This window comes from Peromyscus leucopus, chromosome 16_21, assembly GCF_004664715.2.
Source record: "Peromyscus leucopus breed LL Stock chromosome 16_21, UCI_PerLeu_2.1, whole genome shotgun sequence".
Classification (NCBI taxonomy): Eukaryota; Metazoa; Chordata; class Mammalia; order Rodentia; family Cricetidae; genus Peromyscus; species Peromyscus leucopus.
In genome coordinates, this window is record NC_051084.1 from 61858941 (window position 1) to 62435656 (window position 576716).

General features: G+C 39.6%; 1 protein-coding gene across 4 annotated transcripts; it reads left to right on the top strand.

Annotated features, from left to right (window-relative positions):
* Window positions 1-13929: 13929 nt before the first annotated feature.
* On the top strand, window positions 13930-480404 carry Pkhd1 (PKHD1 ciliary IPT domain containing fibrocystin/polyductin). Of its 4 annotated transcripts, none has more exons than XM_037199703.1 (69): window positions 13930-14155; window positions 14757-14819; window positions 16399-16536; window positions 18017-18094; window positions 18670-18814; window positions 21624-21732; window positions 25429-25486; window positions 30103-30181; window positions 37019-37093; window positions 38308-38372; window positions 38832-38871; window positions 40142-40212; window positions 46277-46378; window positions 47381-47476; window positions 49724-49865; window positions 50415-50529; window positions 51341-51619; window positions 53154-53243; window positions 53330-53420; window positions 56403-56545; window positions 58869-58999; window positions 59663-59838; window positions 63039-63177; window positions 64674-64801; window positions 66923-67107; window positions 68079-68201; window positions 69574-69679; window positions 70104-70379; window positions 77039-77169; window positions 87279-87414; window positions 93250-93445; window positions 94067-94134; window positions 95379-96980; window positions 98814-98957; window positions 109064-109286; window positions 116529-116679; window positions 167131-167287; window positions 195006-195218; window positions 218739-218949; window positions 219340-219497; window positions 221979-222170; window positions 225509-225634; window positions 228832-228888; window positions 230309-230439; window positions 239342-239454; window positions 242083-242188; window positions 244870-245004; window positions 253093-253225; window positions 255462-255708; window positions 275394-275571; window positions 277072-277267; window positions 291048-291113; window positions 296658-296786; window positions 329548-329685; window positions 340140-340253; window positions 341937-342024; window positions 352010-352164; window positions 354698-354850; window positions 360697-361572; window positions 362591-362759; window positions 363822-363979; window positions 436344-437200; window positions 437282-437361; window positions 446235-446370; window positions 447778-447865; window positions 457900-458007; window positions 465046-465204; window positions 471157-471282; window positions 479293-480404. In XM_037199703.1, exons 3-69 carry the CDS (start codon window positions 16485-16487, stop codon window positions 479718-479720), a joined length of 12126 nt encoding a protein of 4041 aa, XP_037055598.1. In that variant the 5' UTR covers window positions 13930-14155; window positions 14757-14819; window positions 16399-16484; the 3' UTR covers window positions 479721-480404. The 4 variants fall into 4 exon arrangements, with proteins under 4 accessions (XP_037055598.1, XP_037055599.1, XP_028723941.2 ...); XM_037199704.1 differs by having other exon boundaries at window positions 436344-437167; XM_028868108.2 differs by having other exon boundaries at window positions 436344-437361.
* Window positions 480405-576716: the final 96312 nt, after the last annotated feature.

Consider the following 576716-nt stretch of genomic DNA (forward strand, 5'->3'; position numbering starts at 1 on the left):
TAAGGAACTAATTAAAGAACACACAAAGACCAAACATTCTATGCTTACATCTCTCCTTCCTTCATGTCCCCCAGTACAGCCCATCACCACCAAGGCTAACCATTCCTGTGAAATGGCCCTTCCCATTCCATTTCCATCCATTCTCTTTTGAGTACTGTTTTAATATGTCTTCGTATTATTTTAGTCTGTACTCACAACTCATTTGGACAATGTCTCATCTGTCTGTTTGTTGATGGGGGAGACTTTGGGTTCTGACTTGTAAATGTTGTACTCAGTTAATGAGGCCCAAGCTTTCCCTCTCTTCCATTCTACTTTCCAGTGTTTGGCTGGGAACAAGAGGAGGAGGTGTACTTCATCACGCTTATCAACCTATCTTTCTTTTTACATCTGCGCTCTCATCCTCCCCGTGTGTGTGTGTGTGTGTGTGTGTGTGTGTGTGTGTGTGTGTGTCTCAGGACAATCTTGGTTATTGGTCCTTGCCTTTCACTCTGTATGACGGTTTTGATTGCATTTGTGTCTGTGAACCACACATGTGTTTGATATCCTTGGAGGTTAGGAGAAGATGGCAGATGCCATGGAGTTAGAGTTACAGACAACTGTGATCCACGGTGTGAGTGCTGGGAACTGAACTCCCAATTCTCCAGAAGAGCAGCCAGTGTTCTTAACTGCCGAGACATCTCTACTGTCTAGAGAAACAGGATTTCTTTCTTTCTTACATGTTTTCTTTTTCTCCCTTTTATTTATTCTTTGTGTCTTTCACATCATGCATCTCTATCCCATTCAGTTCCCCATCCCTTTATATCTACCCTATGGTGTCCACAGCTGCAGGCACCAGGTTAGTTGGTCTGGGAGCTTCCGGATAGTTTCCTGTCTCTGTCTCCTGTGTCTCCATGGGATCTCTGGGGTTTCCCCTTAGGCTTTACCTGGATTCTGGGGATGTGAACTCTAGTCCGCTCTGTGCCTTAACTACTGAGCCATCTCCCCAGTCCTGCTTTCCAACTTTGTTTCTACATTATCAGTTAACTACTTGTTCTTGAAATAATGAGTTAGAGAAAGCAGCTTAAGACATGGAGTAAAGTGAGGCTCTGGTCTATAAATGCAAGAAAAATCACATTTGCCTTATTTATTCATTATCAAGTAGCTCTGATGGAAGAGGACATTCAAGACCACTAAAGTGCAATGCGAAGGCTGTGTAGCTGGTGCTGGATCTTGCTCTGTCCTTAGCCAGTGTGGTTTTTGAGCAAGTTTTTTTTTCTTTCCTGTCTCTAGGTCTCATTTCTTTATCACTGAAATGAAGAGATTACAAATAGGTGACTGATAGTTGATAGAAGGATAATTTTAATATTCTTTGATGCAAAATTTCATGCCCTTGGCCCAAGATGACTGCAAGGATCAGACCAAAACATCAGTTTTCTGCTTTTAATGATCTTTGGTTCTGCTTTTCTTTCCAGTCCTTTCCAAGCACCATTTCCTGTCTGCCACTTCAACTATGTAGATGATATACCTTCTCTCTCCAGGTCTTGCCCACTTTGTTCTGACGACTCTTGTCTTCTGGGAAAGGATGTCCATCAAGGATGTTTACCTGATGATGATGACTTCTCAGTGGATTCAGTTTCTCTCACATGATGATGAGGTTCCTAAGATGGAACCTTTCCACCTCTGCTTTATACCTTTCCATAGAAGGGGGTTCAGCAGAGTTCTCTGACAAGCCAGATTCCTGTTTGTAGGAAACAGTTGAGATACCATTGCTTCCGAGGATGCTGCAGAGCTCTTCGGTCCCTCAATGCACACTTCTAAGATACAATCCCTGTGCTTACAGACCATTTTGGTTTTTGTTGTTGTTGTTGTTTTGTTTTGTTTTTGTTTTTGTCTTTTTTTTGAGAACGGAGAACACATTTGAAGAATAGGGAACATGACTCTGTTAAGCTACTGGCTTTAGGGATGTTAGAGCCTGACATGTGAATCATAATTTCCTAAATGATGTAGGAGAAAGTAGTTCCAAACAAATTGATGGATGTATGATGAAATTAGTATTTGGGAAATACTTATTTGAGTAATTTATGAATAATACATTTTTTGAATAATAAGTTTTTTGTGGGTTATCTTTCTGAATTATTAAGTTCCACTGTATTCTTTTGAAGACTACTGTGAATGAAAGAGGTTAGTGTAATGCTACCACATAAAGTTGATTGATGGAAAGATATTTGGGCCAAGGTTGGGCACTGAAATATTATGCTTTGTGTGCCTATCATTTTTTCATTAGTATGTTATTATAGGAGTCTGGATCTATGCTCGAGATTCAGTATTGAAACTGAATGAATTTTCTTTTTTTTTCTTTTCTTAGCTAAAATCTTTTTAAAAATAATTTATTTATTTTTATTTTACATGCATTGATTGGTGTTTCGCCTGCATATCTGTTTGTGTGTGTGAATTTTCTATGTGATGGAGGTACACACGGGAAGTGACTTTGGGAATTTCTTCAAACATTTCCTTCTTAAATTAATCATGAAAGATGATGCTGTTGTTGTACATAATATCACTTGAAACCCCTTGACATAGTAATGCTTATTTTAGAATGAAAAACCAAAGGCAAACACAATGCAGAAGATGAAATAACCCATAATTTTACTGCTCAGTGACTATTGTCACCGTGATAGATGCACTCTTGACCTGAGCATGCAAAGAAAATTCATATTTATCTACTTTCCATGCCGAAATTAAGGTTATTTTGACATTTGGGGGGATATATTTAATTTTATCCTCAATTAACCTATTTCCTTAACATTTGTGGGTTTTTTTTTTTTGAAGAGAGGAGGGGGGGGGGAAGAGGGCAGATGTAACTCGAGTCTTGTAGCTGTTGTTGTATGGCACCAGTGCTTCCTAAGGGGTACACAAACCGCCCTGTCTCTTGAGAGAGGCTCTGGCTGTATAGTCTAAGATGGCTTTCAGCTTGGGATCCTCCTGCCTCAGCCTCCTGCATGCTGGAATGACAGGTGAGCACAAACACACATGGCATCAACCTGTATGTGTAATAGCCCTAAATGACAGTCTTTCTGGTCTCTATTCATTTTCCTCGACTGCCGCCACCAAGAACAGTAAACTCAAGGGGTTACAATAACGCTGATTTACTCTCACACAATTCTGAGGCTGGAAGTCTGAAGTCTTGCCCTCCAGCCTGTAATGAAAGTGTTGCCAAGGCTGATTCCTCCTGAAAGAGTGGAGGGGGGTCTGCTTATATTTGTTCTTTCCACCTGCATTCCTTACATGTGCCCCCCCCCCCTTTTATGATATATCAGATTCTGATTCTATCATATTTCTTACGCTGGGCCTGATCTTTCCACATCTCTCTTATGATGTAGGATATACTGGGTCTGGATTGATGTTTCAAGATCACATCCTCATCCTAAGATGTTTAAGAGTCCCTTTTACTATATAAGCTAACACAGTCAGAGAGGATGTCAGAAATTTGGTGAGAGGATACTTATTCTGCTTCCTCCATTGCCCTTCATTTCACATAATTTTATTTTTTCCTTGAATTGAAAAACAGATTTTCTTTTCACATAATACATCCTGATTACAGTTTCTTCCTTTTCTTCCTCTTGGTTCTTCCTATCCTCCCCTCCCGTTCAGATCCACCCGCTCTCCGTCTCTCATCAGAAAACAAACAGGCAAGAAAGAAGAAAGAAAAAGAAAACAAATAGACATCTAGGGGATGATGATAATAAAATAAAATAATTAAATAAGACAAAAAACAAATACTAACACATTGGAATAGGGCAAAAGGAACAAGCAGAAGGACTGGAGCCCGAGAGAAGACACAGGAAACAGATACCCACTCATTTGCACACTGAGGAATCCCCTAAAAACTAACCTGGAAGCCAAAATACGCAAAGGACCTGTATGATAAAGAAAAAAAATAACTAAAATAAAAAAATAAGATTTTTTTTTAAAAGAAAAAGCCCTGAGACAAGGAACTTTCAAAGATGCCATTGAGTCCATTTTCTGTTGGCCATCTACTGCTGGGCATGCCGCCTACCCTTAAGAGTAGTTTCTTTCCCCAGTGAGATTCCCTTGGAAGGAACTAAACTTTCATTTGCAAGTGGTTATCAATTGGAGATTGCTTCTGGGTTAGGGATGGGGCATGTGTCTACTTCTCCTTTCAGTTCCAGGAGCCTATGTGGTGCAGACCAATGCAGGCCCTGTGCATGCTGTCTCAGTCTCTGTGAGTTCATATGTGTGTTGATTATGTTTATCTAGAAGGCCTTCTTTTCTTGGTGTCCTCCATCCCCTCTGGCCCTTATGCTCTTTCTGCCTCCTCTTCTGTGGGTTCCCTGAGCCCTGAGGGACAGGATTTGGTGGAGTCATCCTGTTTAAGGCTGAGTGTTCCACGGTCTTTCATTTGCTGCATGTCTGGTTATGAGTCTCTGTATTTGTTCCCATCTGTTGCAGGGGGAAGGTTCTTTGCTGATGGCCGAGTAAGGCACTGATCTGTGAGTATATCAGTATGTCATTAGAAGTCATTTTATTGCTACTTTCTCCCACCCCCTTTAGAATAGTAGTATTTGGTTTCACCCTAGGTTCCTAGGCTATCTAGTCCCAGGTTCTTGGTCTCTCAAGCAATGTCAGGTATGGATTCCATCTCGTGGAGTGTGCCTTATGTCAAATCAGATATTGGTTGATTACTCTCCTAAGTTTGTGCCATCTATGCACTAGCTTATCTTCCAAGCAGGACACCATTGTTGATCAAACAGTTTGTGGCTGGGTTATGTTTACATTTCTTTTTGGGTAGCATGCAGAGTACCTTCCTTTACAAAATATATTAGCATGTAAGGGTGAAGGCTCTTTGTAGACATCAGCTTGACTTTTTCACATTCAATGAGTTGTGTTCGTGTTGTCTTCAGCAATGAGGACTGGCTGTCAATTTTTTAGAGAGCAACCTATAGTATTGGCAACAGTCCGGGTTGTTTGGGGGTTTGGCCAACAACTCCATTCAGCGTTACCCAGTCCCCATACTGGAAGATTCATTTGGTGGCAAGAGATGTTCAGTTGGGTCTCTGTTTCCCCCATTATTTGGTTATTTCATGTAGATTGTCTTCATACATGTATATATTTTAGGAAACTTCTACTCTATTAGGTTTCCATACAACTTCTCAAATGACCCTTAATTTTAACTGTCTCTCCCCATATATCTTAGTCCCCCTCTTCCCATCTTCCTTTTGCTTCATTCTCCAGTTCCAGTCCCTCCTACTACCCACCGTTAACTATTGATTTTCTTTCCCTTTCCTAATGAGACCTATCTGCAGTTCATTATTCTGTACCTAACCTCTGTGCTTCTATGGATTGTAGCTTGGTTATCATTGACTTAACAGCTAATATTCACATATAGTTGAATACAAGCCATATTTGTCTTTCTGGGTCTGGGTAACCTCACTCAAGATGATTTTTTTTCTAGTTCCACTTAACTGCAGTTTTCATAATGTCATTTTTTTAAACAGCTGAGTAATACTCCATTGTTTAAGTGTACCACATTCTCTGTCTATTCATCTATTGCGGGACATTTAGGTTGTTACCAATTTCTGGCTACTTTAAATAGAGCAAATTAATATGAATGAGCAAGTGTCTCTATAGTTGGAGGTAGAGTCTTTTGGTATAGCCTTTGGTAGAGTCTTATGCCCAAAAGTGGCATAATTGGAACTTGATGCCCATCTTCCTGAGGAACTGCCACGCTGATTTCCATAGTGGCTGTACAAGTTTGTCCTTCAACCAGAAATGGATGAGTGTTCCCCTTACTCTACATCCTTGTCAGCATGAGCTGTCAATTGTTTTATTGAACTTAGTCATTCTGATGGGTGTAAGATGAAATCTCAAAGTAGTTTTGATTTGAATTTTTCTGATGACTAAGGATGTTGAAGATTTCTCAGCCACTTGAGTTTCCTCTTTTGAGAATTCTCTGTTTAGATCCATACCATAATTTTTTAATTGGGTTATTTTCTTGATATCTAGTTTTTTGAATTCTTTATATATTTTAGATATTAGTCCTCTATCAGATATGGTTAAAAAAAAATCTTCCTATTCTGTAGGCTGCTGCTTTGTCTGAATGACAGTGTCCTTTGCTATGCAGAAGCTTCTGAGTTTCATGAGGTCTCATTTATTAATTGTTAATCTTAGTGTCTGCACTAATGGTGCTCTGTTCAGAAAGTCCGATCCTGTTACAATGACTTCAAGGCTAATCCCCACTTTCTCTTCTGTCAGGCTCAGTGTATCTGGCTTTATGTGGAGGCCTTTGATGCATTTATATTTGGGTTTTGTGCAGGGTGATAAACATGGATCTATTTGCATTCTTGTACATACAGCCACCCAGTCTGACAAGCACCATTTGTTGAAAATTCTATCTTTTTTTCCCAGTGTGTATTTCTGGCTTTATCAAAAATCAAGGGTCTATAGTTGTGTGGGTTTATGTCTGGGTCTTCAATTTAATTCCACTGATTAACATGTCTGTTTTTGTGTGAATACCATGCTGTTTTTATTACTATAGCTCTGTAGTACAATATGAAATCAGGGATACCTAGTGATACCTCCAGTAGTTCCTTTACTATTAAGGATTGTTTTAGCTGTTCTGCTTTGTGTGTGTGTGTTTCCATATGAAGAACATTAAGTGTTCCTTTTCTGGAAGCCTATATCTGATGGCCATGGATTTGTTTGGTAAATCTGACAATGTGTCTCACTGTGACAGAAAGTCAAGTAAAGCCCTAGTGTCACCTGCCTTGGCTGACAGCTGCCCTTCTAGGATGGACATAAAGGGTTCTGAGCATTGGGAGGACAAGTGGACATTCTTGGCACGGTTTGCAGTTGGGTCTCCAGAGCTGCTGTGTACCATCCTGAGTTGAAAATTTAGCACTTCAAAGTGTTCCCTTCGCATCTCAGCCTTGGCTACGTGCCCCCTTTGAAGTTCTGTACCAGTTGTTGTCTATAAATAAGGCATGGCCAGTGCCATCAAAGTGCTGGGATGAAGGGCATGGCTCATTTATGGGATACTGCAAGCGCAGGACCATGTTAGGGAAAGGGCTTGGTTTCATCTTTCCTCCTCAACCTGTCCTCTGCTCATCCCTACCTTGGTTTCATCTTTCTTCCTCAACCTGTCCTCTACTCATCCCTACCTTCACTTTGGTGTGAAACACATGTGAGGCTCCAGAGAGAAGAATCAAAGCTGCCACTTGGCAGACTCTTTCTTGCTTCCCTTTAACAAGAAGAAAGAAAAAAAAAGGAGAGCGTTTGGATCAGAGCCCAATAGCCTACATCAGTTTAGATTTTGCCTGAGCAGAGGTAATGCCAGGAATCTTCCCAGGGGACAGCATTAATGATACCAACTGCCACTGATTGGGCTTACTCTTGGCTTTTTATCCTAGACTTTACCATATGCTTTTATCTCATAGCTAGAGCTCAAGATTAAGGATTTCTACTTTGCATATGGAAAGTAAAGCTTCAGAGAGTTTAACCCGCGTGCTTCTGGATATTTCAGTTCTAGGCACACATAAAATTGATTATATACGAACTTGGTGACAGAGTTGCTCCAGGTGAAGGTTACTGGCCTTGATCTCCAGCTGCTTCAGGTGTCATCCAGAAACAGTATTGAGGATGGTAAGACCTAGGCACACCTGTGAACCACCCATATTTTAACTGTCTTGCCTAAGACTACAAGATGAGGAAGTTGTAGACATAAACCCATGTTTATCTGATACTTGATTTCACATTAAAAAACAAATACTAGTGTTTCTGGAAACAGTTCATGGTGAAACCATCATTGCCTCAAAGCTGTCTTCTTTTCCTAGCTATCTTGCTCCCTGTCGTAGGCTGGTTTTCTGAGTTCTGAGACAGAGCTCTGGGACAGACATTCTTGAGCAAGGTATTTATTGAGGAAGTGAACTTGGGAAATAACTTGTAAAGAATCTGAGCAGGAAAGGGAGGTGAGTGGACATCCACCCTCAGCCTGATCCTCAGGGAGTTCCTGAGTGAGAGGTGCTGGAGGTAGTCCTCTCTGAGAAAATGGGCCTAGCCTTTCATACTCTGCATCAGTTGGTCAATGAACCTGAGCAGTTGAGGAAAGTATATAATCCTGTAGACATTCTGGGGGTAAGGTGGCCCCTCCAGCTTGAGGATCATTCTCCAGAGACAGGCTCAGCAATAAAGGAAGTACAAGTGATGGATGGGGGCACTAGCCTATCGATGGGGTATAAACTGGTATAAAATTGTTACCCAAACTTCATTTTTATTTATATGTACATCCTTCCACCCCACTCTATATCCTCCAGTTATCTCTCAGTGTCTTTTAATGTCATTGGGTGATGTAAAACCATGGACAGCCTTCTGAAAACTACACGGTAGAAGACTATTTCTGTGACATGGCTGAACTGCTCCTCATGAGATGACCTGTGCCACCTCGCTTCTAGTGCTTCTCACAGCCACACAGGGGTGTTCACCTTTCTTGGACACCTACTGTGATGATTAAAACAGATTGCCAACTTCACTGGATCTAGATTCACTGAGGGAACAAAGCTCTGGACATGCATGTGAAGGAGTTTCTAAGTTCAGTTAATGGAAGTGGGAAGACTTTCCCTAAAATGTGGGTGATAGCATTTCATGAACCGAGGCCCTGGACTGTATAAAGAGAAGAAAATGAGTTGAGGGCCAGCATTCATCTCTGTGGTGGTTTGACTAGGTATGGCCTCCATAGACTCATGTGTTTGAATGTTTGGCACACAGGGAGTGGCACTATTGGGAGGTGTGGCCTTGTTGGAGTAGGTGTGTTGGAGGAAGTGTGTCACTGTGCAGGTGGGCTTTCAGGTCTCCTATGCTCAAGCTACACCAGTTCACTTCCCGTTGCTTGGGAATCAAGATGCAGAACTCTCAGCTCCTTCTCCAGCACCATGCTGGCTTGCACACTGTCACGCTTCCTGCCATGATAATGGACTAGCCCTCGGAAACTGTAAGCCAGCCCCAACTTAATGCTTTCCTTTATAAGAGTGGCTTTGGTCCAGCCAGGTGCCAGGCTGAGCTCCAGGAGTCCAATTGATGAGAGAGAGGAGGGAGCTATGAGCAAGAGAAATCGAGATCATGATGGGAAAATGTACAGAGACGATCAGTCAAACTAGTGGAAATTCATGAACTGTGGCCCAATAGCTGAGGAGCCCCCATGGAACTAGACCAGGCCCTCTGAATAGGTGAGACAGTTGTTTAGCTTGAACTGTTTTGGGGCTCCCAGGCAGTGGGATTGAGACCCGTTCCCTGGTACATGAGCCAGCTTTTTGAAGCCTAATGCCTATGGTGGGACACTTTGCACAGCCTTGGTGAAGGAAGAAGGGGCTTGGATCTGCCTCAACTGAATGTACCAGGCTCTGCTGACTCCCCATGGGAGACCTTGCCTTGGAGGAGGTGGGAATGGAGGGTGGGTTAGGAGGGAAGGCTGGGGGTGGGGCGGGAGGAGGGAGGAGAGGGAAATCTGTGGTTGGTATGTAAAATGAATAGAAAAATCTCTTAATAATAAAAAAAGAATTAAAGCTATTTATGTCATATGAAAAAAAAAAAAAAAAAAAAAAAAAAAAAAAAAAAAAAAAAAAAGAGCCGGGCGGTGGTGGCGCACGCCTTTAATCCCAGTACTCGGGAGGCAGAGGCAGGCGGATCTCTGTGAGTTCGAGGCCAGCCTGGTCTCCAAAGCGAGTTCCAGGAAAGGCACAAAGCTACACAGAGAAACCCTGTCTCAAAAAAAAAAAAAAAAAAAAAAAAAAAAAAAAAAAAAAAAAAATTGTCATTCCTTTTTTTGCCGGGCGGTGGTGGCGCACACCTTTAATCCCAGCACTCGGGAGGCAGAGGCAGGCGGATCTCTGTGAGTTCGAGGCCAGCCTGGGCTACCAAGTGAGTTCCAGGAAAGGCGCAAAGCTACACAGAGAAACCCTGTCTCGAAAAACCAAAAAAAAAAAAAAAAAAAAAAAAAAAAAAAAAAAAAAAAAAAAAAAAGAGTGGCTGTGGTCATGGTGTCTCTTCACAGCCATAGAAACCCTAACTAAGACAACCCCTGCTTTCTGATTGTGAATGTAGTGTGAACAGCTGCCCCATGCTCTTGCCACCATGCTTTCCCCACAATAATGGATGGGACCCTTAAGCCATGAGTCCAAACAAACACGGTAGAGCCTTTCTGATGAGTTAGTGAAATAATGAGAAAGTGAACCGAGAGCTCAGGAAAGCCAGTAATTATCAAGTATTTGCAGCAGTCGCCTGATAAAAGTTTACCTGGTAACATTTATTCACTCATGTGTTCAATGGATGTCTCCCGAGTAGCGACTGTGTTGGGCTTCTATGAATCACATGGAAACTGCTTTGAACTGCCCGAGTCTATTCAGTTGTACTCAACTAACTCTCAGAGATGTGCAACCAGATTTGACAGCAGTGGGAGTGGAGAGGCTGAGATGCTTTGAAATGCTGAGTATCTAAAGCCATGCCCAGTGGTACACGCCTGTAACCCATCAACCCAGCCAAGGCAGGGAAATTTCAAGACCTGCCTGGACAGCAGGAGGCAGTTCAGGGTCAGCTTCAGCCACTTAGGAAGATCTTGTCCCTAAATAAAAAGAGGGCTGGGAATGAACTCAGTGGCAAAGAACTTGCCTAATACATTTGAGGTCCCAAGTTCAATCCCCAGGACTGGAAAAAAATGTCGAGTATCTGAAACATGCTTGTCTTGTTTTTTAGTTATGGTAGTCAAATGTGGGATTGCTGTTGCCTTCTGGTGTCAAGTAATTGAGTCACAGATCTACTCAGATCCACCAGGTAAGAAATAATTGACTCTCCATTTAAAGATAGAATTGACAAAGAATTTATGACTAGCTTCTAAAAACCTGCCATGCTACTTACCTTCTCAAATAAGATATAATAACGTTATGCTACTGATAATTGCCTCCTGAATGATCTGACTGGTTACTGGATGTCTCCATTATCCCAGTGGATTATCTTCACTTGTATGGCTTATACGATATTGGATACCAGGCTGTTTTCACTGTGAAACCTTTTACAGAAAGGGTACAACCATTTCTTCCACTTTGAAAATTCATCTAAGATATAAAAACTTGACAATATAGAATTCTGCCACTGTAGCAAGCATCCTATTGGGCTACAGAAATGTGTGACTTCAACATCACTCACCATTTTAAAACCAAATGTGAGAGGCATTTCCGAAATCTCAGCTGGGCTTCTGGACCTCAGTAACAAGGTATACACAAGGAAAAAAATAATTGCTTTGGTGGTGTTGCTCCCTGTTGGTGTGAATTATTTGAAATTCTGCTGAACTTGGGGAGAAAGAATTGCACTGGAATTTAGAAACTGACATGTGTTGATACGATGCTCTGCCGAATCTCTTACAGATGTTCTGAATTCAAAGAAAAGACTGTCTCTCTGATTTAGGGAACACTGTCTATTGTAATATGTGTCTAGTCTGACAGAGCAGGAATCCAACTGGGAGAGCAACTAAAATCTACCTATTGTGAGTGCCAAGTTATAGAAAGCGTTATTTTTCTCCTGGAATAAGATCAGTCTAAAAATACTGCACATCTCATATTCATTTCTTCAAGTCCCTTAACATTTATTTTTAAATTTTTGAATTTCAGGGGATCAGCCATGGCTGGTTAATGTGGGACTTTTTTGTTTCAAAACTGGGACTCCTATGCACCGAGAAAGTCCCCAAATCCATGCAATTTGCTTGGTGTTATCACAGCTTTTTGATGAGTCTGTGTGAGCAGTGTGAACTTGCTCCGTGGAGTACTGCAGGCTGGTGATGTCCTCAGGATGACTAGGGTAGAGAGTATCACATGTCCCCAGACAACAGGGTGTAGAACAGCTGGACAGCTTACTGCATCTTTTAGGTCCACAAGCTTTACAAGCCAGCTCCACCTTTGACATCCCATGGCCTTGTTGGGATGCTGTGACTCTCATTAGAAAGGTACAGATCACCACAATACATCTGGGTCAGTAGCATTACTGTTAGTACACTATGCCAAAGAGCCAAAAGGACTTGGTTTAGGACAGAAGCAGTAAGAATGAGCTATCTTTGAGTAATTTTGTTTGATGGGAAAGAAAGGTTGTTAAAGGCAGTCTGACACTGAGATTTTACCCATAGGTTGAGCCCTTGCTGAAGCAGGGTCCTGTTGCCTCAAATCTGAGTCCATGATGATAATGTGATAGCGAACACAGAGGAATTTGATTGTCTTTATTTTGTTTCTTCATAAAGAAAAGCAGTTTGAAGAAAAGAAAGGAAGACAAGCTGTGTCAATCCCACAGGAGAGAAAGGGGCTTTTGTTTGGGGGATTCTGAGAGGACAGTGTGAGGTGAAGCGGGGTATCTCACAAGAGATGACCTTGGAGGACAAGAAGAGTTTGCTCTGGGGCTCCTGTTGCCTAATGAAGTTCTTCAGTGGAGTGCCATGCTAGTGCCCTGCTTGCTTGATGATATGCCACATTTCTATCAGAAATATGCATATAAATTGAAGACAATATAATAAACTTCCAAAAAAAAGTAAAGAAAGAGGGAGAAAAAGCCCAAACCAAAACAGCATCAAGCGTCCCTAGTTTTTTCTTTTGTTGCCCATATCGTCTCTGGAGTATTTTCTTCATTAGATTCCTAATATATTCCACTTTATGGGGTGAGTCCACTCTATATAAAGCACAGTGCAATCTATTTGGGTTTGCAGAGAGATAAAAAGTAATTTTCCCACCTGGACTGAATCTACCAGGTTGAACTCAATCCTCGGGGGAGTCTTTGCCCTGGAGGAGATGGGAATGGGGGGTGGGGTGGGGTGGGGGGGTGGGGGGCGGGAGGGGGGAGAACAAGGGAATCCGTGGCTGATATGTAAAATTAAATTTAATAAATAAATTTAAAAAATGGGAAAAAAAGTAATTTCCCCCACATGATGTATGCATAGTTTGGGAATGGCTTGCATAAGTCAAACACTATTGGGCAGCACTAGCCTATTCACTACTCATGTACCAAGCTGCACTCAAGTTTTGATGACTGTGAACTGTATATTTCCAATGTGGAAACTTACTTATTTCTTAGAGTACATATAACATTAGAGTCCTGGTAGGAAATAGATCACTTTTGAACTTCTGGCTGTGCCCTATTCGAGAAACCAATAAGACATCAAGTATGGTGGTATGAGCTGTGCAGACCACCCTCCCAGGTATGCAATGGTAGTGAGTAGATTTGTTGGTCCAGAGGGAGGACATCAAGCAGAAGGATGTCAAAGTTCATGATATCAGATACCAGGCAGTGTCTCCTCTTTCCTGCTAACTTTCCTATTTCACATCTACAGCCTCCTTCCCATGGCCTTATCTCTACCTTACTAGCTGCAGCTCCACCAGATCCGTCGGCTTTCCAGCGGTTGCCAAGCTGTGGTACAGCAAGTGACAACAAGCTGGTGATCCAGACTCATTGCTGAGTGCGATTAGGTAATGATGGTGCAAATCAAGGACCTCTTTGTGAAGAAAGCAAGGTAGGAGAGACAACAGAAAGTGCAAAGTTGAACCGGGCTCACTAAGCGCCAAGTTCCTCTGCATCTTTGGGCCCATGCCCCTGTGGTGGAAACATCACTGAGAGCCTACAGCACAGTATACAGGAATAGCTCGAGAACACTCACAGAGCATGCCATCCTGCTCAGATGTTTCCTCTGGGCTCTCTGCTGTCTTCCTGGCACATTCTTTCGATCACTGAGTGCCTGTTCCACACTGGGTGGACTTTTATTTGAAATTCTTGTCTGTGACACATACAGTAATCAGAGAAAAATGTAAGAAGGCCCTTCTTTGGGTCCCTAAGTAGCTCATGTTAATGATTAAACTTGTCCTATGGTCATTTGTGAACTTTTACTCTGGTGCACATTTGGCCAGAACAGAAACGAGTTAGGCGAGTTATAGTCTAACCGAAGGGAGCTACCTGCCTGCTAGCTGCAGGCTGGGTTCTAACCAGATAACACAGCATCATTTGGAAAGGAAAGCTTTCTCCTTTGAATCACAAGGCAGGCACAGAACCAGGTACTGTTTGATTCAGAGAACGACCTGTTTTCTAAACTCTGCATCTCCTGCCCTCATTGCAGTCCACAAAAGGAAGTGGGAAGTGTACGGTAAGAACTTGGAAACTTTGTCTTTCAGGCTCCCAGATGAGGGGGACTTGCGAGATGAGGGATGAGGGGAAGAGGGGGCAGAGAGGAAGAACACAGGAACAGGAAGAGGATGGAATCGAATGCACAGTGCTCTGCTCTGTGGTTGAAACATTCTACTTACAGGAAATAGACACTGAGTTTATCCTTAGGAAGGAGAAGTGACATTTATTGTTGATATGACTGTTTTATTTTTGGAGGAAAATAAGTAGTTGTGAACTTACAGTTTAATGAACCCCAGTGTGGGGGTTCTTATTTCCATTGTCCTAAGCTTGGCAGTAGGCATTAAGATGAAATGGTAAAAAATAATGGGCCTGGATTGGACTGCAAGCCAGATCTGGTGCTTTTGGGCTCGGCAGGAAATCCTCCTTAGTGTCGTTCTGACGTAGTATATATTACTGGAAACTAGATGTTTGTAAATTGAATACAATTACACGTTACAAATACCCTGAAGAATGTAGGAAGCTTTGCAGTGTGAAAGAACACCTGGTAATGTGGACACCCCTTCCATACCCGAGGAGACTCCATGACTAAGGACGGGTACATAGACTCTTTATTTTCCCAGCTTCCAGTGCAGTGGTCAGCATCCATCGGGGATGTAGCAAACCTTCCCAGTGCTGGACTAAATGTAAGTTATTGTTTATTTTGAGTTAGCTTCGTCAGGACGTACCTGTATGATAAATTCAACACATTTGGGGGGAGGGGAGGCAGTCTTGTTCTGAGACTATTTGGGGGTTCTGTGCTTCCTGAAATGGTGTAACTACTGGCACATCGAGTGTTATCTTAGAAATTTGCATTAATGTATATGTAATATCCTGGGTTTACTCCTTTTAGTTTTCAAACTTTCATAGAGCCTCCAAGCCAGTGTTTTAGGGTTAATTGTCTCTTCCCTTCTGGCTGGTGCTGGAGAGCAGTTCCTCAGTCTTCCGAGAGCAGCGTAAGAGGGCTCAGCCAAGGTTGTGTGGATTCTGTTTTCTTTGCCGTGGAGACAAAAACACATCTTTCATATCTGTAAAATCAGAGGTGGGGTGTTTAAAAATGTATGAATGAATTAAAAACCTTTGAGTGCTATATGGGGCCCTCACACTGAAACCCGTATGGAAATGGGTGGCGGGTGGATAGATTTCTTCATAGTGCCCTCTAGAGGCAAGACATGCATGGCCGTACACAGACAGTGTCTGGCTCAGGCTCCCAGGATGTGAGCTGGAGGTTTGAGGGTTTGAGGGGACCTCCTGAAGAAAGATTTGCTGGAGAATGAGGCCAGGAGCTCATAAAGTCATGGAGGGTTAGCTGTCAGAGCAGAGGCCGACAGATGGAAGCCTTGCCGGACTGCTAACAAGAAATACAGCCTGGCTATCATGCAGGTTTCAAATCTGACAGTCATGGGAGAGGAAGCAGGAGTTTTGGGGTATGAGAAAACAACATGGACCCTTGCCTGGTCACTAGTCATCTGATGACTAGATACTTTCTAGGATTCATTTATTTGAATGGTGTTGCTCTTTTTCACCCAATTTAAACGTGGATTAAATAAGCTATTGCAACATGATAAGGGTGACTTTCTGTAATGTTTTTTACATACTCACTCTCTCCCGAGCTTAGGAAGATTGTGGGTGCCTCTAACGATGCTAGTACTACATTCTTTACTTATTTAATTATTTTAAATATAATTACATCGCCAGACTCTCTCTAACCTCTCCTACCCTCTTTTAAATTCACAGCCCCTTATTATTGTTGTGTGTGTGTGTGTGTGTGTGTGTGTGTGTGTGTGTAACCCCATGTGATTTTCCTTATCCACGTTGGCATGTCAACTGGTGTTGTCATTCCTCAGGACTTGCTTAAGCAGCCATATTGTTGAGATTTCCTGAGTGTGGCTTCCCTGTCATATCTACAAGATGCTATCTTGGAGCAGACTTTCTGGTCCTCTGGCTCTTACAATCTTTCTTCCTTTCCCCCATTCTTAGAGGGTTAGGTGTAGGGGTTGTGTTGTAGTATATCAATTTGAGCTGGTCATCCGCAGTCAGTTGTACCCTACATTTTAACTGCTCATGGCTTTCTGTAATGGTCTCCACCTACTGTGAAAAAAAATATTGGATGGTTGAGAACTACACTTGTTGGGCTAGTGCTACATTTATCCCGTCTCTTTATTTTCTATTTTAATATAGCTCATTGATAGTATGTAGACTTTTTTTAACTTTATGTTTTATAAGGCTCAAAAGGCACATTGCACCAATCAACACCAAAAAATGCTTTTAATATCGGAACCATCTTAAGACGGCTGAGCTAGCTGGACGTCATGCCTGCCTGGCTGATTGCTCTGCTGAGTACAGAAGTATTACTTTTAGCAGGTAAGTAGAAAGCACGTGAACAGATCACACTTCAGGTTACTAGGTCACCTTGAGAGTCACTATTAATAGTGAAAATATCGCCTTGCTTATATACTGTAGACATACAATTTTTACTTGCCCACTTAAAATATGAGTTAAAATATGATTTTAGAAGGAAGTATTGAAGTATCTGCTTCGGGATCTGAAATAATAGTTGTTGTTGCTGTTGTTGTTGTTGTTTTTTCCTGATGAGTATCTGGGGTTATTTGTTAAATTGTTATGAATAGATATTTTAACTTTTAATGGCCAGTGGGGGTTGCTGTAACAATTCAAATACTTTAATAATAACATAACTTCTTCTATAATCTCTTCTTTGGCTAGTAGATGTAATTCTTATTAGATTTTATTGTTATATCTTCCCTAAGGCATTGTGTCTTAGTGATTAATGGCTGCTTCCATTAAAATCACCTTCTTATTTTTTCTAATCATGCTTCCACCTTCTCAGTGAATTTGGTAATCCTCTGTATTTTATTTTTGTCTTCTTTGGATAAAATTATCTTGTCATTTCTGGGGATCTAAGGATGGTGGGATCTGGTTGGGGTTGCCATGTTGTGATCTTGATATGAATTAGTTTCCACCATTCTTAGGTGTAGTGAGACACCAAAGCATTGTGGTACGTAATGCCCTGGGCTAGTCTACAGGAAAGGCCCGGTTTACACTGGAATGTTTCTGATGTGGAAATGAAGGCGTTTTCTTTAGATAACACACAACTCTTTGTTTGCTTATTGTCATCTGGAGGTGCCGAGTGATTTTTGCTAGCCTCCTTGAAGCGGCTTTGCCTGGACCATGGCATGTCTGTGAATATCCTCAAAGATTAAGCCTCATTTAGTGTAGCATTTCAAGTTCACACGCCTTTCCTTTTTTATTTTAAAGGAATTCTCTCTTTAGTCCCTCAGTGATTATTCAAGGCAAAAATCAGGGAAGTCTTGGATGCATTTGGAGAGTCATGCTGATCATGTGTTCAACAGGGCTCAGAAAGGAAAAGTAGAAGACAAAGGAGAAGGAAGCAGGCGCATCTCCAAGAAGTTTTCCCCTTCCAGGAAGTAGGAATCTAAGTAGTGAACTTTCTATTGAAATGTGGCCATCTGAATAGAGAGCAGAAGAGAGCAGGGAGGGAAAGTGAGCCCAGCTAAGAACCAAGCATGTCTCTGAGACTATTTCTAAGGGAAGCAGAAATTCGGGATTGTCCTGATGAACACTGGGGTTCTGGATTGATAAAATGAGAGTGATACATTTTCCTTAAAGTAGAACTCGAAAGTCATGTTTTCTGGGCCAGCAATGCATGCATACAAGTGCACATCTGGAACCAGAAACTCTAGTAATAGAGCCTGGTGATCCAAGCTTCATCCAGCCCCTGGATGACACATACATGCTAAAGTCTGTTTTAAGATATTGGAGGTACTACATAAGCTTCAAAACCAGTGTTTTCCTTTATTGACAGATCCCTACCTGAGTTTCCAGGTTGAACCTGCAGAAGGTAGCCTCTCAGGGGGAACGTGGATCACAATTGTTTTTGAAGGTAGGTGTGGCCTTCCCTAATTGTGTTGGATTTACTGATGCAAAGTCTAAAGGAGTGTGAATCCTTGCCTCCTTGTCTAAGAACAGCTCTAAAGAACGGCCCGAATGGGATGAACTGATTGACCCAATTCCATCTTTGCAGATGCTGACTGGCCAGTGTCACAGCAGAGGTCACTCTTGTGTCAGTATCCTCGTGGTGGGATGCTTGGGAAGATGATGGGCTGACATGGAAGTGTCAGCATAGTATTAAGTGTTATCCTGGCTGTTGCCCTTACATATGATTCCGTGTTAGGAGGCCCCTAAGCCATGTCTTACTCTATCCATTTCCTCCACGGCACAAAGCAACTTGAAAGGTTGGAAAACTCTTTCCTAGGGGGTAGGCAGATGTGAAAGGAGAAAATTCTTTGTAGGCTCATAAATATGAGAACGTTTGTAAAGCAGCGTTAACTAACTGCCTTTGGAAATGAGTATTAATGGTATCCTCTGGCAAACACAATGTCTTACATTGCCCTCCTGTGGCCAATGTTTTTATTGCCCTGTATGTCTCCTACATCTGGGATTTCTCCTTGAGTTTAGGTTTGGAGACAAGTGTTCTTTACCCCAACAACGGCTCTCAGCTGGAGATAGACCTGGTGAACGTGGCAGTTCCTGCCTTGCCCAGGATCCCCTGTGATGTCTCTCCTGTCTTCGTGGATTTGCCTGTGGTGACTTGCCAGACCAGGTACACAAGTCTGGAAAACAAAACCTGGCGGGATGAAGGAGCTTTCCTTTCTCAGTAGCTTTGGGTGATACGTTAGACAACTCTTGCAGTGCCTACAGTGATCAGGCGTGGCTTTAAAACACTCTACGTGAATATGCTTGCATGCTTTCAAAATTCTTTTCCTTTAATCTCTCTCGGAGTAGAAAACAGAAACAAAGTTCTGTCTATGGCAGAAAGGACAAATGAAAGAAAACAAAAATTAACACTATCACAAGCAAAAGCAATCACCTGTCAATGTTCTTTCTTTTGTAAAACTTTAATTTTTTCTTTGCTATTTTATTTTTGAGATTATAATGTAATCACATCATTCCCCCTTCCCTTTCCTCCCTCCAACCCCCCCACATATTCCACCTTGCTCTCTTTCTAATTTGTGACCTCCCTCCCCATTAATTATTGTTATACACATATATTATATGCATATATCCCTAAATATTACCTGCTCGGTGTGTATAATGCATGCGTATGTACATTTTCAGTGCTGACCATTTGGCACTAGACAACCAATTGGTATGCTCTTCCCTGGGGAAGACCACCTTTCCTGTTCTTGGTTTTCTTCAGGTGCCTGTAGTTCTTCATGTAGGGCTGAAGCTTTGTGGGCTTTCCCCCCATTCACTTTGGCATGCTTATTGTCCTTGCTCAGCGCCCATCTGGGTAGTCATGTTGGTGAGACTTTATGGGTGTAACCTCTGACACTCCTAGGAGACATAATCCCACAGTAGACTGTCTGACCCTCTGGCTCTTACAATCTTTCTAAACACCTCAGAATGAGCTAAATATGCAAGTATGTGGTCAATACTGGAGAAAGTTCCATGAATTGCTGAAAAGAAAGTGTATTTATTCTTTTGCTTGACATGTTCTGTAAATATCTGTCAGGTACATTTGATTTACGACGTTGTTTAACTCTAGCATTTCTCTGTTTAGTTTTTGTCTGGTTGATGTGTCTATTGATGAGAGTGAGGAATTGAAGTCACCCCCTATCACTGTATAAGGATCAATATGTGATTTTAGCTGTAGCAGTGTTTCTTATGTAAACTTGGATGCCATCAACGTTTGGTGCATAAATATTTAGAGTTGCAATATCCTCTTGATGAATTTTTCCTTTGGCGAGTATGTAGTATCCTTCCCTATCTATTCTACCTAGTTTTGGTTTGACGTCTACTTTGTCAAATATTAAAATGGCTATACCTGCTTTCTTCTTGGGTTCATTTACTTAGACTATTTTTCCCATTTTTTTTTACCCTGAGGTGATATCTATCTTTATGATTAAAGTATATTTCTTTAATGCAGCAGAAAGATGGATTCTGTTTTCTAATCCAGTCTATTAGTCTGTGTCTTTTCATTTGGGAATCGAGACCATTAATATTGAGAGTTAATAATGAGCAGTGTTTATTTGATTTCTTTGTTGATATAGTATGTGTTTCCTCCTATTTTTTGATTTATTGTTATGGGATTACTTATTTTGTGTATTTTCTTTGGTGTGGTTAACCTCTTCAGACTGGTATTTTCCTTCTAGTAACTTCTGTAGGGCTGGACTGAATATTTTGTTTTAGTGTTGAGTGTTTGTCTTCCTCCATCTTTTGTGATTGATAGTCTTACTGGGTACAGTAGTCTGGGCTGGTAGCTGTCATCTCTAAGAGTTTGCTGAATATTCATCCAGGCTCTTCTGGCTTTCAGAGTCTCCATTGAGAAGTCAGGTATTATTATTTTATTGTTATTATTTATTAAATTATTCATTTATTTTATATCCTGACCACCGTTTCCCCTCCCTCCACTCCTCCCATCCTCTCCCTCCATCTTATCCCCTACCCACTCCTCCTAGTTTCTGTTCAGAAAGGAGCAGGCCTCCCATGGCTGTCACAAACCACAGTTTTTCTGGTGGTTCTGTCTTAATATGTGACTTGGTCTTTTCCTTTGCAGCTTATGTCCTTACTCTGTTCTGTATGTTTAATGTTTTTATTATTCTGTGTTGTGAGGAATTTCTTTTCTGGTTCAGTCTACTTGGTGTTCTGTTTGTTTCTTGTACCTTGATAGGCACTTCTTGCTTTAGTTTGGGGAACTTTTCTTCTATGATTTTGTTTAAACTATTTTCTGTGCCTTTGACCTGTGTTTCTTCTACAGCCTCTATTTCTATTATTTATAAATTTAGTCTTTTGATGGTGTCCCAGATTTCCTGGATATTTTTAGATTTAACATTCTGTTTGTCTGAGATATCCATTTTTTTCTGTCTTGTCTTCAATGCCTAAGGTTCTTTTTTCCATGTCCTGGACTCTGTTGATGGGGTTTACCTCTGAATTTTTTGTTTGACTTCCTAACTTTTATTTCCAGTTTTTCAGTTTGGGTTGTCTTTAGTGATACTATTTCTACTTTCATGTCTTGAACTGTTTTCGTTACCTCATTCCACTGTTTCTTTGTGTTTTCATAGACTTCATTGAGAGTTACTCATATCCCCTTTAAGATCTTAGAACATATTCATAATTGCTAATTTGAAGTGCTTGTCTTGTACTCTTAAAGTCCTATGAGCCCATAATTCTGAGTTATTAAGTTCTTAAATGAAGTACAAAGGACTTTCAACAACAAGAAGAAATACAGTTTCTCTTGGTGAGGACTGAGCCCAAGTGGAGGTATAGTGAGTAGTAGATCTAGGTGGTGAAAAGTGAAATATAGAGACATTCCCTCAACTCCACCTTACAAACACAGATAGGAAACATACAGCAGTCAGGTGGGGACTCCAGATTTTATATTTATAAAGATTTCCATTTTCTGTCCCCAGATCTCTGCTGTCTGAAGCTCATGCAGGTCTGTACTCTCTGGAGATACGTTCTGGAGAGCAAGTTCTCGGCGGCCCATGTCCAGGGTCACTAGATGGCTGTACTTTCAAGGTGGGTCCTGAGGATGGAGGAATGTGTATTTGACTGGTCATATAGTATGTGTGTTACCAAGAACAAGTCATAAATCAACCCACATGTGTGCTTTACTAGGGAAGAAGCGGTATGGAGAGAATGCTAGGGTTTCCCTCACGCTATGAAAATAAACACTGACTCAGGTTCTAGCTGAGTGCCTTATGCATATTGTGTACTACAGTGCTCCCAAATTTATGATGGGGCTGTCTCTTACGCTTGCTACATTACCCAGGCAGTAAGTGGCAGAACCAGGATTTGACCCGTCGTGTGACTGTGAATTCACATTGAACCTGAAGGTCACAGAGGAGCCACGCACATCAGTGTTTTGGACGAGTGTTATGTTTTCAGCTGATTCTGAGTGTTAGGATATTGAAGGGACTCAGGGGTCCCAGGTCCTTTGGGGGGGGGCAGTCTCCCTGCCCCCTGCTACGTGGTACCGTTTGCTGCTCTTCCTGACACTAGTCTGAGAGCTCCTTTGCTGCTGAAATTCTCCTTCCAAGTCAGACAGATGGCAGAAGTGAGAGCCGTTTCCTTCAGGCCGGTGTCCGGTCTTCTTTAATTTAGACCCTTGATTCTCACACTAGACTTCCTTCTCTGTTTGGTCCAGCTGAAGAGCCATTTAGCTTTGTGGGAAAATGACCCGTAAACGGGGAAACTCTTTTAGCAGGCTCTTGTGAAAGGTGCTCCAGCAGTGCTCCTGGTGGGAAAGCCCTTTGTTTAAGAGCCTTAGAGAACAGAACTGAGTCCTTAACTCATGCTGCTTTAGAGCTAAGACACTGCTGCCCTAAACTCAACTCCAATATTATTATATAGGCACTAACCTTTAGAAATTTGGAATTTGTTGTCCAATCCCAATTAACAATGTGATCCTCAGCCCAAGAGAATGTTATTGTCTGAAACGTTGTCTCTGTAAGCATGTTGCAAAGAGAAGAAACAAAGCCACAGCATTTTTTTCTTGTTAGGAACCATATCACCATCCCTACCCTGGCTCAGGGACCATCAGAGAGAAGTGTCTGAGCACTCCTGAATCACCAAGCTCCCTTCACCTCAGGAAGTCCTTTTCCTACTTATTATAAAGATCAGTAAGGACAGGGGTGGGAGAGACACTCTTCCTGAAATTGCACATTAAAAAACCCCACAAGTCCAGCAGTGGTCTACTAACATGGTGAGTTGATGAACTAGCACCAGGGGATGCAGTTAATGAGAGGCACTTGAGTGAAGTAAAATGCAATGTGCCTTTCTGCTTTGGGACTGGGACTTAGGGAACCATGGGTATTAAAAATTAATTCCATCTTGCCAGCCCACTCCAAAGAGCCTGCTGCGGGCACTGACAAGTCTGAAGGACTCACAGAAGGTTTATCAGGCAGCTGGCGGCTGTGACTTCTCATTCTAATCTGCTGTTTTTACCATCCCTCTCTGGCCCACCTACCTTCCCATCTTGCTGTTGCTGACCTCACTGGGCTCAAGGATCAGCGTGTAGGAAGCCTGCTTTGGAAGCTCATTAATTTTTCACTGTTCTGTCTCCAGCATGGTGGGTGACCAGAAGTCGGTTTCTCTTAGAAACAGTACTATTTTATGTTTTATGAATACAGAAGGAATCATGAGTGAAAACTTTTATTGTGGTTTAACCCTAAGTATACCCCAGTGCTCTCTGAGGAGTTGGGAGGAAGCAATAAATGAGTCTATATATCCCCACTAACTTCTCAAAGGATGACAGATGGCACAGTAGATCTTATATTTCAAGCTGGAAACCTAGAGGTATGCTTCGGTATTTGCTTTGAAGTTGACTGCTCCATCTGCCTTCGTTTTTAATGAGCATGAGAGAGGGCAATAACAACTTCTTTAAAATTCCAATGGAAGTCACTTTGGAAGAAAAGACCTCCCCGTGAGAGATGAAACACAGAGTGCAGTCACTGGGTTGGAGGCCAGAGCTGGGACTGAATGTTTGGCGTCATGTGTGGAACTGCATTAATCTTTATCTTCTGCTGAGATCACAGCCAGTTCTTAATCTGAAAAGTCACAGTAGTCTTATCTGGACCCCCTGACTGTGCATATTTTCTGTGAACTAGTTTCTAACCCTTTCCTGTAGAGAATGAGGAAAACAGCCTTGATGGCCGACTGTACTGCTGTGTGGATCAATACTTAAACTCCACACTCAACAGGCCACCGTGGGCTTGGTTGAAAAGTCTTTTCATTCCCGATGCCTGATTAGGGCAGTTGATTAACCATGGCTGTTCTCTGGTAATAGTCTCCCTGGGAATTTGGACTCCGGGGGAGCTGGATGCAGCCCAAACAAAACAGTGTGCTGTAGTTTGTTTTGTAAATGTGAAGCGCTGTAGTTGCTTAGAAAGGAAGCAGTCTAGGCATCTAGTCGGAGAAGTGGTTGCTAAGTCTCTTGCTGGGTGAAACATTAGCTCATGGGTCAAACCTTGGCCTGGCCAGTCCGGCCCATTCTGTGTATATCTCCATTTCCTCACGTAGCCTGGTATGATGTCCCAGTGACGCATGCTCTACTCTTAGCCTACCCTAGATGTCTGTAGGTGGGATGAACTTCCTGAGTGATCTCATCCTGCCTTTCCTTCTCGGTAGTATATCCGTCAACCATGGATGGGCTGTTGATGCCCTGACAGGAGTACAAATGTCTCCCACATTCCAGGCTAGGCAGGAGAAGCAAGTGCAGTGGCATCAGGCAATGTCCCTTTTGGCGAAGCCTGGAACTAACGGGTGTTGTGCTTTAAGAAAGGGACATTGTAAGTTGATTTGGGATCCCATGACTAGGCTTCAGCATTTTCCCACTTCTTCCATAAATGGTGTTTACCTCGTGTGTGTGTGTGTGTGTGTGTGTGTGTGTGTGTGTGTGATCACAGGTGGCCTTAGCGAACACGTGGAAGTCAAGGAGAATCTTGGGTTTCTCTCAGTCTATCTTTGCCCTTCTACCTTGGTTAAGTCAGGGTCTCTGTTGTTTTCCCATTGACTTCCAGAGAGTCTTTTGTCTCCACCTCCCACATCACCCTAGGAGTGCCAGGATAATAGATGTATCTGACTTTATGTCGGTTGTGGGGATTCAAACTTGGGCTCTTATGCTTGTATAACAAGTGCCTTATTCACTGAGACATGGTTACAGCCATGGCCTCCTTCTTGAAGGACAGTGTTCCTTCCCATTTCTTGAATATTCCCCCCCCCAAAAAAAACAGGCACCCTCTGTTTTTCTATCTTTACTCATGTATATCCAACTTGTTATTTTATAGGATGGCAAGCTGACAATAATGTAAACAACATTCCTTCCAGCTTAAAAATTAACTCAAAGACATTTAATTATAATTATGAAATTAAAAGACTGACATTCTGGATGGCACCTTGTCCACCTTTCTTTCTGGCAAAATATGTCCCTGGGTGTGGCGGGTAGATATGTAGAAACAGGCTTGTAAGATCTGCACAGTATGGCACAGGGTAGGGAGATGTATGACCTCGATCCAATCCCTTGAACTCATCTGCCGAATATAATAATGTCTACCATCCCTGCTTTGTGGGATTAGCATGAGGCTAACAAAAAGTAAGTGTGAAATGACTGGGGAGATGCATCCTGTTTTCCGCTCCCGCTTTCTGAAAAATAGTTTGTGGCTCTTGTGGTCATGTCTAGTTGAATGAAATGCTCACTTGTGATAATACTTTCAGTTTTCCAAGGCACAGACACCTGTCGTGTATCAAGTTAACCCGCCAAGTGGAGTACCAGGTAAGAATTCTTCTGTTAAATATGAATCTCTCTGCCAACCTTGCTGCAGACTCTTCTACCAGTGTGTGGTTTCTATAGTCCAGTTTAGCTTCTTATCTGATGTTGTTTTGAAAATAAGTTTCAGCTTCAGTTTTTTCTTAAAATTTTTTTCCCTTTAGTCGCTTTTGTTCTATGGCTTTACTGATAACAAACAAACAAAAATCCAAAACATGATTTAAAAAAAAAAAAAGTTCAACAAAACCCAAAGTTGTCCACACAGGAGACTGTAGGAGATAGAAATTATAACCACTCTACTTTATTCCCACCTGAAATAGTCCATTCATACCAGGAAGTCCTTATTGACCTTCTACTGTGTGCCAACTTACACACATAACTCTTCACATGTATTATTATCTGAGGATCACAAAAACATGATGCTACAGGAACAACTATTATTTTCATTTTTGAGGAGAAACAAATGAGGTATTAGGGGGTTAAATGGTTTGTTCAAAGAAGTGGTTCTCAACCTTCCTAATGCTGCGACCCTTTAATACAGTTCCTCGTGTTGTGGGGACCCCACTTATTGCTACTTCATAACTGTAATTTTGCTACTGTTATGAATCATAATGTAAACATCTTATAGGCAGGATATCTGATATGCAGGATATCTGATGTACAGGATATCTGATATGCATGATATCTGATACATGACCCCTCCAAGGGGGTTGAAACCCAGGTTGAGAACTGCTAATCTAAAGTTATATCAATAATAAGTGGTGCAGCTGAGGTCTGAGTTGAGATAAAGTCTGTGTCTATTATTATTTTGGTGTATGTCAACTGACACTGGATACAACTCAGAAAGCTATTAGCCCTGAGGTTTATCTGGAGGATTTGTTCGTGAGTTAGAGAAACACAGACATATATACTTGATCCTAGTCAAAAGGCTTGGAAAGGATTCATATTAGAGCATATTAGAGCCAGGAGGGCAGAAGAGGAGGTGGTTGTGTAAAGGTAGGGGATTTACACAGAAGAAGCAGATGCTCTGAGACATAGGCCCAGGAACGTTGTCAGTTTTCTTTAAAACCAAATAATAAACACAACTTTTAAAAATGTACTCTGCTATCTTTTTATGGACAAATTCCTCTGTGTATGTATGTATACATGTACACACACACATATACCAGATTTTTCATATGTTCTATATTTACAGTACAGTATACATCTATGAACATAGTTGCTAATTTAAAAAAATGATTACATTTGCGTATTCACATATTATGAGTGTGTATATGTGTGTATGTATGTTAGTGTGTGTACTGTGTACATGTGTACATATGTCACAGCTTGTGTATGGAGGTCAGAGGACAACTTTCAGGAGTTGGGTCTCTCCTCCTACCATGTGGGTTCAGGGATGAAACTCAGGCCATCATGTTCAATGGGAAGTGCCTTTTTAAACCCACTCGACCATCTTGGTAGGCCAAGTTGCTGGGTTTTTAGGTATGATTATGTCTGAATGCATAATCTGATCTAATTGTTTTGATGTGATTGACTGGTTAAGATAATAAGAATGAATATCTATGTTACAGACAGTGTTTGTATTTTACAGTGTGTGTGTGTGTGTGTGTGTGTGTGTATGTGTGTGTAGGCAAAATTTATGTATGTGCCTATTTAAATTACAGTCTAAAGAACAAGAATTTAGCATTGTCCTACGGATATGAGGCTTTCACAGATATAGTCCGTTGTATTAGTTTGATTACCCACGACATGATCACGTTTTATGAAAAAGGATGCAAACTATGACAATTACACAGGTATTTGGGTTCCTGGCTCTTGTGTGTAGAAGGTTTCAGTTTAGGTGGCAGAAATATTATTCTCATGAGGGATGAATAAGGAGCCACGAGAGACATGAGGTGGGATGTCAGTTGCTCTCCAGATCTGTCAAACCTGCCTGTCTCACCGAGGTGGAGTTCTGCACACTGTCTCTTCCACATTTTGGGGGGACGATGGGTGGCTGGCTTTGTCAGAGTGGTCCCTCAAGGCATGATCCACACGGCTGCATTTTTGCAATCACTTTCTAGACAATTACGCTCATTTCATTTGGGAAGCTTGCCCAGAGTAGCAGCCAGGGACATGCGGGAGGAGGTAGCTACAGAAGAGACAGCATTTTATTTTATGGGTGGTTGGGTTTCTGTATGTGCTTAACAGTCCTTCACTGTGACGCAGAATCCCCTGGAACTGTGCTCTGCTTTGCTCATTTGTCAGCCTCTGCTGGGCGGCTTTGTTTAGGCATAAACAACCAAAGACCCCACAGGATTTTCTAATTTCTGCAACCTGCTATTTGTTTTCAAGTGGAACGTAACAAAGCTTGGCTTCTTCCCGGGGAACTAGGAAGCCAATCGTGCAGTTTGGTCAACATAAAATAGAACCATTATGCCAGTTTAGCAGCAGCAGAGAATTTAGCGTTCTAGTCTTCTGAAAACTCTGAGACCTTAGTCTCAGTCGTTAAGAACCCATGCTTTCTCTTCATCTACCTGAAAGGTCCAGTCCTAGCCATGCAATGACTATGGGTGAAAGTCCCCCTTTCACACAGAACAGCGTGAAGAGAATCCACAGAGGGTGATGTTAAGTAGTTTTAAATGCTCATGGAAAAAAAGGTTCCTTGACACAGTGACCGCAAGTGTATCCTTTTCTGGGTTTTGAGGCTTTACTGGACTAGCAAATACCTCTCTAATCTGTGAAGGTAGTTTCTAATAATATTACTGCCTATATATCTTGAGTAGCTGGGGTTATAGGGACATGACATGGTACATGGCTCACCCTGTCATTGAACAGCACATTTGCTGAGTGAACAACATATGTTCATTAGCCATACATCCATGTAAACTTTAGTTCTAACTCTCTTGCTGTTTTGTGCTCATCTTTTGTTCCTGTCCATTTGGCTCATGAGGGACTTTTTTTTTTATTATCTTTTGTACTTTGAGATACAGTAAATAATTAGGATCCCAGAAGACTGATCAGAGATTGTGTGATACAGCCTCTCCATATAGCTTTTTATTTGTTTTCTCATTATTATTAGTTCTTTGAGAATTTCACACAATATATTTTGATCACATTTACCTGCTTGTTCCAGATCCACTTCTCCCTTCCTTACAGATGCACCTTTGTGTTCTCTTTTATTTTCCTTGAAACAAACAAACAAACAAACAAACAAACAAACACCAAGTGCAATTTGTGTTGCCCGTATACTCTTGGGCATGTGGCCTTCTACTGGATGTGGTTGACTTACCAGGGGCCATACTCTTAGAGAAAATTGACCCACCCTCTCTCAGCACCTCCCTGTTGCTAATAACTCTGTATCTAAGGCTAGAGTATTCCATGCTGGGATTTTGTCTGCTTTGAGCTTGCACAGGTTTTGTGCACACAGTCTCCACAAAGCACTGTGAGTTTATTTGAGCAATGCCCCATTCTTTCTGGAAAATGCTGTTTCTTATTCATCATCTCTGTCTCTAGCTCATACAATCTTTTTACTCCCTCTTCCACAATGGCCCTTGAGTACTTGGTGTAGTCAGAATTTTTCCTGTGTCCCACTCAGTCCCGCAGCCACTCTGACCCAAGTAAACACACAAAGGCTTATATTGCTTACAAACTATATGGCCTATGGCCTAGGTTTCTTGCTAGCTAGCTCTTATAACTTAAATGAACCCATTTGTATTAATCTATGTATTACTACGTGTTCCATGGCTTTACCTGTGTCCCATTACATGTTGCTTCTTGGGAGGCAGGCTGGCATCTCTCCTGCCTCTGCCTTTCTTATTTCTGTCTCTCTCTTGGATTTCCTACCTGGCTATAACCTGACCTACCATAGGCCAGAGAAGCTTCTTTATTAACCAATCATAGGAACATATGTGCACAGCATACAGAAAGATATTCCACAGCAACTTGAGGTGTGTGTGGTATGGACATCCCCAAATACATATAGCTATTTCACAACTCTTACACTTTGTGAGTTGACCTATTGTGAGACTCTGTGTTAATTGCCATCCACTGCCAAAAGAAGAGGCTTTGATGAGGATTGAGAGATATGACACATAACACACACACACACACACACACACACACACACACACACACACACAAGATATCATAATGTGTTTAATGTGTGCATATGTTGTATCACATTCATATCAAAGTATGCACATCTGTCTCCTCAAATATAGCCTTTATTTTTGAAGATATTGAAAATCTTTTCTTCTGGATTTTTAAAACATAGAACATTGACAATACCAGGACTTATTTTTCCCCTCTCACTGGAACTTAGATACCAATGGTCAACCTTTTCTCATCCCTTCCTCTCACTGATTCTTCCCAGTAGAACAGGTAAGTACTATTCTCCTCTCAACTTCTGTGCAATCAATGCTTTTAGGAAATAATGAACCATTATTTTAGCCTTCCTAGTGTGTAACCTGGATCACTGGATTCCACCACTCATTTTACATTTATATAGTTTATTAAACATGTTAATTGTACACACCTGTGCCTTGTTGGGTATATGTAACCAAACAAAAGCAAACAGAATTTAGGCTCCGAGTTTGGAGTTTGAGCTAAGGCCGTTGCACTTTGAACTCTTTTTAAAACAGGAGAAGTAGTACATGTGTATGGCTGGATCATCACCAATCGGTTGGAGACCTTTGATACTGATATGTACTACATTGACAGGTAAGCAGGTTTCTTCCTGTGCTCACCTCATCACACATGGGCTGGATGGACAGCTTCTTCTGCAGCAGTAAGTTGCAAGGACTTGGCACAGAACTGCTTTTTTTTTTTTTCTGTGCAGTTTATGGTCCCTGGTGCACCAGATTTCAGCTTTCCCTTTGTGAATGTGGTTGCAACTGGCAGATTAAATTGGTCCATTTTTTTTTTTTTTGTTTTAAAACTGACAAGTAGTGACTGGGCTCTGAACTGCACTGTAACTGCATCTGGGGGTTTTCCCTTTGATTCTTACCTTTCCTCCTCTCTTCTCTTAGGCTAAAGTAAATTCTTTCTAAAATGATACATAAACACAAAAGTCCACTAACTTCTTTTTAGTTATTGTCCATCTGTGCATTCAGAAGTCCTATTGGTGGGATGAGAGGGAACTGTGGTCTCAGGTACCACACAAGAAAGGAACCAAAGGGCTCAGGTACTAAAAGCTGTGTAGCTTGCAATGTTTATTGGAAGTGATTAAGTGTGAACATGGCTTTATTTAATAGCTATTTTAGAATTATCAAGTGTTGCAGATTGCACCCATTCCCTTGGGTTCCACACTAGGGCCCACAGCTCTGCCAGCTTTATCTGAGGCTACGGTGGTTCTAAGGACCCCAGGGAAGACATTGCCTACCTCCTGTTAAACTCCTTTAAGCCTGTCCAACAATATCAAACTACACCCCTACCCCTGGGCTCCATACCCAGGCCTACTACTGTGGAAGACGTCTTTGTCTTTACTGGAGGCCAGGCTGGATCTAGGAACCCTAGACACTCTCCCTCCTTGGGCTCCATATCCAGGCCTACTATGTCAGAAGCAGACTTTAGCTTTGCAGGAGCACAGTCTGGATCTACTGTACAGGAGCAGCTGTACTGGAGGCTAGGCGGGTCCTAGTGATCCCAGAGGCCAGACCAGATCTAGAGACCATAGACTGCACCCCCTACCCTAGGTTCCATATACTGGTTTCCAACTTCAGAAGAAGACTTTGGCTTTATCAGAGGCCAGAAGACCAGAGAGGAAAGAGAAATCAAGGAACAAAACACCCATCCAACAAAGACAAATGCAGGAATCAACACCTAGACCTGTAACCATCCCAAATCCAGATGCCTAAATGCCAGTGTAAGAACACAATCAATAACAGAAAAGGCAATATGGTATCACCAGAGCCCAGTTGTCTTACAATAGCAAGACCTGAACAATCCAATATAGCTGAAGCACAAGAAAACAACCTTAAAAATGAATTTATGTAGACAATAGACATCTTTAAAGATATGAAAATAAATCCCTTAAAGACATTGAGGAAAAGACAAACAAAGAAAAATTGGAAGAAAGCAATAAATCCCTGAAAGAAAGCCAAGAAAAAACAAGCAAACAAATGAAGAAAACTGTTCAAGACCTGAAAATGAAAATAGAAGCAATAAGGAAATGGAAAATCTGGGCAGATGAACAGAAACTACAGATGCAATCACCACCAATGGGATACAAGAGATGGAAAAGAGAATCTCAGGCATTGAAGACTGTTGTTACTCTTTTACTCTTTTGACTCTTTGGGGGCCCCACCACACAGCTCCCAAATAAATCACACATGCACATGGAGGCTTATTCTTAATCATAAATGCCCAGCCTCAGCTTGGCCTAATTCTAGCCAACTTTCTTTAATTTAAATTATCCCATCTACCTTTTGCCTCTGGGCTTTTTCATTTTCTTACTTCTGTAATCTTTGATCCTTACTCTGTGGCTAGCCTTTTTTTTCCCTTGCTCCTCTTCCTTCTCTGGCTACTACTTCCTCCTCCCAGATTTCTCTTTCTATTTATCCTCTCTGCCTGCCAGCCCCACCTACTTCTTTTTCCTGCCTCACCATTGGCTGTTCAGCTCTTTATTGGACCATCAAGTGTTTTAGACAGACATAGTAATACAGCTTCACAGAGTTAAACAAATACAACACAAAGAAAAGTAACACACCTTAAAACAATATTCTACAACAGAAGAAATAACAGAGGAAATAGATTCATCAGTCAAAGAAAATGTTAACTCTAAGAAATTCCTAACACAAACATCCAGGAAATCTGGGACACCATGAAAAGACCAAACATAAGAATAATAGGAATAGAAGAAGGAGAAGAAATGCAGCTAAAAAACCCAGAGAACATATTTAACAAAATCATAGAAGAAATTCCCATCATAATAAGGACATCCTTATGAAGGTACAAGAAGCTTATAGAACACCAAGTAGATTGGGTCAGAAAAGAAAATCCCCTCACCATATAATAATCAAAACACTCAACATACATGACAAAGAAAGAATATTAAAAGTGGCAGGGGAAAAAGGCCACGTAACAAATAAAAGCAGACCTATTATAATCATACCTGACTTCCCAACAGAGACTCTGAAATCCAGAAGAGCCTGGACTGATGTCTTGCAGACTCTAAGAGACCATGGATGCTAGCCCAGACTATTATACCCAGCAAAACTGTCAATCATCATAGATGGAGAAAACAAGATATTTCATGACAAAGTCAAATTTAAACAACACCTATCCATAAATCCAGCCCTATATAAAGTACTGGAAGGAAAACTCCAACCCCAGGAAGTTACCTACACCCACAAAAAAGTAAAAGCAATAGTTAATCTCATACCAGCAAAACCCAAAGAGAGGAAACACACAAACACACACACACACACACACACACACACACACATACACACAACCACCACAAACAACAAAGTGACAGGAGTCAGCAATCAATGGTCATTAATATCCCTCAATATCAATGGACTCAATTCAATAATAAAAAGACACAGGCTAATGAAATAGATATGAAAACAGGATCCATTCTTCTGCTGCATACAAAAAACACTCCTAAACATCAAAGATAGACATTACCTCAGAGTAAAGGATTGGAAAAAGATTTTCTAATCAAATGGACCTATATCCATTAGATCAAATGGATCTAATCAAGTGTATATATGTATAAATATACAATATATAGTATATTTATGTACATATATATACATATAAACACACACACACACACACACATATATATATATATATATATTTATATATATAAAACAAAATAGACTTCCAACCAAAATTAATCAAAAGGGATGGAGAAGGGCATTTCATATTCATCAAAGGAAACATCCACCACGATGATGTCTCAGTTCTGAACATTTATGCTCCAAACGTAAGGAAACCCAATTTGTAAAAGAAATATTACTACAGCTTAAATCACACATAGATCCTTGTACAATAATAGTGGGAGACTTCAACACCCTACTCTCACTGATGGGCAGGTCATCCAGACAGAAACTAAACAAAGAAATAACAGAACAGATGTTATGACTCAAGCGGAACTTGACAACCATCCACAGAACATTTCACCCAAACACAAAAGGTTATACTTTCTTCTCAATACCACATGGAAACTTCTCCAACATTGACCATATACTCAGCCACAAAGCAAGTCTCAACAGATACAAAAAAATATTGAAATAACCTTCTGTATCTTATCAGACCTCCATGGATTAAAGCTGGGTTTCAACAACAACAGAAACAACAGAAAGCCAACAAACTCATGGAAACTGAACAACTCTCTACTGAGTGACCACTGGTTCAAGGAAGAAATATAGAAGTTAAAGATTTTCTAGAATTCAATAAAAATGAACATACAGCATACCCAAATTTATGAAACACAATAAAAATGGTGCCAAGAGGAACATTCATAGCACTAAGTGCTTTCATGAAGAATTAGGAGAGATCTCATACTAGTGACTTAACAGCACACCTGAAAGCTCTAGAACAAAAAGTAACAGACACACTTAAGAGGAGTAGATGGTAGGAAATTATCAAACTGAGGGCTGAAATCAATAAAATAGAAACAAAGAGAACAATACTAAGAATCAAGGAAACAGAGTTGGTTCTTTAAGAAAATCAACAAAATGGATAAACCCTTATCCAAACTAGCTAAAAGGCAGAGAGAGAATATCCAAATCAACAAAATCAGAAATGAAAAGGGGAACATAACAACCAAGGAAATACCAAGAATCATTAGGTCATACTTTAAACATCTATACTCCACAGAATTGAAAAATCTAAAAGAAATGGAGAGTTTTTTTCTACAGATATTACTTACCAAAATTAAATCAAGATGAGATAGACAATTTAAATAGACCAATCACCCCTAAAGAAATAGAAACAGTCCCTTAAATGTCTCCCAACCAAAAAAAGCCCAGGGCCAGATGGTTTTAATGCAGAATTCCATCAGACTTTCAAATAAGAGCTAATACCAATACTCTTCAAATTATTCCACAAATAGAAATAGTAGGAACATTGCCAAATTTTTTTTTTATGAAGCCACAGTCACACTGATTCCCAAACCACACAAAGACTCAACAAAGAAAGAGAATTTCACTCATGAACATCGATGCAAAAATACTCAATAAGTACTGGCAAACCAAATCCAAGAACATATCAAAAAGATCATTCACCATGACTAAGCAGGCTTCTCATCCCAGAGATGCAGCGATGGTTCAACTTATGAAAATCTGTCAATGTAATCCACCATATAAAAGAAAAAAAACACATGATCATCTTATTTGATGCTGAAAAAGCCTTTTACAAAATTTAGCACCCCTTCATGATAAAAGTCTTGGAGAAAACAGAGATATAAAGGATACATCTAAACAAAAGAAAAGTAGTATATAACAAGCCTATTGCCAACATCAAAATAAATATAGAAAACTCAAAGCAATTCCACTAAAATCAAGAAAAAGACAAGGCTGTGCACTCTCTTCATACCTATTTAATATAGTACTTGAATTTTTAGCTAGAGCAATAAGACAACTAAAGGAGATCAAGGGGATATGAATTGAAAAGGAAGAAGTTCAAGCATCATTATTCCCAGATGATATGATAGTATACATAAGTGACCCCAAAAATGCTACCAGGGATCTCCTACAGCTGATAAACACCTTTAGACAAATGGTTGGAGACAAGATTAACTTGAAAAAAAAATAGCCTCAAATAATATAAAAAATATTTTGGTGTAACTTTAACCAAGAAGTGAAAGACCTGTATGACAAGAACTTCAAGTCTTTGAAGAAAGAAATTGAGGAAAATATCAGAAGATGGAAAGATCTTCCATGCTCATGGATTGGTAGGATTAAATGTAAATTAAATAGTAAAATTGGCCATCTTACCAAAAGCAATCTACAGATTCATTGCAATTCTCATTAAAATTTCAACACAATTTTTTACAGACCTTGAAAGAACAATACTCAACTTCATATGGAAGTTGGGTAGGGATGGGAACATAAACTATCAGGTTGGGAGGACGGAGGAGGAGAGTACTGAAAGAGACTACTGGAAAGGAGGGGCATTTTGAGGTCAGGTAAAAACCTGGCACAAGGGAATCTCCCAGAAATCTACAAGGATGACCCCAGTTAAGACTCCTAGAAATAGGAGATAGGTAGCCTGAACAGGCCATCTCCTGTGACCAGATTGATGCATAGCCCAGTTGTCATCAGAGAAACTTCATCCAGCAACTGATCAAACAGATACAGTCAGTCCCACAGCCAAACACTAGGCGGAGTTTGGGAAATCCTGCATAAGTGATGGTGAAAGGATTGTAGGAGCCGGAGGGGCCAAGGACCACAAGAAAACTCATAGAATCAACTGACCTGGGCTCATAGGTGTTCACAGAGACTGAACCAGGGAGCCTGTATGGACTGACCTAGGCACTCTGCATATATGTTACAGTTGTGTAGCTTGGTCTTCTAATGGGAGTCCTAACAGTGGGAACTGGGGCTGTCTTTGACTCCCCATACGAGGTTGCCTTGCCCAGACTTAATACATGGGGATGTGCTTAGTCTTACTGCAACTTGATGTGCCATGTTTTGTTGATACTCATAAGAGACCTGCCCTGTACTAAACAGAACTGGAGGAGGAGTGGATTGGGGGGTGGGTGGGAATGGAGAGGGAGGGGATAGGAGGAGAGGAGGGAGGGGAAACTGCAGTCAGGATGTAAAATAAATAAATAGATGAATAAATGAATGAATAAATAATGTTACTATGAAAGCATCTGTGTTGGGAAGCTCTAGGCAACTGCTGTCACCCAAAAAATCCAACAACTATAGTGAGGATTTATAAAGCAGAAGAAACATCATCTCACTAGTTACCAAACTGCAAGGTATCTATGTGCTGTGTCACCCTGAATGTCTTAGAGGAGTTTTCTATTTCATCTTCATCTTTTTGGATTCTGCCCTCTATTTATAATTTATAGCATTAAATTCTTCTTTTCCTTCCTTCCTTCCTTCCTTCCTTCCTTCCTTCCTTCCTTCCTTCCTTCCTTCCTTCCTTCCTTTCTTCTTTCTTTCTTTCTTTCTTTCTTTTTCTTTCAATAAAAAATGCTTTCTCCTGGGGATAGAAAGTCCAAGTCCATCCTTAGCTAATGCACCATCTTCACTACTTGGACCTATCTCAGCCTCAGTTTGGGATCCAGCTTTTAAAAGGGTGCAGTGAAGGCTCATCCTCAGTAACTGTGCAGAGAAAGCATTGCCAATGTGGAGATGAGGGGGGATTTTGGGGGAGAGGGGGTAAAAGCTCCATTAGCAGCAGGGAAGCGTAGGCCTTGAAGATACCTCTACTCTGTGGAAGAAAAGTCACAGTCTTCACTGAGGCCCCTGCAATGGTACCTGGTAGGTTCAGAGGAGAAAGTTTGTAACATGCAGCCTTTTGGCAACTATGTTCACTGGGAACACTGGACTACTCTTTCTTGTCTTTGTTTCTCTTTTTTGTCCACCATTCTAGCCCATTAATCCTGGAAGCTGGTAGAGACAAATGGCTTACTCCTTGTTCCCTTGTAAATAGGCAGACAGGAAGCTGGTGAGTATTTTGTTGTTGTTATTATTTTCTTGTGAATGAGTGTGCTTTCAATTTCTGCCACAGCACAACCACATGCACATACATGGATCTTTTTTAAAATATAAGACATGTGTAAGAGTTAGCTGTCTAGTCTTTAGACTCACTGGAAAAGATGAAGGAATCAGGTATCAGCTGAAAATAAAAATTAAAGTAGAATCTAAAACCTTTGGTGAAAACAAGTAGGCACTGCTTATTAAAGGCATAACCCCCCACCTCCCACCAAGGCTTGTCCAGTGCTCTAGAAGTTAGTCAGTCATCTTGTGATTTATACCTATGGTTATTAGTCTCTCTTTGCAGAAGGCACAGGGTTTCAGGGAGCAAGCAGCAGAGGTGAGCCTGTGTGACTAACCCTGTATGACTAACCAGCCTCCAGAATCCATTTCCTAACCACTGTAACTATAATGACCAGAAAAGCATACAACATCTGAAACATCCTTTCCCCCTTTTAATGTGCTTGTGGTGTGCATATTTGTGTATGTGTGTTTACATGGGCATGTATGTGTGAATCTTTACATCTGCATGCATGTAGGTTCAAGTTTGGTGTGTGGAATTATAATAGATCTCCTTCTCACCCTCCCTGTTCAAAGAGACAGGCCCTCTTAATCAAACCCAGAGCTAGAGATGACTGGTCGTACCCATATAAAGTCCCATCCTGAAACATTTCAAAAGGAGTGTCTACATGCTCTGGGTTATATAGCCACAATTTGGCTGGATTTTTACTTCACTTTCAACTAGGTGGATTAATGTTCCTTTGGGGATATTACAAGAATTGTGTGCTATGGCCTGGCTTCTTGGGATGAGTAGTGGAGCCAAATTCTCTACCATAGTTTCTTTTTACTGTCTTCAATTTGTTTGCTCGAATTTGCCTGTTTTCAATTCTCATCTTTGAGAGGTTTTATTTTACTCAACATAAAATAGATTTTTGGAAAGAAAAGACTAAATAGAAATTAGGAATAAGTTAAATTTTGTTTCCCAGACTGTGCATTTGGCATGTGGCTTATTTATTGACAATTCCAGTTATCATTGTCCCTAAGGATCTGACCATGACCTTATTATACCTTCAGTATGTATCAGTTTTCTCTGGCTAATTTGACTTTTATATATTGATTTCTTTAAAGAGTTGGGAATTCTAAGCAATTGTCTGGTTATTCTTATTTCAGTATGTTTTCCCTCAGTTTTCCTATCCAGGAGGAACATGGCTTTGGGACTGTGCAGTGCCGTGTGGAAGGCGATTACATTGGTTTGTTTTAGAACTATCTTTTAAAAGACTCACCCATTTCTTTTGTGGTATCCAGAAAGGAAAACAAAAACATATTCATCAGACGTTATCATGTGAATAATAATTGCTACCAAAATAGCTTCAAAAAACACTCACTATGCAAAACAGTTTCCATATCAACTAGTTTATTCATCATAATCAGTAATTTTACTTTACAAGTGATTATGTAGACAATGTCAACCAGTGGGTTAGGATTTAAATCATGCTTCATCCAAATCTAAACCCCAGGGTTTATTTGCCCTACATGTGTCCATTTTGTGGTGAAAGTTCATGGGATATTTTCCTGGGCAACATGAAAGAAATTCCAGACTTGGACAGTAATGATGATAGATATTGGAGCTTTGGGCCTAGGGTAGCAATGTCCTGGCCCAGGAGATTCATGCACAGTTCTGCATCCATGTCTGTTTCTTTGTGTTTCAGGTTCCCAGAATGTTAGTTTCTCAGTATTTAACAAAGGGAGGTAAGTAACTGGGGCAGCTAAATCTGTCTGTGTCTTGTATTGTCCGTAACATCCTGGGTACTACTCTTTAACTTTTATCATTTCAACTGTACACCAGTAGGATGTAGAAAACTTGCTACACCTTCTTGGTTTCTTTCGCTTGAGTGAGCATTGTGTCTCACTGTCTTACCTATGGGCATCATAAATATTTCAATGCAGGGATGATACAGAATTTTAAGAACTGGCTCTTAAGTCAAAGTGCAGTGAATCTACAGCTGTCAGGTGTGTGTTGTGGGACACAGTTTTCCTGAGACAGACACACTGTGTCATTATAGGAATTGCCTTATTCAAGATATAAAGAGTTCATATTTCATCATTCTTTGGAGACACAAATAAACTAGGATTCTGGATTTCTGTGTGCATCTTCCTTCTTGTTTTTGTCCTTAAAAATGCATTATTTGATATTAATTTCATTGTGATTGTATTAACACATTACATATGGGTATATAGCTCAAAATTTGGATTTGTTTTATCTTTTTTTCTCCTTAAGTACAAAACTGATCTACTTTATTATGGGAATCTACTGTATCTATCTATCTATTGTAGGAATCTGCTCTATCTATCTGTCTATCTATCTATCATCTATCTCTCTATCTCTCTATCTGTCTATCTATCTATCTATCTCTCTATCTGTCTATCTATCTATCTATCTATCTATCTATCTATCTATCTATCTATCTATCTATCTATCATCTACTGTAGGAATCTACTATATCTATCAATTGTAGGAATCTACTGTATTTATTTGTCAATTGTAGGAATCTGCTGTATCTATCTATCTATTGTAGGAATCTACCGTATCTATTTATCTATCAATCTATTGTATAAATCTACTATACCTATCTATTGTAGGAATCTACTGTATCTAATTATCTATTGTAGGAATCCACTATATCTATCTATCTATTGTAGGAACCTACTATATATATTATCTATTGTAGGAATCTACTGTATCTATCTGTACATTAGTTTAGTATTAGGACCATTCATATTTGCTGTTGCATTTAATGCTTCTAACGATCTATAAAATAGAGATTATTCCCATACAATCATTTTACCTATGAGGAAAGCTTTGATCCATTGATACTGCTTTCTGGTTATCAAAAGGAGCTGGTGTCCAAATGGTTAAATTTACTAGAAGTTATTCTGTGAACTTCCTTTCAAGCAGCCAATTTTTAAAAAATACAATTGTAGGTGACATTTTACCAAAAGCCTTTGTTTTGCTCTGAAGGTCAATGGTGCACAAGGAAGCCTGGCTGATCAGTGCTAAACAGGACCTGTTCCTATACCAGACACACTCAGGTACTCTTTCCCTTCAGCCCATCTTCTTCATCCCTCTCCTCGAAGTGCACTCAACGTTAGACTCTCCTTTTCTTTCTTCGGGCTGCTTCTCTTTGGCCATTAACATGACCTCTTGATTCTGGGTGAAATTAAGTTGCTTGTATCCGTGTCAACTCTGGTGCTTCTAGCCCTGCATCGCTTATGTTCTGAGAAATGCATCACTGGGTGCTTTAGTTATTGCGCTTTCCTCATAGCTCTCATGCACACAAATGTAGATGCTGCGGCTCAGTTATGCATTGTGGCCTCTTGATGCAAGCAGGAGATGAGGAAAACATGACACACATGAAGTTGGTATCAGTGTACTGCAGCATACTATTTTACAATGAACTATAAGCAAGAATAAGCACTATAAAATAACAGGGAAAGCATAGGAATAGTATACTATAATAAGCAGATTAAAGTAATTAAAATTAATTATTATTAAATCTAGATTGTACATATTTGTGTTATGCTTTTTATTACATTTTAACACTTGTAGTGGGTAGCCATTCCAGCTTGGATCTGGAAGTTCCAACCCCCATTGAGACTCTGGTAACTGTCATGCCTACGAGGTGGGGCGAGGGGAGGCGCCTGGGGACCTGAGAGCTGTATGGGCCAGCGTTCTCTCTGTGCGCTCTCTCTGTGCCGGGACGCTGAACGGTCTTTGATGTGGTTGAAAACTAGATAGTTGTAATTTCCTCAGTTATGATAAAAGATAAGTTAGATATAAAACTTTAAACTCACAAATGTAAGATAGATAGGACATCTTCTTTAATATTGTAACTATAATTCTTGCTCGGTAATTGTTTTGTTATATGTGGTTTAACCATGTTAAAGTTAAAACCTTCCTTTTTAAAAAAAGAAAAAAAGGGGAAGTGCTGTGGATATTGCTCTATATAAATAAAACACTGAGGGCCAGTGACCAGGCAGGAAGTAGGTTGCCAGGCAGGAAGTAGGTGGGACAAGGAGAGAGAAGAATTCTGGGAAGCCGAAGGCTGATGGGGAAGACACTGCAGCCACCGCCAGGACAAGCAGCATGTAAAGACTCTGGTAAGTCATCAGCCACGTGGCAAGGTATAGATTTATAAAAATGGGTTAATTTAAGATAAAAGAACAGTTAGCAAGAAGCCTACCACAGCCATACAGTTTATAAGTGATATAAGCATCTGAGTGATTATTTTATACATGGATTGTGGGACTATGGGGCTTGGGGAACCTGGAGAGAAGCCCTCCAGCAACAAACACTGTATTATTGTGTGACAGTTTCATAATTCTTAGAATGAACTGTAGCTATTTTACTTCCCATCCCCTTCTCTCATCCTTCTCCAATGGCAGAATAGTAGGTTTGTATGCACCAGCATTACCACGAATATGTGTGGTGTGCCCTGTGATATGTCCTTACAGTAGGCTTGCTGATGTCACTACATGACAAGAAGCTTTCAGCGCCAGTACAGTCCTATGGGTCTACTGATATAGTTGTGATTTGTTGTTGGTAGATGCATTGCCAAGCAGCATTTGACTGTATTCAAAGAGGCTTGATTGTAGACTTCTATATAAAGTCTATGGATATAGACTGAATGAAATAAAGAAGAGTTGTGCCTTCCTCTGTGTTCTAAAAAGTAACAGAAGAAAGGTGACAAAATACAATAGGACTTCTTTCTGGTCATTCTAACACCCACCTCTGAATTCATGCATTCATTCAATGCTTTATGACTTACCTATTTTGATGCTAAGCTATGGTGATGCCCTCTGATGACCAAACTCTGATACTGAAAGATGAACGCTGAAAAGTAGGAACTTGCCTGAAACTGTGAAGTCAGTTCAGTGGTGGGCAGCTGGTTATTTCCAGAGAGCATACAGTGTCTGGGTTTTAATACAACCACAAAACCACTGAAAACATGTCTGTGAGGGAGGTTCAAATTTTAGAATTTAGATTTTAGAAAATAGACCTTTTCAAACGAGAAAGCTATCATCTCACAGACCATGAGACAAATGCCATTCATTTTCTGGACAGCCCATCTTACTGGAGCTGGGTTCTGACCACTGCCTTTCTTGTCTTTAAATAGTTATCTAGTGTGTTTGAGAGATGGTGAGAAGAATCACCCATGCTGATGAATACAATGATAGGAGCAGAAAGATGGTCAATCTCTTATTGAGTGTTTGGCATATAATCTCAGTATTAATTTCTTTGAACTAAAAACTAGGGTTCATTGCCCTTATTTTTCTATGGAGAAAACAAGATTAAGAGGGGATGCAACTTACCCAAAGGTCCTTGAAAACTAGTTAAAAACTCCATGCATGTAACTAACACCCTTTAGGAAGCATGTTGTCTCTGGTACCCAACCTCAGGCTTCCACGATTCTGCTGTGACTATAGATGCTGGAGGGGTAGGCTGACAGTACCTGTGATCATTTACTTCATGGCCTGAAAACATAGAGGCATGAGCATTTCCATAGAGGAGGAATCCCTGGTGATATGGACAATCCACAGAGTCTGGGGCCGAGCCTTTTCAAACTGGCACTCAGTAACTAGTCCAGTGTGGTTAAGCCCCTAAATTTCAGAGTCTGGATTCAGCATATTTGAAATGAATAATGTGGTGCTTGTCCTTTTAACTCTAAAGATTGTCTAAAGTAGTTGGTAAGGAAGAATATTTGAACTCACGCAGAATTTCTCTGTTCTTTTTATGAGCATGCTTATGGAATAACAAGTTTCTTCATTTTGTTTCCCATATACTTCTTAAATATGATGTCTATTTTTATTTTATTTTATTGTTGGTTTTTTTTTTTTTTTTTTTTTGAGACAGGTTCTCTGTATCGCTCTGGCTGTCTTTTGAACTTGGTTTGTAGATTAGGCTGCCCTCGAACTGCCTGCCTCTGTCTCCCAAGTTCTGGGATTAAAATAGTGTACCATTACACCCGGCTGGCACATCTGTTTTATCTGTATTACCACTGTGCAATTCTGGGCCCCGTAGTCTCCTGCATAGTTTGCTCTAGTGATTTCTAAGGGGTTCTGACTTGACACTTATGCTCCGTAGATCCATGTTCAACACATCCATATATAGGATTCTCTATATCAAGCACACACCTGAGGCTTCTTCACCATGCACATCCTCTAAAGCAGTGGTTCTCAACCTTCCTAATACTGTGACCTTTTAATACAGTTCCTCATGGTGTGGTTACCTCCAACCAAAAATCATTTTCATTGATACTTTATAACTGTAATTTTGCTACTGTTATGAATAGTAATTCAAATATCTGGTGTGTAGGGTGGTCTTAGAAAATCCCTGTGAAACAGTCATTTGACCTCCCCAAAGGGGCCATGACCCACAGGTTGAGAACTGCTGCTCTAAAGGCATTTCATCTTCTGTGAGAAATAGCTCAAGCGTCTGTCTTCACCTAATGTGCTTCTCCAGCTCACTCTTCTCCCCTCCTTCTCCCTCCCCCTTCTCCCTGTCTCTCTTCTACCTCTCTGCATATTCTAGCTACATGATATGCATTGTGCAACCTTTTTCCTATTCTGGCTATTGCTTGCTTTAAATGTCCCCTCTCCCTTTTATGTGGTCAGTTATTATTATTATTATTATTATTGTTATTATTATTATTATTTTAATTTTCATCCTGAAATAGAGTCTTACTATATAACCAAAGGTAGCCTTGAATTTGTTAGACCCTTGCCTCAGCCTTCCCAGTTCCAGGACTATAGCTAGACGCATACCTTCATGCTCAGCTTTCCTTGGTCAGTTTAAAGTCATCCTTTAAGAGTCAGTTCAAGCCGGGCGGTGGTGGCGCACGCCTTTAATCCCAGCACTCGGGAGGCAGAGGCAGGCAGATCTCTGTGAGTTCGAGGCCAGCCTGGGCTACCAAGTGAGTTCCAGGAAAAGGCGCAAAGCTACACAGAGAAACCCTGTCTCAAAAAACCAAAAAAAAAAAAAAAAAAAAAAAAAAAGAGTCAGTTCACATTCCCGGAAAGTTAATTCTCTACTCTGTACTCCCACTCACCTCTAAGCCTCTCTAGTTCAGAGACACTCTAATTTAGCTGACCTGAAATTGTGATTATACTCCATATACATACACTTTCTTACCATACTCACTGCCTGAAGAAAGGAACTACTCCGAATTCCTCTTTATCTCCCTAGTGCAATAGAGTAGACACTGTGAATGTTGAAAGAGATTGTACTACAATAGATGTTCTAAAAGGCCAGGAAGCCTCTTTTCCTAGTGAACATTAGTGAATGCAGAGACCTGCAGCTGCTCCAGATGTGGAGGATAAGTGATGGCCGAGTGCTCACATCTAAATGAGACACTCCTGGGCTGACTCCCCAGGGGAGACCTTGCCTTGGAGGAGGTGGGAACAGGAGGGTGGTGATGGATTGGGGGTGAAGGCTGGGAGGTGGGAGGAGGGAGGACAGGGGAATTCGTGGCTGATATGTAAAATTAAATTAATTATAAAATAAAAATATTAAAAAAAAGAAATCAAACACTTCTTCTAAGTCTCAGGAAACACCATGAAAGAGAAGGCAGAAAGAATGTAAGAGCCAGAAGCAGGGAGGGAGGTATAACATGCCCCCTTCCAGGCATGGTCTAGTCACTGCCATCTTGAACTCAGAGCAGCCACAGTTACCTGCACTGGACCTGCACAGCCAGGCTGGCCTGTTAGCCATCGGTTATAGAGGAAGAGGGTTTCATGAGGTCTTACCCCTCTCTGTTTAACTACTGGATACTGAAAGATTCTGGAAGGGCGATGTCATTGTCTTCGGTTTGGGGCCCACTGATGAGTGTGCCATGTTCCAGTGGATAGTACTAAATTTATGGCCAAACACCTTGGTCAAACTCAGTGAGTGATTGGACAAAACAAAGACTCGAGTGTGGGAAAAGGGTTTGTAGGGACGGAAGGGTGTTGAGAGAGTGGGAGGTGAAGGTAATGAGAATTCATTTTATTCTTGTATGAAGATGTCAAGGAACAAAGCAATTTAAAAAAAACTTTCTATTTTGAACTTATAAGCATTCATGACCAGTCCTTGCACAAATAAACTTATTTTGTGTCATATTCTCAATATGTGTCTACTGTACATTACAGTATAAATACATGTAAGTTTACACTTAGCTTATCAAAGAGTACAACTCTTCTTTACCCTGAAAGGAATCAAACTTCATACTGTGAGTATTTAAAGAAAGGTCAAGGGGCTGGAGAGATGGCTCAGTGGTTAAAAGTACATAGTGATCAAGCAGAAGACCTGATTTCAGTTCCCAGCACCAACATCAGGCAGCTCAGAATAACCCGAAACCTCAGCTCCAGGATAGTCTCATGCCCTTTTCTGGCATCTGCAAGTGTCCCCGCCATATACACATAGTTAAAAAAAATCTTTAAAGAAATTATAACGTGAAATCCTGTGGTTATGTATCACATTGCAATAGAGTGGTGGTTCTCAACTTTCCTAATGTTGCAACCCTTTAATACAGTTCCTCATGTTGTGGTGACCCCACACCATAAAATTATTTTGTTGCTACTTCATAACTGTATTTTTGCTACTGTTATGAATTATAATGTAAATATCTGATATGTGAGCCAGCAGGGGTCGAGACCCACTGGTTGAGAACCACTGCTACAGAGGCTTCAGCTTGAACGAAGTGTGGGTGAGACATTGCATGTACCCTATGAAGAAGCTTGCAGCATGGGCAAGAACTAAGGATGGGGTAGTGGGAGTTCCACTGAGTGCACCCGTTGTTGATTCTTCCATGTGGTGTAAACTACTATTCCCCATTGTTAAGTTAAATCCCTGGTGTGAAGAGACATATTTCATAAGAAAGTATAAGGGATACAAAGGCTTTTGCTGACACCATGAGTGACCTTCCCTATAAATGCTGATCCTGTTCAATATATATTTAGAGTCCTTTTGTTATTATGTGCATTTAAGATGACGATTAGAAAAAGTTCAACTGTTGCTGGACTTGCAGTATAAGAATTGTGTTATAAGGGTTTCTCTTATTGTGTGGGGGGCACATCACATTATATATCTAGAAGCTTAGGTTTTTATACACTCTTGCAGAAATCCTATCTGTGTTTCCAAAAGTTGGGAGCCTTGGTGGAAGAACAGACATCACCATTATAGGAGATTTCTTTGACCCTTCTGCCCAGGTTACCATTGCAGGTAATTATGTTGAAATGGTTGAAAATGGTTCGTTTTTTTCAGTGTTGTAGGCATTTATATCTCTAATGACTCAGGGCTGCGAGGGGAAGCTTTCTTACATTTTAAACGTTCACCTACCTCTTTCTTTCTCTCTTTCTTTCTTTCTTTTCTTTCTTTCTTGCTTGCGTGTGCTCATGTGTGTGCATGGCATCACGTTGTGTGTGCTCATTCATGCATGTGTGTGGCATCACGTGCCACAGCACTTGTGTGGAGGTCAGAGGGCAGCTTGTAGAGGTGGATGCTCTCTTTCTGGAGATCAAACTCAGGCTGTCAGGCTTGACCAAAGGCACCCTCCCTCACTGAGCCTTCTCTCTGGTCCTGTATTTTTTGGTACCGGATGACTCTAAAGTCTTTCACCTTTATGTGTGGGCGAACAGATACAGGACTTTTGTCCTGTCACCTTGCAAATGTGCCACAGGGACAGGGTGGCATTCAGAAAGACTCGTCATATGTGCAGATTTCCTATCCTAGGGATGAAGAGAAGGGAAGCCGTAGCTGCCTTGTCCCAAAGCTCTACTTTTACTAGAACCTGCCCTTCATATCTTCCATCTTTGAATGAGTAGGTGGGCATTTCCTATGCAGACTCCTCTGGAGTGTTCCTTGGGAGACCTTTTGGTGGCACATTTCTAGAACCTTTTGTCCTGAAACAAGGGGGCTCCTGACACATTCATGTGGCTCTTACCCTCCCCACTCAGCAAGCAGGCCAGCGGCTCCTCAGTGAATGCAATTGTTTTGTGTGACTTGCTTTCTTACGTCCACGAGCTGCCCCACACCCATACTCTACTGCACTGCCCAGTCCCTTTCCTGACCTCCTTCTGTCGGGGTGACAATTTGTGACTGTCCAGATCTCACGGCTTCTCTCTCTCTCTCTCTCTCTCTCTCTCTCTCTCTCTCTCTCTCTCTCTCTCTCTGTGTGTGTGTGTATCTACACGTGTATTTATGAATTTAAAAATTTCTCCTTAGGCATCCCATGTGACATTAGACGTGTGTCTCCCAAGAAGATTGAGTGCACCACCAGGGCTCCAGGAAAAGGAACAAGGCTCACTGCTCCTCAGGCAGGTAAGGAAGTCATTAGGGCTGCCCAGTGAACTCTCTACATCATGCTTTAAGATCCAGAGAGTAGAAGAAAACGTACTTGAATTGTGTCTCAGCAGTGTGACTGGATCCCTAATGCCATGGGCCAAGCCTTTCATATCAGGGAACATCTTAGATTCAGTCACTTGCAGAATGGCACTACATCCCTAGCCCAAGCCATATGTCTAAACAATAGACTCCAGGCAGAACATAACTGCCCCCCCAGACACTGTGGCTATTGAATGGAATCCCCAAACTGCCGCTCTGCATTTGGTTGGAGGGTTGTATATGTATTGGCCGAGGAGACGGACCAGTGAAGCGTGCTCTGGTGCGCTCATAGCAGCCACAGTAGGTAGGTCAGTGAGTAAGGCACGATGGGGTATATTTAAATGCTGTTTATCTCCCCTGTGGGCTTCCCCCCCCTGCTGATATTACAAATGGGGACATGCTGTGACGCGGCCACCAGCATCTGCCTCCGGTGGACAGAAACGGAGGAGGCGAGGCAGCAGGTTCCACCTGTCCTTCTTAGTTTGAAGCTCCCCCATGTTCTGCTAAGCGTTAGGATGAGAGGCTCCAGTGCAGTTAAGCATAAGGAAGGTTGGCATGTTGCTCTGTCGAGAGCCACAGCCCGATGCTCTGTGCATAAGGCACTGACCTAATGCTTAACGATGTAGTGAGACAATTCGAAAGGCTCAGCACCTATAAGCAGAGTTGCCCTGCCGGAGTGAAACCTTTCTAAAGACAGGGCCTTTGCTTTGTGGAGACAAATGCAAAGCTCTGGCTTGAGAATTCTGGAGCTCCCAGATCCCCGGTGTTTACTTAAGGAGAGCTCCCAGCCAAGGAGACAAAAGTATTGAAACAAGTAATGCAGAGAAAGTGTGTTTCCTGCATCAGGAAACAGAAGCCGGTTCCCTTGTTGAGCATTTCCTGCTTAAGCTGCTGCAGTTGTGGGAGGGTCGTTTCCGGAAAGGAGCTTTTTGAGTTAGTGATGCCCTTTATGAAAAGCTTTTGAGGTTTGTCCTGTGGAAGTAGGGCAAAACACCACACAAAGCAGTACTTCTCTAACATGGCTGATTCTTGTCCTCTCAAGACAAGATGATAGTAGCATCTAAGGAGTAGAAACCAGGGATGCCTCCCATTCAGCAGTGTACAACACAGCCCAACAACAGAGTTGCCCACACTAATATAGCAACAGTGTAGAGGTTGGTTGAGAATCCCAGAGTTAGAGTAATATTCTTAACATGCTCCTAAGTCTCTACTTATCCCTTATTTACACTGTCTATCTTTGGGGTCAATGAGGAGCAACATCGGTAGTTTATAATAATAGTTATCATAGATATGCTTTATTGAGACTTACTCTATTTCTAGATTCTTTTAGTCTTTGTATATTGTTTCTGGTTACTGCTGGCTCTGTTTTGATATATGAGTGAAGGGAGACACAGGGCACTGAGGAATGCCCCTAAACTTCACTTTTAGTAAAGGGTGGAACTAGACCCTGAATGACCAATCAAGATGACTATCTAATATTGATCAAGATTAGTATCCAATATCGGTGCACATATGCCTTTTGACTCAGGGTTTGCTTTATATACAGTGTAAGTTAATAAGTAAACCATCATTTAAAATGCCACGTAATAAAGTTATGCCACTGAATGGTTTTGTGTGCAGGTCAACAAATTGAGGTCATGATCATTGAAAACTTAAAGGATTGACAGTTTTTCTAGGAAAAGGGAATTTTATGGAATAGAACATGTAGGCTGAATTAGGCCTCCAAGGATACTGAAGTTCATGTCCAACTTCAGAAGGTGCAAAGTCAGGCCACACCACAGCTTACCATCACACAGACCACCTTTTCTGAATAGTAGCACTTATTTTGTGACCTCTCCAGGATTTGGCTTTCTTCTGTGGCTGCTGAAAACACTTTCTAGTCTTCTCTGTCCTTTGAGAGCACTTCTCATTTTAACATTTCTCATCAAGCTGTTCTTTCCAGGAGGCTACCCAGGGAAATTTTTTTATTTATTTATTTATTTATTTATTTATTTATTTATTTATTTATTTATTTATTTATTTAATTGCTTTCTGGAAAGTTCCTAGTATCTACAGAGGCTCTCTTGGTCTCTGGTGATTCATCTTCACTAATAACATCTGCAGCGCCTTTCACCTTGTAACTTAAGTGGGATCTTTGTGAGGAGGAACACTGCTCGGTGGTTATGGGATATACATGTCTTACAGGCAATCGAGGACTTCTTTTTGAAGTTGGAGATGCTGCTGTGGATGTGGAACTGAATGAGGCCACCCCAGGGTACAGGTGGCAGATAGTCCCCAATGCCAGTTCTCCATCTGGATTTTGGTCAAAGGAAGGGCAACCTTTCAGGTATGTCGTAGATAAAGTGGGAATCCATATCAAAAGTATAGCAACTAATGCAGGCAAGCTAGGACCCAGGGAACAATGCGGTAGTATTTCTAGAGAATCACTTGTCCCATGAGCCCATGGTGTTTGGCAGTGTTCTCAGCCAGTGTTGTTGGCCATTCTGGTGACCATATGACCTTTTGTAGCTGCACAACCAAATATTGACCATTGTGTAAAACCCATATTTCCTGTAACTCTAAATCTGCTTTGGAGATGAGTGGTTGTCTCAGCCAAGCCGCCACATTGTCCCATGGTATGGCCATGATCTCCTGGTAATGATACAAATGCAACGGGACTTGTAGATGTGTAGAGACTGACATACTGAGATTGTGCAAGTGTGATTGCTTTTTCTAGAATCATCAGAATAACACTGTAGTATAAGGCAGTTTTTTTTTTTTTTTTTTTTTTTTTTTTTTTTTTTTTGTCACTTTCAGAATAAGGGGTGTTGTATGTTGGCTCAGTGATCCTGGCCTCGTTGAGCCTCACCTGACTCTGTGTTCCTCTGTGTTTCAGGGCACGGCTCAGTGGATTCTTTGTGGCTCCAGAGACAAACAATTACACATTCTGGATCCAGGCTGACAGCCAAGCTTCCTTGCATTTCAGTTGCTCAGAGGAGCCAAGGACTAAGGTACTCACCCTCCTCTGGGCTGCCTTTCCTTTGTTCACAGTCCTTTGCCCTTGAAAGAAGAAAGGATCAGAGAGAAAGATTTCCTGTTCCATAGTTGTAAAACACCACTGAAAAGCAATTTGGATGACTATAATGGTATTGTAAGCCCAGCATTATGCTACAGTTTACAACCCTGCTTATTATTTTTATCCCTGTGAAATATGCATATGTCCACTTTCTAGAGAAGATAAGAAAATTGAGGCATTGAGGGATTGATTGTATGGCCTGTTCAGGACCACTTGAATAATAAGAGAAGTAGTCACAATTCAAAATCAGATTGGTTTGACCCTCAAACTTGTGCCCTTTCCACTATGTATGGGTTAGTATCATGCAGGAAGCATCTGTCAGCCTTGGACTTTTTAGAAAGCAGTTGAGGTCCACTTGTGCCTTTGGCAGAGACCCATGATGTTCTTAGTATGCTCTCTGAAATTTATTTGCTTGCTGGAGAAAGCCATGGATTTTAATGAGCTAGTGCCATTCTAGGTCTTTCAAGGGTTTAATGCGATCTTTTCACAGCATCACACAGACATAGAATGTGAAGGCAGAGGCTGTTCCTAAACATAGCCTGTAAATTCTCTCAACTACTATGCAGTTGAGAGAGAGAATGGAGGAGGAGCGGGGAAGCAAACGTAGCCACAGGGTCAAAGTCAGTGGACTAAGTGGTTGGAAAAGTGCTTAGAAATGTCATGTCGGTAGCTTTTGAAATGCTCATTGAGCACAAAATGCATGGAAGATTCACAGAGTTGACCGTGATTGGCTTATTTGGGCACAGGTAGAAGTGGCCTCTGTTGGAGTTGGCACTGCTGACTGGTTTGATTCCTGGGAGCAGAAAGGGGACGAAGGGAGTTGGCAACAGAAGACCACTAAGTTAGAACTGCGGGCAGGAGCCAAGTACTACTTGGAAGCAGAGCAGCGTGGGATAGCCCCCAGCAGGGGGATGAGAATTGCTGTCCAGATCCACAACACCTGGCTGAATCCTGATGTGGTCAACACTTACCTTCTGGAGAAACACCAGATCCGAGCCCGAGCCCAGAGACTTCCAGAATTACAGGTCTGTGTGTCTTCTCAACCCCATGAAAGTGAGCCATGGGGAGAGGGGAGTCTTCCTCAGAAGGAGTACAGCTGACTGAGAGTAAGAAAACCTGAGATGCATTGACAGTTCTTCTGCCACAGATATAGGATATAGGGCTATAAAGATTAAAATTATTTTCTTTTCTTTGTCTTTAAACATTGCTTATTATTGTTTATTTGTATGTGCACGTGGGTTCCAAGGCTTGTATGTGAAGGTCAGAGGACAGCTTTCAGGAGTCGGTTCTCTTCTACCACGTGGGTCCCTGATATCCAATACAGCTGGTCAGGCTCAGTGCCAGCCCCTTACCTCACTGAGCCATCTTGCTGGCCCTATGAGTATATTTTTTAATGCATTCTTAGTATTGAGATTATCTTTCTTGCTGACTTATTTCTGAAATATTTGAATTCTAGTTAAGTCCTTAATTGTTTTTAGATTTATTTTACGTGTGATTATCTTGCCTGAATATATGTCTTTGCATCATATGTGTGCCTGGTGCCTGTGGAGGCCAGAAGAGGGTGTGGGATTCCCTGGAACTGGAGACTGGAGTTACAGACAGTTGTGTACCATGACATGGGTGCTGGGGATTGAACCCAGGTCCTCTGGATGAGTAGCCGGTGCTCAACTTTCCAGCCTCATGTCTTTTCTTTGTTGAGAGCTTATTTCTCCAAGTACAATCAAGGTCATTTAAACACACACACACACACACACACACACACACACACACACACACACACACACACACACCACGAAACACCATAGCTTTTTGACCTATTATGGGCTTATTTCCCTAAGTGTTGTGTTTATGTATAATCTGTCAAGGTGTGCTTTGAGTCTTTTAGTTGTGCTCCGTGTCTTTGTTGAACAAATTCTGTATATTTTCTGTTGTTCACTTTTCTATACAGAGGTGATCAATGTGGACACCACCTTCTACGACTTCTAGTTTAATAGTAACACGAGCATAAAGAACCATTGAGAAAAGTAGAACAGTGCAAGTTATTCTTGAGTCCTCCCTCAGGACAAAGGCATAATGTACCCAAGAGAGGACATCTGCTGGGGGCAGAGTAGAGATGGAATAAGCCCCCATGAGAGAGTGGGATGCCATGTGCTGGCTGCGGCCTCTTAGGCCACTCCTTTAAGGCAGCATTTGGTGAGAAGGTCCAAAAATGAGGTGAGCAGTGGCCACCTTTACATGATGTACTCTCAAAATGTGGTGTTCAGTGGCCACCTTTATATCATGTACTCTCAAAAGTGTGGTGTATAGTAGTGACCTTTATACCATGTACTCTTGGAAAAGCAACACAGATAAACAGGGAATCAATCACTCATGTTATTCCAAGAAAAGTTTCATTTGATGGTGACACTGTTTTCCAGAGATTTCTAGATCTTGTGTATTTAGAAAACTGAAACTGTAATAAAATGGAAACATCATTCCGAGGAGCTGTGCTCTCTCCCTAGACTGACTCTGACTGCAGTCCCTGCGTATCAGTGAATTTTGTCTCTCTCCACTTTTTAGATGTTGAATGTGTCAGCTCGAAGAGACTTTTTCCTTACTTGGGACAATGTCTCTAGCCATCCAGTTCCTGCCAACGCTACAGCTCAACAGGTGAGTGTCTCCTGCCAATAATGAAGGGGGGCGTGGGAGCTTTAGACCTGACATTTGAATGACTGCATTTCTATTCATTTTAATAGATCCAAACCGCCATTGAGGAGCTGCTTGTGGTCAAATGCAATCTGGAACCAGTTTCAGCTCGCATTCTACTCCGGCTTGGATTTGAGCAAGGTGTCTCCTGGGTGCTTATGGTCCTCTCTTCTATTGCTGTTTTCTTTTTCTTTCTTATAACATAGGAACAAGCCCCGTTTCTTTACCAAAGTGCTAATAGATTTAAATAAAAGCAGGACGTTGGATCCTGATGGAGTGACCACGGGAGTAGCTGTGCATTTGGGAGGGAGATGGTTGGGATGCATGTCAACCGAAGAAGTATTCTTCTTGATAGTTCAGCAGAGAGAAACGCTGTTCAGAGAGTTTCTTCTAAATAGGGAGAAGAAACAGGGTATGCATGGCAATGGTAATGTCTAAAAAAAATCTCGTTTAGTTCAAAATCAAAATTTGTGTCAATGATTTTTGTGTGTGTGCTGATGGAGATCAAGCCCTAAGGCTTTGTAGATGTTCCGCATGAGTTCTTCAATTGAGCCATACTAGTATCCGTTTAATTAAAAAAAAGTTTTGAGACAAGTTCTCACTAAGTTGTGGAGATCAGTCTTGAACTTGTGATCCTCCTGTGCCAGCTTTCCAAGTAGCTGGGACTGCAAGCGTGCACCACCACTTCTAGCTCATACAAGGGAATTAGTATATAAGAGTGCAGGCAAGAAATTCTTTTCTTTTTTTTTTTAAATTTATTATTTTTTTTTGTTTTTACATCCCAACCACACTCCTTTCTCACTATTTCTCTTCAGATACAGGTGGGCCTTCCAGGGATATCAGCCAGCCAAGATATATCAAGTTGAAGAAATTCTTAAAATGTGCTAATGTGCAATTTTGCCCTCCCCAATCAATGGACAATGCATTCTGAAAACTATCCCTAAAGTGAACTGAAGTTGAACTGAGGGGCTAGAGCAATGGTTAAGAGTATTTATCAGTCATGCACAGAACTCAGGCTCAGTTCCCAGCATCCATTCCAGTTTCAAGTAATCTGATAGTCCCCTTTGATGGTCATCCATAGGCTCCTACATGCATATGGCATACTCCCTACACTCAGGCACACATAAACATAAAACAAGCAAATAAATATTTTTTAATTGACATTCCCTCTCTCTTGCTTTTATATAGTTTTTCCTATTTTGGTACACTGTAGCTAGAGTTTTCCTGCCTTGCCCATAGTCAGGACAAATCTTTGTCACCCGCCAGTCCCACAGCCGCTCAGACCCAACCAAGTAAACACAGAGACTTATATTGCATACAAACTGTATGGCCGTGGCAGGCTTCTTGCTAACTGTTCTTATAGCTTATAATTAATCCATTTCCATAAATCTATACCTTGCCACGTGGCTGGTGGCTTACCCGTGTCTTCACATGCTGCTGGTCATGGCGGCAGCTGGCAGTGTCTCTGCCTCAGCCTTCTGCTTCCCAGAATTCTCCTCTCTCCTTGTCCCACCTACTTCCTGCCTGGCCACTGGCCAATCAGTGTTTTATTTATTGACCAATCAGAGCAATTTGACATACAGACCGTCCCACAGCACTTCCCCTTTCTTTTTTTTAAAAGGAAGGTTTTAACTTTTACACATCTCCAAAGTCAGCTTGGTATATTTGGGAATTTGGGCGTAGCTTCTCTTACTACTTCCTGCTGGAGGGGGGCGCTGTATCTTATGGGGACACAAAGAAAATTTTAGGATCATGGAGTAGTCCGTGAGACCGTATCGTCTGAGCCAGTTGCCTTGAAAGGATTCTGGATGTTGGATCATCTGGGCCATGGTGTCATCAGAGACCTTTCAGGTGGTCTTGGCTGGTCAAACCTGATATATCTTAATCTAGAACAAATCCATAGCCTCTGGCTTTCTGTAGAAACAAAAACAGAGCCTCCTTTCCAAAGCAACATATCCTTACATCCAAATTTTGAAGTCAAGGTACCTTTAAAATATACATTTTGGCATAACTCAACAACTTTTGCAATCAAATGTTTTTCTTCAGTTACAAATATCAAAGAGAACATAATCCAGATTCTCTGTGTGGTAGCCATCTTTATGTGGTTTATTTTTTATATTACCTTGAGCCTATTGCTTTAAACTGCAGCCTTTTAAGCCTGAAACGGTGCTGTGGCTGCTGGCTCTGCCCACTTCAGCTTCCCAACATGGCGGTGGTACGTTTTCCGCCAGCTCTGGGAGCCATCGTGGGTCTGTGCTTTTATGCAAGCAGCGTGTAGCCCAGAAACCTCTTTTTGTTTTGCACTAGCAAAGGCTAAATCCACCACGCAGCTTAATGTGCCACTTGCAGAGGCCTCATTCCCGCCATACTGCAGACTGAGCTCGCACGCTAGGAACCTGCCAGTAGCTCAAACCGGCAGATTGCCTCTCATTTGAGAGAGACAATTAGGAAGCTGTTTTTAGCTCCATTTTAGAATCTTTTCTCAGGTTTTAGGTAGAAACTTTTGCCAACACGTTGGGCACCATTTGTAGCTAGAGTTTTCCTGCCTTGCCCACAGTCAGGACAAATCTTTGTCACCCGCCAGTCCCACAGCCGCTCAGACCCAAGTAAACACAGAGACTTATATTGCATACAAACTGTATGGCCGTGGCAGGCTTCTTGTTAACTGTTCTTATAGCTTAAATTAATCCATTTCCATAAATCTATACCTTGCCACGTGGCTGGTGGCTTACCCGTGTCTTCACATGCTGCTGGTCATGGCGGCAGCTGGTAGTGTCTCTGCCTCAGTCTTCTGCTTCCCAGAATTCTCCTCTCTCCTTGTCCCACCTACTTCCTGCCTGGCCACTGGCCAATCAGTGTTTTATTTATTGACCAATCAGAGCAATTTGACATACAGACCGTCCCACAGCAGTACACAGAGAAAATTGTATTACTATTCCATGTTCTATGGTATCCAGAAAAGATTTCTCAAAGCTAGAACCTTCCAATTGGAGGGTGCAAGGCCTCTGGACTCTTCCCATCTCTCTCTAGGCTGAGGGGCCAATGCTACTGTTTATTTCCTACCCACCTATTGTCTTGTCTCATGGCTGTGCCTATATCCCTATTTATTTGAATTATATACAGGCCTAGAAGGTTCCAGCTCTGATGGGGTTCTCACCAGTTCAACGGAACCCTTCTGTGGCAGATTCAGCCTTGGTCAACTTCAGCACCTTATCCTAAAACCCTCAGCTGCCAAACATGGCTACCAGCTGGCGCAGTACCCATATGTGAGTACCCCCTCTCACGCTTCTAGGCTTGGCAGGTCGGGAGGAGTTGACATTATTCTCTGGGTTTGAAGCTAACATGGCAGAGGCAAAGGGAATGACTGAGATAATTTGCCCAGTGCATTTTGAGCTCAAGTTTGACATTTCTTAGCTGCTTCTCCAGGGCCCCCTGCTTGTGTATTGCTACCTGAGAATGCTACTGTTAGCTAGAAGGCCTGTGGACATTTTTAATTGTTTAGATATTTTCTTTGCTCTCTACACTTGAGAAATAGTGCAAATCTTGCAGACAGATTCTGGTTTTGAACACTGATCCTATATCCTGCGTATTCTTAATATTTATTACTTACGTATGGCATGTCTTAATTTACTCATCTCTAAAATGGTTAATGTGGTGCAGCTCTCAGGAATGTGGTGAAGATTAATATAGTAAGATGTTTTGCATCAGTGAGGACCCAGTTGAGGGTAGTTGTTTATTATTATTATTATTATTATTATTATTATTATTATTGTTGTTGTTGTTGTTGTAATTAAAGCAAGTAAATAATGGATCAGCTGACACACCTACCCCCGTGCTATTTATTTAATTTTTAAAGAATTTCATACATGAGTACTGCATGTACATAAATTTACATAACTTTCACCCTCTCTCTTCCCCTTCCAACTCTTGTGTTCCCCTATTCCCTCTTAAATTCATATTCTGCTCTTTTAATTATCACACACACACATACACACACACACACACACACACATATCCTTCAGAGTCTGTTTAGTATTACCCATGCATGTATGTGTTTTGGGGGGCTAGTCCCTGAAGAAGGTTGATTTTCCATTTCTCAGCAGCCCTTAATTACTTGTAGTTCCTCATCTAGAGGTGGGACTTCAAGGTTTCCCTCATCCACATTAGAATGGATCTTGGCTGGTCATTGTGCAGGTCTTTTTCAGGTGACCATATTGCTGGGCTTCCATGGGTACAACTTTACTGTCATATACAAAAGATACCATCTTGTAGCAGATGTTCTGGTTCTCTGGTTCTTACCATCTTTCTGCCCCTTCTTCCAAAACATTTCTTGAATCTTATGTGTAGGGGTTGTGTTGTAGACCTATCAGCCCAGGCTGGGCACTCCATGGTCAGTTGTTTTCTGCATTTTGACTAGTTGCGGATTTCTGTGGTGGTCTCTGTCTGCAATAGGAAGACACTTCTTTGATGATGAGTGAGAACTGCATTTAACTGTGGTATAAAAATAATTATTCAGAATGTAGTTGGGAATTATACTACTTTTAGGAAAGTTGACCCAATTCTTAAAAACTTAAATATTTTTAAAGTGACTATTTTACTAGACTTTTCCTGTATGTGTTTCTATATGTGTACACATAATCATGGAAACCAGTAGAGAGCTTCAGATTGGATTTGGATTCACAGATGGTTGTGAGCCACCATGTGGGTGATGGGAATGAGACACAGGCACTCCGGAAGAGCTGCTGGTGCTCTTAACTGCTAAGCCATCTCTCTGTAGTCTCGATTTGGTAGCTTTTCTATCTTCCTAAAGAGGTGTCATTCACTGGTTCTGGAAACCAAAGTGAGTGCTTATGGGATGGCAGAGTTCGTGATAATTTGCATTCTTCCCAGGTGAGCTGTAATGGGAGTTGGGCTAACTGTCTCGAGTCAGGGCCCCATTCCATCTTCAACCTCTTCTCTATTGCAGGCTCATCCTGAGGGGTACATTTGCCCTTTAGGGAAGAGTTGTAAACGCAGGGAATTATTTTTACTTGTCATAATGGGAGAATCATTATTGGCATTTAGTAAGCAGATTCCAGGGATGCTGTTAAATGTTCCATACTGTACAGGACAGCTCTCTCAGTGGTTACCCTGCTCCCTCAAAGGCAAGAACATGGAAGTTGACAGTCCCTTCTCTGAAGCATCTTTGTGCCAAACGACATTGCGTTGTATTGAGTTTAGAACTCAAGCATACTGGGAGTTAGAGTAGAGGATACGTGACTCTGTGAGGGCCCACAGCTGCCTGGGTTAAAGCAGGTGTGTTACAACTGACATACTTTAAAATCCTCATTGCTGAGCATAACACTGAACTTTGAAAAGGGTCACCATCAAATACTGTGTTTCTTTTGGCCTCAGAGAAAGTAATTACACTGTGTTATGTTCTGGCTTGGTTGAAGAGGTAAAGAATAATGCTTTGGGGCTTCCTGCTTGACTGGACCTAGACTCTTGAATAGCATGCAGCAAGACCTGGAGAGGCAACCTCCTGTCACATCGTCTCTGAGTTGCAGCTTCTGGCAGTGTTGAACTGAAGGGCCTATTTGATATCCACAGCTGTGCATTGCATACAGAGGCCACATAAATGGGACTGCCCTGAAGATGACTGTTTCGTTCATATTTGGCATCCAAAATATAACGAAGAATACCACTTGCAACTGGAGTCTCATGGAACCTCACCCTGAGAGGTAGGTATGATGGGGAGGTGTGGGTGGATTCTTCCTGCTGGTGTGTGTGTGTGGGAGGATTGGATGTCTTAGAGACTGTGGCCCCCTTGAGATACTGAGTATTCCATTTGGGCCTCAGATACTAACTTGGGGCTTTGAATTTATTTATTTGACCGGACAAAGCAGTTTGACTTAAGAGAAACAATTACGAGTATGGAAGGAATCTGACAGGACCCTAGCATCACATTAGGGACAGAACTTATAAGACGTTCTTTGACATGAGGAGAATTGAGGCCCTGAGGATCTGCACTTCACTGAAATGCATTCAGCAAGTGGTTCTGTAATAAAATTAAGGCACCCTGGTCCATTGATTCCGTTCTCTGTCTAGACATTTCTCATTGCTCTTGAAGTTGTTTTAAACTTTGAAACGAGTCAATAATACAGGAATCCCCAGGATGATCCATACATGGTTAGAGCCTGGCATGTAATCTGTCTATTTAAGACGCACAACTACATTGTTTTTTGAAAGTGCTGCTGATGGATGCCTAGTGTTGTGAATGAGTGACTGACTTGAAATGACTCACCAGTGTCGTAGATGGAAGTGGGCTGAGCCCAGGGTATCGGGGGCTGTCTGGAGGAGGCTGGAGACCTTACCCAGAGTCCCCTCCCTCTCTGCTTTGGCAGCTGGCAGTTCACTTGCATTAACCTCTGGGATACTTGTGTGCGTCACTCTGAGGATCTCCAGTCTTCTCTGGCAAACACTGCGTTGCTGGTTCATCAGATTGACATCCTTCCTGTGGCCCTGGAGGCAGGCCTGCTCTATCTGGATGAAATCATCCTTGCAGACACAAACATAACAGGTGATCGCCACATCTGCTGTTCCCTTAGGCCTGCCTGTTAAATGCCTATCTCAAATACCCACCCTAGACATTGCTCTTCTCTTCCAAAGGAGAGAATGGGGGATTCTTCAACTTGCCTGCCATGGTTTGAAGGCAGATGGGATTGGACATGTGTGCCTTTACTTCTATGTCTGTCCAGCTAGCTGCTCTCTCTCTCTCTCTCTCTCTCTCTCTCTCTCTCTCTCTCTCTCTCTCTCTCTCTCTCTCTCTCCTGTTTATCTCACTATTTTATCTTACTTTTTGTGCTTGTACTACTAGGCCCCCACTTTACAACTTTCTGGCTCTGAAGATTTGTTCTTCTCATCTGTAAAATGGGCGTATGAAGAGCCAACATCAAGATTAACCAAAGATTAATACAAAATTACCCTTCGTGTCTCCTGACCCAGGAAGGACTTAAAACCATAGAAATTGTGATTATCACTGCTATGCCAGCAGGGCCCCTTCCTCTTCTCCAGCTTCAGTGTCGCTGTACACTGTCACACACAGTGCTAGAAGCAACACGCAGTATTTGCTCTTGTACACAGACTCCAGATTGGATTTATGAGTCTCCAGATGGACAGCAGGTACTTCGGGGACCCACCTATCCGTTTGGTCCTCCCAGACTCCTACCACGCAGTCAGAGTTCACTTCTGATTCACTTTCCCACAAAGTTTCCTTTGGCCGACCTCTCTTGGGGACAGTGCCCTCGCCTGGCTGTGCTGGCCTCTGTCCTCAGGACACAGGGCCTGTCCTGATGAGTCCCACTGAGGTTGGTCGTGTATGAGCAACTGATGGCCAAGGCTGATGGTGCAGGTTCTCTCAGGGCTCCAGCTTCCCAACTTTAGCTCCCTTTTCTATTCTGTCAAGGTTGTCTCTAGTGACGTTGGGCTCAGCGCTTCCCTCTCTCATAGCTTTTCACTCTATGAGGGGGGGGGCGGGGGAGATTTCACAGTCACTTATTGTTTTATTTACAAAATGCACCGCTTTTGAGCCCTTCTAAAAATCGCAGACCTATGGCTAAGAGAGCTCGCACATGGCTCTGAGAGGACTATTAGCTTTGGAATCACATCATCTCGTTGAATTTAAGTTTTATTTTGTTTATTATTTAGGTGTGTGTGTGTGTGTGTGTGTGTGTGTGTGTGTGTGTATGTGTGTGCTTGTATGTACATGCCATAGTGTACATGTAGGGGCCAGAGGACACCTTTGTGGAGTTGGTTCTCTCTTTCCACCTTTAAATGGGTTCTGGGGTCTAAACTAAGGTCTCTATGTTTGCATGGCAAATGCCTTTACCTGCCGAATCATCTTGGGAGCCCCTCCCTTAAAAAATTTTAAACATAACATCTTTGATGCTTATCAAAATCCCATCTTTTATTTGTTCTGCTAGTTTAAGTGTTCTTTGAATGCTTGGGTCACACCAAGACAATGCTAATCATTCAGCCTTTGCTCTGGCACACCTGAAAAACAATGCTATTCGGACGCATGTTGAGATGATCAACTGCATTTGCTGGTGTCTAAGACAACTGGCTGGGGAACTTCTGTAGTCTCAAGTACTGCCCAGATTTTCAGAGGGCCAAGGCAGCCAGTATTTCATACACGTAAACACGTTGTTTGGGAAACTCTCGACTTGCTAACAGGTGCCATTTCATTTCTTCCTAACCCTGAAGCCAAGGACCTCTTTCTCGCCACCCTCACCTTTTTACCACCAAAGTTCTGTAGATCTAGAAGCATCTGGGGGAGAAATAAGGAGGACAGCAAGGAGGGAGGGGCGGGGACTAGAAGGAAGACTGGGATTGGTGGAGCCGTTTGCTTCCTTCTTTGCCAGTTTGATCAGCTGGCATGAACTCCCCCACCCAGAGTTTTAATTAATGGCAATATGCATTGTGTCACTGAGCTCAAATATCATGATTAACAATGTTTGTCTGATCAATATAATATGTACTTATATTATTCTGCTTAATAGTCTGTGGAAGTTCTTTGTGTCTACTGTAGTAGCTTCCATTATTTATCATCATCATCATCATCATCATCATCATCATCATCACCATTTCATGTATTTCTCAGAGCACCTGTGATGTCCTGCCACCTCTATTCTGTGGATTAGGGAATCAGGCTAAGAGGGATTATTCTCAAAGCCCTTTTCTTGGCCAGTGCACACAGCTGGGATGTGGGGATAGAATGGCTCCCAAAGTTTCCCAACACTGCTTCCTCTGCAGAGCTCATAATCATATTGAACACCTGCTCTGTGCCAGTGTTGCCATAAGAACTGGGCATGCAGGACCAGGCATGGTGGCATATGCCTTTAAACTCAGCCCTGGAGAGGGTGAGACAGGCAGACCTGGACGAGTTCAAGGCTAATGTGGTCTGCGTATTGAGTTCCAGTATATCCAGGGCTACACAGTGAGACCCTGTCTAAAACAAACAATAAAAGAAGTGGTCATGAAACAATAAGACAAGGGCATCATTGCCCTTGAATTCTCTGTAATCTGAACTGGAAGTACTGTTGAGGAAAAGCTGTCTTACCCAGTGCCCAGCAGGAAGACAAAGGATACTGAAATGTTTTGTGGTCATTGAAGTCAGCTGTCTTACTGAACTACCTGCCATAAAGATTTCCACCAGTCCCACATGCTGTGACTCTCACTTTGAAAATAAGAAAGCTGAGTATCACGGAGCTTATGTTGATTAGCAGAGTCCAAGGGAAGTGGGAAAACCGGGATTTGGATTTGCATGTTTCTGCATACACATCACTTCACGCCATGAATAAACACTTAGGTAGCTCTAGTTATGAGAGCCCAGTACATCCCTCAGATACATGGCCTTTCCAGGAACGATCATCTGTGTGTCATGAAGGTTTCCCGAGGTTATGGGAGGGAAGGGGTAACTGTCAAACACACAATAGGATGTAGGGGTGTTCCAAGAGGTGGTTGGCTGGTGGGGGCTTATTGACTTTTGCTGTGGAGCTGATCTTCCTGTCTGTACACCACTGCATTTTCCTCTTGGTAATAAGTTGAATGTAGTCCTCCCATACCGTTCTCCCCCAGGTTCCCTGATGCAGTACATGGATAGGGATCTAGGCTTTACGTGTGCATGAAGAACTATGTGACTTTCCATCTTCAGCCAGAACTTTCCACTTTACAAGCCTCTGTCTTGAGTTATTTGGTACTAATTGGATTACTGGTCTCTAGTTTCTCAAGCTGATTCTGGAACAGCCCGCCCAGGTGGGAATCTGGTGGAGTCAGTCTCTGTGGTCGGATCCCCTCCAGTCTACCGCATAGCCTTCTGGTTGGCGGGGTGTGGCTCGGATCTCCCACTTATCACTGCATGGTAAGGAGTGGTGGTCCTGCATGGGTCTCCTCTATCCACAGCTGGCTGTGGTGCACAGGGGTGCAGCTTTTTATTGCAGTGGGAAAACTCCCTGTCATACTGTTTAGAGCCACAGTCTTATCTCAAGGATGATGCACCAGACTCGATGGACGTCTGGTGTAAAGACAAACTGCTGGGACCTGGTAGGTTTGGGGGGTCTGAAAAATTTGCATTTTCAATGACCTAGTGGTGCTGATTCAGCCAGCCTGGAGCTACATTTAGGAGCTTATTTCCACTGAATTTGTTTTTAGATAGTTTGTTAGGTTCCTCAGAGTAAACACTGTTTTCCATTTACTCCCCTAATTACAGTCCCAGCACAAGAAATCTTGTTGGAATTCTTTCAGTCTAAGGAACAAAATAGGCATTTCTGAGAACTCACCAGCAGGTGGCACTAGAGCACCATAAGCGTGGCTTCTAGTCGTGACTTATTTCTAGCCTTCCTTTACAAAGCAGAAAAGCAGATCAGTCCCCTTGAAGTCTTGGGACCACATGTATGTTATTCTTTTAAATTTCACTTAAACTAGGCAGGATCAACAATGCTCTGCCTTGTATGTGTACTGTACTGATGTGTGTGTGTGTGTGTGTGTGTGTGTGTGTGTGTGTGTGTGTGTGTGTGTGTATGATATACACATACATGCAAAATAGTGCCCTATTGGCTGGCTCTTAACCATTAACTATGAAATGATAAAAGCTAGTTTGAGTTACTGTGTACAGGTTACACTCAGAGTGTTCCTGATGACCTTCCTCTCTGAGTTTACCTCAAGTCCCTGCGCTCCTCTGGAAGCCTGTGGCCATCATGGGAACGAGGACGGTCTGTCTAGAGCATGCCGCTCAAAGGACACCAATCCCATTCATGATCTAAAGACCTCCTCAAAGGTTTAACATCCCAAAGCTATGGCCCCGGGGGTTTAGGATTTCAACGTGTGACTTTTGTGTTTGTGAGGGGATACAACTAGTCAGCTCAGGGCAGTGACTGGACAGTTTTTGCACCCCAATTCATGCTGCAGTTATTTGGGTCATTTGTTTATCAAAAGCAGGGCTGCACTGGCACTGTGTTGGTAAACAGATGTTAGTGAGGTGGAGTAGATGCTTCAGCAGGGGGTACTGGGGGGACACTGATGGACCAGGGCACATTGACTCTGAGTATGTAAATGAAGCTCTAGCAAGCCATGTCCTTTATGAACCAGAAAAGGGGGTGGCAGGTGTGTGGAAGAATTGCCTGTGGCTCTGGATCCCTGTGTTCATAGGATCAATGCTGGTAGCACGTTCTTTAAGAGCCTGCTATATGTAGCACACTGCTCCTGCTGTGGTGGGAGAGGAACATTCAATATTTGGGAGTTCGAAACCAAAGCATAGGATCATGGGAGTGAAGCAGTCTTTGTAAAGGGCTGGGTTTGGTCTGCACCGCACATCTTAATGGCTGTGGTGGCCAATACTTCGTTTTTGATATGCCGCAGCTCCGTGCCCGCTGAGGGCACAGGTGAAGGATCAGAACTGATTGAGGTGACGGCACAGCGACTCCAGAGGACAAGCCCACCTTTGGGAGGATACTTCTTCCTCCAGCTCTCTGACACAGTGACACTCGGTAAAGGGGCAATCAGGGGACAAAGCTTCTCGTGTCCATGGGGGGGGGGTTACATAAGGTAAAAACCAGCTTGTGAGCTCCACGGTTAGGGTGATGGGTTCAAAACAGCTATTTCGACATGAAAGACCTGGGAAGGGATGGACTGTACAATCCCAACCTTTTAATTTTGTAGATGAGGAAAGTGAGTGAATTGGCTGTTGTAATGAATTATCACAAACTTAGGGCTACAGAAGTTTACTCTTAGTTTTGGAGTCCAAAGCCCCCCATGAAGGTGTGAGTAGGGTCCCAACTGTCCCTGCTCTAGGGGATGATGTCTCGGCTGCCTCTTTCAGCCCCGGTGGGTGTTGCCGTTCTTCAGATGACCCTGCATTGCTTTAACCTGTGGTCATGGCCTGCTTCCTGTGTCTCAACACTTCCTCTGCCTTGGTCTTGACGGATAGATAAGATTTTATTGCACACTTCATGATAAACTCCTCCTCTCAAATCCTTAACTTGACCATCTCTTCTGCCACATGAGATAATGTTTATTCTTTGGCCTTGCAAAGGATTAGGACACTGTCATATCTCCTTTTTGCTGTGAAGATTGGAATTCAGCCAGCCACACTGAAGCTTCCCTGAAGTTCTTACAAATAATTTATGATGGGCTCTAGATGTGAACCTGGGTATTTTAGGTTCGAATTCATCTTCTCTCTGGGTTTTCCTAGGCCGACACCTGTTGTACTCACGTCTCTCAGAGTTAAATGTAGTGGCTGTCGTGCTATTGAGAATTTTAACAGTCACCCAAGTTTGAGATTATGGACACAAGTTGGCACAGTGTTTCAAGAGCTTCAATAATAAGCACTTTGACAAAGAACAGAATATGAGAAGAGATAATGATATTTGTTGCTCAAGAATATTATTGATAAATACTAGCAGAAATGTGGGACTTCATAAGGGAGCTCAGAGGCATTCTGGAAAGCTGTGTGGGTAGGTGGTACATGTTCCCCAAATCTTTTTCTCCTGAGAAAGGATCTTCCTTGGTGGGAGGCACACAGGGGTGCTTTGACTATAATGGGACAATGTAGGAAAAGCTTAAGGCACATGGGCCAGTGTCCACAATGCCTCTGTCTCTATGCTATGAACCACGGGGCTATACTTCCTACAAATGAGAGATTCTCTGTGGAGGTGCTTTTCTGCTCTCAGACTACAACACGGATGCCTGTCACGTGGCTCCTGCAGAGCCAAGGAGGAAAGCCAGTCTTAGCCTAACTCTGTGGAATGAGTACAGACCCCAAATTACATGCAAATGCTTTCTAATGATGGAACTGTTGTTGGTCTCGTGGAAACACAGTGGTACTTTATTAACCCTTCAGGGCAGCATGGCACTCAAGAGAAAGGCTCTTGAGCAGGTGAAAAGCAACCTGAATTTTAATCTAAACCTGCCTCACTGGTTTGGCAAGCTTTGGGATATCGTTAGGGTTCATTTTCTTCATCCCTCAGGTGGGCATGGAGGTGCCCCAGTGGCCCACCTCACAGTGCTGTTGGGACTAGCTAATGAAATGGAAACTTTTGGTAAAGTATGAAGCACAGGGATTTGTTATTTCTCTGTGGGGATGCGGAACGGGAAAGCAGGTGGTCGGGCTTAAGAGGAGATTCTAATAGAGAAAGCAAAGCGAAGTGCCAACATTCCTCAGCTGTATTGGCCACGGTTTATGGCTGTCAGCTGCTGTGTGCCTCCCTACTCCCTGTGAAAAGTAGCCAAGTTTTCTCTGTTCACAGGACCAGCTAAAATTTTCCAAGGAAAATCCAACATTTAATTAGACGTTCAGCCCTTTCAAAGATGTCTGGAGCCTGTGTGTTGAGTGGATAGTTGAGGCCGCTTTGTCTGACATAGCATGTTCCCTGTGTGCCAGGCGATATAACACTGAAGGAAGTGTCTCAGGGTAACAAGTGGTCATCTACTTTTGGGGACAAGCATGGTGTTATGTAGGGTAAAGTCTCTCTTGTGCTTTATTTTGATTCTGAAAGTCTCCTGCACGTTTAGTGTGACCCTGGTATTTATTTTCTTTTATCCTTGATGCTGACACCCACAATGTGTGTTCATTAGTATCCTGTTTTCTGCATCAAACTCTTGCCTCACAGATGTTCCGGTGCACATGTCTTCCAGTCAGCTTCATAAGCTATTGCAGGACAATGCTGATGAGTCCACATCTGCATACCTCAATGTCAGTGACTTGACTGTGACAAAGGAGCCGAACTCCTGCTATGAACATGTGTGGACTCTTTCTTGGACTACTCAGACTGGGGATTTGCCCAATTTTATCAGAGTAGGTATAACCAACCTGTGTGTGTGTGTGTGTGTGTATGTGTGTGTGTGTGTGTGTGTGTGTGTGATAGATTTGGTTTCCTGGAGAAATTTTGTAAGAAAAAGACATACAGAATTATATGAATGAAAATGGATATAGATTATTGATTATTACTGTTATTTGTTGGTGTATTCTAGCAAAGAGGTTCCATATCCTTTTCCAGAAGGTTTCAACGCGAATTTTACATCTCAGGTCTCATCTCATGATACCCAGTGCCTCCTTTCCTAACTCAATGCGGGGAGAGGAGCTGTTGGTCAGTGTCCGCCACATAGCTTTCCACATCTGTTATCGGATAATTTAAACAGATGTGATCGACTTGGATCATCATGAGGCAGATGGCGTGGCAGAGGGGAACTTAGAAAAGGGTTTGCTGTCTTTGGATAATGACAAAAGCAGATGCTCTTGCATATTTAACGTCTTAAAAAATAATCGAATGATCATCTAGCATTTGCTTATTATAAAATAAAGCCCAAGATGAAATTTTATCCAAGCTTTATGGCGTTATGAGATAAGTGGTTTCTCAAGTAAAATCCTGGAGTGAGATGGAAGAAGAATGATAATGTTTGCTCTGAATTCAAAGCAAGTTTTCTTATGTTTTACTTTTAATATTTTAGATTACAAACTAATGAAACAGAGAGGCAAATAGGAGCAAAGTATCTCAAGACTTATCATGATTATTATTTGTGTGTGTGTGTGTGTGTGCCTCTTTTGACAACTCCTCACACAAACATCCCTCTGTTTTACTGCACCTTTTACTAGCCACTTTTTATTTATTTATTTTTAACCATTAAGTTTCTAGACTAAAATTCTTTATTTATCAATTCAAGCTATGAGATTATTTCAAACAGAATGTGGAATAAAAACTCATTTGTTTCCCTCAAGATGAGATTTCTTTTTCATGACAAAACTGATCAGAAATGTAACTATCTCAGGTCTCTGATCAAAATCTTACTGGGGTGAATCCTGCAGTAATTGCTCGTGTGGTATATGACGGTGGAGTTTTCCTTGGACCCATCTTTGGAGACATGTTGGCTACTGCCAACCAGCAAACTCAGGTGAGAGTGCTGGGCCACCAGCACCAAGTGTATTCAAGTTCTTCACTTGTTTACACTGAGGGCCAATTGGTTCAAGTTCTGTGGCTCATTTCTTCATTTGATTTGCTTCCACAGCATTTCCAAAGTACTGTGAAAATGTAATTGCTTTCTGAGCACCAAGTTCTTTATAAATATTGATGCTATTATTATGGTACAAAAGTTAGAGGACCCATATAGCAAAATACATATAACCAATTACTAAGTATCCAAACTGAGAATGGTTAAATATGATTATTATTTTTTTCTAAGTTTACTTACTATTGTTGTTATTATTATTATTATTATTATTATTATTATTATTACTATTGGTGTGTGTATACATATGTATGATGTGTGTGTTGGGTGGGGTGTGAGAGTATGTGACATGTGGAGGAGGCCAGAGGACAACTAGCTATATGGAGTTGGTTCTTTCATTTTATGTGGGTTCCAGGGATTGAACTCAGGTCATCAGGACTGGGTGGCAAGTGCCGTTACCCGCAGAACCATCTTGCTGGTCTTGATGAGCATTATTTTTGTCTTTTGAAAATAAATCGTTACAAACACAGCTGAAAGGCTCCTTGTCACCCGTGCCATCCGAACACGCCTTTCCTCTTACAGAACTATTATATAATGTGAGTGTGCATTTAACCCATTTAAAGAATCCTACAGAATCAATCGAGTCATCCCTTTTACCTTCCCTATTTCTAAAGAGTGTTTGACTTGTCATTCAAATTGAGTTAGCATTCATTTGGTTTCACTGAAAAGGAGAGACACAGAGTCTGAACTTATCCTCTAGGACAAAAACACCTTCAACCCAAATATGTAACTACACTTTGCTCTGCTGTGAAGGAAAGAGGACCATGCCTAATAGTTTGTACTAGTGGGGAAAAAAGATAGTTTTCATGAAGTGTGGGCCCAGTTATAAAAAGTCCCTGTATATTCCAAGTTTATGAAATTTACTTCCAGATGACAGAGAGGACATGTTTAAAAAAGACAATTTATCATATTCAGTCATGTACAATATAGGTGTCCGGAAGACTCACAGAGCCCAGGAGTTCAAGGTTAGATGGGAATCACAGGAAGGACTCCGTTTCAGAAAGCCATATATTAACTGTATTTATTTGCACAAATGGATCTCAGCATTTCCACGACTTTGAGAAAATTTAATATGCTTTGAACCATTCATTTTTTTTTTGTATAAGAACTTCCACTGAGAAAATAGAAAAAAGGAAATGAGAATATACGAATCCTAAAGACATTTTAATTTAGGAAATGCGCACAAATGCTTTATAACTGCCCTTGTGTTCGTGAAGTCCATGCATTTGCTTTTAATTCTCTCACCTCCCTCCCCCAGGTGGCCGTACAAGTGAATGACGTACCAGCCTCCTGTCCGGGCTCCTGTTCTTTCCAATACTTGCAAGCGTCAACTCCCAGTGTGGATTACGTATGGTCCTCCCCTGGTATGCATGCTTTAGATGGGACTCTTAGACTCAGTGATTTCCTTAGAGGCTGTCCTAGGAGCATCAGCATTCTCCGTGGATATGGATGCATTGGAAGGCACATTTTTGGTCCATTACGGGGTATATTCTTATTTAAATATGTGCGTGGCGTTATTATCAGTCCTTTGATTCAAGCTTCCTTTACATTATTATTGACTGATTTATTTTTATTAAGTTATGGGCATTTCATTGCTAGTGTGAGGAAGCTGAAGGTGGGGACTTTGTACCAGGATGATAAACACAGTTGTCTGAGTCATCAGTAGACTCTTTCAGTTTTGGGAGAGGAAGCTGAAAGAGAACAAGCCTTTGATGTTGGAGTGAGAGCTCTGAAACGGAGTGTCAGCACTGATTTGAGCTTTGAATTTCCTCCCACCTACCCTTTTAGGTTGTGACGTCAACCTACTGGTTTATTTTACTGGAACTGGTTTCCCTGGAGATTCCCAGTCCTTACAGGTTACAGTGAACAAAACAAGTTGTGAAGTTATTTTCTCAAATGAAACAAACGTGGTCTGTGAGATGGACCTGCTACCAGCTGGAGTGCATCCGATTTTGATGCTGGTGAGACCTTCAGGCCTTGCTGTTAATGCCAGTGGAGAAGGCCTCTTCCTGTATGTGGAAGCCAGGCTTGATGCTGTGGAGCCCACTATGGCTGCAGAGATAGGTAATGTGGGTGGGGCTCCACTGTGCACCTGCTTTCTGAAGCTAGAGTTCTTGGTAATGCAGAAATCTAGGCCCGTAGCCTCATATGTCTTATGATTTACATCTTTTGGTTTCCTAGGCATTTCTTCAAATTAAGAACACTTTTAAGCTCTGAGATGGACTTGCTTGGCACATTAAGACTAGAATTAGCTGGTGATGAGACATATAATCAGACCCTGGAGTCAACTTGGATGGTCATTCACCTGAAAAACTCCAAGATGCTAAATGAAACAGTGCTAGTTCTAGGGGAAAGGTGACTTGCCTAAGACCTCACCGGGGAGGGGGTGGAGCTAAAATACAAAACAGAGTGCTCTGTGTCAGTGCTCAGAGGATCTCTGCGCTCGGCTGCCTTGCCTTTAGAATGGCCTGATTACGCCTCATTCATAGCTTACCTAGCTTTCTTCCAGAGCAAATGAGTCAACACATGGCAACACTCCTTTAAAAGTAACAGTATTCGGCAAGTATGCCCACCCACTAGAAACTTTTCACAGAGTTTTTATTTCCCTAGTGTTCCTGGAAACTTGGCCAGTATGCAAAGCCAACTACTTTTTGCATAGTTTGAGTCCTGAGAATAGTTAAGTCTTGTCAATATCAGAAGGATGGACAGGATCTTAGGTCCATGGGAAAGTAGAGAGATCTTTCCAAATCTTGTTACTTTCTGAAGAACTCTACTAGTTGAGAAAAACACTGAGCACTGACACAGAGCACTCTGTTTTGTATTTTAGCTCCACCCCCTCCCCGGTGAGGTCTCAGGCAAGTCACCTTTCCCCTAGAACTAGCACTGTTTCATTTAGCATCTTGGAGTTTTTCAGGTGAATGACCATCCAAGTTGACTCCAGGGTCTGATTATATGTCTCAAGTTTTTTTTAAAAAACCTGCACTATAACAGTTGCAGAAATACTCAGGTTCATGTTGGCTAATGTATCAGCTTTGTAGAATACAATACCCAGTTCCTTTCCTTAATGATTTGCACTTTTGTCATTGTTGATTCTGGTGGCCAGAAGCCTGTAGCCCAGAAAACAGTTTAAAGTGGTATGCTCTAGACAGGGTCATCATTCAAAGGACATGTTTGATTCTGATTCTGTTTTGCCTTGGGTGAATGAATTAGCAGGCCCACTCTTTTTCATATCCACACAGAATAGCAAACTCTTTAGTGTTGTCAGGAGGGAGCAAGGAAACATGTTTTGCTCAGAGTGAAAGACCATATTCTTCATTATCCCATGAATTATTGGCTTGAGTTTGGGCTTATTGCAGCCTTCTGACTAGATTTATTAGAGGTTTGATCTTACAGAGTTACTTTCCCAGCTCAGGCCACACTGCTAGACGGTGGACATCTTTCAGGCTAACAGGTGACTCAGTCAGCTGTGTGCCCTACATAGAGTGATTTGCACAGGTAGGTGACTCACTGCTCAGTTTGTCTGGAATTGACAGTGCTCTCAGAATGCAAGAATTATAGTGTTAAAACTGGAATTAAGAACTCTCAGTGTAAAAAATCAGTCCCAGGAGAATTGGAACGTTATGAACACCCCTGTCAGGAAATGTATCATCAACAAACAGTGAAGAGACTCGAAGGGCTTGGAGAATCATCCATCCTCCTCCCACATTTTAGCAAAAGGTGTGAAACACTGAGAAGGGATAATTTCAGATGCACATGAAGTAACTTTTATTAAGACTGGGGGGTGGGATCTGGGAGATGCTCTTTTCTTTGTTATTGCATTTAGACTTTCCCAGTGAACCCATCTCCTTCCCCGTCACCAGTACAGTGTTCATCAATTGTACCCTGTATACAGCACCATGTTGGATGCTGATGTCCTTAATACTTCACATGTGGCCCTGGGCAAGTAGTAGCTATATCACTTGGGAGCCTGTTAGAAGTACAGTCTTCTGGACCTTCTGAGTCAATCTGTATTTTAACAGACTCCTCAGACTCCCTATTTATAGTATAATGTGTGAGACCCTGCTCTGGGAATTTAAAGAGAACCAAGCAAGGCCTGCCAAAAAGAAATTGAAATAAGAGCAGAGTACAGAGTGAAAAAATATGAAAATGAGATCTGTAGTACTCAAAGTCGCCACTTATCCCTTTCCTCAAGCATCTTCAAAAGAAATTTCTGAGGACAATCTTGGCTTTTCGTACAGACTGTTAATTCACTTTTGGACTAAGACAGAGTTGCCTTCTTAGGCAGTGTGCTTGTGAAGCACACATTTTCAAATGGGAATGGTAAAATCTTACCACCGCTATAATTTCTCACAACTACCACTGACAAAATCATGATAAAGAGAATTTATTTAGCTCTCATTAAGCATCAGAAGCTCAATGCTGTGGTATGGTAAATAAAAATAAAGTTATGCCGGGCGGTGGTGGCACACGCCTTTAATCCCAGCACTCGGGAGGCAGAGCCAGGCGGATCTCTGTGAGTTCGAGGCCAGCCTGGGCTACCAAGTGAGCTCCAGGAAAGGCGCAAGGCTACACAGAGAAACCCTGTCTCGAAAATCCAAAAAATAAATAAATAAATAAATAAATAAATAAATAAATAAATAAAATAAAAAAAAAATAAAAAAAATAAAGTTATACTTTTGAATAGGTAGCGGTAAGGATGTAGAGCAAAAATAATTTGGGGAGGGCATGAAGAGGAGAGGAGGACATTGTTGGGCTAGGGTGCTCATTAGCATTCATTGGAGGAATGACGTAAAGGCACTGGAGAATAGAGGCCAGGATGGAATGAAGGAGCAAGCCTGAGGGAGGTCTTATGGAAGAGAACATGAGGCAGAAGAATATCATGGCATTTTGACTTAGAATCAGCTTGGCTTGTTCTGCAACTCCCAGGACATTGCTGTAGCTGGAGGGAATCTCTGTACTTTTGATTTGCATCTAACTCACAGTCAAAGGCATTGAATATATTTTTCACATGCTTATCGACTATTTCTATTTCTTTATTTGAAAATTGTCTATTAGTTCATATACCAATTTAATGTTTGCATTATTTGTTCTTTCTGTGCTCATTTTTTGCGTTCTTTATATATTCTGGGTATTATTCCCTTGTCCATTTTGTAGCCTGTCTTTTTATTGTTTTCCCTTTTGCTGTGGAGTTTTTAAAATTTGATGCAGTCCTTTCTCGATTTTTGCTATGGTTCCCTGAGCTTTTGGAATTCTATTTAGAAAGCCATGGCTGTGCTTATAGCTGTTTTTGTCATTTTCTTTCATTTTTGAGATTATAATGTAATCACACCTTCCCTTCCTCTAAACCCTCCTACATACCCTTCCTTGCCTCTTCCAAATTCATGGGCTCTTTTTTCATTAATTGCTTTTTAATGCTTATATTTTGAAGTGTTTTCTTCAGTAGTCTTATAGTGTTAGGTTTTACATTACTGTCTCTATTTATTTTAAGTTGGTTTTGTGCCAGGTGAGACATAGGGATAGACATCATTGATGGTGGGGGTAGAGTAAGTTAAAAAGAGGCTATGTTCTTGGGTGGGTGATGGTAAGTGTATAGGACAAATATAAAGACAGGAGGGGCATGAAGAGGAATGGAGGAGTTTCAGTCTTATATATATTTGAATAAGTGTTTTTCCTAACACCACTTGTTATGATTTCCCTCAATGTATGTTATTAGCATTTTTGTCGAGAATCAGATGACTGTAGCTGCGTGGGTTCACTTTTGCGTTCTCTATTCTCTACTGGTCTACTTGTCTAGTTTTCTGTCAGTACCATGATGTTGTTATTATGGCAACTTCAATCTTGTATTTGGTTACACAGTTACCATTTTATATATGTGGGAAAACATTAGTAGCATAATTAATTAGAAGTGGAATTTCTGGGTCATGGATTAAATACACTTAAAATTTTAATAAATAGAACTGGAGAGATTTCTCAGTGGTTAAAGTGCTTGCTACGTAGACTTTGGATTCCAGCAAGCCCATGTAAATATCAGATGAGCATGTGTCCTGTCTATAATTACAACTAGAAGTCAGAGACTAGATTCCTAGAGCAAGCTGGCTAATAAAGCTTTCTATATCAATGAGCTCTGAGTTTGACTAGAAGACCTTGCTTCTGTGAATAAGGTGAAAGAGCTATGGAGTATGACTCCTGACATCAACATCTGGACTCCACATGCCTGTGAACATATAAGTATATGTATCCACATACATGAACATTTGTATCTACACATGTAAAAACCTCATATAGACACATGCACACCACACACACATGAGAAATTGGAATAAAAATATAATGCTGATAAGTAAGTATAAGATATATTCTCTTTAAAGTTTGTATAACTTTTTACATGTAGGTATGAATATCTATTGTTTTACATATTTTTTTTAAATAAACATTTTTTATATTTATTTATTCATTCATTTATTCATTTATTTATTTATTATGTATACAGCATATATGACTGCAGGCCAGAAGAGGGCACCAGATCTCATTACAGATGGTTGTGAGCCACCATGTGGTTGCTGGGAATTGAACTCAGGACCTCTGGAAGAGCAGTCAGTGCTCTTAACCTCTGAGCCATCTCTCCAGCCTGTTTACATATTACTAATACATTTTTGCAACTTTTTTGATGTTTAACATCTTATAGATGAAAAATATTTTAGTGTAGTTATAAATCATATTTATTTTAAGAGATATTGAACTTCCATAGCTTAGGAGGTATTATGGTTTCCTTTCTGGGAAGTTTGTTCATCTTGGTCTTTCTTTCCAAATTTGGTTATTGCTCTTTCTTGATTTTAAAGACTTAAAAAAATGTAATGTATTTATCTATTTTTTATAATTCATAAATGTTTTTATGTAATAAAGTGTGTTTGGCTTTTATAGCTTTAGAGATTGTAAAACACTCAGAGTAGGCGTCTCTGAAATTATATGAAAATAAAGTTCTATGTTTCCTTCTATTCTTTTTCCATTTAATCTCTTTATGTCCAAATATTTTATTTGAAATTGGCTCTGGGTGAAGGATGGGAGCCAAAAATTCAGGTTTTATCTTATCTCACGCTATTCACTTATTCACTTAATGATCTGTCTGTGTGTTAGCATGAAGCCACGTACTTATCTGTCCTTCCAGACTGCCTCCTCTGCCTGCCCTGTCTGAGCATGCGACGTTGTCACGTTTTTATTCCATTTGATTCTAAAAAGTTTTTGTAGTGTCTCAGAACACCTCTTTACTCTTACTTCTGAATTATTATTTTATGGTTACTTTTGTTCACTTTTCACTGAACTTTACAATCATCTTGTCTAATTTATGAAAAACAATCCACCATGTTTTATTGGAATCCTATCTATGTGTTTATGTTTAATTCAGAGAAATTATGATACTTATTCTTTTTACCCATTTATGCTATTTTTTTTTCAGTTTTAATCTAATTCATTTGTTAGGTCTTTGGCAGTATTTTAAAATTTCTCTCCATGTTTTCTTGTCAACTTTATTTATAGACGTTGTATCCTTACTGTGTTGCTATCACGTATCCATCTTTCCTCCCGTTTTTTTCTCTCTACCTTAGAAGTCTTGGGTAGTCTTGCTCCGACTCTTCCAGGCAAGCTACACACTGAACTGCAGGCATTATTTCTCTAACTTGCATCAGTTTCATAGGTTTTGGTAACGTGGTATAAGTTTCCTTTCTTTGTCTAGCCTGTCTCCTGCTTTTGCAGCCCCACTTAATCTCAAGAGACACGAGTCTCTATGTGGTGTCCTTTGCTGCTCTCTTACTAAAGAGCAGATTTATTTTTCTGATCAATAATGACTGCATTTCTGGCTATATATGGTAGTGTCTGTCTATAGTCCCAGCTATATAAGAGACTGAGGCAAGGGTTCTATTGGGCCCACAAATTCAAGACCAGCAGAAGCAACATAGGAAGGCTTTATGTGGAAGCAAAGGACATGAAACAAGCCTCCCCCACCAAATGAGGAAAAAGCAAATAAGTGAGCTTTTGTTTACCACCAGCTAGACTAAGAAAGTGTGCTGTGATGTCAGAAGGACTGGCATCACCTCTCCTCCTGCCTATAGTGAGGACATGGTGGCTCCTTGGGGTCACTGTTAGCAGCCTGCAGAGAATTCCTGATGGTAGAGGCAGACAACATTAGTCATTGTGTACTGTTATGGTGACTAGAATTTGGCTTGTGTAGTGTCAGATCTCCAAGTTGGAAAAATTGTCCTGGAAGGAAATAGAGAATGAGGACAGGTGAGCTTGGGGCTGATGCTAAAAATGAGCTGCCTCAGGTAACAGCAAGGCCAGAGGCCTTGGCTCTGCCCTGTTTCTCTTAATACCACCACGTTCTCACTCATTGCTTCTTGGGAAAGAAAACCTTTTATGGAATGGGGAAGAATGATCTTTAGAATCTAGGTCAGACAATGTTTTCGGATACCACTTGCTTCTTTGACTCCTGGCTGTATCCTTATATTTTATTCATAAAGGTCTCCAGATGCTGCTCTGCTCTTTCTGTCTTCTACTTACCATTTCTTCCTCTATGTGTAGTGGTTTCTACATTTCAATTCAGTCTTTTCTGCAGTTTGAGCATTGCCTTGCTCTTTGGCTAAAGAGTTTCCTATTTCAATCTCATTTTAGTTTTCCTGTAATTAACTTTGAAATAGCTATGTACATGTGAAGTGTTCCTTTTATTACAGGAGGATTGTGGGTTACTCTCCGAGGCTCCAGTTTGGAAGGTGTCAGCCTGGTGTTGTTTGGAAGGCAGTCCTGTGCCATTGATGTCGTTAACAGCAATTCACAACAAATTCAGTGCAAGGTCCCACCCAGGGTAAGGAACACTTTGCTGTCCCCTACGAATTTTAACACATTCCTCTGAGAACTAACATAACTAATCTGAACTTCTCATCATAACAATGTGCTTATTTTTTCTATTGTTTGTTTTGCTATGAAAAAACAAAACAAAACAAAACAAAACCCCGAGCCCGTATTGTAATTAATTTTGGTTAATTCCTTAAAAAAAATAAGGCAACTCTGTGCTTTTAATGGATATTCATACTACAGAATAAGCAAAAGTAGCAAGACACACATTATGTTGTCTTTCCTCTTTTTTGAGCAAACAGGTTGCATACATTAGCGATTTTGTTTTCTGGTGGACTTGTGGAACATAGAAAATCCTTGAATGCTTGGTTCTGACAGAACGCCTTCACAGTTACTGCCTACTGTTTTCTTCTGAAAAGCAGATCCCCCAGGCTGCAGAGATAGCCCAGTTGTTAAAGTGCTTGGTTTGCTAGAAGGACTTAATTTTGACCCCTGCCACATATTAGAAGATCAGAGTGCTGACATGTGCCTGGAATTCCAGAGCTGGGGAGGCAGAGACAGGCAGATCCTTGTGGCTGTCTGGCCAGCCAGAATCCTAACAGGAAGTCCTGGGTCCCAGTGAGAGACCTTGTCTCAAAAAACAAGGTGGATAGCTCATAAAGAATGATACTCACAGCTGATCTTTGGCTTCCATGCGGACATATAAATGTTTGCATATGTACCTCTACACACATGTGCACCTACACATATATGAATATACACACTCCCTCTATATACAAGCCCCCGCTTACACACACATACACAAAACAAACAAACAACAAAAATAAGGTCCCCAAGCTTCCCTGCCCTTCTTATTAGTACTGTCTAGTGTCCACTGAGGGATTAGAGTCTGGCTCTTCCCTTCTCTGGTGTGATTGGCAAGGGTCACATCCACTGCCACAGTCAGAGCCATTATAACTGAGTTAGTGTCCTCATTATTCTTAGCCTCTCTATGCCCCAGAGAATGACTACTCACTGAACAAATGTGTCCTGCAAGAGGGTTGCAAAATACCATTTCATCACAGGACCTACCACTCTGTCATTCAGTTCCTCAAATACTATGAAAAGCTAGCTTTTACGTAAAAATACATGCAATTCTAGTATAAAGCTGTACTGTAACTATCTGATTGGTCCTTCTTATTAGACATTTAGATAATTTTTATATCTGCCTTGTTATAAGCAAAGGTTTTAGACTATCCTAGTAATCATATATTTGAACATATTTGTATTTTTCTGGACCCTTTAATCTAAATTTCAAAGCTTTAGATATAAATTCTTACTATCTACAGTTCATTTCCAGTTTCACTCAGCATCACTGTGCATTTGATTTCTGGCCCTTTGGTCTACCATGGGTATTATCAGTTTGGTGTAGTCCCTGTTTAATGAGTAAAGTTTGAATGCTTTGGCTTTCTTTTACTACAGGGCATAAGCATTAGAAAGCAAACTTTAAATCTTTAACAAAGTTCATATATGGAAAGGGACTATGGAAAATAGAAGAACAATTATGTTCTCTTTTCTGCTTTTCCTCCTTCTATCTCCTTGTTGGAAACACTTTTAATTCTTTGGATTCAAATTATGATAATATTTTTTAGTTCAAGCAATAAAACGTGTTTACATTATTATAGTTTTTAAATGATGCTGTAGAAACAAGGGATATAATTTTTTTTTTTTTAGAGTTCTTTGACACCCACTCCCACTCCCAGCCAATTCCTCCCCCCCCCCTTTCGGGCCTTTCTTATAATAGAAGCTTACCATGTTTTTTGTTTGCTTGTTTTGTTTTGTTTTTTTTACTGTGTGCATTCAGTATATTTATTAAATAAATGAAAGCATCAGTGGACATTGGGAGGCCACTGGTAGTCTCTGATTTGAGAAGACATGTGATTTGGAAGCACTGAGTGTTAGGAAGTGTAGAACACCTTATTAACAGGATCCAGACAAACATCTCTTTTCCCTTAACTTTACCAGGTGCTGGGCAGGGTGGTGCCTTATGCAGATCAGATCCAAGTCATTTGTATTTGTGTTTACCTTTTAAGTGACTGTGAAATTTAAAAGGGCAAGAGAAAGCCATCAGGCATACCCCTCCCATCCCCCTCTTGTATGAGGAGCTTGATTGTCTTAAAATCACCAGTCAGGAAATGGAGTACCAGAGGAGTGTTGTGTTTTCTTGAAGCTACATAGTTTGAATTAAAAACAACAACAACAACAAAAAACAAGAATACATCCAGGCTCCCCAAATGTCCATCTGAGGGCTGCACTTGTTATGCATTTGTATGATTCTTTAGGAAGATTCTTTTCACAGGATTATTATTTTTTTATTCTTCTCTCATACATTATATCACAACAGCAGTTTCCCCTCCCTCCTCCTTCCTCCCCAACCTCTCCTTTCCCCAAGATCCACTCCACCTCCATCTCCTTTCAACAAAGGAACATGCCTCCCAGGGATATCAACTGAACATGGCATAACAAGTTACAGTAAGATTAGGCATATACCCTCATGTCAAGGCTGGATGAGGCAACTCAGTAGGAAGGAAAGGGTCCTAAGAGCTGTCAAAGGAGTCAGAGACAACCCCTACTCCAACTGTTAGGAGTCCCACAAGAACACCAAGCTACAAATGCATAACACACATGCAGAGGCCCATACCAGGTCCATGATTGTCGCTTCAGTCTCTGTGAGCCCCTATGAGCCCTGCTTACTTGATTCTGTGGGCCATGTTCTCCTGGTGTCCTTGACCCCTCTGGCTCCTACAATCCTTCCTTTTCCTCTTCTGTGGGGTTCCCCTGGCTCTACCTAGTGTTTGACTGAGAGTTGCTACAATTTTTCCCATCAGTTGCTGGATGGTGCCTCTCTGATGACAATTAGACTAGGCACCAATCTATGAGTAAAGCAGAATATCATTAGTAATCATTGAATTTTTCCCCAGTCATGTTTGGTTCTATCCTGGGTCATTGGCCTGTGCATCCTCTGGTTTCTGGTCATCTATGTATTGTTAGGCATGGATTCCTTCTGGTATGGGCCTCAGGTTTGACCAGTCATTGGTTGGCCATTCCCGTAAGTTCTGTGCCACCATTGCCCCCGAATATCTTGGAGGCAGGACAGATGGTAGGTTGAAGGTTTTGTGGCTGGGTTGCTGCTTCAGTCTCCCTGCTGGAAGCCTTGCCTGGTTATAGAAGATGTCTGCTTCAGGTTCCACATTCCTCATGACTAGGAGTCTTCACTAGGGTCACCCTCAAATATTCCAGGGAGTTTCCACTGCACTAGGTTTCCACATTGCCCCCCAAATTGCCCTTAAGGTCCAGTCATCTCTCCCAATACTCTCTTCCTCCATCTATTCCCCACCTGATCCCTCCTCCCTCCTGTACACAAAATCTATTCTGTTTTCCCTTCCCAGGGCAATCCATGTGTCCCCTGTTGAGACCTCTTTGTTACTTAGCTTTTTTGGGTTTGTGAATTGTAGCATCATTATCCTTTACTTAACAGCTAATGTCCACTTATAAGTGAGTACATACGACGTTTGTCTTTCTGGGTCTGGGTTAGTTCACTCGGGATGATTTTTTTTTTTTTAGTTTTATCCATTTGCCTGTAAATTTCATGATGTCATTGTTTTTGACAGCTTAGTAATACTCCATTATATAAATCTATCACATTTTCTTTATCTTCAGTTGAGGGACTTCTAGGTTGTTTTTAGTTTCTTGTTTCTGGTTGTGAGCCTAGCCTTTAATGGCAGAGCCATCTTTCCAGCCAAATTTCCGATTTCTTGCTACTATAAATAAAACTCCTATGAATATAGTTGAGTAAGTATCTTTTTGGTAGGATGGAGTGTTCTTTGGGCATATGCTCAAGAGTGGTGTACCTAGGTCTTGAGGTAGATTGATTCCTAATGTTCTGAGGAATTGTCATATTGATTTCCAAAGTGTCTATACAAGTTTGTACTTCCACCAGCAATTGGAAGAGTGTTCTCCCTGCTCCATATTCTTGCTATCATGAGCTGTCACTTGTGTTTTTGATCTTAGCCATTCTGACAGGTGTGAGATGGAATCTCAAAGTCATTTTGATGGCTAAGGATGTTGAGCATTTCCTTAACTGTTTCTCAGCCATTTGAGATTCTTCTGTTGAGAATTCTGTTTAGATCTCTTCCCCATTTTTAATTGGACTATTCATTTTTATTTATTTATTTATTTATTTTGGTTTTTCGAGACAGGGTTTCTCTGTGTAGCTTTGCGCCTTTCCTGGAACTCACTTGGTAGCCCAGGCTGTCCTCGAACTCACAGAGATCCACCTGCCTCTGCCTCCCGAGTGCTGGGATTAAAGGCGTGCGCCACCACCGCCCGGCGGACTATTCATTTTTTGATGTGTACTTTCTTGAGTTCTTTATATATTTTGGATATTAGCCCACTGTCAGATGTGGAGCTGGTAAAAAATCTTTTCCCATTCTGCTGTTTTATCCTATTGATGGTGTCCTTAGCCTTACAGAAGCTTTTCAGTTTCATGAAGTCTCATTTATTGATTGTTGATCTTACTGTCTGTGCTACTGGTGTTCTGTTCAGGAAGTTGTTTCCTGTGCCAGTGCATTCAAGATTATTTCCCACTTTCTCTTCTATTAGGTTCAGTGTATCTGGATTTATGTTGAGGTCTTCGATCCATTTGGACTTGAGTTTTGTGCACGATGATAGATATGGATCCATTTGCATTCTTCTACATGTTGACATCTAGTTAGACCAGCACCATTTGTTGAATATGCTTTCTTTTTTTCCATTACATATTCATGGTTTCTTCATTAAAAATCAGTTGTCTTGGCCGGGCGGTGGTGGCGCACGCCTTTAATCCCAGCACTTGGGAGGCAGAGCCAGGCGGATCTCTGTGAGTTCGAGGCCAGCCTGGGCTACCAAGTGAGCTCCAGGAAAGGCACAAAGCTACGCAGAGAAACCCTGTCTTGAAAAAAAAAATGAAAAAAAAAAAATCAGTTGTCCATAGGTGAATTGACTCCATTGATCAATGTCTCTGTTTTTATGTTCACAAGGCAAGTTGGTCTGTAATCTCTTTCTTTGTTTAGTCTTTATGTGGTTTGGGTATCACGGTGACTGTGCCCCATAAAAGGAAATTGGCAATGTTTCTTCTGTTTCTGTTTTGTGGAATAATTTGAGAAGTATTGGCTCTTCTTTGACAGTCTGGTAGAAATCTGCATTAACACCTCTGGCCCTTCGATTTTTTTTTCTTTTTTTGGTTGGGAGACTTTTAACAGCAGCTTCTATTTCCTTAGGGGTTAAAGGTCAATTTAAATTGTTTGATCTTAATTTAACTTGATAAGTGGAATCTATTGAAAAATTTGACTGTTTCTTTTAGATTTTCCAATTTTGTGGAATACAGATTTTTAAAGTATGACCTAATGATTCTTTGGATTTCCTCAATATCTCTTGTTATGTCCCCTTTTCCATTTCTGATTTTGTTAATTTGAATATTCTCTTTCTGTCTTTAAGTTAATTTATATAAGGGTTTGTCTATCTTGTTGATTTTTCTCAAAGAACCCACTCTATTTCCTTGATTCTTTGTATTGTTTTATGGTTTCTATTTTTATTGATTTCAGCTCTCAGTTTGATTATTTCCTTTAGTCTACTCCTCTTGGGTGTGCTTGCTTCTTTTTGTTTAGAGTGTGCTGTTAAGTGACTAGTATGAGTTCTTTCCAGTTTCTTTATGTAGGCACTTAGTGCTATGAACTTTCTTTCCTCTTGGCATCAATTTCATTGTGTCTCTTAAGTTTGGGTATGTTGTGCATTTATTTTAATTGAATTCTAGGAAGTCTTTAATTACTTTCTCTTCCTTGACCTAGTAGTCATCCAGTAAAGAGCTGTTCAGTTTCCATGAGTTTGTAGGCTTTCTGATGTTTCTGTTATTGTTGAAATCCAGGTTTAATCTGTGGCAGTCTGATAGAATACAGGAGATATTTCAATTTTCTTGTATCTGTTGAGACTTGCTTTGTGGTCAAGCATGTGGTCAATTTTGGAGAATTCCATGAAGTATAGAGAAGAAGGTATATTCTTTTGTTTTTGGGTAAAATGTTCTGTAGATATCTGTTAGGTCCATTCCCCACCCCCCCAATAATGTCTTCTATCTCCAGTATTCTGTGTTTAGTTTTTTTCTGGATGACCTGTACATTGGTGAGAGTTGGGTATTGAAGTCTCTCACTATCAATGTGTGAGGGTTGATGTGCAATTTAAGCTTTAGTAGCATTTCCTTTACAAACATGGGTTCCCTTGAATTTGAGGCATAGATGTTAAGAATTGAAGAATTATCTTGGTGGATCTTTCCTTTGATGAGTATGTAGTGTCCTTCGCCATCTCTTTTGATTCATTTTGGTGTGGAGTCTATTTTTTTAGATATTAGAATGGATATACCAGATTGCTTCTTAAATCCATTTGCTTAAAAAATATTTTTCCATCCCTTAACTCTGAGGTAATGTCTGTCTCTGAAGTTGAGGTGTGTTTCTTCTGTGCAGTGGAAGGATTGCTCCAGATTTTGCATCCATTCTACTAGTATGTGTCTTTTCATTGGGGAAGTTAGTCCATTGATATTGAGAGATATCAATGACCAATTATTGCTAATTCCTGTTATTTTTTGTTATTGTAGTTACTGGTACATGTGTGTGCATCTGTGCTTCTCTCTCTCTCCTTCTCCTTCCCTTCTTTTGGTTTTGCTGGTATGAGATTATTTTTTGTGTTTTCATGGGTGCAGTTTATCTTCTTGGGTTGGAGTTTTTCTTCTAGTACCCTTTGTAGGGTTGGATTTGTGGATAGATATTCTTTAAACTTGACTTTATCGTGGAATATCTTATTTTGTCCATCTGTGGTCATAGTAAGTTTTGCTGGGTACAGTGATCTTGGTCTGTTGTCTCTTACAGTCTGAAGGACATCTGTCCAGGTCCTTCTGGCTTTTAGAGACTCCATTGTGAAGCCAGGTGTAGCTAGAGTTTTCCTGCCTTGACCACAGTCAGGACAAATCTTTGTCACCCGCCAGTCCCACAGCTGCTCAGACCCAACCAAGTAAACACAGAGACTTATATTGCTTACAAACTGTATGGCCGTGGCAGGCGGCTTCTTGCTAACTGTTCTTATAGCTTAAATTAATCCATTTCCATAGATCTATACCTTGCCACGTGACTGGTGGCTTACCGGCGTCTTCACATGCTGCTGGTCATGGCGGCAGCTGGCAGTGTCTCTCTGCCTCAGCTTTCCGCTTCCCAGAATTCTCCTCTCTCCTTGTCCCACCTACTTCCTGCCTGGCCACTGGCCAATCAGTGTTTTATTTATTGACCAATCAGAGCAATTTGACATACAGACCATCCCACAGCAGCCAGGTGTCATTCTAATAGGTCTACCTCCATATGTTATTTGGTTTTCCCCCTCACAGCTTTTAATATTCTTTCTTTGTTCTGTATATTTAGTGTTTTTGATTATCATGTGACAAGGGGACTTTCTTTTCTGGTCCAATCTATTTGGTGTTCTGTAAGCTTCCTGTACCTTAGTAGGCATGTCCTTCTTTAGGTTAGAAAATTTTTCTTCTATGCTTTTGTTGAAAATATTTTTCTGGCCTTTGAGCTGGGCTTCTCTTTCCTCTATTCCTACTATTCTTAGGTTTGGTCTTTTCATAGTGCCTCAGATTTCCTGGATGTTTTGTGCCAGGAATTTTTTAGATTAAGGTTTTCTTTGAACCATGTTTATACATTTCTTCTATTGTGTCTTCAAAGCCTGAGATTCTCTCTTTTCATCTCTTGCATTCTGTTGGTGATGCGTGGCTCTGTAGTTCCTGTTCACTTACCTAAATTTTTTGTTTCCAGAATTCTCTGTTTGTGTTTTCTTATTGCTTATAATTTCATTTTCAGGTCTTGAACAGTTTCATTCACTTCCTTCAACTGCTATTATTTTCTTAGCTTTCTTTAAAGGATTTATTCATTTCCTCCCATTTTTTGTTTGTATTTTCCTGGATTTCTTTGAAGGATTTATCCATTTCCTCTTTAAAGATCTTTAGCATCTTCATAAAGTTGTTTTTAAGGTTATTTTATTATGCTTCAGTTGTGTTAGAATATTGACAGCTTGCTGTAGTAGGAGAGCTGGGCTCTCATGGTGACATATTGTCTTGGCTATTGTTGGTTGTGTTCTTAATGCTGGCACCTCAGCATCTGGGTTTGGGATGATTACAGGTCTAGGTGCCAATTTCTGAGTTTATCTTTGTTGGATTGGTGTTTTGTTCCCTGGTTTCTGTTTTCTCTCTCATCTTCTGGCTGGAATGGCGTGTGGTTGAACAGAGGGTCTTTACTTGAGTTGTGGGCTAGACTTCTGTTGGCTGGATGGCCTCTGGTTGAGCAGGACATTTCCACTGGAGTTGGGGGCTGGAGTTCTGGCAGCCTCTGGGGGTTCTCTGACAGATTTGGGGGCTGGGATATGGTGACAGGGAGGGATGGGGTGATTAAGGGTAGGCTGGGCAGGCTCTGAATGGGTGGGCAGCCTACCTGGAGATCTGGTGGCTGGTGTGGCCTGTGGTCAGTCAGAGGGCCCCTCTGCTTGGACGGGGTGGGGGGGGCAGGATACCATGGCAAATAGGGGAGGGGTAGTTGCAGGTAGAGAACACACTGTGTTTTAAGTAAACAACTTCTTCTTCTTCTTCTTCTTCTTCTTCTTCTTCTTCTTCTTCTTCTTCTTCTTCTTCTTCTTCTTCTTTTTGCAAGACAGGGTTTCTCTGTGTAGTTTTGCACTTTTCCTGGATCTTGCTCTGTAGACCAGGCTGGCCTCGAACTCTCAGAGATCCACCTGCCTCTGCCTCCCGAGTGCTGGGATTAAAGGCATGCACCACCACCGCCCAGCAAAGATTTATTTATTTATTATGTATACAGTGTTCTGTCTACATGCCAGAAGAGGGCACCAGATTTCATTACAGATGGTTGTGAGCTACCATGTGGTTGCTGGGAATTGAACTTAGGACCTCTGGAAGAGCAGCCAGTGACTCTTAACCACTGAGCCATCTCTCCAGCCCTTAAGTGAACTTCTTCATGACCTCATTCTTTTTACTGAAGCTCCATTTCCTGCTTTTATCTAGGCTGGATGTATCTAGGCTTTTAGTCTGTAGATTCTATTTTGCTAGTTCCTTATTTTCTCTTTCTAGTACATTCACTATTTCCTAGAGTTCATATTTGCTTCCTTTAGACTTTTAAAAATCTTGTGACAATTTTATACATGGATATAATGTATCTTGATCTTCTTCCACTACCACCCTCCCTTGACTCAGTTCCACTTCCTCTGGATTCATTCTTTCTAAGTTCCTTCCCTTCCTTTTAAGACACACTGAGTTTAATTAGGGTTTCTTGTATGAGCACAGGGTGAGGGGTATTTAGTAGAGCGTGAGAAACTTACCAGTGACCATACCACAGAAGACAATGACTGCTGCATTTCCTAGCAGCCATTAACTGCCAGTAGCTCTTCAGCTGGGGTAGAGTTCTTCTGAACTACCTCCCCCGCCCCATACTGGAGTGTTGATGGACTCTGTCTTATAGGCGTCTTATGTAGGTAAATGCAGCTGCTGTGAGTTCATGAATGCAATGATTATCATGTCTAGAAGTCAGTATTTTATAGCACACTTCTCCATCTTTTGGCTCCTACATTCTTTCTACCACACTTTCCTCCATGTATCTGGAGCCTTGAGGGCTGAGAGTGGTGTCTCCTGAATTTGATTATTATTTATCTGTGAGACAAAAAGCCTTAAGATGCATCTCACAGAAGATAACATAGGAGGAAATTAACTGAGTATTTACATATCTGAAGCTACTCTCTCACATGACACCCTAAGTATAACACTAAGTATAGACACCCTTGAATGCACCTTATTGCCCGGAAACAACTAGTGTGTTAAGTGTAGATCACTCTTACTTACCTTTCAGGGGACAGCCAATACTGTTCAATACTGCATTTTTCTAAGTTCTTACTCTCTGCAGAAAACATATTCCACGATCAGCAACGTTCTTTGACTGATTCTGCTAAGAGTTCTGTTTTACCCTCAAGTCCAACTGAGATTTGAATTCTCAAATTGATTTTCAGGGGAAAGATGGACACACCGTGAATGTGACTGCGATCAGTGGAGGCCACCCCATAGTTCTTCCCAGAGCCTTTACTTACGTCTCCTCTTTAAATCCAGTGATCGTGTCTTTGAGCAGAAACACAAGCAGCATAGTGGGTAAGATACGAGTTACTTCAAGCCCTTCTTCTCTTTAGAGCTTTGCTCCTATTAAAAGTCAATTAATAGGCTGTGGATTTTGATTTACTGTTTAATTTATTTATTTGAGACAGGGTCTCCCTATTTAGTCCATGATGGTTTTTTAGTGATGCTCTTACCCTGTGAAGAAAAGTCACGAAACACGACAGAATCCACTAACAAGAATTTTATTCAGACAAGGAGAAAGGGATAGATGAGATCAGGCCCGCTGAAAGGACGTGTGTGGGAGAAGGGGACGGGGGGACATGGGGCCTGCCTTTTTAAGGGCCAACTCCCACCCATGCACACAGGCTCACATGGCTACTCCATGCATGTGAGATTATGTGACCATGCAGCACATGGGTTACATAGGACATATGACCTGGAAATGACTAGGGGGAAATGACAAAGTGTCCTGCCAGGCATGCTTGACCATGGGGGTGTGGTTGGAATTCCTATCAGTCCAGCTAGCCTGAAGCTCTATTTGATAATGACCTTGCACTCATAATACTTATTTCACCCTTTTGAGTGTTAGGATTCCAGGAATGCATACTGGATTCAGCTTATTGTGTTATAGATGAAATATCTTTTTCAGGTTACCTGTCGAAAATTAATCTTATATCTGATTTCTCCTTTGTGAAAATTGGACTATTTCCTCATGAAAATGATGTGAATATTGAATTAGTATTCAATGAGTATTTATTGAGCAGCTAATTTGTACTGATACTGCTAATTTTATAGATATACAATAGACTTCAATCCTTAGCACTGATTTATGGCTTCAGTTTACAGACAAGAACACTAAAGGATAGAGTGTAAATAACCTAACATAGCACCTTTAGCAAGTAACGAAGCTGAGATTTAAACACCAACAGTCTGCAGATCCCAAGCATTCAGCCACTTACAGTTGGACATAGGTTTTGGCAATAGATTCTATTGTGGTAGTTTAATAGTTATAGAATAGGTACTCGGAGTAACCAAGGATTCTTGTTTGTTGAGACTTACTATGTACAAAAAGAATTTTAAAAGCATTATGTACCAAAATAGTTTAATCTTTATTTGAGACTCAGATGATATGATGGAATGAATAATGATTTTTTATTATGTTATTCCAATATAGACTAGGTATAGTAGCTGGCCATCGTTCTTACTGGTTAATTGAATGCCAGATGGCAGAGTTTATGTTTTATTATAAAATGACCACCATGTTTCCTAATGAAAAATCTTGAACTTAGTTTTTCTGGCACTGTTTTCCTTTTCCAAAGCTCAAGAGCACACAAATAGAGTAACGTTACCTTTATCTTCTAATAGTATTCAGCTCAGATCACACTGAAGAATTTTCTGCCTCAAGAGATCAAAGTATCTAAAATTCCCAAATGGTACAGATTCTTCCCAATTAGGTAAAAAAGTGAGTAGGGAGCTCATGTGACAGCTACATATCAGTGATTTTAAAAAAGGTCCTACCCGTAAGGATAATAACAAATATATTGATCTTGAAAGTATCTAGAATTAGCCTGACAGTTTGTGATAGCAAGTCCTGAAGTCTGTGATATGATACATACTAGGCAAGGTGCTATTTCAGAGTTTATACTTGCTTTTAGACCTGCTGTGGGCAGATTAAAGAACACCCTTTAGCATCCACACAGTGTGGCAGCACAGTGAGAAAGCCTCTTTTAAGTTGGGTTGCTTCATCCAGGAGATGATGTTGATGATTGTGAAACCAAGATAAAATAAAAAAAGAGGGACAAGGAGAGGGCAAGGGGGAATCCGAGCTTAGCAGCACAAATATGGCTTTTGTAGTCAGAAAATAATTGAATATATATGAATATCAACTCAACCACTTTTTAAAGAAACATTTGATAAATTCATAGCATGTTTTAAAACAGAGGAATTTGTGTATTTGGCCGTCTTCAGAGGGTATTCTCATGGGCTGACAACATTGGTAGACAGAAAATGGAATGAGGTCTCGAAACGGCTTGACTGATCACAGCACAATGTATCTCAAATTTGATCATGATTTCATCACTTGGTAGCCTATGACTGGTTAAAGTTAATCTGGTGATTGGTGTGGCTCAGCTAATTGCTACACAAATACAGTCATAACTTAGGATGTCAGTTTGTTACTTAGGTTGCACTTTGTTACAGGGCTCAAGGTATGGAGGCATCTTCTGGCCAACTTTAATTTAACTTGATACACAGTGAGCCTTCTGTTCCCACATATTCTGCATATGTGGATTCAACTATGAACTGAAAAGATTTACAAAAAAATGTGTCTTTACTGAACATGTACAGATTTTTTTTCTAAATAATCTTACAACTATTATATGACACTTACATTGTATTATGTTCTAAGTAATGCAGAGACTATTTACAGTATATGTGAAGTCGTGTTTAGGTTCTATGCAGATACTTCATATTACACAAAGGACTTGAAAATCCTTGGAGTTTGGTATCATGGGATTGAAATGCCCCAAGATCAGTCCCCCCTGGATGCCAAGGAATAGCTATATTTCTTTTTTTTAACTAATTTATCTTGTATTTATTTGTTTAAATTAACTTATAAAGTTAATTTACATACTTTGTAATTTTGTTGCTATTTTATCCTGAAAAACTTGCCACAGTACTAGTCAAATAAGCTTGTTTGGTGCTAGTGTTACACTGTTACCTTTTTTTCTTGGTGGGCCTTGAAATCTATTGAAGTCGCTGAATGTCAAATAGAGGTTGGGAACATAGGAAGAAGTAAGGAGGATAGGGAAGTGAGGGAGAATGTGAAGATAAGGTGTGTGTGTGTGTGTGTGTGTGTGTGTGTGTGTGTGTGTGTGTGTGAGTGAAAGAGAGAGAGGAGGGAGGGGGGAGGGGGAGGTATGAGTCTATATATGCTATCTCAGGATTTCAAGTTAATTCTTCCTACAAACTGTAATGGAAAAGAATTTGGCATCATTTTATTAATGAAAATTTAAACACTTAAGCTACAAATGAGGTAGTAACATTCAAGGATTTGAATAAAGAATCACCATGTCACTTTTCTCTTTTTAGCTGAGTTCTGGTTAGTATATGTCAACTTGACATGAACCTAGACATATCTAGGAAGAGGGAATCTGAATTGAGAAAATGCCTTCATAAGACTGTTCTATAGGCTACTTGGAGTATTGTCTGATTAATGATTGATGGAGGACAACTCGGTTCACTGTGGGAAATGCCATCCCTGGGCAGGTGGTCCTTGACGGTATAAGAAAGCAGGCTGAGTAAGCAATGAGGAGCCAGCCAGCAAGTAGGAACTCTCCATGGTCTGCTTAGTTCCCGCTTTCAGGTTCCTGCTAGATTTCCCTCTGTGGTAGAGTGTGACCTGGGAGTTGTAAGAAGGAAAAAAACCCTTTCTTCCCAAGTCGCTCTGTAGCTAGAGTTTTCTCCAGTCCTGCCTGGCCCATGACAGGACAAATCTCTCCCACCCAACAGTCCCACAGCTGTTCAGACCTAACCAAGTAAACACACAGAGACTTATATTACTTATAAATTGTATGGCCATGGCAGGCTTCTTGCTAACTGTTCTTATATCTTAAATTAACCCATTTCTATTAGTCTATAAGTTGCCACGTGGTTCGTGGCTTACCGGTACCTTACATCTCGCTTGCCATGGTGGTGGCTGGCAGTGTCTTTCTGCCTCAGCCTTCCACTTCCCAGAATTCTCCTCTCTCCTTGTCCCGCCTATACTTCCTGCCTGGCTACTGGCCAATCAGCATTTTATTTATACAGAGTGATATCCACAGCACTGCTTTTGGACACGATGTTTTTTTTGTTTTTTTTTTTTTTTTTTTTTTTTTTTTTTTTTTATCACAGCAATAGAAACCCTAACTGAGACAGGCAGTGTCTTTCAGTCTCTTCTAATTAGCTGTGGTGTCCTGTACTTGGGAGCACTAGAGTGACTCTGGGACACATGTGGCTAATGGATCTCTAGAGGGCTCTATTCCAAAATGTGGGTGCACTGAGGAGTGTGAGGCAAGGGCTAGCATTTCCACTTCTGGTATTGGGTGGATAACTTTTGGCCTTCATTAAGGTTCTGGTTGTCTGCAGACTGAATTGATCCTTCCTGCAGATTTGTCCTATCCTGTAGGTATGAGCATGAGCTACAATATTGTACAGCAGTTCAACCTTTCCTGATGTTCAGAACATTATCATTTGAACAAACCTGCTGGTTAATTGGCTCTTACAGTGTGTCTTTTACTTAAAAATTTGAAAATATGGTTTTATAGATGTGTGTGTGTGTGTGTGTGTGTGTGTGTGTGTGTGTGTGTGTGTGTGTGTGTTAGTATGTAGTTCAGAGGACAACTTATGGAAATCAGTTCTCTTCTTGTACCATGTGAATCCCAGGGATCACACTCAGGCCTTCAGAGGCAATGCCTTTACCCTCTGAGCCATCTTGCCCATCTCTACTGATATGATTTTGTCAGCTCATTCACTACTTTTGACAGTTCTTTGAGGATGAGGTCTGTGTGAGCATTTTTGTGTCCCATGGCATCTCTGCCAGGGACTTAACACACATTTCAGTGAGAAAGAGCTGAGGTAAAGTGTTTATGATATGTGTAATTTTTTTTTTGGAGCGGAGTTGCTGATTGTACCGAAAAGCCATTGAAATACAAAGTACAGATAGGAGTGCAGGGCTTGACTTTTCCACTACTTAGCTACGACACCTTGATGGTTGAGGTTTCCTCAACCTTAAAATGCCAGTTGTATTCCACTGGGACAGTGGATCTTAATTAGCTTTAGCTGCATAATTGATTCAAACCTAAAATCACCTGGAATATGGAGCTTCAGATGAAGAATTTCCCAGATCAGGTTGCTCTGTGGGTATGTGTGTGAGACATTTTAGTTTCTTTAAATTTTTTATTTAGGTTTATTTATTTATTTTATTTTTATGCATGTGAGTATTTTGTCTGCATGTATGTATAGGTACCACATGTGTCACTGCTACCCACGGAGGTCAGGAAAGGGTATCAGATTTTCTGGAACAGGAGTTATGGATAGTTGTAAACCACCCTATATGTGCTGAGAACCAAACTTGGGTCCCTTGTAAGAGCAGCAAGTGCTTTTAACTGCTGAGTCATCTCTCTAGTCTCCTATGAGATGTTTTCTTGATAGATAATTGATATAGGAGGGCTCAGCCAGTTGTAGATGGCGGCATTCCTAGGGTGGACCTGGAGTTCATAGGAGAGGAATAAGCCAGAGAGAGCAAATCAACCAGCAGTGCTCCATGGTCTCTGCTTCTGTTCCTGTTCCAGGTTCCTGCCTTGAGCTCCTGCCTTAGTGTGTCTTGATGATGAACTGTAACCTATAAGCCCAAGAAACTCTGTCCCCTCAACATTGGTTTTGGTCAGTGTTTTATCACAGGAATATAAAGTACGCTAGGACCCAGTGGGAGGATCATATGGGGTGATGATGCAAAAATGCACAGTAGATGGTGAACTCTTGGAATCGTGCAGCACATCTCGGAGATGTAGATTGTTCACTTTTCTTAGCACAAAAGTAGAGGTTAAAGAAAAGGGCACAGGACACTGTTTGCAGGATAGGAAGGCAAATAATCCTCCAAACTACTTAATCTACCTTTCCAGGAATAAAAGTTTGCGCAGTTGTCTCAACAGTTTTGCATTGTTGATGTCCCTGTGGATTTAGGCCATACAAAGAATTGTTAGAAATTTTGTGAGAAAAATGGATAGCTGTTAAAATTCTTAGAGACTTGTGTATAGGGCTGACTTTACTTAGTCATAAAAAGATGCAGTGGTTGAGGCCACAGGTCCAGAAGTAAATGTATTCTTGACACAGGAGGAGAGATCCTGTTCCTTGGGATGGCGCGGCTGGCGAACTACACCGATCTGGATGTACAAATCCGTGTGCAGGACACTTCTGCTCAGGTCCTCACACAGATGTCTTGGGGACTGGAGGTGGTGCTGCCCCCACTGCTGGCTGGCACCCACATGATTTCAGCCTTCATGAATGGAGTGAGCATTCGTTCACAGGGGTAAGGTTGCCGCTGCTGTGGACTTTGGGTCTGTTCGATGGACTAGCAGTTCATTTGGGAACCTCTGCTTGGAGCTGGGTGTCTTCTTTGTTCCATGTAGTGTGAGGTGATAAGGGTCTGAGAATTATAAACATGAATGAATCTCAAAGCCTTGAGAACAGTTCATTCCTTAGACTATTGGTAGGGAAAATGGCTTGCTTGTTTGGGGAAAGGGAAATTGGAAGTTGGTTGAGGTGGGGATAGGGTGGGCCTCTGCCTAAAGAAGGTAAGCCTGCGGTGGAGCACTTTAATAAGACTGTCAGAGGCTTTGGGTAAGTGATTTGTGGTAACCATACTCACCATGCCTCCTGTCTCACCTCCATCTCCTCTGTACCCTGAAATCACCGGATTTTTCTCTAAAAATTTCCTCCCTCATCTAGAAGGTATCTCACCTCTGTGGGACTGATGTTGCCACTTGAGACTGGCCTAGGACCGTGCCCGACCCATCTCTCCATTGTTTCTTCTCTATGAGCAGGATCCCGTTATACTCACTCTCCATCATTGTTCCCCCCTTTAGAAACATGTCTCCATTCTGTTTCGCTCATTTCCATGATATTTTCTCACATGGACTGTTTCCTCTAGGGTTGATCTCCATATCCAATACCTCACTGAAGTTTTCAGCATGGAGCCTTGCTCTGGGTCTCTTTTGGGTGAGTGATTCTGACATCACACCTTATTTGTCCAGCAAGTTGTTTTACTGAATGTTCGGATTTCATTCCTGGACTAATGAGCTGATGAGGTCAGGGCTGCAGGTATCAGGGAGAGAGAGAGAGTTCCCTAGGTTCTCAGATGAACAGTGCTCTTATGTGAAGTGTGAAGAGTTGTGGTACTTCAGCTCTGTGAGTTCCAGAAATAACAGAGTATACAAAGGAGAGATGTCTGGCCTTTTTTTCCTGCAGGAAATGTTGAAACATCCAATGGACACCACACTCCAGCATGTACTAGGAAGGGATGGGCAAGGCTCCTGCAATAGTCTTTTAGACATTGCATGTGCAAGAAGAAGAGGGAGGAGGCTTCAATCTTTTTACTTTCCTCTAAGGACAAAAGAAAAAGGAAGAAAAATAGAAACACAAACACAGTGTGGGAAATGTAGAGCCATGTAGAATGTTATGTCAGATAATAAAACAGATGACAAGACAATGAAAGACTTTTTCATTCACATATTAGTTGAGAGTATAGCCTTCTAAGACATACAAGGGTATTCTAAAATTTTGTCTTAAACATTAAAAAGTATCGTTCTTGGGGTTTGATGGTCAGTGATTAAGGTCACTTGTTGCTCGTGCAGAGGACTTGGTTTAGTTCCCAGCATCCACATGGTGGCTCTCATGGGTCTGTAAATCCAGTTTTAGAGGCTCTGTCATGCCCTCTTCTGGTCTCCATGGGCTCAGTATACAGTGGTACACAGCCACACATGCAAGCAAAATACCCATACACATAAAATAAAAATAAATTAATCTTAAAAAGTATTCTTACAAAACAATTTGAATTGCTTTACTGCTCTGTGAATTTTGTCACATCTGAATACTGGCCAAATGGACATAAATTTAGCCATAATGAGGATGAAATGTGTGCACACCCCTTTCCACTTAATTCCATCAGATCTGTACAAGTGCTACAGTTCCTATATGGATGGAATATTAGCTTTGTGTATGTGTGTGTGTGTGTGTGTGTGTGTGTGTGTGTGTGTGTGTGTGTCTGTCTGTCTGTCTGTGTCTGAGCACATCCGTAGTAGGTATGTAGAGTCAGAGGTCAGTTCTCTCCCTTTATCATGTGGGTCCTCCTCAGGAATTGAGCTCTGGTCGTCAGACTTGCCAGTGGAGGCATTTAGCTGCTAAGCCTTTCTGCTGGCTAGAATATTAGCTTTTAATTGGTGCCTTCCATGTTTACCCTTTAGGTGGAACTATCCTCAGCCTTTCAGGAACAGGACTGGGCAGAGATCCGACTCTGATTTGGGTACTTGTGGACAATCAGCCTTGTGATATTGTGAATTTAACAGAAGTGACTGTCTGGTGTGAGACTCCTCCAGCTGCACTGACCCCCAAGGCAGATGGTCTCACTGTGCCAGCTTCTGTGGAGATCTGGGTTGGCAACACTTCCTTCCTCCATGGACCAAGCTTGGTGGGGAAGGGCCTTACCTTCATGTATGAAGCAGCATCAACACCAGTGGTCACTGCTATATGGGGAGAACTCACGAACAACAGCCTGGGGTTCTATGTGGAAGGAAATAACCTCTCTGACTCAGTCATTCTTTTGGGAACCTTGAAATGTGACCTTGAAGTGCAGTCTTTTGTCAGTAACATGAACTTGTCTGGGTGCTCCTTTCCTCTCTACGATTTGGAAGCAGGGGTCTATCCTCTCCAACTTCGTCACAAGTGGATGGGGTTTGCCAATATGTCTGTAGTGCCCCAGGAATTTGAGTTGTCACCTCGGATAGTGACCATCTTTCCAACACGTGGTTCTATGTGTGGTGGGACAATACTCACTGTGAAGGGTGTTGCCTTCAGTTCTAGAAGGAAGTCAGTTCATGTCAACCTTTCACGCCCTTTTTCTTGTATGATTTTGAGTTTGGGAGACCATACAGTTCTATGCCAGACCAAATTGGTGGGTGACCGCTTTTCTGAAGTGTCATTTGCTGTAAATGTCACAGTTCTGGTCAATGGACTGGCCAGCAAATGCGAGGGGAACTGTACACTCTTCATGCAGGAAGAAACAACTCCTGTTGTGGATGCCTTGACTCTAAGCATCAATGGTTCTCTCACCACAGTGCTGATGAGAGGCCGGAGGTTGGGTACCACTGCTGCTGAGCCAACAGTGTTTGTGGATGAACAACTTCCTTGCCACACAACTTTCTTCAATTCCAGCCATGTGGCATGCCAGATGAGTGATTTGACCCCAGGGTCTCACTACCTGTCAGTTGTTCATATAAGCACTGGGTATGCTTGCTTGGACAGTGTTTATAGAAGCTTCTTCATTGTGCCTCAGGTGTTTGAATATTTTCCTAAGAATTTCAGCATCCATGGTGGAAGTCTCTTGACCATAAAAGGCACAGCTCTTAGAGGATGGAATGCTACATTTGTCTATGTTGGCCAACAGGCTTGTCTAACAGTGAACATCAGTTCTGAGCTCATCCAGTGCATTATGCCTGCAGGAAATGGCTCTGTTGCTCTGGAAGTAGAGGTGGATGGAGTTTTGTACCATATGGGACTTGTTGGTTATAGCAATGTCTTTACCCCAGAATTGCTTTCTGTTTCACGGAATCATGACATCTTAACCTTCGCAGTGGCCCAGATCTCAGGGGCTGCAAATGTTGACTTATTTATCGGGATGTCACCATGTGTAGGTGTCTCTGGTAACCGTACAGTTCTCCAGTGCACGGTCCCTTTCCTTCCTGCTGGGGAGTATCCTGTCACAGGTTATGATCACTGCAGAGGATGGGCCTCATCGGCTCTCATCCTCGAGCTGAGAGCTACTGTGACCTCAGTGACTGAGAACTTTGGTAAGTATAGAAGCTCAGACAGAACACTTTCTCTATGAATTAATTGTGACTCTCAGTTTTAGGAAAAAGGGTACCAAAGTCACTGTAAGATAGCAGGATAAAAGATCCTGGGTGACCTCTTATAGTCACAGTTTCTTTCTCAGGCCTGTCTTTGTGATATTTTATTTATCTTCATTTTTCATCAGTGAAATTCTGTGTATTCCTTGAGTACTGGGTTGTATCTTACTTTTATGCATCAACTTCATTAGACATGCGTTTTAAATTTAATATCATTTGCTAAAGCTCATTATGTGATTGTATAAGAATATAAATGTATTTACCTATTTTAGACATGTGCTGATTTGTATTATTTAAAACATATTCAATATGATTAATTTTTGTCATTTTGTAATGGTTCACAGATGAATTCCTACTCCACCAATAATATGCCAGTGCTATAGTGTAAGAGTGCTGGTTAAAGTTAAAAAGTATTTATTTTCTATTTTATATGTCTGTATTTGTGCCTGAGTGTATATATGTATACTAAGTATATATATGTAGTATCATATGTACTCAAGGTATCCATGGAGGCCAGAACAGGGCATCAGAACCCCAGGAATTGGCATTATAGGCAGTTGTGAGCTGCTCATTATGGGTGCTGCAACCAAACTCAGGTCTTCTGGAAGAGGCCTGAGTGCTCTGAACCACTGAGCCATCCCTATGGCCTTCAATTTTATTTTTCCTTTCAGGTACACTGACATTTGACTAGCTTTTTAAAGGTCTCTGTTCACTTACTTTGCTGAAATAACTTAAGCCTGATTGTAATAAAAAATGGAGGAAATCATTCAATCTAAATTGGCAGGGTAGTACTTGGCTTCAGCTGAGTGGGGTGCTGTTGGGATAAGGGTTTGCTAATGTGGCTCTGTGTTTTCCACTAAGATTTGGCTTTCTTATTTGTAAAGGCATTTGGCCTGGATAGTCTATAAATTCCTCTCCCTACTTCCCAGGATACCGCAATTTCTATGGGGCAGAAGCACCATAAAATGCACCCACAGCATGAGACATTGCCCTTGAGTGGCCAGGTGATTGCCCAAGGACCTCCATCTCTCCAGGAGGACGAGGGCAGTGGAGATGGAAGTGCCTCTTCCCAAAGTGATCCAGCCTCTGGACTAGTTTCACTGACCCAAGAACCTTAAAATATGTCTTTCCTGTAGTACTTATTGATAGTGACAAAAGTTGGGAATTCATTGGAGGTTTTAGATATTAATTTTTTACATTGAGGAAAATTATATAATAAGATTCTAGTTCCCTATCAAAATGCAACAGAATCTATGAAAGCTTGGGGAAATATCTGTGCTGTAATTTTAAGTAAAGTTTCGAGATAATATGTACATAATGATCCCTTTTTATATAATGTATCTATACATTATATATACATGTATTACACACACACACACACACACACAGAAAAAAAGTATTTGATAAATAGTCACAGAAACTTCACACATGGATTTCTCTGGGAATTCCCCTAGGTGTTTGGGGGGAACTTAAACTTGTTTTCATTTTATGGTCTTTTTATATAGAGATAAATTTTTGTATAGAAAACTTAAAAGTTGTAAGTCATCATTAGTTATTTATACAAAGTGACTACACTTTTTAAAAGCTCCCAACACATCAACAGAAAGCTACAGGTCAGAGCCAAGCAGAGAAGAACCTGGAGATGGAGCTGGGGTCAGCTGTGCACCTTCTGTGGGGTTGAGAAAGCTGCACAGTGAGAAAGTGAGCGTTGAGCTTTGTGTGCAATAAGCCAAGATTCACCTCCTAAATAATGAGCTTGGGATTTTGTCTCTGAAGGCTGCCTGGGTGGAAGGCTTTTGCATGTGTTTGGAGCAGGATTTTCTCCAGGGAACATCTCAGCTGCCGTGTGTGGTGCTCCGTGCCAAGTCTTGGCTAATGCAACAGTGTCTGCCTTCAGCTGCTTGGTTCTGGCCCTGGATGGTGAGCAAAAAAGCCACACTTACACATTTATGTGAAGATCATATCCTCTGGCCTTTTCTGTTTCTGTTTTAGTACTGTATTGACAACTGGAAATAGAATTTCCTCCTTTTTATTAAAAATGGTAGATACTGGGACCTGAGGAGATGGCTCTGTGGGTAAGTTGTAAGAAGAGGACTTGTGTTCAGAACCTCTGCACCATGTTAAAGCTGGGCATTTTAGTCTATAATTCAGGAGAAGGCAGAGGTGCAGAGACAGGTGAATCCCCAGAACTTGCTGGAGAGGAACTCTAACTGAAAGGTGAGCCCTAGGTTCAGTAAACCTGTCTCAAAAAATAAGGTAGAGAAGGAGAAGACACCTGAAGCCCACTTCTGGCCTCCCATGTACAGATAGAAGGGTATACCATCTTACACATGCGCACACACACTCACACTTACACACGTGTACCACATACATGTATAGAACACACACATAGACAGAAAGAATGCTACCAGCTGCCTTCTCAGTGGGCATCTCTTGAATATTGGTTTTGTGCTCAGTCCCTTGATTCTTTCAGGCAAGACTTGCCATTCACATCGTTCTCTTTTTCTTCAGTGTTGAGGAAAAGTCATGACAGCTCAATGCTTTAAGACATGGCCATCATGTCAGTTGTGGAATGTGAAGCCCTGTCTTTATGGACAGAGCAGTGTGCAAAGCTTGAGGCTTCACAACACATGATAACTGCCTATTGAGCTTCAAGGGGAAAAATCCCCACAGGAGGAAATGACTTTATTATCACAGGGCCTTGTTGCTTTTGAGAGAGCCTCAGTTAAGCTGGAAGGCTATTATGTTTGCGTATTTCCAGATGCTGAACTTTCTCACTTTAGAAATCACACTGTGTATTTCAGCATTTACAGATGTGCTCTCTGTGTATTGGTTAGGTTCATGTTCCCTCTCTCCCACTCCCCCCCACCCCGAGATTTGAATATGGGCTAAGGATTTACAAAGCGATGGGTGTAGAAATCCACCTGAATTTGGGCAATAATTCTATGATATAATTCTATCATGGTGGAGAAGTATGCTGGATTGTGTTAGGCAGGAGAAAAGGGGAAGGGGGAGGAGGAGGAGGGGGAGAGGGAGGAAGAGGAGAGAGAAGAGCAAAGAAGAGAATATGAAGAAAATCCTAGTTTAACATACCAGAAACAGTTTTCTGTTACCATCAGGTGTATCACCTGAACGTGATGAAGGGGAGACAAACTCCATAGTAAGAAGCCTAAGGGGCGATAGGGATTTTAATGTCTCTGATCATTGTGTGACTCTTCCTATGCACAAAACAGTGTGTGCAAAATGAGAATAATGTAAAATTAAATGAAAGAGTTAGGAAACAAACATCATGTTGTAGGTTCTAATTTTGTTGTAGAGACTTATTTATTTTTATTTTCTGGCAATAAGTGTATTTGCCTGTATGTATGCATACATGTATATATATATGCATATATATATATATATATATATATATATATATATATATATATGCATGTATATCCTGTGCATGTTTGGTGATCATGAAGGTGAGAAGAGGGCATCAGATCTCTAAAACTGGAGTTACAGGCAGTTGTGAGCCACTGTATAGATAGAGGAAATCAAACCCATGTCCTTTGCAAGAGCAGTAAATATTCTTAACTATTGAGTCATTTCTACAGCTTCTGTGTTCTAATGTTCAATTAATAACCTTGTCAGGTTTATTTTTAATTGAAACTAGATTCTTCTCTTATACAATAGATTCTGACCACACTTTCTCCTCCTTCCACTTCTCCCACCTATCCTTACCCTCCCTCTCCCCCAGATCCATTTCCTCTCCATTTCCCTTCAGAAAAGAGCATGTCTTCCAGGGCTATCAATCAAACATGGCATAACAAGTTACAATAAGACTAGATACAAACCCTTATATTGAGGCTGGACAAGAAAACCCAGTAGGAGGAAAAGAGTCCCAAGAACAGACAAAAGAGTCAGAGACACCCCCACGTCTACTGTTAGGAATCCCACGAGAACACCAAGCTACACAACCATAAGGTATACGCAGAGAACCTAGCTCAGACCCATGCAGGGTCTGTGATTGTTGTTCAGTCTCTGTGAGCCCCTAGGAGCCCCGCTTGGTTGATTCTGTGGGCCATGTTTTCCTGGTGTCCTTGACCCCTCTGACTCCTACAATCCTCCCTCCCTCCCTCTCTTGCATGGGGTCCCCCAAGCTCTGTCTGTGGGTCTCTGCATCTGTTCTCATTAGTTGCTAGGTGAAGCCTCTCTGTTGATGATTGGGCTAGTCACAAATCTATGAATATAGCAGAATATCATTAGGAATCATTTCACTGACTTTTTTTTTGCCAGTCATATTTGGTTCTATTATCGGTCTATGGGCTATCCAGTTTTTGGTTCCTGGCCATCCAGGCAGTGTCAAGTGAGGGCTCCCTCTCTGTTGTTGTTTTTATCTAGCCTTAGTCCATGGTAGTCTGATAGGATGCAGTATGTTATTTCAATTTTCCTATACCTGTTGAAACTCACTTTGTGTTCAAGTATGTGGTTAATTTTGGAGACAGTTTTGTGAGATGCTGAGAAAAAATTATATTCTTTTGTGTTTGAGTGAAATGTTTGTAGATACCTGTTAGGTCCATTTGGTTTATAACGTTTATTAGCTTCAGTATTTCTCTATTTAGATTTCGTCCAGATGACCTGTCTACTGGTGAGAATGGAGTATTGAAATCTCTCACTATCAGTGTGTGAGGGTCAATATATAATTCAAGCTGTAGTGGTGTTTCTTTTACAAACTTGGATTTGGGGCATAGATGTTAAGAATTGAAATGTCATTTTGGTGGATTTTTACCTTTGATGAGTATGTAGTGTCTTCCATCTCTTTTGATTAGTTTTGGTTTGAAGTTTATTTTGTTAGATATTAAAATAGCTACCCCGGCTTGTTTCTGAGGTCTATTTGCTTGGAACATCTTTTTTGAACACTTTACCCTGAGGTTATGTCTATCCATGGTATTGAGGTGTGTTTCTTGTATGCAGCAGAAGGATGGATCCTATTTTTATATTTAGTGTGCTGGTCTGTGTCTTTTTATTTGGAAATTGAGTCCACTGATATTGAGAGAGATCAATGGCCAATAACTGTTAATTCCTGTTATTTTGTTGTTGTTGCTGGTGTATGAGTGTGTGTGTGTGTGTGTGTGTGTGTGTGTGTGTGTGTGTGCTTCCCTTCTTTTGGTTTTGCTGGTTGACATTTTTTTTTGTGTTTTCATGGGTGTAATTAACCTCCTTGAGTTGGAGTTTTCCTTCTAGAACCTTCTGTAGGATTGGTTTTGTAGAGAGATATTGTTTAAATATGACTTTATCATGGAATATCTTATTTTGTCCATCTATGGTGATTAAAAAATTTTCTGAGTATAGTAGTCTGGGCTGGAATCTGTGGACTCTTAGATCTGCAGGACATCTGTCTAGGCTCTTCTGATTTTTAGAGTCTCCATTGTGAAGTAAGGATGTAATTCTAATAGGTCTGCCTTTATATGCTACTTGGCCTTTTTCCCTTGCATCTTTTAATATTCTTTCTTTGTTCTGTTATGTTTAGTGTTTTGATTATTATGTGGTGAGGGGACTTTCTTTTCTGGTCCAATCTATTTGGTGTTCTGTATGCTTCTTGTACATTTATATGAATGTCCTACTTTAGGTTAGGAATTTTTCTTCTATGCTTTTGTTGAAAATATTTTCTGGGCTTTTGAGCTGGGCTTCTACTCCATTGACTATTCCTATTATTCTTAGGTTTGGTATTTTTTTAGTGTCCCAGATTTCCTGGACGTGTTGTGTCAGAAATTTTTATATTTAACATTTTCTTTTGTATCCATTTCTTCTACCATATCTTCAATGCCTGAGATTCTCTCTTCTATCTCTTGTATTCTATTAATGAAGCTTGTCTTTGTAGTTCCTGTGCACATTCCTAAATGTTTCATTTCCAGAATTTCTTCAGTTTGTATTTTCTTTATTTCTTCTATTCCTTTTTCAAATCTTGAACAGTTTCATTATTGTTTCTTTCCACTGTTTGTTTCTTCTTACCTCTCTTTAAGGGATTTATTCACTTCCTGCTGTTGTTCATTTGTGTTTTCCTGGCTTTCTTCGAAGGATTTATTCATTTCCTCTGATTGTTTGCATTTTCTAGATGTCTTTAAGGGATTTATTCCTTTCTTCTTAAGAACATCTATCATCTTCGTATAGTTGGTTTTAAGGGCTTTTTCCTGTGCTTCAGCTATGATGGAATATTCAGGGCCTGTAGCATTTAGGATAGCTAGACTCTGGTCTTCTGGCAGTCAGGGCCTGTGGTTGAGCATCATGGGGTCTGCCAGAGTTGGATGGGACACAGATGAGGGCAGAAGGGAGGCCAGGTGGAGATGGTCTGTGATATCCACAGGAGGTGTGGACATGGGGGAGGGAAGGATGCAGCTGTTGTCACAGAACCAGAGATGACCCTGAACATTGGGTCTGGGGGAACAGAGAGAGTGGAGAAGGTCCACAGCAGCCAACATGGTCTTCTGGCAGGTGTGGTCTGTGGTTGAGCAGAGGCTGACTGCCTGGGTTGGGGGCTGGTCCACAGTAACAAGGACAGGAGGGGTGGGGGGTGGGGATGATGGTCTGTGGGATCCACAGGAGGCTTGGACAGCTGGGAGGGTAGGCTGCAGCAAAGGTTCTGCTGCTGAGATGGGGAAGACCCTGAGGATTGGGTCTGGGGGAACAGAGAGAGTCTCTTCAGGTCTTTTCTTTTTAAACTTTCTCATGTACTTATCACGAATTCATGAACTATAGAACTTTTTGGTACTATTTTAAAATATTAAATCTTAACCAGAAGTACAGAGGAAAAAAATCAGGTAAGGGTTCAAGGGTCAGGTAAATTTTGGTATTGTAAGTTTGATAACTCAGATGGGAAAAATTAAGTTAGTATATTATAAGGGGTTTGATTTAGTTTTAGAAATTGACAATCAAGTCTCTGGATTTTTGAAAGGAGCAGTATTGTAATTAAAGGCTGTAACTCTTACCATGGCCACTGGGTGGCACCAAACACTCATCAATTGTGCAAGCACACATTTCTCTTTCTTAAAAAAAAAAAAAAAAAAAAAAAAAAAAAAACCTTTGAAAAAACCCTTATTCTTATGGTCTGTGCGCACCTACTCCAGAATTCCTTACATGGGATCCAGGTGGAGGTGTGGGGAGTCTTTGAACCCTCTGAAGCCGACTAAAGCAAATGCTGTGCGTATAATTGCGTTTTCATTTCTTCCCGTGAAAGTACACCCGTAATAGACATCAAATGGTAAAGGGGTTGTGCGTGAGACACTGTTAAGATTCAGCGATTCTCTTGCTTTATAGGATTGCGTATAACCAGCATCATTGGGAATCTCAATTTCTGTCAGAGGAGCAATCCTCACGCCTGTATCCCAGCCGCCATTCTCAGAGAATCCATCTTTCTGCATTGCTAACACTGGCCTTCTGAACCACCCCAGTGTTAACCAGCCCATGGCCTTTTTTGGAAAGCTGCAGCATGCATGTGTGCTAAGACTGCGGAGTGCGCTTGTGCCCTGCAGCTACTTCTGCAGCATCGCCTGCGGATTTGTTAGAAATGTAAATTCTCGGGATTCATGCCGTCTGAAACTTTCTACATCAACATTTTGATGTTTCTTCTCTGGTCTCCTACATCGTTGTCTAACCGGAAGCTCCAAAACCAGGCAGCTTGTCTTATTTAGCAAGTTCTAGACATGTTGGGGAGCATCATCAATGTCTGCCTATAATTTGGTCCCAGACTTGTTATTGGCATCATAGTGCTTTCTGTTAAATACTCCTCGCCCCCCCCCCCCCCCCCCCCCCCCCCCCCCCCCCCCCCCCCGCCCCTCAGCTGGAAGTTTTCCTGTGTCTTGCCCAGTCCACAGGCTCTCAGACCCAGGTAAACACACAGAGGTTTATATTAATTAAAACTGCTCTGCCATTAACTTCCTACTGACTAGCTCTTACATGTAAACTCAGCTCATTTCTGTTAATCTATATGTTGTCACATGTTCTTGGGCTTTACCTGTGTGCCATTACATGCTGCTTCCTGGACGGTGGACTGGCATCTTCTGACTCAACCTTCCTCTTCCCAGAATTCTTGTCTGCTTATCCTGCCTATACTTCCTGCCAGGCTACTGGCCAATCAGCGTTTTATTAAACTAGTGTACAAAAAGCATGATTCCACATCTCTCTCTCTCTCTCTCTCTCTCTCTCTCTCTCTCTCTCTCTCTCTCTCTCTCCATGTGTTGTGCATGCATGTCTATGGTATATATGCATGTGTTGTGTGACACTATTTCTAGGGAGACATGAACAAATGTCTCCTCACTCAGATGTGGAGCCTATAAAACACCAAGTCAGGATACCATCAAAGTCTAGTTTGGTGAACCAAATGGTTTTATTGGGGTCACTCACAGTGGTGTGGGGGAGGGGTTACTTGCAGCAGGAGACCCTTCAGGGAGCTCAGCTGGTCTCTGCTTCTCCCATGCACCTTCACTGATATGATTTTTCCAGACAGCTCAGCTTATTGGAAGATGTCTCTCAGTAGTTCTACTACTTATATATATATATATGCTCAGGGAAAGAGGAAGCTACTAATCTGGTCAGTTTCAGGGGCTTCCGACATTTTTGAGTAGTTTATTTCCTGAGTTCATGAGCTTGCCTGGAGGATGAGATATTTTATCTCGGAGAAAATTTTTATACAACATTCACATACGTGTTCGTGTATGTGAATCTTGTATCCGTGTGCGTTGAGTGCACGTGTGTACTATGTATGCATGCATTAGCTTATGTGCACTGGCATGTTTATGTACATGCATATGGCAAGCATACTTCTGTGTTTCTAAAATGACTGCAGAGCGAGTCCCTCTTCCTGTTACATGGCCTCTTTCTGCCTCTGCAGTTCTCTGCCTCCCTCTTTTCAGCTGGTCTTTTGTTTGTTTATTTTTTGTTAACTTCTCAAATTTAACAAGGTCACTTTGAATTCTGTCCCTTGGTTTGAAATATTTTCAGTTCGATTTTGCATGATAGAGGGATGTTTCCTATCCCAGATTACAGATAAATGTCTTAGGATGCAAACTTTCCTAATTACAGTTTTGCTTGTTCCAATGCCATGGTACTAATGTGTTTCCTTTTTAGAGAATGATGGGGAATTAAAGATAGAGATGAGAAAAGTTCCCTTGCTGCTTTTGGGATCATCTATCTTTACTCTCACAAATTACACTTCTAGCCAAAGAATATTTTTCCATACGATGGGTGCTAAAACATCCAGTTAGGTGAAATTCATATTTCACTTTTGTTTAAAAATGCTCAAGATCTTTGATCTTCAGGTTTTTTGCAATTCCTTGGATCATGCCAAATGACTTTTTCATGGAAACTTTAACTTTTCCATGAGGCATGAAGAGCTAAAGCGATTAAGGTCACAGAGCTATTTAGCGGCAGAACTTTGAGTAAAACCCATGGATTTTGATCCCCAGCCTTGGGTGCTTTTCATAATCCACCTTGTCAATTTGCATCCACTTAATCACCTATAATGAATTCATTATTTTATAGGTGTTGAGCCTGTTTTTATTTGCCTTGGGGCTTAGGAACTAGAACATTCTCATGTTGTGTCTACCCACATGAGAATCCTACTGTCAGTCATTTTTATTGTAATTGTTCATTCAGAACACGTTCCCAGAGAATGTCCTAGGCGTCAGGTGCTTTAGAATGTAATGGCAGCAATAACAGCATTTGGGTGCGATTGTGTAACTCCAAATCCTGTTGTGTGTACTTACCTCGTGTGGTCCTCACTGCCAGCACTGTGATGAGGGAGGCAATAATAGATTGAATCTAGAAAATCTCGGTAATATTTGTTGGGTACCTGTGAAGACAGGCTAGCTGCAGATGTAGCAGGCCAGAGAGACTTTTCTTTTTTCTCCACTTCAGGATTTTCAGACAGTTCCTGTGAAAACGCTTTGCCAGATATTTGTTCTTCTTGCAGTTAAAGGTTACTGTCACTTTGTGTTATTTTTGTTCTTTGATTGGAGCTAGAGTTTGACTCTGGGGTTTTGGTTGGCCTGCAACTAACTCACTATATAGACCAGGCTGGTCTCAGAGTTACAGATCTATTTGATGTCTTTCTTTCCTGAAATGCTGGGATCATGCCTGCCTTATTGTTGTTTTACATCTCTCCCTTGTCCCAGAGAGAAATGAGACAAAATGCTCACTTTTCTAACTCATGAAATATTACTGGCCATTATAATGCACAGAGAATTCTGTTAAGCAAGAAGTTCTATAAAGAGGGAGAAGTCTAGCCACAAACTTGGAGGTCATAGTAACTTCTAGAGGGCCCCAGAATTCCAGACCAATAGGATGAAGATAAATTTTTGACTATTGAAAAACAGTCACATGACAAGAACAGGAACACCACATGAGTTAAAATTAAACATAAAAATTTCTCAACCTAAAAAGCAATAAAATCTCTCAATTTAAAAGATGATAAAAATGTAAATTCAACCTAAAATGTAATGATAAAAATGTAAATCAAAGCTACAACATGACACGGTGTTCTTCACCAGAAGGAAAAGTCGGAGTCTGATAACTTCAAGTGCCGACAACTGTGTGGAATAGTGAGGACACAAATACACACAGGAGGAATGCAAAAATCGTTTCAGAAAGCAAGATGGCAGCTTCTTTTAAAGTTGACCTTGTACCTATGTTTCTTTTTTTTTTTCTTCATATACATTCATCCTAGCAAAAACTTGGCTCATATCTTTAGCAGAACATATTTGGAACTCTCCAAGAGTTCACTGTTGAAGCAATAGGCTCCTTATAGCCATGTCAGCAGCATATGTGTAGCATCAGTGGAAGCCTATACACAGCAGTTACAGGCGGTGATATGGCACCCAAACATTGGGAATTAGGTGGAAAGAGTAGGTCCAAGAACATTTTGTCGTGTGTTATATCTATAAATGTTCAAAAATGAAAGTCAATAGCCTCTTATTTAGAAATATAAATTTGTTTAATAATATGACTTTTTATTTAAAGTATTTTTATTTCATATGTATGTGTGTCTTACCTGCATGTATGGCTGTGCACTATGCATGTGCCTGGTGCTCATGGAGGCCAGAAGAGGGTGACTGTAGTTATAGATGGTTGTGAGCCATAATGTTCGTGCTGGGAATCAAACATAGATCCTATGGGAGAACAGATAATGCCATGTCTCCAGCCCCAGCATGATTTTTTAAAGTGCCAAGTGGTTATTTATGAGAATGAGTATAGCTGGAGAATGTCTCTCCAGCTCCTGCCAAGTCCTGCCAGTCCCGGAGCCCACTTATAGAATAAACACACAGACTCTTACATTATTTAAACTGCTTGGCCATTAGCTCAGGCCTATCATTGTCTAGCTCTTACTCTTATGTTTAGCCCATTTCTATTAATCTATACTTTGCCATGTGGCTCATGGCTTACTGGTACCTTACATCTTCCCTGTCCTGGCAGCGGCTCCAGGCAGTCTCTCCCTTCCCTTCCTGTTTCCTCAATTCTCCTCTCTGTTATTCCTGCCTATACTTCCTGTCTGGCAATTGGCCAATCAGTGTTTTATTTATATAGAGCGATATCCACAGCAGATGAGGAAGAAAATGAATCCAGAGCAGCAAATTAGTTCAGAAGTATTAGAACTCTTTTAGTCTCTTGCTGTCTGAACAGTCACATCCATTTGATTCATGAGGATTATTTATATTTTACAATATTATTTCTTATAGTCTTCTGCTTTAAAATTATATGTATATATATGTATATATATATATATATATATATATATATTTGTGTGTGTGTGTGTGTGTGTGCACGCACATGTGTGTGCAAGAAGAGGTGTGAAGGCCAGGAGACAATTTCAGTGTCATTCATGAATAATATCATCTACTTTATTTTGAGACAAGGCTGATAAAGCATCCTTTTTTTTAGATGAACTGATAATTTCATTTTCCATGGTCAAATAAAGCATCATTACAGAAATGACATGAGATTTTGAGTTCTTTCCACAGGTTTACCTAAACTTCTGGTGACTTTTCCAGTGTCCTTGGCTTTCCTATGTGATCTGAGGCATGCAGAAGACAGCTGTGAAGCTAGCAGCCACACCTACTTGCAATGTGAGTTGACTGTCACCATAGGGACAAAGAGACTGCCTGGATCCTGGCCTTTCCTCTACCTTTGTGAAGAGAGTTCCCAGTGTCTCTTTGCACCAGATCACCGGGCAGAGCCAGCCTTCCCATCATCGTTCTCAGGCCTCTTCCTCAGGTAGCTCCATCTTTCCTGTCCTCTTTGACTTTCCAACCAGCACATGGCCACTGGGATCCACAGAGCTGGCAAAAAGCACCGGCAGGGTGGATATGTCCTACGGGCCTCCAACTCTTTCAGAGGGGCCGTTCCATCATGGATTCTAGCCAGCCTAAATATCAAAGCATCTCTGTCTTTTTCAAGTGTTCAAGAGAACATCTGAAAAATATGCCCAGTAAACAGCTCACTTTGTTCTTGCTTAGATTTTAATATTTATCTTCCGATCCAAAGCAACATCTGGTGAATGCCAATGGGGAGAAAGATTAGACATTATGAAAAACAGAAGGCTTCCCCCTTTCCTTTTTTCTTTTCTTTCCAAACAGATTCACAAGTATGAAAAAAAATAGTAGAGAAATCTGGCAGATTGCACAATGTTTATTCAAAAGAAGGGGGGTTATGCCCTAGAATTACTGTAGAGCTGGGTATTAGAGGCCATACACTTCCAAGGACCCTGAGTTTTAAAAAGGAAAAAAATATAACAAGCAATACCATGACTGCCTAGATTCAACTCTTTTCTAACAGAATTTTTTAAAATCGAGCATGCTGGTAGCTGTGCATGGCCTTAATTCCTGTCCGCAGTTCAGTTCCTATACAGGCTGATATCTTATCACCAAACATTGCCTTATGTCTTTATTGCTCATCTGGATAGAATGGTTACAACCAACTTTTTAACGAAGACCGATTTCCTCATTAAGATATAAAACCAAACAAGACCAGTTGCCTACAGTGGAGGAAATAGCTAGTTCTTTTCATGGCTGTTTGTCTTTGTGATGTCCTGAGAAGTCTGTCTTTCCACCAGAACTTTCCACCAGAGATTTGTGGCCAGCCAGAGGAAAAGAATGTTTCCGTGGCTGCTGATGCCTTGACGGGTGTGATGTGCTTTGGAAAGCGATAGTGGGAAGTGAGGGTGTAGAAGTTGTAGTCAGGTGCAGCAGGGTCTCAGGATTCACTATCATGTCCACAGATCCTGTTCCACTGATTTGGGGAACTTTATCTGGATATCTTAAATAGTGCTCTTGGATTATTTCATGTTCTTTCTCTTTACTGCCAGAGGTGACTGAAACAATTGTGTCTCAGACCCTGTTACAAATTGTACCCTTACCTATAAGTTTATTTTCAGTGTAAGTGAGAATTTTGCTCAGTATTCTGGCTATTGCAGCATGCCAAAGTGGATGTGATGTATTGAGCTAGAATTCAGAGCTCTTTAACTTAAACACAGTTTATCTTTCATGCTAAAGAGGAGTGGGAAACATACATGGCCTTTGGTGCCTAGTAGGAAAGCAGGTGTGATCTTTGGAAGATAGTTTGCTAAATCACTGATCAAAACTGTAGAATTTTACATACTGAACATCCCAGAAATTCCACTTCTAGGACTTTATTTTAAGAAAGCAGACAGCAGTGTGTGGTATTTACAAAGTTAATAGCTGAAACGAGTTTACTAATACATCCAAATGCCATGGCACTAAGAGACTTAAAAATCATGCTGTAGAGTGTTCAGTAGGAAATGCTTACAAAGTCCTGAAAAATAAAAACCACAGACCCCAAAGAGGTGCTTTTGGTGACTCCTCCTTCTACGTGCATTGTGTTTTTTTTGTACACAATTAGATGCTTGGAAAAACCAAGCTGGAAGGATGTATTCAGAAAGGTCCAAAATCTCTGCCTCTAGGTGGCTATACTGTTGATAGTGTTTATCTTCTTTGTTTAGTTTTTATGTATTTCTCTGTGGAACATATGCTGATTTAACAACTAGATGATACACAGTAAACTCTGCAAGGGACATTAAGGAAATCATGCAGCATATAGCCTGTCCACTTCTTAAAAGGTTCTGTTTGAGAACATAGAGTACTATTTTTCCAGGGTCTTTTCACAGAACCCCCTTCTATTAGATGCTGTATCTCCTTGATAGAACTAATATTGAGCTTTATGTCATTTGGCAAAGGCAGATGTACCTGTGGCAAAACTGTGCCCCGTGTATCAATCTATCCAGCTATCTACAACCACCACCTGCCATTCATCTTTTAGTGAGTACAACTATGGTCTAGGTGCAAGTGTTGTGTCAGGTCTAGTGACTCGATGATAGGACACAAATGTCAACAACCTTAAGAGGTAAAAAGACGGCAGATGTAGTGATCATGTGTGATGACTATTATATACTTATAAAGCATTCAGACTCTTTAGACACCCTGCTTAGAGGAGCATTTCTAGGAAGAGAAGGTGCCACTGTGGAAATTCAGGTAGTGGAGGCAGCAAGGACAAAGTTACCACAGAGTTTTATGACCTGGTCAAAGGCCAGCTCAGCAGAAGCAGAGGGAGAAGAAAGTAAAGTGACTCTAGAGAGAAGAGGAAAGTTCTCTGGGAGATATGGGAAAGCCTTGAAGGGCTCTAGATTTTCTATTAAGTGAGGATGAAGTCCCTGTCCAGTGTCTACAGTGAACGCATGGCAGTATTGGGAGTGCTGGAGCCTGAGGCTCTTGGCTCGCAGTGCACTTCGCATACTGTTGCCTCTCAGCATCTGTGATGAAAGCTTTGGTGGAGATGTGTGTGGGAAGAGAAACCAGAGCTATGCAAAGCAAGTCCTGCTTAAGTGGGGAAAGGAGTTTTTATTACTTAAAGAGCAGGACCTCATTACCAGTTTTCTCTCAGATCCAATGGCATCAACTGAAAGAGCAATAGACAGAGAGTCTAGAATCGTAGGTTCTAGAACTATTATTACAACTGTTTGAACAAACATTTTCACCACATTCCCTTAACTATTTATGTTTATCCTTCTATATCTATAGTCATATCATTATCTATATATTTGTTGATATCTCAGTTTATTTATATACTTTAATTTCTTTTCAAATCTGATCAACTCTACCTCCTCATTCATAAAATTTCTGTGAAAGGAAACATGGACTAATAGTGTTTGCCAAACTTTGAAATTTTGTAAGTGTAAATCTAGTTTTGTTTTTGTTTCTTTGATATTGCCTGCATGGAAGGTCTAGTTCAGGCATCATGGCTTCTCTGCCAATTTTAGCAATGGCCTTTAAATGACCAACAACTCTAGTGAGGTAATCAGAGACAAGTTCAAAGAAAAAAAAAAAAAAGAAAACAAAACTATAAGTCACCAAAAAGGGCGTTAACCTTCCAGAACAGAAGAATCTAAAGAGAGAAGATAATGTGTTGGGAACAGGCAAACTGAAGGAGAGCAGAGTGGCTTGCATCATTTACTCAGAACTTTGCCAGAGAGGCCAATGACAGAAAAGGATGATGGGCAAACATTTTCCCAACTAACTATGGGAAAAACGGAGAGTTATGGGAATTTAGAAAAGTCAGTTTGACATTATCCCTGAGAAAATTGTAGGAAGGATTATTAATTAGATGGTTTATGAGCTTCCAGAAATAAAAGTAGCCGTCTGGGAACCAACTCATATGGAATGTGGTTGTGTCGTCAACCAACTTCATTTCTTTCAGATAGGCTCATAAGTGATTTATGATGTAAACACAGAGCGAGTCCTTCACAAACTAGTCTAAGACTCTGCTCCAGCCCAGCAGCAGAAAAATAAGTAGAAGTAAAGAAGGAGAAAGCAACTTTTGGTTGTTAAGCCCCACAGCGGCTTGACAAGCCTCAGATTGCTTTGAAGTCAGGTTTTTGCAAAATCCGTTTTGATTTTGCATTTGTTTCTATTTCCATATTTTCAAATATTACATAATATTTTAGTTTTCTCTCTTTTTTTTTTGTGCCTGTCCTGGGTCTTGCTCTGTAGACCATGCTGGCCTCAAACTCACAGAGATCTTCCTGCCTCTGCCTCCTGAGTGCTGGGATTAAAGGCGTGCGCCGCCGCCGCCGCCGCCGCCGCCGCCGCCGCCGCCGCCGCCGCCGCCGTCACCACCACCTGGCTGTGCTATTTTTTTTTTTAATAAGAATAAGTGCCGGGCTGTGGTGGCGCACGCCTTTAATCCCAGCACTCGGGAGGCAGAGGCAGGCGGATTTCTGTGAGTTCAAGGCCAGCCTGGGCTACCAAGTGAGTTCCAGGAAAAGGCACAAAGCTACACAGAGAAACCCTGTCTCGAAAAACCAAAAAAAAAAAAAAAAAAAAAAAAAAAAAAAAAGAATAAGTTTATTCTTCAGGAATTTTATAAACATGTACAATGTAATTTGGTTATATCCACCCCAACCCTCTCCAGCTCCCCCTGGAACTCTAATACAAGTCCATCCTGAGTTCACATACTCTTTTTCTCTCCTTTTAAAAATACATGATATCAAATGAAAGTTTATCTCAGTAACTATAATTGTTGAACAAACAATCTTACTATCTGCCAAATATAGTCCTAAAATGCCATACTCAATGGATCTAAAGATAGCTGCAAGACAAAAACCCACAATTATAAAAGGGTCACCTCTCAAAAACTGAAAAAAAATGCATTTGTTCTTTGGAATATGGAAGCAGGCAAACAAGTGGGATGTCCCATTACATTTGATGGACTAAAAAGGAACATGAGATTTTCGTCTCGGAACAGCCAAACACTTCCTACGCAGAAGTCTCAGTCATCCAGCTTAGAGTAGAGCCAAATTATACTTCTTTTCTTTTCGAAATAGATAAACCACTAAGCCCAATTGGTGCTAACCATCCATGTATAGGTGTGGGGTCATCCAAGGAAACCCAGGCAATGCTCCAACAGCCACACCTTCCTCAGTGAGCAATGTCCAATAGCTGCTCAGCTGGGGGTGGGTCTTTAGGGGCCCTTTCCCTATCCCTGCTGGATTTTGACTGGCTTTATCTTGTGCAGACAGCCACATTTCCCACGAGTTCTTATGTGTCATGGCCATGTCAAGTCCACCAGAAAGCATTTCACAGCTCTCTTCTTCATCCTCTACTTCTTACAGTCATTCTATCCCCTCTTCTGGGATGTTCCCTGAACCATGGGTGGAGGGAGGTTGGTATAAATGACTCACTTATAGATGAGTACTGAGACACATTTATTCTCAGCACTTTGGCAAGTTATGAGTCTCTGAACTAACCACTCACTACCCTCTATGAGCAATGTTGAGAGCAATACAAATCACTGCAAATAAAAAAGGGTTAGAAGGCAGTTTGACAACTTAACCATTTTCAAAACAACAGTATGTTCCCTACTAAGACCCATGACCTCCCCAGACATGGGCTTTTGACCAGGTCTATTTTTTGTTGTTTTGGAACTGATGCTACATTACTTTTCTGTGAATCTTGCAGAGTGACTGGCGTTCTAGGAACAAATGGCGTTTATTTACCCCCACAGCTCCATTCGCCTTCTGTATGGAGGTTTAACTAGTGAGACAATGGTGTGTGATTTACAATGTATTTGAAACATGGGTTCAAATCAGTGAAGTGAAAAACTTAGAGTTGAATGTGGATTCCAACATTTCGACAATAACATGACTAACATCACTGCTACCCAAATGAGAGCAAGCATTATATTTATTGGCCACTTACTGTATACTAGGTTTTGTTCTAGTCATTCAGCACGATTCATAGTACTCTGTTCTCTACCACCTCTATAAAGACAGGGGCGAGATTGTTAGTATTTTACAAAAGGGAAAACAAAGTTTGGTGAGTGTTGTCTCCAGTATCTTATCTATGGTAAGGATCTGTACCAGCTATTCCAATATAACTGACCTGCTTCCACACTTTTGTACGATAAGGCTGCCCCAAGCCTTTGTTGAATATATACAACACAGTGAAACCTCAAGTCACCATAGTGCTGATGCTTTGAGATCCGTACCATCTTCAAGTAAACATCAGGCATGCGAAAGTACACAGTGTTAGGAGCCATGGGTAGTACATTTCTGATGCAAAGAAAACAGAACTTCAGTGGTTAGTCTAAAGTCTGTGTTAACTCTGGATGGTGTGATGTTAAAATACTGTTGATACTCCATAGGTCTAGAACATGGTGGTTATGGAAGTCATGTCTTTGCTAGGCAAATACAGTCATCATTTCTAGCAAATTGTCTGAGAAACCATTTTGATGTTGATTTCAAGAAAGAAGCTAGAGTTTGACATGATTTATAGTCTCTCTGTCGGTGACCTTTGTCCTTCCTGCTGCTCCTTTTGACCCTCCTGTGGGATCTGCCATCTTCCTGGCCGATGTTAAGTCAGCGCCTGCAAATCTGAGGGACCCAGCGTAGGAAGCACAACACCCCATTTCTGATTTTGACACTGAATAAATTTGTGTTTGGCTTTATGTAAATCCCCCCAATCTCTTTGGGTTACTTACTTCGTACTTCTGCCTAATTCACAGGCTGAAACGAGACCTTGCATATAAAATTGTAGGAAAGTATGAAACATCATGCATTATTATTGCTAATAATCTTTGAGTTAGTTGCAACAATGCCTAAAGCCAGGATTATTCTTGAATAAATATCACACCTGTTGGGGAAACTACTATCCATACTTCCACCTTCTCTACTGCATATTTTTAGACTCTCTCTAAATCCGTGTAGCTGTTCTTCATTGGAAATCCAGTCTGCCTTCTCTTTTTTAAAGCGAAAGGACTTTGTAAAGTGAATGTCTGGGATGTAACTGGTACATATATCGAATCTCCTTAGTCTGGGCTGTTAAGTAAGTTTAATTAATTTACTAAGTTAATGTTCTACTGCTAGCAACAGAGCCTCATTGCCATCAGCTGGGGAGAGGGAATTGAAAGTCTAAATGAGCTCATTTTTTCACAGTTGGAATTAGGGACCAGTTAGCCAGTTGTGAGGGTTTTCCAATTTCTCCATCTGCCCTGGAGGGATTCAGGCAATTCTCTCCCCCAACACTAAGTGTGAGTAAGATCAGGAAGAGGTACAGGGATAAGAGAAAAAAAAAAAAAAAAGGCCCAAACAAAATAAAGAAACTCAGCTCAGGTTTTGCTTCCATTTTTAGCACTGAAAGTGCTGTCTGGGAGCTGCTTGTTAGGTGGGGTTTGGAGAGCATCTGCTCATGTGCCTAATTTGGAAAAGAAGAAAGGCCTCAGTGAAGGATATTTAACTGTGTGCGTTTTCATTGCTGGGTGAGCAGATAAAGGAAAAACAAATAAACAATAAAAGAATGGAAACAAAATTACAGAAATTTGCAAAATTTGACAAATGGTGGCCTCTAGTTGCCACAAGCTAATGGCTTGCAATGATTAATAAGAGTAAAAATAATTGCATTTCATTAAGATTGATGACACCCCATTTAACCTCCCCTCTTGTTTCAGCCCTAAAGTGGAAAGAGATGAAGTTCTCATCTATAATAGCTCCTGTAACATTACCATGGAAACTGAGGCAGAGATGGAGTGCGAGACGCCTAATCAGCCAATTATCGCCAAGATTACTGAAATACAGAAAAGCCGGGGCCAGAACACTCAGGTATAATCAAATCTCTTTTACAGACTGATTCAAATGGCTTAAATTAAATTTGTAATATTGTGTACATTAAAAAAAAAAAACAATTTAGTCCAAATGGCAGCGATATATAATATTAAATGCTCTCAAACTTTGAGGGGCTGATCCAGTGCTTAGCATCTGAATTCATAGTTAACTATGGTTAATCATATATTTTCTCCAAAACAAATGAATCCTGCCTGGCCTCTGTGAGGGTGAATTCTGAATAGATAACCTCTGCAGCATTCTGTCCTGTTTTCTGCATGCATGTTAGAAAGGGGGTCCCTGTGTTTTATTTCTTAATAAACCAAATAGCCAACAATTTAACCAGCCACTTCTGGAAGACTTCCAAATCACTCAGCCATCTTCAGCTTGCAGGACAACAGTGTTGCCTGTCTCTCTGGTTCAGTTCTGTTCTATGGGGAAGGAGTGTGAACATCAGCCTCGGTGGAGATTCCTGGGAAGTTAGGAACAAGAAGGGCCAGAGGCCGTTTGGTTTGGCCTCTCCATTTCAGTGTATCCCATACAAACCATCTGAACCACTCCCTCCAAGTGGCTCTTCTGATGCTGTGTTATTTAAGTCCCCAGTGAGAGATTCCACAGCCTCCCAAGGGAATTTTCGAGAACTGAAATCAGAGGCTAAGAGTTCTTTGGAAATGTATCAGATAATCTCTTACAACTCCCCAGGCTTCTCACTGTACACAGACCCAAAATAATATTTATTGAGCACCTACTCCCTTAGGTGCCTTTCTTTTTATGAAAGCAATCCTGAGGTCATCTTGTCTTTGTCTCTTTTATTTGGTACAAACATTTATTAAGTGCCTATTACATGTCACACAGTATTCTAGCTCCTTTTGTGTATGCTGTTTGATCCACCCCATCCCAATCCAAATCTCTACCTCTTTGGCTTGTGGTAAATATTTCTGTGTGAGTTTTGTATTTCTGCCGAAAATGTGTTGTTTTGCACAGTCTGTTTTCTGCCCTTCCTAAACTGAGCCCTGTCTGTCCCCAGTCCCAGGGGCCTCTGTGTTCTTTTTCTCCCATGTCCAGTCTTCCCACTCCCCCAAACCCTCCTAGCAGGTGGTTCCCCAGTGTCCTCACTTCCTGCCTTTCAATCCACAGCTCACACTGGCTTCTCATTTCCACATCCTCTGTCCTATAATTTCAGGTTCCACTTCACTCTTCTGCCAGGTGGGACTGTAGGGGACACCCAGCATCGTTAAGCCTCCCTCAATCTTACTTTTTAAGATATTTTTTCCTGACAGTTTCATATGTGTATATGTGCATTTAAGTTGTTTTCATGCCCTTTGACCTCTCTCCTATCCCTTCCCTTGCTGATAAAACGTTCCTCTTTCCAACATGTCCCCCTCTTCTTTCATGCCCCCTCTTTTTGCATGTGACCATTGAGATTGATTTACATTTTGTGCATGGCCCTGGGTAGGATGTTATTTACTGGAGCATGAACAACTAGTCAGTGGCTACACCACTGAAGAAAACGACACCTTCAATGACTGTCCCGAACCATTAACTATCAGTTGTCCTTGATGGAGGGAAAGAGTCTCATGAGACGTTCCTTATCCATCGTGAAATATTGAGGGGCTCAAGCTTGCGCAAGTAACCATACCTTCAAGGACTTAATGAGTACAATAGCTGTGCCACGTCCAGAGATATCATTTTTTGACACATCCCTATCCCCTGCCTCTTACATGCTCCCGCCACTCTACCTTCTGCAAAGGTCTCTGAGCCTCGATAGCGAAGTCTTGTTTTGTGACAAACCCTACCTCTATGCTTATTCTCAGCACCAGCTTCATGTCTCCATTTCCACTGCCCTGGCCTCACTTTCAGTCTGAATGGGCAACCGTCTAGCATTCTTGGAACATCAGCATAAGCAAATTCTGGGCAAAAGATCCAAGAGGAAGGTTATCACATTGGTTAAGTGTCTGAGCTTTAGAGCTCTACTACGAGATTTGAATACACTACTCATCTCAAGGGAATTATTTACCCTACCTGTGCCTCAGTTTTCTTATCTGTACAGTGGGGATAATAATAGTAGCCATCTGATCAGGCTACAGTGAACCTAACTACATGTAAGACACTGGAAACTGCATCACACACACAGAGCAGAGGTCCAGTGTTAGCAGTGACAGGGCAAGAAAATGGTATTGGATTACTTATCACAGTGTTTAATGCTTTAACCAGATAATTTTACTTTTTAGATTTCATTAAGGTTTTTTTTTTAACATTTCAGAGTCTAATTTTGAGATTTGAGGCATCTTTAGATGCTTCATTTATTTTAAGCAATGAATATGTATTGAGTTCTAAACATCTTCAAATTCCTCTGCTGTGCTTTTAAAAAGATAGGAAAACATTATGAAAGGATGTCCTCACCATTAAGGGATAGCTGGGAAGTGAGGTAAGGGAGAAGGTAAGACTCACAAGAGGGTACCTAGAGTTGATTCATCCTAGTTCAGTGGTGCTTTGGGTATCACCCAAACTAGTGTTTCAGAGAAGAATCAGCTATGATTCATAAGGATGAAAGACGTGGTAAAGATCACATAGTCTGGTATTTGACATCACAGTTGTGGAGCCATAAGTCACTGTGGAGAAAGTAAGCCCTTTGCTCTTTAGGAACTGGGCTAGGGGAGAATGAGGGCATGTCTCAAAAACCTACCAGGCTAACGCTATGTGTGGGAAACTCCATTCCTATATGTCACAGCTGTGGCTGCCACATGTGGTAGTGGTGATGATCGAGTCATAGTTTTAAATAGTCTACTTTGAGCAGAGCCCTTGCAAGTAGCTAGGAAGACATGTGGAAGAAAGTTATGGCAGAATCCTCAGAATCTGAGGTCCATGTTAGCCTCAGCAGCAACTGATCAAAAAGAGTCAGGGATACAATTTTTATCTATTGACTGTATTTATGTATAGGGAGTCTGGTGATATCTACGCAGCTTGAGTGGGCATACAGTTGTCCAGGACCCAGGAAAATGTAGTTCTAGGTAATGGAAAAGTTGTTAACCCTAGATTCTATTCTCTGGTGGAGTGGCTTGGTTTGCTTTGGGAAGTGGGTATCATGAAGTCCACAATTAACTTAGTAGACATAGAGTTGATTTATAACCCAGGCCATTATGATCTGAGAGGAGAAGGTCCCCAGTAATTTTCCTACCCATGTAAGAATATGTGGTTTCTCTACTTTGACCTTGGGGTCTTTGTCTGAGCTTAGATTTGGAGACCCACAGTACAGGCAGACACTTAACTGGGACAATTAGAATAGATAGTTAGCAGCAGAAGGTCCCCAAAGTCAGATGAACTTGTTAATGTTGGCTCTCTCTCTCTTGCTGTGTGCATATAGGTATGAGGATATTTATATGTTTATGAATATATTCCTTTATCAAGATATTTAGGAGCATTCTATGCATGATTTATAATGTGAATTTTATGAAGACCTATGGTATTAGCATAACTTGTCTTTGGAACATTTTAATTCCATAGTTTTCCGAAGGGCTGACACCTCCCTTCATACCTTCATCCTGGAAAGAGTAGTCTGTGCCACTGTCGCAGTGTGTGTGTGTGTGTGTGTGTGTGTGTGTGTGTGTGTGTGTACCAAGTGTTGAGCTTTGTGGTTGTCAAGATGAAGTCTTAACAGGGGAACACGAACCAAAGAGGGATTGTTTGTCGGGGGACAGCAGATGGATTTGGTCCATTGTATATGCAGGGCTGGTGTTCAACTCGAGCAAGCCTGAGGCAACTGTAGAACTCCATGACAAGCGCAGAGAAAGGAAGGATGCGGAAAGCAGCTTCTCTTCATTTCTGCCTCCAGGAAATTCTGCCAAGTTCATCCCACTCATTCAGTTGTTTATCCCGGCAGTTTTAGGGTGGTTCCTTGAAAAGGCTTCTCTAAGAGGAAGTTGTTTCTAATATTTCTATTTTTCTACTTCTAAGTAGAAAAATAATCAGAAGCAATGCTTTTAAACTTCTCTGGGAAATGCCCTTTGAATCCAGAAACTTGTATCTACTAAAATATTATTTGGTATGAGGATAAAGTAAATATATATAATTTGGTATGAGACTATAATGAAAGTATGCAAAATTCAGAAAATTTACCCTCTTCATGCTTTCTCTGAAAGGTGATTTGAGAAACTGAAAAATGAATCCAAGAAAATATGACATGACATGACTTACAAATAACAATAATGAACAGAAAAATGAGAAACACAGAAGGAGCAACGTAAAAGTTGTTGACAGTATGTCTCTGGACTTAATATAGTTGTTTCATTGTACATATGCGTGTGTTTGTATGTATGTACATGTGCATGTAAAAGTCAGAGGTCAAACTCATGTGGTTTCCTTCAGGTGCTGTCTATCCTTTTCAAACATGGCCTCTCTCACTGGCCTGAGCTAAGAAAGTTCTGTTGGGTGGCCAGAAAGCCCTGCGGATGGGCCTGCCTCCCCCTCACTGGAGCTTGGATATCAAGCCCTTGCTACCATGGCCACCTTTGGTTTTTGCTTTTTGTTTTTATTTTTTATTTTTTTTATTTTTTGAGGCAGGGTTTCTCTGTGTAGCCCTGGCTGACCTGGAACTCACTCTGTAGACCCATTTGGACTTCAACTCAGAGATCCGCTTCTGCCTTCTAAGTGCTAGGATCAAAGGTGTGCACGGCAACCATCCAGTATCCCACTTGTGTTTACATGGATTTTAGTGATCAAACCTGGATCCTCCTGCTTGCATGGCAAGAATTTTATTCAAAGAGCTATTTCTCTAGTTCTTTACCATGGTTTTGAAGAATGGTTCTTACTGAAAGAAACAGTGACATCCTTCAAGTAGCTATAATGAGAAAGAAAGAAAGAAAAAAAAAAGAAGCGTATGTCCCTTCTTTGAAGAAATGAGACAAAGCTCAGTATATGACAATGGAAAGTTGGTTGGAGATTGGCATATGATGTAACAAAGTGGAGGGAATATTCACAAAGGAGAATTCTGATTTAAAAAAAAGAAGACAGATCACCCTTTAGAATCTCAAAACTTTGAATTTGGAGACAGTTAGATACCAGGAATTGAGCACAAGTGTCTTAGGGTTTCTATTGCTGTGAAGAGACACCATGACCTTGGCAACTCTTATAAAGGAAAACATTTAATTGGGTGGCTTCCGGTTTCAGTGTTCAGTCCATTATCATCATGGCGGGACATGGAGGCATGCAGGCAGACAGGGTGCTGGGGAAGGAGCTGAGAGTGGAGAAGGAGCTATGTCTGGATCCTGCAGGCAACAGGAAGTGAACTGAGACACTGGGTGTGGCTTGAGCATATATGAGACCTCAAAGCCCACCGCCAAGGTTACATACTTCATCCAACAAGGCCACACCTACTCCTAATAGTGCCACCCACCATGAGCTTATGGGGGCCAATTACATTCCAACTAGCACAACAAGATAAGACATTATTAGTGACTTTACTCAGTGCTGTGACCAAGGACACGAAGCAAGGTAAAGAAGAAAGTGTTTACAGTCTGAGGGGTTATACAGTCCATCATAGTGAGAAGTGGTGGGGATAGGATTGTGAAGTAGCAGCACATTGGGTAAGAGAGCAGAGCGCACAGAAGCACAGCCAGGCTACAAAACCTCACGGTAGAGGCTTTACAAGTTTCCGAAACCATCTGTGGATCAAGCGTGAGAACAAACGTGAGCCTCTGGAGACATTTCACATTCTAACCACAACAGACGGGATATAGGGGTTGCCTGATATCTACTAAGGGAAGTGGTATCCCTGAGAAACACTATCCCTATTTTCTCTTAACTGTTGTAACAGCTATTGAAACCTCACCCTCCAAGAAGCAGGCCCATGATTTCAGCAGAAAATATACTAGTAAGGGATTGTGTTCTCAAACATAACTGAAAGGGGGGTAGATAGGTTGTTTTTCTTTAAGGAGAAGTCAGTTCTATAATCCCCCACTAAATCCAGTCCTCCAGCCAACCCTGGCATCTTGGCACATCAAATTGTACTCTCAGAAGTAGGGATGCTTCTACGGAGAGATTAAAACAGAGTGAAGACCCACAGATACCACATTTGGAAGCCTCATGACATCCACTTAACACTCAGGTTTTTCTTTTTCTGGATTTTTTATTATTTTATGTGTATGAGTGTTTTGCCTGCATGTACATCTGTGCACCACATGCATGCCTAGTGCCCAAGGAGGTGGTGAACCTCCATGTGGTTGCTGGTACTCAAACCTGCCTGGGTCTTTTGCAACAAGTGCTCTTAACCACTGAGCCAATTAAAAGTTCATCATTAAGTAACGATTTAGCAGACTTATGGTTTGGGCCAAAAGAGTACTAAGTTTCAGATTTCCTCCCGTGCTATGTGCAAGTATAAAGCTAGTCAAAATACATCTCAGGAATAGGCGAAGAGATGACAGATGCATGTTCCCAATGAGGAAGGCAACAGACAAGGACCATGACTTTTTTGTTGGGAAGCACTGCTCAAAATATAGTGCAAGGTATGAGTATCCTCCAGGATACAGTGTCACTGGCTGGAACATCAAGAGATCGGAGTCCAAGGCTGATAATGGTGGTGGAGATTATAGGGGAGGGTGTCAGAGAGGAAGGGCCTTGCCCAAAACGGAGCACCAGAAATCTGTGTGGGACTTTATAGCTTTAGCACTCAGGTAGTGAGATCTTTCAAACAACAGTTGCTGAGATGTTTGTAGTGAGTTGAGGCGCCAATGTGCTGGATCAGTAAAATGCTGGGTGATTTCAAATGGTGACCAGGAAGACTGAAGAGATGTCAGTCAGCTTTCTTTTACAGACTACAAAATACCTCAGTGTTTGGCTGGTTAAATCACTACCCCTACCCCCCATTTTTTTTGTGTGTGTAGTTGTGTGGGTGCTTGTTTGTGTGTATATGGCTGTGTGGGTTGGATGCATGTAGAGATGAGTATATGTGTATGTGGAGACCTGAAGTTAACATTAGGTGTCTACCTCAGTCACTCTCTATTTGCTGAGCATCTGTTTCTAACTGACCCTGAAGCTCACCAATTCCAGCTAGTTCAGCTAGCCAGCTTGTCCATAGGATTCCCTCTCCTTGTCTCCTGAGTGCTGGGACTTACAGGTGGCCACCACACCTGCCCAGCTTTTCCGGGGGTTCTGGGGATTGAGTTCTGATCCTCACATAAAGGCATTGCCTGCTGAGCTGCCCCCGAACCTTAAACTCTTCATTTGTAAGTTTATTTGGGCTTCTCAGTACATTTCTACCTTACGATACTTATTTCCTTAAAACCGAAGGATTTTTTTTTTTATCTTCTGATATCCCATAGTACTTAATCATACTTGTGGGATTTATCTCTTCTGGATATTTAAGTTGTGTGCATTAATTTTAATATTCTATCTCCCAGCTAGACAATAAAAGGCACTGACAGTGAGCTCTATTTGAGATTCCTTTTTGAGGACTGAATAGGTGAAGGCAAATGCTTGGTCTGGACTACTAATCAGAAAGCAAACCACATTGCTTAATTGAATCCCCACTTATTTAAGGAGAATATCCTAGAAAATTCCCACAATTCAGTGGTGACAGCATTCAGCTTTTCCTTTACACTGTGTATAGTTATCCTGAAACAGATTTGAAAAATCTCTAATCAATTTCGTTTGTCCCATAACAGGAATCCAAAAAACAGCTTTCCCCTTTATTTCATTTTGTTTTGTGGCTCCTTTTCACTTTATTTCCCCTTTACTCTTTCTCTTCTGTCTTTCCCCCCTCCTTCCTTTTTCTCCCTTCTCCCACTCTCCTACACCGTCCCTCGCCTCATTTTCCCATCTCCTCTCCCCTCCTCCCCTCCTCTTCCTTCTCTCCTCCTTTTGGATCTACCTCTTTTCCTCGCTGTCTTGTGTTTGCAGACAGAAAGTGTGGGATGCAGGGTTGAACTAGTTCTTAGAGCAGGTACACAGGAGATGCAGGCACTTGGAGGCTCCCTAGCTGACCTGTATGAAACCTGACTCCCTTGTGTCTGCCTTTCCTCTGTGCAGTGCGGGTCCTAATACATGGCAGCTATCTACTGCCAGGAGACAGACATTTCACCTCAGAAAGGGTTGATCTCCTTAGGATAATTAGGCAGGCAGCAGAGTCAAGTAAGCTGAAAAGTGAACAGGGTTCCTGGGGCCTGACTTCTAATTCTAGCACTGTCTGTGACTGTGACTGAGGCAGCTCACTTAACCTTTCAATCAATTAGCGGAACTTGACACCCGGGTTTGGAGGAAGACAATACATATAAAAGTGGAACAGTCAGGGAATCCTAAATGTCCAACGTGGCATTGTGATATGGCGCCTATGACCTTGGGCCCTGGGAGAAAGCTAGATTTGTTTATTATATAGCTTTGGGCACATTTCCTTAGCCTGTTCACTCTTGTTTCCCAAGGTTGTCAGGATTAAGTAACAGCTACAGAGCCTCTAACAGTGTCTTATTCATAGGTAGCCTCCAAATGTGCTGTTTTTATTGTCTTTTGAACACACGAGACACACATCTGGAAGCAAATAGATTTGTGCATGTTTGGAAAATTGTTGTTGGGGTTAGGATGTTATTTTTTTTCTTACTCTGGGGACATCGCACCTATAACCAGCTGTGTTAAAGTGACTATGCTTTGTCATTGATTCAAACGTAAGGTCTTGTGTGCTCCTTTATCATGCCCCTCTTTTCAGAAGAATAAATCTGGGGAATATTTAGCCTGATTTCCGTCTTTAACTCACCTCCATAAGCCTCTTGTACCTTTCTTCTCTGCCAGAGAAATTTAGCGTTGACTGAGTTTGTGACATCAGTCCACTTCAGCTGTTAGGGGTACATTAAATATTAGGGTTACATGTAACATACATGAACAGCGATTGAGGCAGCAGTTTCAATGGCCATTTGTTATGTTGTAGCCACAAAGGACATCGTTATTTCTAGTTACTGTGTATCCTTGAGTAAATTATGACATCACTATATGGGAGTTTGGTCCCAGGTAAAGTGCTCTTAATCACTACCTTAAAATTAAGTTTCTGCCCTCAGTGGAAAACAAAGCTCGAGGCTTATGAAAATGACAGTACTAGTGACAGGCAGGGGCCGTGTCCCGGAAGAGGAGGGTTATTTGTGTGTAGAATTAGGTTGGGCTAGTTTCTGTGAAACCTGTAAACAGAGGTGACCAGTAAGATGTCAGTTAGCCATGTGGTGGTGGTGCATGCTTTTAATGCCAGCACTTAGGAGGCAGAGCCTGGCAGATCTCTATGAAGTTGAGGCTAGCCTGGTCTACAGAGCAAACCCCAGGCCAGGCACCAAAGCAACACAGAGAAACCCTGTATGGAAAAACAAAACAAAACAAAACAAAACAAAACAAAACAAAACAAAACAAAACAAAAATGTTATCCATTGTGTGAATGGCTGCTAACTTGTTCTTGATTGTGAATTTGGTTCCATCTGATTTTTGGACTAATTCTTCTGGTGTAATCCAGTCTCAAGGGAATTGAACTAATCGAGGTGAAGGTCCTATTTCCACTGTAGGCTCATTAGGTTACTGTCTCCCTGCTGTCTTCCCAGACTCCGACTTTGGCTGCTGTGTACACAGGGTAGCTTGTCCCCGAGCACTGGAGATCTGTCCCCAGGCTCTTTCTCCCATCTTCTGTAGGTGTGCTGGGCTTCCAGATGCTTGTTGCTGTGCCCGGCTTCACGTGGGTTCTGAGGACCAGAACGCAGGTCCTCAGGCTTGCCTGGCAAACTCCCTACCCACTGAGCCATCTCCCTGGCCCCATGCTGGCTGACTGAATGAGAGAATGGGCTTAACCTGTATCAGCATATGGAAGGTGGTGGATTGTTCTGACCCAGAGAGTTGTGAACATAGCAAAAAATTTTTATCTTGTCAGCTTTGTATGAGCAAGAAGTAAACAATTGGGGCTGGAGCGAGGGTTCAGGAGTGAAGTGTGCTCACTGCTCTTGTGAATTTCACATCACACATCCTGGTGTCACTCATCTACGTGCCCCCTTGCTTCCACCCTCTGCCCTCACAACCTCCTCCCCAAACAAAATTTAAAAGTAAAACCAACCCCCCCCAAAAAAAACAAAACAAAACCAACCAACCAAACAAAAACCCTCCAAAAAAGAAAACAAAACAAAATGAACAAACAAACAAACAAAAACTCTTGGCATGTGACATGGAAGCTGTGCTGTGGCTCAGTGAGTCACACAGTGTATAGTTCATACATCTCTACTTGAAGTGTTCACTGCAGTGAGTCATTGGTCTGGTGTGAGGCCCCTGGCTTCTGCTACACCATGGACTCTGGTAAGTGTGCTCACTGCTCTTCTGGAGGACTGGAGTTTGTTCTTAGCACCCACACAGCAATTCCCAGCTGCCTGTAACTCTACTTCCAGGGGATCCAGTGCCCTCTTCTGTCCTCCTCAGGCTCCTGAACTGTCATGATATATGTAAAGCCCACTCATACACACACACACACACACACACACACACACACACACACACACACACACACCAAAACAAAACACAACAACAGCAAGTCTTTAAGAAACAAAGCGATTACTCACTGAAGATGTGGGGTTATTTCTTACTAGACATGATCTACTGAATATGTGCCTTGTTCCACAAGCAGTTTTTGTAGCCTAATGGGCAGTTCACTAGGTTCTATGTGATATCTCTGATTTCTTTTTTTCTGAGTCTACATGGACTCAGAATCCAGTGATTCTGGATGGCAAATGTGACAAGTAACCCTGTAAGAAGGAAGCATTTGGTAGACATGATGGAATGATGTGCTTTCATGGAGGAAGCTGGGCATTCTCCTCTGTTTATGGGTCCCGTGTTTCTGTTCTCATTTGCAATCCCTACCTGCTTAAGATGTTCTGTGGAATTTTCTAGTGCTGAGAAGTAATCGCTCTTTGATGTATTGTCACAAACAGTAGGGTTAGGTGGGGATTTGTGACTATTCTGGCATTTCTCTCTTGGGTCTCTTTTTATTTCCTCTTAGGAAATATCACAGAATATTAAGCATTATATATGGACAATATATTCCAATGTAGCATATGTTTATATCTACAATTTATACTATATTCACATGAATACCCACAGCTCATTATAATCTACAGATATTTTCTATATACTCTTGCTTTCTATTTTTCCTCATTGAACTTTACTTTAAAAATATTAATGGTGTCTTTAGTGAAGGGCTGGGGTGATGGCTTAGTCAGGAAGTGCTTGTCCTGCAGGCACAAGTATTAAGTACAGTGTGAGAGCCTGTGTAAAAAAGCAGGTGTGGTAGTGAGTGCTTGTAATCCCAGTATTGGGGAAGAACAGACTGATACATCCCTGAGGAAATCACTAGTCTACTTGTTGAGCTCCAAACCAGTGAAAGCCTCTATCTAAAAAAAAAAAAAAAAAAAAATTAGGCAGAAGGTGTTTCCGGAGAATGACACTGGAGCTGTTCTCTGGCCTCTTTGTGTATGCGCACGCATATGAATGTGCCCCACCACACAGTGTATGCCTGCACACATGAACGTGCACACACACACACACACACACACACACACACACACACACACACGTCATTATTAAGACTGCAAAAACAGAAGGAAAACAATTCAAGTGGACTTAAACACAGGGAGAGTATCTTGGCTCGCAGAATGGGAGAATTTAGAGTCATTGGAATGGCATGATTCAGCAGCTTGTGTTTCTTTCTGAGTCTGCTTCTTAGGGTCATAGACGGTTTTTATGGTTCCCAGGATGACTTGCTTTCCAATTCAGGTTACACGGCAATTAAAGGGTCTTTCTTGGCACAGTTAGAGAGGAGGGGAGATTCTTTCCCATATATATCACTATGTCTACTTAAGTCTGCTCAACACTAAGTTGTTTGATCATAGTGCTCTGTGATCAGACTATTGACTTTGTTGTTCAGTTTTAGCCAGTGTGTGTCCACTGTGACCCTTGACGTAAACCTACTCCCATCTCAAATGTCTAAGAAAATGGGGTCACTGGTGCCTGGAAGGGAAATCTTGAGGGTGTTGTTGAATGAGGAGCTTGAAAGAAGAAGTTGAGTAGTCCAAACATGCTTGTCTGTAGTGGCCATGCATCTCTCTTAGAAGGCCTTGTACTCTGGTCCTTCTTACTGAGAGCTTTTGATAAGTAAGACATTGCGGGTGTGTGGGCTTTTAACAGGGGTGGGGACCAGGATATGTTCTATATAAATGGAAGAGTTAGATACACCCTTAGAATTCAGGAGGGGTGTTTGCTTTCAACCAATGAGCAAGCAAATAACTGAGAAAGCATAATGAATATGTAAAACATGCCTATGTGCAGGACCTCAAAATCAGCTGTGTGTTTCTTTGTTGATATATACCTTCCTGATTCCAAATGACAGGAGGTTTTTTTATATATTTTTTTTATGATGTGCTGGCTCCCAATGGGATGACTCATTATTCAGTTCTATGCAAGGCAACTTTCCTTGGATAACAGAGACAAGATCAATCTGCGGGAAAGAAATGCCCTGTACTAGTGTTTGCTTCCAAATGATGTCTTTTCAAACATGTCACAAATACTAATTAAATCTCCCTTCCTTCCCACGTAATGAGCAGAGTGGAGTAGACCCGGGCCACTCCATAGTTTAATGTCAAAAGAAATGGTCTCCACAATCGGGGCCCACAGCTACAGTTCCAGCTACCTGAAAACACTGCCATTTAACTTCCTTCCCTTCCCAGAGGGGACAGTATGCACAGCGAAGCAGAAGCAAATATATTTTGTTTGGTTTATTCCTGGCGTTGGCTCTTAGAAGTCTGAAGGACAGTACCTGATGACTTTGTTAGCATGTGGGACATGTAGACAACATGACCAGAAGGTGGGGCCTGGCATCACTGAGATGGGAAAATGAAATTTGTTTAATTTTAGCTTTCACACAACAAAGAACTCAGAGCGTTCCAGTCACTGGTTAGCTATTCTGCAGGGCTCTTAGGATTAATTTGAAAAGAGAAGCAAAGACTACGCAATGGTGCAAGTGTTGGGTAGAAGGGTCCGTTTGGGATGAGATGGCTACCAATCTTCTGGACTTTGAAAGGATTTTGGTCACTCAACAGAAGAAAATAGGAAAGCTTGCTCAATTGCTAAGTCATAAGCACAGTGTAATGATGTAGTGAAGCTATGTCTCTTTCAATTTTCAAAAATAAATGAAAGCAGAGAAACCTCTGGCTGAAAAAGAGTCACCTGGAGATTCCCTGGAGGGCACGATATTTAAACTTAGGCTCAGAAGGATGACCTGGATTTGGATGAAGGGACAGAAGTAAGGGAATATGTTAATGACTAGTCTTACAGAGTCAGCTGCATGGGAAACATGGCATCTATAAATAATCAAACTGGAAGGTAAGGTTTCAGAGAAAGTCATCAGGGGCGAGAGTTCTAGGAAGAAAGTCGAGAGTACCACGAGCTGTCTTGAGCACCAACTCGAGGAGAGTTGTTTTTTAATCCAGGACAAAATGGAATACTCTCAGGGGATTTATTTTGTGGCCATGGCTCTTTCTCTCATAAAATATCCCTTCGAGTTCATATCAGAGGCAGAGAACTATCCTTGCTGAACCGGGCTGGGTGACAGGTTAGTTCTGACTGGCACAGTCACTGTCCTCCTGAAGCTCAGATACACATGAGGAGGAATACTGTCCATCAGCACGATGCAAGGCACCCAGGCATCTGAAAGCTACAGCTGAGAAAACCCTGCTTGGAAATTCTGCGAGTAATGTGGAGGAGCCTGGAATGACTTTGTGAATGACGGCAGAAGTGGCTGTTGTCACCTGGCTTTAGACTTTGGTGAGTTAGAGAGATAGTATGCATCACTAGAGTGCTATGACAGAGACCCGGGTCCTGATTCTTAGGTTCCAGCGTTATCTACCTGTGTGATGGCAGGTAAGTGTGGGAAAGCCTAGGCCCCCATCTGTAATGAGGAATTGGACTAAATCAGCCATTTCCAGTGTGAATCCTGCATGCAGTTAGTAACACAGGATTTTCCACTGAAAATAAGCACTCTGTGGCCAAATAAGTTTAGGGAATAGAGTACTATGCTGAGAGGCATGTCCAGAAACACAGTAAATACTTGAAAAAGTCTGTAAGGAGGAAGTGTGCCTTCCTACGTTGAAATTGCTGGGTTATTAGATTCTCAGCCCATTACTTCCAAAGACATTTAACCTCAGATATTTTTATTTTTATTTTATTTTATTTTATTTATTTTAAGTAGAAACAAAGAGAACAATACAAAGAATCAATGAAACAAAGGGTTGGTTCTTTGAGAAAATCAAGAAGATAGACAAGCCCTTATCCAAACTAACCAAAAGGCAGAGAGAGAGAGAGAGAGAGAGAGAGAGAGAGAGAGAGAGAGAGAGAGAGCATCCAAATTAGCAAAATCAGAAATGAAAAGGGAGACATAACAACAGACAACAAGGAAATCCAGAGCATCATCAGGTCATACTTCAAAAACCTGTACTCCACAAAAAAAAATCTAAAAGAAATGGAAAATTTTCTGGATAGGTACCACACACCAAAGTTGAATCAAGACCAGATAAACAATTTAAATAGACCTATAACCCCTATGGAAACAGACATAGTTATTAAAAGTCTCCTAACCACCAAAAAGCCCCAGGGCCAGATAGTTTCAGAGCAGAATTCTACCATAATTTCAAAGAAGAGTTAATACCAATACTTCTCAAATTGTTCCACACAATACATACAGAAGGAACATTACCAAACTCCTTTTATGAGGCTACAGTTACTCTGAAACCCAAACCACACAAAGATGCAACAAAGAAAGAGAACTACAGACCAGTCTCCCTCATGAACATTGATATCTTTAAATATAAAACCCTTTTATTATCTCCTACTGTCCATATATTATCATTTTCACACTTTCCCCTCTTCCAACTCCTCCTAGTTTCTACCCACTTACATACCTACCCAGCTTCATGCTTTTTTCTTCTCTCTCAAAATCAGAATAACAACAACACCAACAAAATGAAAACCAAACAAACTCCAGTAAGGCAAAACTTCACTAAATCAAACCAAATCAAACCAAAAACTGCACAAAAACCGTGAGCTCGAAACAGGTGAACTGGGAAGGACAGAGCTGCAGGAATAATGGATTCAGGAGTCATCAGCACCATGGTTTCACCTGGGAGCAGCACATGCAAGCACTGGAGTATACACACACACACACACACACACACACACACACACACACACACAGACACATACACAGAGACACACACACACACACAGACAGACAGACACACACACAGACACACACACAAACACACACAGAGAGACACACACACACAAACACACACAGACACACACACACACAGACACACACACACAGACACACACACACACACAAACACACACAGAGAGACACACACACAAACACACACAGACACACACACACAGACACACACACACAGACACACACACAAACACACAGAGAGACGCACACACAAACACACACAGACACACACACACAGACACACACACACATACACACACACACACACACACCATCAACAAAAGCTGAAACCCTGGAGTTCTTTTGTTGCCCAACTACCCTTGGCATGGGGGTCTGCCCTGAAGTGTGGGTAATAGATCCAGTGAGACTCCATTGAGAAAATGGATTTTTCCCTTTCCCACCAAGTATCAATAGAAAATAGCTTCTTGGTTAGGTTCTTTGTGTCCTTCTTTGTGACCACTTCCCCCGTTTCCTCTGGAATTTCATCTGGTTTGAACCTGTGTGAGTACAAAGAAAGTTTGCTTCTCCAGCATGGCTGAGGGAACTTTGCCATCTATAACACAGGACTGATCATGGCCCCAGCCCAGTCAATGCTGTCTCAGAGTTGAGGCACAGAGTTCTTTAAAAGAGCTTGGAGATCCTCTGAGGTCGGCTCTCCCTGGTGGCTTTGTCATATGACTTCATTAGACAACGTGTGTGCTCTGGAGCTATCGACTTCACCTTCCAGTTTGGAATCATCATTTCTCTAACTTACTCTATTAACCAGGAAAGAGCTGGGGGAATTTTTTTTTCTTTGCATCTGTATATAATGTAATTTAACCTAGCCAAAAACGACACTGATTGTCCCACAGGACTTAATTAACTCCCATCTTCATGGTGCTCCATGGAAATAATCAGAAAAGTAAAAGTTCGGGCGTACCTGTCCACTTCCACCTCTGCTGCATAATGAGCTGCCAGGAACTGTGACACTGATGAGGGGTGTAAAAGACACTGATTACAGGAGGCGGAGAGCTGCCTGCTCAACTCGCGGGAAATCTGGCTGGGCTGCAGGAACTGCAGACCCAGTGAACAGCCTTCGCGTTCACATTCTGACTCTCCACGTCTTCCCCCCGCACGCACCTTGCTGCCACCCGAGCGGTGTGCCTTTGTTAACCTTTAGCTCTGCCTTCTGCACCGGGGTGGATGTGATGTCAATTGTCACAGGGCAGGTGCCATGTTTATTGCTCTGCCTGTAGCAAATCCGGCCCGGAGGAGCAGGATTCTCCTAGCTAGCCCTCAGGGGAGCCCATTAAGAAATTGCAAGGCTAATAAAAATCATGGTGGATGAAATTGCAATCCTCTGGTGCCACTCTGTGATGGGTCGACTCTGCTTTTACATTTTAATGGGGGGCAGGGATTGAAGGTTTGAATGAGGACCCTTGTTCCAGCGATACTGAGAGTCACACCTTCGTGACTCACAGATGGAAAGGGCAGCTAGAAGGCAGGCTTCCTTCCTTCTTTGTGGGAGGCTTCTGCATAGTTGAGATAGGGATTCATTAATGTGTCTGATATGCTAACGGTGGCCTGCTCCTGGAGGAAAGCCTCACCCTACCATAGGGCATGAAATTTGGGGCACAGTTAGAGATTTCGTGCCTTTCAGTGAAATCCAGTGCCCATTCCTAGGGGAGTCTAGATAATGCATGAGGTCTGCTTCTGTGCCTTGGTAAAATTTTTGAATACATTTTTCTACTACTGGCCTCTCCAAAAGGAGACTGTGTGGGAATAGTCATTCCAGCAGTTAGTCTCATTTTACACCGCGTCCTGTCTTACCCTGGGACCGGTGGGTTAGAAGGTGGCTGCGTTTTGTTGTTCTTTCCTTTTCTTCAAGGAATTTATAACTTTGCTTGAACAGATAGTTTCAAATGTTAAAATGACGCCACCAGCAGCTGATGAGCTAGCTCAGTGGGGCAAGGCACTTACCCCTGGGCCCAAGCCTGACAGCAGTCCTCAGGACCCACATGGCGGCAGGAGAAATCTTAACTCCCCCAAGTCATTGTCTGACCTCCACATGAGCATTATGGAATGTGTACTTGTGTGTGCATGTGCGTACACACACACACACACACACACACACACACACACATACACACACACAATCAATGAATGAATGAATGTAATTTAAAAATTAAAGTAAAAAAATAAATAGATCAGACAATTAAATATATATTTTCTACTTTGGAAAGAATGAGGAAAATAGGAGAATAGGAGAATTTGGTAGTAGGTAATGATGCCTTCTAGAGAAGCATATACTATATTTTATTGTAAAGAAATGCTATTACTCTGAACGAAATGAAAGGACAGTGTCATTGATTGAACGCTTACTCTTTTGGGGGCCTGCATGAAGCTCTTTGCTTGAGCTACTCACTTGATCCTGAAAAGGAAACATAAAAGTGATTGCTGTGGCCATCTTCATTTTACAGATTGATAACTGCCCAGAGATATTTAGAAACCCGTTACTGGCAGAGCGACAACTCAGACTGACGTAAAATAATTGCCAAGTCTATACCATTACCATAGACTTTTTCTTGGCAAAATGTTCAAGTCTGAAGAAAGTTTGCTCTCTTTCATAAACATTTCCTGGGATGAACTGGGAAATCAATAATCTGTGGAAGTTGATTAGAGAGTGGATGGAAAAGTATGAGCATGTTCAAAGGGACGCTCTCAAATGCAGCTACAGTGGACCACACAGGCGAAGCTCTGCACTTTCATCTACCACAGTGCCCGACTGTTCCTGCTTCCTTGTGGGTATCTCCCTGATGTCTGTCCTTTCTCTCTCTCTCTCTCTCTCTCTCTCTCTCTCTCTCTCTCTCTCTCTCTCTCTCTGGTGTGTGTGTGTGTGTGTGTGTGTGTGTGTGTGTGTGTGTGTGTGAGAGAGAGAGAGAGAGAGACAGAGAGAGAGAGACGGAGAGAGACAGAGACAGACAGACAGACAGACACAGACATAGACACACACAGACAGACAAACACACAGAGAAAGAGAGAGACTTGGTGGGGTCTGTTTCTATTTTGTATATCATCTGCAACTTCTGTAACAGTAGAAATAATTTTGTTGAATGAGTGCCTGGATGAACATGATTAAAATGAATGTCCCTTCTGTGTACATGTAGTGCAATCACTCAGGAGGCTAAGGCAGGATGATCATTTGGAAGCAAGCCTGAGCAACACGAGGAGATGCAATCTCAATGTAACAAAACAAACCCCTGTGCCCCAGACTGAAATAATTTCTTAAAACCTTTACTATAAAAATTTAGAAATCTTTGCTGAGACTGTAGATGGCAAGAAATAAAGAGGAATCGGACCCTGACCGGAGTCACACTCAGGGTGGCTTTCCTCTGAAATGCCTCCCTACCTCATGGCTTCTGCAGCCCTGATGCTTCTGCAGCCTTGATGCTCTGCCATCTGCTGCTGTGTGGAGTTTTCAGTCGGCTGTGGACACACAGATGTAATTGACACAGATCGTTATTGTATGTTTTGGGCCGTTTTATTCTTGGTAATGTAAATAATGTGTAGCAGAACATTTCTTATATTGTATGCAGACTCTCATCTTTATTTAGATTTCTTTTTTTGCTCTATGCCTTTTGTGAAGGAATGGGTGATCAGACCTGTAACTCTGAGACATTTGCTTTATTTTGCTTTTTTTCAGTTTTCTAGTTAGTGAGGCAATACATCTCAAAAGATAGGGATGAGGGATACTTGTGTGGGAGATAGAGAAGTTTTGTCATTTTTAAGATGTGTGCCAGTGATCATAATTCTGGCTCATTTAAAAATATTTTAATCATGTTGGCTTTTCCAGAATACCACTGTAATGCTTTAATATATGATGAAATAAAACATGGTTTCATCTTATTTTAAAAGATACATGCTTAGTAAGAACTTGAAAGGTAATCATTGGATTAAAAATAACAAACTGTAGTTTTTAGCGTTCAGTTGCTTTGACTGTGGCTGAGAAAACATCAGATACAGTGTTCTTAGTCCCCAAAGGCTTGTCCTCTTTGTCCCGCAGCTTACAAGCTTCAGTGTGAAGGATGAAAGTCTCAACATCATTTTCTATAGGCATCATCATTAAGAGGTGTTCTCTGTGAACTCAGTGAATTTGGACCAGTCTTCAGTTCCATACTGGCACATTTATGGACGTGCCTATGATTGTGTGCCTATCCATGAAATGCCCTGGAAGGAGAAGATTTAAGATGTCTCTGTTTCATCTTTAGAAGCCATTCTTTTGTGTGTCATGGGAAATTGACCCTATTCTTTACCAGACTACCACATACATCTTCAAGTAGAAGTTCATCACAATTGATCCACTCAAGGCAATATGTATTTTTAACTTTCTAAATTAACAGCTTTGAATATGAAAATTAAAGAGACTAGCACAATCAATTTAAATGCTCATCACTGCAGCCATTCACTTGTTTGCTTTTTAAAAAACTAACTTTTAATTGTGTACTTTTGATAGATTGCTCTTTAAAGTCCTGGGAGACAGCTCAGTTAGTAAACTGTCTTGTAAACATGAAGCCCTATGTGTATCCCTAGAACTCATGTGAAGGAAGTTGAGCATGGGGAAAGTTTTCAATTCCAGGACTGGGGGAGGGACGACAGTAGGTCCCCGCGGCTCACTCTGAGCCAATCTAGCCTAATCATTGAGTTCCAGGCCAGTGAAAGATGCTGTCTCAGAAATCAACAGTGGACAGCGCCTAAGAATCAACACTGGAGGTTGATCTCTGGCCTCCATGCACCCACCCCACATGCACCTGTATACACATGCACACGCACACGCACATGAGGTTATCATTTTAAAAGGGTAATGTACTAATAAGAATTTAAGGATGAACGCAGGCATGTGTTTATCTGAATATCTATTATTTAGTATGGGAAAATGGAATACATTTTATATATATATATTTAAATTTTTCAAAGCACAAACTGCCTGGCATTTTGATTTAAAAACATTGGAGCAAAAATCATGTAGAAACGAAGTTTCCTGTGAGCCTTTTGGATTTTTCTTTTCTTAAAGTTTCCTTTTCTTATGCTTCTTTTTTCCATTCTACTCCTAGTTAAGGTTTAAATTCAGAAAGTCTAAAATTTCCCTGGTGCATTTGCATTTTAAACAGATTTCTTGAGGACTCAAAAAAAGTGAAGTTAAAGTAAAAGAAAAATTAGCAACGAAGATGCTTTTTTTGCATGTGGGATAACGTGTGCTTGGAACTCACTCCATCAAGTTCCATTGTCCAAGTAACAAGCCCTTCATTAACTTTATAAGACCGAAACCATGCGGCTCTGCATTTGACATTTATCTGTAACAAGTCCACGGCATGTAAACATTTTTCTCTGTTATTTCTACAGCACCACAGAGAATACATTGTTAGTTCCATTTAACAGATAAAGAGATGAATGCTTCAAAATGTTGAGACTTGCTCAAGGCCTCAGGGCTTACTGTGCTATAGTTGAGACTTTGAAATGTAGTCTGCTTAACATTAAACTCCCTTTTAACCATAGCATTGTATGCTGACGAAATGATAGGGTAAGGATGGAGGGATTTTATGGCAGGATGGTCTAGGATGGGAAAATGAATTTGTGACAATCAAAAGAAAACTTTTGATAAAAATCTCATATCTAGTGGAAAGAAAAAGAGCTAGCAACGCTTAGGTTCAGATGGACCTGAGGTATGTGACCATATTTACTAAGTGGTAGTAGAAATTCAGTGTTATTTTGTCATGTTTGGCCCACAGGATGAGATTGTTTTTTTTAGAGCCTGTGATGGGTATTCCTGGCCTTGGAATATAGAGGGCTCTGAAAGATGGGAGGGGCTTCACTTCTTTCTGTCTTTAGTTTGTGAGAAAATGGTGTCCACTGAAACGAAACAAAGAAAAACGCCAGACAAGGCAACAGAAAGGAGTCAGGGAGCAGATTTTATCAGCGTGGGGACTAGCCACCTCTGCACAAGGTTGTTGCGATGTTGCAAGGCAAGAAGGTCTCGGCAGTAACCACAGGCTATGCAAAGAGATAAATGGTTGACCCTGGCCCGTGTCAGGCTACGATTGATGCCACTATCAGCCCTGGTGCCTTCCCAATGATTTTTTTTTTTTTAAATCTTTGATAGAGTGTGTTATCTCCTTACTGGCGTGAGGGCAATAGCCTGGAGGGGTGGAGGAAAAGGAAAGAATAAAAGGTCACTCCAGGAGGACTTTCTATGTCCCACTAAATGATAAAAAAAGGATCTAGTTCAAAAGGGAGGAAATAAATAAATAACAATAAAAACGACTGCCGGCTGCACCGATGGGTAAAGCCACCCCCCCTCTCCCGTTTCTCCGTGTGTCTCACTCCCTGCCTACCTGGCTCTGGCCTCCCTTCTCTCCCTCCTTCCCTCCTTCCCTTCCTGCCTTCTTTTCTCCTCCCCTTCATACTTCCACTGGCTAAAATGACAAATGAAGGCAGACCAGACAGTTCCTGTCCTTAAGAAATATTGAGCTATTGTGTGCGGCGGGGGTGGGAGTTGGGGGGGGGATATTAGCTGCCATGGCTGTAGATTCTCTGGGTTTCTCTTGAACTTTTATAATGGCATTTTGAAGAACTGAAAGACTGGGAAAGAATACCCTTTTATTTAGTTGAATTTCCCTTTTCCATATTGTCCTGAAAAATACAGTGTCTACCCCATGAATCTTTTGGCAGAAGGTAAAATGTTGGTGCAGTTTAAGTGGCCCCAAGACTGGACAGATCCACAGCACAGGCATTCCCTTTGGAGAAGAACCACATTGCCTATGACGCCTGTGTCTCCAAAAGCAGCTCTGTAATGACTAGAATTTTTAGTGGGTGGAGTTTATCATTACAAAAGCCACAGGGTCTTAGCCGTTCAATTTTTTTGGCCTTACACCCTTGGTTCTTGCCAGGAGGTGCTGCACAACACTGCGTTGGCACAAGTTGAGCTATTTGCCTCGAAATCGTCCTCTGTCAAAGGCATCGGGGTAGCAGATAAAGAAAAGCCTTGCTGCTCCAAGACTTGGATTCAAGTTCCACATGCCATCTAAGATCCTTGGGTCCTTGACGGAGAGCCATACATCCCCCTGATGAAGGAGTAGTGTGTTTAACAATATCTTCCTGTGCATTTTCTCAAGCTTAAATAGGTTGTCAGGTATAAAAAACCCTCAGAAAGCCCTAAAACCCTATTCAACTCACAGTTCTTGCATGAGTGGCATGTGGCCATGGTGACGGACAGCACTGTGTCCAAAATGTCTAGCACAGAAAGATGCAAATTGCCCACATGGAGCACAGCAATAAAGCAGTGACTCTTGGAAATTTCCTTAGGATTTTATTTAAATGTAGAGTAAAGTAGGTGTTTTGTGTGTCAACTTGACACAAACTAGAGTCATCTGCAAGAAAGGAGCCTCAGTTGAGGAAATGGCTCCATGAGATTCTGCTGTAAGGCATTTTCTTAATTAGTGATCAATGGATGAGGGCCCAGCCCATTGTGGGCGGTGCCATCCCTGAACTGTGGTCCCGGGTTCTATAAGGAAGCAGACTGAGCAAGCCATGGGAAGCAAGCCAGTAAGCAGCTCCCCTCCATGGTCTCAGCAACAGCTTCTGACTCCAGGATCCTGTTCTGTTTGAGTTCCTGTCCTGACTTCCTTCAGTGATGAAGAGCAATGCTGAAGTGTAAGCTGAATAAATTCTTTCCTCTCCAACTTGCTTTTTAGCCATGTTTTGATGTAGCAATAGAAACCCTAACTAAGATGGTAGGGGAATGATGTCAAGGCCAAAGAATACATTGCATGTACTCTATTGTTTCTTTAAGAGTTTCTAGTTTACAACAAAGAGTATGCTGCATAATTTAGTTTACTGATATAATTAAAATATGTGATATAATAAACTTGAAGTTGAAGTGTATTTTGTAAAGAACTGATCTCAGGGTCAGGGATACAGCTTAGCCAGAAAAGTGTTACCACATGAGTGCTATCCCTATCACCCAAGTAATAACCTGCTAGGGTGTCCTGAGTCTGTAATCCCAGCACTCGGGAAGTAGAGAATTGGGGAGGCAGGGAGCGAGAGAGATGATGGGGAGAGATGGTTGGGGGAGATGGGGGAAGAAGAAATGGAGGGGTGAGAAATGTGTGTGTGTGTGTGTGTGTGTGTGAGAGAGAGAGAGAGAGAGAGAGAGAGAGAGAGAGAGAGAGAGAGAGAGAGAGAGAGAGAGAGAGAGATATGAATCCCCAGGTCTCACTGACCAGCCATCTTATTTTCAAAACAGCAAGCTCAAAGTCTCAGCAAGAGCCTATGTATCAGAATTTAAGTGAATGGCTCCTGAGAAATGATATTCGAGGTTAATTGGTGGCTTCCACACAAGGTGCACCTGCCCCCATGGGAACACACACACACACACACACACACACTAGTAAAAAGAAATCTCTTTATTTTTTATTTTATTTTATTTTATAATACAATTCAGTTCTACATAACAGCCACAGATTCCCTTGTTCTCCCCCTTCCTGCCCCCTCCCCTTCCCCCCAGCCCAGACCCCATTCCCACCTCCTCCAGGGCAAAGCCTCCCCCAAGGACTGAGATCGACCTGGTAGACTCAGTCCAGGCAGGTCCAGTCCCCTCCTCCCAGATTGAGCCAAGCGTCCCTGCATAAATCCCAGGTTTCAAACAGCTAACTCATGCAATGAGCCCAGGACCTGGTACCTCTGCCTAGATGCCTCCCAAACAGATCAAGCCAATCAACTGTCTCACCTATAAAAGAAATCTCTTTTATTGAGTGTAAATTAGATATAGCAAACTGTCCTGATCTTAAGTGCACTGTTCATTAACATGTATGTGGTATGAAGGCAAGTGCAAAGTCAAGATGTAAGGCATTTCATTTAACCAAAGAATCTAATTTTGCTTTGTTTCATTTTTCCATAAATAGTGATGCCAACAATCAAATCTCCAGAGATAATTTTATCCTTGTTTTTGTTTTGTATAACATAGGGAAGATGGAGAGTGAACACTAATATTAAGCACCTGGTGTACATTAGGCTCAATATGAGAGCCCTTTGGAAACCCCTCTGCATTTCTTATATGAAGAGTAGAACTTCAGATAGCTTAGGCAATGACCAATGGCCACCCAGCCAGTACAGGAAGAGACCTGAACTTACATTGTTGCCTGTAGGGCCCGATTTCTACAATTCAAATAAAACTGTTATTATGATTTGGGGGCTTCTGTGAAAGCAGTGAGATTCTCAGAGTCCACATTTTCAGCTCCAACCACCTCAGGGAAAAGAATCTCTCTCTTAAAATGAAGGAAGCTGGCTGTCCTTTGATCAGGATTCAGGCTGATTTGATCATCTCTCCACTTGTGAGGCTGAATTCATTGTATCAGTTCAGATTTATGGAAGCTTTACCATTATTGACTTGTTTCTTTGGTGCTCAGAGGCATAGCCTCATGAGCCGGAAAGCAGGTTCCCTGGCTGCATGGCTGGCCAACGGTTTGCTGGGGAGCATGCTACTTGGCTTCTGTAGGTCTCATTTTTATCATTTATGAATAAGGCTGATAATGGAGAGCCTCACTAGGGTCTAAGTGGGTCATGGAAGTCAATATGCTAGTGTTGTAGCTGAAGTCTACTCAATTCTCAATGAATGCTCATTGCCATAATTTTTATTATTATTATCTCTCTGTCAGCTTCTATCCTCAACCTTGGGTAGTACTATTATTGTTGCTCTGATATTCATTTTTAATGGTTTCTCAGCCCAGACACATTTGCTTGATGTGTTAACAAAAATGGGGTTGTCTGACTAGATTCAACCTGTGTCGTATCTTGCCTCTAACTAGAATGCTTACTGGCAATTGACAATCTTGGTAACGTATCTTCTGTGTTGACTGGTACTCTTGTCTGTGTCTGTGTTGACTGGTGCTCTTGTCTGTGTCTGTGTTGACTGGTGCTCTTGTAGCTGCCATCACACTTGTGCTCTGCTGGATCATGTGTGTGTTCCATGGGTAGCCCAAGCACCTAGTTCAGAGATGGGTGTTTAGGAGACACTGTATCACTATTTGATGAATACATTTCCAAATTTCATTCCTGGACCAAACCTCTGATGGTTGTCATATGTTTTGACAGTTTTAAACTTTTCAATGCCCCAGTCTTACATTTTTCTTAAGGAATGAGGGATATGAGAAGAATGGATTTTCTTCAGAGAAATTAATTTTTTAAGTGGAAATTTCCCTTAAAATGCCAAATGCTGTTGATTTTGAATAGTATTTTCTAAAACATATTAAAGGTCTTTACGTCCTTTTTGCCTAATTAGAGGCAAATATTCCCTTGATGTCTCTGCATCATCATCAGCAAAACAATATTATTAAATTTCAAAATAATACCCTAGGATGGAGATTTAATCCAATGGTGGAACATTTGCCTGGTGTGTTCAAGGCCCTTGGGTCACACCTAATACTGGAAAATAGGATACAGATAATACCTCTATACTATTCTATTAGTTATTTTTTTCATATAGTGACAAAATGTTTGACTGAGCAGGTGAAGGAAGGAATTTATTTTGGCAGTCCATCATGGTGAGGCTGGCGTGGTAGCAGGGGCAGGAAGCAGCCACTTACATGACATCTGCTGTCAAGAAGCAAAGAGTGTTGGAGGCCAGTGCTCAGCTCGCTTTCCATTTCTCACCCAGTGCAGGACCCCAGCTACAGGATGGTGGAACCCACAGGTAGGGTTGGGATTCCTACCTCAATTAATCTAATCTAGGAGATTTTGCAGACATGCCCAAAGGCTTGTCTCTTGGGCAATCCCAGATCCTGTCAAGTTGACTATTGTTAACCACCACATCCAAGGGTAGTATGGAAGTTTCGAGAGGGTGACTGCTTCTTCACTGAGTGGCCTATGATGGTCCCAACAGATGTTGTCCCTTCCTTTGCTCCAAGACTGTAAATTTCATTTTGGATGCTGTTATTATCTCTGCTTCCTCCAGCTGCTGCCCTATTTTCACAAACAATTGACAAAAGAGCCCTATAGATACATAAGCAAACTCACAATTGAAATGACTGAGCATTTTTTGAAGTTCTCAGATATCTCAGCTCATTTTTTTTATTAAGAATTTTTTTCTTTTTACATACCAATCACAGATCTCACTCTTCTCTCCTCCTGCCCCTCTAACCTCCCCCCTCTAACCTACTCCCCAGTCCCTCCTATAAGAAGGTAAGGCCTCCCATGGGGAGTTAGCAGAGCCTGGCACATTCAGTAGAGTCAGGTCTGTAGCATGAATCTTAAAAAGTTCTTATTAATAAAATCAAACCTGAGCCAGGAATTGGGGTGAACTGGAAGATCAGAGAACCAGAACAAGCCACAGCTAACCTCACCTGGCCAACTTCTCAGCTGGTCTTGTTTCCTCAGACTGGAAGCTTCTGTGTCCTCATCCCAATGGCTCTCAGCTGAACTGCTGCTCGAAAGCCTGAAGCTTAACCAGCCAAATGCTTAACCAGGCCAAATGCTTCTTGTTCCTGGTCCTCATGCCTTATATATCTTTCTGCCTTCTACCACCACTCCCTGGGATTAAAGGCTTGCTTTCTGGGATTAAAGGCATGAGTCACCATGCTTGGCTGTATTCTTGAACACATGGATTTCTGCCTCTGGAATGCTAGGATTAAAGGTGTGTGCTACCACTGCCTATCCTCTATGTTTAATATTGTCTCTGACCCCAGATAAGTTTATTAGGGTGCACAATATTTTGGGGAACACAATACCGCCTCACAAGTCCAAGCCCCTCCCCCTGCCTCAAGGTTGTGTGAGTTGTCCCACCACAGGTAGTGGGCTCCCAAAAGCCTGCTCATACACCAGGGATGGATCCTGATCCTACTTCCAGGGGGCCCCTCAAGCAGGGATGAAGTGGGAGAGCAATGAAAGAAGTACCATGATAGAGGGAGAGAGACATCATGGGGACAGGGAGAAACCTGGTGCTAGGGAAATTCCAAGGAATCCACAAGGATGACTCCAACTTAGATTACTAGCAATAGTGGAGAGGGTGCTTGAACTGGCTTACCTCAGTAATCATATCGGTGAATACCCTAACTGTCATCATAGAGCCTTTCTCCAGTAACTGCTGGAAGCAGATGCAGAGATCCACAGCCAAGCACCAGGCTGAGCTCCAGGAGTCCAGTCAAAGAGAGAGAAGGAGATTCTATGAGCAAGGGGCATCAAGATCATGATGGGGAAAACTACATCGACAACCAAACCAAACTAGTGGGAACTCATGGAATTTAGACCAACACCTATGGAGCCTCCATAGGACTGGACTAGGCCCTCTGCATAATTGAAACAGTTGTGTAGCTTGATTGAGCATTTTTAAAGAAGTCCACAAAGTTTGGTGTGCAGATATTGAGACAAATTTCACTGTCCCCATTTCCCACTAGTCATCATGACTAGGATTCTAAGATATCAGCTTTGTGTTTCTCTACCATCAAGACTTCATAAAGTGCATCCATGTTATTTACAATTTACATTTCTGCAGCCCTTTCTAACTTAGGTACTTAGAGCCATACAGATTCCCATTCCTATTTATTTGGTTCTTTTTTGTTTTTATAACTCAAATATGCTGACTAAAAAATGAATTGTTAACATGACCCATGACCTTAGTTGATTAAAAACTATCAAACAAGAAGTTTCAGGAGTTCATCATGGAGCAGTATTTGACTATTATATTGGCTAAAAAAATATCAAAAATGTACTCTGATTCATTAATGGATGCTGTCAATTATTCAAAAAATACTATTTTTATCTTTTAGAAATAATACAGAGCCGGGTGGTGGTGGTGGTGGTGGTGGTGGTGGTGGTGGCGGCGGCGGCGGTGGCACACACGCCTTTAATCCCAGCACTTGGGAGGCAGAGGCAGGCGGATCTCTGTGAGTTCAAGGCCAGCCTGGGCTACCAAGTGAGTTCCAGGAAAGGTGCAAAGTTACACAGAGAAACCCTGTCTCGAAAAACCAAAAAAAAAAAAAAAAAGAAAGAAAGAAAGAAATAATACAGGAGCTGCGTGGCATGTGGGAATAGAGAAATATATGAAGATTTTATTTGAAATATTAAAAGAGATTCTTGATTTTTCTATAGGATGAATAGCTATTAATAACAATATCTTTGGCTGGAGTCCAACTTGCTGGCTCTCTCTTCCTCTCTCCTCTAGTATCCTAAGTCATTTTCTCTGAGTTGAGCCAGCTCTGGGCATTTTGTCCTTTTCAATGAAAGTGTAGCCCATCCTTGGTCCGGTGAACGCAAACTTGAAATATGTTATTTGGAGTTCACAGATTGTGAATTTCCTTTTCTTTGTAACTGAGATTTCCTCTCCATTCCTCAGAGGCATTCCTGATTAGGTTATAATTTCTGTTTTTACTTTACTTGGTCCAAAATTGCCTCTGGCAAAGGAAACTTCAACATTCCCCAGTGCGACTTTGGCTTCGGGGAAAGGGTAGCGGTTCTGAATTTCATACTGATAGTGGTATGCAGATAAGTTCAAGGTCAAGAGTCTGTGCAGGATCACAACACACTGGACACTGCTTGTTAGGGCGTTTGCGAGGTCGAGAATGATGCTCGCAGTGTCGAGGAGCAAACTGACTCTGTGTCATTCTGTGCAAGCTGAGTACATACGGGCATCCTTCTTTTTCAAACTCATTTCCTCCATTTTATTCCTTTCTCAAGTCAGAATGCCTTAAGCCTTTCTTCTTAAGGAGTGGAGCGAAGAGCTTCCTTCCAAGTCTTTCTCTTGAGGAATCGACTTAATAATAGATTCACTTTCATTGAGAGGACTCGAATTCTAGCCTAGAAAAATCCACACCATCTTCACGACTTCATTGATCTAGTCCCTACACCCTCTCTAGGAAAGGATCGTTTTAATGGCATTACTAATAAAGTGTAAGTATTTTTATGTCTTCCTAATGAGCAATGGCTGGACCTAGGTCCCCATAGACTTGCTCCTTTTTGCCTTGTGGTTTCCTTTCTTGTCATATGTCAAGGTTGGCAAATTTGCCCTTTTAATCTAGGTTTCTACAGGGCAATAAACTTCATTAACCGTTTCCAGCTAGACTTGAAAAGAATTAGAACGGTGACTAGCAAGAGTTAAAGAGGCCCCCCTCAGACCCTGAGCAGGCAGACTTCACAGTGCAGGGACAGCAGCTAAAGTGGTCGCTGTAAACACTTTCTCTTAAAAGCTGGGTCTTTTCAATAAACACACTGTGAGGCGCTAGCAAAATATTTCCAGTTGCCTTCCTGGGTGGTGCAGTGCTGGAAGCCGTTAGCTCGTGTTCAGTTAAATTTCAAATGTCAAAGCTCATTAATAGTGAGCTTAGCCAAAGACAGCTTGTAAGGAACTGTGCAAACCGAACTTCCTCAAATAAAAAGAGAAGAAAGATGACCATTTAACATTGCCGTTCCTCCCCCTGCTTTCCGCACCTCCGCTTCAAGTTGGCTTGGGGTTTTATTGACAGTAGATTTCAAGTTTACATTCAACATTTCCCTTAATTTGCCTTGTCTTTTTATTCTCTCCTCCCCCCTCCCCCGAGACCCGGGCCTATTACAAAGGTGTTGGGATGTTTCTTTGAGTTTGAGAGGAGTGTTTTGCGTGTTTGAAGCAGGCCTGGAGGAGTCTGCGGAAGTGTGAAAGCAGAAGGTTCAGCTCTTGAGAGAGAAACACTGTGATATGATGCTCCTCTCAGGTGCTGCTTCTAGTCTGGGCTGAATACAAATGTACAGGAGATTCTGTCTACACAGTAATGAAGATCCAAGGTAAAACATCAGTACACAGGCACCCCCACTATTTGTAATGTTTCTGATTCCCACCACTGTAGTCTGTGGTGGTATTGTGTTCCCCAAAATATTGTACACCCTAATAAACTTATCTGGGGTCAGAGAACAGGACAGCCACAATATTAAACATAGAGGATAGGCAGTGGTAGCACACACCTTTAATCCCAGCATTCCAGAGGCAGAAACCCCTCTGGATCTCAGTGAGTTCAAGACCACATTAGAAACAGCCAGACATGGTGACACACGCCTTTAATCCCAAGAAGTGAGCCTTTAATCCCAGGGAGTGAAGGCAGAAAGCAAAACGATATATAAGGCGTGAAGACCAGAAACTAGAAGCATTTGGCTGGTTAAGCTTTTAGGCTTTGAGCAGCACAGTTCAGCTGAGATTCATTCTGGATGAGGACACAGAAGCTTCCAGTCTGAGGAAACAGGATCAGCTGAGGAACTGGCGAGGTGAGGTAGCTGTGGCTTGTTCTGCTTCTCTGATCTTCCAGCATTCACCCCAATAACTGGCTTCAGGTTTGATTTTATTAATAAGACCTTCTAACAATTCGTGCGACAGTAGTCACTGAAGTCAATGAAAACAACAACAACAACAACAACAACAAAATATATTTTTTTCCTCCCTAGTCTAAACTTACTTGAGCAGTTACCACATGGATGCTATGGGTTGATCCCCCGCTGTGCTAAATTCTATGACAAGCTAAGAAAAAAAAAACTGAATTACTAATTATAAACTCTGTGTCAACTTGGCCTCCCTTAGAATTCTGAGTTTCATTGGTCGCACCCTTTTCTGTGCTCTCTGATTTGCAAAGGTTTCCTATGTACAAAGGAAGCAATGCCCATCTTCTTTTTTTGAAATGGGCTGCTCAAGGACTTTCCGAGGGGATGTGCTGGAGTCTCTCTAAAAGTGCCCTTTGAAGAATGTGAGCTTGAGTTACACTGAGGGATGTTTTGAGTCCAATAGGAGGAGAGGCCTAGTGCAGAGAGAAGAGGTTGAGGGTGAATTCGTGGTCCTGGTCTCTTCGGAGAGTTTACCACAATTCTCTCTTGGGAGCACAAAGAGGTCCCATTGAGATATGAACTCTGTGGTTTTCCCTGCCTTCTTGATAACCATAAGATAACCATGTTCTATCCTTAGTGATTTGCATAGATTTAAGAAGTTGGCTGATTTGGTTACATACTGTTATACTAATGAAAGTCATTTGTTGGTAAACACGTCTGTACCCGGAAATCTAAAGGAATCCTGTTCTTTTCTTTACTTGGGCCACATTTAGTTATCTTTGAATTTCACTAGTGTTTGACTCACAGAAAAAGGTTTTAATGTTATATATAAGACCATGTTGAGTGGGCAGGTAATGTTCAGGGAATTAAATGTTTGTGTGGTCTCTTTTAAAAGCCTTATATATCATGGTCATATTTCTGCATGTGGGACTATAGTCTGGGAGGTTCTTAAAAAATATTCTAGCTTTCAGTTGTTTTCCTTCTCTCTTTCTCTTGTCAACACCCAGCTTTTGTTCTTTCAGAAGAAGAAACAACCCTCCCTTACTGTCATGATGTGTTCCTCTGAGTTTCTTCTTGACGATGAGCTTCTCGGGAGCTGGGTGTTATATTTATCTCCTTGTCCTCAGGGTCTCCATAGGACCTGGCTCAGTAAATGTTTATGAGTTAGATTTAGTAAAACTTCATTAATTGATACCCTAACAACATTGAACTTGAAATATTTAACTTAGGAGAAAAATCAATTTTATGGACTCTCACACATTAATTATCTGCATGCAAATAGGGGCTGAAAATTGCAAATAATTGCTATCAAGTTACTGGAGTGGGTCTAGGGGTGTTCTGGTAAAAGACACAGGCCAAAAATGAACATATATATGTGTGTATATATAATCTTAAAAATATTAATTTTAAGAGAGGACAAAGCAATTGTAAAATTTCACGTCACTCTAACTGACTGTGTCATTTTTGGTGGCCTGTTTTATCAGTCCCCAGGCTTATTGATTTTGTTGAGTTATTGATTTTGTTGAAGTGTCTGGGAAGGATACTCAGTGTGCCAGGTATGTGTTACTGAAATGTAAAGCACAGGGCCATAACCTTGCAGAACTCAGAGTCTAGTAAGATAAAGCACTGGCATGATATGGAGCACAAACCCAGTCCGAGCAGAGTGCAGGGCAGCATGAGAAAAGGAAGACTCTCATGGGCTTGGGAAATCCTAACAGGCAAGTTGGAAGTGGAGCCCTGCCTCACAAAATATTCTCAGGGGAGATGAGGCCCAGCCGCCATGAGTGCAGTCTTGATACCTCAGGAGGCTGTGCATCTCTCGGCACAGTCTGAGGACTTGCAGGATACAGTGGAAGCCGAGGGAGGAGGAATGGGAAAGAGTGGGAGATGAGGCTGGAGTGTGGATTTTGGGGTTCAGGATTATATTATTTGAATTTGGAGTTTTTTCTTCTAGGCATTGGAAATTGATTCTTGTACCAGGCTTTTTCTTTTGTGCCACCAACCAGCTTCCAAATCATAACACGGAGACTTATTAGTTTTGAATGCTCGGCCTAGCTTAGTCTCGTTTCTGGCTAGCTCTTTTAACTTAACCTGTTTCTCTTTATATCTACCTTTTGCCTTGGGCTTTTTACCTTTCTTACTTTCTTTCTGGATATTTTACTTTCACTGTTTCTCATATCTGGCTGTCTGTGGCTGCCTGGTTTCTCTTCTCTCTTGATCCTAAATTTCTCCTCCTATTTGTTCTGTCTGCCAGCCCCACTTTTCATGCCTAGCTCTTTATTAGACCGATCAGGTGCCTTAAGCAGGCAAGGTGAGACAGATGCACCACATCTTTACATAATTAAACACACATCCTTACATCATTACATAAATGCAGCATTGGCAAATGTAACACACCTTTATACAGTTAAAATAATATTCAACAGCATAAATGAATGTAACACATTGTTGCATAGTTAAAATAATATTCCACAACAGGTTCTCATCTAGATTCTACATCAATAGATTCTCAATTTTGGGGGTGGGAAGTGCAAGCCATCTCTCTCTCTCTCTCTCTCTCTCTCTCTCTCTCTCTCTCTCTCTCTCTCTCTGTGCATGTGCATGTATGAATGCATGCATATGTGTACCTGTCTGTTGCAGGGGGTGGGAACCAGGGGGTGGCAGGTTGATAGTGTTGCCATTAAGCACCAGGGAAAAGTAAATTTGTGGGAAGACAAAGTAATTGATAGCTTATATGGAAAGACCAGCTACATTCCGGCAAATGTCATCTGCATGGGAGTTGGACCTTGTTGGCTCTCTTAAGGGTGGGAAGTCCCTTTGACAGTCTGGGATTTGCAGCCCTGACTGGCTGACTTACTAGTTTTGGGATAAGAACTTCCCTTCTCTCCCAACAACCCAATCTGTTCTTTAGAAAAGATCCCTTTAGACCATACCAGATGACTACCCTTTGGTGAGACCCCACTCACCTTTTTATCTCCAGCAGTAATATGTAAATTGTTCTTAAACCTCTGTGTGTGTGTGTGTGTGTGTGTGTGTGTGTGTGTGTGTGTGTGTTTCTTCTGTTATTAGGCAGCGACAACTTCAGCTATTTGTAGGTAGACTTGGCCAGTATGAGTCATGCCTGTGCATTCCCAAGTAAGCAGGTCAATTGGTTCTCTTGCAGTTCCTCTCCTGCCTTGGCTGTAGCAGCAGCAGTGATGGACAGGACCACCATTATCAAATATGATACAGAAGTGTGGGCTAAGTACCCCACCTTTCATGAAAGCCCAGGGAAGCACAAGGCAGATGGGAGAAGCCCTTCTTTGTGATGATAAGTTGCTAGCAAAAGATTCATAGAGGGCTGACCTGGTATTTGAAGAATACATTTCCATAGCAGAAAGAGATGAGAGCCTTCAATAGCTGATGGAATAGAAATGACAGACATGAATGAAGATGTAGGGAATGAGACTGAACAATGCACTCCTGCACAGGGAGTCAGGGAGTAGAAAGAAAGGTGGACCAAGAGCACGGAGGGCTGGTGGACACACCTGTGCATGCACAGGCACAGAAACGCCATGTGCCAGGGAGGTGATGAATGAGAATGGCTCCCATAGGCTCATAGGTTTGAATATTTAGTCTCTAGGTGATGGCTGTTTGAAGGATTAGGAAGTATGACATTACTGGAAGAAGTATGCCACTGGGAAAGTGCTGTGAGGTTTCCAAAGACTCATGCCATTTTGAGTTAGTCCTATCTGCCCCTACTTGTGGATCAAGATGTGAGCTCTCAGCTGTCCCTGCCACCATGTCATGTCTCTGCCATCATGGACTCTAACCCTCTGAAACCATTGGGCCAGTTAAACACTTTCTTGAATAAGTTGCCTTGGTCATGGAGTTTTGTCACAGCAATAGAGAAGTAACTAAGACAGCCAGCAAACATAATTACAGGGCACCAGACAGACATGCATACTGAAGGGTTCCTTTTCTGTTTTCTCATTCTTTTATCTGGATATTTATTTGGATATTAAAAATGTCACTTGACTTCCCAGAGCTCCATTGTCTTGAACTGAAAATGAGGAGATTGAATGTGTTGCAATTCTCCAGCATCAGGCTGGGTTCCATAGAAACATGTCCAAACTGGATAGGTTTAATTTTTAATCTGCCTTGTAATAGAAGACTACTGAACTCAAGAATGTCGATGACTTTTATTAAACACAAGGAAACATATTTTCCCCTAGTTCTGCACATAACATAACACCCAGCATCTTTACCCTTGTTAGTTTGCAGTTCAGTAGCTCTGAGTATGTTTCATTGCTGGGCATGTCTTTCTAAATGTCAAGTCCACATCCACGAAAAGCAGAGTCCCCTTTTTGTTTTTTTCAGCCCTTGGTATGCATACACCATTATGCTTTTGAATTTGACTGTTTTGTAGACCCCATCGAGATGGAATAATTCAATATTTATTTTTGGATTTCTGGTTTATTTCTCTTAAACCATCTCAAAATTCATCAATGCCATATGTAGCATTCATCATAATTTCTTTCTCTAAGCCCAAATGGTGTTGTTACGCCTATCATATTTTGTGCATTATCTACTGAGGGTTACTTAGGTTGTTGCCTATTTTGGTATATTGTGATCAATGCTGCTTATAAGCATGGGTCTTATGAACAGGTCTCCTTAAGATGTTGCTTTCACTTGTTTTCGATATATATCCCAAATCGCTAGATCATGGACTAATTCTATTTCACTTTTTTGACAACCTACAGTACTACTTTTTATACTGGTTACCCCACTGGACATGCACATATGTATGTATGTGTGTATAATGCATGTATGTATGATGTATATATATATTGTGTATATGCATGTACAATGTATTATGATACATATGTATGTAAATATTATATATATGTTTATATATTGAAGTTCTAGTTTTTCTGCATTCTTGAGAACCTTCTTGTTTTTTCTGATTGTTTTAATAGTAACTTTTATAATGGTTTTAAGTAATATTTCATTATAGTTTTGATTAGGATTTTACTGAAGATATTAAACTGTCCTCATGCTCTTATTTCCATTTGCATATCTTCTTTGTCATTAAAGTATTGTTTGCTTTGAAAACTGAACTGTTGAGATATAGAAAGTCTTTATATATTTTGAATATTGATCCTACATCAGATACACCATTCACAAATATTTTCCCCCTTTCCATGGCTGTCTTTTTACTCTATTGATAGTTTATTTGAGTGAACAAAGGTTTTTAATTTTGATAAAGTCTAATTATCTGTGTCTTCTTTGTTGCTGGTTTTGGTGTCATATCTAACAAACCATCATCAAATACAATGTCTTAAAGTTTCTCTTATATAAACAAGACCAAAAACAATTCTGTATAAGTTGTAGTAACCTAAATTCTATCTTTGAAACTCAAATGAGCTTATGTAACCAAGCTTCATTTATTTTTCCGTTTTCACCTTCTATCTTATAACCTTTTTTGTGTGTGTTGGTGCCTCTTTATCATCATTTTGTAGGGCATCAGGCAAACTTTCCATGGTGATTTCATTGCCTTGTCTTCAAATGTTCTCAAGTTGGCTCAAGAATTTAAAAATACTATTTGAAGCTAAGTAAGGTTTAGTTTTGACTTGATCTGTCCATGCAGCTTGATAGTCAGTTGAATATCACAGGAAGGAGGAGACTAGGAAGGGAAATTTTGTTATTTATGGTTCATGTGATTAATGATATAACAAAGTAGTCCTTTCTTCCCACATGCTGTCAGTTTTTTAAAGCAAAACCAAGTAGTGCTCTGTGTAGAAGCCAGTCAAGGGAAACTTTATCTGGTGGTGGAACATCAGAGATTTGTCATTTGGAACTGGGGAATGAGGGAAGTGGTGGTGTAGGCCTGTCAGATTTGCCATGGTCTCTATCAAAGCAGTGTTTATCTGAGGGACATAAGGATGTGCTACCAAGAAAAAATTTTCAAAAAATTAAAAATTAACTTTAAATTAAAATATTAAGAAAAGTAACATTTATTTTGATTTGGCCTTTTCCCTGGCTCTACTCCTACTCAATACATTGAGTGACCTTGTAGTGGTGACCTTGTTTTGCATTTATAAAACAAGATATTGATACAGATAGCTGAACTTTCATTAAGCCCTGCAGTAATACAGGAAGGTACTGAAAGCATTATTTCTTCTCATTGGGGAAACGGAGAAAGAAGTTTCTGTTTTCTAACAGCCAAGATGGAACCATATGAATAATTAATTCCCAACAAGTTGAGCAATTGATTTTCAGCAAAGGGGCAATTCCCTAAAGTTGGGAGGATTCTGGGCAAAGGCAATTTGTACTTATTTCTGAGAGGTGGTGTGGCTTCTGCTAGCACTCTGGTATGGTTTATTGAACAAGTTCCGGGATCTCCTTCAGTCCCTAGGTAGCTGCTTTAAGGCTTGTTTTGTGGGGGTCTCTGGCTTTTGAACTTGTTGGCAGAGGGTTCTGTGTTTTTGACTTCCAGAGATGCATACTATGGAAAGGTTTCCAAGTGTTTGTACAAACTTACTATGTGTATGTTATAAGTCCATGTTTATACGTTATGTGAATTGCATACAATGAATTCCAGGTGACTGTAAAGCAAATGATTAAAGTGCATGTCTATCTGAAAATTATACTGTGCTTTGTGAACTTTTGGAAGGGGTCTAGAAATGATTTTTTCCATGTGCTTTTTCTCTGAAGATGAGTTTATTAAGAGAAGAATATATGTATTACATTCATTTTGTTTATCTGTAGTCTAAGCAATAAATTAGATGTATACATATAAAACAACTTTAAATATATTATTTTGATGCACAACATATATGGACATTAAATTTTGGGATATTTTAATCCCCAGAACATCTAAATCATGTCACCACCTGATGCTTTCCACGTTGATCACTTGCATATGAAAACTTAAAAAAAAAATAAAAAGCAGATTATTTCCCCATCATGTCAAATGGCATGTGGTTTTGATCCTGAGAGTGGAGTGTTTCCATCAGACTCCTCTATCTGAAATCTCTGGGTCTATTTCCTCCCTTGCCTGGACTGCTGTTAGTGGTAGTTGGTGTTATTTAATTATCTCTACATTTTAACTGTGGTGTTTACCTTTAATATCACTCCAGTCAGTAAGTGATTCATTGCATCTGGAACTAAACAACAAGGTTTGGCAGAAAAGGGACAATGTGTGGCAGATGCATTTGGACCCAGGAGGACAATGGCTTTGAAAGTGGGCTCTAAGAGCTTAGAAATTCAATTATGCGTTTATGACTGTAGGAATACATACTGCAATGGATGGTTCATGGTGAATTTCACAAAAGATGCTGGGGATTTTGAACAACGTGACTGGTGTTTACTAGAAGGGCCTCCGCCCTTCAGGGGACAGGCAAGCTCTTCAAATTCGAGGTACTTGAGATTTCATCCCAGTTAGAGAACTAAGCTGTGTGGTTTTCCCCATTCCTAAAATAAGGCTGGTAATTTTGGGAGTTAGCATTGACAAGAAACACTGTGTGCCTCTGCCTTATCAGAAACCCAGCAATGTCCATATGAATACTTAATAAAGCACAATACTGCTTTCAAGTGGTCTATTAGCCTTAACTGATATTTCCTTTGTCCTCCCTATAAAGTGTGTAAGTAAATGCATTTAATCAAGGTCTGTGAAGAAGCAGGTATAAGATGGGTTTCTTGGTTTGGTTCCCGCCTGCAATGAATCGCCTTTCTTTTTTTATTGAAGTCTTAGATTTTATTTCTTTTGAGACATGCATGAACACTGTGTTCTTACTCTTCTCTTCCCTCCAGGCCAACTCCTGTGTCTCCCTTCCCTTTTGAATGAATGACCTCTACTTTAACTATTACTGTTACATGTATGTGAATATTCATATGTGTGTGAGTATGTCAACCTATTGATTCCACTTACTGTGGCTCATATGTACATGTGTCCCGGGCTGATCTCTTGGGATCAGACAACCTATGTTGTAGCTCATCCCTGGAGGAAATTTTCTCCCTCTCTCTGTAGTCATCACCTGTAGCACTTCATCTATGGATGGGACCATGTGGAATTCCCCCTGTTTGTACTGGCATGTCAACTGATATCATTATGCGGATCTTGTTCAGGAAGACATATTTTTGAGATTTCATAAATGCATTTTCCATGTCATGTCTAAGGCTATTTAGCAGCGGTGCCTTGGGCTTCTGGATCTTGCCACCTTTCAGCCTTTGCCTCCATGATTCCTGAGCCTTAGTTTAAGGGTTGTGTTCCAGATTGATCAGTTGGGGTAAACAACCCACAGTCATTTATCCTCTGCACTTTTTCCAGTTTATTTTCTAAGTGAGGGAATACAAGTTCATTCCTTTGCTCCCTTTAGGAAGCAATGCCCATTAAAGAGTAGCGCTATTAACATCACCTATATTCAAATAGTTTCACAAATAATATAATATGTGAGCTTTGAGAAATTCTGGTTCTCTTGAAGGGCACATACTATGGCCATGCTTGGCATCAGGAGGATTTTTGGCTTTGGTAACATCAGTTAGAGAGAGGTTGTGATAGCTTTGGAATCCTTGTGGTATTTATGGTGTAGCTTTAGTACTCAAAACTCTTCTTGAGTAAATGAAAGGTCTGTGTCAGGTCTTCATTTATACTTCTTGGCATCATAAATCTAGAAGTTTTATGCTGTATGTTTTGTGTGTGTGGAGTCATCTATGTTATAAGAACAGGCTAGCCTCCTGCCTGAAACTGGCCTCCAACATGATCTTGCTACTGAACGCGCTTTGAGCAATAACTTCAGTAAAGAGGGAGACAAGTCTTCTTCTTCTTCTTCTTCTTCTTCTTCTTCTTCTTCTTCTTCTTCTTCTTCTTCTTCTTCTTCTTCTCCTCCTCCTCCTCCTCCTCCTCCTCCTCCTCCTCCTCCTCCTCCTCCTCCTCCTCCTCCTCCTCCTCCTCCTCCTCCTCCTCTTTCTCCTTCTTCGTGAAAGTTATTCTCCAAAGGAGGTCATCATGGCAGCATAGTAGGTTTCCATTGATTCTTACTGAATGACTACACTCTTAGAAACTTCAAACTGTAATTTTGACAGGTTACAGTTCTCCACAGAGCAGCTGAGTTCAATTCTTGAGGTCTCCTAAGGCTGAAGTCAGAGTGAGAGCCAAGATATATCCCCATCTGGAGCTCAGCCCATCTTCTAGGTCCATGTAGTATGTCTGCTGAGGCTAGTTATTCAAGTCTCTAGAACTTGGAGCCTCATTTTCTTGCTGAGTTTTGTCCAGGAGCTCTGCATACCTCATAAAGGCTGATTTTGGGTCCAAGCTACATGGTCGATGTACCCTTTCAAGAGCCTGTGGGAAAAATCACTCTTAATGACTTACCTTAGGTCAAATCCACTACACTTTTTAAAAATAAGTTTTTTTTTAGTCAGTGTACATGATACTGGTTTACATTATGACATTTCAGTTCATGTAAATAATTGCACATAGATATCACATGACTTTCCTTTCACCTCTCCAGTACTTCCCCCATACATGCTGGCTTCCTTCCATGCCCTTAGAATCTCTTGTCTGCTTTTGAGAGAAAGTATGTGATGTTTGTCTGTTTCCTCCTCATTATCCTCTCATTTCTTTCCTTCCATCATCTTGATTCCCCTTCAGAATACACACACACACACACACACACACACACACACACACTAAGGTTAAGGTGTGTGTGTGTGTGTGTGTGTGTGTGTGTGTGTGTGTGTGCTCATGAATATGTACAAAACCCACACACATGCATAATATAGCTTCCACATATGAGAAAATAATACAGTATTTATCATTCTGAGTTTGGCTTATTTTACTTAACATGCTGATCTTCAGTTCCATCCATTTCCCCCCAAATGACAGACATAATCTCCTTTCTTCCTTCCTTCCTTCCTTCCTTCCTTCCTTCCTTCCTTCCTTCCTTCCTTCCTTCCTTCCTTCCTTCCTCCCTCCCTCCCTCCCTCTCTCCCTCTCTCTTTGTACACATATCTTCTCTATTTACTGTTAATTGGCACCTAGGCTCAGTCTATGACTAGGCTGTTGTAGATAGTGTTGCAATAAACAGAGTGTGCAGGTGTCTCTGATGAATGCTGACTTGGATTTCTTTTCTGTAAACATTCAGGAATATTATCATTGGGTCATCCAGTAATTCTGTTTCTAGTTTCTAGGGGAACCATCCATGCTGATTTTCATAATTATTGCATGAGTTTGCATTCCTGCCAGTAGTAAACAAGTGTTCTTCTTTCCCAATATCTTTGCCACCGTCTGTTGCTGTTGTATTCTGGATGACAGCCATTCTGATTTGGGATGAAATGGAATGCCAAGGTGGTTAGAACTATGTGTGTGTGATGTCTATGTGCCTTCCTTTATTGCTCTCCACCTTATTTTTTGAGTCAGAGTCTCTCTCTGAACCTGGGGCTTGCCCATTAAACTGGCTGGCCAATAAGGCCCCCCGGGATGATCCTTTCTCTGCCTTCGCAGCAACGATACCACGCCTAGATTTTTGTGTCGGTCTTGAGGATCAAACTCAGTTCCTCCTCATGCTTGTGGAACAAGCACTTAACCAATAAAGCCACCTCCCAGCCCCTCAGTGCTGTTTTAATTTACATCTTCCCTGATGGCTAAGGTCTGTATAGTGGTGCGTGCGTTCGTGTGTGTGTGTGTGTGTGTGTGTGTGTGTGTGTGTGTGTGTGTGTGTGCGCGCGCGCTTGTGTGTAGTGGCTGGTCCTGGGGCATTGCTGAATTTCTGATAATAATATAGGTGGTATGTTTGAGGAGATCCCTAGACTCAGCCTTTGTGGAATCATCTTTCTCCTGCTGCTGTTGTTGGCATCTGTCACTGTTTTCTTGTTTCCACACATTTCACTGTGTCCAAGGAATGGACCTAGGCTGGGTTATTTTTGTTCCTGGAGAGTTTTCTGAGACTCAGTTGGCTCTGTTTTCCTTTAAGAGACTGGGGACTGGGATGTTCCTTGAAGAATTCAACCCATGAAGTCACCTGAAATTTTGAATGAATACCCAGCCTTGTAATCAATATTTGTTAAAAGCTGAGGCATTTTAGGAGACTTAGCCATTCCTGATTCTGATCAAAATGTAAGGAATTGCTCTACAGTGTCTTTAGACCCAGAAATGTGCTGTACTAGTTCTTTGACCCTTGTGAGCTATGGACAAAATTCCTCCAAAGACATGAGAAGAGGAAAAGAGGAGTAGCCACTAAGGGGACTCAATTTGTGTTAACCAGAGCCTTGCCCACTCTCTTAAATGATTGTTCTCTGCAGCCTTTCCTTTAGCCTGGGAGGCATAGGTAATCAACTTTTGTTTATTTCTGATTTTCTTCTTTTGCCCTTGAGGAGATCATTATTTCTATTGTACAAAAATGGCAGCCCAAACATTGGAAGCAATTAGAACAGATGGCAGTGAATACTTTTGTGGTAAGAGACACTGATGCTTATAAACTGGATTTTCATTCTTTGGGTTTCTTCCTTCTTCTCTTTGCTATGACACATTCATTTGCTTCCCTTCAGGTACAAAGGGGACACAAAAATGAAAAGGAGGAAAAAAAATGCTTCCCCTGGTGTACGGAACTGAGAAGCTGTCAAAGGCTCATAGCAGGGAAAGTGCGCTCCTGTGTATTCAATCACTGAAATTAAGTGTTTTCGAAGGCAGTGCAGTCACGGGTCTATTGCATGGGGAAATAACATGTTGTAGTCCATCACTTAAAATGTTAACCTTGTCTCTTACTAGTGACTGCAAGCAGAAACATGTGCAGCACGCTTGCTGGTTAAATGGCAGTGTGTCAGCTCTGTGAAAAAGGCTAGCATGTATCTGTCAATCTTCAGATTTGACTCTGTGTGTGAGAATGCAAACACACACATGCACACATTTAGGCATACACATACCCCTGCATGTTTCCACTTACCTTTAGTAACTTCCCCAGACTTAGCTTATCACTTACTAGAAAATAGGGGGCTAAATTAATTTCTGGCACTTAAGTATATATTCTTTACTATGCTGTTTTCATTCCTAATCTTAACATTCTTTATTAGTGTAGTTAGAATTACTTATATTTATTTATAGAAAGTTTTGTTTTGATTGTTCTTCAATATTGTTGGAGTATACATATGCTAGAGTAAGCACATTGTAAGTATCATCCCAATAATATGAATTATAGTATATGAGTAATCCACCATTCCTCAAAGATTTATATGACAAATATTTTATATTTTGCTGGTCATATTGTCCCTGTTGTGACCTGGAAAGAGCCATAAATAACAGAAGTGAATCGCTAATGTTGTGCACCAGTATCAAACTGAATAGTCTACATTTGGGCTGTAGTTTGAAGGCCATTATGTACTACTGAATATTTCATGTAATTCTTCCATGGCATATGAAAATTTGATATCGACTAGGTCTTTCCTCAGCGTTTTTCACTGCATCAGCAGGAATGGTCTGTAGCAGGAAGTGCCACATTCCCCCTTTGAGGCCCTGACACCCTACCTGTCCTTGCTACACTCTAGGCAAGCCCATTCGTTTTTCAGGGTCACTCCCTGCTCCATTAGCCTTGGGCTCACACTCAGCGTTTCTACTTCAATCTCTTATCAGAGTTATGTAGCCAGTCACTCAATGTCAATAGTTCCTGCCACCACCCTGACATTTCTGATCTACTTTACCCTGACTTTTTTTTTGTTTCTTTCAGGGCAAACTATTCATTTTATATATTTATCTGTGATCTTGCTAGAAAGTAAGCTCCATGCCATCAGGGGTTTTCTGTGCTTTGTGCTTAGACCAGTGCCTGAGGTGTGGTGTGTGCTCAATAAATATTTGTTGGATGTAGGGATCTATCACTCCGGAGTGGTAGACAAGGAATCTATAGGGAGCCTATGATTATTAAGCAAGATAACACCTGCTGAGTGGACTCAGTAAATCAGCCCTATTATTCTTATTATTGTTTTTAAGATTAAACACTAAGTGGGGAAAGTAATACCTCCCTGTAATTTTTTTTTTTTTTTGAAGATTAACGACCCTGAGAGTAAAATGCATAGTGGCATGCCTGGACTTTTGAGGCATTCAATTACAAGCAAGTGAAATGATCCTCAGACTTAGAATTCAGAAGAGGCATTGCTAGAATAGATATGATAATTCAAGTAGAGGAGAAGGTGAGGCTCTGGGAATTTATTTTCCTTGTAGACTATGATAGTCCTCTGAAACTCATAATGTTAGTAACTCATATGTGTGAAGTATTGAGCTGGTAGCAGTAATCTTTGAGAAATCATGAAGGCAGAAGTTTATTCAACCAGTAGAGGAAGTTAAAATCTCCCAGTTTTCTACAGAAGAGGAAGAATAGATTGGATGTAGGTAGAATTCTCTGGCAAGAGATTATTTGGCATTTCTCTGAGCGGTTGGGAAGTGCTGGATGTACAGACGGACTTTCCCACGCCATTTTCTCATTGAGGAGGATTCATAAATACTGCATAAAGAAAGAGATCAAGAGTCAGAGGGACTCCAGGAAGAATAAATTCAATTTGCTTTGCATTTTCTAAAGGGTTAATAGATTACAGGTCGAGGCTTCATTAGTAATCCTGGAATGTGCAAATGGTTGGCTTTTCTACTACGAATATTTTTTTGGTCTCACAGCTACCTGAAATTATTTTAGATTGTGCAAATTTATTTTTAGTGTCAAGCTCTAAAAAAAGAAGAGGCAATCATTTTATTAATGTCACCTCTGAGAGCTCTCCTGAGCCCCTGGTACCCTTGTCTATGTTTTTAAGTTTTGAATCTGTAACACTTTAGTTATCTTGGTATTTGTCCTTTTTTTCCATGAAAATACAAGCACTTCTAAAACAGGGAGGAGGTCATAAATTTTAGAGACTTGTCTTCCCATGAACTCACACAAATGTTTGGAATTTTAATTGGCCAACAGTTTTTAATATCACTTAGCAATATAATGTGACTGTTGGTATAGTCAAATGGTTAGAGGACTGTAACTATTATTTACTAAGTGGCATGAAGACAATCATTTATTTAGGTAGCAAAAGCAAGAAAAACAAAACAATGAAAAGTGGGAAATACTGTACAATGCAAATTCTCAGTTAATTAGGAAACATGTAGATATACAAGCCACTAATTAAGAATCTATGAATGGTACCTATGTCAGCTTCAAAGAGTGACTTCTATGTAGAATGATGAATGATTTATCAGATGAAAAGGCAAATAAACTTAGTTTCATAACAATTAAAAATATTTCTTTGTAAAGAAACTCTTGCTGGAACCTAAACTTTTCATCTTATCAAATTATAGTGATTATTAAAATATTTTGAATTACAGTGTAGTTATTACAAACCCAAAGGAGGTCTGGCCACTCATTTCTTTAAGAGCTATTTTTTGGGCTACTCATGGTGTGCCAGGCATTGTGGGTCCTAGGGCTATAACAAAAGCTCAGAAGCTCCTATGAAGCTTCATGGTCTGCTAGGGCCAGGCTTGCGTATGAATACATGCACGCTGCACGATATGGTGATAAGGGCTTTGACGAGACTAAGGGAGGGAGGGTAAAGGGTAGAGAAAAACATCGGCTGCAGGGACTGTCTTTTCCACTTCCAAGACTTGTACGCCATGCAAGAAGGCCTTCTGGTGAGGCACCTGGAAGTGTCTTCCTTGCCTTTGTCAGGCAGCTATGACCACAGAGATCCCCTCGCCTCAGCTCTCCTGCCACCCTAGCTCAGCGCATGCACTCACATAGGCCCTTCCTTTGCCTGATGTTCTATCTTGCTGATCAATGACTTCTTTCAAGAGAGCTCTCAGGGAGGTGCAAGCCCATTTAAGGTGACAAGGAAGATTTGCAGACACTGCACATTCCCCGAAGTTTCGAGAAGTGCTGACACTCACCAAGAAGAAAACAAATTGCATAAGCTTCCTAGCTGAGGCAGGGAGCTTTTGGCCTTTTACTTTTATTTACTTATTTAGTTTTTTTTTGTTGTTGTTGTTCATTTGGGGCTGGATATATGGGGCTGGATAAACATGCAAAGGTATGTTCTGTCCTGTACAGTTCTTTCTCTGTGCTTGTGAGGAAGTGATTTACTCCATCTACCTAACAGAAGTGACTTATTTGTCTTCCCAAGAAGAAAACTAAAGTTGAATTCTGAGCATCTTGGAAGTCATAGAGGAAAGAGATTATTGTGAGGTGGAAGTGAAGCCTTCGTTGACCTATGACTTATGTATGCGACAGAGGGCATCATGGGAACCAGAAACCTCCTGCTGTTATCAACGGAAGGATTTCATGTGTATTGACAAAGATCCTTGTGTTAATTCTGTCAGAATTGTTTCCTTAATTGGCTCAAAGGGTGGTGGGTTAGAGGATGAATATATCGAAAGGGGAGCCTTCCCCACTTGTCCATAGGGCATTACCCTGAGAGTCTTCTATTGGGAGTGAGCCTACCAACACTGTCAAGTGTAAAAGTGGAGAATGACGATCCTTCTGGCAGAGGACTTGCCAGCCCAGATCACACTGACATTTTGTAATCTTGAGCTCATCTTGTTCCTCTTCTTCCCCAGGTACCTGCTAAATAGATTAGGCTACACTCACATTTTTTTTTTTTGACATTCGAGTATTTAGTCCTTGTTTTATACAAAATCATGAATTATCAATGAGTGTATATATTCTCTATGACTTTACTATGCTAAAGAGAAATTTGGGCTCCTAGCCACTCGAGACTTTGAGTAATTAACACTGATATTCATTTGATATCTACCACATTTAATAGAAAAACTTAAAGGGAAGGAAATAAAATTGGATCAGGACATCATAGGGAAAATGGAGGATCTGAATCTCCTTTTCTGGCATCGAGGCTGTCTCCAAATGGAGTAGACAGCAGCAAAAGGCATGTGAAAGTATATAGACCAAACCCAGTCAGTTGAAAAAAAATGCAGCAGCTTTGATAATTTAGGTTTAAGCACCCATTAGTTCACACACACTGTATTAGAAAGGTGTGTGTGTGTGTGTGTGTGTGTGTGTGTGTGTATGTGTGTGTGTGTTTGTGTATGTTAATAGTGTGTGTAGTATGTGTGCGTTTATGTACTCTGTGTATAGTGTGTAGGGTATAATGTGTGTAGTATGTGTTCATGTATATCCATGTCTCCGTGAGTATGTGTAATGTCTATAAGACCTATGTTGGATTAGTAGATGGAATAGTACTTTAGTGAGTTATGAAATAATTTGTAGTGGGGCAGTTTTCTTTTTTAGCAGAATGAGGCATAACAATGACCAAAAATAACCTCCCTGCATTATTTGAATAAGGTTAAGAAATGATAAATAAATGTAGAAGGAGTTCTATGATATCCTGCCAGAATGATAGGGAGAAGGGTTGACTAAGGTTGAATTTTGAAGGAAACAGTTATAGGGAAGTGGGCCATACTTGAGCAAAGGCATGGATGTAATAATGGGGTAAGCCAAGCAATATTTTAGGAAGGGCATCCATCCCAGGAGGAAACAGGAGTAAAAGGTCTCAAGTGGGCATTTGCTTCACATGACTCCAGTCTTCAGTTGAACACATTTGAGCCTCCATTTCCTCAGCCTCAAAATGGACATAACAACACTTCATCTTCCCATCCACTGGGCTGGGATGGACTGGAATAGTTTCAGAAAGGCTGCCAGGCCAGGCCAAGCTCACTCCAAGCTGGATAGTAGTTAGTAGAGCTAATTGTAGCAATTTAAAAATGCTCTCAAATCGATGGCAGACACCATGGAATTGTTTTCCTTTGATGCCCTTAAGTACCTAATTAATGTCTGCTTGATCCAGATATTTTTACTGAGTGTCAGGAGCTTTCAGCTCCTTTGTAGTTCTGTGGCTGGGCTATGGATCTGCTCACCAGATTAACACATAAGGCTTGTGCTGCTGAAGTCTTCACATGCCCTTGAGTCCAACTCACACCACCTTGCCTAACTTGGTTCTGTCGGGGGACCTTGATCACTGATCTTGAGCTTGAGTGTCATGTAGGTGCAAATTCCATGGTTCCCCCTTTTTGAGATCTATGTCTCTCCCTGCTGGCCCTTGCCTTGATTAGCCCAATGGACCCTGAAGCCAGATTCTCATCTGAGTGACAAGTGCCTCTACTCTACCTCCTGAACTTCTGATTCCCTGGCTCTGGGGTGGCAGTGAGCAGGGTCTGTATTTTATTAAGTGCTGAGCTGAGAAACACTGTTTGAAACATCATCTGCAAAGTGAAAGGAAGGGCTTTTGCTACAACTGTTCTATCTCTGGCCTAGATAGCCAAGCTTTCCCAGTTCTTTTAATGAAGACTTGGATGACAGTGCAGATAACCTGGTTCACCCAGTGTTGTAGCTGATAGAGCCATCTCCGTCTTTACAGCTTTTCTCCAACTTATTCCCTCTTCAGTCTCCCCCTGCTTGCCTTCCTTTCTGCGTTCTGTGTTGGCATGAGTGACATGAAGGAATACAGGCATGGTGGTATAGGTTGGAATCCTAGCAGTTGTTGTTGTTTTAATAGGAGATATGGTCAAGAGAATCATAAGTTCCAGACCAGCTTAGGTAACTTGGTAAGACCCTGTTTCAAAATAAAATGTAAAGACAGGGCTATAGGCTAAATGCAGCTCAATGATAGAGCACTTGCCCAGCATGTAGAAGGCTCTAGGTTCAAACTCAAGTAACATTAAATTATATAACATTACCTTTGTGTTGGTTTTATTTCACTAGAGCTAGCTCTATGGTGGGATCAGCTGAAAAGGCTGGCCTAGCTCTTGTTCTTGGAGACCATGATGCAGCTCTTGTGGTTTCCAACAATGCTCAAGCACATTCCATTTGTACTCCTTTTTAATTGCTATACCATACACACACACACACACACACACACACACACACACACACACAGTTTCTTAAATTGTGGAAAACTTTAGGCTTTTAGGTTTTTTTTTTTTATGTAGATGTAAAAAGTGAAGAGTCATGCTTTATCCAATTCCTAAGCCCCATGGTGATTAGGTTAAGTCTACATCTTGGGACTATTGACCTGGAGGGGGGGGTCTGCATTCTCTTTTAGAAAATATACTACTTCTTCAAGAAACATCATATTCTAGTTTATCTCTCAGAAATACTCCAGGGCACAATTCTCTATGTCAGTATAATTATTAGCATTACAAATATGGTCTCTCTTTTATTCTGTACTCCCTTTTCTTAAACATAATTTTTTTTATTGATTCGTTGGCAATTTCACATCATGCGTCCCAGTCCCGCTCATTTCCCAGTTCCTCCATAGCCACCCCTCACCCCCATAGTGTCCTCTGGAAGAAAATTTAAAAATATTAATTAAAAAGGAAAAGAAGGCAAACAAAGAAACCAAAAACTCCGCCTCACTCCTCTGTTTTTCCTGCTTTTCCAGCACCTCTTCATGTCTCTTAGTGGCACTGGGAGCTGTGGTGTGTCACACAGTGGACCCTTTTGTCCACTCTGCTTTACTTGCAGATATTCATTGTGATGGTTTGGCTCAGGGTTTCCTTCTTCCTTTTCTTTTCTTTCTTTTTTAACAGCAATTAATCTCTCTCTCTCTCTCTCTCTCTCTCTCTCTATATATATATATATATATATATATATATATATATTTAAATTTCCCCTTCACTTCTAAGCTTGTTTCTAGAAATTAAGAAACATACATAAACAGACAAGATGCTAACAGTAATTTAAAATATATATATTTATTTAATTGTTTACATCTGGGCTGCTATTTCTCCTCCCTCCTCTCCTCCCAGTCCCTCCCCACCCCGCTGTTCCCACCCCTCAATCCACTCCTCCTCCCATTTCTGTTTAGGAAAGGGCAGGTCTTCTGTGAGTATCAACAGTACATGGCATATCAAGTTGCAGTAAGACTAAGCACTTCCCCGTGTATTAAAGCTGGGCAAGGTGACCCAATATGAGGGGTAAGGTCCCCAAAGCAAGATTCCCTTCTTAATGACTGCCTCCAATCTGCCTCTAACCTGTTGTGGGAGGACTTCTTAGGTACATATGTGTGCAGAGCTCAGGATTTCCATCTTGGTATGACAGTAACTGTACAGAGGCATGCACCTGCTGATACTTTACCTTGAGGAAATCACAGTTTCTGTTCTGAGTTTTAAGTATTTATCTTCCTACCCAGCTCAAGAACTACATAAGACATGCGCTAAGTCTCTCATGTGCCGTGACTTTCATGTCTTTGCTTTTGAAAGCCTGTGGCTTTAAAGTGACCATGATTGAACAAGAAAACCGAAAGCTTTGAGAGTAAAACTGAAGCCTGATGATTCTCCTCAGTGCTGCCCTCTGACCTTCAATTAAACCACTGGGCTATTCAGCCTGTCACCTAAAGTCAGTCTGCCTCTTACTTGTGCAGGTATCGGCTTGGTTTAACACAACTCACTAAGAGAAGAGGAAAGGGCCACATTGGTGTGTGTGTGTGGGGGGTAGATCTGAGTACTCCAGAAGCCGAATGTCCCTATACCACAGGGATACTTGGTGGCAGAGTCAGTGAAAAATGATCCCAATTACATAAAACAAAATGCCAGCCATCAAGGAGAACATTTTAATTCTCTCTAGCCCAGGTTATCCATGATTTTTTTGTACAAGATTTAATACCTATCTGTAAGAGTAAGAGTTGGAATCAACTCTGCCTGTTAGGTTCAAGGGAGCCTGCACTGAGAAAAAAAAAAGAAAAATTTTGGAGCTGAGCACAGAGGCATCACTTATCCTTGTTCATATTCTTCCTCTATTTGGATTAGTTGTCCAAGGAAAAGAGGGTGACGAATTTTTACTGAGGCATTTAACATTTTCCATTGCGAGTCTTGCTACCCAGTATAAGAAACAAGCCAAATTATCTCTTTCCAGGGCAACTTTTCCTTCCAGTTCTGCCGGAGGTGGTCCAGGCCTCACAGTTGGTTTCCCCAAAGAGTACCACACGATGGCGACAACGTCACAGTGGAGACCAGTCAGCTGCTGCTGCTTGATGTGAACACAAGCCTCCTGAACTCGCTGCACATTAAAGGTCTGTGGAGTTTGAACAGCAAGTAGCGTCGTCCCCTGCGAGTCTTTCACTCATGGGGAAGGGGAAGGAAGGGGGAAGGTTCTGGAGATGTTTCAACATTTGATTGACAATTTATTTTGAAACCAAATTGAGTCCTGCTTTTAAAATGAAACATAAGAAATGGTCAGAGAAGTTCAAAGTAAGAGGCCATTCTTTTCAGTTCTTTTAAAACTCAGAGCTTAATTATTTCATTTTTTTTTCAAAAACAAGAAAGTTAATAGTGTTCTCCAGGAGCAGCTGCCTTGCCCAAGTGCTTTGTAGTCCTGCTTATCCAGGGCAACCCCCACAATATAGCAAAATGCCTTGAAATTGGTTAATGCTGCTGCCTTTGAAATCCTCTGCCAAGAAAGCAATGTCTTCCTGCGTTTACCCTGTTGTGGTTTTGACTTCTTGGTCCCGTGGAAAGTCATATAAATAGGCTTCCTTAGTGCAAAACCATCCACATAGCTCTAGGGTGTAGGAAGTTGGAGGGGCCTGGGAATTCAGATTTCAACTCATCTACCACGTGGCTGTTGGTCACTTCATCTCTTCGTGTATTTATTCTTGTAACTGTTAAGTGATAACAAAACACACTGCCCGCTTTAGGGGCTGATAATAAGAAATAAGTATGAAAGTGCCTTTGCTCATTGTATGGGAGAAATGCTTAGTTATGGATGTCTCTAAAACTTGAGGCCAAAACACCAGTAGTTAAGTATAAATGCTTGAACACCAATGCACATATGTACCCTTGTTACTAAGAACATATCTGTACAACCAAACGTTTGGAAGAGGGTTAGATAAAGTACTCTCGGGATCTGTTTCTTACAGACTGAGTCAAGTTTTTCTGGCCAGTTATTGTGGCATTCTTTATTCTAGAAGCTGCTTTTATTTTCCTTTTGATCCCAGGCGAGAAGAAGTTTTCTGTCAAGTCAGTTAATTAGTGTCCTTTAAGAGGCAGAATGTCTGTCATATTGGGTTTTTGCCCTGCCTTTGTGTTTTCTCTATGTATGTATGTGTATATATGAATGAATGTAGTATGTATGTATGCATACATGCAGCTCAGTGGCTATGGGGGGTATTTATGTATGTATGCAGCTTAGTGGTTATGGGGAGTAGTATGTATACATGTATGTGGCCTAGTGGCTATGGGGAGTATGTGTATATATATATGTATATAAAATATGTGTATATATATAAATGTAGGTATGCAGCTTAGTGGCTATCAGAGTATTATGTATGTGTGTATGTAATGTGGCTTAGTGGCTATGGATAGTAATGTATGTATATATGTGGCTTAGTAGCTGTGGGGAGTATGTATGTATGTATATATGTATGTGTGTGGCTTAGTGGCTATGGAGAATATGTATGTATGTACACACACACACATATATATATATATATATATATATATGTACATAAGTAGCTTATGTCAGTCTATCAGTCACTGTGAATATCCTGAAGACTAGCAATGACAAAGTCAAATTAGAGACTTAGAACAGCATCTCCAGTGTTTTCGTTGGGACCATTCTCATAGAACCTGAGTTATGCTGGAGGATGGGATACTCTGCTGCTGCTCAAGGGACTTGGCCTTTTGTTGACACAACCACCTGGGAATACCTTTCCAGCTCCAAGTCTGGGATTTCTAAGTCTGGTCTCTGGGTATATGCTTATTTCTTAGTAATGTTTATTCAAGAAATCTTGAAAGGACAAGATATGAAAGAAGAGGCATCAGATTGGCTTCAAAGGGCAGGGGAAAGGAAGGGCCATGTGCAGAAAGTATACAGTTTCTCTCTATTGACTCGTAGCTGCAAGTAACCCACATGTATGGTTTCCCATGGTCTTCTTAGATTAGACAATACTTCACTCTTGTGCTGTGTAGAATCAATGAGCTGTATTTGGAAGGACAAACTCTCATTCTGGGGAATGGAAGGATAAGGAGGGGATATCAGCTTTTGCACACTCAGTGTGCAGGAGTTCTTTGCAGGGAGGAGTGTTGCCTCCAGAGAAACTGAGATTTTTATCATAGAGACATGAGTTGTGGATCTAGAAATAATGAGAACAAGAAAAAGACAAAGATCAAATTTTGTTCAACAGATAATTTGTGAATGCTTATTAAGTGGCCTGAGAATTCCCTGAGATACAAGGAAAAGTGAAGAAAACTATTAATGCCAGTAACAAGCAATATTGCCAAAAGGAAAATAACTAGGGGGGTAAATATGACAGATTGAAGTTTCTAGTTCTATCGAAGGCAGTTGATAGATATGGGCAGTGATGTAAAATGAGGAGTGAGAAGTTATTAGAGTTGAAATGTGGGGAGGATTCAGAACACGCCGGTTTTGAGGTATGGTAAGTAACACAAGTCAGTAAAATGTTTGCTGTTCAAGCATAAGAACACAAGTTCCATTCCCGAACTCATATGAAAATGTCAGGTGTACTGACATGCACTGTAACCCCAGTGCCAGGGAGACACACACAGGCAGATCCCTGGGGCTCACCGGTCAGGCAGTCTAGCCTAATTGGTGAGCTCCAGGGCATGAGCCATCCTATCTTAATGAAGGCACATAACATTTCTGAGAATAACAGCCAAGGTTGACCTCTACATGAACGTGCCCACATATTCTCAGACATGTATATCCACCCACCTTAAAGAGAGCATGCCATCTTTTCCAGACTTGAGTTTTGATCACATGGATAATCAAAGTTGGAGGAACTTCCCTACCTTACTTGCTGAGAGTCCATGTTTCTAGTAGCCAGCCTAATGACAGACTTCATTCTTTGTTTTACTATAACCCACCACAGTGATTCCTGTTGTCTTAAGCCTCACTAGGTGTTACATACATCCACACTTACATCATTTTTTCCTGATCACTGTAATTTTGGACCTGAATTACTATAGACTGCCTCTAAGTTTTTCCCAGTGCTTTTAAGCTTTTTTTTTCTCTTCAGAATCCAGTTTCAGTATTACAGTTTCATTTATTACAGCACGATTTTTAAACTGCTGTGTGTTCTAGCTTCCTTTGTAGCTGGGCATAGTCTTGTGCTAAAAACTGGCCAGTGAAATCCAAGAGGAAAGTTGCATGGGCTGTATGAGAAGTTTCTTATAGTAGAGATGATGCAGTAGGGGGCATGTTTGTACTTTATTCCTTTCTCCCTTCCTGTTACATAAATGTGACAGCTGAATCAGCCACTATATTAGATCATTAGGTCATTTGGTAAGGATGGAGAAGAAGGAACATGAAATGAACTCGGGACCTTGATGACTCTGGAGTTGCTATGGTAGTATTGAAATGGCCACTTTAAAAAACTGTAATATTTTATTCATTCTTTGAGAATTTCATACATGCATGCAATGCATTTTATAATTTATTTAAATTTTTTTCATTTTACATACCAACCCCCCTTTCTCCTTCCCTCCCTCCCCTTCTCCCGCCTACCCCCTACCTACCCCCCATCCCACCCCCAAACCACTCCTCAGAGGGGGTAAGGCTTTCCTTGGGAAGTCAACGAAGTCTGGCATACCAAGTTGAGGCAGGACCAAGCCCCTCCCTCCTGCTTCAAGGCTGAGTCTACCATAGGGAAGAGGCTCCAAAAAGCCAGTTCATGCACCACTACTCGGTGCCCCATGAATGGATCAAGCCACACAACTGTTACCATCATTCCCAGGGCCTTGTTTGGTCCCATGCTGGTTCCCCAGCCATCAGTCCAGGAACTGTGAGTTCTCACTAGCTCAGATCAGCTGTTTCTGTGGTTTTCTTCATTATGATCTTGACCCCTCCTTACTCATATGATCACTTCTCCCTCTCTTCAACTGGACTCCAGGAGCTCAGTCCAGTGCTTGGCTGTGGATCACTGCATCTGCTTTCATCAGTTACTGGATGTAGGTTCTATGATGACAGTTAGTGTAGTCACTTATCTGATTACAGGGGAAGACCAGTTCAGGCACTCTTACCACTATTGCTTGGAGTCTTAGGTGGGGTCATCCTTGTGGATTCCTGACATTTAAGGGATTGCTCAACATCTTAAGCCATCAGGGAAAAGCAAATCAAAATGACACCGAGATAACACTTTATACTTGTCAGAATGGCTAAGATCAAAGATGCTGATATCAGCTTATGTTAGAGAGGATGCGGAGTAAGGGGACACTCCTCCACTGCTGGTGGGAGTGCAAACTTGTACAGTTACTTTGGAAATCAGTATGGTGGTTTCTAAAAAAACTGGGAATCAATCTACCTCAAGACTCAGCAATACCACTCTTGGGCATATACCTAAAGGATGCTCAATTATACCACAGGGACACTAGCATTTTTGATCATACTCACCCCCAACTCCTTGTCCTCACTCTTTCCAGATCTACTTCCTAAACCATAACCCCTCCCGACTTCCTGTTTTAATGCGCCTCTGAGTCTAAGTGGGTAACCCATATGTACATGGCTGTGAGATCATCCACAGGAGCATGGTCAACCTACCTGTGGCTATAACCCTGATGAAGAAACCTGACAGTCCCTCCCCCAGCAACCAACAGCTCTCTATAGCTCCTAGCTGGGGGTGAGAGCTCAGGAGCCCTTCCCCATTCTATACAGGAGTAAACTCACTTTTGAAATCACCTATTTGGATGGAAAATAAGATTCCTTGTATTGAAGTCCTTGCAATTTGCCTTTTGTGCTATGTGCTAAGGTTAACCTTATCGCTATTAGCTCGTGCCTTCTTCTCTTTTTTTTTTTTTTTTTTTTTCAGTTTCTATTTTCTTTTCTTTTAAATTTATTTTACAATACTATTCAGTTCTACATAACAGCCACAGATTCCCTTGTTCTCTCCCTTCCTGCCCCCTCCCCTTCCCCCAGCCCACCCCCATTCCCACCTCCTCCATCCAGATCAAGGTCTCCCCCAAGGACTGAGATCGACCTGATAGACTCAGTCCAGGCAGGTCCAGTCCCCTCCTCCCAGATTGAGCCAACCATCCCTGCATAAGTCCCAGGTTTCAAACAGCTAACTCATGCAATGAGCCCAGGATCTGGTACTACTGCCTAGATGCCTCCCAAACAGATCAAGCCAATTGACTGTCTCACCTATTCAGAGGGCCTGATCCAGTTGGGGTCCCCTCAGTCTTTGGTTCATAGTTCATGTGTTTCCATTCGTTTGGCTATTTGTCCCTGTGCTTTATCCAACCTTGGTTTCAACAATTCTCACTCATATAAACCCTCCTCTTTCTCACTAATTAGACTCCCAGTGCTCCACCCGGGGCCTAGCTGTGGATGTCTGCATCCAGATTCCTCAGTCCTTGGATGGGATTTCTGGCACAACTATTAGGGTGTTTGGCCATCCCATCACCAGAGTAGGTCATTCCCAACTGTTTCAGGACCATTGCCAGCAGACTTTTGTGGGGGTATCTTTGTGGATTTCTGTGGGCCTCTTTAGCACTTTGTTTCTTCCCTTTCTCATGTGATCTTCATTTACCATCATCTCCTATTCCTTGTTCTCCCTCTCTTTTCTTGATCCAGGTGGGATCTCCCGCTCTCTTTCCCTCGACCCTCGCCCTTCATTGCTCCCACTCATGTCCATGCTGTTCATGTAGATCTCATCCATTTCTCCATCATTGGGTGATCTTGGGGTCCTGTTTTCCAGGTAGCCTCACTGGTGATGTGAGTAGCAGTCCAGCCATCCCTGTTCCACATCTAGTATCCTCCTATGAGTGAGTGCATACCATATTTGTCTTTCTGAGTCTGGGTTACCTCACTCAGGATGATTTTTTTTCTAGGTCCATTCATTTGCCTGGAAACCTCATGATGTCATTGTTTTTCTCTGCTGAGTAGTATTCCATTGTGTATATGTGCCACAATGTATTTGTCCATTCTTCAGTGGAAGGGCATCTAGGTTGTTTCCAGGTTCTGGCGATTACAAACAATGCTGATGTGAACATAGCTGAGTGAGTGCCCTTGTGGTGTGATTGAGCATCCCTTGGGGATATGCCCAGGAGTGGTGTAGCTCGTGCCTTCTAAACGTATGTCATGTCCTATTGTTACTTCTCTCTTTAAAACTCTACAATGACTTCACTTCTCACCAAGAGTAAAATCCAAAGCCCTTACTGTTTATTAACCTCAGATTTCTTCTTTGTTCTTGTCATCCTTATACACTTCAAATAAGCCCTTCTCTGAATCCACCGGCCCTTAGACCGCCACCCTTAATGTCCTTTGCCTAGAATATTTGTCCTCTGGGTTCATGTAGCTTGCCCATTGTGTATATATGCTCTCTGAGGAAATATCAGTGTGTCAGAAAGGACTTACAGGGCAACTTTTCCAAAATTGCAGCAACCCCTCTTAGGATTCTGGAGGTTGGTTTGGCTTTCTTTCGTCATGATTTTATTATCTCATGCCATATTTTAAATGTACTCATTGGTGCAAAGTATGTTTCTCCTCATGCAATAATCCTCAAACCAAAAATATTCACTAATTTGTTGACTGTTTTCTAGTCAGGATTTAGAACAGTGTGGAACAGATAATGGTTTCCCAAAAGCTGTGAGGTGATTGTTGCATGAGCAGGCAGGTAAATGATATACAGTTCAAGGTCTGGGTGAAATCTACTGCAGCTATTAAAATAATTCCTGCTTTCTTGGATATTATCTTTCCCAATTAATTTATTTTTAGTCTCCTTAGTTGTTTCAGTGATGCATATGCATGTCCATGCATACATACATATGAAACATATATATATATATGTGTGTGTGTGTATATACAGGTATACAAAATGTACACATATATAACTATGGATTCTCAGCAGCATAAATACATTACCAAGTTATTTTTATTTTTCTGAACTATGTAGAGGAATATCTTTACTGGTAAAGGAAGAACTGCAGTTCTTAATATGTGGTTTATGTTCTATAGCTCTATTTTGATCCATAGTATGTACAGAAGCACTTGGAAAATAATAAGGAGCTACTCAACATGAGATCAAATCATTTTCTCCATCACCAGGAGCAACTCAGTCTCTGAATGTCTCTTATGGCCTTCATTTTTCATAACCATGCATAGAATCATAAAAGGAGCCAAGTAAAATTTTCTTTAATTTTCTCATTCCATCTACAGGCTGAGATAAACTAGGAAAAATTTCAAGGCTGGAATAGTTCCTTCAAAAGACTGTAGGGAACAAAAATCCGAAATATTATGGCATTTACATGTGTAAGTGTGCAGGTGGGAGCAGAGTATCCGTTGTCAGCATTGCCCCTTAACCACTCTCTCTACATTATTTTTGGGAGAGTCTTTAACCGGATCTGAAGCTCACTGACTTGGCTAGACTGGCTGGCCGGTGACTGCGTGGATTCTTCTGTCTTGGCCTTCTCAGTGCTGGGATGATCTACTCTGCTGCTCTTAGCTTTCTTTGTGAGTACTAGGGATCTGAATTCTAAACAGCAAGCTCTTTACCAACTACGCTATCACCCCATTCCTCTTCTTTTAATTATTCTTAAATTGTATTGAAATAAGCCAGATTTTTGTGATCATGATAAAGAAATTCAGAGATATCTACTGTGGTTTTATTTTATTTTGGAGTGCAAACACATTTACCTGTTCAGCTATTTTGCCGCCTCTCCTCAGTATTATTTTATTCTAATTAGAAAAAGACACACAACTTTAATTTGTGGGCCATCTTTATCTCTCTCCTCCTTGCCCTCTCCTGTTTATTGTTTTCTTGAGGGGGAGTCTCTAGCCTAAGCTGGGTTCTAAATTCCTATAGCTGAAGAGGGCTTTGAACTTCTGATCCTTCTGCCTCTAGTTCCTATTGCTGGGATTACAGGCAGACATCACAGTGAAGTGCTGGGTATGGAACCCCATCATGCCAAGCAAGTCCTGTCAGTTGTACATATTTCTAACTGCCAACATTTTTTTGTTGTTATTAGGGCTACTGTTAAACACAGAAGAGAATTAATCACTTATTACTAATGAGATGGGGTGGAAATAGGCATTTTGCCTTCATTTCAGTAATTATGCTTTTTGTTCTTTTATGTTAGGATGCCCAATAGCTATAGGCATTTCTGAATTAAAACTTATCATTTTTTATTCCAAGTAATTACGAAGAGCAATAAAAATAAGGAAGGAAAGTTCCCCTCTTTCAGAGCATTATGCATCCCAGGCAAGGATCTTCTGCAGTTGGGGAAACATTTATATTTCCTGAACGAGGCAATGAATCTCTTTCTCATCTGGTGGTCAAGCAGCTTAATGTTAAGTGGCTGAGAGATAATAATTAACTAAGTGTTAATTAGGGGAGGATAGACCATCCTCATGGTGTAGAGCCTTTATATTTTAGGTATCTCTCTCTGTATGTTTCTCTCTCTTACATACACATACAAAAACTGTGATAAATACAAGTTGGTGGATACATTAATTTGAGAATCCAGTGTGTAGATAGATATGTGTATGTATGAGTGTGCACATGTAATATGTAATTAAAACATCATATTTTACCCTATAAGTATATATAGTATAAAGGATGACATTTTGTAGTTTCTGATTTCTCACAATGGCATTTCTTTAAAATGCTTCACCAGAAGCTTGCTTCCAATTTCCCTTGCTGCTTAGTAATACACTGCTTGCCCTTAATGCGATTTTCTATTTCTTGGTCTACTGGTGTATACCACGACAGTTAAATGCTTGGCAGGCTTTCAAGCCAGAAGGAACCAAGTTAGATCTAGGCCTCAGCATCCACCATCTCTGTGACCTTGGTTAAACTGAGAGTCCCTATAAGCTTCAGGATTCTCCTTCCTGGGGCAGTACCAGATTGTAATGACTTCAGAAGTCACAGCGATATAAGAGCAAGCATTTGTGACTGTTGCTAGGCAGTATTACTATGCACTCCGAGGTCATAGGGATGTTTTGAGTTAAATGAGGAAATATTTTTAAAGCCATTAGTTTTTGACAGAGCCTGGTCCAGAATAAGAACTCAATTAACATTAGTTGTTTCTTTTGGACTAGCAGAGATAACAGAGGAGATGGCTGAGAATCAGACCTAAGTTAAAATTTTATTTACAGAAAGCAGCTGCTTCTATATATAAAGCAAACTGGATTACTGAAAGAATTAGCTGGATAATAAAGACTTTGGATTGCTTTTGCCTCTGTTATCTTCAGGATGTCACTGAAGTGTTTTTCTTTCCTTTGCAAGAGAAGAAAGGATAGGAGATGGAAACAGCAGAATCCTCGTCTGCCTGCCTCTTCTCTCCTTGTTGCTTGGACTTCATGGGTCATGTGGCTTTTCTAGTGCAACTGGGAATGTGGTTTTATTTCCTTTAAAGCTGTTTTGAGTTCACAGTTTTAAGGACACTCAGATCTTTTGGATCTATTATATTCAGGACTTGTATAGTATAAACATGATTATTGCTGGTTTGTTGAGATGAAGTATCCTTTATTTTTAGTTTATTAATTATTTGAGAATTTCACACATATACATAACACATTCGGATTATATTCAGTATCCATTACTCCCTGAAATTCCTTCTAGATTCAACTTCTACTCCATCTCCTCTCACCACTTCATGCCCCTTTTTAAATAAAAGCTTACTGAGTTCAGTTAGTGTTACCTATATGAGGTAGAGACAGTGGAGCCTGTGGTGGATTCCTAAAAAGATGAGTTTCCTTCCCCTAGCAGCCATCAACTCACAAGAGCTCCTCAGCTGGGGTGGAGGCTCGGGAGCCCCTCCCCTTCTTGTGCTGGCATTCTGACTGGCTTATTTTATACAGATCTTGTGCCGGTCACCACAGTCGCGGTGAGTTTATGGGTGCCGTGCCATTTCTTAACCCACTGTCGAACCCCTTGTCAAATGTCTTCATCTTTGGAAAGGTTTTGTGGATTTTAGGGTGCACCATCAAGTACTGACCCCAGCTTGCCTTCCTATCCCTGTTGTGTGTATTAGTTTTTGCTAGGACCTCAAAGAACAACATAAATGAAGGAATAGTTTTGCCCCACAGTGTGACGTGTTTGTCTGTTGTTGTGCTAAGGAGGGCATGACAGAGCAGGGCAGCTCATATGGGGGATGTGAGGCAGAGAATGGAGCAGAGGCCAGGGCATGGTAGAGCCTCCAATATATTCCTCTAGTGACCTGAGGCCTCCTACAAGGTTCTACTTTCTGTGTTTTACCACCTCTCAGTGATGTGAACTCATCCAGGGATGAATCCAGTGCTTACGTCAGGGTCCTCAGGATCTAGTTGTCTTGGTAATGTCCTCACAAGCACATCCTGAAGTCTGCTTTACTAATCTCAGTTCAATTAAGTGTAGCATCAAGACTAAGCATCTCTCCAGGGACTTGTATACTTTTCTGCTCCTTATTGACACCGACCTAGCCTCAGATTCTGTTGGTACTTCAGATCCACTTTACAACAGAAAAACCAGGAAATGCTGCAAGGAGGGCTCCCCTGATATGACACTTGTTGTTATGACACTCGGCGGATTGTCTATGTGTGCAGTATTCGTAGACACCAGCCTGAGTTGAAAGGAAATAGATCTGATGACAGCCTGGAGTTTTGATCATATTGAAATATTCTGTTTTGAGGGTTCTTTCTGCAATAGGATGTCTTGGTCAATAAGAGATGTGAAGGTGGCAAAATTTGTTCTGAACTGGTAGGCTTAAAATAATTTACCTATAAATTGCATGTGAAAGAAGACTGAATTACTTACTTTCTTGGTCAAAATATGGCCACCTGTCTTAGTTAGAGTTTCTGTTGTTGTGAGGAGATACTATGACCATGACAATTCTTCTCTTTTTTTGGGGGGGGGTCGAAAAAATACATATATTATTTTATAATTTAATTTAATTTTACGTATCAGCCATGGATTCCCCTGTCCTCCCCGCCTCCACCCAGCCCACTCCCCCTTTCCATCTCCTTCAGGGCAAGGACACCCCTGGGGATTCAGCTCAGCCTGGTAGATTCAGTCGAGGCAGGTCCAATCCCCTCCTCCCTTCACCCAGGCTGAGCAAAGTGTCCCAGCATAGGCCCCAGGCTCCAAACAGCCAGCTCATGCACTAAGGACAGGTCCCAGTGCCACTGCCTGGGGGCCTCCCAAACAGTTCAAGCTAATTGACTGTCTCACTTATCCAGAGGGCCTGATCCAGTTGGGGGCTCCTCAGCTATTGGTTCATAGTTCATGTGTTTCTACTAGTTTGGCTATTTGTTCCTGTGTTTTTTCCAACCACAGTCTCAACAATTCTAGCTCATACAATCCCTCCTCTTTCTCGCCGATTGGACTCCTGGAGCTCCACCTGGGGCCTAGCCGTGGATATCTGTATCTGCTTCCATCAGTCATTGGATGAGAGTTCTACCATGACAGTTAGGATGTTTGGCTATCCTATCACCAGAGTTGATCAGATCGGGCTTTCTCTCGACCATTGCCAGTAGTCTATTGTGGAGGTATCTTTGTGGATTTCTGGGGACCTCTCTAGCACTTTGCTTCTTCCTATTCCCATGGGGTCTTCATTTATCATGGTCTCTTTTTCCTTGTTCTTTCTTTCTGTTCTTGATCCATCTGGGATCTCCCATTCCCCTAAGCTCTCTTTCCCTCGCCCTTTGCCCTTCATTACCCCCACTCACGTCCAGATTGCTCATGTAGATCTCATCCATTTCTCTGTCACTGGGCAAGAACCTGGAAACAACCTACATACCATTCAACTGAAAAATGGATAAATAAAATATGGTACATATACACAATGGAGTACTACTCAGTAGAGAAAAACAATGACATCATGAGGTTTGCAGGCAAATGGATGGATTCAGAAAAAATCATCCTGAGTGAGGTAACCCAGACTCAGAAAGACAAACATGGTATGTACTCACTCATAGGGGGATACTAGATGTAAAACAAAGGATGACTAGACTTCTTCTCACAACTCTAGGGAGGCTACCTAGTAAAGAGGACCCTAAGAAAGACACAGGGATTGCCCAATGACCATGACAACTTTTATAAAGGAAAACATTTAATTGAGGTGGTGGCTTACAGTTTCAGAGTTTCAGTCCATTATCATCATGGTGGGACTTGTAGGCAGACATGGTGTGGAGAGGTGGCTGAGTGTTCTACATCTTATAGGAAACAGGAAGTGGACTGTCACAGTGGACAGTATCTTGAGCATATATGAGACCTCAAAGCCTGCCTCCATAATGACACACTTCCTCCAACAAGACCACACCTATTCCAAAAAGGCCTTACCTCCTAAAAGGGTCACTCTCTTCGGTTGCCATTTTCTTTCAAAGCACCTCACCACCCTTCTGGCAGAGGATTTGGGGTGGCAAATTGACTCACTGAAGTTTGGTTAACAAAATGGACCCTGGGTCACATCTGAGGCAGTCTCAGATTCTTCAGTGGATTTGACAAGTCTGCTAGCCCCTGAATAATAACATCTCTCTCCCATTGGTAGAAAGAAAGTAGATTGTAGTATGTGTAGCCCTGTGGATGAAGAGCAGTGAAGGACGGGGCAATTGTACTGCCTACATTTGCCAGCAGGTATTCCATGTGATCCCAAGCAGAAGCTTGATTAAGTGTGTATCAGAAAGTATTAACCTGAGTAGTTTTGAAAACTACTCAGGACTTCCTTTACCTTGGATGCTTTTATGTATCAGTCTTTTCTTGGTGACTGGTTGATGTAACTTTCATTATGGAAAGTTAGTTTCTGTAAGGCTAAGTGGATCATTGACAGAATTTATAATCTACTGAGAATTTGTTTTAATTTGTGTTGGTATATGTGCATACATGTTGGAGTATGTGTTTATGCATGTGGAGGGGTGTGTGTGTGTGTGTGTGTGTGTGTGTGTGTGTGTGTGTGTAGGCTATGAGCGTCATTCCTCAGGTTTTGTACACTTTTTATTGTTATTGTTTGCTTTGTAATATTCCTTTACATAATGTGAATGTATGCCACTGTGATTGATTTAATAAAGAAGTTCACTAGCCAATAGCTGAACAGAAAAAGATTAGGCAGGTGAGTCAGACTAGGAGAATGCTGGGAGGAAGAAGGGCAGAGTCTGGAGTTGCAAGTCAGACTCAGAGGAAGCAGGAGGTGAATGTGCCATGCTAATAAAGGTACCACCATGTGGCAGAGCATAAATAAGGAATATGGGTTAATTTAAAATGTAATAGCTAGTTAGTAATAAGCCTGAGCTATAGACTGAGCATTTGTAATTAATAAAAACCTTAGTGTGTTTATTTGAGAGTTGCTGGTGGGACAGAAATGTCTGTCTACAAATGTTTTGCTTTGGGTTTCTTACTAGTTTAGAGCTCCCAAGTTTCTAGACTGACTGACCAGTAACTCTTAGAGATTTGCCCGTCTCTGGTTTCCCAGTGTTTACAAGCTTATGACTGTGTTCAGTTTTATTTTATTTTTATGTGAATTTTAGAGATTGAGTTCAGATATACATGCTTGTTAGGCAAGCATTTTACAAATTGAAGTATCTCCAGCCCTTGACTTTCTCCATCACATTCGTGTGTGTGTGTGTGTGTGTGTGTGTGTGTGTGTGTGTGTGTGTGTGTGTAGCGTGCATGTGGATGTCACAAGACCTCAGGTGTTGACTCTTATCTTCTATCTTGTTTGAAACAGGGTCTCTCATGGTTTGATGATGCATATGCCAAGCTACCTGGTCCACAAGGTTCTAGGAATTCTATTGTCTCTAGCTCTCATCTCATAGGAATGCTGGGTTGTAGATGGACACTACATGTCTTGCCTTATGTGTATTTTGGGAATCTGACTTTGAGTTCTTACTTGTAAAATGATTATTTTACCCATGGAAGTATCTCCCCAACTCCATTTATTTATAAATATGACATCAATTTTTTTCTTCCTTTGACTATTGTGGAAGATTATAAAGTTCTAGGCTATAAGCTAAGGATAGCAGCAGCCAGAATTAGTGATGTTCATCCTGACCGAAAGCACCCATCAACCTCTGGGAAAGTATTAGATGCCCAAATAATTGCAGAATGAATGAACTAATAACTGAGTTTCTTACTTGAAAAAGCAGGTTCATGTTGGTTGTGAGTTTTCTATAGCCAGCATCCTTCCTGGTACCCTCACATGTTACTGGATTTATCCAGACAGTGACCAATTTCATTTGCTATTTGTGTATCAGGAGATCAGAGACAAAGGCTTTTTTATGTGAGGGACACTTGCCTCTGAAGCCCGTTATTTTTTCCAATCTGACAATGGCTTATATTATTTACTTCCAGAGAACAGTCCCAGACACACTTGATTAGCCATAAATGAAAGATAATCCATTGCTGTGAGAGAGGACATGCTTTCAATAGATAGGCAGACAGACAGATAGATAGATGCTTAACAATTTACAGTTTATGTCTTGACAACTTGGATATTGTAATATGAAAAATGTTACGGAAAAGGTCCAGTCCATTCCTAGAACAGTATTTTCAGTAATGAAAGATAAATGTCTCAAACTTTCTTACTTAAAACCCTTCATTGGCTTTCCATTAGCCCTTAAGTTCAAATCCAAACTTAATATGGCTTACAGGGTCCTTCAGGACTCGGCCTCTCCTTACCTTTCTATCTCATTTGTTGATTAATGATCCCTAGATCCTATTCATCCTGACTAGGAAGGGAATTGTTAGTTTGGGTTTCTTATGTAACTAAGATTCTTGGACTATTTGAACTATGAAACTATGAGACCAAACATTTTATTACTGTTGTTTCTTATGCAATGTGTAATATTCACAGGGCCAGGTGATGTTCCCATAGTTTCAAAATTACTATACAAAATAACTTAGCCTTGATTTCTAATAGAGCAATGTTATAGACAAATTAGGGAATTATGTCTGGAAGTCGTTTAAAGAACAGCTTGCTCAGAGAACTGTACTCACTTGTCAGCTGGACAGAAATATGATGGGGTGAATGTTTAAGGAAAGTTAATAAGCAAGAAGAAGTGTGAATACATTTGGCAGGTAGGGAGGCTTCTATCAGCTCAGGGTAGAATTTTGGGGGAAAGATGCGGAATTTATGTTTGTCTTTGTTTCCTTTTGCAATAGCTTTCTTTGTGAGGACTTCAGTGACTTCAGGAATCCATGGAGTAACTGAGACCTTGAACACTTAGATGTAAGCACTGTGAGTGAGGGATGTGGTGGGTTTCTGTAGCTCTAAAGGGAATCAAGGTTTAGTTGAGAAGTAATTGGTAACAGTTGCCGGAATATCAAGCATTTATTTCTGTTGGTGTTTCAGCACCTTTAAAGATTTACATATAGTTCCAAAAATACGTTTAAACTTGTAATTAGTATAGAATTGATTCAGAAAGAACAAGTAAGAGTCTAAGTGAATTGTAGCCTTCACCTCCCTGCTCAGTTGTCTGTAAAACAGGTCTGTTCACTACATTAGGATATTCTCATTTACCTGGAACAGTTCACCTCCACTGTAGCCCCTGGATACAGAGACCATATGTTTTTACATATTTATTTTAACACCTTGGAGAAGGACTGGGAAATAACAGTAAATATTTATTGGATGAGAAAGGGAATTAATTGATCATTCCAAGTTTGTATTTGTTCCATCTGTTTTAGATGACAGCAAGTATGGTAAGATTATGGACACCCAAAGTCATCACATCACTTACCTGTAATAGTAAGGGGCACCTACAGTCCTCAACCCACAGCATCTAGGTATAGGTCACCACCACCCCGTCTATGTTTTAAGATATTCGTTCAGGTCACACTGGTTTGAGGAGGAGCCTGAAACAATAAATAGAACCCCATTGCACTGTCAGCATTGAAAGGCAACTAACACAGTACCACAGCTCTTTTCACAATGGCCATTTGACTTGTACAAAGAGCGGGGGAAATTATACCTGGGCACACCGAATGGGCTTCTCCTGAGCCTAGCATTTTAGGTTGGCTGCAGTTCTTTATCCTGCTGGGGATATCTTGCTTTATCCTGCTGGGGATACCTAAACTGATGAAGACTGTTTCTTCCAGCTGCTATTGTTTGTGGCTCTGAGTCAATGATTTTATTTCAGCTCCGTCTCCCCCCTCTGTACTGCCCATGCCGCTGCAATGCAAGGCTAATTAAAGAATTGGGATGTGGTATCCATTCCTGGGAGGTGTATAATTCTCTTCTTGCATCCCAAGAACATTTTTTTTTTTTTTGCAAACCCTTTCAGTTCATATTTTCTTTTTTTAATCAGGCAGAGACATTACAATTAAAATACCGTTAAAGTGATTCTGGCAAGTATTGCAATAAGCATGTTTTTTAATTAAAGAAAGAACAGGGGGATGCATAAGCAGCATCAGCTAAAGGGGAAATTTTCAGCTGATATCTGTTTTAATTGAAAGTAAAAAGAAATGGGGAAGAGCAGCAGTAGCCTTTGCTTGCTTGCCGGTGTGTAAGTGGCTTCATCCCAGGATGCTAAGCCTAGGTGTTCTGTGCTTGATTAATTAGTAGCCAGCCAGAGAGTCCATTCCCTTTGCCCCTTATCCTTAAAGCCTGATTTATGCCTCACATCCTCCATGAATATGTGAGGGCTCAGGCTTCTATTTCCTGAGCTGCTTGTGGATAGGATTATGGAGCGTGGACTGAGCTCTTGGGGGCTCTCGTTTGCCAGCCAAATTGATTTTCCGCCTCTCTGGCCGGGGACAAGCCCACCTCGAAGGCTTCCCAGGCTCTGCTCCAGTGGATCAGGCGCAAGTCTAATGTGGAGCTTGCCAACAAAGGAAACCGTGTGGTGTGCACCCCATCACGATGCAAGCTTCAGGCTGTGGCTGCCTTGCCTAAATGCTACTCTCCCCTGCTCTTCCTCACCTCCTCATGGCTCCCACCCTCAAAGCAGTACAGTACAGTGAGTACCGTATCACACCTCACCACTTCCCATATCACAGCTAGCACCCCCTTATCAAGGCAGAGAAGTATCTGTACATCCTAAATATGCAGTCACCTGTCATTCTCCTGGAGGGCTAATCTGCAGACTCCCTTGACTATTCATTTGACAAGTTAACAGTTGAAAAATTGTGATACATAGCCTGCTGAATTATTTAAGAAAAAAATTTTCAAATGAAGGTTAGTCATTGCAAGTAAATAAATTGGATAGTTTGCCTCCCCTGATTCAGGTAGTTCAAGGTTTGAGAACACAGATGATCTAGTTCGGTGATAGAAATCGTCTAATTAATTGGGGACCTTGGATCCTTTTTGGAGTCTTGCATTAGGCTCAATGTCACTCTGCCTCTCTCTTCTGATTGACCCCTTGAGTTCATTGTTTGTTTCCTTTTTCACCTAATACTCACCTCCTCACCAAAAATGCTATCACTCTGAACCTTTACTCCCCCAATCCTCCTAAAAAATGGCATATAGCATTTGACATCCCCATCACCACCTCCACAGCTCTTAAAACTTTCCCCAGAGTCCATGCATTTGCAACTTTCTGATTATTCTAATCTATTTAATTCTTATTATTCTAGGCTTTATGTGGATATTTGATGGACCTTTCTTCCCTGCTCCTTTCCCCCTCTTTTGTTTTCAGTCTACTTATCCTCTGTGGGAGACTCACTCACTTCTCTAGCTTAAAGTTGTATTTATTCAACAAGACTTTACTATTTCCCATGGCCCAGGTGCTGTTATTGGCACAGAGACTTTGGCTGTGGAAGAAACCAGTCAAAATCGTCCTCTTAGAGAGTTTACTTTTATAAGGAAACAACAAATAAGCAAATATGTTATGTTTTTATTGGATTTCTTAATTCCACAGAGCAAAATTCAGCATGGGTTGAGGTGGACAGGGAACCCATCCTGAGGAAGGGTAGCTAGGGGACTTTGCACAAATCAAGGGTAAAGGCTGCAAGATGGGAGGAGATGGCAAAATGGTCAGTGCAACAGGAGCACTGGATCAAGAAAGGACTAGAGGGTGCCAGAGCCAGAGAAGACTAACCCTGAAGGGCCTGGGGGGGGGGGTGCTTTGAGAGTAATGGGAACAGCTCCGGGATTCTAACAGAGAGATGGATTATGGCTTCCATTAAAAAGATAAGCTCTTCCAATATTTCAGGACTGAGATGAAAATGACCTAGACTGTAGGAGCATATATCCAGGTGGTAAGAAGTAGTTGAGTTATGAGGGTAATTTGAAGATAAGATGCATACAATTTCTTCAGGGGTTGAAAGAGTGAAAGTCGACTCCAGAGTTGTGAGACTCAGCAAACCAAATCTCTGAGGTAAGAGGAGTTTAGGGTTTGAACTGTTGGGTTTAAAAGATAATTGGACATCCAATTACTGAATATGAAGATGGGTGTATAAATTGAGTTGAAGGCTGAGACTAGGCTTGGAGATAAATGTTTGGGAGTTATCAACAACTAGGTACGTTGATATTTTTAACCCTTGAGATAAAAATGGGACAATAAAGGTGTTGTCCATGCACTAATAAGAAAAGTGGCCAAAGGGTTGGGTCTTTGGGACACATGGAGTGTCATAGGTTGGCATGATCAGAGAAATCAACTACCGGGGAATAGATGCCTGGGAAGTAGGAAGAAGCCCAGTGTAGTGACTAAACCCAGCACCTGGGAGGCAGAGGCAGGTGGGTCACTGTGAGTTCAAGGCCCGCTAGTCTACAGAGTGAGTTCCCAGACAGCCAAGACTACATAATGAGACCCAGTTTCAAAAAGAAAGAAAGAAAGAGAGAGAGAGAGAGAGAGAGAGAGAGAGAGAGAGAGAGAGAGAGAGAGAGAGATAAAGAAAGAAGTAGGAGGAAAACCAGGACCACATAGTTCTGGGCAATTGGGGTGGAGTTCCCAGAAATAGCAAATTACGAGGTACATCAAAGTTTGAGACTAATATGAATAAAATCTGTGACCTTGACAGAAACAGTTATAGTAGAGAAGTGAGGCAAAGGTCCAGCTGGGGATGGGGATTATGAAAGAAAAAGAAACGGAAGAACTGAAGACCAGGAAAGCCAGCTCTGTGCAAGATTATTGGTTCATAGTAAAAAATAAGTTAAAATTTTTTTTTGTAAGGAAGTCATCTTTAAAGCTATGTATCTGTTTTCTTTATAAAACACAGCAAATTATTCTGTGGTCACTACAGATGATGATTAATTGTACAGTTAGCCAAAAGTTTGTTTTCATGTTCCTTTTTTTTCCCTTCAAACATTAGCTGGCTGCTAAAAGTCTCTTTTACTTCCCCTTCAAAGAAATAAGAGAGGTTTGATGGAAATGAGTGGTTACATGTAAAAGATGTGTTCATTTATGTATTTTTGAGAGGAAGCAACTGTAATGTTGCTTGATTGATTCTTATACAATTACCCAAGACCACTTGTGAAGATATAGCCGGCTTTCATTCAAGTCATAACAAGCAATTTTAGAGTCATCCCGAAAGGCTTATTTTAGCTCCACTCTTTACTTTAGCTTTAAGAAATGGGGTCAGAGTCTGTAAAGTGGAGACATAGTATCCTCCTACTGCCCTCCCATGTTCAAGTCACCATCCTGTGAAGCGGCCTGTTCTAGACTGATTTGAAGTTGCCTTTGTGAGGATGGAAATTCTGAGGCCTTTACACAGGCCAGGAGGAAGCATCAGCTTTAGTTTTTTTTTCTCCCCACAGAAAGGCTTTCACTTTATATACAAAGAACTGAATTCCTTAGCAAACTTCCTCCATTGTGTACCTTTCTATTCTTTCCTGCTGATGAAGCAAGGGAAATGCTTTTTAGCAGGGTTTGTGATGTTCATGTTCATTAATTCATCCTGTTTCAGCACTTTTGACACGAAGTATTTGTTCTCTTTGTACCAAGGTCCTGTCAGTAAATGATGTTTACTGGTGTTTCAAAATCTCTACCAATTTGTTTCAATGTGTTTAAAATTTTGCTTAATGGTATAAGGGACAGAGCCCAGGCTTATGTATTTATCTACTAATCCTTGTAATCTGTTATATATCCTTTTTGGAAAAAGGGGAGGATATCTCCATTAGCAAAATAAAAATAAACTCTTGTAGAAACAAGCTAAAGGCAAACTTAATTAGGTTAATATGTTTTCACTTGAATACAGCTATGAAAACAACCTCAATCAATGAAAAGATTGCCAGGAACTATTTGTGGAAATAGGTAAAATACTGGAGTTTTTGTCAAGTGGTCCTGGGTTCTAATGCTGAGCTTTCATTTTTCTTAGTTAAAAGAAATGCAAGCTTCTCTAAGCCTATTTTCTGCTATGGGAAACACAGAAAGGGGTGTTTATTTCACAAGCTAAGTTTTGAAGAATATTTCAAATAAACTGTCCAATGAGTTTGATCTATGGTAAGTAATAAATATCTGCTACTTTTTTTTGAAAAATCCTTTGTTTTTGGAATAAGTATGTTGGGCTACAATACATTTTGTTATAAAATAAATGGGAGAACATAATGAAACCTGACTCAAAATGTAATCAAAGTCTAAAATGATCTCTTCAGTCTTATTTGAAGGGTGATTCTAAATGTACTATATATACCCCAGTCAATCTCAGAAAAACCTGGCTTCATGTCATCTTTAATATCAAATGAACATCTAAATACATTATTAAAAATAATTTAAAAAATTGTCATCTACAGGATTTCCCTGGATTCACCTAGTGTTTGGCTGTGGGTTTTTCCATCTGCTCCCATCAGTTGCTGGATGAGGCTTCTTTGATCACATTTGGGCTATGCACCAATCTATAAGTATGGCAGAATATCATTAGGAATCATTTCATTGACTTTTTTCTTTTTTGCCAGTCATATTTGGTTCAAAATTGGGTCTGGGGTGCCCAGCCTTTGTTTCTTGGCCATCCATGCAATGTCAGGCATTCGAGCTCTTTCTTGTGGTGTGGGCCTCAAGTTGAACCAGTCATTGGCTGACCACTCCCACAAATTCTGCTTCACCATTACCCCAGCACATCTTTCAGGCAGGACATACTGTAAGTCGAGGGTTTTGTGGTTGGGTTGATGACCCAGTCTTACTTCTTGGAGCCTTATCTGGTTATATAGGGTGGCCAGTTCTGGTTCTGTATACCCCATAACTAGGAGACATTGCTAGGGTCACTCATGTAGATTCCAGGGAGTTTCCACTGCACTAGGTTTCTACATCTCTCCTCAAACCTCCCCCCCACTCCAGTTGTTTCGCCCAGCAGTCTTTTCTTCCATTCACCCCTCCACCTGGACTCTCCTGTTCCCATCCCAGTCCACCTGAAAAATCTATTCTATTTCCCTTTCCCAGGGAGAACCATATTACCTTCTTAAGCCTCCTTGTTACTTTGCCTCTCTGGGCATGTGGATTGTAGTGTGATTATTCTTTGCTTAATACCTAATATCAACTTATTAGTGAGTACACACTATGTTTGTCTTTCTGGGTTTGGGTTACCTCACTCAGGATGACTTTTTCTAGTTCCATTCATTTGCCTTCAGATTTCATGATGTCATTGTTTTTAACAGTTGAGTAATATAGTAAGTAATAACAGCTCCATTATGTAAATCTACAACATTTTCTTTATCCATTCTTCAGTTAAGGGACGTTTAGGTTGTTCTCAATTTTTGGCTATTATGAATAAAGTGTCTATGAACATAGTTGAGTAAGTGTCTTTGTGGTAGGATGGGACATCCTTTGGGTATATGTCTGTGGTAGTTTGAAAGAAAATAGCCCTCAAAGGGTGTGGCACTATGGGGAGGTGTGGCCATGTTGGAGTAGGTGTGGTCTTGTTGGAAGAAGTATTACTGTGGAGGTAGGCTTTGAGTCTCATATATGCTCAAGTCATGCCCAGTGAGACAGACTTCTTCCTGTTGCCAGCAAGTCAAGATGTAGGGCACTCAGCTACTTCTCCAGCACCATGACTGCCTGCATGCCACCATGTCACACTATGATGATAATAGACTAAACCTCTGAAAATGTAAGCCACCCCAATGAAATGTTTTTCCTTTATAGGAGTCATTGTGGTCATGGTGTCTCTTAATAGAAACCCTAACTAAGACTATGACCAATAGTGGTATAGCTAGGTCTTGAGGTAGATCGAGTCCAAATTTTCTGAGGAACTGCTATATTGATTTTCATAGTAGCTGTAAAAGTTTGTACTCACCCCAGCAATCGAGGAGTTCCTTTTGCTCCACATCCTTGCCAGCATGAGCAATTACTTGTGTATATATATATATATATATATATATATATATATATATATATATATATATATATATTATTTTAGCCATCCTGATAGGTGTAAGATGGAATCTCAAAGTAGTTTTGATTTGCATTTCCTTGATGGCTAAGGATGTTGAACATGTTTCTCAGTCATTTGAGATTCCTCTGTTGAGAATCCTCTGTTTAGCTCTGTACCCCATTTTTAATAGGATTATTTGGTTTGTTGATGTCTAGTTTCTTGAGTTCATTATATATTTTAGACATTAGCCCTTTGTCAGATATGAAGTTCGTGGAAATTTTTTCCCATTCTGTAGTCTGCCATTTTGTCCTATTGACCGTGTCCTTTGCCTTACAGAAGTTTTTCAGCTTCATGAGGTCCAGTTTATTGATTGGAACCAGAGGGGTCAAGGACACCATGAAAACATAGCCCATAGACTCAACTAAGCATGGCTCATAGGGGCTCACAGAGACCAAAGAGATAATCACAGACCCTGTATGGGTATAAGCTAGGTCTTCTGAATATACATTATATAGCTTGGTGTTCTTGTGGGACTCTGTAACAGTGGGAGAGGGATGTGCCTCTAATGCTTTTGCTTATTCTTGGGATCCTTTTTCTCCTACTGGGTTGCCCCCACCCTTGGTCTGAGGGTTTGTGCTTAGCCTTCTTGTAATTTGTTACCATGTTCAATTGATATCCCTGGGAGGCTCTCTCTCTCTCTTTGAAGGGAAACAGAGGAGGAGGGGATCTAGGGAGAGAAGAGGTGGGTACCTGGGAGGAGTGGAGGGAGGGAAAACTGTGATTGGGATGTAACATATGTAAAGAATTAAATTAATTAAAAAAGAATTAAATTTAAAAATTAAAAAAATTGTCATTTATTCATCACTACACAAAATAACAGGCTTCTTTGAGACAATTTCATGGATACTCTGATGTGCTTATATCATATCCAGGCCCCACTATCCCCTCTCTTGATATTCCTTCCACTTTCTCACCAGACACCTTCCTCTTTCCAAATCTGACTATATTCTTTTTTTTTTTTTTATTTTACAACACCATTCAGTTCAATCTGACTATATTCTTATTAGGTAGAATTTAGATATAAGTGGCGGAGCAAGGAGGCTTGGAGAAAACGTTCTATTGTTTAATCTTAGTGCGTGACAAAAGGATATTTAGATCAACACATAGTCACAAGATCAGGTTATGTGATCTTATATTGGATTATAAATTTAGAAGCAATCCTAGTTTAACTTATATATAGGTGAGAATATACACTGAGAGGAGGTGTACTTTTAAAATAGCCCATTTTAAAGCCACTGACCATAATGGGAAAAGATGAATGACATGACTAGATGACAAGGAAAAAGACTCACACCAAGAAGCAGCAGCAAAAACCATCCGCAAAATCAGCTTGATATTCTGACAGGTCCCATCTCTTGATGGTCCACTAATGTCAGGTGAGTGTATTCTTGCTTTAATAAACTTTGATATACTCTAATAAACTTCACTTGCTGACACTCCCTATGCATCTTGCTGAACTCCTTTTAGTGAGAATACAAGAACCAAGGGATGCTATATGGTCCTTATAGGTGGAACTATCAAATGTTCTAGAGTTGGAAGGATCTTAGCAGGTGCATGGTTCTCCCCTCTACTTTGCAACGGAGAAAACTGAACTATTCCTAAATAATGAAACTGCAGGTTCTACTGAAGGTCAATCAGATGCATATAATAGGACTGCAGCATGACCTTCACTATTTGCTCATCAAGGTCAGTTCTGATTCACTGACTATTTACTGTGGGAAGTCTTGCCATGCAATCTGTGGTTCATCAGTCAAATAAAGTTAGTGAGGACATGAGTGATGTGAGTGAAAAAGTTTTAGTTGATACCATTATGTGAACTGTAGCACAAAGTCCATTTCTTCTTTTTTGTTCACAGTGGAGTTCAGTTTCATTATTGCATTTTTAGTGTGATGACAATGGATGGAAAAATTAATGTCAAGATTGCTAATGGGTCTTTTAGAAGCCTGGTAAGCAGAGTGCTACTGTTCTCTGGCACCCGGCCCAGAGATTGCCAAAAGGGAGTCTTGCTTCTTAGATAGTTTTTCTGCCTTATAGTATAGTTTACACAGAACATAGTTCAAAAGGGAAGTCAAGACTAACAGCTATGAGCTGTAGAAAGTCAATGGTCAGAGAGTGTTGAGACTATTGTCTAAAGTGAGTGGACATTAGCAGTAGTTGGGAATGAAGGTGAAAAGTATCAAAGCAGCTGGCACTTGCAATGAGTGGTCATCAGTCACTAAAGCTGGGACCTCTGAGCATTATTTTAATGAATCTTAATTCCCCAGAGAAACTTCCTTGAATCCTTCACAAAAAGACAAATTAGGTGCCTAGACAGAGCGTGTCTAAATTATGTCTGAACAGAAAGAGTATGAGTTCTAGTCCAAGTAAGCATCCTATAACTGTTACTGATGGTGTGTGGCCCGAGATTTGGGATCGAAGACTAGAAAGTATGATAATGAGAACCAAAAAAGATGTAAAGAAATTTTAGAACATAAGTTCAGAGAAATGGTCTCTACATTTGACAGTCAGTCAAACATTTCTTGATCATTATCTCTGCATTAAGATGGAGGTGAAGAAAAATAACCACAGGCACCTTAGCTCTTTCCTTCTCTCCCTTCATGTAGTGTTAACTACTTCCAGTTGTTGTTTCTGGAAAGCAACAACTCAAATCCATGAATTAGCATACTGAATTCCAGACAAAGTTTAGCTAGTGAATAAAGAGTCTTTGCTGTGTACAGCCCCTCACCAATATCTTCCTTGTAAAAGTAGGATCTGCCTTTTGAGACATTTCTGACATCTTTCTCTCTACATCTTTTGCTTTAATTTACTGAGATGTCTAATTTTTTCAAATAGAAATATCATATCTTTCCTGAGAAAATGGAAGTGAGAGTATATGTTTGTATTTGTATCAGATTCTCTGAAAAGATATACCCTTATACTTATTCACTCAACAATTATATACTGTCAGTTACCTATAGTTGCTGCTGTAGTCATTAGATATTTAAAATGAACAGAATTGGTAATTGCCCCTATAAAGAGTGCATTCTGGCATAGAGAGAACAGAAAATAAAGATACAAATAGGTAATATATCTTTCAGATATTACAAAAAAACACATGATGATGGGACAGGGCAGGCTCTTATAATATATATAATATATATGTCTTCATATAATCCAGACAGGTTTATAAGTAAAGGAAGAGTATTTACCAAAGTTGCATGGCTTTTTTGAGGACATAGAGTCAAAGGATGACATAGAGCACTTGCCTAGCATGTACAAGGTTCAACACCAAATGGATATCTCCAACATCAAACAAATGAACAAACAAACTAAGGAAAACAACATCAACAAAAAATACCCCAAACCAGACCATAAAGTCTAGAAGACAGGCCAATATGTTTGAAACATGAATTAGTCAGCTTTTGTTAGTGTAATGAAATCCTTGAGGCCACATACTTTGTAAAGAAAATAGATTTATTTCAGTTGACATGGTCACAAAGCATGGAAAAACCTTTTGCAAGTTTTCCTACCCTGTTTTTACATTATTTTATTGTAGGATTATGTGTGTATCTCTCTCTATGCATGCTCTATCTCCCTCCCAATATAAAGCAACCAAGATTTAATCATGGCTCTCTAATCTCTGACCTTATTTCATCACTTTCAAAAGTCTCCACCTCCAAACACAATGGTTGGCTTACATCTCTATCCTTTTCCTTCCATTAACCTAGAACATTGGGAACAAACTCATGTGTGAGTTGACATTTCAAGGTATAGCAGAACAGATGAATATTAAATTTGATAAGAAGATTTTGGAGAGGAGTTAGAGATGGACAGTAAACCATGCAGAGCCTTTCTCAGCCAGATATAAAGACTCTGAAATGTATTCTGAGTGAGGTGGGACACTATCACAGAGTTTGGAAGAGGACATCTAGTAGTTAGGGAAGACTTGCCCAGACAGTGTTTTCTGGAAAGGGGAGGACCAAGGTACTAATGAACTCACAGCAGCTGTGGTTGTCTGCACAAGACCTGTATAAGATCAAGCCAATCAGCATTCTGTGGCTTACTTTGGGGAGTAACTGGTAAGCATTCACCTCAACTGAGGAGTACTGATAGTTGGTGGCTGCTGGAGGAAGGAAAGTCAGTTTTCTTTAGTGATGTGACCTCCCAATAAATCAACCACATTCCAGTGATTGGCCTAACATCCACGATTATGTGGTCAGTATACATTTAACTCAGTGAGTTATTAAAAAATAAAAAGAGAACACAAATTTAGGAGAGGGATATATAAGTGTGTGGTGGATCTCTGGAGGAGTGGGGGTGACCATAGAATACTTTGCATGCATGTATGAAATTCTTGAAGAATTAATAAAAATATTTTATATAGCAGAAAAAAGTAATAAACAATAACAAGAAAAACACGTATATTAGTGTTTCTGTTGTAGAACACTCAGAGAACTCTTCTATAGGGAGGAACATTGTCTATTTTAGTGTTTTTGCAATATGTTTGCACCAAGGAGAAGATTTTATATCTCATTCTGGTTAGGTGTTTGTCTGAGATAATTAAAGTATCATAAAGTTATTAATGACTCTGATGTTATTGATACATTATATGAAACATAAACCAATTAGATATCAAGAAGAAAAAAATTTTCCTTGAGAGGATTTAATTACTTATCTCACAATAATTTTGCCATAAACTTATTTTCATGTTACAAAAATTGAGACATTTGAGCAGACTGATGTCTGAACCAGTGAATGTGCTTTGGTTGTCATGACAGAAGGGAACCTTTCCTTAGAAATAAAATGATTTAGAGGGTTTTGAGTAGCTTACTAATCAATGAAGTCAGAAAGGAATCAGAATCAAGGCTTTTGGAGTGGAGGAGGTGAGCAGGTGGTGGGCTCAGGAGCTGCAACTCTCTTCACGAGTTTTCGAACACCACCAATAGAATTAATGAGATCTCAACTTACCCTTTGCTCTGGGTCACTCTCAAAGCTTCAGTCTGTGACCTAGGGTATGACATGACAAGGAGTCTCGATTGGTAGGCTGCTCATCTCTGTCCAGTGAGGAAGAACTCTTCAATTAAGGTCTGTTGACAAAAGCAAGTGTGGAGGATACTGGCTAGCTAGCATTCTATAAAACTCAGGATCTTAGTTCCACTGCTTCTTTGCTTGTCATTCTTTCACTAATTTTAGCCCATTTTTTTCTACTCTTGTCTCTTGTACATGTGCTTTGTCATGTACTTAATATTATAATCAAGTTTAATCTATAATAGCCTGTAAGGTTAGTGAACCCCTCAACCGTTTACTTAGCCAATTCTAAATTGCTGGATATTTAGATTGTTGCATAGAAATTTATTATCAAAGCTATAGGAAACAGAAATATCTTATGAGAACCCGCTTAAAGATATAATGTTTCTATCCCTGCGTGTCTGACCTATCTTATGGTGCTTGTAGAACAGAGTTTAATATATATCAAGTCCAACTTCCAGAAGTGCATAAACAAAAGCAATTTCATCACATGTTGGAAAACAGGGTGAGCCTCATTCTCTTGAAGACTGACAGCTTGCTCTTTGTTTACCAGGTGGCAAGTTGATTTTCATGGAGCCAGGACCCATCGAGCTCAGAGCCCACTCCATCCTTATTACAGATGGTGGAGAGCTCCATATCGGATCTGAAGACAAGCCTTTCCAAGGCAAAGCTCGGCTCAAACTCTACGGAAGTTCCTACTCTACTCCCTTCTTTCCCTATGGAGTGAAGTTCCTGGCTGTGAGGAATGGAACTCTTTCCCTGCATGGTAAGGAGCAGAAAACTCACAAAGGAAACTGAAATGGGGCTGTTTCTAGCAAATATGTGGACAATGATCATCAATAAATTATTTAAAAAGTCTAGTTATTAGTTGTTGAGGCAGAAGGTCAGTTATTGCATAACACTATGTCCTTAAATGACATATCTAATTATTATTATCTGTGGCAGACTATGCTATGGTCCTGCAAGGGGACTGGATACCTACACTCACCATCAGATGGCTTTCAACATCTTTCTTAGCCATATTCCCTGTCCCACTGAGGGTGAGCTTAGCCAAAGACATCCTCTGGTTTGATAAATATGGGAGCAAAAATAATGTACTTCATGGGCAAGTAGAGGTTTTAAAAGCTATTGTGATTCTTTATTCATTTGTCTCCTGTCTTCCACTTGAGAATAGCCTGTGCTAGGTATGGGCAATTCTATCAGCTTGGAACCCTGTATAAAAACAACATAGGCTAGAGGTGATGATTACAGTTGCATATGTCCATGAAGAGTAAAGCCTTTTTTGAAGCAAGCCATTGAGACTGACATTGGTAATCATTATTTGACTCAGTGAAAACCGACCGACAATTATTTAGAGGAAACTAGTATTTCTCAGCAGCTAATATCCTGGCATCACAGACCAAGTAAAGACAACTCCACTTTGCGATTGTTCTCCTCTCCCTTTCACTCATCAATACCCATGAAGAGTTCAATTACAGATGTACTTAAAATTCCCTTACAGATGTGCCCGGTGTTCACGGCTTCCTAGGAAAAAACAATTTCTCCTTCAAGTTTTCTTGCTTTCTGATCACCTCATTTCATTTTGCAAACTGGCTGTTTCTTCCCTTAAGATATAAGCAATTCCTAAATGTGTATGATATTGATATCAACTGGAAAAATGTAAGAATTAAATGAGTGTTTCCGCAGATAATTGTATATATATTTGTTGTCTGGCCTTGGTCAAATCCAGAACAAAAGTGTGGGCTCCAGGGCTGGGGAGGTAACTCAGTGATATGGTATTTGCATAACATGGGTAAGACCTAGGATTTTAGCACCCCAAACAAAACCAAACAGAATGAAACAACCCTAGAATGTGGACCCCAGGTAGTAGCCTGATCTTAAGAGGCCTGACATCATCAACATCAGCATTTTTATATTGACATGACAAAATGAAACCTAGTTGTAATAGAAAAATTGTTTTAGATATGGGTTGAAGAATCTGATATCGTCCTCTGTCCTGGTTTTGTTACAAACCGTGTAATAATCATTGTCTGCACACACTCAAACTGCTCCGTGGCTTCTTTTCCATCTCACTCTAAGAGGAAACCAACACTGTTCCTCAGTGTTGTTGGCCCTGGGCCAGCCAAGTGCTTGAGAAACTGAGTATCAAACTTTGTCATTTTAAATACCAATAGCTTTCCTGGATGGGAAGTCGGAATTCCTGTCCCACTGGTTTTTACTACCAGATCTGTCCCCTAAGATCCATGCCTATCTTCTGCCTTTCCACACATTAGCTGTGGTCCCCAAGTGTTTCGTCCGCTGGCCACTTAGGCCACCTGCAGTGCTCCTGGCTTGACGCCTCTAAAAACTGGAATTGAAATGAGGAAAATGAGAACTTGTTCCGTGTATTTTCCCTCTTTGATTTGAACTTCCGTGTTCATGTGTAAATGCTCAATGAAGACATGCTATACCCTATGTGCCTGTATTTTAAAAGTTCCATGGACTCCTAAGCCTTTATAAATAAGGAAATGTCAAATTAAAGAAAATCTACAATGACATTGCCTATGTTCAATATGGCACAGTCACAGCTGAGTAAATACTGTTAGTAATAATAATATGTTTCAAAATTTTGTGAATTAAGAGGAATATTCCTAGTGTGTCTATGTGATACTCTTGGATCACAATGAGGCGGGACTTTTCTCCGTTTCTCTTTTTTATTTTGTTTTCTCCTCTTGTCTACTTTTGTATTTCCTTTATGTTTGTTCCCCTTCCTCCTCCTGCTCATCTTCTCTCACCTCTCTTATATTTTCAGACCTTTTATCAACATTTTAATCATCCTCAAAGCCCTTCCCACAATACATGTCCAGAACCTCACCCAGAATGCAGACTCTGAGCATGGGACATGGCAAAATCCAATCTATGCTTCCTCTGATATGATAATTCTGTACCTCATTCATCTGAAATAAATAGTCCATGAGAAAAAAGCTTGGGCAGCTGGGTAAGAAGGTATCCTTTCCTCTCCCATCCATCAGAGCATCACAGTCACATGTGTCCTTCTTCAATCCTCTTTCTCCATCTCTCACCACCTGAGGTCTGGAGTAGATTCTTCTTGAGGCATGGTGGGGTATCATGGTTAAAATCATTATGTAATTTTACTGACCTTTTTTTCCCAGGGCAAAGGTGGGTGCATTAGAAACAAACTAATTTTCTTTTGCTGTCAAAGATCCAAAAAGTGAGCAGCTTGATTCACTGCCTTCTGCGCAGAAAGTCCCTAATGAGGTGACATCCACTCAGTGTTCCAGGAAAGATGGAGTGAGGAGATTAACCAGCTTTGGCGAATCTCATAGGACTAATCCAGGGAGAGTTTTGAAGTCTAGCTTTCTGACTCTGATGCAGTTGGTCACAGGGTTGAGGAGGAATATGCTTATCAGAAGGAACTTCATGTGCATTGAATCAGTGACTGACCTGGGAGATTCGCTGGTACACTGAACATTGTGGAATTAGAAACTGGCTTAGATATGTTGGGTTTCAGTTGTGATTTTGAACAAGTTAATTTCTATAAAACCAGTAAACATGGTCATCATCCTATACTACTTACAAGGGGGGTTAGAGCAGTGGACAGACAACTCACAGTGTTCATTCTACTGCTTTCTTCATATTCTGCTTATACTTCTCGTTCTTTTTCCATACCTACAGGGGATACAGTGCCAGGTAGCTCATATTAGGAAATGTTGAGGGGACAGCAATTTCTAATTGAACATGTGGCATGTGGCCCACTCTGCCTTCCATTTTCTCATCTTATTAATTAATATCCTTTTTCATCAGCCAGAGAAGATTTAGCCTTGGAGCTCATGAGGCAACAATACTCCCAGGCACCTTCTGTTCCATTCCCACCACCCAGGGGACACCTTTAGATTTTAATCTCTTGTGGTACAGTTGCTTTCCAGCGCAGGACAATCACCACTCCTAGGTGTGGTTACAATGAAGTCACAGAAAACAATTGCATGTAGCCAGAAGGCGGACACTGTCCAGCAAATGGAGTCCTTTGCAGACTTGATTCCTAGCATCTAGGATTGAGGGGATTGATGGATTCTAATTTAACTCTAGCATAGGTCATATGGAATCATACAACTGGGTCAGCGTGTCAATCATATCAGTCTCCCCAGCGCTTCCCTCCTGGCTTATTCTTCATTACTGCCCTTTGTAACCCTTCTGCTCCAGCTGATTTTCACCACAGATTAAACTTGCTAGGCAAACAGGCTTTGCTGTTCGGCGATCACAGGAACGCTGGGGTTGGAAGCCCATTTCATGGCTTTGTTCTGATGCAGGAAAACGACAGACTTTGGCATTCACACACACACACACACACACACACACACACACACACACACACACACGCACACGGCAGTCTCCTTTCCTGTGTGTTTGAGAATGAATCAAGGCAAGGTATGCAGGAAGGGGGTGCTGATGGTTTAGTAACTGTCACCGGCTCACTCCGATATGTTAATATGACCAAAGGGTCCAGGGCTGGAAGTCTGCGGCTTGAGCATTTGGAGTCAAGAAAGAAAATCTACTCTCGCCTTTTGCTTTGGCCACACTCTGCCAGTGCGGTTTCGCCGCCCAAACTGAGTGCCAATCACTTGTCACTTTTCAAAGAGGTCGTGTCAGCCTGGGCAACTTGAATTTTTGACAATGTAATTACGGCTCTTGCCTCCACAGTGGGGGGCTGAGCAGGCCAGAGAGGATTTTATTGATTGTTCAGCAGGGAAATTTATCAATGTCTCTCATTTCATTTCTACTTCCTCCCTGAGAAATTTGGCTGACAGTTTCTTAGAAGAAAAGTAGTTTTACAGCCTTGACTGGACTTCCACCTCTGCCCTTTTCTAGGAATAATGAGATAGAGGCGTTACATAAAAATGGTGATTTCTGAGAAAAACTACTATGTGGCGCACGATTGAGGAAAATACTAGTGAAACTATTATGAGTGTAATGCTTCCCTAGGAATAAAAAAAAGGGGGGGTATTTATATGAATCACTCACTTTCCTTGTAGAGTTTCCAGAAATCTGTATTTCGGTTCCAAGGTTTGGACACATCCCATGCAGCACACTGTTGTTGTGGTTGCTAAGGAGGGGAATGCTATCCTTAAGCACAGTGTAGTGCTCACGGAGCAGCGCATAGCCGTGTGTTCCCGGTCAGTGATTTTCATACTGAGTTCCACAAAAACCACATTTCCTAAGAGAGCCCCCAGGGGCTCCATAAACAGGGGAATATTTGAGGTCAAGTAACAAAGCTTAAGCAGCTCAAGGAATCAATTCAGTGCCTTTATCTTCACTACCTGTTCAAAGTGATATTTCATTAGAAAGAAAAAGAGTTTCGCTGTAAAAGTTGTGATTAAAAGCTCCATTAAGGGGCCGGTGAAGCATGCCCACTCAAGCCTGGCAACCAGAGTCCTGTCTCTGGAACTTATGCAAAGGTTCGAGGAGAGAACCCACCCCACAAAGTTGTCCCTGACTTCCCGGCATGCTGCATGGCATGTGAACATCCTCTGAGTCATAAGTATATAATAAATAAGAATTCAAAGACTTTAAGCAGCTCTGTTAGGCATTCTTTTAATTGTGGAGTGTGGACCTTTTGGGCCCTCACTCTGCATGACTCCTTATCTCTTCCAAGCTGTTCTGCTGGAATGTGCTTTCTATGAAGTCTGGTCTTTGGTGTAGCACAGTCTTTCCTAGTACCAGTTTAATTTTTTAAAATTTATTCTATTTTTCTTTTCTATTTTTAAATCAACGATGTATTTTAACATCGTTATTCTCAGTCCCATCTGATCCATCATTTCTCATCCCGTCTCTTTGCCATCCAACACTCCTACCCTCTGCTTTTGTCCATCTTTTAATATTTTTTTTCTATATTTCATTCCCTTGGGCTGGAATATAAACTATTGCAATGGCATGGTAGTTTTTTTTTGTGTGTGGCTTTATTAATCTCAAACTGCTTGGTTAAAAAGAGAAACACCACAGAATCCCAGTGTAAATAACTTTAGATGGAAAAGGATTTATGTCTTCCTGTAATTAAACTGAAGATTGGGCAGGGAAGAAACTGGCCATGAGCAAGAGTGCCTCCAGTGCCCTCAATGCCAGCAGGACCCAGGCCCATGCTCACCTCCTCAGGTATGAATTGGCCCCTCTCTCTCCTGCTCCTTGTCATTGTCTTGCTTCATTTCTTTGGTATTCCTAGTTTTTCATAGACTTCTATTTTCTATTGCTGAAGAAAGGAGGAGTTATGTGTTCATAAAAAAAAAAGAAAAAAAAAAGAAAAAAAAGGGAAATGCTCATATGCTCTAGACATCTTAGTATCATGTATGGTAACCAGGAGATCAAGACTCTAATTGGCTCAGCTCATGCCACCATTTCACTGCTCACTCCTGTAGCACTCCTCAAGACCAAGAAAGTAGGGCCATGTGATAAGATGTCATTTTGCCTTAATCATGGAGGCTAGGGCAGTGTGGGTATATGGGGTATATTTGTGTGTGTGTGTGTGTGTGTGTGTGTGTGTGTGTGTGTGTGTGTGTGTGCAAGGGCATGTTTGTGTGCAGTGATATTTTGGGACTCTGATCAGCAAAAGCAAGGGTTATAGTCAGTCCTTGAAAGGATTCTATTACTGAGCAAACAAATCCATGGATGTCTTCTACATAGATTAAACTAAAACTTGGGTTTTTTTGATGTATTTGTTCATTTTTGAAATCTCAAGGCTTCAGGTGCCGAAAAATGTAGAGGCAGAAAAATTCAAGGATGGTACATTTGGGCCACATTGGCCAGAAAAACACAATAGGATCATGAAAGCAAAAATGCCATTGAGTTTATAATATAACCCTTAAAACACAGAGGATTTGTATGGTTCATTTGTATAAACACATATGACACTACTAAAATCTTTTGTTTTAATTTAATCCAAAATTTGAACCGTTAAGTCCCCCTGAAAGAATGGTAAGGTTCTATTTCTTGGAAGGGCCTTATGGAATCTAATTTTCTAGTATATGTTATAGGTTTTCCATTCCTTCTCTCCCCTCTTCCCCCCTCCTCCTCCTCACTTCCTGCTCCTGGGATGTTAGCTTTCCTCACTTCTCTATTTAAGAAGCTTTCTACCTTCTCTAGCATTTACCACCATATAAATGAGCCTCAGCCTCTCTGGTGTATAAACCTCCAGAATGGAAGAGATCCGATTTAGGGCTATCTGGGAGATGAAAACATTCTGGCCAGAACAATTTATTTTTCCTTCTGATTGCTATCTTTATTCATATTCTGATGTGCCACTTTTTGTCTTGTACTTTAACAAAACTGTCCAGTCGATTGCCCACTTTTAAAAAGTCAGTGCTCATTTGTCCAGTTATAAGTCTCCAGTCTCCTATCCATTTCATATACCCTTTCTCTTTCTTCAGGCCTCTAGCTCGAGGCACTCAGAGTGGTAGAAACATGGGCCACAGTTGCATTTCCTCTCCTGTCTTCACTTTACATTCTATTGATGCTGGGCTGGTGGAGGAGGTAAGACATTGATCAGGCTTTTTACTGAATTCCCTTGTTGTTGGGCACTCTCTTGGACCATTCCCCAGTTTAGAAACCTCACTTGGGTATGCAATCTCTAGTTCCCACATTAGTGTTGGTCTTGGATACCATAGGGAAAGTTGACTCAACCAAACCTTCCCCTTCAGAATTCACTTGATCTAGAACAGTGGTTCTCAACTTTCCTACTGCTCTGACCTGTTAATACAATTTCTCATGTTGTGGTGACTCCCAACCATAAAATTATTTTCTTTGCTACTTAATAACTGTAATTTTGCTACTGTTATGAATTGGAATGTAAATATCTGATGTGGATGTGTGACCCTGTGAAAGGGTTGTTTGACCTCCAAAGGGGTTGTGACCCACAGGTTGAGAAACAGTCAGATCTAGATGATGTTTACAAATCCTTCCATCCTAAACATTTCTACTCATCTTCACTTTCTCTGCTCTCCACATATCTTTTCTATTTCCTTCCCTGAGAGGCATGAGCAACTCATCAATTATTGTGCACGTCTAGATGGCAAATCTAGGATGGAGGAGCTCGTCTTTAGGTCTTTCAGGCAGCTTACCAGTTATATTTCAGAAGGCTACTTTGTTTATTTGGAAGAAAGAACCTCACACCACCTTCTACACAGGAATGAGATCCGAAGTCCATGGCCAGCTTACCAGGCCTGATTCCTAAGGATTCTTTTTGAGTTTACTGTTTCTGGCATGGTGCCACCTGGCACACTGGCTTCTCCAGGAATGGCTACAAGTTAGATTAATATCCTTTTAATAGGTTCTAAGAAAACGTCTACTCTCTAAAATTTTATGGTTTCCAAATAACATCTAGCACTTGTTATCTGTATGTTCTATTTAGCTCCTTCTAGCAGGTTCTATTGGAGTAGAAATTCTTCTCAACTACTTGTTTGAAAAGTCAAGAAGATTGTAAATGGTTTGAAGGGGAGAACCAATGTCCTTCCCCTTGTATTTTGTTTTGTTTTAGTTAGGGCTTGGAAGCAATTTAGAGAGAAGAAAGAATGGAAGATAGGGGAAATTCAAGTGTAAACCATTGCTCCCTGTAATCATTTTTCTTCTTGTACTATGTACTGAACCTAGGAACTATGCATGTTAGGCAAGAACATTGTCACTGAACTGAATCCTTTGTCCTTTTCATTTTAGTTTTGTGACAGAGATCGACTAAGTTGCCAAGGTTGGTCTTAAACTTGATGTATAACCTGATGTGGTGGTTTGAATAAAAATGGCCCCCATAGGTCCATAGGGAGTGGCACTATTATGAATTGTGGTCTTATTGGAGTAGCGTTGGCTTGGAGGTCTCAGAAGCTCAAGCCACGCCTAGTGTTGCTCACCATTGATTCCTGCTGCCTGCCTATCCAGATGTAGAACTCTCAGCTCCTTCGCCCATGTCTGCCTGCATGCTGCCATGCTTCTGGCCATGATGATAATGGACTAAACATCTGAAGCTGTAACTCAGCCCCAATTAAATAGTTTCCTTTATAAGAGTTGCTGTGGTCATGGTGTCTCTTCACAGCAATCAAGCCCTAACTATGACACCTGGGCTGGCCTCAACTTTGTGACCTTCTTGCCTCAGACTTCCGAAGTAACTGGATACTGCTGTGTGCAGCTAATCCTTGCTGTTTCCTAACTGACCAGCTTGAGTACAGCCTTGGAGTTATAGTCGGGTGGAATGCTGTGATGGATCACAGTTCTATGCTTAAGAGAATTGAGTGTGGTGGAGTCCCCCCCTCAACATGGGAAACCAGGCATGTGACTAGTCAGTCTCCTTTCAGGGCAGATAAATACTGTGCCATATGACTTTGAAAACATGATCAATATCACTAACAAAAAATAAGATGGAAATTCCTCTCTGCTCTGTCTAATAGTACTTTTAAAAGGTCCCATGTACAATGGTTTTATGCAGTGGCAAAAACACATCCTCTGTAGTTTGTTGACAAGACAAGAGTGACCTTGGGCCAGTGCATATGAAAGGCTTCCCTAGTTTGATAGTAGAGATCACACTTGCAGGAACTTATTTAAGTGAACGTGTTTTTAAGGTCTTTTGATTTTAAGTGTTTGTGCGTAAATGTATATTGCTAATTGGAAATGAGAGTTAGCTTTTCAATAACCCAAGTACAGTGGGAACCCCACTTAGAAACACATTGTACGGCACTTCAGGTTTCTATATATACTTGAAAGTGTTGTCATTAGTCAGGTCTTTCTTGGTTGAAAGTGACAAAAAACCCAATTCAAACGAAAAATAAGGGCATTCACTGCCTCATCTAACGGAGGAAACTGTATCCAGGTGCTCTAATGCTGTCATTAAGACTGCTTCTCTGCAGTGCTGGGTTGGGCTTCCCCTTAAACTGGCTTCATTTACAGTTACACTCTATCCCGAAAGAGGCAGAAACAGGGATCCTGTGACTCCAGAAGAAGACATCACCTCTTTCCTAATGGCTGTTTGACCCTTGAGCAATCTCCTTTGTCCCAACAGTACCATTACACATCACTCTGTTGCCTGCCCTTAGCTTTTAATCTAGTCTGATAAATATATCACACAGGACTTATTTTTTATTGTTGTTTTATTTATTCCTTTGCTCCTGCCAGGAATATATGTACATCATGGGGACAGGTGTGTTTCATTATATTTTGTTATTGTTTCTGTTTATGACAAATTCCTATTGCCAAGAATACAGCTAACATTCATAATGGACTTTGGTAAATGTTCCAAGAATACAGCTAACACTCATAATGGACTTTGGTAAATATCCTAAGAATACAGCTAACACTCTTAACGGACTTCGGTAAATATTTGTTTCATGAACAGCTTAATGGGAAGCCTGAGCAAAAGGTTTAGAAGTGACTTTGGCTGCATTTGAATCATGGGCTGCTTGGATTATTGTCTGTGACAAAGGAGATGTTACTCTCAGTCTCAAGTGAGTCCTTGTTGGAACAATGGTATGGAAAGTCTTCCAGAACTACATGCCCTGAGATTGAGAAAAGATGGGTTTATAAATAAGAGGTGTTTTTTTTTCTACTATTGAAGATAAAGTACAGTAAAAATAGCTCACCCACCTTCTAAGTATTGAAATTTTTTTTTTTTTTTACTATTTTTACTCATTTAGAATTGCAAAAGGATTTAGCTATAGTGCCTATAGTAATATATTTAAAACTTGTCTAATTTGGCTGAGAAAAATTTCAGCAGCTTCACTAGGCAAAACTAAAACCATCAACACAAAGAAAAGAAAAGTCAGGTTTAAAATATACCGTGATGTTTAAAAGATTTGATTATGTATTTCAAGTGGCAGTAAAAGGAAAAGGTTGATTTTTAAGTAATTTCAGGCAGAGGGTCCCAGAGCACCTGAGTCCTGACCTGACCTGACGCTCTTCTGTACAAATATTTACATAGGAGGCAGTGACCAAAAAAGCATCCATCAACACCGAGCGTCAGGACTGGATTATAATTTTATATACTTATTCTTAAAAATCAATATATGTTATTTTTCCCTTTCCTTTCTCCCTTGGACCCCTCCTATATACCCCTCCTTAGTTCTGAAATTTATTGCCTCTTTTTCTCTAATTGTTGTAAGCACGAAGATCTAAATATAGAAATACAATTCACTTAGTTCCTATAATGTCACTTGTATATTTATTTGTTTTCAAGGCTCACCACTTGATATTGTATAACCAATCGGTGTGGTCTTCCCTGAGGAAGACTATTTCTCCAGCTTTCAGTATTCCACAATTGTCTGTAGTTCTTAGTCTGGGCTTGTTTTCATTGACCATGTTCAGGTCTTGTTTTGGTAGGAAACACTTGACACTTTATGGGTATATCTTCTCTTACAAAAGCATTTAGTAACATAAAAAGTATATTGCATATTGGCATACTAATTTAGCTGACATTACTCTTGCTGTGCAAACATTGCTGACTAACTACTCTGATTGTATCATAATAAACTCTTGATTTTTTAAAATATGGTCTGAATATTATGGAGAAAAGAGATATGCCAAGTAAATTGTATCAAAAACCATTATCAAAAATAAAATACAAAATGATTTTAAAAAGATTTGGTTCTAATTCAAGAAGAGAATTGTCATGGAGCAATGAAATGCCATGAGATGAATTATTTGTGTCTGAGCTGTGAACATAGGAGTGTTCTTTTCTTCCTTATCTTTAAGGCTGCTCACAGATCTGGAGACTTCATTGCTTGCAGATCTGGAGACTTCATTGCTTGCAGATCTGGAAACTTCATTGCTTGCAGGAAGGTCAGCCCAGCCAAGAAGGGCATAGAGCAAGTTCACCCTTGGGCTCAAGAGAGAGCTGGTCCAGGTACCTCTCTGTTTTAGAAAGAAGGTTCTAGGGAGCTATTTCCAGAACCCTCCCCTATCCCAGTGAGGATGAGAGAATAGAAAGATGAATCCTTAATTTAGTCTCATGACTCCTCCTTTACCTGGGACTGTGCCAAGAATTACCTAGTCAATGGCCATACTACATCTCTTTGTGTAATTGAGGGATGGGGAAGGGGAGGAGAGCCATGACTGTCACTCAGCTAATGACAAGGACATCCTTATTTTATATTGCAAGCAGAGTTATTGTTATGTTATAGATATCAGTTATGTGGGAGGATATTCAGATTCCAGGGAAGGCAAATTGGGAAGGCAGTTGTCAAATTAGAAATATATATATGCATGTTTACCTCTGAGCTACTTCCCTCTGAAAATTTAATTATTCATAGACGAAAGCAATAAAAACAGTACTTGAACTTTTCCTATATTTCTAAACTTTTTCTAAACTTATTCTTTTTATAATATTCCTCATGGATTAGTAATCAACTGTGGTAATCAGTTTTCTTGGGAAACTAAGTCATTTCACTACAGAGATTGAAAAGTCCCATGGTCAACCATCAACAAACTGGAGACCAAGAAGAACAGCTGTGTGCAATTCCTCATTCAAAAGACCGTGGACATCAAGAGAACTAATGGCTTAAGTTACATCTGAAAAGATGGCAGCCGAGTGAGCCTAGTGCTGAGAATTCATTCTGAGTCTGAAGACCAGATCGATATAACCAGTGTCTGTATCTAAGTATCCAAACGGAGTTCCCTGGATCTTAATTCCCTCACACTGTGGAAGGCAATTAATTTTACTGAATTTCCCAGTTTCAATTTTAATCTTATCTAGAAAATACCTTTACAGACACATCCAGAATAGTATTTAGCTGATGACTGGATACTCTGCAGTCCAAACAAGTTAAAACATAAAGTTATACATTACAGTCATCAATTTGTACCCACCCAACTGTTGCACGAATCCTAACTGGTCTTAATAAAAACCTGGAGCCAGATATCAGGGTGAAAGCTGAAAGATCAGAGAAGCAAGCCGCAGCCACAACCTCTTACCTCACCAATTTCACAGCCTGAAAGAGTGTTCCTGGCTCCTCCTGCCTTATATTCCTTTCTCTGACTAGCCATATCACTTCCTGTCTGAACCTTCCTAGTCCTGGGATTAAAGGTGTGTAATCCCAAATGCTGGGATTAAAAGTGTGTGCTACCACTACCTGGCTCTGTTTCTCCTTTAGACTGGATTAATCTCATGTAGCACAGTATGGCCTTGAACTCACAGAAATCCAGACAGATCTCTACCTCTGCTTCCTGAGTGCTAGGATTAAAGGTGTGTGCCACCACTGCCTGATCTATATTGTTAACTCTATGGGTGGCTCTGTCCTCTGTTCTTCAGGCAAGTTTTATTTCTTAGATTATAAACAATATATCATTACATCCTACTTTTGACAAATGGCTTTTTATCATATTATAGATATGTAATCTAGGAAGACACCAAATGTCTTCCTCTAGTATATGGCAGAATGACTCCTTTTTCCCAATGAACTTTACTTTGCTTAGCCATTGAGTACTTAGTCATTTTCAGTGATCAAACTTGAACTCTATAAGACTTTATGGGCTCACATCCCATCTCTATCATTACTTAGATGATGGAACTCAAAAAGTCACCTCCTAAGTGTTTCAGCTTCCATGTGTAGAATTGATGCCAAAATATTTTTTATGATAATATTGCATGAGACAAGGCCAATAAGACACAAAATACTGCTTAAGTTAGCAGGAATCAAGCAACTTACTATTCAATTTTTATTCTTGTTATATAGTTGCACTTTGATCTGATGAAATTGCTTCATTACTAATCCAAGATGGATACAGTTATTATTAATTTTTTTCTGTCAGCCACAATTCTGATTGCCATTCAAATACCTCTTTTGTTATCATTTTGCCCTTTACTAAGTGATTGTTTATTGTTGAACAACTTGTGAATTTGTGTTCTGTACACTTCTATTGTTATCACCTTAGTTTATTTTGGTGCTAATATAGCTTTTAGTTGCTGTTCTTATGACCTCTCCAGTTCATTCTCTGCCCTTGCACCAAGGCAAACTTTTAAAAACATAATTTGTTGCATTTTTAATCATGTTGATATTTGAAACTCTTCATAGCTTCTTATTGTTCCCATGATAAAGTCCAAAATGTCTCCTCTCACTATCATGCACTGTCTGACTTAGAAGCCGCCCATAGCTTCGGCCATCATCATTCTCCAGGAGAGTTTTCTTTTAGTTTATTGGCTGGTTAATATCGGTATGCTTTTACGTTTTTAAGTATCAAAAGGGACTCAGGCTAGTTAAGGAGATGAGAATCTACAAAGGCAGAACCTCCTTTTCAAACGGCATTCTTCCAATTGCATCATCAAAGCACAACTGTTAATAGCCTGGTCATGGAGTAGGAGGAATTGGGTATTATAGTCAGCATTTGTTGAAATTGGATTTTCCTTCTATCTTGGCACTTTATAGTTTTCAAAGCTGATTCACACCCTTTCCTCTCATCTATCTCTCGGAGCTCTGTGAAGCACGAAAGGCTGGGATTATGACTATTTCTTTCATTGTAGAAATGGTGAAACTTGGGCCTGGAAGGAGAGGTAACTAAAGTTCATTCTATCTTCTTCATGGACAGAAGAGGCACACAAGGGTTTTTCTGCTTTTTGTACATGTAGCTGGTCATTTACCTGTGCTAGAAAACCACACAGAGGGTAAGCCTTCTGGGTTCTGGAACCATCTTCTCAGTTTAATCCTTTTACGATATTTTGGGATCCCAAGTGGAGCATTATTCCTACATCTCCCTATGTAATACTCTTGACAAAGACAGGAAGAGTCTGTTCCCGGTTTTTCCTCCAATTTGTTATTTAGTCTTCAGTATTTTTTATGGGACTTTAATGTTTTTTATAATAACAAGTCTAAAGATATTTTCTGCATAATTCCTGCCTTAGGTATTGTGTTTAGAAAATCTTTCATATAGAAGAAACAATGTAGACATTTACATACTAGGTTCTCAGATCTTTTCCTTGTTTTAAATTATTTTCTTTCCATATTGTGTATTTAAATAGGTTTGGAAAGCTCTAGCCTATGGTCAAATCTGGTCCATTGTTTGCTTTTTTTTTTTTTAGAACAATTTTGTTGAAGCACAGTGACCCTTGTCTGTTGAGATTTTTATCTATGGTGGCTTTGTATGTCTGTAGCAAAACTGAGTAGTTATGCTAGAGACAACATTGTTTGTAGACACTAGACCCTTTAGCACCCAGCTCTTTTCATGAAAAGGTTGCTGACCTCGGCTTTAATTAATCTAGAATTAGCTAATACTGTTTGTTCACCTGTTACCTATTTTCATCCAACGGCTAGTAGTTTTCTGAACACTATTCACCAAAGTAATTATAATAATCTGAATGTAAACCTGAATTGTGTTTATGTTTCAATTGTCAGAACTCATGAGTATTGCTTTATTTGGTAAAAGGAGCCTTGCGAAGATGGATACGGTGGCACACACTTGAAATCTCAGCATTTGGGAGGGTAAGGCAGGAAGTTCCCAGGTTTGAAGCTATGTGGGCTGCAAAATTTGGCCTTGTCTCAGAAGGAGTAAAATGAGTAGGGAGACTTGGCAGATGTGATGAAATTGAAGATCTTGAAATGGGGCGATTCTGAATTACCCAGGTAGAATTCATGTAATCATCATGGTGATTTTAAGAAGGCTACAGGAGAAAAGTTGGAGAAGGGGAAATGATGATGGGAGTGGATATGAGTGATGTGTTTTAAATATGGACAAATGAGCTATAAGTCAAATACTTCACACAACCGTTGGAAGCTATAAAAGCCAGGGAACTAGATTTTCTTCTCAGAATTTCTAAAGTGGAGCAATGACGTAATGATGTGAAATTATTTTCAGCATTCTGTTTTTTTTTTTCTTTTTTAAGCTACAAGATAAAAACTGTGTTCCCAGGGTTGGGCTATAGCTCTTGCCTTGCATATTTAAGGCCCTAGGTTTAAGCCCCATTACTGCAAAGGAAAATTGTTTTCCCACTATATATAAAGAGAATTTGGGGGAAAAAAGCCTCAACTCTTAATGCTATTCTGTAGATCTTCAAGGTTGGCTCCTCAATGAGCACTTGCCTCCCTCATCTTTGTCACAAGATTTGTGGTGACCCAGACATCAGGGGCATCAGTGCCCACCAGCTTTGGCTTTTGGATCAGTGGCAGCAGTGGTGGGGTCTGTAGTAGTTTCAGCCATGACACTTTGCACATGATCCAGCGCTAGCATTATTATAACCCACAGAGGCACCTTGGTAACCTCACCTATGACCACGATCAGTTCACTAAGCAATAAGCACTGATGTATCCTTGATGTACTTCTTCCACCAGTTGAGCTTGGGGGCTGAGGAATAACTTAGTCTTTTAGATGGTACGCTTGAGCGACCAAGAACTGTAAGTCTGAAGGCTCTTCGATGACAGGATTAAGGTGGGCTTCATTTTCAAATGGCCAGTGGTGGATGGGTTGCCAGTGCCTTGGACAGTGTTAAGAATGATATCTTGTTAGAGACATGTTGAATGTTGAAGAAAATAGATCTGAAGGAGTTTGACTTTGATATCTCGTTGGGTATACATGACCTGGAAACCATGGCCAATGAGAGTCTGGCTTGTTAGATGGCACTTGTGATCTTTTGCTCCCATGCTGCACCTCTTTGCTCTGATGAGAAGTCGTCTTCTTCAGACTATGTATCCAGTTGGCTATGTTTGAGAAATTTTAGCAGAAAGTAACCATATTTCCCTTTTTCTTCTGAAAACCATTTCCCCAGGTCTGGTCCTCCAAACCAGATTACTCCTTCATAAACAAACAGTGAAAAGAAAGTATCTGAGGCAGTTAGAGGACCTTATCCCATTTCTAAGTTAATCTAATGGAAGATGCCTCACCCTAAAACAGCAGTAGCATGAGTGCCAAATCCTGCCTGCGCTCTACCCAGCACAGGTCCTCTGACTCTAATTGCTCTTCCCTTTTGTCTCTCTGCCCCATAACTTAGAACTGTCTTGAAGACGGTAGGTGTACAAGTAAAACAGGAGAAACTGGTCCCAAAGCTGAAAAATAAGGAGCATAACAGAGTATCAGTCATCAGCCTGTGCCCAGAGAAGAGGGTAGAGAGGGGGTTACTCACAGGTTAATATAAAGAGTTAGACATGAAAAACAAGATGTGAGAGAGAAGGCAGTCTATAGCCAGCTCAACCTGAACACACTCACACACAACTGCAAGAAAAGGTACAGTCTTTGATCAAGAGATCACTATCTTACCGGACAGATGAGTTCACAAAACAGAGAAGAAGGAAGTGAGGGTTGTGTGTACTTCTATGTAGCAGTCCAATGCTGAAGCCATATTGTAATAAATTCTTTTCTAATGAAAGCACAAAATTTCAAAGGAAAGACGTGCATAATTAAAGCAAAAAAAAACCCCCATACAATTATGTTCACATGTGAATATAAAAAGGAGTAAGAAAGACATGAATTAATATGTCATAAAATGCTATGAGCTATTTTCATTACCTTTCTCAACCCTGTATTTGTATGTGATATGCTTGTTTTTTCTAAATATAAACTGTTATTAAAAATTCTTCCTTTTAATCCTCACTGATATTCTAATTGACAGTATAAACCCACTTAGATGCTCACCAAAATGATTATCTACCCAAACAATGCTGCATGTAAAGTTTGACACAGCTTGGGAGCAGCAGATAAAAGAGGACATTTGAGACATTCCATAGAAGCCATGTAGAATTTGTGCCTAGGATTGAAGGATGTTCCAGTGATGGATGTAGCCAAATCATGGTGCTGGTTGAAGTGAATGAAATCTTCAGAGGAGGTAGTATAAATGTCCAGATGTTTCTGATGATGTCACTATATGCTGTTTCTTTTTGGGTGCTCACTTTGAATCAAAGTAGAAAAACTACAAAGGTCTAACTGCACGGAGACAAAGCCAGCTTTTCTCTGATCCTTTCTGAGACACAGAACTAATTTTATTATCCCCACATCGTGGTTAGCTTTATTCCAAACTCTTGCAGTAAAAGAACAGCAGGGCTCTCTTTGGCGCTGGGAGAGACCTGATGTACACTCCCTTTTGGTGCATTTTGGACATGTTGACTGATCAGCTGTGGATGCAGCTGTCTGGTAAGTATATTCAGAGGGCTTTTCTGGCTTACACTTCTCTTTCTTGCAGGCACATCTTCCTGTCTTCCTCATGACCACTGCAGATGAGCCAGTAACAGTGCAGAAGGCTCATAGTGGACTTGTGCCACAGAAATGCACATGCCCTACCAGGTTTTACCTTAATCTAAGGGAGACATCATAGAGTGATTCTCATGGACAGAAGGAAATGGTACATGAAAAGAAAAAGGTCTGATGCCCACTTTGTCATCTGGACAAATTTGGCTTATTCTTCAACACTCAACATAATAATGTCACTCTTCTGGGAAACATTTTCAGGAACAGCCAGCCCCTTTCTCCTTGTGAGGTATTCTGTGTTTGTGCAGTGGTAGACTCTGGGTGTCCTTTCACCTTAAGCTTAGCATGGTACACCTGTGATGTTCGTTTGTATATTTCTTACACTGAGAATTAGTATTGGGGAAAAGAGCTGTCTATTTTATGTTTGTCTTTCCAATGACAGACCAATAAGGAAGGAAAGGAAGCACTCATTGTTTTATTATGGGGAAGATGCAGAACAACATTTATAGTTTATATTTTTTTTCTATTTCTATGATGGTGTGAACACTGTTCTAACAAGTAATATCTATCTATCTATCTATCTATCTATCTATCTATCTATCTATCTATCTATCATCTATCTATCTATTTGCCTATCTATCATCTAGCCTGTCTCCCTCCTTCTCTCTTTCCCTCCCTCCCTCCTTCTCTCTCTCCCTTCTCTCTCTCTCTCTCTCTCTCTCTCTCTCTCTCTCTCTCTCTCTCTCTCTCTCTCTCCCATCTCTTTTTTGGAGTCTTGTCAGCTATTCTCTTAGAATAAAGATTTAAGTCCTATAAAACAAACAGAGGACAATTAGTGAGTTTTAAGTGTGTCAACCCACGAAGGTAATTTCCTTTCTTCCCATGCCAATTTGGTAAAAGTGGTTCTCCGGGACTGCATAATTACAGATGAATGACAGTGAATTGCTTGGACAATAATTGGTAGGAAGTACAATTATGAGAAGTCATTAGTGGGAGAAAATGAATAGTTGGTTGCTTAACAGGTCAACGTTGAAAGCCCAATGTGGTTAAGCATTGTATTAAATTACAGGCTTTGCCATTTAAGCATATTTATAAATCACTGATCTTTCTAAGCTGTATTTTTGCATAATCTTTGATTTGTGGTACAGTACAGGAGCTGCCCATTGTGGGTTTCAGGGGTTCAATGAAGAAAACAGTGCACATTTGAAATGTACAGTGCTCTCCAGACCAGGGGGATCAGCTGACCTACTTTACACAAATAACATTTACAAAGTATTGCATATGGTATTTAGAGAACCCAAGCTAAGTCTGTACAGTTGGTGTATTTTTCTGTTTAGAGGCTGTGAAGTGTGTTAGCCATCTAGTTCCTTGGTCCTCGATTTAGAAGTCCCAGGTTCAGAATTCAGAACTGATATCTCATTGCTTGTAATCATGTCCAGGAGGAGTTGTGGTTTTCTATCTGTACAATCTGTTAAAACAGCAATAATACCAAAACTAAGAAGAAAGTCACAATAATGCTATCTTTACCCTTCCTTCATAAAGAAAAAAAAATCACTCAACATAGTGTCTTAATTTTCTTTTTTTGGTGGCTGTAACAAACACCACAACTAGAAGCAACTTAGTGAAGAAAAGATTTATTTTATTGTACTTTCAGGACACAGTCCACCTTTTATCAGGTGACGAACTCAAGGCAGGAACCAGGAAGCAGGAACTGACACAGAGACCATGGAGGAATGCTGCTTACTGCCTTTCTCCCTCTGACTTGTTCTCAGCCCATTTTCCTATATAGCCTAGGATCTGCCTGCTCTGGGGTGGCACCATGTACATTGGACTGTGCCCTCTCATATCAATCAATGACAAGAAAACTTGTCCAACTGAGACTCTGTCATGTAACTCTGGGCTCTGTCAAAATGATAGCTGAAGCTCATTAGGTGAGAGAGATTAGGATTGTTCTAATTCTTCAATAAATGTAATATTTTTATGCTTCTTATGTAGTGTATATAGTATGTTCACTCAGGTACATGTTTACTGGGCTTTGCATATAATATAGATATTTTAAGTACTGTGAGTTGAATGCTAACCTGGCATCCAGTTGTGTTTGGAATGGGGACATCCATAAATGCCATACAAAGTAGTAGCTCTGCATTCCTGTTACCAACTGCTGATGTGGGAGGCAAGGTTTATCCCCTGTAATAACTACAGAATGATTTAGTGCTAACAAACATGGTACTGGCTATATAGCTTAGGAACTGTCTTGGATTCCCAGGTCTCCTTGAATCTGCTCAGCTTGTCAGTATTTCATTAGTGATAACAAAATTCATATTGCCCATTTCCTTCAGCTCTCAGAACATGCTGTTTTCTTTTCACACTTCCATCTGCTATATGGGTGTACTTGTTATGAACTGCATGGGAAGCTGGCAAATGAGTTTGTCTGCTCTGTTCACCACAAGCCACCTTTCATGACAGTTTCCTCTTGCTTTGACTGTCTTTGTCATTGTTGTCTTCTGTTCAGGAATTTGGGAGGTACCACCTCCTTACCCCTGCTGTGTTAGCTACCCTGAGAATACTGGACATGAGTGTCCAAGGGTGGAGGTTTCCATTTCTCCTATCTGCTCAAACCCTAAGGTGTGGGAGAGAACGTTAATGCACAATAAAGCTCAGTGATGCCCTTTCGATGGCATAGAGTCTAACTTAATTGCATAGACATTCAAATTTTGAGGTGCTTGCTTCCCTATGTTTTAATATATATGTATACTTATATATGTATATATAACATATACACGTATATATCATTTTATATATATGTATATATAGTGTGTGTATGATATACATGTATATGTTTCCTGAGCAGCTACTATGTGCCAGACACTGTGAATGGCTTTGGTGTTGTCATAGTGAACAAAATAGACATTGCTTTTGCTGCTGTGTTTAGTGCGTGAGACAGACAGGTAGTTGCAGCATTCAAGGCCAAGTTACAGTTGTGTCAAGTACTAGACAGAAGAGAGGTGTGGTAATGTGACAAATTACAACACAGAGCTAGACTCTCCAGGAGGTCTAGGAGACTTGCTTTATGCTCAACAGTAATCACTCTAAAGAACTCAGCATGCTCTCCCGAGAGAATCTGAGGTAGAGAACAATCAGATATAAAATGATTCTGAGAGCCTTTTCATGTTCGTCCTTAGGTTCAGTGTGGCTATGTGTAGTTTATATGGGTAGAAAAGAGCCCAGATCCGACACATGCTGTGCCGTGACTGTAACCCTTGTTTTTCTTATTTGCTTCTTCATACTATCATATTCTTTCATACGAAATGACTCACATCAATGGCTTACCTACTACTCACTTTGCTTGTGTAGGCTTAACCCCAGATACGCTCACTAATTGCTCTATCAAATGCTCTGCATTATTCTTAGGAGTATGCAGGAAGAGGTAGAGAACAGAAGGTAGCTGAAGTGTTCTCTGAAACTCCAGGGAAAAGTTAGGTAGTGACCTCCTTCTGAAGGGTGGGTCTAGAAAGATTGTGAGGGTTAGAACTGACAACGAGGGAGACCACGTTAGGAGACAGATGATTTTCTTGGGATAGAAATGTCCTTACTAAGTCAGAAACTGTAGAACAGGGTCTACTGTGAGGGATTTGGGGGGGGGTTAAGAAAAGAATTTGGGGTTTTATTAATGGGGTCTGAAGAGAGGTACTACAGGTGAGCCAACAGAGAGATTGGACTAACATGAGTCAGCAAAATCATTTTTTAGGCATATGATAAAAAATGGTTAGAAAAGATCCATATGCAGAAGGTCTAGCTTGGGTGATTATTGCAATTATTTTGACATCTTGGGTTTGAATGTTTGTAGCTCACAAGAAGGTCAATATCTATTGTAGATGAAATTAAGAGGCTGGAACTCAGAATGTGTCCAGGTTTCATACCTTAATCATACACAGAGAGAATGATACTTTTGTAAAGAAAATAAATGTTATGAAATAATTTCGCTACATTGAAAGACTGTTAATTCAGTGGACTAAACCTCTGAATTGTAAGCCAGCCCCAGTGAAATATTTTCCTTTATAAGCATTGCAGTGGTCATGGTGTCTCTTTACAGCAATAGAATCCTTAACTAAGATAACCATCACCAGAGAAGCTTTCTCCTGTAGGAGATGGGAACCAATATAGTGACCCTCAATGGGACAATGTGCAGAGAGTGAGCAACCTTGGAACACTCAGCCCTTAATGGGATGTCTTCTTCAAACCCCTTCTTTTCTGGGCTCAGGGAACTCCGAGGAATAGGAGGTAGAAATATTATAAGAGCCAGAGGGAATGGGAGATACCAAGAAAACCATGTATTTCAGACACAAAAGAAAGATGAAAATATGGACTCACAGAAAGCATACATAAAGTCTGTGCAAGTCTAAGCCAAATGGGGTCCAATGCTGAAAGCAGACATGGACACCAGCTCCTGTACCTAACCCAGAGGCTATCAACAATTGATAACAACTTGTTAAAAAATGTTTTCTCCAATGGAGTCTCACTGGGTATACAAACCACACTTAAGAGTAAACCCCTGGCCACCAGTAGATGAAAGGAACCAATGTTACTTTGTTTTTTTAAATAATTATTTTTATAATTTTAATTTTATAACAAATAAAATTATAATTTAAAATTACAGTTATTTTTGTAATCTCAAAAAAAAGAAAGACTGTCAATATTTGAAAGGATTTTATGTGAATAGTTAAATATGTACTTTAAAATTCCCTGAGTTTCTTTGTTGATTTTGACCTGACCATTTATTTTTGGTTGTGAACCTAGCCTTTAATGGCTTAGCCATCTCTCTAGCCCTTGACCATTAATTATAAGAATGATTAGCTGATAAATACTTTTGTTGTCTTCAATTTGCTTCTTTATGTGCTTTACCTTTGATACATAGTCATGTATGTAGCCAATAAAGAACAGGTTAGAGAAATTCACACATATGTATACACAAATAAATAAACTTTATTTCATTTTATTATTCCCAAGGGTTAAGATGTACAAACAGGGAATAAAATTAAAATTATTTTCTTTGGGGATGATTTATGCCTTAATTTCCACCTGCCCTATAATTAGAAATTTTGAACTCTGTAAATGTTTTTTAAGATAAAATTATTGCCTTGGTAAACTTCAGAAATTACATCATTAACCCCAAGACCTTTCTCAGCCTAGAACAACATGGCTGGTACAAGTGTCTGTGCACACACAGACAAATAAATAAAGAGGAAAGTTTAAAATAATTTGAAAATGATTTATTGTCGGCCACCCCTGCAGTTAGGAATTCAAGTATTATTACTTTACTTCAGTGCAGCAGAGGAGGACAGCAACTTGCTGTGGGCTAAAGGTAAATGATGATCTATTGCAGAGGAGGAAGGGGATGAACTGAGGAAAAGGGGAAGGAGTGGGGTGTAAGCAATGTGTTTTCTGAACTATTGCTTCACACAATGCCTTCAAAAATTTCCCTTGACCTCTGCTGGAAAATCCCAGTGTAAATGGTGAAGCAAATGGCATTCTTAAATCTTTGATCGTTAAGGGCATATGTGCTTGGTATGGCAAGGGTGATCAGGGGGTGTTAAGTCTCCTGCATCAGCTGCTTGATAATCTCATCCCAGAGGTACCTGGTTCCAGTTCGAAGGGATCAATTAACACACAAAACGCTAAGGTGACTCTTCAAAAGTAATCTATACTGCTCACAGCATTTGTGGGCTAAAACCTCATGTCATAAATGAATTATGGAGTTCTATAGTAGAATAAAATATCTACATATTTGAAATAAAAGTGAAGTAAAAGCTCATTTTTCCAAACACAAAGTAATACAGGGAAGGAAAGAGTAAGCCCTAACATTTGCCAATGTCTCTTATACAACAAGGTTTGCACTGGATATTTCATTAACTAGCATCTCATTAAACTATCCTCAACTCCATGCTGGAAGTTCATCTACTTCTCAGTGTAACTGAGAAAACTGAAGCCCACCTAGACATATTTCTCTATGTTAAGACTAGCTCACATATAAATTTTATCTAGTGGTGGCTCTTAGGTTTTCCACCTCACTATGCTGTCCTTGGCTGTTTTTATGAGCCCCTCTTATAAAATCATATCCTTGTTAACAATTAAAGTATTTAAACAAGTTTTCTCTCGATTTCAGGTTCAGTTCCAGAAGTTACTGTCACCTACCTTCGAGCAGCTGCATGTGCAGGAGACACAACGTTGGTTCTGGAGGAAGCTGTGGACTGGCACCCTGGGGATGAGGCTGTCATCATCAGTGGAATGAGTTTTGAAGGTGCTGGACCAATGGAAGAAGTTGTTGTTGTGGAAACTGTGCACAATACATACCTCCATCTCAGGACCCCCTTGAGGTACTCAGATTTCAGCTTGGATAGGTTCACATGGAGGAAGATGAGGTCTTACACAAATTGGGCTCTGGATATTTATCTCTTGATGAGATCCACTAGCATTAGATAGTGCCGGACATCTGGAAAGGAAAATAATAAAGCATAAATGTTATGAAATGAACATTTCTTGAATACTTTCTCTAGTGGGAACCTAGAATCTCTGCCTTAGCAAGTGGTTAGTACATAATTCCCAAATGCTATGATAGATGCGTTTTACAGATGTAAATATGGCACATTTACAGGTATTTGAGTGTCTAAAGAAAGAGACACTCCCCAAAGAAGAATCTACTTACTATTCCTAATAAGATGTAGAATCATGTTCTCAAGTGCATCTTCCTCTCTTGTTTTTGTCAGATATTCTTACAACTTCACAGAGAACTGGGTAGCTGGAAAGAATCATATTTTGAAGGCTACAGTGGCTCTTCTCAGCAGAAACATTATCATCCAAGGAAATCTCACTCTTGAGAGGGTAAAGCGCTTCCATTCCTGCCAGGAGGCCAATGCTGCTAAAGGTAGAGATGCAGTTTGATAGAAAACCCAGAGTGATTAAGTGTTCTCACTGCCTAACAATATGTGACAGGGCCATTGGTTGGTCTTCTTCATTAGAACATACTGTTGGTCTTTGAGTGTTCATATTATTCCATAATTTTCAGAATCCTTTTGGTAAATTGTCATTTCATCCCTTTCCCTACTGACAGGCAAAAGAAATAGACAAAAGGCAACAAAAGGCAAAGGAGATGATTTAATAATTTGATCCAGGAAAACTTGTGCTAATGATAAACCAGGACAGCTGGGATGCTTAATGATTTCTTTAATTCCAGGCTTCTCCTAAGATTCTCAAGAAAACTATGATTCCAGAATCAAAGGCTTGGGCAGTTCATTCTTATTGATTAGATTTGCACCTCCTCCCCTTTGGGGGTTTGTTTTCTGAGTGACCTACCACATACTCTAGGTAAAGGGGTAACGGAGCCAATTCATCTTCTGGTAGAATAGCAGGTACTGAATCACACTGATGTGCCTATTAAACATCTATTTCAGGGATGGTTAGTTTAGGAGGTTATGTTTTGGTTTCCCAGGCTGTAGATTATGAGGCTTTCACATGCTGTGAAGATATCATTTGTCAACTTTGGTCCAGGATGGTGTGGGTGTCAAGGATGACTTCCAGGCATGAGCTGTGGATGGATGATGAGGCTTTTACTGTGCTGGGAAGAGGAGAAGGTTTTGGGATAGGATGGTGGTGGTAAACATGAGTTTAATTTTGTACACGTTGAAACTGAGAGGGCAGGCCAGAATTTGAGCAAAGATGTCTGATAGTGTCTGGACCTTAATAGAAGTATCAAGGCTAGAGTTAAAGATTTCAGAGATATGTACATAGAGGTGCAGTTCACTGTGTTGTGATGCAAGGGGTTGTTAACAGTGGACAATGAGCATGACCTTACTCCTTTCCACTCAAAGTCATCAACTAACAAATATGTAATTTGGTAAAAAGAAAAAAAGTTTGGATAAAAGTAGGTTAGGGCTGATTGACTACCACCTTCACAGTTCTGCCAAATTGGGATCATAATTGGGCTAAAACATACAAACACACAGCATCTCTTTACCTACTGCTTAGAGGACAATTCTGCAAAGGATTAAGCTCTGTAATTCACCACCTCTTTTGTTGGTTATTGATATGAACCTTAGTGCAGCAATACAGATGGCCGTGTGGTTGTGCTGGTTAGTTTTTGTTGTCAGTTGGACAGAACCTTCAGTCACCTGAGAAGAGGTAGCCTTGTTTAAGGAACTACCAATATTAGATCGATCTTTGGCCATGTTGGTGAGAGACTGTTTTGACTGAAGATTGGCTTACCCCACTGTGGGAAGCACCATCCCTAGGTGAATGAGTATGGGCAGTATAAGAAGGCTACCTGAGTATGAACCAGAAAACAAGCTGGTAGTCTGTGTTCCTCCATGGTCTCTGCTTGAGTTGCTTGAGTGCCTGCTCTGACTTTCCTTAAAGATGGACTGTGGCCAGGAAATGTAAAATGAAACAATCTTTTCTTAAATTGCTTTTGGTCATGGGCTTATTACAGCAAAAGAAAGCAAGCTGGACCAATAATTATGTCTGAATGAAGTTTACTTTGTTTCTTCTTTCTATGGTCTCCAAAGTAACATGGCTGATACCGAATCAATTCTGAAGGTGACCTCTCCATTTTGAGATTCTTTCCCATTGTGTCGCATGTCGGCAGAGAATATTCTGAGTGCTGGTTTCTCAACACTGTAGCAATGGCAGTTTGCATTCAGCACAGGTCACTTTTCTGTCCTTAGTAGGAAGATAGCTGGGGAAGCAGATTGGTACCAACTCTCAGTAACTTTTCTGGAACCCTCGGTTTGCATTCAGCACAGGTCACTTTTCTGTCCTTAGTAGGAAGATAGCTGGGGAAGCAGATTGGTACCAACTCTCAGTAACTTTTCTCAAACCCTCGGTCCTGTTACTGGAGATACTTTTGCTAAATCCCCCAACACACAACAGCATATTGAAGGGGAACCCCATTGGGTACTTTAAGACTGTAAGCACTATGGTAGGATTCAGTACTCAACATCCATGAGAATTATCAAATATGAAAAAGCCACTTTATTACACCTTTCCTATGGGTTATCTTTTGTGTTTAAATCAACACCACTATAATTGGTATAATTGTAATCTGCCCCTTTCTGATAGGAATTAAGGTGGTTGTGTGTGTGTGTGTGTGTGTGTGTGTGTGTGTGTGTGTGTGTGTGTGTATAGGGGGTATTTCCAGAAATAAGAGAGCAAGGGGCAATATCATATCCTAGTTATTTGATCTATTTAAAGAGTCCACAGGGTCTAGTTATTTGATCTATTTAAAGAGTCCACAGGAACAATGAAAGAAGAGTGTTGGATGGCTTGTCCTTTGTAGCCATAGAGCCTTGCAAACAGAGATTTGTCTAGAAGCATGCTTAAAGTTTCCTTTGGACATCATTCTGTGTTTCAGGTAACCTAAAGCACTGTTTGTACTCTAAGAGTGAAAAGATGCTGGGAGCCAGGGATCTGGGGGCCAGAGTAATCATTCAGTCCTTCCCAGAGGAGCCCAGCTTGGTCAAGCTGAAGGGAGTTCAGTTTCAAGACCTGGGGCAGGCCTTCCATAAGCACCTGAGCTCACTCACTCTGGTGGGAACTATGAGAGGTAAGGGACCAAACCTTGGCCTTCCGGGTTTTCTTCTTCTATGTTGATGGTACCGCATGATGGTGATATGTGGGACTGACAAGTTCAGAGGTGGATAAATGTTTACAAGATATATATATATATATATATATATATATATATATATATATATATATATGCTTTTCAAACTTCAGTACCTGAATTAATCGCACATGGAGCTTACTAAATTCAGATAGACACTCATCAGAGCAACTTGCACATGTGAGGAGGTGTTAGTGGTTCAAGTGCAAGCATGTTCTGATGGAGCGATGTTTTGATAGAGAGTCAGAGTTGGGAAAAAATCCCAGACAGTGTTTCTGAAAGAAGCGATCATTAATGAGTTAATTTATAGGTGTTAATTTGTATTCTTATAAGAAACTAGAGATTTTGCTCTATAATCAACATAAAGTGTTGCATAAATACGTATTTTACAGTACTGACAAACAGACCCAACACTTACACCTTACCTTTAAATGAAGACTCATTATACTAGATATATATTAGTGAAACAAAAGCAACCCTCCTCCAATAGAATACATAGACAGGAAGATGGCTCTTAGGGCTTTTAACCTGAGTCACCACACTATGACAATGCTGTCCTCAAAATGTCACTCTAAAAATCAGAACTCCAAGTTAATGACTCATTTTTAGTTTACTGTAGTTATTCTCTTTTAGCTTTACAAATATGCAAGTTAACGGATATAGTATAATTTTAAGGTTAATTTCTTGTAATTTTCCTAAGACACATAAAGATATCAAGGGACTGTGGATATAGATTGTGCAGTTTAGCATGTGTAAGGTCTCTCACACACAAACACACATACTATTGAATATGCATGTTCTGGATTGTTTTTTAGAACAGAGGAAAACGGACACTTTACTGATCTGTATTTTCTATATTATTTTTTACTTTCCAGATTAGTTAAATATTCCACAAAGCTTTCTTTGGTCAACAGCATGATAATCTTGGAATAATTATTTTCAAAATTAGATATGAGTGTTTAAACCTACTCAACAGTATAGCGAACATTTAAAAGTTCAGAAGAACACAAATAAAATATATGACAGAAAAAAAAATTTTGGGTCCTGCTTAAAGTAATTCCAGGAGTGTTTTATTGTTCCTTTTTGGAAGGAAATGCTTCAGACTTCTAATAATTGTTTTTTTCTTGAGAAGAAAAATGAAGCACAAACTGGTATTTCAAAAGCAAATGATTTATCTTTGCTAATTTTTATATTATCTGCAAAATACATTCAGTGTTAACTATCAGCCAATATTTTAACCATAGTTTTTTATTATAGTCCTATATGATTTAAGACCTGAATATTCAAGTGATTTATCTTAGAAAGATATTGTACCAATTACATAGTTCTCATATGATAAAAGTCATAATTGGATTATAAAGTTAACTAATATATCTTGACTGACATAGACTATATTTCATTTTTATTCAAATTTATTAATTGTGCAAACTAATGGGTTTCTTTATGACATCTCATTCATGCATATAATATACTTTGATCATCTTCAATCTGCTGTTATCATATTCTATCACCCAATCCATCTACTCTTACTCCAAGCCTTCCTTCTACTTTCATGGATTATTTTGACATGGATTATTTTTAAAACAGTTTATTGTACATGTTATTATAAAGTTAAAAGAGAAAAAAACTGTCCATAGCAAAAATAGGCTTATTTTTAGAGAAACCTATGCTAAGAATGATAACTTTAAAATTTTGTTAGTTTAAAAGTAAGAAAAATAAACAAGATTATATGTATGTAATTCAGAATTTAGTTCCTAGAAATGCCCTATTTCTCCTCCTCCTTCCTCCTCCTTCCTCTTCCTCCTCCTTCCTCCTCCTCCTCCTCCTCCTCCTCCTCCTCCTCTTCTTCTTCTTCTTCAGGACAGAGTTCCTGTGGGTAGGTCTGACTGTCCTGAAACTCACTCTGTAGACCCGGCTGGTCTCGAACTCAGAGATATGCCTGTCTCTACTTCCTGAGTGCTAGGATTAAATGTGTGCTCCACCACTGCCTGGCCAGATATACCCTATTTCTATGTGTACAGCTGAACACACTTTTTTACTTTTCAACATGTAATTATGAGGTTCTGTTTTAATATGTATACGTAAGTGTGTGCACGTGCACTATACACATGTGTATATGGTGTTCCAAAGAAGAATAAGAGAAAGCAACACATATACCACCTGCATCCAATAAATGGCAGCATTCAATGTAGAACAGCCAGAAGTAATCAAGACAATGCCCACAAACAAATCCACAGGTCGATCTAGTCGAGGCAATGCTTCAGGTATGGCTCCCTTTTCTAGGTGTGTCATGTAGACAACCAAGATTAGTCATGGCATCAGCAATGAGTGTTTTGGTCCAAGCTGGCCTGGTATTCATAATCCAAATTATTGGCAGAACCAAAAATTGACCTGAGAACCAGGCATATGAAAATACAAGGGAAGTTGCTTCAACTATGCTGAAATAAACTGACATTTAGGAAAGTAGTTACTCAGCCTCAATATCTCATCTTTGTATCTACCCCAAAATAATGGTTTGTGCCTTGGACCCATCAACAAATAAATGTTTGCTACTGGCTACAGTTGTGCAGCACAGGATAGCATTTCTGTCAATCATGGCCCAGCCCACTGTGGCTAGTACTGTCCCTGGACAAGTGGGCCTGCGTGTACAAAAAAGTTAGCCGAGCATGGCCAGTGGGAGATTGAATGAGTAAATGGTGTTCCTCGGTGGTTTCTACTTCAGGTTTCTGCCTTGGCTTGCTCAGTGATAGACTGTAAACTGTAGGATGGAATATAAATCCTTTCATCCATAATTTACTTGTGGCCCTAGTATTTTTCACAGCCATAGAAACTAAACTAGAACAGCTGACAAGGTATAAACATTAATTTATAGCCCAAGAAATAATGGCTACAACTTTATATGCAAGTATAGTTTTAAAAAATCCTGGTTAAATCATATAAGACCTTGATGGCTGCTCTACTATGTTGTGATAAAGGACATTGAATAGGTAGAATTCTTGATAGCCATATGGCTTTGTGGCTTGGCCACTTTCTCTTTTTTTAGATGGATAACAATTTCTAACATTTGTGTCTTGAATTTCAACTAGTTTTCTGTTCAGGATCTAGTGGCCTTAGTTGTCCAATTTCTTGATTTGTTTGTTTTTTTCCAAATGATAGAGTTTCATATTTTGTGGAGAAATATTTTCTGGTCATGGTGCATTTTGTTTGGATGTGGTCAACAGAATCTGAGGAGACTCTGAGGTGTGAGCAAAATGTTCACCATCTTCTTTCCCATTCAGGTTCCTATCTCCAGAGCTGTTCAGTGTGGGGCTCCTATAGCAGAGGCCTTAGCATGCACAGAACCTGGGGCCTGAGGGTGGACAGTAATATATTCTACAAGATTATAGGCCATGCCCTGCTGGTGGGTAAGTACCTTTGCTTGGTTAATGTATGCATTCTTGAGTAGGATAGGCAGTCTTTCATAAATCATTCTCCAACATTGTTGAATTCCAAACTTAGAATATCATTATTTTGAGCATCACTTAATAGGACATAGCTTAAAATCCCAAATTCAAATTTACTCACCACTGAGTGACTTAGTAAACTGTATAAATGGGAAGCGAATCACTTGAATGTTGAACTCAGGTTAATAAACTTCTAATGGGAAGTTTTAAAATTTACTGCCACAAATTTTCCCATAATTCTAAGTCCACACACAGTCTCAGATGCTCAGGCTTGGATGTTGTTGACTAAAGATTTAAAAATTGAATTTGTGCATAAGTGTTTCTGTGGTAGGCTGGGGCTGCAGCTTCTGAACTGGCAGAACTACTCACTATTTTCTAACTTTCTCCCTTTAAGTTCATTACCAAACATCAATATTATCTTTAGATAATTAGAAGTCTCAGCTGACATCACACCACTCCCAGTAAACAATCCAGAATTTCTGGATGCATTAACAAGTGCCCTATCAGTGATTTCCACCCCAACTGACTTCCATAAACTCATCCTGGTCCTTTTCACTTCTTCCTCTGCACTGTCTTGAGGAAGGAGCTACTTTATTTCATTCTTCTGCCACATGGCTTTTGCATAAATTGTTTCTCTGCGTTCATGACAGCCACTCTCTTGGAACATTCTTTCTCTCCTACACCTCCAGGCTAGAACTTCTCAACTTAAAAGTCCATGTCACGTTCTGATTCCTCTTGTTTTACCACCAGGTTTTGTGACACTGTCTTCTTGTATCCTATAGTTCATCGTAGGCCAGTTGGCTGAAAGAAATGAACTGAGAAGCAGTCTTTGGCTTTGTCAGAATATAAAAGCAAACCATAGATTTGTGATGAAAGTAAGAATATAACTATGATTGTTAGTGTTTTATTTTTAAATGAGCCCTGTGATGTGATCTAGGAGAATGTATATGTTTTATTTAAGAATAATCTTTTGAGATAAAAGGCTGAAAAAGTTCTAATCTCAAAAGAGATGTTGCTTCATGAGGGACTGTGGATTTTATAAACTCATTTAAAAACAAACTCCAGTTTGAAGATAAGGAACATATATATGAGGTTATCAGGTGTATAAAATCTTTTGATTAGAAAAGGGTGGCCACAGAAGTCAAGCCAACAGATGCAGGCTTGACTCTGTTCTTAGTTTTCTCGGTGAAAATCTATGACTGCAAGCAGAGATTTAGGATGGCATACTAACAATTTGATTTTAGCAGAAAATGATACTGAATAAGCAATAAAAATCCTATAGGACGAATTCAGCCTTGGTTATTGTGGATTATTGGCTCTTGACATCCTTTTTATTGTAATCAAGGGAATTAAAATATTTAATTCACTATAAAGTTTTCTGTCATACCTAAAACAACCACAAATTCAGATCCATTAAATGACATGGGAATCTCAGGTAAAATAAAGTCCTAGCATTGAGGGGTTCTGTGGCACTGTCTACACACTATTGATCTGACCTAAATGAATAATACCTTTCTATGCCACATGATTGGGACATTCCATGCTCTTCTATTCCATTCTCATTGTGAGTGTGTCTGCCATATCCTGTCCAGCATGTTCCTTCAGAGCACATCTGCTCTTCTAGGAAAAGCAGTCTATATAATTTGAGAACCAGGTTGGGTTGGACACAGGCAGTGTGGCTTTTCATAATTATATTTTTATTAAATGTATTGATTGACATTTCTATGCACATATTTAAGACTATCTGGTTGTTCCCATTTCCCCCATCTCTTTAACTTTTCCTGTTTCCTACCATCCAAGTCCCTTTCTCATGTTCATGGAGAGAGAGAGAGAGAAAGAGAGAGAGAGAGAGAGAGAGAGAGAGAGAGAGAGAGAGAGAGAGAGAGAGAGAGAGAGAGAGAGAGAGAAAACCACTGAGTTTAATCAGGGCCATCTATTTGGTTTGAACAGTGGAACTATTTGTTTAGACTTCATCTAAGAATTAAAATAGATCTATTCTGTTGCAGGATATTTGAACAAGTTATGAGCCCTGAAATCGTGTTATTTACTGGAAAAGCCTGTTTCTGGTTATGGTCTAGCTCAGTCCTAGCACACATCTTTAATCCAAGATCTTTCTGTTTGAATATTGTAAACAGGATTAAATAAAGTCAACCATAGGTCAAGAGGTGGAGCGAGCAACCAGTTGACAGGAAGTGAACACAGTATCATTAGTAGAAAATTAGAGTCAGAGGGAGTCAGGAGGATGGATAGAGAGATGTACAGAAGTAGAAGGGAAGGACATGCAGTTTGAGGAGGGTTTTTTGTTTGTTTTGAGATGGCGTAGTGTTACAGAATATTTGTTTAATTATGCAAAGATGTGTTACATTTGTTTATTTTGCACAATATTTGGTTAACTGTGTAAAGATGTGCTTCATTTGTTTAATTATGTAAAGATGTGTTGCTCTTTTACCTTGCCTGCCTAAGGCACCTGATTGTTCTAATATAGAGCTGAATAGCCAACATTGAGGGAGGAGGTATAGGCACGACTTCCAGGCAGGGAAAATAAGCAGGAGGAGGAACTTAGGCTCAGGGGAAGAAAGAAAAAGAGATGCCAGGAACCAGCCAGCTAGCCATGGAGGAAGCAGGAAAGCAAGACATACAGGAATGAAAGGTAAAAAGCCCAGAGGCAAACATGAATAGGGACAGGTTAAATCAAGTTAAAAGAGCTAGTGAGACAAGCCTAAGCTAAGGCCAAACATTCATAATTAATATTAAGTATCTGTGTCTTTATTTGGGAGCTCATTGTTGTCCCAAAGAAAATACCAATCACAGCTTAGGGAAGGCAAGGAGGCTTCTGGGAAGTTGGCTGAGGAGGAAGGCCAGTTAGGTGCTTTCTCTGCCTCTCTGAGCTAGTAGACTTTCACACCAGCATCTGGCTTCTGAGTTTTTAATTGGTAAAAATCAAACAATTGAGATTTTGGTTTAAAAAAAACCACTATTCCTATGATTATTTTTCTTTAAAGTTAATTAAGATGCTAAGGCTCATAGTCCATACAATATATATTTCTTTCTCTGCCTCATAGATAAAAATTACCCAATCGAGAAATCATGTTTTATTTTTCTCTTGCTTTCCTGAATGATATCAAATATGCCAAACTAATATATTCTTCTATTCTCAGGGACCTATATGGACAGTAAGTTTGGTACTAGTGAGACTATTACTGGAAGAAAAATTGGTAAATATATAAATTTATTTTATTTTGAATCTATATTCATAATCATGTTCATCTATAATTGTCATAATTTATAGGCAGCTATCATGATATGTTCATTGTAAATTTGGTGAGCAAGAGATATTGAGACCATGATTAGAAAAAGCACAGGGAGCCGGGCGGTGGTGGCGCACGCCTTTAATCCCAGCACTTGGGAGGCAGAGCCAGGCAGATCTCTGTGAGTTCGAGGCCAGCCTGGGCTACCAAGTGAGTTCCAGGAGAGGCGCAAAGCTACACAGAGAAATCCTGTCTCGAAAAACCAAAAAAAAAAAAAAAAAAAAAAAAGAAAAAAGAAAAAGCACAGGGACAAATAGCTAAACTAGTGGAAACACATGAACTATGAACCAATAGCTGAGGAGCCCCCATGGTATTAGACTATGCCCTCTGGATAAGTGAGACAGTTGATTAGCTTGAACTGTATAGGAGGCCCCCAGTCAGTGGACCTGGGACCTGTCCTTGGTGCATGAACTGGCTTTTTGGAACCTAGGGCCTATGCTGAGACACTTTGCTCAGTCTTGGTATAGGGAGGAGGGGACTAGACCTGCCTCAACTGAATCTACCAGGTTGGGCTGACTCCCTAGGGGAGACCTTGCCCTGGAAGAGGTGGGGATTGGGGGGTGGATTTGGGGAGAAGGCTAGGGGGTGGGAGGAGGAAGGACAGGGGAATCTGTAGCTGACATGTAAAATTAAATTAATTATAAAATAAAAATATTTAAAAAATTTGATGAGTATACTATTTTTCTAAATATATATATATATATATATATATTTCTTTGAGAATTTCATGCAGTATATTTTGAAACATGTTCGTCCCTCCAATTTTTGATTTCAACTTTACTATATCTTCCCATTCAACTTTGAGAAGACGTCTGTGTTTTTCTACTTTCCTCATCAAACCCATTAATACTATCTCACTAAATTGATAGAGTATTAAAATGATTCCCAATGACTTATTGCTGTACCCATAGATTAGAACATCTCTCAACCCTCATCAAAGAAATAAAATTTTTAAAAATTATTTTAATTGTATGGATATATATGCATCAATATGTGGGTTTATACACATGAGTGCAGGTGCCTATAAAATCCAGAAGAGTGAGTCAGATTACCCCAATGCTGGAATTATAGGAGACTGTGAACTGCCCAATATGAGTACTGGGAACTGAATTTTGGTCTTTTTACAGAATAGTTTATTCTTCTAGCCATTGATCTATTGCTAATACCATCTTTATAATGTCTAAGGATTTATAAGATATAGTTATACATAATATATATATATATATATGAAATATAGTTTATATTAAGAGTCAATGAGTATTGTATTATATAAATTTTAATGTTTGTGAATCCCCTGTGTTTGATTTATTTATTTTTTTCAAATTAGACTGGTGGGAACAGAGAAGTACAATAAGAAACAATGTGATCATCAGTGTTTCTGGGGCTGAGGGACTGTCCAGTCCTGAAATGTTGGCACCAGCTGGCATCTACACTTACAGTCCCACCATCGTGGTAGAGGTAAGAGCTTCATTTTCACAGGAGAGTCTAAGCTGAATGGTGGGGGACATCCCTTCCAACAGTTCACAGTAGCATCAGATATTTGATTTGGGGTTGTTCATTTGAATGAGTATCAAGAAGTTTGCTTATGATTTTGTGTTAGGTGAGCAATTTAATGATTGTTTTCAGGATTCATATGAAAGCTATTTAGTATGATAAGTAAAGAGTTGTATATTGATCATTTTCTGGTAAGACAAACTGAAACATCTTGTTTTGGATCTCTTGGTTCTGATGCCAATTACTTATTAATTCACCTATAGCCTATCAAAATAATTTGGCATATTTTTGTCAAAAGAGAGTTTTACATTGAATCAGGAAATATATGAGACATATGGGTTTAGGAGCATGGTCTTAATTTTTATTTCATTATTTGGCGCAACTTAATGTAGTGAAATTGTAGCCACGTGGTGAAGTAATTTTTTTCTATTTATTATTAACCAAAGATTTGTGAGTGAGGAGTAGTACTGTAATAGCAGAAGGCCATTTAATTTCTCCCTTGTTAGCTCTTGGTCTGCCCCCAGCATGGGTTAAGGCCCTCTCTTTCCCAGGATGCTACTCTGAGCATCTGTAGATGCATGGCCCCACAGATCCTCCACTGCTACAGTATTATGATATTTATGCCCAACTTCTGAGGAACACACAGGACAAACTGCTCCTAATTACCATCAGTTGAATAATCCCTAATAAAAGTGTGGTCCTCTGCTCAACACTCCTTACACTCTTAATTGTGTCTTCCCACAGCATAGCACTTACACACCATTTTAGGTGCCTAATAGGGGTGGATAATAGGCCAGAGACAAAAGGAGGCAGAATTTCATGGATCATCAGAAACCAAACTCTTGACAAGTTGTGTTTAACTTTGTGGCCACTGCAGGCCTTGTTGAGCAGCTAGGAGGCCAGCTCTGGGCCTAGAGAGTCATGTTTTGCTCGACTTTCTTGGGTAGTATAATCTCATTTTCACTGAAGCATCTTAACAAAAGCAATCAAGATTTCCCAGATCATCCATGTGAGGCTGGAACACCCTTTCCTCTCTGAGTAGGTGGCATATTCCATTCCCTGGCTAGAAGAAAAGTTGACCCTTCTTACATGCACTGTATCAGGGGACTCACCTGGAAGCAGAGACCTATGGACTATGGAACCTGGGTGAATGGCTCCTCCATTAAGATGGAGGCCATGTAATGACATCATTATGGTGTGTTTCATTGGTATAGTAATATTGATTGAGGGAAACTGTCACTTGTAGAAATTCACCTAATCTCCCAGTGTGGGCGTTCAATCTAGAAAGTACACCTAGTCAGCAACAGAAAAGCTGAGGTGAAACGAGTTATTTTTTCCCTCTCAGATGCCTTCCAGTTCAATATATTTTTTCCTTTTAGGGCTATTTTTGTTTAACAAATATATATACATATATATATATGTATATATATATAATGCTATATACTATATATATAATACTAATACTATACATGTGTGTATATATATATTTGCATAAAAGGCAAATAGAGACTAGGCTCTAAGATCCCAGAATCCTTTGAGGTGGAGTTGCAGATGTGTACTGCTGCACTGTATGTGGATGTCAGGAATCTGATCTCAGATCCTCCTGCTTGTACAACAGTTTACTCACTGAGCCATCTCCCAAACCTTTAAACTTTTAACTTAGAAATAATTTCAGACTCACAAGAAATTCCAGAGAGTTCTTCTGTTCCTTTCACAGGGCTTCCTCCCATAACGTATAACGTCATTGAGTGATGTCAAAATGGATACATTATACTGGTGTAACAGTATTAATTGAATGATGTCAAAATGGATACATTACACTGGTGTAATAATTTTAATGGAACAAAGCCCCTCACTTAGACTTGAGGAAGGTTGCCTAATCTTCCAGGGTGGACATTCAACCTCGAAAGCGCACTTGCTCTCTCTCTGCATATGAGCCTGCCTTAGAAGTCCTTGACCCGGTGGTTGGGGAAGATATTTTTAAGTTTGGGCGATGGTTTGTGGTTTTATGTTATTCCTGACTTGTTCGAACCCAGAATCTTGAACCAAATTCTCAGCCACAGTGTAGAGAATTCATCTTCACCTCCAGGTGGACACCTTTAGAGCTTACTCACCTTCAACTCTGCACAGTACAAAGCAATTTCTGAGGTTCTTTTTGGTTTTCATACATGCAATTGGTCTGTTGTCATCCTACCCAGGCCACAGCTGAATCAAATAAAAGTCAGTTTCTCTAAAAATCAAATTTTGAGCACTGTGCCTCCCTACCAATGGGAACTTTTGTAGTGTCTTATTGGAGCCCACAGGGGCATGGCCATCTTTGTGCACTTCTTTGTGAAACATTGACTTGTTTTCTACAAACACATTGGTGGCACTCTCTCCGTGCATTACCCTAGCCTCTGCTGTCTGTGCTAGGCCTGTTTTCTCTCAATGGCTCTGGGATCAATAGCCAGTCTTCAATTTCTTTCACAGAGATTCCTTTTATCTGACATAATATTCATGAACCCACTCTTCCCAAACCCTCCTGCCAGAGTGATTCTTCTCAGACAATGGGGGACAGTTCACTGCCAATGCTCCAGAGTGTCCCATATTTATAGAGGCATTGGAGCACAGTCCTATTTAGGAGAGCCCACGGAAGAAGGGGCCTGTTGGTGACATCCATTTGATTTGAGGGGAATTTGTTCCAGTTTGTGAATCAGTTTTGTAAGGAATTCTGTTTTAAAAGACCCAGCCTCAGTTCTCTGGCTCTCCCCACTCAATAGGTAATACATATTTAAGAGCTGCCTGAAGGGTTAAGTCACCCCTCCCTTTTTTTTCTTCCAGTGACTGCAGATATATACCTCAAGGAGCTGACTTACTCGGGCAGTTCATTTCTCTCTGAAATTTCTCTTGCTTGAATGTCCATAACACATTGACTTCCACAAAGAATTGATTTCCACAGAAAATTCCCTGCTTGCCTTAAACCCTTCCCTGCAAGACCCTGGCTGCCTGTATAAGTATGTGGCTTCTTCATGAATCCTTTGTAGAGTACCCAATTGGAATTAGGAGAAAGGGCTGGGCAGTAACGTGATATAACTGTGGATGCACTTCTTTTATAAGAAAAGTGAGTCTTACTGGCTAACATAGGACCAGAGCTGCAACATCCCTTCCAACTATAAATGCACTTGGCCAGTGTTTGTGTGTGCTACTCAAATGTTCCATAAATACTTATGGCACCGGGGCAGGTGATTCAGCAAACACTTTCATTTGTTAAAAATACATGCTTTCTGACATAATATTGGTGTCTGGCAATGGTGATGAACAAGGATATAGCCTCTGGAACATCTTTCTGAACTTCTGGAGCATTCTTGCTTCTCATAAAGTGTTGGTAATGAGCTGGCATACAGCAGCAATGAAACTGACATGTGTGTTATTGAGATTGCTATCATCAGCCTGTGGTGTACGTTCTCAATATTTGCAGTGCTTGCAGAGAAAGTGGGTGTTCAAGAGTTATCCGTATTTGTGTATGTGTGTGTGCGTGTTTGTGTTTATGCATGCATATACACAATATTGAAAATATTGTAGAGATCGATACCTTTTTCATTCCTAATTTTAGAGGAAATGTTTTCAGTTTTTCATCATTTAGTATAATGTTGATGTGCACACATGCATGTGTTGTGTGTGTGTGTAAGTCAAATCTTGATGTCAGGTGACTTCTTCAGTAGATATACAACTATTTTTTTAATTACATTTTATTTATTTATTTTATATATATATGTGTGTGTGTGTGTGTGTGTGTGTGTGTGTGTGTGTATACACAGGAGTGCACACATGCATATACCATGACCCACAAGAGAAGGTCTGAAGATAACTCGTGGGATTCGGTTTTCTCCTTCTAGCATGTATGCTCAGATGTCCAACTCAGGTCAACTTTTCAAGTTGAGCCACCTTTCCTGTCCTCTGTGTTATTTATTGATATAGAGCATCTCACTGATACTGGAGCTACCCATTCCATTGAAACTTGGCCAACAAACCCTCGTGAACCTCTTCACAGCTCTAGGAATACACACAGGCACAAGTGGCTACTTAAGGCTTTTTCTACGGATGCTGGAGATCTGAACTTCTGCCCTCATGCTTGCATGGAAGCACTCCACTGTAAACCATTCCCCTGCCCCTAGAGCTTTCTTCTTTGACTCCCAGCTCTTAGGTATTGGTGGATCATCGGTTTGGGTTATAGGTGTAGTCTTACTTGTGGTAGAAGCAGTCACTAGATAATCTGGAAGATAGAAATTCACATGGTATTGCTGGGGAAGGTTTCCTTTTGTAATCATGATAGGGAGTGAGTGCTATGTTATGCCCTTGTTTTGGATAGATATGCTGAGTACTTATATTCACCTCCTAAGAGATAAAGATTCCTTCTGAAGCCGAGAATTGTTACTGCATATTCTGATAAATTTTAGGCCTCCTGAAGGCCTCTCCGCCAACACAGCAAACTGAGTCAGACTGAATTGGAAAGCACAGGTTTAATGGGTAAAGTGCTCCCAGGTGACTCGCCGGCCCTGCAAAGAGGAGACCAGCACATGAGACTGGAAGAACCATGTGTCTGTTTTAGGGGATGCTGCTTATACGCCTTGTGGGAGTGGTCTTGAGCCTCTCTGGGGGAGGAGCTGTGTTTGGCGGGCTTTGGAGGGGCAAGTTTGGGGGAAAGAGATGGGGAGGGGAGTTGAGGTGGATCTTCCCCCAGACTCCTTCCAAGCATATTCTATTTTTTTTAGTGAAGGATTGAGATGGCTAGGTACTATTCTTTCTGATAATACTTAGTACCAGATTTGATTATTTTGAAAATATCTTCCGTGTGAAGACTGCTAAAACATTTCCCATTATAATTAATTGTGTTTTCATAGCTAGCATAAAATATGGAATTCAATCAAATACAGGATATTGTGAAGTGGGTGTAAATTACTTTTATAACACCTGGTATTTTTCAACAGTGGTACTTGTAGTGGATAGTTATAAGTTTCTCTATGTAGCAGTGTTTTAAACACCAATGGCACTTTCCTCTGCCTTATGAATGGTGTTAATAGTAACTATTTCCAGATATTTCCATGTTTCCCAGGAAGCAAAATTACCCTTGGTCTAGATTCTCTAGACTGTGATCCCCTAAGACCATTAATGTCTGAGAGAAGGCCCCATGTTCCTAAAGTCCTGTGTCCTCTTGAATAGCAATTCAACTTCACATACCACAATATCCACATATTCATAAGTGGCATTGCGGTAAGTGAATATGTTTGGAATGGTAAATGACCTCAGGAAATAGAACTGTTTGGAATCCCAAATAATGACACTTAGAAAAGAACAGGCCAACTTGTCCACTTGGGAAGAAAACATTCTGTAACTGGGTAAAAACAAGGAAAGACTATTTACAAGCACCCAGGGTAAAGAGCCTCTGGGGCCTACAGTAAACAGCAAGCTAAAGTTAAGTAAACAGCACGATGATTGTGTCAGCATGTGCTGGATCCTGCACGTCAGCCTTTCAGACTCAGGACAACTCTAGCCCTGACTCACACGACAACAGACCGAAGGCCTCCAAGGCGAGGGCCTTCTTTCGCCCTTATTATTGTTGTAAAAGCTCATTTCACATTTGTCCCCATGAGCTTCGTACACGTGTTTTGTGGATCACGAGGCACATCCAAAGAATAGAATATTTAAATTCTCCCTTCCGCAGAAATTCTGCTACACATCAGTTGTCAGTGTGTCACCTAGGTTCAAGGTTGAGTGAGACCCCCAATTATCCTTTAATTTCATGATTAAAGTCAATAAAAATGTTGCTGCAGAGTGACTGAAACCGTGGGATAAAGTGAGTTGATTCAACCTAAGGAAAATAGAAAATAGCTACCAGTGCAAGGGCATGAGTACCCCAAGGGGGAAGAGGACTCTGGAATCTCAGACTTAAAGGGTCAAAGTAGGGCTGGAGAGAGGGCTCAGTGAAAGTGATGTTTAGGTTTTGTCAACTTGACCCATGCTAGTGTCATCTGGGAAGACGGAACCTCAACTCAGAAAACACCAACCCAGGATTGGCTGGTAAGCAAGTCCATGAAGTCATTTTCTTGATTAATGATTGATGTGGGAGATAGCCCCATTGTGGGTGGTGCCATCCCTAGGCAGGTGGTGGTAGAAGGTATAAGAAAGGTAGCTGATGAGGACCCCAAGCAGCAAGCCAGTAAGTAAGCAGCATCCCTCTATGATATCTGCCTCAGTTCTTGCCTAGATGTTCCTTTCCTGTTTGAGTTCTTGCTTCGGCCCAATATAGCAACAACACTGCAAACCAAGAAAACAAAATAGACCATCCAAAAAACCCCACAGTTTTTTAACAGTTAGCAAGTAAAAGCACATACACAAGAAACTGTGGATTCCATTATATGCTTCTCCTGATATGAGACTTGCTCTTGAATGGTTGATATACCCAGTATCACTCCATTGGAGAAAACAGATTTTCCCTCTCCCAACAGGTATAAAAGCCAGTTTAGGGTGAATTCTCTAATCCTCGCAGTGTGTACTTGAGGCTGAGTTACCTACAGTGAGGACGTTCTGGCAATTCTTGGTATTACACTAGCTAGCTCCTGTCAATCTCCTAGATGACGGGATGAATTATATGGGAGCCTCTGAGCTGCTATCTTAGTAGCAGGAAGAGAAGCTTGTTTCTTAATGTAGATTTCTCAGTTAGACTTGGCCATCTGGCCTAGGACAAGACTCTCGGACTGAGAAAGGTAAGTATATACACATACGTTGAAATTACTGTTTGATCAAGTAAAATTAAATCAACTATTCATTCTTCTAATGGTAGTGCCACCTCAGTGAAGCAGCCTGACAGACCCCAGTTTTTAATCCAAGTTCTGTCTTCCCAATGGTGGAGAGAGGAGAGAGGCTGTGCTGGGATGTGACAGTGTAACACTGAGAGGATTCACCTGCAAGTTAGGAACGGGCAGATAGGAACACCCACTCAAGAGCCAATGTTGAATTTATTTTGCTTCCTGCAGTGAAGATTTGGTTGCAAATTCAGATTCCAAAAATGAATAGAAATTTACCATGAATCAGTGAAGCAGGAAGTGAGTGTTCTCTGCCAAGACTACCCATGGGCTAAGAAGATAGGCTTTCCCCATCTGTAACTGGTCCCCGGTTCTGTCCCACAGGAGTTAGGGCTCACAGGGCTTATATTCTAGTTATTGTTCCATTGCTGTGAAGAGACACTGTGACCAAGACAACTTATAACAGAAAGCATTCAACTGGGGCATGTGTTACAGTTTCAGAGGACGAGTCTATGATCATCATGGCAGGCAGCATGGCAGCAGACAGGCTGGCATGGAACCGAAGCAGTAGCTCAGAGCTTACATCCTGACCTGCAGGGAAGAGTTAGAAAGAGGGCAAAACCAGGTTTGACATGGGATTTTGAAACCGCAAAGTCCTTCTTAAACTGTGTACCAACTGGGGCCAATTAGGAACCACATATTCGAATAGATGAGCCCATGGAGGCTCTTCTTGCCCAAATCACTGCAGCCAGATTTTGAATTTTTATATTGTTTTCTCACTTTAAGTTGATAGTGATAAGTAAAAATCTTTGCAATTATTTGGTAGACCAAATCAAATACACACACATGCACATACATACACATACCACACCACACCACACATACACAAACACACAAAACACACACACACACACACACACACACACACACACACACACACACACACCTCACATGATCAGACCTTTTAGGAAATCATTGTTTTTAACTCTGTCTTCGTGTGTATTACACAGCAACAAAATCTTGTAAATACTTCATGGAATTTTTGAAAATAGCTTCATCATAATTCTGTTTGATCAGAATTGAATTTCCAAACTCATAGCAATCCTTGGAGGACCTAGATTTCATAAAAACACATTTAAAATTAAATCATTTGGATAGTGTGCCCTATGAAGAAATATTGAGGTAATTTGGTAATCTAAGCAGGACAAAAGTGTATTGAAGAGATTTAGCTTGCAAGTGAGCTTAGCCAGCATGTTTCAGAGATAAGGATGAACAGGGACAAGACTGTAATCTTAGCTATCTATGTTGGAGAGTCACCGTGTCTCCCTCCTGGTATCTACCAATAAGGACTTCCCAAATGACTCTAACCTCATATTAGGTGTCACAGGCAACCTCCTATCTTAGGGTTTCTATTGTTGTGATAAAACACCATGACTAAAAGCAACTTGGGGAGAAAAGGATTTATTTCACTTTGCTCTTCCAGGTAACAGTCCATCACTCCAGAGACTCAAGGCCAAAACTTAAGCAGGGTAGGAGCCTGGAGGCAGCAACTGAAACAGAGACCATGGAAGAAGGATGCTTATTGATTTGTTCCTCATAGTTTGCTCAGCCTGCTTTCTTAAACTATCTAGGACCACCTCCTGGGGTGGCACGATCCACTGTGAACTGGACCCACCCACGTCGACCATTAATCAAGAAAATGCACCATGGGTTTGCCTTCAGGCAGATCTTACGGGGACATTTCCTCATGGAGAGCCTCTTTTCCAAAATGGCTCTAATTTGTATCAAGTTGACATAAAACCAACCAGCACACCTTCTTGTCATGGAAACGTCAAGAAGGATTTAAAATGGAATGCTAGTTATTGAGATGGACAATTTATAGTGTAGTCAAGTTGTCTGGAGGTTGGGAAGTGGGGGCAGGGATTGATCCTTTGGGGAATCTGAGACAATGGAGTCCACACAGGCTTTATCATGCCTGAAAAGAATCATAGAAGAAAGTAGAAAGTGCCAATAATATTCTTTCTTTGCAGCAACCTTAACATATATGGAATAACTATTTTTCAAATCCCCCTGAATTTCTGTAGGGCAACAGAGTTTGTGCCGCTGGCTATGGCTATGTTTTCCACCTGGTGACCAACCCAACATCACAAGCTCCACTCCTCTCATTCACGTTGAACACTGCTCATTCTTGTACTAGGTAATGCTGGTTAAACTCATCTACCTTTAAGTTTAGTGCTTGTGATTTAGCGATTGCTTTTAATGCATAAAGGGTACACGCTCCTTGGAATTTGATTTGAGATCGGGCAATGCTCCAGTGTATTTTTTTATAGCTATGTTATTGGAGTGTTCTTGACCTGCAAATTGATGTATATACCTAACCTATAGAACTTGATAAGTAAGCTTGGAGGTAAGTATCCACCCTTGAAGCCAACACTGTAACTGGGGTACCAATGTTCATCGCCTTGAACATTTTCCGGCTGGTCCGTTAACTAATATACTAATTATTATAAAAACGTGCAATAACTAGGTATCCAATGCATTATTGTTAATCATAGGTATTGTGCTATACAGTGTATTTCTAAGACCTATTCTTTTTACACAACTGAAACTTTATTTCTTTGTATTTATTTGGCCCAGTTTGCCCTCCAGACAACCACTCACCACCATTTTATTCTCTGCACCTGATATTTAGATCCATTATATTTCTTATATAGGTAGTTTTTTTTCTGGATCTGGTTAAAATATAACTCAGCACAATATCTTATGAATTTATCAGAATTACCACAAGAAGCCAGGGTTTATCATTTGCAAGGCTAAATTGTATTTCATCATAAGTATATATGATATTTTCTCCACTCATTCAATCTATTGATGAACACCAAAGATGATGATGCTTTGTCTAACTATTATGAGTAACTGTGTTGATCACATTTTTTATGGGAGATAGAGGAAAAAGAAGTCACTTTGGAAGCCAGCATGACAAAATACAACTTCTGTAGCTCAAGAAAATTTAGTGGAGAGACACACTGAGGCTGAAATTTAGTGGAGAGACAGAGGCTGGTGCACATAGCTCAGGAGCCTAGTGGAGAGATCAGTCTTGGAGAAGGAGCCCTTTGCTTGTGCCTTGCCTACTGCAGAGAGATAAGAGACTGACCACAAGTCCTCATAACACAGGGAAAGGGCATCAGTTGCTAAGAGAAAATACTTGAGGAAGCAGGGTGGCCTAGAGAAGTTAAGAAGTAAGGCAAAAGTGTTGTTTCCAGTCAGTCAGGTCTTGATTCAAATCCTGGAATGCACCTACTAAATTTCTTGTTTTCATTACTTTTTAAGAAGAGTGAGGTTCTTATTTGTAAAGTGGGGACAAGTCTCCTTTAGTAGAGTAAACTTAGAAGGAATGACAGAATATCCGGGAACATGGCTATGTGTTTATGGTTAAATGCAGGGGCATGTCACAGGGTACAGACAGAAGACCTCATGAGTAGTGTCCATCACAGAGGAGGGTCTCAGGTCTTGTTTATGTCCATTCTCCCAAATTTTATTATTTTTATATCTGACAAAGTACACACACACACACACACACACACACACACACACACACACACACACACACATATATATATATATACTCTAGGAGACATTCAAACAACTCAGTATAATCCACTCTGAATATTTCAACTTTAAAGTGGATGATAGACCTATGATGGCATTTCTGAGAGGAATGTATGAAAGTGATGAGTGAATATATTAAAAATAATTAAGACTGCTAATAATTAGGCAACTTCAAATTAAAACCACATAGAGCTATAAGTTCACACCTGTTAGGATAATAGGATGAATATATCTATCTAGAATGATAAATGATGGTATTGGCATGAATTTGAGTAAGAAAAACATAAACTTACTGGTGGGGATGCTAGTATTACCATTATGAAAACAAAGAAAAAGGAAATTAAAAATATAAGTACCATTTGATCCAGTAATTCCATTACTTGATATATATCCAAAGAAAGTGAAATTGACTGAAGAGATATTGTACTCATACATATATTGTAGCATCATTTACAATAGTGAAGGAATGGAATCAATCTTTCAATCTGTAACTATAACCCAACGAATGGGAAAAGAAAGTCTCTCTCTGTCTCTGTCTCTTCTCTCTCACACACACATGAATATGACTCAGCCTTAAGAATGTGAAATGTCATCATTTATTATAACATGGATGGAACTGAGAATCATTATATTAAGTGAAATAAGGCAGACTCGGACAAGTACCACATGATCTCACTTATATGTAAGATTGAAAATGTTGGTCTTAAAGAAGGTGTAAGTTGAAGTGTAGTTATCTGAGGCTGGAAGTGAGGGTGATGAGGAAAGTTGGTCAGTCTGAGTTACAGTTAGAAGTAAATTCTGGAGTTCCACACATTATGTTAATCATAGATAATAATTCTCTGTATATTTAAAGAAATACTGGCTAGTACAGTTAGAAGTAAATTCTGGAGTTCCACACATTATGTTAATCATAGATAATAATTCTCTGTATATTTAAAGAAATACTGGCTAGCATACCCTTACTATAAAAATGATAAATATTTGAGAAGACATGCGTGTCCTAATTTGAACATCATACAATGCGGTTGTACATTGAAATACCACACACACACACACACACACACACACACACACACACACACACACGCACACACACACACACATCTGTGAAGATATTCCATGCCTGTGTCAGTTTTTAAAAATGAATAAAACCCCTTTTAATCCCAATGGAGAAAATGTTGATTAATTTATCTTCATTCTTTGCTTTGCTTTCTAGGTACGGTCTCCTTATATATCCTAAATTTCAGCCACTTTGGAATAATGATACTGGCCTCACTCTCTTCCAAGATTTCATGGTTTGGGGAAGTGCAGGTGGTGCCCAGGTATGACTTTTTTTTTTTTTAGATAACAAGGTTTATTATAAAACTATATGAAGCAATACAGAATGGTATTGGCATATAGCTAGACAAATTGATAAATCAACTTTTTAAGCATACATACATATATATATATATATATATATATATATATATATGCGCGTGCGTGCGTGCATGCGTGTGTGTGTGTGTGTGTGTGTGTGTGTGTGTGTGTTTATCTTTGTGTCCTAGAGTCAGATTGTTACATCACTCTATATAAAGGATAGCAGTTTAATGAGAAAGAGAACACTGTGATATTATCACAACTAGTGTCAATGGCATGATGTGGTTGTGTGTGTGTTGTTGTTGTTGAATGAGCAAATCCCTTCCCAGAGGTCATTTTCTTCATGGCTTCCTACAACAGTCCTAGTAGAGAACAGGGCCATTAGGGACATTTACAATCAGAGGGTGCCAATGTAGAGGTTCATTCATGCTTCCCTTCCAGTTCCTACTTATGACCAATAAATAAAGAACCAGAAAGTAAAGGGCTTGTCAAATGTCACACCCTTGATCAGGAATACAACCGACTGAAGAGTACAGACACAAATATGTGTTTGATAGTGTAATGTCCTGAATAATGAATGCTCCAGTCTTAAGAAAAACATGGTTCCTCAATGTAAAACAGTTTCAGTTCTAGCTGTCATTTACTTTAATCAATGTAGTTTATTTTCGTTTTTTTTTCTCAAAAGAAAAAAATAGATTTATGCTTACCTAGTTTTTATTGCCACAGTGACTTTGTAAAAGGGAACTTTACCTGTTTTCTGTCAATTAAGATCAACTAAAATTACCTAGGGTCACCAGTACTACAAAGAGACATTTGCATGCTTTAATCTCTGCAATTTAGAACTCTGCGGCCTAGGATACATAGGGGAGACAATGTGTTTGTAAAGCATTTAGGGATTAGAACAAAAGCAAAATCATAGTAAAAGAAACATTTACTCAAGTTCCCAATAAAAGGAAGACAATTTGGAATGAAGAAAGCCCAAAATACATGGTTAGGATAGCTAGCAAGGAGGTCCCTAATTGTGTTGAATATTGTATTTTAGTCTTTTTTAAAAAAACTTTTATGTGTTTTAGAATACTTTATCAAGTTATATAGATAAGAATGATTGATTTCAATCAAAGATCTATTCAATTTCTAGGTATAATAATAATTTTAAAACATTATTTTCATCAAGTTTCATAAATATAGTACTTCTATAATAAAGAAAAATATTAGTACACTGTGAAAATTGTACTCACACCTCTAATAAATATAATTTCCTGGTGTATAACTTAAAACTAGAGATTTACTAGCTAGGGCTTAATATTACTATTTTTGAATATATTTGCAAATGAGTTATTTTTAGGTGCCTGTAATTAGGTAGTAGTTGTTTAGTTTTCAGTTCAGGTCTTACCTGTTTTGCACTCATAGTCTGTCTTCAAAGAACTGTCATTTTATAAAATGTTTGCATCCAGACACATTAGGAAATTGCACAAAATTTAAGTGACATGTTAAAGTATGATAGCATCATATATGAAGACTAGACTGGGCCTTAGTAGGACACTTTCAATTCAAGTATGAATGGTAAGTATGATATGATTTAATGAGCAAGGAATGACCATTAGGTCAGCTGTTGGTCCTCATTTTATTTATTTATTTATTTATTTTTTATTTTACAGCACTGTTCAGTTCCACATAATAGCCACAGATTCCAATGCTCTCCCCTCCCCGCCCCCTCCCCCCCCATTCCCACCTCCTCCAGATCAAGGTCTCCCCCGAGGACTGGGATTGACCTGATAGACTCAGTCCAGGCAGGTCCAGTCCCCCCTCCCAGACCGAGCCAAGCGTCCCTGCTTAAGTCCCAGGATTCAAACAGCCAACTCATGCAATGAGCCCAGGACCTGGCACCACCGCCCAGCTGCCTCCCAAACAGATCCAGCCAAATGACTGTCTCACCCATTCAGAGGGCCTGACCCAGTTGGGGGCCCCTCAGCCTTTGGTTCATAGTTCATGTGCTTCCATTCATTTGGTTATTTGTCCCTGTGTTTTATCCAACCTTGGCTTCAACAATATAGGTCCTCATTTTAAAGATGGCAAAGCTCAGGCCTAGGGAAGGTCAAGATCACCCTGATATTATGAGACCAAGGTGAATAATAGGAACTGCATTTCCCAGAACAGTGGGATGCTCTTTAACTCCTTCATTCCTGTGTAGAGGTGCTAGTCCAAGTACTCATAAATAGGTATGCACATGTTAAATCCACACACAAGGAACCTAGGGACACACTGACTTACTGATTTTATATTTGTAATCTTCGGACCAGCTTGGCTAATGTTGTACTAAAATGCTAAACACTGAAGTATTTGAATGCTATGCTTTTATTAATTAATTTTGCACATTTGGGGAATATAGGCTTGTTTTAAATGTGTGGACAATTCATACCGACTTCTTAATGTATTGCCTGTTAGCGGAGAAATGTAATTTCCAAAGGGATTTGTTAGCTATGTTGAGATGTCTGTACTGATCTTGGTAGACAAAACCTGCTTAAATATGCCACTGTGCTTATTTACTTATTTATACTTAATCAATAATTAAAGAAAGCATAGGAAGTCTGTGCGAAAAAACTATCTTTAGACCTTTGGCATAACTTCGACTGTTACTTTATAGATTTTTAGAAGTAATAATCTACACCTGAAAAACTTCCAAGTTTATGCATGCAGAGATTGTGGAATCGACATTTTGGAAAGTGATGCAAACACTTTGGTTACTGACAGCTTGTTACTTGGTCGTTTCACACATGAGGTAGGTGCTTTGCTGAGGTGGTTGTGGGTTGACAATCAAGACCAAATCATGTAGACTGGGCTCCCTGATGATCTAGTCCATAATTATAATAGAAAGTTTTAGTGAAAATCATGGTAAAATAAGAGCGTTTTATTTATAATAGTGATTATATTAATAATATGATTTGAGTATGTAGAGTTGCAGTATTGAGTCTATGTAAATCATAAGTTACTAAGAGTCTGAAGAATTCTTATTTGACTTAAAGTTAGGTCTTCTTCTGATGTATGCAAATTCAGTACTAAACCTAGTCATTTAAGTTGAGTGTCATGGTGCACATCTATAATCCAAGCAATTTGGAGGCTGAGGCAAGAGATTTGACAGAAGTTCAAAGGAAGGTTGAGATACGAAATGAAACTGTATCTCAAAACCAAAGCAAATGAACAATTTCGCACCATGTTGATTTAGTTTACTTTTCTAGAGCCTCTCAAAGACTGTGAACACACATTGCCACACTGTCCCTCTGCTGTGATGTTCTAAGATACTTCATCAAATTTTTGTCAACAGGATCATTTCTCTGTTTAGCCTGCCATCCCGAAGAGTGTGGATGAGGCTATCCCTTATAGTGGGATATTATGTGATAAGGTTTTGTTGGGTGAGTTGTCTGTTTGCCTCTCTGGAACTTAGGAGAGCGTGGTGGCTGTGGGTGGTGGCTTCTGAGTCCCTGCCAGGTGTGGACACTGGGAGTTGGTGGTCCCAGATAGAATTGTTTCTAGGTATTGGGAGCTGACAGAAAGGATTGAGGATGGGGTAAGAAGGGGATGGGTGGGGTTGAGAGAGTTTCACAGGGTGAGGGAGGGTGAGGGGAAGCTGGGTCTTCTTTGAGAAACTGTGGACCCTGCCCCCCCAGGAAATAGGAGAAGAAAAGGAAGATGGAACTCTGCAGGTGGTCTACTACAGGACTGGGGATGAGGCTGGGGAATTGGAATTCAAGGACAGAAAGAGTGGAAATGGCCTACCTGATTCCCTGGCCAGCAAGCCCAGGGAGTCCCAGGGAAAGTACCTCCAGTGTTGGCGGCTGAGACTAAGGAATATGTGTGTGTGGTAAGATTTTGGCTGTGACTGCATTGACCTCCAGAAAATATAGGTTTCTGAATTATAAAAATCAGACTATAGATGGCTTGTCCTGCATTGCATAGTTCAAGGAACCATGTGAGTTCCTTTTACATTGCTGTGACCAAAATGCACGACACAAACAGCTTAGGGAGGAAAGTTTTCTTTTGCCTCAGAGTTTCAGTCTTTCATGGTAGGGAAGGAATGGGGGCTGGAAATTACGATTGATGTGAGGAATTCCATCACAGCGGATAAGGAGGCAGAGCTATGATAGGAACCAGGGGTTGGGTGTAACATTCAGTGATCTTCCCCCAGTGATCAACTTCTGCAGAGCTAGTCTTCACCTCCTCAAGGTTCCATAGCCTCTGAAAATGCTTCCATACACCATAGAACAAATATCAGAAATCAAGCCTGTGATGGACACTTCATAGTCAAGATATGGCAATCCTAGTGTAGTCAAAAGCTACTTCCCAGGTTAGCAGGACCATTTTCCCTTAAGGAAGTTCCCAAGCACCCCTGTTCTCTTAGGCCTCAGACCTTCAATAATTTTCTATGTCCTTATTTTTAAAAGAGTCACATGAATATAGCAATTAATGTTTATATTGCTTACTTTTCTTGTGGTTGTGGCAAATGCTAGAATGGGTGTGTTTTGGGTAGCATTCAGAGGGATGATTATCAGGGTGGAAGTCACAGAGAGAGAGGAACACAAGACAGCTGGTCACATCACATCCACAGCCAGGAAGCAGGGTGTGATGAACAAAGCTTGTCTCAGCTAGCTTTCTCATATATTTTCTTTTTCAGTCCTGGACTCTATTCCCTATTCAGGGTGGGCCTTCTCCCTCAGGTGACCCAGTCTAACCAATCACTACCAGACATGCCCAGAGCCATGTCTCCTAGGTGGCTGTAGATCCTGTCAAACTGACAACGATGAACTATCAAAACACTGTTAACAGTTTGTAGAGAGAAGATGGCTTGCAGAATTCTTGGGACCCATGGGGAGAATATTTGCTTCAGTTTGTTCCTGAATGCATTCAGTAGAAATTCATATGAAAATTGACTCTTGGGAGATTATTTCACAGATATATGATAAATTAAGATTTTAAAAATTATTCAAATTATATTATTATTTTTTGGTTTTTCAAGACAGGGTTTCTCTGTGTAGCTTTGTGCCTTTCCTGGAACTCGCTTTGGAGACCAGCCTGGCCTCGAACTCACAGAGATCCGCCTGCCTCTGTTTCCCAAGTGCTGGGATTAAAGGCATGCGCCACCACCGCCCGGCTCAAATTATTTTCTTACTGAGTTACATTTTCCTATATTTAGCTCTCAACTTTGGAGTTAACTCTTTTGAATGATCCCTTTTTCTACAGTTTTTTTCTTTTCCCTGAGAATGTTGCTGGTTTGGAGATGACTCATCTCTCTAGCCTGTATTGTTTCCAGAGGGGATGCTGTAAGGTCAATGGACCTTAAGTCCAGCAATGACCTTAGAGTACATACTAAAGCAAGATGCCCATCAAACTGAGTAATTGTCCTGGTGAATTAATGTTTTAGTCTCTTAATTGATGTTAACTAGACATCATAATTAGTGGAAGAGTGACATAAGATTTAAATTATGACCAAAGGATACTTATCATGAGATAATAAAATATAATCACACCCTGAGGTTATTCACTAGAAATGCAGTCTAGCTGATAGCCTTTGAGACTCTTAACAGATGCAGGCCAAAAGTTTACTGATAAAAACTCCTAAACAAGCTTGCTCTAGAGAATTCTAGATAATGGTCAGTCGCCCAAATAATAAAAACATTCAATTTTATATCCAACTGTTACCTAAATGATGATATTGTTCAGACTGAATTAACAGGTAAAACAAAATGGAGAGATCCATTGTCTTTACAAATGCCAGCCCCAGATTTAATCTGAGTGCTAGATAGGGCAGCCTGGCTATTTTCCTGGCTCCTGATCAAATACTATTGATTACATAAGCGAAGCAGCTTCAGTGGGAAACATTTATTAATAGGTATGCCATGCCCTCTGAAGTGTTTTCTGTGAAAATCTTGTCCTAGGGGAGTGTCTTATAAAGGAGATTCTTTGGTTGATTTCATTTACCCTATGCTGTTTACTGCGAACCCTTTTGGGTCCCCAATCTCAAATAACTCTAGAGATATACAATGCACTGTGAGGATTACAGTTAACCTAATAGGACCATGTGAGCAATTTATGTTAAATAAATAAATCTTAGCTGCTCTTTTAAAAACAAATAAATATGTAGGATAACAGATGTATTTATTGTCATCATTACAATAACTATTTTACTATCCACCTGAATACTCTGCTCCCGTAATTTTTAAATGTACACAATAAAATAAACTTGCAAAAAAGTATCGAAGGGTCTGAGAAATCCTATGATTAACACAACAAGGAAAATGACAATCTTTACTTAATGAATTTTTAAAGTTTATTTTGGAGTCACATTATTGACAGGTGTCATTAATAATTTTTATTTAATATAAGGAAGAAGTTAAACTGGCTGTGGAATAAGATTTTCGCCTCTGTCTTTCAAACTTGCCTGGCTTTGTAGAATTAAGAATTTCAGAGAACTTGGCCTTCTCACTCACATTTGATTGATAGCAGACAATTACATGCTAATCATATCCTCCAACAGATATTAGGTTATGCTTTTTGTGAGTAGAGGGGAATTAAGCGTATTTGTGTTTGTGTTGGTATTCTCACCCACTGTATCACCTATGTGTTCATGTGCGTAGAATACTTTTAATGTTCAGGAAGGAAAGGTTTGGGTACCATCATGCCACATCTTAGTTTGGTTAGGCAGTTTTTGATGCTAGCTGCTTAACATCCTATTTAATCATCACCCCCTTTCATGTACAGAAACATCCTGGTCTGGATTTAAATTTTGGTCTCCTTATGTTTCTGTGTATCTGCAGCCTGGCTGTCTTTTTATTGCTATTGGAAATAATTTGGTATTTGTTTAAATTGGCCAGATATTTTTACAGATGTGCCAATGGCATCATGGTTATATCAGACGTGTGCTTAAATGATACACATTTATGTGTGTAGGTGTGGTATAATGTTTGTATGCAAACACATCCCCTGTGATTCAGCAGATAAATGCAGGTGATAAGAGTAAGATGACACAATGTAGATAGTTGAATCTAGATCATTGCTAATCAGAGAATTCTCTATACTTTCAATGTCTTCATTCATTTGAAAAGGTTTGTGATAAAAATTGTGAATTAAAATATTCAGCAGGTGCTGGTGGAGCTGCTTCATTCTTCCTCCATTTTCTCCAGGGGTTATTTCTCATTTTCACTGGGGATTTGTCTATCCCAGTTTAGACCTTTCATCTTTCTTCGTTTCTCTAAATTCTGTTGCAGGGCCCCTCTCTTCTCAATATGCTTGCTCCTGCTGGGAGAAATCTCATTTTCTCTCATGGTTTCAATTACCATCCATGCTGATGTCTCCCACGTATTTGCATTTTCTACCGTCTTCGTTTGTGCTTTCAGTTTTAATCATTATTTTTGTTTTCCTTTCCCCATTTTTCTAACTTGATTTGGATTGTCCTGTGTTACATCTTTTTAGAGATATTTTTCTCATTTCTCACATACTCATTATGTTTTGACATTCTAGCTATCGGGATTAAATTTTTAACATGCCTGCTGGTTGTGATGATTTTGTAATTACATTAATGATGTTAGACTATACCTCAGCAATTCCAGACTTCAATTTTTTAACTGTGTTCTTTTTCTCCTTTTCTTAATGCTCAAGATCTTCATTCAAGCATATATGTTTTGATCAAGTTTGCTCCTTCATTCCTTCTATTCCAACTCCCCCTTTATCCACCTCATTATTCCCTCTTAACTTCATGTGATCTTTTTTAAAAAATGCATTGAGTCCACTTAATGATACCTGCACGTGCAAGGACATAGGACCATCTACTGGAACACGGGTAGCTTCTCAGGAGCCACACCCCTGAAGAAAACTGTCTCTCCCTCTCTCAGCAGTCATCAATGGCCAGAAGCTTCTCAACTAGGGATGGGGTTTTGTTTACCTTCTTTCTTTACTTACCCTTTCATCCTCTGCTTCTTTTACTTTCTGTTGGTTCTACCTTTGAAAGTAAATGTAATATGGAAATATTTACAGAGAAAAGCACACAATGTATTTTGTAAGTACACTTTTAATTAAAATAGAATTACATCACCTTCCCCCTTCTCTTTGTTCCCTCTAACCCCTCCCATCCACCCTCCAACTCTCAAATTGATAGTCTCCTTTCCCTGGACAAAATACTACATACAGGCAGCTGATGGCTGCTGGATGAGGGAGAACTAACTTCTTCTAGGGATAAGGCCCATTATCAGTTATCCAACACATAGAGGTCATTCCTGCAACCAAATACACAAAAGCAGCAAAAGAGAGATTCAGCAGGTTGTACTTATATATTTGTGCACACACACACACACACACACACACACACACACACATGCACACACAAAATGTATATTTGTAATAATAATGATCACAATGTGTTTATCTTAATAAAGCAAATCAACTGTATACCACCCAGATAAGAAACACTACCCATTTCCCTTGCAGTGGCCTCTTTCTATTCCCAGATTTAAACCCGAGTATCCTCAGCTAAAGGGGGACCATGATTCAGACTCCTAGTGATATGAATTGATTTTTTTCTTCTTCTTATTTGATACAATGCAGTCACAGAGCACATAACTCTATTGTTCCTGGGTTTCTTTGGCACAATAATATGTCCATGAGCTTTGTCTGTCTTCTTGTGAGTAGTAATTTATTCTAGTCATTGTGTATTATCCCATTTTATGACTGTACCAAATATTTTCTCATGATCAAATTCTGTTTATTGAGTTCACAACAGAAATTGTTGGTATTTGGCAGTTTCTAACCATTTTTCTACCTTATTTTTCTCATTTGAAAAAAATCTGTATAGACTCTTGGAGCTTTAAAACTTATACTCAGAGCTCATGTAATTCGGCTCCCTACTTCAATGGGAAAAAAATATTCAGGCTTCAAGTGCCTTTCCCCTGAGCCATTGAGCAGAGAAGTGGAGTGCTCTGCAGGAGTTGTTCTTAGTCGGAGCTCCAGGAACTTGCAGCCCGTGTACTTCCCTGTGCTCTGCAGCAGTCTTGAATCTGGTAACAGATCTTTCACTTTGACTGTCCATTCAGGTGCTTCCCCCACCAGACATTATCCTTTATAAATCAACTGTTTACGTTAAGGTTCAAAGTAGGGTTTCATCATCACCTCTTTGTAGATGTATCAGTGAACTTTGTATTTCCTCACCTGTCTTCCCCATTATCCATCACCTTTTGCCGCCACACCCCACGTTTTCTTACTACTTCCATCTTCCTTGCGTTCCCGTTGTCCTATCTTTTCAGACTCTCATTTCTTTAAGATCCCTTCACCCCAGACCCTGAAGGCAACTCCACAGCTTGCTCAATCACCAGCTTTCTATTCCTATTTTGTCCATGCCCAGGATGGGATGATACCTCCCCTCGTGTAGGCAGTGTGATACATCCAGGAACCAGTGGACAGCCGCTCCTGTCTGGAGAACCTTTGCTTGCCCCTCGCTCCTTCCAGTTGTCCTGCTGCCTCTTTGTATATTTGTGATGTTTTTAACTCTTTATTTATTAGGAATAGAATCTGGTTGATGATAATGTTTTCATTTTCTTTTGATTTGTATACTAACTTTAATTATGCTGAGATTTTATTTGTTTCTCTTATTTGTTTCTATTTGTGGCCATTTTTCCTATTAGAGATTTTTTGGAAAAAAAAAACTTTAATAGTTCTCAATTGTGCAACCATTTTTAAAAATGGAAAAGTTCAGAGCCGACAGCTTAGTTAAGTGGGTTTTGCTGAAGAGGTTTTTGTAGGAAAATCTAGAAAGAGTTATGTCTCATTTTAGATATTTAAAAAAGATTTTTTTCTGTATTATCTGTAGAGAAGCTAACCTTTTTGATGTGTTTTTCTGCATTTCAACACATGTATACATTTGTGTCACCACAACTCCCATAGTCAATATACAGAAGGGTTGTCTCAACCTCAGCTCCCCCAGGCTTCATCTCTCTGACCACATCCTCTACTGACTACTAATTCTGAGCCATCGCTAATCTACACTCTATTGGGAAGGTTTCTTGTTCAATAATTACATAAGTGGGATCAAATGGTATGAAACCTTTTGGGACTGGTTTCTTTCATTGCCAAATGTGTTCAGGGATTCATTCAACTTATTATGTTCATTAATGTTTTATTCCTTATTGTTAATGAATTATATGCTACTGTACCAATGTAACATAGTTCTTTTTTTTTTTTTTTCATTCATTTGTTGAAAACCATTTGAATACTTTTCCAGATCTGGTGATAATAAACAGTTTGGTATAACCATTTCTGTAACATTTTTGTATGACTGTCCCTTCTCATTTCTGTAAGATAATTATCTAGCAATTAAATGGCTGTTTCATGTGAGGTATGATGAGAAACTGCCAAAGTGGTCTCCATTGTAGCGATCCCATTGTGTATTCTATGATCAATATGTAAGCTTTAGTAGTTCCCCATTTTCATAGGTACTTGATACTGACTTTTTTTTTTTAAAAAAAAACCCCAAATTCTAATAGATATATTGTATCTTATTTGCACTTCCCTACTTTACATAATTTTAAACATTTTGAAATGTGGCTACTTAACATGCAGACATTTCACTTTAGAGATATGTCTTAATTTTTTCTTTGATTGGAATTTCTGTATTTTTGTTTTTGAGGTTTACAGTTTCTGTTTTCTAGACATAAGTTCTTTTTCATAAATATTAGTAGCATGTGTTTTGTTGTTTCAACAATTTCAATATTGGCTTGCAGTTTTCTTGTTTTAATTATTTTTGCTTGTGCATGATGACTCCATTTCACATGATTGGTATTCTTACTTTGTTTTTTTGCTTTTCTTTTTGTTTTTTAAAAATTCACAGGGAAGTCTATGTATGTCAGCTGGAATTAAAACTCCCAAAAGATGGGAACTTATGATTTCTAATACAACTTTTGTTAATTTTGATCTGAAATGTGTGGCCATCAGAACCTGTTCTGGCTGTTCCCAAGGACAGGGTAAGTTGGAGCAGACTAGGCAGATGGTAAATAAGACTAGTGCTCAGGTGATTATGACAAACAGTGGTAAAGGCTTTGATGAGTCAGTGTTTCTTTCAGTTACAAGATTATATCAACAGAAACTGTTCAAGTTTCACAAAGGAACTCAGGAGCTAGGTGCTCACCGCATGCCACCTGTAGTTCCCATCCTCTGTAATATGGTCTCAGTGACCATCACATCTATCATTATGTTTCTATGACTCATTTGGACTCTCAGCTTCATGAAACGGAGACATCTCTCTTGGCTAGTGCCTGTTTTTAAATTGGTACTTAGAAGAGAGACCGTTACCTAGAGAGAAGATCATTGGTAAGATGAATAAATGAAATTAGGTGGACGATGAACACATGGACACAAACTGACCTGCATACACACCACTGCCGAAAGATCCCAAGCCAGGGTACTTAAATGTTTTCAACAACTTGGTCTGTGATGTTTACAAAGAAAACAAGGGCAATTCTTGGTAACTTGTTAACTGCCACACAGGGCTTTGAGAAGTAACTCCTTGGAGGACTCATGGTTCAAGGTGAAAAGAGGCAGGGAACAATTTAGTCGATCTGATTGCTACAAACAGCCAAAACCAAGTAATTCAAGTAAATATGCTCTTGTGGTTTGAATCACCAATTTAGATAATTGTTTGTTTTTTTTAATTAAATGAATAATCAGCAAGTCTCCACCTTACTATTTTTTTCCCTATATAAGCAGAGCCAAAGATTGGGGGATTTTAGTTTGGGAGACAGTCATAGGAATATTAAAATGCCCTATGGCAAACACTTCAGTTCATAGTTCTCCAATTCCCTGATGATTTCACATCATTTATCAGACACTGAAAAAAAGATCTCTTGTCACTGGATGATGCTGGGTGAATAAGCTTTCCATTTGTTTAAAAATTGTCTATTATAGGATCTACATAGGGATCTAGAGAGTACAATCAGGAAGAACACATACTTCTTTAAAAATGAATATCTGAGAACATAATTTCCAAAGGACGCTGAGAGCAGTCTTGGTGAAGTGAACAGAGTCAATGAAGGACGAGGGGTGGGTGTACTTTGGAGAAGTGACTCTCCTGGGCATCACAGGGTAGATAGAAAACTGAAACAGCAAAGGATGATTTCTAGGTATTATAAATAACGTAGGCAAAGTCTTAGAGATTTTATACATCAGGTTTTGCTTGGGAAATGAGACATCAGGCCAACATAAGAAAATTATGGAGGTGAGGGTATTACTAAGTCTTATGCATTACAAAATATGGAATTAAGAAGTCTTTCACACATGGCTTGCTTCGCTGCATGTAATCCACTGATCAGCAGAGTGAAAATACTACATCTGTGTGAATCTTGTTCTCACTTATTTTGTGTATTTTCTGTAGTTTATAACGTGTGTAACACAACAGGATGCAATGTATGTGTTGGGTGTTGTATACTTTTCCCTTTCAGTGATAGGGATGTATGATATAAACATATTCGTAGGTAGGTGGGCTGGTGATGGTGGTGAGTGACATCAGAGAATGTGCTGAGAGGTGTGGCCAGAAGCTAATATTTACAAAGTGTGTTCCTAACACTACTTATTCTAATGGTTAATAGAATGTTGGTTTTGTTAGTAAGTATAATAAAAAAATTAAAGTATAAGCCTCACAGTTTGAGGTATTATCGATGGGGTCAGGCTTATGACAGAGTAATGGAAGCTGAAAGATTGAGAGACTATAGTGTGACATCGTTAGTGTTTAGGGAACTAACACTTGTTGTTTATGTTTCTTAATAGAAGAGCACCCCCCATCTTATGATTGGTATTTGGGGCTATTGTTTTGTGATCTAGAAAATTCTGTTCATTGTAGGAAATTTAACAGCATCTCTTTGCCATTCTCTCCAGTTGCCAGTAGCACCACCAATGTGACAGTTGTGACAGTCAATAATAACTCAAAAGAATGTCAGTTGTCTCTTGGAAAGTAAAATAACCCCCGGAACAAAAATCACTGCCCTACGAAATAAACTGAACGATGGCTGGCCATGCTGCCTTTGGCCCCCAGTATCTTTGCACATGGATACTGACATAAGGGAGCACTTGTGCTCTTTTTTCTTTTGTGGATGACTGAATGAATTATAAAATTATAGAACATAAAGTACTAAAAGGAATCTTGTGAATTTAGTTTCATAATAACGGATTCATGTCATGTGTAACAGTCTGTCTTCTAATTTACAGGTGGATTTACTGTGAAGACCAGGGAATTGAAGTTTGAAAACTCTCCAAATTTAGTAGCATTTCCATTTCCTCATGCAGCAGTTTTGGAAGACTTGGATGGGTCCTTGTCTGGGAAAAATGGAAGTCATATTCTTGCTTCTATGGAAACTCTCTCAGATACATGCTTGGCCAATGCAAGCTTCAGTCATATTGTCCCTGGCAGCATCTGTGGGGAAGGTGTTCTCTTTCATCGTATGTCTATTGGTTTGTAAGTAGCATTAACTACACGTCTTAGCTTGTCAATGGGCATGTACATACCACTCCATCAAGCTTAAGCTTATGGAAGGGAAATTGTTTTTCTGATGAGTTGAAGTACATATTTCCTTAAAAGTGAAGTGGGACTAACGTTGACCACTGTGAAATCAGGAACTTATGGTGGTTTTAGGTTGACTCAAGTGGTAGCTGTCAATGTCTTTGGATCAGCTGTCATAGCCCATGACTGCTTATTGACAGTTTGAGTCAACAATCTCTTCTTTAAAAGACTCACAACCAACAAAATATTTGAAATTTATTTAAATGAAGAGTATTATTTTAAAAATTCCAATAATGCCATCCTCATTTATATACATGCACTTTCCCCAAGCTCTTTTTAAGTGCTCAGAGTGCTTCAGGGGAGCAATTGCTGATGTCTTCTCTCACGTGCCAGGTTGCTTCACTCTAGTTCATTTTCCTTGTTAATTTCATGAACTATTGGATTCGTACAATACATTTCCTATTAATATTGGATCAAGGACTCCTTGGTTATGCTACTCAAACTACCATTAAGTCAGCAGCTGGGCTGTTTATAATGCATAATAGGATTGCTTCTGCCCTCTTTAATTTCCAGGTAATGATTGCAGAGTGTCTGAGGTTCTCCCTTTTACCTATTGCAAATGCATTGTATATATTTAGCCACACTTATTTCCTCCCTTTAAGTGTCCCAACTCCATGAATATTAAGCCAAGTAATTCCGTCAGACCACATTGGCAACTTATTTGAATCAGTGTGCTCTAGAGGGTGAGAACGGCGGAGGCCAGGCTTGTACTAGCTGCACACTGAGTGCATAGAGAAGCACGTTTTCTCCTTCTCTTTTGGAAGGCTTAAAAATAGAGATATCTGTGAATAGTCCAAATATTTTTTCTCTCTGCTTTCCAAAGTAGTCTTTATTTTCTCTACTGTGAAGGGGCTCCAAATCCCACCAAGTAACATAAGAGTGAGAGAGGGGGATATTTTCACTTCTAATTTTGCTTGTGCTGAGAACATTTTTTTTCTTCATTCTCAGGAATGTAGCCTGATTTTCATTACCATCATCCTGCTTTTACAAAACCTGGCTTTAAGGAATGTTTGGGGGAATCTATGAAAGTTAGTGTTCTCTTTCTTACGTGATTTTTCCACTCTATATGATGATAATAAGAGATTTGTAGTGAAGAGGAGCATCGTGCGCTTGTATGATATTTCTCTGTAGGCATTTGTCAAACTCCTTCTAAAATGACTTTCTTTAAGGATTGCTTAGGTTATCTCTTGTGTGTGTGTGTGTGTGTGTGTGTGTGTGTGTGTGTGTGTGTGTGTGTGCTTGGAGGGTGGGCATTGTGGTAGTGAAGGCTCTTCTGAGCTTCAGCCTTGTCACAGTATCTGTTCTTGGAGATCTCCAGGGCTGTGTAGCCTTTTGCCACAGAAGCAGGTCATGGTTGTCCTAGTCTGGATCTCATGACAGCCATCAGGTTGTTTTCTAAGTAGATTCCAAAGACTCCTGGGAGGGTGAAATACTCACCTTTTTAAATTTTATTTAAAGGCATCTCCTCCCGAGTTTCAAAATATAAAATCCCATGTCCCGGAAGCCTCTTTAGTACCATGAAATCCGAGAAGATTCATTGCTTTTCTACCCAGACTTCTATTTTAAAATTTCAAATGCACTCACAGGTCTAGGCACAAATGCTCAGCTGTCACAAATGAGTTCTAGGGAAGCCCCAGCATGCTCCCAGTGGTGTTTTGGCCCTTGTACCCTCACTAAAAGAAGACTGTTGGATTCTAGGAGCTGTGAAGCCCAGCAATTCAAAGCGGTCTATGGGCTAGCACACAGCAGCAATGGGAAACTCTAGAAATGTAACAGACCTTCAGTCTGGACCTCAGACGTCCCAAATGAGAAAGCCCAGGTGATACACAGGAACCCTCGGGCAGCCCTGCTCCCAGGTCCTTCTAATTATACACTCGTGCTTCTACCCCTCCCTCTTTGTGCTCAGTGGCTTGATCTTTGTCCCAGAGCATTATAACCTCATTAGGAACATGTCAGTGCTAATGAGCAATTTGAATTCAGCTTAGATACAAAGTTTGTTGTGTTTCATGAAGAAAGGATTAATTTGTTGTGCTATTTACCCTGGGGCAAGTGCTGCTGTCTTTACTTTCAACTGTTACCCCCTTCTCTCAGCAAGCGGTCCCCAGAGGGCAAGGAGTGAGGCTCTATATTCCTGCACAAACAAAGCCCCGCTCTCCTCCCCCTTGCCGAACTCTAGTACTTGGGTTATTTCTTTTCTGTCGGGCCCATCTCTGGCTGCTCTTCACTCTACACCAGTTCTTTGTTTGATGTGAGTGACTTCAGAATCCTGCTTCGCAATGTCTTCCTTATACCTGACTGAAGCCCACGTCTGTGGCAGAGGCTTTCCTAGACTCGGTGACACAACACCAGCAGTTTGGTTGACAGAAGCAAGTAAATACTTGAAGTTGGTCATAATACCCAAAGTCCAAGTGAAGAGCAAATGGCTGCCCTGTACAAGGCAGAGGCAAGTTTATCATTTGTTAAGTGACAACATGCTTCATCTTCATGCTGCTTCTTATGTTGTTGGTGTCGTGGGAAAGTGTTTATTCCCAAGCACCTGCTCTAGCAGTATTCTTCCAGGAACCCCAGGATGCTGATGTCAATTCAGGACCTTATCTTAGACTATTATGTCAATGACCATTTCCCCCCATGGGCCCCTAGTGATGAAAGGGACCACGGGATTGTGGGAGTTTCTTTAAAAAATTTTTGAAATTACATTCTTATTTATTTATTGTGTGCGGAGGAGGACACGTGTGCATGCCACAGTACATGTATGGAGGTCAGAGGAAAATGCCCTACCACGTAAGTTCCTGGAATTGGACTTAGATTTTTCAGACTTGGTAGCAGCAACCTTTGCCCACTGAGCCATCTTGGCTCCTGTACCCTGCTTTTATTCTTATCTCCAGATTTGCATACATAATTTCCTCTGCTTGTATGTATAATTACACAGAAGTATAATGCTGTCTATAGTGTGTGTTTGTGTGAGCATGTGTGCATGGATGCTTTTAGATCTTCTTTTTAAATGTTTTTATTAGCTCTTTGAGAATTTCCTACAATCTATTTTGATCATTTTCACCCTCCTTCTTGGAACTTCTTCAAAATCTTCCTTGTCTCCTGTTGAGTCTAGTTTGTGCTGACCTTCTACTCTGGTGATGGGGCTTTTCCTAGAGTGTGATTGACATGCCGGGTGTCACTCCATTGAAGAAATCTAGCTTTCCCTTGCCCAGCATCAATCCATCGCCAATAGCTCCTCAGCTAGGGATGGGATTGATGTGTACCCCCTCTCTTCTATGATGGCATCGTGTCTGGCTTGAACTTACACAGATCACATTCATGTCCTCACAGTCTCTGTGAACTCATATGTCCATCTACCATGTTGTCTTTGCAAAACACCATTTCCTTGACGTCATCCACCACCCCCTTCGCTGTCCTTTAAATGCTGCTGTCTTTGGAGGACCTGTGAATCTTTCTTTTCCTTCAAGCACATGTGTGCTTCCTAAGCCACCCTAGTTATTTTCACATGTAGTGATGATTCCCCAATGTTTCTTTTAGTTAAACTGCACTTTAATTTGCATTGGCTGATATGTTAGTCACTAGGCACACACGGTTACTGAACATTTGAAATATGGCTACTATAAATTGAGACGTGCTCTAAGGATACATTATACACTATATTTCTAAGATGTTATGAAAACATAATAGTACAAGCTTCAACAAGTTGCTGTTACTGGTGAAGCTGAGATGCTGTTTAGGATATATTGAGTTACTCTGGTTAAAATGACTTTCAGTGCTCCTTTTCACTTTTTAAATGAAAGTAGCTACTACAGAATTTTAAATGAGAGAGACCTATGGCTGGTGTTTGTGGGTCATTTCTATTTCAACTAAGCAATTCAGTATTTCCACTTGTGTCTTTCACATCTATTTCAAACTCAGTGTGTCTGTATGGACTAAAGTTTTTACTTCACAGACCTGCTCCTCCCTGGGTGTTTAGGACCCCGTTAAGGAAAATGCTGGTCTTAACCAAACACACATGTTATCTTCAGTTGCCTTTTTATTTATTTTGTCCCCTCAATTGACTACCAGCTTCCTTCCCTCCCTCCTCCATCTCTCTCTCCCCACTCATTCTTTCCTACTTCTTCATTATTTCTTTTTTCCTTTAAAAATTTTTTTTTTCATTTTACATATTAACCACAATTTCCTCTCTCTCCCCTCCTCCTACCCCTCTTCCACTTTCCCCCTACCCCACCCCTATCCACACCTCCAAAAGGGTAAGGCCTCCCATGGGGAGTCAACAAAGCCTGGCACATTCTGTTGATTCAGGACCAAACCCCTCCCAGCTGCATTGAGGCTGAGAAAGGTATCCCTCCATAGGGAAGAGGCCCCAAAAAGCCAGTTCACACACTAGAGATAAATCCTGGTCCCACTGCCAGGGGCCGCATAAATACCCAAGCCACAAAACTGTCACTCACATTCAGAGGGCCTAGTTCTATCCTATGCAGGTTCCCTAGCTTTCAGTCCAGAGTTCATGAGCTCCCACCAGCTCAGTTCAGCTGTCTCTGTAGGTTTCCCCATCATGATCCTGACCCCCTTGCTCATGTAATCCCTCCTCCCTCTCTTTATCTGGACTTCAGGAGCTGGGCCCAGTGCTTGGCTGTGGATCTCTGCATCTGCTTCCATCAGTTAAGGGATGAAGGCTCTATGATGATGGCTAGGCTATTCATCCATCTGATTATAGGGGAAGGCCAGTTCATGTACCCTCTCCAGTATTGCTAGACTTGGCTGGGATCATCCTTGTGGATTCCTGGGAGTTTCCCTAGCACCAGGTTTCTCTCTAACCTCATAATGGCCCCCTCTATCAGGATATCTCTTTCCTTGTTCTCCCTCTCTGTCCCTCCCCCAGCTCAACCATCCTGTTCCCTCATGTTCTCATCCCCCCACCTGTCCCCATGCTCCCAGTTTACTCATACAATGAGGAGACACATGTCGTTCTACCTTATCCTCCTTCTATAAAAAAATTTAAGTAAGCACACAACATAATGGTGTATTATAATATTTCCATATATGTGTCTACTTACATTTTGCTTTTATTCATTGCCCCCTGCCCACCCTCAAGCCTGACATCAGTCTGTCCTGGTGCTGGTCCCCTTCTTCACTTCAAATAGCCACCCTGACTCAGTTAGCTTTCTGTTGCTGTGATTAGACACTGTGAGCAAGGCAACTTGAAGAGAGTATTTATTTGTAACACAGGGTTAACAACATCTGTGACCAATATGGTAGGTAGCGTGGCAGCAGGCAGGCAGGCATGGCACCAATAAGTACTAAGAGTTTACAACTTGATCCATAAGCATGAGACAGAGACATCTAGCCAGTAAGGCCTGGGCTTTTGAAACTGCAAAATGACACACCTCCTCCAGCAAGGCCACACCTCCCAGTCCTTGCCAAACTCTTCCACCAATTGAGGACCAAGCATTAAAATACATGCTCCTATGGGGACCATTATCATTCAAACAACCATCCAACCCTTTGGTTTTCATGTTGTAAGTGTTTCATTAGCTTCTTTTTTCCTCTCATCCCCCTGTTATGATTTTTATCTTTGATTTCATGGTTCCCTTTGTAGTTTCAAAAAAGACACACACACACACACACACACACACACACACACACACACCATGCACATGGACACACAGGTTTAGATTTAGATGTAGATTCTGCATGTGTGATGAATCCTGTAGGGTTTGTCCTAAGTCAGTCTTACTTCATTTAACATAATAATCCTTAATTCCATGCATTTTCCTGAGACTATCATGATTTCATTTTTCCTCACTGCTGAATAAAATTCCATTGTATGTATTACTTTTTATTTACTCATTCATCTTTAGATAGGCATCTAGGTTGATTTAGTTTCTTAGCTAATGTGACCCCTATATTCATAAGCATGGATGTGCAAATGTCTCTGCAATGATGACTTATAATCCTTTAGGTCTATACCCAGGAGTGGTATAGGTAGATAGATCATATGGTAGTTATAGTTTTGTTTTGGTGAGGAACCTCCACAGTGACTTTCATCGTGGCCATACCAATTTAACGTTCCCACTGGCAGTGAAGGCAGGTCTTTCTTCACTAATCACCTGCACTTGTTCCTGGTTGTTATCTTGATGACAGTCATTCTGATTACTTCTGATTACTGTAAGATGAAATCTCAAAGTGGTTTTAATTTTAGGTATTAGCCTAGGGATTGAGGATGTTGAAGACATTTTCATTGTTTTATTGGCCATTTGTATTTTTTTCAGAGAACTGTCATTTTAGTTAGTTGTTCCAATTATTTATTAAATGATTTATTTTCATTTCTCTTTATAGCATTTTAACAAAATTCTTTGCATATTCTAGATATTGATGCCTTGCCTGAACCATAGTTGGCAAGTTCCCCCACCCCCAAATAAAGGCTATATCATTACTCTGGTGATTTTCCTTTCCTTTTTCTCTTTCTTTCTTCTTTCCTTTCTTTTTTTTGTGCAAAAGATTTTAAAGTTTATGTAATGTATTTTGAATTGTTTTTTGCTTGGTGTGAGTGTGTGTGCATGTGTGTGTATGTGTATGTGTGTGTGCGCATGTGTATGTGTGTATCTAGTTTCATTTTCCTACATTTGAATAACCAGGTCGAGTAGAACTATTTTTTGAAGACATAAGAACAGAAATCACATGATCATCGCAATCCATGTAGAAAAAAACCTGTGATAGAGTTCACTACCTCTTCATGATAAAAATCTTTGAAAAATTTAGAAGTAGAAGGAGCATATTTCAATGTAATACACTTGCCAGACTTGTATTCAACATTATAGTAAATGGTAAAAATGCTAAAAAACATTTTTTCTGAAATTAGAAATGGGGTAATGTATTTTTTTCAAAATAGTGGTGAAAATCTTAGCTAGAAAAATTGGGTAAGAGAAAGAATAAGAGTTATACAAACAGGAATAAACTACCCTGGAAGTATTTTTGCCTGCAAATGGCATGAGCCTCTAATTAAAGGTCCCTGTAGACTCTGGCAGAAAACTCAACAGGCCTGATAAAATCTCTCAGTACTGGATATAAGATAATAAACTTTGTAAGGAAGAAAAGAAGAAAGCAAATCCCATTCACAATAGCTATAACAATGCCCAGCAATATATCTAGCCAGGAAAGTGAAAGACCTCTACAGTGAAAACTTTAAGATACTTAAAAAAGGCAACCAAGAAGACTTCAGAAGAGGAAAATATCTCCCATACCTATGTATTAGCAGAGTTAGTATTGTAAAAGTGATTAAATTTCCAAAAGTGATCTACTGATTCAATATAATCCCCATTTACATTTCAAAGATATTCTTAAAGAACTAGAAAAAGATTGTAAAATTCATGTAGGAACACACACACACACTACACACACACACACACACACACACACACACACACACACACACAGCCAAAGCAATCCTAAGCAGAGTGAGGAAAAATGGAGCAATCAATACATGACCTCAAACTATGCTAGTAACACAAACTACATTGTATTAGCACAAACACATGTAGAATAATGGAATAGAAGAAAGTACCCAGAAGTAATCCCACAGTTACAAACACTTAATTTTCAAAACATATATTGATATAAACATTGCTTTATCCCTTCCCCTCCCCTTTCTTCCCCTCTCCTCCCCTCTTACCTCTGCTACTTCTCTCTCCTCCTCTCCCTTCCTCTCTCTTCTCCTCTTTTTACTTTATTCTACCCACCTTCTTTCCTGTCCCCTTCCCATTTTTTTTCATGTTGAATCTCATTCTTTAGCCTCCTCTGGCCTGAAACTCACTATGTAGCCCAGGTTGGCCTCAAAGTCTCAGCAATCCCCCTGCTTTCTGTATAGTGGGATTTCAAGTCTGACCTGCTTGCACAGGTTAGTTTCTAGGAGCGGTCCATGTTGAGTCATTTCCCTTGGCTAATGCCCCCTTCTAGGCCAGCTTTAGTTATCTTTTACCTGTGTGCTCACAGGCACTTCTTAGCTTGCCACTTGATGATGCCCCAACCTGCTTAGACCTGGTCTTGCCCTTCTTTCCCTGGCTGAAAATGTGCTTCCACATGCTTCCTGAGGCAAAACCTCTCCAGCCCTTTATATCTGCTACCTGCAGAAGGCCTTGGCATCATCCTATGTTCCCAGCTCTCTATCCCATATTTACCTTGTTGCCTGTTTCTGTTCATAAGGTTCAGCTTCCATGAGCTCAGCATGGAGGTGATTTTCTCTGATGAGTTTTCCTGAGCATCTTGAGCACTCTGTTATCCCTGCTGTGTGCTCGCTCTTTAGACTTCCTCTGATCAATACTCATAACTCCTGCACAGTTTTATAAGTTGCCTTCTTTTGCAGATGTTAAGGAAGGGATCTGGGTAGTTTTGTTTGTTGTGCATCTTATGGCCCTAGTACAACATTGAGCACACATTGACTTAAATTACCTTTATATAAATTAAAAAAAATTGTCACCTCTAAATGTTTTTCTCATGCTACTATTTCCCATATTTTATGCCCATATTTATGAGGTCTCTATTATATTTACTTTTTCTCCAGAATATTCAGGTCTTAAAATGTTATCTTTAGTCCTTATTTCCAAAATTTTTAAAATCATATAACACTTAATGCCCTTTCACAGTGTCTTAAAGTGTTCTGCTATCCTGGGGCTATCAGTTAATTAGAGTATATATTTTAACATCTAATTCTTTTCTTCATTGCACCCCGCCCCCCACCACCCAATCTGTTGCCAACATTTGCAAATGCTTTCTTTCTCTGGTGATATAGAGACTTTATTGTGATGGGGAGAATGTGATGAGGGAGGAAAAGAATTTAACCCTCATGATTATCAACTGGGAAACACATTTGTTTTTTGTTGTTGGTCTCAAGTCACTTACAGTCTTTTCAACTGTTTTTGACTTGTTAAATGTTAACAAATCAGACAGTGATTTTATTTTGCTTTCTAATTAGTGAATGGGTGGGGGTGAGGTAAGAGCTTGAAAAATGTAGGCTGGCCAACCAAACTGCCTGAGTTTTATAGATGGCACATAAAGTATGGTGAGGATGCCTGAATTCCACATTAGGCTTCAGACACTGGAGGATGCAGGAAGCAGTTGGGAATCGCTTCTCAGCTTTCCTGGGTGTGTTCCTTTCAACAAGTCACTTTACCTTGTCTCACTTCATTTCTCACATCAGTAAAATGAACGTAATGGTATTTATTTCACAGGGTCATTGCCAGACATACAACAAGTGCTCAATAAGCCCCACCTTAAAAAGTCTATGTTGTGTCTGTTATTTAGAAAACAACACATAGGCATTCTATCATGGAATAGTGTGCTATAGGTTTATATATTTATGGGAAAATATGCCTGGCAAAACAATCAGCTGTGCTCAAAAGTAACAATATAATTCCTGAAGAAAGGGGAATGATTTTCAATAATGACATATTATGCTAATCTGGTAAAAATTCCCTGGAGGGTACAGAGTCTGAGTGATTCATAACCCAGTCTTTGATTCGCTGTGTCCTTTGATTCTCCCTTTCTCCTTCCGGGAAAGGAAAGGTTAATGTTCTTGTTGATCACCTTGATTCTTAGCTCTTGCTTAATACCCTCTCCTGTCGTGCTTGCGTTCAGTTTTTACCTATGCAACTGCTCTTAATGTGTTAGTGTGCAAAGTATGAGGCACCCCCTGCCTCTGTGAATGCAAAAGTAAAGAAGAGTTCAAATGGAAATTTTGGCCTAGCTTTTCCTCTAATAATCACCTAACTCTCCTTCCTAGGGATAAATAGGCATAGCATCACTAATGGTATCATTCGGTCCTTTAACAAAACACCCTGTGAGACAGGATGATTTTAAGATGTATTATCCTCTCTTGGCAGTAGAGGTTACAGAAGTAGAACAGGACATCATTTAAAAATCACGATGAACCCCAAACTGAGGAACACCAATAACAATACTATATGATCATTGAGTTTAATGAGTAATAAAAGGGTACGTTGGCATATCAGTGAATGTTTATCAACTAACATTCTAGAATACAAAGCCTTGATTTGTGGCATTTGCATAATTATAAGATGAACAGAATTTCATTTGGTTTTTTTGAAGCTACAAGAAGATGCCGAACTTGGAGTTAGGAAAGCGGCTCTTATGAGCTGCTGTCTGTCAGTGAACTGTGTCCAGTACCAGGTGTGTAGACATAAGAGAGAAGACAGATCTTAGCCTATCTTCCTATTCAACACAGGCACAATTATTTTTCAATAACCTTGCTAAGTAGTTGCCTACTTCCTAGTTGCATGATTCTAAAGATGCATTCTTTCTGAGAAGGCTTTCTAGCTAAAGTCCATAAGGCATGGAGAAGAGATAACATGGTGGATAAAGTCTCACTCAAGTATCATGGTAGGTGAAGGCATATCATTCTTTACAAATTAAAACAGAATAAGCGAGAAGTAGCATCTTAACATGATAAGAGTTGAATCTATCACAAAGCAGTAGATAATACCTCTGAGGAACTAAGAAGCTGTTACTCAGGTTCCTCTACAGTAAGTTTTTACTTTGACCAAGTCCACACAAAGACAGAAACAGGTATCTGAAAAGTCACAGAGGACAGTTAGTGGGCTGTACTCTTCAGAAACACAAGGCTGATTATAAGAAATGTTTTGCTCTCCACAACCATGTAAAATGACAATGTAAGAATTGTTGAAAGTTTGTGGAAGACTGAATGTTGTACTCCTCCCTTTCTTTAGGTTTATCATCCCCTTTCTCAGAAGGCAGAATACTGAAATGTTTTTGAGGCACTTTCTTGTTCTCTGTCTGTCTGTCTGTCTGTCTCTCTCTCTCTCTCTCTGTCTCGTCTCTCTCACACACACATACACACACTGGAAAAATGGAAAAATAATTAACCGCATAAAATGTCAGTGTATCGTGGATGGTGACATGTCAGAAGATAATCTGATGAAGGGGAGTGAGTTCAGGACAGTTTTGAAGGATGCTCATGCAAAGGCGTGCCACCAAGGTTTGTTGGTGCTCCTCAAAATTTTGATTCTGTCCTGTTTTGTGCAATAAAAAATGTGCATGCAATAGGATGTGTAAATATCCAGGAGTTGCTTGGAGCAACATTTGTGGCCGACTATTATATATCTGGCTTAGGAAATATATAATTATAGAGGTTTTATTTCTGAGTTGTTCATACTTGATAATATTTAGAGTTTAATACAGTGTTTTTGTTAATATGTAGAGATATGGACCTTTAGAAAATGCAACCTAATGGTGAACACAACCGAGGGAATTAGTGCTTGTTCCCACTGGTATTTTTTGACGGCCTAACAAATCCTTTGTGGGCACTCTACATCCCACAGTTCTGTGCAGTATATGGCCACTGAATCCCATTACTCTTAAGCAACTAGGATGATAAATTGTTCTGCTTGTTTGGAAGTTTTATCAATAAATACATTAGTATTCTAATGAATCATATCACTTAATTAAAAAGAATCATTCCTGGGGCTAGAGAGATGTCTCAGTGATTAAGGGCACTGGCTGTTCTTCCAGAGGACCTGGATTCAGTCCTCAGCATACATATGGCAGTTCACAATTATGTTACTCTAATTCCAAGGATCCAATGCCTTCTTCTTGCCTGCAAGGCCAGGACACTGATGTTGTACATATACATATGTGCAGGGAAATATCTATACGCATAAAATAAATAGTAAAAAAATATTTTAAGAGAAGTGTTATTTTTGGAGGATGTAGCTCCTGATAGAATTTTCATGCTGTAGTGGATGGTTCTACAACTATGCATATATGGGCACAAATAACTGAATTCAGGGAGTCAGTAACCACATCAAAAAGAAAAATAAACGTAGTTGAAGGGGAAATGTTGAGGGGAGATATGGGGGAAACTGGATGGGAAATGGGGATAGATATGACCATATTTCCTTGCATATCATTCAGTCCTTTAACAAAGCACCCTATGAAACAGTATGATTTCATAATGAAAGAAAATACAGCATGTGAGGCTCAGAGTCCTTTTGCATTTCTGATGGTGTACAGGAACTGTTGCCTATGGGAATGTAAGGGTTAACATTTAAAATTGACTGGTTGCCTCCTGATTTCTTGCACATAAAGCCATACGAAGTTCAGGGAGAGACTTCTTCCCCTAGTAATGAAGCTCTCTGCTGCTAATGGCCCATGCAGACTCCCTTGGCTCCTCCAAATTAGAAATACTTTTGTGCTCCTTTGCTTCATTAACAGTAAAGAGAGGGAGATTGGTGGCTATTTAGGGCACAGGGAAATTGGTGGCTATTTAGGGCAAGCAAAGATTGTAGTAATTATGGTTGGTAAATTCTCTTCATGGTGTTCTTTGACTCTCGATGTTCTCTTGGTGCCTTTCAGAGGAGCCCACCACTGTCAATGCTGGCATTTGGCCTAGAAGGATAGGACTAAGTTTTGGCCCCTGGCAATGGTCAATCTTACCTGCTAGAATATGAGCCTTTTACATTTTGATTTGCTCTTTAGAATGTGCAATATGACTCTGCCACCAGCTGTGATGAAGACATGCTTGGTATCTACTTCTTTATTTACACTACAGAAAGTTGGCTTGCTCATGGCTGCCTAGGAAACTGCATCCTGAATGGTTGAGATGGATGAGAGAGGCTTGATAGGCTCAGGGCTCTAAGCTGTCTTGGCGTAAAGAGGTAAGAAAAAAGTTGGTTTAGAATCACAGTGTGTCATGGCGGGTCTCTGATTGACCTAGTGGCCACTATCACATTATTGTGTGCTGATGGAAGAGAAGAATACTCATTGGATGGCACAAAGGACCACAAGATAAGTAGAACTTCACTAATAGTATCAGAGTTTTGATAACATTTAAAGAGGGGAAATGTTTATAAAAGCCTTTAGAAACTGGGGAAATGTCCTCATTTTTTTTTCAAGAAACTGAAATTAGGGCTGGAGAGGTAGCTCAGTGTTTAAGAACACTGTCTGCTCTTCCAGGTTCAATTTCCAGCACCTACATGGCAACTCATAACTGCCTGTAACTCCAGTTTCAGGGGCTCTGACACCTTCACACAGACATACATGCAGGCAAAACATGAATGCATATGAAATAAAAATAAATAAATTACTTTAAAAAATAAAAAAGAAACTGAAATTATAACCTCTATGAATTGAATCTGGAAATTAACATTCTAATTGATTAATAAAAAAGATAATGATAGAAATTTGACAACTAGCTCTAGTCAAAATGGTTAGGGGGTTCTTGAGACACATGTCTGTTCCTAAGAATTAAGAATAATTTCTCAGAAATCTATCCAATTGATTATATTGAGATGTATTAAGATTTAAATAGCTATTAAAATGGTATAAATAATAACTAGGAAAAGAACAAGAAATGTAGGCCATGAATGTTAAAGGTATTTGAACATTTTTTTTTCATTTAGTGTATTATTTAAACTAATTTTGGTGGCCCAACCTTAAGTTGTAGTTTTCTGACCATTATCCCTGGACAACATGAGCTCCATGGAATGTTACACCTTCCTCTCCATCAGTTGTTACTTTTGGTCGCCCAACCTGAGTCTGGTTGGCCAACAATGTGATCTGTGTAGATAAAGGATCTGTGGGTCTCAGATTACCAGATGTCCATGCTCTCCATTATATTGGCTCTTAGGGTAGCTGGTGCTCTGGGCACCTGGTTGTGGTAACACTGGGGGATTAGGTGGAGATGAGTGTCCTCTAGAGTCTGGAAACCATGAAAAACTTAATGAGCATCTGGCCTCCTCCAGGAAACTAGAGACTCATAATTGAAGATGGAAGAACAAAATTTGGGAATGCATGGAGCAAAGGGAGCTTCAGGTCAGAGTAAGGGTGTTACACTCAAGACTACCAAAGAGCAGATCTTTGTAAATCCCATGGGTAATGCCAGTAGCTTTCTGGAGATCAAATCGTATTGTTCCTGGAGATTTTAGAGTCAGGTATGAGACGGGTTGGTCATATGCTATCGTAGTTTTGAATAGGGATTGCTTCTCCTAGGGCATCAAAAAGTATTTGAACACTTGGTCCCCTGTGGATGGTGTTCTTTGGGAGAGGTGTAGGTAGTGTAGCCTTGCTGGAATAAATACATCCATGGGGGCTGAATTTGAATATTTAAAGTCTCAAACACTTCCTCCTCTCTCTCTGTTTTATGCTTGTATTGAAGAAGTGGGCATTTAGCTTCCTGTTCATTCCACCCTGCCTGACACTTGCTGCCATTCCTTCCTACCATGATGGATTCTCATCACTCTAGAGTCCTAAGCCAAAATAATTTCCTTCTCCTCCTTATGTAAGTTGCCTTTGTCATGGTATTTTATCACAGTAAGAGAAAAGTAACTGTAGCAGGAATCTTAAAAGTTCTTATTAATAAAATCAAACCTGAGGCCAGTTATTGGGGTCCATGCTGGTAGATCAGAGAGACAGAACAAGCCACAGCTATCTCACCTCGCCGGATCCTCAGCTGGTCCTGTCTCCTCAGACTGGAGGCCTCTGAGTCCTCATCCGAAATGGGTCTCAGCTGAATTACTGCTCAAAAGCCTGAATGCTTAACCAGCCAAAATCTTCTAGTTTCTGGTCCTCACGCCTTATATATCTTTTTGCTTTCTACCACCACTCCCTGGGATTAAAGGCTGGCTTTCTGGGATTAAAGGCGTGTGTCACCATGCTTGGCTATTTCCAATGTGGCCTTGAACTCACAGAGATCCAGAGGGATTTCTATCTCTGAAATGCTAGGATTAAAGGTGTGAGTGCCACCATTTTCTAGCCTTTGTATCTAGTGGCTGTCTGTTCTCTGACCCCAGATAAATTTATTAGAGTACACAATATTTTGGGGAACACAATACCACCACAAGTAACTAGTGTATGTTCTGATCTTTGGAGAGGAGCTATTGGCTCTGCAAGGTCATTGATGATGCTAGTATCACTAGGCTGCAATAGTGATGGAAATTGAAGCTTTCAAGGAGAGGTTGCTGTTTATAAAGAAGAGCCATGAGGAAGAATTTAAAGGCTTATGATACAAGACTGCCAAGCTTGGATGACTATGGAATTAGATGTCCCTAAACATCAGTAACTCAGCAAAATCATGGTGGACCTTTGGGTCAATATGATGAATGCTCAGGAATGGGAGATAGAAAAGTACTTGTCCCAGCATATTGAGGAGAGCATGATGGTGGTTACTTTATACTCCCCAGAGATTGTAGCTGCTTCCATGACTAAGGATCTTAGATAATGCCTATGGAGCCAAGAGGCAGAGCCTAGTGCTTGGAGATTAATTTTACTTCAGTGAGATTTTAAAACACAGCTTGGTATGTGGAGGCCTTACATATGGAGCTATTCAACAAATTTTGCTACAGATTGGTGGAACTCACAAAAACCTAGGCAAGCAGTCATGTGAAACACAGAAATACAAGGCCCCATGGAACATCACAGGCTAACTGAGTGCCAAATACCACTACTACCGACTTATGGAAGATGAGAAAGTCTTAAATACCCACAATGACCTAGACAGTAGCAACATTATGTAAATCTCATGAAAGATCACCACCGTCTGTAGGATCTAGTCATCATGGTGTCTGTAACAAATACCTCCAAAGTTCCTAAGTGCCAGGGTAGCAGAAGTAGGAAACTCAGGAGCAAAGACCAGTAAAAGTTCAGAGGTCATTGGACATTAGAAAAAATAAAAATAAGCTATTTTCCAAAGTGGTTCAATTGGCAAAAACATGGGTAGAATATAAGAGATGTGAGTTCATATAGGACCCTCAGCATCTTTAAAAATCATAGTCTACTTCAAAACATATTGTTCATGCCACAAAGATGGTTTCCAACCATAACTTTTAAATGTCTGAGTTGTTTTGGTAAATAGTATATAGCTTAGAGTTGACTTAACAAATTCTGATGACTTGTAATCAACTGCTAATCTTTGATTAATAAATTTAGGATTCCCCTGAAACTTGTATGATTTTCTGTATAGACACCTTCATTGGGGAGAAATGTCAGAAAGTAGAGTAAGTAGCCAGTCAGCATATATAGACACAGTTATCATTCATTCATTCAACAAATTTATTCACTCAGCCTGTCTTTCAAACTGTTATTGAATGAAAGACAATTTCATTTAATATAGCAAATCACTGATTAGAAATTCTGACATTTCATTTATTCTCCTCTGCATTAGGTCTTGCAGTTCATTATTCACAATCTTTGTGTCCCTGTAGAAGCTGAGACTCACTGTAGAAGATGAATTATATAGAACTGTTCTCTGGACTGTGGAGAATCCCATTCCAAATTGGACCATGGTGCTCACTGGAGCCAACACATCTATCTCCTTGATGTTTCTTGCTTCACACTTATCTCTTCTCCTATCACTTTTATTTTACATTTGTTTCTTAGATGTCTATGTTTATTTCTCAATGTATTAGTTGTGTAAATTATGCTGTACACTCCTAGGACTCATAGCTCCAACCAGTAAGTATGTAGCTAGGATGATACACAACAAATACCTAAAGAAAAATGTTTACTATTCTAAAGGTTTTTCTAAACATTACAGTTTTATCTGGGTGTGGTGACACGTATCTGCAGTTCTAAGTGTAAGGGAGTCTGAAATGGAGCATTCAAAACTGGCCTGAACAGTGAGTATGAGATCAGTCTTGACTATATGATGAGACCCTGTATCAAACAATAATAATATTAAAAAATGTACCTATAAAATTTGTAAGTAGACCCCAAATATATCATGAACTGAAAACAGGGGCAGGATAAAATGTAATGAGAGAAACTAGGCATTGGATTGACATTGGAGCAAACCTCCTTCATATCCATTATGGTTCTAAGAATTTAAGTTAAGACCTGTCTAGTAGTTCCAATACAAATCCTAGTAGAAATGCGTGAGGTAAATCCTGCGTATCTAAAACCTAAAGATGGAAAATTGCTTCTTTTAAGTTTATGGCAATTCCAATAACACTGCATAGGCTTATCATGGGACAGAATAGTTCTTTTATTCCAAATGCATCATTTTTTGATCATTCTTATTTCATTAATAGTGGAAAAAGCTGTTTAATCTCACAAAAAATACCTGGGTCAGTGATCTGTAACATGAAAGCCTATAGTTATGTGTTAAAAGGGCAAAACATCACAAATAACCATCCAAGACATGCCAAACCATTGACCCATAGCCACAAGTATACCATAGTCATTCGGTGCACAACATCAGAAAATCCCAAACTTATGGAAATGGGAAATTTCCTTGTTATTTTATTTTGTACCTTAATAGTGTAGTCCCCAATATGTACTCTGTTGATAACAATACTGCTTCAATGTCAAAAGGCAAGTTTGTTATCATGTTATTCATGTGACAGTTTAGGCATCCAAATAAATGGTAAGGAATGAAGAATACATTGTCTCCATGCTGGAAGAAAGGAAGCCACAAATTAAAGGGTTAGTAAGTTCCCGAGTTCGCACATACTGATGTATATCATTCACCTTTGTATTTTACGTCTATTTTTTTTCATTTTTATTCTAACTTGGAAAAGCATTTTTTATTTCCTTTTGCTTCTTAGTTTGCTTCTGATTGTTCTGCTAGAACAGCATGATCAAAAACAACTTAGGGAGTGAAGGTTTCTTTGGCTTATGTGTCCCTCCCACAGTCTGTCATGAAGGGAATCAGGGCAGGAACTTGGAAGCAGGAACTCAAGCAGAAGCCATGGAGGAGTACTGCTTACTGGCTTGTTCTCATGGTTGGCTCACTTTTGCTTTCTTAAACACCTCATGACCACTTGCCCAGGGGAGACATCACCCAAGGTGGGCTGTGCCCTCCACATCAGTAATTAATCAAGAAAATGCCCCATGGACTGGTCTACCAACCAATCGTATGGGGGCATTTTCACAGCTCCAGTTCTGTCTTCCCAGATGACCCTAGCTCGTGTCAAGGTCATCAACTAACCAGCAGCACAGTTAGAGTCTCTCTCTGTGGCCCAGGGAGACCTGCAACTTGAGATCCTTTATCCCTGTCTCATGTTCACCCAGCTATTTATCATTCCTGTTTTCATTTACGCACAGTGGCACATCCCTATAATTTCAAGTACTTGCGAGGCAAAGGCAGGGATTGATTTGAACACAGGAGACCTTGACAAGTTTGGTGATGTTGCAGGAACTGTTTCTCTCACACGAGTGTTTCCTTTTCATGATATACCGTTGGGTTATAAACTGGGTTTTGATACACTCAGGTTCCATCTCACTGTGAGAAGTCTTTACCTTCTCTCTCTCCTTTCCTTTTCCTTTCAGAGCTCAATTATCTGCTTTGTGGCTAAATGCCATGGTGAAAGTTCTCATGAAATCTAAACAAAAGGAGAAAAACAGATATATGCTTATTGAACTTAAAAAAGATCTTTTCCTGATGTTTTTATTTTCATTTTGGCTTAGAGTTTTAGCTTTAGACTAAATACATTTATTTTCTAACAAAGTCTCAAAAACCACTTTCTGGGATGGGCTACAGAGAAACAATCAGGGGATCTAGGTACTGCCACAATCTGCCTTAGTTTTCTAATTTGGTAAAATAAGCACTGTATACAACCCTTTGTAAAAGTTAGCAAGATGGTACAGGCTGCTTTTGGAAGACCTTATCTAACTAGTCTCCATTTTATAACAAGCATGGTGAGCACCAACGTGTGTAGACCCCTGTGCTGAGACAGAGGTCACCAAGGAGAAGAAGGATGTGTGTCTGACTCCAGGTTTGTACACTCTGTAGTTTGCAAAAAGCAAAGCCAGGAACACCAAAGGGAAGCGGTGGCAGTATGTTCTGTGCAGTAGGCCAGACTCTGGGCGAGACACCAGGACCTTCATTCTAGGGACTACTAAAGCCGTTTCTCCCAGGCAGTTGTAGAAGGGCACTGAATAGTTAGGCTCATCAGGTTCTGGGCTCATGAAGGCTCCTCTAGGAATATCAAGTTACTCAAAATAATGTGTTTCCCGCTGTTAACAAGCTTGCTACATGGCAAAACTCTTACTATAGGCGTTTGTTAAATTAATTGTATTTTATTCCAGCCTATGTGGACTCATTAAGGTGACATTTATTAGTGATTTCAGATACTAATGTTACTTACCCATTTCTACCACAGTAGTGTAAGGTATGTAAGGCTTCTGGTGGCCGTCTCCTAGTGGGCTGTTTTGACTAACATAGATTGTGACCACTATAGACACATAGGTGGAAGCCCCATGACATCACCAACGGGGAAGAATACAGATGATGTAAGAGGAAGATTTAGAGTGGGGAAATTACCATGGAATTAAAATTTTTTAGAGTGTATTTATTCATTTATTTTAGGTATATGTGTGCTTCACCTTCCTGTATGTCTGTGCACAATTTATGTCAAGTGTCCATGGACTCCAGAAGAGGGAGTCGTGTCCCCCTGGAACTGGAGTTACATAGAGTTGTTAGCAGCCCCATGGATCCTGAGATTCAAACCCAGGTCCTACGGAATAGCAGCAAGTACTCTTAGCTGCTGATCTATCTCCAAGACCCTACCTTGGAACTCTTATTTACTATTTTTTTTCTTTTTAATTCACTATAGAGAGAAGGCCCTTGGTGTTCCTAAGAATTTAATTATAACTGACAGCAGAAACAAGACGATCACTGTCAATTATGTGGGTGATACATTGTCTAACTATTATGGCTGGATGGCTCTACTCTTGGATCAAGAGACCTACTCGCTGCAGTTCCAGAGCCCTTGGATGGACAGGTCTTTGCAGGTAAACCTGTCTACTGGCATTGCTTCCCACACTAAGTGGTTCCTAGCTGCACTTCTGTGAAGGCATGGGCTGTAACTATTATCTGATGCTCACAAAGGAAACTGCAGCAGCAGTTTGCTAGATGGTTTGTTTGTTAACTTGAACCCTTTAGTGTTTAAATCCCATCTTGAATGTGAAACTAGTTCTGCTAGAAATTTAGTAATTCGGTCAAAAGTAGCCTTTAATCGTTTCCTATAATTTATTTTCTTTCCTCCCTCCCTCCCTCCTTCCCTCCCTCCCTTCCTCCCTCCCTCCTTTCTTTCATTCTTTCTTTCTTTCATTCTTTCCTTTCTTCCTACCATTCTCTCTCTCTCTCTCTCTCTCTCTCTCTCTCTCTCTCTCTCTCTCTCTCTCTCTCTCTCTCTCTCTCTCTCTCTCTCACTCTCTCTCACTCTCTCTCTCTCACTCTCTCTCTCTCTCACTCTCAATATAAGCTACAACCTAACTTACCCCTGTTAGAATGGTTAGAAGCCAGAGAAAATTTCTTTACTGGTCAATCACATGTTTCGTACTGCCACCTTGTGGCTCAAGGTGAATTTACAAAGAAATCTGTCTTCATGCTCCTCCAGGTAGGCCTCAGTGGAAAGAATCAAATTGTTAGGGGTAATGGCTAGATAGAAAGCGAGCACATTTTTCAAGATGATAACAACAACAACAACAACAACAATAATAAGACGTAAAATAATTTAAAATGGAAATGGTAATTCAACGTGTTTCTTCAAGCTCATTCCCCTTTCACATTCCTCTTTCTGTGTCACACACAACAAGGTCTATGTAGTTGTGGAAGTGTGTTTTAGGGATACAGGAGGCACTTATCTCAGCTGAGCTTCTCACCGTGGCCCTCAGAAAGGATACTGTCCCCTCCACCTCTCTTTGCTGTCCATTGGGTTTACCATAAGAACACTCCAAGGAATTTCCCCCAAAGCTAAGGATAAGGATGTGGCCTGGTAAGGTTTGTGTACCGGCTCAGCACTGTCCTGCCTCGTGATCCGAGCAATTGGTTGCTGCATGCTCGAGAATGGTACGGTGAGATGAACAGTCGCTGGGCTCTCAGGGGTTGACTGGTCACCAGGTGCCCCAGCGGCGTCAGGCCATCCCTGTTACTCATGCACAGATCCTGACCACTGCTTGCCTCCTCATGTCCTGAGGAAAGCTGGCAAGGAACTGTATGTAGACCTGGCCCCTTCTTACAGCTGTTTGACCACGAGAAGTCAATTCATGGACATGGTTTCCTCCTCTCTTCACTGTGGTTATAAACAAGAAGAACCCCATCGTTTTATTTTCAGTCTTCACATTTGATGATGTTGTAGTCTGACTGCGAACTTCTATGAAATAGGTTCAAGTAGGCCCATTTCCCACACAGGAAGTGCGGCTTGCGTTCACCTGTTCTGCGGCTAAACGACTCCTTTTGAGGAAAGGGGTCTCCTTGCTCATCAATGTGTTTTTCCCTTCTCACTTCAGTACTCGGCAACCTTTGACAGCTTTGCCCCCCAAAATCATCTCCTGCTGCAGCACGGGGACCTACCGCCTTACCCGGACATCATCATCAGATGTGGGAATCTCCTGGGTCAGTCGCTTTCATCTCCTCCTTTGCCCAGTCATGACAGAGGCTGTGATTGGTTCTTCAACAGCCAGTTAAGGCAGCTCACCTATCTGGGTAAGGATCCACCCACGGAAGTAGTTTTTGAGGGCATATAGTCAGAAAGCTTTCTTTATTCCTGAACTTCAGCTTTTGGGCTGTGAAATCAATGAGGAATAATGGGGCTGTGCTGTATGTTGTAATTAAATGGGTGAACTCTGAAATCAGATCATATGGGTTTAAATCTCAATCCAAGGACTCAGTAGGAAGTGGGTGGTAGATAAATAGGTACTCTACATCTTAGTCCCTTTATTTGTAAAATAATAATAGGATCTACATCAAACATGCAGTCAAATAAAGGGTGGCATGTAAAATTCTTTATCAAAGTTCTTAATCTATATTAAGTGTTTGTGATATTAATATTTTAATTGATTTTAAGGTAGTGTTCTATTTGTAGTAAAATAATTGCAAATTAAAACTGCCCTGAGATGGGGCTGGAGGGGTGGCTCCATGGTTAAAAGTGCTTGATGCTCCTACAAAGGACCTGAGTTTGCTTCCCAGGACAACTGCCAGTAACTCCAGCTCCAAGAGATCCAGGGGGATCTAGTGTTTGCAGGCATGAGACACGTGTTCACAAACTCATACTCAGATACACATGCATATACATAATTTTAAAAGGCTGTTCGGAGAGTCCATTTCACTCTAGTCAGAATAGCTATCATCAAGACAACAACAACAAATGCTGACAAGAATGTATAGAAAGAAGAACTCTTTTTTGTTTGTTTGTTTTTTGAGACAGAGTTTCTCTGTGTAGCTTTTGGAGCCTGTCCTGAAACTCACTTTGTAGACCAGTCTGGCCTTGAACTCACAGAGTTCACCTGCCGCTGCATGCACCACCACTGCCTTGTGGGAAGAGGAACTTTTATTCACCTCTACCAAGAATGTAAAGTGGTAAAGGCAATATGGAAATCAGTATGAAGGTGTCTCTAAAAACTAAAGACAGAATTAATACATGACCAAGGTATACACATGGAAGATTCTCGATCAGCATATCAAAGACTCCTGCTCACCGATGTTTATTGATGCACCATTCACAATAGCTAGGAAATGGAGTCGGCCTTCCTTTCCATCAACAGAGGAGTGTAAGAAGAAAATTAATACCTATACACCATGCATTTTTTATCTGAGAAGAATTCAGATATGACATTCAGAGGAAGATGTATAGGAACTAGATCATGCTAGAACCAATTAGCCAGGTTCAGAAAGACAAATATTTTGTTTTCTCTCATGTGTGAAATCTAGATGTGTGTGTGTGTGTGTGTGTGTGTGTGTGTGTGTGTGTGTGTGTGTGACATGGGAGGAGAAAAGAGGGCTATGAGAGAGGAGGGCATGTTCTGAATGGAAGGGAGGTAGGAACAAGAGAATGTCATGGCATATGTATATCATGAAAGTTGAAGAGGTGGTAACTGTGGGGGGAGGGGACAGGAAGAGGGACAGAAGTGGGAAGTGAAGAGGGACAGAGTCCAATGATGCATATGTATGGAAAGCCACAATAAATCCCACTTCTTTGCATGCTGATCAAAACATTAAAAAAAAAAGAAAGAAAGAAAAGAAAACAACCAACAACTAACTTTACCCTATGAAGGTGATAGCTGGCTGATTGCAGTGGGAACAGCAGAGACTATTTGCCAATGCTGACGCAAGTGAGCATGCTCGTGGCATTTGAGAAGAGAAACTTTGGAGAGCTGCTGAGGTTAAGGGGACTAGATGGCGTGAGCTAAGGATCCCTGGGCTGGAGGACTGGAGGATAGGCTGAGTCTGTCCAGGATCAGGGTTAGAGGAGGAAGAAGGACCCTGACAACCCCCGTCTTTGCAGTCTGCGGGCAGAAGGAGTTCCTAACCTTCTCCTGTGTGTGTTTCATAGCAACCCAGTGTTAGACACAGGGCTGTCCATTTTTGACCTCCTGAAGTCTATCTGGTTTTGTTCCTCTGCTCCAGTGTCCTCATGGGTCACTGAGAATCCTGGTGTCCACTTGTACCAGCCTCGCCAGCTCACCAATATGATCTAATCAATGGTAGTCATCCTATAGATGACCATTTCCATAGAAGACATGCCATTAGTTCATTCCTCACTTTCATTTAATTGTTTAGCTTTTGTGACCTTTTAGGGTTTAGTGGCTACACTGCATTTTTGTGGTGGTATGCAAGAAAGAGTATCTGATAAAATGGGTTTCTGCAATGATGGCTCTGTTATAAATTGTTCTTAATAGATTCTGACAAATTCAGGGAGCCTGATCAACACAGCAAGTCTCAGCCCTGCCACAAGCCAGACTTGGCCCTAAGGATAGTAAATAGTAGGCAGTTGCCCTGGGTCACTTGTCTATCCCACTTGCACATAACCATATGAAAACCGGGTCTGACCCACACAAAAGCTTTACCACTACTGAATTTTAATATACCAACGAAGGGAGAGTTGGCGCTTTCCTGGCATGAAAAGAAAACTTCTTGACAAATGGATTAAAATATATGTTCCTTGCACTGAATTTAACCATTCATATTTTATTTCAAATATGAACTAATCAAATGATAGTCATCGTTTCCATAGAAGACATTTTATTAGGTAGGTAGATTTTACTAATGAATACTTTTTTTTGTATCGAAATATCCTCATAGTCTTTCCTTTGCCTATGATTTGGAAAAGAAAAAGGAAGCCTTGGAGGGTTGCTTGAATGTGTAATGTACTTAAAGACTCTTGATTCTTGAAGAGGATGATCAATAGGAACTTGTGTGGTCAGAATCACCTCTTTTATACTCTAAGTGACTGGGGCAAATGAGTGACTACAACCACTTACGTTCCCATTTCTGATCTGGAATTGAGGTGTGTGCTGTTTCCCGGTGTTGGCTCCCCACGCAGCTACATTGACAATTGCACATTGACCGTGATTATGGATATCCTCCGTGTAAAGTTTACAGCTTCTGTAGGAATGAGGTGGATAGACTACCATGCATCCCACAGACCTGTGTGCCTTTCCTCATAGCCTACTAACAGTGAGGTAATGATCATAGCCAGCACACCAACACAACCCATAGAAAGTACAGTTGGAGATTTGTGTTGCATGTTTGATAAATTAGTTAGATCCTTACTCTCATCCAGTTTCTTGTTTTGTGACCTTTTAGGATTACCATTAGAATAATTCACAAATATACAAATCAAGATTTCACATGTGTTCTAGGAAGTGAGACATCAGTAGAGCTGCGTGTATAGAAGTCTGGCTTTATTGTCAGGAAACTGCCTGACTTCCTGAGGTGCAGCCTCAGGTCAGTTTTTCTGTGCTTTCACTTAGCAGCCCCTCGGACAACTGGATGGATTTCATTCATTAACTACTTCTTTTGTTATTATTATTATTTTCATACAATATACACTGATCCTTTCCTTTCCCCTCCCTCAACCCCTCCCAGACTCTCCTCTTCTCCCTCCCCACTTAACTTCACCCTCTTTCTCAATCCCCCAAAATAACAAAAATAAAAGCAAGCAAATCAAACCCAATAAATAATTGAAACAAAACCAAAAGCACACACACACACACACACACACACACACACACACACACACACACGCACACACACAAAACAGGGAATCCATTTTGGTTTGTCAACTACTCCTGGGCATGGTGCCTGCTCTGCAGTGTGGTTGATAAACACAGTGACACTCATGGAGCAAACAGATTTTTTTCCTTCGCTGGTGGGTATCAATTGCAAAGAGACTCTTAGTCAGAGGTGAGGCTTTGTATCCAGAGCCCTTTCTCTGTACTGGAATTTTTGTCTGGATTGAACATTAGCTGCTTCTAAGTGAATGATCTGCTGTGCTGTCTGTTTGCAGCCTCACCACACCCCATTGTAGGAAGTTTTTTGTTTTTTCTTGTCACAATTAGTTATATCTCTTCTACTTGACTTTATCACATGAGACTTACAGTATTTTTCTAACTTTAGGCCCAAACAAGAATGAAAAAGAACAGAACCCAGGCATTCTAGCTCCTCGCTCTGGGTCCCTCCACTAGAGTGTGCTACCCACTAAATAATCATTGATCAGCGACCACAAAGGATGGAGAAGGGGCTTCTAGGCAGGCTGTGGAAGAAAACTTCTCCCTGGTTCCCAGCGACAGAGAAAAATACACCGTGCACACATTTGACCCTTCCATTTCTCCTTTCCAGTGAGGCTAGCTTTGTCTTTGCTCAGCAAACATCTTTATGGAGTGCTGGGTTTCCAGAAAGCTCATGGCCAGTGCTTGGGGCTTAGGGTTTTAATCAGTGGCTGGCTGGTTCCTTTTCCTAGGGCATGGTGTTATAATTGCTTCACGCCTCAATACCTTCACTTCTACAGGGAGGTTAAGAATATTTACTTGTCTCTTGGAAATGTGATACACAGCATTCAGATACGTTAAAGCTTGCTTAGCATAACGTGCTACTCTGGGGAAAACTTTCCCAGTGGACTCTTCCTCTTCTCTCTCCGTTAATGCAGTGTCTTCATTTCAATGTTCTCACTACAGTTCCTCTTCTTTGCATGTTCGTGTGTGTGGAGGTGCGCACGTCCACGGGTGCACATGTGTACATGTATGTGGAGGCCAGAGGCTAACTGGAGATGTCAATCTTCAGGTGCCACCCACCATGTCTTCTGAGACAGGGGTTCTCTCAGTGGCCAGGAACATCATCACAATTAGGCTAGTTTGGCTGGCCAGTGAGGCTCAGGGGTCCAGTTCGCCTGGCTCTGCCTCCCCAGTTCTGAGATTACAAGTGTACATTCTTCCTCTTCTCGGCATTTTTTCCCCATGGGTTCTAGAGACCAAATCCAGGTCCTCAGGCTTGCAGGTCAAATACTTGACCAATTGAGACATCCCTAGGCTCTTAACATTTTTTTTGAACTGGATTTTGTATTACTTGAAGTCCATGATCATATGATATACCTGGCATGTTGCTGTGAACAGGGATTTAAACAAGTGTTATACACTCACTTAAATATATCTTTTGAGGAGATTGGTTCAGGTTGCCTTTCCAAAGCCACTGGAAATATTGCCCAGGAGACTTGTGCTGCTGAAGTACAGGTTAGGACCCAGAGGAAAAAGTATTTGAGGTGGTGATTGAGAAGATATGGCAGGCCCCGGCTGTGACTTCCAAGTTATGCTTGGGAACACATGTAACCGTAAAACGAGTGTTCTCTCCTGCTTGCAAGTGAGGAGTCAAAACCAGCAAGCTTACTTCTCCCCTCACACAGTTTGACTGACAGCTCGTGTCTCTGCCTTCCCAAGCTACTTCCTTACTACTTCCTGGCTGCTGTCTTTCCCCCCACCCCCAGGAATGTTTCAGTTCATGGTGAACTATTTTTATTTTTTAGTTACATTAACGCTATGAAATAATTAGTCAGCTAATTAATCTGGTTTACAAGCTTTGTAGGATTCTTCAGCTGTCAGTCAGGCCCAGGCCTGAGGCCTCCATCTAGTCTCATTTCTCTTGCCCATGTGATTCTCGTTGCCATGGCTACTGGCTACATCTGCTGACACCCCACTCTCTATTTATTGCTTAATTAAGAATTTCACGCTCAGCCCTTATCTGCCTCTAAGAACAAGTGCACACTGTTAAGAAATTCCAAATTTAGGCCCAGACACAAGGAAAGCCTTTCTTATGGACTTGGCTGTGTGGAGCCTCTCTAAGGATCCTCTCAGCATCCCAGCCGCCACCCTTCAATCAAAAATCATTAAATGGGGCAGAGATAATGAGCATGTAGCATATCAAAAGAAGGATGTTTGCTTGGTCCAAAGGAGGGAAAGCGGCTAGGCCCCATGCTCAGCTCCACTTCAAAGGGAGATGAGACCCCTCATCACTGGGGCCTGATAAAGCCTCATTTGTTCTGGGCTTGACTTATGCAGAAGGTCTCCTATGTCGGACCATCTCACAGACTGGGTTTCCCCCACTTCTTGCCTCCACCTCTACAGGACCCCTCCCTGGCTTTCCGCATGCTCGTGTGTCAGCACTTAGGCAGCTGGGTCCCCCAACGCATCAGGCCAAGCGTGTAATCACTGACTCCCCACTCACAATGGCCACTTGTCGGGGGGTGGCCAGGAGGAGGTCTTCATCACAATAGGAACACAATTATTGCAGCTGCTAGGGAGGGCGATGCTTCTTCCTGTAGCAATATAATAGGACTTGCCCAAACCAGGAGGTGAAGGCTGGCGGGAGGTGGTGAGGGGCTGAGAGGAGTGGAGAAAACAACCTTGACTGGATTATTCATATTCTGACTCTTGGAAGCCCGATGTGGAGCCAGTGGGGTTCCAGCAGCTGCTCCTCCACAGACTCTTCTAATAATTGTACATTCTGTCAAGGGTCAACTTACTTTTGACCCTGTCCTTTTATATTGGTAAAAGGCTCTTTAGGGCAAACTGTTGGGTTGTGGCAGGGTGCATTAAATACTCACAGCCCCCACCCCTTGCTCTATCCCCCTCCCCGCCCGCCCAGCAGCCGTGATAAATTCATATCAGATGCTTCGCCATTCACAGTTGTCCTCCTGAATTCACACAGCCTCCGAGCAGAGCAGAGACTGCTACTGCACTAGGACATTGTGTGAGGCAGCAGCTGAAGGTACACCTGCAAGGCTCCGAGGCTCCTATGTCACCACCTTCTGACTGGACAGAAAACAAAACCCAAACATGTCTTGGCAGACTAGCTAATGTATGTGTTCAAATGTTCCCTTCACCAAGATAAAGGCTGGCTATGTGTTGAGGATCTGGGGGTCGTAGTGTGTGAAAACAAGCATGGTATGGTTAGAAAGACAGATGGATTTTTTTTTTTTTGTGTGTGTGTGTGTGTGTGTGTGTGTGTGCCAGAGTTTCTTTGGAGAACTCAAGTCACACTACAGAGATGCACCAGCAATCTTGCTGCCAACTTGTAAGATCCTGAAAATAGCGACTCTTCAGTTTGAGGCTAGGTTCACGACTATAATGGCCTTGTAGCTCTCCTATTCTCAAAGCAGTCAGGACACTTCTGTGGGTCTAAAGATGCCATGCACTTCCTGGCAAAGGGATCCTGTGAGAATATAAGAAGACAGGATTGAACTGCTCTCCAGAGCTCTTGGGAACATCCGTAGGAAGGGCAGAATCATAATCGTTCACAATGCCGTTGCCCTCCCCATGCCGAAGGCCTCTAAGGCAATCTATAGCATTCTAGTTAATAAATTAATTTACATTCTTATAGAAAACTCATTCTCCAAAGATCCCTAAGGACTTTATCACTAATGTAGCTGATTGACTTGGAAATATACTAACCTTTATGGTTAAAAAAAAAATCTAGATCTCGGGGACAGGAGCTTGGGATGGGAAAAGGAATTCTTTGCTTCTTGGTTATAGAAGCTTCTGCTCCAGAAGGGGAAAAAAAAAAAAAAAAACAACCAAGAGAGGTAGAGAGAATGAAGGAAGAAAGAGAGGGAAGGAGCCAGGGAGAAAGGAAAGGAGAGGGACAACCTTAGGTGAGTTATTGTGGATCTTTCAGGAGCAACAGCGGTAGGAAGGATAGTCTCAGTCATGCTAAGTGGTGAACCTTAATTGACACGGGTCACAGCTGGGGTGACTTCTGGTCCAGTACAGCTGTTCTGACTCTAGGTTCCATGTATTTTCTTCTCTAGTATCCTGCTTTCTCTTTAAAATTTCAGGTGGAATACTTAGTCTGGTAAACCAGCTCTTCTATCTGTGAGAAAACCGTGTATGTTTTAGCCGACACTATGCTTCTTTAATTTTAGATACATGACCTCTATCCTTAGACTTTTGTCACACTCATTTCTCTTCTGGTTGGCTGTTCAACTGCCCCAGCCTCCTGAGACCTAGGGTCACAGGTGGGAGCCCTCACACCATTTTCTCATGCCTTCTGTATTATTTGCTTAATATTTAAAACCAACTCTTACACTGTTGTATTTTTAAAACACAGCCTTTTCATATGCAATACTATTCCTAAAACCATGGAAATTAATGGGACACTTGTTTCTTTCTAAAATACCTTAAAAGTCAATCTCCATTAAAATAAAACATGTTATGCTACCTAAATCATGGCTATACATGCACTTGGGAATGATAATGTGGCTTGCAAATTTTTGTCTGATTTCTTTTAGTTACTAGTGTGACCCCAGGGATATTTTCCACCAAAATCTCTTTCCTTAGTTGATAGGAACACCTGTTCCCAAGTACAAACTGCACTGTTGTTGGTAAGTCCAAGAGAAATTACATACTTATGTAAATAGTGTTTTTAAAAATTTACCTCATGAGTAAACAGAATCCTCATTCCCAGATTCCTCTGAAATTCTTGTTTGTGTGTGTGTGTGTGTGTGTGTGTGTGTGTGTGTGTGTGTATGTGCAGGAGGGCCCAAGATATTGCAAATGCCTCCACACAAATATGGTACACACTGTTCTGAGTCAGACTCATAATTGTTATTGTTCTCTACATTAATTAAGAAGGTTTAATGAGCTAGCTCTCAGGACTATGATTAATGCAGACATATCTGTCAGTCTTGATTAAGTTATCTTAAAAAATAATAGCGGCTGCCTATGAGTGAATATTACTGGGGGTAGGAGAAGGCTCGAACATAGAATTTGCCTCTATTTCCATAAGGACCTTTAAGGGATCATGTGTTGTGAGGGTAAAAATGACTTCCATAAGCTTCTTAGTGATGCTGACATCAGGCAAGAGTATGTATCACCCTGTGACTCAAGCTGCCTTGGTCCTCACTGGCAAGTGTTTCTTGCAGTTAAGTCAGAAGACATCAACTTCTGGGACATGAAGTCAAGTTCAGAGCTCAGGGAAGGAACTTGAAGCATATCCTAAGAGAAGAGATGGATACAGCAGGCATGAAAGCTAGAATGGAAACACAGAGAGAAGTCAAAATACAAAAACTGTCTTAGGAAGCCAGCCCTGGAGGGCACTGGCACACTTTTCATTTTAAAACAGATAAGTACTTACTTTCCCTTCCAAAACTTCAAAAATGCCTTAGGCTTGCTTAAGGGCAGGGTAGGGGGTACTTACTTTTTCCCTTCTTTAGGACTCTAGACAGGACAACCTTTACCAGGCACAGGATCTTAACTTATTGGGCATGTACCTCCTGATTAACTGCATTAACTGTCTTCATTTTCTCTTCCCAGGAGCCATTTTCTTAAAAAAAAAAAAAAAAGCCTCTCTTTCTCTTAGATGTCTCTGTTTATAGCAGGCTTACATCATATAGCATTTACCAAAATAGCTTGGCACTCAGCGACCCGAACACTGTTTTTGAGGACTACTTCCTACAATCTGGGAAGGATCAACAATGGGGCTCCACTTATAAACAAAAATGATTAGCCACCCTCATATTTCAAATACAAAATTGGAAATCACAACCTCAGAGAAAACATATGCATAATATCACAGCTTGGACAAAGCCTTTAAACTCTTCCCAAGTCAATACCTATACTATTTAATGATTTTCATCCCTCCTTCTCTTTATTCAAATTGGAAATGGCATTTCACATTTACAGTCTTCAGGAGTGAAAACACCTAGTAAAATTAAGCAGATCTCTTGAGTTGTGTAATACTATTACTCCTCTTGATGAGATACAGATGTGGGGAGAGCAACACCAGTGAAAGCAATTTCTGGAGCCTTGGTAACGTGAGCCAAGAACTATAAGGATGCCGTGATAGTGGTATCAACAACAGCTAATATTTGCTTCCTATGTGCCATGTATTGTGTTAGCTCACATTTCTTCATCCAGTGACCCTATCCAACAGGGTAAGTCTCTTCCCTCCGGCTAGTTTCTTGGTGATGTGAATGAGGGTCAGAAATGGTGACTAACTGGTCAATTGTTCCCATGTAGGAACAGGAAGGGCCATGATTCAGATCTCTGCTGTTGGGGTCCATTACCCATGTATTCGCCATCATCCTCTATTGCCTCTTCAGACTTAGAAATGTTTGAGGATGTTTTGTCATCTGACCCATATATGTACACTCAGAGCCAGCTAGCTCCAGACAGTCATTCATGCACAACGTAAGTTTGGGAAGCTAGACTCCTGTGATTTTGTCCTAATTATAGCTTTTCTCTGTCTTCTCTGATTTTCTGAATCTGCCTCACATGTACTAAAGTGGAAAATAGGTTCTCAGTATACTTTTAGTTTTGCAGTGTTTGTTTGGTTTTGGAATTACACTGGATACCCTGGAAGGAGATGTGTAGAGGGGGTCACACTGGAGGGGTGTGTGTAGAGGGGGTCACACTGGAGGGGGATGTGTAGAGGGGGTCACACTGGAGGTAGGTGTGTAGAGGGAGTCACACTGGAAGGGTGTGTGTAGAGGAGGTCACACTGGAGGGGGATGTGTAGAGGGGGTCACACTGGAGAGGGACATGTCATGACTGAACAGCATCAGCAACTGCTCAGTCTAGGCACCATCTCTAAAGTACAGTGGAATCAACTGCTAACAGGCTAGAACATGGAGCTAGAAAATCTTGGCCTACTAAGAATGGACCCTGGATGGAGCTGTAGGAAAAGAAGGGACAAACCAAGGACTTGGGAGTTATGTTAAGGGTACATTCTTCAGCCTCATAACTAATCATCCTGTGGTAACCCCACTGTGTGGATATGAGTGGTGGCCTTTTTCATTCAAGGTCCTTGGGATTCATGAATTGCTTTTTCTCTAAATGTTTTTGGTCTATCTAATGCAGAGAGTAATCACTATTTTTTGTTCCTCCAAATATATCTCTTATGCTATTGTTCTTTATGTTTTGAGGGGTTAATATTGTAAAGCATCTTTATGAATGTCTTCTGATGCGTACTGACTCCTATTGTCCCATCTCTAACTGTATCGGAGGAAGCAGACAATGTATGCGCTGACCATGTGTGGACAAGCCTACTGAAGTCTATGCTATTTGGGAACCATGAATAAGGATGAATATGAACTTCCATAACAACTTTAAATCTCATTTCTCCTTTCAGATGTTTCCTGGGATATTTTCTAGTTTGTCTTTCTTAGAGATTGACTAGGTGATGCTATTTAATACCAACTCTTACAGAAAGACTTTCTGTCTTGGCCATTATTTTCATGTTTCCTAATGATATTTGTCCGTATTTCCTTTTATTCCAGTGAAAACTAACATTATCATTATTACCGTTACTACTATGATGATGACTATTCTTTCACATCCGTGAGAGGAAGCAGAATGCCTTTCAATTGTCTAGTCTGAGTAACCAGACTAGAACACTGTGAACTTGGGTTTTGTAAATCAGTCCATGAAAAAAAAACCCTATACTTCCAGAGGTTCCAACGTCATATGGTACATAAGAAAAATCTCTCTTTTTAGAAGAAAGTATGTCCTCTGGGTATGAGTGTAATTCAGAGGTACAGTGTCTGTCCAGATGGCAAGAGACTTTGCTTGGTTCCCTGACACTGTAAAACAAAGCTAAACAAAACAAAATTGAGAGACAATGTTAGTTACTGTTATAATCCCGAATTACTAATTACTATGCAATTATTAGTTATTGAACTGAAAACAAACAAGATAGATATAATGGTCTGGAACTAGTAGCCGTTTTTCACATTAGTGAGGCACAAAACCATGCTAATAGAAGTGAATGTATTAGACCTTAAAGAAAAAGAAAAGGTGAAATTGTTGACTGGTGACTTAATTTTTTAAAGCTATTTTTATTTTGCTTGTAATTAGGTGTATGTGTATGTGCCTGTGCATGGGTTTATGCAGGTGAGTGCAATGCTTGCAGAGAACAGAAGAGGGCATTAGACCCCTTGGAGCTAGAGTTACAGGCAACTGCCCAAATGGGTGATGGAAATGGCACTAGGGTTCTCTGGAAGAGCAATTAGTGCTTAACCAATGAACTGTCTCTCATGCCCAGTTAATTAGGAAAAAAAGAAAGGAAAATCAGAGGAGAGAGGGAGAGAGAGAGAGAAAGAGAGAGAGAGAGAGAAGTGTACAAAAGAGAGATAGGTAAGTATACAACAAGAATAAAATAATAATTTAAGGAAGGTCTTAGAAGTGGTCATAAAAAGGAACACTTTAACCTAGGGAGACAGCTCAGTAGATAAAACACTAGCCATGCAAGCTTAAGCTTAAAAACCCAGTTTAAGTCTTCAGAACCAATATAAAAGCCAGCTACATATAACATGTGTGTAACTCTACCCAGGGTTCCTGTGGTAAGATGGGAGGCAGAGACAGAATTCTCCAAAAGCTTGTGGGTTAGTTAGCAAATATATGCAGCAGAAAACCAAAAAAGAGTCCTGTATCAAACAAGGTACAAAGTGAAAACCTATACCCAAGGCCTAATACCCAAAGACCAAAACCTGAGGACCAATACCCAAGGAACAGCTCCCGAGGATCAACACCCAAGGACCAATACTCGAGAAACAATTCCTGAGGACCAATATCCAAAGACTAATCAATACCTGAGGACCAATACCCAAAGACCAATACCTGAGGGCCAATACCCAAGGACCAGTATTTGAGAAACAATAACTGAGGACCAATACCCAAGGACCAATACCTGAGGACCAATACCCAAGGACCAATACTTGAGGGCAAATACTCAAAGAACAATACCTGAGGACAAATACCTGAGGGCAAATACCCAAAGAACAATACCTGAGGACAAATACCTGAGGTTATTTTCTTCCTTCCACACAGGTACAATGGTACATGCACTGCTCACCTCATATACACACATACATATACATACATACTTACACAGAAAAGGAATATATCAAGAGTGTGTTGCCAGTGTTCCTGGTCTTAGATGTGCTGATATAAAGGAAATACTAAGCCTCATGTATTTTATAATTGAAAAGCATGAGAAAGTGATCAAAATAGGAGTAGAAGAATTGGAAAGATCTCATCTTGGATCTCTTTGGGATTATTTTCTTTCTAATGTTCTGAAGCGTATGCTTTGTAATTAAAAAGAATGACATTTGTTCTCTCCCATCTGTGATGGAAGAAAGAGTTTAGGGTCCCAATGAAACAAAAATGGAGAGCATGTTTGGCCAAGACCCTGAGGCTGCAGCCTGCAGCTGCATTAGGTCTTCCAGTGATGGGAAGGGCTGGCTCACATGACATCGAGTAAGGCAGAAAGGTAATTAACCAATAAGAGACAAGGTGTTACCAGAAAGATAGAGTTCGTGCACCTGATTACTAATTAATCAGGCATGAGAGCACCTTGTAGATGCATTCACTATTTAATTATAGCAGCCTCTCTTGGCAAAGGAGCATATGTTCCCAGCTTAATCTACTGGTTTATACTGACATCAAATTGTCATTATCAGAAAGAATCAGGCCTTTTGATTATTTCCACTAATTTATTGAACACTTAAAATTAATGAACCCCAGGCCTTTTAAATGTGCTTAGTTGGTTTGGAAGAAGGGAGGAGAAAGGGGGAATAGGGTGTGTGTGGGGGGAACCTTCATTAAAAGGACAATTTGTTTGGAAAAAGGTAAAGCAAATACATTTCATGGGTGATCTCAACTCTGTTGGTGAGAAATCCATGCACTCTACAACCAAGCCCACATAATTATGGATGTAGGAAATCAGGCACACCTGCTGAACGCCAGTGGCCTCCACAGAGCACATGTTAAAGTGTTTTCCTCCCTCACTGCTTATCTCTCTGCCATGATGCTTAGTCAAACCAATGCAAAAAGAACAGAATGGTAGAAATCAAGTGCTCGATTAACTAACAAGGACTCCTTTCTCTTTCATTTCCGAATTTTGTTTTGGATGGGAAGAATAAAGTGAAATGCCATCATTCTCTATGTGTGGTATCTTTGCATTCTTTGCATCACATTCACCTTTTTTTTTTTTTTTTTAGTTTCAGGTGAAGGTCGAGTTCAGGTGTTTCTCCAGGTGAGGGAAGGTGTGGCTCCCACTGTTTCAGGTGAGTACCAACCACTGGATAGAATGCCCAAGAGAGCAGAATGTTCTCCAGTGGTCCTATGGATCCCTCCGCTCCTTTGTTTATAAACAGGCAAGCACCAGCCCTCATGCTATTGTGCCCGACAGCTCTCTGCTGCGTTGTCCTATAATTAAATATGTGTCTGCATGTCAAGGGAAGATATAGGATGCATTTGCTTTTCAAAACAATAGAAAGTAAGAATTGTAACATGTAAATAAGCACATTTCATAAATTATGAGCCATATGTGCACCCAGGACTCCAGATCTGCAGATGGGCCATTAGGCCCCCTCCAAATGGAGAGAAAAAATCCAGGGTATCTCTAAACTTTAATTGTTCTTGGTAATTTCAGAAAATCAGGATAAACAAACGCTCCCCAAAAGTCAGATGATTCTGTGAGATCCTGCTAACTCAAAAGAGCCGAATTCTCAAAGACTAAACATCTCATAACCACCTTTTAATGTATGTCTCAGTTTGTTTTTGTTTATTGTGAGTCAGTTTAACTGTACATTTGCAGGAGGGATAAAGCCTTTCAAAGGCAGGGGTTTCCTTTGATTTTCAGGGGAATATTTGTGTTATGTCAGAGAAGAGTCATACTAATCAAAAACGTTCAAATTCTTCCATTTCAATTAGCAAATGAGGTAAAGTGACCGCACTAAGCTAAGAGAAGGGGGTTTAGCTATCACCCCATGCTTCTTATACTGCAATAAGTGCAGTTAAGACTGGCTTCACAGTGGCTTTCATGTGTCTGCTGTGTTTCACTCTGTACATCTGCCATTTTCATTCAGCCTTTCCCTTTAGGTGCCTCAAAATTCCCAGCTTATTGATTGCCTCTCTATAAGGTGTGTGTGTGTGTGTGTGTGTGTGTGTGTGTGTGTGTGTGTGTGTGTAGCAACAGTGAGCAAGGAAAATGGTTCTTACCTTTATAACATCTTACTGTCTCTAGCAGGTGTCCAATACATGGCAAAGTAATTAATTAATTAATTAAAATTTTCCTTTTTTCTTTTTTTATTAAGAAAAGATTTTCATTCATTTTACACACAAATCAAAGATCCCCCTCTTCCCTCCTCCTGCCCCCTCCCAAGCCTCCCCTCCCAACCCATCCCCTACTCCCTCCCACAAGAAGGCAAGGCCTCCCATGTGGAGACACATTCAGTAGAGGCAAGTTCAAGCCCTTTCCACTGCCTCACGGCTGTACAAGATCCCATCATAGGTAGTGGGCTCCACAAAGCCTCCTCATGCACCAGAGATGGATTCTGATCCTACCACCAGGGGGCCTCCCAAGCAGATCAAGCTGCATAACTGTCTCGCCACGCAAAGGGCCTAGTCCAGTTCCATGTAGGCTCCACAGCCATTGATCCAACTGTCCTCTAGTATGGTTGTCCCTGCCTGTTTCCCCCTCATGATCCTGATGCACTTTCTCATAGAATCCCCGATACTAGATATAAAGCAAAGGGTAATGAGGCCACAACCCACAACTCCAGAGAAGCTAACTAACAGGGAAGACCCAAAGAGGGAGGCATGGATTACCCTGGGAAGGAGAAATAAATGAGATCTCCATTAGTAAACTGGGGAGGAGGGGTGGACAATGGAGGGTAGGGAACAGGGAATGAGAGCATAAGGGAATGGGATGGTTGAACTGGAACAGGGAGGGAGGGGGAATGCAATGAAAGAGATACCATGATAGAGAGAGACATCATGGGGATAAGAGAAAAATCTGGTGCTAAGGAAGTTGCCAGGAATCCCCAAGGATGACCGCAGCCCCGGCTACTAGCATTAGTGGAGAGGGTGCCTGAACTGAACTGGCTTGCCCCAGAGATCAGATCAGTGAATATCCTAACTGTTATCACAGAACTTTTCTCCAATGACTGATGGAAGCAGATGCAGAGATCCACAGCCAATCACTAGACAGAGCCCCAGGAGTCCAGTCAAAAATTTCCTTTTAAATAACTATTACCAAGTTCTTTTCTCTCTGAAAATCTACTCTCCAAATTCCACAAAATTGTTTGAGTTCTTATTTTACAGGTTCATACCGTTTGGAAAGGCTGTCTTGTGCTAGGGTCCTTTAGGGTATGTGGGTATGTGTCCCTTTAGGGACATGTGATGCCTAGATATACATAGTAATATCAGCAGTCAGTGGTTGAGCCTTGATAATACTTCACATATCTCAACTCAGTTCTGTGTTCTTTTTTCTGTACCGTGTTGCCTCTAATATTCTTATATTATTTTGGGGAAATATATTAATCTCACATGAGATTAAGCTTTATAGCCAGTTTTCCTCTCTTACATAATTCAGGACAGAAAGTATTACAATGTATGAAGCCAAAGAATCAGTACATCAGTGAAAACATTTCAGCAAAGAGGATTCCAAGGAATTCCTTGACTTCCAAGATACAGAATATAAAGTTTAATTATAAATTTAAAATATGACAGTGCATTTTATTTAATAAAGTAATCTATGGAAAACAATGCAATTATTGCACTATCAACACTAGTTTTCCATAAACAAGGGTATAATGATTAGTGAATGATTCTACCTATGTGACAACCCATTACAAGCTTCAATATGAGTATGTAATGCAGTTGAATCTGTTGATAATATGCTGCGAAGAGTTTCTCCATTGATCCATTAACAGTGATCCTGTTACATGAACAAAATTGTGAGGTTATTGTGAGGATATGGTGACAGGAAAATTCTAGGATCATGCCAAGAAACCAATGTAAATCAACCAACCAACATCTCCCCAACAACGGTGTGTGAATGAATCTCCTTATAGTTGTTATTTATCATGGATGCTTCTTAAAAGACTAGCTTTCTTAATGCAGAGCCACAGAAATCAGGAGGAGGTGAGTGAAGCGTGAAGGAGTAGATGGCAATATCTGGCTGATACCACTTCAGATTTCAGCTGCTGCTGATTAACACATTTGTATAGAGAAGTAGGATGAACATTCGTTATAAATGTTGGTCCTCACCAAAAGTGATCTAAAGATTGGGGAGAAGATAAAAGGCTCATAGCCTCCAGTGCTAAATGCAATGAGCTTTTGGATGGTCTAACCTGAGTTCTTCATTTTCTTATCTCCAGTGTACTCCTCAATCATCTGTAATATGGTTTCTACCCCACCCACTGCACTGGGACCACTCTCTTTTTTATTTGTGATTTTTTCCATACAATTGAGTCTGATCATATTTTTCCCCTCCCCAATTCCTCCCAGATCCTTTCCACCCATACAACTTCATTACCCCTCCCTGTCTTCTCCTCCCTTTGCCCACCAAAAAGGCCCAAATATCCCAAAAGAATAATACCAACCAAAAAGTGTACACACACACACACACACACACACACACACACACACACACACACACAGAATTTGTTTTTGTGTTGACCAACTAAGTACTTCTGGGCATAGGAGTGTGTTTGATATACCCAGTGACATTCTATTGGAGAAAACTGATTTTCTCTTTATCATTTGCAAATAGCTTCTTGGTCAGTGGGTAGGGCTTCATGTCCACTTCCTTTTTCACTGTTCAGATTTTATCTGGTTTGAACTTGTGTGGGGCTTATGCATGCATCCGCGGTCTCTGTGAGTTCATATGTTTATCTTTCTGGAAGATGCTATTTCCTTGGAGTTGTCCACCACCTCTGGCTCTTACAGTCTTTTTGCCTCCTCTTCCACATAGGTCTGTTAGCCTTGAGGGGAGGGGTTTGAAAAGACATCCCGTTTGTGGCGAGTCTCCCAAGTCTCTTGCTCTCTGCACATTGTCCACATGTGAGTCTCTGTGTTAACTACCATCTAATCACAAGAAGAAGCTTCTCTGAAAATAATCTCATCTTGATCACACATGCCCTGATTGTCAAACTCGACAGTTGGCTTTTAATACTCTCTTCTACAGAATTTTACTGTTAGCAAGATCTCATCTTGAACTCATTCTATTGTGCAAGATTCCAAGGAAAGATAAGCAGTATATTACTGACTGCTTTAAAAAAACAACAAAAAACAACAAACAAACAAACAACCACTCAGAGTTCATTTTCTCTCCCCAACTTTTAGCACAATATTAGCCATGTAGCAGCCATGTAGAAATCTAGTAACTAACAAGAAACTGAAAAACAGGTTCTTAAGGCAGGATGGAATTTGCATGTAACAGTCATCATTAAAGTAGTCACTGGAAGGTCGGGTTGTTAGATTAAAAATGACTCCAGCCCTTTTCTGAACGATAGTGAGGATGGCAGAAGCTCAGGATGTTTGTTTCCACCATCTGTGATATGAATCTGAAGCAACTGTTTTTCTGTTTTCTTTTGTTTGTTTTGAGACTTTGTGAAGTTTTGAAGAGCCTAGTCATTGTCCATCGGATAAATTACTGTATATAGAACATCAAAAACACTGCCTGGCCTCTGTGGTACTAGTTAGTGGTTATACCAACACATGCCCTTAAGCCTTTGGCCTGTTCTCTTGGACTGTTTGGGCCATATTGAGAACAAGGCACAGTAGAGAGAAAACATAGGAAGGTATTACAGTGTTAGTGTCACAGCAGAGAGAAAGCATAGGTAGATAATACAGTGTTAGCATTTATTAATTATTTGTAAAGCTTCTTTCTGAGATAGGCCTGCTCTAAGAAGTGCCTTATTTCCATGCTGTGAAGTAGGACAGGGGAATCCGTGGCTGATATGTAATATTAAATCAAATTATAAAAAAAATAAAAATAAAAAAGAAAGTGGTTAGTGGTTGTCAATCTCATGATTGTGGTACCACTAGAATGTGAATGGTCAGGGGCAGAATCAATAAAGAAACATGATCTGTACACAAATTACTATCCCAACAAGTGTCCAGGTCATAATCCCACCATTTTCATACATCAGGAGCTGTAGCATGCTTGTACTATGACTCAGCCATTCCAAGAAAGAATCCATTTTAAGAAGATAATCAGGATTATGGTTAGATTTGCATAGAGACTGCTCAAATCACATTGTTTAACATTAGAAAGACTCTCCTTGTGGGATGTTACAGAGTAAGAGAATAATGGATTTCTAGTGTGATAGAATATTATGTAATCAGTAAAATTGTTTATACAAAGAGCTTTAATGTCATTAGAAAATACATAAGAAAAATAACTAAACTAACAAAGTAAAACTGGACCTGATATAATTTTAATTATATAATAACACTGAGATATGGGAGGAAACACAAATAAAAGGTTGATTGTGGTAATTATTATGTGGTGAGGTTCTGGGCAATTATTAACATTTCTTTATTAGCATTTTCAGAATAATCCATAATAAGTATATGTAATATTTATAATGAAGCAGAATGCCAGTGTTTAATAAGTTTGCAATATATCTTATCAAAAGTATAAGAGTTGGGTAATACTTGATTTCTTGCAATGAAATGTTTCATAGAAACTTCTAATATTCAAAACCAGCTAGTTAGAAAGGTGAAAATACCAGTCATAAAAGAACTATATAATCCTGAAATTGTTACAAAGACTTGGGTTTTTAGAGTTAACCTTGCACCTTTTCTGTGTATTGCAGCTTCTACATTTGTCCCTGAATCAGCTTTAAAATGGTCCCTTCCTGAAACATGGCAAGACATTGAAAAAGGCTGGGGAGGATACAACCAGACCATTCCAAGACCTGGTGATGACGTCTTGATTTTACCCAGTGAGTGAAACCAGCTGTAATAGGACACAGATGAACTGAACTGAACCAAATCTGACAGAGGATAAGGTTGCATGATGTAGTGCAAGACAGGAAAAGAGTAGAAATAAGTATAAGAAACTACTTATTTTTATGACCCCTTTGGGTCAGTTAATATTGGAGAAGAAGCATTCTAAGTTTTTTTTTTTTGAGGAACCTGTATGTTGTTTTATATAGTGGTTGAATCAGTTTGCATTCCCACTAGTAGTGAGTGAGTGTTCTGTCCCTCTAATATCATTGCCAGCATTTGTTGTCATTTGTTTTCTTATTGGTAGCCACTTTGCTAGGATGAGATTGACTCTTCAGTGTGGCTTTGATTTGCATTCCCTTTATGATTAAGGACATTGAGTACTTTCAATATATGTGTTGGATTTGCACTTCCTTCTTTGAGGACTGTCAATGAAATTCATCTGTCTATTTATTGATTAGGTTATCTGTTCTTTTGGTGTTTAGTTAAATTATGTATTTTGGTCTTAGGGATTGAACTGAGGACTTTATATATATTAGGAAACACTCTACCACTAAGCTACATCTCCAGCCCTTGAACTCCTTGTATATTCTAGGTATTAATTCCTTGACACATGAATAGTTGGCAAATATTTTCTACTATTCTGTTGATTGCCTTCACTTTTGAAATTGATTCCCTCGTATATTGCCTACTACTATTAGTTTTAAAAGACTTGGATCAATGGAAGAGAACAGATGTAGAAAAAGATAATTTCAGAAATACACCAAAGCATGATCATATTTAAAACACTCATTTTTCTTAAAGGAGAGTTCATTAAGGTTTCAGGTAATTAGAATATTTTTATTGAGCACCACAAAACATAATTCCATTTATGGTCAATGTGACTATCTCAAGGTTACAGTATACAAAAGATCTGCAATGGGGAAAGAACATTTGTCTATCTATGAATCAATAATAATGTCAGACATTTACTGAGCACTAACAATGTATTGGGGCTGTTCTTTGTGTACTTAGTTAACTTTGTAAATAGAGTAAGGTTGTTGTCTTCATTTTACAGAGATAAAGAGAGAGACAGAAATTTGTGGCAGCTGAGTAACATACATGGTCAGAGTCACACAACTTGCAATTCAGAAGAATTGGGATTTAAATCCAAGCAATTTGATTCTAATTCCTTATTTTTAGGCAGCAGAGTGCATTTCTTTCCCAAAAAGACTAAGTAAAATAAAAACAGAGTAGATATGTTGTTCACTTTATTTGCAATATCAGAGCCAGCCAAAGCACACTGGTCCCTTTTCAGCCTTTTGTGATGTTTTTTATAACTGCATAGAAAGATGAAGGATGGGGCAAATGAGTTGTCTAATGCAAACATGAAATATTATCATCCATTTTCCTCATTATCCACCTATGTCTTCAATGGAGGATGTAAAAATTTTTGAATAAATAGGCTTATGAGTCATTCCAATACTGCAAAGAAAAAAATCTGTCCTCCCTCAGTCATGTCTTTGATGAATCTAGCCAGTGAATTTGCCCCAGGCTGTGGTTTTTGCCATGAAGCTAGTGATTTCCTTCACTCCATGCAGGAAGCTAGGGAAGCTTTTGAAAGTTGCCAAGCTTTTAGTATCTTCTGGGGCTTTGATGCTGAACAAGCAGCAGTCTTAACTATCTTGCTTGGCTTTGCAAGCTGTGTCTACTGCATGCTCCGATGCCTGGGAGCCCCTTGGTGTTTCCCCTTATCCTTCATCCCTGAGATCACCATCAGCTCAGATAATGGGTCTGGATTCTCCAGGAAGCTGCTCTGAAATGCACCAATCTATGTCGTAGGGAGAGGCAGGTTGAGAATGCAGCCATAGGTATAGGATGCATAAAAGGTATCTTTTAACCCACCCAGCTGTGTTATTGTGAGAACAAAACAGGAGAGGGTATTTAAAACATACCCAGTTATTGTTTGTTACATTTAGCACTCGAGTCAAAAAAAGAGATGAGAAAAAGGAGCCATGGAATATGTAATGAAAGCCTTGTTCCTTGCCCATTGTGTTTTCTTGCTCTTGTACAAATCTTTCAATACCAGCAGATGGACTAATAGTGGCCAGTAGTTAAGTCCATTTGTTCCCTTCAGTGTTGGGCCCGAGACAGGAGTTTCTCTGTTGTTCTTTGACAAATCTCCTCGATATTCTGACCTATGGTGGGTCTTCAGGTTGAATCTACTTCCTGTGTTTCCACATAGATTTACTTATGTCTAAATTCGTCATCCTTTCATGACTATTTTTGTTTCCTTAGTTCCCAACCTTTTTAATTTAAGTGTGATCACCGAGTCTGGCACAATTTAGATACTAAATGCTGCTTGGATGAAGGATGTGAACTTAATGCTGCCATCTGTAATTTAACAACACAAACAAATCTTTGAGACTGAAAGGTTCTACATAGTACACCTTCGAGACTATACAAGTCAGTGAAAAACAATTTCTTACCCTTTGAACAGATTCCTAAGAATTGTGGATTTTTTTTTTTTGATGATAACACTTGGTATATGTTTCCTACTGTGCTGGCTGTTCTATGGAGAGACTTTTTCCACTTGGTTCTAATCACTACTTTCTAAGTAGATCCTGTTCTTAACCATGATTTTACAAATGAGGAATCTGGGACATGGAAATGTAGGATAATCTACTCAGATTCTATCCAGTTAATGAGTAAAGATGATAGAGCAGGAAACCAGCATTGGGTATTCTCTCTCTCCTCTCTCTGTTTCCCACACACATGTGCATTTGCGTCATTATACATATGAACATATATACAACACACACAAATGCACATTCACACACACACACACACACACACACACACACACACACACGCACACAATCACTCACTGGTACTCAAACCCAGAGCCTTGTACGTTCTAGGCAACGACTTTACCAATGAGACCCATACTTAGCTTTCTTTATTGTATTTCCCTCTCTTTTTAAAGTTATCCTATCTACTTGCTTTGATTTATGAAAATTGGACTACTTTATACAAAAATTATATTTTAGTGTACTATTCACATTATTCCTTTAAGTAGAACTAAAAAAAACAAAAACAAAACAATTTGGTATATGACGTATTTGCTGATAGAAAAATCAGAGAAACTGCTTAGATGGGAGCCTATCACAATAAAGCATTGGTAAAATCATTTGCCTGTGTCTGAGGTTATGTACCATGTACTTAGTAGCTAGGCACCAAAAGTGAGTAAGCTATATTCATGCTCTCAGACTGCCAGGGGTTTGGCTGTGTTAATAAAACATACAGTGAATAATAATAATAATTATTCCAAACTATAAGAAACACAGTGTGGTTAGATGCAAACTGTCTCCAGTGAACAGTGGAGAAGTGGATCTTGGAGGAAAAGGTATGTGAAATGGACTGTGAAAGATGGGGTACAAATTCAAAGCTCGTTTATAAGACACGAGGAAAACGGGGAATTCCTCAGTGGCTATAGAGTGAGCCATCAAATAGGACAAACCTGGGTTCACTATTGGATTCCTGACATTTGCCAACTGTGTAAATGACCCTCATCTATATAACATGAGGGCTAAGATTAATATATCATAATATTAAGAAGATGAAATGAGATCCCATCAGTCCACATGATCACAGCTTCGAGTGTTTGTAGTAATGGAATTGGAGGTGAAGGCTGTGATTTGTGGTGTATTAGGGTTGCTCTTTCCCTTTCTTTTTGCCATCTGGCTGCCCCTCTTGGCCTCTGATATTAGCGACACTTTGTATTTGCTTTCCAAAGGCTTATTATTTAATTTTCACAACATCCTTGGGAGCTAAATAGGTAATAACTATTATTACAGTAAAAACCCATTTTTACATAATACGATTTTAATGGAACTGCTGATTTTACAAAATGAAAGTGACTGGTAAAGAAGATTTAAGTGATACTTTTGAACCTCTAATATAATTTTATGGTGTTTTGTGTATTTTAATTCATTAATAAAGGAAATGTGTAGAACATTCCCATCATTATTCAAATAGAATAGCATAATTTTTCAATAAAATTCTTAGAGTAAATTGCCTATTTCCATTTTCTGGGAAATCAATTTTATGGAATGACCTCAGACCCATTCTTTTCCATAAAAACAGGGCTTTACTACCCCAGTCCAAGGCATGAGTATCTACCAGGCTAAGGCACCAGTATCTTAAAGACGATCCTATTTTTCTTTAAAGTGGTCTGTCTTTATAGACATTGGGCTCTGAGAAAGCTGTAAATGTCTCCCTATGGTATTAAAAGCAGTAAGCTTAGGAAATGGTGAAGAACTTGATCTTGTGACTTAATGTATGATAATTTTGCTTCATTCAGCAAACATATCTGTGTTGCCTCATCAGTACTGGAAGAATAGGCTCTATCCATTCTAGGTGTCCCAGAAGTATTGAGAACAAGTTCTATCTAACCAAAGATACCAGTTCCAAACCTTCCTGAAGAATAGTTGGCCAGTTGGCAAAACAATCCATCTAACTTATCACTTATATCTTGGCCTGAATTTACCTGAGAGGATTTATGAGAGGAGTTATAGTTGAAGATTAGTTAGTTATAGTTGAAGACTAGTTAGGATAGAAAGTGAATTAGGTACATTTTGGACTTAACAAAATATGATAGATAATGGAATTATTTTCTCTGAATTTGTCAAATGCAAATGGACTAGACATTGTTTAGGTATTTATTACTTGTATATATTGTACTTTTGCATATAGTTTTTCTTATGTTAGTTATAACCTTTTTTCCTTTTTATTACAATAGAAAAGGGGAAATATAGTGATATTTTATTTGTACTGAAATGTGATTTTATTTGTATGTTAATAAATAAAGTTGATAAATGCTTTCAGAACATCTTCTAGAAGACCTCTTTCAGTCTTGGTAAACAGACAGACACACGGACACACAGACACACACACTCACACACACACACACACAACAGTGAAATTTTAATGGAAGGAGAATGTGTCATAATCTCAAAAGATAGGATTCTTATTCAAAGGCCATGGCCATATGTCATGTAGTCTCTGCAATCTTTCTGAGTGTGTATGTGATGGTAGAATTTCCAGTTTCATTTCCTCTCTTTCTTTGAACTAGTCTTATTTGAAGACATGAATGGGGGATACTGTTTTTTCTTTTATAATGGTCCTTTTGTTTGCTCTGATTTTCAATACTTGGGTACTTCAAACAACACAGAATCTCGTCAAAGCCATGTGGCATTCAAACATGGCAGCATCTAAGGCATTTCCTGGTTAAATTGCAAAGCACTGTAAGATATTGGTGATATGAGGAAAGATAATTATAATCAGAAAGTAATTTCTGAAAGGAGAAATTTCTGTAACATGATGCAATTATAGAATTGTTCTAATTTGGGGTGGGGAGATGGCCAAATCGTTAAGTGCAGGTAGTGCCCTTAACAAAGGAGACTTCAGTGTTAGTTTCCAGCACCCACACTGGTTGGCTTACAATTACCTGTAACTCCATGTCCAGGGAAATCCAATGCCTCTGATCTCCATGGGCACCTGTGCTCACATGCATATACCTCCACAGAGATACAAATAAGAAAGCAACAATGAATGAATGAATGAATAAACGTAATTGGCTTCATTTACTTTTGTTTCTTTCTTTTTTACTAGCTGAGACTATGTCAAATTTAGGATGACATGTATACATAAATATATAGGTATATAATAACAGTTATAAACCAAATGCATACATTTATGGTGTTTCTGTGGCTGGAATAGTTCTTATCATTTTGGTTTTGTAATACTTAGGAGGTACAAAAAGGTCATTGAGACCATCACCCACTTATTCTGGTTTACTAAGAAATGAGAGAGAAAGAAATTTAGGCTTGAATTACCAGAGTCCTTACAATGATGCAGAGCATCAGAATGCTTGTTTTTAGTTGTGGATATTCTGTAATTCCATCATTATCTTCTAAACATCCCCCGGAAACCTAACCATCTACAATACACACTTTATTTTGCTCACAATGGAGAGATAGCATGCTAAAGTGGTTCCATTTAGATTTTCTTACATATCATCGACTATCATCAGAAGGTGTCTGGGCCAGTCATCTACAATGTTAACTTGAATGAATACTTATACAACTGGTGGCTAATATTGGTGATTGGCTGGCAGCTTATCCAGGAAAACTGGCTAAGAGGGCTCTGGCTCTTTCCTCTTAGGGTTTCTATTTGGAACTGCCTGGCTTTCCTTACAGCATGGTGGTGGTATCCAAAAGAGAGTAGTCTAAGAGAGTGCCACCAGAGTAAGTGAGCCATGAAAGTTCGATGAAACCTGAGAGCCTCAGAACATCTTGGCTCTCACGTTGTTAGTCAGGGAAGGCCCAAATTTTCAACACAGATTCATGGGAAGAAGGCTAGTCTCCATAGCTGACAGAGAAGACTAGCTAAGCATTTACAGCTGTCTTTAATCTGTATGTGTGTTTACATGTGTGTATGTATATGTACGTAATTAAGAGCAGATGTATCTGACTCAATTCAAAAGGTGTTTAGACCCAGCTAAGTTTGTGCTGTCTTTCTTCTGTAGGCAGACGTTACTTAGATTCTGTCATCCTGTATGAATCAGAAATTCAGAACATTGGGAGACAGATTGGTCAAAGGATTGAATTTCCTTGCCCTTTGTGTTACCTATAATGCTTAGTGTTATGGCCCTACCTCCTTGTAAATGAGCATCTTCAAAGAAACTGGGTTTCTGATGTAACATCCATTACTCCGAGACTGGGGTGAAGAGCAGAGATTTGGCTGCCATCTGTGCCCACACTCCTCACGCAGAGCCAGGACCCTCTCTTTGGAAGAGAGACTGATGGTGACATAAGCAGATAAATGAAAAAAAAAAAATTCAGAGCCCTTTATTCCAATGCAGAAACTAAGAGCCTAATGAGAGAACAACTATACTTTTCTTTGGCCTTATTTTGAACATGAAGATAAAAAGCATCTTGAAGGTTTTTTTAAGGAAGACTAGATAAACATGCTTTTCAAAGTAACACTTTTGACACACACTCTTCTTTCAGCATTATCAAATAGAAATAAGTAAATAGAAAATCTGACGCAAATGATCAGTGTTTGGAAACTAAAACTTAGGAAACCTTCTGCAGTCTTCATGCATCTGCCACAGAAAATAGAAACACAGAGTTTAACATGAATTGTAGGTATTTCCACAGTTTTTCTAGGAAGTTTGTGTAGCAGGAATCTTAAAAGTTCTTATTAATAAAATCAAACCTGAGGCAAGTTATTGGGGTCCATGCTGGTAGATCAGAGAGACAGAACAAACCACAGCTATCTCACCTTGCCGGATCCTCAGCTGGTCTTGTCTCCTCAGACTGGAGGCCTCTGAGTCCTCATCCGGAATAGGTCTCAGCTGAATTACTGCTCAAAAGCCTGAATGCTTAACCGGCCGAATGCTTAACCAGCCAAATCTTAACCAGCCAAATGCCTTCTAGTTTCTGGTTCTCACGCCTTATATATCTTTCTACTTTCTACCACCACTCCCTGGGATTAAAGGCTGGCTTTCTGGGATTAAAGGCATGTCACCATGCTTGGCTGTTTCCAATGTGGCCTTGAACTCACAGAGATCCAGAGGGATTTCTATCTCTGGAATGCTAGGATTAAAGGTGTGAGTGCCACCATTTTCTAGCCTTTGTATCTAGTGGCTGTCTGTTCTCTGACCCCAGATAAATTTATTAGAATACACAATATTTTGGGGGACACAATACCTCCACAAGTTTGTTTCTAAAATATTGAATATTATTAGAATTTCCATATATTGAATTGCTAAAAATATACTGTTTAGATTTACCACCTGTGGTAACTTAAGTACAAAAATCCATTGTAATATGGAGCCTTAGACAAGGGGAATTATTAGTAATTTATTTGTTTTAGTTGTTTTTATTTATATTAGTATTGTGTAAAGTCATATGAAATTTTTATACTTATAAAATATATAACTATTGAACTGTCAGAAAACTTGGTGGCTATTAGGATGATGCAAGTGTATTATAAATTGTGAAATGCTGTTAAACATGTTAATATTATCATCTCAAATTTTTATACCAAGGTGAAGAATAGAATTTTAGTCTCCTTATTTTTAACACTTTGTTATAAGTTACCTTCTAAAATGCATGAAGTAAATTTTAGAGCCTTGTGTCCCTAACATAGGATTAAATTTATGAGATGAAACACTGGAGATAAGGATTCACGAGGCTTTCCCAAGGGAAGACTACCAGTGTCCACCAAGCCCTCTAACTCAGTGTCCTTGCTAGGGTGACCAACCCAGAAGTAGATTGCCATGTTAATTTGAGCTATATTTTCTTTTCTCTATAAAAATAAAATTTCAATTAAAATAAGAGAAGCTACTTTTGTTTCCTCTAAGTTACAAAAATGAGCCTAAAAATGTAAATAATGATGGAATAATATTGAGATAGATTTTCACCCTTTCTCTAATTCCAATTTGTCAATCTCGGCTTGTCTCAATCATGGGGCTAATTGGAGCTCACTTAGACTCTTCTCCTGGGATCCAAACTCCTGTAGGCCCTGACACTCTTTATGGCTTGCTAACTTGCTGGAACTAACGACAGTTTTCTCTAATCGAGTAGTTTTTCAAACCCTTTATACTCTCACTCACCTGAGAAATATTCTCACTGTAGAAGTAAATTAATATCAGTATCATAAACTGCAGAGATTCCAGGAGGGGATATACCTTCCCAGGGTGCACAGATCTTAATTTGGGTGGGGTAAGGGTTGGGATTTGGTGAGTATCAGGTAAGAGACCCATGCTTATTTTGACATTTAACTTCATCTAGAAAATCACTGCTTTAAAAACTTTTCTTCATGCTATCCCAGGCTCCTAGAGGTCAGAAGCTCCTGGACACCTTGTGGGTTAGAATGAGAGGAACATAATAAGTATATCTTGATGAGTAGTTATGATGCATTCCTTTCTCAGATTAATGTGATTCTGCAGTTGTCAAGGCAACGTCTTCCTCCTGTACAACCTCTGAAAACTTCCATGTGAAGTTTACAGCTACTTCTTTTGTTGTTGTTATCTGCTGCTGCTGTTGCTGCTGCTGCTGCTGCTGCTGCTGTGTGTGTGTGTGTGTGTGTGTGTGTGTGTGTGTGTGTGTACATGTACATGCTCCATGGCACAACTGTGGAAGTGAGAGGTCACCCTTAGGTGTTGTGCCTACCACCTTGTTTGAGATTGGCTTTCTTGTTTGAATATGCTTGGCTAGGTGGCCCACGAGCTTCTAGCGATTCTCTTGTCTGCCTTCCATCTTGGTCTAGGTCTAGGGGTCCTAGTGTTACAATGTACATTACCAGCTTCTGTGTGCATTCTGGACATCCAAATTCTGGGCCAGACACTGGTGAACTAAGCTATTTACCCATGCCTCCTGGTCCTACAGCTATTTCTAAAAGGAACTATGCATTAAGGTTTTAAAGTAAACATTGACCCTCTTATTTCAGATTATAAACCTTTATGGTAAATACAATGATTACTGTGGAAAAATACATTTTTTATAACGGAACTTGGGACTTGGCAGTTTATCAGTTATGCAGGGGACAGGAAGTTGAGGAAGGGGATGACCAGATTGTTTGTACACGTCCTGGCATATCGGCTAAGGGTATTCTTCATAGAAATAGAGGATGCAGGTTAGGTGGTTTAAATCAATTATCATCTTGACAAGAGTCACCTAGGAGACAAGCTTCCAGGCATCTTTATGAGGGACTATCTGAATTACAATCACTTTTGGGCATGCCTATAACAGATTATCTAGATTAGATTTGCCTGTGGGCATACCTGAGATTGATCAAATGGTCTCCTACGTCAATGACCGCACATGACTTCCCTGCCTGTTGCCATGCTGTCCCTGTCATGAGAAAGTGATCCCTTTGAGTAATACATCAGAGTAAATCCTTTCTTCTTTAAGTGACTTTTCACAGGTATTTTGTCACAACAATGAGAAAAGTAACTAACACACTGAGGAAGAGATAGATCTATCAAGGAACCTGATCACATTCATTGTCTATTTATACTAAATTTCTTGTGTAAACACCCAGATGGTAATAGAAATTATGGTGCTGGAGACCTGGAGGAAAGTTCACTGGGAATGTGGATTTAAATTTGGAGATCCTGGAAGAACTGATTAAGAAAGTCTTGAGACTACAATAAGAACCAACATGTAAGAGCTGCTGCTGATAGCTGTGAGGATGAAGAAGAGGACATCTTGGATGAAGTTATCATTTATGTGGAAGTAAAAGATATCAGAAAAAGCAGTTGCAGAAGGAGAAGGTCTATGACTGTAAGGAGCAAGTAAAGAGCATACAGTGCTCTTAGCAACAAACTAAGGTATTCCAAGCCTGGAGAGTAAGCCATTTTATTCATGGGTAGCTCCTACAAATCAAATGCACAATCTATGCAACATTACTTGTTTGTCCTACAGTCTTGCATAATTGGGTTAGATCAGCCTCTTTGAAGATCCACATAATTTGGTTAAAATTAAAGCCATTGCTCCCTTGTGAAACTGTGGATTTTCAGTGTGGCAAGTTGCTGTGGCTTGTCCCCTGGTTATAATGCCAGCATGGACTTCACTTTAAGAGGCTCCTGTAGAAGTGGATGAGATCTACATGAGTGGACTGGGTGTGTGTGGGGTGGCAGAGGGCAAGGAGTAGGGGACGAGAACATAGGGAATTGGGAGGGTCAAGCTGGAACAGGGACAGAGTGGGAGGGAAGAAGATACCATGATAGATGAGGACATTATGTGAAAAGGAAGAGGCAGGGTGCTGGGGAGGCTCTCAGGAATCCACAAGGTTGACCCCACCTTGGTCTGCTGGCAGTGGTCCAGAGGGTGCCTGGACCAGTCTACTCTGGTGACCAGCCTAGCAAATAACCTAGCTGTTATCATAGAGCCTCTGTCCAGTGACAGATGGAGGCAGATACAGAGATCCACGTCCAGGCACCAGGCTGAATTCTGGGAATCCAACTGATGAGAGAGAGGAGAGATACTACAGGCGAGGGACGTCGAGATCATGATGGGAGGACATGCAGAGATGACTGGCCACACTAGTGGAAGTCCATGAACTGTGGACTGGTGGCTATGGAGCCCCCATCAGACTGGACTAGGCCCTGTGGACACAGAAGATGGTTGTCTGGCTCGAAATGTTTGGGGGGCACCCAGGCAGGGGGATCGGGATCTGTCCCTGGTGCATGGGCAGGCTTCTGGGAATCTGTTGCCTGTGGTGTGACACCATGCAAAGCCTTGGTGCAGTAGGGAAGGGGCTTGGACCTGCCTAAGCTCAGTGTGCTGGGCTTTGTTGACTCCCCATGGGAGACCTCAATTTGGGAGATGTGAGGATGTGGGGTGGCTTGGGAAAGAGGGCTGGGAGGAGGGAGGAGGGAGGAGGGGGGTCTGTGGATAGCATGAGGAGTAGAAAATTTCTTAATAAAGAAAAATAAAATAAATAAAAAAAGTTAAAAAAAAGAGGCTCCTGTGATAGGTACAGTTTAGTTGAACAGCCAATGTGTGCAGTTATCAGTTTACTGGGAAAGCAGGGTGGACTATGTCTATAAGACATTATGATCATTTTCTAAAAGGCTGCAGTCTTATAAAAAAAAAAACATTTAGAGACTGTGTCTGCCTCTCAAAATGAGTAGACTCCCAGAAGTAAGAGTTGAAGTTCAAATTATTGAAAATGGGCAGCGGTAGTCATTCAGAACACTGATGGGTTCTTTTCAGTTGTGAAAACTGAGAACAGCATCCAGTGAAGCTGAAATTAATTTAGGGATATTATATTATAAATCAGTCCCCTGAAAATCATTATTAAGTGGGTGACTGTCTACCCTAGTTTTTCCAGGACTGAAGGGTTTCCTGGGGTTTAGAGCTTTAGTGATAAAACCTAGAAAATATGAAGTCAAGGAATGCATACCTGTCATCCTAAGGAGAAGTCACCACCATTAGCTTATCCTACTCTGTGTTCTTTGTATTACAACCCATGTGCTAATTTTTTTTCTTGACATCACATATACCCATTTTGACTAGTTTTATTCTCCAGAGACCTCTATTTCATGGAATGAATGTTCTTTGAGGAGATGTTGGAGTTTCTTGCAGGGGAAGGGGACCTGAGTGATTACATATGTCCTTTCCTGCTGGCTAGTGCGGGGAGTGTGAGCCAAGCAGGGAACAGTGCCCATGGAGGTTTGTAATGTAGAGCAGGGCTTTGTTTACTCGCTCTAATTGAATTAGTCTTCTGCTCTTTTCTTTATGGTCTGCTTTCCATGCAGATATTTTTGGAATGCAGAATTAAATAATTCATGATTTCCTTATTATTGGCTTAGGTATAGTTGCCATTTCTTGAGTTGATTATACTCCCTTGAGGGGATTTCTGGAGTCTCCTCATAGGCAGCATTTAATGATAAGAATTTGACCAAGTAACTGGGTATCTTAGGTAGAGAGGCCAGCAGGGGCAGAAATTTAGGTGGCTTTGTGTTGAATCTTGGACTGTCACACTGCCACTCTGCCCTGGGTTTCTTAATGTCTTTTGTGGCCTCAACCTCTTCAACAGTCTCGTGAAGGATTATCTTTCTCAGGATAATGGTTATGATACATAAATAACCCATTAGAATTACAAAAGAAACCAGCTTTATTGATTTAGTTATGGAAATATTTAAAACAAACGTTGTGATGTAATCCTTCTTCTTTTTAGGATTAATAAATATCTCACGTAGGGCCTAATAACTGCCACTATTTCAACGTTGCTATTGCTAATATTTTCCCTAAAAGGCTGCCATCAATTCTGTCCCTTCACTTAGGGCTGTGTGTTCCTTCCCTTCAGTGGGGCTCATTCCTGTCTTGAATCTTTGCTGCTTCAGTGATGTGCTAGACAGGATGTACATTAAGTTCTGGGAGTTCACTGGCTGGGTAGTAAGAATTCTTGCAGTAGAAAACACGTGCCTCACATGCTTTTGGGAATTTCTCTCTTATAACTTAGTCCATTGGGAATCTCAAACCACATAGAGAGCCTGTGCGTGTCACACGGGTTGAGAGCCCCGTATAAACTCCAGCCAGCAACCAACATCAATTTCCAGAACCCATGTAAAGGGCAGACAGGTGTGAAGGCTCCTGTGCATGGCAGGGCCTGTCCTCTGTCTGGTGGTTTACCCTCATGTTTGTTTTTCATTTGTAGCATCAGTAATTCTCCGAAAGCCTTGGAGCCCAGGTGAAGCCACCTGTTCACCTGTCTTTATTTACATGATAACTCCACATCCTGATAGCACCACCTAATGTCTGGAAAAGAGCATAGAGCTTTGGTTTTCCTTCCTGTTTTGATGGAAATGGAATAGCCCATCCAGTTGCATTTTAGAGGCAGCAACACCACATGCAAAGGAGGGATCCACAAAGCTCTTACAGAGGAAGTTTCAGAGATGATACATGTTCTATATTCTGCCCAGCCTGGATGGCTTTGCCAATGGCAGGGATTTCTCTGCTGTCTTTTTGAATATTTTTTTGGTGCCTGTGTGGTGTTCTCATCTTTGTGTTTTCATTGTCTGCATAGCTCTGGGATAGTTGCTGTATAGAATCACCTAGTTCACAGATCCTAAGGGATGACTGTGTGGTGCTAAGTTCCTTCCACTGGTTCTGATGTTGAGAACTTCAATTCTTACTATAGTGGATTTTTTTTTTTTTTGGATCATGCTGCCACAGTGGACTGAACCCTCACACATCAATCATCTCTCAAGGCAGTCTCTCACAGCCACGGCCACAGACCAACATAATGGAGCCAGTTGAGGTTGTCTTTTCCCAGTTGACTCCAGGTTGTTTTAAATTGACATTACAGACTAACTGGAACACTATTTGTATAAAAGCTATTAGTTCATAATGCTATTTTTTAACAGGATTATTGTGGCATCTGTATAGATTTATCAACTTATCACTACATTAACAAAATAATATTGAGGATATATACTTAAAATTTTATTTTTCTAGTAAAGGTGTATTTAGCATTTATTCCAGTTTTTTAAAAAAAACATACTAGCATTTCCTATAGGAAATATGAGTATGCTACATGCACTATTAAAATATGTGTCATATATGATATATATATGACTTTGGTTTTCATTTATTGGGCAGCCAATCTATGGAGCCCTGAGTGGACTGGGAATCACTTTACAGCCAATATAGGCCACAGCCTTGAGACTCTCTTCCTGCTCCATCTGAGTATTAGGATTACAAACATCACCATTTGCTTAAACCTGTTTCCCTCTCTTTCTTCATCTCTCTTTTCGTTCATCACTCTTTTTCTTGTGTCTTACTCTTATTCTTTAACACTGAACTATTTAAAGATACCTTTGAATTCTCAGTTGATTTAGTCCTCTCTCACATATGTTCCTACAATACCCTGGCCATCTTCCTATAGTAAGTGGTTAGTCTGTAATTATTTTTTTGTTTTCATATTGCTATTGGTGAAATTATTAAGGCCACTCCACGTGGTTAAAAGGGAGGTTTATTTTGTGGGGTAACTTACAAGTGAAGGGATAGGTTGCAGGGTCTGGGAAAGGTGTAGCGCAGTCCAGAGGTGTTCTATGGAGAATTCTGCTCGGTCTACCTCCAGCGTCCTGGGTCCAGGAACCAAGAGAGCCTGCACATCCAGATCTCAGGTCTTCAGCATCCTCTCTCAGCCCCGCCTTGTGGGCGTGACCATTACCGAAGCGTCAATGGGGGTTGGAACTTCCAGGTCAAAGCTGGAATGGCTACCCACTACATATTACCTTGGGGTCAGAGGGATATTCCTCATTTTTAAAAATATGTGTACTAGGCACACTAGAATGTTTGGCATGCTGTAGATGGTCAGGAAGTAGGAAGTATTAGAGTAAGAAATTGAGAATGAAGAGCAAGCAGTATCCCATCAGTCCTTCTTAACATGTTTCCAGTGATTTGGGGACACAGGAATAGCAATATGTCACACAAAGAACCTTTGTGAACAGGAATGGGTGATGAGTCTCTGGAGACCTTAGCAATCACATTGGAAGGGCTGAATTGGTGCTCCTGCTGCAAAAACTGCTCTGGAACTCATTCAGTACAGTGGTTTTTTTGTTGTTGTTTTGTTTTTCATTTTTCTTCATTAAGAAATTTTCTACTCACTCTACATACTACCCACAGATCCCCCCTCCTCCCTCTTCCCACCCTTCACCCCCCCTCCCTAGTCACCCCACATCCCTAACATCCCCCAAGTTAAGATCTCCCCATGGGGAGTCAGCAGAGCCTGGCATACTGAGCCTGGGCAGGTCCAAGCCCCTTCCCACTGCCACCAAGCCTGCACAAGGCATCACATCACAGTCATAAGGCTCCCAAAAGCCTGCCCATGCACCAGGGACGGATCCCGATCCCCTTGCCTGGGTGCCCCCCAAGCAGTTCAAGCCAAACAACTGTCTTCCATATCCAGAGGGCCTACCTAGTCCAGTCTCATGGGGGCTCCATAGCTACTAGTCTATAGTTCATGGGCTTCCAGCAGTGTGGCCAGTCATCTCTGCATGTCTTCCCAACATGATCTAGACGTCCCCTGCCTGCAGAATCCCTCCTCTCTCTCATCGATTGATTCCCTGAGCTCAACCTGGCGCCTGGCTGTGGATCTCTGCATCTGTCTCCATCAGTCACTGGACAAAGGCTCTGTGATGATGGTTAGGGTATTCACTAGACTGGTTACCAGAGTAGACCAGTCCAGGCACCCTCTAGACCACTGCTAGCACTCCAAGGTGGGGTCATCCTTGTGGATTCCTGAGATCAGCACAGTATTTATTCAGAATTCCTGGGCCAGACACTCACTCTGTGAGATAGGTTTTCCCACACGGGGAAGAAGACACAGCATGCCAGGGAGGGAGGGTTCCTTCCTTTTCTTAATAGAGTTAGTTCTCGCTCAGCCATTCCCAGGAGGTGCCTCTCCTTTTCCTTCACCCTTGGCAAGCCGGTGGCCTCTCATTCAAGCTCCTTCACACAGCTTGCCTGCTCCCTCCTGCCTTCACCTTCCACCTGAGCAGTTGATGGCCCCCCTGTGGCTCAGCACCCTAGGGCCTCTTAGGCCTGGTGTTTTTTGCCAATCAGGAGTTTAGAGCTCACTGGGGATTCACTGCCTCCCCGCCTGCAAGCCTCCTGCGGCTTAGCAGCCAGTGTTTGACACCCCTCCTGTGGTTTTAGTTAGGAAGCAGCTTGTGCATCTTCTGTTAGCTGTGAAACAGTTTCCGAGGTTACCTCCTCTCATTTGCATAGCGTGGATGCACCTGTTTCAGTTAGGTTTCCGCTCTTTAGCAAAATGATAAGGAAAGCTCAGCTCAGAGACAACCCTGATGCCAGCTGAAGAAAAGGGCCTGAGTTGTGCTGTCTGAACCTAACTAGCAGTTTGCTGAAGAAATTAGCTGTGACCGAGGGACTAGAGAGGGGCCTGATGTTCTTTTAGTCTCCTAGTGTATGGATTGGGTATGTGCCTAAAGAGATCTTGCCAGCCTGAATGGTTCAAATACCTTTTGAATCTTTTTTTTTTTTTTTATTAAATTATCTTATTCATCAGGAAGTGTCACTCAAGGGAAGGCTGTAGACAGAGAAAGCTGAAAGGTGTTTCCAGAAAAGCAGAAAGGAAATAGTTAAAAGACTTTAAACTGCTAAAGAGGGCTTTTGCTTTTTTTTTTTTTTTAAATATGAGGAAAGCAGCAGTTTGCATGGAAATCACAGGTTTTATACATTAAGTATGGTTATGAGTCTTTTCCCTAAAGCTGTGTAAGAAATGTAGGCAGCTCCCCACCCCCTACCCCCAGGAAAAGGCCCAGGACTAAAGACTTATGTGTGGCTTCCTGCCAAGGACTTTCAGGTAACAAAGAGAAGGCAGAGACTAATTGTTTGCCAGAAAATATAGGATTTGATTGATAACATATATTTTGCTACATCATGTTTAGTCCAAGCATCACCAAGAAAAATAAAATTAACTCTTTTTATAGACCAGATTATCACAATATCTTCTACCCCTCCACCACCTTTATTGTCACCATCTCCCATCATAGGCAAACACAAACCACAGTTCTTACTAATAAAGATTGTGGCAGTCACTTTCCATTGCTGTAAAAAAAAATGCTCAGGAAAAGGAAGAAACATTTATTTGGGCTCATGATTGCAGGGGCTTTAGTCCACGGTTGACTGACTCAGTTGCTGTGGACCTGAACCACAGAAACGGAAGCAGTAAGGTAACATCACAGGAGGAAGGAGTTGTGGAAAAGCCTGCTCACTTGGGATTGGTCCAGAGCAGAGAGAGTGGGAAGGGTAGAGACAAGGTATGCCTTTTAAGGGATTGCGCCAGCTGTGTCCCACCTCTTCAGCTGTTAGTTTATCATAGAAGCTATTAATCAAATGCATCTGAATCAAATTAGATGGCATTAAAACATGTGTAGCCTAAATGTTGAACCAGTCCAGTAAGTGGTACGGGAGCAGGGACTACATTGTTGAAAAACTTTAGTACAAAGTAGTCTAACATTGAATAACTTAGCCTGGTTCCCAGCGGGAGAACAGCTGGTTGGGATTTGAGTGCAGGTCTGTACTCATTGTTACGTTTCTTTGTTTTCTCCACCCTGTTCTTCAGGTTTCTGTGTGCCAGAAAGATTATCATGTTCCTTGTTGTGTCATTCATCACATTCCCTATTTTTATTGGAAATTCTTATCAGGCTTTTGTAAACTTAATTAAAAATAATACATAAGAATTTCCTGTGAAAAATAAATCAACATAGAGATATAGAAATATCCAATAACACTTTAGTCTCTTCTTTGAAATGTTTTCATCTATTTATTTTGTATTTGTATGCGTGTGTGTGTGTGTGTGCGCGCGCGCGCGCGCGTACGTGTGCATGTCACTATGTGATGCATATGTGGAGGCCAGGAGACACCTTGCAATAACTGGTTCTTTTCTTCCACCATATGGGTTCTGGGGGATGGAATTCAAGTTGCCAGGCTTGGCAAAAAACACCTTTACACTTGAGCCATCTCTTCATCCTCTTTGAATTATTTTTTAAAGATATGCTCAAGTATAACCAGGTAAGATTCCTTGAAGGAATACAAAGGTATATCACCATACACATTTTATGTTGATTTATGCAAATCAATAAGTGTGACATACCACAGCAACAAAATAAAAGACAATAGGTGCAGAAAAGACATTTCATAAAACTCAAACCTTTTTGTGAGAAAAGAAAAACCTCTCTGAATAAATTGATTTAAAGAATAGTGTACTTCAAAATACTAAAGGCAATTTAGGATATACAGCAGCTAACATTATTATGGGTAGGGGAAAACTAAAACTTCCAGAGACCTGGAACTAAGAGGAATGACCATTTCTTCTACTTTTATCCAACATACTGTTGCATATCCCAGCCAGAACAACCAGACAAGAGAAAATGTTGAAAGGTACCCGAATTGAGGAAGATGAAATCAAATTGTCACTGTCCAGAGATGGCATGATTTTTTTGAGTAAAAACTGCATATAATCTCTCTCCCCCCAAAAAACTAGTTAAAGCTAGTAACAATGTAGAAAAGTTCTAGGATTTAAAACTATTACCCTTGGGCACACACACAATAATTATAGAAAAAAGAGGGCAAGAATTTGAATGGCAGCAAGAGGGGTGTTAGTCTATGAGACGATTTGGAGGGAGGAATGGCAATGGAGCAATTATAGAATTATATTTTGCAATGGAAATAAAAATATCTATGGAAGGGGATGTAAAAGAAAACAAGCCCTATGTTCCTGGACTAATGCAAATACTAGAAAAATGTCCATGACAGCTAATATGTTTTACAGACTCAATGTAATTTTTTTTTTTTTTTTTTTGGTTTTTCGAGACAGGGTTTCTCTGCGTAGTTTTGCGCCTTTCCTGGAGCTCACTTGGTAGCCCAGGCTGGCCTCGAACTCACAGCGATCCGCCTGTCTCTGCCTCCCGAGTGCTGGGATTAAAGGCGTGCGCCACCACCGCCCGGCTAAGACTCAATGTAATTCATATAAAATAATACTAATATTACTCAAACAATTAGGACGAGACTCCTACATTTTGTATAGGACTGCAAAAACAAGCAAGCAAACAAGTCAGAACAGTCTTACACATAATGGTCAAAGAGAAATAATGGTGCTACTTGACAGTAAGGTACACTGTGTACTTGACAGTAAGGTACACTGTGTACTTGACAGTAAGGTACACTGTGTACTTGACAGTAAGGTACACTGTGTACTTGACAGTAAGGTACACTGTGTACTTGACAGTAAGGTACACTGTGTACTTGACAGTAAGGTACACTGTGTACTTGACAGTAAGGTACACTGTGTACTTGACAGTAAGGTACACTGTGTACTTGACAGTAAGGTACACTGTGTACTTGACAGTAAGGTACACTGTGTACTTGACAGTAAGGTACACTGTGTACTTGACAGTAAGGTACACTGTGTACTTGACAGTAAGGTACACTGTGTACTTGACAGTAAGGCACGTGACAGTAAGGTACACTGTGAAGCTGTAATAACTCAAATGGCATAGCGTTGTCACACAAGCAGAAACACAGACTAGTGCAGTAGACTGGACACCACTGTGGAATGAGCTTTTGTAAGATCAAAATATGATTACATCACTTCCTCCACTCTCTTTCCTTCCTCCAAATCCTCCGATGCCGTTGTCCATCTTGTTCCCTCAAATCCCTGGCCTTCTTTTAAGTGTGTGTGTGTGTGTGTGTGTGTGTGTGTGTGTGTGTGTGTGTGTGCATTAAGTATATAAATACAACCTGTTGAGTCCTTTCAGTGTTGCTTGCATGTTCCTGATTCCAAGGATTGCTACTTGATAACCCTGGGGAAGGTGACTTCTGTTCTCACATCTCTTGATTGCTTTTAGTTCTTTGTCTAGGAGTCGGGCCCCAAAAGCGTTTCCCCATCCATGTTAACGTTTCTGTTGGTGTAGTCCTTGTTCAGAGATCATTGAGGCAGCTTCCCTGTCATTTTGAGGGGACTCACTATCACAGCAGACTTTCTGGTCCCCTGGCTGGCTGTTATAATCCTCTGCCCCCTCTCCTGAGCTGTTCCCTGAGCCTTAAGTGAAGGAGCTGTGTTGTAGATGTATGCCATTGGGACTGAGTACCCCGTGATCAGTGCTGTGCATTTTGCTAAGTTAGGGTTGCTTGTGATGTTCTCTGTCTGTCACAAAGGGCAACTTCTTTGGTGAGGACTGGAAGCTCACTTATTTGTGGGTATAAGGATAAGTATTAAGAATGCAGTTATGAATGATGTTGGTTTGGTAAAACGGTAATGTAGGTTCTTCTCTGACATCAATGACATTACTAGCCCCAGGTATTTTTGCTAGCTTTCCAGCACAAGACATGATTTCTTTCTTGTTGAGTGGGCCTTAAAACCATCAGGATAATGCTAACTTGCAGTAAATCATGTCACAAGAGTCACCTGTACATACATTTAGTACTCCTGCTACATTATGTAATCACTACGAGAGACGAGTTAAACGTCCCACTTAAAAATAAAGGAAATGGCCGGGCGGTGGTGGCGCACGCCTTTAATCCCAGCACTCGGGAGGCAGAGCCAGGCAGATCGCTGTGAGTTCGAGGCCAGCCTGGGCTACCAAGTGAGCTCCAGGAAAGGCGCAAAACTACGCAGAGAAACCCTGTCTCGGAAAAAAATAAATAAATAAAATAAAGGAAATGAAAAGTAAGACAGAAGCCTATTTAAAAATTCTTTTTATATGAGTTCCATGCTTCTAAAATGTGTCCAGATCATCTACTCTGCATGCATTTGGTGTATTTGGGTTACTCACTTTTGGGATATTGATTATTCAGTATCATTTTTCATCTTCTGGTTCTATATCCACAATTCTGTTTTTGCTTGCTCACAGTGACAGGTGCACAAAAATGACAATGAAGATAATGTACCAGAGCACAGTGTAATTGAGAAAGGTGGCTAAGTTTGTTCCTGCCCTAATACTAATGTAGCAAGCAGAACTTGCAGCCAGAAAAAAGAGACTGAAACCAAGTCTAATAGTCAATTCTTCATGAATACGTAGACATTCAACTGTATGAAGCATTTTATACAAATATAAATCTAGAACTAGCAAATATGGAAGGAAAATGTAAACGAGGAGACTAGAAACAAAACCAAAGGCAAGTTAAGGTAGAGGAGACTTGATAGACTATTGTCTCAAAGAATGTTGGCTGTGAAGAGAACTGTAAGTGTAGCCAGGACACAAAGAGAACTATAGAAATGAGTCAGGTGCATGTGCACCTCACACACAGGCAGGTCCATGTGCACTTTTACATGTAGTGCACACACAGGCAGGTTCATGTTCACCCTAATACACAGTGCACACACAGGCAGGATTATGTTCATCATGTTCACACACAATGCACACATAGGCAGGTTCATGTTCACCTTCACACACAGTCCATACATACGACTAAAATGCTTATCTTTAACAGATGGAAATCTAACCAGTCTTGACTCAGTTTCATTCTCATCTCATCTTTAGAAAAACATTTGCATTAATTAATTAATAGGGGTGTGTGTGTGTGTGTGTGATAGATAGATAGATAGAGAGAGAGAGAGAGAGAGAGAGAGAGAGAGAGAGAGAGAGAGAGAAGTGGATGCATGTGCCATCATGTGTGGAGGTCTGAGAAAAAACTGTGAAAGTTGTCTCTCTTTTTCTCACATATGTGCCCTGGAAAGGGAGCTTAGGTAACCAGACTTGAAAGCATGCACCTTTACTCACTCAGCTGTCTCACTGACTCTAAGGCTTTAAAAATAGGGAGCACATATTTCTTGTTCCAAGGCACCAAAGAATATTTTTTGCACTTTTTTTGTTCTATCCCTTCTTTCAGTTCCTGGAGGTGAGAAGGCTGCTCACTCTTTGGATATCCTACCAGAGATTCAATACTATCTCCATAAAACACTTACAACTAATTATCTACACATATTTTTATTATTTTCCACCTTTTCATAGATAGCACATTTCAAACTGCTACCCTTGCTTGAAAAGATACATTTTAAGATTATTCCGTATTACTATACAACATGCTATATCACTTTTAAAGAGATTTATTAAAGTTGAACTTGTACACCACACAACTCACCCATTTAAGGCTTTCAAAGTAATGGCTTTAATGTGTTTGCACAATCATGTAACCAACATCACAGTCAATTTTAGGATGTTTCATTACTTTATAGAGAACCCCTCACTTAGTACCCATAACTCCTGAATATCTCATCTTTCACAGCCCTAAGCAACTATTGCTTCCACCACCACCAGTTCTTCCTCTTTTCCTCCTCCTCTTCCTTCTTTCACCTTTTCTACACATTTCTTATAAATGAAAAAAATGGAATAGCTTCTTTCAGTTTACATAAGGTTTTCAAGGTTCACACATGTTATATCATGTAAAGTCTTTATCTGAGAGTAGATGGCAGAAAGAGTTCATATGTGAAATGTGTTTAGTTTATATATCAATATATGAACACACATACACTAATACCCATATTGTGCTCTTATGTAGCAGTTATTAATTCTCATGTACTAGTTCTTATTAGGGACAGTAAGTCAAATACCCAGGTTATAGAATTACTTCACACAAAGGATTTTTGGAAGTCATTCTTAATTGGCTATTGACAAGTCTAGTCTAATGTTTAAATCATATGATTTGAGGTGAACTTGAACTGCCCTTGTCTAAGTGTTAATTAACTGTGCTTTAATATTTGCTTTCTATACCAGTTCTCAGGCTCTTCCCAAAAGGAGATAAATGCACAAAGCTTACACTGCCCCTACCTCCTCTTCATCTCTCCCCATTGCAATGGAGAAAGCCATCTATCTTCCCTCAAAGAAAATTTCATCTCAGGCCCTCTCCATCCTATGCTCTTCCTTTTCAGTCCCTTGGTCCATTAATTGTCTCGTCTCATTCCCTATGCATAATTTTCACTCTCCCTCATAATCAGACATTTCCTGTCCAAAATGCCCAGTCCCAAATATCTGACTCAGAGGCTATATATTACGTATAAATGCTCAGCCGGTAGCTCGGGCTTATTACTAACTGGCTCTTACACTTAAATTAACCCATAATTCTTATTTATGTTTAGTCATGTGGCTTGGTGCCTTTTCTCAGTATGGCATTCTCATCTTGCTTCCTTTGCATCTGGTTGGTGACTCCCAACTCCGCCCTTCCTCTCCCCAGCATTCTTAGTTTGGCCACCCTGTCTATACTTCCTATCTGGCCACTGGCCAATCGGCATTTTATTACAGCAATTCAAATGACAAATCTTTAGAGAGTATAAGAGGATTATTCCACTGCATCCCCCAACATGATGCCTCCTGTTAGCATACACACATATTTTCATGATTAAAAAATTTCATGGACCTCTTATCTAGTTCTAGAACCTGATTTTTCTCTCTTCTTTCTGTCTTTTTGCCCTTGGTGATTTTGGAGAAAATTAATTTGCTAGTTATGAAGCCAGTAACACTATTAGAAACTATGAGATATTTGCTTCTTTTGCCCACTCAACTTGAAATCTCTCTTGGAGTGACTTCTAGAGCTCTGACACTAAAACCAGGGATGCTCTCCTGTAGTCTGTCGCTCCAAGCTGCCACTTGCTCTTCTTTCCTCCAGCTGTTTGTCTTTAAGGCAAGAGATCACCTTCCATTAATAATTGTAAAAGTATATATTTTTAGTAACACTCAGGAATCTGGGTAGTGAAGATGGGTTGAAGCCTCAAGAGCAAGTCAGAGCAAGCACTGGCATATGCATTGTCACATCTGGAGGGCACTTCTAGACATTATACTCCTACCACCCTTCCTCTCTACTATTTAGACATGGTGATATTTTCTTTCTTTTTAATGTTATCACTTTTTTATAGTATTTTTATTTTATAATTAACTTAATTTCACATATCAGCCATGGATTCCCCCAATCTCCCTCCTCCCCTTCCTAACCCCCCCCAATTTACCCCCCATTCCCACCTCCTCCAAGGCAAGGTCTCCCCTGGGGAGTCAGCCCAGCTTGGTAGACTCAGCCAAAGCAGGTCCAGTCCTCTCCTCCTTACACCAAGGCTGAGCAAAGTGTCCCAGCATAGGCCCCAGGCTCCAGAAAACTAGCCCATGCACCAAGGACAGGCCCTGGCTCCACTGCCTGGGGGCCTCCCAAACAGTTCAAGCTCATCAACTGTGTCACTTATCCAGAGGGCCTGGTCGAGTTCCATGGGGGTTCCTCCACCATTGGTTCACAGTTCATGCATTTCTACTAGTTTGGCTATTTGTCCCTGTGCTTTTTCCAATCATGGTCTCAATGTCTCTCACTCATACAATTCCTCCTCTCTCTCGCCAATTGGACTCTAGGATATTTTCAAATTATAATTCAATTATGGGATTTCTCTGTCTCCTGGAAACCCATCAATCTTTTGCCATCATTCTCAGGATGAAGCGAATCTTTGTTTTGCCCAACCACCAAAGTACTGCTTGCTCTGCTCTTGCCCAGCTTTCTGACTTCCTTCTCACTGCTCTGCATCAGAGTACATAGTTCCATTACTCTTCTGGGTTTGCAGTATTTTGAATGCATGGTCCTATTTCTCATTTTTCACTTAAATACTGTTTCTTTTGTATTTGGTCATCTTCGCTCTGTAGTCTTTGCCATTGCTCTCATAGCATTATGCACCTTTCTGCTCTGAGTTGTACAGTTTGTGTCTATATAGCTGTTGTATGATTGTGTTCTAATGTCCACTTCCTCCACCAATTATTAGCTGTCAAAATCTTGGCTTGTGTAACCTTGGTTCACACAACAGAGGATTGTCAGGTGTAGCATGAGCATTCCAATATGTATGTTTGATGTGTCAAAGAGATGACAATAATGAAGTACTTTCCATGTCTGGCACTGGGCTGCTTTCACATGTATTATTTCTCATAATTTTTATTACGGCTCCTGCCATGTCTTTCTCCATGTTTCTTTGTCAGAACCTGTAGGGAGGAAATACAGACACATTTGAGAAATGGCTAGAACGGCAGAACTACTTATATCTCCCTGAAATAGAACTTCACAGTGTTTACTTTATTTTCTTGATTATTATTATCATCAGAGGCAAATACTGAAAAGCCTTCAAATCTACTTCTTCCAAAGTAAAAATCACCCGATTAGTTGCATCAAAAGTATTTCTTCTCAAGTCAGGTACATACCTGTAGTCCCAATATTCAAGAGGTAGAGAGGGGATAACCTGATCTGTTCAAAGTCAGACTGAGATACATAATACAACTCCATGTCAAAAATAAAGAACAAAGTTACTCTCTTTGTGAAGTGGTAGCATTTATGCGGTGTTTGTTATTGTTTAAGACCTGGCTATATTAATGAACAGTTACGTGAGACAATTTATTCATCAAGGATAACACTTTGCTTTATATTCCTGGCTTGGAGAATACCATGCACTCTGCATTGAACAGTGGGATTTTACAAAGGGAAACTTTCAGTACTTGTGTTGGTCATATAGAGATACACTGAGTATTGAGATTTTAGATGAAGTTGTAGAATCTGTATAGTTTTGTCAACATGCTTGGAATTATGAATAAAAATTCTAGTGAACCTCATGATCTCTGAGAAAACATTTGAATTTAAACAGAAAGAATTTGTTTTGAAACCCCAAGTAAAGCCTTTGCATTATATTCACATAATTAACTGAAATCCATGAACAGACAAATAGAGGCGTAAAGGCTCTGGAACACTGTACATATATGTAGCTATTCAGAACAATGACAATCTCTATGGAAATTATTTGCAGATTTTTGTATAATAAAATCATTTTTATAAATTTAGGAGTATTACATAAAAGTTGATTTTGCTTATCAATTATATAATTTGTGATAGCATGTTAAAATATGAGTCAATATTTATTAACAATATTTTAAGCCTTCTTAAGCAATAAATATATATTCATAAAACAGTGTATATAAAATTCAAGAACGAAATAGACTACAAACATCATCATCTTTAAGAAACATAGTGATGTTTTGGGTTTTATTCCAGTTAGAAAAATATATTAAAAGTGTGAGAATAAGTAATCAACAGCAATGAAGAAAAATGAAGAATCTCATAATTTTCTGAAAATATTTCCTCTCTGTTTGAAGCAGAAAATAAATGTGGGGGGGGGGCTTTGTTTCCAATAAGGAGCTCATGGGGAAATAAACACTGAATAGAATATTTGCTACACAGACCTTTGCCCAAAATGCTTCATTCAGGAGCAAATGATTTTGTAGACTTCTATACTTTTTCTTCAGGGTTAAACTGTGAACATACATGGATTCATTAGAAGTCAGTCTCATTGTTTTTCATGGGGAAACAAATCAAACAAAACCCACATAGGATTATGTTTGATGCCGTCTGATTTAACAAACTGTAGCATGTAAAAATATATTAAATGGGTCACCTGAGAGTCACACTAGCTTTTTCCTGCCCCTGTAATATGTGTCCTTAGCCACATATGTGCTATTAGGATTAGAGAAAGAACTGTATCCCCAAACCTCATGTCAGCCTATATTTATTCACAATGAACTGAAGTAATAGAATCATGTGGCCAAAGCCAACCTGGTAGCTTCACACCTAAACCTCAAATTTATCAAAATGCATAATTATTCTCAGGATTTCAGGGTTTGATTTTTTTTTTTGTTTTTTTCAAGACAGGATTTCTCTGTGTAGCTTTGCGCCTTCCCTGGAACTCGCTTTGGAGACCAGGCTGGCCTCGAACTCACAGAGATCCACCTGCCTCTGCCTCCCGAGTGCTGGGATTAAAGGCGTGTGCCACCACTGCCCGGCGATTTCTTTCTTTCTTTTTTTTTTTTTTTTTAAATATTATACTTGAACCATTAGTAGAAGCAGAGGAGTATGCTCGATGTTTGAAATTGCAGCTTCAAGTCAGGCTGTGTAAAGATTTTGAGGCTTTGTGGAGAAAAGTAGCTGTCTCAGTTAGGGTTTCTATGGCTGTGGTAACACACCAGGATCAAAAGCCACTTGGAAAGAAAAGGGTTTATTTGCTCTGACAACCTGTAGTCTATCAGCCAGGGAAGTCAAGTCAGAGACTCAAAACAAGGTCATGGAGGAACACTAGTCCTCGTAGCTTGCTCAGCTTGCTTTTTTTTCTTCTTCTTTTTTTAATATCAAGGACCAGGGGTCACACCACTTACCACTGTGAACTGAGCCCTTCACATCAATTATCAACCATGAAAATGCATGACCAGCCAATCTTGTAGAAACATTTACTCAGTTGAGTTTCCTTCTTCCAAAATGAGTCCAGCTCACATCAATTTAACAAAAAAACTAACCACACAGTAGCACAACACAATCCCTGGATTAAAACAGCAAGGCCAGATCAGAAGAGAAAAGGCTTTAATTTCCTTTTATTATTGTGAAAACAGCAGCACTTCCTGGCATTTTCCTTTCAGAATTTGGAGTTCAGAGGATTGATCTGATACTGTAGGTAATTTTACTTAAAAAAAAAAAACTTCTATTACACAGATTCACAATATTTTTTTGTTTTTGTAGAACAGATGGTATAGACTAGAGGAAGAGACAAACATTGTATGTAAAACATTTTATTGATCAATTAAAATATCATAATTTAAAGTGTTGATTCTGCTGTGGGAATTATGCATGTCTGTAAAGGACTGGAAAAGACATTCAGACTGTGAGCAGGGGTGGGATGGGAATATAGTGTGTGGTTTAAAGGAGAAGAGCTATTATCTCCCCCCTCTCCCATCTCCCTCCTTGCTGTCTGTAGCTCTGTCTCTGTCTATCTGTCTTTCTGTCTCGTCTCTGTCTCTCTTTCTCTGTCTGTCTGTCTTACACTTACACACACACACACACACACACACACACACACACACACACACCAGGGAGGCAGATGGTTTTCTGTCAAGGTGTGAGGAACCTGCCTTTCTTTCCTGGATCATGCCTCCAGGCCCTTGGCAAACTGCTTCTTTTGCCTATTTTTAAGACCAGTTTGAAAATAGATGATAGTCAGGGGGTAGAATAAAGGAACCACCTGTGTGGATTTGATTAAAAAAAAAACACAGCAAGCACTAAAGCTTGCAGCTCACTGAACAGAGGGCTGTTACAGGGAGACTGGATCCTCGCTGCCAAGCACAGTCAGGTTCAGTCTTTCTAGAGGGGGAGGGATCTCTTGAGAACCCAGTGCCATTGTTTCGGTAATGTATCACCTTGACATTAACTTTCAGCCATGTTAACCTTTCTTCCTGGTAAATTATTTATGCATGAAAGCTTCCACTATGTTTAGAGTATTGTTTTTGACCATATTTATAAATTATGATTGTCTATTCCCTTAAAGTTAGACAAGGCCACACAAGATAGGAAGTACCACCAGTGACTGCAGCATATTAACTTTTCATTCTGGACTGAAAATACTCTTCTCTTCTTTTTAAAAGGGAGGTTAGCTCATTTACTAGAGATCTCAACGGCATTAAGATTTACTTTTCATTTGGTTAATGTATTTATAGGAAAATACGGCAGCTGAGTCTGGATACAGAAACAAATCCATTATGTATGGAAGGTACAGGCCAATGACAACCTACAAATGGTCCTTGTCTGCCCCGCTGTGCCTTGCACGCTCTTGTTCTCCCTCAGAGGCCTCATTTGTGTCCACTGTTGGATCAGACTGCCTCCCCGACAATGGAGAGTTGTAATGGAAACTGTCCTCTCCAACTAAATTATGGGGCCTGATACAGTGCCTACCATACAAACAGTGGTTCTGTCTCCCCTAAATCATGCCTGTGCATGTGACCCCATCATTGTTCTAAGATCTGTGCCCTTTGCCCCTGATCTCATGTCAGCAGGGTTTAGACGAGTGTCAGGCCCTTGGAATGCTACTCAAATAGTGACCTTGATTCTTGGACTTTTCTGTGTGAAAACTGAATTTAAATCTAGAGTTGAAATTGCATGGAATATTTTGTGATTATATTAGTCAAATGACTTCTGGTACAAAAAGAAGTCCTCGTCCTCTGTCAGCAACATCTGTCTTTACAGTTGGGTCAAGTCTCCAGTGTTTTGTTCTTGGGGATGATGATGTATTTGTACAAGACTGGACATCCTTTGTTTTTATTATTCTTACATTGGGTGCATAGGGAGATCCTAAAGATGCTCCTTAGTGTTACATTTTCAGAGAATTCTTTTAAAGCTTTGTATTTCTGATTGTCTAACTAGAACATGTTCAGAAACCAAACCAAATCAAACAAACCAAAAAAAAAAAAAAAAACCAACTTGCTTAGCAAGAGATACTAGAATAATGATGGTGGGTGCTTAGTACTTGATGGATGAACAAGTGGTAAGAGAGTGCAATTCGGTACCCAGAAATACCACACCATGGTTGGTCCTAAGCCCCTTTGGGGGGAAAGACAGTCTTTAATTACATCTGGAACTCATTATTTCTTTTTGGAGGCTCTTTCCAGATCAGCTCCCCCATCAGCCTCCCATTGAGCAACAGAAATTCCAGATGGTTCCCTCCATATGCCAGTGCTCACTCTCTCAAGTAGGATAGATTGGTCATTGACAGAATAGGATGGAAGAGCTTCATCCAACCAGGACAAGGTAGAAAGTATTGGGCCACAGTTAAAATAGAGGCAGTCCATCACTTAGATTTATTATGTGGGTTGCATAACTTTTTATGAGTGATTACTAGAAATGCTTTGAAATAATTTCACAGAAATGATGCTACTTGTAGAGACTGCGGCATATTTGTTCAAACTCACACCTGGACACAAAGATACAAGCTGTCCTTGTATCTGAGGACAGTTTGGCCTGGCAGCTTATCTGATGTGGAGCCAATATCAGCATGAATTGTACATTCCATTGCTCATGTCCCCATCATCTCTACAACTGTGATACAAGGAGAGCCCTTTAACAGAAAATATTATATGAGGTACATTTATTTCATTATTGTAGAATTATGCAATAATAAGTAAATTAGTGCATTTTCCAAACAAAAGTAGCTGGAAATAAAAAAAAACAGACCAGCATCCATTTAATTAAGGTATAGCATCACTTCAAGTTTATAGCATTATTTTATTAATGTATTTATCATGGTAATTATACATTGCATATGAATATACTCTATAATAATATATAGAGTGTAGTAGTATAATTAATATATCTGTATATTGGTAAGAAACAACTCTCACTCATCTTTCATTTCCAACTTCTTGAAAGGTGTGATATATTGCAGGAAAGGGCAGGGACAAAAAAATTGGAGAGTTGAATCCAGGAAGATGGAAAGTACAAAATATAACACCCAAAGAAATAAGTGCAATACTTCTCCCTGAAGCCCATCCTTTCCCTCTGGCTACTGAATTTTATGTATATATGTGCTACTTGGTATTATTCTGTGGACCTAATGTACATCAGACTTTGTTTCAGACTCGGATAAAATAAACACAATGAGGGAAGAAGCCGTGTACTGGTCCCAAGCAGTTAATCTGTGATAATGATCCCTAGGGCATTGGTTGGGACATTTGGAATAGATAGGACAATTCAAAGGAAGAATTCCTTGTAGATGGGTACACAAATTCTATGCATTTGTCATATTTTACCCATGAACTACCTTCAAAGAGTCTAGTATCATATGTGTGTGTGTTTCTGTGTTCATTCTGTGACTAAAAGAAACATTTATTAATTATGTTTATTGTTTTATGTAATAGTTCTGTAAGCAAACATTGATTATAGTTTGGGACACATGATGACCATTTGCACAAAACTTTAATTTTTAAAGGTCTTTATTTTAAAGAAATTTTAATCTCAAAATTGTCAACCCACTAAATATATAAAAGTATAGTATTCTCTGGATATTTCACTCTTTTATTTGAATGTTTTGAGGAGTACCAGAGATGAGGCTGAGAGCTATCTATGTCTTTCTCCATCTCGTCAGTCATCTTGTATCTGTTAATAATATAATGAACTCTTGAATTGAAGGTATGTGTGGACTAAACTTACCAGAGACAGAAACACTTCTTTTATGTCTTTATTTTCAACAGTATAAGAAGCATTGTTCTTTTATTTTAGAAATGTTTAGTTTCTTCAAAAAATAGGAGAGGAATGACTGACTCAGTGGTGATGACTTTTTAATATGCAATAATGTGTGCATGGAAATCAAACAACACATTTTAGTGTTCTGACTTGAGTGCGTAGACAGTGTTTTGGGAGTGTGGAAGAGAAGAGTTGTTTCTCTAGAGGCAGTCGTGGTGTAGATCTCTAAGGAGGAGGTGAGGAGTGCTTTATTGTCAGTTAAAACCCCGAACAGTTCCTCATATAGTGGGTGGTGCTGATGATGCCTGACCATGGACATCCTTTGAGATCTACTACTCTGTGTTCAGCTGGAAGAATTGAGGAGGGAGAGAACATGCAGAGGTTATAGACTGGGCTAAAGGTGTTATGCTGGAAGTCTGCCTGCTTGTTATTGGCAACAACTCGGTCACATGGCTTCATTTAACTATAAAGACAGCTCCTGCCTGGAGTCTAAAACTGTAAACCCAGGAGGAAGGAGGAGCCAGTCTGCTTGCAGCCTTATAGTCTTTGCCACAGGAGGGCATGGCTGGTCTTCTACCTAATGGAACAGGCAAGGGCTAGTAAGATAACTACTGACAAGTTAATTTGCTTGGTCCAGTCCCTGAGAATGGCAGAGTACATTGTTTCCTAGGACGTGAAATGAGATTATGCTAACAAAAGAATTTCTTTAAAAAAATCTGCACACCTGTCAGTGATTGTGATACTTAAAATTTAAGCAGAAACATTTATTTGACATCTTGAATTCATGTTGAAGTACTTCAGAGAGCAACACTTAATACTTCAGCATACATGAAATATTTACTGTTTTAAGTGAAAATGTTTTATTCATACATTACCTTATCATTAAGATCAGGCAAAATCCATGGTTATTTTCCTTAAAGTGATACAGAAAAGGCTTTTATGACAGGATGAAGGGAGGAGAATAATTGTTTGAAGTCACCATGAGTTCTATAAGCATGCCAAGCAAATGGAAATCTGTACACATAATACTTCTCTCCAGCACGCACTATGCACTCTGTATTACATTCTGGAAATTAGGGAGTTAAATGTGGCTTACTATGTTATATTAGCACCTTAATCTACTAACTCATTCCATACTCACAAAAGACCCATGAGGAAGCAGATACTATTTATATTCCCATTTCACAGACAAGATAATTGAGGCATAGATGGATAAAATTGGTCTCCCATCTAGCAGATAGCAGAGCTGGCATTTAGAACTAAATTGTTTATCTTTCAAGGCCAAGATCTTATCTATTGTTCTGTATGCCCCGAGAGTTGTCAAAAGTGAGGACACAGGTATAATGCATAGGGAGTTCATTTCTGTATGTACTAAATTTGTACTAAATTAGGCTTGTGCTGGGGGGTATTTGAAGATATAAACAAGACTTTTCATCCATAACATTGTTGTGTTAAAGAGTGACAAAACTTCCTAACCATGACTGACTTTCTTTCTAATTTGTTAATATGACTGCCTCATACATAGTATTTGTTCTGGTCACTGCAGCTGGCCTGACTCAGATAACATGTGCAGTTCCTGAATTGCTAGAAGCCTGAGACATCACTGGAGGAGAGAAGGTGGCTCTTGTTTTAGGTGCACACAGCTGAGCAACTTTTTTGTCTTCTGCAGACAGGACTATTCTTGTGGATACCGATCTTCCAGTGCTTAGACGCCTCTATGTGATGGGGACCTTAGAATTCCCTGTGGACAGAAGCAATGTTCTGAGTGTGGCGTGCTTACTCATTGCAGGAGGGGAGCTGAAAGTAGGTGAGTAAATGCTTGGGGATTGGATCGGCCACGTAAGGATAGTCAAGTTCTGGGAGAAAATGTTGTGGGAAATGAAAGGCAGCATGAATCTGCTGCCTGACATAAGCTGGGAGGGCTAAGGCTGGGAATGCATTTCCAAGTACATCTTTAGATGTGGACAATGGTGACTTCTTTCTCTTCTTTCTTACTGACTCCGCTGTCAATCCCATTTTGTTGTCCTAGAGGGACTCTAAGTTAGATAACCTGGGTCCAAACTTATCACAGCCTCACACTGGCTATTTGTCTTTAAGCAAATAAACTCCAAGGGACCTCCATCTCCCTACCATGCATGCACTCTTAAGGAGCCTACCATAGGGAGATGAGATGTCTAAATAATTAGATACAGCAGCTCACATTGTCTTATAGTATGTGTTTGATAAATATTACTTTATCAACTGGGGTGTCCATACACAAATCAATAACATCAGTTGGATTTTTTTTGAGACTTAAATGAACTATTTACAAAATTACAGGTTTGGAAGGGTATGCTCCTTGGGGCTAGTAAAGGCAGATATTCTTGCTTTGCTTTGCTGTAAAAGATAGAGGGGATGAGTTGTTCCTGGAATCCAGACTTGTAAGTGTGGAGATGGTTGTTGGACATATACATGAGTGTTAGCATGGCTGGGACTCAACCTGCACCTGAGAGTGTTTTACCGGAATCAATACTGTAAGCCTGTCTTTTCTCACCAGGGTTGGAAGTCAGAGAGGACTCACCAATTCCATGTTGATAGGTCAGCTGCCACCTGGGGCACTGCACAGATTAGAGATGGCAGCCTAAGGAACCTAGGTACCAGCAGAAGCTCCCCCATGCAGTTGGCTTCCAGTTATCCGAACAGAAGCAATGCTCCTACCAATAGAGCCAATAAGTCAACTGACCTCTGAACCACCCCAGGCTGTTAGTCTTGGCAACTTTCTTGTCAGCTATAATTCCTGCTCTTTCTCTATGTGCTGCTTCCAATAACTGTTTCCCCAGTGTTCATGTGTATAAGGCTTCTTTTGTTTTACCTTGGGTATTGGGGCAGCCAAGTATGCCTTTTCATCTGTTTCTTCATTAGATATTTTCACCCAATCTCTCTGTACTGGGAAATGACTGTAAATCCTGATATTTTCATGTCTGATTAAAACTCTTGTCCAATTTGTTTAGCATTCTATAAAATTCTCATCTAATCACTGATGGAAATAAATAATTTTGTGTTAGTAAAAAACTATTGGCAGCCACCACCTTCTAACTGGAGTTGCTCTTTTTAGGCTTACAACTCGTGGTCTGAAAATCTGTACCTTTGAAAGAAAGTTACCCTGTGTTACTCTCAAGTTCTGCTTTAGATGTTTCAGATATTTTTGTATTATGTCTGTTCCTAACTTGATTTTTACCCATCACTAGATAATGGTGTATCTTTTTTCTCTCTGTTTCATCCATGTGTTTCAGGCCTAAAGGTTGCTTATTGGAACCCATCTGCCCAATCCTATGTGTGTTATGCCTGAAGGAAGACTTTCAACCCATCTGTCCACACCTACAGAAATCCCAACATGAGAGAGATAATATGGCTAGTTAGTAAACAAACTTAATAGATGTGGACATTGGCACAGTGTATTGCCAGAGCATATCTGCTCTGTGATGGCATTTGATCCAAATCCTAACTGTGGAGTTCTCATTCTTAGTGGTTAAGATTTTGAGGCAATGGATGCTGGCAAAGGATATCATCTGACTTTCAGAATCATAGAATGCTAGAATTGGAAGTAAATTTGAGATCAAGGTTGCATGTCAATGCCAGAGTCAGCTACATTCTTTGTTTAGTGCTTGTCTTACTAATCCAACAGAACATATGCATGGGCACAAAGTATAGCAGATGAAGAAAATAGGAAAGAAAATTGATCATTATGCCCTGGCTATTATTATAGTGGCTGATAAATGCATCCTGAGCTGAAAATCTTACCCTACCCTTGTAACAACAACAACAATATCAAATCCAAAATACAACCCCCCAATATATATATATATATATATATATATATATATATATATATATATATATATATTAAAATACTTAGTTTTAATTATGTATATAAGTGTGTGTCTCTGTTTAGGTATGTGCTTGTGGAGTCCAAAAGAGAGCCTCTGAGCCCCTCCCCTCCCCATCCCACTACTGGAGCTGGAGTTACAGGCAGTTGTGAGTCAACTGATATGAGTGTTGGGAACCTAACTCAGGTCCTCTGTAAGAGCAGTTAGCATTCTAAACGGCAGAGTTGTTTGTCAGGCCAGCATGTATTTCTTAAGAGATGAGAAATTTTAATAAACTCTGCATCCTTTTCCTATTCTTTCACAAGTTAACTTTTGCCTTTAACTTTTCTTTTATAAACTTACTATATTTTTAATCAGTGTGTGTTTGTGTGGAGAGAGAGAGAGAGAGAGAGAGAGAGAGAGAGAGAGAGAGAGAGAGAAGGGTGGTTTTGTGTATGCTACAGTGCACTTGTGGAGGTCCATGAGCAACTTGTAGAGGTTGGTTCTCTTCTTCTTCAATGTGGGTCCTGGGAATTAACCTCACAAGGTCATCAGGCTTGATGGTAGGCCCCACTTCAATGTGTTCCTAAGTGTCATTGAATATAACACACACTGAAAGTTAACAGTTATCCACCTTGATATATAGAATTACTTTCATGAATAACATTCCTGAATGAAGAAAATAAGTAAAAATTAAGAAGAAAATAATTCCTCAGTTGTGATGATTTCCCAGTACCATTTATACATTTCTCATTTCCTCTCTTTTTCCTCTTTCTCTTTCATATTTTTTCTTTTATTGAACTATTAGTTTAATGCCAGGCATTGTTTTGGGGTTGACTATTTTTCAGGCATTGGGACAAAGAGAATCCTGGTGTTTTTTCATTTGTTTATTTGGGAAAACAAATGATTAAATAGTAAGATGAACAGGAATAAGATGTTTAGAATGACAATATATGTTCTAAAGGAAACTAAAGAGGGAAATAATTTGAAGAGAGGTCTAAGTTGGCTGTTGGCCATCAGAGGTTAGGTGCTGAGTCAAGAACATTTCAATGAATCATGTAATTTCAGACCAAAGAGAACAGAAGGATCTAAACCAGTGGTTCTCAACCTTCCTAACATTGCAAACATTTAATACAGTTCCTCATCTTGTGGTGACCCCCAACCATAAAATTACATTTGTTGCTGCTTCATAACTGTAATTTTGCTACCGTTGTATGAAGTGTAATATAATATCTGATATGTGATCCAAAGGGTTTGTAACCCACAGGTTGAGAGCTACTGACCTAGACCTAGAGAGACTGGGCAAGATGATCTCAGCCTTGATGAAAAGCTCAAGCTAAAGCCTCGAGACAGGAAAGTGTGCTGCAGGGTGGGAGATGGACTAGAGGACAGTGTAAATTAAGCTTTTTATTCTACTCTAGAAAATTCACTGTACAACTTCTAGAAATTTCTCCAAAAATAACTGTGATGTTGGGAGTCTCTGTGATTGTATGAATCATCCCTTCATGAGAAAACAAATAAACAGATCATTACTTATTTGTTTCAAGATCTTGTGTTTGGCAAAGAACAAAGCCATGTTCAGCAGCTGCTGCAGTTAACTTTAATACTCCCCTCCCAGCTTCCAGCACTTCTGCCTCTATTAGGAAACCTTTCTTGTTTCTACCAGTAGGTTACATTCAGTATCTTATTTCTGGCCTATTCTACCCATTCTTCTTGTCCTTATTGCATTCACTTTATTAATATAATGTATTAGTTTTCAAAGTATCCTCTTCATTAAAGTGGTTGAATTCTGTGCATGTTGTAAAACTTATTGTTAGCTTCTGGTGGTATGTGTAATTGGTATATAGATGAATGCATGGGTATGCCTAGGTCTATCCATTATCTCAGTGCTTTTTCTCCCCTTAGAACATACCTTGCTTAAACATCTAGGGATTACAGTTTTAATGTTTAAATGGCCACAATACATTTATCTCCTACAAGGAAGGAACTGAACAGGTGTGAAAACATAGTAGTAAGTTGGTGATCCTGTTAGGATCGTCCCCTTACTCCTGCACTTGCGCAGTTCTGGGTCTTGTGTCCTGTGTCATCAGTGTGTGCTGGCGACTAAGTACACGCCTTAAAAAGCCAGACATAGACCCCATCCTCTATCTCTGCTCTCTCTGCTCTGTTCTGCTCTCCCATTCCCACCATCTTTCTCTCTCTCCAGGCCTGACTCTCCTCTTTCCCCTCCACCTTTTCCCTCCTAAGAAAACTCTGAAAACTAACACTGGGTTCTATCATGACTGTGTCCTTTCCCCTCGGTAATGAGCACTGTTTATCATCATTTCAGATCCAAATTCAGTTTTTACAATCTGTCTTGGATCAATTGAAATTGGCCAATACAATCTCAAAATAAATATTGTTTTGTTGGTTTGTTAATTTGTGTTTGTTTGCTTAGGAGCACCTGCCTGAACCCATCTCTTTTATTTATGTGTTCTATTAAATGAGATATTGCTCCTATTCATTTACATGTGTTTTTTTTAATCATAGTTTTCACTGATGTCAGCAAATGTTCAATTCATTAGGAATTTTATGCTTTTAAAACTGCATGTGAATAGTATTTTCTTGTAATAATTTGTAGGAAGACTTCAGAGGTGGATAACCAGAAATAGCATATGTATGCAAACTACTATCAAAATAACATAAAACAGTATATAAATATTTTATTATTATATAAGCAACATGGAATATTGGCATTTGTTTGGATAGAAAGTTTATATAAATGTATATAGTTTGTTTCACCCAAATAAATTGAGTAATGCATATTCTAATAACATTTAAAAATTAAAAGAATTCCTAAATCAGCAAGGCACACTGCACACATTTGTGAACCGGGGACACAGTAATTCATCATTTCCACGACCTGTCACAGTTCTATGAACTGCCTAGTTGCTCAGTGATTATACTCAGAACTTGGACTTTTATCCTAAAACCTGTCATGTTTTGTTTTTCAGGGCCAGGGATGGGTACTTGTCACTGCCCTCTCACAGCTGTAGCCAGCAGCCTAAATTCATCATTAATGCCTGGCTTTGGTTGTCAAGAAATGAAGTACTAGGTTTATGGGAGCAACCTTCATTGCTTCCAGGATTGGAGCTTTCTTGATCCAAAAGAAGGAAATCTATATAGTTTATTGCCTTCTAAGCCAGCAGTTCTGCAAGACTCATTGGATTATTAAGTAATAAGAAGTAAATAAACCTGAGAAAACTATATTACATCCTTCAGCCTAAAGCCGTGATACCACTGAGGAAACAGAAAACTGTGTGTGTGATGTTTGTTAAAAATAATATATCAGGGGATAGAGAGTTGGCTCAGTGGTTAAGACCACTTGTTGCTTTTGCAGAGGACCTGGATTTAATTCCCAGCACCCACATGATGGCTCACAACCATCTGTAATTCTAGTTCCAGGGGATCTGATACCCTCTTCTGACCTTGATGGGCACCAGACATGCAACTCATGCAATATGTACACGAGGGCAAAGCACTTATTCACATAAAATGATAAAATAATTTAAAAATAATATATCAGCTTAAAATAAACACTAATGTCTTCTTTCAAGCAAATAGACTTTTAATGCATAAATTTACCACACATATTTCCACAAAGACATGGTTTATGAGAGCTTATGTTGACCACTCACCAGTCAATCAGGTTTCATGCTGACAGTTCTTTATTCAAGGTAATAGTTGGTTCATAAAATTTTAAAATAACATTGAAGACATGTGCTTCCTAAATACTATATTTAATACTTTATGTTGTATAAGTATAGGAAGCACAGAATTTCATTTTTGTACTTGGAGAGTTGTAATAAGGCTAAAAGACTGATAGTAAATAATATGTGTTTCAAGATGAGGTTTGCCATACAAAGATATTATTTCTGGATGAATACACTTTTTCACAAACATCTCATTATCTTTCAATTTTACGTGTACGTTGTTAATCAAAACTCTAATAAACCTGAAAATCCTTCTGAGTAAATGTCTTTAATATTGAAATATTTAAAAATCAATATTTTTTAATTTATGCTTCTAACTTATACATTTCTTTAATATAAATTTAAGAATCTGTCATTTTTGATAAATAATTAGTATGAGTAATTAACTGTACTTTAATATAAGGTAAATTACATATTAAATAGATAAATTCATATTTAAAAATTAACCTGTTAATTTGTGTTGAAAAATAACTTTTTTCTTCATACATAAATGCATTTTTTTAATCAAATCTATCCTCACTCCATCCCAGTTCCTAGTAATTCCCTCCCACACATCCCCTTCCAAACTTCACATCCTCTTATGTGTAGGAAATCTTCGTTTTAACGTAATTACATAGCTGTCTTTGGGAAAGATGAGAGGGAGATCCTATGTAGCCCATGGCTTCAGGTTCCCTATATAAGCAAGGCTGCCTCTTAAAGCGTCTTCCTGCATCTACCTCCCAAGTGCTGCTGTTACAGATGTGTGCCATTGTGCTGGGCTAAACCTCTCATTATGAAATAAACATTTTGATTGAATTTTGGTCAAAAAGCATGTGCTCTGTAATTCCAATACTTTAAAAAACAAACTCAGTTAAACTTAAAATTCAGATGTGGTCGTATATACTTGCACTTAGTTGGTAGAGGCAAGAACATTTGTAGTTCAAACCCATCCTCAGCTATACAGTGAATAGAAGGCCTGGCTGGACTGCTTAAAACTGTTTGAAAAAAAATAATTCTACCTAAGTATTTTTAAGCTTTCTTTTTCATCATTGTATATCAGTTTTTATCTTGCACAGGTCTGAAAGAAATTCGCATTCATTGTTTATGGATGCTTTCCCATCTATGGTTATTATGCCAAGCTTGCTAATTGTCTCGCGTATTACCACAGTGTTCATAGTATTTGTTTATTATATGAGCAGATGTTTGCCTTACCACTCTTATTATCCATTTTTCCTTTTAGTTCCCTAGATTTCTGCTTTCTACAATTGGAAGCTATACTGCTAGGTACATGTATGTTTAGGATCATTATAACTTACTCACATTTTTTTTTATTACCATAAGGTTTCTCTTTATTGGGGTTTTCTGCAAGGAAGTTAGTCTCAATGAACTAGCTCACTATTCTTCTATGAAACATTTGAAAATTACTTCTTGTGATACACTGTTTCTTAGCTCACAAAGAAAAGAAAACAGGCAAAAGGCACTAATGTCACAGTCCTGAAAGTTTTAAGGTAAAATATGGTATGTTGCTATAGCTAAGCGGGGTTACTTAGCCCTGATTTAAATGATAAAGATAGATATGGATAAAGATGGACTCTGAAGAGTTAGCTGTGAAAAGGGGTAGTGGTGGTATTCCTGGCAGGAAGTGGAAGAACATGCGTAAGGACTTCCTGTGGCTCAGCTGCGGAGCGCTTTAGCAAAGGTGAAAAGAAGGAAATGAGCATGAAATAGAAACAATGCTTCTCCTTGCCTGCTGTTTCGAAGCATTTAAAAACATTTGCCATGATTTATAAATAACCCTCTGAAGGACTTTGAGGATTTACTCATCTTTGTCCATATGGAGTGCTAAATGTTTAGTTCAAATTTCTTAATATGCAACAAGAAGCATGGCCAGTTTTATACACTCCAATTAAAGACCATAGTAGATTTTAGAAACTAGTTAAGAGTGGAGCCAGGTGTGGATGGAAACTTAAGGATTGGAAAAAACAAAAATGATTGTGAAAAGAAAGATTTGAAAGATTAGAAAATAATCCTGAATGCATTTGTTGACTCCAAGGTGTGGGGATTCAGGTTGATAGTGGAGGCTTAAGTGTAAACTAGGCTTATATTTGATTCTATCATAGAGATTTAGTTAATAAAGTAATAAAAGCTCCATTTCCCTTTTTCTTATGGTTTGGACATTCATGGAATCCATTTGTACCATATCCCCCAAATCAATAATGGTTATCTTTGGTACAGCAGAACTTATTTTCTTCCATCTCCCCAGGTGATTTTAACATCTGGAATCAATTGTTCTCCCCCTCCATTGCCCACCATCATGCTAAGTAATAACAACTATGCTTTACTTCTCCCTTAGTCTTCCAGATGTTTTAGAATGGTATTTATTAAATCTAAGCCCAATGCCACTAAATAATAGCTATGTAATTTCTGACTAGTTACATAAGCTCTTCCTGCCTCAGTTTCCTTGTGGGAATCTCTACAGTCTTCATTGAAGACCTATGAGAATGTAATGAAATCATGTATGTAAAAGTATCAACAATGTCTTTGCAACACAATGACAATTATCTCCCAAGATATAAACTTCAGGTTTCAAAGCAGCTTTGCAAAGGTAAACCAACGCACTGATGCTTCATCTGGGGTACCCTGTCACAGAGCCAGCTACTCTTACTTACTGGTAAAGTTAATGTTGAAAAGAACATCTGTCTCCATTGAGAATACGATTGAGTACAGCAGTCCCGGAAGCTTCACTTTCACCAGCTTTTACCAATCCAGGAAGCACTGTATGTTAATGTTAGAATAGTACACATTTCCTTCTCTTGCCTCTACTTGATTGCTAAGTAGTTCTAGCCTGCATCTTTCCGTTCCCCATGTTAACAAAAAGATTCCAAACCTGGTCGCTTCAGATTCTAAAAGATCACGGCAGGCTGACTAATTTTGCCCAGATTTTCTGTGAAGGCTCCACATGTGCTGCCGTTTTGGGGTTGCATAATTGATTTAATCTCTGATTTTAGAGAAATGCGCAACTCTTTTTGTGGGACTCTGCATACATTTCTCTAGGGCAAGAAGTGTCCTACTTTTCCTCTCTGGTATCTGTTTAGTGCTAGACCATTTTTCCCCCCTGTAAGACTTTACCCTCCATGAAATAAATGAAATCACAGTAGGAAAACAGCTTACTGGACAGACTTAAAACAGCAGGAAAAGAGTCACATCAGGCACATTTGCTTAACAGTACCCAGTCCTCTGCTTCCTTCCACTTGCTTTCTTTGGTCCCAGAGGATACCTTCATTACTCCACTAAGGCACTGTGGCATCTATACAGAACTGGAGATTGCATTAGTGTTGTAGCAGATACACCTCAGCCATGGGTTCCAGTGCTTACTCCAGACTCAAGTGCTGTGCAGACTGAGTTGTCTCTCTGAATCTTGCTGTTAACACTTCTAACAGTAAATGGCTGGAGAGGATGATCTGAGGTGATCCGTGTAGAGAAACCCCCAAACTTACACCAGGTGCACAGGAAGTCCTAACAGGGTTGTGGGTGTGGGAATGTGGAGTGGTTTCATGCTGCCCGAGAGAAGAGTAACCAAAATGACAAGTAGGTGATTTTCACTTTACCAATTATTCTATACCATATTTGGCCGTCCCATTTTCTGTTGTTTTCAGGAAACTAGAATGTCTCATTTGGTAGTTGATGATTATGGTGAACCTGCTTCCATAGGCTATATAGGTTGAGGAGGACTTTTATACTGGTTTTTTCTTCAACAATGAATTCTGTAAGAACAGCCTAACTTTCCTAGGTCTATATTCACTAATATTGTGTTAGCAAGTCTCTGATCATTCGTCAAACTATAAAGAACATGATTGTTCCCTCAAGAGACTATTAGAAGCAATTCCCATCTGCTGAGTGTCATAGTCTTATGTTCTGTATCCCAATGATGCAAGGAGAACTTATGAGAAGCAATTTATTATTAGTTTAATAAACCACCATTGTTTGAAGGCTGCTACATATACTGCTAGTTGGATCAATTTAGATTCATTCTTGAAGTTTCAGGCCTCTTTCTATGTGGATATTTACATCAAAACAAGAATCATGCTTCTTAGGCTTGTAATGAACATTACATGTTAAAACCATATGAGGGAAATGGTAATTCACACCACCCTGCCCCTGGATTAGCTGGGATTTGCTGTAATAATGGTTTTGACTGCATAACTCCCCTATCTCAGTGGTTTGTAAAATGAATATTCCTATTAGACTGGGTTGAACCTGGCTCCAGCCTGCATGCTCTTCTCCAGGTTTTTCTGAATGTCTATTTAGGCACCCGAGGGTATGAGAAATTGTATGATAGAAAAGAGATGTGGGGAACACTTGGCTAGTCTTTACACTACCAGCTGACAACTGCCATTACTACCCCTCTCATCCAAATGTCACTAACCCAGAGCACTTCACAAAATCAGGCTGGCTAACAGGGGCCAGGAAAGTGTACTCTGAGTCGATGATGAGGGGTAGCAGATAATTGATGAATGGTCACCTTGCCTTCTTCAGAGAGGCTCACAGAACCTCATGCTTTTGGCTGTCACTTCATTTATGTGATCCTTGCCTCTTCCTCATACAATCAAAATTATAGCATTTAGTCTGGATTCTTTCTTTGCATTTCTAGTTATCTCAGATAATATACTTTGCTTTCTTAACAGGTACTTTAAAAAAGCCCTTAGAAAAAGAACAAAGACTTCTGATTCTCCTTAGAGCCTCAGAAGAAATCTTTTGTGACCATTTGGATGGAATTCGTGTTGACCCAGGAACAATTGGTAGGAGTTAAATATAATGTATGCTAATAATAATGTGTCCATGTGTTTGCGTGTTTGTGTGTGAGAAAGACAAGACAGGAAGAAAGAGACAGAGAAGCAAAGGAATTTTGTTTCTTGGACAGCTGATAAATTCTAGAGAGTTTATATGTATTCTTTGACTTGCTAAATGTTCAGTGTCCACTTACAGATATCATAACTATGACTTCTAAACTATATGTGTGTGATGACCACAAGAACATTCACTGTTGACAGTGATATTGCCCAAGTATTGTAGTGTCAAATCCTAAACTGGTCTACAAACACAGGGACTGGGAACACAAAGACTGGACATCTTGTGCTAACACATAGGAAAGTTACCAAATCAACCGTATTTCCCAGTGGCACTGTGCAGGCGTTCTTTACTTTGTACAATGGAAACCTCTCAGCATGGAGTAGTTTCCCTTTCTTTAAGGAAATCCATTTATTTCAAAACTAGATCCCCTCACTTACTTGTTTCTCTTCCTTATAGGAGGAGAGTTGAAATGAGTCAGGTCAGGGTCATTTACTATGTTTTTCAGTACTATGTTGTTATGTAGCCTAGATGTGTATGTTACTGTCATGAGTCAGAGTAGTGATTTCATTGGATTTTCTTTTAGATGAACAGCTGTATTGGATGTTTCAAAGTTTATATATATCTGCACATACATGAGGTTTCTGAACATTATGAGATAAATATCCAGATAGCATGGGGCTTGTTAACTTACTTCCAAAATGCCTAACAATTGCTGTATAATATGTTGAAATGCTTTATAATTTTATTTTTTCCTATGAATTCTGTTTATTTTATCATTGCCATGGCATAGGTAGAAGAACCTTTAACTTTTCACAGTTGACCAAGAAGGACTATACTAGGAACATTTGACTTGATTCATTTGTTCTGTGGAGTAACATTAAAACATCAAGTCAAATGCACAGGTTTATAGACATATATTATCTATATATTGTCTAAGTGAAATAAATACACATATGGAGATACATGATTACTTTTTATTCTACTACTGGAATGCATGGTCACATTTTTGAAACACTAGATTATGAGAAATTATACTTAATATAGTTGAAAATGGCAATGAAGTACATTTGAGGAAATCCTCAAAAGCCTGAAGGGATATATGCAGGCTCAATTTCCCTGGTAAGACAATAACTTGTGAGTTCAAAATAAAACAGAATGTTTTCCTTGATCATCTATAGTAAGACAAAATGTTAAGTCTGAGCACTGAAAATAAAACTAATAGCACCAAAGTCCCCTCTTCAGGAAATAGAAAGAGCCTTGCCATTTGGACAATCTAGGGTATATCATAAAATACCAAAACTGGTTGACTTCCATCAGATCAATAGAATTCTGAAGTCACCTAAATGGCAGAAGGACATACCTCTTTAAATTGAACTGGTTCACCATTAGATGGTGTTTCTCCACTTTTAGATTGCTATTATGTGCTGTAGCTTTAATTTCTTTGTAGGTCTTTGGGTTATATTTGACCTGTTATAATAGAAATATTCTTTTTTATATAATATGTACATGATTAGATATGGATTATATGTTACATTTTTTGTGTAAAAACCTTTAAACCATATTTCACTTACCTGTCCTTAATTAAGATGGAAGTATTTTCTTAGTGATTTGTTGATTTTTTAATTTTTCAGGAGTTTATGGGAAACTTCACCTTCACAGTGCTTATCCTAAGAAATCCTGGGTACACCTTGGAGCAGATATTGCACCAGGAAATGAGAGGTAAGGAGAGAATCAGAGACATTTATTTGTTGTTATTGTTTCACTTGGTTATTTGTGATGGTTTACTGTGATCTGAAACATTAAGCAACATCATTCAAGGCAGAGGGAGTAGAAAAAAACGTAACCTATTAAAAAGACAAAGCATACAAAATGTAGGAGAAAACTGTATAGTAAGAGTAGTTTGAGATAATGCATGCTTTTTGTCAATAATGTATAGAACTATGGGTTCTTAGAGATAAGACAAGGAGTATGAATGGAAAATACAATAATGAGGATTGATAAGGCACCATAGAGACACTAACAGAAATAAGGGTGAGACAAAGCTTGTGATGATGATGAATGGATCCACCATTATGAACTGAACAGATCATATGAAGAACCAACTGACAGAGATCTACTAGGTCTTAAGAGACAAGATAAATAGATGGAAATAACAGAAGATGTGATTCTAGAAGTTAAGACCAGAAAGTAGAAAGCTCCTATAGGAAACTATTCTTTTTTTTTTTTTTTTTTTTGGTTTTTCGAGACAGGGTTTCTCTGTGCAGCTTTGCGCCTTTCCTGGAACTCACTTGGTAGCCCAGGCTGGCCTCGAACTCACAGAGATCCGCCTGCCTCTGCCTCCCGAGTGCTGGGATTAAAGGCGTGCGCCACCACCGCCCGGCAAGGAAACTATTCTTATATAATAAGAAGCCAAGCCATCTCCAATAGGAATGATAACAGCAACTCTAACTGGAATACACATTACAAAACTCAGAAGAGTTGTATTGAATATGGATAAATGGATATTAAGAATAGTGATTGTAACATTATATAATCCTGATGGTACAGGAAGAAAATTGAGTTAATAAAGAAAAACAGGGGCCCTTAAATAAGGGGGCCTTGTTAGAATCTAAAATCCAAAGAACACAGAGTTTTGATGTGCAAGGGTAGAACAAGGATGCTCTGACTCCAGGAGAAAGAGAAATGACCATATCATATATATGTATATATATACATATGTATATATATATACAATATATGTGATATATATCATATGTACTTGTATTTATTTATATGTATATAAATATATTTCACATATATATTGGGTGATAGTGGTGCACGTCTTTAATCCCAGTACTCATGAGCCAGATGTAGGCAGATCTCTGTGAGTTTGAGACCAGTCTGGTCTACACAGTGAGTTCCAGGACAGCCAAGGCTACACAGAGAAACCCTGTTTTGTAAAACCAATCAGCCAATCAAACAAACAAACTAATTAACTAACAGAAAGAAACAAAAAAACCCAAATCATACATATTAAAGATATATATTCATTCTATACGATCATTTGTATTATATATTCTCATTTAAATCTCTCAGCAAAAATATATGAATGAAGTTATTATCAACATTTTGTTTAACTGGAGTCACAAAAGTTAAGAAGTATTCATTTATAAAGCTAGAAGTTCTATGACTGACTATTTCCTGTTTTTTTCTAGTAATTAGAAATATTAAAAATAGCATTTCCTAGAATCAGTCTCAAAGAGGATTGTTCTAATGAAATTGTATGAAAAAGTATAATTATCATAGTGTTCTGGTTTTATGTGTTGTATAGCTGTTTTCTCCTAATTGAAACATCCCCTCCTGGAGGGACGAGGAAGGTTCATATGGTTCGGAAAATTTCCCAGGCAGGGAAGCTTACACCTGTCATTCTGGTAAGCATAAGGCAAGATCATCTTGAATTCAAGGCCAGCCTAGATTATGTAGTGAGTTCTAAGCTAGCTGCAGAGTGAGAACTGTCCTACGCCATTATTCAGAAAGCTCATGGATCTCAGGCTACTCCTGAAACTTGCAAGAGTCACACAGCCATTTGCAGGGTTTCTTAAGAGGAAGGAATTTCTGGGAGAGAAGAGGTGCTTAGCTGAAGTTACCTGGTTTCCCCAAGAAACTCCAGTATCTGAGAATGCTTTCCTTAGCTGTCACCCCGTGCTGGGAAGGCTTTTCAGTGAGGTAGCCCCCACGGAGTCACCTCTGCTGCTGACCTTAGTTTCCTAACTTCAGTTCTGAAAGTGACCACAATAACGTCATTGGTTTATCAAGCTAGATATGGGTAGACTCCTGGTCTGTCATTGTCTGGGGTGCATAGACACTTGTTCATATATTTCTAGGAAAACATATAATATATGGATATCCTTTCTTTGCAAATTTATTAAGATAACTTGACTCATAAAATTTGTTTGTACATGCTTGATTTATTAAGTACTATTAGTGGGAAACCCTCCATGAAAATGCCTCTCATTCATTTATTGAACTTATTTTTATTTCTTGCTTGCCCAGCCAAAGTAAGCTCAGTGAGATGCCTTGAAGAAAACTTACTTTGTATTTGCTCTATGTCATTTTTACATTTACATTGATGTTACTTCTTACTTTACTTTGTTACAGTTGAAACTTTTGTGGAAACCAATGAACAAAATGGACCTTTTGCATTTAGAATAAATAAAAACAGGCTATACAAAGACAAATGAGTTTATCCTTACACCACTATGCTACACAGTACATGCACTGCCTGTGTAGACTTGGGCAGTCACATGCATGTGTTTCCTGAAAATAAGTGGTTACTTTGCCAGTGAATCTTAAGGTATTGGTATTTCATTCTACCCATTCATGGAGTTTTAAACAGGCAAACACTAGGTCTGACCAACACTTTATCTAACTTCTGCTTATAAGAAAATGGTTGCTGTTGCCAGAGAAGTTGGAAAAGACCCTTAAGACTTAAGACAGGATGGTAACTTTGCAGCTTTTCTGGAGATGCCTTATAGTGGCTTAGATTAGGTGGAGAGAGAGAGAGAGAGAGAGAGAGAGAGAGAGAGAGAGAGAGAGAGAGAGAGAGAGAGAGAGATGTGTTGGAGACAGAAGCAGCACTGTATGCTGATGGACTCAATAGCTGATGAGAGGAGGCATCTAAGAGCATGCTAACCCTTGTTCCTAAGCAACTCTGTGGGAAAGGTATCACTGAGTCCTGGAAAGCAGAGAGAAGGGCAGGTTTGTGGAGAACCTTCTGCATTCTTTTGTTTGTTTTCTAGTTAATCATTTCTTGTCCTTTTAAAGGAAAACAAAAACTATACAAGGCTTTATCATGTCTGTTTTATTATCTTGCTTTTCAAATGCTTAATTGTTTTTAACTGACAAGTGAAACTATGAATGTTTAGCATGTTTGGAATTCTGTTTTGAAACCTGTATGTCATGGAATGACTAAACAGAGTAAACCAGCATATACAGTACTTTACATGCTTATTTATTTGTTTATTTTGTGTTGAGCAACAAGTGAAGTCTGTGTTCTCAGCAGTTTTCAAATAAGATGTTATCCACAATCAGCTTGACCTATGTGAGTCTCCTAAATGTTTTCTCCTCCTCTTAGATCGACACTTTAGATTTAATACATACATGAGGTCAGCCAGTGTGTTTCTCATTCTTCCACTTACTGCACTTACCATAATGTTCATCTACGCTGTTCAAATGGCAGACTGTCCTTCCATTTGAAGGCTGGATCATGTTCCATCGTGCGCATGTACCACATTTCTTTTTTCTTTCTTAGTGGACAGACTCCTGATAGTTTCCCTGTCATGCCCGTGGTAGATAGTGCAGTTAGTGAACATGGAGGTGAAATTCTTTGGCACAATGGTTTCAAATTCTTTTCCTAGGTACTCTATGGTAGGATTTCTATGATAGTTCATTGTTTTAATTTCTAAGATTCTGCCATCCTTTTTCATATATATATATATATATATCATATATAGCATCATATATTTTATATGTAGATATATGCATATGTACAAGTGCACATACCTATTCATGTTTGAGCATAGGGGCCAGAAGTGGATGTTAGAGGTCCTCCTCTGTCACTCTCCACCTGTTCCTTTGAGTCAGTGCTCTGGAGTATCCAGAAGCCATGAAGTCCCAGCAATACTCCTGTCTCAACCTCCCTTGGAGCTGGAGGCCACAGGTGTGCATAAGACACCTGCATATCAACTGGGGTCTGGATTCTGTTTTTAATGGCAGAGTCATATATCTAACCCCTCCATCCTGTTTTCTATAATAGCTACACTAATTTAAGTTTCTACCAGCCGTGCACAACGCCCCCCTCTTCCTTCTTATCCTTGTGTCACTTATTATCTTGCATCTTTTTTTTATGACAGCTGATTTAGCAGGCTTGAATTGTTCCAAATGGTTTGTGGATACAGTCTGTTATCTACAAGGAAATCACAAATAACCATTTATGACTTTGCCCTGTCCTCAGGACCTAGACCTTTAATTTGAACACTGCCACTGATAATATCTGCTCTGTTGGTTCCTGTATCACATTAGTGATGTGCTTTTGAGATATCATGTGTTTGGAATATCTCTGTTTCCTCTCCTCTAAGCAGTGCACACGAGGCTTTCTATGGCACCTTTGGTACTTCAATTTTAGACAATCAAATAAGGGTTTAAGTTGGTCTGTATATCATTACATACCATCCTACTTATCTTTGGAGATTCAACCATTATCTCTTAATTTAGCATACAATTCCTTCATCAGCAAAACCACTGTAGCATGATTTTATGGTTTGAAATTTTAGGGAATCATAAAGCATATGGCTATCCTTTCTTTGTAAGAATTCTTGAAATAATTTAAGATATAATAAGTTGTATAAATATTAATGTTTCTATATACCTTTGGCTTGATATTCCCGCATGATAACATCATGTATAGCCACAAAACATTGGTGTGGCTCTTAATGCATGGTGAGGGTAAGTTATTTAAACTGCATGAACTCTGTTCATGTATATAGGTTCTGGAGAGAGGAAATAGTATTTGGTATAATCTGTAGCATCTAAGAAAAGCACAGCACAGGCATCTAATTCATATCTGCTTGTGTCTTTTCTACAGATTAGAACATGCCAGCTTAACTGTATATTTTCTAGTACATTAGCATTTCTGCCTCAAGTTAAATTTTAATAACTTTTTACATATTATTCAAAATGTATTATAACCGTAATGGTATTTATGTATCAGAACATAGAGTCAGTGGCTCTTTTCCCACTTACTAGCAATTAGCGATCCTATATACAGTTTCTTCTAAAAAGAGTTCTTTAGATCTGATGAAGCACTATGCTCTAACCTCAAATGGACAACTCTTCCATGGATGTCAAAGTCTTCACTTTAGGAATAAGGAGGAAAAAGAACTCTGCAGTGAGAAGGCTTCAACCATGAGATTGGCTTATGATTTACTAAATATATAACTTTGGTAAATTACCCTCTTGAGTCATAGTTTCTTTTTCTGTAATTATGAGAGTAATAGTGCCTAGCTAATAAAATAATTATACAAATTAAATGAATTAATGAATGTGAATTTTTTTTGTTCAGTTTCTGGCATAAAGTCAGCCCCAAGACAGGGACACTGATAGGCAGTCAAGCTTCTGTTAGAGGAGTTAAGAACACTCCTTGATTCAGTTTGGATTGGGGCTAAGCCAGCCTCTCCCTTCTGTCGCTATACATTTTGTGCTTCTCTATTTTGACCTCATCTTTCTACTGAGGAACAGTTTCTCCCACTGCTGTAGACTATGTCTGATCTCAGAGCCACTGAGCTTTATCTAGCTTCACAATCCAAGAGGATATTACTCTCCCCTTATGTTCATTCACTGTCTAGGGGAAAAATTTGCACAAGCCTAAGGAGAGGCTCTCAAGAGAACAACTAAAGTCGTATGGTAGAGGGAAGAATAGAGTTTCAGAAGGTGAAAGAGTTTCCTGGATGAGGGAGAAAGGAGGCCTGAGAGGTAAATAATCTACCGGAGTTGTGATTATTGCCTATAGCATTTACACTTCATTATGGAGTGGAGTTTCTTCAGAACTCAACACCCAATACATCTAAAAATTATCATTGCATTTCAGTGGCATTGATGAAAAAGTGTTAATATTGGAATTAGCAAAGCAAGTGTTAGCATTTGTAGAGTTTCAAAGTCTGTGACTACTCCTATTTCTTGAGGGAACTAATATTGTATACTTTGAGACTGGTCAAACACAGACATTTTCATTATGACTCTCCATCAATGTCTAGATTTATTCATTGAAATTATAGGTGTAGACATATAAATGTTTTATTCATAGTTGTAAAATCTGTTAAATGACATTTATAAAATTTGTTCTTTATAACCTGATCGGTGTCCTATGGATGGACAAGCATTATATTTTCCCAAAACAGGGTCAAATATTAATGTCAAAATAAAGGAAATGGTGCTGATTTTTTTAGAAAATATATTACCTTTCAGGAGCCTTCCATTGTTATATTTTAAATTTTATTTTTTTCACATGGTTCTCACTTGACACCAGTTGATTGGTGGATTGTTTTAAGAATGTTTTTCTCAGAAAACAGTAAAGTTTGAACTCTTCTCTATAACATGACTCTCATTAGTGTTATACAAAAGCCTAGAATGCAGTTAAGACTTCTTATTCCCATAGTCATTAAATTATGTCTTTTCAATGATTCTAAGTTGGCGACAGTGGTGGAAAACTGGAAGTGAAAGAGTGGATACTGAAATCCTAGGAACACTGACTCTTAGCCAGCTGTACTAACTAGGTTTCCGATGCTGTCACCACAGACTTCTCTGTGGTACCTACTGTTAATGGTGCAGATGCAGACATAGGAGTCTCCAGTTTTTTGAGTACAAAGGAGAAATACATCTCTGTGAGGCTGTAACATTTCAAGAAGTCTTAATAGAAACAGTGAGGTTAATCTCACTCATTTTTACCATAAAATAATGTTTGAACTAACAAATTACACAATGTTCATGGTTCCATTAAGCAGCAACCAATACTATCAAAGTAGATAAGGGCAGGATACAAGTCTGAGGCCTAAAATTTGTTATGTCAAAAGTTCGGTGATGAAGGGTTGGGTCCTCCTCGAGAAGGCCTCTCAAAGCACAGTGCCTAAATGAGTCAGTACCTTTGAGAATGAATGGGCTTCAGGAGAGTAAGCAGACCCATTTGGCCAGAGTAGAGGGCTCAGGAAAGACAATTTGTGAAGGACTCATCTTTCCTCCTAGGTTACCTTTGGGTTCACTTGACATTGTGTGTTCTGTGCATTTTGATAAATGTGTGAAGGTGTCTGTTTACCTTTCTTCATTGCTCTAATGCCATCATATGCTACATTTGAGATAAGGTGTATATCAGTTATAAGAAACTGTATAAAATATTATGGTCACTTATTATCTGAAGAACTTCATTCAAAAATATAAATACTAATGAGAAGGTTATCTGAGTAATCTAGACCATGATTAGATGACCGTATACTTCTGTTCTATTACTAGTTGCCTGTCCTGTGGCTTTGTACTCACAGTTGTTTTTCTTACCCCTCCTCTTCTGAGCCTCACCCCTTATCTTGTCTCTTTCCTTCCCTTCTGTTCCTTCCTTCATCCTTTTCTCCCCTTTCCTTTTTTTGTGGTATTAAAATAAAGCCCCAGACCTTAGTAGACACTGCTACTGTGCTACATCTGAAGCTGTTATTTTCTTTCAAATATTTTTTAGTATAGCATGCTATCCATTAAGTAAGAAAATACATTCCTAAGTGGAAAAAAAACTAATACAGTGTGGTGATATTTTATTTGGGCTGAAATGTAATTTTATTTGTATGTTAATAAGTAAAGTTTACCTGGAGATCAGAGGTCATAGTGAGCCATAAACAGAATTCAGGCAGTGGTAGCACATGCCCTTAATCCCATCATGTGGCAGGCAGAGTCTCTGTGTTGTCAAGAACACAGCCAAGCATGGTGACAAGAGCCTTTAATCCCAGTACCAACCATAGAGACCTGGAGGTCTGTATAGACAGGCAGTGATGAGGAAGTGATGTGGCTGGGCTTAGAGCCAATGAGAAGGCAGAACAGGAAGGCAATGAAAGCGCAGGTTAGACAGGAAGAACCTCTCTTGGGAAGCAACTGTGGTGAGGTGGTAAGCTAAGGTTAGTCAGTGGCTCTTTGCCATTTCTCTGATCTCTTCGGCTATTACTCCTGTATTTGGCTCTGTATTTATCATTTAATAAGACTGTTTAGAAATTCGACTACAATATAGCACCTATATAGGTTAATGTTTTAATAGATATTCTTTTTGTCTTCCATTTTATGTGTATTATTTTTGCTTTAAAATGAGACATATTATTTTATAATTTCTTTTAAAAAGCAATGCATTAGGAAGAAAATTCTTTGCAATTCACTTACGCCCAACAATGTACTTTTAGGTGACTATATGGTATTCCATTCATTATTTCTTCCATAGCTTTGTTATTATTTCAGGGGTTGCAATGATGTAACTGAAATATTTAGATACTGCTTTTTTAAATTATTAATTAACAGACAGGGAAGAATCTATTGGTGATGGTAAAGTGATGCTCTTTAGTAAAAATATCTCTGGACTGGATCAGGAATATTCCATTCATCCAACCTAATCTTTGGCTCCATTTGATTATCTACCCTTGAGTTACTATTTAATCTTTTTGTGTCAAAGATGGTTCCCTACTTTATAGTTTTCTTCCTTCCTTCCCTCCTTCCCCCTTCCTTCCTTCCTTCCTTTCTTTCTTCCTTCTCTTCTCTATTCCTCTGTCCTTTCCTCCCTCCCTCCCTTCTTTTTTCTTTCTTTCCTTCCTTCTTTACCTCCCTCTTTCTTTTATTTTTATTTTGAGACATATTCTTATGTATCCCAGACTGGCCTCAAACTCTCTATGTAGCTGAGAATGATTCTGAACTTTAGATTATCCCGACTCTGCCTCCCAAGTGCTAGGATTATAGGTGTGCACCAACAAACCAAGCTTATAGGGCGCTGGGTATTAAACCCATGGCTTCATGCACAGCAGGAAAATACTTTCCTCCAAACTGAGCCACAAGTCCAGCCCCCCCATTTTACCTTTAAAAATAGCATTTGTTCAATTGTTCTGCACCTGAATCTTCTATGACATCATAGCCAACCAAGGGCACAGCTGAGACTTTATGAGGATCTATAATCACTGTTAGTTATTAGTGGCACTGTCAATACATGCTGCACAACTGATGTGTTGTCCAGCCCCATTGCCTAGATGAACATTTGTATGTGATACAGAATTGGTGTCACTGTTTGCTAAGTTAGGGACATTGACTAAAGTGACAACTAAATTGGTACTAGGTGAAAGGCCACAGAATAAACTTGCAGTTTTGAAATAAGCAAGGAAGGTGAACGGAAAGAAAAACAGTCATATTCACAAAGAAAAAGGTACACAGCAATGACAGATTGAAGAGAAAATTAATTCAATGTGAGTCTAAGAAAATGTACAAAGCTCCCATTGATTCACAGAGAGATAAAAGCACAAGGCTTGGAATAGCACACTGCAGTAATACACACCCACTATTCTCCGTAATACAGTCTGCATGTCAGGGTGAGATGGGAACATTTGACTTCATCATTGAAGACCCAAAGCTGGAAAAACTAAACAGCTTTTTGAGGTTGCACAGATGCTACTAGAATTCTAAAGACTCATAGCTGTATCTGTCTGACAGGCTTTCTGTATACATTCCCACCCCCAAAAAAGCTAATACATCTTCAGAAGACATGAAAAGAGATCTCCTTGGGAATATCTTTATTACTCAAGTTATTTAGCAGTCAAGAAGGGAAATGGCTCTTAGCCAAGGCACATGAAGATATGATGACTAGACTTTGACATGTTACTGGGAGTACAAGAATGAACCACCACATTTGACATTTTAAAAATGGTTCTAGGGCCCGAATTAAGGTCTTCATGCTATCAAAGCAAGGACTTCATGAACTAAGTATTTCTTCCATGTACAGCAGTCAATGTTTAACAAAAGCTTTTTTCTTATGTATTGTTTTACTCCCTCTTTGAGTTTGCATAGTGAGACAGGCTTGTTTTTGTGGGTTTTACTTTCTTTTGAGTTACTTGATGACCTCTGTGGTTTTATTAGTATATCTGATGCCCACTTTCTGAGTTTACAGAATCATAGTAGATGATGAAGTGGATTGGCAGCCCCATGACAAAGTCATCCTCAGCTCTTCTTCTTATGAGCCTCATGAGGCAGAGGTCCTCACCATAAAGGAAGTCAAGGGCCATCACATCAGGATCTATGAACGTCTTAGACACCGGCACATTGGTAAGTGCTTTACTTTGTTGGTTAGTTAAAGGAAATGGATGGGCCCTGAAGGACCTACTTGGCAGCCTGTCCAGGTGTACTGCACTTGCTTGACATTAAGAGTGGAAAGAGGCTGCCTAATTGCTGCCCTGTACTTGTCTTAGAAACTTTCCTCAATTTTTCTTCCCCTGCCCACCTCTCCTTTCCTCTCTTCCCCACTTCTTCCTTCTTTCCACCTTTTAATATTTTTGTTTGTTTGAGACAGGGTCTGACTAAGCAGTCCAAGCTTGCAACTCAAACTTATTCTCCTATGTCAGTACTTCAGTGCTGAGATTGTAGACATACATGCCCCATGTCTTCATGCCTGGCTTATGGTTAATTATGGTATTGTATTCCCCCAAATATTGTGCATGCTAATAAACTTATTTGGGGTCAGAGACAGAGCAGCGACAATATTAAACATAAAGGATAGGCAGTGGTGGCACACGCCTTTAATCCTAGCATTCCAGAGGCAGAAATCCATGTGTTCAAGGATACAGACAGGCATGGTGACTCACCATGCCTTTAATTCCAGAAAGCAAGCCTTTAATCCCAGGGAGTGGTGGTAGAAAGTAGAAAGGTATATAAGGTGTGGGGACTAGAAACTAGCAACATTTGGCTGGTTAAGCATTTGGCCTCATTAAGCATTCAGCTGAGACCCATTCTGGATGAAGACTCAGAGGCCTCCAGTCTGAGGAGACAAGACCATCTGAGGATCTGGTAAGGTGAGATAGCTGTGGCTTGTTCTGGCTCTCTGATCTTCCTGTGTTCACCCCAATAACTGGACTCAGGTTTGATTTTATTAATAAGACCTTCTAAGATTCCTGCTAAGGTTAATTTTTATTTTATTTATTTATGTATTGAGACAGGGTATCATTATATAGTCCTGGCTGTCTTAGAACTTGCTATGTGGACCAGGCTGGCCTTAAGCTCAAGAGATCCACCTGCCTCTGCCTCCCTGGTGCTGGGATTAAAGGTATGTACCATCAGTCTCGGTATATTGTTTATTTTCAAAATAATATTTAGTTATAACAGAATTTTATGATTCATGATGGCAAGTCTGAGAGGAGAGTTGAAAAATTTTCAAAAATCAATAGATAGTTTTTTGCCTAAGCCAGATAAAAACTTTTTGGCACTAAGCATCTAGTTCATTTCATGGCACATTGAATCCTATAGTCCCTTGGAATACAATGAATAGTATAATAACGTTATATAAAAATGTATGTTTCTTAACACAAAATATATTTTATATATTGTCTAGCAGGATTACCAAGAAAAACAAAAACAAAAGAAACAGAGAAACTCAGATATCTTCTTGTAAAAACAGGTAGTAAGTTCTGTATAAAAATAATACCCGCCGGGCGGTGGTGGCGCACGCCTTTAATCCCAGCACTCGGGAGGCAGAGGCAGGCGGATCTCTGTGAGTTCGAGGCCAGCCTGGGCTACCAAGTGAGTCCCAGGAAAGGCGCAAAGCTACACAGAGAAACCCTGTCTCGAAAAACCAAAAAAAAAAAAAAAAAAAAAAAAAAAAAGAAATAATACCCATCATAGAAAAACCACCCTCCTGTGTCATGTATGAACTAAGTTTAACTCAGGAGATTTAACTAATAAAACATGCGAAATAAGTGGGTCAGAGAACTGTTCTTTCATATGATATGTGAGAAGGGAGCATAATGTTACCCTAGACTGTCTAAAGTCATTTCTAAGTTATAGTTTCAGGGGTAATAACTCCTCCTCTGCTTTCTGTTGTTGTTGAGATGGATTTTTCTATGTGACTTTGGCTGGTCTTGAAATTCTGGGCTCTGGTCATTCTCCTGCCTCGGCTTCCGATTAGCTAGTACTATGTCCAGCTTGATTTTCTGTTTAAAAAGCATAGCATAGAAAAGATATATATATATATATATATATATATATATATATATATATATATATATATCTTTATTAACCCTGGCCAGCTAGAGCCATCTTGAAATATCAGGGAAAAAAGGCTTCTCCTTACCCCTGCTTCGGCAGATGGTCCAGGCTGTAGAAGGCAGAAGTCCATCAGGAGAGGGGATTACTGTGCTAAGCAGCATCCTCTTCTATTCTCTTCTCTGTCTAACATTGATGTTTACTCTCTACCACTGCCTCATCTGACCTGAGATTCTTTACTTCCATGATGGATGATGGAGGTATATAAACAATGTGCAGTCAAATGCCAGAACCTCACACTGATGAATGAAAGGAAGGATGTTGGGAACCCTACTAATTGGCCTGTCCTAGTACCCAGAGTTATTGATAAGAAATGAATTATTGCTTGCACATTCTCTTTGATCCCAAAGAGGAACAAGTGAACAGGTTTTTCATTTCTCAGTTGACATCTGTGGAGTGTGCCTGAGGAAAGGCTGGCTTTCAGGTTGGAAGGACTTCTAATAGGAATAGAAAATTTTATTTGTGAGGTACTGTGAGGTCCCCAGGTAGCAATTTCCATGACATCAAGTTAAAAGTTGTTTTTCTCTGACTCCTGTTTCTCTAGGAAGTGCTCACATCATGGAGGATGGTCAACACATTCCTTTGGCTGCTGAGGTTGGACTGTTGACTAGGAACATTAAAATTCAGCCTGACTCATCATGTAGAGGGAGACTCCTTGTGGGGTCCTTCAGGAAGTCTAGCAGAGAAGAGTTTTCTGGTAAGTGAAATGAAATTTTCATTTATTAAGCATTACTGTTCAGCTACTAAGTAATTCTGAACCACTCACTTGGGACACTCAGAAACTTCAGCTGTGAGAATTTTCACTTTTGATGCAAAAATGATCCAATTAGGTGGCTTCTTTGTGCTCCAGGAAGCTATGAGTTTTCAGCCCCAATCTTTGCTAAATTAGTAGTGTGAAGTTTAATAATATACTGGAGATCAGTGCATATGTATGCACCTTTTAACCTCAAAGAAAATACCTTCAGCACATCTGAATTTTCATCTGCTTTGAAAATGATACATGACTCAATAACTATTTGAATTTTATCACTTTCCTAGTTTTCTCTTACATTTTCCCAGTAGTATGCAACATCTAATGTTAGACATGAGTCATGCTACCAATTAGTGACTGGAATTTAAATACAAATATTTCCCATATTTTAAAGTGGTTTAAAATCAATTCATTCTTTTTAAAAGACCAGTGGAATCTTTTTCTTTGAAATGCATGCTTCAGCTCTTTTAGGATCTTGCAAGATTGTTTGATTTATTAAATATATATTCTGGCTATAGTCTTACAAAGCTCTTCTTTACCAAATAGTTTGGAAAATCTTGTCAGAATAGCTCCATCTTTGAAAGCCACTGCATGTCTATCCTTAAGGTTCTGAGTTTATTTATAAAATTATTTTCTTTGATTCTTAGAAATTTTCTTTAATAGTTCTTGGAACACACATCAACTGCTGATTAATTCTATTTTCTTTTACCTAAAAATATTAGTTTTTCTTCTACTACTCCTTAAAGGATGTTGGTTTGTTTGTTTTTTTTTTTGAAAATATTTGTTATTAGAAAATGTCTGGATAAATCTAAAAATGATTCTTTTAAGCTTAAAATCATTTTTTTTTCCTGTGAGATTTTTCATTCTGCAAGATAAAATGAGGCTGCAACACAAGTGATGGACACAATGTAAAGGACAGGAAACAGAGGAAAGTCCTCACATAGTTGGAAATTTCCTCACTTTATGTAGAGGGCATCACTTTTACTCTAAGATGGAAGTTATAGATGTCTATTATTCATTTGCACACCTCTTAATCCTAATTTTAGAAGTTTCTCCTTGAGGTGAATAGTTAACATAGAAACACTCAACTGTGTAGGGTAAGTGTCTGCGAAGTGTTCAGCAAAAAGTGGTACATCTTTATTCTTATTTTTATTTTTAATTTTCTGGTTTTTTGAGATAGGGTTTCTCTGTGTAGCTTTGCGCCTTTCCTTGAACTCACTTGGTAGCCCAGGCTGGCCTCAAACTCACAGAGATCTGCCTGGCTCTGCCTCCCAAGTGATGGGATTAAAGGTGTGTGCCACCACCGCCCGGCAAAAAGTGGTACATCAATATCACCCCGTCTTAGGGTTTCTATTGCTGTGAAGAGACACCATGACCACAACAACTCTTAAAAAGGAAAACATTTAATTGTAGTGACTTTCTTATAGTTCAGAGTTTCAGTCTATTATCATCATGGTGGAACATGGTGACATGCAGGCAGACATGGTGCTGCAGAAGTAGCTGAGAGTTCTACATCTTTCAAGCAACAAGAAGTGAACTGTCTTACTAGGTGTGGCTTGAGAATACATGAGACCTCCAAACCTGCCTTCACAGTAAAACACTTCCTCCAACAAGACCACACCTACTCCAAAAAGGCCATATCTTCTATTAGTGCCACTCCCTCTGGGGGTCATTATTTTCTTTCAAACCACCACAAACCCCAATCACTCCATTGCTCAGGGACCATTGCACAGAAAGGAGTGGAAAGACTGTAAGGGTCGGAGGTTGGGGAAGGCAAGACCAAAACTGTCTTTAAAACATGGCAAGACTACCACACTCAATAACTCCCAGCAGCTGTGGTTGCCTATAGAAGACCTACACAAGATCAAGTCAGTCACTGTTGCAGTGTGAGCCTCTTCTTCCTGGCTGAGCAGCCATTGACAAATGATGGTTTCTTGGGAAGAGAGAGTCTCTGTTCTTTAGTGGTGTGCCTGGTAGGTTGAACACGTTCCAGTGTATGGCCCCTCACCCAAAAGTATATGAGTAGTACTAGTTTGACTTATTGGGTTCAAAACACACAATGTGTTTAATAAATATTGTATATATTTATGATATTATCAAAGATTTAATACAATATTATCTTACCTATACTTTTAAAGACAAGAAAGTCACCCTGCACTTGCATATAATAAATGCTCAGAGAAGACCTGAAAAAAGTGTTCTAACCTATTATAATCAGCGTAGGATGATTCATGGAATCATCCATTCATTATTTTGGTATATTCAGATCTTAAATCAGAAGTTTACAATTTCTAGTGAATAGAAAATCACTTTACAAAAGCTCTGTCTTTCTCTGTTCTTGCTAAAGGTGAGTTTGCCCATTAGGGTGAAAATTGTCAATATCTGGTGGAATTCATTGGGTGGATTTTCTGGTACTTAATGAATAGTTGCCAAATGCACAGGACAGCAACATACAAAAAAGGAATGTCTGGCTCAAGGTAACATGAGGTTAAAGTTGGACAATCTTACTCTAGAAGACATGGACAAAAGCTGGACTGTGGTCTTGTAGAAATGATTGTAAAGTTGGGCCATCATAAGGGGAGAGCATCATAGAGACCCAGCTAATGAAAACCAGCTCACTGGAATAGGACAGAAGACCAAGTCTTACAGTTGAGCTCAAAGCCTGAGTCAGCATCAAGTGTGACATAATCCTAAGCCTCTGTAGTTGCTAACCTATAACTTTTAAAATAACCTCCCAGGAAAGGAAAGAGAACCCACATTAAATGCTTCTGTGGGCTGGAACTGTTCTGGTTTTTCCAAAGTGGATTTTTTTCTCTTAATGACCCCTTTCTGTCCAGAATACAATCCATGTTCTCATACTATATTAAGAATCCTTGCTTTTAAAATTAACCTATGCCATTGTAGAATAGGGGTGGAGGAAAGATTGTAATAACTAGTGGATCAGAGGGTTGGCTGTGAGACTGCCTAAACATGAACTTAACAGGGATGGCAGTAATAAACCTGCCAAAGTGAACCAAGAGAGGACCATGGGGCCTTAGCCCTACACAAAGAACTACAGGCAACCAAGACATTCTAAAAGCGGGAGAAATAACCTTCCCCAGGGAAGAGCACACTAACTGGTTGTCCAAGGCCCATGGTCAGCCCTGGGAATATACATATGAGTAACAATACATTGACTGAGAAGGTTATATTTAGGAAAAAAGATTGCATAGGAATTTAAAAGAGAGAAAGGAGGGATAGCTAGGGAGGGTTAGAGGGAAGAAAGGGAAGGGGAAATAATGTAACTATATTGTAATATAAAAATAAAAGAAATAATTAAAAGAAAACTAACCTGCATGAGAGTGTAGATAAAGTGGGATGTGCAGGTATATATCATGGATGCTGCAGAATGGTGATAAGGATGAAAACAAGTTAGGGCTGTCTCTACTGGTTATTGGGCATGGACGGCAATGCTTTTTCCCCCCTGATGACATCTAGCTTGAAAACTTTAAGATTATAATTCAGAAGGAAAGGTTGGAAAGCACTTACTAGCAAAAATTGAATCTGAATTCTTTAAGTGCTCAAGATATTGTAGGAATTTACTATTTATTATTGATTTTCATTCATTGCTTCAATGTACACGCAAATGAAATGATGTTGAACAGTGTGAAACTGTGAATTGCAACCACACAGAAATAAGATCTTTACATTTTGCTCACAAGATATGTTAATGAGATCCTAAAACAATCATGTATATAGGAAATAGGCTGTTTACATGTGAACTTATTTTCATTTGGTGTTGTTCATTTTGAAGTTCTATGAACAGGGCAGGTATAACATACCTTCAGCTGTGTGTTGCTGGCAAAGGATATCAAGAGACATCTAGCATTTTAATATTTCTTGCTAAAATCCCTTCCTTGGGGAGGTGTAAACAACATCTACCCTCTCCTCCTATTGTCTCAGTAATTGACCAAGATGCAACTACACCAAAGTTCACTCTGGAGAACTTGAGTTTATTAGGCTTACTTAAAGAAAAATGGGCAAGAGATATGGGCAGGAGGATAGGTGGCCAGTAAGGATGATGGTTTTTCATGTCTGTGTAGATAGATACCTTCTGTCACCCCTCTCCCCCAGTACCCTCCAGCTCCTTCCCAAAGACCATATGCAATTAGGCAAAATTGCATATAACTTGTTAGGAGGAGTGGCTGGATACTCAGGTAAGGGTCCTATGACTCCCCTCGGGTTTCCTCTTTCTGTGATAAGAGGTCAACAGACCTAGTGGTGATGACCTTTGTTAGTGGGACCAGCAGAACTCTTGAAGATGATGGCAGTTTGGCTCAGAGGTGAGTCCTATACAACAATGTTTAACACTATTTCTATACCATCTACCAGAAGCTTCTCAATTATTGCCGACAAGAGGATTAATTATTGGAGTTATTTTATCCAGTTTTATCTAGGAGAAACAAATAGTTTTTCATTTTCTCCTTCTTACAAGGATTGACTTTTTCACAGCAACTGATGTGTGAGGGTTTGAGTTTCCTATCTCTGAAAAGGCAGTGGAGAATTGAAGGTATTAGGCTGGTCTTTGAGCTTTAAGTAAAACATAGTAACATTGAAATGTCACACACCTAGCTTCCTCTTGGTTTATCAAAGAAGTGACTTCATGGTTTACTTTGGTTATTGCCTCAAAAAAACAAAACAAAATGTCTTAAATTCCAGCAACAACAATTAAGAAACAAAAAGAGAAAGAAATAGAGGAGGGAGGGAGGAAAGGACAAAAGAGAGGAAGGAGGGACAAAGTTGTCAAATCATAACCTTCCTAGCAAAGGATATGTGACTAGTGACTGGCAGACAGTTGTTGCCTGGTTACCTGACTCAGTGTGACATTGCTTCACACATAGTGTTGAATCTTTCACTCTTGCTGTGTGTGTACTTGCAATGAGGTTCATGGTACTTAACCATATGTCCAGGTCGAAGTCTTAGTTTGTCAAGCATTTCATTTCTCAGTATCCTTATCAGCAAAATGAGGATAATAATTGAACCTAACTCATATGATCTTTGTGATAAAATTTTGTGTGTGTGTGTATGTGTGTGTGTGTGTTTCAGAAGAGCTTAGCACAGTGAACAGTGTTATATTGGACTTAGATTGTTATGGTTATTTTATTTCATTATTAATTAATTACATATAATCATATAGTATGTATTCTTACCAGAAGTATATACACTGTTATTAATTCTCAAATTTAATGTGTAGGCTGAATTCTGTATCATTTTAACTATATATTTTTAAGGCAGTACAGCTAGATGTGTGGTATCCAATTGCAATAGTAGCACTTGGGAGAGAAAGGCAGGAGGGTTGTCAGGTTGAAGCCATCTTGGGCTATATAGTACTTTCCAGCCCATCCTGAGTTTCGTATTCAAACTCTGTCTCCAAAAAAATAAAATAAGCTGGGGGTGGTTGCTCAGGTCTATAATCTAAACTACTCAGGAAGCTGAGGCAGGAGGATTACAAGTTATAGGCCTGACTGGACAATTTAATAAGACTATGCCAAAAATAAAATCTATGCTAGATATATAGCTGGTGGTAGAATACTGGCCTAGTAGGCTTAGGGCTAATAAAATGACAACATTCAAAATAGCTTGGTCTCTTCAGTGAGATTGCATAATTGCTAGTTTTCATCAAAGATGTAGGAAATCTCATGGTTATAAAAAATAAAGTGGGAAATATAGTGTGGCTAAGATTAAAATATAGAAAAGGTATTTTGTGGGAAACAAGAAAGAACATGACCTGAATATGTACATTGTCTTTGTAGGTGTTCTTCAACTTCTAAATGTAGAAATTCAGAACTTGGGGTCACCACTGTATTCATCCATTGAATTCACTGGTGTGTCAGCTGGATCCTGGGTAATATCTTCTACTATACATCAAAGCTGCGGTGTGGGCATCCGTGCATCTGCCAGTCATGGGATGGTTTTAAATGACAATGTAGTGTTTGGCACAAGTGGCCATGGCATTGATCTGGAGGGTCAGAACTATTCTCTCACTAACAACCTTGTCGTCCTGACGATGCAGTCAGCAAGGTCATCTCCTTGGGTGGCAGGAATCAAAGTGGACTATGCGAAGGATATCATTCTCCGTGGCAATGTGGTGGCAGGGTCAGAAAGACTTGGCTTTCACATATGTGGCCATAGGTGCTCTTCTGAAGCACTTTGGTCTGACAATGTGGTCCATTCAAGCCTTCATGGCCTTCACCTCTACAAGAAACGTGTACCCAACAACTGTACTGGTGTCTCTGGATTCCTGGCTTTTAAGAACTTTGACTATGGTGCCATGGTGCAGACGGAGAATAGTGTGGACCTGCAGAATATCACTCTGGTAGACAATACTATTGGCCTTTTGGCAGTCGGGTATGTATTTTCGGCTCCACCAGGCTCCATCAGAGCTGTGCAGATTGTGCTTAGGAATTCAATCATTGTGGCCACCAGCTCCACTTTTGACTGCATTCAAGATAGAAAGACACCTCAGTCAGCCAACTGGACATCAACAGATAGAGCACCTTCCAATCCCAGAGGAGGCCGGATTGGTATTCTGTGGCCGGTTTTCACCTCAGAACCAAATCAATGGCCACAGGAGCCGTGGCATAAAGTGAGAAGTGGCCATCCAGTTTCAGGAATTATGAAGCTTCAAGGTAGGATTCTGGACTTTATCCTAAAAATGTGTCTTCACACACCCAAGCACACAACGTTCAGAAACATTCCAGCATCAAAGGACAAGAAGGTTCAGCGTGGCCTGGTGCTCGCTTGTCTAGCTGACACCCTAATGTTGAGGAATCATGACTGTGTATTCAAGACAGTGAATGATTCCTTACAGAAATTACTGCTTTCTATTTGCTGGAGAGACTTCACTGTAACTATTTAACTCAAAGATAACTCTGGGATAGAAGGTGTTTTTCCTATTATACATTAAAGTAACTGAGACACAAAAACTGTCTGTCAGCAGGGTTTGCTTTAGAGTTTGGTGCTGTAAAGATGGCTAGGTTTAAAGTCAGCATTTGAAAACTTGGGCAGTGCATCTTGTACCAGATAGTTTTGATAATTTTGTACTCATTACCCATTGATTTGAGTGTTACATAAAATAGATAACCTTTCATCATGTTTTTAGCTTAACTTTTCCTAAGACTGTAATATATTTGAATAATTGTCTTTTAAGGTATTTTTTTATTATAAACACAAACACACACACACACACACACATACATCTGTACAGCATATAGATGAAGTACCTACAGAAGCTAGAAGAGGAGGTTAGATGTTAAAGAACCGGTGTTAAAGAAGATTGTGAGCCTCCATGTGGCTGCTAGGAATCAAGTCTGTGTCCTTTGGAAGAACAGCCAGTGCTCTAACCAACAAGCCAACTTTCTAGCTTGGAATTGCTGTCTTTTCTCTCTCTCTCTTCCTTCCTTCCTTCCTTCCTTCCTTCCTTCCTTCCTTCCTTCCTTCCTTCCTTCCTTTCTTTCTTTCCATACAATGTCCATGTATGACCCAGATATTTTGTAATTAAGATTCATGTATACTTCCTGGCGTTATTCTGGTTAGATTAAATTGGCTCCAGTAATATACATTATGAAAAGAATATTTTGTATGTAATCTGTTTGTGTTTGGTGGTGCACATGATATAATATTGTGATATATTGTTTAAAATTTCAGATGTCACATTCTCTAGTTTTGTGAAGAGTTGCTATAGTGATGACCTGGATGTCTGCATCCTGCCTAATGAGTATAGCACTGGAATCATGTACCCAATAACAGCAGAGAGAACCAGGATGTTGAGGATGAAGGACAAAAACAAGTTCTACTTCCCTCCATCACAGCCCAGGTACCCCTTTCAGTATTGACAATATACTATATTTATGAAGCAGTTTTTCAACTAAAACATTAAAAACTATAACACCATCATACAAATTGAAGTAAATCTCTATAGAAAAGGCTGGAGCCTTGATTTAGATGTCCCAGCATTTTACCCATGCCATATTCTTGCCCTTTCATATATGATTTTAAGAATTTTGCTCACAAACAAGCAGATACTGGTTACTGATTTCTCCCCTCTTGAGTCATTTTTAAAGAAGGATCAGACGTGATTTTGTGACAGTTTTATTGTTATTTTTATTGTTTTATTTCTTAGAGATATTTTTAAAATAGGTGGATTCAAATCAACTTTATTCTTTCCTCTATCATGGAGCACAAAGTTCACAGTTTCAAATGGGGATCAGGGAGCCACTGAGCAGGATGAGGGTATGGGAGGAGATTGTACCTACTGCTGGGAATTCCTAAGGTAAATGATGAAGCATAGGCCAGGTGTGACTACTACTCTTGGACACGTGATCCGAGAGTTTTATTCAAGGATCTGAAAAAAAGAATGGGTTATGCTTTCTCACACTGAAAAAAAAAAAAAAAAACTGCTTTAGGGAGAAAAGGAATAGTGTAAACAAACCACCCTACGTGGAAAGTTCACGTGTTTGACCTAACACTGGTTCCTTTTTAATGCCCCTTCCTGAGCCATTGTAGGTAGCTCAGTACAGTTAGGCACATAATTTGTATTGTGTTATTATTTGTCTTACCAGCAGGATGAAAGCTACACCTCTTGGTCTATTTGTGTCTGCACCAAAATTCCATAAACTAGATGATTTGTAATGACCAAAGATTTACTTCTTATAGTTTTGGGGTCAGTCTGGGAGTACCAGAATCAAAGCGCCTCATGACTGGTGTCAGATGGGGGCTACTGTACAGATCATCCATACCAGGTGAAGAATATTAGCCTTATATAGCAGGACTGGAAGATGGTTCGTTCCTTGACTTGCTGCAAGATTAGCACTGTCAATGCGCTATCTTTTCCTGCCTATCATGAGATGAGAGAGGTGCTTCTTCCTTTTCTCCACAGGAAAGATTTAGAAGGAACCATTTGCCTTGAATCTGACTGGGAAAGTCCAAGAAAATACCTCTTCACAGATCTGGATGGGAGAACCCTGGGTCTGCCTCCACCAGTCACTGTGTTTCCAAAGATAGAGGCAGAATGGACTGGATCATTCTTCAACACAGGTTGGTTATGTCCAACTATGATGTCTATGGCAAAGCCAGTGGGCATGTAACAAAGCTTGTGGCTCCATTGCCCCATGAAAACAAAAATATATTGGAAAGGAACCAAAGTCTAGGGCTGGAGTCTATACTGATGTGCAACCAAATCACATGTATGGCAGGGTACTTAGTCATTAAGACATATTGTGACATCACCACTGTGACCTCTGTGGATGCCTGTGTCTATGTCAAATGTACATATTATCATCACTCACCTCTGAGCACAATGTGGAGAATAATCCTCGTACATACCTTAGCCTCGTGCAGAATTCATGTCACCTTGAAATATCCCAGCCACCTATGAATCCATCTGTTGTTTTTTTTTTTCTGTTGTGACTTGGATGCTCATTCTGGAGAGGATGGTATAGAAGTTACCGTGAGATTCATCTCCCTGCTCTCCAAATGCCTCCTAAACTGTGTTGTGCTCAGAAGTTCTGCACTCTACTTTCTTTCCTTCCTCATACAACCAAAGCATCATTGCATATTGATTTTGTGGCTGGGTCCTGGAGATATTTCTGATTCTACCACCAGGGATATGATTTCCCCTTTGAACTGAATTTGCACAGGTTGTAGGAAAACCTGAAGAATTTTTCCCACTTTCTCTCTGCTTCAGTCTTTTTAGATTATTTTTCTGGTCTCCCTTCTCTTTGTTTATTACCAGTTACATTTGTTCTTTTATAATTCCTTACATTTATATAATGCATTCTAATTCCTCTCACCCCCCCACTCTTTTACTTCCTTCCCACCCCCATTATCTCCTTCCTTGCCATTTTAAGTTCTAAAGGTATGACTCACCCAGGGCAAAATGCTCAGACAATTTTCCTTATTCCAAGAGGACCAAGATCAAATTTCCACTTAATGTTACCTATGAGTTGTGATTTCTATTACTAACTCAAACCTGACCTTGAAATGTGGTAAAAAAAAAATACTCTACTGGTTCTATTAATATGTATAGGTACCTCAGATCTACATGCCCACTATTAAATTCCAATCCCTACCCCAAGCTGATGCCTATGACTTGCCTTTTGCCTTCATCAATTGAGTAAAAACATGGGGCATACTCCTTGCTCTTCCTCCTAACCCAAACTCTCACATTTCCCATCTTCCTTCTCTGCAGCCTCTGTAATGTAGACATCGTCATCACTCACCTGGAGGCAGAGTACTCTCTCTAATGATGTTTTCTCCCATTTCTGCATTCTGCACTCTATTCACCTAGTGGTTAAGACAATCACTTAAGTTTTCCAATGGCTTTTTACCCACTGAGAAGGACATCCAAACCATAAGCTTACCAGACTTGCATTTTTGGATCAGGGATGCTTTCTTCCACCACTTGTGAACACCCACTCACCCCACTTACCTTAACTGTCATAATCTTACTGTTCCTTTAGCACAGGGCCCTTGCACAGACTATTTCCTTTGCCTGGATATCTTATTAGTAGCTCTGTTAGGGATATACTTAGTATCCCTAAGTGTCTTTAGGGAAGCCATTCCTGATCCCTCATCTAACAATCATATGTGTGAGCTAGTGCTGTCACTGGTAGAGTGCTTGCTTACCATGCAAGAATCCCTGATTTCTATCCCTAGGCCAAGTGTGGACCACATAAACTGTGTATGTTGGTGCATACCAGAAAGCCAAATCTCCAAGGTCCTCAGAGTACGTTCAAGGCTAGCTTGAGATAAGCAAGCCCTTGACTCAAAAACAAACAAACAATGTGTTTATTATTTTCTAAAGCTAATGCACCTGCTTTATTGTTTTTGAGGTCCAACACCTGGCATTATATTATAAATGTAATAACTTAGTTGTTTATTTGCCATTTGACCCTTTAGAACACAGACTCAGGGAGGGCTGGGATTCTGGACTATTCACTGATATATATTTGGGAGGATGCTCAACAAATATTGCTAAACTAGCTCTATCAGTGTATGCATTATAGGCTCTTATAAAGAATATTAATGAGTCATCCTAAACTGTTCAAGAGTATATATATATATATATATATATATATATATATATATATATATATATTTCAAAGCTTTTGCTTGTTTGGTTTTATTTGTACTTTCTGTAGAGATGGGATTTTGGGATTTTGCTTTGTACCCAGGCCAGCCTGGAATTTTGCTGTGTAGTTCAAGATGGCTTCATTCTTGCTATGTAACTTATACTTGCCTTAAGCTTCCAATCCTCCTGTCTCAGTCTCCTGTGTCCTAGTATAGGCATAAATCATCACAAAAACTTGGGTATATTCTTATTTGTTTATAAATTTTTCCATCTGAGCTTTTGGTGAAGTGTAACACTTGGCATTTGGAATCATATCTACACATGATTGTTTAAGTTATTATAAAATTTCATACTTAAAAATATATTTTATACTCATCTCACATTTTTCCATATGTTAAGATCTTAGCATTGCAATTGAGTGACAATATATGGGGTCTGCAGTAGAAGTTTTAAAGTCATGTATATGCTGAGTGAATATAAAGGCTGAGGAAATATTCACTTTGATATATTGTTCACATATGTGAATCAAATGTTTCATGTTTGAATTCTAAGAACATTCTTTAGAAGATTGCTTACCATGTGGTTTAATACATTATTCAGGTATAAATATGTTCTTGCTACTGATTACGTATAAAAGCTGAGGAAGTATTCACTTTGATATATTGTTTACAGAATATAACCAGTTAATACATTTTATTCATAGTGGAATGAAATCCATAGTGTGTGTGTGTGTGTGTGTGTGTGTGTGTGTGTGTGTGTGTGTGTGTAAGAGGAAAGTGAGAATTGATATATGATTAGTAAAGATAAAAAATAAAAAGCATAGTATGATCCTTGGTGTCAGTTTTCACCTTGATAAGATCTAGTGTCATCTGAAGACAGGCCTCTGAGGGTGCCTGTGAGGGATTATCTTGATTACATTAATTGATGTGGGGAGACGCATTTTACCTGTGGGTGAGACCCTTCTTTGGGCAGAGTATCTGGGAGCAATATAAAGTGGAGAAAACACATTGAACAGATGAACAGTAGTAGGCATTCACCTCTCTCTGCTTCTTGACCAGCTGCTTCAAGCTCCTCCTTCCTTGACTTCCATGCCTCAAACTGTGGTCTCAAGTAAACCTCTGTCCCTTAGTTTGCTTCTGTCAAGGGGGTCTTACCACTGCAACTGGAAAAGCAACCAAGGAAGATATGCAGATCTAATTCCGTCTATACCTAGATTCAGTCAATGTTTTCTATAGTAAAATTTTCTATTGGTTAAAAAAAAACTTATATTACTACCACAGACATTTATATCATGGTAAAACTCTCCTCATACTTTAAAACAAGCCTATGGTAATTGTGTATCTTTTATGGACTTGAATTTTGGCCAGGGTCACATTTCTTTTTTAATTAAGAAGATGGGTAGTGGTCCACAGTGCTAGATACAAATTGAAATTTATCCTAGTAGAAAAGATAAAGGCTCAATCATAGTGCCTAATTTGGGTTGACTTAGAAATACATCCAAGACAAAGCTTAGGCTCAAACAGCCCAAGCAGCAAATTGCCAAAAACCACCAGTCGGGAAGTGAGATTAGAAAGAAGTAATGACAGTAAAGATGGGCTGTCAAACTGTCACCAAGGTGGAATTTGGAGCAGGACTCTAATGGGACTCTTGGAGACCATAAACCCAAACGATCACAACAATGCCTGGGGAGCTAATGTAAATATGTTATATCCCTGCTCACCCTTGGGTCAAGAGATGACTGGAGGAAGATAACTCTGCAGCCTGTTGGTTTTCCCTGAACACAGGTTGTATGTGCTCTTTCACATGGTCAGAAAACATTTCTCAGATTGATGTCATAAGTCTTGTCAATAGTTCCTTTTGGTGGGAGAAGATGATTGTCAATGGCATATGTTATGTCATTGTCTTACCAACAGTCACTACTATGTCAGTCGAATGCTTCATGTTTAAATTATAAGAACATTCCTTTGATGAGCTTTTAGGAGGTTGCTTACCATGTGGTGTAATACATTGTTCAGGACTAAATATCTTCTTGCTATTGGTGACTGTGCTGTTCTGTTTGCTTCTCTTCAGCTCATTGCCCTGTGTGAAACACAATTCAATGGTATATAACAAGCATTGCACACCATTTGCTATCAGAGTGTGAAAGCAAGTCTGTGTGAATGGCTGAGAGGACATGCAGGTGTATAAGACTGACAGACTCCTCATGCTCAAAAACTGCCTAAAATGCTCAATGAAGTTGTTATAGGTGCCAAGATTCTCACAGTGGAGTCTCCTGTCTACTGCTCTAGCAACAGAGTCCCTTTGCAAGGAAGACAACACATGGTAAATGTTGTCTTGACTTCAAATATATTCTTCTTGAATGCAAGACCTTTGTATTTTAAAAATTATTGTTCTTAAAACTACTTTCTACTTCCTGTCACCAAGCTAGCGTACAAGAGAAGCACAGCTTTATTCATAAGAGACTGACATGCATATGTCCCTCTGTAAGACAATAAAGGTGACACATAAAATGAAACCACTAGAACCAAGTCTCATATTTATTCCCAGTGTCACCATGCTTGACACACCCTCATGTCTTTTCTCCATTTTATTAGTAAATCTCTCCAAGTCATTTTGAGCCCACTGCCCCTAAGGTTTATTTTTAATTTGCAAAATAACAGATCTTGTTTGCATATATTAGTTCACATACAGACACACACACACAAAAAAAACCCCTCCTCACTAAATCATATATCCACAGTTAGTTCCCTGAATACTGTCAAGCACTTTGGCATCAGGAGCTAAACCCATCCGTGTGGATCACCGAGTAGGAACACTGTGCCAGTGGGCTTCACTATCTTCACAGTGCAGGGTGTGCAGCCAGGGGAAAAGTGAGCTGTTAATTTTGTTTTATACTTATCTATAAGTTTTCATTTGCTGCCAACTTTGAAAATTACATGGCAATAAGAGCAAGGCTAATCCCAAGCAGGGGATCCCCTGAGAACTACTTATACTTTATTTTAGGAAGAACTTCTGTGGTTATGGAGACATCTAATGATCCCAAAAATCCAAAATCATTCAATAAAACAAAATCTTGAAATTAATATCCCACTTAGGTAGATGAAAACACCAGGCCTTTCTATTTGAGCTTCTTTTTAATTTCTTGTCTATCTCTAGCTAATAATGAATAGTATCACCTCAGAGACTGGTTTATATATATAGAAGACCAATGTTGTAATGAGAGGACTGAAGACTTCAGAGCTCTAGGTTGGTGGCAGTTTATAATTCCTCAGCTGAATGAACTATCAGGGAAGTAAAGTGGAGCATTATATGAATACCCTTTGCATGTGAATTACAATATCAGGCATTTTCCTTTATTCAGTAAATATGTTTTGGCAACATAGTGTCTACTAGCATTTTATTAAAGATTAGGTATTATAGTGTATAGTGAAGAAGATAATAACTATGCTTTCATTAAAGTTATATTGCAATAAAGGCATATACACAAATAGCAATGAAAAGAATAGGGAAGAAAATAGTGTTTTGGTTTACAGAGGGAATTGCAAATAGAAGTTAGTTTATTTTCTCTTTCTCTGATATATATATATATTATATAATATATATGTATATGCATACATATATATGTGTGTGCATGTGTGTACATGTAGATGTGTATGTGTACAAGAAATACATATTTTATATAAAGAAACATTGCAAACAAGACTCTAAGAAGCAGAGGAAGGAAACTAATAAGGAGGGTCACCAGCCAGCACAGAGGCTCTGATAAATGAATTTCCTCAACACATATGAGGGGTGGGAGGAGCAGAGATCTATGCATAGTTTTAATTTTTCATTAATAATCAAAAATTAGTCTTTGAGTCTAGATGTTGTAGCTCAATCTTGAAATATTAGGATTTGAGAGGTTATTGCAGAAGAATTACCCTGAGTTCAAGACTAGCCAGACTACAGAGTGAGACCATGACTCTCCATGCCAAACACAAGACATAGACATATTTGCCTGGACACAGATCAGAAAGACAAAAGAACCTTAAAAATATACAGAAGTGTTTACAGCTAAAGCCTTTCACTAAAATAGATTTTTAGACCTTTAATATGTATCATCTTATTGTATTGAGTTAATTGTATTGAAATGAATTGAATGACCTCCAAAATGCCATCTTCATAATACATTGCCGGGTGAAATTAGGTTTGTTATTATTTATTCTATACTGTTATCATTATATTTAAAGCTCATTTCATGATAAGCTTTTCCCACACTCTCTTTGACACTATTCCCAGCAAATCACTGTGGTCTGGCCAAGACTTCTGACCAAATCTACCTTCAGGGAAAAGATTGGTTCCCCATTCTTTACTATGAGTAGCTAAGAAACATTTTTCAAATTTTGTTACTTCTGGGAGACTTCCCAAGAATGAAAGTTATAAACCATTCCGGAGACCTTAAAAGTGACTTGCCTTGAATCAAAAATAAAATATGAGGTTGATATAAAAGAAAATAAAGTTGGCATTTGACTGTCAGTTCCCAAAATGATGAAGTGTTTTCTAAGTGAGTGATGGGAGAACCACAGAGACTGTTTGTTCCCTGCTTCCTGGGCAGAGCGTGGCCAGCACTTCCCCTCTTTGTGGCTGGATCTTGAAATGTGTCTTTCTTTCAGCTTTCCAGGCTTCTTGTTCTTCCCATTTGTTCCGAGAGTGACAGCAAGATGGTATTATAAAATGAGAGAATGGAGAGGGAGGGAGGAAATGAGAGGAGAGAATGGAGAGGAGAAACGGTTGTTAGAAGATTTGTCTGCCAATATCCGTGCTTGCTGAGGTCTTTTTCTTCTAGCTAGAGGGGGAAATGCCATTCTCTTTTCCCAAGCAATTATAGGCCCCAAAGATTGAAACTTGGTATATAGCTCTTTAATCTCAGCAGATATTTATGGTTAAACATTAGACTTTTAGGATTCCAGATGTCAGGGTATTAAAATATAAAGGCACAGTGGAGTCTCAGAAAATATTAGGCTGTGGGATATGTGGTTGCAAGGGACTTTTATCCCAAGCAGAGGAAGATAGGCTTCCAGTGGTACTTTCTGACACCCGAAGAGCAACTTTGATCCACCTCACTTTCTCACTCTCTTTGGTCTCCAGGCAGTACAGCATAACACTATTTGATTGCTTTCCAGAGTGGTCCAGGCTATGAGTTGCAGTGATTTTCATGTGTGATTTCTACAGGATGATATGCAAAGGAAGTAGTACACTGAGGATTATTTCTTTACCTTTCCACAATCTAGACACTGATTGTTTCTCTTTTTGACTCTTCCATTCATGACTATGACTACCACTGTCTCTGGGTCCCTGCTGAGACCATTAGATTAATTATCTCATTTGGTGACATGAACATGATCTGTCCTATGAGATCTATACTCTTACTGCCTCCATTTTATAGGTGCATAAACTGATATGAAGATATTGAGTCACTGTCCAAGTCATGTAGCTAATTAATGAAAGATTCAGGACCAAGCAGTGTTCTTAAGTTGAACCTACATTGTTGCAGTACTATAAGGGTTTTCTCCTTTCCTACCGCTTGTTCTTCTGTGCAGTCTCTCTTAATCTTCCTGTCTTCTCACAGACAGAGCTCAAAATAAAGCAAACCAAGACAGTGGTTGTTCTAGCAACTATCCACTCAACCTGGTAAGAATCATAGTTACTCTCTGCTCTGTGCACCCTTTTGTAGCATTCTGTATTTGTGACAGGTTATAAACACCTCCCTTATGTTTTCAGTTGTGAGCCTTGCCTTTAACGGCTAAGCCATCACAGAGATGACCGGTCACTGTAGTGGGTAGCCATTCCAGCTTGGATCTGGAAGTTCTAACCCCCATTGAGACTCTGGCAACTGTCACGCCTACAAGGCGGGGCCGGGGAGGCGCCTGGAGACCTGAGAGCTGGATGGGCCAGGCTCTCTCAGTGCGCACTCCGAGCAGAGCGCCAGAGAACATTGCTGGACTGCGATACACCTTCCCCAGACTCTGCGACCTACCTATCACTTAATTTGTGAGTTACGCCATTAAATAAATATGCTTTTAACTACGTGGAGTGGCCAAAATAATTTCTCAGTCAGTAGAGCATGAGACTCTTAATCTCAGGGTCGTGGGTTAGTGGCCCACGTTGGGTGCCAGATATTGGTGAAATTATTTTGGCCACTCCACGTAGTTAAAAGGATATTTATTTAATGGTGTAACCCACAAATTAAGTAATAGGTAGGTTGCAGGGTCTGGGGAAGGTGTATCACAATCCAGTGGTGTTCTCTGGAGCTCTGCTTGATCAACCTCCACCGTTCAGCGTCCAGGCACAGAGAGAGCGCACAGAGAGAGTGCACAGAGAGAGTGCACAGAGAGAGCGCTGGCCCATCCAGCTCTCCGGTCTCCAGGCGCCTCCCCTGGCCCCGCCTTGTAGGTGTGACAGTTGCCAGAGTCTCAATGGAGGTTGGAACTTCCAGATCCAAGCTGGAATGGCTACCCACTACAGGCCACACTAGTGGAAGCCCATGAACTGTGGAATGGTGGCTGTGGAGACACCGTGGGACTAGACTAGGCCCTCTGGATACAGGAAATGGTTGTTTGGCTTGAACTGTTTGGGGGGGCACCCAGGCAGGGGGATCAGGATCTGTCCCTGGTGCATAGGCAGGCTTCTGGGAATCAGGTGCCTGTGGTGTGATGCCTTGTGCAACCTTGATGCAGTGGGGAGGGGCTTGGACCTGCCTAAGCTCAGTGTGCTGGGCTTTGCTGACTCCCTGTGGGAGACCTTGATTTGGGGGATGTGGGGATGCGGGGTGGCTTGGGAGAGAGTGCTGGGGGGGGTGGGAAGAGGAAGGAGGGAGGAAGGGAGATCTGTGGGTGGTATGTAGAGTGAGTAGAAAATTTCTTAATAAAGAAAATGAAAAAATAAAATACTAATGAAAAAGAAAAAAATAAAAAACAACCCCCCAAAAAACAACAACAACAACAACAACAACAAAACACCTTCCTTTATCCTTACAACACACTTAACCTGTTGTCAGCATTGTTATTCATCTTAAAATATTTGGAAATACAGGGTTTTAGAGAAATTAACTACTTTTTTCACTATATTACAGAATGTTCAGAACCCAAATTTAATTCTATACTTGTTGTACTCAAAAGCTTGAGCTCACAGCTACTTCTGGATAATTATGATGTGACTTTTATCATCTGGTGAAACTCCACACAGAGCTGTGTTTAACTGCATAATTCACATCCTCTCCCTTTATGTGGAAGTAAATACATTTTTAGGTTTTTAAACCATCTAACTATCAATTATAACTGCCATGTAGTAACAACCACAAAAATCTCATTTTGTTTCTCTTCTTAATCTCTATATGATATAAATATGTATTTACATATGGCTATTTTCACCAGGTACAAAATAAATGTTCTGTATCATAGCCAAGAAAACAAATGTTTTTATGGCTAACCAAGGAGGCTATATGGCAATAATGGAGTAGTTATTAAATCATAGCTTTAGTCATGGATTAGAATTTCATTTTGGAAATTCTCAGTAGCTTCCTTCCATTCTCAGTGGGTTAATGTAGGTATAATTTTAAGTTGAGTATTTTATCCAGTATTCAGTGACATCAAGGTGCATGTACTGATTGAATGTGCAAGGGGAGGTGTTAAGGTAGAATGAGACTGTTCCTGTCCTCATATAGTGGGATAAGTGGGCCAGACTGTGATACGACCTGCAAGGATGCAGTTAAATCAGCACCCTGAGGAGATCATAGATAGCCAAGGATATGGATGAAACATTAGGGAAGAAACAGAATTTATAGTGAGTATAGACCACTGTGTGAAATGCTAAAACAGTTGGAGAAAGAACAGAATGGTATGAAATACATCCAACGTGTTGCACTCTAAAAAATTTTATTTTATTTTATATGTGTGGGTATTTTGCTTCATGTATATCTGTATACCATATACATGCAGTGCCCACACAGGCCAGAAGAAAGCATTATATCCCCTGAAACTGGAGTTTGGGATGGTTGTGAGCCATCATATGGGTGCTGAGAATTGAACTCCAGTTTGCTGCTGAATGAGCAGAAAGTGCTCTTAAAACACTGAGCCATCTCTCCAGACCTAGATGTTGCACTCTGGAACTCAGAAACTGTGATTCTCTGCACAAGATAAGCAAAAGATTGGCCCATCAACACTATCATTGAGGATTAAAAGCTTTCAGTGGGGCCTGTATTTCTTTCTCTGAGCATTTATGAGGGCAACCAGGGAGATTTTCTTCAGTTGGTGTCGCTGCCAGTAAGGCATCCATACTCCTTTAAACAGCCACCCACCCATGATCCCAAAGCAGCCTTAAAGTGCTCATCGGGCCATCATGAAGAAAACAGATATGTAATAAGAAGGGGGAGTTGAGAAGAGAGTGGGAAGCAGCAGGAGATAGACACCAAAGAATATCATTGAAATAGGTTTTGTATGTTCATGAAATCCCATAATGTGGCATATTATTTGTAATTAATATATGCTAATACAAATAATGGATAAAAGCAAATAAATAAATAAATAAATAAATAAATAAATAAATAAATAAATAGTCTGCATAAGGAGGTAAGCATACACATTGTATTTAAACAGCAGATGTGGCCCTGCCTTCTGTGATGGAACTTTGTGCTTTCAATGTGAAGCAGTTGCTCGCTTCCACATGTAGGATGGTGTAGACAACTTTTTAAAACAGTTTTATTAAATAAGAAACACAGAACCAAATGCAGAGGTGCAAGCTGTAGAGATCAGAGCAATGGCCACCAACTAATCTTAGCTTACCACCTTGCCTTAGCTTCCCAAGAAAGCTTCTTCCTGTCTAACCTGCACCTTTACTGCCTTCCTGTTCTGCCTTCTCATTGGTTCTAAGCCCAGCCACATCACTTCCTCATCACTGCCTGTCTATAAAGACCTCCAAGTCTCTATAGTTGGTACTGGGATTAAAGGCATGTGCCACCGTGCTTGGCTGTGTCCTTGAACACACAGATACTCTGCCTGCCATGTCATCAGATTAAGGGCATGGACTACCATGGCCTGACTTCTGTTTAAGGCTCACTATGACCTCTGATCTCCAGGCAAACTTTATTTATTAACATACAAATAAAATATCACATTTCAGCACAAATAAATATCACCACATGTAGCAAGAATCTTCAATGGTCTTATTAATAAAATCAAACCCAGGGCCAGTTATTGGGGTGAATGCTGGAAGGTCAGAGAAGCAGAACAAGCCACAGCTACCTCAACCACAGGACGGGTCTCTGTATCTAGATGATCTGCCTTTGTCCGTCATGTGGCTCTCTCGCTTCAGCTGTCATGCTCTCTTCCCATGGTCGTGCCAGTCTGCAATCTCACCAGGCTACAAGGGCCCTGAAGGCAAAGAAGTTGTGATTTTTACTACAATTTCTGTGTCTTAGGTCCTTTTCCTGTTTCTATGATCAAATACTCTGACAAAAACAACTTGAGAAGAACGGGTTTATTTGAGCCATAATTTCATCACTGCAGGCAGTCAGGGTGCCCAGAACCTGAAGCAGCTAGTCTTGTTATTTCCACGGTCAAAAACAGAGAGCAGAGAATTAACTAAGCTCTGTTTCTCAAGTTTTATACAAACTAGTATCCTCTTCCTAGGAAATGGTGCTACCCACAGTGGGTGAGTCTTCCCACATAAATACAGTCAAGGTAATTCCTCACAGACCTGCACAAGGGCCTTTTCTCCAGGTGATTTTAGGTTTTTCAAGCTGACAGTTAACACTATCACATTCTAGAACACAATATATGTTTAGTACACACCAAAAAAATGACTAATAAATAAATTAATGAAAAAAATGTGAACAATTCAAGACTATTTTGCCAGGCAACTATTCCACAAAGTTTACTGAATTGATATGATTGATATCTTTTAACATTTTCAAGGCTGTTCCCACAATCACTGAACTCAGGAGACTGAAAAACATGTTCCACCATCAAATCAATTATGAAGACTGTATTCACATTTTAGAGATTTAATGTGTATCTTAAAAAAGAAAGGTTATAAGTTGTGCAATTAAATTAAAAACTACTATTTAATTTTGTATAACCTTTTTGACTGGAGAGTACTTGTTTATTCTTGTAAATAGTGTACTTAAAAATGAATTTGGGGGAAATATTGTCTCATATCAATATGTTCATCTGCACACATTTGGTCAGAAAGAAATGATAATGTTATAATGTCTTGTATTTGGATCAGTTCAATCAGTTTTATTCTTCATTCACTACACAGTGGCTTCTTATATTTCCTAGTATTTCAGTCTTAATGTCTAGGATCTTCCTTCTGTAATTTCAACCAACTGACCTAATTTGTTTTTTAGTATAGCAGTATTTTGTTGTTGAATTCTTTCCCATTTTTCAGATATTCAAAAACAATAACACGGAGAATTTATGGCTAACTAATATCTTTTAAGTAGGCAGTCTAGAGACTAGAGAAATGGCTCAGCAGTTAAGAGAGCTTGCTGTTCTAGTACAGGATTTAAGTTCGGCTCCCAGCACCCACATAAGACAGACACCTGTAGCTCCCATTCCAGGGGATTCACAGGCACCAGTATATGAACTCAAACAGGCAAATACACAGACACAAAAATGAAAATACTGTATAAATCATGAAAAGTACAAAGTCTAATACCTTCCAGCTGGAACCAACAATGGGTTAGGTTTAGTGCTTCTCAAGACTGTTATAATCTTATTTTAATAAAATATACATTGCATGAAATTTACAACTTAACCACTTTAAGCATTTAGTTCAGTGGTATTAAATGCATTCTTCACATCATGAAAATATCACTACCATCCATCTTCATATGTCTTTTCATCTCATAAAATACAAGTTCTGCACCCATTAAACAGTAACCTCCTTTCCCCTTCATCCCCAGCAGCCATCATTGTATTTAATGTTTGTATGACTTTTTCTACTCTAAGTGACTTAGATAAATATGCCCACATGTCTCCTATCAATGACTCATTTCACTTAGAATAACGTTCACAAGGTCCATACAAATTGTAGTAAATTGTAGGACTTACTTCTCTCTGAAAGCCAAATATTCCGTTCATCTGCCCATGGACATAGGATTCTTCTTACATTATAGCTACAGTGTATCATGCTACTGCATCAATGGCATACACATACCTCTTATAGATTTTGTTTTAAACTCAATTGGACACATATGTAAAGGATCATATGATACCTCTATTTTTATGGATTTTTGAGGAAACATTGCATAAAGTTTTTCCCACAGTACCTATACCATTTTATATTCTCATTCCCAGAACACATGGCTTTATCTTTGTCTATATTCTCACTAACATCATTTCTCTCCCATATTAGGGATCCTAGAGGAATGAGTTGCTACTTCACTGTGATTTTGATCTGTATGTCCTCATTGACTACTGGTGTTCAGAGTATTTTCATGTGATTATTGGCCATTTCCTGTCTCTTCTTTTAGGGCATTCTTTGCTTATTGTAAGATGTTATTGCTTATTTGCTTAAAGTGTTTCTTTTTTATTTTGCATGTTCTCTATACATACTGGATACTTTTTCAGTTTGGGGTGGCATTTGTTTGTTTGTTTTGAGACAGGGTTTCTCTGTGTAGCTTTGGAGCCTGTCCTAGATCTCACTTTGTAGACCAGGCTGGACTCGAACTCACAGAGATCCGCCTGGCTCTGCCTCTTGAGTGCTGGGATTAAAGGCGTGCACCACCACTGCCCGGCTTGGGGTGGCTTTTTAAGCGGTTGATAAGATTTTTTTGATGAACATTTAATTTTCCATGAAGAGCTTGTTTATTTTGATTCATAAATTAATGTCAGTTTGAGATCCTTCAGTATCATTTAAAACATTCTAGTGATACACTAACACGTGGAATAAGTTTTTAAAGTTAGAATCAGTTCATCAGTGTTTTTGACAACATGTAGCAATTAAAGTTGAAAAATGACCCATGCAGCACGATATGACCAACAGACTTAAAGTCAATCATAAAATAGTTTAAAATTTCTCACATGTAGGTTTTAAGAAATTTAAAACATGCAAAATAGGTGAAACTAAATTTAATAACATCATTTAGTTCAACATGATCAAAATAATCTTAAATCAATATAAAATTAGAATAGTTTGCTTTCTGCCTTTCATAGTATGTAATTTGTTATCTGTAGTTGTGGCTGATCTCAATTCACAAAATATAATTTCTAATCACACAATCAAATTAACAAGATCCAAAGTCACCGTGTCTTAGTGAATTCTTATACAGTTAGAGTAGTACATTTGGATAGCTTTACATGAAGCTTTACATTGAATTTTGTAATTTTACTATTGAATGTAATTTTATGTACTTACCTATCACCAAATGTGAAAAATCTAGTACAGAGTTATAGCTAAAAAATCAAAACAATTATCTTTATATTCTTCTTCATAAGTCATGTCTGTTACATACATTCAGTTACCCACCCTCATACCTAATATTTAGCCTTTGTTGTTCTTTTTTGTTGTTTTTCTACATGTTCTACCCTATGCACATGCACACTTTTTATTTATATACATATAGTATTGGCTAAATTCCATATATGAGGGAAATGTGGATTCTTTTCTTCCTGAGATTATGTGAGCTTGCCTAATAGTATATATTCTAAGTTCATCCATTTCATTCTATTTTGTGATTGTATTCCATTAGAGCTGGACAGTATCCTATTGTATATGCATTTATAATTTTCACTATTACTTTCATGATAGACAGCTAGGCTGATTCTAGTTCTTTGCTATATTGAACGAATCAGCAAGAAACATGGGCATGCGGGTGTCTCCATTGAAGGGCCTGGGGTTCTCTGAGGATATGCCCAGGGCTGAAGTGCATTTTCATAATCCACATCCACTTCACCATAAAACTCTCTGGTATAATACACAGAATTACATATACATGGTTTCAAATGTACTTAAATATTCTGTGATCACTAAATTATGCTTTACATCTTAAATATTTAAATTTGTGTACAATTTGAAATTTAATTGTCATATTCTACCAGTCATAGGACACCATGTATGATACGTATAGCTTTCTTCCTTGTTCTGGAGGGATATATGATAGACAGTTGATTTAATTTTCAAACTGTGAGCTTGTCTTCATCTCTGTTAAACTATGTTTTTATAAATGAATTGTCTGAATTAGACACACACTGTATTTCTAGCATTAAAAAAAGTTTCAGAATTAGATGATTTGGGAGAGCACCTGTTTAATCTAGACACCCAAATCAGCCAATGGAAGGAAGCAGCTCATCTACTAGCCTTGAGTTGTTCGCCATTCTGGAGAACTACCATGGAAACACACAATCCTCTAAAGAAATAATGGGGTTTTCTGAACCCAGGAAGTTTCCATGATAAAATCGTTTATGAGAAAAACCCACTCACTTTTCCAAACCTTGCTGATGAGAAGCACTAATATCAATATTCTCCAGAGGGTTATGTGTGTACACATCTGTACACCCATGTGACATGTATGTAGACACATTCATATCCCACTGGCATGCTTGCAAACATTTTAATTGAAGGGAATAATTGGATAGTCATATCATAAATAAACACTTCTTCCTTGCTAAAACAATAACAAGAAACAAGTTAGTGAATGACACAATGTTGTATTGTTTCAATATTATGGACCTGGAAAGACTATTTTACTTGGTTTTCAGTCTCTCCTTTAATGTTTACTTTTTCAGCAGATGTAAGTGATGAATAGTGCGTGACAAATTGAATGTAATCATTAAAACCATCCTGATGATTGAAGGCTAGGAGATGGTTCAGCAATTGAGACCACTTACTACTTATGCAGAGGACTGGCCTTCACTTCCCAGCACCCACATAAGGCTCACAAGCCACCAGTAATTGTGACTTCAGGGGATCCAGTGCTCTCCTGGCTTCTGCAAGCACCTGAGCACATGTCTGCATACACATGAATTTTTTTTGATTCTGTACAAAGATTATATTGATGAAATTTTTTAAGACCAGAAATATATGTAGGTGCATTTGAGAATTTAGTTTGTACCAAAGATGGAATTTAAATCATGAGAAACTAGAAATTATGCAAAAAATGTTGTGGCATTTTACCAACCATATAAGGAGAAAAAAACATTAGTTATTTGCACCTTTCTCTTTATGAAAAATAGTTCTATATTAATTAAAGAAAAAACTCTTCATAAGACAAATAAATACATTAATTTTCTGATATAACCATAAAGCTATGGAAACTTTTTCATGAATCAAAATTTAGAAAACATGAGAATTTTTGATTACATAAGTGAAAATTTCTACAAAATAAAGAATTTTTAAATGAAAATAGAATAGAAAAAAACTGAAAATTTTATGGCAAAGGATTAATTTCTTTAATGTATATTCATATACTTTTTCTAGTAATATTTCAGAGAAAATATAATAAACAAATTGATAGTCTTACACAGGGAAGAGCATTCCAATTAGTTATCCAATACCAAGTGGGAAGCCTGGAAAACATATATCCAAGTAACATATAGACCGAGCACGTTATATTTAGGAATATATATGTATACATGTATACATATGTGCATGCCATAAAAATTAATGAAAGAAGATTCAATGAATTTGAAAGAGAACAAGGAGGAGTATATAGGAGGAAACAGTTAGAGGGAGGAAAGGGAAGGGGAAAATGATGTAAATATAATCTCAAAAGAAATAGTAAAAAATTTTAAAAATTGAAATAATTCAAAAAACAATTACAGAGAAGTAACCATGAATGCCAATAAATTTAAAGGAAAAAAGCACCTATTTTTTTTTTCCTCTCATAATCAGATCGTAAGCTAAAAGTTGCAACACAGAACCCAGGCATCTACCTGAAGTCAGTTCAGTAGTTGTGGGTGTCAATTAAGTGGTGTACCTGTTGGTAGCCTTGGCTTCCTCACTTAACCACTTAGCGAGTGGAGGTGTGAATGCTATATGCACATACCATTCCTGTTAAGACCTAAATGGGAGAAACTCAACAAGGTGTCAAGTACTAACATGCGTGGCCTCTGATTCTATATGTGCTGATACTATGGGTTCATGGTAGCTAAACTGTGTGCTTCTTCTCAGTGGTGTGACCAAACAAGTGTGAGCGAACAAGTCTTAAACATTGTTCTCCAGGTGTCTTGTGACAACTTGAAATCCTATAACCTATATTTCCCTCTCAGCAGCTCTACATTCAAGAAATAACCCTAATAATTTTTGTTCAATAAAACAATGAACAAAACGATAGAATATGCCCCACTCCTCCACCCCTGGCTTGAGGAAGATGGAGAAGTTGCAATATTAAAATTTATGTTAGTGTTACTTAATACTTTAATAGGGTTAATGCCAGCAAATCACATTTATATGACCACTGAGAATCCTCAGAAATAATGTTTTTTTATAAAAGCATGTAAAATAAAGGAAAAATGAAGAAAAAAATATCTTCCTAGATCTGCCAGCCAATCTCTGTGCTCTGGAATTAAGGACCCCCAGAGCCAATTCTTTTTGCTTTACCTCATCCACAGAAGACTTATTGATAACAATTGAATTTAAGTTTCTGAGAGTAATTTCAATGGATAAAGAGAGTTGAAATTAATTTTTATGTTGCTATGGATAGTGATAGCTTCCCTTTGGCATAATGCTGAGGACACAGTTTTGGAATTCTGACAATGACCAAGTTAGCATATCCACACATTCAAGCTGTAGTCTCTTTCTACTTGAACAGGTTCAGGGCAAAGGAGGAGATCCCAGGGCTAGACAGAATATATACAAAAGCATCAGCCTCATGCCCTAACAACTGCTAAGCACTGTAGGACACTTGTTGACTACTCCCCAACTGCCTTCACTGGTTCCTTGTCATGGCTCTCCTTGGGATGAGCCTTAGTTAGCTCTTGCATTTAGTTTTTGTTGCTACTACAACAAAACACTATCACACTAGTGTCCTGAAATAGCACCGATATACCTTCATGTAGCCCAAGAGGAAAGAAGTGTGGTGAGCTTGCCTCATTGCAATTCTGTGTAGGTAAAGCTGATACCACATTCTTCAGTTTGTGGCTATGAATCTACTTTCAATCCATTAGGCTCTGGAACAGATTCAATTCCATGTGGTTGTAGGACTGACAGGGTCAGTTCCTATCTACACATAGGCTGAAATTCATGCTCACCTTTTAAGGTGTTCCTTGCTTGGAGCTCCTGCTATTTTTAATGCGTGCAACAAGATTGTGCTTCCTCTATGCTTTTAATTTTCCTTACTTTCTTTTCTGCTGCTCTGATTTCAGCCAGGAAGTTTTCTCCTAAATGCTTTTTGTCCTATATAATCTCCCCCACTGTGAGATCTGTAGCCTTAAATTGGGCATGGTGGAACACATTTATAAATCCCAGAGACCAGGAGGCTGAGGCAGGGGGATTGTGAGTTTCAGGCTAACCTAATTACATAGTGACATCCTGTTTCAAACAAACAAAAGCAAACAAGACTTGCCATGGTCACATATACAATCAAGAAGGGGCACGCTGTACTTCTTTGCAAGTCTTTAATGTTAGCTACACAAGGAGAAATAGTAAGGACTAAGGGATAGGAATGCTCGAGCTATCTGTGCAAGATGTTTCTGTTTTAGGACAGAAGTTAGAATTTATTCACCTTATTTCAGAAGCACTGTGGAAATAGGAAGGACCTGTCATCCCTTTGCAGGCTGAATGTGCTTTTAATTGGGAAAAAGTATAACCTGATTGTCTTTGACATGATGATGAAATACCGTGACTCTTAACCTGCCTTTTGCCATTTTTTTTTTTTTTTTTTTTTTTGCCACAGATGAAGCATCAAGGAAGTGCCTGACTTCGACATGCATTTTGGATGTGTACTTTGCTATTTGTACTTTAAGTGCATGTGTTTACTCTGCTGTCTTTGGTATATTTACTCTGCTATCGATTCAAAATCCAGTCAGCATTTGCCTCACCCACCCATTGCCCCTCAGTTAATGGAAGTAGAATTCCAGCATTAGGAACTTCTGGATGTCCAGTGCCTGATGATGCTCAGTGACACAAATGTGAACTTCTGTAATAAAGGAGAGAAGCTCATTTTCCCCAGATCTCTCAAACATGTCTCTAGCCCACCCAAATAGCTGAGTGTGGGCTTGCAGAAGCTTAGATGAGGGAGCACTGCATTTTGCAGCAATTAATTTTGCAGAGGAAGCAGTCTGTTTAAAGATGCCTGCAGCACTCACTGAAATGGGGGTTGTTTTTCAAGGCCACTGGAGCTGCATTTGGCTAAGGCTGGCTCATCAACAAAACAACAATGCTAAAATATGGCCTTCTGGGTTTTTAAAAAGAAGGGACTAGAGGGGCATTGAATTATGCTCACCTGATAGAACTGGGCAAAGTCATAATTGCTTAGCCCTGTAGCACAAACCTGCAAGGGTTAAAATGACAGAGATATTAGTTTGTGATGGCTAAAATTGTTGGCTTGAAGCTCTCGGCGATACGCAGACTGTTATTTACCGGACTTGGTCGATTTACTTCTTAATGCAATAATGACCTGTGAAATGAAACGTGAGCTAGACAATTGTTCCTCATTGTTTCCACCGCAAAATCCTTTCATACCCCATTAAACCACCATTAATTCCATATGAAAGAGAGTCACGCACAAGCACCGATGGGCCCTTCCTTTCCTTCTTGCACTTCCTTGTCCCCATAATTATGATTTTATCCTTTCTTTATATTTTCCCCTTTCTTCCTCCTTCCCTCCATTTCTTCCTCTGGAATATGGAAATAATGGGGTGCATAGTGAAAAACTCCTCCAAATCAATGCTTCTAAAACAGAGCAAGGTATCACACACACAGGCTGTGTGCATGGCTTTGCCATTTCCTGGGACAAAAAAAAAAAAAAATAGTGACGGAAAAGTTTTTAAAACAAGGAACATTCATTTAGACCTCCAGCAATGGATCTACTGATGTGCAGAGTGATGTCCAGGACAAAGATGAACCTGTGCACTCGCTAAGCCAGGAAAGGGCTTACTATAGGGATAATTACTATAGGGGTAATACATGGGCATCCCAAGAAATCTCATTCCCCATTTTTTCAGCTGTCTGACAAGTTTTGGCTTATTTTTTTCATTCCTTGATCTACTTTAACCTTTCCATTTGATCCTGATCAAGAAAAAGAAGCTTTGTGCATGAGAAATGCGTCTGCAGGACGTTTTCCCTCTGTCCCTGTTCTGTGCACAGTATCATAAACTTCAGTCTTCATGGTTGCTGCTGTTGTTAGCATGACTGCTGCCTCTTCCTCATTTCTGTCCCTGGGGCCACGATGCCTTGCAGTTGTCAAATGTCCTTTAGCCTCTCTTGTCAGGACACCTGTGACTGCACTCACTTAACCAGATCGTGGAAGGCATTCCCCTCAATTCAGAAGCCTTAACTTGATCATATTCACATTGTCGCCTTTGGGTATGCATAGGTGATGTTTGTAGATAGTGAAGGATATGTCATAGGTGTGTGTGTGTGTGTGTGTCCAAGATCCAACACAGGGTCTCAGGAAGGAAGTGCAAATGTTCTACCACTGAGCCACACCCTAGTTTTCTGGGGGCCATAAAACAAACTCATATATGCTGTGATCCTCGCACAACATGACACAACATTTAGTCTCATATTGAATTAAATACAACAAAATTAAGTAAGAGTATTTGTGGCTCTGGTTAATCTCAATGGGTCACAAAAGAAAAGGAATAGATGTGAATGCAAGAGAGAGATTTGTCAAGAGATGACTGTAGTGATGGGGTGGTATGGAGACGGGGGTAAGAGTGGTCAGTATGCATGGTGTACATGTGTTCATAAATTTATGAAATAAATACAATTTCAACACTCCACAATAAATTGTGGTAAAAATTTTAAAATTTTACATACCCAAACAGTAGATCATAGGGCATGTCTCATGAAAATTTGTTTTTCAGTACTAAAGATTAAACCTTGTGTGTGCTAAGCAAGTGCTTTTCCTAAAGTTATACACTCAGTAAGAATTTTTTCCCTATAGACACTTTTATTTTAATGTCCAGGTTTAGAGAAAGGTATGCTGCCACCTTTTGAAATGCTCAACATTAAATTTTCTAACATCTCTCAAAATTGTTCTATTTGGCTTGAATTTTTCTTCAGTCATCAAGTTTCATGTGAATTAAGTGTGGTACTTGTTTCTAAGTTTTTGCCTAGGAATTAGAAAGTCTGTATTTCTCACGTTCTACCTCCTAAGGAAGACCATTTGTATGAGGGAATGAAGGGCAAGATGGTGTACAGCAATGAAGCCTGCTCGGTTCATTACAGTGACAGAAATCTGCTTAGAGCTACCAGAGGACTTCAGGTTGAGTTTGTTTGTGCTGATCTCACTTACTGATCTCACTACCTTCTTTCTCGATGCTTCTTGTATAAAATACAACTACATTTCTATTGCAACTCTTATTATGCAAGTATCAGGAACAAACCAACTCTTTCAAAATCCCAAAGCCTACCATAACTTACTTTTACACTGCACCTTAACTAAAAGGGTGAGATGACTCAAGCTAACAGCTGTTAGCTGCCTTCTCAAGCTAACAGCTCAATGTTAGGATGCCTCTAAGCAGAATAATTAAAAAGAAAATAAAGCTATTAGTACAGTAAAAATATGATGAATGATTATTTTTTAAATGAGTTTCACTTTATTTCCTTAAAAGAAAAACACACTTGAGTAGCTCTTTACAGATCAGAGTGGGCCCAGCCCTGTATTTTATGTTGTAAGAAAGTTGTACCAAGTGTTTCATCTACTTCCTTCTTCATCCCAGCAGAGAAGGGTTGCTCCACACATTCAACCTTTGAATATATTTAGTGATGTCATGTATTCACATTACATTCTGCTCAGAATAGTTAATGATATTAATCTGTAGTAGTGACTCCCTTTCCCGATCATATTATAATCTTTAAGAGGGCAGGAAAGATTAACTATGCTAATTTTAGTTTAATTGAACAAACAGGTATCAATTCTATATCACAATGTAATACAAATTTCTACTATTATCATATCTCCCATCCCATAGGCTGGATGCCACTTTCATTCCAGAAACTGTTAGATGCTTTGTTATCTTTACACGAGTTGAGAAATAAACCACACTTTTACCATTTTAAGTTTGAAAAGCTTGAATTGCATAGGACTTAGGACCTTGCATAAGTATGTGTGTGTGTGTGTGTGTGTGTGTGTGTGTGTGTGTATGTATGTATCAAGTGGAAAAGTTAGGATACTAGGATATGTGCTCAGGGTGGTGTTTAGTATGTGTATATATATATATGTGTGTGATATGTATGTATGTGTGGTTTCTTTTGTGTGTGTGTGCATGTAAATGTGTGTGTGTGTGTGTGTGTGTGTGTGTGTGTGTGTGTGTGTTTTACTGGAAATTTAACTCAGGATCTCATGCATCCTGTTAGGAGAATGCTCTCACTCTTAGTTACACCCCAAATAATTTTAAGAGTTTTGAAAAAGAACCTGTAATGTAAGTCTTCATATACTGACCAGGCTGTCTCCTGCCTCAGCTTCTCAAGCAGATGAAATTGAAAGTGTGCAACATCAGGACAGGCCATGTCTAAGACTTTCATAATTCATCATCCTTGATTCTTTCTTTTTGTTTTTCAAAATACCCATTTCCTTTCCAGTATCTATGTCCTGTTAAGAATTTATGCAAAACTAGAATTCTGACTTGAACCTCAAGGAGATAATTTAGAAAGAGGAAAAATTGAAATAGTTGACTCTAATATGAAATGAAATATGTACCTCTACTTCTGAATGCAATACTCTAAGAGTGCTTGTTGGCATAGAAAGCTTTTTTTTTTTTCCTGAGGAAAGTGAAAGGGCTTTCCAAATTGAATATAAACATGAATGAAGAAATCAGATATTATAAGATATGGGGTATTTTCATTCAGATGTAGCATGGAGAAGATGTTGAGAAGAGCCAGGGTGTAGCCCTCTGTTTGAAGAGTTTTCAATGTCAGACTGAAGCCCTAATAATACTTCTGTTGACTTCAATAACCTTTTAGAAGGCTTTGAACAATTCAGAATACAGGAGGAGTCTGTAGGAAGCTGGACTTCAGAAGATTAATCAGGCTGCAGGAAACAGGGTGAAGAATGGATTGGAGTAGAGACCAAATGCAAAAACTTATTAGGACAGTGTCCCAATTGTTGAGATTTGAAAGAAATGCATTGACCTGGAAGAGATTAATGACAACCAGGATGGAAAGGATGGCACTGACCAAAGAAACAAATGGACAGAAACAGAATGTGTTTTCTTACCCTGACTTTTTGGGTTCTCTGGAAATGAAGCCAATAATGACTTCATTGTGAAGAGACAGTGTATCTCAGAAAATGCAGGTTCTAGCAGCAGATAAGGGAAATAATGAAAAGGCAGCTGCCTATGCTTTGCCTTTAGTGAGTTTGGGGAATCTGGTGTCTCTGGCAGTAGATACCCAGATATTCAGCTATCTATGAAGACTCTGAGATTGGAGCTTGAGAGAGAAGGTAAAACTAGACTCAAACAGACACTGTCTGGAATAAAATATTAGGTAAAGATACAGTCTGTGTAACGGTAAAGAAAAGAAAAAGGAAATAAACTTAAGTGAGAACACCAGGGAATGCACACAGAGACAGAGAACGTTAGCAAGTACCTGAGCAATGCATGGCATTTTCCTATTTGTCAGAGAGCAAGAGAATGAGAAGATGACCCATTGTGACTGCAGGAGCCCTGGATTCCTATGTGGCTACCCACTTGGTTTGTGAGGTGCTCCAAAGAAAACAATAAGCTCTGACAGACAGAGATGGGGTACGTTTAGAGACGCTGTGACAGTCATACACTGATGGAAAAAAATCAGGTGCAGATACAGTGTGACTTAAGAGCTTAGCCCCATCTTGGCCTTTTTGGCCCTTACTTATTTCTCTGTTTCTTGACAAAATATGTATGTTTATCCATTTATGGAGTCATTTATTCAACAGATACTTAGTGGGTATTTACTGTATGCCAGGTAAGTTGTTATACAAAAATAACTAATATACATAATCTATATCTTAATTATTTATTAAAGTCAACAGAAAGAGATTATATAAATCATATATATATATATCTTCTTATCCCTGTATATATGAGCAGAAATGTACAATGATAAATATTGAGATAAATATTGTTGTTAAATACATCTGAATTAAAAATACTCATGGTAGTGGGCCATGAAGGATTGCCAGTGAAAGTTGTTTATGGAAATGTTAAAGTGGGTTTAAAACTGAGTAAGAGTTGAGTAAGTAATCACATGGAACATGCTTCCTAGATACAAGAAGGGTTTTTGATATAGTCTCAGGGTGGAAGGAGTCTGTACGTCTGAGGAAAGAGATGAGGATTTGAATAAGGATGACAAGAGCACGAGGCAAAAAGGGACTGGTGGATGAGATCTGAGTCCTAAAGAATCTTAGGAAGAATGAGGTTTTATTATTTTCATTGTAGTAAATGGTATAATTTGTGTTGCATTTTTCAAACTGGGAAAATGGAAGAGGTGGAACAAGGTATATATGAGAGAGATGGACTAGCAATGCTATCTCAAGACTCCTCCTGATGTTTGAAATTACCCTGCTAGGCAGCAACTGAGATTTATTAACTTCCTGAAAATTATGAAAGTAGTTAACATAAGGCAAAGTCAATATGACTGATAAAAAGTTGTTTGTTTATCCACTCTGCATACATCTCAAAACTTTCTTCATTTGGGGAATGCCAAGTACATTACATGTAACTCACAAGGACTATTAAAGGTAAGTCACTTTTAAAATATACACTGTAAAATATATTTCACACTTTTTCAGGTATATGAGCAAACACACACACACACACACACACACACACATCTCTACATATGTCTGTGTACCATATACATGCCTGTTATCTGCAGAGGTCAAAAGAAGGCACTGGATCCCCTGGATCTGAAGCTACAGAAGGTTGTGAGCCACAATGTGAGTGCTGGAAATCAAATCTGGATTCTTGGAAGAGCAGGTAGTTCTCTGAACTGTTGAGCCATCTCTCCAGCCCCTTAGACATTTTTTTTATTGAAAAAAGGTTTATGGAGACAAGTCAATTGTGTCGTGTACAGAATTGAGCTTTTGAGGTTTAACATTAGTCACATTCTTCAAGAACTGCTAGTCTTTGATTTGTTGTTAAATTTTGCCAAAAGCATAACAAGGGTTTTTGCTCAAAGAATACAATACCATTTGCTTAATTTATTTTTTCCAGTTAAAAATTTAGAAAAGTCCTGAGTGCTGGGATTAAAGGCCTGCCCTACCGCTGCCCAGCAGAGCCAGGCAGATCTCTTTGAGTTTGAGGCCAGCCTAGTTTGCAGAGCGAGATCCATGACAGGCACCAAAACTGTGCAGAGAAACCTTGTCTCAAACAAACAAACAAACAAACAAACAAACAAAAAGTTAGAAAATTCTATCTATAGTTGTACAGAGATGTGAGGTACCTGATGTCCACTGCAACAAGAAGCTTCTCTGACAAACCCTGAGTTAATCCACAGGGATAAAGCTAAACAAATTAAAAGGCAGGTTTATGCTAACATTTAGCAAAACAGCAGTAGTGGTTCCTCTCCTAGGACATAGGGTGTCTCTAGTATTGGGCTCTTGGCCATGTTTACAGCACCAGGCATGACTTCCCTCATGTGGAGCAGGCCTCATTAATTCTATCTTTCATCACCTATTTTAACTCTCAAAAAAGTCTTATAAATCAGTGGTACTTGTATGGGACTTTGGTGATAAATTTGGTCCCACAGACAACCTTCAGCAGTATTCAAAGACATTTCTGCTTGTGACAGTGAAAGAAAGGCCACTAGCATCTGCTAGGTAGAGTTCAGGACAGCTATCGAACATCCCACAGAACAACATACCCCATCCCCTAACAGAAAATTACGCAGCCCCAAAGGTCAATATTTCTGAGGATTAATGACTCTGGCTCTATGTGATTTCATTTTAGACTTACAGGAAAAAAAAACTGCACAGAACAACATCTAATCCTCTTGTTGATGCATTTGTTCTGTGACATCACATTACACATTTCAGAAGCTTTACTTTCTGACTGACATTCCAAACAATCTCAATATTCTGCAAGTACTTGGAATTGGCTATTCCTTATACATTTCTGTGATACTGCCATGTAACTACATCAGTATGTGGTCATTTCAATGGCTAGAGTTTTTACAAGCCTCTGTGAGCTGCATGTCGAATTAAATGAAGCAATGGGCTATCAAAGCATTTTACTACAAAAGTGCAATTCCTTGCCATATTGTAAGCACCCAGATGATAATTTCTCTGAACATAAGTAGGAAATGAACTGGAGACACATGACCATTGAGTTTGTATTTGCTCTTGTCTTGATGCAGCGCTTGCATGGAGCACCACATTGATCTGCATTATCAACTTGAAATTCCATTTCCATTTTTTTATTTGATTATATCTCCATTTATAGTTGTTTTCATTTTGTGTGACAGAAGCTGGAAATATCATAAATCACTTTCACTGAGAACATCTCTATTTATCTATAGATCAGATGGCAGATAATGGATGTTATTTAATGATTGGGACACAGTATCACAGCATAATCTTCTCTCTGTACTCAATGCCAAATTCTACCAGTAATAGTCTTATTGCCTAAGCTTCAGGTAGATAACTTTTAAAAAATGAGTTTTTGCTGTTTCTCTTCATTCTCTAGAAATTTTAACTCCCTAGACACCAGTGACTAGACCCACATTGATAGTCTGTAAACACTGGTGAAAATGTGCTGTTGTTTGTTTGAAGCATAAAGACATTTTTCCAGCTTCCATTTCCAGAGAAAGGAATCATGATAGAATCAGTGTGCTGACAGTTCCTAGGATGCTAAAATCGTCCACAGTGGAAAGGCAGTCATACTGAGAGAGCAAATGTGTGTGTAAGACTTGCTTAAGGCTGAGGGTATAGTGGCTCAATATGGCATGCTTTGAAGACAGCAGGGGAATGTTGACCTTCCTCCTATAATGCCTATCAAAACTACTCTTCCTTGTGCCTTCAGTTCTACAAAACAATATGGATCAATTGTGATTTTGTGGTGGTTTGACTAGGAATGGTCTTTATAAACTCATGTATTTGAAGGCTTAATCATTAAGGAGTGGCTCTAATTGACAAGGATAAAGAGGTGTGGCCTTGTTGGAGGAAGTGTGTCATGAGGGGTAGGCATTGAGATTTTAAATGTTCAAGCCAGGACCAGTGTCTCTCTCCTCCTGCTGCATACCAATCCAGATGTAGAACTCTCAGCTCCCTCTCTAGCAGCATGTCTGCGTACGTGCTGCCATGCTTCCCACATGATGATGATGATGATGATGATGAACTAAACCTCTGAATGTAAGCATGCCCCAATTAAATGCTTTCTTTTATAAGGGTTACTATGGTCATGGCAACACTTCACAACAATAGAACATTGACTAAGACAGATATTAATGATTTTTGTGGGGGCAGGGAGGGCATGCACAGACCACTTTAGTAGTGGTCTTTAACAGGTTTCTTAGGTACTTAGAGTGAGGATGATAGCAAATAAAGGACATGTAGCCTGGAGTTTCCCATACTACTGGCCTTATTTCTTCATAGTCTCATCTCTTAGAGACCAACTCACTCCCTTTTGTAATGATTTCTCATGTTCGAAGGCCCTGGCCCTTCCACTCTCTTTCCAGAATGTCTTCTTTGCCCTGCCTGGTGTGTGGACACTTGGACAGAACATTTTTAATGGGGGTAAAAAGTGAGCCATAACTATTAAAAATCTTCAGCAACATATCAATACCTGTGTTGTGCTTCTAGAAGATTCTGCAATCCTTGCCAGACTGAAGGAAGAGTTAGAAGATGTAGAGTCCTGAGATCTAACAAGAATTCAGTGATTCCAGGACCCACCTGTCATTGCTGCTTCTCTGCACCCTTTGTGACTGATGCCACCTTTTTCTTCTTCCGACAGAGAACTTTCTGAGTTTGTGATGGTGAACAAGGGAGCAATGTCATTTAAGTCACCCTTGGTGTTTTCATTTTCTTTTATACAGGTGGGCTATACCTGGGGGAATTATTAAATTCTTCTTATTTTTTCTTTAATTTTTTTCTATTAAATCTACCTATCTTCCCTTCTCTTCAATTCTTTCCCTACCCACCCCACCACTTTTTCCCTCTCAAATTCTTGGGCTCTTTGTTTAAACCTACAGAGTCCTCTTGGTGTTACAGGTATGTGACTTGGTATACAAGCCCTACTAGAGCATGGGGCAACATCTCTGAAGAAAATGGATTGTTCTCAAGAAGCTGGCGTGGGAGAGTGAGAGTGAGTTCTAGGCCAGCTTGACCTATACAGCAAGATATTCTATCTATAAAATAAAGAAAAAGGGAAAAAGAAAAAAATAAAGAGATAAATTTTTCTAGACTGATTGAATGATAAATTCTAAATTTTGGTGGGAAAAGACTCAAATTCAGTCACATATATGACTGCAAATGTACTAAAAACAAAACTAAAGGAGTTCTTCATTTCTAACACCCATGAGTACCCCCTAACCCTCTCAAATCTTCTTCCTTTCCATGTTATTTCTTTGTTGTTCTTGAAATCTATTTTGAAACCCAAGAGAGACATGAGACTCTTACAGACAAGTAAAGGAAGAAGCTGTGGCTGTTACGGTTCAGTGTATTTTGAACTCTTAAAATTGGGGGCCTATTTATACTTCAAGACAAACAGATATCACATTAACAATAGCAGATGTTGCAAGGAAGGATAGAATTTATTGCAGACTATTTTATGTGGGATCCAAAGCAATAGGGGTTTCCTGTGGTGGAAGTCAAGTGGGCAGCTGCAGCTCATTGTACTATGGTGGAGGCTGAGAGCAAATGTAGTGTGATCTCTGTTGGTAGAGACATGCCCATGTTCACCACTTGCAGCATGGTTTTCTTACTGGTTTCAGTCATTCCTTCCAAATCAGAGAAGATTGATTAGGTTCATGGAATACATTGATCCATTTTGAAGAGCACTGAAGATGCCTCATATTCACAAGTATGATTGGAATATTTATCTTTCCTTCCTCCTCCCACATCTTCTAAATGTTAGCATTTAATAAAACACACATTTCTTTCATTTATTTTGAACTCTTTCCAAAGCTAGCAAATACCAGAACCTCAAATGTTATGATAGGATAAGTTCTTTATTGGTTTGTTTTCTTTTCATTCTTTCTGTTTTTACTGCGTGATTCTTTTTCATTATAAATCCTTATGTTTCTAACTCAAGGAGCCTGACTAATCAGAAGGGCTTCCAGCAGAGGTAGACAAATATTCTCAACATGGTCCTCAGCCTCTACAGATGCAGATAGCTCTGCTATTCAAAGGAAATGAAGAAGTCAGGTCCATCCGAGACAGGGGATTTCCTATTCTGATAAAATATGATAGCTGTTGCATGTTAGTTCTAGAAAGCTGAGGGATAGTGACAAGATGATCGCAGATGGTGGAGGAAATGGGTTCCTCTTATCCTGAATGGGACTAACAGAAGATTCTGACAAAGGTTATGCATTTGGGAGGTGCTTCCCAGAGAGAGGAATGGAGGACAGCAGAAGTGAAACAAAAGAAGTAATGCCATTCAGACAACTGAAAAGAAGTGTTGTTGAGAAGTTTTTTAAAAAACATTTATGACAGGTATCTCAAGATTGTTCATGAACAAAAAGAGACCATATAGATTTATTTCTCTGAGTAGCTAAAGTAACTTAGCCAGCTACAAGTCCATGAATGCTAAATGGCTCATCTAATGTGGTAGCCATTGGAGATCTTCAAAGGTGAAGGTTAGGCATGACTAGCCTCCCCCTGCACAGCCACTGGCCACTGGGAGCCATATCAGTGAGTGGAGTCTGAGATGAGCCTGAGATGTTCAGAAGCAGCGTATGAGAGGTGTTGAACACAACCTCCTAAGGAAATGGGTGGCCAATGATAGATTTGGAGAGTCACTGCTATCAGCTGACTAACCCAGGTGAGCTCAGCAGTCTACAGGAGAGAATTCTAAATTCATGGTCACATAATGTAAACATAAGTTCTATTCCTAAATCTGGTACCAGCTGGAGATCTACAATCTGTATGGGATGCAGAGAAGCGAGGAGACAGTACATACAGTGGAATGAAGCAAGAGAGAATAAGGCAGTATTGACAGGGCCAATAACCCAGGAAAACATGGACTCAAGCTAGTTGAACTTGTCTAATCAAATTTAGATTTCGAAGAGGAAGAAGAGGCGAAGATACCTCCCTGTTGGTGCCATGTATAAATGTTGGTCCCTGGAGGAAGAGCATGGAGAAACAGCAGTCTATTTTAGACCTAGTGAATATGTGCTATATGCAAGATGTCCAAGTGTTGATGCATAGTTCTATAGTTCAGGGATGGATAAGAAGTAAATTTTTTAAGATCACATATCAGTAACGGTGGGCTGGGAAGAGATTTGTGCAGCAGGAGAGGAGATACCACTATAACACTGAAGGAAGAATGTCTAGATAAGGAAGGTTTAAAATGCCTGTAGAGAGCTGGGCTTGGCAGTGCATGCCTTTAATCCCAGCACTTGGTAGGCAAAGGCAGGCAGATCTATGTGGGTTCAAGGCCAATCTGGTCTACAAAGCACATTCCAGGACAGCCAGGACTGTTAAATAGAAAAACTTTGTCTTGAGAACAAACAAACAAGCAACAACAACAACCCCCAAACCCCAAAATGCATGTAGAGGAGTAGGCAGACATGCAGGGGGAATATAAAGTTGTTTTGTAAGGTCACTGTATTTATGACATGAAAATATTTTAAGGGGTGGCATGATATAGTGTCAAATGTTGCAGCCAGGGAAACAAAATAAACCTCAAGAAAAAGATCACTGGCTGTAGTCTCATAGGTGATCTCCATAGAAGCAATGCCCATGAGTCTGAAGGGCTTAAGTCAGGCAAGAAATGAGTTGAGGAGTCAGTGGGCAGACACAAAGACAGTGAGAGGAAAGCCTTCAGTCTACATGGCTTTAGCAAGCATGAAAGATTAACAGGGAAAAGAGGGAGGCAGAATGATTCAGGAGTTGCTGAAATGAGGTAAAGATGTAAGATTTTTGAAGTCTTGATCATGTTTGATGCCAATGAGTTGGCAAACATAAGAATAAAAGGGCAGAGTTTGGTGCCTCCTGAAACTGAGAGGGTAGGATTCAAAGTTCAGATAAATGAAAGAACACAGTTGGCCAACAAGGTCAAGCAGGCCCACTGTCTCAGCCTGTTTTCAGCTCTCTGTGACATGCTTCCTAGAATACACAGGGCCCCTTGTTCTCATATGTGACAAGTCACCCTTTGGGTCAGAGGTGACCCTTAATAGAAACTGAAGCATTTCAAATGAGGCCAAAGAAAGCATGAATGATGAATAAAGATGTTGGTCAATTTATTTTCAGATGTTGTTTTAAATCTTTATTCTTAAGTAGGGTGATCCCTAACCTTAATTGAGAAACTATTCTCTCTTTGATTATAAAAAAAGTATTAGACTATTACAGTGGTGGTCATTTTTTAAAATTATTTCTACTGAAAATATATGTTAAATAAATCTCCTTTGTACTCTGCAGTTCTTTCAAAAATGTGTACGTGTGTGTGCATGTGTGTGTATTGAGATGGCATTATACAATATATGTGTGGATATCAGAGAGCAACTTGTGGGAGTCATCTCCTTCCACTATGTGGGTCCCAAGGTTTAAATTCTGGTCCTTGGGTTGACTGGCCAATGCTTTTCCATAATGAGTCATCTCATCGACTTATGAACTTATCTTAATAATCAAAATATGCAATTTGATAAACAAGTAGAGATCTATGTTTCAATACTGCAATTTTCTAGTCTACATAATATTTGCTTAGCATATAAATGTTCAGGTCATTTGCAATAATTTTGATCTATTGTAACTTTGCCATAATCCAAACACAACTGTTACATATATGAAACTGACCAGTTTTTCAAATAGTTTAAGTAAATTTCATTTATAATTTGGAGAGAATAAGATTCATACCCTCCTATAAATCACATGGTAAGAGTTTGGTCTAGGGTGGGATTACAGGAAAAAGCCACCAAAGACTGGTAAAGATTGGGACAACTGTTCCAGGATCAGTGAGAGACTCTAACTAGGTGACTAAATAAGGATGACTATTATTGAATAAATAGAAAACTCCTGGTGTTTAATGGTCACTCTTCCATCTATTTGTCCTCCTCATTCTTCATTTTCTCCCCACTTTCACCAGTGATGGTACCCATTTCCTTTCCCTTTCTTTTCTCATCACTTCTTATCTTTATGTTTTGCTATGGAATAATTCTTTTTTTTTTTTTTTTTTTGGTTTTTCGAGACAGGGTTTCTCTGTGTAGCTTTGCGCCTTTCCTGGAGCTCACTTGGTAGCCCAGGCTGGCCTCGAACTCACAGAGATCCGCCTGGCTCTGCCTCCCGAGTGCTGGGATTAAAGGCGTGCGCCACCAACGCCCGGCCTATGGAATAATTCTTAAGTGAAGTTAGATTAGGGATGGTGTCTATGAAGTCTATAAATTTGTGCTTGGATGATAGAAAATAACATCCAAGAAAGGAAATACCTCCTTGGGAGTTGACTATGTCTCACATGTATTAATAGCAGTGTCCAGAGTAGATTAATAGCCTACCTTCAATCTATGAGAGAACACTGATATTCATAAGAAAGAAAAGTAAGAGTGGGAGATAAAGCACAGATTTCTCCAAATTTTCCTTGGCTATAAGTTATAAGGAAAATTACAATTAATTTTCAGAAGTATGACTCAGGGGGCCTTTAATATTTGAATGCCTTGTGTATCTGGTTCATAGATTTATTTATGATTCAAATTGTTATTAAGTTTAAGTTGATAATTTTGTTATTAGAAAATGATATTTAATGGAAGATGCCTTACTAAAGAAAGGTCTAATTTCAGCGAGGTCTGGTATGATGGCTCAGTGAATAAATATTTGCTGTGTGAGCTGAGGACCTGAGTGTTGATCTCCATCATCCATGCAAAAAGCCAAGTGTGGCTATATGTGTCTATACCCCCAAAGGTAAGAGGTAGAAACAGGAAGGATCCAGCCTGATCAATGGCCAGCCAGTCTAGCCAATCATTAATTTCCAGGATCAATGAGAAGCTCTGTGTCAATAAATAAGGTAGAGATTGATAGAGGAACACACAAAGTTGATCTTCAGCCTCCAAAGGTGCATGCATAAATGCATGTACCCATCCATGCTCAGTCAACCTCCACCATTCAGGGTCCAGGAACAGAGAGAGTGCAGAGCATCTGGATCTTGGGTCTTCAGGGCCTCTCTTGGCTCCGCCTTGTAGGCATGACAGTTACCAAAGCCTCAATGGGGGTTGGAACTTCCAGATCAAAGCTGGAATGGCTACTCACTAGAGAGGGACATTTTCTACCAAAGGGCAGCCGTCAATTTGTGCTGCATTGCAGGTGAGCTGCATCAGGGTTTTGAGGAAGTAGCTCCAGATGGGGTTGCTATCTTATCTTGTCAAACTCTCTTTAAGGACCTTTGACCCAGCATCCCTAGGGCTCCTATCATCTTCTTCTTCATTTCTTCTTATGCAAATATTCTTAAAGAAGTCTGTGCCCCTATGTACACCCCCTAACTCCTCTATCCACCTCTCCCCACTACACTGAGGTAGCGTCTCACTATTTCACTGAACTACTGGAGTCTATTAGCATTATCAACGTAGGTAGCTCTGCCTTCATCTATATGGCTTTTGTATTCTGTGACATTGAATCCAATCAATTTATTAAAGTATCATCTTCATTTGATTTTCAAAACATTGCTTTCATTCTCCTCTTTCTCTTACCTGCCATTAACAGATTAATAGAGAGATGGACTAGGTTGGGAATATAATTTCCATCAGCCACCCCCATTCTTTCATATGTGCAATTGAATTTTCTTCCATCCTATATCAAATACTATGCAAATTAGTCTTTAAATCCATCTCTGACCTGGTCACTGCTTTGAGACCTATGTGCTGGAATGCTTGCCTAGTTAGTGCAGGTCTTGCATTTGATCTCGTGTGTGTGTGTGTGTGTGTGTGTGTGTGTGTGTGTGTGTGTGTGTAGAGGTGCCACCACTACCCCAGTCACTTCTCTTTTTCATATTCACTATCTGGACTACCTTTACCTTCAGTGTTTCTTAAACTCTTCTTGTTAACTATATTCTTCTTTACTACCCCTTCTTTCCCATCTGGAACTTATCACGGCCTTGCACTTTAATTACTGGGTCTGTTCTAAAGACACTTAGATCTGTGTTTTTATTTGAGCCTGACTGCTACCCCACTCCCACTAAATATCCAGCTACCTGTCCGTTATCTCTATTTTCTTTCTTTAGAGGAGTGCTTCTCAACCTGTGGGTTGCTACTAACCCTTTGAGACTTGAAGGACCCCTTCACAGGGATCACACATCAGATATTCTGCATATTAGCTATTTACATCATTATTCATAACAATATCAAAATTGCAGTTATGAAGGAGCAATAGAAATCATTTCATGTTTTGGGGTCACCACAATGTGAAAGACTGTTTTAAAGGGTCATAGCATTAGGAAGATTGGGAACCACTGGTTCAGAGCATTGTAACTCACATTCCACCCTCCACCCAATCTCTCAGGTAAGCAGTCACTCTTGACTGCTGCTGCCTTAGGCCCTCTCATTTATACAGCTGGGAAGCCTTCCTGAGTTCACCTTCTTAGTGTCTGTTAAATCCATCTTCTCTTCTTCACTTCTTGCTTCTGTCATAGTGTGAACTTTTTTCTGAGCGATAGTAGTAGCTGCTATTCTCCATTTTACTACTCTAACCTCTAAAATCCTACAGTCTGCCCAAAGAAGTGTCTTTTCTCAGATGCAAATGTGATCCTGTGGTAGTCCACATAAAGAAAAAAATCTTGTCTTCATACGTTTTCCAAAAGAAAATCTTAGTTTGCTAACATGATGTGCTTGTGGCCTAAACTCAAATATCCCAAGATTGATATATCAGTTCTTCCTGTGTAACTACAGAGTTAATCTTAGGCTGTCTGAACTTTTATATAGTGTTACTTTGGATCATTCTCTCTGCTTCTTGAGTATCTATGCCTCATCTACCTACTGAGAAAGATAGGTCCCAACTTAGAAGGAATTATGGAATAATAGACTCTTTTTATACCAACTCCATGTTGACTGGCTGAAATGACTGCCAGAGGAAGGATACGGCAAGGCAAGGATGTAACATCTCATCTAATTACTGTCTCCTTGCACTCTTGGCATGGCTGGTGTGGCACAGAGGCAGGAACAATCCTCTGGAAATGTACTGGGTACTCTTCTGATGGTGATTGTTAGAGCAGAGATGCAGGTGAACCATTTGTATTCCCTCCGAAATAGCAGAGCACCCTGACTCAAGCGTGTTGACTTGAGCACATTGACCCAAACATCTTTTTACATTTATTTTATTAGTTTATGTGTATGAGTGTTTTGCTTGCATGCATGTATGGGCACATCATGCATACCTGGCACCCATGGAGGTCAGAAGAAGGTGCCAGATTCCCTGGGACTAGAGCTACAAAGAGCTGTGAGCTGCCGTGGGGTGCTTGTAATTGAACATGGGTCTTCTTCAAGAGTGAGTATTTTTAGCTGCTGAACCAACTCTCCAACCTCTCCACTGAGAATCTTTATCTGAGAATCTTGACTTGCTCATCTTGAATTGAGGATCTTGAGGATCTTGACCTGAGCATCTTGACTAGAGCATCATGTGACTATCTTGTCTTGAACATTATGTGAGAACTCATATGTGCTTTATTGCTAGTTGATCTTTCTAGGAATCAAAACACAAAACATGGATCACAGCATACATTTGTTGTAGAACAGGGGGATACTTAAGTCATGACCCAATTGATATCTGAATAAAATTTTATCAATCAGGAGCTTTCCTACTTTTAAGTCACAGCTCACAGAACTGCCAAAGAAAAATAAAACGTGGCATTAATATGAATTTACAGTATAAATATGATGCTTTTGTAGTTAACTATCCATCATAGGGTATATCATTTTGAAAAACAAAAACAAAATAATATTTTTACTTTTCTCTCATCTGATTTAAAATCATAGTGACTAATCAGAATTTTTATTTCTCTGTTTATTCTCATGTTAATTTTTCAGATTGCTTGGAGAAATTTATCCATTAGCTATAGCTATCAAATACTAAAGATCTTAATTGTCAGGAGAAAGGAAAATTTATTATGACATGATAAAACAAACGAAAGGAAAAGACATAAATAAGATGTAACAAAACAAGAAAATAGTGTTTTTTATTTTCACTATGCCCTTTCCAATCCAGACATACTTAGTTGGAACAACCAATGCTAAAAATCTACGAAGTGGAAATAGTCATTTAGAAATAACACAAGTGTTTTATCCATTTAACTATCCTGAAAATCCAGTGTCCTTCTTATTAAGATTACAAAGGGAGAAATACACATAATTATAAAAGGCATCCTTGGTATTTACCTAAGTTCTTCATATATATATTTTCTTTCCCCTTTAAAAACATGTATTTCTACCCTTTAAAGACTGTCTCTATATGTGTATGTCTCTGTGTGGCTGTGTACATATGTGAGTGCAGTTGTGAGTGTAGATGAACACAGAGTGTAGAAGAGGGAGTTGGATTCCCTGGGACTGGAGTTATATAGAGGTGCTTGTAAGCTTTCCTGGGTGCTATTAACCAAACTTGTATCCTCTGCAGGAGCAGTATGTGCTAATAATTGATGAGCCATCTCTCCCCACCCCATATATGTTTTTTAATAGCAATTCTATGAATGCGTATGAGTGCTGTATACACAGTAATCTAAGCATGTTTTATGCCATTGTGATTTATCTTTCTCAAGTTTTGTGCTGGGAGGGTAGAGAGCTACTTATTTTTACTTTTTTTTTATTACCAGCACAAATTCTAGAAAAACTCAATAGTATTATCAGAAGGCAAGTACAAAGTCACCCCCTCTACACACATAAAGGTTTTCTGTTAATTTTGTGTCCCAGAGAAAATGTGATCATTTCAATTCTATATACTATTTATTAACACCCCCCCACACACACACAAAATGGCACATGTGGACCACAATATGTACAACAGTATGTGGTCGTCAGAGGACAACATGCAGGAGTTGGTTCTTTCTTTTACCAATTGGGTCCTGGAGATCAAAATCAGGTCACTGGACTTGATAGTAAGTGCCTGTGGCTGAGCAGCCACCTTGCCTATCTTGAATTCTTTATTCTTCATTGATGTTCTTCAAGATAAAATATATGCAAATTACTTCTGTAAGTTATAATGAGATGTGATAGATCTGATACAAGGTTTGAAATTCATAAGTATTTATATAGAATTATTGATTTCATCTTAACCTATAAAGCCTAAAATATTGTCTGTTTCCTCACACAACAAAAAAGATTGCTGACCCCTTGTCTATGAAATCCCCATACATTTACATAGAGTGGAGGAAATAATCTCTAAAAGTTTCTCTAGTACTGTAATTTAGTGCTAATTCAGGCATTAAAATCTCAGATTCTATTTCCATGTGTATGTCTCTCTTGTCTTGATATTTTATCTCATTGGATATGAAGCCGAGTGTATGACAAATGGGAGGTAAAATCTGGTAAACTGACTTCCTTAGCTGTTCAGTCATAGGAAGAGACCATTTTAGCTTATCAGAATTAAAAATACTTAAAAAACTCACTGTAAACATAGTATTTCTAATGAGGATGACTTTAAATGGCATGTGGACAAAAGAATACACCTAAGAATAAATGGCATACTCTGCTGATTTCCTCTAGACTGAACTGTAGAAGTTGCTGGAAGGTGCTAATGACTGATGCTCAGTGAACTCAGCTTTAGGGATTTTAGTATAGGGGGCAAGTAAGTTGATTTTTTTTCTTGGTTCTTGTTTGATAGCTTCAGACTCAGCATCACCAGTGGCACCAGACAAAAACTATCCAAGACCTCACAATTAGGTAGCTGAACAGCCTAGGATAGTTTATTGGGTGAAATATAATCTAGGGTTACTGTCATGGTTATCAAGACCAGAATCTTCATAGATTTTTTTTCTTTACTGGTGGCAGGGAAGTCTGTACTAATTTCTCTGACTGAAGAGATTGCATGTTCAGTGGCTGAGATAAGACATGCTGTTATAAATCCTGCCTAAATTTAGCTTGAATAAACCGCTCAAGAATTTAACCTCTGTTTGACAGACTAATTGGTTTGAGTTTGAAAGTCATCAGTTATGTAATAAAAACTGTATGCAGTCAATTAGGGTGAACTGATTAGGTCCAGGCAGTTTTGTTTCTAAAGAATGTTTTTAGCTGTTGAATTCTGAGTTACTTGCTGAACTCCTAAGGATGACTCAGCCTCTTGTGTCAGTGTGAGCTTCTCCATTCCTCATAGATTTCATAGGGCTTCCAGATTATGGACTACATTTTGTCAAAGAGGACAAGATTACAGGTATGTATGATTCTGGCCTTAGAAAATCACAAATGGTCTAGTAAGGTCAATTCTTCCCTCTTAATGATCTGTGGTGGTTTAGATAAGAATGATCCCCAAAGGCTCATATATTTGAATAGTTAGCGATAAGGGAGTGGCACTACTTGGGAGGGATTGGGAGGTGTGGCCTTGTTGGAGTATGTGTAGTCTTATGTGTCAAACAGAGGAGGAAATGTGTCACTATGGATGAACCTTGAGGTTTCAAGGGCCCAAGCCAGGCCCAGTTGTTTTTTCTCTCTTCTTGCTCCCTGCTACAAATGTAGAACTCTCATCTGCTTCTGTCCACATGTGCCATGATCCCACCAGGATGAAAATGGACAAAGTCTCTGACACTATAAGCAAGCCCTAATTAAATGTTTTCCTTTGTAAGAGCTGACATGGTCGTGGTGTCTCTTCAAAGAAATGTAACACTAACTAAGATGTCACCCAAATAGGAGCTAGGAGAAAGAACATGGGTTCTCAGGATGGGGACACAATTCATTTTCAATGTATTCTCATCTTCTCCTTGAAAATTATGAGAAAAATCAAGGAGACATCTACTCACAAGACAGAGAATGGTAACTCTTAGTAGAGCCTTAAGTAAGAGGGAATCTGGGCAAGAGAGATCTTTCCAGGCCAGGATACAGAGGAAATGGAATATAATGGCTTTCCTCACACCTGTAATTGACCAATTCATGACCAAACTCTCTTAAAAACATTTCCAGCAAGTTCAGTTAGCAAAGTTCCTGCTATACAAGCACAGGGATCTGAGTTTGGACCTCCAACATCCATGGAAAGTTTAATAGCTAGGTGTAGGTGTCTATACTTCTAGCTCTAGGGAGGCAGAGCCAGGAAGATCCCTGCACCCTGAGTATCCAATCAATGAGCTCTGAATTCAGTGGGAGACTCTACCTCAAAATATAAACTGAAAAGAGATGGTAGAAGATGACAAGGGATGCTAACCTTTAAAATAAACATTCACATACACACACACATGCAAAAATATTTCCAGGTAATATATACTACACCCATCCTTAGAATGAATAACTCATGCAATTGATTATTATTTTTACATGTACACACATATATACATCTCATAAGGGCAGAGGACAAATACATCCTCCTCGCTTTTGCCCTCAGCACACTAATTCTCCTCAAATATTTGTCAAACTTGGGGATGGGTTTATGTTTTTTTATTAACAATTTATTATTGTTTTTATTATTTTATAGAATGGAAAAATAATTTACATAGTTTCAAATGTTTAATTTTCAAAGTATTTTCTTCAAGATGCCTCATTGGAAAACAGTGCTTTCTCTAGTGTGTTGACTGCTGATCCATATGAGCATGTACCAATTATTGCAGTGTAGAGGAATTAATCATTATCATTCTAGCATTTTTTTAGATATTGTCAAACTAAGCTGAATGTGGTGATGCCCACAATCTCAATACACAGGGGCCTCTGCTAGAAGAGACATGAGTTTGAGAGCAAACTGGGTAAATATGAGGCTAGCCTGATCTATCTCATAAAGAATTTCAAAAACTGATTAAAAGCAACCACAACAGACTTAAAAAACAAAGCCCTATCTATACATTGAATATCAGACTCCCACTTTAACTGTTGGTGTGGAAAGACACAGAGTAACAAACGGCTGGTATCAATGAAGAATTGTATGGAGACAATGTCTGATACTAATTTGATAACTTAGAAACAGTTACAGAGACACCTAACCTATGTTTTAACAATCCCATCCCATGGAATTTATACTACAGAAACAGAGAATTGTTTTCTAATAAAAACCTGGAAGTGAATGTTAGTAAAGGTTTCATTTGTGATAGTTGAGATCTAGAAATATACTGAGTGCCCTTTATCAGGAGTATGGATAAACAAAAGATATTGTTTCCATGTATGTAACTAGTGTTCGAAATGTAAAAGAATATACCATACATGCAGTAAGTTAGATGAGTCTAAAAGACATGCAAAGTTTCAGAAGCTAATGTGTGAAGGATCCATACTGTATGATTCTAACTGCATGGCATTTTGAAAAATGGAAAGCTATATAATCAGTGAAAAGATCCCCAAATTCAGAGGTATGACTATAGTGAAGTTATTAGCATGCAGGGGAGCCTAGAAGGTATTAAGAATGGTGGATTTTTTGTCCTGATTGTGATAAGAGTTTTATGTATCTATAAATTTGTTGAACTCAATAAAGCTGGATAGTGAATGCAAAAAAAAAAAAAAAAAAAAAGAACCATGTAATACCTTTTGAAAGTGAACAGAAAATACCTCTACACATAATATTTAGAAAATTGTAAAAGCATTTGATTTAAAGTCAGTGACATCTTCTCAGGTCCATAAGTGAAGATTCTGGGTTTGGAAACTATGGTACAATTCTCTGGGAGATGGTAAAGTCAAAAATTCTGTTATAGTACCACTTTTTCAAAACCATAAAGTAGTCATTATCAACATGGAAATGTACCTATAATTACTTAAAAAGCCAGGTGATGAAATCTTGTCTGAACCCATCATTTTACTGTTGTTGCCTTATGTGCCCCTCCCCCCAGCACTTGTTCTGCCGTCAATTAACATAACAGCATTTGAAAGAAAAAGACTAGGAACTTGTTACTAGAGAAAGCACTGCTTAGGGACAAGCATATTGATAAAGCAGGTGAGAGCTGGCAGTTTTCTCACAGCTGAGCCTTTTCCCCACTGAGTCTGGAGTCCAGTGGAAACCACATATTTATAAAATGATTGATGCTAGTGCTGCTTGGGAACCACGGGAATTTCCATCCTAGATCACATCATTAGTCAGCAGCATCTTAACATCTCACTCTGGCTTAGGTAATTACCCACTGGTGCATTTGAGGGGGGTTTAGCTCTTTCCTATGGAACATCTGACCAGTGTTTCTCTAGTGTTTATAGTTGGTTGAGCTGTGAACAGGAACCCTGAGAGAAGATGCTCAACAGAGAACAGCCGACTTACTGCCTACCCTTCAAATACACTTTTGTCTTTACTGTTTTGACAATATGCATTTGGGTCTAAATGATGGGGAGCATTCTGATATACTAATCCTAACCATGGTTTTATTTTCCCACTCTATAATGAAGCTATAAGATCACAGTCACATTAAATGTCACAGACTTTATACATTAGAAGTTCTGCACTTCAGTTTTTTTCTTTGACAGTTTCCCTGAGGGTTGGACTTCATGGCTCCACTCCTATCCCTATTGAAAATTGTCTGGCTTGATCTTGTGCATCTTGTGATGAGATCTTCTGATCTTTTCTCATACCTGCACTCACAGCTGCTATGGGATCATGTGTATAACAGGCCCCTCATACCCAGCAAATATGGTTTTGCTTCAGTCATCCATAGCTTCTAGTTCTTATTGGTATTCTGTCCCCTCTTCCATCATGACCCTTGGGCTTCAGAAGGAAGGGGTATGAAAAGGACAGCCATGACATATGGACAGTAAGTAATCTGAGGTTTGGGACTGAATACTCTTTCTACTGCAGTGATTTCTCAACTTTTCCTTCACTGGGGCATTTGACAACATTTGTACATATGCTTGGTTGCCACACTTGGCCTTGGGCATATTTACTGGCAATTAGTTGGCTGAAGCCAGAGTTTTTTCTTAATATCCCACCATGCCTAAGACTTCTCCTTACAGAAAGAAGTTACTCAGGCTACTAGGTCAGCAGGGATAATGTCAGTGGAGAAAACCCTATTCTGCAGTGAGGAGAATGTGTTTTTAACACTGTTCAAAGGGCTAAACAGGTCAATACAGAACATAAATTCACTGTATTTTCACCAGGGACTTCACAGTTCAGACTCAGGGCACGGAGGGAGTGTATTTATTATTGTAATCAAGCAAATTGCAAAGGCGTGTTAATGTAACACAAATTTCAAGGCATTCATGACAATGATTTCACAGCATGTTAGATTAGGCACACATACAAAGTAGCTCATTAAATGGAATATTACTAGTATCATTTTAAACCGGTGAGACTGAATGCTGCTTTCCTTTCTTCGCTATTGCAGTATATTTTTAGGGATCATTCATCAGATTTTTCTCTTCTCCTGCCACTAATAATGTGCAAAGTTTTTGGAACTCATACCCTACCAGCTGTGTTCTCTTCTCCCTTGGATCCTCTAGGAGTAAATTTATTGGTGTTTGACTTTCAGTCTACCCTGTTCTTAGCTGGGTGATCATTAAATGTGGAGGATTTCAGAGTCTCTTTCTCTCTAAATTCTGAATCTTTAAAATGAACTCCTTGCACTGAGATAAGAAATGGCTAGATAGTTGTAATTTCCTCAGTTATGATAAAAGATAAGTTAGATATAAAACCTTAAACTCACAAATATAAGATAGATAGGACATCTTCTTTAATATTGTAACTATAATTCTTGCTCGGTAATTGTTTTGTTATGTGTAATTTTACCATGTTAAAGTTAAAACCTTCCTTTTTAAAAAAAGAAAAAAGGGGAAGTGCTATGGATATTGCTCTATATAAATAAAACACTGATGGCCAGTGACCAGGCAGGAAGTAGGTTGTCAGGCAGGAAGTAGGTGGGACAAGGAGAGAGGAGAATTCTGGGAAGCGGAAGGCTGAGGCAGAGAGACACTGCAGCCACCGCCAGGATAAGCAGCATGTAAAGACTCTGGTAAGCCACCAGCCACGTGGCAAGGTATAGATTTATAGAAATGGGTTAATTTAAAATTTAAGATAAAAGAACAGTTAGCAAGAAGCCTGCCACGGCCATACAGTTTATAAGTGAAAAAAAAAAAAAAAAAGAAATGGCATGAAAGATTCCAACTGGGAGAAGATTCTGAAGTAGCCTGATATGGGGGATGACTACAAGGAGAAAAGATGGGAGCACCTCAGTTCTTGGTTGTGGATCAAAAAATGTGGCTCTCTCTGGATACTTGAACAACTTTTGCTTATTGGGTCGCCCTCTGCAATCTCACTTGTACAAGTGTCAGATCTTTTCTCATTCGTCTAGAGAATATGCGAGGCATCTAATGGTTGCAGAACAGCTACTGCTCTATGAACTTTTTGTCCGCCCCTGTAAATCCTATATGTGTAAGTGCCTTCAAAGCAGCCTTCCCAGCACAGTGGCATCACAGAGCAGGGAGGATGCCCTTCTCAAAGTCACAGCCATGACCTGGAAGCCGGTACCTGTCATTCCCTTGAAGTCTATAAAGGTTTTTCGTTAGAGAAGCAAGTGTCTGCAGTTGGAAGCTGGGAGTGCATATTATACCAAGTTTCCATCCAATTTCAAATCAAGGCAACAGATTCTGGCTTCTAGAAGAAGAGACAATAGTTTATTTCCAGCTTGAAAGTGGTTGAAGAGCATAAGGAACATCGAAAGCAATGTTCCTTCACTTTGAGCTTGTGTTATTTGTTGTGTGTTCTTTGCATATGGAGTGCATAGGCATAAGACAGTTAGGCAGGAAAGAGAGAAGACTAAGATTTTCATTCTAGAATTTGCTATTCCAAAGGCTTTGGCCCAGCTATGATCTCTCAAGATGGTGGGATTTATTATGCTTCCCAGAAGTAGTCATAATATTAGTATTATTTTAACCAGTGAATTGAGGCTACCGCCATCAGCCTTTCTTTTCTGACCCTGTGAAGAAAGTGTGTTCAATACGTCAAAAGTGCCAATGGTAAACCTGAGGTGTGTCCAATATGGCTGCAAGCTGAGTCAGTGTGAAAATGCGAGCCAGGAATCAATGAGTTGATAAAAGCCATGTCTGTACAATTTAGTAGATTTATAGACTTCAAGATTTCTCTCTCCCCTTTTTACCTTCCTTTCTCCTTCTCCTTCTTTCCTTCTCCTCCTACCATACTGCCCCTTTCTCCTCCTCCTCATCCTCCTCCTCCTTGGAAAAATTATCTGTACATTCCAGAAACCACAGTATTCAATCCTGTAGAGAAAGGTTATAGGGTTGAGTTTAGGGTTGCATTATAAAGACAAGTTAAAAGCTTTAATTTATATTTGAGAATAACAAGATATGAAAGGATTTTCATGAAAATCCTTTGTTCATTAGATAATGTTTGTTTAGCAAGATCAGAGTTTTTAATAAGATTAAACTGTGGGTTTCATTGAAAAGATCTAAGAAGTAAGGTCTCTGGTCCTTAAATCCTGCCGACTTAAAGAAATATTGCTAAATACTTTAAGTCCAGTTTTATTCAGCTTTGTCTGCTTTCCATTGGGTATGATAGAATTAGAATCTTAAATCTTATTCTTTCATTCTTCAGTTTCTTGTTTTAAAATGCTGGCAAGATGTCTTGCTTGGGCATGTTGTTATTTGAAGGACCCAGTGGAATTTCAATCCTGTGTTCAGTGTTTCTGGAGGGAGCCATGGTCTTCCAGCTGCTGGGGAAGCTGCAAGCATTTCAATGAAAGTGTGGCTATTCAGCTGTGCCACATCCCTTAGGGCAGAAGCTGGAGGGCTGTATCAGCACTCTGCCCAGGGAAGTTCAGAGTTTTGCCTGGATCCAGCTTCATTATAATGACACTCCCCAAAGTGTGTTGACTTAAATAAATTGGTCACTCTGGATTTAGAAGGCTGTGAGGAAAGAGTGGTAGTGATCACAAGTCATTCTTTTGTTTTGGCTATGGTGCCATGGTGATGAGGGTTATTAAAATCATCAGTAAAATTTGAATATCCAGGGTGAGTCAGAATGTGGTAGGATTAGTTTGGAAGGAAGAAAGACAACACCTGTGGAGATTGCTATAAATCAAAGATCTAAAAGAAATCAGAAGGAAAAAAAAAAGTGACAGTGGGCCCAATAATGATTGAGAACAAGCCAGGTGGAGTGTGAGTGGAGAGGTGGTAAGGTAGTGTACACATTTCCAAGGATTTTATTACTTAGAAAACACAATAAAGTGTTTATAAAGCACAAGAATATAACAGGATGGACAATGACATGGTTTTTAAAATTAAAATGCTTTGAGTTTACTTTCTTTAAGCCACTTAAAAATGAAAAAGAAGCTTGTGCTCTATAGTCCCCCCCAATTCCCACATCAGTGAAGTAGGAGTGAGGGTAGATTGTAAGGTTGTAAGAGTAAGTAATAGTAAGATGCCATGGAGTCATAGTCAGGATTAGGTGAGATAATGCCTGTGAAGCACTTAGAACAGGAATTTTTGCTCAGCACTTTCCGATGGCATTATCATCTTTGCTATTATTTCAGTGACCAGTTTACTGCCTGCCATCTGTAACTCAAATGCACCTGAGCATACTGTCCCTAGACATAATGTTGTGGACTGAACAATTCTTTAACCAAATGGGCTGGATGGATTCCTATCTTATTTGTTCATCTAATGCCTCAACTTCTCTTTAGTCTGTCTCTATATCTTTAAACAGGAAGAGAAACAGCAGAGATGTTTTTGGTTTATTGTGATGACCAGATTTGATATAAGCTTTGTAAACCATATCCATCAGACCCAGACACACGAACTGCACTAAAGGAATGTTGGAAGCTGTTCTAGAAGAATTTCTCTATAAAACTTGCATGTTTTTTAAAGAGATCAAGAAAGCAGTTGCTTTTGTTGGGCCTTTTAAAATCAAATCCTCCAGAAACAGAAGTTAATGAATATGTAGTTCATCTTGAGTAACTGAGAAATTACAGGGAAATGATAGTGGCGGTGTGTAGGAGACGCTTGGGTTGAGAGTGGTAGATGATAATGTAGCTGGCCCAGATCTGTCATTCAGTATAGATGATTAATTTGGAGTCTGTTACACACACTCTGTGTGTGTGTGTGTGTGTGTGTGTGTGTGTGTGTGTGTGTGTGTGAGAGAGAGAGAGAGAGAGAGAGAGAGAGAGAGAGAGAGAGAGAGAGAGAGAGATGGACAGAGAGACAGAGGAGAGAGATTAAATCCTGAAGAATGTCTTCTGACTGAGTGGATGAGGTTCAATAGCAAAAACTGCATTTCGTAGAGGGAGGAAAGTGGGATAAAAGTGAGTGAAGGGTGGAGAAGAGGAGGCTCCTCCTCACATTAGTAAGAGCAGTGCTGGAAAGGTGTGATTGAGGCAGAAGCAAATTTCAATGAGTTTTGATATGCAAAAGATGAGACAAATTCAATGATTAAAAAGCAAATTCCAGTGGAAAACAAAATCACCAGAAAGCGGGGCTTTCTGAAGGGTAAGAAATTAGAAGGTTACACTGGTGTAAGAGTCTGAGGAGTCCTTTGGAAGGGAGTGAGCACTGAGGAAAGGGTAGGAGAGCTTGAATGCCAGGCAGAAGTTCCTGAGGCATAGAAATGAGGGATAAAGAGTTGGAGATTTGGGTAAAGAAGCAGATTTCCTAATTTAGGATGCTATAGACAGAAGGTCATGGGAAGGATTAGTCCACTAGACAAAACTAGCTGAGGAGTTTCTAAGTGAAAAATCCTTTTCACAGTGAAGGTTAAAAGAATTTCTTATTTGATGGTGGCAGGTCTGAAGCCTTGAAAGCTAACAAAATTTTCTAAGAAATCCTAAGGCACACTGTTTAAGAGCACTGAAATTTGACACAGTGTGGGTTTTTAGAACCGTTTCTCTAGGTCTCTCTATGAGTCTGTACTTAAGGATATACATAATCATATGCTTGAAGTAGTCAAGTCTTCAGGGAAATAAAAAACACGATAGTATAGTATACTGAAGACTGTTTAGAAATTAACAAACTTACTGTTTTTGACACACTTCATCAAATAAATTTATAGTGTCAAATCCTGGCAGCCTAATGTATCCAATAGTATGTACATCAGAGACAAAATATAATCCAGGTGACATGTGCCTTAAAAAGGTCACATTGCCTAACACCAGCCCTTGCTTAAGTCTAGTTAATTAGTGGTAATTTTTGGTTAATTCAAGTGGATGGACCTTGAGGCAATACTATTTGTGGAACACAACTTGAAAATTCAGTTGCTTTCTGTATTCTGTTTTTGAATGCTTTTGAATTTACATGGTTTGCATCTGAAAACAATTTTGCAATCACTTTGGATATTATAGCATCAGATTTTAACTGACTAACTCATTCTTGAATCCATCCAGTCTTTGAGAGACATTATTTTTCTAGCTAATGCACAGAGCATCGTGTTATGACAAGAACATTGGCTAAAGATGTCAGAAGACAAACATTTTAAGTGAATGCATTCTCTTTTTGTACAAGAACTGAATAAACTATATGAAACTGGGTTTATTACTTTGGGCCAAAGGGAATGGTACCTTTTGTACTTCCCTTTCTAGGTGTTGTGAAAGGCAATTGATAGGTAAAAAGGTGCCAAAGTACCAGGAATGATGAGTCCAATATAGTCTCAGATCCTGGCTTGCCCTGGCGGTTGAGTGCCTCTGGTTATTAACTACTATGAGCTTTAGCTTTATAACTTGAAAAGTAGGAATAAAGGCTATTATTTTCTTCATATTGCTAACATATAAATCATACACAATATCAGTCACACAAAAGGATTTGCATTATCACATTATAACAAGGCTCGAAAACATTTACAGTATTAAAATTTGCTAAAGATGTTATATGTTTATAGGAATGTATGCATATTTGTATTTACCAGGGTGTAGTTTTCTTTTTCTTTTTGCATTTATCTTCCAATCTTGTGTGCACGTGTGTGTGTGTGTGTGTGTGTGTGTGTGTGTGTGTGTGTGTAATGCCCTTGGATGGCAGGAGAGGGTGTCAGACCTCTTGAAGTAGGAGTTACAGGTGGTTGTGAGCCACCCTCTGTGGGTGCTGGGAACTGAACTCAGGTCCTCTGTAAGAGCAGACAATACCAACTCCTAATTTCTAATTATTATCCAAACCTTTCCCCTCTTTATATTATCTTGCTTCAGAAAATATAATTAAATTCACACACCCAATTCAGTGATGCTCTTACCTCACGTTTATTTTTAACTCAGTGCTCTCTGTTGTTGGTGGGCTAAGCTAGGAAAAAGTATCCATTTCCACATGTGAGGAAAATTTATCTACAGAGGACCACAAAATAAGTTTATCTTCGACTCTCTACTGCTGAGTGTGAATGAAGCAAAACTTCAGGGTTAAAAAGAATAAAAAAATGGATGTGTTGACTCTTCATTTTAACACATATTTTCTGAGGGTGTGCTATGTGCCTGGTACCTACTGGAGTACAGAAATCCAAAAACTGGGTAAAATTATTCCTGTCATAATAGAGTTCAACTTCTAGAAAGAAAGAGAATAAATAATACATACAAAAAAGTAAGCTATTTCGTTTATTTGAAAGTTGTGATTGCTACAGCCCAAAGGAAAAGAATGCAGAGTAACTTGGAAGGCCATGATGCTGTGTGAAAAGCAGCCTTACTAGAGCAAGTAAGAGCAGGGATAAGAATGAGCAATGGGAACACCTGGAACAGAGCAGATCTGCCCTGGCTGAGGCCCCAAATGGGGTGTGAGCCTCAAGCATTTGAAAACCATCCAGGGGGTGAGCGTGGGCTAGGCCGAGAGACACAGAGGAGAAAAGGTTAAAAAAAAAAAATCAGGGCAGAGGTAGAATGCCCAACTTTTGGCATGTTTCTAAAGACCATCAAATCTAGTTACTTGGACTTTTATAGCGAACGGGCCTTCACAAGGAAACATGAGTCAGTGCTTCCCCAGTCTTCACTGCCTGAATCAACAGTGCCACACTGTACTCGGGCTGGGTGAGATTCCTGTGCTGTTGGCCAAGTCGGCTATCCATGCATGGCAGCACTGTTAATTTTAGAGGAAGTTATTGGTGAATTCTGTCATCTAATAATCAGGACAAAAAGACTGAGAAATGTGTTTTTGGAAGTCTAGCAACCACCTGATGTGGATTGACAGAGAGGAACTTAATGTAAGGCACTTCACGTAAGTGCTAAGAACGGGTCATTTTCACAGGAAGGGTGTAGGTATGCTTGATTGACAGGAAGAGGTGCCGGAGCTCTACCATAACTGCTGCCATCAGTGTGTGTGTGCACGCCCGTGTGCTAAGGCTATCAAACCCAAGGTATTGTGCATGCTAAGCAAGTCCTGTATGGTTTGGCTGCATTCTCAGCCTGGACTGGTTGGTTGCTTTGTCAGTGTGACAGAATTTGGGATTATCTGGGAAGGAGTGTCAGTTGAGAAACTGCCTTCACCAGGTTGGCCTGTTGATGTGGGAGGGCCCATCCTAGTTTGGATGGTGCCAACTCCAGGCAGGTGATCCTGGAGTATATAAGAAAGAAAACTGAACCATCAATGAGGAAAAAGTAAGCATTGTTCTTCTATGGCCTCTGCTCCTGTTCCTAACTCCACGTTTCTGTCTTGGGTTCCTGCCCTGACTTCCCTTCAGGATGGTTGGTGACATGGATGTGTAAGTGAAATAAACCATTTCCTGCCCAAGTTGCTTTTGGCCATGGAGTTGATTGCTGCAGTAGAGGGAAAGTTAGGACACAGCCCTGATATCTTAAATAATGGTTTTAGTCCCTGGTAGGATCTATTAGCAACAATATAGAATATATAATCTTCATTTTATTTTATTGATAAAAGTTCTCATAGTAGTTGAATAACATTGACATGCCTGGGTTGGAAAGCGCATTCCTGCTCTAATTCCATGTGTACTGCCATCCTTTCATCTGCCACTAGTTACTGTCATCCTTTTCCTTTTGTGTCTGATGTGGCCTGGTTATGGTTCCTCAGCTATTGCTTTCTCAGCCCGTGGCATGGAAAAACATTAGACCTTGATAACAAAAATCAACAAAGTTGCTTTGGAAAAAAGGAGAGTGCCTACAAAGAGCAGCTTGTGGTTTCCTGATCTATACAGGTCATGGGTACTTCTAGCAGGGGAGGTAAGAAAAGTGAATGGAGTCAGAAACATTAGAAGGCCAGAACAAACATTTTCTCATTCCACAGGAGTGGTGAAAACTTATTTTCTTTATTCCATTTCATGATATGAGAACACGTATGCTCTCAATGAAATTAACAATGAGAGAATTAAAATAAATAAAGAGAAATACTTCTACAGGTTGTGTATAATCAGCCCGTAGACTTTTCTGTTCAGGAAGGTCAGGAAGGCAGATGCTGAGGAGGAAGAGAAGGGAGGAAACTCTGGTTAGTTTTATGATAATCATAACATTATAATTATGCCCTCAGTTAAGAATAATGAGTCTGAAGCTTTGGGATATAAAATGATCTCTCCTCAGAGGACAGGAAAGAATTCTCCTACTCTTACCCCTAACAAACTGAATGGCACCAACGACTTGGCCAATTGCACTAAGGTAATGTTCTCCCAGGGGGCAACTCTTATTAACATAGGAAATCATTCTGAACAGACCAGTGGCTAGCTTTATCTGGAGCACACTGTATCTCTGGGGTATTAAAATTAGCCTTGAATCTCAGAAAAAAAAAAAAAAACAAAAACGAATTTTTTAGTTGAGGGAATAAGCTCCCCACTGAAGAATGTGGTCCAATTTTGCTTTTGACCCAGTATATGAATTGCTCTTAACATAATGTTCATGTAACTGACTTAGTCTCATACAAAGGGTGGAAATGGATGCAGGGAGGGTTCCAAGGGAGCACATGAGCTCATCCTTGTCTTTAGGAATGGTGATGAACATGCTCCTGCCTTTTTGCCAAACTACTTTTTACCTTCAAACCAGCTGCCTCTGGCTTCTAACTTTATTTTGGTATGAGGGATTCTGCTTTAGTACTTATAACCCAGATCTTAGCAAGGCTCTAGGTCCTTAATAGTCCCTAGGGCTCCCAAATTAGTTTTGAGCTGGCCGCCAAGTGGGGAATGCCTAGGAGGGCAAAGCTCATCAGTAGTCACTTTAAATAAACTCATAAGAGCACAGGGCAATGACAGGAATGCCCCCATTATCTCCCCTCGCAAGACTACTTAAGTGTATATGTAGCCCAGGTCAGAAAGTCAGGATAGCTGGCTTTTCATCATAACATGGCTTCTAACTACGGATGCCCTGGCCTCAATTATTCACTGCCTTTCTAGATGTATCCACTTCAAACATTTTACTTCATCTGCTTTCATTGTCAGAGCTATTGATTCTCCATGTTTCAGCTGTTTAACAAGCAAAGGACTTTTACACCCACATCTCAGCCTGAAGAAGGTTGATGAGGTCTTAGCTGCCACCGTCTAGATGTGACGACACTTGGGGATCCTGGATGCTGCTTGCATCTGATTCTCATGCCCCCGAGTCCTTCAAGTCCAGGTTTCTCATTTGGCAAAAGAAAACAATGATGCTATATCTCTTGGATTGTTGTAGAAAATCAAGATAGAAGGTATATTTGGATGATTTACCTAGCAGTCAGCACATTGTAGATGCTCACGAAATGTTGATGTTTCTTCCCTCTTTGTGTGTGTGAGTGCAACATGTGCCCTGGGGACAGCAGAAGGAGCAAGGCCATGGTGAGTGAAGCTCATGCCTGCACTCCAGTTTCCCGTGAGCTGAATGTTTCCTAAAGATGAGGCAACTGTTCGGTTTGATTGTTTGTTTTATTTCCAGAGACATGACTAAAAGCTTCTTGAGGGCAAGCATTCTGTCTCCTTTCATTGTTTACTATCATTGTATCCCCCACATTTGGTATTCTATCAAATAATGGTAAATGTCCAACTAACAGCCTTCAGTCTGTGCTTAAATGTCAGAACTCCACCAGGAGATCAATTAACATTACTCCCTATATTTTCTCCCAGTCCCCCACCCTGCTGCTCAGAGTTTTAAAAACACTGCAGTGACACACTCAATCCCAGGTGATTTTTGATTTCCTACTTCTACACCACCTTTCATTCAAATTTGAAGACAGGACTTTGAAGTTTCCCTGTGGGCAAATCTTATTGCGCGCTGTGCTGCTTATCACATTTCACACATACACGGCTAAGTATAACTAAAAGTTTGCTTAATAAAGTATTCTTTTTCATGTAGAGAGTCTCCATGTTGTATTTGTAGTCAGACTGGTCTCTGTAGACATATTTTGAATACTTGTCCTAAAGGTTCAGACCCCACTTGGTTTCATAGTTTATCAAAAACTTCCATCAGAAATAAGAATTTTTTTCTGCATGGATGTGATGGATGTAAATGCATATGTGTGTGCATGTTCAGATATGTGTGTGAGTACATACATGTACATGTGTGCACTTGCATGTAGGGGACCAAGGCTGACACTCAGAGGCTTCCTCAACTTGCTCTGGATCTTATTCACTGAGGCTGGTTCTCTCCATTGAACTCTAAGCTCAACAGTATAGTAAGTTTAGCTAGACAGCTTACCTGAGAGATCCCCTTTCTCTGCCTTCTGAAATTACAGATGGGCGGCCCTGATCACCTGGCTTTTATGTGGGTTCTAGGGATCTGAGATACAGCAACAACGTATCTCAGCCACCCAGGTAGGCTTTGTTGCTCAAAATTGAATTCTTCATGGTCTTCTGCTTTCATGAATCTTGTTTAGTGATGAGGCCTCAGCCCCAGGAGTCCCTGAAATGAAGGATGCAGTAGAAAAACATACCTAGAATCTTGTATCCTGAGATTCTGTTTGTAAAAATTGGGACCACTGATTTGTTTAACTGCCTTGCCAGTGTCTGGTTGACCTCATTGTGTTCCCCATCCATTCTCTCTTAACTCCCATTTCTCATCGTTTGAAACTCAGGTGACTGCTTTTCCTTTCAGTCCAACCCATCCTATATGTCTCCTGGTCCTCAGTGTATTCATTTTTATATAGTTTCCCTGTATTAGGTAAATGTCAAGATGTATATCTTTGCTTCTATAATAAGGAAGTTGAAGTGAATTGTAGCCTGTCAACCCTCAAATATCACAAAGAGTAGGAAGAAATTAAATTGGAATTCATACCTCAGATGTGTTTCTGTTTATCAGACCAACGCACTTCCCTTGGCAAGATCCTCCCTGGCTCAGCCTTCTACAGCTGAGCCCAGGCACACAGCATTCAGTGCCCTCTTGCTTTCTAACTCTCTATGGGTTTTTAAAGAGCAGCAGAGCCAGCCCATTAGCTCAACTTGCCCATCTGTGAAGTTGAAAGGCCATTGTGACTCCTTCCAAGAAACAAATCTGTTTCTTTCACTTCCAAAAGTGGAAGATCAGTCTACTAAAAAATAAAAATAAATAAATAAATAAATGAGCAAGTGTAGCCAGTCATATTCATGTGTCACCTACTTTAAAACTGTCAGTGCCTAAATATAAGAACTCATAAAAGATTTTAGCATGTGGACCCCAGGCTTATGGACACATCTACCTCTAATTACGTCAGTAACTATTTTGTGTGTACCACACTTAGGACATTTCTTCTGTATAACTTCTGTATAACGGCACATAGAAAGTGGCTTTCTATCATGCTTTGTCAGAGAACCTTGTCCCCAGACATTAGATGAAACAGATGTTGGGATGATGTCTACAAAGGAAATTTGTGCTTATTGAAGGAAAAGTTCTAGACCATGTGTCTGAGAACCCACACGTATCCTGAGGTCAGGCTAGATGTCATGAAGACAAAGAGTCCCCCATGTTCTCTGTCCCTTTTCTTGAAGCAGGATGCAGTGAGTACAGTCAGAGAAAAAGATTCACCTGCATTTAGCAGATGGGTATGCTACTTCTATCCAGGAAGGCTAGGCTAGGATGCATATGAACCTGCATAGCTCAGTACCCCCAAAGAGCAAAGGTTTACTTCCCATGTGTACTTTTGATCAGTGTGTGCTTGGCAGGGACTCAGGCTGAGGGATTCAATTCTGTTTTATACTTAAGCTGGTCACTATCTCAGAGACAGACTCAGAGCTCAGAACAGACATTGGCAAACACTTAATGCCAAGCATCACAAGCTAAATACTTCAATGTTTTAGACCACATGGTTTTCTTTGAAATCATTCAATTCTGCTGTTAAGGTACAAAGCAGCCATAGAGAAGACATCAGCAAATGAGCGTGGCTATGTTCAGAGAAATGTCCCTTTTAACATTAGTCAATGAGCCAGATTTGGCCTGTAGCCTGTGGTTTGCAACTCCTTCAATTAAATTATATGGCCCCAAAGGAACCTTCACTCTCTCTGCTCTATGGTTAAGGACTAATTAATGACTCTGCCCACCCTTAAGAAAAGATGTCCTAGCCTCCTACTTCCTGAAGTATGAGTGGGCTCATATGTGTTCTCACAGGTGCCCAGAAAATACTGAAACAGCTTGAGCATGGCTTTTTTTTTTTTCCTCACGATGCTTGGTTGTGAGGATCCTGGTCTTGTAAAGTTTCTCCGTCACCTTATGTTTTTCCCTTTAACTGAGAAAAACAGACTTTACAAGGTGACAGTGTGCATTTGTTAATTAAAAGGCAGAAGCCATGCTGGTCCATCAAAGGAGGTGCCAGTCAGCCCTGTGTTTATTCAGTGTTGGTGGCCCTCTGGCTGAAGGATCTGGAGTCATTCATAAATCTCACATGTAAGAACCCTAAGGTGAGTCAGCAAAGCTGTTCAGTAGCAGATCCTGGGAAAGGATTTTAACATAGCCACTGGGGCTTTTGTCAGATGACATTCTACAACAGATTGCCTCTGGCCAAAGCCATTTTCTTACAGACTAAGTCCTGAGAAGTTTCCTAGCTGCAGGGTTCGGTCTGTGCATGGGGGGCAGTGATAAGCTGGGCTTTCAGTTGAGTAGATCATAAATGGGGTGTGTGTGTGCTTAAGCCCTCTTCACTAGAAGGGTGCCAGTTGCATCCCCAGCCACAACCAGCCTATTTCGAAGGCGTATTTGTTTTGTCTCCTTCATCTTTATAATTTTATGAAGCCCTAGGTTTCATTACTTTCTGTTAGCACTTTCCAAGTTTTTTTGGCATTGCTTTAAGAAGAAAACTTTAATAGTCCATTTATTTTTATGCAGTTCAATGCATTACTATTTCTGACATTTCTCCAGTTTGACTAGACGTGAAGAAATCATAAATGAGTCGATGTGTTGGGTGGTTAAAAATGAAGACACTAAAACCTATCGTTCAGGTAGTAGGAACTCGGTAAATGGAAATATCTGCTTGCACTGATCTTTATCTATACCTGCTAACTGAAAATACATACCTCTTGCATTTACTTATGGTGTGTATGTAGGGGGAATGCATATATGCATGTGCCACAGTGTCCATGTGGAGTTCAGAAGACAATCTGAAACTCCTATGATATAGTTCCTGGGATCAAACTTGGGTCATTAGGCTTAGCAGCAAGCATGCCAGAGCTCTAACCCTGAGTTTTCTGTTAGTCCTTTACCACTGAGCAACATTTCTAGCCTTTGGATTTTTGGGACAGAATCTTGCTATGTAGCCAAGGCTGACCTTGAACCCATGCTGGTTTCAAACTCCCAATCTTCCTCCTAGTTCTGTTTCCTGAGTACTTAGGTTACAGGTGCATCCCACAACATCCAGCTTGATCTGTGACTTTTATGTTCACCATTAGGGGAATTCAATAGACAATGATTAATTCACCACTACAAAATACCACTATAAACAGAATAAAAATTATGTAAAAAAAACAGTTTTGGGGTCTATGTGGTATTCATATTGTATGTAAATTGTCATTGAAATTAATAGCCATTGGCTTGAATAAAGTAATTATTATGATTTTCTCCTCAAATTTTCTACTTTATTTCCAAGACATTTCTGCCAGTATTAAGCTATCAGAGAAAAGGGTGGTAAGGAGACTGATTTTCAGGTCTCTCTGTTTAGCCTAACAGAAACAGATAATACGTGTCAGTTAAGTTTCTGAACTTTAAAAAACACATTTAATTGTTACAGTCACAGTATGAGCTCTATATCTGCCATGGTTTAGCGTGGTCTGTTCTGTCAATGCTCATTTTGCTATTTAACTTCCAGTGTAATGGTATGGGGGGCGTGGATAAGCGTTGCTTGGTCATGAGAGAACTCTACCCACATAAAGGGATTCATGGTCCTAAAACAGTGGGTCAGTTATCATGAACATGTATGGTCCCTACCTGTCCCCTCTTTGTGTGAGCCTGATGGTCCTTCCTCCTTTTCACTTAGGACCCAGCACATCCTAAGAGCAAGCCTGTGTGGCTGTGCAGTCTTGCCTAGAACATGGTGGGCTAAAAAAATCTTTTCTTTATAAAGCACCCAGTTTGAGATCGTGTTATACATAACCCACAGCAACGAAAACCAGACTAAGATTGCACCATACCATTAAGGTTCCCAGTTAAAAAGGAGGAAACAGGTATCCACAGAGGGGAATTTATTTGAGTGTGCTCACAGAGAATGTAAATACCTGAGGCAGGGCTTGAAACCAGGAACTTGCTACACATCATATAACTAGGGGTAGAGTGTAATCATTGTGCTGTGCCACTCCTCCCAAGGTGGAGATACCCTCCAGGCCGGTGCAGATATGTAAGGCCTTGTAGATGACTAGTCCATAGCACTGAAAAGCTGAGCTATTGCTACGTGTGTTGAAATGGACTCAAATTCATCAAGGAGAAAAAAAACTCATTTTCCTATGACTATGACAACGCAGGGAATATCCTGGCATCCTTAGCAACTATTGGGTGTGAGTGTCACGTGTTTGTTCTTGAGCAAAGACATAATAAGGGAAGGAAGGATGGAAACACTCATCGGCGTTGGTTTACTATCCTCAGGTGACAAGTGAGTTTGTCTTGGTAGCCACCTCTCATCCTTTTCATTCCCACCATCATGTGTGGCTTCGCCTCCATAGCTGGCTTAGCAACCTTTTGCTGTAGCTAAGACCCCATACCTGACAGTCTGGATCCGCACCTAAGATTAACACGTACCAGCCAAAGGCTTTGTAGTCCCTGCCTGCATTTTGATGTCAGAGTAAGAGGGGGGAATTTATCTCCTGTGAGTCACAGGCACCGAGACGCTGGGAAAGTTTCTCTAGTTTCTCTCTAGCGGGGCGAGTGGGCAAAACTAGTCCCAGTGGATTCCAAGTTAATTTGACTAATTCTTTCACCACTTGTCAAATGAAAGTACTTTTGTTTAGGTAACAAAACAAGCTGTTTCCTCTGCCATGTCTCCAGTGGGTAGTATAGCCACTTCTGGCGAACACACATTACTGCTAACTGTTATGATGTTTGCTGTCAAATTCATTTATTTATACAACTGTTGTAAAAAGCCCGAGGCCCATAAGCAGCCATGAAAGATTTCAGAGTCATGGTGTGGGGTCAGAAGAGGGGGAAAAAAGTCTCCACTGGTTATGAGAAAGGAACTGACACAGGAAATGGTCACATATGGCGCAGATTTATTGTGTCCGGGCCTTCCCATTCAAATCTCATTATAGCCACTGCTCTGAGCAGGCCACAGCACTGTCCCATTCATTTCAGTTTTGGCATTCCAGCAGAATTACTGTGGCTGCTTCAAAAAAAGGCGCTGGAGAGGTGGTAATTTTATCATTCTGAGGAAAGAGTGTGCCAGGAATTGCACTTGTAAAGAATGATGTCGCTCGTCCTTCTCTTTTAGCTATGAACACTGCTTTGTTGAAAGCTAGCAGACAAGGCTCAGCAGCAAAAGAGAAGAGGAGACGAGGAGAGGGCTGGGATGAGGTGGGGAGTGGGGACAAAGGGAATGAATGGAGTTTGGATGACATTGGAAATCATCCTGGATTTTTAGGGCAGGTTGTTTTCTTCAATGGTGGAAAAACAAAAAAGCAAAAAAACAAAAAATGTTCTGTTTGAACTCACATGCACACACATTTCAATGCATGTGTGAGCATTTCTCTCACCTACATTTTCTAGAAATATACATTATTAGGTCAGTGTTTTAATGATTGTAACTTGTCTCCTTCAACTCTGTAGGTGGGGATGAATCATTTCAACACTTACCCCGAGGTAAATATGATTTTGAGCTGAGGGAAGAACCAAAAGAGGGCTGTGAAGTTGTTTTCAGGAGGATTCTTTGGCAGTTATGGAGAACGTAGGAGCATGTAGTTCTTGACAGGTACTCATTTAGGACCCTGAACATAGATTATCTCACTTTCGGGTACACATCAGCCCATGGGTTGTGTGGGGCTCTTAATCCCTCTACACATGAGAAAACCGAGTCAGCAGGAGGATGAGGAGCCTATCCAGGGCTTCAAAGTGCAGGAGGCAGGATGCAATCAGTGCTAAACCTGATCTCTCAGTGAGCTGACTTCCTGAGCCTGCATTTGCCTGGAATGTTTTCAATGTAGTATTCAAATAATAGATTTCATAATTGGGACCATATCCATTGATGTTTGTAGGTGAAATTTTATTCCCATAATCCTCCGACAAAAATACCGAGCCGCTTACTATTTCAAGAGGTGTATAACTAATGAAATTTCAACACAGTAAGAGAATATAAATAGTCCCTGGGTTCTGTTTGAATGCTCTCCTATCAATAAAGGTAGAGAAAACATTAAAAATGGCTGGTTCAGAAGAAAGAGCTGTTGGATCCACTTGTTACCCTCCTCCCTGCCACCTCACCCCATTGCTGTCATCCCATCATTTATCCTACCTGTTATCATTCATTGTTTTTTCTCAAAATCATACAGTTATTAAAGATAAAAAATGACTGTGAAACACTCACCAAGATAACGCGAGAGAGACCGAAGTTCTGCTAAGCAAGCTTGCTTTGTGTGTTTACAGGCTTCTTGGAGTTTTCTGTTTCTCCTCCACCACCTTGGGAAGGTGTCCCCACTGAGCATCAGGACCAGTCTGAGGACACTGGTGAAACCGCTCATGAGTGTGTAGGAGATGCTGGGATTGGTAGCTCTGGATAGCCACAACCCTTTCGCACCCACAACACTGCATTCTCCTCACGGAGCAGCTTTCCTGCCGTGGTTGTCTTCACTTTAGGGTTGTCTTCAGATCTGCACATCTCATGTCCCACAACCATGAAACCCACAACACCACACCTTGTAGAATGGCTTTTTTTTGTTGTTGTTGTTGTTGCAAATGATGTCTAAGGTAGTCACTTTTGCTCCCAAGTGACACTCTCTAGCTAATTATAAAAGCCAATGCAAAAATGAACTATTTTTGACATTCCAGGGCTAAGCATTGAATATATGATATGCTTTTTCAATTCAATGACAACATTTCTCAAATTTTTTACACTGATAAATATTTTGAATTTATAATTACCACCATTACCTATAGATTACTTATTAATATTGTGATATGCATCAATATCTGAACAAATATATGTGTTTGCCTTATAATAACTATAAATGGCATAGTATGGCCATTCAGCAGGACTTAAAGACCTCAAGTTCTAGACTTCAATTTAGCATAGTTACATTTTGTTTACATATCAAATATATTACATGGAAGAACACTCTCAACCTGTCTTTACCAAATAATCCCAACACATATTCATTACTTTCAAAGTTTTAAAAAAGCCTTTTTAGTTAGCATTTCTCCATCTTTGAAACAAAAGACTGTTCTGTTAGTTGTATCTGAAATAAACAAAACATATTTGTTTTAACAATCTCTTTGAATATCTGTATTTCTTTCTTTGGGCATCGAGAAGCACAGCTTTGAGATTTGAGTGTCGCTCCTCATAGCTCAAGGATTAGCAACAACCATAAACGGGGAGACACTCAACCTGTCCTCGCTTATTTGATCTGTGCCCATTTGTATTTGTTAAATTGGGAATAATGAGGTATAAATATTGTTTGACAGAAGAAAATTGTAAATTATTTATTCTCAGTTCTTGAAAACAAGTGAGTGATTATTTATTTTGTTTATGTCAAGATCTCCTGTAGTTTGCGGTACTTTGTGAAATATATCACAGGACTGCTAAAAAATATTGTTGAGGGAAATGGTGGCATTAACCTCGAGGAAAAAATCATTAATGTTGATGTATTTCATTCTATTTTAAACATATAAATTTTTCTCTTTTGTTGAAAATGGGAAGATGGAAGGATTCTGTGTGCCTTTGAGTCAAAGCATTTATTTTAGAAATACTTTTTTTCCTTTCCTTCTGATCCATTTTTCTAAATAAAAGATAGAAGTCATTTCTTATTTTTTTTCTTTTCTGTTAATTTTTTTTCTCTAGCAAAGATGACCCCTTTGGCATATTTTCTTTTCAAACGTGAAATGAGGTGGAAAATCCTCATTTCACGACAGGAAGGACAAATATTGACACAAAGTTAATATTTGTTAGAACCCTGGAAGCAACCTGAGTACGTACACACACACACACACACACACACACACACACACACACACACACACACACCACACAGTTATTTCTCCTTCTAAACCAGACACAATTAGCTTTCCCCTTTCTTGGGGTTAGGTCTATGGCTTCTAGTCTGAGGAAAGTAGGAGAGAGTGTGTTTCATGTCCAGGATATTTTAGGAAGGTGAAAGACACACAAAGCAAGTGCTCATGTGCACATGTGCATACACAAATGCAACCTGCTTAATCAAATTTCCCGCACTGAAAGCAGAGCTTCTGGAGTTTGTCACTGTTCTTGTCTCCCTGAACGCAATAGCATATGCCAAGCCAATGCTCACTGGTCACTCAGCATTCATTATGACCTGTCCACTCTTGCCTTTTTGAGAGGAATGCCCTGGGGTGACTGGGTGGCTGCCCTGACAGGCTGTATCACTTATCTATTCACATTGATTATCAAAGTCAGCTGTGGCCAGGCCTTGCTTTCTCTCCTTCTTCTCTCAGCCCCTCTTACAAGCACCCCTGCCTGGATTTTCATGAGGAAATAATCAGATTAGGCCTTTCACGGTGAGTTCATATGGAGTTCTCTTTCTCCCGTGTGCTACTAACTGAATAAACGTGTTTAGTGGTAAATTGTAAATGACATTATGATTACCAAAGCCAGCATGGGTTTCATTTAAAAGTGATCAGAATTGCAGACCACAAAAATTGTGACTGGCAGATGAGGCCATTTGGTGAAGTGGGAAAGGAAAAGACAAAAACAAGTGAGAAAGATAATCATTACTCAAAACTAACCTTCTCCAATTGAGAAAAGCAGGAGAGGAAAACATCAATAGGCGGGAACAATGGAAGGCTATTCAGACATGAGTCTAGACTGTGACCATGGGGTCTTACCATCAGCACTGCGGGTTGAACCAGGAGGTCTGTTTGTTGTCTGTAGCTTTTTCTTAAGCACTGACCATGTATTCTCGGCTATAATTAAGAGCCATGCCTGGTTGGCAGCTCTTCAGCCCTACTATGTTGTGTGTTGGTGCTTGAAAACTTATTATTATTGCTGTTGTTGTTATTAATTTTGCCTCTTGACAAACTGAAAACACGAGCATTGATTAACTGTACAGATGTCACAGAAAAACGAATGACAGGATATTAACAAAACAACCCATCTCCTAGCCACGGCTGAATTCCAAAGATATTAAGATAGAATTTGTAATTTAGAAAAAGCAAGAGTTCACATTTGGCTACAAGGGTGGATCTTTAATATGACTTACTGGTAAGATTTGGGTAATTATCTTTGTTAAGACTGTGGTGATAATTTTCTTCTCCTGGCATACCATGATAAAATATTGATTTGAAGGGGCAAATAATAACACACAAAAGCACAAGAGATTTTGCTAAACATGTAATTTGACAACCATCAGGAATCTTCCCACCCATATGTGCCCATTAAGAAACTGTGCAGGGAAAGCTTCCAAAGTGTTGGCCCTTCTCACTGTGGTGGTGTATACCGTGCCAGAACTTTATATCCAAATACTGTTTCCTGGATGTTTTCCTCTAGATGTAATTTTATTTTACCAGGCACAAAATAAAAACTAGAAGTTTAGAAGTTCTAGTTGCTCCTCCTCCTCCTCTCCCTCTTCCTCCTCCTCCTTCTCCTTCTCCTTCCCTTCCTCACTTCTAAATAATGTTGCTGAGTCAATATGACTGTGATTCAATTTTTTATCTAAGAAGTAGAAGTAATTAAACTTATCAAGGGAGACAGAGATTAAAGAAGAAAGGCAAGGAAAAAGGGAGGAAAGAAGGAAGGAAGAGGGAGAGGGAAGGTCTTTTAGCCTTATAGTACAAAGGCTTCTTTAAGGTGAAATCAACTTCTTGGCCATTGAAATCCTTATCTTACTGTGCCCTCTTCCTGATGCCATTCCTAAAAGTCTTTGGGCATCTTGTCAGATATTTCTGTATCTAAAGCTTTCCTCAGCCATCATGTTATGATGCCTTATAAAAGCATAAATTGACCAGTTGGCTACCACTAAAATCCATTGAATAAGTCAGAGAACTTTTTTGACCAAAACGATGTGAACCTCAAATGCTTGTGGTTTTCATACAGCTTTTAGTGTAAGACTATAGTGTGTTTTGATAAATATCTATTCTGGCCACAATGAAAAACCAGCACCACCATCTCCAATGCAATGCATTTCTTTCCTGAGATGCTCTGGAGCTCTGTAACTAATTATTTCCTGTGTCCAAAGTTTGTTCCTGGAAGTATATGAAATCTTGAAGTTGGAGCCAGACAATCATTAACTCCAAGGAGCATATTTTGCCCCCTTTACTCCACTAGGCCTCTGTCGTGTTATGAAGAAATCAGTTTCTTTATGTCACACCAAGCTGGGTTTCCTTCCCTGATCTATGCTGTTCCCATACTGTGTGTAATATCCCTCTGGGTAACCACTACTCCTCGGAGACTGACAGCATCTGGTTTGCTCATTGGTCTTACTAGTGTGCATGGCTTATTGTCACGCAGTAGACAATGTTCTTCCCTCCTAGGAGGTCATAGAAATTGGCCCACTGTTTTGTCTCCATCCTAACATGTTTACCAACGAGTGTGATTCTTATCAAAGTAGGTAATTTAGCCCCAAACCTTGACAGGTGTGGGAATAAACAAAGAACACCCAAAAGACAACAAGCAAAGGCCAGTCATTCTGAACTTGGTACAAAGAGGTTATCTAATACCTTTTGTATTTGACACAGACTTAAAGGCTGACAGTAGGGTGGAAGGGTTTGTAGTGAAAGTTAGGGAAGGATCAGTGAGAATTAGCGGCATGATGGCACTTCACTAAAGACTCTCTGAAATAAGCCAAACCCAAACAAAATGAACTCAAACACAAAAGTGAAGCCAATTGGTTAGGGATACATATTCTATTTATTTATTTATTTATTTATTTATTTATTTATTTATTTATTTATTTATTTATTTATTTATTCATTCATTCATTCATTCATTTCCTAATTGCTCTACATTGGAAGTTGAGGGGAAAAAAGAATACTTATAAGAATTGGGGAAATTTAAGGAAATGGGCACCTATTAATAAAGAACTGCTGAATGATTAGAGGTTTTTTTTTTTTTTTTTTTTTTTTTTTTCCTATGTCTTGTCAGTGCAGATAGAAATGTAGCTACCTGGGCTGGCCACTGCAGATTGTGGGAATGTGGCTTAGCTCTCTATACTATCTGGCTATTGTGTTCTATATCCAGGCCTTTATGTAGGTCATCTTTAAGTACTCTCTTGAAATCTAATTGACCAAGAAAAGACCTTCAGTTAAAAAAAAAAAAGAAATTATGTAATCAGGTATGCTTTCCTCCCCAATGCACTTAACTACACAACCACACAATTATAGTACTGAAAATTTCATCACTACTAACCTTCCAAATCAAGAACTACAGGGTTCCTATAACCCATGCCATCCCAGACCACTCAATCAAAAGTTCTTTCCTTGTGACACCAAACCCACTGTGCCATTTTACTTCCCTTCTTAAGTAGCTAAATGATCTATGCTTCTGTTTAGTTATTTGTCAATATTTTATCACTGGTTACCAACCTTCTCTTTTCTCCTAGTCAAGCATAAACCCAGCATTGCACAAACCCATTCACCTTGTTTGTTCATACCTTCTTACTAGGCCTTTCCAAGGCATTTTTCACAATACACACAGACTTTCTGTGAAGACCATTTTCAGGGCTTTTGTTGACACGAATCTCCCATGTGTCACTACAGGAGCTCTGTAGCAGTGTGATTACATGGATTATGTTTTTATAAAATATTTAAAACTATGGCATTTTAATTGAGGCTAGTAAAGATGTTGTTCTTTCTGTTCTAAATTCCCCGTTTACCTTGGAATATCTGTGGTATTGCGTGACAATGGACTGGCCACTGCTTGGGATCTAAGAAATGGGAAGCACAATAGGATATACTTTAGATCTGGGGTTAATAGGAGAGGGTAGTTTGCCAAACACTTCTATATAAAATTACTCCTCTATAGTAACATTGGCTTACCCAGTGCTATAGCACACAGGGGCCAGAACCCAGGCTACTCTGTGATATGGACTGGTCCCGATTTACAAGGAGAAAGTGAAAGGTAGAAGAGATATGGATTTTGAAGTGATCCTGCCATGAATACTGGTTTGCCAAACTGTATCCAATATCACAGCTTCTCTATAAGTAAAAATTTTAAAGAAAAGACCACTTTTAACAATTATTATAAATATTTATATGTACCAGAAATGAAAAGTAGAGATGAATGAATCTCTTCTAAACAAGTAACACTAGAAAACAAATACCAATCCTCCCAGCTGAAGGAAAAGAGGTATTTTCTTTCTAAGTCCTTCGTGGGAAATATGAAAATCTGTATCATACAAAGAAAGAAGATAAAAGTATGTAATGAAATGTAGGAAAATTGATGAAGCAGGATTAAATAAGCTAATGAATTATTACTTTTTTGATTTTATAATTTTATGTTATTTATAATAGCAATTCAATTTGCATTAGTTTTTGTTTGTTTATAAAGGAATGGGTTTCTGTGAGACATTTGCACATATATGTATTAATACAGTTTGTCCTTATTTTCCCTTCCTGCTGCCTGCCTTTACCTCCTCTACTCCTGCCCCTGGTTCTCCTTCTCATGACAACTACTTCTGACTTCTGTTGACATGATATTTGTATTGTGTTATTTTTTCACTTGTTCCCCTCAGACCTTAATGAGGATTATTGAGAACTTACAATTTAGTTGTGATTTCTCTCATTTTGATTAATATTCAGCCAGTGGGAAGAAGGCAAATATGAATGAAGTACAATGGTACATGTGTATGAAAATCATAATAAAGCCCATTGAAACTCTTCATGGTGCTGAAAGGTATGCTGTATGCTACTGGAGGAAAAAGTGATCATCAGTATTACCCAGCTACCAACCCTGTGTTCTTCTACAACAGTGACTGTCCTGTAAGACATACTGGTGCAATACTGGTATAAACATTATGAGAGTAACCAAACACCTTCTCTTTTTTCTAAATTAGATTTAAGGCCAACTCCATGAGATGGAATCCATATTTGATACTGCTGAAGCGGCCAGGTGCCTGAGAATAGATAGGCATTGGCCCCAGGTGAAAACATCCTACTATTCTGCTAGAGGAACATAGTTGTAAAATGACTTCTAATGACATACTGTTATACCCACAGATCAGTGCTTCACTCAACACTCATCAGAGAAGTTTCTTTTTTCAGTTTAAGGGAATTAACACAGAGACCTATAGCTGAACACTGTGCAGAGTGAGAGACTTTGGAGTACTCACTTTAGTCAGTTCTTACTAAACCCCTCCCCTAGAGGCTTGGGGATTTATGAAGAAGAAAAAGCAGAAAGAATCTAAGAGGCAGATGTGATTGACTCTAAGGAAACTGTATCTCCCAGACACAACTGGATGGATACACATATGACCTCACAGAGACTGTGACAGCACACACAGAATCTGCACAGTTCCAAACCAGACAAACTCCCAGCACTGAGAAGGGGAGCCAGGCATAAAGTTCCAGCCCTAACCAAGGAGCTGTTAGCAATTGATGCTTTCTGGGAAAAGGAAATTCAGTTTTCTCTAATGGAGTGTCACTAGGTACATCAACCACACACCAGAGCAGGCCCCATGAACAGGAGCAGTTGACCAGCACAAAATGAATTCTATGTTCCTTTTGCAGGCTTTTTGTCTTTGTTTTGATTTTTAATTTTGAAAGAGAAAAATGGAGTTGGTGGGCATGGAGGTGAGGAACACCTGGTAGGACTTCAGGGGCCAGAAGAATATAATCAAAATATATTGTATAAAACAATTTTTAAATAAAAACTAATCTTAAAAAAGATTTAATGATTAAAATAATTGTGGCTTTTTAATATAGAGGCACAATATGTATGTCTCCATAATTTACATTTTTCATTAGAATGTCTCTTGAATTTTACTATACAATCTTCATTAAACATACTTTTTTTCAGTATCAAAAAAGAAAATCAATGAATAAAGAAAAGAACAAATTACATTAAAATAAATAATATTCCTAATTTAGAATTAATAATTTTGAACCTTTTTTTTTTTTTTTTTTTTTTTTTTTAGAGTGGTTCACTCAGGTAAGCACTAAAGTCTGAATGGATTGTTTACTCCTGTGGTTTATGCTCTTTTTCTCAATCTAAGAGCATTTGCATCTCACCTCTGGCCCCTAAGCCCATCCCTCATTCCCATCCTCCTCAAAGATGAGAATGCCTTCAACCTTCTGCTACCTCTGCCATGCACACCATCTTCCTTCCAGTTTTAGAGGTAGAGTCTTTCAAATTTTCCACTCTCACCTGGTCCACAGGGCTCCATATTCTTCCTTAAATTCTCAGGAAGTTTGCTCTAAGTAATTGACTTCATCTAACTCCATTTGAATTTTTATATTATTTTCTATTATATGGCAAACTTTTACTTGGGTCTTGACACAATCTGTGGTGATATTGTGTTCCCCAAAGTATTGTGCACCCTAATAAACTTATCTAGGGCCAGAGAACAGAACAGCCACTACATATAGAGGCCAGAAAATGGTGGCACACATACCTTTAATCCTAGTATTCCAAAGGCAGAGATCTGTCTGGATCTCTGTGAGTTCAAAGCCACGCTGGAATCAGCCAGGCATGGTAACACATGCCTTTAATCACAGGAAGTGATGGAAGAAAGCAGAAAGGTGTATAAGGTATGAGGACCAGGAACTAGAGTCTGTTAAGCTTTTAGGTTTTTAGCAGCAGTTCAGCTGAGATTCATTCTGGATGAGGACTCAGAGGCGTCCAGTCTGAGGAAACAGGATCAGCCGAGGAATTGGCAAATTGAGGTGGCTGTGGCTTGTTCTGTTTCTCTGATCTTACAGCATTCACCCCAATAACTGGTTTATTTTTTTTATTAATAAGACCTTTTAAGATTGATGCTACAACAATCATGTTTCTCTTTCATCCTGGTGCACCATAAGAAGCTGCCGGTAACCTGAGCAGGAGTTGACTTCTTTCTGATGTTTTATCTTGAGTTGCAGACTGGTTTGCCTCAATAACATTACTTAAATTTTATTTTTCTATTAATTTTTGGATACAAGGTCTCATAGCCCTGGCTGCATTGAAAATTAGGAATTACTTTTCATCCCACAGAATCATTTCCTTTGTGTAGAATATTGTTAATATTCAGGATTTCTGTTGTATGTGAACCTGTACTATTAGAGATGACTGTAATGGCTTGGTAGGATTGTTTTTCTGTCTATTTTAACTTATCTTAGAAGAGAAATATTTTTCAGTTAGCCATGATGATATGTCCATTATATAATGACACTGCCCAGTGGATAAAGGCTAATCCTGTGCTGCTTTATGCCTTTTATGGAAAGACTGAGAAAGTAACATCCTAGGTGACTACCATACTGACAAGGAAATTTTGGCTTTGACTAATGTGAGTTTCTCAGTTGTTGAAATGCTATATTTTTCATAAGCTCTGGAAACCTTGAAATAATTTGATTGTTATTTTGGCAAATCTTGGAAATATGAAAGTCTCTTTAGCAAAAAGATATACCTGGGAAAATATTGTTTGTGTGGATGTACACATGTTTATATGTCTATATATGTGTATGCATGTATGGATGTGCATATGTATGTATCTATATATGTTTGTGTGTATAACTGTACTTATGTATACGTGTGTACGTGTGTATGTGTGTGTGTGTGTGTGTGTGTGTGTGTGTGTGTGTGTGATTTCCTTTTATTGAGACACATTTGTACATCCTTATAGAAGTACATTATGGTAATCCAGCACATGATTACAATGTGTAATAATAGAATTCAGACATTACATATTTTCACGTGTTAAACATCATTTTTATGTGTGGGAAATTTTGTATTCTTCTAGTAATTTTGAAACATATCAAGATTGTTTTAATGTGTAATTACTCTACTGTATTAAAAGAGACCAGAAGAATTTAGATTGTTTTTTCAGTACCTTTTTTTCCTCAGACAGCAAAAGTTACAGAGTATAAGATTTGGAAAGAAAGACTTCTTAATTAAAAGTAGACTGGGTGAATTATGTTAGATTGACAGGTTTTCATTTGGGAAGAGGAGTCTACAGGAGGAAAGTATAGTGAGAGTATTTTGTAATAACTGATGTCTAGTGAAACTCCTTTTGAATATGATTTGTACATTTCAAATATCAAGTTGAAATCTGTTTCCCATTTCAAGGCATGATTGGGATACAAACAATTCAGCTACAGTGTTGGGAGGTGGGCCTTTCAGGAACTGATTAGAATTAGAGAAGATCACCCAGGTGGAACCCCATGAGTGAGTGCTGGTAGCTAGATAAAAGAAGTGAAAGAGACTAAACACTATACACAGATGCATTCTCTGTAGGTCTTTTTGAGTAATCATATTGCTGAGAGGTCATGAGTACATTTCCCCTGCCATTGTCTAGGGGACACTATGTAACAGCAGACATCCTGAACCTCTGGTTTTTATCATCTTTCTGCTGGCTCTTCCTTGATTTCCCCTGAGCCTTAGGTGTAGAGGTTACATTGAAGATATACTGGTTGGGGCAGGGCACCACACCGGGACTTTTTGTCTGCAATGCGACTAGTGTTGGATCTCTGTAACAGTCTCCAACTGTTCAAAAAAAAACAAAAAAAAAAAACAAAAAACTTCCTTGATGAGAAGCGACAGCTACACTCACCTGTGTACAAGGATAAGGATTTTAAAGACAGTTCAACTGTGTTGGTTTAAGAACCTGGCAATAGTAGAGTCTCCTCTGAGGTCTGTGATCTTTTCAGTCATGCGCAGTTGGCTACGTGTATGGTACTAGATGTGAATACCCCCCAGTTGAAGAGACCTTCAATCAAGGGAGGTGGCTCTGCCACTATTGCGTCATTATAGAGTCCTTGCTGGTCCAGGCATTGCTGGGGTTCATAAGCTTATAGCTGAGTAGGACTTTGGATTGCTTTCTTCCCTTGTCAAACAACCTCTTTTGTTTTCTAGCTTTAATAAAAGTTATAAGTGTCAAAATTGTACCTAACTAGTGGGTGCAGTGTGCTGTTTCAGTATGCATGCACATTGTGAAATAATATTTGTTACTGGTTAGTTTAAATGACAGTCCATTTCCAGTTACTATGTTAGTGCATGGGCAGACATGCATCTATGTGATAAAACACTTTAGACCTGTTATCTTAGCAAATTACAGATATATAATATAATACATTATTAATTACAGTTACAGTACTATACGTGAGAATTTTTTTGTAAATTCTTAAAGTATTGTACATAGCATTGCTTTTAGAAACTTCTTTCTTCTCTTCCCCACTCCATCATATTCCCAATCAATGGGGATCGAACCATTGTATATTAGAAGCAAGTGCTGTATGACTGAGCCACTTCATTCCAGTCCTTTTAAGCTTTTTACAATTTTGAATCAAAGTTTTGGAATCTCTTAGTCAAGGCTTCCCTTGAACTTGTGTTCTTCCTGAGTTAATCAAAAAAGTACTTGGTAATTCAAGCACAAATTGCCACAGAGACAGAAATTTCTTCGTATAGTAGTGTTCAAACTAAAAATTCACCTAGAATAATCCCTTAATTGCATTGCATAATTGTTGACATATTAAAGCCTTCATTGTGTCAGTTTGAAATGCTTCATGGGATTCCCTATTCTAATTTCAACCCTTTGTTTTTGTTGATTTTATTGCCCCGGGAATGAAGCATCACTGTGGTCACTAAACTCACTGAAACTATGTGAAACTTTGATGTAGATTTTTAATTAAAAAAAAAAATGGAAAGATGTAGGCAAAGGATAGGTCTTTCTCTGATGCCATCTTTATTAGTTTCCTAGGTTACTTTGACAGGAGCTTGCACAAAAGCGAATTAAAAATATCTAGAAAGCATGCAAGAAGACTTTGTGACTCCCAGTTTGAAAGAGAAGAACTGTGCAGCATAGTGAAATAGCACTCTGGGCTCAGAATAAGAGCTACTCTGGGTGGAAAGTTTGGGAATGGCAGGCATGGGTGAACAATGCTACTGTCCTAAATAGTTTTAGCTCAGTTACCATTTTCATTCGGCTCTATTCCTTGTCAGCTAGTCTTCACACTAATTGTTTCATCTATTCCTCTTCTTCTGTATTTGTGTGTGTGTGTGTGGGGGGATACATTTCAGTGTCAGTGTATGTCTGTAAGTCCTCTGTTCTGTTCCCTCAGTCCTTCACGGAGCTGCAGTGTGGTAGCATGAGAAGGTCTGGTTTTTGAAGTGAAGTTCCTAAAACCCTTTCTTTTTTCAGTCTTGGGGATCAAACTCAAAGCCTCACATGTGCTGGCAACGACTCTGCCACTAAAGAGCAGTCCTGCCTCCTCAAGTGCCTTTAGATAATGTGACAGGGGAATCTTTGGTTGTAGCATTTGGAGATGCTGACATAGAACTCCTAAAACCTTTGTAACAACCTGAGGGATATGAATGTCTGCCCAGAATCTAGTTCTTAGACAGCAGGGAAGTACTGTGAGCTAGTGAAGGGATTTGCTTTCCCTGTCCCTCTTCCCCTCCCTCTTTCCCTTCCTCCCTCTCACTCTTTCCTTTTATTATTATTTTTTTTCAGTTTAGTATAAAAAGTAAAAGATTTCAGTATGGAGTACCATGTGTATTTGTTTTCATTGATCTCTTACTCCCATCCCCCCCATGCCCCTCCTGGGGTCCCTCGTTGTACCCCCTCTCCTTTCATGTTCCATGCATTGTGCTTCGCTCTTTCACCCCAGTTGAGCTCTCCCTCAGACACACTTTTCCTTTCCACACTCCCCTTTTTAGTATCATTAGCCCCACACCTCACACACATAGATATAAAATTAAAAGCTAATGTACACACACTATAGAAAAACATGTGGTATTTGTCTCTCAGAGTTGGGAATTGTTTGCTTGCGACAGCAATTTCTTCCAGCTTCATCAGTTTTCCCACAAATACATTATTTCCTTTTCTATACAGCTGAATGAAACTCTGCTGTGCATTTACACCCATTTTCATTATCCATTCATGAACTGATAGACATCTAGGTTGGCTTTACCTAGCTATTGTAAACAGAACACCAATAAACATGTAGGTGTACCTATGGTAAGACTTTAAATTCTCAGTGTATTTAGAATGGTACAACTGTACCACAGAGTTCTACTTTTAGATTTTTAAAAAAGAAACATTCATAATGATTTCCATAGTGTCTTCACAAATTTGCAATTCTGCCAGCAGTAACTGTTTCTATTTACCCATGGATTCTTGACCATTTGTTTTCTTGATTGTTCCTGACTCAATTATTTTATGTCTTCAACTCTTTTTACACTTAACCATTGTTTTTGTTGTTAATCTTAAAAAGATATTTTTCATTAGAATATGTCAAATGGATTTTCTTTAATGCATGTATTTTTCCATATTTTGCTCAAGATTTCTTTGTGTTTGCAATATCTAATACAGTCAAATGGTCAATAAATATTTGACAGTATAACAAATGATGATGAGAAGAGTGGTTTACAAATCCTCATTAGTTGTAGCTCATATTTGTTTCTTTTGCATCACAGGTATATTCAGAGAAGAACAGAAATGCACATTCCGAGCAATGATCCATGGCTTCTTCTGCAAGCAGACTGAACACGTAGTCCTAATTCTCCATAATGTTGATGTAACTTGGACAGTCCCAACATCATACCCGCTTGTATCTGTTACTAATGGCTTTGTTGACACATTTAGCAGGGTGAAGGATAATACCCTATGCTCCACCGCTACCTCTGTGTCTAGTTTCTATACCATCTTACCTACCAGGCAAATTACCAAAGTATGCTTTGTGGAGCGAACACCCCCATTCTTGCACTTTTCTCTACTGGGCAACAAAAGCACCTCCAAGCTCATCTTGGCTGTGTTCTACAATGAGATTCAGAGCCCTCACGTTTTTTTAGAAAAAAAGTTGATTCCACCTACTACAGTAGAGTCAGCATCTTCATTGTTGAATGAGTCTGCTGGTGCCAACTACTTTGACATCATGAATAACCTCTTGTATGTTGTGCTGCAAGGAGGGGAGCCCGTTGAGATACACTCCAGTGTTTCCATTCATTTGGCTTTCACTGTGACATTTTCAGTCCTAGAAAAAGGATGGGAAAGAGCAATGCTTGAAAGCCTAACACGCTTCTTACAGATTGACCCAAACCAAATCAAATTCACTCTGGAGATGCCTGGCACCAAAGAGACCTTAGAGGCCATCGCAAACAGCAGAGGAAAACGAAAGCGCAATTGCCCAACTGTAACTTATGATAGTGCTTCTACCAGATTTGGTCAACGTAGACCTCTCATGGCAGAAATGATGTCCTACAGGATGACACCAACAACCTCTGTGGAAACTTTCTCAAAGGTGATTGTCATCGAAATTGGTGATCTGCCAAATGTAAGGAGCAATGAATTCATTCCATCCTTCCCAAGTAACAGATTACAGAATTTGGCTTACCAAGTTATCACTGCTCAACAGACTGGAGTCCTGGAAGATGTTCTCGGTATGACTGTCGGGGCCCTACTGGTGACTCAGTCAGAGGGAGTCACAGGCTATAGGTAAGCATTAATTATCACACTGTCTTGATGAAGGGTAACTTCTTGGGCCTATAAAAATCCAAAGCCACATACCTAATTGGAAGCAAATACAATCAACTCATTTATTGACATTTAAAAGAAATACATTTTAGGTAAAATAGAATTCTATTGCTTGCTCCTTCTCTTCATCCTTCCAACCCCTCCCAGGTATTTCTCCCTCCAATCCCTTCCACTCTGCTGTCTCAAACTGATAGCATCTTTTTCTTTGATTTATGTTCTTTTACATACACACATATATATATGTGCATATACATACAATATATACATACATGTATATGTGTAAATATATGTGTGTATGTATATATGCATGAAATATATGAACATAGCATGTTGAGTCCATTTTTGCTGTTGGTTTATATATGATTTCAGGGACTGACCACATATATTAGATAACCAGTAAGAAGGTTCGTCCCTGGGAGAGGGTAATTAACATTTTACAAAGAGTAATTATCCTAGTGTTACTATTATGTTTTGTATAGTAATATGGGTGTCAATGGTGCTGATGCATTTTGGTTTTGCTTAATTTTTCTTGTTAGTGTAACTTCATTTAGGCTGCACCAAGTTCTTATAGATTTATATGTATACCTAGAGATCAAAGCTATAGCTTGTTGCTTTATCTCCTTCACTGTTTCAAAATATTGAATATTGCAGTGTGTAGTCATCTTTTAGTACGAGAGAAGGCATTGAGTAGAGTAGTCAAGGTCCAATGGGAAAATCCTGCAGAGTGGAACAAATAGGGCACATAACACATTTGTGGGGCAAGTCATCCTGTCCTGTAGACATGAGATGGCTTCAGCCCAAAGGTCACCTCCATCACTCATCATCAGTCATAACATGCTGTCTTCACTTCTGACTCAGAATTTTCTTATCTAATTAAAAAAAATGAAGCACAAATAATATGGTATTGATTTTCTGTTGGAAATTGTTATATCCTTCGTCTCTTTGTTTTGCTGGTATCTTAAGAGAGTTTTTCCATGTGTAAGACAAACAAAAAAAGTAAATCATGGGAAAGTAAAGAAAAGCATACCTGATGATAACATCTGCTGAGTGAGAAACAGCAAGCCCCATAGAACTGACAAGTACTAGCAAGGTTCCCTGTGCCTCTGAACATTGTGCACACTATGGTAAACTGCCTTGAAGCCATGCACAGGCCCCAAAGCCTGCTTGGTATCTTTCAGCTCTTACCAATATCAGTTAGGGCCTCTACTGAACTCCCCAGAGGGCCATAGGCACACTAATGAATTGACCTTGAGACAGCAGAGATGAGTCTGAGGATGAGTTCTTTTCAGAGGGGAAAGCACTAATGAAGTCCTCTGGAAGGTCACTTCTGTTATGTACAGGGGTTGCAGGCATTTCAACAAATGAGGCCATCTTGGAAACTTACATTTCCAGATGATCACTACTTATTTTTAAGAAACTAGCACTTTAGAATGTGAGAGGGAATAAGATTGCTATCTGCTCTTTGGGTGTGTAGTCAATCCCCTTACCTTTTTCCCTTACCCTCCTGTCAGGAAATCTGGATTTAAACTTCCTCTGCCTGCATAGGACAGTATCATGAACTTGTTGTTCAATTTTTAGACTTGTGTTGGCATATGCAGTCATTTTGCTGTCTATTTGCCTATTTTCTTTATTTTATTTTTCCTCCACTATTTTACTTCAGTGGAATTTTTAGGGGGAAGAGATAAACACATTCTGCATTCCCTTTTTAAGCTAGAAGTTCCCCACCAGGGTTGTGTTTCCGTACATTGTATTCAGGAATCCTGACAAAACATTTAGTACAGCCTGCCTTTCTTTCACTAGAAGTTTGACCTTCACTCTAGAATGTCTCTCATTTTTTCCCTCATTTTCTCGTCTCTTTTCTCCTTTTCATACCGGAGTATAAACTTCAGATGAATGTGTACCTGTGCAGATTGATGTCAGATACAATTGATGTCTCCCTAGATTGCTCATTAGTTCATATACTGAGCCAGGGTGTATATATTCAGGTACATACACATACATACATACACACATACATACATACATACAGTATCAGTAAATAATAAAATTAAATTTGGCTATCTCTCTTAAAGAAGCTTAGCTTCAAAATACCTAAGCTGTCTGTAGTTGGCAGAATTTCTATGATGTCCTCTCAAAAATGCACCTCTGTAACCTCCTGGCCCTAAGAATGATGAAGGAATAATTTTAAGATTTTGCTGTATTCTGTGGCACATTTGACCCTAAAATGGGAAGAATATCCTGAGTTATTATAGTTGGCTTAGTCAACACCTGAGTCTTAGACAAGCAGAATTTTTCCTGCCATAGGGGGGAAAAACAAAGGAGAAACAGCAGTTCCAGGTGTAAGAACGACTTATGGTGTCAATGTTGTGAAGGCAGAAGAGGGCCCCTCACAATGATTTAAGGAACTGTGGAGATGGTTCAATGAGTAAAGTACTTGCCCCGTGAGCATGAAGACCAGAGTTCAGTTCCATAGCACCCATGGCCCCGACACTCTAGTTCAGTTGGTAGAGTGCTTGCTTATAGTACATTGATCCTTGAATTACATACCCATTACCACATTACTCTGTGTGTTAACACACAGTTACAGTAATAGTGCTTGTGTGGAGGAGGGTGAAGATCAGAAATTCGTGGTTATGCTTGTGTACATAATGAATCTGAGGTTAACCTGGGCTAAAAAGAAAGGAAATAAATACAAAATTTCCATTGACTTTGAATACCTAGCCTTATTAAATGGGAAATAACAGAACACTCACAATTCATTCACAACTCACAGTCAAAGTTTTATTGATCATTCATCATACTCATCAGTAAGATTATAATTTATTTCAGAGTCCTGTGTCTGCAAAAAAATGGCTTTAGGGTCTATTGTTCTCATACTAAATGATCTGAGACCAATGAATATTTGATTGTTGTTCTGGGGCTTACATGTTTTTCTGTGCTTTTTTTGTGAATAAGTTGTTATGTATACTCTGTTACTGCTGCTGATATCCCTGCATCCAGCAGGTCTCTATCCTCATGCACAATAGATCCCAGTTCCAAAAATTAGTCCAAACAATTTTAAAAAATGCATTAAAATATATATAAAGATAAAGTGAATGATAAATAAGATACCTCATGAAAATTCACATTTCAACAGTTTTTATTCCCAAACATTATTTGAACAGCTATCATGTCCAACATATTATTCCAGTTTAAACAATATATATGCATATCAAAATATTTTATTATATCACCACTGAAAATCTAGAGACTTTTAAGTAAATGGATACTTAAAACAATATTTTTCTCTCCTACTTAGTGAAAATGTATTATGTTACACCCTAAGCACATGTACATATAAACCAAGCTAAATGGGTTTAGTATTCAGTAGGTTTTATACATACCAGTGTGTGTGTGTGTGTGTGTGTGTGTGTGTGTGTGTGTATGTGTGTTCCTAGGAGTAGAGGGGAAAGGGGAGAGCTGGCTAGGAGAAAGGAGAAGTTGAGATGATATAAATACAGTGCATTTATGTAAGAAATCCTCAAAAAAATTAAATAAAAGCTTGATATAGCAAAAAATGAATTAACAACATGAACCTGCCTATTGGTGTTACTTTTTTAAAAAATGAAACAAGTATACTTTTATCTGTGTAATATTTATGGGGTAGTTAAAGTTTTAGTTTACTTTTATATTCCCAAGAGGTGCTAGTCAGCTGTTATTCACAACAAGAGATCATTGAGCAAGAGATCTTTCCTAGACAGTGACATGCTACCAGAAGCCTTCTTATCTCTGTGAACACAAGACCTCACTGAAATAACTCAAGGGTGTAAAGGATTGTTATGTCTCTAGGTCTAAGGGCAGTCAATGTATAGACAGGTGGGGTAAGGTAGCACATGGAAGCAGTTCGCATGATGGTAAGCCAGGAAACAGAGAAATAGAGACAAATGCAGACAAGTGCCGTGAGTGTTGTCTCCTTGTCCCATTGGATTCTGTCTACATCATCACCCGCTAGCAAGGTACCACCCATACTCGGGTTTCGGTGTTTCCTTCTGAATTAATCCTTACAGCCACACCAAGAAATTTGTCTCACCACCTCCTGCGTAATTCTCAGCCCAGTCAAATTTAAAGTGAAGATCAACTATCACAATAACTATTTAGCTTCTCTACTCAGATGGTCCTATGTAACCTTCTGCAGGAGGCCTGCAGAGAGATGGTCAGATAAAGGCAAGAAAATGATTCAGTTCATCAGGACCAAGTAGCTGGTGTTGGTTCAAACTTCTGGAGGCTGGCCCTGACTCGTTTATTTTAGGTATATTTAAGCATAGCACAGTGGGTGAAAACTTACTCTGGAGGTAATTAACTCAATCTCACGTGCCCAACAAAGTATATATAAATCTCTTTGAGGAACAAAGTAAGCTAAATGGAGATCAGAAGTGAATACATGGAAACTCTTTGTGAAGTCCATAAATATAGGTTCTATAGATTGGCTGAGGAAAAACAAATTTACCGTAAGTGTCTGGGGATAATTGGGCACTAGAAATGTCTCTAGCCCTACAAACAGAGCAAAGGTCATCAGACTTTTAAACACGCCTGCTCCCAGTCTTCTGGGTAGATAACAGACATAGCATCCCTTCTCTTGCAGGAACAATCTTGTGTGCTTAACACTCCAGGTTCCTCTAGTACTTATCTGTCAGCACAAAGGTCTCCATGCCCACAACCTTCACTACTTTGTATTAATCTCTTTGACTAAAAAGACCTTGAGTGGTTTTTGTTTCCTTCTAACTAAACTTTTACCACTACCATACCTCCATGTAAATAGAAAAATTTGAATATTTGTATAGAATCTTAATAGTTATTTGTGTACTTTTGCATAACTTTAACTCATAATTTTATTCTTGCTAGATTTATCATAAAGTAATATCTCAAATACTTACCAATTAAAATATATTAGATACGTTTCCAGAATGTTTGCCTTTCATTGAAATTGTTGAAAGATGTATCATGTTTACTATCAGCATACTGCTATTTTAAATGGATAATTTCAGGCCATCCAAGAGTTTAGCTAAATAGTTTGGAGCATAAGTAAGCTCACTATGTGGACAGCACACCCAAAGTTGAAATTAGCCAGGCCAATCTGGGTAGTAGCCTTCCTGAGGCAATTCATGGCCTAAGTGCAGAGAAAGGGTATGATGGGTACTGAGGTGATAAAGTGTTATGGTAAGATGGAGTAGGGGCGTGTAATGTGTCAGACTTGAAATTATTGGACCATAGCATCAGTAGGAGATCATAAGATAATTCTTCCCAACTATGAAGAGCAACTGCTAAGGGAGCTGCCTGAGTTTAATAGGGATCATGAAGATCATTAAATGTGAATAAAATGGTTTGTATCAATTCAGAAAGATATCTAGGAAAGCCATTCTTGTCGTCCAGAGGTATGAAAGAATCCAGGGGCAGAGTCATAGTGTCGTATTTATCTTTGCATATCTCACATTGCCTCAAGCAATTTTTGTACATATTAGGAGGTCTAACATTGATTGTCAACTGGAATTGACTGGAAAACTTACTTTTTTTTCTTTTGGGGTACAGAAAGCACCTATTCCCTTTTTTTCAGGTCTCCTCCATGGTACATATAAACTGTATCATTTTTCTAGTCCATTGACAACAAGAGAGACCATAGGCACTCAGGATACCTTGGAAATCTAATGAAAACACGAGGATTTCTTTATGTTTTTGTTTAGTGGAAACCTAGTAGACAACCTCGGAGGGGCAAAGAGGAAGTACCAGAAATTCCCCACACCCGATCCCCCAACACAGTAGGTCTTATTGAGAGACAGTGTCTACCACTAGGATTTTTTCCTTTCCATTTGTTATGTTTACCATAGTCTTATCTTCTAGGAGGTGAGCATGTCACCTCCACCAGATTTAGAAGCACATGTTGGAAAGAATGGTGGTGGTCTCTGAGCTGGGAAGTTTCTGCACCGTCACGATCTTCCTCCTTCAACCTACACTTAAGCGTTGCAGGGAAAAATATATTTCACATACTTGACTGAGTTTTGCAAGCTGTTAAATAGTGGTTGAAACTGGAGGAGATGGAGGGAACGTTCCTCCCCCATTTTTTAAAGTTTGGCTGTAGGTCCTTTTGCCTGCAGGCTACAGTCACATTAGCAGTTGGAAATTGGATAACGACAGCACAATGACAAATCCAGGTTGCTTGCAATAAGTTGCTAATCCCTTTGCTTTAATATTGGAGCAGCGTGTAATGATGTTTGGACATCACTCCAGTTTACTGACGACCCCACTGGGGCCAGCAATAGAACCTTACAACTGTCTAACAAGGCGTCAGGTGACTCCCGTCGTCACAGCAACGGACACTGGAATCTAATCTTCCCTTCATCCCTTCTAGCACCCAATAACGCCTAGATTATATAAGCGGCCCATCATTGCTTGGTAACTTGAATCAATTAACGTTAATTCGCACAATGCTATGATGTATTGTGATCACTTTCATTTCAGGGAAGGGGGAGAAATTGCTATAAGTCACCTAAAATGAGGTTGTCTGTGGTACTGAGGTATTAATTGGGTGTCCATATTAAATGCAAAAGGAGCCCCATCATGAAAGGAAAGTGGATGAGTGACTCTCCTGGCTGCTATTGACCTATCAGAAGAAGACAGTGCCCTTTTCCTTTGCTTTTATCTATTACAGTTTTCCCTATTGCGTGTCAAGTTGATGTATTATAAAAAATTCATTTGGTGACCTTTCACCCCCTTAGCAGATTAAACAATTTCACTTCAATGGCATCATTAACAGGACCCTGCATTTAATGATGATTTCTCTAAAAGGCCACGGAGATTCGATTTTAAGCTAACAGATTTATTGCACTATTATAACATATCGTAAAAAACTGTACCACCTACGGTCAGGTTTTAGGATAGAAACTGCTTAAGAGTTTATGTGGAGCTTAAAGTGGTATTACCTTGGGATATGCTGCAGCCGCCAGTCTCTGACCTCCAGTGAGATGCTGTTTACATTTAATAAGAGGTGTTTGCTCACAATAAACTTTAAAGTGTGTCAGGGACTGGCCTTTCTGTAAGCATTCAAGCCAACCTACGGTCTCCAGATACCAATGTACTTATGTCAGAGTCTTTAATGGGTTTTTCAGTTTCCTTAACCCATGATGTTTGCTTGTACCCCTCTCTTATCAGAAAACATTTAAGGATGAGGTTACTAGAGGAATAAGACTTAGTAACAATATTAAATGTTTCCAATAACTGCACCCAACAAAAAAATAGAATGACATATTTTAAAAAACAACACTAATGTACATTCTTTTTTTTTAACAAAGAAAGGAACCTTAGTTCTTCAGGCTAAGCAAACTTAGATGATTGGGCACAGAACTTCCTGGGAGAGGTTTCAGCAGCCAGGACCTTAGCTTGGTGGAAAATCCATATTCCTAGGGCCATATACTTCCACTCTGCTTGTACCATTCTTTGGTTTGTAGGGCACAAGGAAATTGCTTCCTGTAGAAACTTCATATATTTTGGCCCATTATAATCATTCTTTCATTATTTCCTCTTTCAGGACTAACGTCCACCTCTGACTGTCATTCACTGCCTCTGATAAGTAAACAATGCTTTATTCTTTCTTACTGCCATGAGGGAAGAGTAGGAGACAGAAAATAGCATAAGTGACTCACAAATATTTAATTGAAAATTTGGTTGAAAATACAATAAAAACTTTATGAGACCAGAACTAACTACTTTAAATGCAGCTCATCAAATCACACTGTATATTGGAGCAGAATGCGTGGTATATTATCTACAAATCTCCATTTAGCTTGTGAAATATCTGTTGCATGTCTATGATGTGTAATACATAAGTTAAAAGAAATAGTAAGTTACTAATGTTTTCATTAGCTACATCTTTCAGCAAACCAAAACACTGAGTTGCTTTGAGGTATCATGAGTTATAGAACTATTTTATGCTAGGTCTCATCAGCAGTTAGCATGTCTGGACAACGTGAGAAGTAGTATAGGTCACTGGCAGTATAGTTAAGTGGCAAAAATAGTTATGGTTTACAAGGCATGTGCTATGTCATTCTTTTTTTTAACCCCTCACTCCTCAAACCCAAGTAAATGCACCTAACTCACAGATTTGTTTTAAAGCTGTAATAAGTTTATACAGACAAAGCTAATAGTACATGGTATACAGTGTCACTAAACACCCACTACCACCATTATTGGCACCATATGTTTCTAAGGACTACAATTAATGTGTAGCTATGGGACCTATTTAATGAAAGTACATTTGGAGAGTATAAATACAAAATGGTGGTGTGGTGGAGTTAGGGCCATCTCTTCCTAGATTTGTCCAGTGGCATCTTGGTATTTTGGACTCAGCCATGGTAGGAAAATATTTGTACCATAGACACTGGAGCACAGTACAAATTAGGGTATATCCCAGGAGAGCTGGTTCAGCAGCTTATAGCCGAGCATAACCTTGCCTTATAAAGATTTCAGTGTCATCATAGTTTTCACTGAAGTTTTTTTGGGCCTAATTTAATACACTGGTGAAAATTATAAGTTCATACTTTTCACTTCCCAATTGCTTTACCCTCATTTTTAAGCATGGATAATCCATAATATTTTGGATGCACAAATTGTGGGTAAAGATGGAATTATTCACTACACGGTGTATTTATGATGTTTGTAGATATACAGGTAACTTCAAATATTCTCACCAGTCAAACTCTTCTATGGAAAACAGAAGTGATCTTTGTAATCCTATGGGTATATTGATCTCATTCATCTTTGTTTTTTTTTTTTTTTTTTTTTTTTTTTTTTTTTTTTTTTTTTAGAAATGCAAGTACTTTAAGAACTGGGAACCTCATATATACCCGGCCCTCTGTACTTTCCATGCTGGTCCAGCCTTCAGATGGGGAAGTGGGAGTAGATCTGCCGGTTCAGCCACAGCTTGTCTTCCTGGATGAGAAGGTAGTGCCTCAGATCTGACCATTTTTCCACAGAACATGCTTTATGTTGAAACATTCCTAATCTACATTTACAGAGCGACTGCCATGTGAAATTGGCAACACATAGAAATTCTCACTATGATGGTCATTCTTTTTTTTTTCTTAATTGAAAATAGATTCTTGTCTCATACCATACATCTTGCCCACAGTTCCCCCCCCCCACTCCACTTCTCCTGGCTCCCTCCTACCTGCCCTCTCCCCCAGGTCCACTCCCATTAGGTTCCCTCTAAAGAGAAGAGCAGGCCTCCAAGGGACAACAGCCAAACAGGACAAAACAAGACACAATTAAAGACAAGGAAAAAGCCACATATTGAGGCTGGACAAAGCAACCCAGTTTTGAGGGAGGGCGGTCTCAAGAGCAGGCAAATGGTCAGAGACACAGTTGCTTCCCCTCTTAGGAGTTCCACAAAATCAGCAAGCTAACGCCATAACATACACCCAGAAGACCTGGTGCAGACCCATGCAGGCCAGGTGCTTGCTGTCTCAGTCTCTGTGAGCCCATGTGAGCCCTACTTAGTTGATTCAGTGGGATATGTTCTCCTGGTTTCCTCCATTCCCTCTGACTCCTACTGTCTTTCTTCCCCCCTGTTCTGAGGGGCTCCCCAATATCTGATGGAAACCTTCAACTTAGACTCTCTCTCTACATAATTTCTGGTTGTGTGTCTCTGCACTCGCTCCCATCTGCTGCCAAAGGAAGCCTCTCTGATGACGGCGGAACAAGACACAGATCTCCTCGGGCGAAAGAGACTGGAACATAGGGGTGAAGGCCCCACGCTGATGCCAGCTTGCTGTCTGTTGTTCTTGCACATCACACTGTGTCTTCCTGCATTTCCTACGAAGGTGTGAGATTGACCAAAGGCGAACGCAGACCTCTGATGCTTTTCCTCCCCATGCTCATTCTTGAAGTCGGTCAACTCCTATGTTTGCTGAAATCCCACCTTCAGACTCCATGGCCTTGATTCTACTTTATGTTATTTTCTTTTGAGGGAGTGGAAGATTGAGCTCAGAGCAGTCTCTATGCTAGGCAAGTGCTGTGCTACTGAGGATCTCTCTACCCTGCTGTCTTCTCTTACCTTTTCTTCTTACCAGCCACCTTAGGATACCTGGGATGCCCTTCTCTTTTGTAACTCAGTTTCAGGTTCTCTTCTTCCAAGCACTGCTTTAAAATTGCAGACAATAAGTTCCATGGTCTCCTCTCAATAAGTCAATTTTGATTGAACATGAGAAGGGATGCATTCATCATTTCCTTCCTTCCCCGAAGTACATGTGTGCTTAATAACATTTATGTGTGAACATTCCTCATTTTTTTAGAGAACATCAAAAAATGATGTTCTAAATCCAGTTTTTTCCCTCTTTTTCTTATTGCCAGAACCAAAGAGTGGAGTCTTTGGGTTTCCCCTCAGAGCCTTGGATTATTTCAGCTTCCCTGGAAGGGGCATCAGATTTGATGCTAAAAGGTAGGTGCCAGTGACATTACTACTTTGTACAACAAAGATTCATACTGTCTTAGATATTTGCTTATAACAAAACACTTGAAGCTGGCGATTTTATAGAGAAAAGGAGATTATGTGGTTCATACAGAGTTTCCAGGGCCTGGTGACCTTTTTGGCTGACAGAATGCCACAGATGCCACAGGGTTTTACATGCACACACACACATACACACAATACATACATATATAATTATGTATGTTTGGCTCTTTTAATCATTGTATCATATTCAATCATGGAGGCTCCACTTGATGACCTTATCAATTTCAAATCACATTTCCTTCCTTTACTTCTACTGAATATGTGATTCATATCATTTTATATGTGAAAATTCTTACTTTTGGGGAAACTTGACAGAAGATGCACAGGAATCCCAAAGTTTCTCCCAGGAAAGCACATATTCAAGGGATATAAAATTTCAACACATGAACTCCTAGGGGACATCCTCCAACCCCGTCCAAACCATTGCAGCCCCATTACGAATTCATGGCAAACACAAACATTCCCAAAGAGTTCTCTGAGTTCTTTTCATTCTCTGTCAACAGTGCCAAATGTATATGAAAAGGAATACTAGTCTAGCAATAAATATTTACAGCCTCACCATGTGGCCGATTCTTGAGTCCTAGGTTCTATATGGTCTACTCAGTGCTCCCGTGGCACATTCTTTTGCCCAGGGTTTCATTTGCCTGGTACCTGTGGCTTCTATTAGGGGAACGGAAATACATAGTACCCTCAGTGTTAGGAAGGATAAATGCAGTAAATGTGCAAACATCTGACCCTGGGCCAACCTTCCCACTGAGGTCTTTTGCCTCTGTTGTTTTCATGCCCATCTTACTCTCTTGTTCAACTCTGGCAGCAAGGCCAGCTCCATCTAATTTCATGGGCGTTTGTATATATCAAAGTGAAAATATAAGTAATTTAATATGAAGTGTTTTTAGTATTAGAAAAAAGAGAACTGGGATTATGTATTCTGCAGGAAATACCCAAATTTTATATTTGTCCATGAACCAAGGAGAAATAAACATGCGTATCATGATTTTTATATGAAAAGTAGTTTTTGTGTTTTACATTCTGACCATCTGACTTGTCAAACAAAGACTTTCTTGCAAAATAACCAACTCAATGGGATAAAAATGTTGCTTATGGGTGTATCCCAGTGGTCTATGACAAACCGGGTGTTCAGAGTATCTAAGTATTAGCTCTGATGCCAATACTTGTCTTTGTTTGGGGGCTACAAAAATATATATTGTTATTTTAGAATAGTTCCATCACCACGATTTTACATTTAAAATCCAAACTGTGATCTACAGACACTATATTAAAAAGAACAAGTTATATAGACAGAACAAGGACAAAGAAGCCTATTAACTAAGAGAAACCAGGAGAGAAGGTGAAATATCAGGGAGGTAGGTTGGAGCCAGATATCAGTGGATTCTAGAATTGGAGGTAGGGAGCCTGGCCTGTGCCTTTGGTGAGATGCACAGCCACTGGGAGATCTTTAATTAGGTTGCAGTGCTGAAGTCTAACATCTGTGTTAGATAACCTCTCTGGCGTATAGTTGGTGAGACATAAGAATGGACACTGCATCAGCTGGACAGAAAGTGGAGATCTAAAGAGTGCTGGCTCAGACTGCCTTTTAGAAGTAGAATCAAGTGACATATGGTGAGTAAAAGAAACAAGAAATAAAGGATGACTTTGAGGTCTGACATTACTACGGTGATTGGAGTTTGGTGGTACTCATTGAGATGAGAGGCATCAGAGGGGAAACAAAAGAAGGAAAGTGCTCTTATATTTTTGGTTGTGAGCCTAGCCTTTAATGGATGATGTCCTCAGAGCATGAGTTGGCTGTTTGGAACCTGGGGCTTATACAGAGACACTTGGCTCAGCCTGGGAGGAGGGGACTGAACCTGCATGGAGTGAATCTACCAGGTTGAACTCAACCCCCCAGGGGAGTCTTTGCCCTGGAGGAGATGGGAATGGGGGGTGGGCCGGGGGGGGGAAGGTACAGGACGGGGGAGATCAAGGAATCAGTGGCTGATATGTAAAATTAAATTAAATTATAAAATTTAAAAAATAAATAAATAAAAAGAAGGTAAGTGCCTGAATGCTGAGCCAAATTAAGACAGAGGTGGGGAAGCAGGGCAGAAGAGAGACTTCTTTAGAAGTGGCTTACATTTTAGAGCAAAGGAGAGAGTTTGGGGTTACAATTGTTATGGTTTGTGTGACAAAGGGCTCCTACTTCTTATAAAGCACCTCCACCTACTCCAATTAATTAGTCCTTGTTATTTCAACTAGCTGTCAATTCCATGTTATGTGCAGTGGAAATGGTCTTCAAACCCTACACAAGAACCATGGATTCTCTGATGATAGGTAGGATTGTCTTTTTCAATGGGCACATGGCTCAGTGGTAAAGTTGAGCATGTAAGCAGTACTGGGTTCAATCCCCAGCAAAGGAAGAAAAAAAAATAAGATAAAAGAGCCCCGTCATGTATGGCCACAGATCTATGATTCAGTTCTAAAGCTGCTACCTTGAGGCAAAGAGAAGTTCATTTTAACACGATTTGATACAGCCAAGAATATGCTGGCTCTGTGGAAGTTTCTAAAGCTACCCCTGATACTTGAGTAGGCCAGAGATTTTTTTTTTAACACTAGAAAGGCCAATGCCTTCATTTTTTCCTAAGCAGTTTCAGTGAAAAAAATTGATAAAATGTTCCCCAAAATATACTCAGTGGGTTTGAAAAAGCAAACAAACAAGCAAATAAAAGAACAAAAAGCCAGGGGAGTGGGGAGGAGGAAGTGGGTCTGGGAGAAGTGAGGAAGTGAAGGTGAATATGAACAAAATATATAATATGGAATTTTCAAATAATTAATGAAATATTTTAAAAATATTCCCTAAATTAAACCCATTGAAATAATTTTAATATAGGTGTATTAGTTACTTTTGTTCTCGTCACAAAACTCCTGATAGCAGCAGCCCAAGGGGAATGGGCTTATTTTGGTTCACAGTTTAAGAAGGAGGACAGTTCATCGCAGTGGGAAGCTATGGCAGTGTGAATGTAAGGCAGCTGGTGGCATCACGCGGACAGTCAGGAAGAAGCAAAGAGTGATGGACGCTGGGACTTTACTTGCTTTCTTGTTTGTATTTATCCTGGGATTGCTGGCCAGAGGTTGGTACTAGCAACATTCAGAATGGGTCTTCCTGCCTCAGCTAAGCTTCTCTGAAAACATGTTTACAGAAGCACCCAGAGGTGTGTCTCCACAGTGATGACAAATTCTGTCAAGTTGACAATCAAAACTAACTGATACAGAACTTCATAAAATGGTATTTTTAGAAAGTCTATACCTGCAACCACCTATCTCACAAAAGTCTACCTAAAAGAATAGAGCCAATGAATTTTTATTGTCTGTTGAATTTGCATTACTGAATTATTCTTATTAAGACCAGATGATCAAGTTTCTTAACCAAGAGTCTATATTGCTACTTTTACATCATAGAAATATTCTAAACAGTATCTTAGTTGTTGCTGAAAAATAATATTTTCAAGATATGCATGTTAAGGAGATACCTATCAGTAACGGTAAAACAACAAAACAAGATTAGAACTGATCTGTATTATGTATGAACATTTATTTCTACCATGATATTTCCAAGGCACAGCAAGGAATCTTGTGAGTTTTTACAGTCTATTCTTTCTAGCAATATGGTTTATAACACTGGCCTTTTATGCCTTTACTGTTGTCATGAAAATGACATGCCTAGAATATACTGATATCTCAGTGCCATTGGAAGCTGGTCTGTAGCAGTGAATCATAGTCAATTTTAAATTACTATGTTATATTAAAACTTTTGTGTTCTTATTTTTTATTTTATAATTTTTTTATTTAAATTTTTTTCTTTCCTTTTGCATACCAACCCCTGTTCCCCCTCCCTCCTCTTTTTCCACTCCCTCCACCTACCCCCATCTCACCCCCATCCCCTCCTCATAGAGGATAAGGCCTCCCTTCAGTAGTCAATACAGGCTGGCATACCAAGATGGGGCCGGACCTAGCTCTTCTTCACTGCATCAAGGCTGAGTAAGGCATCATTCCATAGGGAATGGGATCTAAAAAGCCCTTTCGTGTACCCAGTATAAGTCCTGGTCCCATTGCCAGGGGACCCACAAACACATCAAGCCACACAACTTTCACCCACATTCAGAGGGCCTAGTTTGGTCCCATGCAGGTTCCGCAGCTGTCAGTCCAGCGTCCATGAACTCCCCTAAGCTTGGGTCAGCTATTTCTGTGTTTTTTCCCCATCATGATTCTGACCCCCTTGCTCTTATAATCCTTCCTCCCTCTCTTCAACTGAACTTCTGGGTCTTGGCCAAGTGTTTGTCTCTGGTTTTCTGCATCTGCTTCCATAAGTCACTGATTGTAGGTTCTGCGATGACAATTAGGGTAGACACAAATCTGAGTGCAGGGGAAGGCTAGTTCAAGCACCCTCTCCACCATTATGAGTCTTAGCTAGAGACAATCTTGTGAGTTCCTGGGTTTTTCCCTAGCTGAAAATTCATATATGTATACAATGTACTATGATTACATCCACCCAACATATTCTCTCTTCCAACTTCCCTTGTCTTCATAAACATCCCCCTCACAATGTCACGTCCTTTTTATTTTATATCCCACAGCATCTACATCATTCTACCATTATGTGTGTAAGTATGGGGTCTTCCATAGGATCCTACAAGTGGCCACACCTCCAAAGAAAAGTGACAATCCCTCCTCTAGTCTCCATCAATTGCCAATAACTCCTCAGCCAAGGGTAGGGACTTGTGAGCCCCTTACCCATGCAAGCTGCTTGATCTTCTTCAGGCCTCTTTGAACTCATGAATGTTATAATTGTATCATATCCAGAGGAGAGCATTTCACAATACTCCTTTCCGTCTTCCAGTTATTACCTTCTTGCCTTCCTCTTCCATAATGTTCCCTTAGCTTTGGTGAGGACTTAATACAGATGTCTCATTGAAGGATGAGTACTCACAGTCGTTTATTCTCAGTAATTAGCCCGCTTAAGAGTCTGCATTCAGTCCTGCTCACTGCAAAAAGAAGCTTCTCTGACCATAGATGAGAACGTCTGAATCTATGAGTATAGTTAGAAATATTTAGAAGGATGTTTGATGACAACATTTAGCAAAATAACAATAGTAAGTTCTCCCGTAGTGCCCATGACCTCCATGGTCACGGGTTTTTGACCAGGTTTGTACAAGACATAAATTCCCTCATGTGGAACAGACCTTAACTGGTTGGTTATCATCCTTATGGTCCATGCCACTCTTGCACCAGTGACTACATGGTGCTGGGCAGGCCAGTGCTGTAGCATGGGGGGCTAGGATTGGATAAGATGACTGATGTCTGTTTCTGTGTAGCAGGGGTTTCCAAAAGAACACAGGCTACTGCTATTGTTCTTGGTTACTCAACATAAGTAAATGGTGAGACTCCACAGCTAAAGACACTACATAGTTTGGTTGGATTACATAGAGAAATCCATCTTAAATCAACCAGGAAGCTTCTTCCCTGATGGCTAATTTCCAATAATGCCATACGGTGCTATGTTGTACATTGTCATAACTAGTCATATACCGCTATCCTCAACACAATTTGAAGATATTTCTTTGACAAATTGACATCTCACGTTTTTCATATACTTCATGGGCTAGCCTATGTTTTTTCTGTTGACCTTGTATTAGCTAAACTTTTTTTCTACACACATGGAAATAACTTCTTTACCAGGTTGAACATCAGCCTATCTTTATAATTGCTCATTTCCTTGATGAGGATATTTCTTGCTACCTATATGTCTAGAATATATCACATGCTTCCATAGATATGTAAGATAATTAATTGCATGTGAGGAGTCAGTTGTAATTGTGCTCAATTCTGTCTGTTCTTTCAGCTACATTTATTTTTGCTTTAAGGCTATTCTTATAATCTGATTTAAAATATCCATCTTTCATGTGGATTTTTTTTTTTACTTTTTGTTCTTTGTCCCTAAATAAAGGTTGGGGCCCTGAATTAATATAATTTGCTTCAATTATTTTGACCTTTGATATCTTATTCAGAAGCCTTATCTTTACAGGCTACCTACAAAATACATTTCTTAAGCTTATTTTTTTCTTAATTTATATGGATGTTTTGCATACATGTATATCTGTATAATACTTGTGTGACTGGTGCCTGCAGGCCATAGAGAGTGTTAGATCCCCTGGAACTGGAGTTATAGACTATTGTAGGATAAAATATGAAGGCTGGGAATTGAATCTGGAAGAATAGCCAGTTCTCTTAACCACTTAACTCCAGCCTCCACAAAATGTATTTTTGTCAAAATTTCCAATATCTTTGTGCTCCCATTAGTACTGCCATTCTCTGTATTTTGGTAGGTCTAAGAAATTGCATGCATTTTGTGAGAATCTACTCACAGACATGTTAGAGATACAGCCTCTTTTTTTTTTAACTTTTCACTTTGATAGAGTTGACATGCATATTGTCATCATGGTTTTGCTCTGGGTTACTTCTTTAACCTAAATAATATAGTCTGAAACTCAGGTTTAAAATATCAGAGAAAAAGTTCAAGTTTCCTTGTGCCATTTTTTTTCTGGAACAAACCTCATATTGGAGAAATCAGATTAATAGGCAATTCAGGGCTGGCCAATACAAAGTTTAAACATTTAAACCTGTATCAAGACAGAGTTATGAAGTTCCTGTGTGGGTACTGCTGCTCTGCCCATTGTTCAATTCCATATTGGTGGTGGTGGTATTTCAGTATCGATAATACTTAGGGTATATGGAAAATCAGCTTCCAGTCAGAAATAATGATACCCAGATTTTTTTCCATACTCAGTATCATCTACAAAAGATAACCTCACATGGCACATCACTAGTGGAACTTACCTGCCTCTACCTTCTCCAGAACTTGCTCATGTCTAGTTTTTACTTATGTTTCATTCTGTATTAATTCTTTATCTTCTTTCAAATGCTTCACTCTTTTCTCGTACCACACAATTTATCAGCCATACCCTGTTCATACCTTGTATCTTGTGATACTCACAACCCTGGTCATCCTCAACAAGTTCTCCCTTACTATACATGCTTTAGACTCTATGCTTCATTCACTTGTAAAAATTCTTCCGAATCATCCTTCTTTTCTGTACTTTCATTTATCCTAAGGATGATCTCACTAACTAGCTTAAAATAATATTGTGGTTATGAAATGTGAATGAAGCAGGGGAAAGTTTGTCATTTAGTTTTACTAAATACTAAGCGATGCTCAGTCCAACTAGCCTACATGGATTGATATTACCACTATTGCCTGTTTCGGGATATCCAATAGAATGGTAGATAGAAGTATTAATTTTGTGTGTGTGTGTATGATGAAACAAGATAAAAATTAAATATTTTTATGGTTATATAACACACACACACACACATACCTTTATTTCCTATTATTGAAATATTTCCCCTTAACTTCATAAAGAATGAAAACTGAGCTGGGCAGTGGTGGTGCATTCCTTTAATCCGAGCACTCAAGAGGCAGAGGCAGTTGGCTCTCTGTGAATTCGAGTCCAGCCTGGTCTATAGAGTGAGTTCCAGGAAAGGTACCAAAGCTACACAGAGAAACCCTGTCTCAAAACAACAACAACAAAATGAAAATTGAACCATTTGGAATGGATTTACTAACTTACTCCAAGTAGTTCTCAGAGAAAAAGAAAATAACAATCACAGAAATATTCTCTTTGTGTAGTCTAAGTATTTTATTCTGCATTTAATGGTCTTTGTTTTCTGTTCTTAGTCCCTACTCAATGAAAAATGTTATCATCACAAAACAGTGGATTCATATACAAAGGCAATTAATTTAAGGTGTCTCCCTTAAATCCTCTGAAACTCAATTATGGGTCACAATTGTAGAAAAAAAAAATCTATATATTTTTAAAACTAACTTCCTGGCATTATTGATATATCAGTTTGCTAGCATGTATATCAAGTAGTGAGTTGGTGGTGAAAGATGCGTGGCGTGCAAAGGGATTTTAGAAACCATATACTCTGCAGAAACACACCTTGGTGCGATTTCTTGGTGGCTATATAACCCAGTTTCAGTGGTGTTTTCAGTCTGCCTCCCCACTTCACCCCGAGTTCTCTCAGCCAGTACCTTGTTAATACCAGCTTGATCAGGGAGCCTGTCAACACATTTGTATATTTTATAATAGCCATTCCAAAGATATGATGGACCCTGGAGTAATGTACTGTACTTGGCAGCAAGCGCTTCAGCTTTTGGGCACATATGCTTCAAATCTGAAAATATCATAGATATATATGGGAGTCTTTGTGGAGATCTGTAAGGCAAGCTGGTATTTAACGCAAAAGCAAACCCATTTGGAGCTGAAGCACTTTCCATTAGGCAGTTTGGCGGCTGTTCTATGAGGCAAACTCACAGTGCTCGATGGACACATTTCGATTAAATGCTGCTTTGCATTCTTCCAAAGATGGGAACAATAAGGACGTTTGTCAAAGGAAAAACTGCAGCAAACGATTTCATGTTGAACATCTGTACTCTGCAGTTCATTGTTTGCAAGAGTTTATTGACCATAATTTTGATGCATATAGGTTTTAAAGAGTATAAAGTACATTTATCTTAGGCGCCTATCATTTATTTGAGTCTTGGCTTATTTATTTCCATTTTTCTGGGCATTTTATTTATTTTGGAACTCTCTAGAGATGGAAGAAAATATGGTTTGTGTAAAGAAACTTTTAGTTATCTCTGCAAAATTGATGAGGAAAGACATTGTTTTCATAGAAAGGACTGAGCAATTGAATTGAAAAATGTTAACACTAAATGTACTAAATCTTTATGATTCTTTTCAGCCTTAGACATCACAAACAAATTCATAAACTTTAAAATCACTCTTTTAACTCTTTGTCTACCATGATGACATTTTCAGAGAGAAGTGTAACAGCTATTAATCAGAAAGGAAATTTTGGTGTGGTAGATCAAATGCAATTTATGGTACAGGGATGTGAGCTTGAGTTAAGTTGCCTACTTTAACTTTATGAAAATGTAAGCTTTGTGTCTTTTCTTTTCAACTTTTTTCTTTTAATTCAGAGAAACCAATGCTGAAGCAATCTGTGTTACTAAAGTAGTGTACTCTTCCAGTCATGATTTGATGGCAAGCTGTTGTCATCTTGACGTATTAGCTTAACTCTACTATTGCATTAATACAGATTTCCTAAAGAGAGAGATTGATCCCCTTCTCAACCTTCCAAGTGCTGCAGTCTTTTAATATTTTAATACAGTTCCTCGTGTTGTGGTGACCTCCAACCATAAAGTTACTTCATTACTACTTCATAACTATAATTTTGCTACTGATATGAATCATAATGCAAATAGCTGATATGCAGAATATCTGATATGTGACCCCTGTGTGGGTCATGACTCACATGTTGGGAACCACCGCCCTAAACAGATAACATAATTTATTTCTTGATATACATTCTTTTGATGATGCTACTGTTTGAACTCAGGCTGTTTCATATGCTAGATAAGCATTCTGCTACTAACCTATAAACACAACCTCTTGCTAGACATGTATCAAGAAAGTAGTCAAATGCGTAGGAATGTAACATTACAATAAGGTATATTTGTGACTATAATCTTACCATAAATTATATAATATAACTCAAGAGTATTGATCATAACATATTCTATAGTATTGATATATAGACTCTACACAAAGCTATCTATAAAGGACAGTGTTTGGCATATTATGCTTTCAATAAATGCTGTTTTATATTTTGGTTTGAATTATTTGGTTCCAGGGTTTGTCTAAGAAGAAATGGATAGATACAACAATCTTTTTTAATTCTTTTAAAATATTTTACTTTATTATTTAATACCCTATTTTCAGAAAAGACTTAAAGACATCATTCTGGTTTAGATAGCTAACACCTTCAGTTTTCTTTTTTTATAGGATGTACCCAGGCAGAAACACGGGATGGCTATGTGAGCTTCTCCAGATTGTCCGTCTTGATCTCTGGGTCAAACTGGCGCTTGGTTTTTACTGTTACTTCCCCTCCAGGTAATTTCAGCACAGTGTTCTTTTATATCTGTATTTTCTAAAAAAGTAACCCTTCTCCTTTGTAACTGGAATAAGTCACTTCATGAATAAGAAGCCATCATAGTTTCAAGAAGGTGACATGGCCATATCATCAAGTAGAAGAAGAAAGAGCTCCTTTAAAAATTAAGACTCAGGGTGCACTTAATGAACAAGACTCCAAATGCATATTTTCCTGTAGATGTTAACATTTATGTTATGTCTCCCTTCTTTCTCTCCTTTCCTCCCTTTCTCTTTTTATTTAGTCCATGTGACTTACACTCAATAGAAATTCATAAGTCAATCCAGCTGTTGAATATTGTGAACCCAAATCTTTGGGTCCTGTTTTCCTCATCCTTTCTACAATGAACACCAGCCCTGTTGACATTCCAGTGCCTGAAAACACTCATAGAAGGCAATTGTAAAATGATCCAGTTACCCTTCATAAGGCATTTGAAAATGTCTGTCTTTGAATATATCTAATGGACACTTGTCTATAAGTAATTTAATTCATTAGTGAGGGAACCAGGACAACAGCAATGGTATTCTAGAACATGCTTGAGCTAAAATGTCATGTAGAGATATTCTTAAAGGCAGTTGTCAGCGGATATATAGAGAAAGCCATAACCTTTGAGTGACATGTTCAAAGATATCTTTCATATCTTTACCAGACAACAAATCATTTATAATGTATCAATGTTCTCCGAAAAAACAAATGGTAAATATTAGCCTTTGTTTGATAAACCCAGATACTCGGGAAACTACTGGGAGAGGAAGATTGCTTAAGCCCAGTAGCTTGAGTGACAAGCCTGGAAAGTATAGTGAGATCTCAATTTGTAAAATAAAATCTACTGTAGAGAAATAGACAAATCTTTCTGAAAAAATGCTGCAGTATAGTATGAGGAGGATCTCCAATGAATTTGCCTTAATTGCAAGTTTAAAAACATTTTTCTTAACTACAGATCTATCTTCTGGTATGTAAAATTATCAAGTACTAATTCTGTTGGCCATATTCTTTTAATGCCAGTGCATCTATCTGTATGAGGATGAGCACTGATTCATGAAGAGACATGCTTATTCACAGGATGTGGGCATTTTGCCTCAAGCTTGAGTTTTTGAATATATGTTTTTAAAGGGTCAGATTTGTGGGGCCCTGAATAATTTGTCCCAGATTTGTATGACATCATAGATATTTTTTATCTGTAGTTTTTTCATTTGCTAACTAAGGCTTGCCACATGCCTCATCAAGAGTTTTTAAGTAATAAACTATAAAAACAAATATAAAAAGAGTTGCTGACAAAAATTTCCAGAACCACATATGATTTGGGCATTTCGTTGGTAGATTACTGTTTTGTTTTCTTCCTCCTTAAAACTTGTAGATTAGAAATGACTTTGAATGTTTTCCGTAAACTATTCTTAAATATCATTATTTAATAATTGTCAAAGCTAAGTCTGTGAGGCAAGGCTATGCATAGAGGGATTTTTATAACATTTAAATTAGAATAGATAGAAGCTTTAAAAAGACAAAAGAAAAGGAAATAATCATGGCAGTTGGATCAGAATCCATCCCTTGTGCACAAGCAGGCCTTTTGGGGCCCACTTCCATGATGGGACACCTCGCACAGACTTGAGGCAGGGGGAGGGGCTTGGACCTGCCTCTACTAAATGTACCTCCTCATGGGAGGGCTTACCTTCTGGTAGGAGGGAATGAGGGATAGGTTGGAAGGGGGAGGCTGGAGGGGGAGGAGGAGGGAAGAGGGGGATCTTTGGTATGTAAAATGAATAAAAAAAATCTTAATAAAAAATAAAGAAATAAAAGTAAATAATCAAATACTCTGCTTCTGTAATCACTACTGACATCATGTTGATAAAGGTACTCACCCTAAGACTGACACCTGTTTCAAACACTCACTGTACCAGTGTCCAGAGATACAACACTACAAAGTAGCCTTCATATATAATTCACATTAGTATTTAATTTCTACATGAGTCAAACAAAGATTCAAACATATAGTCATTTTCCCTGTTGTTGCTATTCTCTCTAATTTCTTAAGCAGGGAACAAATAATCATTTTTATTTTAGAGATATAGTTGTTGAGGAGTTAAGAAGTTATAGAGAGTGTCTGTATGGGATCCTCTTGAGACCTTCCTATGCATTAATGAATCCTAGTTTATCACTTATACCCTTCCAGAGCTTTTGTTCTTGCTTGTCTATAGCTTGTGTGTTAGATCCCCTACTAGAACTTGAGTTTCTGCTTAAGTGAATATATTTGAGCAGTATATCCCCAGGTTATAGAAAAGTGAGTATACTGAGATTACTTTTAAGATCATATTGTTAAAAATATTTGAAAGCCAGGGGTTTCCACCATGAAATTCTCTTATCTTTCAGATTCCAGTTGGATTTCTCTGTCTTTAATTTCTCAGCCACTGTTGTTGATGTGGTGATGGTGTGTTTTACATGCCTTATGGAGTAATCTGTATCCCTTGTGACTCACATCACTTCTCAGCTTAGAATCTTCCCTTTATTACAATCCATCATAGTCAGAATGCTATTTTGGGTATTTTGACTGACATTTAATGCCTATCAAAATTTCCCTGGCTTTCAATCTTTCACCTCAACTGTTGTCTTCTCCTGTTTTTGTTTATGAATGTGCTGGGTTTTTGAAGTTTCTTCCAGATCATTTTTTTTTTCCGTCAGAATGTTTTCCATGATCATATTTGTTTGTGTTATTTTTCTGCAAGTTATTACATTCTGACTTTATGCATATATTGAATCATTTACTAACTCCTAAATGCCTTAAATAAATGCAGGACACTATTAATTTTTGTTGACTTCCTTGAGCACCTAGTAAAATCCATTCCCGCCTCTCTGGGGTAATAGGCCTGATGCAGATGCTCATACTAAAAAGATACTTGAGAATAAATAAGGTGAACTCAGCTCAGCCTAAGCAACATGCTTGCAAAGAAGAGCCACTGCATCTGATGTTATTACAGGAGCTCTGGGAGCCCTGAGGTGAGTCAGCCCAGAGTCAAGACATCCAACATCTAATTGTGGCTTCCAAACAAATTGTCAGGTTCACCCAAGGAAACCACAGCACAAAAATACATGATGTGATTTGAGTAGAGAAATAACAGCTATTTTTTGTTTTCTGTGAGATTAAGGTTTGTTTTGAATTAGCTACTTGAAAAAAGGCCAGCTATAAGTCATGATCAGAAGCAAATAATTATCCTGATTCTTTAGTTTTAATATTTAGAATAATTGAATATGATAAAACATAAATGTAAAGCATACTGTGTGATTAAATTCTAATATGTGTCCTCTCACGGAACTATCTCCATAATTAATACATTCTACTTCTGAGACTATAGACAAGACTTTTTTAAATGTTATTTTTCAAATTTACTTGTGGTTAAATGGACCATTTCTGGTTTTTGTTTGTTTGTTTGTTTGTTTTTTAACTTGAAATCCAAGTAAGCAGCAGAACAATCAAGATACAGATAATTTTCATTAATCCTCCAGAAAGTTCTGTTCTGAGAGTACACACAGCTCAGCCTCCTGCCCACTGGCAAACACTACGTCTTCTCTGTCTCTGTCATTTGGTCCTTTCTAGAATGTTATTTAAATGGAATCATACAGAGTCTGCCCTGTAGACCGCAGCTCCCTCACCACATTGCATTTGATTTTAAGTTTAGTTATTAGAAGTTATTTACCATACTCCCCATACACTTTTCTTCATCATTTTCTCTTTGAGGCTGAATGGGCAGACAGTTGATTCTCTGGATCAACTGTTTGTTTATTTCGTCTTTTGAAGTACATTTGAGTGTTTTCTGAGTTTGGGTGATCATGAATAGAAATACCACAAATATTTGCATCTAGATTTTTTAAATGTTCCTAAATTAATTCTTTTGTGTCCCCTTTTTATACACATTAATGGATTGAGAATCACACTTTTTAATGTACTAGAAAAATGTGGTTTTAGGTAATTCTTAGAGAAGGGTTGGATGGATGGCTCAGTCATTAAACCATTTGCTGTTTATGAAGAGAACCAGAGTTAAGTTCCCATCACCCATGGCAGGCAACTTTTTTTTTATGCATTTTGGGTCTGGGATAATTTTCACGGAGTAGGGGGGGTGGTTGCAAGTTGTTGTCAAGGGTTAGGAAAAGGGCTAAGCAAAGGAGATTAGATTTAAGGTTCTTGTTTATAAAAAAAGAAAGAAAGAAAAGAAAAGAAAAATGTAAATACTTTACATTGGATTGGATTATTTTATATTGTATACAAATTATATATATTGAAATTGATATTGTTAGAAAATGCTATATATATTTCTTTTTTTAAAAATTTATTTATTAAATTTAATTTTACATATCAGCCACAGATTCCCTTGTTCTCCCCCCTCCCAATACCCCCCGGCCCCGCACCTTCCCCCAGCCCACCCCCCATTCCCATCTCCTCCAGGGCAAAGACTCCCCCGAGGATTGAGTTCAACCTGGTAGATTTAGTCCAGGCAGGTCCAGTTCCCTCCTCCCAGGCTAAGCCAAGTGTCCCTGTATGAGCCCCAGAACACATTGGCATAGGAGATTACTTCCTAAATATAACACCAGTAGCACAGACCCTGACAGAAACAATCAATCAATGGGACCTCTTGAAACTGAGAAGCTTTTGTAGAGCAAAGGATATGGTCAACAAGGCAAAGCGACAGCCTACAGAATGCGAAAAGATCTTTACCAACCCCACATCTGACAGAGGACTGATATTCAGAATATATAAGGAACTCAAGAAATTAGACATCAAAACGACCAACAGTCCAATTAAGAAATGGGCTATAGAACTAAATAGAGAATTCTCAACAGAGGAAACTCAAATGGCTGAAAGACATTTAAGGAATTGCTCAATATCCCTAATCATCAGGGAAATGCAAATCAAAACAACTCTGAGATACCACCTTATGCCTGTCAGAATGGCTAAGATAAAAAACACTGAAGACACTTTATGCTGGAGAGGATGTGGAACTAGGGGAACTCTCCTCCACTGCTGGTGGGAATGCAAGCTTGTACAACCACTTTGGAAATCAATATGGCACTTTCTTAGAAAATTGGGAATCAATCTCCACCAAGATCCAGCTATATCACTCTTGGGGATATACCCAAGAAATGCTCAATCATACCACAAGGACACATGCTCAGCTATGTTCATATCAGCATTGTTTGTAATAGCCCAAACCTGGAAACAACCTAGATGCCCTTCAACTGAAGAATGGATTAATAAATTATGGCATATATACACAATGGAATACTACTCAGCAGAGAAAAACAATGACATCATGAGGTTTGCAGGCAAATGGATGGATCTAGAAAAAATCATCCTGAGTGAGGTAACCCAGACTCAGAAAGACAAATATGGTATGTACTCACTCATAGGAGGACACTAGAGGTGGAACAAGGATGACTGGATTGCTACTCACATCACCAGGGAGGCTACCTGGAAAACAGGACCCCAAGAAAGACACGAGGATTGCCCAATGATGGAGAAATGGTTGATATCTACATGAACAACCTGGACATGAGTGGGAGTAATGAAGGGCGAGGGTGGAGGGAAAGAGAGCCTGTGGGAGCGGGAGATCCTAGCTGGATCAAGAACAGAGAGGGAGAACAAGGAATAGGAGACCATGGTAAATGAAAACCACATGAGAAAAGGAAGAAACAAAGTGCTAGAGAGGCCCACAGAAATCCACAAAGATACCCCCAAAATAGACGGCTGGCAATGGTCGAGAGACAGCCGGAACAGACCTACTCTGGTGATGGGATGGCCAAACACCCTAATAGTCATGCCAGAAACCCCATCCAAGGACTGAGGAATCTGGATGCAGAGATCCACGGCTAGGCCCCGGGTGGAGCTCCGGGAGTCCAATTAGCGAGAAAGAGAAGGGTTTATATGAGCAAGAACTGTTGAAACCAAGGTTGGATAAAGCACAGGGACAAATAGCCAAACGAATGGAAACACATGAACTATGAACCAAAGGCTGAGGGACCCCCAACTGGATCAGGCCCTCTGAATAGATCTCTGAAGTATTCGAAGGCCACCTGGCCAAACATCCTAATTGTCATGCTAGAAACCCCATCCAATGACTGAGGGAACCGGATGCAGAGATCCATGGTCAGGCCCCAGGTAGAGCTCCAGGAGTCCAATTGGTGAGAAAGAGGAGGGTTTGTATGAGCGAGAATTGTTGAGACCAAGGTTGGAAAAAGCACAGGGACAAATATACAAATGAAAGGAAACACATGAATTATGAACCAATAAGCTGAGGAGCCCCCAACTGGATCAGGCCCTCAGGATAAATAAGACAGTTGATTAGCTTGATCTGCTTGGGAGGCATCCCTCCAGTGGGACTGGGTCCTGTCCTCAGTGCATGAACTGGCAGGCAACTTACAGTTGCCAGCAATTCCAGTTCTAGGAGATCTAGTGTCCGAACCTTGGCCTCTGCTGGCACTCACACACAAGTGCCCACACAGTCACACACACATACACACAAGCACAAATAAAAAAAAATAAATCTTTTAAAGTACTATTTACAGGCTTTGTGTGCTTTGAGATGGAGGGGGTTACTTTGTGGGCTATAGGCAGATTTCAGATTCCCATACTTTGATTTTTATTTATTTGTGATGAGTTTTCCCTCATGTGACTATTGTCAAAATGAGTAGTTCCACCCATTCTGGAACCAAGAACATATTTTCTCATTACTAGACCATGAGAGTGAATGAAGTTATAATTTTGTAGTGACAGAGAAAGTAGGTCTGAGCATCAAATTAAGGACTCAGAAGGATTTCTTATCATGGTGGACAAAAATGAAAAGAAAAGTTATGACTTCTTATTGTCATCTTATACTTCTTCCAGAACATGAAAGTGGAATTTATCATTGATTCATTTGCTTAATAACTTCAAAGAAATACTTTCGACATGCCTGCTCTGTGCTAGATATTAATATCTTAATGTTTTATTGAAACTGTTTTTAATTCCTAAACAGGTGCTAATTTTACAGCTCGATCCCAGACCTTTGCTGTCTTACCTGTGACCCACAAGGAGAGATCAACGATCATCCTGGCCTTGTCCCTGTGCTCAGTGGTGTCATGGCTGGCTCTGAGCTGTCTCGTTTGCTGCTGGTTTAAGAAAAACAAAAATAGAAGTATGTAGCTTGGAGGAGGAGGAGGATGAAAATACATCACGTATAATCATGTATAATATATTAATGATTTCAAAGAGAAATTTTATGGCCTTTTGTGATTTATACAACTACATGGATCTCACTGTTTCAATTAACATAATAAAGACAGGGATTGCTTGATCTTTAATATTAACAACTATATTAAATTATTACATTTATTGCATGCTCACTATTGACCAGGTTCTAAATACATTAGATCAATAAGTTCATTAATTCCTTAAACAACTTATTGACAGAGGTAGTGACTATTATTCTTGCAGTGTAGGTATTGGAGAGTAAGGTCCAGTAAGGGTAAATACCTGTGTATTGTCACACACCATAGAAATGTGGTTTGTATGCTCAGCCTCATCTTTGCAAGTGATCCTGCCAGAGGCATGTTAAAGAGCTGGGTTAGGAATGCAGCTCACTACATACAATGGCCTAGCATGCTGGAAACCCTGGGTTTGATTCTGAGAACCTTATAAACCTGGCATGGTGGGTCACATCTATAATCCCAGTTCTCACACTCTAGAAGTGGAGACAGGATGATCAGATGTTCAAGATCACACTTGGGTACATAACTTTGAGATTGTCTTGGGCACATAATTGTGAGACTCAAAGAAGAAAAACACAGAGGCAAACTCTGGAAGAATGTAAGTGTAGAAGGTTTTCCTTAGCAGGGAGATGGTGGTTGTTTTTATACTCTTTACTCTTTGCTCTTTTGGCTCTTTGGGTGGGCCTGCCACCCAGCTCCCAGAAAAGTCACACATAGAGTCTTATTCTTTCTTCTGAATGCTTGGCCTTAGCTTGGCTTGTTTCTAGCCAGCTTTTCTTAACTTTAAATTATCCCATCTATCTTTTGCCTCTGGGCCTTTTCCTTTTCTTACTTCTGAAATCTTACTTTCACTCTTACTCTGTGACTGCCTGTGTAGCTGGCCCCTGATGTCCTCCTCCTTCTCTGACTACTTCTTCCTTCCTCCTTCTCCTCCCAGATTTCTCCTTCTATCTATTCTCTCTGCCTGTCAGCCCTGTCTATTTCTCTCTCCTCCTTGCTATTTGGCCACTCAGCTCTTTATTAGACCATTTAGACAGGCAAAGTAACACAGCTTCACAGAGTTAAACAAATGCAACATAAACAAATGTAACACACCTTTAAATATAATTCTACAACAGTGAGAAGTCCAGAAATCATGCGCCTCCTTGATCATTTCCCTGGAAGCACAATGCCATGGTTTTAGGTTAACATGCATTTTGAGGGGAGTCTCAAGTGGACCTTCTTATCATTCTCCCCCAGTTTTTGTGAGTAAGAGAGGAAAGACAGCAGATGTGTCATTGAAAAATCCTTTCCTGACAACCAAACCTCACACTGTGGACCTTTGAGTGTCCTGAAGAAATAGTAGTGATATAAGGAACCAGCATGAAACCACAACCTTAAGCAATTACTACCTAAAAAGTGTTCCAGTGACTAAAGGCAACAGGATAGGATTCAAACACAGGAATCACAGTGGACATAGCCTGCTCTGACTACTAAGATGTTCACTGTGTTTGGACTTTCAAGGGCTATTTGAGAAAAGGACAGCCCTAATTGAGAAATACCATATCTGACAGCATTCAGCCTGGAGACCCTGTCTCTCTTCCTACCCTGGTGACCAGGGCTGGATAAGCTACCATCAAAATCTTCATCTTTCTTAAAGAAAGTAGTCTCAAAGTGGTTCTGAACTGTATTGCCTGTGATGTGTTGGACTGCAGTTTCTATTCTGTTTAGTGTTTAAATCTACAGTTAGGTCTATCCACATTCTGTGTATTTATGGGTCTATGTGTACACTTGTGTATGTGAGCATGTTTGTGCATGATGTGTGTACATGTGTATATGTTTGAGTATGTGTGTGTTTATATTTGTGCATGTGTGTTTGTGTATGCATGTATATGCTCATGTGTGTGTATGTTTGTATGTGCATGCGTGTTCTTCAATCTATGTATTTGTACATGTATGTGTGTTTGTGTGTATTTGTGTTGAGTGTATATATTTATGCATGGTACTTTCTGGTTTGTAAGTAGATTATCATGATCTTTTATGTCATATGATCCCATGAATTAGGTTATATAATTCTCACTCTTAATATAATACCTAATTCCACTAGTCACTAACAAGCCACTCACTAAGCCTTGTGAATTCCATCACTCAGGTCTAGAAGTAAATTATTCCTACAGTTATTAGTATATAAGTTGTCTATCCCAGTCCCTTTCTGTTCTTTAAACCTGTCAATATCTGTAGATTCGTTTCTCTGTACTAAATTTTATTTTTCTTGGAGTTTGTAGACTCATATTTAAAAATGATGAAGCTCTTGGAAGGAGTTTTAATAAAGATCGCAGAAGATAATCTACTTGAGTGCTTCCTTAGATAGTGTGCGTTCTGTACTTTCTGAATTTAAAATTAACAATCATTAATTTCTTAGAATAAGAGACATGCTCTTTCTCAACTTTGTGGTAGAAAATAATTCCCCAACTCAGTGATACACCTAGTTTTCAATTTTGCTTTGTCTCATGGCCTCATTGGACAGTGATTAATTACTGAGGACTCAAGCAGCTTTTGTCTGTATGTGCTCTACCTATCAGAATTTCCATGTTAAAAGTTGAAACAGAGTATTTAAATTTTGCAAATTAATTTATTCAAACAATAATAATGCATGTATTGCTTATAAATATAATTAACCCTTTGCTTTAAAAATAATGCGTGTTAAAAATTATAGTGAAAACTGCTGTATTCTTCTAAGCCTTTCTACTAGTTTTCTAATTAGAATTTTTAGGAGCTGCTGTGTATAATATTATGATGGACATATTTAAGCTGAACTGTGTGAAGATATCCAGCCTCACACAGAAAAAGAATAAGAAGTAACATAGTTGACTTTTGTATGTTGGATATGGTTTTATTATACATCTAAACTTGACAAAGTGAGGAGGATTTTTTGGTCTATAGATGTCCATTTTAAAGTACTATTTGTATTTTATTACATGAAATATAGTAGTCTTGTAGCAGAAATCTTAAAAGTTCTTATTAACAAATCAAACCTGAGGAGAGTTATTGGGGTCAATGCTGGTAAATCAGAGAGACAGAACAAGCCACAGCTATCTCACCTGGACAGATCCTCAGCTGGCCTTGTTTCCTCAGACTGGATGCCTCTGAGTCCTCATCCGGAATGGGTCTCAGCTGAACTGTGCTGCTCGAAAGCCTGAAGCTTAACCAGCCACATGCTTAACCAGCCAAATGCCTCTAGTTTCTGGTCCTCACGCCTTATATTATCTTTCTTCTTTCTACCACCACTCCCTGGGATTAAAGGCTGGCTTTCTGGGATTAAAGGTGTGTATCACCATGCTTGGCTATTTCCAATGTGGCCTTGAACTCACAGAGATCCAGAGGGATTTCTATTTCTGGAATGGTAGGATTAAAGGTGTGAGTGCCACCATTTTCTAGCCTTTGTGTTTAGTGGCTGTCTGTTCTCTGACCCCAGATAAATTTATTAGAGTACACAATATTTTGGGGAACACAATACCACAACATAGTCTCCTTTGCAGTTTATTCTTTATAAAGTATTTTTTCTTGTTCTTTAAATGGCACTTTTACCCATGCATGAGTTGGAAACATTGTGTCTTGGCCACATGAATATCATTTTAATAATTCAGGCAGTCTTCTAAATGTCAACAAATTTTATTCTACAAATTAAAAAGAATTTTTTGTTAATATTACTGTGAATCTTTAAGAATTAGAAATCTTAGAGCTGGAGAGATGGTTCAACAGTTTAGAACACAAACTGTTCTTATAAAGGACTCAATTTTGGTTCCCAGCACCTACATCAGACAGCTAGAAATTGGCTGTAACTTCAGCTCCAAGGGATCCAATATCTCTGTAGACACCTGCACATAACCACACACAGATAAACAAACATATACACAATTTAAAATAATATAAAATATTAGAAATCGGTAAAATTTGTGGCTATTGATGCATTTCCCAAAACTCTAAGTTTCCAGTATATCTTGAATTCTCCCACTGACAACTGATATAATAGCAAATTACAATTGTTTTACAAATCTTCCAACTGCCAAAGTATGCAAAATGTGTCTCCTTGTGATTCTTTCTAATTATTTGATTTAAGTGTGTTTTGTACAAACATCAGCTAGTTCAGCTTGAAGTTCAACCATCAAATTCTTTTTCCTTTAGAAAATTCATTCTATGCATCTTGTATTACATTTTATTTATGTGTATGTATGTGTGTTCATGTGTCCTCACACATGCATATTTGTGTATTTGAGTGTGGGGGTACACCTGCCATTGGGTATATGTGGAAATCCTTGAATCTCCTTATGTCAGTCTTCACTTCCCACATTGTTTGAGACAGGATCCCTTATTGTTGTTCATTGGGTATGCCAAGCCAGTTGGCCTGCTGCCTTCCTGGGACTCACCTGTTTCCACCTCACATCTTAATGTAGGAATGCTGGGATTCCATATGTGTGCTAACATGTCCTGCTTTTGTGAGCTCTGAACATCTGAATTCACATCCTCACACTTAAGTAGCAAATATTTTATCACTGAGGCAACTCATCAATGCATAAATGTATTTTAATGTTTACATTTGTCTAATGAATGAAGACGTCAAAATGAAGTATCGTTTTAGTCAGGGATAGGTGGAAGATGCTATTATTTTTTTGAGCCCAAAGTACACATCTGTTTGCATTAGATGAATGCACCACTGTCAGTTCCTTTGTTCTGCTGCTGTGTTGGTCAGCATCATGTTACTACAATGGCATAATTGAAGCAATTAACTTTAAAATGGAAAGGGTTTATTTAACTCACAGTTTTGATGATTTAAGTATACAGTGAGGCAGTCTAGTTGATTTGGACTCTGGTCAGGGCTGCAGGTAGAGCCCATCATGGTGGAAGTATATGTGGTAACAAGTGCCCACACCCAGGACAGAAGGAGAATGGGATTGGGTATGGAGATTAGGTTATACAGTTCTCTTGGAGGGCATGTCCTCAGTGATCTAAGGATCGAGGCCCCATTTCTCAGGTGGTATGTTTAATTGGCAGGCCATGGGCTGAATGTGACTACATCTGGCTAAGGATAGTTATGACTATAACCCAATGCAAAGTCATAAGACTACTTAAGTCATTATGAGATACTTTTTTGATATTTCAAAAGGCTTGCTTACATGGCCCTCAACATTGAGCTTTGTAGATGCCAATATTGTATTTCACAATCATAGAGATGAGTAAATTATAAAAATCTACCCTCCCAATGGTGCCATTCTGTGCATTGGGGTTTCAATCATGGGCCTCTAAGAGGTGTCCTCACCAATGTCCAAACAGGTTAACAATGGGTGAAAATTCTAATATACTCCTTGCAAATTTTTTTGATCCTTCAATTGAATCTATTATTTATTTAAAATTAAAAGCTTAATAACTTTTGCTAGTAAACTGGTCTTGTCAAATTGAAATATAACATAAGCAATATTGTGAAACACACAGTAAGTATATTAATTTTCTAATTAGCCTCCATCCTAAATATCCAAAATATTATTTCAATGTGTAGTGAATGTAAAATAAGTGGATATTTTGCTTTTCCCTAAATCAGGTGTGTATTTACAATGCATCTCAATTCAAACCAGCTATGAATCAAGCATTCCAAAGTAATGTGGGGCTGCTATTGTATCAGATAATACAATTTTATATCATAAAGTTAGTCATCAGTGCATTTTTTATGGAATCATCTCTTAAGCTCTAGGCATATTACACACACTCTGTTAAATACTTATCACAATTGGAAAAGATAGGAGTGACAGAAATAACCTCACATTTAGGTTCTCCTTGTAAATAAAAATGTCTTCTAATCTGACAAAACAATAGAAAATAACATCTTTTTTTTTTCATCAATACAGAAATAAAACCTGAAGACGTATCTGAATCCCAGGCTAAGGATCAAAAGAAGAACACCCATATCTCTTCCAAACACCGAGGAGGCCTACAGGTAAAGACAGCAAAGGAAGACACCACAATGGGGGAAGGTAAGCATGGCGCAGGGAAGGCGACTGTGGACTAACGGTGCTTCCTCCTTCCCTGGTGTCAGGTTATGAAGGGGTTTAGCTCACAGCCCCTTCTTTGGTTTTTCATTACTTTTTCTTAATTAAATAATACCCCAGTTCAGGAAGACACGGGTCCACCCGATTCACTCAGCTAGTAGCCTGTTATTTGAACTGACGTTGATATATCCTTTCTTAGAAAAAGATTATTGGTTTCACATTTGAGTTTGTTTAACAGAGAGATGGGAGAGCCAGAGTACAGGCATATAATCTTCCCCTTGGCTGTTGCAAAGCCGCCAATTTGGCAACATCACTGAGTTTGGAAAAGCAGAGAGTGTAGTTGCCAAATGCCCACTGTGCAAATTAGATTTAGCATCTTCGAGCCCTCAAGAAGTGAGTCAGTGTTGCTTAACCCTGCTTTGTTGTTTCCTGGTACGGTTAGCAGCGTGTGTCATTTGGTGAGCTGTGGTGTGTGCTCTTACTTCTTCCACAGTCAACTTACCACTAGAATTTATGTAAAGCGGAGAAAGTGAAGCCTTTGCCTCAATTGAGTGTCTGGCTTCTAGCCTACTAAGGGTGTACAATGGGAATGCAGTGGCCAAAGCATATGGGGTTGCCAAGTATGGATACGGTGTATGAAAGATATTCGCATAATTTCCATGACTCAATGTTTTTAAACATATGTTCTAAATACAAAAACAATTCTAGTTTTCCTAAGAGTCAAATAACATATTTTCAAATAGAAAAGGAATACCAGTTTTTAGTAGTTCTGAGTTCATGTTTGACCAAAATCTGTCAGTGTGAAATTATATTTGAATGAGCTTTTCAGTTGTGTGTACACAGGTGAATGCATGTGTGTGTCCATGTGTGTGCTTACACACACAATTAACAGACTGTTTGTGCCATTTCCCATAGAGGAAATACATTTTTTTTCAAAAGTATCCAGCTATATAGTACAGTCTTTCAAACTATTTTAAATAATAATAAAAATGATTAATAATAATAATAGGGAGTAGGTGTGAACTGGGGATGTGGTAGTATAAGAAATGGAGGGACAGAAAAGGACACAAGAATTCTTTGCAGATTCCACATCAAGCCATAAGGATTTGGGGTGCTCATCTACCTCTTAAATGAGAAAGCATCTTGTCCTCTATTGTATGCCTTTCAGGGTTATTTGAAATTTCCTCTGACTCTAGCAGCCCATCTTCAGCTACATTTTTCAGCAACTGACTGGAGCAATGCCATGCTTGCACCTAACCTAATATGGTCATCTACATGGCTCACAGTCCCTTGATTAAATTAACATTATTAAATACTCTACAATGGCTGGGGTTTATGGGGTAGTTTACTAATAAATTATCAGGGATTAGACAAAGAATAGGGATTCTGGGGATCAGTTTAAACTGAAGAGATGGGCGCAAAGAGGCCATTTTATTAGGACATCCAAGTTAAAAATAGATGTATGTGAGCCCTCCCTGAGGTTCATCCTAAGTCTTTTCCTTGTCTTCCAAGCTTTGTGTAGATCTTAAAAACAAAACACCTAATTATTAAAAGCTTTAAATATGTTTGGTTTTATTCAACTGTCTACCTACCATTTTAAGTTTCCTTTTCCCTCTGTGTTTTTAAACTTTTGGCATTTATTAATAAAGTAGTTGGTTTTCTTGCTCACCACTGCCTTTTTTCCATAAGGATTCCCTTAATGCTGATGATCATTTAGATATTAGGGTTGAATTTAGATATTAAGCTCATTATGTCACCACTACTAACAAAAATGTCGCAGATGCAAGAGTGGAAGAAAGGAGTGAAGTGTGAAGACAGAGCCTTCAGAACACAACACTACCAATGGTTTCAACACACTGACGCCGTCTTTCCCAGTTCATATATAAGGCTTCTCTTCTACTCCCCAGACTTAACAAATCCCCGTTGTCAGATGAGGGAGCAGGAGAATGTGACAATTGAGGTCATAGAACCACAGAGTGAACGGACTGAGTTTAGTTCTGAATACCCCCTTTGACAGACTTTCTGTCCCCAAGCTTGACAACTAACTTCCCTGTGCCTTTCAGTTTCCAAATTGGTAAAATTGTCATAATAATAGTGTGCACAGTTAGGTTATCTTACACAAATTGTACATCAATTAAGAAAATTAATACCAGCCAAGATCACAGGACACATATCACATAGTGAATTCACCACGTGCTATGTATTGTTGGGTTTTCTCATGACTATGCAGCATTCACTCAACTTGAGATAGCCTAACTCCTTGTCAGTTTGCTCACTTTCTCTGCCAAATGAGGCCAAAGGTGCTATGCACTATTCTTCATACAGCTTTCCCTAGTTTTTCTTATTGGATTGAGGTACCCTGAATATGTGCCTCCATGGCAACGCCTATGGCCTTGAGAAACTCTTTGTGTGAGTGACTGCTTCTTTCCCAAGGAGCAGCTCTCAGCCACAGCAATTTTGTCCCCTAGACATGGTGACTGACTTACCATGGTCAGTCTTGCAGAGAAGTGTCTCGGTTGTAAAACTAAAAGCAGTGTGACTCTGTCATTCTCTCACTGCCAGAATTCTGGGGACAATTAGTTTCATTTGCTTTAAAGGACATTTGCAAGGTGTGGAGAAAATGTCTCACCCAGAACATAGTGTGTGGAGACTGAGGGTACTGCAATGTTGCATGATGCCTGGTGTCGAGCCCACAGCAGAAATGACCTGGTTGAAAATGGCAAGAGTATCAAGAATTAGAAATCTTAACATGAGGCTCTTCCTCATTTTGCTACACTTTGGTGAGAACCAAGTAGAATGAATGACTAGTGAAATTTAGTATTCTTTCCCCCATGATCCTAAATATTAATTTATGGCATGGCATTGACTAAATATTAATTTATACATCCTTTGTGTAATTTTAATGAGTTATTATGTGGTTCCCTGTCTTACATCAAGTTATAACATTTTGGGGACCCAATATTAGGGACAATTAGAGAAGGATTTCAGTCAGTGAAGTAGAATGAAATCACAGCAAACAAATATGTGATTAAAGAATGTAGCTATGACACTGAATGCTAAGGGGGCAAAGAGCATTATCTCAAATGACACAATTTAGCCCTCCAGGTCCTGAATCATATTATACTGTTTCAAATCTCATTTGTTAGGGGCCTGGTTGTCCACTGTGCAGAAACTGGTTCATAGACATGCCAGAGAAGGAGTCTTGCATTGCTGTCAAAGCTCAGACCTGTATTGTATTTTGTTTTTTTGGTCCCTTATACTGGTTAATAGCACAGAAGTCTCCCAGGCTACACTTCAGTTCTGAGTCTTTCTTTGTTCAGTCTTCTTCATACTTCCTTCTTGCTTGCTTGCTGAATTTTATCAATTCGGCTTTTTTTAAATGCTTGATCTACCTATCTTTTTGCATGATCTCTGTAGTATAGCCACATTTACTATCCTTCAGCCTGTGTCTTCCTCCTCTCCCATCTCTTTTCCTTCAGTGACAGTGTCTGCTATGTATAGCATAGGCCCCCCTTTCAAACTGTTCACATATGTGTCTGCATAATTAGCTCCTCTCATTTCTCCAAACTCAAAATGAAACACTTATCAGATTCCTTTATCTAGGAGTAGTTACACTGTTCCTCTTTTGTCTACTTAATGCACAGACTTATTTATGTCTATCTTATCATTTGATATAAATTTATATCTTCTCTAAACAGAACCTCTTTCACCATAGTAATTATTAAATTAAGAACCACTGGGGAAGACAGGCAAGACCTTTCTCTAAGCCCCAAGGAAAGGATAACTGTATTTGGAAACTACTAATAGCATCACTTTATCACATAAAAACAAGGAGTTTTAAAAGCATGAATGAAATCTAGCACTTATTTTCTTAAAATAAGTACAAACACATACTAACTGAAAAGTTCCTTGCTATACAATATTGCATTAACAATAAAACTTTAGATTCCCTACTCAAATAATGACAAACAGAAAATTTAATCATAACCTACAAAACATTTTTGATATTGTAGAATGTAGGTAAATCAAAACTAAAAAGACAATATTGGATTTATAGATGATATTGACATTTAAACCTGACCCTTTTCTTGGTAAATTTACTCCAGTTTAGTGATTTCATTAGAACAACATAAAGTGAACTAATATAATAAGCTAGTAGGATGCAATTGGGAAGTATAATGAAATTGGCTTAAATATGTGATTAGCTTTAAAGAATAGTAATGAATGATATGGTGAACTTATTAAAAGACTATATTTTGCCAAACAGTTTAAAGAAATACTTAAATATATTCAGGGATGATGATATGTCCATAATTAGATTTAGTAATTACAAAGACCTGTTAATTTATTTTAATTTAATTTCAATCATTTTATACAATGTTGAATGGTATAAGATGACTCTAAATTTCATCATAAGGTCTAAACCAATGAGAAAGATCCAATCTTCTAAAATAAATTAAGTAAATTGATGCCATGGCAGTGGGAATGTTAAGATCTAGCAGAGAGGTGAAATTTATGTTACTACGCTTAAGATCATTTGATACTAATACAAGTGTATCATTTGATACCTAGTATATATATATATATATACATACATATATATATATGTGTATATATATATATATATATATATATATATATATATATATATATATATAAAGGTTTATAAACATAATGTGTTAAAAATAGAAACAAAATAGAGCTGTAGAGAATGTCACCGGTAAAAAGGAATAGGAAAGTATAGTGATTCATGTATGAAGATGACACAATAAAACCCATTACTTGATAATGTTAACATAAAAACATTCAAAAGCAAAACAGTATATACATGAAACAAGTGAAGTTGACTATTTAGAGTATTTACCTATATCTATATTTTTAAAAGGTGAAACAACAAAGTATATTTCACAAACATAAATTATCTGAATAAATCGGCCAACCATATCCAGTGGAAGAGTGTCTCCAAACCAATAAAGTGCAGGACACTTGGGACATTATGTGAGAGACTAAATATATTCCTTCCTTTTTTTTCCTCTAAAGTTCTTGACTTTCTGTTGAACAATGTATTGCTTATTAAAATAAGCAATAATTTCCACATAAAGAAATAGGGAATCAAAATAGAACACGGGCAACAGTGTTTACTGTATATACATTCTGTAACATGTGGGCAACGTTTTCAGCCTTATTGACAAGTAAGGAGTGGATTTTTTATACTAATTGACCTCTGCCTCAGTCCCCGGGAGTCTTATATAAAACCATCGAACTGAGAACTCAAGTGACTCAACACTGAACACCATACATAGAGCAGGGTTGAGAAAAAAATATGAACATTTCAGATGAAGATAGGGAGCCATGGGCACCTGTTGCTAAGACTCTTGCTGTAAAACCAAAAGAAAGAAAATACTAGTGAAAGGATACTCACTCAGCCAAACTCAAGTGAGAGGCATACCATGTGCTTGATGTTAGAGAATGTTCTAAAAGTCAAAAGAGACTAAGAGGGCTGGAGAAGTTCTAGTTAGCTGTGCATGCACTCAGAAGGTCCTCAAACCAATGAGTCTTTATCTTGGTAGAGCAGACATAGATCTTGCCCATATCTTATCCCATTCTTCCTGAAGCATCATCACATCTGATAATGGATGCTAAGAAGTGAGTAATCTGAAGTCATGTTTCCATTTTAGTGGAGACCCATGAACAAGGCCTATGTGGGAAGGAAGCATGTTAATTCTTATGTTTTGATACTCACTAGCCTTCCTTCCCTAAAACCCAAACATTCAAACATTCAACTGAATGCCCTAGGATACATATCTGCCATAAATTCATTTTTTATCTAATTTGTCTGAGATCTAAGCTTCCTGTGGAGGTCTAAGATCAAAGGAGCTGATTCCTTCTGATGTCGGCAGTGACATGTAATGTGTGCTGACTTAGTTCTGTCTATAAGCTCGCAGTGGGAGGTGGCCAGCCTCCCTGGGCACCTTTACACTGTGAACTTTCCTTTCAGCTGGGGAGTCTGTCAGGTGTGCTGCTGATTGGAGCTGCCATGTAAATAATTCATGGGAGATTTTAAAAATGTTTAGGGGTCTGCAAAAGGAAGGTAGGCTTGCATTAGTCTTTTTTGAATAGATACAGAGTTGAAAAACAAGAGGGTAGGGGGATTTCCAAGGAAGGTCTCTCAAAAACCAGGCTAAGAGCATCTTCAGTGGGCTGAGAAAAAGTGACTTGTACTGTTTAACTCCTCAGATATGTAGTGATATTGAATTTTGTCAGGGGACTAAAATTTAGAATCCATTTTTCTTTTAAAGTGTGCTTCTATATGGTAATTTATTATTCTTGTTCCTTGGTTATTTGCTGATCCTGGTAAACCCTCTTTTCCTCCTGGTGAGAACAGTAGTTACAGGGATGATAACTAGTCCAGTAAAGGCTACAGGAGGGAGCATGATGACTGTGCAAAGTTGATGACAGGAAACATTTCCTCCCTTGAAGGCACTCAAAGCTCCACACAAGTGAAGATGGCCAATAATAGAGGCAACTGCACAGGCCAAGAGAGGCACACCAGTCAGTGTACACCAAGATATAAATCAATGTAGCTGAGCTGTCAAAAAATACTTCAGGGAAGAGTTGCAGACCCTGTAGGAAAACTAGAGTAACCAGAAAGTTCCTATAGCTCTCAGCAAGAGAGTTGGGTAACTCTGGCTGATAAATGGCAGGCAAAAGACTATGGAAAAGGATAGAGGAGTTATGAATAACATGTGCTTCTCAGATACTAATCCATGCACTGTGGAAATAATATAAGCAGTAAGATTTCTTCTCATTTTTTCACCCTGAATGAAAGGCATCATTCTTATATTTGCTGGGTCCATTGCTTTATTTTTATGTCTTCAGGTCATTTTTCAATCCACCATTAGACTGGATTGAGGGTACTTTGTGCCCTGTTTCTTATGTTAAAAAAAAGATGTGCTGTCTCCTAACAAAAACCAAGGCAACTTGTGAATTGGAGCTGTATCATGTACCAGTTAATAAATCACCATCGACAATGAGTACCGAAGAGTAAAGGACTGAAGGGGAATGCAAGATAAATGGGCCCTATCTACCTCCCAAGAATTTGGACAGATCTCTCATTTTTGTAAACAATAATGCACATGAAAGGTATCCTTTTGTATGCATGACATTGTCCGATACATTTGAAAATAGTATAAAATTATGCAGGTAGAGCCAGGAGATGCTCAGTCTTAGGATGAGCATTACACAGACAGCTAGGAGAAGAGGATAGTAAATGCACATCATTTCTTTCACTATTATATTTGCTTCTTAATTCTCTGTGGTTGTCCTAGTCTTTACGTAGTATTGTGTGGCCCTCGCTTTACAGAGTCTGTATAGCCAAATACTTGAATTTTTCCATAAGGTCTATTTCTGCTTTATTTGTGACCTTAGAAAGCTACTTAATTTGTGTCTTAACTTCTTTACAATTAAAGCAGAGATAATAACACCCTATACAACAGAAAGTTGTTTTAAGGACAAAATTGTATGTGAAACTAGTATGGAATATATGTTGACTTTTATAATTGAAAATATGTGTTAATTTAGATTATTAAAGCAAATTTTGGGGAAATTGATAGTTTTTTTTAATTCAACTCATTTAATGCACATGTTGGTTGGCTTAATGCTTAGCCTAGGCTGTGATATGAATTTCAAATCTGACCCATGCTTATAATGAGAAATACTTGTTAACTTAACAACATTGCCTGAGTGATTTTTTTTTTCTGAGAATGATATAATCACATTTTTGTTACATGGCTAATATCAATTACAAATTGAGTATGAAGTATAGTACTTTTTATAAAAAAATATTTCTAAATTTATTTGGAAATTGGTGAATAGATGTCATTCAATCTTTGATTCTTTGACTATGCTGCTAGGATGGCCAAACATATAACTCATGCAAGCCGTGTAATCTGATTAAAAACTAAGACCTTTCTTCCCTTGTGTTTCTTTTTATAGATATGAGAATGAAGGTCATGCAGGGAAGGCAGAACCAGTTTTCCCAACAGTCAACGGAAGGAGTGACCAAAAGAAACATTAGTCGCCGTGCTGTCCCAGAGGAAGGAGCTGCTGCACCTGCCCCGAAGACTCCCAGAATCACATCCCAGGGGCTCACCTGTGTTCCAGGATCTCTTGCTCAGCAGCTGACCCTGCAGGAGCCTGGGAATTGGAAGGAAGCCCAAAAACAGTTGCTCAGATACCAGCTGGCAGGGCACAATCAGCTGCTCCTGCTATGCCCAAACCTCAGGCGAGAGAGGCAGCAGGGTCAGGAGTCTAGCCAGCTGAACAAAGGGAGTGACTGCATAGAGCTTTCCCCAGAGAAGGGCACTTGTGTTTCCTCTAAGACTGTCTGCCTCCACACAGCACCATCAGAAACTATCCAGTAACAACTCTGAGTGTGGGACAGTGTGGGTGTTTGTAGGAAAAGGGGGGAATGTTTAAAATTATTTCTACATAGTAAATGGGATAGAAGAGGCCTGATCTGGCAGGACAACAATGGGGGAGTATGGACTTTGAATCTTTTGACTTTAATATGGAAGACAGTCAGAGAAAGGCTAGTAGACTGAGACTGTGACTGATTACGTCTCTTGTACCTGTCATTGATCCTACCCAATTCCAGCAAATAATAGGCTCTCAAACACTTGCTAATGTTTTCCTAGGTTCAGACTTGTTGCAATGCAGCCAACTTTATACCTATGCTATACTGAATTTCACTATTAGGAACTGTGATTTAAGTGCCTCTTACAGTGAACTCCCACAATGCTTTGGGCTAGTCTTCTAGAAGACTTCTGATTGGTTTAGTGAGCTGCAGTTATATTTGCAATGCTATAGAATACTCAAGAGGCATCTTGCTCCTTGCTCTATCAAAACTAATCCTCCCACAAGGGTCAACTTCATGACTGTTACTTATAGATTTTATTTTAGTCAGTTTAAATTCAGTCATTGTTGAGAGCTGTCTGCATTACAAATATTATCATTTGTACCTCATGAGTATTTTTACTGGAAAGACTATGATCACAATGACTTTGTTGGAATTTCAGTTAATAAAGATTTGAAAATACTAAATTTAAGTAAATTTTGTTGATATACTATAGTTACATTTTACATTTCTCTTGTTGGTTGGGCCAAATTTACAACTAAAAGGGAATTTTTTTCTGGGAGACTAGAGATAACACAAAGGTGAAGTGGATTGATTAACAGCTCACTTACCAGAGAACTGATTTTTTTTTTCCAGCATAAGCAAGTATAAGGGCTTCCCAAGAGAATAGAAGAGAAATGCTATTGGGTGTGGTCTCTGGAAGCTGTGGTAAGGAAGACAAAGGCAAAGCATGAGCCAGTGCTTTAAGAAAGGAAGTGCACACTATTTTACCACACTCAGATGTTTGTACAGTCTTCATCTCTACTCAAACTGAAGAATCATCTAAGTGCACTGACTACGACTTTTGTCTGGTTCCCAGAAAGCCTAGGACCTGAGAATATGAAGCAAAGATAGCAGAAGTAAGGAGAATTTCCACAAAGAGATGCTCACAGATTTTCCCCAAGTATAAACCAGTGTTTCCCAGTGTCTGACTGGCTAAGGGGCTATCCTATGATTGAGATAGAACATAAACAAGAAATACCGTCTTCTATTGCTAAATCTTAAATAACAGCAGCTAAGAAATAGAATCCATAGGCAGCATGGGTATAAAGTAGTCATTGACTGGATCCCATGAGTTGGCTGGAGCAATCTCAGCCTCTTTCTCATTAAAGATTCTTGAAGTATCTCATGAAACCCGCCCCATGTCTAGGACTACCTTGTTCTGAAGGAGTTACCCTTCCCTGTGGCTCTGTACTGACTGCTGAGGGAGGTGAAGGTGATGCTTCCTGGGAGACTTAAATACAGTTTGTATGTATACTGAGAATATCATAAGACAATCTAGACTATAAAAATTTACTTTCAAGGTATACACTAGCTGCCTCTGGATAAATGTTCTTTATAAATATATTTTTGTGTTGTTCGAATCTTGATGGTCTTCTAATAAAAAATAAACAAACAAACAAACAAACAAAAAAGGAGCCAGATATTAGGGTGAAAGCTGGAAAGATCAGAGAAGCAGAACAGCCAGCCACTAGTTCTTACCTTAATGAAATCCTCAGCCTAAGAAGAGTGAGTTCCTTTTTCCTCACACCTTATATACCTTTCTTTGCCCTGCCTTATTACTTCCTGGGTTTAAAGACATGTGTGCTCCCAAGCAAAGGCATGAGATCTCAAGTGATAGGATTAAAGGTATGTGCCACCACTGCCTGACCTCTATGTCTATTCTACTGGCTGGCTCTGTTTTCTGGTCCTTAGGCAAGTATATTATACAATATATCACCACATTTTGGGGGGGCAACAAAGGTATTTTAGAAACAAAATAACAGTAAAAACCTTGAATTACTTCTGCATAGCATTCCTTCTCCCATTTAATTCATTCTTATAATAATATTTCATTATATTTCCTTTGGAAACTTTTTTGTTTGTTTGTTTGTTTGTTTGACACGGGGTTTCTCTGTGTAGTTTGGTCCGTGTCCTGAATCTTGCTCTATAGGCCAGATTGGCCTTGAACTCACAGAGATCCTCCTGGCTCTGCCTCCCAAGTGCTTGGATTAAAGGCGTGTGCCACCACTGCCTGGAGGTAACTTCTTGATTTATGAAACCACTGGCCATTGCAAACTCTTATGCATACCATTGGTTCCTAAGAACTGTGACCTTCCCAAAGGGACAAATCTATAATGGTTTTATAGGGTTAGGGAGAAACCTGATTCTAGTGAAATTCCCAGGTACCCACACGGATGAACCCAGCTAAGACTCCAAGCAATAATGGAGAGGATGCCTAAACTGGCCTTCTCCTGTAATCAGATTGATGACTACCCTAATTGTCATCATAGAACCTTCATCCAGTAACTGATGGAAGCACATGCAGAGATCCACAGTTAAGCACTGGGTGGAGCTCCTGGAGGGAGTCCAGTCAAAGAAAGAGAAGAGGGATTATATGAGCAAAGGGGTCAAGATCATGATGGGGAAACCCACAGAAACAGCTGATCCCAGCTATTTGGAGTTCACTGACTCTGGACTGACAGATGGGGAATCTCCATGGGTCTGAACTAAGCCCCCTGAATGTGGATGACAGTTGTATGACTTAGGCAGTATGTGTGGCCACTGGCAGCGGGACCAGGATTTATCCCCAGTGCGTGAACTGGCTTTTTGGAGCCCATTCCCTTGGAGGGATATCAGCCTTGATACAAGGAGGGGGCGGGGATTGGGGCTTGATATGCCAGACTTTGTTGACTCTCCATAGGAGGCCTCTCTGAGTAGTGGACAGGAAGTGGGGTGGGAGGGAAAGTGAGGGGGTGAGCAGGAGGAGAGGAAGGAGAGGGAACTATGGTTGCTATGTAAAATGGAGGGGGGGGACCTTTAAGTAATTTTTTAAAAAAGGACAAAACCCTTTCAGAAGTTAAGTGGCTTGAGTATTATAGTACCCATCAGTCATTGTGCTGCCTGCTGTTTGTCTTCATGTCCCATTTTCACTCACGTGACTTCCTTGGACACTTCAAATTTCTGTGCAGACTTTTGCTGAGCTCTATTCCATGCACCTACTGAGAATTTTCAGGTTACTTCATAGCCATTGTGAAGCCAGTGCAAAGCTAAACCAGGTTCCACCTCAGCATTTTCCCTTCATTCCATGAATGGCTTCTACTCTAACAGATAGCTAAACAACCATGACTTTTTGTCATACATGACCCTGCTCAGTCAACTACCAAGACACGCATTTATATTCCTGAAGTGCAATCCTAATTAGTCTTATTAAATAAAAAAACCTGGAGCCAAATAATAACCAGAAACATCAGAGGAACAAATGAGCAGCTACCAGAGACTTCTTACCTCTCCGGATCCTCCAATTGAATGGGGCTGAGATCCTATCTTCACCCCCCCCCCTTATATTCCTGTCTCTACCTCCCAAGTGCTGGGATCAAAGGCACCAGCACCACCAGACTCTGTTTCCTGTTTAGACTGGTTCAATCTCGTGTAGCCCAGGGTGGCCTTGAACTCCTGATCTTCCTGCTTCCTCCTGCTAAAAGCTGGGATTAAAGGTGTGCCCAACCACTGACTGGCCTCTATGGTTAACTAGTAGCTAGCTCCGTTTTCTGATCTCCAGGCAAGGTTTATTTGTGAGAACACAAACAAAATATCACACAGCGTACGCCCTTTTCTAAACTATCTCCTCATCCATATCCCATGTGGTGTGAGATAAGTTTTGAGCTAATTTTCTGTTTTACTGCTTAAAAAGAAGAGGATGGGCAAGGATGGGGCAAATTCTAGGAATAGAAAAAGAAGCTAAGTTCATTCATGGCTTAGAATAAGTCTATTAAACACAGCTCACTGTAAGCCAGTCCTAGACTGTACCATTGATGGAGGTAAATATTTCTCAGCTACTCCTATTAACAAAAATAAGCAGTGGGATAAACCTCTTTTTCCTCTATCATTTCAAAGAAACTATTTTTGTTGCTCATTTATAATGCTCTCTATATGATGCACCTTTCCTCCCAAGAGATGATTGTACTAAGGCTCTGGGGATTTAAAAATATTTAACAATAGATTTTAAGAGATGCTTATCATAAAAAGCAGATAAATACATGAGGTAATACAAATGTCACTTCACTTTACTGAGCTATTTCACACTAGATAAGTTATTTTGTACACAATACATACATGGCAATTTTTAATTTGTGAAATACATGAAAAATTCATAAATATTTTTTGCATAGTAAAATGGAAAGGCAAGCCAGTGTAGTTTGGGCCCATTTTTCAAGCTTTTGCATTGTGCTCAGGGAGGTTCAGCCTTTGACAGATGTCATTCCTAGAGAAGAGACTGAGCCAACTCAATCAAGGCAGGTACCATAGAATTCTTGTCCACGTTACTGCCAATGAAGCTGCCAAAATGAAAGATGCCTTGAACTCTCTCAGGTTTTATCTTTTCTGAAAGTAATTCAATTAAATGACTCCTTCCCATCTATCAGTGGAGTTCCAAATATACAGAATTACTGTACATTAAATTCACCCAATGCACATTCAAAAACACAAAACAAAATGGAGAAACATTGTAAGCCACATGCACTTATTACTCAACTAATTTTTTAAACTATGTATGCCCATGCCATCAAAGAACTTTCATTAATTCTATCATTTTCAACTTATTCATTTATTCTATCATTTGTTTCCCAAATTTAAAATGGTTTCAGTGTCAATTTTAAAAAAAGCAATAAGCAGAAGAAATTAGAATAGAGTGGAGAACAGTTTATTTTCATCTTCATTATAGCATTGTGACCAATTACAAACAATAGTGGAGAGAGGAAGTTTCTAAAATGGAGTTTGAAAAGATAAATGAAATACTTTTATGAAGTCAAGTGAAGCATAAATAATAGAAAACAAAGATTTAGGTGTTTCACATTTTTTACCCTATAAGTTTTAAGTATGTTATTAAAAACAATTGGGAATCACTTCTCTCTGAGTAATTCGAAAAGAGAGTGGGTTTCTCCTAGCATTATAGTCTTTTGCATATGAGAGAATTCTTTAATACATTAGGACCTTCTAAAATTTATTGAGATCCAAAGGATTTATTATTTCTTTGTCGTCTCTTATTTTAGCCACAAAAGATCTTATTTTCATCACTGTATCTTTTATTTCAAAATTAGCAGGTACAGCAAAAGAAAAGAGTCAAGTTGATGTTAGAAAATGTTATAAGAACTCACTCTATTTTTCTGTAGCTGAAAAATAGGCAGCTGTCAACCTCCGTTAGGGTTAAAGGCACATCCCAAAGTCTACATCCAGTCATTCGTCCTTCTTGTAGAATAGAAAGCCCAACATAGAAAACTGTTTAATTAATGTAATGCCAATATACAAAAAAAAAAAAAAAATTAAGGAGTATTTAAAATTCAGAAACTAAAAACATATTCACTCACATAAAGGTAACAATAGGGAAGCAAGAGTCTTTTTAAGTCAAGTGTGGACCCAAGATATGCTCACACCGCTTAGACATGCTTAGACATGCCTGCCAGATAGGGTGACTCTCTGTCTGAGGTTAGCAGCACATTGTGTGGTTTTCCCTATCTAACGCCGTGGAGACTTAAGTCTAAACCAATACCACACACTAACTTTGAAATAGATGACTTATGCTAGCAGCTCCCTAGATGGAGACTCTTAAGATAGAGACATAAAATGCTACATGCTTTCGTTTATAAACAGTGGATATGGTTTCAGAAAATAAATATTCTAGATTTTTAAAAATTTCATGTAAATAAATAATCTTGAGTGTGTCTGGACAGCTCTAGAGGTATTATACATTTGGGATTATAGATGTATTAGTAGCATCAACTCCTATCCTCCATGTAAAAATTTTTATTCTATTCCTATGATGTAGCAGCTTCAATTATCACCTGTTTCTAAAACCATCAATCTATACTAGTTTGTCTCTATAATAATCCAACACAGTTAAGAAACTCCTACCCTAAAGGAAAAACAAAACAGAAGAGGAAAAAAGAAACATGTTTTTGCTAACACATTTTGTTATTTCTTTTTTCTGTTACCCTACAAGTTCATTAATGTATCCCTTGACACCTTTACAGAATAGAAACTTCTCCAATGGGACCACAGATGACATCTCTGTTGTCAGTTCTGAACAATGCTTCTCTGTATTCTGTTCGAATCACCTCTGTACAGTATCTAATTGAAGCTTTCTCAAACGCCTCCATTCTGTTTTGGCTTTATTTTCCATCCTTGGTTTACTTGCATACCTCACCTACTTGTGTGGTGGCTATAATGAGAATTGCCCTGCAAAGCTCATCAGTTTGAATACCTGGTTCCCAGTTGGTGAACCTGCTTGGGAAGGATTAGGAGGTAAGCCCTTGTTGGAAGAGGGTGTGTCTCTGGAGATGAACTTTGAGGTTTCAAAAGGCTTACTACATTCCTGATGTTCTCCCTTTCTACTTCCTGCTTGCGATCAAGATGTGAGCTATCATTTTTTTCTGTCACCATGCTTTCACTCTGCCATCATGGACTTTAAACCCCTGGAACTGTAATCCCAATTAAATGCTTTCTTTTACAAGTTACCTTGGTCATTATTTTTGTTTTCCAGTGGTGGTGCCAAGAGTGAAGTATTGCTGGGAAGAAACTGAGCCTGTTATTTTTTGGAGGAATGTGCAAGAATTTGGGACTTTGTAGTTAAACCCTGTATGAAGAGTTTAACTGGTCATCTTAGTAGAAACAGGAAGACAGTTGTGATGAGGACATTGTGGACTATGGAGCTCAGGAGGTTTCAGAGTGAAGCTGGGCCTTTCTCAACAACTGGGAAAGAGGCCATTATTGTGATATTCCTTTAAAATGTGGCTACCTTCATCCCTTGACCTACGAATTTACCTGAGGCTAAATTTAAAAGTAAATTTAAAACTAATTTCATTGATAGAGAAGATTTCCAGGCTGTCTCGTGTTGACTGTGTCATGTGGTTATTGGTGACCATTCTTATGCAGTTTTATAATGGAAAAGAGCAAACTGAGCAAAAAGAAACACAGAATATACAGTTTTAAGAGAAAAAGAGCAGTGCAGGAAATTTGATGTTGGAGCCAAGGAGATGAAGGAGGGATTGGATCCCCAGTGAAACACAAGGAGGGACTTCTCCAGGGCTAGACTCACCCAGGCAAACTTCAAACTTAGAAGAGGCTTAAGGAGTTTCCTGTCCTTAAAAAACAACAACAAAGCTAGGTGTGGTAGCCCACTCCTTTAATCCCAGCACTAGGGAGGCAGAGGCAGGCAGATCTCTGAGTGTGAGGCCAACCTGATCTACAAAGCTAGTTCCAGGACAGCCAAGGCTACATGGAGAAACCCTATATAGATGGAAGTTTCTCAGCTCCACCCTGCTAAAATCCTGCCCAGCCCCATGGACCCACAGCTGCTTATAAAATAATCACTCAGAGGCTTAGTATTATTTAGAAACTGTATAGCCTATGGCAGGCTTCTTGCTAGCTAGCTCTTTCATCTTAAATTAACCCATTTCTATTAATCTATGTTTTGCCACATGGCTGTGGCATTACCAGCCTGCTGGCATCTTGCTTTTCCTTCAGCAGCTGTTGGCATCTCTCTCTCTTCTCCTTTCTTCTTCTGGTACATCTGCTTGAATTTACTGCCTGCCTCTAAGCTGCCTTGCCATAGGCCAATGCAGCTTTATTTATCAACCAATCAGAGCAACACATATTCACAGCATACAGAAAGACATTCCACAGCACCCTGTCTTTAAAAAAAAAGTTTTAAGAAAGAAACAACAAATCTAAGTCTGCTGAAAATATGATTCAAGGGTCCACCCCAAGTAGGTGACCAAACTTGACAGTGTTGTCTGCATGGGTCTGGCTTTAGATTCATGAAGGATGCATGATTAAAGGGCCTGTAAAATAGTTCTCCAAGGTTGGTGAGCTCAGCTTGAGGCCATTTGTGCAGCAGTGGAGTCCTTGTGTGGAGGCTCTGAGAGGTCATTGTGTAAAGTTGTGAAAATAAAGACTTGATTGCTTTGGAGACCCCAAGATGTTGTGGATATGCCAGAGCTATGAGTTATCTGCCAAGGAGAGAGTAGAATCATCTCAAGAGAGAGAGGTGTGTTGGTGGCAGCCAGGCAGGAAGGGAAGATCCATCTCAACTCTTTGACATCAGGTATCAGACAGTTTCAGGGTTTGGTTTTGCCCTGTTGAGCTTCTATCTCGCTTTGTCTCAGTATTTTCTCATCATGCCCCTACTCCTACCTTTTGGAATGTATCGGTAATACATAGTCTCTGTCACTTATATGTTGGAAATAATGTAGTTTGATTTTTGGTTCTGCTGGGGACGATGGTTAAGAAATTGCCTTAGTCTCTGAAGAAACTTTAGCCTTTGAAGCAGTTGTTGAGATGTAAAGGCAATGGGGACTTTGGAAGTTGGATTCAATGCCATTCTCATTATGATATGGCCATGATTCTATAAGGGCTGCATAATAATGTGGTAGTTTGAATGAGAACACCTACCCCCATATGCTCTTGTGTTTGAGTACTTGGTCCCCAGTTGGAAATGCAAGGGAAGAATTCAGAAGTGTGGCTTTGTTGGAGGAGGTGAGTCACTGGGCATGAGCTTTGAGGCTTTGAAAGACTCAGACAATTCCACTGTTCCCTCTTTGCTTCCTGTTTGTGGATTAAGGGGTGAGCTCATAGCTGTTCCTGCCATTATGCTTTCACTCTACCACCACATACACAAATTTTCTGAAACCATATGATCAATTATGTTGCGGAATATTTGTTTAACTATGCAAAGATGTGTTGCATTTGTTTAATTACATAAAGATATGTTGTTGCTTTACCTTGCCTCCCTAAGGTACCTGATTGATCTAATAAAAAGCTGAACAACCAATAGTGAGAGAGGAGGTATAGAAAGAACTTTAAGTAGAGGGAGGAATTTAGACTTGGAAAAGAAAAAAAAAGGATGCCAGGGAGACACCAAAGGTCATAGACAGACATGGAGGAAATAAGAAAGTAAGACATACAGAATGAAGGAAAGGTAAAAAGTCATAAAACAAAACATAGATGAGTAGAAACAGATTAAATTATGTTAAAAGAGCTACTGGGACAAGCCTAAGTTCAGGCCAAGCATTCAAAATTAGTAATAAGTCTCCATGTCTTTATTTGGGAGCTGGTTGGTGGCCCAAAGAAAATTCCAACTATAATTAAATGTTTTTAAATAAGTTGCCCTGGTCATGCCATTTTTCCACAGCAACAGAAAAGTAACTAAGTCAATATGCTTTCTCAATAAAGAGTAAGACAAAGAATTATTTTTGGACTGAGTCAAAATCCATTTGTGTTTTTCCTTAGTCTGTGGTAACACAATCATGAAAAAAAGATACACAAACGTTAAGGCTATTAATGCAGACTATCAGACTATCAATCTATTGTGAACTGAATGTTTATATTTTCTTCCAATGTGTACACTCAAGTCCTAATTTCTGATGTCATGGTATTTGTAAGTACAGGCAAGAGAAAGCCCTGATAGTCCATTGTGTAAAGCTGTGAAAGTGAAGACTAGATGCTTGGTTAGGTGATGGGGTTGGGCACTTCATGATGAGATTAAAACTCTTACAAAGAACATCAGACACTCAACAGCTCACTTTCCCTATCCCTCTCTCTTTGACCCCACCTTTATCCCCACGCCAAGCTCGCTGCTAAATGAGGTTATAGAAAAAAGCTAGCAATCTTCAAACTAGAAAGGGGGCTCTCACTGGTGACTGAATTTTAATTTTTCACAACTTGATCTTATAAGTATCTGTATCCCAAACTATGAAAAATAAATGTTGTTTAAGCCACTCAGGATATAATATTTTCTTATGGCAATCTGAATTGAATAAAACACCTGATTAAACTTTTTAAATAGTATATATTATAATTTAAAAATTTGCAAAGTTGAGATAGCATCCTATTGTTCTGAATGCATCACATTTAATAAAATTTTGTCCTCCTGCTACAGCCCAGTATCACTCATATAATTTCTTACTGGACAGAGTGACCAAATATCTCAATTTTTATTTCTTTTAAAATAATTTTAATATTGTAATCTTATTTCATGACCTACTATTTGAAAACTTTTAGGTGTATTTTTATGCTTACTTTGCTTCTATGATTAGAGATGACATTTATACCATGGCTTACCCAGTTGTGATCCATTACTTTTATTGCACATGAGTGTATTGAACTATATCTAGTGAGTTTTTTTTTCAAGAAAGGTAAAGGCATTTATATTTTACGAGTCTTTTGTCACAGACCAGTGCTTTCATTCATAGAAATCATGTGGCAAAGCATAAAATATTTTGCAATCTTTACCTCATTTAAGTATTTGATAATTCTATATAAATTAAATTATCTCTGTTATTTATGGTCATTTGAATACTCTACGATAATAATTACAAAGAAAGGCTGTTCATATTTGCAATATGAGAGGAAGCCTTTTGAAAGTGAGATGTTCAAAAGGGAATAGAATTTAAATAACCATAGGATAGTTCATGTAGGGGGAAACATATGCATGACTACAATAGTTCTTTATCCCCATATCATAGATCATTCCACAATAAATTATTGCTTTTATAGAAAAGAAAAGGCTGAATGAACAATTAATAACTACTTTGAGCATATGAAATTATAATAATCTGTTACGGTAGACGTGATTTCAACTTGTACAAGGACAAATGGGAGAAAATTCATTTTGACAAGATTAGGAATTAGGGAAAAATAGCTTAGAAGAATTGTCAATGAAAATTATGAATATATCAGCATTTGACTCAATGGAAGTTTTAATTTTTCATAACATTTATTTATATGTGTGTGTGTGTGTGTGTGTGTGTGCATGTATATGAGGGTATGTGTGTAAGCATGCCGTGGAGCATATTTGGAGGTCAGAGGACAATGAGTTCCAGGAGTTGGCTATCTCTTTCCAACATGTGGGTCCTGGGATTGAACTCAAGTTGTCAAGTTTGGCAGCAATCACCTGTGCTAATTGAGTCATCTCACTGGTCCTCTGTTGATATTCTTTTGTTTACGATTTGTATTGTTTTTAATGATGTGCAGGTGTTTGTGTCTTTGGAGGTCAGAAGTTTGAGGTCTCCTGGAATGGAGTTAAATACTGTCCACCTGACATGAGTGCTATGAACTGAACTCCGGTCCCTTGGAAGAACATGAAGTGATATTATACACTGAGCCATCTCTCCTGTCCCTGTATTTGAGATTCTGAATGCCCAGCTAAATGCTATTTCTCTTGTCTTATGTACATACCAGAAGATTCTGGAGTAAGTAACCCAAATTGCCTTGTGTTTTTTCCTGTGTCAAATAACACATGGATCAGAAATTAATAACACCAGTCAGTAATGCCTTCCAATCTAATCAATGGGTGCTTCTCACAGATACTGTGTTCCTGAGTGACCTCATACCATTCATTCCCAGCTAGATTTTCACAGAGGCAAGGGGTCCATGAAACAGTAACTATGCCATGTGCATGTCTATTCTAGGTGATCTGTTGAGTGACCATGATCTGAGTGTGTGTGTGTGTGTGTGTGTGTGTGTGTGTGTGTGTGTACAGCATTCACGCTTAAACAACCAGAATACTCAATTAGAGCAGACACAAGCTGTTTTCTAAACTTTTCTAGATTCTTTCTTTTGTTCATCATGGTAAATGAAGAAAGAGTTTATTATAAACAGGTAGGGATAGTTCGGTTGGCCTCTGGTACTTTGAAGATGAAGGCTGCCAGGAAGAAGATGTTTGTGACTTCTGGTAACCAAGAGTGGTCTCAATAAGGAAGGGAGGATGTGTTGCTGTGCAAGACAGTTAGTTTTGGCATCTACATAAATGGATGATCCTGGAAACTGATTATTCCCATAGAAAGTCCAGGTATAAATTCAGATTAAGACTTTGACTTAAAAAAACAAGTGAGACTCTGAAAAAAAAAAAAAAAAAAAGGAACCTGTTTAAACCATCTGGCTTTCAGGCCTGTAGAACCAAGATCTAATAAACAGGTACTGTTCTAGGTCAACGGTTGTGAAAATAGAAAATTATTAGAGACTAACATCCCTGAACAGAGGTGAGACTGGTGTACTTTGCACCTGTCCCTTGGTCTCTTTTTTAGCTGGTGGAAATCACTCCCACCCTCTAGAAGCTTGAACTTCCAATTCAATTTGCAGATTCCCTCCCTGAGTACAGCTGGTTCCTGTCTGTTCCCAGAAGCTTCTCCAAGCTCCCCCAACTGGTGCAGCAGTGCCCTTCAGTGTGAAAAGGGCCACTATCAGGTCTCAAGATTCAGAGGGTTTGTTTCCATGACCGAAACCAAAAGACAAAAATCATCGCGATTTTTCTCTCTCCCGTTCCGACTTCTCATTTCCTTCTGGTTCCCCAACTAGATTCTGACAAAAGTTATTTGCAGCACTCCCATCTGTTCCGTGAGTGACAGGAGACTGGTGTCAAGTGAGAAAATGAAATGTAAATTTTATTAAACACCTCCTCTCATCTTTGTGTATCAATCCAGATTCCAGCCGAACACAGCAATCAAATCCTGTCTATGCCAAGCCCTGGGGCAGATAGAAAAATCATTTCTCCTTAATACTGTTCCCTTCTAGTAAAATATTTTGCTGTTTAGTAAATGAAAATTTTTAAATGCAAACCCTGCATTAATCCTAGTGAAAAGCATATCTCCAAAATGAACGCTTAAAGGAGGAGCTGAGAAAGAGAAAAGAAGAGATTTGGGGGGCAAAGGAATGAAGGAAGGGACAGGGGAAATAAGGCTGTCTCCAGCTGTCATGTGCAGCCTTCCTTAGCAATGCAGGGGTGCACATCTGTAGAATAAACGGCAGGATGCTTTGAAGCTAGGACCATTAGAACATTTATCTCCAAGCTGCCTTCTCTCAGAGATAATAGAGATCTTAACTCTGATCATTGCCTTCCAATGGCATTAGGAACATAGATACTTCGTTTGGGATATGAATGTATGTACAATGGCTGACAGCTGCTATGTGGTTTTGACAGGTGATGTCTGGCTATAAGGAAATTCTTAACTTGGGTGTAATGTATGTTATTTGCTTAAAAAAATAAAAAGCATACCTATTGTGCATTTGATGACAAACTTTTGTTCAATAATTAAAGTACCAATTCATTTTATAAAATAGAATAATTTTATTCATATTCTATTTAATTTCAATAAACACTATAAATACATTATGAAGAAAAAAATAATGTTTTTAAAAAATCATTTAAATATATTTGGCTACACAATCTTTATTGTTTTAGCTTTTCATTGATTCTTTGTGGATCTCATATCAAGTATCAAGTGATCCCATTCATCTCCTCATCCCTTTTTATACACCCCCTGCCCTTGCAACTTCTCCACCCAAAGATAAAAGAAAATTTAAAAGAAAAAAAAATCTCATTGTGGAAGCTGTAGTTACACAATGAGTCACACAGTGTGCTGTTTAGTCCATACATCTTTATTTGCAAGTGTTCATTGCAAGGAGTCATTGGTCTGGTTTGAGGCCTCTGGCTTCTGCTACACTCTTGATACTGGGCCCTCACTGGGATTGCTCTTGGATATCCTGTTGTTGCCTAGTGTTATGGAGATCTTGCAGCTTTTGATCTGCAGGACCAAGCCCTTCAAGTGCTCCAGCAGATCACAGATGTGGTGGATGTTGGGGTGGGCTAACTCATAGACCTGATTCTGGGCCTGGGTGGTAGCTGGGTTGGTCTGCCAGCCAGCTCTCCCTCATCCTTACCAACAGGGTGGCCTCTCCAGCATTGCTTCAGCTAGCTCGTACGAAGCAGCAAGCAACAATGGGTGAGTCCAGTTCTCTTGCTCTCAGGCCCTCACTGGGCGGCTCATCCACATCCACAATAGCAGAACCAACTCTACTGTGTTGCCCAAGCAAGGTGCAGGGCCCACTCTCCCAATCGCTGCAGCTGGTGAGGGGCAGGACCAGCTCTCCAGTTCTCATGTCCCTGAGACCAGCTCTCCTGACTAATACAGATGGTGAGGGGTGAGGAGGGGGAGGGCAATTTTCTCTTTCCCACTCCACCACCTGTCAGACGACGGGGGCAGAGGCAGCTCTTCCATACTCATGTCCTCAGGGCCGGCTCACCCATGCCCTGTCAATAGTGCCGGCTCTACTGTGCTGCCCAGGAGAGGTACAGGGCCTGCTCTCCTGAATGCTGCAGTTAGTGAGGGTCAGTTCTCCTGCCTGCTGAGGTGGCAGGGCGTAAAGGAAGGGGGGCAACGTTTAGTGTTTAATACAAGAAAATATATATTTTTTTTGCAGTTTGCTGGAATATTAAACAGGGAAAACTTTTGTATAACAAATATATAAAGTTAAAGATAAGGAACTTAATCCATAAAATTATGTAACTTCCACATGGAGAAATGTCAACATATTTTCTTTCAATGTGTTGGGCCATTAAAAGATCTTACCCCATTTCCTGAATGATTCCTCTTTTATTGATTGATTTTAAGCCCTCATCTACTAACTGTGTATAACTCTGAAGTATACTGTCACAACTGGATGTATGTGTGTGTGTGTGTGTGTGTGTGTGTGTGATGATTAAATAGGTGTATTAGCATTTTGCTCTGACATTTATAATTTCTTCATGTTGAGATAATTAGAAGTATTCTTTTAGTTGTTCTTGCTTGTTTGTGTTTTTGTTGAGATAGGGTCTCATTAGACTACAGTGGACTTGAAATACTGATCCTATGGCTTCCACCTCTTTCCAAGGGCTGGGGTTCTGGGTGTGTGCCTCCTACTTAACTTTTTCCTAGCTCTTCATAAAGTACATAGTTGTAGCTGAAGTTTTCCTGTATCCTGCCCGGTCCGCAGGCTCTCAGACCTAAGTAAATACACAAAGGCTTGTATTAATTAAAACTGCCCAGCCATTAGCTCAGGCTAACTACTGACTAGTTCTTACATCTAAACTCAGCCCATTTCTGTTAACACATGTTCTGTGGCTTTACCTGTGTGCCATTATGTGCTGCTTCCCAGGCTGGCGTCTCCCTCCTAGCCTTCCTCTTCCCAGAATTCTCCTTGTCTGCTTATACTGCCCATACTTCCTGCCTGGCTACTGGCCAATCAGCATTTTATTAAACCAGTTTACAAAAGCATTATCCCACAGCACATAGTCACTCATTGTGAGCTACAGTCAACGTGATAACTGAAGAACTGCAACACATTCCTTGCATGTAACTTCATTTTTGTGTTCAGTATCAGAGCCTCTCCTACCTTCCTTCTCCCCTCTCCTTCCTGGCTTACCACGCCTCCTTCTGTTCTACTGCTGTAAAATCAACTATTGTAGTTCCTATCCATGAATGATAACATGTGACAACTTTCTTCCTTTGCCTGGCCCATGCACTTGGCCTCCCCCAGGTCCACCCATGTTGCCAAATATATCAAGGTTTTGTTTCCATGACTGAGAAAAAATCCCATTGTTCATATTACATTTTCTTTATCCATTTCTGCTAGGGATGCTATGAATGTGTTGCTCTGATTGGCTGATAAATAAAATGCTGATTGGCCAGTAGCCAGGCAGGAAGTATAGTGTAGGCGAGATAAGGAGAGAGGAGAATTCTGGGAGGTGGAAGGCTGAGTTAGGAGATGCTGCCAGCTACCACCACCATGAGAAACAAGATGTAAGGTACCAGTAAGCCACAAGCCACATGGCAACTTATAGATTAATAGAAATGGGTTAATTTAAGATATAAGAACTAGATAGCAAGAAGTCTGCCATGATCATACAGTTTATAAATTATATAAGTCTCTGTGTGTTTACTTGGGTCTGAGCAGCTGCAGGACTGGTGGGAGAGAGAGATTTGCCCTGACCTTGGGCCAGGCAGGACCAAGAAAACTTTAGCTACACATTTCTTTGTTGATTGGCACTTTGAATGGAGGCTCTGTCTTACCTTTTGTGAATACAGCTGCAAAAAGCCCGAGACAACTGATTTCTGTAGCTAGAGTTTTCCTGCCTTGCCCACAGTCAGGACAAATCTTTGTCACCCACCAGTCCCACAGCCGCTCAAACCCAACCAAGTAAACACAGAGACTTATATTGCTTACAAACTGTATGGCTGTGGCAGGCTTCTTGCTAACTGTACTTATATCTTAAATTAACCCATTCCTATAAATCTATACCTTGTCACGTGGCTCGTGGCTTACCGGCATCTTCACATGCAGCTTGTCATGGTGGCAGCTGGCAGTGTCTCTGACTCAGCCTTCTACTTCCCAGAATTCTTTTCCTCCTTGTCCCGCCTATACTTCCTCCTGCCTGACTACTGGCTAATCAGTGTTTTATTTACTAACCAATCAGAGCAACACATTTGCCATACAGAACATCCCACAGTAGATTTCTTTCTGCAGTGTGGACTTCATTTCCTTTGGATACTGAACCATATGGTAACTCTAGGCTTTGCTGTTGGTGGTAGTTTTTATTTTTATTTATTTGGAATTCACACACCACCACTTTTGATACTAGTATAGGAGTTGCTGTCTACACCAACAGTGTATGGGAGTTCTCCGTTCTCTGTATCCCTCCTAGAATTTGTCATTTATTTGTCATTTTGGTGATGATAGACATTATAATGTCAGTGAAATACCTTGTTGTGGTTTTGGTTTTCAACATTTTGGTGATTTGTTACATCAAGTAATTTTTCACACATGTGATATCTATTTGTATAATTATTTTTCATAATTTTATACTAAGAACTTCATATATCATCAATGCATCTACATTACTCCTGTTCCTAGATCTCCATCCAATCTTTCCATGTTCCCTTCCTCCCAAATTCATAATATCTCCTGTAATTATTATTATATTTACAGATGTGTGTGAATGTATATGCAAACATGTATATGCAACCTTTTGAATCCATTTAGCATTGCCAGCATATGCATGTGTCCTGAACGGGTCACTTGAGATTAGACAGCCAATGAGGGAGATTGTCCCTACAGGAAACTAATTCTCCCTCTTTAGCAGCCATTGACCACCTGTAGCTCTTCATCCAGAGATGGGGCCACGGGGAATTTTCTCTGTCCACATTGGCATGTCCACTGGTGTCATCATTAGTGCCAATCTGATTCAGGCAACCATAATGTTGGGCTTTCCTGGGCACATTTTTTTTCTCTGTCATGTCTAGGGAAAACTCTCTAACAGCAGGTATCCTGATTGTTTGACTCTTACTGTCCTTTTGTAACCTCTTTTGTGATTTTCCTCCCTCAGCCTTAGGATCAGTGGTTGCAAAATATTTGCAACACAACCCATTTGTATATATGTTTTTGAAAAAAATATTGATTTTCAATTGAATTATCATTTGATTTTACAATTGAGTTTTCTAAGTTCCTTGTAGTAGTCTACTCTTAGATAAATAATTTTGAATTATGTTTTAATTTCTCAAGTGGTCTCTTCACTATATCACAGAGAGGACTAGGAAAAAAAAAAGAAAAAGAAAAAAGAAAAGAAATCACTGTCTGTGGTAGTTTGAATGAGAATAGCCCTCATAGACTCATAGTTGAATGTCCGGTTCTCAGTTGGTAGACTAGGAAGAATTAGGAAGTGTGGCCTTGTTGAAGGAGGTGTGTAACTGACATTGGCTCTGGGGTTTCCAAAGCCTACCCCATGCCCAGTCCCCAGCTCTCTCTGCCTTCTGCTTGTGAACCAGATGTAAGTTCTTAGCTAATATCCAAGGGTCAAGCCTGCCTCCCTGCTGCCATACCACCATGATGATCATGGACTAACCCTCTGAAAGCAGGCCCCCCATTAAATGCTTTCTTCTATAAACATCCATTGTCATGGAGTCTTTTCACAGCAATAGAACAGGAACTATGGCTCCTCTTTAACTAATATTAATATGCTTGTTTTATATTGGTGGAAACATTTTTGAACTGTTTTGCCTTGAGTTCATTTGTGCTTGTGGTCTCCTCTGATTTCTCTAAGAGAGAGGGATTTCTCAGGATATGGGAATTTCATAACTAAAACTAGGAAACACAAGAAAGTCTCAGACAAACCAGCCTGAACTGGTCACCTTAAAATAGTAATTCCATACACTTTGGTAAATTTAAAGCTCTAGAATATTTATATAAAATTGCTGCCTCTCTAAGTCAAGAATATCTCTTTACCCTCACCGTGGCAGTGTCCCTGTTTTAGGAGGAAGAAGAGAAAGTGAGACTTAGAGAACAGAGCTAAGGACATGCTCTGGTTTCAATTCTGTTGCTGTGACAAAGAGCTGGCTGAAAGGGACTTAGGAAAGAAAGTGTTTATTTGTCTTACAATTCTGCATCAGAGTGCATTATTGTAAGGAAGTCAAAGTAGGAACCTAAAGTATCACAATTAGAGCCAAGACCAAAGAGAGAACAAATGTGTGGATTCTCATTTGCCTCCTTGCTCTCAGCTAGCTTTCTCCTTCCCTGTGATGTCCTGGACAAGCTTCTTAGAGAATGGTGCCATCACAGTTGGCTAGCCTTCCCCACCAACTAATAGTGAAGACTGTCCCCAAAGGCATACCCACAGGCCAACCTGATCTAGGTCATTATATATAGGTCATTAAGGTTGTCATTAAGCTTCTCTTTCCAGGTAAGTCTAGCTGTGGTGGTTTGAATGAAAAGCGAGACAATTTCCTGTAGTTGGAGTTTTCTCCAGCTCCCTCCAACCCCGCCAGTCCTGGAGCCCACTTAGAAAATAAACACACAGATGCTTATATTATTTAAACTGTTTGGCCTAATGGCTCAGGCTTCTAGCTATCTAGTTCTTACATCTTAAATTAATCCATTTCTATAAATCTATACCTTGCCACGTGGCTCGTGGCTTACCAGCGTCTTCACATGCTGCTTGTCATGGTGGCAGCTGGCAGTATCTCCCCCTGCCTTCCTGTGCTCTCAATTCTCCTCTCTGTTAGTCCCGCCTATACTTCCTGTCTGGCCACTAGCCAATCAGTGTTTTATGTATTGACCAGTCAGAGCAACACATTTGACATACAGACCATCCCACAGCAATTTCCCATAAGCTTAGGTATGTGAACACCTGGTCCCTGGCTGGTGGCATTGTTTGAGGATGTAATGCTGCTTGCCGGTGGAAACATATCACTGGGGGTGGACTTTGAAGATTTATGGCCTCATCCCACTAGCAGTTCATGCTCTGGCCCCTGCTGCCATACCTTCCTCATCATTATAGACTATTTCTCTGGAACGGTAAGCCCATATAAACTTTCTCCTTTCCTTGGTCATGGTGTTTTAATTACAGTGATGGGAAAAAACTGATGCATTAGCCATGTGCTGAGCTGTGGGCAAAGTGGGAAAAGAGAGCAGAGGTTACTTTTCCTCTCTTCTCGATAGTGGTTTACTATGAGAGTGGACATGGATGTTGAAGGAGTGAATACAAAGTAAATTATCTCATGACACAGACTTCAGGGAAGAACTGTACTTTCAACATACATAGTTTCCCTTACCCATGGTTCTGTTTCTGCTTATTTCAGTTATCCAGGATGAAAGGCAGTCTGCAAAGAGCAAAGGAAGGGTTTCATAAATAAACAATGTATGTTTGACATTTTAATGCAACATGATATGATGAAATTTCTCAATAATCTGAGCTGTCTGTGACGAGAATTATCTCATATTTGTACTATGAGTGCAGTGGCTCTCTTAGTTACCATCCACTATTGACACACCATGGAGCTGATGTTCAAGTCACCCCAAGTAGATATGTTGGATACTAGCATATGGAAAGACAAGCCATGAAATAGTTCCTGTAAGTGAAGATGTGAAAGTTCTAAATTTAGTAAGAGAAAATTTCAGATATTTACATTGCTAAATTTATAAGATAAAGTATTTTGAGAGAACAACTAGATTTATATAAACTTTTACAATATGTTCTTATAATCTTTCTGTTGTATTATTGTTGTTCATCTCTTCTCACATCTATCTTACAAATTAACCTTATCTTGGGTGTGTATGTTTAGGCAAACATATGGTATTTAAAGGATGTGATAATGTGTAAGGTTCCAGACATCTTACAGAGATCTAGAAATTTATCCCATGTTTGGAGGAGGTTTCCTTACTTCTGCATGAATATTTTAAAATATTTATAATTTCTACAGGTAACAAGGGGTTAAAAAAGTGCTCTGGAAATATTTGTTGATTGATCCCCTGGGGGGAAATAATTCTACCTTTTACTTTTTAGTTAGCACTAGTTAACTTTGTATTTATTTTTCCAGAATATTCTACACCAAAATGGCTAGAATTTTAAGTACTAACCAAGTTTAAGCATGAATAAACCAAACGCAAACAAAAGCAAAACCTTAACTGTAGACAAGAGTTAACTATAAGAAATATCCACATAATTCAATCTTTGTTAAAATTATGGAATTTCAATAATAACTACATTATATTTTAATATTAAGTGCAGAACGCCACATAGGAATATATCCCTGTGTATGTGCCCTGAACAGACATTATCCCTGAGAGACAGAGCTATTTATATCTCCTTTGAAAATATAATAACTAGGACTGGAGAGATGGCCTTGTTGTTTAGATCACTTGCTGGTTTTGCAGGGAATTCAAGTTGAAGTTCAGTTCCCAGTACCAACATCAGTTGGTTCAGAACCACCTGTAACTCCAGCTCCTGGTGATCCATGTCTTTTTTTGGCCTTCATAATCAGATTTATGTGTACATATCCATGTATAGACAGACACAGGCACATAAACATAATTTAAAATAAAAAAGTCTTTTAAGATATAAATATATTAACTGGATTTCTGTAACTCAATGTTATCCTTTCATGAGATCTTAAAAATCCAGTAAGTACTGTTGGCATGAGGACTGGAGTGCCTCACCTCTGCTTTGATGAACACATCTCCCTGAAATCAACTCTGGAAACATGCACCTGCACAGACTTACTTCAAACCCACCTGCTGCTCTCCAGCGCCCTTGCCCAGTGTTTTGAGCAGTCTGCAGATGGCTGAGAATGGCAACATGCTAGCCCTGGAGAGGTCTTAGATCCCATGGCTCTTTGACAAGTTTCTAATTGTCTCTCTTTTGTCATCACTATCCAGAGGTAAAGATCAACATAATCTGCCCACTCAGTCCCAGTGAGGTGAGTTTCTCTTCGGTCCACTTGGAGAAGCCATGTTCTTAATACTGCTGTCCTCGTGGTTGCTTGGCTGGGAAAGGATGCCAGGGGACCAGGCTAGTGTGCAGCTGGCAAAGAGGGAAGAGTAATAGACACAGCATTGACTAGACCCAATATCAGTGCAAGCACTGGGAAGCGGTCCTGGCTTTGGGCTGCCTGAAGGCAGTGGTGATCCCCTGCTTGTCCTATCTGTCAGTCTATTTGATCTCCAAATGAATTGCTTTTGATAACAGCTATATAAATGCAGAACAGATCCGCTGGGCCTTCTTAAATGAGGCTCCTTGCTTTCATCTCCCAGTCATTTCAGAGAGCAGATAGACTTGTTAGCGGGTGGACTGCAATGATTTATGTTTTATCTTGCCTGGTTTGAGGCAGCATTTATTTAGCCCTAAATTCTTCCCCAGCTTCTTTGTAAGGAGAAATGTTTGAACACAAAATATTTGGGACTTCTTTTTGATTGTTTGTTTATTTTAAGTCAATAATAGATGTTTTCTTTTCAAATTTTATTTTGAAAAAGCAATGAAGCTTATCTTAATAAGGGAGAGAAGGAAAGGGGGAGATTCACTATTAAAAGCACTTTCATTAATACACTCTCAACCAAGTCATAAGGAAATCTAATTATACCAATCCTTGAACTCCATAAAACAAATAACTAAGAACCTTTATATTAATGTCTACTAGAAAAGGAAATTAATTAACTTAATCAAAACAAAAGACACTAAGATATCTTATATTTTTCATACTTTCTTAATACATTTAAAAAACCATTTTTGGAAGTTTTAATTATGTTTCTTACATTTTTTTCTTTACTTCATTTTTTTGTATTTTACATTTCCCTCATATTTCTCTTTCTCTCCCTTCTGCCCTCACCCCCTTTCTTTCTCCCTCCTCATCTCTCTTTGATGTGGGAATTGAACTTATACTAGAACATCAAGCAGTATATGTAAGTGTTCTACCACTGAATGACATCAACAACCCAGAAAATTTTCTTGTTAAGGAGACAGGAACATCATTCATAGCACAGGAGACATTTTGTAATTTTGAACAAAATGAAAATTATTTAACTTTCATATACTAGAAATAAGCTTACTTAAGAGGACAAACTTGAGGATTAATGGCAAGCCCCCGAAACCACATAATTCAATAGAACTAGATTTCAAATTCCCTGCTGAATTACAAGAACAACAATACAAAATGGACACCTGTACATAAATTATGGGTCAACTATTATAAAATATTGCTTTCAAAGAAAATAATCAATCTAAATAAAATTATCAATATGATTTTTCTCAGTGATTATGTTTCATTCGATTGTGAACGTACGATAATTCTCTCATGGAACACTATGCTACCATATTCAGGATGACAGCATACAACAATGCCTTCTTAAATTCCATGTACAAGAAAGCAGGGAAAAGAAATGACATGGTATTAAATATGTGCCATCTATGTATCTAGGAAAGAAGATACATTATTTTTAAGGAATGGTATTTGCCTTTCTCGATTGATAGTGTGCAGAGTACCTTTCGGTACTATGAACAGCAGTAGGGATGAAGGCTTTAGGTAGGCACCAGATTGACTTCTCCATGTCCAAGGTGTTGTGTAGGAATCTATCTACAAAAGCTTAGATCTACAATACTGACCCGCCTGCAACATATTCCTTTGCAATAGTGGCACAAAGCTATGGGAGTAACCAACCAATATCTGATTTGAGTTAAAAGTCTGCCCCATGAGATGGGTCCCCTAGGTAATGCTGCTTGGCTGTTCAAGAATCTGAGACTAGATAGTCCAGGGACCAAGGGGAAAACCAAATACTAAGGAAACAGCAATAAAATGACTCCTAATGACATGCTGTACTCATGAATCCATGCCTTGCTCAGCCATCATCGAAGAAGTTTCCTCCTGCAGCAAATGGGAAGAAATACAGAGACCCATAGCCGACAACAAATAACCATACAAAATAAACAACAAAACAAAACAAAAAACCATAGTCTGCAAAGAGTGAAAAATCTTGTAACATTTAGTTCTAAAAGGGGTGCCTTCATCAAATCCCTCTCCCAGAGCTCGGGAAACTGCAGAAGAAGAGGAGGAAAGCATGTAAGAGCCAGAGAGGATGGAGGACAGCAAGCAATCAAGGCTTTCTAGACACAACAGGGCTGGCACACATCTGAACTCACAGAGTCTTTGGCAGTGCACACAGGGTCTGCACCACATGGGGTCCTAGAGCTGAAAAAAGTGGACACACATACACACATCTCTAACCCAGAAGCTGTTGCCAATGGATAGCCACATTTAAATGAAAAATTAGTTTTCTCTAAGGGAGTCTCACTGGGGAAATAAACTACCCCCCTTTTTTTTGCAAGTTGTATATGATTTTTTTTAATGTTCACTTTATTTAATTTGTTATACAACATTATAACATATAAAAAGATAGGAAGGGTAGCATAGTGAATAATAAGTCTCAACAAAATATCCCCTCTGCTCATGTGTAACTCACCTTACTTCACCTCCCCACAGTTAACTAATGAGCTATTTTAATTATTCTGTGTAATTTTTGATGTTAACATTACATATGCTTTTCAGGATGTTTTACTTGTGTTATCTTGTTTTATATGTGTGTGTGTTTGTGTGTTTGTCATTATACAGACTTAGAAGATTGTCCAGAATCAAATTTATGAAACGCTAGTCAGATCTTTAATATAGAGGTTCCATCATTAAATATTCAGAGAAGTAAACATACAAAATATTCAGAAAATTTCCTTGACTGCACTAAATAATGCAGGTGCTTTTTCCTGCCAGTCTTTCTTAAGCCATCTTCTAGAAGAAAACCTTATATATGTAACTTGTGTCAGTTATTTTAAGTTATCTAGTGATACCATAAAGCATAGGAGAGGATGTGTCTAAGCAATCCACAAATAATACAACAAATACTTAATGTTAATATTTAATATTGCAATACACAAATATTTAAGTGATCTAGTGATACCATAAAGCATAGGGGAAAATTGCCTAAGCAATACACAAATATCACATCATTTTATACCAAAGATGTTCAATTTGATTCTGACCCTTTAGGATACTTATACAATATGAATCCATACTTAAGATTATTGTTTATTATATGTTATATATGGTTTACATGTTTTATAATATTGGGGGATCAAATCCAGGACTTCACAAATGGTGGAGAAGTGATCTCCACTGTGGTATATGAATTACAACTCCCATGATTTTTATAAATATACATATATATAAACATTAATGTATACATACATATACATATTTGAAAGAAAAGAAAACAGTTTTCCATCCATAGCTTCATAGATTTTTATGAAAATTTATATGTCTGATTAGCAACAGCAAGAGATTAAATATTTTTCAATATATTATGCACATACACTAAATATATTACAGCTTGAAAACTCATGTGAAATTTATTTTTTAAATTTTTTTCTACATTGTTCTTTAATAAAGCAATGCCATTTTATTTTTTGAAAGTTTTTAGTAATAATGTATTTTCAATGAAATGCTATTTATTTTAATAAAATAGATTCTATGGCTCTTGGTAATAGAAAATCTAAACATATCTAAAATAATTAGATTTTTTTTCTGTGCTAAACATTTACTATTGCTACTTAATTCCCACATATATAAATAATGGCTGTCTAGGATAGGTTAGGATATTATTTAAAACATTTAATTTAGGGGATTTCTTGTGTGTGTGTGTGTGTGTGTGTGTGTGTGTGTGTGTGTATGTGTGTGTGAGTGTGTGTGTGTGTGTGTGTGTGTGTGTGTGTGTGTGTGTGTGTGTGGTTGTCCTAGACAGGGTTTCCTTGTGTAACCCCAGCTGTTCTGGAACTTCCTCTATAGACTGTGCTGGCCTTGACATCACAGATCTGCATGTTACTGCCACTTGAGTACTGGGATTAAAGGCATGTGCCACCACCACCTGCCTAAACCTGAAATTAAGGAACTACTCAGTCCATTTCAGAATTATAATCATTATGTATAAGTAAATAACAAAGCATTAAAAAGGATTTAGGCAAATAATACAACTTTACCGAGACAATTTGAACACATCAGGCCAAATGTTATCAAAACACACATAAACAAAAATTAAGTTCAGCATAAAAAAAAAAAAGGCTTGAAATTGCCTGATAGGAAACATATACTTCAGGTTACACTTAGAACTTTCAAGATATATGTGTTAACATCCAGGAGTCTTTCTTAATAAAACTTGTTATCCTCTGAGATTACAAAAGAATTTTTTGTGGCTCTTAAGTTATCTCTTCCATTGAACACAAAGGTAAAACTCAAATGCATGTATACAGCTAGAACTATTGAGTTAAAAAGTTGTATATGATTTTTATTAACTTAGTTATCAAAGGTTCTCCCATTAATTAAGGCTTCTCTCTTCTCCTTTGGGAAGGCTCACCTTTTGCCTTTCTTTGGTGTCCTCTTTTCTCAATGGTTTCATAACTGTCATCCAAGCTCAAGTTCAGGTTCCTCTCTTCCAGCAAGCCCTTGAGGGAACTCTTTTTTTTTAAATTATTATTAAGAAATTTTCTATTCACTTTACATACCAACCACAGACCCCTCCCTCTTCCCGTCCCCTCTTAAGAGTAGGTCCCATGCAGAGCAGTAGATGGCCAACACAAAACAAACTAGTGGCATCTTTGGAGGTTGTCTCCTAATGTTAAATCAGGCCATTTTTTAAAACCCTTATAGGTCCTTTGTGTATATATTATGGTTTCTAGTTTTATATGGCCTTTTATAGGATTCCTGTGTGTGTGAACATGTGTGTCTCTATGTCTATGTGAATTTCCTGTACTTTTTCTTTGGCTCTTTTTCTTGTTTGGTGGTTTTGTCCCCTTCCAGTTTGTTAGGTTTATTTTATTTTATCATTAATCCTTAGATATCTGTTTGATTTCTAATGAGAGTGGAATAAGGTATGGATCTAGATGGGAAGGTAGGAACTGAAAAAAAAGTGTGGGTTTACATTGTTTGTTGGAGGTTATAATACAATGACATTATTTCTCCCTTCCCTTTCCCCCTTCCAAATACCTCATCATTCTTAAAAGCCAAAGATAGCTGGCAATGAGTTAAACAAGTTTCTTCTATTCAAATTTACATCTGATTAGATTTTACTCAGTTTTCTCTTTAAGTAAGTAGAAAAGATTAAAAAAAAAAAAGCATTTAAATGCCTGAACATTTGGTTAAAGCAGCCTATATTGTGTTCTTAGGATCCAGTGCAACAGGTTACAGCTGTTGGTGATAACTAGATTGTTGCCATGATTTTTTTTCTTGTTACTCTTCTAAATGTTTATAGAAATATTGAAAAACTACTTCAATTTCTTGAACTGATTTGCAATTCAGGCAAAATTTACAAGTATTTTTTATTAAAAAACACTTAGTAGCCAGGCCTGCTGGGTTACACCTGTAATCTTGTGGTGGTTTGAAGGAAAATGGTACCCATAAGCTCATAGGGAGTGGCATTATTAGGAGGTGTGGCCTTGTTGGAGTAGGTGTTGCTTTGTTGAGGGGGAAGTGTGTCACTGGGGATGGGCTTTGGGGTTTCAGAAGCTCTAGCCGGGTGGGCCCAGAGTGATCTCTTCCTGCTCCCTGCTGATCCAAATGTAGAACTCTTAGCTCCTTCTCCAGCACCATGTCTGCCTCCACACCACCATGCTTCCTGCCATGATGATAATGGACTAAACCTCTGATCTGTAAGCCAGCCCCAATTAAAAGCTTTTCTTTGTAAGAGTTGCCATTGTTATGGTGTCTCTTCACAGCAACAGAAACCCTTACTACAACAAATTCCAATACACTGCAGATTCCTCACTCACACTTGGTCCCTTTCCAGTAGGACATCAAATGACTTATAATTTCTCTTTAAAATTACTTATAATTTCTTTTTTCAATCATATCATTTCCTGACTTCCTTTCCTCTGACCAACCCCTCCCACTCCTTTCTTCTTGCTCCCTCTAAAATTCATAGCCTCTTTCTTTAATTGTTCAAACACATATATACATAAAAATATAAGTACAACCTGCTGAATTATTTAGCGTTGTTTGTGTGTATATGATTTCAGCGTGGACCACTTGGTATTGGTTAACCTGTTAGGAGACTCATCCCTAGGGGAGATTCTGTGTGTATTTAATGAGATGGAGTACCACATATGTGCCTTATGAACTGTTTTTAAAAGGAAAACAGCTGAACTGAGCTCAAGTGAACCATGGTCAAGATGGAAGCAACTTGTGATTCCTTGCCCTGCAGGATCCCAGATCATCAACACCAGTGGCTCACCTGGGATAAGCACCAGGTGTTAAAGAAGTATTTGAATATGGACCCCAACTCTGACTGGAAACCTCATGATGTCTGAATGATAGGCTCAGCCTGATGGAAAAGGAAGTTGTGACTTTGTTCATTTGGCTAAGAAGAAGGGAAAAGCAGCGGAGGCCACAATCAGGCACTCACAAGCATGTACCCTACATTGTCCTGCAATGCCTCTCTCCCAACAAGCCTAGAGCCAATGCTCAGTGTCAGAGCACTCCACTGGGCTCAGACTCTACCTGCTGTACCAATACAAGAAGCTTTACCACCACAGTTATCCCAAGATAGAGAACCAGACACTGCCTGATGACTCTCCAAGGACACTGAAGGCCTGAAGCAGGGTCCCTGCACCTTTGGAACCCTGACAACTGGATACCAAAGCAGAGAAGAAATGACACAGTCTCCATAAATCTATAGGGAAGGTGTCTTGGACCCCCCCCCCAGCCAGGGCCACATCTGACTCTCTAATCTGCATATGCTTGGTTGCAGATTTCATTTTTCTTTTTTTTTCTTGCTTGTTAGAGACCTGTTGGTTTTCATGTCTATCAGTGGCAGATTGGTAAAAAAAAATCATAGAAACTTAAAAAAAAATAAAATAAGTAAATACTAGATTCCATATTCCATCACAGAATGATTTTGAAATATTTCTGATACTTCTTAAGTCCCAATATTTGAGTGCCTCTACTGTGTAACCACAATCTTTTTATAAAAATGAGTGCCTACTATTAATTAATAATTACATGATGTGAGGTTTTTATTGCTATTTTATTAACAAATTTTATCATAATATATAATTACATCATTTCTTCCTTCCCTTATCTCGCTCCAAACCCTCTCATTCAGTCCTTACTGTACCTCAAATTCATAGTCTCTTTTCTTTAATAGTTCATATATTCCTAGATACATAAATACAACCTGCTCAGTCCATATAATTGTTAGATTACTAAAAAGGCAGATGTAAAGACACAGAGGCAGAAAGAAAGAGAGGCCTGGTCTGACCTAAGGTGGAACCATGTTTGTTCATGGCAAGGGGCATCTTTATCACCCACATTTACAGATAAGCGAAATACCCACAGAGGAAGATGTGATGCAGCCCCGACTAGGGGCAAAAATGACCTCTGTAGTTGGCAAGGGAGGCTAGGAAGTGTAGTCTTTCAGCAAGAGACTATCAATAATGTATTTATGTATATATCATCTCACAGCTGACCACTCATTTTTAAAATATTTACTTGTGGAGGTCTTTTTGTTGTTTGTTTGTTTTTGTTTGTTTGTTGTGCATTTATGTGCCCTTGGGGGCAGAAAAGATCATCAGATTCCCTTTAACTAGGATTATAGGCCATTGCGAGCCATCTGACCTGGGTACTCACAACTGAACTCTAGTCTTCCAGAAGAGCAGGCAGTGCTTGTAACCACTGAGTGTGGTGGTATTGTGTTCCCCAAAATGTTGTGCACGCTAATAAACTTATCTGGGAGTCAGAGAACAGAACATCCACTAGATACAGAGGCCAGAAAATGGTGGCACACACACCTTTAATCCTAGCATTCCAGAGGCAGAAGTCTCTCTGGATCTCTGAGTTTAAAGCCACACTGGAAACAGCCAGGCATGGTGACTCACGCCTTTAATCCCAGGAAGTGAGCCTTTAATCCTAGGGAGTGATGGCACAAAGCAGAAAGATATATAAAGCTTGAAGATCAGAAACTAGAAGCTTTTGGCTGGTTAAGCTTTTAGGCTTTGAGCAGCACAGTTCAGCTGAGATCCATTTGGATGAGGACTCAGAAGCTTCCAGTCTGAGGAAACAGGATCAGCTGAGGAACTGGCAAGGTGAGGTAGCTGTGGCTTGTTCAGCTTCTCTGATCTTCCAGCTTTCACCCCAATACCTGGCTCCAGGTTTGTTTTTATTAATAAGAACTTTTAAGATTCATGCTGCTACAACTGAGCTATTTTGCCAGGCACATTACAAATAGTTTTTGAAAGTGCTGCAATTACTTTTTTTCTTGAAAATATTGGTCTCAGAAAAGAAATCTCTTTAGTTGCTTATTTTAAAAATACTTAGACTTAGCCAGGCAGTGGTGGTGAACGCCTCTAATCCCAGCACTTGGGAGGCAGAGGCAGGCGGATCTCTGTGAGTTTGGGGCCATCCTGGGCTACCAAGTGAGTTCCAGGAAAGGCGCAAAGCTACGTAGAGAAACCCTGTCTCGGGGGAAAAAAAACAACTTAGACTTGTTGGCTTCAAGACCAGCAACATTTCAAGACACAGTGCCATGATTGAAGTCAGCTTAAATCACAGTGAAGACAAGTTGTTTGAAGTGGTTGGTGAGATGATGGTGCTCACTTTGTTTGAGGTCTCTTAGCTTCCCTAAAGCCACAGAACTGTAGGCTTCTTACATACTCTCTCAGGATTTCTATTTGTATGCTCAGGTCCCTCAGGATAATGAATTTTTCTAGAGGGAAATGTCATTAAGTTTGTTATCTGTGTACACTTCCTATTTATCCACTCACATAGCCATTGTGGAAACTTCCATAAATCAATGCAATGCTCCATTTCTAAGTGTGATTATAAGGCATTTGTGTATCTGGATAAGTTCATTTAGCATATTGGTCTCTAGGTTCATCCATGGTATGCCTAATAACATGGTTTCCTTCCTTTTTAAGGCTAAACAATAGGCCATTCTGTATGAATATACTATGTATCACCTCAACTATTCCTAAATTGATAGACACTTGTATAGATTCCTCATGATTTGGTGATGATGCAATGGTGAACCAAAAATGCATATCTCCCTTTCACATACTGATTTCGTCTCCTTTAGATGTGTGTATGAGACATTGCTGGATCATGTCCTCATTGTGCATTACTATGCTCTTCTGTGAAGGGTCCACAACAGTTACAGCTGCTAACTTGGACTACTGGGATGGAATATTGTTTAATTTACACAAAAGAATAAGAACGTGCCAGGAGCACAGTACCATTTAATAGATAGGAATCATCATTATTGTAACTGGAAAATGAACAAACAGGTATGATCAAAATACCACCTGCATTGTCTTCCACCACCTTTTGAGACCTTATGAGATGGAGAAACTTATCAGCTGCACTACATGAGAACTTGGTTAACTGTAAAATTTTCCACCTCTCCATGGAAATTTGACAGTTTCAGGCTGACTTTTTGACATGAAAATCACAGCTGTAATTCATACAATAGAAATATTAGTCAGTACCTGAGCTTCATCAAAACGTCAGCTTTCTGCTGGGTAGTGGTGGTGGTGCACATCTTTAATCCCAACATTCGGGAGGCAGAGGCAGATAGCTCGGTGAGTTCGAGCGAGTCTACAGAGTGAGTTTCAGGACAGGCTCCAAAGTTACACAGAGAAACCCTATCTCGAAAAACAAACAAACAAAGAAGAGATGTCAGCTTCTTTTCTACATCTAACTAGCTTGTACTGATGAATGGTTGGTTTAGCTTGGGAAGAAGGTACACAATCAAGCTCTGGTCATGTATAAGATTATTGTTTAGGTGGTGGCTGTATTGTGCTTTTTTGATATACTGTATGACTTGTGTTTTCTTACTTGCTCATCTTTCACCCCTTACAGTGAGCCACTAGGCTGAATTAGTATTTTAAGAAAGGGAAGTTATCCATTACTATTGGAAATTAAGTTTACTCTCCCTGAGTGGGTCTCTTTTTGTCTCTGAATATTTCTTGAGCAGAGGTATTGGGTGACTATCTTTTTTTTTATTCAGATTTTCTTTATAAAATTAAATAGCGTTGGAAGATATGAAGACTATTTGCCTTTAAAGAAAATTATAGGTTCTACAGAGTTATGGCATTATAAAGACAGTCCTCTTTTGTGATTTTTCTCTATGTGTTTTCCTGAAGATTGATACTAGGCTGGGTGCAGTCGCAGTCACAGAAATGAACAATGTCACCAGAAGACCAAAAGCAAAAAGGGTGTTCCCAGAACTGGGAAATAGGAAATGGTAGAAAGCAAGGAGGACACTAGAAAATCAACGTTGTAATGTTGTTAATAAAATCTGGAGTTCACTGTCATGACTGTGAAGAGCTTATACCCCAGGGAAAACCTACAACTATTATGACAAGAATTTGGATCCCAGCAGCCACACTAAAAGATGGGTGTCCAGGGCACATTTTTCATCCTAGCTCAGATACAGGCAAGTATAGGTGGATTGCTGAGGCTTGCTGTATTTGAGACCAGCCAAGAAAGTATGGACCTCAGGTTCAAGAAGAGACCCTACCATAGAGGAATAGGGGAAGTGTGATAAAGGAGGATACCTGATGCCTTCATCTGGCCTCTGCTTAGAAGCATAGGAGCATGCACCTGCACACATAAACATTTCTACGTATAGTCATACAGATGCATACATGCATATACACATACAAAAATAAATCTAAAAATAAAGACGAAACTTGTCAACCTTTGGAAAGAAAACATCCAGCTTTAGGATGCTCAAATGGTACCAAATACATTGAATTAAAAACAAACAAACAAACAAGAAAAAGAACCCCTCACAACTAAAACTATTTCTCTTACACTATTCACAGTCAGAAAAAAATGACCTCAAAATTCATATGGAACCACAAAAAGACCCCAGATAGCCAAAGCAATCCTAAGCAAAGATCAATGCTGGAGGGATTTCCCCATCAGATTTCAAGCTATAGTACTGAGCTATGCTGAAGAAAACAATTTGGTGCTGACACAAAAGCACACACATAGACCAGTGGATGTGGCGATATTGTGTTCCCCAAAATATTGTGCACCCTAATAAACTTATCTGGGGTCAGAGAACAGAACAGCCACTAGACAGACATAGAGGCCAGAAAATGGTGGCACACACACCTTTAATCCTGGCATTCCAGAGGCAGAGATCCATCGGATCTCTGTGAGTTCACAGCCACACTGGAAAAAGCCAGGTATGATGACTCACGTCTTTTGTCCCAGGAAGTGATGGCAGGAAGCAGAAAGGTATATAAGGCATGAGGACCAGGAACTAGAGCTGGTTAAACTTTCAGGCTTTTGAGCAGCAGTTCAGCTGAGCTCCATTCTGAATGAGGACTCAGAGGCTTCCAGTCTGAGGAAACAGGATCACCTGAGGAATTGGTGAGGTGAGGTGGCTGTGGCTTGTTCTGCTTCTCTGATCTTCCAGTGTTCACCCCAATACCTGGCCCTGGGTTTGTTTTCATTAATAAGACCTTATAACAATTTGTGTTACAGGTGGATCAAAACATAAGACTCAAACATGAATGCCTGCAACTGTAAACAGATGATTTTTAACAAAAGAGTCAAAAACACACATTGAAGAATAAAACAGCAGTTTCAAAAAGGGGTTCTGGGAAAACTGGATGTCCACATAAAGAATGAAATTAGGCCCCTGAATAAAAATTAACTTCAAATAGATCAAAGACTACAATGTCATACCTGAAACATTGAAACTTCTACAAGAAACCACATAGGCAGTTCCCTACAGAATATAAGTGTGGGAAAGGACTTACTGAATAGAACTCCATTTGCTCAGGAATTATGGGCAGCAATTGACAAATGGGATCTTGAGAAACTAAAAAGCTTCTATCAGCAAAAGAAAGAATCATTTAAATCAAATTATCAAAAGTTAAAACCAAAGAAATTTGAAAGCAGTGAGAGAAAACTCACTTATAACATATAAGGAAACTTTCATGGGATTATCAGTGGATTTTTTTTCAACAAACAGATGGAAAGCATAGGAGTACGATATGATAAATTTCTGGGATTTAAATTGCCAATTATCAATACTACCCGTGATAACATTACAAATGACATTATCCATTACAAATGACAGAAAGGTAAACATGTTCTTAGACAAAAATAAATAAACAAATAAAAATAAACTGAGTTTATCTACAGTTGAATTTGTCTTGCTCTACCTTATAGGCAATGCTAAAGAGAATTCTTCACAGTGAAATTCAAATGTTGAACAGCCATTCAGAGCATAAGGAAATAAGAAATTATTGGTAAAACTAAGTACATAGAAAGAATATTTCTGTGAAAGTGATAAATAAAACATTTAATTATACTATAAAAAGTAAAATCCAAAAACATTTTAACTGCATTTAAATTTGTCCCTGAATAGATGTAAACTAAGATATCTAAAACCACATTGGGCAGAAAAGAGGTAAGTGTGCAGAGTAATAGTATGTAAGTGAAGTTAAGTTGTTAATAGCTTTTAAAAGTGAGCATAAATATATCTCATATAGGTTCTTATGTAACCACAAGGAAAAGCATATTCAACACTACATAAAAGCCAGGAGTGGTTGGACATGCTTTTAACCCCAGGACTCAGGAGGCAGTGGCAGGTGGATCTCTGTGAGTCCCAGACCAGCCTGGTCTACATAGGCAATTTCTTGGCTAGCCAGAGCTACATAGTGAGAGAGACTATGTTTCAAAGAAATCTTGCATAAAGTAAAAATAGAAATCTTCAAAATTTATCAAAAAATAAATAAAAGAAATGCAAAAGAGAAAAGCAATGGAGAACAGAGGGAAATAGAAAATTACAGGGAAAAAGAAACAGCCAAAAAGTAGCAACTGCAAATCTTTCCTTATCATACTAATTTAAATAAACATGAACTAAACTCCCTAACAAAAAGATATAGGACTACTGAATGATAAAGTCCAAATTTAACTATATGCCATCTAAAGGAAATTGACCTTTTTTGCATTTATTTAGGTGATTTTTAGTTTTTGAAGTTTGAATTATTGACTGCAGGGCTCCATTCTTGGTACTAAGCATTCTAACACTGTCTATCCCTACCCCCAAAAATTCAGTTTGGACTTAAAGACATGCACAGACTGGAGCTTAAGGAGTGTAAAATTATACATGAGAAAGCAACAGTGACTATCCTTATCTCAGATAAAGTCAATGCAATTGAAACTGGTTCATAGAGACAGGGAATATTATTATGGAATAAAAGGGTCAGTTCAGCAGGAAGACATAAAAATTATAAAATATATAAACCTAATGTTAGGATATCTAAATACACAAATAAATATTTTTTCAGATCTAATGGAAAAATGATAGTAACACAATAATAATAGGACAGTGTATTACCCATTTACAATGATGAATTTAAAATTTAGACAGAAAATCAAAAAGATCACGCAGCTTGAACCATATTAGATCAAATGAAACTATCCCAGAATCGGCTGAGGAGTTGGCAATGTGAGGTTGGCTGTGGCTTGTTCTGTGTCTTTGATTTTTCAACTATCACTCCAATATCTGGCTCTGGGGTTTTCGTTAAAAGACCTTTTAAGAGTTGTCTTACAGGACACCAAGAGACCAAAGTCCTCTGAATCAACTAAGCAAGCCACATATGAGCTCACGGAGACTGAAGCAGCAAGCACGGGGCCTGCATGGGTCTGCACGAGGTCCTCTGTATACATATTAGAGCTATTAGCTTAGGATATTTTTGGGAATCCTGACAGTGAGAATGAGTGGGTCTCTGACTCTTTTGCCTGCTCTTAGGACTCTTTTCCTCCTGTTGGGATACCACGTCCAACTTTGATATGATAGTTTTTGTTTCATTTTATTATATTTTATTTTGTCATGTTTGGTTGTTATTTCTTAGAAGTCTGTTCTTTTCTAATGAGAGATAGAAAGGGAGCAGATCCAAAGGTAAGAGAGAAGGGAGGAATTTGAAGGAATAGGGGAAAAGGAAGCTAAAGTCAGGATATATTATATGAGGAAAGAATCTATTTTCAATAAAAGAAAGAAATCTTAAGACAAAAAGAAATGAAAATATAACATGAAACATTCTAAAGGCATTAATAAGAGAGAAGGTTAGTGATAAGTGGATTTCTGTATTTTAAAGAAGTTACCAGGTCAGCAGGTACCTTTACATCCCAGTGATCTTTAAAAGGGTAAACTAATGAGATTATCAGGAGTAATAAAATAATAAAGATTGACAAAAAATAATCCAAGTGATGGGAATGCTATGGGAAAAACTTGTTCCAAAAATATTATTTTTATTTAAATATCAACAGAATTTAGAAACTGTAACAAGAAAAAATAACAACCACAAACCCCAGAAGCCTAGAATAAACAAAATCAGAAATAAAACAGAGATTAAATACCATAAAATTTCCATTCTACCCAAGTAACATACAGATTCAACACCATCTCTATCAAATCTCCACAACACTTTTTTTTTTACAGAAATACATAAAACAATACTAAAATTTATGGGGAACCATATATGATCCCAAATCAAGCAATTTCAAGGAGGATGAGTAAAGTTTGAGACAACGAACTTTCTGATATTATGTTGTCTCAGAGATCCATAATAATCAAAGCAACATAATCCTGGCCTAAAACCAGATGCAGGCCACTATGGAGTACCATGCAGAAGCAAAAAATAAACCCAGGCATATGTGATTGACTTATCTGTAAACAAAGACACTAGGAACACACGATGGGAGCAGGGCTGCCTCTTTAGTAAATTGTGTCAGGGAGACTGGAGAAATGGTTCATCAGTTAAGAACACTTTCTATTCTTGCAGAGGACCCTGATTCAGTTCCCTGTCCCCACATGTATCACAACTGCCTAATAACTTTAGCTGCAGAGGATTCAACAGCTTCTTTGGTCCTCTGCTGGCAGAAGGCATGCATGTGGTACATATATACATATGTGCAGACAAAACATTCAGACACATAAAATATGACTTAAGAAATAAATGATGTCAGCAAACTCAATGTCTAGATGCACAAGTAAAAATGTCATAATGTTGAATTCTATCTTATAAAACCTACCAAATCAAAATGAAATAAAGACTTACCCATAAACCATGAAAAAAAAAACCTCCTAGAAAATAATATGATGGGAAAACATCTTAATGTTGGTCTTGGTAAGTTTTTTTCCTTAATTGTCTATTAAAGCTAAAAAAACAAAAGCATGCTGGGCATGGTGGTACAAACTTAGTCCCAGAACTCAGGAGGCAGAGACAAATAGATCTCTCTCTGAGTTGGAGGCCAGTCTGGTCTGCAGCAAGTTCCAGGTCAGCCAGGGCCACCAGTGAAACACTGTATCAAAAAGAGGGTGGGGGGAAAAGAAAAGAAGGAAGGAAGAAAATAGGCAGGAAGGAGGGAAGGAAGAGGAAAAGAAAACAAATATAACTCATCTGTAACTGAAGAACTTCTATATAGCAAAGGCAACAATCAAAATAATAAAGGACCATGTATGGTCACTGGGCAAAATGTTATCTTTGGTTCTAAGAAGGGATAACCATCCAGCAAATGCAAATAGCTCAATACAAAAATAATAAATGAATATAGCAAGTAAAGTGATTGAAAAATAGCCAAAAAATCTTAATAGAAATACTTCTAACACACAAAAAACCACATATAGGATTTATGAAAGTGTACCAACAGATATCTAAAAAAGTATTGAGCATCACTAATCATTAGGAAAATACAAATCTAAACACCATTAGATAATCCCTCACTTCATCTAGGATCTCTATTTTTGAAGATGTAACAGGAAACAAAAATAGGTAAGAGTATGGCAGAAAAGCTGGAATATAGCTCAGGGGAAGAATGTGTTGTGTTCTATTTGTCCATTGTGAAGAGGTGTTGCTGTAAATGGTGTAATAAAAAGCTGGCTGGCCAAAAGCTAGGCAGGAAAGACAGGCAGGACTTCTAGGCAGAGAGAGGAAGAGGATATTAGAGGTGAATAGGAAACACCATGGGGATACAGGGAGTCAGACATACAAAATGAAAGAAAGGTAAAAAGCCGTATGGTAAAAACACAGAGTAATATAAGCAAGTTAATTTAAGTCGTAAGAGCTACTGGGACAACTAAGGCTGAGCTTTCATAATTAATAATGAGTCTCACTATTGTTATTTGTGAGCTAATGATGACCCAAAGAAAAATCTGCCTATGAGAGTGCTTGTGCAGCATGGTAGGAACCTGGGTTTGATATGCAGCAGTGAAAAAAATGGTGGTGTTTGGAGACAGACATCCTTTCACAAGGTTGTGTCACTGGAAGTGTAAATTGTTGTGGCAATTATGGAAAACAACTGTTTTTCAAAAACTGTAAGTAGCAACCACAATTTGATCCAGCAATACCTCCTGCATGTAGATATCCAAAGAGATGAAAGCAGTACTCCATTGAGTCAGCCACGTTCCATTTTTCATAATTGAATTTCATAACTCAAGTCAGCCAAGATTTAGAAACAACCTATGTGTTCAAGAGATGACAAAATAGAAGTCATTCTGGTATACATACACAATTGGAGAGTTTTCTGCCTTAAAGTTAAGAAAATCATGTCATTAGTGAAAAAATGAACCAAAGAGGATGTTATTGTAAAAGAAGCCTGAAACAAAAACAAACATCTCATCTTGCCCTGTCTCTTATGGCATAAGTTCTGGAACCCTGGAATAAAGAAAAGACAGACACACATACAGTGAAGCTGAGATCACATGGGGTTCTCTACCTTATACCACTGCAACCTGGAACCTCAGCTGGTTTATGAGGTAAAGCCTGTGGCAGGGAGGGGCAGGGATTAGCTAGTCCCGTAAGAGTCTCTGTAGGTGAGCAGTCTCAGGCTGTAAACATCCAGGAAGAGGAAGCTGCAGTTGCCAGTCTATGCATATACTGATGGATCACCTGTATACAGACTCTCAAGGAAAGCTTTGTCAGCTCTCTTATGCCTGGTCCACATGGGTAAAGGCTTTGCGGATTTATCATAGACCAATTGATCTCAAACTCAACTCAGACAGGCCACACTCACATCAAAATACATTCGGACTTGGTCTCACTCGGGGCTTCCTCCACTCCATACATCACCTCCCTTACACTCAGAATTTGTAATTGTCAAATGTGCAGGACTGGGGGACAATAGTAATTAACAGAGAGGGAGGGAGGGACGAGAGGTTGTTGGCTAAAGATGAAAAGTTACCTTTACATGTGGTGAGTCCAAGGATCCAACATGCAGCATATTGAATATAGTTAATCACAATGTTATATATAGAAAAGTGACTGGCAGAGTGTTTATAGGAGCTTTAAACACACACACACACACACACACACACACACACACACACACACACGAGTATCTGTGTGAAAAGATAGCTTAGTTTTCTTGAGTGTACTCATATCAATGTTTGTACATCACGCAGGTTGTGTATCCTATACGTGATACATATGTTATGTAGGTGTGCATATAACAAAAAATAAGTAAAAAAGAACAAATATGATATTCTCCCAATGGAACACAAATAGTTTAAAATAAGTAAGTTTTGATTTAAAATTCATATGAGTTTGCTCAGTTGGTAAAGTACATTATGCACAAGGCTGAAGATCTCAGTTCAACCTCCCAGTTGCCCATAAAAAACAATTGTGATGTCACAAGGCAGGAAATCCCAGTACAGGGGAGGTGGAGATAGTAGAGACCATTGCCTTGCCTAATTCCTAATCATGAGCCCTGGGTCGCAGTTAGAGGCTGTGCTGGAATATTCTTTTGTCAACTTGACACAAGCTAGGGTCATCTCGGGAAATGAAATCTCAATTAGGAAAAAAAAAAAAATGCCTCCCTCTGATTGGCTGTAGACCAACCTGTGGGACATTTTCTTGATGACTGATGTGGGAAAGCTCAGACCGGTGTGGATGGTGGTAGCCCTGGGCAAGTGGTCCTGGGTTCTCTAAGAAAGTAGGCTGAGCAAGGTAAAGAAGAGTGAACAAGCCAATAAATGAATTTGTTCCTTGCCTTCTGCTTCAGCCAGGCCTCCAGATCCCAGCCTTCACTCCATGCCTTGACTTCCCTTGATGATAGACTGCAAACTGTACGATGAAATAAGCCATTTCTCCCTAAGTTGTGTTTGGCTGTGGTGTATAACACAGCAAGGGAGAGCTAAGACAGAAGTCCTATCTCTAAAACAGACAAACAAAGAGAAAAAGAAAAAAAATCATAGAATACTGAAAAAGGAAATATTTGTGGAAATAAATTTTAAGAGGGGAAAAAATACTCAGACCTAGAATGCACCAACAGTACAAACCAAACAAAAATGTGTTGATAAGTTAAAGGTCAGATATTTTTTAAATCCCTGTACAACATTCAATTGACAATCTATAGATTGAAAAAATATTTTTGCGAGTCACAAATCCAACAAAGAACTCATAATCAAATTAGAGTAGAGAACTCTCCAACTCCATAGTAATGAAACAAGCAACTAAAAATCTCCAATAAAGCATGTAAAGATCTTAGTTTTGATATGTCAAGAAAGGAAATGAAAACACTTCGTTTTCAATATCATTCACCTTAGGAAAATGATAAAAAAACTGTTTAATACCTTTATACAACTTTTCAGGTTATGAAAATTAAATGTATAGAAGACTGATACTGATATCTTAAGGTTCTGAAATATATATATTTGTTTTTGTCAAACTATCATACAAAAAACACCTGTTATTGAATCTATCACATTTTTTAAGTAAGTCTGATCACAGAGATAAATGTAATCTGGGGCTAAGATGACTACACATAATTTTATAAAAGCATTTTTATGTTATAGATAATAAAATGAGCTATAATTAAACAGTCTACTGATTTTTTAAAGTTACTAGTTATATTTATATCATAGAAAGCTTTAAATCTAATATATTAATTCTTAAAATAACAAAAATTTAATTATATTTTAATGTTATTTTCCTGAAAAAAGTTCATGTTATGATATTCAAAATCTTCTACATTTGAAATTTGCTTCATGGTGATAAAAAACAATAGTTTTGGTGAACTGTGGCAATAGCAACATAATAAATCAATAGCACAGACCCTGTAGAATTTTCTCAAGAGCCTCATTAATATCTTGAATGTAGACTGTTATCTTTTGGATAGTCTATGTTGACCTGAACCCTGCAGATTTTTCTCTTGCATTGACTGGTCAATGCCAGCTAAATCTTCTCATATAAAGACGTTCTGAGTGTCCTCTATCGACCACGACACTTTCTTTGTAATCTTACATTGAATGAGTCAGGGGCAATGCCAGAGGATTTTTATTTACAACTATCTTGGGATTTGTTTGGCACTACACCTGGTTTGCTTTGTCTTGAAGGGTAGACTAGCCTAGCTCAGGATTTTTCTCCTCTTACACACAAGGAACTCTCACCAACATCTCAGTGTTTGTAAGCAACAAACGAGAAATAATGAGAGAAAGACAACTTCCATTCCTTTTGTTTTCTAGATATGACAGAATATTTTCTTGTTGACACTCAGACTTGGGGCTCAACCTTGTAGCGCCATGGGGGAAATAAGGCATGCCTGAGATCAGTGTGCTACAACCATAAATGTTATGGTTAACATTCTGACCAATCTGCAGTCACTTTGTCTGGGACACTACATGATTTAGTAATAGAAGCTTGGCCTTCCAGCAGTGTCCTCAGTTTGGGGAAATAGACAGTTGTTCTATCAAGATTTCTAAATTTTTCTCAACTAGGCAAATGGTAATGCTCTTAAAATTTTCTGTATACGTGTTCTGTTTTCCTATTGCTTTTGTTTTTATTTTGCTATTGTCTTACATCTATTATTTTAATTTTTGCCATCCATGCTATAAAGATGATCTTGGGAAAAATGCAAATGACCTATTGAGTGGGCTTGTGTATTCTCATTATGTAGGGAACATATTTTTTTTAATTACATCTGTTTATTTATTTGTATGTTTGGGAGTATACTCATGCTACAGAGGACATGTTGAGATCATAAGACAGTGTGCAGCAATCATTTCTCTCCTTCCACCATGTGGGATCCATGGATATAATGCAGATCTTCAAGTGAGATTTACCAAGTGCCCTTAGTGGCTGAGCCAGCCAAGCAGCTCATGAAGAGTATCTTCTTTAGCTGTAAATATAAGTGAGATGAAAAACAATAACAAAAAAGACCCTAGTTGACTATCAAACACTTCAATGCACCTTCCTTAAAAGGACATCATCTCACAAGGGTATCTCAGGAAGGGGAATTTTAATTGGTAGAGCAGGATCTGATACAGACAGGAATTCAGTATCCAAGAGATCCAAATGAGAGACTGGTAACATGGAAACTGATAGTACTTGGAAACTAAGGTCTTTGTTTGATGTGTCATCAATAAGTGGGACATGAAGATACTGAAAAATTAAGTCCTGTTTTGTCTTATTTGGAGGAATAAATGACAGAGAAGAGGGATGAAAGGACAATTAGTATATGATTAGGAACACACTCAGATGTTGTTGAATATCTGCATACTGGCATTGCAATTTTGGGAAAAGCCTTCTGCTGGAACTTTAGACAATCAGGGGTACCATTGCATAGAACTACTTACCTAGAGAAACATGTATCAGAGTGTTTGGTACATAATAAACATTTAATGGAACTTGATCATTAGTATAGTTGGTTTGCTTACTTTTTGTTATCAGTACTCTCACATAGTTATCTTTTTTCTAATTTGTACTAAATCTTGATTGCATGATGATTATATAAGAGTTAAAGTTTTTATTTGCATGTTTTTTATGTTCCTGTCACTGACTCAGTCCCACATTTTCAAGCATGCCCATAGAATACCATCAATATAATAAAGATATCTGGTTTTTTAAAAATCTCTGCATCATCTCTAGCATGCTTTCTGAAGATCTCACCCATTTTTTTCCCATTTGAATGACTTACTTTATAGATCTTGTAGCTATGGAGCTTGAGTCATGTCTGCACTATTTTCCTGGAATGACGATCCCTTTTCTTTTTCCTGGCTTGTCCTCTGCCCTCTGGATCCCATCTCTTCCCTTTATTAATTCAGTCGTTGGCTGAAACACATTCTTTAATCAGAGTTAATGGAGAAGTCAGTCTCTGAAACCATACATGTGTGGAAGCATGTTTGCCTTGTACTCGCCTCATATAGCAGACATAAACTAGATTAGAAATCACTTTTTAAAGAAGAATTTTAAAGTAACCTAATAATTTTTGCGTTCTAATTTTCATTGTTTATAAATTCATCTTACTGTAATTCCTTTTCTTTCTAGGAGCTTTTGAAAACTTTATTAATGTTCTAAATTTCACCATTACACATACTTTCATCATTACTTATGCTAGACATGAAATCGACTTTTAATCTGGAATTTTTGGATTTCAAGTAAAATAATTTCACTTGAACCTATCTCTGTGTTTTTCTGTCTGTCTCTCTCCTATCATTTAAGCTTTTCATTTTATTAGCTTTCTTGTTTTGAAATTTTAAGATCTCTTTTAATTCTTAGCATTCTTTACTTATAATGCCCATTCTTGTTTCATGAATGTAATAATATCTTCTCTTAGTCCTCTAAGATACATACGTATACATGTACACATCCATACATAGACATACACATGTACATGCATACATACATACGTACTGACAGACAGACAGACATTTCTTTTCTCCACATTCTGCTTGTTTCTATATTCTTCATCATCTTTGTATGTGACAATCAGCTTCCAAAACTAGTTAATTAATGGCTCAATATTTATATTTATATATAAAATGAGGTGAAATAGATGGAAACCCTTAGTGAGCTCAGCAGGAGATGAATCAGTCTGAGATTTGAATATTTCCATTAAAGACACCAATGTACTAGTGTCTGTATGTTTTCCTTTTAAATGAGACAGTTTCTCTAAATAACACTGCTGATGTTTGCCTGGGTTTGTAAACACCGCTGTCTTTTCTACTTTAAAAGCTGAACACTAAGAAATCCTCTGCAATTGGTTGCTTTGCTTTTTATTCCATCTACTTGTATGCCTAAGTCAAAACTCTTTGATTTATCCTCTGAGGAGTATAACCCTTTTGTCTTCTGTTAATTCTGAGGCCAGACAGAGAATCTAATTATGCTTTTGCTGACCACAAACCTGCTGTCATTTTCAGATGTATAACCCGCTTCACCTTTGAGAGTTACTGGAGTCTCCAGCATTTATGAATTAGCAGAGAAAAGAAGCCTAGTAGAGAAGGCACACCAACATTACTCAGTAGGTACAGAAACTCAGGAGGGTCCAGTTGCGTAAACTTTCCTCACCACTTCCTTGATTGTTCTCTGTCCACTGACACCTTTGGATTTTCTCCAAATCAACACTCTCAATCCTCTCTACCAGAGATGCTTTTCTCATTCTTCCTTGACTAAAATGTCCTCTTTTTCACACAAAATTGAAACCAGAAATCGCTTTCTCAAAATCTCTCTGTCTCCACACACCAGAACTTCTGTGTTTCCCAGGGTTTTCTACAACCCTTGCTTGTAGTAGCTAAATGAAAGCAGTGAGCATACCCACAATTCTATGCAATTTCTGTCTCACTTTTGAAAACAATATCTGCAACAAGGTAGACAGACAACAAATGTTTATAGAATAAAAGGATTAAAAGGTGGAGGGAGGGAGTTGGGGAGGTAGAGGAAGGGAGGGAGAGAGGGAGTGAGTAGAGTGCAGATGGAGGGAGGGAGGGATGATGGATGGAGGGAAGGAGGGAGGGAGGGAGGGAGGGGTGCATGGGTCAATGGCTATTTAGATGGTTGTGTAGATGGATGTATGGAAGACTGTGTCAACTACTGACCAGAATTAGAACAAGATGTTTTAGATTACAGAAAAAATAAAATTCTAAGTTTATTAGGTACCACTGAACTCAAATTTGTGAACAGTACTCACCGTTTAGAGAGAAACTGTGACAGTGATAACAGTGAGACCCAGATGAGTCTCACTGCTCACAGTTGGTCTGCTTCTTCAGTGGCTTACAATAAATGGAGGGAATGGAGTGGGCAACCATCTTAGAATAAACAAATTAAGAACATGAAAAGTAAAGTGAACAGAAGTGGGTGATCTCATGAGTCTCCTGATCTAGGAAAGACTTTGTCAAGTTTTCCTGCGATTTCAATGCACCATATGTCCCTCCCATGTCACTGTAGGACAAAGGTCAGGAAAGGACACTAGTCACACTTTGTGCATTTTTGTGCATTTTGTTGAGATTTCTAAATGGTAGTTACTACTGATAGGTGGGAAGAGACAATTCCACTTGTCTTTTGTCTACACCATTTCTCTACCACTCTCCAGGAGCACTTCATACATTTCTTCAGGACCTTTCCTGACTTTTTGTAGGAGAAAGGACACATTTAATTCGCTGCTTGTTCTGCTTGAGGTCAGCTCTGCTGTCCCTCCATCCCTCGCAGTGAAAACACCTTTCCCTGATACCGGGGAGGCTTGAGGGCTGCTTTCAACTAGCAGCAGTACGGGAGCAGTCCATAGTGCTTCGCATTTCCCCCATGTACCACTTATTAAACTCCTGTTGCCCTGACCATTGTTGCTTCCCACTGAAGTCTGGTTTATTTACTTGAAAATCTGATTTGTTTCATTTTATTACTGTGTTTGCGAAGTAACTGATATCAGATTCGGAGGGAAAGAACTGCCATTTACCAGCAGGCTGTGATGGCTTTGCCTCGGTCTGCAGGCCTGATTTTGAGGCCTCGTCTGCCCTGGGGCTCCCACAGAAATAAGATTACTGGCAATAACTGCTTCAACTGCTTTGAATAACAGACACAACTCAGAGAGCATAAAATTAGCATAAACACAGCACTGGTGTGTTCCCTCAGCGGATATGAGACAGGCAGGCTGTGGAAAAATTGACTGAAATGGGGTCAGACAATGTAGAAATCTGAAATATAGGAAATACCGCCTAAGAGATCAGAGGTATTACCACCCCTCTCCTCTTCTTTATCTTTCTCTATGTATATATTCATGCAGTTTTAATGATAAAATGTTAGGCCTGATGAAAATTAAAGATGCAAAAAATCACCCAGCCCCCTAAAACGCCTGCATTATCTTTGCAGACAAATTATTATTAATCATTTCTCAGCTTTTTAATCCTGAGGGTAGAAAAATAAACACATTTCCACAGTCATTTTAAATTGATTTTTCTTTTTAGGGGGATATTAGTTTGAGGATAGAGAGTTTTGCTTCCAAAAGGAGGTGAACAGCTGAAGCAGCACAGGATTGTAGCTTGGAACAATTCCTCCCATATCTATTTATCAAATATTAAAATGGAATATGCTGCCGACAAATGCAATAAAGTCTAACATTACAGGGAAGAGAGTGACGCCATGCATCCCAACAGGCAGATGGAAGCTGTGGTTTTTCTGTCTCCATAATATGTTGTCACATATGGAATACAATTTTTTGATATAGCTGCATATAGACGGATCCCATTGCAATATATACATATATATTGGTATGAGGCTAGAAAAGGTCCAAGTTATCCTTCCAGAAAATGAAAATTCTCTAGAAACTCAGCATTTTCTGGTATTTATCATGGTCAGAAATAATGTTCAAAGGTTGATAATGTAGCACTTGGAATTTAGATGATGGAAAGGGTGCAAACATTTAGGGATATTCCCCTTCCAGAAGACCAGCTTCAGGTCCTTCCACAGTGCTCTGAATACATTTTCTTTTGTAGATTCCCTTTTTATTTTTATTTTAGCTCATTTCCACCTAGAGACCTTTGTTAAGTAGTATTTCCTGCCATGCTTTTATCATTGGCATTGCACCTCATGTTTAGTGGTCCCTCAGTAAATAACTACTGAATGCACAAATGAGGAATGATTTAATAACACAGGACTAAAACCATGGCATATCGCATGATCGTTTGAATGAAAATGGCCCCCATAGGCTCATATACTTGAATGTTTGGTTCCCAGTTGGCAGATGACTCAGGAAGGATTGAGAGGTGTGACTTTGTTGGAGGAGGTGTGTCACTGGGGCTGGCTTTGAAGTTTCAAAAGCCCAGGCCAGGCCCCAGTCTGATTCTTTCTGCCTTTTACCTATGGATAAGGATATCAGCACTCACCTATTGATCCAGCACCGTGCCTGTCTGCCGCCATGCTTTCTGCCATGAAGATCATGGACTAACCCCTCTGAAACTACAGGCGAGACCCCAGTTAAATGTTTTCTGTTATAAGTTGCCTTGGTCATGGTATCTCTTCACGGCTATAGAACAGCGATTAAGACAGCTTGTGTTAATTTTAAGTTATAATTTTTTTTGTTTATTTTGTTTGTTTGTTTTTATATCTCAACCAAATTTTCCCTTCCCTCCCCTCCTCCCAATTCCTGCCCCCTGACCTTCCCTCTGCCTCTCCCTTTCCATCCACTCCTCCTCCACTGTTCCTCTTTAGATATAGGTGGGCCTCCCATGGATATAAGCCAGCCAAGGTACATCAAGTTGCAGTGAGACTAGGCTCCTCTTCTATTAAGGCTAGATGAGGCAATCCAGTGTGAGTAATGGGCCCCAAAAGCAGGTATAAGAGTTGGAGACAGCCCCTGTTCTCACTGTTAGGAGTCTCCAAGAATACCATGTTACACAACTGTAACAAATATGTAGAGGGGCTAGGTCAGTCCCATGCAGGCTCCTTGGTTGTCGGTTCAGTCTCTGTGAGCACCTATGAGCCCAGATTAATTGGTTCTGTGGGTTTTCTTGTGGTAACCTTGACACCACTAGGTTTTACAATCCTTCCTTCCCCTCTTCCATAGGATTCTGCCTAATATTTGGCTGTGGTTCTCTGCATCTGTTCCCATCAGTTGCTGGGTGAAGCCTCTCTGATGACAGTTGAGCTGAGCACCAGTCTATGAGAATTGCAGAATATCATTAGGAATCATTTCATTGACTTTTTCCCCCATGCATATTTAGCTCTATCCTAGGTCTCTGGGGTATCCCACCTCTGGGTCCTTGCCTTCAGTTGGGAGCTCCCTCTATGAATGTGGGTCTTCAGCTGTACCAGTCATTAGTTGGTCACTCCCACAATTTCTGGGCCATTTTTACCCTGGAACATTTTGTAGGCAGGACAAATTATAGCTGAAGGGTTTATACCTGGGATGGTGTCCCAATCCCTCCACTGTAAGTCTTCCCTATTCAGGCTCCATATCTTCCATTGCTAGGAGTCTTAACTAGGGTCACACTTGTAGATTCATGGGAGTTTTCATTTCTCTAGGTTTCTAGCTCATCACGCAGATGCCCCAGATCCCAGTAGTCTCTCAGTACTGTCTCCCTCCATCCTCCCAGACTTGATCCTCCTGTTCTCATTCCCATTCACCCTTCATCCACTGAAAATGTCCATTCTATTTCCCCTTCACAATGAGATTGTTGCAATCCCCCCTTGAACCCTCTTCATTATGTAGCTTCTCTGAGTCCATGGGTTGTAGAATGTTTCTCCTTTCCCTTATGACTAATATCCACTTATGAGGGAGTACATACCATGTTTGTATTTCTGGATCTGGCTTATTTCACTCAGGATGTTATTTTCTAGTTCCATCCATTTGCCTGTAAATTTCCTAATGTCATTGTTTTTAACAGCTGAATGATACTGTATTGTGTAAATGTGCCACATTTTATTTATCCATTCTTCAGTGGGGGGGTGGTCTAGGTTGTTTCCAATTTCTGGCAATTGTGAATAAAGCCACTATGAACATAGTTGAGCAAGTGTCTTTGTGGTATAATGTAGCATCCTTTGGGTATATACCCAAGGGTGGTACAATTGAGTCTTGAGGTAGACTGATTCCCAATTTCTGAGAAACCACCATATTGATTTTCAAAGTAGCTGTACAAGTTTGCACTCCCACCAGTAGTAGAGGGGTGTTCCCCTTGCTACACATCCTCTCCAGCATAAGATGTCATTTGTGTTTTTGATCTTTGCCATTCCAACAGATGTAAGACAGAATCTCTTGAGTCATTTTGATTTGTATTTCCCTGATGGCTAAGGATGATGAACATGTCTTTAAGTGTCTGCCAGTTGAGAGTCCTCAGTTGAGAATTCTCTATTTAGATATGCATGCCATTTTTAATTGGATTTTTTGGGTTTGGTGTATAGTTCTTGAGTTATTTATATATTTTGGATATTAGCCCTCTGTCAGATGTGGGTTTTCCAAAGATCTTTTCCCATTCTATAGTCTGCTGTTTTATCCTATTGACTGTCATTTGTCTTACAGAAGCTTTTTAGTTTCATAAGGTCCCATTTGTTAATTAAGTGATAATTCTTATTGATATTGCTATCAGTTTTTACTCCAAAAATATGGCAAAGCCAGGAATATAGATCAGTGATAGATGGCATGCCTACCATGTGAAAGGCTTTAGTTCCCATCCCTCACATTAAAAAAAGAAAAGAAGATAATAGACACACAAAAATGAAGGGAATAGACGTATATTCCTTTAAAGTATCAAAAAAAATCTGTCTTCAAAATGAATAAAATTAGGTACAGAATGAAAACATTATGTTTATACAAACATTTGTAAAATATATGCCACAGAACAACCCCAAAGGATCTTACTGCTACAACTTATAACTGACATGTGACAATATTTCACTTGACATTTTATAGACAGTTAAAATTTTCAATGTCGCCAGGCAGTGGTGGTACACGCCTTTAATCCCAGCACTCCAGAGGCAGAGGCAGGCAGATCTCTGTGAGTTCAACACCAGCCTGGTCTACAAAGTGAGTTCCAGGAAAGGTGCAAAGCTACACAGAGAAACCCTGTCTCAAAAAAACAGAAAAAAAAAATTTTTTTTCAATGTCAGATATACACACATACACACATGATACTGGTATTAAGTACTTGAGGAAAACAGATGTCATTTTATTTAATGTAGTAACTATTCAGTGAGTTATTCAATTTTCCATCTACAATATTTAGATGTAGTGTGTCAGAAGCTTGCTCAATAAATGGTCAAAACTGAAGGTTACATTTTTGTTCATTTTTTCTTAACCTTGAAGAAAAACTCATTTTGCCATATACCAAGCAAATTTTAATAACATGAAACTCTTGCCCTCTCTGATCTTGTAACAATTTTTATCTAAATAACATAATAGAGGCAAAAGAATTGCAATCTTGGACACAGTTTGCCTCCCCAGATCAGTTATACCAGACTGCAGATACCATATTTTATGTCACTTTTATTTTCAAATCCTTGAATATTAGCAGCACACATCTAGTGAGTCTGTATTTTTCTATTACATAGAAAGTGGCCTGATCTGAATTTTATGTAAATTAGCATACAGATACATACCCACAAGGACAGAGACAGAGAGACATAATACAGAGAGAGGTTCCCCAGAAATGACACCCCAAGTCCAAAAAGACTCCTTCTGCCCCAAAGTATGCCTTTGAGGGGGAACATAGAACAATACATACAGCCAGATTTGTACATACATAGGACAGACCTCATCAGAAGAGTCACATTATGTGGCAGAATACAATGAGTCTAAAAAAAGTGACACAGTTGTTCACATTATTGATTTTTATGGTCTTTCCCCTTATGTTTCACATTGGCATTTGTTGTTCTTGGGAGAAAACTCTTCTCTGAAATCCTTCATTGGATGGGACCCTGCCAATCATAAGCATTCAATTTATTCTGAACTAGTACATTGCTGATTTCACCAGCCAGGTTAATCAGATTCTATAATAATGTTCTTAAGTCTGAAAACTTCTCATTCAATCTAGATTATTAACATAAACTTAATATGAACTATAAATATGTAGACGGCCATTTTCCTCCAGTGACTAGAACATCAAAAGTCTATTTGCTATTAAAGTAGATGTATCAGATAGGGATTGTACTGACTGTTAAAAAAAAAAGAAATCCAGTGATGACAGACTCATTTTTAATATTTTCACATGAGGGAGGTTTAGACATAAACAGTGCTGGGCTGACAAAGCACCACATCTCTCCATATTCTCTGTTCTACTGTCTTTAGCATGCAGCTCTCTGCCTCCTGCTCTCAAGATGGATATTTAAGCTCCAGGAATGGTATCTGTATTTTGAGAAGGAAGAAACTCCATGCCATTGGCTTTCCCCCACTATTGGCTTTCTAAGGTCACCATCCTAAAACTTTTTCTTCCATGCCAATAGCCTGAGCAGTGCTCTATTGCCAATTTCTAGTTGAAAATGTACCTGGAAAACTAAAACATGAAGTTTGTAATAGTATCTGTGTGAATAAAATGACAGAAAGGAAACTATACAGAAAGTTGACTTCAAACAATGCTTCATACAGCAGCCTATAGAATACACTATAGATAATTAGTAAACAAACAAAATCTCCATAGGATAGGAGTTGGGTATTTCAAGAGACTACTTAGAACTCATGCATTTCTGAGAGTTTTCTTATTTTTGGCTTCAGTTTCTCATCAAGCTTGGCTACTATTCTGCTCATAAACATAAGAATCCTTAGGGCAAACTGGTTTTGCCCTCTGTGTACACTAGATCAAGTTATTTTATGCTATTTGTAAAACAAAAACAAAGCCAGAAAAGCAAAACCATAGGGGGATCTTATTAAGAAAGAGGACACACATACAAGTAGATATGAAAGGAAAGTTAGTCTACTGCTTAAGTCTTTTTTCATTAAAAAAAAGTTTTTAGAGCATTTTCAGATTTTAATTTCTTCAAAGTTGAGTAAAAAGTGCAAGAGTGCCCATAGTCCACCTGCCTCAGAATGAATACTCTCTGTCACTGTCAATGTTCTATTTTACATAGGTGTTTGTTAGAGTTGGTGAATCACAGCAGCCACTCATTGTCACTCAAAGCTAATTGATTCCATTAGGGTTCCTTCTTGGCATTGTGCATTCCAACATTGGACAAGCCTACAAGAAAGTCCATGTACTATTACAATGACATAGAGTGTTTCCACTGCTCCAGAAACCCTCTGTGCACCATCCATTCATCCCTTTCCCCTTCCCCTTTAAACCTAGGTGACCAGTGCTCTTTACTGATATCATAGGTTTTTCCATTGTCAGAAGGCCATATAGTTGGAATCCTATCATATGTGCAGTATTTATACATTAAGATTTGGTCTCTTTCCTTTGATACTTTCCCTTTAAGGTCCTTCTGTGTGCTTTCATTGCTCATGTACTTTTACAATTTTACACATGTGTATCATGTATTTTGGTTGTATTCATCCCATTACCCTCTCTTATCTCCCCTGTACTCCTGTTGAACCCGTCTACTCTTACTTTCTTATATTGTGTGTGTGTGTGTGTGTGTGTGTGTGTGTGTGTGTGTGTGTGTGATCCACTGAGATTATTTAGTGTTGCTTGCTTAAGCATGGATTGGGTGTTGTCTACTAGGGTATGAACAACCAGTGCCTACTGAAGAAAATAATTCATTCTCACTCAGGAACTACCAACTTCCAATAGCTCCTTAGGAAGACATGGAGTCCCCCAAAGGTCCTCCTTTATCCAGGATGGCATGTTGATAGACACAACCACACCCTGGAGTCTTTCAGAACCAACTAGTGATGTATAGGCAAATACAGCTCTTTTAATTTTTTGATAGCTTATGTATTTTATAGCTAAAAAGTAGCAATAAGTGTCTTTATACAGGCCTCTAAATGGTTAGTGAACAAATCATTTGAGTAAATAAAAAGAAGTATGTGTTACTATATTGTAGGCTCATTTCTACATGTGAAATTTGAACATCAGCTTTATGGGAATCAGAACTATGCACACACACACACACACACACACACAGAGAGAGAGAGAGAGAGAGAGAGAGAGAGAGAGAGAGAGAGAGAGAGAGAGAGAGAGAGAGAGAGAGCTTATGATCTGTGGCTTGTGTGTGAATGATAGCATACATTTTCACAAGGAAACCAATCTTTTATTTCATAGTTTACTGTATGATTTAAATCATAACATTACAGAGTCTTCTGCACATATATTACCTAAATTCAATCAAATTTTCTAGGTAAATATCTACAAATGTTTGGATCACATAAGAGGATTCATTGCAATAAGGACTTTCCCTTTTATAAAATGTACACATTAGCCCACAAATGCAAATATGCATTTTATCCTATAGAATTATGGATATATTAGTGGATGATAGTCCCATATAGCTTATACCCACTTGTCTCCATATTTCTCTATCTTTAGATGCCATGATTATGCTTTCTCCCTGATTTTGGATATTCATTCATGAACTGTTCCTTCTTCTAAAGAGTCAGAATCCAATTATTGCTTTCTGTAGTTTTTCCCCCTACCATATTTTCATATTTCTTGTTAGTTCTCTTTACAATCTGTTGTTGCACACACTGTGTAAATAAGAGTCATAATACTTTATCAAATACTTGTTGGGTACTTCTTAAAAGTTTTCAGAATAAATATTTGTTGAGTTGATTCTTTTGTTTAACAAATAATTATGGATTCCTTATTTTCTGCTAGCCTTTTAGAGGCTCAACATATAACCCTGAAGTGGATAAACAAGGTTTTCTTAGTCATTGACCAGACCCAGCATCAAGAGGAGGACTTTCCCTCACCTCTGACAATAAAGGCCACTCCTATTGGAGACAATAGAATAGTTAGCTTTTAGATGTTGTCTGCATGTCAAGACAACCTATCATGAATTAAGTGTGCCTTCTCTCCAGTCACCTGTGCATATGGTATTGACTTCTTCCGGAAGTTCTGGGACACTCTCTTGTGATTCTGTTAGTTTCCTGTAAACTTTACATGAATTTTTCTCCTGTGATGTGGACTGTCATAGGCCACCCCTACTCTAAACTCAAAGACACCGCTGCTCCTCTCATGTCTGTACTTCCTAGTAGTTTAGAGAACACAGGGTCCTAACTTTAGTTCCTAGTGCTGGGATAAAAGACCCTGACCAAAGCAACTTAGGGAGAAAGGGTTTGTTTCAGCTCACTAAATTTCAGGTGACAGTCCATTCCTTCCATCACAAGGAAGTCATGGTGGGAAGAAGTCAGAGGAGCTAGTCACACCCAAATTCAAGAGCAGACAGAGATCGGTATTACAGTGTACGGAGTCCAGTATCAGATAAGACAGGTATACCTTTTCTCCCTAGAGGCCAGCATAGCACCTTTCAGCACTATGTTAGCTAGCCAGTAAGGAGGAAATTTCTGTTATTTGGAGATGTTCTCAGCTAAAGGTATCCTCAAAAATAGTGGCTGACTATATATATATATATATATATATATATATATATATATATATATATATATATATATATATATATATAAAACCAAGGGCAATGTCACAGTATGTTCACTGGTACAATAGGGGCATAATTGTCACAGGGTAGCTAACTGTTTTTTTTTTTATTAGATTTGAGGCCTGATCCACAGAAAGGAATTTCATGATTGTTACCACAATCCTGGTCAAAAGTCGGTGGATGAGGCAGTCATATACTCTAGGGTAGAGCTTGCTATTATTTTACTATGTGATCAGGTTGCCAAAGTGCCTTGCTAATATTTCTAGACCTGGGCATCCACATAGTTGATAGAAGCTTGATTCTGCAGGGGCAGCAGTCAGGGGAATGATGCATAACTGAGTCAAAGTGCTGAGAATAAGACCCTGAGTACTCAGCACTAAACAGGAATCTTTATCACCCAAACCTCCTCAACTACAAGCAAAGCTCAGGGAATACTGGATAAGAGGAGACAGAAAGAATGTTCAAGCTGCAGGATGGGGAGGAGTTCTGTGAAGTCTTGTCTCGTAGATAAGATGTAGCTATTATGTACAGAATTCTAACATCGATGGTTATCTGAACAAGATCAAGTCAGCCAAAATCCCCAGGAATAGAAATATCATTAAAGAAAAGAACTCATGAATTTGGAGGGGTACATGGAAAGGGTGGGGAGGAGAAAGGGAAGAAGGAAAATTTTGTAATTATATTTTAATTTTAGAAAACGCCAGTAAGATGGGATAGATTATCTTCAGGTCCCACCTCTTAGTGAGGGGATCTTGATAATGAATAGTTGCTGAAGATGGAGAATCTTTATTTTTTTCCTGAAAATGTAGCCACTGGTAGGTTTCTGGTGCTCTGAGGGCTCAACAGCTGTGCACATATGGGCGGCACTAACGGAGCTTAGTGGGTTACCCCCTCCCCCCAAAAAAATAAAAACGACATGAAATTGGAAAGAAGATGAGTTGTGGGAATCTGGGAGAAGTTGGAGGGAAGGAATAGGGAGTAGATATAACCATATTTCAGTGTGCACTTGTGTAAAATTCTCAATAATAAAGAAAACTAAAAATTCAGCCTACAGATATGGACAGTTTAAGCAGAAGTTTATATAGCAAAAGCAAGCATTGCAATAACTCAAACAGAGATATAGTAGGCTACCCAAATACAGTTGAAGAGTGGTGGGTCTATATTAGAGTTTTAAAATAATATTTATGAATATATATGAGCTCAGTGACATATTCTTGGAGTAAGATGAAACCTTTTCTCTCCCAAATCATGCTGAACCAGCTCTCCATGTTAGGATATAATTTTCTTTACACATGCCTATAATTTGGGAGGAGTAAAAAATGGCAATGTAAATAATATTATAATGGAGTCAAAGTCTTTAAGGATGCCCTGGTACCCTAGTTTCTGATGCTGCAGGCTCGAGGTCATTTAACCACAGAAGGGTGTTCTGAGCAACAAGGGATACAACTATCAAGATACAGTTGAAGTATTCTTGGTGACTTCCTATCTAATTCCTGTGTGTCATCCTCAGGGTCCCAATTTGGTCTCATGGCTGTATGTGAACAAAGACTTTCGGCTGAACTAGGATTTTATTGTTATTTTCAAAACTGAGGCTTACTTACTCATGAAAGCTGGAGTCAGGGTTTTACAAGTGTCTCCCAGGCCAAACAAACAGGAACAGTGAATGGTTGGAGATAAACCAAGAACTGAAGATAAAGAATCTACATATACATATGTTCTGCTCACTTTCTCCCTTTTTTATATAGTCCAGGATCCAAACCCAGGAAATGTTTCCACACACTAAACAATGCGGGCAATCAAAATAATTCCCATAGATTTATCCAAAGAACAATGTGGTCTATATATTTCTTCACTGAGGCATTCTTTGTGTTGAGTCAACAATCAAAATTAACTATCATACAGGTATTCTGCAGACTCTACTGTAGACTCATAATTATCCCACAAGTTAGTTGGTTTACCATAATCCACACTAGCGAGTAATTCCTAACATAGAGGTTAGTATCGGAGGCTTTTAGAACACAGGTTTTAAACATAATATTGTCCCTAGAAGACATTTCACTGTCTACAGAGTGTCTCTTTAATTATTACAAAAGCAGTGACATGACTATAGACTACTGAAGTCTAATAGGTAGATGTGAGATGCTGCTGAACATCTTTTTAATTAAGAGAAATTTTTCATTCATTTTACACACCAAAGATCCTCCTCTTCCCTCCTCCCGGCCCCCTCAGCCTTCCCTCCCAAGCCATCCCCCACTCCCTCCTACAAGAAGGCAAGGCCTCCCATGTGGAGGCAACATTCAGTAGAGGCAAGTCCAAGCCCTTCCCCCTACCTCAAGGCTACATGTGGTGTCCCATCCTAGGTAGTGGGCTCTACAAAGCCTGCTCATGCACCAGAGATGAATTCTGATACTACTGCCAGGGGACCTTCCAAGCAGATTAAGCTACACAAGTGTCTCACGATGCAAAGGGCCTAGTCCAGTCCCATGTAGGCTCCACAGCCATTGATCCAACTTTCATGAGTTCCCTCTAGTCTGGTTTGATTGTCCCTGCATGTGTCCCCCTCATGATCATGATGCACTTGCTCATAGAACCCCTCTTCTCTCTCTTTGACTGGACTCCTGGAGTTCTCTCTAGTGATTGGCTGTAGATCTTCCATCAGTCATTGGAGAAAATTTCTGTGATGACACTTAGGATATTCACTGGTCTGATCTCTGGGGCAAGCCAGTTCAGTTCAGGCACCCTCTCTACTATTGCTAGTAGCCTAGGGAAGTTGCCAGGAATCCCCAAGGCTGCTGAACATCTTACAAGGCACAAAAGAGACACCCGTTATAAAGAACAACCCAGCTAGTAGTGGATGAGAATATTGGGTTAGGGCAATTTGGGTAACTAGGGTCTGTGATTATGGCAGATATTCTTATCATTTATTACAGGGTTCCACTGCTTTCTAATTGGCTGCCTAAACTTAGACTAACATATCTATTCAGATGCTTTTGGATTTCAGTTATTCTTATGAATAACCCTTGAACAGATTCAGCTTGCTCTGCCTTTCAACTGTAAAAGATAAGCATCTGCTTTTATGTTGTCAGGCAGATATTTTAGCTTCCATACATATGTTCTAATTTCTGATTAATCAGTCTCAGCTTTCTATTACTTGTTTTGAAAAGAGCTAAATGCCCCTAGCATTATTCTCTCACTTCTACTGCATCTCTATTATTTTCTCAAGCGTTTTCTCTCAGCATTTCTCAAGCACCTGATACATCATCTACCACTCGTGTTTCTTCACTCACAGGGCAACCTGATTCCCTGAGGTGAAAGTTTTAGCAGGTGCACCATTGCCTCGTGCTGGGCTGTTGTCTTAGTCAGTGTTCTCTTGCTGTGAAGTGACATGACCATGACAACTCTCATAAAGGAAGCATTTCATCGAGGCTTGCTTACAGTTTCAGAGGTTTAGCCCATAAACCTCATGGTTGGGAGCATGGTGGCACACAGGCTGACATGGTAGCTGAGAGTTCTACATCCCCATCTAAAGGCAGCAAGAAGAGCAAGAATGACTGGGTTTGGTTTGGGTTTCTGAATCCTCAAAACCCAACCCTGGTGACACACTTCCTTCAACAAGGCTACACCCCCTAGTCCTTCTAAGGGGTGCCACTCCATGAGGACTAGGCATTCAAATATATGAGCTTATGGGTGCCATTCTTAGTTAAACCAGCACAATTGTGCATGCTCCTTCCACCAGTGACTGGCAGCTTGGCATTTGCAAGCTGGTGGTGATGGGGTGGGGTGGGGGGTTGTATCTTCAGAATGCCAATTATACATCCGTTTCTCAGACTTCTGGTTTGATTGTTGCCAGTCAGCTTCCCCAAGAAGGTAAATCAGATGATGCAAATGGAGGTTTGTATGTGAGAAGAATATCTATGGAAAGCAAGAAGGGAGCAGGAACAGTCAGGGAATTATTAATTATAATTATACCGGCTTTTAGCATAGGTATAATTATAGCATTGGTTTTAAGCAAATTACAGGGAGCTCTGAAACTCTGATGTAATATAGAGTTGACCAAATTGAGATAAAGTTGTGGTCCTTTGTTTTGATAAACAAGCTTGTCACCGGGGCCAAGATGCAACTCTGTTTAATGAAGTGCAGTTTCTGGAGACACAGCAAGAACACCGAATGTGATAAGTGTGTCTTTTGGGGGAAAGGGGATGCACCTCTGGGCTGTACCACACAGCATTCTCTATAGCAGATACACATTCTGACTATGTGAGTGATTCTAGATGTTCTCTGCAGATGTAGGTGACAAGGCATCAAAAGGGGGAAGTGGGGGACCAACAGATTTCTTTCTGTAGAGCCCAGCAAGAGAAAGGCTTCTTGTCTCTGAGAGCAGGAATTTGTGGCAAGCTGTGAGGTAGTTGTCATTTCACCCAAAGCTACAAACTCTATTAGTCCTGATGAAAAAGAATGAGAGAGAGAGAGAGAGAGAGAGAGAAGGAGGAGGAGGAGGAGGAGGAGGAGGAGGAGGAGGAGGAGGAGGAGGAGGAAAAGCAAGTGGATCTACAATAAGGATACATATATAGCAAGTTCCAGAAATTTTCTCAGAATGGAACTGTCTTTGTTCATGAAATGACCTTTGGGTGGAGTGTCAGACTTCAGGTTCACACACTAAAGAAGTGTTGATAATGGAAGAATCTTATATGAGTTAAAAAGGAGGGTAGGAAGGAAGGGATAAGGAATTATTTTATTTCTATGAAAAGAGTGAATTGCAATAGAACTATAATTAATTATGTGACTCATTCAGTGATGAAAAGATTATTTCCATAGGATTAGACAGTGACATCTTATATTGCTACTGGGATAATTAAGGCAGTGGCAATATCACGCCACCATAGATACAGGTCTTAGGTCTTTTGCTTAGTCACTCACAGCTAGAGCATCGTCAAAGCGCCAGTGAGGATCAGGGCTCCTGTCTACACACAATGGGCAGCATTTCCCCTTCAAGCATATTTCCATTCACCTTGATTGGGTCACATGACTCATTCTGCATCCACAGCTGTGCTTAGAACATCCTCTGTGTTTGATGTGACCTTTTCCCTAAAGTTTGAGTTTGCTGACAAGGAGAAAGATGTCTAACCAAAATTATTTCTGTTTGTAGAAAAAAAAGGAAAATGGGTGTTGGGGAGACAGGAATACAAATACAGGTACAAAGAGAGAGGAATAAAAGAGTAGGGAATTTTCAAATAGAACAAAAAATGGAAGGCCCACACCTTCCCAGGATAAAGAGCCAATGACATGCCCAAAGGGCAGAGTGTAAAAAAATAAGAACATGCTGTCTACTGTTCTACATAAGGCAACAGCATGATCTCAAACCCACTTCTTTGGTACACCAATATTGCTAGCCAAAGCCCATTATGATGACAAGCATATAATATGAGTAAATAATTTGTTTTTTACTTGAATTTATTTTTAAAATTTTATAATTTGAGAACGTTACATATATGTATGCATACATATATGTGTATTTGTATAGTATAAGCTGATCTTTTGGTATATGTATATATTTTAGAATATGGAAACTAAGCTAATTAATATACCTCATCCTTCAGAATATTTACAATATAATCAGACCATTTTAGAATATGTAATAATTATAAACTGTTGTCAGTAGGCAATAATTCAACAAAACTGCCTAAGTGAGATGCTAAAACTTTTGACCAACATTCCACAAACCCCTCAGTCCCCTGTTTGTAGAAATCACAAAACTTTCATGAGTTTGAACTTTTTTTTTAAATTATTGTTAAGATTCCACATAGAACAAGGATAAATGATAAGAAGTATCAGTGGGAACGTGGAGAAATAGGCATGCTTATACACTTTAGTAGGAATGTGAATTAGTAGAGCCAGTTTTGAAAACATTATTGAGGTTCCTCAAAAAAAAAAAAAAATTATCATTTAATCCTGCAATCACCCCATTGGATACTAAGCCAAGGGAAATAAATCAGTATATCAAAGAGACAGCTATGTTCCGTGTTCTTATCAACATTGCTCAACCTAAGAATCCATTAGTTGATTAATAAAAAAGAAAATATAGTGTATAGGCAATGGAATATTAGCCAAGCTTAAAAAGGAAATCATATAACTATTATGTCATAGATAAATTTGTAGTACATTTAGATATGTGATACAAGCCCCATACTTCTATAAAAACAAATACTGAATTATTCTTAGATATGAATAATTGTCTATAATGTGGATTGGCATTTCTATGCCGAAACAAAGCTTTCTCAGGAAAACAAATGAAATCAAAATAAACAAAACAAAACAACAAAATAAACATTTTTCTAAAATGGAGAGAAATGGAATAAGGCTCACTCTAAATTCCAAAACATACTCTTTCTGAATTGTTTTGTCTGTTTTCATTAAGGCCTGACTTGCCCTCCCCCCTCCCCCGAAAAAAAAAAGAAAGTATAGGAATTCACCTATACTTCAAGGGTGAGAGATTTATGTTTATTTGGGTTACAGATAGCATGTGACAGGTAGCTTCTCAATAGCATTATGTATGAATGTAAAATGTCCTCTAGAGAACTTCAGTCTAACTTCAGGAGATATAGTCTCTTAAAAAAATAATATTTTGAAGAGATTTCTGTCACAGTACCAATTGAATGTCATAAGCTAAACTAATTCAGAGGAATAAAAAATTATTTCTTTTCAGCTATAAATCTGTTATTCTGTAATTACTATAATTATTCAACATCTTATTAAACTCTCCCTGAGATAAAGTCTCACTAGGTTGCCGAGACTGATCTCAAACTTCAGGGCTCAGAAGATCTTCCCTTAGGCCCCCAAGTAGCTGGAATTACAAGCATGTGCCTCTACACTTGACTTCTGAAGGCAATTGTCTCCAGATACACAAGATAATTGATGCTGGACAATCTTCAATGACCTTGCTGATTTTGTTTTGTCTTGGCTTTGTCATTCCAAAGATTTTGGATTAAAATTCCTTTCATGACTTCTGTTTCTTTCTGTGCTTCTTGCATTGTGTTTACAAGCATCTCATCAGCTTGAGAGTGCCCAAGACCTCCCTTGACTTCCACAGCAGATCTTTTGTGAGTAACATAATGTATTTTATATATAGTCACAGCCTTTAAAATGCTGATGCTATGAAAAGTAAAATATAAATTTATTTGAATTACCTCTTCATTTATAGAACCGTAGTTTTCAGGATTGTTTTCCCAATAAATAATACAAACATGAATATATACTTAAATATAATTATGTTCACCTATTGTAATCTTTCATAATAAAACCATGTCTTCAATCTTTGGATAATAGGGAAAGAGAGGAATTTATAACTCCCTGAGTGCTATGAATTTTCAAGAGGCATGAAGATTATACATAGTGTTAGCTATGAAGTGATGCAAAAAGTGCAGATTTTTAATGTAGAGACATATTTGTCTTAAATACTCCTCCACACAGTCACATATCTACACACAGTGTGGCTACATTCTTGACAGATATCTCCAGCTCCTTGGCTCTGTTTTTGATGATAGTATCAATATTACAACATATATGTTTTGTGACTTCCTTCTTTTCCTCCTAGGAACTATGTTTTTTGTGATTATTGTGTAGTGAGATATACAGCTCACTTTATTCATTCTTGAGAATATTAGCTTTATGAATGAGCATTCATGTGCATGAGTATCCTACTTTGCCGTGAAATATACCATAACTAATTTGTTTATTGAGAGAGAATGCATTTATTGAAGTGTTTCTTAATAGTCTGCCGTCACAAATAATACTCTATGAATTTTCATTCTACACATTTCTGGTAGTATATTTAGGTGTCATGGTGTACTTATTTAACTAATGCTACCCTTAGGAAATGAGAATTTTTATTGTATTAATCCTTCCTAAAATATAGACTTATAGTTTTCTTCTAATTTAAAATATACATACATATTATGGCTTCCAGTTTAGTGTTTTTATGGGACTCCTGAGTATGCATATGACTTGGTCTCTGTGTCAGATGTATCTGCTTCTTCTGCCTTTTTGGTCTCTTTTCCTTCTCTTGTTTTGTCCTATTCCTATTAGTTTGAGGTTTTGTGTTAGTGTCTGTTTTATCATATCATATTTTATTATTATCCCTTAGAATCCTGTTTGTTTTATTTTTTTAACTTTTGTTATTCTCTCATACATCACATCTTGAGTGCAGTTTCCCCTCCCTCTATGCCTCCCAGTCCCTCCCGCTATACCCTCTCTCTTCCACAGATCAACTTCTCTGTTTCCATTCAAAAAAGAGCAGGTCTCCCAGAGATATGCACCAAACATGGCTTAACAAGACACAATAAGACTGGCACAAATCCTTACATCACTGCTGGATCTGGCAGCCCAGTAGGAGGAAAAGGGTCCCAAGAGTAGGCAAAAGAGTCAGAGACACCCTCATTTCCATTGTTAGGAGTGATACAACCACAGCATGTATAAATAAAGGGAGGGGAACCATAGTTGGGATATATTATGTGGGAAAAAATTCTATTTTCAGTAAGAGGAAATATATTAGATATTAGTTTATTTACTGTCTGCTAATGTGGTTCTCTATCTTTGTATGTGTTTATTGCTCAGTTTTGCTTCAGTAAAATTTCTGATATTGGCTATTATGCATTGTTTTGATTTCATTATATTAGAAGAAGTTTTTATGTAATCTAGACACTAATCTGTTTGTTATGTGAACATTTTACCTTTGTAAATACTATGTCTTAAGTTGAATGAAAATAGTATATATTGATTTCTTCAATGGAATATAACTAAGAATCCCCTTCCTTATTTTGAAAATGTTTTCTCTCAGTTTTTGTACCATGTGTCTCCCTTCTATTGTATCACTGCTCTTTCTCCTCCTAGGAAATATTTGGCCATTCCACTTTTATTCTTTGGTCAGTGAAACGTATCCTTTTGTTTATTTAATTTTATTCTTGGGAGAAATGTGTACATGATCATTGTATCTACATCACTACCGCCCCTTTCCAATCAAACTCTTCCCATGCCAATCTCTCCCAATTTCATGGCCTCTTCTTTATTATTGTTTTGTGTGTGTGTGTGTGTGTGTGTGTGTGTGTGTGTGATTTTTTTCAAAGCAATTATAGGTTTTAACTCCATTCTAAGTACTTATCTTTATACCCACAGATAAGCATAGCTCTCACCTCTCATTAAAGAAACTTCCTTTTGCAACAGAGACCTACAGAGATCCATAACTCTGCCCAAGTGGAGAGGCTAAATGACTGTGGGATCCTTTACCTCAACTGCCACACAACTCCAACACCTAAGGCTCAGGAAAATCACAGAGGAAGGAACAGAAAATTTTGAAGAGCCAGAGGCCCAGGATGCCTGTTTTTAGATAGTATCCTATAAACATGAAAAGGAAGTTGCATTCATGAAATCCCAATGATGTTATTAATGTTTGGAAATTTGTTAAGATTTTAGAAGGACCATGAGTTGGAGGCCAGCCTGGTCTAGAGAGTGAATGCCAGGATAGCCAGGACTACATACTGAAACCCTCTCTTGAAATACCAAAGGAAAAAAATAGAAGAATCTGGTAAAGTCCTACTTCATCTTGACAGAAATTTCATCAAATTTGTTTATGAATTTGAGCTGTTGACTTATGTACATATTTAGTGTTGAGTAGCATAGTATATGTCTCCATTTATTTATATTTTAAAGTATTTTTCACTGAAGTATATTCTATTGCCCATAAAATTTGTACATACTATTTTGATAAATTTATTCCCAAACATGTTGTTTTTAGAATACCATTATGAATAATTTTATGACTATGATAATTTAATAAATTTTAGATAGGTATAAGAATACTTTAAGGGGCTGGGGATTTAGCTCAGTAGTAGAGTGCTTGCCTAGCAAATGCAAGGCCCTGGGTTTGGCCCTCAGCTCCTGGGGAAAAAAAAGAATACTTTAAAAATAATATTTTATTAAGTCTTTGAGAATTGTATATGATGTATTCCTCCCTTCCCTCAATTCTTCCAATGTTTACACTCTCCTCCCTCACCTTCCTATCTACCCAACTTTGAATATTTTTGGTAGATGCCTTTAATCCAAGTACTTGGGAGAAAGAATAAAGGGGATCTTTTTGAGTTCAAGGCCAGTCTGGTCTGCATAGTGAGGCCAGCCAAGTCTACATAGTGATACCCTATCAAAAAGAAAAAAGACAAAATCTGTTATTAATTATTTTATTGTAAAATTTCCAACTGTTACTTCACTAGAGAAATGTAATTACTATATAACACGTGTGTATGTATGTGTGTGCGCGCGCATGCGCGTGCACGTGTGCACACACTCACTTGAAAGAGAAATCAGTGACACTCTAAGATCTCTTGATTATACAAAAAGAAGTGTGGTCCTAACGTTATTATGCTTTAAAATGTTTGTTATCTACCTTAGAATACCCTTGAGTGATAGACTGTCTCCCATTACAGAGGTAGGTCTTCTTAGAATTCTCATTTCTGCCGATGACGAGTCTTAACTGATTTTTATCTGTAGTATATTCCACAATATAATTTTTTGTAGAATGTTTCCATTTAAAGATGACAACATTCCTGCTTTGAACCAAGGTCTTCTATGAATATCTAATGGGCTGGCATGTAGCAACCAGTGCTGATAAATTTCACCAGCTCTGGTACGGCATCTCACCAGGGCCCAGGGTTGTACTTTTACTGTAACCCTGATACCAGTTGTTTACACTCTGTCTCATCTAATTGTTATCACAGCTGCTTCTGGAAAAAACCAAAACAAACAAACAAACAAACAAACAAACAAATGCACCTGAGTGTCACAGCAAAGTGTGGCTTCCCTGGTTTGACAGTTTTTTATTGTAAGGAATCCATCCAGGCCTAGAAAAACATGATGATTTCTTTAAAATATGAAGCCTTATCTTAATCTAAAATCTTATTGACTCTTACAAGAAGTTTTAAAAATATCAAATTAATCAATTAGAAAATGACAGCTGTCCGGCCTTAATTTTCCATTTCCCCCTTTCTCTCTCCCCCTCCCAGTTATACCCTAAAGGAAATAGCCAAGAGGTTTAAGTTCCCTGAACAAGGAAAATTTGAGAAAGAGTATTGAAAAAACCCTGATGGTCTCTGCCACATGAGGTATTCATCTATTTTCTATGACTTATGGGAAGACAACAACAATAACAACAACAACAACAACAAATTAGCAATCTGTTCCTCTTCCTAGTTCTTCAGGCTTTAGCTTGAATTTGGGTCTAGAAGCCTCTCTCTAGCTAACTCTGTTTTATTGGGCAGTTTTCCTTTCATTATTTTTTTAAAAGCCTAATCAAGGTAAGCTCTAGTCTAGACAGGACCATCCGCAACAGTCCCTTCTCTGCAGCCCTGTCTCACTTCTACGAAATTGTGACCAGGAGTTTCTGAAAGACACATATTAAAACTTGCTATTAAGTTTTTTCGAAGTGGGAATTCAGAAAGAATGCATAGTTTCTGCTTTTTCACATTGTTCTATTTACATCTTTAGTACTATTTTTGTATTTTTGCCCCAGTTACTTTTGTGAAGCCTCTATGACACAATTGTAAACAAGTGGCTGGGGGTAGCTGCATAATGACATATGAACCCAGACTCTCTAACCTGTGAATCACATGTTCTTTTCTCTGCCACCTAATAGAGCTCTGTTAACACTACCTTTGATCTCAGAAGACATAATCCAGCAAAGGCAAGGGACTCCAATGTGTTCCTTCTTTGCTACCATCAGAGTTTTATATCCCATTTCAACAGGCAGAGCAGAGAGGAGAAGTGTTACTTATGTTGTTTCTCCCAGGCCAAATGAAATAAACCTGGCAGGAGCAGACGTTAAACTGAAGCTTATGAAAACTCAACACTCTCGTCGGTAATTGAAACCTTAAGGAGGAAGGCTCAAGACAATGGCCAATGGACGTGGAATATCGACACCAGCGTTTATTCGCAGGATCATTTCTTGTATCTCCTCTCCATCATGAGAGCAAAGAAAGCAATATCTAGACCGTGAGAGTGAGGAGTCAGTGATGAGATCAGAAGGACAAATGCAGAATCAGCTCTGCCTCTGGGGGAGCCCATAGCCTGCCTTTCGCAATGGACCTTTCCTAGGTATCCCAGGCAAGAGAAGCCCTTTCACGTCCATAAATCAAGTGAGCTTCTTTTCTCCATGTACATGGAGTTTTAAAGATGATTCTGCTTTCTTGGGTTTGTCTGCACGGTGACAAACAGTCAGAGCAAGCCCTGAGAACAAACCCTTTGAAAGTAAGATCATCAACCCTCTCAGGAACACTCTTAGTCCTTTTTGGCTATTATTATTATTCACTCCCTTACAATGGCTTGCGTTGGTTTTGTTTTCCCCAACTCTCTCAATTTGCTGTTTAAAAGCAAGCCCGTTATGCATAAATTAAAATTGCATGTGTTAGTTGCAGTGAGGCATTTGTAGATTGGAGGTGTATATACACACACACACTTATAATAGTTGCTTTAAAAAATTAGAAGGGGGGTTGGGGATTTAGCTCAGTGGTAGAGCACTTGCCTAGCAAGCGCAAGGCCCTGGGTTCGGTCCTCAGCTCTGGGGGAAAAAAAGGAAAAAAAAAATTAGAAGGGATTAGGTACAAGACTAAAAGCACGAGGGGTTGAATTATTACTCCATCTCTTTCTCATTGCACAGTTTGGAGCAAACCACATTGCTTGTTGATGATTCAGTTCCCTCATCTCTAAAATTAAGATAAGTACTGTATCTACCTCTAGCTTTGCTTTGACTATCAAATCTGTTAATAAGTGAAAACTACCTAGGACAGTTCCTATCCCACAGTAAGACTTCTAAACAAATAACCATTATTTCATAATCATTTGATTTGCTTAATAATATATTACAATATAATGATGATCTGGTATTTAGGAAGGAAAATTAATTATTCTTACTCTAGGCTTTATCATGTAAACCATAGTACACAGAAAAGATTGCAAGCAAGCTCAAGATATTTTCAAATGGCTGCCTTTTAAACACACTGTATTTCCTCTCTGAGAGGAAAGGAAGAGTAAGGAGCTGGAAAGACTCTAAGGGGAGAACTTTCTCAACATGTCCACTATTTGTGGTTAACTATTCAGGAAATAGTTTGATGGTGGACTGGCTGGTTTTGTGTGTCAACTGGACACAAGCTAGAGTCATTGGAAAGGAAGGAGCCTCAGTTGAGGAAATGCCTCCTTGAGATCCAGCTGTAAGGCATGTTTTCAATTAGTGATCAATAGAAGAGGGCCCAGCCCATGTGGGTGGTGCCACCTCTGCACTGGTGGTCCCGGGTTCTATAAGAAAGCAGGCTGAGTAAGACAGGAAGAGCAAGCCTGGAAGCAGCTCCCCTCCATGGCCTCCACAACAGCTCCTGCCTCCATCTTCCAGCTGGGCTTGAGTTCCTGTCCTGACTTCCTCCAATGATGGACAATGATGTGGAAATGCAAGCCCTTCCCTCCTAAACTTGCTCTTTGGTCATGGTGTTTCACCACTGCAGCAACAGTAACCCTAACTAAGGCAGATGGTGAATATTCTTTCAAGCAGATATTCCTGGAAAACGACAATATGGAAATTTTCCTGAGGAGTAATTGTCTTCAACATTCTTGGCACTGGAGGCTGAGAGCTGTGTGCTGAAGCTTTACAAACAGGTGGAGCTGTGTCTGCTCTGCAGGGAGAGGTGCAGAAGGAGAGCACCTGTCTGTGAGTGTCACTTCAAGGAAGGAAAAGAGGCACAAACGTCAGAGGCAGGAGAAATGAACAGAGAAAAGGCTGGGGTGACTACAAGGCATGTGAAATCACCTAAAACAAATTCTGCTGAAAAATACCATAATGAAACTTAATACCTTATATGCTAATTTAAAAAGTAAATTTATTTTTAAAAAGGGGTTTGTTTTCTGTGTCTTTGCTTTTTATTTTGGTTTGTTTTCTGTCCCCGGTTTGGTTCCAAGTCACTCAGTTATTCTGTGTTCGCATTCATCGATTTGGTGTGGAAAGAAAGGAACAGACGTGTTCTGCAATGGGGGTAAGCCCCACTTGCAATGTTTCCGTTTCCTGTTGGATTCTAAGACTTAATAGAACTTCACTATGCAAGCCCTACTTTGATTTTCCTATTAAGAATGGAGCATCGCCAGGCTTAAATGCTGTGCTCCACCCTTTCACTGTCGGGCATTTCTGTTACTTCTTTGCTCCTCTCTCATTTGCTTAGATCTGGCTTCTCCCCTTGAGGAGAAAAATTTTCATAGGACCTGGGAGGCATCATCACTCAGGGACCAGATCTGTCCCCTGTCTCTGACAGTGCCCTCCTCTGCCCTGCTGCAAACTGAATAACCTGTGCTGTAACTCTCCTGCTGCCACAGCCGGACAGGTTTTACTTTCTCTGATTAAGGCAGGAGGAGAAATTCAGAACTTTGTATTTGCCTGTTATACTAACACAAATGCAGAGCAGAAAGTGCCAGCCTTATAGTTTGTTAGCATGGCCCCCACCTTCAACATTGATTGATAAAATAGCAGATATAGGATTGCACTGGAATAGACTTCATCTCTTCCTCTTACAAGAGAGGTATGGCATATTAGAGTAAGAATTTAGAACATAGCATTAACTTTGAATTTTAAACAAAAAAGGAAGAATCTCTTGCCCTGGTGGTAGATGCAGAAGGAGAAGAATTTATTTGTAACTTCTGCTTCTATTGGGCTGGTACAGTATGTAGAAAAAGGGCTTCTGAGAGATTTTGATCACACACACACACAACTATTTAAAGACAGTGGGTACTCTGTTAAGGTCACTTCTATGTCATTCAAAATTTATTTTCTTAAAATTAGCAATGCTTTATCATTTATCAATTCCATTATTTATAACTAAATACGTTTTTAATTGTAGGGAGTATTGGCTTCTTCAGGAGAGCCTTGCTTGCTTTTTCTGCAAAAGGGTTTCCCACGTCATAATGAACCTATTGGTTTGCTGAATTTTCTTTCCCCAACAGTATATATTTAAAGCTATGTCCTTGTGGTCTTAGCATTGCAAACATACTGTTTGCCATACAAACCCCAGTCAAAAATCTAATACAGTCACCTTCCTGACCAGCTACAATGACTCTACCCGCCCCATTCTGTGACTCACTTTGAAGATTTCTGTAGGGGCTGGAGATCTGACTGCATGATGGAGAAGGATACTGATAGCTCTTTTTCAGGGCCTGAATTCAGTCCTCAGCATCCATGTTGATGGGTGCCTTATAAACACCTCTAACTCCAGTTCCAGAGGCATCTGATGCCTTTGGTCTCCAAAGGTACCTGTATTCACATGTACACAAATTTACACACATATACACAAGTAAAGAAGAATTTTAAATCTTTAAAAAAGAGGAAAGTTCTTTATTATTAGTCCTTAATACTTCTTGGTACATTCCTCCAATTCAATAATTCAAAAGTTTTGAAGTGTGTGTGAACTCTGTCTTCCTAGACTTTATGATTCTGAATTTGCTACTCACCATCCACCCATAAAATTTGTTGCCTTGATAAGTGTGGACACTTTAGTTTCCCTGTTCAATTATATGTTACTAAAGAACAGGAGACAAGTTCTACACTGTTTACTTTGCATGATGCCTTAAACTTAACCTACTGGCATTAATTTATGTAATTTTCCTCATGCACACAAAAATCAATTTCTTGATATAACATATTTTGTTAGATGAAGGGTGACCTATAAAGTTGCTTCTTTAAGAAAAGAAAAATCACACACACACACACACACACACACACACACACACACACTATTTAAAAGAGGGCAAGAAGATTCTAAATAATGCTAATCATTAAACATTGGCTAATTTGGTACACTGACTCTTCCAACACTTTGCTAGACTTCCTTGTTAGGGAACCCCCTTTTTTTGTTTTGTTTCTGAATGTTATCTATTGTGGTAAAAAGGAGTGACGAGAACCAAAATCTAAAAATTATAAGGGTGCCAAAGGACATCTTGTTGAACGGAAACCAATTTTCCTGGTGAGAAACTTGGCTTCATTTTTTATTTTATAAATGTTGGCTTAATACTGATTGTGTGTCATGGAAAAACCCCCCAACACTCGCTACATCAAATGCGGTGAAAATTACCCAGCTCATATTATACCTCTAAGCACTTCACCAAAATGTAATAATTTCCTGAAACATAAAAGAAACTTTTCCCTATCTTTATTTTTTTGTCAAGTCAGAAGTCTGGACTTGTACTTCAATTCTGCATTCAAAACGAGAAGCAACGAAACCACTTTATTTCCTCTTATAGGCAGTGAATTTGGGTGGTTGGTGGGGTGAACCGAGAATTCTGATATTTCTGCCCCTAGGATCACTGGTTCCAGCTTCCTGGGTGTCAATGGAGGCAAACTATCCTTGGGATGCCCAGACAAGATGAGAATCCAAACCACTGATTTAAAGAACCAGAAAATCCAATTTCTGGAAGGTTCAATGCATATATTTTCTTGATCTGCAAAATTTTTTTGCAGATACTCTATGAGAATAAAACTATCATCTTTGAACTCTCTTCCAGGAAATGGCTCCTCAGTTACTCCAAAGCCTACAGAGGAGATGTGTGTGTGTGTGTGTGTGTGTGTGTGTGTGTGTGTGTGTGTGTGTGTTCTTCCTGGTCCTATCCTCTTTCCTCTAGCAATCACCTTGCATGTATTAATTGATGAAACAAGGTGTGAACTAGTGGAAGGTTTTGTAAAATGGGTTACATTCACTTATAAATAAACTGCCAAGGAGACGCACCTTGTAGACAGCAAGCACTCAGGGCCCTGCCTTGGTCTGCAGAGTTTAACTCCCTTGAATTCCTTAAGGGGTCGTAGCCTACTCTTAGGCAGAGATGCTTTGGGAAGGTTCTTATACTTTTCCCTCTCCCTATTTCATACATGTATAGAATGTACTGTGGTCATATTCACCGCCACCCTGATTGTCCTCTCTTAACCCCTTCCCACTCCTGCTGAGTTCTTTCTTCTTCCCAGTTACTCTCTTTACTATCCCTGCGCACCACTCCCGATGCTGAGTTTTGTCTTGTATTTCCTATTGCTGCTGTTGACAACTTGACACAAGCTAGGGTCATTTGGGAAGAGGGAACCACAACTGAGAAAATGTCTTCATCTGATTGACTCATAGACAAGTCTGTGGAGCATTTTCTTGATCAATGACTCATGTTGGTTGGAGGAGGGTCCAGCTCATTCTGGATGGTACCACCCCTGGGGAAGTGGTCCTGGGAGGTATAAGAAGCAAGCCTAGCAAAGCACAGGGAGCAAGCCAGTAAGCAGCATTCCTCTATGACGTCTGCTTCAGTTCCTGCCTTGAGTTCTGGCTATAACTTCCCCCAGATGAAAGACTGTAAAACAGAATAAACTTGTTCTTCTCTAAGTTGCTTTGGGCCAGCATTTTATCACAGTAGTAGAAAACAATTAACACACTCCATTTAATCTCTCCTCTTTTTTCATGGCCTAGTTCACTCATTGTATCATAAGATTGAAGATCTACCTGCTGTATACTTCAGGTCAGATGGAGCTGTTACCACCTTCTTGAAAGAGTTGTCTCATTTATTTATTTATTGTGCCTCACAAAAAAATAAAAAAAATGTTTTGAAGCATTTCAGCAACCTTCCTAGAATACTGAAAGAGGCCTTCAATTCTTGATACCATTTGTAGAATTAAAATGTCATGATAAATGTTTTTGGTTTGTAGAGGTAGAATTATTCTAGGAGTGGTATAGCTTTTTCCAAGATTGAGGGTTCTGTAGAGCTGATTTTTAATCTCTTAGTTTTCATATATTCTTTTATTCATTTTATTTCCCCATCAATCCATATTCTCCATGTTTCTCTTCCTTTTTTCCTTCCTTCCTTCCTTCCTTCCTTCCTTCCTTCCTTCCTTCCTTCCTTCCTTCCTTCCTTCCTTCCTTTCTCTTTATGTCTGTCTCTCTCTTTCTGGAACTGATCCAAGGATTGTTTTTTGTTTGTTTGTTTGTTTGTTTTTTGGAGACAGGATTTCTCTGTGTAGCTTTGTGCCTTTCCTGGGACTCACTTGGTAGCCCAGGCTGGCCTTGAACTCACAGAGATCCGCCTGGCTCTGCCTCCCTAGTGCTGGGATTCAAGGTGTGAGCCACTACCGCCCGGCCCAAGGATTGTTTTTGGTATGTCACAAGATATTAATTTCCCTTCGTGTTCCAATACTTCAGTTTTCTAAAACAATATCATTTCTTTTTACCTTCATGCTGTGTTCTGCTTCCCTTGTTTCCACGGGTATAATGATTAATATATCCCCATAAACATCACTGAGGGCTGGTATCCTGACTCCTTATAATATTGCCTAATAACCTTCCCCCTAAATGATGGCTTTGAATCAATTATGTCTTTTCTCTTAGCACTGATTAGAAACAGTATGTAACTGAGTATTGGCCTCCAAGGTTGTCAAAATGTACTGAGATTTTTGAGGATGCCAACATACAGACTTTCTCCTAACTTTGCCATCTCCCTAATGCTTTCTGTATTGTTAAGCCTTTATAATTTACATTTATGGAATTTTATTTGTGCATTAAAGGTTTATATTTTGTGTAAGTGCTTAAATAGTGAACAATAGATATATAATTTCATCATTTCTGGTATTTAACTACTATTATACATTTTCAAAGGTATTGTCTATTGTGTAGCTAGAGTTTTCCTGCCTGGCCCACAGTCAGGACAAATCTCTGTCACCTGCCAGTCCCACAGCTGCTCAGACCCAACCAAGTAAACACAGAGACTTATATTGCTTACAAACTGTATGGCCGTGGCAGGCTTCTTGCTAACTGTTCTTATAGCTTAAACTAACCCATTTCTACAAATCTACAACTTGCCACATGGCTCGTGGCTTACCAGCATCTTTACATGCTGCTTATCCTGGTGGTGGCTGGCAGTGTCTCTGACTCAGCCTTCCACTATTGAGTCTTTGAAACATTCTTTAAATTTTATTCATGGAAATACAATTACTAAGTCAAAACTACACAACTTCTCTTAGTTTCTAAAAGTTGCTATTCACATCAGTGATAGTTGATCAGGATGTCTTGGCCTGTCCACATCATTGAGAGCACTAAGCATAGCCTACTTATGAAAATTTGTTGGAATTTGCTTTGATTCTTAGCTAGTTCAAACATTTTCCCCCTAATGTATCATTAGCTAGTGTTTTAGTGATATTTCTTTGTATTTAATTTCTTTTAGTTATCTATAGGGCTTTATTATTGCTTAAACAAACACTTGTGAGCTTTTCGTATACTGTTATTGCCTTATTTACTGAAACTGTTTTCTTTGTCTTCATTTTGACTAAAATGTTTGAAGCATTAATATTCAGTTTGTTTATTTTTTAAGATTATTTCTTTTATTAATTTTCAGTGTACAGAATCCTCTTTTGAAGTCCCCCAAATCCAGTGAATATTAAATTCTTAATCTGTTTTTTTCCCTATTTCTTTTTACTGTTATATTTAATTATTTGATCCATCTGGAATTCTTCTTGACCAATATTCAGCGTTACAGGTCTTGATTTATTTTTCGTTACAAAATGCTAACCAGCCATTCAGCTGCCATTTAGTGACTAATCCTCTGCTTCCCCGCTGCTTTGATAAAATAAATCTTACATATAATAAAGTCTGTTCCCAGGCTTCTTCTTCTGCTCCATTTAGCTTTGCTTTGTAGTTTGCAAGACACTTTAACATACATTATCTCATTTCATCCTTCCTACCCCACACTGATTGCCTGGCTCACCCCCTGCTGCTACAAACATCAAACATCTGACTTGTCCCATCCCTGCCTTATGGATGGAAAAACAAAACCCTGAAAGGTAAAGGAACACATTAGCTAGCCCTGCCAGACTTTTAATACCGGCGAGAAAGGGCAAGCGTCAGCGTTCCGTTTGTGTGATGCTCTGAGATGCTGTATCCAGCCCTAGGGAAAACTGCTTGCCTTCAGGATCACCTGGCAGCCTCCTTTATTGATTCTTGAAACTACAAACCATTTTCTGCATTCAGGTCTAAGTTCTAGAACACTCCAGGAGCTTGTGCTCCCGCCCCAGAGAGGAAGCAGCAGTCTGGGCCTGGGCTTGGGCCTGGACCTCCTATCCTGTGTGTGTGCTTGGCACTGACTGAGAACTCTGCTTTCTGTCAGTATATTTGTGCAATGACACATACTCTCGGGTGATTAGATTAAGGCTGGCAAAGCCAATATGAAAAACCCACACAGATTACCACTGTCACCCGCAGTAATTACATTTATTCATTTCCATTTAGCCAAGTTTTTACAAGCCGAGCAAGGGGCCAAATAAGCAATAAACACAGAGGCAAGAAATTAAAATGCTGATCTGTTTGCTGTGAAAACAATCAAACTATCATCTTTCTTTAGGCACCTCATTCATCATCGGAGAGGGCCACACTGGTGAAGTGGAGGTGGGGAGCCTAATGTTATTACATGTAAATTCACTAACATGAAATTACTGCCCCTGATGCGATTTTACTAATAAATTAGTTCATTTCTACCTTTTCGCTAGAGACTTTAGGGACCGTGGAGAATTGTACATGTGTCTCCTAATCTTGCCTGCTTTATTTCAGGCTGGCTAGCTCTTAAATTTCTTTTTCTTTTCACTCCCTCCCATCTGATTCTTTAGTTGCCTGGCTATGCCTTATTGGATAAACATGCCATACAATTTGTTGTCTTCACATGTAGTTTGAAAATAAGCAGCTTAAGGACAAATTCTCTTTCGCAGGCGATGAGAACGGCATCAGGAGGCATTATGAGTGTAACAGTTCTCGGAGCTCGTTGGCAGCTATTATTAATTCATTGCTGGGTGTGGTGGTTTTTCTCATTGCTGTATAAATTTTCAATTTGAAAATGGAATGAAGCCAAACTTTGCTATGTCAAGTAGCTATTGAAGCAAGGAAATCCATCTGCAAGCAGCTCCGTTCACTTGCTAGCCCTTACACTGTGTCTTCAAAGTAGCAGGGACTACACAGTAGAAGAGCAGCCGATGGCTCACAGAAGACAGATGCATCCTTTCGCTGCACTGATCCCTCCCTGGGACATTCCCAGTCCTTCTCTTGCTTATTGTTAATGGGCCATGCCTTCACATAGAGTAGTTCATTTATTTTTTTAAGATTTCATCTGCACGGCTGTTTATCCTTGCCCCAACCTCACGATCTGTTTTTACAAGCCTACAAATGGTTTCTGTGGACATAACTCTGATGTCATCACTGAGGGGGTGGAGATGAGCAGATGAAGAGTGAAGAGAGGAAAGACAAGTCTCTCAGAGGAGTCCCTTGCCCCACTCAACCCTACTCCAAATGTTCTCTATACTGATGGCGTTGTAAGTGCTTCAGTGTTACACCCGCAGGGAAAAATGTGCACCATAGTATGTTCGCCCTTTGCGCAGCAAAACATGTGTTTAAAAAGTTGCTTTGGTGCAGTGGTACAGTAAAAATCAGTCATAAATGTGGTAAACATCACACCTTACACATTCCACCACTTCATACATGATCATGGGGTACCATCAGCTCTTTCTTGTGAATGAATGTCTCAAGAAATGAAATCAGTGTGAACAATAAGTAATTTCCGTATACCTGGATTTTAATTTAGCTTTGCACCATGTAAATAGAACAAAAAGATAAGGTACATGAAATCTATGCCTTTATTCACAAAGGGGAAATAAAAGTCATTGAGAGTAAGTACCTGGCTCTTGTAATCATTGGGTAATAGAATATCCTGTATGCTAATGTTTTCTTAATAAATAAAAATGTATGGAATACTAATGTGAAGACAACTCCATTTAACCAATATTTATTTTTCAACTGCATCAGAGAGAACCCTATGACCATTGTTGCCAAAAGGCAAAACCAAACAAGCCTTGCCTATCAGGTCCTCAAATTCAGATTTTCTGGCTCCTGACTTCATTTCACTGTGCTCCCATAGAACTCTCGATTTTCTTTCATACTTACTACCACGCAGTTTGTTGTGCATTATGTATTTGAGTATTTCCTAAATAGCTGACTTTTCACTTAGATGTCTTTATTCAATATGAACTCGGCCATAGTTTGGATCTCATAGCGCTGTTCTTCAGTCTGACGCTATTGGAGAATGGAAGAAAATTTTAAGAGGTAGAGTGTGGTCAGGGGTTTTAGGTAACTGGGAATGGATGTGCCCAGAATATGGAACTCTGGTGTCTGGTTTCTTTCCCTTCCTTCCTTCCTCTTTCCCTCCCTCCCTCCCTCCCTCCCTCCCTCCCTCCCTCCCTCCCTCCCTCCTTCCTTCCTTCCTTCCTTCCTTCCATCTTTCCATTGTCGTTTAAATGAAAATTATCCCACACGGGCTCATGTGCTGAACACAGTTGGTGGTACTGTTTGGGGACAGCTTCTCACCATGCTGTCCTCATTTATCATTCGCCAGTGTCTGACAGATACTGAATATGAGAATGAAAACATGAATTGTATAGTTCTACAGAAAGAGACGTTATTTTGAGTATCACTTGAAGATGAGCTTGATATCTATTCTTGAGAACTATTTATTGAGCATAATTATATGCTCTTCAATAGTCTTGTAACTGGTGAGGATCCAAAAATGGACAGGTAGCTAAAAACACTTGCCTTCATGGGTCTACATTTATAGAGAAAATAGATAATAAATTAAGAAATATGTATCAGATTATGAGTGATAGTCATTGTATTTTTATATAAACCTATATACCAGATGTTGGTGTTTTTCATACTCAATGGCTTTGAAAGTTCTTTTCTTTTTATTGTGCTGACGATGTTTACTTATTATCTAAGATGTAGATGTTACCTTGTTCTGGCCCTATATCTCAATTGGTACACGGTGGACTGCATGATACCCTCACCTTCATGTCTAGTGGAAATCTGCATTCTTTTCATCTCCTGATCTCTCTCTTCCTCGATCCTTCTCCCTGTGACTTTACTCACATATCAGTACAATTGTTTGCATGACACCGAGCTCTTCGGTTTGTTTGGGACTTGACTAGCAAATAACTTTGTGTTGCTTTGAATAAATAATCTGTCAGTCAAATCATTATATTCTGTGTGGGTAACCAAACGTTGCCATTCATTTTGTTCTCTCACTCAGTCACCGCACCCCACCACACATGCTTTCCTACTTTGTGTTCTAAGCACAATAAGAACCTGATCTCTTTAGAGAAACTATTTTTTAATTATCTATAAAACCTTCCAGAGTGTTATAAGAGATGTTATACTTCTTTAAACAAACAACACCATGAATGACTGAAGCCCTGTATGTTGGAGGAACTGTGTGAAGATTTCTAGTGGCAACTACCATTTGAGTTGACATTATTCATATCCTATGTCAAAAACAGCTTAGCCATTTATATATTCTCTTCTCACTTCAGAATGAGAAATGAGAAGGACTTGCTACTGTATTTATTGAGTTCTCTGAAGTACTCAGAGTGGATAGAATAGGTGAATGGATGAGGATGGTGTTACATGTTCCTAATCACCACACTCAGGAGATTAAGACAGGAGTATTACAAATTCAAGGCCAAACTAGGCTATGAAATTAGATCTTATCTTAAAACAACAATAATCCAAACAATCAAAACATAAGCTTTCTGTACACAATTTCTCATTGCTAAAACCTAATATATCAAAAAACTGTTGTATTAGCACAAAAAGCCTGCATTATTTTAGAAGCTACTGACTTTTTACCGTGGTGAAATATTCATAAAATTTCCATTTTAACCACTTCTACGTGTATACTGCAGTTCAGTAAGTACTTCCAACTCCCCATCTCTTCCCCAGAAAATATGGCTTTATATCATTGAAAGACAAGTAGCATTTATGATGGTTATTTGCTGTTTTCTGAGATACAAATCAATACCTTATCAATCAAGAACAATATAAATTAATTGAAATCATATTAAGATTGACCTCATGTTGAAAAAAGTAAAAATGACTTACATATAAAAGCAGATTGTCACAAGAAAAGTCAGAGCTGTTGGCTCTGTTTCATTTATTTCCTTTATCAATTTGCTATGACCTCAGTCAGTCATGAGGAGAATGAAAAGGGAGAAACCAGTTATACAAGTAAACTTACTTGTATGTTTTCCAGACTTCACAGAGCCTCCAGAAACAAAGACATGTAACACATGACATACCTGAAAGCTGTTGCATGTTTGGGGATAGTGTATTTTCATTTCCTTCAGTGGGACTGGATTAAAGAGCTAAGATGATAGTTTTCCCTATGTCTGTGCTTGTGTGGCTTTTCTCCAGACTCCCCCTGTCGTCATAGAGTGAAAGCATAGTCCCTTGACTCTGAAACGTTTTTCTAAGTACTAGTTGCTTTATTCCCCCAATGTCCCTTCTGATCCAGGACTGTCTCTGTCAGTCATGAATATCTGTAAGTGGATTTAGAAACTTTTCACACATAAATAAAGGTGTAGTTTAGTGCCGGCATAATAATATGGTGTTATCTTGCTCAACACTGTAATTTCCATGTTCTTATTGATTGTAATTTATAACATCATTAGCTTTCTAAACTGCCATTAACTAATGATGGACTCTGTGGGCTTAACAGCGCTTTGAAATCAGTTACTGACAAGTTGACCCCAGAAGCATTTATCAAAAGGATAATGGATCCCTATTGGAGTGACAATAAATTAGGTTATGCTCTTATCGAATTAAACAATGGATGAAGGAAAATTAGCTATCAATAAACATCTATAAAGCCTTTCCGATTATTCCCAGTCAATTATATCAATTAGAGATCAAACAGGGAACCCCTGCAGTAAGTTAAATAGGACTAACCAGAGCCCAAAGAGGCCAAATTGTGTTACAAAATGCAACACCAGGGGCAGCTGTGAAAGAGGTAATCATTCTGGCCATTGACAAAAGGGCTGCTTTATTAGAACATGGGGTACCACCCCGAGGCATGCTTCTGGCTTAGGGACAAAGACTTTGTAATAAAGGCAAAAAGAGAGGCAGGGTGAGAAGATGTTGGAGGTAAGGAAGAACAGGAAAAAAGAGACACAGCACATATTGGAATAAAAGAAAAGACAGAACCATGTTTTGTTATGTGTAGCCTTTCTTTTTTACTATAATAAAATTAAACTTCTTGGCTCATAAGGGTGTTTTGTTAGCTCTTTTCCAGGGGATGATTTTGAAAGGGCTATTTTCTTTAGTAGCTAGTGTGTATGCATAGATATGTGCATATATGTACAGGCATATATAAGATATAAATATATACTATATTACTTAGTACTTCTGTGCCTTCCTTGTCCTAGATCTGTTTTGTAAGGAATATTGAACTTTTCACTCTGTACATTTGAATTTTATGAGCATTTGTCATGTGTTTCAGACAAATTCCTCTTCATCAGTCTCTATTAAGAATTTGGTATCAAGGGCTAGAGAGATGGCTCCACAGTTAAGAGCACTGGCTGCTCTTCTAGGGAACCTGGGTCCAATCACCAGAACTCGAATGACAGCATATCTGTACTCCATCCCATGGGACCTGATGTCCTTACTTGGCCTCCAAAGGCATCATGTATGCACATGATGCACAGATAAATATGCAGATGGAAGATTAATAATATTTTCTAACAAGGAGGAGTTGCTGATTCTATTTGTATTTGCTTTTAACCCTTTTGAAAACCCAAGTGGATATCTAGTTAAGTATCCAGCTGATTGCATACTATTTTTACAAAGTGCTGATGGGATTGTTTAAACCACAAAAGCTAAATACAACATAAAGAAGAAAAAGAAAGGCCCAGAGAAGGCAGCATTTTGAAATATCATCACTATGAAGCCAGACAAAACACTCATTATTATCTTTTTTAGTCCATTCATCTATCTTCTGTCTCCTTAATACCATAGAAATAATAAAAATAAACCACCATAAAAATAATAACAGCTGATATAACTGATCTACTTATCTGCTTTTTTCTATCAAAAAGCATGCCAATCACCATGTAACATTTCAAAAACAAGCCATAAGCAGGAATTTCCACTTTTCCTAACCTCATCCTTACTACTGCCCCAAGTATCCCCCACTTTTTCCCACCCTGTGCTCTTCCTTGGCATACACACATACTTTGTCTTGACTTTGTGCTGAGCTCTGAAGCATTAGGCTCCCTATGAGGAACTGTAGGGCTTCTAATCAATGTCAATATGATTGTTAATCTAATTATCAGTACCACAGCCCTGATCTGGGAGAGACCCTGGGTTACCTAGCAGCATTGGTCATTGTTTCAATCCTCTTTGCAGCGTCATGATTTGGAGCCCAAGAACATCAGAATAGTTGTAGAGCATCAGGCTAGAAGCATATCCAGACAGCTTTATACACTGAAGATGTTTTCCTGAGACAATGCATGGGTCTTATAGTCAATCTTAACCAGGACAGAAAGGTACCTAGATGAGTTAATGAAAGACAACATATACAAAAGAAATTTGCAAATGTTGGTGAATTCCAGAGATAGAAATGCTCCACAATAAAATGAGGCTTGTTTAATTTTGCTATTAATCTTCTAAAGAGCTGTAGGAAGGGATATTTGAATTCTTTGCTTTTCTTGCATTTTAAAAGTAAAGAGCACCACTTCCTTTAAATAGAGGAAGCACTCCTTTGCTACCTTCATTCTATGTATTTTGTGTCTGTGGGTGGCAAAATGTACGTTCTTACTGATAAAAACAATCTCATATGTATGTGTGCAGTCTCAAGACTGGGAAAAACAAATAGTGAAAAGATACAAACTTTTCCTGAAAAAGGAAGTAGTTTAGTAGTTGTAGAAGTGGCTTGAAAAACAATGTATGTTCTAAGAATATGTTAATGGTGTAGAGATGTGAGCAACTATGGGCTTCTACACAGAGACAGAATGCAAGCCTGAAAACACACACATGAATCTACAAATATGTTGAATATTTTATCTAATTATTTATGCATATGTAGCATTATTTCATTCATCAGAAAGTAGATAAATGAAAAAGGAAGGTGTGTCTAGGGTGAGAAGGTGAGGGTCATAGACAAAATGATGTCCTGAGTACAATAATCTTACAAAGGAAAACAAATGAAACCAGGTTGAATGTAAATGGAACATCTATAACATATTATGGCATTGATATGCTTACAGAAAAGCAGTGACAAGACCCTGGGACCAGAACCACCACCACCTCCCCGCGCCCCCCCCCCAAAAAAGAAAGAAATTTAGCTTCTCAAAAATGCCACGACCTGGCTTGAATCCATTTGTCAAGGATCTTTTTATTTTTATTTTACCACATTTTTAACTGTCCATCTCATGATTCTGGGGGGTCACAAGATTGTGCACTGGCAGTAGTTTCCGCACATTTCCCTAAACCACACTCTTTTCTACTGCAGAAAGGAGAGGGAAATGGAAGGAAGTTGCTGGATTCTTATTAATCTTCAAATCCAAATGCTTTCTAGCTTTCCCCACATTGGCTTTGAGCATGTCAAACTTGTCCTGGTAGGTGTATGAGCCTCTAAGACAGACTCTGAAAAGTACAGAAGAAAAAAAAATCCAATGAACCAACACATGTGATTCTGGAAGGATAACAAAGCATTAAGACATTGGTGGTTCCATATTACAGATACATATTTATGTTAGCGGTAGATAAAATAAAATGTAAACTTTAATTCAACACAGTATCTGAGCTGAGTGAGAGAAATTAGCTACAAGAGTTAAAGTTTATAAATTAGTTTCACTGAAGCTACACAAAATTTCCCAGTGAAACAGTCTGTTGATTATGTATCTATCATCCTGAAACAGACATACTCTATGCTTTTGAAATGATTAAGGCAGCCCTGAATACACTTGTTGCTGTTTCATTAAGGGCTTGATGATATAACTTGGTCTGTGATTTCAATTTGTTCAGCTGTTCATATTAAAGGAAGCCAATGTCTTTCTATGTTTAAATTATGTCTTGTGTTCTTAAAATAATACACTGAATATCTATGGACATTTTTTTTTTGCCTGGGATACCCAATGCATTCCTGCACATTCATGAAAACATTCATGAATCACCTACTAAGTTCCAAGTACTATTCTAGATCCTGAGCATGTAACAGGAAATAAAGCAATGATTCTTGAGTTTGTAAGTTTTTATTCTGCTCCATCAATATTTATGATGAGCAAAACAAAACAAAAAAAAAAGTAGAGAAAATTGGGATGATAAGAATGCCAAGGAGAAAAGTAAATTAAGGTCTGGATATAGGAGCATGCAAGCTTCAAGTAAAAGAAAAAGTTGGAAAATTAGTTGGAATTAGGGGAGAGCACACTATGGTGACACGTCAAGACCTGAAGGAGTTGAGGGAGGGAGTCATTAGTTATCCAAAGGGACAGATGAGAGAGGAAATAGCAAGTGCAAGGACCCCAAGGCAGGAGTGTCTTCCAACAGTTGCAGTAAGAAGCCTGAATGGAAGGGATGGCTAGGAGAGTAAATAAGATTAAGGCCTAAGAGGTACAGACCATCTAGGACCATGGCAGCCCCTGGTAGGAACCTTGGCTTTTAATCTATGTGAGATATAAATAGTTAAAGGGTTTAGATAAAAGATAAATACATTCAGATTGTCTTTTAGTCATTTGAACTAGAGTTCAGCCTAAGAACTAGCTAGCTTGGACTTTTTTTAATCCAATTTTGTTATTATTTAAATTTATTTGACTATTTTGTAAATTTTTTAAATGTAAAGTCTAACTACACAATTTCCTTCCTTTCTGTTTTCCTTTTGACTCCTCCCATATTCCTTATCACTCCTTCTCATCTCCATTGCCTCTTTTTCTTTAATTATTATTAAATAAATATTGGTTCAAGTAACATCTCAGAAGAGGGGATAGAAAGACTGTACAAGCCAGGGGAACAAGAAGTCTGCTGTGGGACTGTGTCTTCTAGAAATAACATGGAAACCATATCTATGATACCACAACAACATGACTACCTAAACAAGACCTAAACAATGAAAACACCAATAGATAGGCTAATATGAAAGAAGATCTCCTCAGGCCCCACCCCTAGACAACAAGTTACAGGTAACTAATGACGGGAGGGAGGGAGAATTAGTCTTCTCCAGTGAGGTCCTTTATTTGTTCATCCAATGCCCATGGCAAGCCTTGAAATTATATACATAGAAGCAACATAATTAATTAATTAATTGTGTATGTGTGTCTGTATGCATGTATGTGTGTATGTGTGTGTTTGTGTGTGTGTGTTAGTGTATGCCACATGTGTACAGGAGGACAAAGAAGAGCTTCAGATATCTGAGAATTGTAGTTACTAGCAATTGTGAGCTGCCCGTTATAGATTCTGGAAACTTGGGTCCTCTGAAAGAGCAGAAAGTGTGTTTAAACCACCGAGCTGTCTCCCCAGCCCTTATTTATTTTTTTTAAATTTATGCTTTTATTCATGTATAGGTATTTGTGCATATGCCGTGTATGGGGGTGCCCACTGAGGAGGCCATCCAATACACAAATTGAATGTTCTGAGTATGAGAAGAGGCAACAGTTAAAATGGAGAAATCTCTCTCTCTCTCTCTCTCTCTCTCTCTCTCTCTCTCTCTCTCTCTCTCACTCACTCTCTCTTCAACACTGAACTGATACACATGTTTCATTGACAACACCTCTCACTACCCCCTTCATAGTCCCACACTTGCAAACAAAGCCAAGTGACAGGATGCGCTATTAAGTCCCCACTCAGATTCTACTAAATCTATTTGAAATCAAAATAAACATTTTAATAAGAGAACACAGAAGTGAAAATCACACCCCTCTCTACCCCTCAACCCATCCTAAACATGGAAATGTTTTTGCAAATCTCTTTAGTTTCTGGATCCACATGTGTTCCATATTATCACCAGCTCCTTGGCAAATAGGAGCATATTACTTGTGCATGAGAGAATTTTAACTTTCCGGCTTGCCTTTCACCCAGGAGTCACATGACCATGAAACAGAATAGAATACAGAATTGCTATTATTCACCTGCTGTAAACTGTTGCTGTCTCGGACAAGTAGCTGCAGAAGACAGGACCCAGAGAACTTGAAAGTAAATTCTTCTCCTTCTCTGATATCGTGGAATGTACAGCTATGGATTGCAGACCCAGGGTACTATGCCAAGTTCAAAAGCAAAACAAATGCCGGAGTCATGATTAATATGTGATTCCTCTGCTCCCTCGAAACTACTCATTTGAAGATGAAGGGGTCTCCCACTTAGGAAACGACTAGTTTTCTAAATTCCTCTTTTAGTCCACAGCTTGGAGCTGTAAAGATGTTTTCTTTGAGAAACAATGTGATTGATGGAGTCTGAATACCTGGGGAACTCCCCAAATCCCAGACCAAAGCACAATTGAATGACAGCCAATGTGAGGTATCTCAGGGCAGTAGGTCAAAAGAAGAGCAGACAAGGGAGGATGAGGAAGTAGAAGCAGTTTTCTCCTCATTATCGTTGAGAGAGACCCAACCATCATCTGGAAATCAACGGTTGCTTCTGGTACCTTCCCCAGCTCTTCCATTAATATTTCTTTTCTTTTAACCAGAAGTACTGGTTCCAAGTGCCCAGAGACCTAAGGCTTGCTATCACGCGATACTTCAGCCTCTCTCTCAGTAAAATGATTCATGTGTGACATGACTCACCTCACTTCCACTCTAAGTAACCGCCCCCTCGCCCCCCCAGCTTCAGAACATCTAGTTCTGATGTAATTTGGGAAAGCAAGTGATCAAATTATTTCCTCCTGATAAGTAAGTGACTTAAACAACAGAAAATATCAACTCTAGAAAAAGTGCTTCATTCATGCAAAAAAAAAAAGTTGTGATAATTTTGTCCATATGATGGCATGAAGTAAAACAAATAAATACAAATGATAGCAGAAAATAGGAAAAGTGACCCCATCAGAAAGTTTCCACATAAATTAATTCTAAGAAAACCTATGTCTTCCTCAGCCTCTCTCTCTCTGTCTCTGAGTGTATGTGTGTGTATGTGTGTTTGTGAATGTGTGTGTGTGTGTGTGTGTGTGTGTGTATGTGTGTTGTATAGGCATATGTGTATGTGCAGGTGATAAGACAAAGGAAGGTGTTGAGTGCTCTTCTCTATTATTCTCTCCCTATTCCTTCCAGGCATGATCTCTCCCTCAACCTTGAGTTTTCCTTTTTTTTTTTTTTTCTTCAGTCAGGCTGGCAGTTAGTGAGCTCCAGCAATCCTTCTATCTCCACCCCACCCAATGTTGGGGTCACAGGAAGGAGCAGTCAGGGTTGTCATGTGCGTTGTAGGACCAGAGCTCTGGTCCTCATGCTCAGTACCTCAGCAGGTACCCTTCCCCAGTGAGCCCATTTCTCTCCGATTTTGAGCCCATCTTGGGTATTAAGTTTCCAAAAAGATTGAAGAGAAATGGCAATGTCTTTGTACTAGACAGGCTTCAATTGCTTTGGGGATTTGGAGGGAGAATAATAATAGTAGAGAAGTTGGTATCAATGTAAGTTTTGTTTTTCAAAATCAATGCCGGAAGTCTAAGACACATTGATGATCATTTACATTCATTTTACTCTCTTGCTACCTTTCATCAGCTTGACTAAAATAAGTTGTTTTAAAGGCAACTTATTGTTATTGTCATAAAAGAAAACATTACAATAACTTATAGAAAGAGTATAAAGCTTTTCACCAGTCTTTTATCATGTCTTGGTGACTGCAAGCTAGTGATTTTATGACATTTTTCTTTCTAAGGAGAATATTACCTTTCAGTTTAGAAATGAATAGTAAGCCCGGAAAGTTTTAGTTCTATGGAGATAAATAAGAACTGTGCCTGCCATGAAAAGCTAGGATAGTTACTGCTTCGGAAAAACAGTTATCTGAGCCACTGCCATAAAACAAGCCTAGAAGAATTCCAAAGGATAGTTGATTTATAGAACTCTGTGACATAGTTTAAATTCCACAGCCTCCAAGCATACTTTTGCGTGGAAACCCGCCTAAAACTTCTCTTTGCCTTCTTCTCTCTATCCCTATGTCTGGTCCCAAACCTTGTCTTAAACTCACAAAGAACCTCCATTGTAAGCCCAAAGACCCTGCTTCTATGACCGTCCCTCAGTGACTTCTAAGAAGAGCCCAGGATTCAGGAACATTTGTGGAAGCATTGTAGATGGGTTTCAAACCAGAACATTGGAATTTTATGTAAGAAACCTTCCCTTCAATTTCCTAGATACTTTGGCAGAAGTCACTAACAAATATATGTTAATATTTATGCCTTAAAAATTTCCAAGTAATCATCTCTTTCTGAGGAGCGTGGTGGGGTTAGACTTATTTGTATTTATTTCTTTTGCATTCACACTGTCTTTTTTTCCTCCCTTAACTCCTGCTCCTATGAGTTTCCCCTCTGTGCCTCAGCTATATATTGTCTCAGAAAATCAATAAATCCTTTGCACATAATAATGCCCACCCATTCTACCTCACAGGGGTGCTGTGATGTGTAATTAATTAATGTGTGTAAAGAGCTGAGGGAGCATGCAATGTAAGCCACCCTATAAGTGAGAAGAATCATTATTAATAAGTGTTATTACCCAAATGCCTCTAGATGTCAGCAAAACATCTTTTAAAAACCGTAATTGGGCCGCAGTTTTGAGAAGCCTTGGACTATGCTGTCTCTCATGGATGGATGCTAGGGAGAATGCCATCCACCATAATGCTGGAGCAGCCTGTCCTTGCACACCTTTCAGTTTCAAATTATGAACTTTGAATAAAAGTGAGCATGAGAACAGAGCTGTTTGGGATGCTTTCAGAAGTAAATGTGTGGCCCACCGGGGCGCTTTCTAGACAATCCACAAGGAAGGTCAGTCTTGTATTTCAAAATGGCATTTCATTTCCTCACTTACAAAGCAGTGGGTGGTGGCAGTGAACAGGCAGGATCAGGACACACACACACACACACACACACACACACACACACACACACACACACAGAGTTTCTCTAGATTTGAAACTGTGGATTCATCATGTGAAATCTCTGAGTGTAGATGTGCTGAATCCCACTAGCTTCCTTCCTTGATGGAAATGTGAAAACAAAGATGATGGTAATTTCCCCACAAATTGTGTGATGACATGCCAGTCTTATTTTAAAAGCAAACATTTGGGTTTATAAGTGGTCAGTATTGACTCTTGTCAATAACAAAACCAGATGTTTCCTCTTTCCGTTTTCTTCTTATCCATCACTTGCTGCAGAGAGAAAGAAAGATGAGATCTAGATACAGGAGAAAAAAGATGAGCCAAGGAGAAAGAGCAAAGACTGCTTGGGGTACTGGACGCTTCACCGCAGTTAAGCACAAAGGAAGTAGAACAACTCCGTTAAGAAAGAACACACCAGGAAAATTATTTTATAAGTTCAACACAACTTGATTTCTTCGCTGGGTGCTAAAGCAACCTAGCTTTCCAAGTACTTTTCAGGGAGATAAAAGTTTGGTTTCAAAATTTCCCATAAGGAATAAAAAAAATTTCCTCACTGTTTATTTAAAGGAAGCATAGTAAGATGTGCAATGAGTTTTTATCATTTGGTCTTCAACAGACTTTGTATCCCGAAGAGGTTGGAATTTTCCCCCGTGTTAAGCAAAAATTAAAGCAAGCTTTTCTAATACTCTATAAGCAGTCTTCTGATGCTCAGCTATTGCGTATGACTTTGTAAAGGTGTTCTAGGAAGTGATGAGGTAAAAGGAAGCCATGAGGTCGCTTTCAATTTCAACTGAAAATAATCATTAGGTGATTTCCTTTGAAAAAGGAAGAACTTAAATATTTGTAAATAAGGTAGAGTTTGCATGCTGGCTGATAGATGCTACAATGAGTTTTGGTAATCCAACAAGGAAAAAAAATCTTGGTAATTTTAACTATCACATACTTTTAAATCATTTTTCCTCTTAGGAAGCGGGGTATAATTTATATAAGCAGTAAGCATAAAACACTGGCATTTGTATGTTAATGAAGAGAATATATAGATGTTATTTAAAATCTATATAAGTAATTCATACAATATGATGTGCATTATTAAATTAATATTTTAATTGCTTTGAAATATGAATTCATTTAATCTTTCTAATTTTCTCATGTAATAGACAGTATTGGCATTCTCACTTTACAGGTTAAGAAATAGGTTCATAGAATGTAGGGTAAGTTCGTTCCTCACTGTTATAGAGGCAGAAAGATGCATGCCGAGAAATGTGGTGGAACTGACCGTGGATTTAAATCAGGGATCATTGTCCAGTGTGCCTGGAACCCTCCTAGCATCATGCAGTGCTTGTTGTCTGAGAAGGCTGCTCAGACTTCCATGAGGAAGTCCCTCAGTCAGTTCTTAGATTCCTCTTCTCTGAGCCCCACCACCCAAGAACTGATATGGGAAGCAGTAAGGATATTAATGTCCGTTCGTCTGCTTGTTTATAGGGAATAAACACTCCTACATCCAGAAGCTTCAGAGATTCTGAGTGAGCAAAAGCTCCAGATATCCTCTCTTGCCTTGTCCCTTTAGGAACACAACAGATAAAAAGTCTTTAACATGACTCTTTCAGTGTAAACTACAAGAATTAAAACTAAGACATTGTCTTTTCAGATGCTCATCCTGAGGACTGGGGAGATGGACCAGTGAGTAAGAGAGCCAAGCCTAAGGTTCAAGCCTCATAACCCACACAGTAGAAGGAGAAAACTGACTTCCACAAGTGTCCTCTGACCTCCAAATATGCAATTTGCTATGTGTATGTGTATGCACACACACACACACACACACACACACACACACACACAGAGAGAGAGAGAGAGAGAGAGAGAGAGAGAGAGAGAGAGAGAGAGAGAGAGAGAATAAATAAATATTAAAAGAATACTGAGGGCTGGTGAAATGATTCACTCAAAGTGTATAAAGACCTGAGTTGGATCCCCAAAACCCATGTAGAAAAAAGCTAAGCATGCTGACATGTGCTTGTAATTCTACCAGCTAGTCCCTAGCCTCCCTGCTGAGTTTCAAGTTCACTGGAAAACCATATCTTAAAAAAAAAAGAAAGAAAAGAAAAGAAATAGGATGGGGCCTGAAAAACAACTCTTAAGGCTGTCCTTCGCCCTTCATAAGTGAGCACACACACGTAATTTTGATAGTGGAAAACTATTAATTTTTCTATATTTTAATATAACTGCTATGCACAAAATCCAAATTCAACATTTTTAATGATCATTTTACATTTGCTTTTTTCTTAAATTGTTTATGTTTATGCCTATTTGTCTATATGTACACCATACGTGTGCACGTGTCCATGAAGGCCAGAAGAGGGCACCAGATTTCTTGGTACTGGAGTTACAGGTGGTTAGGCCACACAGTGTGACCTGGATCCTTTGTGAGAGCAACCGGTGACCATTGAGCCGCCTCTTGTGCCCCCAAATTCAACATATTTTTCAAGAATTATTGTGCATAGATTACATTATTTCTAAATAACAAATTAAGCTGAGTGTATTTGTTAAGTGAGATGGAGTAAATATTTCATATATTGCAACACATCACAGTAAATGTTATTTTAGGAGAATTTCTACTTTGTACTGTAACAAGATTGTATTTGAAAATGTGTCTCACCCTCTATAAACTGAAATCTATGTGGTAAGTTATAAATTAGTCACAGTTATAGAATTGTCCTGATTACATGTTTCAAGGCTTAACATACTCTACAATGTAATTACATAGTAACAAAGAATCCAGATTCTGAAGTAACAGAACCTCCAGAGCCTCTCTCGGGCTACCATTGCACTCCATGACATCATCTTGTTTTCAGTTTCTGCCCATCATGTGAGTTCAGAATATTTACTGCAGGTCATCAGGTTTATTCCAGTGGGGGGGGGGGGCTTAGACTCTGAGCATTTTCTCTAACTTTGCCTCATAAGTCTGTAGTTATGGAGGGAGGGAGACTTTTTTAAATACCTTCTTTTGATCTACAGTCCTTGCTCAAATCCTGCTCATTTTCCCTTTCCCAATTACAACCCCACACCCTGGCCATCTCTGACTACACCATCCTTCTTGGTCTTGGGAGGATCTGCTGTGTGTGCCTTAGTCACCTGGAGCTTCTCATGGCTCTACAGTTCTGTGGCTGTCCTCCTCCAGGGAGTCTCTTAGCTGTGCTTTTAAAGCCAAGGACCTGGCTGCTGGGCCACCTGCTTTAGCTAAAATCTGGTTTTATTCTTTACTTTTTCTGTTAGGGTCTGGTACTTTGGTGCTGGAGGTGGTCTCTACTTATTTTGCCCTGCAGACTAGATAGCTTTCCTTAACCTCCCTTTATGCACCCTGGGTTTTGTATCTTGAACAAACAACAGAAACATCACAGAAACAGTAGCAGCACAGAGGCTCTTTCCATCCAGTGTCTCTCTCTTCTCTGGGAACGAACAGGAAACAAAAGGGCAGCTGAGATGTCGGCGGGAAGCAAGACTGGAGGGCAGAGGTTTTCTCCTCATGGCCAGGGTTCATTAGAGTCTCTTCTTAACCTGCAGTACCTTAAGCACTGCTAGAGCCATGGAGTCTCTTTAATTTCTCGCCGTTTCACTTCCCTTCCTCCCATAAGTCTTCTTGGTCCTGATTTTATGCCAAGGGTTGTGCTCAGCGGCTGCATCAGCTAAAGGGGCAGTGGAAAGTTGGAGAGTAACTAATGACCCAACATTTCCTGGGAGAACTTGACAAAATAGCCCAAGGGACTGAGTTACCAACCTTCCTCTTTTCAGTCATTAGGCAAACCCTGCCCCCTACCAATTTTTGCAATTTGATTAAAAAACTACGTGATTATTTAGAACAGCATAAAAAGAAACCCCAAAGAGATTCTTAAAGGAAGGGGTCGTAGCTAGAGGTGGTGGAAAGCATGGAGCAAACACATGGTTGCAAAAGGGCACAGTGTAACCCGTTCAGTGACCTCTCTCACAGCCGTTTCGTCTCCCTCTCTCCCTCCTGTTCAAAATGGAGATACTCCATGGCACTTAATAGCAGCTCTGTAGATGTCTCTCCAGTAGGTGTAAGTATTGAGAGCAACAGCACCTCTTGTCACCAGCTGGGGATGGGGAGTGGCTGCCTCAGGGGAATCCGAGCCTAAAAAATCCACCACAGAGAAAAGGCAATAACAGAAGTGTGTTGCTGTCGAACCTGCCATATAAATGAAACAATCAAACAAGACAACAAAGGAAACGCCGGTAAGCACCAGAGGCAAAAGCAGTTGCTGTAATATATCTTGGCTTCGGTGACTATTTTTAGTTTCTTCCCACCCCCCTTTGAAACAACAACAAAAAAAAACCCTCTAATTTAGATTAACTGGGGAAAACATTAAATAATTCAAAAGCGACAGAGGCAGAGAGGTGAGTAGCAGGGAGACAGAGGGTAGCATACATCTGAATGAAATAAAATAAAGTGATTCCTTGCAACCTGGCCGAGTGTGGTTGTAATCAATGAACACGGGAGGTTATTTTAGAATGGAAAGAGAAGCTATTCCATATTCAACCAAGAATTATTTTTTAGTTCATCGAAGATAATCTCCCGTTTCTTTCTTCCGGCTCATTTATCTGGACTCAAATACATGATACCTACTCAGAGAAGAGATGTTCATGAATGGGAAGAAGAAGAGAATAATAATTTACCTCAGTCATTATTATTGGCTAACAAGTATACTCTCTTTCTGGACAAGGTCCTTCCTTTAAGTACTATACATGATGAACCAACAGATTCAAAAATGCTTCCCAGAGTCTTTCTAGGACAATTGTCTGTAAACATTACCAAACTGCTTATTAACAATGTGTTCTGTGTACTTTTAATAATATTTGATTTAGCGTCCTATCAGTGGGAAAGAATTCTCAAACTTACTGAAATCCTTAGGTATCAAGAAAGATTTAATTGCTTCAATCCCAAATTCATATCATTGCACATTCATCTTTTAGAGGAATGCTGGAAATGATCTTGCTAAAGTAATTCACATCTGAGAATAAGTAGTGCAAGGTGGAGCTACCTAGTGCAAGATGCTCAAAAAGAAGAGAGTGACAGGTAGACATTTACTCCTTCCCATGACTACTGCTGCAGTATTTTGCTCTGTCCATTCAAACTTTGAACACTTTAAAGGTATTTATCGTCATTCACACAGCCATGCCAGTATGCACCCTAACAATTACTAAGATTCCTGAGAGAACTTTTACCATTGCACTTGACCTTAGCCACAAGGTCTAGAAGTGGTATGTCTCTCTCTCTCTCTCTCTCTCTCTCTCTCTCTCTCTCTCTCTCTCTCTCTCTCTGTGTGTGTGTGTGTGTGTGTGTGTGTGTGCATATATGTGTATGTGTGGGTGGGTGTACATGTGCCTAATAAACAGACACAAAGACTGGTGACTGGTAAGTACAGAATCATGCCCTAGTGCTGTTCTGAGTCTAGTAAATAATGGGAACACTGAGACAAGGGCAAAGTCAGCTAGAAAGTGAAGAGAAAGGGCTTGTATTGGAACGAGTCGGGACCAAGTTAAACTAACACTTGGTTGAAAATTTCACCTTTCTAGTCTTGGTAGTATGATTGTCAGTTCCTATTAATGCTACCCTATCAAACTTGGTGCATTTATGGTGCAGTGGGATTCTATTTGGATACTGTATTAGAGAGAACAATTGACTGACTGGTGAGTGATTTGCCCCAATCAGGACATCTGTGTCACTCACTCTGAGGCCTGCATAAAACCACAGAAGAGAGGGTGGCAGATTTGTGAGATGGGGAGGAGTGAGCAGGGCATATTCAATGCAATCATAAACACGTCAAGACTGTGAGTTCTTTCACGGGTAGAATGGTGACAAGTTGTGAAGAAGGGGCTTGGGGACGTGATGGGGCAATGAGAGAGGGTGGTGGAGGATGAATATGATCACAACGTATTATACACATACTGTCAAGATATGAAAGAAGAAGAAGAAGAAACACACACATACACTGTCAGCTCAGGTAGACTTTGAACATGTCTTCATAGGACACTATACGAAAGATAATCCTAGCAACTGGCCCATGACCAAAGGGAGATTGGGAAGTTGTGAGTAATAACTATAGCAGTAATAACTATAGTGTCTGGATTGGGTATTCGTCAAACTGCAGAAGTGAAGAGAGATGCTCAAGACATGTTCAGTGTTAATGGGAACAGACCCACCCCTTCAGTTATCTGCCCGGCAATCTTCTGGCATTTCATGTAGGTTCTGATCCAGAAGAGCCGGAAGCACAGAGCTGGAAGCTTAGATTCTGCATTTCCAAAAGCATCCTCCAGAACACCAGGCTGGTGCTCCGTGGACCAAATCCCGAGTGGCAAAACCCAAATGTCTTATAAAGAGAGTCTCCTGCCTTGTTCTTCAAGTTCCATGGTCATCTGAACCGCCCACACATCAAGCATCTCACTCAGTTTACAGGTTCATCCTGCCTACCTTTCTCTGATTAAAGCCTGCTAAATCTGTAAAGCCCAGTTTTCATAATCTAGTGGCAGAAGCGGATCATGACTTTTGCCTAGGAAAGGTCTGGATCATGTGACCACTAGCTCAAACACCAAGGAAGAACTTATCTTTCTGTTAATGAGGCAAGAGGATTTTATGGCTACATGCCCTTCACACCAAATAAAAAAGTTTCTAGGCACTTTCAAGGTGCGCTAGGACAGAGCCTGCTCTCATGACCTACATTTGGGAGCAAGTTGCGCCAGCAGCGGACACCCAATCCTCCCGAGCATTTCCTCTCCATCGTGTCTCACCATAGCCCGGTATTCATTCTGGGATCTCACAGAGCTGAGCAGTGTGCTCCAGGGTGCCCTTCATGTTTTGACAGAAGCCCTTTGAAATGATGTTAGTGCTGGTTAATGGTCTGTAAATGTGTCAGAATGATGCCACCCAGTGCCATGGACGCCATCTCCCCTTGTGAAGTCACACTGGCTGCGCCACAGCAAGCCAGAATATAATTAGTGTTAATTTGGTTCTTCACAGAATGACGACTGCACAGCATTCAAGGTCTCTCTCTACTCTGCTCATCTGGGAGATGTGAGGAGGGGACATATTAGGATGGTGAGGCAGAAACATAGCAGACGAGATTTCACTTTTGGCTCCTTTTCACGCTCACGTCCTTAGCAAAGACAAATTTTATGTTAATAGAGTGTAAGATAGGTATGTTTTATTTTCAAGCATTTTGATTTTTCCCAACTTCATAGAAGTCTGGAAAGAATCTCAGGACAGATCCGTTCCTCACAAGAGCCCCATAAGCCAGCAATTCATCTCTAACTTTTCAGCTAAACCTCTGCTTTTGCCTCTGCTCAAAGAGGGAAGTGTCTGTGGTTGACCCAATGCTATGTTCATCACATTTTCCAAATGGTTTATGAGGAAGGCAAGTTAAATTCTGCAATAGGCGCTCTTGAATGTGCTTAATGCAAATGAGTACATGTACATACCTTGGGTGAATTTGCTGGCCAGCTGCTCTAGCTAATCAAGTTTAATGGGAGAACTGGTCCAAATAGCAAGGTGGAGAGCCATAGAGGAAGGCACTTGATGCTCACTCTGACTTCCACACACATGAGTCTGTGTACACCACACATTTGTCCCTATGTGGCTTTCCCCTTATCCTGCCTCCTTTGATTCCTACTGGGTCTACCTTACATTTCCACCAAGAATTCTTCATATTTCTTGGTAAAAATCTCATCTTATGAAAGCTTCGTTGATTTCCTTTCATGAATCCGCTCAACCCCTGCTAGTGTCTTTGGTGAGGCTCCAAGGCACTTCCATCTGATGTTTACTACCAAAGTCACAATTACTTATTCGTCTTTTACCACACCAGGCAAGGAGTTTCTGAAAAAAATTAAAGTGTTTTTATTGTCACATTTCAAGTTGTAGTTTAGCACAATGTCACTCAATCAGTGTTTAGGAAGTCAAATGTTCTCCCTTGTTCTGAACTGGATTTTTCTTTCTTGACATGTAGAGTGGTTCCTTTGGATATATATTATTATCATATTGTTACCAGGTCCATGAACATTCTCTTAGAGCTCTAGCCTCAAGTCCTAGGATTCCCAGCAATGAGGAGAGCTATAAGGCCAACCAATAGAGAATCTTGATCCATTAAGTGGTATCATTTTAGTTGTGTTTAGTTTTCATCTTTCTGCATGGTATGGGCTGGATCATCTACTCATTGTGACGATAAATCCTCATAGAAGCCAAGAGTGTTGTGGTGATTAGGAATTTATCAGTCTGTTAACAACAGTTAACAGAAACCACTGGGTTGTAGTTCACTGTGTATCTAATACAGCAGTAGTTCTTTTGGAGTTTGGTTTAATTAGTTTCATCTTCATGAACATATAAAATCTTTAAGAATTCTTACAAGCTGGATATTCTACTCTTGTCTTCCAAGTGAACTCATGAGAATTCATACAAACTGTGCAACATTTAAAGACAGTGACTGTGACTTGAACACCAATACTTCTGTAACACCTGTCTGTGGTCTTCTTGGAAACCCACTGGTAGGAGGCAGTTTTCATACACTATTATCCATCACATATTAACTTATCTATTTTAATACTATAGAGCTCAGTCAAAAAAATTAATTACTGTAATACTGAGGATTCCTAATTGGGTGTGTTCTGAAAAGAACCTGGGGTCCAGTAAACAATAGCAAGCCCCACTCCTGACAGACAATGCTGTGTACAGCTGGTAGCCTTTGACAGTCGCTCTGCATCACCTATGGCATGGGAAAGATGTGAGTCCAAGCCCTGTATTCAGAAGCCTGGACTTAAAGTTTTATATTGTTATCAATGATCATCTGAAAAGAAGGAAGAGATAAAATATCACTCTCTGGAAGGTGTTCTAACCGGGAATATACACGAGTCAAAATCTATCTCCACAGCTCCTGGCTTTCAGTTTCCTCTCTAGATGGTCTTTCCCCCACAACATTGCTATTACTATCATATTGTATATACCTTGCCTTTTTGAATTGCTATTAGCTTTTTTTTTTTTTTTTTTTTTTTTTTTGGTTTTTCAAGACAGGGTTTCTCTGTGTAGCTTTGCGCCTTTCCTGGAACTCGCTCTGTAGACCATGCTGGCCTCGAACTCACAAAGATCCGCCTGGCTCTACCTCCCGAGTGCTGAGATTAAAGGCGTGCGCCACCACCGCCCGGCCTGCTATTAGCTCTTAATGGTGTATTAATGAAATCTGTCAAGATGTTACCCTGAGTATTGTGGAATATTTGTTTAACTATGCAAAGGTGTGTTTCATTTTTTTAAACTATGTAAAGATGTGTTGCATTTGTTTAGTTATGTAAAGATGTGTTTCTGTTTTACTTTGCCTGCCTACGGCACCTGATTGATCTAATAAAAAGCTGAATGACCAATAGTGAAGGGGGAGGTATAGGTGGAACTTCCAGGCAGGAAGAGTAAGTAGGAGGAGGAGTTTAGGCTCAGGGAAAAAAAAAGAAGAGGAGACGGGAGATAGCAGGGAGACACCAGGGGCAGCCAGACAGACACAGAGGAAGCAGGAAAGTTGTATACACAGAATGGAAAAAAAGGTTAAAAAAAAAACCCTGAGACAAATGTAGTTGAATAGAGCCTGGCACAAGCATAAGCTAAGTCTGAGCACTGAGCATTCATAATTAATAATAAGTCACTTTATTAATAAGTGTCTTTATTTGGGAGCTGCTGGTAGCCCAAAGGAAATGTCAATTCTATCTGAGTTCTTAGCAATACAGCGAGAGACTAATAAGAAATCTTGGAAAGTTGTTTGTCAAATGATCAAAATATTATCACTCATCACTATGAAAACCAACAAGAGATATATTACTGGAGGTGAGGGATGTACTATTGACGGCTACCAAGAAATACAAGCTTCAGAGAAAGTGTCGTAAGGAATGTTCTCATGCTTCAGTTCTGTGTAACCTTTATTGGGTGCAAGTCATAAACAGGCTCTTGGTCCCGAATTATCAAAAATTGATTTGCCATGGGACCTATGTTTAAAGAGTTAATACTGACTGAAGCCGGGCGGTGGTGGCGCACGCCTTTAATCCCAGCACTCGGGAGGCAGAGCCAGGTGGATCTCTGTGAGTTCGAGGCCAGCCTGGTCTACAAAGCGAGTTCCAGGAAAGGCGCAAAGCTACATAGAGAAACCCTGTCTCGAAAAACAAAAAACAAAAAACAAACAAAAAAAAAAAAAAAAAAACAAGAGTTAATACTGACTGTTAATTGGCAAATACTGCATGGTTACCAAACATTGCCTTTTCAAGGTATGGAGTCAGCTATCATGTCCATAGCTTTCCTCAATAAATATGTAGTTGTTTATCAAATACAACCTTAAAAGCTTATAGTACAATCTTA

Bases quoted from the DNA above. Each gene is read 5' to 3' on its own strand.
- Pkhd1 (XM_028868108.2), top strand. From the start codon at position 16,485: ATGCCTGCCTGGCTGATTGCTCTGCTGAGTACAGAAGTATTACTTTTA. The intron at 63,178-64,673 runs GTAAGGAGTGGT...GATATGCCGCAG, and splicing joins CTCCCACTTATCACTGCATG to CTCCGTGCCCGCTGAGGGCA. The intron at 228,889-230,308 runs GTAAATATATAA...TTTTCAAATTAG, and splicing joins TATTACTGGAAGAAAAATTG to ACTGGTGGGAACAGAGAAGT.